At 43.1% G+C, this 550529-nt stretch overlaps 40 protein-coding genes and 3 long non-coding RNA genes across 100 annotated transcripts; 19 read left to right on the top strand and 24 right to left on the bottom strand.

Moving 5' to 3' along the window:
* Positions 1 to 2935: 2935 nt before the first annotated feature.
* On the bottom strand, positions 2936 to 45226 carry garnl3 (GTPase activating Rap/RanGAP domain like 3). 6 transcript variants are annotated; one of them, XM_061798847.1, is made up of 31 exons: positions 44954 to 45226; positions 35754 to 35823; positions 29773 to 29847; positions 29449 to 29548; positions 29059 to 29177; positions 28472 to 28536; positions 27682 to 27745; positions 26971 to 26997; positions 26722 to 26797; positions 26518 to 26616; positions 25199 to 25302; positions 24119 to 24227; positions 23990 to 24035; positions 23786 to 23892; positions 23027 to 23142; positions 21561 to 21683; positions 21206 to 21280; positions 21014 to 21128; positions 20460 to 20486; positions 20247 to 20357; positions 17507 to 17623; positions 15782 to 15939; positions 15437 to 15595; positions 14767 to 14833; positions 13876 to 13983; positions 12704 to 12822; positions 11773 to 11908; positions 11144 to 11203; positions 7659 to 7898; positions 6610 to 6730; positions 2936 to 6454 (listed from the first exon to the last, which is right to left on the bottom strand). In XM_061798847.1, exons 1-31 carry the CDS (start codon positions 45049 to 45051, stop codon positions 6298 to 6300), a joined length of 3168 nt encoding a protein of 1055 aa, XP_061654831.1. In that variant the 5' UTR covers positions 45052 to 45226; the 3' UTR covers positions 2936 to 6297. The 6 variants fall into 6 exon arrangements, with proteins under 6 accessions (XP_061654831.1, XP_061654833.1, XP_061654834.1 ...); XM_061798849.1 differs by having other exon boundaries at positions 11159 to 11203; XM_061798850.1 differs by having other exon boundaries at positions 21561 to 21665.
* Positions 45227 to 53681: 8455 nt separating this feature from the next.
* On the bottom strand, positions 53682 to 83897 carry si:dkey-34e4.1 (carboxyl-terminal PDZ ligand of neuronal nitric oxide synthase protein). The gene is made up of 11 exons (XM_061798854.1): positions 83175 to 83897; positions 82149 to 82220; positions 67859 to 67951; positions 67737 to 67795; positions 67137 to 67245; positions 66929 to 67058; positions 65822 to 66015; positions 64495 to 64653; positions 62535 to 62736; positions 61024 to 61264; positions 53682 to 55748 (listed from the first exon to the last, which is right to left on the bottom strand). The coding sequence occupies exons 1-11, from the start codon at positions 83280 to 83282 to the stop codon at positions 55295 to 55297; spliced, it is 1821 nt and encodes a 606-aa protein (XP_061654838.1). The 5' UTR covers positions 83283 to 83897; the 3' UTR covers positions 53682 to 55294.
* A 1404-nt stretch (positions 83898 to 85301) lies between these two features.
* Positions 85302 to 91127, bottom strand: cacfd1 (calcium channel flower domain containing 1). The gene is made up of 5 exons (XM_061798855.1): positions 90659 to 91127; positions 89042 to 89114; positions 88164 to 88289; positions 87905 to 88012; positions 85302 to 86888 (listed from the first exon to the last, which is right to left on the bottom strand). Exons 1-5 carry the CDS (start codon positions 90768 to 90770, stop codon positions 86810 to 86812), a joined length of 498 nt encoding a protein of 165 aa, XP_061654839.1. The 5' UTR covers positions 90771 to 91127; the 3' UTR covers positions 85302 to 86809.
* Positions 91128 to 91240: 113 nt separating this feature from the next.
* ptcd2 (pentatricopeptide repeat domain 2) lies at positions 91241 to 95555 on the bottom strand. Its single transcript, XM_061747653.1, has 10 exons — positions 95131 to 95555; positions 94917 to 95009; positions 94235 to 94364; positions 94051 to 94168; positions 93447 to 93525; positions 93284 to 93375; positions 92877 to 92990; positions 92610 to 92684; positions 92405 to 92521; positions 91241 to 92327 (listed from the first exon to the last, which is right to left on the bottom strand). The coding sequence occupies exons 1-10, from the start codon at positions 95234 to 95236 to the stop codon at positions 92106 to 92108; spliced, it is 1146 nt and encodes a 381-aa protein (XP_061603637.1). The 5' UTR covers positions 95237 to 95555; the 3' UTR covers positions 91241 to 92105.
* Positions 95556 to 97378: 1823 nt separating this feature from the next.
* map1b (microtubule-associated protein 1B) lies at positions 97379 to 126025 on the bottom strand. The gene is given in 9 exon segments (XM_061747946.1): positions 97379 to 99327; positions 99750 to 103028; positions 103030 to 105345; positions 105418 to 105558; positions 106204 to 106286; positions 110576 to 110677; positions 112975 to 113896; positions 119133 to 119223; positions 125829 to 126025. Coding segments are annotated over 7 exon segments (6300 nt in total). The 5' UTR covers positions 113198 to 113896; positions 119133 to 119223; positions 125829 to 126025; the 3' UTR covers positions 97379 to 99171.
* Positions 126026 to 128177: 2152 nt separating this feature from the next.
* On the top strand, positions 128178 to 132195 carry ptger4b (prostaglandin E receptor 4 (subtype EP4) b). The gene is made up of 2 exons (XM_061747947.1): positions 128178 to 129096; positions 130624 to 132195. Exons 1-2 carry the CDS (start codon positions 128302 to 128304, stop codon positions 131170 to 131172), a joined length of 1344 nt encoding a protein of 447 aa, XP_061603931.1. The 5' UTR covers positions 128178 to 128301; the 3' UTR covers positions 131173 to 132195.
* A 922-nt stretch (positions 132196 to 133117) lies between these two features.
* ttc33 (tetratricopeptide repeat domain 33) lies at positions 133118 to 141211 on the bottom strand. 6 transcript variants are annotated; one of them, XR_009784593.1, is made up of 6 exons: positions 140793 to 141040; positions 138265 to 138346; positions 137521 to 137652; positions 135254 to 135596; positions 133504 to 133632; positions 133118 to 133414 (listed from the first exon to the last, which is right to left on the bottom strand). XR_009784593.1 is itself a non-coding variant. In XM_061747948.1 (5 exons), exons 1-4 carry the CDS (start codon positions 141005 to 141007, stop codon positions 135258 to 135260), a joined length of 768 nt encoding a protein of 255 aa, XP_061603932.1. In that variant the 5' UTR covers positions 141008 to 141039; the 3' UTR covers positions 133118 to 133414; positions 135254 to 135257. The 6 variants fall into 6 exon arrangements, 5 of the variants coding, with proteins under 5 accessions (XP_061603932.1, XP_061603934.1, XP_061603936.1 ...); XM_061747948.1 differs by lacking the exon at positions 133504 to 133632 and having other exon boundaries at positions 140793 to 141039; XM_061747950.1 differs by lacking the exons at positions 133118 to 133414; positions 133504 to 133632 and adding an exon at positions 134122 to 134523.
* Positions 141212 to 141227: 16 nt separating this feature from the next.
* zmat5 (zinc finger, matrin-type 5) lies at positions 141228 to 144718 on the top strand. The gene is made up of 6 exons (XM_061747953.1): positions 141228 to 141629; positions 141748 to 141923; positions 142256 to 142318; positions 142423 to 142503; positions 144007 to 144115; positions 144170 to 144718. The coding sequence occupies exons 2-6, from the start codon at positions 141797 to 141799 to the stop codon at positions 144306 to 144308; spliced, it is 519 nt and encodes a 172-aa protein (XP_061603937.1). The 5' UTR covers positions 141228 to 141629; positions 141748 to 141796; the 3' UTR covers positions 144309 to 144718.
* Positions 144719 to 147077: 2359 nt separating this feature from the next.
* cabp7b (calcium binding protein 7b) lies at positions 147078 to 155625 on the bottom strand. 2 transcript variants are annotated; one of them, XM_061800027.1, is made up of 5 exons: positions 155056 to 155625; positions 148384 to 148527; positions 148201 to 148313; positions 147788 to 147935; positions 147080 to 147659 (listed from the first exon to the last, which is right to left on the bottom strand). In XM_061800027.1, the coding sequence occupies exons 1-5, from the start codon at positions 155162 to 155164 to the stop codon at positions 147532 to 147534; spliced, it is 642 nt and encodes a 213-aa protein (XP_061656011.1). In that variant the 5' UTR covers positions 155165 to 155625; the 3' UTR covers positions 147080 to 147531. The 2 variants fall into 2 exon arrangements, with proteins under 2 accessions (XP_061656010.1, XP_061656011.1); XM_061800026.1 differs by lacking the exon at positions 155056 to 155625 and having other exon boundaries at positions 147078 to 147659; positions 148384 to 151063.
* A 27172-nt stretch (positions 155626 to 182797) lies between these two features.
* Positions 182798 to 192495, top strand: tescb (tescalcin b). 2 transcript variants are annotated; one of them, XM_061747142.1, is made up of 8 exons: positions 182798 to 182936; positions 187924 to 187993; positions 188193 to 188273; positions 188544 to 188683; positions 188761 to 188822; positions 189289 to 189396; positions 189471 to 189518; positions 189768 to 192495. In XM_061747142.1, the coding sequence occupies exons 1-8, from the start codon at positions 182813 to 182815 to the stop codon at positions 189843 to 189845; spliced, it is 711 nt and encodes a 236-aa protein (XP_061603126.1). In that variant the 5' UTR covers positions 182798 to 182812; the 3' UTR covers positions 189846 to 192495. The 2 variants fall into 2 exon arrangements, with proteins under 2 accessions (XP_061603126.1, XP_061603127.1); XM_061747143.1 differs by lacking the exon at positions 182798 to 182936 and adding an exon at positions 186491 to 186973.
* A 2460-nt stretch (positions 192496 to 194955) lies between these two features.
* Positions 194956 to 197068, bottom strand: m17 (IL-6 subfamily cytokine M17). The gene is made up of 3 exons (XM_061747671.1): positions 196856 to 197068; positions 195863 to 196005; positions 194956 to 195787 (listed from the first exon to the last, which is right to left on the bottom strand). The coding sequence occupies exons 1-3, from the start codon at positions 197052 to 197054 to the stop codon at positions 195329 to 195331; spliced, it is 801 nt and encodes a 266-aa protein (XP_061603655.1). The 5' UTR covers positions 197055 to 197068; the 3' UTR covers positions 194956 to 195328.
* A 4349-nt stretch (positions 197069 to 201417) lies between these two features.
* taok3b (TAO kinase 3b) lies at positions 201418 to 212388 on the bottom strand. Its single transcript, XM_061799824.1, has 8 exons — positions 212250 to 212388; positions 211018 to 211254; positions 210450 to 210578; positions 209204 to 209407; positions 207955 to 208194; positions 206341 to 206553; positions 205020 to 205202; positions 201418 to 204663 (listed from the first exon to the last, which is right to left on the bottom strand). Exons 2-8 carry the CDS (start codon positions 211201 to 211203, stop codon positions 204499 to 204501), a joined length of 1320 nt encoding a protein of 439 aa, XP_061655808.1. The 5' UTR covers positions 211204 to 211254; positions 212250 to 212388; the 3' UTR covers positions 201418 to 204498.
* Positions 212389 to 214064: 1676 nt separating this feature from the next.
* myo1hb (myosin IHb) lies at positions 214065 to 243864 on the bottom strand. Of its 6 annotated transcripts, XM_061799800.1 has the most exons (33): positions 241608 to 243864; positions 240307 to 240468; positions 239104 to 239219; positions 238824 to 239022; positions 238674 to 238754; positions 237853 to 238032; positions 237649 to 237747; positions 236965 to 237078; positions 236810 to 236881; positions 236530 to 236649; positions 236372 to 236439; positions 235956 to 236061; positions 231710 to 231790; positions 231548 to 231639; positions 231376 to 231470; positions 231244 to 231290; positions 230729 to 230809; positions 230545 to 230650; positions 230298 to 230415; positions 229946 to 230059; positions 229802 to 229878; positions 229514 to 229582; positions 229340 to 229424; positions 228461 to 228623; positions 228291 to 228374; positions 228136 to 228229; positions 227400 to 227455; positions 227170 to 227305; positions 227012 to 227082; positions 226451 to 226548; positions 225745 to 225844; positions 224630 to 225657; positions 224226 to 224366 (listed from the first exon to the last, which is right to left on the bottom strand). In XM_061799800.1, exons 1-32 carry the CDS (start codon positions 241635 to 241637, stop codon positions 225631 to 225633), a joined length of 3141 nt encoding a protein of 1046 aa, XP_061655784.1. In that variant the 5' UTR covers positions 241638 to 243864; the 3' UTR covers positions 224226 to 224366; positions 224630 to 225630. The 6 variants fall into 6 exon arrangements, with proteins under 6 accessions (XP_061655789.1, XP_061655788.1, XP_061655784.1 ...); XM_061799801.1 differs by lacking the exon at positions 226451 to 226548; XM_061799802.1 differs by lacking the exons at positions 224226 to 224366; positions 224630 to 225657; positions 225745 to 225844; positions 226451 to 226548; positions 227012 to 227082 and having other exon boundaries at positions 227225 to 227305; positions 228136 to 228216.
* Positions 243865 to 244031: 167 nt separating this feature from the next.
* Positions 244032 to 250316, top strand: LOC133490143 (synaptic vesicle 2-related protein-like). 4 transcript variants are annotated; one of them, XM_061799815.1, is made up of 16 exons: positions 244032 to 244238; positions 244825 to 244943; positions 245030 to 245118; positions 245259 to 245357; positions 245760 to 245831; positions 245923 to 246047; positions 246431 to 246494; positions 246742 to 246867; positions 247314 to 247442; positions 247513 to 247553; positions 247690 to 247766; positions 247846 to 247950; positions 248489 to 248600; positions 248808 to 248889; positions 248967 to 249056; positions 250007 to 250316. In XM_061799815.1, the coding sequence occupies exons 1-16, from the start codon at positions 244177 to 244179 to the stop codon at positions 250166 to 250168; spliced, it is 1554 nt and encodes a 517-aa protein (XP_061655799.1). In that variant the 5' UTR covers positions 244032 to 244176; the 3' UTR covers positions 250169 to 250316. The 4 variants fall into 4 exon arrangements, with proteins under 4 accessions (XP_061655799.1, XP_061655801.1, XP_061655798.1 ...); XM_061799817.1 differs by having other exon boundaries at positions 247513 to 247589; positions 250088 to 250316; XM_061799814.1 differs by having other exon boundaries at positions 247513 to 247589.
* Positions 250088 to 263163, top strand: ssh1b (slingshot protein phosphatase 1b). 7 transcript variants are annotated; one of them, XM_061799808.1, is made up of 16 exons: positions 250088 to 250227; positions 251196 to 251328; positions 252066 to 252103; positions 252518 to 252618; positions 252670 to 252758; positions 254199 to 254320; positions 254406 to 254474; positions 256125 to 256190; positions 256927 to 257121; positions 257312 to 257405; positions 257470 to 257598; positions 257703 to 257749; positions 258138 to 258284; positions 259309 to 259509; positions 260233 to 260830; positions 261164 to 263163. In XM_061799808.1, exons 1-16 carry the CDS (start codon positions 250169 to 250171, stop codon positions 261563 to 261565), a joined length of 2490 nt encoding a protein of 829 aa, XP_061655792.1. In that variant the 5' UTR covers positions 250088 to 250168; the 3' UTR covers positions 261566 to 263163. The 7 variants fall into 7 exon arrangements, with proteins under 7 accessions (XP_061655792.1, XP_061655795.1, XP_061655793.1 ...); XM_061799811.1 differs by lacking the exon at positions 251196 to 251328 and adding an exon at positions 255973 to 256027 and having other exon boundaries at positions 250089 to 250227; positions 252694 to 252758; XM_061799809.1 differs by lacking the exon at positions 251196 to 251328 and adding an exon at positions 255973 to 256027 and having other exon boundaries at positions 250089 to 250227.
* An 11774-nt stretch (positions 263164 to 274937) lies between these two features.
* LOC133490144 (coronin-1C-A-like) lies at positions 274938 to 289523 on the top strand. 5 transcript variants are annotated; one of them, XM_061799821.1, is made up of 12 exons: positions 275023 to 275144; positions 277263 to 277410; positions 278165 to 278364; positions 280564 to 280686; positions 281353 to 281482; positions 282644 to 282825; positions 284121 to 284240; positions 286025 to 286129; positions 286205 to 286350; positions 287137 to 287194; positions 288148 to 288405; positions 289023 to 289523. In XM_061799821.1, exons 2-12 carry the CDS (start codon positions 277359 to 277361, stop codon positions 289143 to 289145), a joined length of 1497 nt encoding a protein of 498 aa, XP_061655805.1. In that variant the 5' UTR covers positions 275023 to 275144; positions 277263 to 277358; the 3' UTR covers positions 289146 to 289523. The 5 variants fall into 5 exon arrangements, with proteins under 5 accessions (XP_061655802.1, XP_061655807.1, XP_061655805.1 ...); XM_061799819.1 differs by lacking the exon at positions 275023 to 275144 and adding an exon at positions 275170 to 275803; XM_061799818.1 differs by lacking the exon at positions 277263 to 277410 and having other exon boundaries at positions 274938 to 275144.
* Positions 275647 to 276200, bottom strand: LOC133490149 (uncharacterized). The gene is made up of 2 exons (XR_009792118.1): positions 276077 to 276200; positions 275647 to 275998 (listed from the first exon to the last, which is right to left on the bottom strand). It is a non-coding gene; the product is annotated as an uncharacterized LOC133490149 (long non-coding RNA).
* Positions 289524 to 290943: 1420 nt separating the features above from the next.
* Positions 290944 to 294651, top strand: selplg (selectin P ligand). Its single transcript, XM_061799825.1, has 2 exons — positions 290944 to 291061; positions 291751 to 294651. The coding sequence occupies exon 2, from the start codon at positions 291751 to 291753 to the stop codon at positions 292996 to 292998; it is 1248 nt and encodes a 415-aa protein (XP_061655809.1). The 5' UTR covers positions 290944 to 291061; the 3' UTR covers positions 292999 to 294651.
* Positions 294652 to 296738: 2087 nt separating this feature from the next.
* Positions 296739 to 299904, top strand: tmem119b (transmembrane protein 119b). Its single transcript, XM_061799826.1, has 2 exons — positions 296739 to 297050; positions 298887 to 299904. Exon 2 carries the CDS (start codon positions 298900 to 298902, stop codon positions 299554 to 299556), a length of 657 nt encoding a protein of 218 aa, XP_061655810.1. The 5' UTR covers positions 296739 to 297050; positions 298887 to 298899; the 3' UTR covers positions 299557 to 299904.
* Positions 299905 to 300773: 869 nt separating this feature from the next.
* Positions 300774 to 305066, bottom strand: LOC133490148 (iron-sulfur cluster assembly scaffold protein IscU-like). The gene is made up of 5 exons (XM_061799827.1): positions 304894 to 305066; positions 303461 to 303574; positions 302211 to 302321; positions 302045 to 302123; positions 300774 to 301120 (listed from the first exon to the last, which is right to left on the bottom strand). The coding sequence occupies exons 1-5, from the start codon at positions 304993 to 304995 to the stop codon at positions 301029 to 301031; spliced, it is 498 nt and encodes a 165-aa protein (XP_061655811.1). The 5' UTR covers positions 304996 to 305066; the 3' UTR covers positions 300774 to 301028.
* Positions 305067 to 305210: 144 nt separating this feature from the next.
* LOC133465213 (chemerin-like receptor 1) lies at positions 305211 to 310846 on the top strand. Its single transcript, XM_061747747.1, has 4 exons — positions 305211 to 305376; positions 305544 to 305648; positions 306513 to 307217; positions 309044 to 310846. Exons 1-4 carry the CDS (start codon positions 305363 to 305365, stop codon positions 309354 to 309356), a joined length of 1137 nt encoding a protein of 378 aa, XP_061603731.1. The 5' UTR covers positions 305211 to 305362; the 3' UTR covers positions 309357 to 310846.
* Positions 310847 to 311685: 839 nt separating this feature from the next.
* rnf185 (ring finger protein 185) lies at positions 311686 to 316497 on the top strand. Its single transcript, XM_061799846.1, has 6 exons — positions 311686 to 312299; positions 313873 to 313891; positions 313976 to 314088; positions 314188 to 314242; positions 315313 to 315430; positions 315502 to 316497. Exons 1-6 carry the CDS (start codon positions 312109 to 312111, stop codon positions 315597 to 315599), a joined length of 594 nt encoding a protein of 197 aa, XP_061655830.1. The 5' UTR covers positions 311686 to 312108; the 3' UTR covers positions 315600 to 316497.
* Positions 316498 to 318464: 1967 nt separating this feature from the next.
* On the bottom strand, positions 318465 to 323931 carry LOC133490159 (uncharacterized). 2 transcript variants are annotated; one of them, XM_061799844.1, is made up of 3 exons: positions 323697 to 323931; positions 320723 to 321011; positions 318465 to 319536 (listed from the first exon to the last, which is right to left on the bottom strand). In XM_061799844.1, exons 1-3 carry the CDS (start codon positions 323824 to 323826, stop codon positions 319299 to 319301), a joined length of 657 nt encoding a protein of 218 aa, XP_061655828.1. In that variant the 5' UTR covers positions 323827 to 323931; the 3' UTR covers positions 318465 to 319298. The 2 variants fall into 2 exon arrangements, with proteins under 2 accessions (XP_061655828.1, XP_061655827.1); XM_061799843.1 differs by having other exon boundaries at positions 320728 to 321011.
* On the top strand, positions 319374 to 328446 carry LOC133490161 (homeobox protein goosecoid-2-like). Of its 7 annotated transcripts, none has more exons than XM_061799849.1 (6): positions 319418 to 319606; positions 319705 to 319898; positions 325625 to 325653; positions 325767 to 325964; positions 327450 to 327724; positions 328156 to 328445. In XM_061799849.1, exons 4-6 carry the CDS (start codon positions 325814 to 325816, stop codon positions 328231 to 328233), a joined length of 504 nt encoding a protein of 167 aa, XP_061655833.1. In that variant the 5' UTR covers positions 319418 to 319606; positions 319705 to 319898; positions 325625 to 325653; positions 325767 to 325813; the 3' UTR covers positions 328234 to 328445. The 7 variants fall into 7 exon arrangements, with proteins under 7 accessions (XP_061655832.1, XP_061655833.1, XP_061655834.1 ...); XM_061799850.1 differs by having other exon boundaries at positions 324286 to 325653; XM_061799848.1 differs by lacking the exon at positions 325625 to 325653 and having other exon boundaries at positions 319374 to 319515; positions 328156 to 328443.
* Positions 328447 to 329040: 594 nt separating this feature from the next.
* Positions 329041 to 336730, top strand: ess2 (ess-2 splicing factor homolog). Its single transcript, XM_061799115.1, has 10 exons — positions 329041 to 329454; positions 329938 to 330100; positions 330763 to 330840; positions 330916 to 331088; positions 331163 to 331280; positions 332594 to 332727; positions 333572 to 333674; positions 333769 to 333878; positions 333959 to 334074; positions 335862 to 336730. Exons 1-10 carry the CDS (start codon positions 329308 to 329310, stop codon positions 336139 to 336141), a joined length of 1422 nt encoding a protein of 473 aa, XP_061655099.1. The 5' UTR covers positions 329041 to 329307; the 3' UTR covers positions 336142 to 336730.
* A 623-nt stretch (positions 336731 to 337353) lies between these two features.
* On the top strand, positions 337354 to 354405 carry dgcr2 (DiGeorge syndrome critical region gene 2). Of its 3 annotated transcripts, XR_009792022.1 has the most exons (12): positions 337354 to 337940; positions 344196 to 344228; positions 345885 to 346007; positions 347217 to 347303; positions 347375 to 347585; positions 347722 to 347798; positions 348244 to 348420; positions 348507 to 348710; positions 350536 to 350688; positions 351141 to 351377; positions 351962 to 352318; positions 352461 to 354405. XR_009792022.1 is itself a non-coding variant. In XM_061799105.1 (11 exons), exons 1-11 carry the CDS (start codon positions 337859 to 337861, stop codon positions 352204 to 352206), a joined length of 1629 nt encoding a protein of 542 aa, XP_061655089.1. In that variant the 5' UTR covers positions 337355 to 337858; the 3' UTR covers positions 352207 to 354405. The 3 variants fall into 3 exon arrangements, 2 of the variants coding, with proteins under 2 accessions (XP_061655089.1, XP_061655090.1); XM_061799105.1 differs by having other exon boundaries at positions 337355 to 337940; positions 351962 to 354405; XM_061799106.1 differs by lacking the exon at positions 344196 to 344228 and having other exon boundaries at positions 337362 to 337940; positions 351962 to 354405.
* Positions 354406 to 354933: 528 nt separating this feature from the next.
* Positions 354934 to 364048, bottom strand: plrg1 (pleiotropic regulator 1). The gene is made up of 15 exons (XM_061799107.1): positions 363890 to 364048; positions 363338 to 363444; positions 361358 to 361494; positions 359408 to 359464; positions 359005 to 359098; positions 358082 to 358172; positions 357892 to 357990; positions 357708 to 357800; positions 356708 to 356857; positions 356449 to 356550; positions 356269 to 356371; positions 356077 to 356185; positions 355535 to 355674; positions 355251 to 355444; positions 354934 to 355143 (listed from the first exon to the last, which is right to left on the bottom strand). Exons 1-15 carry the CDS (start codon positions 363896 to 363898, stop codon positions 355084 to 355086), a joined length of 1545 nt encoding a protein of 514 aa, XP_061655091.1. The 5' UTR covers positions 363899 to 364048; the 3' UTR covers positions 354934 to 355083.
* Positions 364049 to 364716: 668 nt separating this feature from the next.
* On the bottom strand, positions 364717 to 388410 carry setd1ba (SET domain containing 1B, histone lysine methyltransferase a). The gene is given in 20 exon segments (XM_061799104.1): positions 364717 to 366343; positions 366542 to 366679; positions 367955 to 368074; positions 368178 to 368303; positions 368463 to 368630; positions 369490 to 370466; positions 370599 to 370712; positions 371768 to 372109; positions 372181 to 372247; positions 372321 to 372529; positions 373139 to 373232; positions 373310 to 373483; positions 376014 to 376589; positions 376591 to 376758; positions 379992 to 381080; positions 384394 to 384515; positions 386924 to 387194; positions 387641 to 387739; positions 387927 to 388072; positions 388328 to 388410. Coding segments are annotated over 20 exon segments (5235 nt in total). The 5' UTR covers positions 388389 to 388410; the 3' UTR covers positions 364717 to 366169.
* Positions 388411 to 391654: 3244 nt separating this feature from the next.
* LOC133489889 (uncharacterized) lies at positions 391655 to 392510 on the bottom strand. Its single transcript, XR_009792023.1, has 2 exons — positions 392374 to 392510; positions 391655 to 391928 (listed from the first exon to the last, which is right to left on the bottom strand). It is a non-coding gene; the product is annotated as an uncharacterized LOC133489889 (long non-coding RNA).
* On the top strand, positions 392478 to 404873 carry rhof (ras homolog family member F). Of its 5 annotated transcripts, XM_061799122.1 has the most exons (7): positions 392478 to 392623; positions 392725 to 393248; positions 396266 to 396424; positions 396568 to 396655; positions 399489 to 399598; positions 402300 to 402434; positions 403819 to 404873. In XM_061799122.1, exons 3-7 carry the CDS (start codon positions 396296 to 396298, stop codon positions 403981 to 403983), a joined length of 627 nt encoding a protein of 208 aa, XP_061655106.1. In that variant the 5' UTR covers positions 392478 to 392623; positions 392725 to 393248; positions 396266 to 396295; the 3' UTR covers positions 403984 to 404873. The 5 variants fall into 5 exon arrangements, with proteins under 5 accessions (XP_061655106.1, XP_061655109.1, XP_061655108.1 ...); XM_061799125.1 differs by lacking the exons at positions 392478 to 392623; positions 396266 to 396424 and having other exon boundaries at positions 392909 to 393048; positions 393141 to 393248; XM_061799123.1 differs by lacking the exons at positions 392478 to 392623; positions 392725 to 393248 and adding an exon at positions 395874 to 396156.
* A 598-nt stretch (positions 404874 to 405471) lies between these two features.
* tmem120b (transmembrane protein 120B) lies at positions 405472 to 415450 on the bottom strand. Of its 2 annotated transcripts, none has more exons than XM_061799116.1 (12): positions 415138 to 415450; positions 413713 to 413831; positions 413047 to 413163; positions 411263 to 411322; positions 411085 to 411180; positions 409858 to 409947; positions 409713 to 409778; positions 409069 to 409130; positions 407851 to 407943; positions 407695 to 407759; positions 407542 to 407610; positions 405472 to 406982 (listed from the first exon to the last, which is right to left on the bottom strand). In XM_061799116.1, exons 1-12 carry the CDS (start codon positions 415333 to 415335, stop codon positions 406866 to 406868), a joined length of 1152 nt encoding a protein of 383 aa, XP_061655100.1. In that variant the 5' UTR covers positions 415336 to 415450; the 3' UTR covers positions 405472 to 406865. The 2 variants fall into 2 exon arrangements, with proteins under 2 accessions (XP_061655100.1, XP_061655101.1); XM_061799117.1 differs by lacking the exon at positions 415138 to 415450 and adding an exon at positions 413914 to 414099.
* On the top strand, positions 411197 to 418985 carry morn3 (MORN repeat containing 3). Its single transcript, XM_061799118.1, has 7 exons — positions 411197 to 411315; positions 415527 to 415605; positions 416047 to 416192; positions 416263 to 416420; positions 417179 to 417338; positions 417650 to 418110; positions 418850 to 418985. The coding sequence occupies exons 3-7, from the start codon at positions 416048 to 416050 to the stop codon at positions 418910 to 418912; spliced, it is 987 nt and encodes a 328-aa protein (XP_061655102.1). The 5' UTR covers positions 411197 to 411315; positions 415527 to 415605; position 416047; the 3' UTR covers positions 418913 to 418985.
* Positions 418986 to 418996: 11 nt separating this feature from the next.
* On the bottom strand, positions 418997 to 422944 carry orai1b (ORAI calcium release-activated calcium modulator 1b). Of its 2 annotated transcripts, none has more exons than XM_061799120.1 (2): positions 421529 to 422944; positions 418997 to 420767 (listed from the first exon to the last, which is right to left on the bottom strand). In XM_061799120.1, the coding sequence occupies exons 1-2, from the start codon at positions 421649 to 421651 to the stop codon at positions 420213 to 420215; spliced, it is 678 nt and encodes a 225-aa protein (XP_061655104.1). In that variant the 5' UTR covers positions 421652 to 422944; the 3' UTR covers positions 418997 to 420212. The 2 variants fall into 2 exon arrangements, with proteins under 2 accessions (XP_061655104.1, XP_061655105.1); XM_061799121.1 differs by having other exon boundaries at positions 421405 to 421543.
* Positions 422945 to 423082: 138 nt separating this feature from the next.
* wdr41 (WD repeat domain 41) lies at positions 423083 to 434490 on the bottom strand. Of its 6 annotated transcripts, XM_061799112.1 has the most exons (15): positions 434371 to 434489; positions 431015 to 433035; positions 430815 to 430880; positions 429896 to 430011; positions 428926 to 428974; positions 428552 to 428665; positions 428412 to 428474; positions 427450 to 427561; positions 427315 to 427377; positions 426234 to 426335; positions 425976 to 426154; positions 424428 to 424549; positions 424273 to 424358; positions 423801 to 423934; positions 423083 to 423728 (listed from the first exon to the last, which is right to left on the bottom strand). In XM_061799112.1, the coding sequence occupies exons 3-15, from the start codon at positions 430860 to 430862 to the stop codon at positions 423588 to 423590; spliced, it is 1329 nt and encodes a 442-aa protein (XP_061655096.1). In that variant the 5' UTR covers positions 430863 to 430880; positions 431015 to 433035; positions 434371 to 434489; the 3' UTR covers positions 423083 to 423587. The 6 variants fall into 6 exon arrangements, with proteins under 6 accessions (XP_061655096.1, XP_061655093.1, XP_061655095.1 ...); XM_061799109.1 differs by having other exon boundaries at positions 427315 to 427561; XM_061799111.1 differs by having other exon boundaries at positions 424273 to 424549.
* A 1568-nt stretch (positions 434491 to 436058) lies between these two features.
* On the bottom strand, positions 436059 to 446025 carry otpa (orthopedia homeobox a). 2 transcript variants are annotated; one of them, XM_061747666.1, is made up of 5 exons: positions 444883 to 446025; positions 444733 to 444793; positions 442115 to 444122; positions 441045 to 441412; positions 436059 to 437883 (listed from the first exon to the last, which is right to left on the bottom strand). In XM_061747666.1, the coding sequence occupies exons 3-5, from the start codon at positions 442248 to 442250 to the stop codon at positions 437362 to 437364; spliced, it is 1026 nt and encodes a 341-aa protein (XP_061603650.1). In that variant the 5' UTR covers positions 442251 to 444122; positions 444733 to 444793; positions 444883 to 446025; the 3' UTR covers positions 436059 to 437361. The 2 variants fall into 2 exon arrangements, with proteins under 2 accessions (XP_061603650.1, XP_061603651.1); XM_061747667.1 differs by lacking the exon at positions 442115 to 444122 and having other exon boundaries at positions 444733 to 446025.
* Positions 446026 to 447123: 1098 nt separating this feature from the next.
* tbca (tubulin cofactor a) lies at positions 447124 to 454774 on the bottom strand. Its single transcript, XM_061747166.1, has 4 exons — positions 454616 to 454774; positions 450414 to 450519; positions 447856 to 447942; positions 447124 to 447497 (listed from the first exon to the last, which is right to left on the bottom strand). The coding sequence occupies exons 1-4, from the start codon at positions 454666 to 454668 to the stop codon at positions 447417 to 447419; spliced, it is 327 nt and encodes a 108-aa protein (XP_061603150.1). The 5' UTR covers positions 454669 to 454774; the 3' UTR covers positions 447124 to 447416.
* Positions 454775 to 460421: 5647 nt separating this feature from the next.
* LOC133490045 (uncharacterized) lies at positions 460422 to 467394 on the top strand. Its single transcript, XR_009792095.1, has 2 exons — positions 460422 to 462795; positions 466956 to 467394. It is a non-coding gene; the product is annotated as an uncharacterized LOC133490045 (long non-coding RNA).
* A 2194-nt stretch (positions 467395 to 469588) lies between these two features.
* On the bottom strand, positions 469589 to 511334 carry ap3b1a (adaptor related protein complex 3 subunit beta 1a). Of its 3 annotated transcripts, none has more exons than XM_061799563.1 (27): positions 511037 to 511334; positions 507343 to 507418; positions 506416 to 506490; positions 505986 to 506081; positions 504358 to 504518; positions 503550 to 503616; positions 498431 to 498613; positions 497897 to 498052; positions 495909 to 496006; positions 495781 to 495835; positions 495626 to 495697; positions 495490 to 495552; positions 495293 to 495425; positions 494420 to 494529; positions 494167 to 494343; positions 493089 to 493275; positions 492095 to 492225; positions 490956 to 491121; positions 490384 to 490543; positions 487993 to 488137; positions 487877 to 487925; positions 487382 to 487485; positions 480710 to 480938; positions 478102 to 478186; positions 476872 to 476969; positions 476511 to 476649; positions 469589 to 469878 (listed from the first exon to the last, which is right to left on the bottom strand). In XM_061799563.1, the coding sequence occupies exons 1-27, from the start codon at positions 511153 to 511155 to the stop codon at positions 469722 to 469724; spliced, it is 3291 nt and encodes a 1096-aa protein (XP_061655547.1). In that variant the 5' UTR covers positions 511156 to 511334; the 3' UTR covers positions 469589 to 469721. The 3 variants fall into 3 exon arrangements, with proteins under 3 accessions (XP_061655547.1, XP_061655546.1, XP_061655548.1); XM_061799562.1 differs by lacking the exon at positions 511037 to 511334 and adding an exon at positions 508509 to 508828; XM_061799564.1 differs by lacking the exon at positions 511037 to 511334 and adding an exon at positions 508509 to 508835 and having other exon boundaries at positions 469831 to 469967.
* Positions 511335 to 512691: 1357 nt separating this feature from the next.
* Positions 512692 to 514014, top strand: LOC133490044 (cytochrome b-c1 complex subunit 9). The gene is made up of 2 exons (XM_061799565.1): positions 512692 to 512866; positions 513050 to 514014. Exons 1-2 carry the CDS (start codon positions 512726 to 512728, stop codon positions 513095 to 513097), a joined length of 189 nt encoding a protein of 62 aa, XP_061655549.1. The 5' UTR covers positions 512692 to 512725; the 3' UTR covers positions 513098 to 514014.
* A 341-nt stretch (positions 514015 to 514355) lies between these two features.
* On the top strand, positions 514356 to 519873 carry eif2b1 (eukaryotic translation initiation factor 2B, subunit 1 alpha). 2 transcript variants are annotated; one of them, XM_061800207.1, is made up of 9 exons: positions 514356 to 514599; positions 514915 to 515016; positions 515091 to 515227; positions 517024 to 517140; positions 517394 to 517506; positions 517582 to 517650; positions 518411 to 518486; positions 518560 to 518685; positions 519691 to 519873. In XM_061800207.1, the coding sequence occupies exons 1-9, from the start codon at positions 514587 to 514589 to the stop codon at positions 519844 to 519846; spliced, it is 909 nt and encodes a 302-aa protein (XP_061656191.1). In that variant the 5' UTR covers positions 514356 to 514586; the 3' UTR covers positions 519847 to 519873. The 2 variants fall into 2 exon arrangements, with proteins under 2 accessions (XP_061656191.1, XP_061656189.1); XM_061800205.1 differs by having other exon boundaries at positions 518411 to 518685.
* On the bottom strand, positions 519587 to 526196 carry ddx55 (DEAD (Asp-Glu-Ala-Asp) box polypeptide 55). Of its 3 annotated transcripts, XM_061800196.1 has the most exons (14): positions 525679 to 526193; positions 525553 to 525603; positions 525156 to 525242; positions 524971 to 525062; positions 524788 to 524850; positions 524405 to 524554; positions 523160 to 523349; positions 523011 to 523093; positions 522611 to 522742; positions 522456 to 522548; positions 522275 to 522389; positions 520890 to 521058; positions 520505 to 520806; positions 519587 to 520002 (listed from the first exon to the last, which is right to left on the bottom strand). In XM_061800196.1, exons 1-14 carry the CDS (start codon positions 525784 to 525786, stop codon positions 519880 to 519882), a joined length of 1758 nt encoding a protein of 585 aa, XP_061656180.1. In that variant the 5' UTR covers positions 525787 to 526193; the 3' UTR covers positions 519587 to 519879. The 3 variants fall into 3 exon arrangements, with proteins under 3 accessions (XP_061656180.1, XP_061656179.1, XP_061656182.1); XM_061800195.1 differs by having other exon boundaries at positions 523011 to 523349; positions 525679 to 526194; XM_061800198.1 differs by lacking the exon at positions 522456 to 522548 and having other exon boundaries at positions 523011 to 523349; positions 525679 to 526196.
* Positions 526197 to 526603: 407 nt separating this feature from the next.
* On the bottom strand, positions 526604 to 532620 carry tmed2 (transmembrane p24 trafficking protein 2). The gene is made up of 4 exons (XM_061800208.1): positions 532244 to 532620; positions 530651 to 530843; positions 528556 to 528663; positions 526604 to 527579 (listed from the first exon to the last, which is right to left on the bottom strand). Exons 1-4 carry the CDS (start codon positions 532421 to 532423, stop codon positions 527455 to 527457), a joined length of 606 nt encoding a protein of 201 aa, XP_061656192.1. The 5' UTR covers positions 532424 to 532620; the 3' UTR covers positions 526604 to 527454.
* Positions 532621 to 534206: 1586 nt separating this feature from the next.
* ptpn11a (protein tyrosine phosphatase non-receptor type 11a) lies at positions 534207 to 547146 on the top strand. 2 transcript variants are annotated; one of them, XM_061800199.1, is made up of 16 exons: positions 534208 to 534476; positions 535760 to 535882; positions 537636 to 537830; positions 537908 to 538100; positions 538731 to 538850; positions 538990 to 539103; positions 539194 to 539290; positions 539526 to 539623; positions 539719 to 539877; positions 541352 to 541483; positions 541581 to 541735; positions 541804 to 541871; positions 541952 to 542103; positions 543079 to 543197; positions 543284 to 543371; positions 543766 to 547146. In XM_061800199.1, exons 1-15 carry the CDS (start codon positions 534463 to 534465, stop codon positions 543351 to 543353), a joined length of 1809 nt encoding a protein of 602 aa, XP_061656183.1. In that variant the 5' UTR covers positions 534208 to 534462; the 3' UTR covers positions 543354 to 543371; positions 543766 to 547146. The 2 variants fall into 2 exon arrangements, with proteins under 2 accessions (XP_061656184.1, XP_061656183.1); XM_061800200.1 differs by lacking the exons at positions 543284 to 543371; positions 543766 to 547146 and having other exon boundaries at positions 534207 to 534476; positions 541952 to 542141.
* The last annotated feature ends 3383 nt before the right edge of the window (positions 547147 to 550529 follow it).

Genomic DNA, 550529 nt, shown 5'->3' with positions numbered 1-550529 from the left:
CAGCTATTACAGCAGCACCCTGAAATGCTCTTTTTTTTCTCACCTCATGCCTCAAAGGAATGTTTTATGATTACACCTTGAAAAAAAAAAAAAAAAGTGGTTTTTTTTTTTTTTCTTTTTCCTGGTGATTTTCCAACAGGCTGTGAGTCATATTCCCGAGCCGGAATTCTGGGCCATGAAGATTTTTCCTCACGGACAAAAGAAACACGAGAGTGTGGGAGGTTTCTGGTAAAAGCCATTTAATCCAGGGCATGAGGGGCGTGGCCATAACTTTGACGTGTGTCAGCACGTACTTGAAAAAACGTGTTTTTTAAAAAATGTTTTATTAGCAGGAAGTGTAAAAACATCCAGTGATGACACATTTAGGGTAACTTGCCAAAATATTAATGTGCCATATTTGTGTCTTTTTTACCAGTTAAAGAAATCCCCCCCCCCCCCCAAAAAAAACGACCTTCATAAAAACACGTTTTTTGGTCACTGCGCCATGTGACGAGGGTGTTGTGATGCACTCGCAACATATTTGGAAAGTCCTCATTAAGTGGTTTAATATGAGGTATGACGTGATATGGTTTTTTTCAAATACAGTGGGTACGGAAAGTTTTCAGACCCCCTTCAATTTTTCACTCTTTGTTACATTGCTGCCATTTGTTCAAATCATTTAAGTTCATTTTTGTCCCTCATTAATGTCCACACAAGACCCCATATTGACAGGAAAAAAAGGAATTGTTGACGTTTTGGCTGATTTATTTGAAAAAGACAAAGTGAAATATCACACAGTCAGAAGTCTTCAGACCCTTTGCTGTGCCACTCCTATATCGAACTCGGTCGGGTGCCGTCCATTTCTTCCGATCATCCTTGAGATGGTTCTACACCTTCATTGGAGTCCAGCTGTGTTTGGACTCGATGAGGAAAGCCACACCCCTATAGGTCTATAGAAGACCTTACAGCTCACAGTGCAGGTCAGAGCAAATGAGAATCATGAGGTCAAAGGAACTGCCTGAAGAGCTCAGAGACAGAATTGTGGCAAGGCACAGATCTGGCCATGGTTACGAAAAACTTTCTGCTGCACTTAAGGTTCCTCAGAGCACAGTGGCCTCCATAATCCTGAAATGGAAAACGTTTGGGACGACCAGAACCCTTCCTAGAGCTGGCCGTCCGGCCGAACTGAACAATCGGGGGAGAAAAGAGCCTCGGTGAGAGAGGTCAAGAAGAACCCAAAGATCACGGTGGCTGAGCTCCAGAGATGCAGTCGGGAGATGGAAGAAAGTTCTAGAAAGTCAAGCGTCACTGCGGCCCTCCGCCAGCCGGGGCTTGATGGCAGAGTGGCCCGACGGAAGGCTCTCCTTCCTTTAATGCGAGACGCATTAAAAGCCCGCATGGAGTCGGCTCAAAAAACACCTGAAGGACTCCAAGATGGTGAGAAATAAGATTCGAAATGGTTGGCCTTCATTCTAAGCGGCATGTGCGGAGAAAAGCATCGCCTGTCCAATGCAGTCCCGGCAGTGAAGCAACTCCGTGACTGTTCTTCCCGAAAACGCTCATGGCTGGATTAGCTCAGAAGGGTGCGGCTACGAAATACTGAGCAAAGGCTCTGGATACTTCTGGCTGTGTGATATTGCAGTTTTTCTTTTTTAAATCTGCAAAAATGTCAACAATTCCGTTTGTTTTCTGTCAATATGGGGACCTGTGTGTACATTAATTTTCTGAGCCGCTTCTCTTCACGCGGGTCGCGGGCGTGCCGGAGCCTATCCCAGCTATCATCGGGCAGGAGGCGGGGCACACCCTGAACTGGTTGCCAGCCAATCGCAGGGCACATACAAACAAACGACCATTGGCACTCACATTCACACCTACGGGCAATTTAGAGTCTTCAATGAACCTACCACGCACGTTTTTGGGATGTGGGAGGAAACCGCAGTGCCCGGAGAAAAGCCACGCGGGCACGGGGAGAACATGCAAACTCCTGCAATATAATAAAGAGTGAAAAAGTTAAGGGGGTCTGAAAACTTTCCGTACCCGCTGTCGATATTTTTACCTTGATACCGATTCGTTTTGAGCCAAGGCACAAAAAAGGTCCACGTGAAAAAATGTTGTTTGGATCATTGTGTCACGACATAAAGGCATTTTGATAAACTAGTTACATATTTAGAAAGTCCCCTTTGAGTGCTTTAATACGAGGCACGACTTGATGTGCTCTGTTGGAAATAGAAACATTTTGACCCAAGGAGCTCACCTTGACTCAATCGGCTCGGAAAACAACCTACATAAAAATGTTTTTGCTTCACCACATGAGGGCATATTGTTCCTTTTTGTATTGAGTTCTTTAATATGGTTTGTTGCTAATTAGATGACTTTTGACCCACGGTGCTCACCTTGAGTCAATTGACACCAGAAAAAAACGACCTATGTTTTTCAGTAATTGCATCATCACACGAGGGTGTATTGAAACCATACTTCCATATTTGGAAAGTCTCGGTGTGATTTCTTGCAAATGTCATTTTTTTACCTTGTAATTGATTCATTTTGACCCTTGCGTCAATCACCACCAAAAGCTACCTTCTACAGGTAGATATAACCAACAACTAGTTGACCAGTGAGACTGAGCCAAATGGAATACGGCGCTCCAAATCATCTTTTCGGCATTTGAATACAAATTTGATGTTACCTTTTGACTCGTTGGACTGTTCGTGCGCGTTGTTCCCATGACAGTTTTTTTTTTGACATTTTCTCTCCTCTCCCCCTGGTTTTTCCCGTCAGGAGGCCGTGTTTACTTTGGACCGCCGAGCGGCTTGTTCAGCGAGAGGCCATAAAACAGGCAGGAAAGTTGGCTGCAACCTGATTCAACAAACAGCCAAATTTCCAAATTCACTTGAAGTGGAAATAATCGGCAGACTTCTACAAACACTTGAACAGTTTACACACACACAAAAACAGCTCAAATTCCATAAATATTTATTACATATCAATAAACAGAAATACCTACTTTCACAGCGGTGGTCTACAGCACTCGTTCAAAATAACTGCTCCAATAATCATAGTCATAACAACAACAATAATAATAATAATAATAATAAATCATCATCATAATAAGTGTTCAGCTCTGCTTCATAATTTGAGGCCACATTTGATACACAAACATTTACAAGTAGTACTTGGCATTAAAAACGATGGCGGTACAATATTTTTAAGACACTTGGTGTTGTTTTTTTTTCCCTGTATGTGCGTGCGTGCGTGCGTGCGTGTGTGTATTTGTGTGTGTTGACGTAAAGCCGTTTGAGCGTTTATTCAATATCCTCGATATCCAGGTTACTAGTACACTCAGTCTCCACTAGTAGGACAACTTTGGCGTACTTGTCGGACAGCTACATGCTACTAGGGAGGCGAAACTATGCACCAGTTGACAACTGTGTGCTACTAGTACTACTAGTGACATTATAAAATTTGACTAGTTAACATCTAGCGCTTCACTAGTAGTACTAGTAGCGCGCAGATGTCAACACATACACAATTTTGCCTCACTGGTCGGGTAGTTGTCCGACTTGTTTGGCACAGTTGTGCTGCTAGTGTGCAGGAATGTCATACAGTAGTGGAAAACACTTTGCTAGCAAGACAGTCATTCTACTAGTGCCCTGAGTTGTCTTACTAGTGAGGACAAAGAATGTACTAGTACACATACCTTAATCTGGATATCAAGAATATGGAATAAATGCTCTAATGGCTTTCCATAGTGCGTGTGTGTTCATTTTTTTTTCCGTTTCGATACCACACAGAGGTTCAGCAACAGCCCAAACAACAACAACAAAAGTTACAACAAAAACAGCCAAGGGGAGGTAGAATAAAGAAAAGAAACGGGGAATAAATGTTTCGAGGGGAACCCGGCCGTACAAAGTACCTTTGTAAACATTTCATAAAAAATTTTGTGTTTGTTTGTTAACTTTTCCTGGGTGGAGGAAGTGAAAAAGGTCATGCTATAAGTTATAAGACGGCTGCTGCTCGTTAAGAAGCTCGTTTTGCTTGATCAATTTCACTTTGGATTGTAAATGTAATTAATGTTTGTCTTTTTTGTTTTTTAAATGGCAAAGTGGACAGTAAACACACTTGGCTAAATATCTCCGCTCGCGAAACCTCAGGAGGCGAAAGTGAGCCGTTCAGTGTTTTAAGGGGACGTGTCCTGCATTTTTGAAAAAAAATATTTGTACACAAATACAGTGAACACCTGCTAAGTCGCAGTTCTTCGTTCGCACCGTTGCTATATAATTTTTTTTTTTTTTAGCGTTTTAATGAGTTTTTACAGTATACAGGCAAGTCATCATTTAGAGAAGCGTGCCCGCATTGCAGTACCACGTTGTGCCACAACATGCCGGGCAGCACTGAGCTCTACTTGAAGAGATATTGCGTAATTAATGACAAGTTGTTGTTGTTGTTGTTGTTCTCACAGAGGAGAGACTATTTGACTATTTGCCTCGGAGTATTGTCGTATGCTGTTCGTATGTGTTGATGCTCCGGGTGTGTTGAAGGAGAAGCTGTTTGAAAGTTTATAGTTAGCGGTACTGTAACATCAATGCTAATCTTCATTAGTCTACCATGGCGTTTCACATTATATTGTTAGCCAAATAGCATAATTGCACAAGTCATCTGTCACAATATCAATTTAAAAAAAAAATGTCGATTGTCATTCATTCAGGTCATGGTAAACTCCAAAAGTTAAAATGAGGAAAATGGACTTTTCTTGTTTGTTGAATTTGTTGTGTTTTCCAAAAATAATGAAAAAAATGACTTGTTCCCAGGCTAACGATGCGTTCGCATTAAGCTAGCGGGTTTTCCGTGTGGATTGGGAACGTATCCCCCGCGATAAACAAGGGTTCACTGTATTTTGTTGAAATTGTCTTTGGGGGACAGGACATCTGGTGCTAATTTGGAATAACTTGGCTAGCTGGAAAAGGACTACAATCATGGCTGCTACGGCCAACCCCGGAAAGAGGTGACGACGCAGTTCCGCGCTGGCTGCTGGGAAATGGCACTTGTGAGAGACCTCCAGCCCTGTTTTGAACCTGTGTACACTGAACAAAAGCGGAACTACCCATACAAGACAGCTCGGAACGTCCTACCCTTTACTTTGAATATACTCAATAAAAGAATAAAATTGATTTGTTTTGATATAACACATCTATAAATATGCATCCCAGACATAGCGCTACTTTATGTATAAACAGACTTCTACAAGCATTTTTCCGGAAAAGAATAATCACATCTTTTGATACGACACTTAAATGAGCAAACTCGGGTTTAACGTGACTCATTTTTTTTTTTTTCTTTCTTTGAATTCACGTTGAAACGTTTCGGGAGTCGCTCGAAATGACCGCGAGTAGAAGCTGGAGCGTGTCGGGTCGCCACTCTTTGGGTTTTGATTACAAACACGCACACGCGGACACGGCAGCCATCTTGGAAGAGGGCAGACGGAAGGAATGCGGCAGCCATCTTGAAAGAGGGCAGATGGAAGGAATGCAAAAAAAAAAAAACAGCAAAAAAAAAACCCTCAAAAGCACGGCAATCGTATTCGATACAAGTATACACGCCACTCACAAAAAGTTCGGGACATTGACTTTTCGAGTGACATTTCAGGGTCAATGCAGTATAACCTTTACAGGTGAACTTTGACCTTTTCCAAACTTTTGGATGGACATTGAATGTTTTCTGTACTTTTTGCATTTCTTGCTGTTGTCTAACAAGGCGGCAAAATTCTAAACTGCTCCATTCAAGTAGCAGTTGTTTGAAGGTTTCCAATTACCGTAAAAATGATGCTAATTTACGTTAGCCAGTCTATGGCATTTCCCATTATATGTTAGCTTTAAACTAGCACACTTTGGTTAGACAAAATATGGTTTGGTTGAACAATTTGTTTAAATATACAATCTTTCATTTCCTTTCACACTCCAACTGGGAGTGACAAATCCATTTTATTGGAAAACTGTGAATGAGAGTCTTCTTTTCCTTCCCTCAAAGTGATGTTATATGATAGCCTCCCAATGCCCGTCAGCAAGAGAGTGGGAATGGGCGTTAAATAATATTTTACAAAGTGCGTTTTAATGTGTTACAGAGTGTTTTAATACGTATAAATGTGTTAAAAGGGAGTTCGCGTTCGTGCATTTTAGGTTCATCCTGAAATTTCCCCCGAAAAGTCCATTAACAATATATTATTGTTATTATTATATCGGAATAATATATTCCAAACTTTTTGTGAGTAGCGTCAAAGGTACGGGAGTGGTTGTTTGAGAGAAGTGCACGGCGGGATTGTCTTCACTTGAGGTCCAGGACGCCTTCCTCGAAGGATGCGGCGAGGGCGAAGGCGCCAGTGAGCGGCGGCGGACTGTCGGCCCGAAGCACCGACGTCTCCGGCTCGGCCTCCAAAATGGACGCCACCTCCAAGTCGGCGTCGCCGGCCTCACAGTCCATCCTGATGAGGGAGAAATTATTCTGGGCGTTTTCTGGTGTGGTTACTAACTCGTTCACTGCCGCGGTCGTTTCTATTTGTCAACCGTTTAGTGCCACTGACGAATATATTCGTCAAGTACGTTTTCCAGTAGGTTGGTGTAGGAGACGGCGTCTGACCTGTCACTGTTGGTGGACGTTAGCGCTCTCGCTCTGGGTTCCTCCGCTGCGTTCTTCCTGCTCGTTTTCCTCGCTTTGGACGCACCGCCCTCTGATTTACTGCTCGGTTCTTCCGTCAGGCCTGTTGAAATTTTGTTTTTCTTGTTATATTAGTGAAGGCCCGTGCACTCAATGTCTTTTTCTTTCGTTTTTCAAATTTATTGGACTACATAATTGGTTATTTTGTTGTAAATAGAAAAATCTTACATAATTACATATACAGAGTACATATATGTACATTTATTATTTTCTAATAAGTGGTTAATTGAATTATTGTAATTGTAAATGATAAAAGAAGAAAATCTTAGGATAAAATAATTTTCCATGTACAGTATTTATTGGTTTTTATGAATTAATGGGTTAATTTTTGGGGGGTAAAAATCTAAATGGTCAATAATGTACAATACAATATATACATACATTCATTTAATATTTCCATAATTTTTCTATCAAGAATTTTACATAAACATTGATTTTTTCATTAAATATTTGGTTAATAATAATTATTTAATAAACACGGTGAACAATGTTATAGAGGCATTTAACATTTTGACTCATTTTATTAAATAATTGGTTTATGAATTATAATTAAATTAAACTATACATAATTGAATTAGAAAATAGAAAATAATTATGATATTCATTTGTCATAATTTATTTTATTTTACAAAGAAATAAACTTGTTGATTAGTTACTTATTTATTGTAAATAATAAAAAAGTAAAAGAAACAACTTTACATATAGCTTTAACACTTATTTGATTAAATAATTGGTTATTTAATTATAAAGGAATTACAAGTAATTCAATGTAAAAAATGAGATAATTATTATCATATGCATTGGATTTTTTAAATGTAAATATGTAAAGTAATACTGCAAGAGCAATCGAACATAGAAATACAAAAGATAAATATGAAAATAATGTAATTGATCATTGTTTTCAAATATTTGTTTGAAACATGATTTATTTATTTATTTTCTATTGATTTTTAGCAGTACGTAAAGTTTACCGAGCAGCTCTTTGCGCGTGCGGCTGGCTATCTCCTTGATCTCCATGCGCGACAGAGACAGCGACAGCGAATGCGTGGCCGACACCAGCGGGACGCCGCACGCGGCGGCGGTCGGCGGGGCGGCGGCGGTCGGCGCCGTCAGGACCTTGCCGGCCAGCGGCGACTTGAGGGGTCTCTCGATGCTGCGGCCCACCAGGTTGCACAGAGGGATCTTGAAGATGTGCTTGCACGCAGACTCGCCTGCGAGGAGGCCACAGCCCACCGCGACAACTTTAGCACGTCCTGACACAATTGTTTTTGCAAGACTATTCTCAGGAATAACAAGAAAACAAAAAAACAAATAATTTGACATTTCGGGCACGGCGCGGAAGGAATTGGCTAGCTTTGCTTAGTTTGAGCTTCATGATCGGAAACAACTAGCGACATTGTCATATAATGGTACAAGAAAAAAGCAAAGTCGTCATTGGTGAGGCTAAAGTTGCGATGAAAAAAGCTGACGTTACGACGATTAAGCCGCAATGTTACGAGAAACAAAAATTGGGAGATTTTAGAGAAAAAAAAATGTGAATATTACGATAAAAAAAAAATTGCCGTAATTTGCAAAAGTTGACGTTATGACAATAAAAAAATATTTTACAAGAAAAAAAGTCAAAATATGAATAATTAATAAAAGTAATCATAATTTGTGAGAATAAAGTCGCTACGTTTTACAAGTCAAAAGTTGACGTTACGACAATAAAGCCACAAGGCTACGAGAAAACAACCTAATGTTACAAGTTTTGACATTTTACGACAAAAATACAATATTGCAACAAAATAGTAGTTATTTTACAACCACAAAGTCGTAATTTGTGAAAGTCGCTATGTTACGAGAAAAAAAAAAATGTTACGAGAAGTTGTGATGTTTCACGAGGAAACTGTCATATTATGACAAAAAAGTAATTATTTTACAGCAATGTCGTGATTTGTGAGAAAAAAAAGTTGATGTTACGACAATAATGCCAAACTAAGCGACCCCAAAATGTCAAAATATTCATTGAAAAGCAGTTTGGCGGTGCATTCAAGCACACTTCTTTGGCTCGGAATGTGACAGGAAAGTTCCATTCCCGATGCAAAGCAGGCCCAGTTAAAGCTGGTTTCAAGTCCTTGAATGCACCGCGAGTGACAACACTGGCGGCCAAGCTCGAGTGAAATGGACCGCCGACGCCGGCCCAAGACGCAAGCTAAATCAGCGCCTGCTTAGGGCCTTGTGAACACTAGGGGGCGTTACGAGAGTAATTAACAGTCAACAATATTTGCATCGTTATATTATTTGGGGCGGACTAATTCGAAGCAAGAACAGAGTGACAAAAAATTGTTACATCTTTGGATTAAAGGTAGTTTTGTTACCGTTAAGATTTTGCCCCAAATTATTATTCATCTTTCTATTTTGCTTTCAAAGCAATTTGTCGCCTTCTTTCAAGTACCTCTGTTCAATTACATCACTATTGAAGTTTTGGCTTGACTTGAATGCATTTATTTGATCTAACGCTGACTTCTAAGTGCCGATGACCACCCTGCCAAATTGGAATAATTAAAACAATTGGTATAAAATGAGGCTTCGAAAAGGTGAAAGATCAAGCCGGTTAACCTAACCCCAAGCTTTTAGGGTTAGGGTCAGGGAGGGTTCCCCTCCGCGTACGGCAAACCAGTGCAGCGCCGCGTTAGCGTGAGCTTGGTGTGAAAATTGTGACTGCGTGCAAACAATCTTCACTGAAATCTAGTGTTTCAGTGACGATTGTAACACTAGATTAATAACCTTCGGGAAAGACGGTCCCAACTAAGAGGGTTAGGGGCTCAAATTAGGGTTTCCAACCAGAGGCAGGGGGTTCAAAGTAGAGCTTCAACTTTGGGTTAAGGTTTCAAATTAGGTTTTTTTTTGTCAAATGTTGCAAGACAAAATTGGGGGGGGGGGGAAACATCCATTTAACGCTTGATGACTGTGTTCTCATGACAGTTCCACTTAATTAGCACAATTGTAAACAATTCCGGATTCTGGGAGGACACATTTTGTTTCTTTGGAGTCTCCTTGGCTGTTGTAGAAGTGGACACTGGGGGGCACTGTTGCTGCTCTACGGAGGCTTCCAATGAACAGTCAGCATGCGCCACGCGGGTTATTGGGGCGATTGGGGTTATCTGGCGAGCATCCCGCAATATGTGCCATCACGCATGAGTCACGCCCGCCGATGAAATGAGATCTTTACGAGAGCTTTTAGCGCTAATTGCTGCAGTGACATCACATGACCCCCGTCCCCCACACCTCCCCCGTTGAATTGGAATTTTTGTCAGCTCCAGAACCCCCCCCCCCCCCCCCCCCCCCCCACCCCCTTCCTCATTTGGATTTTGGGTGACAAAAGTCTCCATGGCGACAGTGCAATCTGTAAATCATGTCCTTTCCCCCTTCCTTCCTCCTTCCTCCCTCCTCCCTCCTCGAAGTCGGCTTATTCCGCTCTCATCTTTAACCCTTTCCTTTCCTGACGGAACCCTTGCTTGAAAACTCAAGCTGTTTATTTCCGTTGACGGCCTGCGTAAAAACTGCCGCATTTGGATTTTTGTGCGAGCACGTTTGCCAATTTGGCAGAGCCGCCCGTCCGCGCCGAGTTGGGTGTGCCGGCGCAGCGACAGTGTGCCCTCGGAGGTGCGCTTGATTTTGGTATCAGAAATTCCTTCGAAACCACAGGTGTCAAACTCAAGGCCTGGGGTGCCAGATCTGGCCCACCACATAATTTTATGCGGCCCGCAAAAGCAAATCATGTGCATCAACTTCCACGAATCTTTGCTAAAATTATTATAACTATTATTATCATCATGATTCTCTTTTTGAAATCATCATCATGTCCTCCTCCGCATGGAGAGATGTCTCCGGTCCACGGAACGAGCAAAACCGGGTCCGGTCCGCCACCTCGCCGTTACGCCGAGCGCTGACAGCGCTAGTCAGGAAATAGAGCCCGGGAAGGCAAACGTTTCAAATCGGCGTTAGGGTCTCAAACTAGGGTTAGGTTTGAAATTAGAGTTAGGGTTTCAAACTAGGGTTGGGGTTTCAAATTAGGGTTAGGTTTTCAAACTAGGGTTAGGCTTTCAATTTAGGGCTTCAAACCACTGTTTGGGTTTCAAACCAGGGTTAGTGTTTCAAATTAGGGCTTCAAACTAGGGTTAGGGTTTCAAATGAAGGTTTCAAGCAAGGGTTCGGGTTGCTTTCAGAGCCAGTGTTAAGGTTTCAAGTTGAAGTTTCAAATTCGGGTTTACAGCCAGGGTTTGGATTTCAAGATAAGCTTTGACTCGACCTTTGCGCCCGCTCTTCCACCGCTCTCACGCGCCAATTACTCCTCTCGCTTGCTCAACATTATCCTTCCGTTTTCGAGCGGTCGGTGGGAGAAGGAAGGGCGAGAAGGACATGACGTTCACTTCGCATTCCGGCGCGGTCGTTAGTACGGCGTTAACGATACCTTCGGCGTCCTTACACGTGTACAGCGAAAGCTTGGTACCGTAGGGGATCCGTATTGAATCTGAACCGGGGACCAAGAAGAGGGTTTTACACACACACACACACACACACACACACACACACACACACACAGAAACGACAAACACAACACAACACATTTAGGGAAGTTGGCACATTTTCAACATAAAAAAAAAACCCAACAACCTGGGAAACAAACACACGATTGTTCATGGTTATTATTTACAGGTTATTTGCAGACCAGCTAACTAAACAGCGAGTCGGCTTTGTAATCACAAACATACGGTTGTTACATGGGACGGCGCATACAAAATGAACCACATGCTGCTTCACCATAACATTATTTGCAGCGTGCTAACTAAACATCAAGTCACCCTGAGATCACAAACATACAAACGGAGGGTGCGAAAATGATCCGATCGCTAACGTTAGCGGTAGCTAGGGATGTTGGATATAACTTTTTAAACTTAAACTTAAACCTTAAACTGATGCCGGCCCGATACCTAGTATCGGGACTCACCCAACCTTAACACACATACCTTAGTTGAAGTTCAACATCATCCATCCTATGGCATTTTTCATTCTTTTTAAATGTAGTTTTTGGGGGCTTACCGTCCCCGAGTGGCGAAGGGAAGACGGGCATCTCGTAGCCGGTGGGCGTCTGCGGGGAGCTCTGCGAGCTGGGGTCCTTGGAACTGCAATTGGAGGCCGAGCTCACCGGCGCCGACGACACGAAGTAGATGTCCGACTGCAAAGGACGGGACAATTCTGACCGAAGACAAGGCGACCGCTTTCCGGTATTTGTGCGGATGAAATACGAGCGCGGTGCAGACCGAGCGCCGTACTATCCCCACTGGGCTCGTAAAGTTGGAGTGAAATGAGAGCTGAGACGGCAGCTTGTGCTAATGCTGGAGATGAATACAGTGACGTGGGAAAAGTACTTCCCAGCTTCCTGATTTCATTTCTTTATTAATGTTTGCATATTTACAATCCCAAAAAATTACAAGCAAATGAGAAACGGAGTTATTAAAATCTATATAAATCTGAAAAAACGCCATTTCTAAGCCTTTGGGACACCAGCGAACCACAGGCAGCCTAAGTAATTACCCACAATGAGAGAAAACTAGGAACAGTCGTGGACCTCTCCAGGGGTAGCCAAAGAGCCCAAAAGAACATCAAAAGAACTGCAAACCTCACTGAGCACACCACCTTGAGAAAGGCACTTTTTGCCAGCAAACATCTTGAAGACTTTTGGGGAACGATTTTGTGGAGTGATGAGACAAAATTTGCACTTTTTGGAAAGCTGCCCGTTTCATCTGCCGTAGAAATAACACAGCATTTGATTAAAAAGACCATCATGCCTAAAGTCAAACACGGTGGTAGCAGTAGCAGTACGATGGTCTGGGGCTGCTTCCCTGGTTCAGCACCTGGACGACTTCCTGTGATTAATGGAATAATGAACTCTACTGTCTACCAGGAAATCCTGCAAGCACTGCACCATCAAAGTAATATCTAGGAGTCCAGCAAAACATTCAGTACTGACCCGCGAAGAGGCAAGCTGCAGTTCCGGGACCACCGCCGTGTACACCAGGTTGCCGTTGACCACCAGTCGGATCTCAATGGAGTCTGTGGTGAAAGCCAGGATGTACGGGAAGGCGCAAACTGCAGAGAAAAAACAAACGCCAGCGTCAAGATAATGATAATAAAGCATATATTGCAATATCTGCATTTTGTCCTACCCCCAACAGCATCTTCACAAAAAAATGATACACTGCATCATTATAATGAACCCATTACTTCACCCAAAAATGATACAGTATAATGTAAGATTAGTATTGTGTCCCAACCTAAGAGGGACAGTATCATGTCGATACAATCAATCTATCAATATTTTTCTCTTCAGTATTGATATCTATCTATATGTTGGTGTATCGATATCTTATCTTTTCAGTGAAAAAAAACAACTCAAAACATGACAATATCGAAAGATTTTTTTCGTCTTTTTCCCCTCAGTAAGAGTATTATTTTCTTATCTTGGTGTATCGATATCATATTTATGAGAGAAATTTTATACTATACAGTAAATGGCAGTATCCATACTTTATCTTACGCATAACCATCGTCAATAACACATCTTGAGAAATAATGATGCAATATATCACAGTATCGATACCTGACCATTGATGAATTGATACCATATCTTGAGAGAGACAGTACATCGCAATATCGGTATTGCTATCAGATGTTAGTGTATTGATATCATATCCTTAGAGAAAAATTATGCAATATCAATATTTTGTCCCACCCCAAGTAACGACAGTATCAATATCTTGGCGACATGTTGGCATATTGATGAACATTTCTTTCAGAAAACGATATACTACATGGCAGTAGTGCGATTTTGTCCCACGCCCGATAGCGACAGCATCGATAACTCATCTTGAGAGCGTTTCGTAGAAGAGTGGCTGCACCACTGAAATGCTGCCCCCTTCTGATCTGGAGTGTGAAATGTTACCTTGAACGTCCGGTGTTCAAATATAATACGCAAGTATAGCAGTTGCTTGACTTTGTATATTTGTGTTTTGTGTGTGTGTGTGTAAAAGGTGGAAACACACACACATACACATGATTACGTGCAGCTGATGAGTGGACATGCGCGGCATACGGTATGGTGTATCCGTGGCGACCGCAAGCGGCATCGCCGTGGCAACGTACCGATGGCGTTGGGCATCTGGTTCCAGCTGAAGTGGAAGTCGGACGCGTTGGACTGGATCATGGGCGTGGAACCGTTGAACGGACAAACTTTCTTGTAGGAGCAAAGATCTGCCGGAGGAAAAAAGTTGAGGAAAAAAACATTACTAGCAAGACAATCATTCTACTAGTGCACCCTGTTCATTCAGCGCTGAATTGTCTGACTAGTGAGGATGAAGAGCATTCTAGTACTTGGACCTTAAGATGAACACCAAGGATATCGAATAAATGATACTGAATAATTATTTATAAACCTTCATAAGGCAGCTACTAGTGAGTGACACGTTCCTACTAATTGGACCTACTAGTGTTAATAATGCAACACAGTGGTTTACTAGTAAGGTATAATTGCATACTAGTTTTATAATTTTATAATATCACCAACAGTACTAGTAGCATGCAGTTGTTAACTAGTGCAGTTTTGTGCACTAGTACACGCTTTGTTGTCACTAGTAAAACAATATTAGTAGGACAACTACATACTACAAGTAGGGATTTGGATGCTTTTGCTCCAGGAGGCTAGTGAGTTTGACACATGGCTACTAGCTGGGCCTAGTAGTGTTACTAGTGCAGCACAGTAGTTGAAAAGTAAGTAATTGAGTACTAGTAGGCCAAAAGTGGCATTAGTAGTGGGAATTTTTTTTTTCTAATTAGACATTGGCATTCTACTGCTGAATTGTCTTACTAGGGAGGACAAAGAGCATACTAGTACATGGACCTTAAGATGGATATCAAGGATATGGAGTAAATTCTCAAACTTCTTTCCGTATCCGTATTTGTGGTGTTGGTGGTAGTAGTCGGGGTAGTCGTATCGGTGCTATGATTGTGATTACGTATAATTGGGATTCCACTCACAATTGTAACACAACAGCAGACCGGCCTCGCCGTCCTCGTACACGTCGATAGCCGTCACGAAATTGACCTGTCGACAAAGAAAAAGCAAATGGAAGCAAAAGATCAACTTAGGGGGTCCATTAATGTTTTGGAACTATAATAGTAGTTCCCTTGCCATATTGCAGAAGAAGAGGTAGTGAACTCTTAAAATCTATGCTAGTGTCTGATAGCCTGTCTATGGCGTTTTGCATTATATGTAAGCATGAGGCTAGTGGACTTTGGTTGGACATTATCCTACGGTTTGGTTGAACATTTTTGGTTTAATATACAATGTTTAGTTCTATTTTCTTGTACGTGTTCCTGCTCCGTGTTGGTTAGACTGGCAGTTGTTTGAAGGTTTAGCATTACTGTAACCTCTACGCTAATCTATTATTGTGTTTTGCATTATATGTTAGCATTAGCACGAGTGGACTTTCATTATTATGTTATACAAATAAACAGCTCGACGCAAGCACACCGTCCCTCTTATTTGTGCTTTTGTGTAATTTGTGCTTTAATAGCTTTCAGTGTGTTTAAGTCAGTTTCAATATGTTTAAAGCGTGTACGATGGGTTCAATTATATATATTTTGTAAACTTTTTATAAGGTCTGTCTCCATGTCAGATTTGGCGTATTGAGGGTGCGCCTCTCACCCTGTTGGCGTCGACGTGGTGCAGCCGGTAGGCGTCGCCCGTGCTCTCGTTGATCAGGTCAAACTGATGCTTGTAGCCCACGCAGATCATGTTGTCGTTCTCGCCCGTCGGCCCGTCCACCAGCGCCATCACGGCGGGCGGGTCGCACAAACAGATCTCCTGGCGGCCAGACCGCACACGCGCACACACACGGGCGTTAACTGAGCGGGAAACCTAAGGTGCGCCCCGTAATCTAACGCAAGTAAGTGAATGGATTCAACTTGATAAAGCCACAACCTACAAAGTGCAGCTCTCATTCACCCGTTCTATCAAATCGATTCCACTTTGTGTCTGAGCGCCACGCACCCGTATGTACTGGAACTCCTCCACCGGCGAGTCGGCCCCCCCGGCGGCGCTGAAGCCTTCGAAGCGTTTTCGCGTGATGAGGAGGAGCTTGTTCCGTATGGCCGCCACGATCCTCAGCTCCGAGCCGTGGTGCGTGTTGATGGAGTACAAATGGCAACCTGGTGGGGGCGAAAGGACATCTGATTGGATGGACGTGCAGGGCTTTCAAACTCGTTGTGACTACAAAAATGTCAGGGAAAGCCTACTGGAACAGCTGAACCTGTGCTGACCTCTGAGGTCAACTGACCAGATGACATGACCGCTTTGTGATGACATCGCAGCAAGTCGCCGCCTCGCCGAGTCTCCGTTTCAACTTGTCGAAAGTGAGGACTTTAAAATATATATCCGGTTTTTTTTTTATTGTGTTAATAGGCCAAGTAAAACCAGAATTATGAACAATAAATTACGCCGTATTTTACGCGCAATTATTGTCACCTTAGTTGGGCAAATCGCTCGGGAGCAGAAAGTGCTTGCACACAGAACAAAAAAACTTAAAACTTACGATAACGCTTTTCTATTGATGAAAAAAAAAATAAATAAAGCACGTTAACTGATCAATCAAAAAAAGGTTGTGAGACTGAATCAGGGAGTGACGACTTTGACGATGAAGTGGCCTAAATGCCACAAAGGCGGACTGAAATGCAAACAGCGCCTCCAGGCGGACAAAGAGAGAAGGGACACACAGCGCGGTCTGTGACGTCAGAATCAGAACCAGAATCAGAATCAGACACAGGACCTGCTTTTTGTCATTTGTGTGACAGATTGCCTGCATCTGAATGTAAATAGTTCTATATCATTTTGTCGTTTGGGTCAATTTTGACATAAGATTTTGATTACATTTGAATTCTACGTTATAAAAACGGTTAGTTCGACATGTTTTTGGTTTTCACAATTAACCACTTCGCTTTGTCCAACTCCGTGTGATTTTGGGTCCAAAAGTGTTACTATCGCATGTCCAAATTAAAGAAATTAATAAATACATACGTAAATACATAAATAAATAATTGTAGCAGTGGTGTCAAACTCATTTTTGTCGCGGGCCAAATCAGTTATGGTTCCACTCGGAGGGCTGTTATGGCTGCAAACTCATACGATTGCCTCATATTATTACATATACACAAATTAATGGATAATTACTTTTGAACTCAGAAGCCAGTAAAAACTGTTCGTTCAACTACAGTAGGAATCCATTTTATTTTAAAAAGGGGGGTTGGTAACGAAAAATGCTTGCAATATCTCAATATTTTTAAAAGTGAAGCCAATTTGTCATTTTGGTATTTAAGCAAGAAACACAAAGTCGATGCACACTCTCGCGGGCCACATAAAATGACGTGGCGGGCCGGATCTGGCCCCCGTGCCACCAGTTTGACGCCAGCGCTGTAGCGTCACGCGTGAGGTTGTGCTGAAAAAAATTGACACCAAATAAGGCAAGGTAAACAATTCTTTTTTTAAAGGTGAAATATAATTGTCAACGCCAAAGTAGTCAAAAAGGGCCAATTTGACCCTTGACTCCAGAGGGTTCAAATGAGTTTGAAAAAACTCATCGGCATCCTCAGTGATAAGAGGGTGTGCAGACTTGTGCACATGATGTCAGTGTACCCCATCTACAAGATTTGAGATATTTGCCCGGTCTCAATAAAGGTTGCTTGTCGCGCAGGCGTGCGAAGATCATCCGTCGTGGCCCACCTTTGGTTTTCTCCAGTTTATTCTCCCGGCAGTCGCACTTGCTCCGGGCCGGCTGCCTCTCCTCCAGGCCTCTCCTGAGCGAGCTCAGGCGGAACACGTACAGCCGAGCGTCCTTCCCTGGGAAAGAGAGAAATAAAGCACGCGCAGTTCAGGTGCGCTCCTTTTAACACGAGCCTTTCTTGTTTTGCACTTGCGAACTGATCTCCACGTGGAAGCCAAAGAAGAGGCCGTAAATTGTCGGGGAAAATAACGATCACGGTGTCGATATTTTGTCCCGCCCCTGCAGAGACAGTATCGCTAGTCCATTTTGAGCTTTAACGATACAATACGTTGCGGTATTGATACTTTGTCCCACCCCTAAAAGAGACGATGTCGCATATCGATAACGTTTCTTGAGAGATATTGATGCAATAACACAGTGCTGATTGATACGTGATATTAGTGTATTGATACTGTATCTTGGTAGAAGCCCAACAGATACATCATAATATTGATATTTTGTCCGACAAGCAAGAGTATTGATATCTGATGTTGGTCTATTGATACTGTAACTAGAGACAAAAACTGCAATATTTTGTCCCAACCCCTAACAGCAGCAATATTGATATTTGATAATGCGTCCTCATCAAAAAACCCCAATGATATACCACAACATTGACATTTTGTCTCACCTCTAAAAGCGACAATATCGATATTTGAGTACCGCATCTTAAGAGATACTGATGGAATATATTGCAAAATCAAACCCAAATGACATTACCATTACCAATGATATTTGGTCCTATCGCTACAAGCAACGGTATTGAAAACTGATGTCAGCGTATCGATACTGTATCAACAATGTGATACAGTATATCGTGATATCAATATTTCCAACCCCAACAGTCACAGTACTGTTATGCGATACTGATTGATAGAAACCCAAATAATAACAAGCGTCAGCATCAATATCCAGTTCTGTATTATTAGGGGAAAATGATATGATTGATACTTTATCCTACCTCTAACATCAACAGCATCGCTATTTGATAATGATGTATCTTGAGCGATACTAATGCGACATGTGGATATGTTATCGCAGTATTGGTACTGCAAACGTTGCGGGTGGGACAAAATCTTGATACCACAGTAGATGGCCTCGGTACCCCTCAAGATATTTCTTTGGCATTTGGTATGACTTCGGGTCGTCAAAAGCGAGTTAGTCGCATTTGTCGGGATGATGGTGAGCGGGAAAATTGATGACACGCTTTTCCCTGTGCACCCATTGAAATTGTCCTTTCCCTCTTCGCATGCGTATACTTTGTACACGTGTTGTGCAGACACATATCCTTTCGCTCCTCCGGATAAACAGACACAAATGACATCAGATCGATATGCTCGGTGGAGCAAAGGAGGTCGGCCGCGTGCGCGTCGATACGGTGAGGGAGATTAAAAGGCAACGCCAGATACTGGTACCTTGGTATCCAACTATACACAAGTACGTGTACTAACTATTACAAAATAAAACAAATAGGAAAAGTGGAAATGCACATAAAATAGTTGATGTTCATCAAACAGAGACAATGTTGATCTTTGAAATTGCCTCATCTGCAGCAGCGGTATCGATTAGGGGTTGAGCCGATTAGCCGACGATTCGAGTCTACAACTCGGCATCGACCTTTAAAGCTTGAAGTCACTCATCACGTTGTGTTGGCATCTCGTCTTCCACTCAACCAATTTACAGAGGACAGTACTCTGATGAAAAAATATCAATGACGTCATCGATGAATCGACTTCGACTCGACTTTCAGCACATTAGCGTTGACTACAAAAAATCTGTACAAAAATCTCAAGTTGTTCAACAGCCGGTAACGATATTGGTATTGATACTGTGCGTTTAGAGAAACTGATACGATACATTTCGATATCAATATTTTGTTCAACTCCGATATCTCAAGTTGGTATGTACAAGATTTTTTTGGGCAAACGATACAATACATGCCAATATGGATTTTCTGTACCATCCCTAACAGCAACAGTATGGACATAAGATGTTGGTAGTGATATCGTATCTTAAGACAAAATTATACCATACAAGCCAATTGTGACATACATATCCATAGTCTGGCAGTATTGATACCTGATGTTTGGGTATTGATACTGTTGTGATATCAATATTTTATCCCATCCCTAACAGCAACAGTATTGATATCTGATGCGTGGGTACTGTTACCATACAGTATTTAGAGAGGCACAGTCACAATACATGTTGTGATAGCGATATTTTGTCCCAACCCTAACAGCAACAGTGCCAATAACTGATGTTTGGGTATCGATACTGTATCTCGGGAGACCCTGACAATATATTTGGCAATATTGATATTTTATCCAAAAGCAAGGCTTGATGTTGTACGATAAATTATGGTAGTGCTATTTAATTAGACACCCAACAGTGACAGCCTCGATATCTGATGTTGCTGTATCAATACTGGAACTGATACGATACGTATTGATATTGATATTTTTGTCTCATCCCGAATAGATGTATTGATATTGTAACAGAGAAAATGATACAAAACACTGTGATATTTATATTTTATGAGACAACAACAGCGAAAGTATCCGTATCCGATGTCGGTGTATCGATGCGTATCTTTGGAGAAACTGATACGATACAAGAGCATGTTGATGTTTCGCCTCGCCCCAAACAGCAGAGGTACTGATATCTGATTTTTGGGTATTATGTCAGAAAAGCCTTTACCTTTATCTGCCCTGGTGACGAGCAGGTCCTGAGGCTCGAGAATGTGCATCTGCTTGACCGGCAGCGTCTTGTCGAACACCTGCACCGGCGGCGGCGAGACAGCCTGAGCCTCTGCGACACACAACAGCCGGGAGTAATCCGAGAGAAAAAAGGTCAAAGTTGACGAAAAAAAACACCCCGAGAAAGCGGCGGATCGATCGGCGCGGCGCTCACCGGTGCTGGATGAAGGCGGATCAGGGCCTGGGAAAAAAGATGGATGTGTTAGCCCGCAGCATTGACAGCATTTGAGTGGCTCGCTGACACTTAGTGGATGATTTCTTATTTCCGTTTTCTACTGTCAATTGAAAAAAAAAAAACCTGACTCATTAGTTTGTTGGGCCGATTTGTTTTTAAATCAAGCATAAAAAAAGGGTAGTTTAGGGTCAGATCGAAAATACAAAATTGAAGAACAGGCCTCGGGACTCCACTTGGTTTGCTGCCATCTTGTGGCATCTTGATGCCAAGGAAGTATGTTGAAGTGAGTTGAGGAGCTTTCATTTCGTCAAGGTTAGTGCTTTGCAGCCATCTTATGGCATCCATATACCGAAAACAAAAACATCCCAAATTGAAAACAAATAACGATCGTAATTATCGATCCTTTTGATTGCCACTTGACAACAGAAAGGACAAAAGAGCCACGGATTGATTGAGCACGCCTGGCTTTGGTTCGGAGGGCGGGCGGGGTGACCCCGGCAGGACGTCAATTGATCGAATTAATCCCGGCTCACCGTCCAGCAGCAGGACCCCCGCCGCGTCGGTGGCCACCAGCAGCGACCGGGCCCACGAGTCGGCGCACACCATCTCGTGAGGGAACGTGCTGCAGAACGAATGCGACTCCCACGGCTGACGCAAACACACGCGCACACGTGTCAGTCCAAAGGCAGCGTTGTTATTTGGATCGCTGAGTTGAAAGCGCTCACCTCTTTTCTGCACAAGCCGGTGGTGACCAGGCTGGTGGGGGCGTCGCCTCTCACGATAGTCTTCAGCTTCAGAGCCTAAATGCCACAAAGAATTTCTACACCTGCTTCAATACACTAAACTTACACTATAAGGGTTTGTTTTCATTAAGTTGCCTCGCCCCTCTGCAAACTAAAACCCTAAAGACCCTAAACCCCAAAATACGGCCCTATCCAAATACCCTAACCTCCGACCCTCCCCTAAACCCCCTACCCTACCCGCCTAACGCTAACTGTAAACCTTCCCCAACCCCAAACACGAAGCATACCCGTAACACTGCCCTCCCTTCTGCTGTGTTTTGATTGAACATCGCGTTACCTGCCCTATCCTGACAAATTCGGCCTGGCGCGCCTCCTCCTTCTTGCGCGCCGACTTGGGCGACTCGGGCAGCACGTCGCTGAAGGAGCGACGGTTCAACATGTTCTGCGGGGAAAAAGGGACCTAAAATGTGGCGCAAACACACGTACACGATGCAAGTGGAAGAGAGGGGAAAAAGAAAGCAGAAGACAAAGTCAGAGAGAGGCCGACCCAGGCTGGCCAAAAAGGAAGCGTTGGTTACTGTACTTGAGCATTCATTTTTTCTGGTGGCTTTTTACTTTTTTCCCCTACAATTGGAAAAAAAATATCTATACTTTATACTCCTTATTTTTTCAAAAACGCGACACATATGAGAAAAGTATATTTTTTAGCATTCATTGTTAGTCAGTTCAACGTTTGGCAGCACGTTGTTTTGATGGCCTGAACAGTGATTTCTTCGCAATATGAGCACTAAGTCAATATATAAAAGAGTCAAAGTAATTTAAGTGCAGATTTATTTTGGGCAAGTTAAGAAAACTTGGCACAGTGGACCCGCGCTCTTTGCGGACGATAGGCACCCAAACTTGACCGCAAGTAGCAAAAATACAATAGTGGGGTCAGCCAAAAAAGTAAAAGAACAAAAAAAAAAAAAAAAAAAAAAAAAATAATTCTGACGTAAGAAAATGCAAATAAGCGACGGTTTCCACAAATAAAAGTGGTGACACTGTATCGTCCAAGAAAAATTCACAAATGCCGAGCTGCGGCTATGCGGGGGTCAACTTTTTTACATTTCAGGGTCTGTACTTGTGTTACGAGAGCTCCCTCTATTGGTATGTGAAAGAATCACTAAATTCAATTTAGAAATTGTTGTTGAAGTTATGGTAGCATTTTGTTTCTTTTTAAATCAATTACATTACATTTGTTAAGAACACTACATTTGCAATTAATCTTTCAGAACTGTTTGTTTTATTTAAAGTACTTTTTTTTTTTTTGTAACTTAAACATGCAATCTATTTTAATTTGGTCATTATTTAAGTCCAGTTTCGATTTCATTTTCTTATATTTAAGCGCAAAACGTTAAAATTGTCCGGAGTGACGTAAAGGAGTCGATGAGTCAGCGCTTCTATTTTTGTTATCTTTTGTCTTTTTCCCGCACACGTATCTGTACTTCTACTGGAGTATATCTAGAGTGCGAGTACTTTTGCCACCTCTGCTTGACAGTGACAGCGGGAGTCAGCTGGGAAGGAAAAAACACAAGCGGCGAAGAGAAAGAAAAAGGCAGCACTGCAGAGGAATCAGTCAGCGCGTGCGTGTGTGTGTGCATGTGTGCGTGTGCGCGCCATGGCGCAGTACGCAGTGGGCCGCAGTGGAGAACACAGTCAGCAGCTTCTCAAGTCGCAGTGGTGACAAGGAGGAGGAGGAAGAGGAGAAGGACGGGCACCCCCAAAAAATGGTGCTTTTATCGATCCAAGACTTGCCGGTGGTACCTTGTGCAGGTCGGGCATGAGGTCCTGGTAGAGCGAGCGGATCAACATGTCCAAGGTCCGCTGACGCTTCTGGGCAAACGTCGGCGTCTCCAGTGTGGCTTTCTCTCCATTGATTACTGGACGGAGACAACACATTTATCGATGATGGTCCTCAATCTTCTAATATTGTGTGTTCATCCTTGGCGCCCCCGCCATATTGCAGATATTTATTACTACTTACGATCATTCGCCCGAAAGTTTCAAGTCGGAATTTAGAGTTGCGTGGCGTCGTTGAGACCCAGCAGAGACGATAAACGGCAGGATTGTTGTACGTATGTGTGTTGATGCTCAGTTTGTGTTAAAGTAGCAGCCGTTACAGCTATGCTCATTTCCATTAGCCCGTCTATGACATTTCACGCGGTATGTCAGCATTAAGCTAGCAGACTTTTGTTTTTTGACGAAATGGCGTGCTTTGTTTGAATATTTTGGTGTTTAAATATACGAAGACGGGACTGTTTGGATGCTTTAAAAAAAAAAAAAAAAAAAGATGCCTGAGGTTCGTTGAAGACTAAATTGGCTTCGAACTTTAAACTTTGCTTTCAAAAACACGTTATATATAAATGCGTATGTTAGGTTTTGAGTGACACTAAACTGTTTGATGTTTAAAAAAAAAAAAAAATACAAAAAAAAAAAATAAATGTTAGGGTCATTGACGGCTAAATTTACAACAACCAAAAAAAAACACTCATGTATGAACAAAAGTATATAAATCACTCTTACATTTGACTAATAAAAAGTCCCTGAATTCTTGGTGATCAGTAAAGACGGGAGGCGACGGGAGAGGCGGCCCAAACAGCGGGACGCTCTCCTCGGAGAAAATCTTCAACCTGCGATGGGAGAAGGTGAATTGATCCGATAAAAATCCTTTGGAAAAAAAAAAAAAAAAAAGCGTCTACCGATCCGTACATTCATGGAGCCGCTCACCTGTAACTGTCGGTCTGGCTGTTATATCGAACTAACGCGAAAATATCTGCGGGCCGCAAGTGAAGGAAGCGCGGCTCGGAGAAGCTGACGCGGCCGGCGGTCAACTCGCGGTTTTCCCGGGAAGGATACGGGTGAAGTGCGAGCGGATCATGGACGGCTTGAAGGACGACGACGCCTCGTCGCCCTCCTGGAACACGATGGTGACGATGTCGTTTCCGATGTGACGCTTTCGCTCCACCTGCGGGGGGGCGACAAAAGCGGCCCTAAGACATTTATTCGATATACTTCATGTCCAGCTTCATGTACTAGTATGCTCATTGTCGTCACTAGTAAAACAATTCATTGCACTAGTAAAAGGAATATGACGCACTAGTAGAATGACTGTGTTTTATTTCCACCGCGACCTTCCATTACTGTATGACATTAGTGGGACAACTACACGATACTAGTGAGGCAAAACTATACTAGTTTACATTTGCATGCTACTAGTACGACTAGTGAACAGCTAGATGTTTACTAGTAGAATTTTATAATGTCACTAATAGTTTTAGAAGCACACAGTTATCAACTAGTGCAGTTTTGTGCACTAGTTTATACTGTTTATATGTCTTCACTAGTAAGACAATGTAACGCTCTAGTGGAACGAGAAGGGCGCACTAGTAGAACGATTGTGTTTTACTAGGAATTTTTCTTTTTCTCGACTGCCTGCCACTACTATATGACATTTCTGCCCACTAGTAGGACAACTTTCACATAGTGGGGGCTCTAGACTGATTTCAGTAGGGGTTGGGTTGGGGGGGGGGGCAACACATTGTTAGGATCTAGAACCACCACTGCTTTGACATTCTGCTACAATAGTTTATTAGTAAGATTAAATTGTGTACTAGTAGGCAAAAAGTGGTACTAGTAGAGGAATAATATGTTACTAGTAAGACAGTCTTACTAGTGTGCTGGATTGTCTTACAAGTGAGGACAAAGAGCGTAGCGCACTTGTACCTGGACCTTAAGATCGATAACATCGAACGAATGCTCAAACGGCTTTCCGTACTTCCACTAGTGGAAGACAGCGGTGGAAAATACGTCACTAGTAAGACACAGTCATCCTACTAGTGCGGCGAATTGTCTTTCTCGTGAAGACAAAGAGCGTACTAGTGTGGGGACCTTAAGCCGGCTGTCGATGATAGGGACTGAAAGACTTTTGACGCACACCTGTTGTTTGTTCTCTTTGGAGTAGGGCAACATGGTGGACACGTGGAACATCAGCTCGTGGCCCTGATACACCGTGTAGATGGACTCGATCCCCGTAGTGTCGTCTGGAAGAAGCGGCAAACCGCGACAACGTGAGTAACTTACCGACCAGCTCCACGCGGGGCTGACCTTGACTTAGCGGCTAATTGGTTGACGCTAAACTCAGTTGACCGAACGCAGACTGGCCAATCACAGTGCGGCGCAGCTACGGGAAAAGCAACGGGCTTACAGGTCGCCTTTTCATATAATTTGATCAGTAACGGTAAAGACATAGCCCACTGAATTTCATTTTGAAAATCCATTTATTTTACCGATGAGAGGAATTGAATTATGAGCAGTTGTTATCATTCAATGGGTCATCGTTGATTCTCAGGAGAGAAAACTTTTCTCTAAAGTGATATTTTTCACATTTTTAATGCCAAAATGTCTTTACCGTCATGTGTCCCGAATGACAGTTTATAATTTGTAACACGTTTTCTGAAGATGCTAATTACATTTTGGGATGTATTTTTCTCTGAGTTCAGAGTTCCTTTTGTTTTATGTTTTTTGAATTTTTTTTTAACCAAATGGTCCTAAATGCCACCAGAGGGATCTGCAATCTGAAGTGCCAGGATGTGGCAGCCATTTTGCATTCACACAATCGCAGCCAGCAAACTAGATGGTGTTATTTCTGAGAGCTGTACACATTTTGGAGTGTCAGAACAATTGCATGTCTTCACCGTTACTGCGAATGTCTAAAGACAAGAGCGTCATTTGGTTCAATGGGTAGTTTGGCTCATTTATGCACTAGTATCCGCACGGTTTGAAGGGCAACGCATTGAAATTACACAGCTCACACGGTTGCTATGAAGCTGTTTATGTCCTTTATGTTATGCAAGAAGTCTATTTCAGCGGGCCGCCACGATTTTCTGTTGTACGGAACAAAATTGTGTTTCCTAAATAAAAGCTATCGTTGTTTCCGATTTCTCCCATACGAGTTTGAGAAATCTTTTGCATCGGACTGCCATGAAATTGCTCTATTCAACTCTTGATTGTCCTTACTATTATGGCCTAATATCTTTAAATCATCAATACATTTTTGAAAATAGGACTTCAAGCATCGCAAACGTGCGCCCATTTAAAACCAACGTGCCATAAAAAGGAAAGAAAAGAAAAGATCTATTATGTATGAAAAAGGCCCTTGAGGTTGCAACCAGGAGCACGCAGCTAGCCTCGTTAGCTTAGCTGGCTAAGATGGCCGCAGAGCGGAAGCTAAAGCCGTCGCGCTCGGGACGTCTCACTCTTGGTGTCCAGGCCTCCGCGGTAACCGGCCCATCCCTGCAACGTGATGGCGTCGCCCAGCAGCTTGAGAAACTTGTCGAAGCTCTCGCTGCCCGTTTCTACGTGAAACAAATACAACACAAACAGACAAATGGCGTGTCGACAATGCTGTGGGGAGGGGAGAACACTTTTTTTCTTCTTTTTTCTTTTTTTTTTTTTTTTACCGTTGCTAAACATCTCGTCGTCTGTGAGCTGTCCGTCCTTGGCAAACAGGACCCCGAATTTAAAGTTGACGGAGCCCTGCGGAAACACGACCAGGTTCAACTCACGAAGGGTACGTACACCATCGCTCGCTAGCCGCTGCCGTAGCGTGAGTATGAATGTTCGAATGTTTAGTGAGTGCGTACATTGCCCTCAATGTATCCCACAATGCATTTTGAAAAGTAAAAACAAAGATACAAATCATCTTGTACCTCTTGTTCCTCCAACACGAGCAAATCCTGAAGGGGAGAGGACACAAACGTTAGCAGTGACTGATGCTACGCTACATTACATGACATCCTGTTGCATTACATGATACTACGTGACTTAACGTTACGCTAAATTACATAACGTTATATTATGTGAAATTGTGTTACGTGAAGTTACATTATATTATATTACGTGACTTTACGTTACATCATGTGAAATTGTGTTACGTGACATTGCGTTTTATTATGTTACATGACATGACATTAAGTTAAGTTACATTATGTTACACTACCGGGTGAGTGAAAAGTAACTCCCTATTTTGAAGTACTTGTCATTTATTTCTTTTCAATCCCCCTGTGCATTCTAGTACGGAACATTACCAGTAAGTGATATTACATTACGTTATGTTACGGTACGTTGGATTACACGACATTCCGTTGCCTTCTATTGTGTTTACGTTATGTTTTCTTACGGTACAGTACATTATATTACTTAACATTGCATTGCGCTACATAATGTGACATCGTGTAATGTGACATTAAGTTACACTATACAAAATTGTGTGTGACATTGTGTTATGCTACAGTATGTCCCACTACATTATATTGATGATATTACTGAATATTCCGTTACGCTCCGTCACGTGACATTGCGTTCCGTTAAGTTACATCACGTGACGTTACGTCGCGAGGAAACGTCGGAGTCCCGCTCACCTTCTGAATGTCAGGGTTGAGGATCTCCCGCGGGCCTTTCTCAAACCTGTCCATGTTCATCGCGCTGGCACAACGCACACGGGGAGATAATGACATGGAAAAAAACAAAACAAAACAAAAAAAACCAGGAGACAAGCACCGTGAGGACCGAGCCGAGGCAAATGCTAAGTGACACAGCCTTTAACATTTAGAACATACCCAGTCTTCAGTGGCCATCTTAAAAAAATAACAGCTAAAAAAAAAAATATATATATATATATAAATTTTTTTAGGCACACATTAGTTTTGAATCTATTATTTATGCATTCATTTTTTATTTTTTTTTATCTTGGTGTTGAAATCCAACAACTTCCTACATTTTGCTTGCGTCTAAGGCATAGGTGTCAAACTCAAGGCCCGGGGGGCCAGATGCGGCCCGCCACATCATTTTATGTGGCCCGCGAAAGCAAATCATGCTCGTCAACTTCTGTGATTTTTGCTCAAATCTGTACCTAAATTCCAAATTGTCATCATAATAAACAATAATGTTGAGATAATGCATTTTTCTGTTACCAAACCCTTCTTCTACAGTAACTTCAAAAATACTCGAACAAATACTCGATTTCAAAACTAGTTAGGCCTCAATTTGTTGTGTAATGGTAATAATATGTTTTGGTGATGATTAAACATTTATATGGTTTCACTGTTCTGAATGCGGCCCGAGACAAAAAGGAGTTTAACACCCCTGATCGAAGGGATTTATTGGTAGATTTCCTTCCTGAGAGCACAGCGTGAATGAGCGTCCCCTCACCTGAGGATGGACTTGACCGACAGTGTTTTGGTGGGGCTGTAGGGGAGGCTGATCTTCAAAGTGCCCTGCGCAGACAACAACAACAACAACACCAAGCTCGACACGTGAATGCGTTCAAAAGAGCTTTCCAGTGGTGCCAAACAAAATGGGACAAATGTTGCCGTCTCGTCCGTCACGCTGAGTCACGCCGTGGCGCTATTATTCGTATACACGCGTGACGATGACTCAAGAGCCACGTTGTCCCCCGCCCTCCCCTCCCCGTTAACTTCCTGTCCAACAAACAAACACCATGCGGCTCGTGGTGCATTTGGGAACGCTGGGGGGGAAAAAAAAAAAAAACAACACTCGATGCTTTCGAATTGTGAGTATTGTTTTACAGTGTGCTCTATGTGAGTTACAATTACAGCAACGTATGCTAATGTCACTGGCTTATGTACGGCATTTTCCATTACACGTTAGCATAAAGCGAGCGGACATTCTTCAGTGAACATTTTGCAGTTTCAAAATAGAAGTTTTTCTAATCAAAGGAAACTCAGAAAGTAGTAGCGTCTTTGGTTGCGTCCGAACTAGAACAAAAGAGTCGGTACCGTTTTTCTCCAGAGGATGGCTCGATACTGCGGAACCCGCTGGTTGTTCTGGTCGGACAGGACCACCGACAGGTAGAAGGGGTTCTTCTCGGCGTCCGTGCCCACGTAGTTCTGGTGCACTGAAAGGAAACCCCGGTCCAACCTTTTACGCCAAACAAACTTTTCCCATGTAGGTGAAAGGCTTAATTCTCTTGAATATTGTTCCCAAATCGGCCTAAATCTGTGTTGGTGAGCACTTCTCCTTCAGGAATTTTCATTGTGATTTTTTTTTTAAAAAGGTATGTTTATGAACCACGAGTTTGAAATAACAATGGAGCTGAATGTATTTGTTTGCAGTCGCATCTAATTGTCATTCCGATGTCGGCCCATGTGACATTTTGTCCAACTGACCTTTCCCGAGGAAGTATTTAAAGAACCATCTGGTGTGGTACTCAGGATTCTCCAAGTGGACGTCGGTTCTTCTCCAGGTTCCAGGAGCGTAGTCCAAATTCTGCTCATCACACAAATAATGCCCCCCCCCCCAAAAAATAAAGTGTGCGGTTACACTATGCTCAACGGCATGGCCAAATGTCCTTCTGGGGCACACATTTATTAAAGGGGAGGTGTCTAACGGGGGCGAGCGTGTCGAAGCTGACTATGGAGTCAGGGAGGCGAAACACAAAGGAATCGAGCTGCGTTTATTGCTCGAAAAAGCAGCTTCCAAATTTTCTGTACCTCATCTGTGGAGCCGTTCTCCACCCGGAAGCGCCCTGCCCTCTGGATGGCTCCGTCCGCATCGCTGGAGATCAGCTGCTCGCGGGATCCCACATCAAGTTAGAGACAAACACACGCACACACACACACACACACACACTTCCTCACAAAAAGATCCATTTGGGGGGAATCAGGGACACAAATCAGAATTGACGTTCACAAACAGTCCGGAAACGCTCTCGTACACGGCACTAAAATGTGTTCACACGCAATACTGACACAATCTCATTCACACACGCGCACGCGCACGCACAACTGAAACGGTGTCATCATACACACTCGTGAAACGCTCTCAGACGTACGACTGAAACACTCTGGCCCAAACTAATTAAAGAAAATTAATTGCTTGCATACACGATTGAAATGCTCTCACAGGTACTACTAAAACACTTTCATACCACTACTCACATGTTTTTTTCCCCACTTGCATACACTACTGAAGAAACCGTACATCATACTGAAATGTGCTTATGAATCTACTAAAACACATATTTTAGGAGTGTGTATGAAAGCGTTTCAGTAGTGCGTGTGAGAGGTGATCCGCAATGATGTTCCTGACGCCCCACACACGCGTGCACACACACACACACACACACACACACACACACGCACGCACGCACAGCAGAGTAGGAGGCTGTACGCAGATCATCATCACAATTGCAGCACGTTTGGTCGCCAGGCAACCGGGCGTATCACTTCTGCCTTTTGACCGCCCCCTCCTCATCCTCCTCATCCTCCTCATCTTCCTCCTCCCCAACAGAGGTCATTGTGAAGATGCGGCGAGGGCGACGTATGGCGAACAAAGGCGACATGTCGCGCGCGTGCAACAGATGGCGGGGGGAACAACTTCGGACGATGGCGCCTTGGGAACTATTTTTCCCCTTTCCCAAAATGTCTTCTCTCGCCACATTTTCCGAGGCAAACCGCCCGAATTGACGCAGAGAGCGAGACGAGAATTTGCCCAATCCTTCCACACTTCCCGCCCGATTCAAAGTATTCCCATGACAAAATGCGAATTGTGAATTATTTATCGCCACACTCCAAAAACTCAAACTTTTTGCACAATTCAACATTTTCCATGACAAATTTTCCGATTCATATTTTACAAACGTGTCCAATCCTTCCACAGTTCTCAACCCATTCACACCATTCCGACGAAACGAATTTCAACTCATTCCAACATTCCCAAAATCCCCCACCTTTTTTCACAATTTGACATTTTCCATGACACAATTCCGACATTTTTGGAGCTAAATCTTTTTTTCACATTCCAAAAATTCCCCTTCCGACATCACCCATTCGGATAGATAGATAATAGAAGTAGCGTGCATCCATAATGGGAATACCGCTCAATGTCCTGTGTCTATAAAAGCCGGCACGCAGGACAGCGCTGGCTTATTGTGACATCGTCTCGTCGACGGAGGCGAGCAGGTGGCCCGCTGCGCTGATGAACGAGCGTGTGCCGAATACGCAACATCCATATTTATAAGCCCGGGAAGCAAAGAGACCAGAGTTGCGTGCGTGCGTGCGTGCGTGTGTGCGTCCGCAACTCCAGCCAGCGCTGCGATTCCATTGCAAACTGTAAAGTGCATATATATTCGTATTTATCGCTATTTTCCCAACGCCCGTCTCCCTTCGCTTGTTTGTTTGGCACACGACAAAGGTACAGGGCAAACAATCAAACATGCAAAAAAAAAAAAAAAAAAAAAAAACACTTGCGAGGAGCTGCTGTAGGCCACCACTCACACCAGGACGCTCACGCAAAGACGAACACGCCACGTTGCTCACGTCACTCGCTAGGCCACGCCCCTTAAAGCACCACACTACAATTATGGTGACTTTCGGCTTGTCCTAACGTACAAGTAATTACGAAATGTTTTTGTCATCATCATACCAGTACGAGTATTGACTCTCGAGTACTCACCGATACCACGACTACTTTCGCCCTCTTTCTTTCTTTCAGACGCACAAGATGATTTGTCGACACGGCAAACAGCCACAGTGTAGCGCCAACTACTGGTGAGGAGGACTTATTTTGTGTCTTCAGTATCAGCGGCTGCTATCACCCGATACCTTGAAATAAAGCCGATACTTGGTATCGGTACTCGACCATACATAGTAATTCTACTTTATAAAACCAGTTTATTTCTTTATTTCATTCTCTTTTATTACGTTTGAGTATGGTTTTATACAACAAAGTGCTATTTTTCTTGTTTCTATGTTTCTTTGGGGGGGGCTGGAACCAATTAAACTTGTAAGTCAGTGTACAAATCTACTTCAGTACAGTAACAAATATTTGTACTTGGTTTCTTCCCGCTGCTCGCGACACCCCCAGGACTTCATTTCCCGTGTTGGGGGGCTGGCGACAAAGCGTGATGTCGAGTGTCCTAAATCAATACTTTTGGTGAAAATCGACCTCATCAGCGGCGAAGCCGATGCAGACTCACGATCCTCCGGGGGCCCTGAATGAGGCAGGGCGTGGCCGGGCCGGTGGCCCTCTGGGGGGGGTGTCAGATGTGTCGCAGCACGGCGCCGGGCAGCGTCCGCATTACCAGATGATTTGTGTATCGCAGTCGGGGGGCCGGCGCAGTGAGAGCAGGCACCCCTATTTGCTGCCCTGCCCACATGACCTCATTCATTTAATGGCCTTTTATGGAGGCAAATATGGATCCCAGATTTGTATGTGTACTCTAACTTTCACACTTTAACTGAGCTTAATGCTAACGTTAGTGCAAAACGCCGTAGAACGCAAACAGAAATGAGCGCAGATGTTTCGGTAAGTCAAACCATCAGACAACTGCTACTCTAACACACGCAGAGCAGCAACACATACAAGCAGAGCGTACATTAGCACTCACAGGCATACAGTATATTCTCTCAGCTGTATGGCAACGACGACTATAACTGGAGCTTAGGTGGGGCCCTTCTCTGCCTCTTCTTCATTCTCTTAATTACGCTGCATGGCTTTCAGTGGTGCCCCCGGCATGTTGTGGCACAATGTGGTACTACACTGAAGGTGCGCAACTAAATTTAGTCTCGCCTGTGTGATGTAAAAAAAAAAAAAAAACATTAAAAAAAGATAATCGCTTAAAAATCACGGAATCATTTGCGGCAGAGTTTGACATTGAAACAGTCATTGGCCCAAGGTTGCGGGTACGAACTCTGCCAATGAAAACAAGTGGGTGGGCAAATGTGCGGCACGACCTGGAGGAAGAAGCCGTCGTCGTCGTTGTTGTTGTTGTTGTTGTTGTTCGTGTCTCGCAAAGCAAGAAGCGAACACACGGAAAGAGGGCGCCTGGTGTGGCCAAACTCAGCAGGCGTCCTCGGGTGTCAGACACACACGCGCGCACACACATACACCCACGCACACACACACGCACGCACACACACGTCAGCTGTGGATTAATCCAAAGTGACAAAGCAGACAAAAAGCCTCAGAGGCAAAGTCGGTGACGGTGGCGGCCGGCAGACGGGAACGCCATCTTCCACTTAGCGCTCACCGTTTCTCGTGTGAGACGACAGCACAACTCTCACAGCACACACACACACACACACGCGCGCGCGCGCACACACACAAACACGCACGGGCGCAGCGGCAGCGGGTTTAGTGGGAAATGCAAAGTGAGTCAAAAATAAGCAAGTAATGATGAATGAAAGTCTTTTTTTCTTTTTGTTCTCTGGGATGTCTCTCTTAATTTTTTCACACGCGCTTTAATTTCCCATCGTCAAGCTAATTAACGTTTGATGAAACGTTAATATTACATTAATATATTTCTAATAACTTTACAGTATCTATAACGGGAGGATCTACGGTACGTATGTTTGCAACTTTACCATCTACATAAACAAAAACAATGCAAACACACAAAAATAAGATGAAGACAAAATAAAACTTGTTTTTCCTCAATAAAACATACTTTTGACTTTTTAAAAAAATATAAAAGGCTACTTACGACTATACTTTCCACGTACACTTGTAAAAATAACAACACCTACAAGTAAATAAAAATAGGAAAAGTAGTTTTTAGTAGTAGTAGTTTTTAAAGCTATCCATGAGGGATGGGCATTTGTCATTTCCCTGATCGACAATCAACAAACTGATCAATCAATTAATTGATTGTTATAACGAGCAGAAAAATAAGACAGCGAGGTAGATTATCCTTTTTCAATTTTAGCAGTCCTGTCGTTTTACTGTGCGGCGACATTTGAACTTTTACATTTTTTAATATTTTTTTAAGGCTGTCAGTGACCTCATGCAGACTACTCAGCACTCTGTGACACACACACACACACGCACGCGCGCGCGCACAATATGAGGCGGCACTCTGTCGGTGTTGATTGACAGCCAGCGTTTTCCCCTCGACGCTAATCTGGCCCAGAAAGGAGCCTCCTCTACGGAAGCGTTGTTCCAGTGCGAACCGGCCGCCCGCCCACAAGAAGCAACAATGACTCGACGGCTTGGTTGTCCACCGCAACGGCGTTCTCGCTTTCTTCCTTCCACGCCAGCGGCTTCACAACAACAAGACGGATGAATTGCGGAGGAAGAAGAGGAGAAGGAGGCGGCAACAGCACAAGTGCGCCGGACCACACCCAGCGCATCGTGACTCATCGGCCCACCGGACCTCTCCCGCCGCTGCCCGTTTGTTCATCCGTCCATCCACTCATTAGTTCATCCGTCTGTCCATCCATCCGGACCAGCAGCGTGACGAAAAGCGAGCGTTCGGCGTACAAAGCGACTCCTCGCGCCGTGCTAATCTCTCTAGCTCCCATTCGCGATTCACTCCGATTCCCGTACGACGCAATTCATTCCAATTATGATGTGATGCAATATGAGTCACTCCATGGGACACAATGTGATACAATACGATTCACTCTAATTCCAATGCGATGATTGACCCCAAATACGATTGTGATATGACAATACGATTCACTCTAATTCCAATGCAATACAATGGAATCCAACTATGATATTATAATACAATATGTTTTACATCAATTCCAATGCCAACTACGATACGATGCGACACAGTATGATTCACTCCGATTAGAACGTGATATGATGTGATAAGACCTACCGATTCACTACAATTCCAATGCAATACGATTGAGTCCACGATACGATTCACTCGAATTACAATGCGTGAATGCATGATGTGATAATATGATAATATTCACCAATTACGATACAGCACAATTCATTCCAATTATGATGTAAATATAATATACGATTGACTCCAATTACGCTGCATTACGATATGATTCACTCCAATGACAAATGTGATACACCATATAATACGTTAACAATATTTAAATCCTTCCTGTGCAACACAATTCATTCCAATTACGATACCCTTCAGTCACGATACGTATAAAGCTTCTTCCGATTGCAATACGATTCGCTCCGATTACGATACAATTCACAATCTGTATAGAGCGACTCCTGATTGCGATACGATTCACTCCGATTACGATACGATACAATTCACAATAGGTCTAAAGCGACTCCCCATTACAATACGATTCGCTCCAATTACGATACAATTCATGATACGTACAAAGCTACTGCAGACGCAATACGAGTCACTCAAAATATAATATGACATTCAATCCAATTGTGATACGATTCACTCCAATTACGACACAATGTGATCTCATCACGGAGGCCGATTGCATACGGATCTCGATTCAGTGCAAGAAATACGATCCATTCACAGTATGTATAATATACAATGCAATTTACTCCGATTACAATATGATTTATATGACATACCCTATGTACTGTATGAAGCTACTCCAGATGCGAAGCGATTCATTCCAGTTCGGATATAATTGACATCACCATTTTTGGTTCACCCTAAAATTTCCCTCAAAATTCTGATATCCCCAACTTTTTTGTGTGACTCGCATATAAATAGAAATAATGTAGCGTAGGTATGACTCACGAGCTCCACAGAGCCGTAGTGCTTCCTGCTGAAGTCTCCACGCCGGCAGCCCAGGTCCTCTGAGGCCGAGCTGCAACACAAACACGCTCAGTAAACAATAAATCTCTTGGTACAAACACAGACAAAACTTCCTTAATGCTTCTTTCAACAAACAACAAAAAACACAGGCACATAAATCCTACGATCATCAAACTCAACTACGATAATCCAATAGTCTAATAAAGTGGAATAATAGTGCAGTTCAAAGTGCAATGCATAGGTCTCTGGCATAACGGAGTTGGTGTATATCACTTTTACTTATCTGTACATTTTTAGGTGTATGATAGAAATATAACATGAATGGTTTGCAACAAAAGAAAAAAAAAAAAAGAATCTATCGTCTTCTCTAGTTGCGAGTGATTCAACAGCGTCTCCGCTGGTGGCAGCTGAGTATCGCATTCGCCGGCGTTGACTCGGCTACTTTCAGGCCCGACTCATCGACAATCAATTCTTCAATCGATAGATTATGACGCCCATCCCGATAGGATATTATTACAATATAGAGAATTACTTCTCCAACGCTATTCATTCAGATAGCTAGCTAGAGAGCAAGCTAGAGCGCTAGAGAGCTCGATCGATCGATAGATAGCAATTAAACCTTTTTTGTGTAATGTGTTTTCTAATCAAAAAAATAACATCCAATTCGCCTTGCTTTGTTTAGTTTGGCAGAAAAGAGCAAAGAGCATTTTGTACTGATCCATGCGCGCCGCAGTACAATTTGGCCGCAGGTGGGCGACGACGTTGCCGCTCGTGAGCGAATGAAGGCGACGGCCAACCCGCTCGTCCGTTTCCTAACCCGCTCGGGTTCTTCCCGGAGACGGAGGCGTTTATACATAATGCGCGCTCGGAGCCTTCCAAAGTCGCCGTGTTTTCCAGCCATCGGCCTTCCGCTCGCAACCAGCGGGCGGCTCGGACCGAGCTACTTCCCGAGGTAACCTTCCACCAGACTGCAGCTCGCACTCTTTCTTCTTCTTCTTCTTCTTCTTCTTCTTCAAAGCACTAACTGGATCATAATCAAGTTATGTTTGTGCATTTTCTGCACTGACAATTTGAAATAATGTCATGTTTTTGAATAAAGGGATGGAAATTTGAAAATGTTTGTTTTTTTTATCCAACTCCTCAATTCGTTTTTAAAAAATAATCAACAGATTAATGGATTATTAAAATAATCTCTAGTTGCAGCCTTATGTACAGCGTTTAATTATCTTTTTTATGGATTAGTTTTACCATGAACTTGAACTAAGAGTGACAAATAAACAGCTTGAAGCAAGCACGCTTTGCCTCTTATTTGGCAAACTGCCCGGGCGAGAGTCTTCTTTTTTTTTTTTGTTTCGTGAAAGTGATATTATACAAAAGTCTCCCATTTCTTGACACCGAGAGAGTGAGAGCAGGCAGCAAGGGGATACGTTAAAAAGTGTTTGTTTATTTAAACACGTTGAAGTTTGTTTTCAGAAGTTTACATGTGTTAAAACTATGTGCGAGGGATAAAACGATTTTTTTTTTTTTTTTTTTTTAATCCCTTTATATGCGGTTTCTCTCTTTCTCTTGCGGATGTGTATCTAGTGCACGTTGGTGTGGAACGCATACACAACAGTTTTTGGTCATGCTTAGTTTGGCAGTAAACCTCAAATGGGAGTGACAAAAAAAAAAACAGCTTGAAACCTTTTTTTTTCCCCCCAAACACCGCAAAACCGATGCTAGTCATTAGCCCATCTATTGCACTTTGCATTGCGTGTTAGCATGAAGCTAACTGTGGTTTGCAGAAATGCCGACGCGGAATTCTCTTTGTTTGCCGCTTCGTTCGGCAGTCGACTTCAAATTATTATTATTATTTTTTAAATTGACACTAGTAGTGAATGAACCATGACTAGTAAGATGTCGTTCTACTAGTGCGCAACATTGCGCCGAGGACATCAAAGCAGATGCAATAAATGTTTAAGCAGCTGTCCGTGTGCATGCAGCGCGCACACACACAACATCAAAATACCAAAATAAGTGCTAAAGGGCACTTGCATGCACAGATCGGACGCGATGCTCCTCCAAACTTCGCGTCGCTGACTGAATTCACTTTCATGAGTGCAACGCACACTCGGCACACGTTCGAACAAGACGGAGACGAGCGTGCAACAGATGCAACAACACAACATGCACAATTGGCAAAACATGGTGGCTTGTTTTTTTGTTTTGTTTTTTTGTTACCGCTGATTGAAAGTCAACAGTTTAGTGGACGCAGGGTCCACGCCGCTCATGTCGACTCCAACAAACAAAGTGGCGCAACAAGACAAAAAAAAAAAGAAAGCTCCCCGCCGCTCCTCCTATTTCAATTTCTTCTTCTTGTTCTCCGGCGTCTTGCTAAGCGAGCAGCATCCTCACCCTCATCCTCATCCTCATCCTCATCCTCATCCTCATCTTCACCCACTGCGGCGCCGACACCAGCTGATCAAAAAAAAAAAAACAGAACCCAATCCGAATTGTTGGCTCCCCCGAAGCGGCGGAGGAGAGTGCGGCCGCTCCGCGGCGGTGCCGCACGCCGCCCTCCCTTTGACCCCCGACCCCCACCGCGCCCCCTCCACACATCAATCGTGCATGTGTGAACGCCACACTATTTTTTTTTTTTACAGGCTCTGCGGGAGTGCAAAAGGCACCCACTCCACCCCACTCCCACTCCCACTGTCACCCTCCCCTTCGCCCCTGTGACGTCACCGGCGTCAAGCACGCCACTCCTCTTTGCACTTCACACTCGCTCGGAGCCCAAAGTGACGCCAGGATGCAGGATAACACAATCATCCGGAACACGCGGCACGGCACAGAGAATAGGAAGGGAACAAAAAAAGAGAAAGAGAAAAATGAAATATGTTCAAGGATTTCAATGAATGCATGTCAAAGTTGAATGCAACTGAATAAACTGCGACAGACCCTGGGGTGGTCTTCTGTCATTCGCTCACTCGTCACTGCACATTTTTTTGGGCTAATTTCGGTATTGAGTGGACGAACGTTGATGCTGGAGAAAGGAGAAAAATCATCTTCAAAAAATATATATACATTGAAAAGTCATCAACCAAATGAAGGCTAAAAAAGGAAGACGTATGAGAAGAATAAACACCGTCGGGGGGGGGAAATCCCATTCTGATACACGGCAGCCGAAGTTGAAATGTGTGAACTGAAAGACGACGCACACGCAGGTGAAATGGGAGCTCAGGTAAATAGGATACTTACACAAAAGGCCAAAAACTACACACACACACACACACCGGGTAGAGGTGAGCGCATGCAGGAATTCTCGGCTCAGGCTACACGCCGCTGGGCTGGTCATCAATATTTCATCAACAGAAACTCCCCCCGTCCCCCCCCCCCCCCGTCCCCCGTGTGTGCGTGACTGGAAAACACCTCTAGCGACACACGATTTTCATCTTCTTCTTCTTCTTCTTCTTGTCGTCGTACGACCACAACCCGAGCGCGTCAATAACGACGATGCAGAAAATCGCGCCTTTTCTTTTTCCCGCCGTCGCCGTCCGTGGACAAGGAGCCCGCCCGTCGCCAATCACGTCGCGCGCTTCGCCGACGACCCCGCGGGCCCTCGTGACCTTTGCGTCGGCGCAAACGAGAAGGTTACGAGAGCTTTTCGCGTGACGACCGCAGCGAGGCCACGAAACATTTAGTTCTCGTGGCGATGTCGCTAAGATAACGCTCGCCGCTAATGACGTAATTATGAAGTGAAAAAAAATAAACGATGATGATGATGATGATGGCTTGGAATAATGGCAGTAGCGTGTTGCCTCATGTCTGGATGCATTTTAATTCAACAAACGCCGACCGAGCCACGTTTTTAATGGCGTGCGTGGGCAAAACATTGCCTTTTTGTCCTTTTAAGGCCACCGTACTCATGTTCAGCAAACGCAAACAAAGTTTTTGATGGACAGCGTTGACATCACGTTGCCATTTTGCTCCTTTCAGGCAACTGTACTTATCACACGTGTTTGTCAAAGCCCAAAAGTGGCTTTTCTTGACTTTTAGGACCACCGTACTTACTGCTCAAATTCAGTCAAGACCAAGTAAGCCGAACAAGTCCAACATTTTTAAAGAAACCTTTGCCAACAAATCCCGTTTTTTGGGTGTTTTTTTTTTGCCCCTTATGGCCTCCGTACTCATCGCTTGCGTTCAGTAAAGTCTTTCATGTCAACTTGGGCAAAGCGTGAGTTTTGGGGGGCGGCTGGAAGGCTGACGGCTTTCAATTTCGATGAAAGTGCCACACCGGCAGTGTTGTCAAATTGTTTGCGGCAATTCGTTTTTGAACAAAAAAAAAAACAAAAAAAAAGTCGGCGTCGTCAATATGAGCTTCCGCTACGTCTCCGTCGATAGCTGCTGACGAGGATCAAATCCGCCACCAGGGGGCTTTGTTCCGCAGATCAATTGAGTGCTTTAGCCTTCCACGCCGAGCTTGACATTTTGAAAGTAAGGCATCCATTTTTTGCACATTTGGGTGTGTGCGTGAGAACTGGCCAGCGTGGACGATCCCAGGCTCGCCGCTCCCGCGACTCGCACCGCGTAGGCGGACGCTTTACGGCGGCCGTGCGCAGGTAGCGGAAACAACTTGGACTTCTTCATGGCCAGCTTTGGCCAAACGGGGACTTTTGGGCCCTTATGGCCGCCATACTTCTCGCGTGTGTTCAATAACAGGCGAAGTAAGCCAATGAAGTCAGTTTTTAAGAATGGAGCGCTTTGCCTTTCAGGCCACCGTACTTCCAAATGAGGTGGACGACTTTCCCACCACAATGTTGCCTCTTCGGGCTCTTTATGGCCACTTTACTTCTCACTCGTGTTTGGGAAAGGCGGGCCAAACAAGTCCAAATATTAATGTCGATAATGTCGAGCGAGGGCAAAACGTTGCATTTATGCCCTTATAAGGCCAACATACACAAAACTTGTGTTTGGAAAAGCTGATGTCTTGCCAAAAAGCTGCTGTTTTGGCCTATTAAGGCCACCGTGTATATGACTGTATGTATTTTATTGTACTTTATTTGGGCAGAATTTTGACTGCTCATTGCCTTTGTGGTCCTTTCAGCGCCACCATGAATCCCGAATGCTGATCGGCTCTGGCGTGCAACAAGCCCCTCCCACCTCGCGTCAAATGCCGGCAGGTCGCCGAGTGTCGTCGGGGAAATGTCATCGAGCGCAACGAAGCTTTTATTGGTCGCAATGAGAGCAGGCGGGCAAACTTTGACCTCCGTTCGCGCGCCAAATAGGATGCGCGTGTGCAATTTCATGGATGCAAAAACGCATGTTAGGATTGTTAAAAACACTTAATTGCCTTTAATGTTGATGCAAACACGTTTGTTAAAAACTGTCAATTGTCTCTATTGTTTACAAAAACGCGAAACGTAGACGAAAATGTCTTAAATCTTCTTGCAACCGTGTACGTTAGTTTGATCGAATACTTGAAATTTTCATCAAAACACGCGCGCTGCATTTGTTAAGTACTTGAAATTGTCTTCAATGTTTACAAAAACGCATATGTTGTTTGCTAAACTCTGAAAATTGGCTTTCATGTTTGCCACAACACGTTACGTTCGCCGAAATACTCCAGAAAAAGTAAAAGCACGTGCGTTACGTTCATTAAATGCTCTAAATTGTCTTTATTATTCACGTCATGTTCATTGATGACCTTAAAATTGACTTTAATTTCAACTTCGCTGATTGACCCGGCAGGTCGCGTCAAAATTTGGGCCAAAAGTCGAAAAAGCTGAATTCTTCTTTTTTTTTTTTTTTTTTTTTTGGTCGCTCATTGCAACTTGAATGCTGTCCTCTGCTTAGCAATATGGGACGAGTCTGCCCTCTAGCGGTGAAAAACCTTCTTTACAGCCCAATGATAAGGATTCATTAATACAATTCAATCATTTATAATAATAATAATATTTTGGTCGTCCAAAAAAATAACAATAACAATGACACTTAACCCAAGGCTTGTTAAAAAAAAAAAAGAATCAATAAAAAATTACATAGAGAAAAATTATTATTAGAAATTAATTATAGTTTCAAAATAAAATAGGCCCAAAATATTTTTCCATCCTATTTGCAAAAAATGACATTAATACTTAACCAAATGCTTGTTAAAAAAAAAGAATCAATAAAAAATTACATAGAGAAAAAATATTATTAGAAATTAATTATAGTTTCAAAATAAAATAGGCCCAAAATATTTTTCCATCCTATTTGCAAAAAATGACATTAATACTTAACCAAATGCTTGTTTAAAAAAAAGCAACTAAATTGAAACAAAAACATAATTGAATAAAAAGTAAAGTACGTTTTATATACACACACACACACATATAGTTGTTGCTATTACTCTTTGTGTATTTTTTTTTGTTTGTTGCTAGTTGTCAACACAATAACATTCCGCATCATCTGCACCGAATATTGTAATAAAGGTTTTACGGGTGTGAACGATTGCGCGTTTTGAGCGACGAGCGTTGGCATAGAAGAGGCGAGGAAAAACATCCGTTACTTTTCCTTTCTTGACTCGACGGGCCAACCGAACGCCGCCGCCGAAGTGGCGAGCTCCGGTTGGAATCGTACTCGTAATGGAAGGGGGTGAGGCCGAGGGGTCACGGGGTCACGCAAACCCTCGCCCCCTCTGCGTCACCCGCGGTTGAAAAGCGTCCACGGTCGTGTCCGCCTCGTACGCTGGCCTCGCTCCAGTCGACTATAACGGCAAATGTTTTTCCAGCCTTCCCGGAGTGCTTTTGAATACGTCGCTACGCCTTAAATGGAAGCAGATGTTCCCGTCCGCCACTCAAAGCTGACATAGCGCTCCAATCAAATCAGTTTCTTGGGTCAGGACTTTTTTTTGTTGTTTTTTTTTCCCTTCTTCTTCCTCATTTCTCCGCTCCGACTTTGAGTGCATTTTTTCTGAAGGCGCAGTTGTGCGTGGCACGCTCGCGCCGAGCTCTGCGGCGGCATATGGGAGCGATTACGGACCCAACGAAGCACTTCCGCGACGTGCCGGCTGCAAATTCTGCGACGGGGAACGCTTTCCGCGTGCCGGCGCCCATGCGAGGCCATCCGTTCATTCATTCACACAGAATACAGAATTTGCAAAACACTACACGTCAACTTACCAATTTGCTCATATTTGGAAACTATACTACCGCTACTATAACAAGTATAACGTTACAGTATCTTGAACTTTTGTGTGTGTGTGTGTGTGTATAATCTGATCCTTTTATTTTTATTTACTCATCAAATTCAAATGAATGGTTAATCAGTTTGATTCATCCAAATAAACAATTGTACACGTACCTTCAACGTTAAAAAAAAAAAAAATCAATGAATGAAAAATAATACAATTTTGAATCGAGAACGTTTCATTTTTGTGGAAGAGTCAATCGTCTTTGCTGTTTTTAAAAATCTTCCGTTAGCTTCACTTTAGACTATCTAATGAAAGTCCACAAGCTCAATGCTAACGTATAATGCGGAATGCTATAGATGGGCTAACGGAAATTAGCACTGATGTTACGTCAATTAAAATAATTCAAACAACTTCCACTTTAACACGCGCGGCGCAGCAACACGTACAAAGAGAGCGTACAGCAATACTCATGAGCATCTGTTCTCTCGCAGAGCAGCTTAGTTGGAGACCTTCTCTGCCTCTTCGTCTTTGTGGTAACGACACTGCTACTCTTCCACTACAGCTCGGCGCTGCCAGAAATGTTGTGGCACCACGTGGTACTGCACTGAAGGCGTGCAACTAAATTCAGACTTTCCCGTAAGCGGTCTGTAAAAACGCAAACTCTGGAGAATACGTGCGCTACGTTATTCGGTACGTTAGCTCGTGAGAATAACGCGGCAAGGAGGCGGGGAACAACAACGCGCACAGTGACACGCAACAACACACAAAGCCCTCGGCCGGAGGCTCTTGTACGCACTGGCGCTAAGGAGAATTAGCCCGTCTCCCGCGCGTGTGCTGCTCGCTAACCGATGGCCCACGAGACGGCGAGTGTCTTCTGGGAAGCCTGCCGGGTCATGTGACTCACTCGGGCACAGCTCCACAAGCGGTAAAGAGGAGAGGATGCGGACACACACACACACACACACACACAGTTATTAAAGTCATCAGCTAGAAGCGAGACGCCTCGGTAAATTCGCTCTTCCGAACGCCTCTGCACGCCGGCCCAAAATAGCGGGAAATTAGGAGCGCGGAGGCGGAGCGGGACAATCCTTCGCAATCCACCGTGCAAGGTAAGGAAAGCTGCAATAAGCTTGCGAGAGTCCCGAGCGTGTCATTGTGAGACTGCGATAATGATTGGCACCTCCCTTTTCATGATGAATCCTCCGAATTAGCAGCAAAATTAAACACCACCAGATCCAGAGAGGACACAGCCAATGGCGCGGTCGGCCGCAATCGCCCATGAACAACCTTTTCCTAAGATCCCCAACTTGACCTCCAACCTTCCCCAAAAAGATCCCAAAACTTCCCTTAAGAAGAGTCTCAACCCTCCCCTAAAAAAGAAACCAAATGTTGCCTGAAAAGAGCCCCAACATTCCCCCCAAATTCCCCCCAACATTGAGGCTATTAAGCTAGCTAACACTCACGACGAGGCTCACGTGAAGCTGGTTCGGTTGGCGCCGAATGATTTCACCGGTGCATCCGGTCGTTCATGTGACATGTGTTCACCAGTGTGCACATGCTAGATGCGCGCTCCGGCCCGTTTTAAGTGCTCCGGTGCCATCTTGTGCCAGCTATACGCAATCACAATCCCCTTCTGGAGGGGTGGCTCACTTATTCCCCCCCGCACCCCCCGCAAATCGTGGCGGCTGGCCACACAGCCGACCCGACCGTCGCCTGAAAAGACGGCCAGGGATGACGAGCGTGCCTGGAAACACCCTCAGGGGTCCGGTGGGGTTCAAGGTGGAATACCCCGGCTAGCATCATCTCATTCCTGATTGGACAAGCCGAAATCCCCCCCCCCCCCCCCAAAAAAAAAAAGAAGCATGACTTGACATCTGGTCTGCTGCAGAGTCAGGTGCGCAACAACCGCAGCAGTTTGATGGATTGATTGATTGGTCTTTTGGGGGAAGCAAAACCCACCGAGGAGTGTCAGAATGTGTGCGGGCAAAACGGCCCACGGCCAACTTAGCAGTGCTCGTCGCCTCCGTCCTACCTGGTGATCTCGAAGCTGCAGCCCTTGCGAAGAAGCAGCGCTCTCTTCCGCATGATGCCTTTGTCTCTGCCGAGGTAAACATTTTTCTCCGAATTCATGGGCGCGCACTCGGTGAACTCCTTGCCCCCGCTCCCAAAAAGTACAAAAAAAAAAAAAAAAAAAAACCCTTTCCGGATAAAAAGTGATCTTGCAGACTTGTTTCCAGCTCCACCTTCCTCCTCCTCCTCTTCCTCAGACTGGACAAAAAGGTTCCGTGAGGGAGCGGACGCGGGCGCACCGTCGCCGGGCGGTCGGCGCCTCCATGCGGGCTTCGGGGCACGAGGGAGCGGCGGCGGCGGCGGCGGCGGCGGAGGAGGAGGACCGCGGGGCGCTGCGGGCTCGTGTGCGGCGGAGGGTCGTCGTCGGCTGGCTGCCTGCCTGGCTGGCTTCTCCTCGCGACGACGCTGCCTCCGCACAGTGGCGGCGGAGAGGGAGGGAAAAAAAGGGAAAAAAAAGAAAAAAGGGAGAGTGAGAGAGGGAGAGGAAAGCGAGAGTGGACACTTTATTAGGTACACGTGCACAATCCAATGCAAGCTCAGTGGTACTTAATAATAATAATAATAATAATAATAATAGTCGTAACCATTCGCCATTGAAGTGTATAGAAAAGTTATGAATCCGTTTCAGCCTCCGCCCAAAAACTAATTGCACTCCACGATAATGTACTTTATAAAAACGTCATGACAAAATGACATCAAATGGAGAGAAATAAACTGTTTTTGCGCCTTTTTACTTTTTTTTTTTTTTTTTGGGGACATTGTGCTGCTCCTTCTGGCCACCCGGCGGACATACGGACATGCGTGGAGCCGGTCAAAACTCCCCAGTAAACCGCACTGCAGCGATAGTCATCATTCTTTGCAGAGGATAAAGAATACACGCCTGCGTATTGTTGTATTGTCTGTCTACGAGTGTTACCCCGACATTTCCGTTCAAAATACTCACTGCTGAAAGGGTTATTAGCAGTTTTCAGGAGATGACTTTGGAATAAAAGCAGCTGGTTGCAATTACAAGTTACTGTTGAAAAAGTAATAATAAAGAATAATAATAAAAGTAGTGGAACTATTTTCATTTCTTTCTCAAAGTAATATAACTGATTACGTTTGATGACGTTTTGATTGATGACTGCATCAACGGGACCCTTGGATGTTTTCTCGAAGAAAGTGGAACCTTTTCAAAGTCTCAGACAAACTTATAGATTGCACCACAAGGTGGCGCTTCGAGGTCACATTTGGAAAAATAGGTCACGTTTGAGACTAGCTGGCACATGACCGGAAAGAGCCAACCACAAGCGTCGGCTTGAGGAGGAGGAAGTGATTTGGGAAAAAAAAAAAAAAAAAACGTAACTCAAATTGTAATCATGGACATTCCCAAAAGCAACTGTAATTCAACGACACATTTTCTCCCATGAATGTAAAGGATTACAATTACGTACATTTTGCATCATCTCGTTACCTGTAATTAGTTACTCCCCAACACCGGTTATTGGTTAGCCCATCTATGGCGTTTTGCCTTGTTTGCTAGCGTTAGGCTAAACGAACCTCATTAAGGCATTAAGTCGAGTGGTTGCTTGAAACACACCCAACGTGCAGAAACAGAGGACGGGAAAACCCGTTCTTTCAAACGTTTGAGGAGCTTTCGGACATTCTGGTGTCGTTCACATTTCCAACAGGCGCGCACGTCCGCTCGGCCTCGCATGTTTATTCGAGAGGAATTCTCCCGCCGAAGACTCATCCAGAACTGAACGCCTCGTCCGTCTTCACGTATTTGACTCGCGTTTGATTGAACGTCGTCCGGCCGCGAGCTAATTCGGCGGAAGTGCGGCAGAGACGTCGCCAGAACGCTAACACTCTCCGAAAGTCCGTTTTGTGTTTACTCAACCGGTATGAGGGACGCTCGGGGACCACCTCGCACACTTGGAAGTGTAAATATTTGCTTTTGGCTTTTGCGAGGGGCTTCGAGTCAACGCCGAGGCTCAGAAGAATCCAGCCGAATGTTTTTAGACAAAAACCAACACGCTCGTTGCTGAAAGTCAAGTCAGGAGTTAGTTTTTCATATGATGCAGGCAAGTCGGAACGTAAAGAGTTTGCCAACTTCAGTGGAGTACCGCGTTCCGCCACAACACGCGCTGCAGCGCCGAGACGCAGCCGAGCGAACTCGCTCACTGCCGCCGACGTTTCCATCGGTTCACCGGCACTGATGAAAACTTTCGTCCAGTACGTTTCTCGGCGGGGAAGAGGCTCCCGCCTAGCTTATCTGTGAAATTCAGGTTTGCAAAATCCCTGTAGATGGCGCCGCTGCGTCGCTTTGGATTTGATAGACCAGCACAGCTTTGGAGTAGAAGATCAAAATTAGGAGGGAAATCTCGCCGCGTTTCTTAGTTGTGTAGACCAGTAAATAAATAATTAGGTTGCCATCAAAAGCCTTTGATTTTGTTGGTTTATAGTTTGAAGTGTGACAAAAGAAACAAATAATTAGCGTGAAAGTCATTTGTCACGCTAATTATTTGGGGCCGGTGCACATATTGTCGCGGAACGTCGGTCTTCAAAACATGAATCAAAATATGGAGGACTGCTTTGAAAGCAGCATACGATGTTGACTTCATTTGTTTTCTCAGTGACTTTTACGGTAAACGTCAACTGGGAGTGAGAAAAAAAAAACAGCTTGAAGCCTCCTCTTGGGCATCTTCATTTCCTGTCTGCCATTTTTGGACGGCGAGCGAGCGCATATCGAGCGCTTGTCTTATCGCTTCAGCCGTCAGGCGCCTTCGCAAAAAAAGTCACGTTTGGCTGCCAAACACCTTGAAACACAAAAAGTGCTTTTCACTGGAGCAGAATGTGTCGAAGGGATGGCGCATTTGGCAAACTCTTCTTCTTGTAATTTTGACGATGATGATGATGATTGGCACGCAATTGGGAGCGAGCGAGAAGCGCTAAATGGCGGGCTGAGACCGCGCAGGTGTTCGTGACACATCCGCTTCTAAGTCATCGGCAGCAGGATGGCGAGGCCGGCCGAGCGATTAGCGCCCAACGGCCCGGCAGCGTCATCGAGCCGCCGCGGGTGCTTGGCCTCGACTTGCGTAGGCGCCGCTCGCGACAACAAGAAAACATTTCCAGATGAACCCGAAATGCGCTGTAAACTTTACAGGTGAATCCAATTTGACCTTCGGCAACTTTTTGATTGCACACGTCCGATATTTCCAAGCAAGTCCACTTCGATGCCTTTCTGTGACTCCTCCAGTCTCTTCGCAGCTCTGCGACGACACCTTGTGGCCACCGGTGTTGCCGCGGGTCCCTTGAAAAGTAACCCGATGACGGATTACTCCTTGAGTGAGTACGTTAGATAACAAGTTACTTTTGGGGATGAACAAGTACCGATAGCAGGAATCGGCATCTGGCTGGTAATCTAACGGTATCGGGTACTCATGAAGGTTGCCGATACCAGCCACCGATGACCAAGTCCTCCTCACCACCAGTTGGCGCTACACTGTGGCGGTTTGACACATCGGCATTTTGTTCAGTTTTTTTTTTTTAATCACTTTTTCAGACGGTGCCATCATGAGCATTCACTCTTGAGTACTTACCGATACCGAGTACCGATAGCACTAGTACGTTTGATCCATCGAGTTTCAATGAACACAATGACAGATAATTTCTTTCTTTGTGACGCACATGACGACTCGCCGATGTGTCAAACTACTGGCGAGGAGCTCTTACTCGATGTCAGATTTTCTTGTCGTAAGTTTGGGTGGCCGGTATCGGCAGCCTTCACGAGTACGCGGTACCTTGAAATAAGGCCGGTATTGGTATCGATACCGATACCCGGTATCGTTACTCGCCCATACCTAGTAAAAACGAAGGCTTCAAAATCTGCGACCGATCAACTGGGGAGTAATTGTTTGCTGCCCGGTCTCCCGGCTGTGACTCATTGCTTCTCGATACACACGCTCACACACACACACACACACACACACTTAACAGAGTCGTTGTCAGGGCGCCAGCAACTGTTTCCCGCTCCGAGGTCACCCGAGCGGCGTTTTATAAGGCGCAGATGGCGCCGCTTGGCCGCCTCCTCCTCATTCGGTTCTGGCGAGGGACATTCGAGATCAAGGCCGTCGGAGGCCAATCCAGGATGGGAACTTTTGGGAAAAGGAGGCACAACGTGGCCTGTAATTAGTACATTAACCCTTTGGAGATCCTTGAAATAGCCAAACTTATTTATCCCTAACCACAGAAATGGTCTTCTTCAATCAAATTCGCTTCGTCTTATGCTGGCAGGCATGTGGACAGCAAAGGAAGAATTTCATTGTGCCGGGTAAACATGTTTCCCTGCGGTTCGTTCGCTAATAAACAATTTCAATCTTGAGGCTTTACCATGTCCATTTGAAGTTTGCTCGGATTTCAAGTGGCCAACTCCCCGAGTGTTTTACGACACGGGTCCTTGAGACATTTTGGGGAAATCTATTCGTGCTGGGATTGCTTGCCAAATTTCATTGTTCATTGTCAGCCACCCGTTGCCGATCGGTTTTCAAGGGGCATAAAGTTCGATGAGCACTCCCCCTCCTGATCCTTGGTGATTTGATTTCACGGCCACCCCACTGAAAACGTCCTGGCTTCGCTCCTGCTCAGAAATTGATCTCGCAAAATCATGATTTATTTACAGATATACAAAGTTAAAAACGGACTCACCGCATGACTCGAATTGAACGTCAGCGGCATGGGGTTCGCCATTCCATCGCAACGCACACTTTCTACCACCCACCGCGACACATAGTCTACTTATACCATCCGTTCGAGTGCGGGGTGCCTAAACTTGTCCAACTTCAAACGGAAACTCAAATCTCTCCCCCTCACAATCAACGTGAAATGGCCGAGATTCACCTCCAACTCTTGAACTGCGACTCGAAAGCTGTGCTGATCTCGAATCCGAAGCGATGCAATGGCGCCATTTACAGGCATCTGTCAATTGTTACAATAGTTCACAAACCCGAAACGCCTGCTCGTTTAAAAACGTACTGGAAGTGCCTTGTACTTTAAAGTTAAATACAACTGAACTTTACTTAACAAATGCACCATACTAGATTTAAAAAAAAAGAAAGAAAAAAAGCCACTGTAATGTTAGGCACAATTTGGACATTTAATTAAGTAATTCTTCAGTGTACCACTAGAGCGAGCCCGTGTGCCACGAGGTGTACACGACACGTACCACACTTTGAAACGTTAAATGCGGCAAGCATAATATTAAAAACATCTTGACAGTATTTTTCCGAACAATTACTGATGCTTTTAAGTTCTTTGTGTGTGTGTGTGTGTGTGTGTCTGCACACTGTTGATTAGTGCTGATTACAAGTAAAGCAATTACTGTGCCTTCCGGGATGCATCTGCCTCCGTCCATTCGCAGCTAATCTAACAAAGCGCGCTCAGCTATTAGCATGTTGCATTTGTGGCTGGGGGAAAAAAAAAAAACAGAGTGAGATAGAGAGCGAGAGAGCATCGGAGAGAAAGTGCACGGAAAAAAAAAAAAGGCCAGTAAAGGGACAAAGAAAGAGGCGGTCGTGGCCATTTATCTCGTCAAGGACAAGGCCGCAATGGGGATGGACGGAACTGCAAACGGTAACTAGCGCCGCAAAGGAAGCTGCGCTTTGCGTGACTCTTTTTTCGATGAATAGATACTTATCACTTCAGTAGTAAAACACCCTGGCAGAAAACACGATTAAGGTGTGAAATCTTGCTCGAAATGGTAAAATGTCACGCCGTCTGGTGGAGAAAAAGACATAAAAATGTGGGTTTTTTTTTTAAGATAATGAATAGATTAATAGCTTGATTATAGATGGGTAAGATAGATAATTAACACTTCAGAGGCAATACGTGCGTACACAAAACAGTGTTAAGGTGTGAAATTTCAAAAATTGCCCGTCGGTGTGAATGCCAGTGCGAATGGTTGTTTGTTTCTATGTGCCCAGCGATTGGCTGGCGACCGGTTCGGGGGGTACCCCGCCTCCCGCCCGAAGACAGCTGGGATGGGTGCCAGCAGCCCGTGAGCCTTGTGAGGAGAAGCGGTAAAGAAAATGGATGGATGGAAAAAAACAACCCCCCCCCTTCCAAAAAAAAACAACAACAACAAAAAACAACAGACAGTCGCTCCCACTAAAAGACATAAATCAGCCTTACAAGGGGTGATCAATCATTGCGCCTCCACTCTTTGTGTGTGTGTGTGTGTGTGTGTGTGGACAAGATTGGCGGCTGTAAACGGGCAGCCATGTTTTCTGCATGCAGCGTCAGCTTCCTGCCAATCAATTCGCCGAGGTTGGGACTAATAATCGCATTTACCTCCACCAGGGCGGGAAAATGGTTTCGTACGCGATGCGCAAAAGCATGACGCGCACGCACTGTAGATAGACACACCTGAAACACACTACGTCTTTGTGTAACATCATGGGTACGTCAAAAGGAATCAGCCAAGATGTCAGGAACAGAATTGGGGGCTTGAACAAGTCTGGTTCATCCTCGGGTGCAATTTGCAGTTTTTCTGTCTCATACTTGTGGTGCCATCTGGCGGTTTGCAGTCTGTAAAGGACTTTAAATAAGACGGAAGAGGAGGTCAGGGCATGCCGCGCTTTCTCGCATCCCATTAAAACGTGTTCAAAAAAATCCCACGTAGTTAATCAAAGAAATGAAATGGAAAGTGCATCCAGAGTATTAAGTTGTAATTCATAGAGGGAATAAAAGGCCTCGTTTCTTTGTTTGATGTTTTCCCATTTCTTAACGTCACGCCGTCAGATGGAGTCCAGGATGTTCCCTCGCTGCCGCGCCGGCAAATAAATTGACTTTGAAAGCGGCCGAGATGACGGAGCCGCGAGCTCGTTCCGGCTGACTTAGCGCTCCGTGTCGCTTATATTAATAACGTCCCACTCGCGCACGACACGGCGCGTGATAAGAGGTGACAGGGCTTCACTGTACAGCGCGGCAAAGGCACGATGACAACTGAAAAAAGGTAGACAATAGAACAATCCTCACAGGCATATATTCTTTATCCTCTGCGTAAAATGACTACTATTACTGCAGCTTACTGAAGAGCTGTGACCGTCTCCATGTAGATCTGTATTATACTGCCCCCCGATGGCCGAGGTGCACACACCAGAAGGAGCAACACAGCGTCCATTGAATTGAAGCAAAACATCTGTCAAACACTGCTGAATTCTTTATATTGAATTTAATTATGCCATTTAGTTTTTCTAAAGAACAATTTTATAGAACTCGATATTTCTTATGGAAAACACGTTTAAAAAAAACATGCTCGCTTGTGTAAACTTTTATTCCCGCCGCTGGTCATTTCGAAACTAGCAACACGGAAAACGAGGATGAGTCACGCAGGATGCGATACGGTGCCGATTGTGTAACGCCGCCTTCGACTTGAGTTCCTTCATTCACGATGCGCGTGTGTGTGTGCGTGGGAGGCGAGCGAGCGCGCTTATTGACCTGGCAGGCAAAATGTAATCTTTTGTGTGAAGAGCGAGACGGAAAAAGAAAATCCATTCTTTGGTGTTTAACAGCCACCGGGGGGGAGACTTCAAATTCAAATTAACATTGCACACATTTCCACAGACCCACTAATGCTAATGACACAAAAACACGCACACAAACAGTGTGAGGGGGAAGCGCTGTTCCGGTTCCTGGCAAGAAATGATAACAACAACAACAATAATAATAATAACTTGATTTGATGATAAAAGAAAGGTTTTTTGGTTTTTTTAGAGCCACACTGAAATGACATTTAAAGGGAAAAGGAAACAAAATGTGATTTTTAAATATATATTTTAATGTAATGAATTTCTAAAAAGAACATTAAAAGGTTATTTATAGTAAATTGTCTTTTCGTACTCTAAAACTACACATTGCGCCTTAATGATGCAATACTTTGATTGGATTCGCGTATTCACAAAATATGTATTTTATCACTGATTGCGTGTCAAGTAGCAACAGTATCATTAAATATGTATTTATCATTTTAAAACATATATTTATTATTTAGTTGAGAACAATATCTGTTTAGGTGGGCTACACTACTACAAGATTACTATTACTGTTGGCGTTTAATAAATGGACAAGACAGGGATCAAACTTTTAAATAAATGTCAATGGCGGCTACTGTTAGCATTTTAGCTTAGAACCAAGAAGGCAAAAGAAAATCATGTTGAACTTGTCTTTTGACTCCAGAATGCTGCTGTTTTTTAAAGAAAACATAAAGATGCATGAAAAAAAAAAAAAAAAAAAAAAGAAGCTAACACATTATAGTGGCTGCGAATCAAGACGGTTAGCACTTTTAGCATTGCTAGCTATAGAACAGGCTGGCCATAAACTCAAAGTTTCAGCTGAAGGATGTTTAATTAAGTGGACAAGAAAGGGATAAAACTGTAAAAAGATAAATGTAACAAGCAGCTACTGTTAGCATTTTAGCTTAGAACCAAGAAGCCCAAAGAAAATCATATTGAACTTGTCTTTTGACACCAGAATGCTGCTGTTTTTAAAGAAAAGCTACACATTATAGTGGCTGCGAATCAAGACGGTTAGCACTTTTTTTTTTTTTAGCTCCCCCTACTGTTCTGGAGTGTCTGCAAAATGACAAAACATCAGTCAGAAATCTTGCGCGAATTTTTGATATAACATGAATACAAAGAAGACCACACGCAAAATCGTCTCAATTCATTTTTATTATTATTGCTTTTTTATTTTTTCGCCTTCGCCGACGGATATTTTTACACCCGCAACTACGCAACTTCAATCCATCACGGCTCTCGCACTCACGCCAGAATAAATCCGTAAAATTAGTCGCCATATTGTCAATTTTTCCCAGGAAAAAAAGTCCGAATATTACGTGAAAAGTCTCAAGCTTACGAGAAAAAGGTCATGTATATTCGAGAAAAAGTCGCAAAGTGGGAATTCTGTCATTCAAAAATATTACGGCTATCTCAAGATTACATTTTTTTTATTTAAAAAAATAAATACAAAATAATAATAATTTTCTCCTGATATTGAGTTTATTCTCGTAACTTTAAAAATGTCCTTGAAATCTAAACTAATCTCATATAACAGTACGATGCGAGTATTCTTGTAATAGTACAATTTTATTCGCATAAACTTGCTTAAATTTGTTCATAACATTTACCATGTAGAATTATGAGTTCTTGCTTGTTTAATTATTGCTGCAATATTTTGACTTTATAAACTAAGACTTTTTGCATTTGAAATTATTGGCGTAATAATTTCACTTTATCCTTTAAGTTGATAATTAAAAAAATATGTATTTCCATAACACAGCTCTTTTTCTCCTAACATGGACTTTTCCCGATTTTATTCTCATAGCATTTGCTTTTTCTTGTAACATCATAACTGTATTCCTTTTCGGGACATTACGACTTTACTCCTACAACTTCACATTTTTTACGACTATTCTCGTAACTTTCCGACCTTTTTCACCTGCAATTACGCTGTGAAATTCCGACTTTGTTGTTTTATCTTTATGACTGTTCTGGTAATCTTGCAACTTTATTCTAACACAACAACCTTTTCCCATGTAACTGACTTTTTTTCCTCATAATAGTACGATTTTATGCTAACAGTACGTCACTAATAGTTCGACTTTATTCTCTTACCTTTACATAGACAGTATTTTCGTAATTTTATTGTTTCGCCGATAACGCTACAACTGTATTCTTCTTGTAACATTACATTTTTTGTAGCATTACTTTTTCCCCGTAGCATCACGACTTTTTTCCTCATAACATTTCGACTTTATGCTTGAAAAATGTGACTTTTTCTTGTACCAAATGTTAATATTCTTAAACTTAACAAATCTTTCTTTTTCTCTTTTCAGTTTTTACAATTGAACGTTGAACTTTTTTTGTTGTTGTTGTAGTCCCCCCCTTTGTCTGACTTCCTTTGTCCTTCTATCCCATCATCCAATCAGCTGCTTGGCAGGCGTTGAGGCTCCTCCCAACATTTGAACGATCGCTAAATGAGAGATTTAATGTTGACTATCTATATAAAAAAACAAAAAAAACAAAAAAAAAAGTTTGTGATGTTTCGGAATACAGTCAACCGTCGCCGATTTTGGAACGGGCGAATTGTGGTGCAAAACATCTGCTAGGTGTGTTTCTCCTAATCACTAAAAAGTACACTGAACGGTGATGATTTCCCTTATAAAAATACTAAATCTGTCCACGGCTAATGGTTTGTCCGATAGACGGCTGTCTGGGTTGTGGAACAAGTAAGAGGAATAAGTAAGAAATGCGTAAAAGCAGTTCCCTTAACTCCGCTGCGGGACGGCGAGGTCTTCCTGGCAGTTTTCCAGAAGCTCGTCCTCGGAGAAGCTGATGTGAAGGCAGGTTTCGTTCACGGGGGACGAGGCGGACGGGCGGCGGTCGTCCGAGCTCGGACTCTCCTCGCGCCCGCCGAGGGCCCGAGTCCGAAAAGTCCCGCGCTCCCCGAACACGTCCCCGCCCTCGTCGTCGTCGTCGTCGTCCCCCCGCAGAGGCGACAGCAGCGACTTGGTCTCGGAGCGCACGCCCGAGTCGTCGCTGGCCGAGCACGAGCTGCTGAGCGAGTGGAAGTCGGCAGACGACAGCGAGGCGGGCGTGGCGTCCGGGAAGGAGAAGAGGAGGAGGCCGGCGGCGACGGAGCCCGGAGACAAGGTCCGGCTGGCTCGCTTGCGGTTCGTGGAGGGAGGGGGAGGGTCCAGCTTCGGGATGGGCGCTTGAAACCTGCCAAAGAGAGATTACGTTACCTTTCATATTCCCTCCTTAAAACAATGAAAATTCTCAACTTTATTGGTCCTGACATGACTTTCTCCTTTATGACTAACAAAAGCCCCCTTACCACCGCAGGAACTATTTCAGCACCTTTCCTCGTTACCCTGCTAAATTAAAAACAAAATCAAACCTAAACACAGGAAAAGCATTGTTTTGGAATAAGAACAAGATTGTGTTTTTGCGCCGCTACTGGACTGTAGTTGCCTCTTTCCCTTCCAGATCTTCTTAACATAAGTTAGCGTCAGCACTCTCTTTCCCTTAACAGCGCCCCGTGGTCAAAGCCTCTTCATCATCTCCTGCGCTTTTGTATCCCTGCAACCTCTTGATTTCGAAAGGGCCGACCGCTCGCCACGCGTCCGCAGTGCGCTCCTCGTATTCTATCACCAGCTTGCAATTGTACGCTATTTTGTTTTCGTTCGTCACGGAAATACAGTTATAAGTAGGGATGTTATTACCGGCCGGCCAGGATATGAAATGAGTATATTTTAATATCTTGGCTGCCGGTTCAACACGTGACTGTGTGCGCGCGAGGGTCTCTGATGTGATGCGTCGAGGCTGCAAAGTGTGCCTATTATGACTTCTTATGTCTGGAAAAGTGAAAAAGCAGAACATGCAGATGACAAAAGGAAAACAAAACACTTACAGTATTATTGTGCAGTGAACACCGACTATGTTGCAGATTTGTCAGCGATTCGATGGGTTTTTACAGTATCCAATTTTCGAGTTGCGCACCTTTAGTGTAGTACCACTTTGTGCCACAACGTGACAGGCAGCACTGAACTCTACCGGAAATGATGCAGCGTAATTAACGGCAAGAAGAAGAGGCGGAGCTGGATGCTCTGTTTGTATGTGTTGCTGCTCTGTGTAGCATCTATGCTAATCTTTCACATTCTACTGCATGTTAGCATTACGCTAGCGGACTTTGGTTAGACTAAATGATATTTTTGGGTGGAACATTTAGGCCTTGAAATATACATTTAATTGTTGTGTGTGCTAAGTTGCAGTTGTTTGAAGGTTTAGAATAACTGATAAATCCATGCTATTTCCATTTGTTCATCTATCTTGATAATGCGTTTCGCATTATCAAGTGCCTATAAAAAGTCTGCACACCCCTGTTTAAATGCCATTTTTTTTTATATAGAAAAATGACACCAGGATAAATTATTTTAGCACTTTGTCAACCATTAATGGGATCTATAACCTGTACAAGTCAATTCAATGGAAAACAACTTTTTTTTCTAGAGGGGCAGTAAAAATAAACAACAAACAATGTGGTTGCATATTTTCCCACGTCTTTGGGGAGATTTTGTTACAACACTGCTCGTCACCAAAAGAATGCCATACCGACAGTGCCGAACGGTGGCGGCGGTATCGTACTTTGGGGCCTCAAGATGAAGCGAATTATGAACAGTTCCAAATAGCAGTCATTGTTAGCAAAAAAAAAAAACCTTCAGTCTTCTGCTGGAAAGCAAAAAAGTCAGAAAAAAAACCCTACCATTTAACAAGTTTGAAGGGGATTGGTTCATTGTGAACACAGCCACATTCCCAATTATAAGAGGGTGTGCACACTTGTGCAACCACATTATTCAAATTTTTTTCCCTTCTCTATATATCGCGGGTGGGTCTGGTAGACTGGTAGACAGGGGTTCAACTCTACTACGCGGTCTGGCTATTTCCCGCTCGGTGAACACGCCGCCGCGCGATTGGCCGATTGGCTCCGTCTGAAACGCGATTGTGACTTTGCATGCTGCACATGCTCATGATACTCACATAAACGAGGAGGAGGAGGAGGAGGAGGAGGGATGAGGAGGAAAAGAGGAAGAGGAGCAAGGCTCTCCAGGCTTTTCTGGGATGAAGCAAATGAAAAAAAGCAAAGGAGGGCAGGTGCAGTTTTTGGGGTTTTTTTTGTTTTGAGTGTTTTGGATTTGATTAGAGGAGCAAAAGGACCAGCAGGACGGGATCCTCACACCTGACAAAAAAGAGGCGACAGTTAGACCACAGCCAGCGATCAACTTCAACCTCCTGGCCGACAACAACAATAAATAAAATAAGAGCCAACCCAATAAAAAAAACAGGAAGATACATGTTAAAGTTGGCCTGGACTGAGTCTTCTCCGCTTTGGTTTCAATAAAGGTAACCGCCACCAAACCTTATTTAAAGGTCAATGTCGCTAAATATAAAAGCTCGAAGACCTTTGAAAAAGAACCTGGAAAGATTATGTACTATTGAAGTATTTAATGGTCATGTGCTGTCATTTATAATCAATGACAGCGTCATAAATGATCCATTTTTTTTTAGCGTATTAAATTAGCGATTGAACATGATTTTTGGGGGTGGTGGTGTTTTGAAGTTGATCTGCAACGGAGTATGAAAGCAATACGCGTTCGATAATGCGCTGTTCGGTAACTCAAGCAAGACGGTGTTTTTATTGTTTGTTTTTTAATGAAAAGGAGACGCGAGGATTCTGCCCAAGAGCGACGATGTGTCATTTTTTTTTAATGTTCTGTACACCCTTAATGGACACTATTTACATTGTTTTTAAATGTCCGTATACTGCTAATGTTCCATATCTACATCGTTATTACTGTCCATATTTACGCCGCATACACGTAACGTAGAATATTCGCATGATTTTGGAGGTTGCACACCCCTTTAAAGCAAAGCAAATGTTTGCAACGCGTCCCGAGAGCTCCCCTTGTGAAGTGGTCACGTTACTCTCCGATTTGAGTCCCAATTGCAAGTCGGGAAGGCCACAAAGTTATATCCTCCTTTGATTTCTTTTTGGACATACATTTTTGTGCGTGTTTTTGATCAAGTTGTGCATCTAAGGCGGGGCTGTCATCCATGAACCCAGAAGTGAAGAATTCCATCCTTTTCCCCCTTTTGCTCGCTGCATCAAAGTCAAACAAACTCCACTCGCCGGACACTTCATTAGCTACACAATCGGATGCGATCCAATACAAGTCGCATCGCAAAAGAGGACAGTAATGCTCCCCTTCTGATTGGCTCTTGCAATACGTGAATAAGTGCGGTATGTCGCACGCACAGCTGCTTCTAATATTGCGCTTTCCTTATTTAGCCGTATGAGGAGGAGGAGAGTTGTCACATAACCACGAACAAAACGAAAAAGAGGATGTTTCAGTTTGGCTTTGAAGGGAGGTATACAAAATATCCACATCAGTATCGTATTTTATGATACAGTGTCAGTACAAAAGCACACGAGTCATATTTTATGGACAAGTTTTTACAGCATTTGAATTTCGAGTTGTGCGCCTTCAGTGTAGTACCACGTTCTGCCACAACATGTCAGGCAGCACTGAGCATTACAGGAAGAGACGGAAGGAGAGGCAAAGAAGGTCCCAAGTCGTTACAGGCGTCGCTCCCACACAGCAGAGAGACAACAAATACCTGTGAGTGTTGTTGTATACTCTCTTTGTATGGGTTGCTGCTCCATATGTGGAAAGTAGCAAAAATTAAAGTAACATCTGACAATAGTTAATAATAATCATCATTTTATATTCAATGACCTCAAAGTGCTACAGAGAATAATTTTAAAAAGTAAATAAATGAAATTGGATACAATTATAAAATGAAGAGAAACGATGAGTGATATGCTGATTTGCGTTAACCCATTTGTATTATTTGCTTCTATGACGGTCCTTCAAAATATGTCTTTACGTGGGACCGCTCCGTGGCCCCAAAAAAAAGGTTGGGGACGGCTATACAGCGCTGCAAAAAAATAAATAAATAACTAAATAAATAAATAAATAAACATCAACAACGTTATCGATTCATCGACTGCGACTGGACTTTCATCGCATTACAGTCGACTAGACAAAAATTTGGACTGACGACACAAAGGGAAAAAGCGACATGAAGTCAAGGGACCGCTGTAACTTCCTGTTGCACTTCTCACCACCGCCTCGCGTATGAAATGAATACCAGGCTGGAAAGACGACTACAAAAGTTCCTGAATAGAGGGACACTTTTTTTTTTTCCTTGCTTTTCATGTGTGCCTTTGTTTTTGTGATGGCAGCCGAGAGGAAACCGCGACGTTTTGAGTGGAAGCAGACGCTTCAATAGACACAATCGCATTGGCTTCTCCTGGTGTTGCAATCTGCTTTATCGTGCTGGGATTTCACACTAAATATTAGGCAAGGGAAAAAGGCGGGCTTGGTAGTGAGGGAATGTTTTCCCTCATTGGTGCTTTCGGCTTTAAGGGGATTAAAAGCTCATTAAAAAGTAATTACCTACTTTATGTTTGTGTCGCGGCGGAAAAAAACAGTCTAACGTCTAGGGGCAATTTATGGAGATTAAATGTCGACTCAAAGCTTTTTTTAATGGAAACATTTATGTTTGCATCCGTCCATTTATTTCCCACGGACCATTTCAGAATGTTTGTAAACAAAACGATACTGCCAACCATTAGTGCCGACCCTGTATTTTCAACTTTTGTTTTAACAAAAAACAAAACATCTGAATTCAAGGACAGGCACATCAAACTTCCACACATCAAAACCAACGGAGATTCGAACCCGGAACTTGTTTTATGTGTATCAATATGTGGGGACTTTAAATGTGAACTTAACCCCCGTAGTGGAACCAGAAGTTGGGCGTCGCCGGCGAGACGTGCGCGCCGCTCATCTAACAGGCTACTTTGAAGCAGCATGTTTTTGGGTTCCCTATTCAGTAAATACTGTACAAGAAATCAGAATACAGTGAACGCTAATGAGTGAACGCACGTTTGGACGACCATCAATAAGAAAGCGAGCGAGCGAGCCAGCTGCTGAAAGCGGACGGCGGAATGGGCGCAGATGGGAGGCCGTTAGCGCGCCCAACCGCTGAGAATGGTGGTGTCGAGGTTGGCTGCACCGTGCAGAGCAACATCGTTACACGGACGGTTTTATTAAATTGTCACAAACCAAGGATGTTGAAGCTAGCAGGTGAAGACCTTGTGGATAATGTTGTACCCTTATTTTTTCTCTCAGGTTTGTGAGCTTATTTTGAACACTTTAAGAGCCTTGGAAATGTGTCATCAAGGGTAAATTAAAAGGGGGTAAATGCTTTTCATAATTTGAAGGTCATGAAATAACTATTTTTCTGTTTTTAAATATGGTTTCTCTCTCTCTCTCTCTCTCTGGATGTCCACCTATCACAGTTGGGTCTGCTGGAACGTATCCCCCGCGATCAACAGGGGTTCACTGGAAGTGGCTTTTAGTCCTCTTACTTTTGCTCGACGCCGGACGCTCTCCTCGACGTGACGGGGACCACCTCGACGGACGTCGCGCCCTCCCCGCCATCGAGGAAGGGCTCGCGGGCGTCCTCCGGGCCGAGCGGGAAGGACTCTGAGTCGCGTGAGAGAGCGGAGGCGGTGTGCGGACGCCGTCCGGGTGTGGACGCGACGAGCTGCTCCAAGGTGTCGTCGCTGTGCTCCTTCAGAGTGAGAGGCAGCGACAGAGGCCTCGTCGCTGCAGGACCACAGTTAGCGTTTGGCAAAGACAAAGCAAATTCCCAATTTCCCTGGAAATTATTTCATTTCACATAACTGGTCCAAATTTCTTGATTTATTTCCTACACATAATGCAACTATTTATGCCCGCGACATATAGTGGCAGGCAGAACAATTAAAAGCGCTTCCACTCACTGGAAGAGATACATAACCAACATGTGGATCCGCTTTTTGTGGGATTTTTTATTTTATTGTTTTTAATATTGTAAAATGTGCCTTGGCACAACTGGTTGAAAGCAGCGATCCTCAACTGGCGGGTCGGGACCCAAAAGTGGGTCACGGACCCAATTTGGATGGGTCGCGGACAGCTACAAAAAAATTCTGTGTATTTTTATTCAGATTTTTCCGCTACAGCACGTAGGTGTACAAAGTTCCCAGCAAGTGGAGCTTCCTTGCACTTTAGTTTTTACACTGTAAACAAATACAGCGCAGCTCAGCCTCTGGCTAGCGGATATCATGACGACTCATATGCTTTTGAATGTACATCAAACTCATTTGAGACAGCTTTTGAAAAGCTAATATTTCATACGTGCCTTGTTTGAGGCTATTTTTTGAACAAAACGTTCTTTACTGTTCTTAACTCCTATAAAAGTGGGTCGCGACTTTGCAGCAAAAGGAAAATGCTGGTTTAAAGATTATCCTTCTGTTCTGTTGTGGGGTAAATTGATCCATTTTAAAGTTTCACCACCCCCATACAAGTTTTAATAAATTTACAAACTCAAATTCTCCTCTTATGTTGTGAGTCAAATCGAACCCGTATTTTTGTTCTTTTTACTATAGATTTGATTTGAATATACATTTTAAATTGATCACTCACATACATCTTTAATCAAATATATTGACTAAAATTTTCATTTTAATCTAAAAATCCTCCAGTTCTGTTGCGGGTGAAATTGTCTCCTTATAAACTTTTGAAAAGGTATTTTAAAAAATGAATTTTACTCTTAAACTGACCCACAAAACAAAAGAGAATTAAATAGGCAATTATAACCCTTCTTGGAGGGGCTTCAATTACTCGCAAATATTTGATTTCGATATTATATTTCATTTATTGACTACATATAAATTTAATCAAAGAAACAGTTTACGTGTTTCAGTCAGTGCTGCTGCTTTGGTTAGCAAATGGGCTCGGAATTTAACCACATAACAGTTATTGCCATTTTTACCTCAACGGGAGAAGGGAGACATTTATTTAACGAGTGCCCGACACGCCGCCCGCTGCAACTCACCGCATCCGTTGAGCGGCGCCTCCCGGGGCTGAAGCTCCGCCTCCCGGCCGTCGGGTCCGGCCTCCAGCTGCCGGAGCTGCTGCACCAGCAGGGCCAGGTGCTGCAGCAGGTCGCCGTTCTGCATGAGCAGCTGGTGCGAGCGCGCTTGCGCCTCCATGCGGGCGGCGCTCTCGGCCGCCATCTGATCCTTCAGCAGCTGCACCTGCCGCGTGCACAAACATCATAAACAATAAGAAGAAGAATTAAAATTAATAACCCATTTTTGTGTTATCTTTGCTAAGTAATTTAGACTAATAATTCCCAACAAAGAGATCATCATCCTGTTCTTTGCTGAAAAAGTTGCAGCTTTTTTTTTTTGGTGCTCAGGCCAAAGCCCTGTCTAAGATAAAAGTAGTGCTTTGGTGCCATCTTGGTGTCAAGGAACTATATTGACGTGAGGGGAGGAGCTTCATTGAGACACGACACAGTGTATATATTTGGTGATATTTTTGTCGGGTGGCGTGCCTTGGCTCAATAAAGGTTGGGAATAACGGATTTCAACGACGACTGTCTTCGATTCAGGCCTCTTGCTCGTTTACAACGTGCCGCTTTCCAAACTGAGAGAGTGCTGCCCCCTACTGCTACAACACAGGCCTTTCAACAACAATGTCAAAAGTACAGTGAACCCCCGTTTTCCCTCGGAGACAAGTTCCTGACCCACCTGCCATAGGTGAAAATCTGTGCTATAGAGAGACCATATAAAATAGAAATAAAACATTTCTTAAATACACCTCACATGTGCGTCAAACACATTTACCATAATTTCTCGTGTATAATGTACATTTTTGTCCCCCCAAAAATTGTCAAAAGTCAATAGTGCGCATTACACATAGGTATAGGCGCAAATGGAAAAAACTTTTCACGTTATATAAATGCCGCCATCTAGTGGTTATGAAAAAGCTGTACACTTTCATTCCAACATGCCACTGCCACCTAGTGGTTATACAAAAAGTGTAACCTACACTTTCATTCCGATATGACAGGGGGTAAGTATAACTGCGTATATGTACAGTTATGCTCATAAGTTTACATACCCAGGCAGAATTTTTTAAATATAGTTGTTTTTTAATATGATTGATGAATGAACAACAACCATCATTAAGGTCTTTATGGTTATGTTTTGTTTTATGATAATGCTTTTCTGAAATGCTTGACCGTTTAATTTGAATCCCATTAAAATAAAATTAAATGTGTTTCGCCTGGTCCTTCATCTTTTCTTTAAAGAATTGTACCCATCTTACAAATTCTGCCTGGGTAATCAAACATATGAGCACAACTGTGTGTTTTCTAATTTATGAAATGAAAGGGGGGTGTGAATTTCAAAATAAGAGCAAGTAAATAAAAAAAAAAAGGATTACGTGTGCCAATAAAGTGCTTAACTTTAGAATGATTCTTTTTAAAAAAAGAACAAAATACAGATAATACTTCATGTTTTGATCATATGGTTAGAAGCAAAATCATGCATTGTAAAAATGCACTATAGATAGGTAGAAGTGTTTTCCAGAATTTTGAGGTCAACTTTGGGGGTGCGTATTTTACATGGGTGCGCATTATACACGAGAAATTACAGTAAGCTCTACATTTGTCCACATGAAGTTCTTCAACTCACTTCAACATAGGTTCTTTGTGTCAAGATGTCACAAGGAGGCACCGAAGCACTACTTTTGTCTTAATGAAGCTCTGAACTCACTTCAACATAGGTCCTGGGTACCAAGATGCCACAAAATTGTTGCCAAATGAATAATTTCATTGCTTAATTATTCTGCTGCATGTCTTCCAGTGGCTGCCCAGCATGTTGTGGCACAACATGGTACTACACTGAAGGTGTTTAACTTTGAAAGTCGGACTTGCCTCTGTACTGTAAAAAAAACTAACAAACAACATAAAAGACAGATGGCTTCAAAATCAGCGATCGACTCACCTGAGCGACGGCCACCTGCGTGTGCTGCTGCTGCTGCTGCAGCTGCTGCTGAAGGAGCTGCAAGTAGTGGCGTGACGCCAGCGAGCCAGCGGCCGAGCTAGGGCTGCAGGGAGCCACGCCCTGGCAAGTCACCGTGAACAAGGACCTTCCGGAAAAGTCCTGACCACAAAAACACACACGCACACAAACCCCCCCTCCACATATTATTGTTTCATTTTCATGTTCTGTTTACATCCATGATTACATGTAAATACATGACGATATTAAACAAGCGTGTGTCATGTGAAATGGACTTCGTTGCTGCAACTCCATTGGCTTGCCTCAAGAGGGCAGCAGAAGGCACATGATCATTTTTTGGGGAACATTCCTGTTGCAAATTTTGCCTCTGTACACTTAATGATAAATGTAGCACAACGTACAAAATGAAACATTTTAAATAAAGATAGAAATAAAAAAAAAAAAAAAGTTTGTAAAACATGTCCATGGAAAAAAACCAATTTAAAGTACAAAAATGTAAAATAACAAAAAAACAAAAACAAAAGGAAAATATAATAGTTGAAAAGGACTTTTTAAAGTAAAACGTAAATGGAAAAATAAGTAAAATAAGTACATGGAAAAAATAAAAAAATAAATAAAAAAAAACTGTAAAACATGCACAATGAAAATTGTTTTTAGAATACAGTCAAAAATGTAAAAATTCTAAACATCTAAACACGTGTAGAAAAAGACATAAGTACCCCCAAAAAAATTTTTGAACATGTAAATGTAAACAAGAACATGGAAAAAACTAAAGAAAAAAAAATCCTCCAAACAAAAATAAAACATTTAAAATTAAATTGTAGACCAAAAAAAGACAAGAAAATGTACATGGAAAACAAGTCAATTGTAAACTAAATAATGTAGTAAAACAAAAATGAACATGAAGAAAAAGAAAGTTTAAATAGTAAAGAAATGCTCCAAAAAAATTAATTTAAAAATGTACAAAATTAAATAACATTTTTAAAACAAAATGAATGAAAAGAAACAAAAAAGTGAAACATGTCAACAGATTTATGTAATGTGTTCTGGCTTCAATACAAATCAAGTAATCCCACACAATCCACAGACGACGCCCAAACCGAATCAAAATATTAGACACGCCTCTTGGTTTGATGAACTACAACCGCTGAAGGTGTAGCTAATAAAGTGTCCAGTAAGCGTGTGGCCCACTGGGCTCATATAGAATGTTTAACAGTAACCGTGAAGCTGCTTAGCGTAACACTTGCATCATTCATATGGCAAGCTGCTATATATAGATACCATATATTTGTGTGTGTGTGCATCTCACCATGATGGTGTGCCCCGGTTTAACCACGCTAAGCTCAGCCAGACTGTGTAGGATGTCACCGACTGTCTTTTCGCATAGCGACGTGCCGGCTGCAGCAACCTCCTCCTCCTCCTCCTCCTCCTCCTCGTCCTCGTCCTCCACTCGTCCTCCTTTACTGTCCTCCTCCCCTCGCTTGGCCCCCGTCGGAGTCTGGCCTGGGGTGGGCGCAAAGCGCCACAGTGGAAATGAAACCACTAAATGTGCGCGACTCACATGAGCAATAAAGTTGATTACAGTCACGCGCTATACGGTGCCGTCTAGACGTCGGACGATTTTTTTGCTTTGACTTGCGATCAAAAATTTAACGTGCATGCGCGATATGGCACCAGTGACTCCCACTTGAAGTTTACTGTCAAACTATACATAAAACAAAGACAATTACACCTTGTGTATTTAAAACAACCACATAGCTTTGCTTTAATAAAGTCCGATCAGATTCATGTTAACAAACAATGCAAAACGCCATAGACGGGCTAACGAATAACATCGATAGTCAGGGTTGTTATAACCCTTTAAGAAACGGATATGTGAACACGAACGGTGGCGCAACACATGCGGACAGATAATATAATAATACTCAAAAGCATATATGCTTTATCCTGTGCAAAGAACAACTAATATTACTGGAAGTTACTGAGGAGCTGAGACCATTTCCATGTACTTCTGTCTTATACTGCCCCCAGGTGGCCAAGAAGCACACACCAGAAGCAGCACAATGCCCACTGAATTGGAAGTGAAAAGTGCCACAAAAACAGTTTAATTCTTTGCATTCTATTTAATTATGTCATTACTGTGTATGTATTATAGTGTTATTTTTCCATATGCAATAAATGTCCGTGTGAAACATTGGTTCTGGCGGCGCAAACATAGTTCCAGGTGTAACCTGGTTCTTTTTTTTCTGAAATTCTTTATTTGAATTCTGCGTGAACGTATTTTGGAAGTCGACGTAGCCGAATTATTTGATTCCCCCCCCCTCCCCCCCCCCCCCGGCCCTAAATGAAGCTATGCAGCTGTCAACTTGAAACGCACACCGGCTCACATAGTGTACGTGAGATCGGCCCGCCTCACCGCCACGTCCGGACTCCTCGGCCGACTTGTCGCTCTGCCCGTCGGCGTCCTGCTCGGCGTGCTGCAGACTCAGCTTGTGGCAAACCTCGAAAGCCTGACCGACGGTCCTCACAATGCGGATGGCCTGCGTCTGGACGGAAAGGAAGACGGCTTTCGATATGGACCCAGCCACGTTCACCGAAGGTTCGTTTGGGGGCTTCGTCTGTACCTTCTTCTTGGATTTGAAGACGTTGCAGCGGAAGGAATTGCCGGAGCCGTCTCTGGCGATGTAACTGAAGATCTTCAAGTCTTGCGAGTCGTGCGACACGTAGAAAATCCTGGAAAAGAAAAGGGGATCGGTAAACTTTCAACGGCCAATAACCGCAGTACGAACTTGAAAATGGAAATGTGTAAAAAAAAAATTAAAAAAAAATAAATAAAAATGAATGAAAAAGTACTAAAACTAAAAAGTACAAAAAATATCTACAAAAAATAAATGTACAACCTTGAAAATGGAAATATGAAAAATAAATAACAGCAATAAATAAAACAAAGTACAAAAAATGAAAAGCTACATTTAAGAAAAAAAAATGGAGAAACTTAAGAATTTAAGTTGAAAATGTGAATGGAAATGTGAATAAAAAAAAAAAAAGGACATTTCAAAGCAGTTGTACATGTACAGAACAGACTGTAGCGCTTACAGCTTGTTCCTCGTGCCGCCTATCGAGGGCACCGACTGTATGCGTCTAATATAGAATACATGCCCGTTAAGCTTCGCTCGCCGGGTGACATGATAATGACATCCATCAGATAACGGCGGGGGACGAACCTGTAAATGGGGTCGTGCATGATGAGCATCTTGCTCTCGTCCCACGTCCACTCTTTCCTCTGCGGGCGGAAACGGCGTTAGCACATTAGCATTAGCCGTCTGAATTAGTGCGGGCGCCTCACCTTCTGTTTCTTGCGCAGCAGCACCTTGACGCCGTCCACGGACACCACCATGCTGACCTTCTTCTTCTTGATGTTCTTGGCCTTGAACTCGTACTGGTTGAGCAGACGGGGCACAAACGCTTCCGTTAAAAAAAGCTAATGGCGCTTTGTAGCATTTGTACGAAATATATGGAAATTGGCTACAGGTGGCGGCAAAGCACTACTTTTATGGAGAAGCAACATACATGTTTTTGGGATGTGGAAGGAAACCGGTGTACCCGGAGAAAACCCACGCAGGCACAGGGAGAACATGCAAACTCCACACAGGCGGGGCCGGGATTTGAACCCCGGTCCTCAGAACTGTGAGGCAGATGTGCTCGCGCGCCGTGCCGCTCCGATCATACGACAAACGATAATTAAATACAATATAGTTAAACACCAAAATGTTCAACCTACCATATTATTTTATCTTTGCGGAAGTCCGCTATCTTAATGCTAACATATAACGCGACCCACCATAGACTAAAAGAAATTCGCTTTCTCAAAAATATTATCACTTTGTCTTAATAAAAATGCAACTTTTTCTTCTGTCAATTAACTTTATTTTCTTACATTTTTTTTAATAATTTTTTTTTGTAATATGAATTGTTCTTGACAACATTATGACTCCATTCTCAAAAAAAATTTTTTTTTTCTTGTAACACTATGACAATAGTCTGGTATTACTGTGATATTTTTCTCATATTTCATTTTAATCAAAGTACTTATTTTTTATCGTGACACGAAGAGGTTATTATTCTGATATTATTAGGATGTTTTTCTCATAAAATTCCAATTTTTTTATCGTAAGCTTAAACTGACGCTACTTTACTGAGAAAAAGTGAATTTTTTTTTTTTTTAGAATAACAACATTTTACTCATAATATTTTAACTTTATTTTCATAAAATTACTTTTTTCCTGCATAATACTATCCCACGATTCTGGTATTATGTTTTTCTCATGAAGTTGCACATTTTTTCCCCTCACAAAATTATGACAATTTTGACAAAAAAGAGCTTTTTTTTTTCCTGTAAATTTTAAAACTCATTTTTCTCCAATACTTTTAACTTTAACACTCTTGTACCTCGAGACAACTTCAGAAATGAAAGATGACACATCGCCCTCCACCTCAAACAACGACAAAAACAGCCACACTGCTGAATTTTAAAACAACAACGTCGGAAGCTTCCAGGTCGTATTTGGCGCCAGCACATCTGTCTGGCTCTCCGAGGGACTCGAACACGAACGTCAGCCTGTCGAGGCTCTTGGCTGAGAAGCTCGGCGAGTGCGCCGTGTCGACACTTTTTTTTTTTGTTTTGTTTTCTCTCGGTGCAACGTTCTGTTCTGGAAACTTCATCATGCCAAAATGTTGATCCTCTTGACTCACGCATGAACTTAGTGGTGCATTTTTTTGTGCTTTGAGAGATCATCAAGTGAAACAAGGGAGCAATGAATTGACAATTACGACCTCTCCCAGCAAACAAAAGAAAGAAAAAAACTTCAGGACCTCAAAATCTCTCGCTGAATACAAACGTCTATGATCGATTCCCGTGCCCCTCCCCCCCCCAAAAAAATCCCACTGTGCCACCTGATTCCGAGTGTCAGCAGAGTTTGTTAAATTTTCAATTTCTCGCATGCGTCGACACAAAGTGACCCGCTTTGCCAGCACCCCGGATCCGCAGCGATTAAAGTTTCAGCCCTCTAATTATTCGGAAGCCAGTCCCCGGGAGAGCTGATTAAATAGAGAACGGATTTGCAGAGGGACGACAGGAAATACATGAGCCCGTATCACACACACACACACACACACGCGCACACACACACACACACACACACACACACACACACACACGCGTTAATACACTGGAACCTCCAATTTGTACAATACGGAAATTTGACCCTGATTTTTGAGACAGTGAAACCCGGCTACTGTATATCGGTTCCTCTTTTGCTAACCAAATATTAGTTTTTATGGGTTTTTACAATACAGAGGCAAGTCCCAATTTATAGTTGCACGCTTTCAGTGTTGCGCAAGAACATGCCGGCCAGCAATGAACTCTTCTGGAAGGGATGCAGTGAAAAGAATGAAAAATAAGTGACAACTTTATGGAGAAAAAGTGCTATTTTTGTTTTAGTATAAACTTGGAATTTTGCGAAGAAGCCATTTTTTTTAAATGTGGAAGAAAATTGCCTTTTATGAGAAACAGTCATGATAATATCTGAATAAGTCATAGTATTATAAGGAAAAATGTTACATTTTATGAAAATAAAATTATAAAAATATTTTTAAAAATTTAATCAAGTGACGATTTTGCGAGGGAAAAGCCTTAATTTTCCTAGATTTTTTGAATAAAACATCACAACAATACCAGATCAGTCAAAGTATGTCATTAACATAAAACAGTCACATTTAATTTCATGAAATTTTAATAAAGTAGTAATTTTGTGAGTAAAAAAAAAAAAAACTATTCTATTAGTAAAAAAGAAAACAAAAAAAACAAAAAAAAAGTTGCCCAAGTACACGCCGTGACGACGGCCACACCAAGCTCCTTTATAATTCACACTCCATGCCAGCAAAGTGGGATTTTGCAACTTCACATCCCAAGTATGAAATATTCATCTCTGCTTTCTTTCTTCCCCCCCTCTCACCCCACACCGCTCAGTGAGTGCTTTGAAATATTGAAGCTTTTCACGCATCGCCGTCATGGACGCAGCAACAAACAATTGGGAGCTTGAGACATTAGCGTGTCAAGCTGGAACGGCGGCGAACAAGATGAGGCACTTCCTTTACTTGGCTCTGATGGCCCGTTCGGGGAGAAGTAAGCGAGTAGTAAACCCGTGTGAGACGATTGATTCCGAGTGAGCCGTCGTGCGAGATTTGCAGCGTCCTATTTCTGACAGTGATTGCAAAGTTGCAGTAAATGTCGTCGTTCCCGCAGAGCAGAGAGAATATTTTGCCTGAGTGTGTCGTTGAACGTGAGTTTTAAAGTAGCAGTTGCTCGAATGTTTACAATTAGCGCAATATCTCTGCTAATTAATGTTAGCCCGTCAATGGGGATTCACATTACATGTTAGCATTAAGCTAGCAGACTTTTGCCGTCGTTGGGATCGGGTTAACATTTTGGTTTTTAAATGTACAATTTTTAATTCTTTTCTTTTATGTTTCAGGTTGTATATGCTGCTGCTCCGGGTGTGTTGTAAAAGTCATAATCTCATGGGGGGAAATGTGGAATTTGATGAGAAAAATGTCATAATAATATCAGAATAAAGTCATAGTATTGTGAGGAAAAAAATGGTTTCTTGAAAATGAAGTCAAAATAATAAAATAGCAAAATATGCCACTTCATAAAGAAAAAAAAAACATTTTGTGAGGAAAAAGTTCATTTCTATGAGCAAAAAACATGCAGTTTTATGAGAAAAACATTGTAATGAAAAGTGTTACAAGAAAATATTGCAACTTTTGTTCCATGTGTTTTAAAGTAGCAACAGTTTCAATGATTACAATTAGTGTAACATCTATGCTAATTTGTATTAGCCCATCAATGGGTTTATGCAAATTACATGTTAGCATTTAGCTAGCAGACTTTTGTTGGAAGAAATAATAAGGTTTGGTTGAACATTTTGCTGTTTGAATGCACTGTACAATTTTGAATTATTTCTTGTTTTACGTGTCAGTTTTACAGTAAACTTCAACTGGAAGTGAAAAATAAATGCGCGGCGGCTCTCATTTGGACTTCTTTCCTTTCCTCAAAGGGATGTTATATACTAGTCTCCCCTTTCTGTCTTTAAGATGTTTAAATGTCTTTAACGCGAGTGGGTTCACTGTACAGACATTCCGGGGTTCCCAATGTGGGCGGAGTAATGTGGCGCAACCCCCGTTCTGCTTCCTTGGTAAATCTACGAGAGGCAGAGTGCATTGCGGGTCCTTCCGCGCTCCCGCTGGCGCCATTGACACCGTACTGGAGCCCACAATAGGCCCTATAGATTGCGGCAACCTAGCAACTGATTCATTACAATTCTCAGGATTTGGGGACTTCCCTGGAATTTCTCTCCTATTTTTTTTGGGGGGGGGGGGGTGGTGTTAACAAAGAGAGGACTGTTGGGAGATGGAATGAGCCAAGACACCCCCCCCCCAAAGACAGGCTTCTTGGAATAAACAGCCCTCAAATTTGTGTGTCTATAAATTATTTATTTTATTTTATTATTATTTATTTTTTTAAATCAGCCCCTGAAGCCAGTTTCACACTGAACAACATGAAATGTGGTGGGCATGTCTATCAGGAGTAGACCCACAAAAAAGTCTCAAGAAGCCAGGCCCAAAAGACAGAAAGTTCGCCATTTTGCTTTGAAGCGGACATTTCGGACTGATTTTGGCCAAAACTGAACTAATCTTCGATCTTAGATTTTGACCAATTTCTACCAAATTTGAGATACAAATGCTAGACAGACGGACGATGGTAAATTACAAGACGTTTTTTGTTGGTGGAGCATGGCAGCAAAGTTTGCCGACTCACCACCGTTGGAACATAAAACTCAGGGGTGCTCATTGGTGGCGACCAACGTTTTTTTAATTCAGCCCCTGAAGCTGGTTTCACTAAGCAACATGGCATTGGGTGGGCATGTCTATCAGGAGTAGACCCACAAAAGAGTCTCAAGAAGCCACGCCAAAAAGACCATTTTGCTTTGACGAGGAGATTTGGATTATTTCCAATAACCCTTCAAAAGTGAACAAATTTTGTCCAATTTCTGACTAATTTGCACCATGTAATTACACAGATAAACAAAGCTAAATTACAAATAGTTGTAGTTTGGGTCATTTTGTGTGGGCGGCGCAAGGTGGTGAAATTTCATAGCTCGCCATAAGCATTTTTATTTATTAATTTTTTTCCATCAAGTCAACGCCAGTTCCGAGCTTGAGCAAACGTCTCCCAATTTGAATTTGATCCCGAGTGCCAACATAAAAAGCTTTGCCTTGTCTTTTCAAAGCATTTTCTATTTTCTTTTCAAAGGCTACATCCATTTTTTGGGCCTCACATCCGCCCGCACAACCAGAAATTTCCGGGATAATCCTCTTCAGACGAGCGCAGCAGGCAACGACTCCACGCGGGCTGCGCCGCCGTGACACGGCGAGATCAACGACTTTCATTAGCCTGCAACGCGGCTTCAAAGCCAGCCAGACGAAAGAAAAAAAATTCTTCACCTCTACTCCAGGACATTGAATTTGATTTATATTTTGATATATAAAAAGGGGGTGGTCGGTTTATGTCGAGACCGTTATAAACAGAGGACCCTTTTTATCAATATTGTTGTATCAATATTGCGGTGTAGCGCTCTATTGTGGGGCATCGTTTGCGCGCCTGCTATACCACCGATTTTTTTTTTTTTTTTTTTAGATATCTTTTAATAGGTTTAGAGTTGCGCGCCTTCAGCGTAGTTCAGTGTTGTGCCGCACGATGCCGGGCACGACTGTGCTCTACTGGAAGAGATGCAGCAAGTCATTGTATGAAAATGAAGCTTAAAAATCCGGACAGAAAAAAAATTAAAAATTAATCAATTCTGGGTCAATACAGTCGTCATTTTATGAGGAAAAAGGCATAATCTATGAGGAAGAAAACATAATAATACCAGAATAAAGTCATAGCATTATGAGGAAAAAATATAGTTTTATGAAAGTAAAGTTAAAATATCACGAGGAAATAAAATTGAAAATTTTTAGGGAAAGAGTCACAGTTTTTTAGAATAAAGATGTACTGTAATGTGAGTAAAAAGTCATAATCTATGGGGAAGAAAGCGAAATTTTATGAGAAAAATGCCAATGAAAATAAAGTTAAATTATTCCAAGAAAAACTTTTGTTGCTACTCCGTGTGTATTAAAGAAGCAGCTGTTTTAAGTTTTATAATTACCATAACACCCATGCTAATTTCCTTCAGCCTGTCTATGGCGTTTCCCATTACTTGTTAGCGTGAGGCTAGCATACTTTCATTTACCGAAAACCGAAATACTTTGGTTGAACATGTTAGTGTTTAAACGTACAATGTTTATTCCCCGTGTTTCATGTGTCAGTATTACAGTAAAGTCCAACCGGGAGTGACAAACAAACAGCTTGAAGCAAGCACGCTTTACCTCTTATTTGGAGAACTTTACAAGCAAGTTTTATTTTCGTTTCCTTAAAGTCACGTTATACGAAAGTGTCCCATTTCTTGACAGCGAGAGCGTGACAACAGGCACTAAGATATACGTTAGAAAGTGTCTTTTAATAAGTTCAATTTTAATTGTTTTTTCTCCACTGTAATGTGCTTATTTTACTCCGTATCTGCTCAAATCCCAAAGATATTCCATTTACAATGACGTCAATAACCAAAAGGGTGTGTACACACACAAGCGCAGGGATTCGTAGGGAGGCACGGCTTTTAGCTTTGGGGGCTGCCGAGGGATTTGGGGGCTCGTGACGTGCCCAGGTTACTGCCAGTAATCCGATTATCGCGTCTCCAGTTGGCGGGTCCTCCACGTTCTTTACCCTCCAGCTCGCCGCAGACAGTTTGACCTGTCATTGATCCGTCGGGATAAATGTACCGGAAACAAAACGACGGTCAACAATGTCACACAGACAAGCGACATCAGTGACGGCAAAATTAGCAATTCAACTAAACAACACTACGTACAAAACAGTAGGGTGCTGTATGGAAACACTCACAGCAGATGTTAATACATTTCCTGCTTCTATTAGAATTCAGTCCCCGGAGCTAGTTTCACTTGCAAGCGTTTATTTTTTTTTGGGGGGGGGGGGGGGGGGGGGGGGAATTAGCCACTTGAAAATACTCTAAAACAGCTGGCAACTCTGCTCTGAAAACTACTTAGAGTGATTGAGTTTAATAATACAACTAATAGCGCAAATGTCAGCATGCTAACAGTTGCTATGGTAACATATAGCAAGATAGCAACCCGAGTAACGAAAGGAAATTCATTTCACATTCAAGAGATGCAAGCAGAAAATTGATGCTGCCCCGAAGCGTTTATGCATTATTAACCATGCTGGTATTTAGCAACAAATGCATGCAAATAGGAAAGCTTTCATTGCAGCGGAAGGCTTCCCAATTTGACACATTTTGTCGCATGGTGGGCGCGCCCGCGGCTACGACGCGTCCATTCTGGGCCACTAAATCTGCGCTTCCGAGAGTGCACTTTAAAGCCTCCGTGTGCAGAGGCTGCACTGAGATTAAGTGTTTGGGAGGCTAAGGTTGCTCCTTTGTTTTGCCCCTGTACCCCCACCCGCCTTCACCGTCTCCCCCTCCCGGTGCCCGAGGGACGGCCTGTCCTTTCACGGCGCCTGTCGGGGAGCCACTGAGGCGTGCGGCCATTCTCCGTGCAAAAAGTCCTGTGTTGAGACGGCGCCGGTCCAGAGTGGACACAGTGCCCAGTATTTAGTTTACAGGGGCGGCGGGCCACTTATTTGGCCCGCCCCAGTCTGCAGTAGCAAAGTCGATGTAAATGGAAAAATTAATATGTCTTTTAAATTTCACACATGGCACTCGTGCATTCACTGGGCACCGTTTTCGCCACGACCCCCAAAAACAGTTTGGGCGGCGTGAAAAACAGTTTAATGGTACTACAAAGTTCTCAGTCTTAACACGTTTTCAGCATTTATCTTCCGATATGTATAATGTGTTTAGAAACAATTCTCTGATTTCAAGTTGCAGGGTCGTAAAAGATGATTGCTACGTAGTACATTTTTTAATTTGTGTTGCAAACCAGGAGGAGACAATCAAGCAAGGAGTTAGAAGGTTTAACATTACTGTGACATCTATGCTAACTTCCGTTAGCCCATCTATGGTGTTTTGCATTATTAGCATTCAGCTAGCAGACTTGGTTGAGGAAATGATATGGTTTGGTGAAACATTTTGGTGTTTAAATATAAAATGTTTATTTCTGTTTTGTTTTATGCGTCAGTTTTACAGTAAACTGGGAGCTTGAAGCAAGCACGCCGTGCCTCTTATTTGGTAAACTGTGAGCAAGAGTCTTCTTTTCGTTTCTTCAAAGTGATGTTATACAAAAGTTTCCCCATCTCTTGACAGTCAGAGAGTGACAACAGGCACTAAGGAATACTTTAAAAAGGGTCTTTTAATACATGTGAGTGTGTTTTAATAAGTTAACGTATAAGGGAGGAGTAAAAAATGTATATATATATATATGTGTGTGTGTTTCTCTATCGTAGAATTTCACAGATTTCATTTTTAAACTCCACTTTCGCTTGTATGAGACGTTTTCATGGTCACATAAATTCCACGCCAATCAGTTGCTCTGACCGCGACCGTTCTGTCAAAAGCAGCTGAGTCACGCTAACTTGAGTTAGATGAAAGAGATTTAAGAAAGGGTGGAAAAGTGTTTTTGGGCCTCTTAGACCGAGTAGCGCCAGAAATGTCTGGCATGTGCTGGCTGTGTATTCGCCATAACAACAAGCTCTCATAATGTTCATACATACGTCTGGGCTGTGCGGTAGCATGTATAACTTTCAAGGCCGGCTACATTTTGCGAACCAATCGGAAACCTTGCAGAAAATATTTGAAAATGTGATGTGAAAAACATCACAGCTAAATTTATGAATGACTGAGAAGATGTAGCTGCAGGAATTTCTGGCTGCGTCTGACAATCTTTCATATTCTAAACATGTCTGGGCTGGGAAGAAGAGGGTGAAAAACATCCAGCCAGTAAATTTGACCAAAACATCCGTGACCTCATACTTGGGCAAATTTCCGGCAAGTACTGGCTGTTTCCTATATGTGACAACAATCTCCCGTAGAGGGAGGTGACAATGTCTCCTAATGGGTTGCCGTAAATACTAATATTTCTTTCCAGTTACATTGCCAACTACTGGCCTGGCATGCACATTACAGTTTTTAAAATCTTTTTTTCCCAGGTCTTTGACTACCTTCCCCCCCCAAAAAAAACACACACACACACACCCAAAGGTAAAAAAAAAAAAAAAGTTGCATTTTTAACTGGCTAACTATTACTATAATTATTTTCTAACTTTTTCATGGCGAAAAACCTCAACCCGAGGCTGCGGCGAGCAACAGCGCAGGAATGTCGTGATGATGAAACTCTGACTTGAGGCTCTTGTTGCTCAGCACTTTTGAGGAAAATCTTTCGTTTTGGCTGGCGCATGTCGTCAACTAACGGTGGCACGGCCTCGGGGGCGGATGATGCGAGCGTGTTTGTGTATGCGTGTGACATGATGCTGCGAGCGTTTGGCACCTGCTTGTCCATCCATGTGAGAGAGGACCAGCTGTCTGCGCGCTGTATTTAAGGCCACGGATTTATTTTTTACATTTCCGTCACCCACCGCGATGTGTTATTAGTTATGTAAACGTCACTTTGTCAGGTATTAATGAGCTTTTTCAGACCCTGGAGCTGCAGGAATTACTGGCCAGTACTGGCTCTGTACTACACGACAACAATCCCACTTATTTTTCATATGTGTGTGTGGGCTGTGAGGGATAGTGGGGTTAATCCAAGGCAGGCCTTATTTTGCACAAAAAACAAAACAAACATTGGAGACCACAGGGGTGATAATTAGTGCATGCTAGTACTGGGTATGTCCTACAACTGACAACAATCTTCTGTATTGTTCATATGTCTGGGCTGTGGGGTTAGGGTGGAAAAACATCTGAGCTGACAGAATTTATCAAAAATATCAGAAACCTCATGGCTGCGTGAATTTTTGGCGAATTACTTGGCTGTTTCCTACACACGACAAGCAATCTCCCATATTCGACATACGTCTGGGCTGTGAAGGATGGCATGAAAAAGAACCAAGCTGGCTACATACAAGACGTGTAGGAATTTCAGCTAATTATTGGCTGTGTCCTACACATGACAACAATCTCCTGTATTCTACATACATATGCCTGCACCTGGGTGGAAATGGTAGAAAAAAACAAACATCCAAACTGGCTACATTTCGCAAAATAATGGGAAAGCTTCTAGCTGCAGACATTTCTGGCAAGTATTGGCTATGTCCTACACGTGACAACAATCTCCCTTATTCTTTGTTTGGCGTGCGATTGAAGGGTGTAAAACATCCAAGCCGCATACATGAAGTGACACATTTATGCATTTATGTAGGGCTCCATTCCGCATGTGTGGCACAGACAAAAGGGTACTTAACAATTTGAGGTGATCCACGACAAATATAGGTCAGCCACTATGCTCATGTACATCTGCCATTAAAGCCAGCACCAGTGAAAACAATGACCCCCATTATGGAAAGCCCCCCCCCCCAAAAACAAACAAACATGCATATCCGGTGTGCGCAATGTTTGAGTGCACATAGAACAAAAGTGGCGAGCCGCATCCCCCCACCCCCTCTTGTTGTCTCGGACATACTGCATGCTGGGCTATCATGTAGTGGCTTGTTGATAGGATTGTCCTACATTTTGTCAATGACACCCCCGACCCGTGTTGTTGCTGTTCAGCCCCGACACACAATAGGGTGGATGAAGTCGATCAGTCTTCTGAGGAACTATATTTTATCCTATGGTATTTCTGCTCCTGTGTGTTGCCGGGGGGAAGGAATATCAAAAGGAAAAGCAATACAGTGTTCCACCACTGTATTGCCATTCATTGTTCAAGCTCACGACGTATCGCTGATTTTTTTGGGGTTTTTTTGAGCGACAGATTTTATGGGTATTACAGAACTTAAGAGTTGTGCACCTTCAGTGTAATACCACAACATACCGGGCGACACTGTGGTCTACTGGCGTAGATGCAGCGCAATGAAGAGGAAGAGCAAATATATGCCTGTGACTGTTGTTGTATGCTGTATGTGTTGCTGCTCCGTGTGTGTTAAAGTAGCCGTCGTTTGAAGTTTTGTAGTTACTGTAAAATCTATGCTAATTTCCATTAGCCCGTCTATGGTGTTTTGCATATGTTGGCTTTAAGCTAACAGACTTTCCTTATCTGGTTGTAGCAAACATTCTAGTGTTTAAATGTATAATGTTGAATTCCCTTTTGTTGTTGGTTTTGAATGTAACCTATGGAATGACCTCCCAGTGCACCCTCTCTATCCATTTTGAAACACTGCCTCAAAACACATTTTTATTCCTTGGCTTGAGACTCTGCCCTTGTTGTGTCTTATTTATTTGACTGCTTAAACTTTGTTTTGTTTCTAAATTGTTATGTAAAATTGTTTTGTGTTTGAGTTGTAGTTAGGTACGGCACTTTGCTGGCGCTGCGGTTGTTCGTAAATAAAATTGAGTTAGTGTTGCGTTTGTAATTACAGCAAAATCTATGCTAATTTCCAATAGCCCGTCTATGGTGTTTTGTGTTATACAGTATGTTAGCATTAAGCTAGAGGACTTTCGTCAACTTAAGTTTGTGTTTTAATAAGTGTGAATGTGTTTAAAGAGTGTGGAAGGGATAAAGCTCGCAAATGTTGTTTGAATGCTCTCCCTATAGTGCAGATTTTCACCTATCGCGGTTGGGTACGGAACGTCTCCCCCGCAGTAAATGGGGATTCGCTGTAATGAATTATTCATCTTGCACATCTGTTTGTTCTTAAGTCAATATTGTCTCTTTATGATGTGTGTTGCTTTTTATCCCCCAGCAAACACAGCAGAGCGAACGCATCCCCGCTGCCCCAATGCTGCATGTGCTCGCAACAAACGGTGATCCAGGCGGACAGAAGGGTTATTAAAAAAAAATAAAAAATAAAAAATAAAAAAATAAAAAAAGAGTGAAATTTCCCAGGAGACTCTTTGCAGTCAGAAAAAGAAGGCCTTAAAAAAATCCCATTAGGGGCCGATTGGAATTCAAAGGGGGAAGCGCCTTTTTGGCCCGCAGCCTCGGATCTATTCCTGTCCACACTGAGGAGCTAGCCAGCGATGGGCTAAATGGAGGTGCGCTATTTTGGTGGGAGAAGAGCGAGGGGATGGGGAGGGTTTTCCATTTGCCATCTTCCTGCAAGTCCACCCCAACCCCACCCCCACCCACTGATCCAAAAGAAAAGTGGCCGGAGACACAGGCACGAGGCATTCAAAGGCGCTTTCTGCGCCGCCAGGCAAACTGAAAGCAACAAAAATCCAAGCGGAGAAAAGCTGCCGAGTGGGCCACAATGGAGAGCGGCCTCACACGCGTCTCAAAGGAGCGGCGGGGGGGCGACAGACATTGTGTCTCGCCGTGGGAACGGCAGGTGCGCGGCCACGCTGACCAATCACAATCAAGAGATTAACTAAAAAGGAAAAAAGACAGCGGCTTTGGCAGCTAGCAGGCAGCCTGACTGTAAGACTTAATTTCTTGCTCGCTTCTATAACGTGTTTTGGATCATCAAGAGAGTTGCCACACCCCCTGTCCTCTGCGCACCCCCTAAACGTGGATATTCGAGCGGCTACCTCTGTAGAAATCTTTAAATCTTCACTTAAGACTTATTTTCACACTCGCGCATTGGTTAAGTCATACCTTGTAAGCAAATTGTCTCTCGCCCCGCCTTAGTCCCTGACATCTGGATTTTGGCCTGTTTTACTGCCGCTCCCTCCCACCCCTGATGTCAAGATGTCCCTTTCAAGAGCCCGTGCATGTTTTGTCATACCGAGAGAGCTGGTACACACCCTCAATAGTGTGCATGACATCACGCAAGACCTCGTCAAATCTCGCAAAAAAGATCTCAGGTCAAGAAATGAGTCGCTGCATGTTTTGCCATCCCGACTAAAAGGGCGCATCTCATTTCCCCGGCGCGCAGCCTCAACATTGTGGATGGCTTCACGCGAGACAGCAGCGAATCTCGCAAGATGTCAAGTCAAGGATTGAGGCGATCATTTGTCATCCCAAAGGAGTTGGTGCACCCCTTCTCATCCACACAAAATGTTACGCATGAAAAATGCTGACATTTACCCCCTAATCTTTCTCTCCTTCCTAAAACAATCACATGGATTTGAAAATTAAATGTTCAGATGTTTACACTTTTTATCTAATGGAGAGCACAGTTTGGGAATCCCTGTTCTCGGCCTACTGAGCTTGTGATTCATTCATGTGTCCTCCAGACACCCGAATGTAATTTGTGGGTTAGCACCTCCTCTGACTGCACACTCAAACATGCCAAAAAGAACCCGAATGAGTTGTGAGGATTCCCCACATAAGTTGGGAAACGATGCGGCACTCATGCATGTTTCAGAGGATAAACGCACATTTTGCCGTTTCCGCCATCTCTGAGAAACGAAACGGCACATTTGGCGCAAGCTCGCTCAGCCGTGCTTAAGAGCCTTGTCGTGTCGGAGCCTCGCGAGGCTCACTTAGATTACGCCGTCGACCCGCTCGCCTCGCGCAGCTGCGCGCGCCGTCTCCGGGGGCCGGGAGGGAGCGGCGGCCTGCTGGGACACGGCGAGCGGGAAAACAATTCCGGCAACTGCTGAGATCCCGTAATAATCGCATGCAGTGGGAGCCTCGTGTGCACCCGAACACTCGTTAAAAAAAAAAAAAAAAAAAAAAAAAGGCAGTGCTGTTGAAATTGCTTCCTTGTTATACTCATTTGCCGGTGAGCATTGTTGTTTGCTCCGTTTGTAATGTACGTGTCGCCGCGCCGTTAGAGTGTTAACAGAGCAGTTGTTTTAGGAATTATCATTACTGAAACATCCGTGTTAATTTCTGTAAGCCCGTCTATGCTGTCTTGCATTATATGTTAGCATCAAGCTAGCAGAGCTTTCATGGATTTTTGCATATTGCGAATGTGTATCCATGGGTTCCCTATAGCATCCCCCGGGGATTTGTTCAAAAATTCAGCCCCTGAGGACGCTTTCACTTACGGATATGGAATTCGGTAGGTTATTGTGTGTCGACCCACAAAAAAAGTCTCAAGCCGCCGTGGCCAAAAAGCCATTTTGCTTTGAAGCTGCCATTCCATGGTCACAGCAGCCCTTGGAATGTTTTGAAAAATTCAACCCTCAAAGCCAGTTTTACTTAGCAACAAAAAAATGTGGTCGACGTGTCTATCAAGAGTAGACCCTCAAGAAAGTCTCAAGAAGCCATGCCTGAACAGACACAGTGAGCCGGCCATTTCGGCATGTTGACATCTCCGTTGAGTGCATCAAAAATAAAGTCAGCCATGCAACACTTTGCTACACGGGCAAAAGCGTGCATCGCTACGTCATCCGCGCAAACTTCATCTGACAGCAACACACTCTCGCTATTGTGGACTCAATTAGTGTGTTTGTGTGTGTGTGTGTGTGTGTGTGAGCGTGAGTTTGTGTGGTATCTTTAGCACGATGCTGTTGTCTCATTACCCGGATCCTCCTCATGGCCGCCACGATCTCCATGCGACTGTTGGGCCGCGGCACATCCAGACTCCCCACATACTGCAACATGCACACAATGTTCTTGAATTAAAAGGAGCAATGTTTGACAAAGTACCACAGTACTGTATATCAACTTATTATTATCCCCCCCAAAAAAAAAGGTCACTCAGTAGCGCCTACTGGAAGGCTAGCTCCTGCCTGAGATGATTTTCATGAAGTTCTGGGTTCGAATCTCTGTTCCTATGTGGAGTTTGCATATTCTCTCCGTGCCTCAGGGCTCCCTTCTAGGGCCCTCACAATGTACATGGCCATTGCCAAACAATAAAGCACATGACCATTTGTTACAATGTCAAACTTTTATTTACTTGCATTGTTTTATTTTATTTTTTTTACAGAATCATGATTGGTAGTGTTTGATTGTTATTTTTCAGCACACATTTTGGTATTAAAAGGTTAAAAATTCCTAATTTGCATGTAGAAAATTGTCAAATATATTAAAAGAGTCTGCATTAAAGCACTTCACGATGACAGATGTTCTTGAGAACGGGCTAAGCACTCTAAATAAATAAGTGAGACAACCAATCCAATTGAATATTGAAGGTAATTACAAGCGATCCTCTGGTCCTCTAAAAGCTGAATTCTGTTTTCCTGACAGCTTAATAATTGATGGCAGAAACAGAGTTAGTTGATGGCGAAGTGGGGTGCGTTTCCAAGTGCTCTTTCGCCCCAAAGTCTTCAAAAGACCAACTTGAATGCAAGTACGTCCACCATGTAGATTATGAGCAGACGGGTAGTAAAGGCGTTACATTTATGAGAGTAACTTTTTGAATAAATCATACTTGTCCGAGTAGTTTTAATGCAACAGACTTCCATCCATCGATTTTCTTTTTTCTTTTTCTTTTCCCTACTCTAGCCACCTGTGCTCACCAGTTACTTGAGAAGCTTTGGAGGACAACTTTTGTGTGTGTGCATAATATAGTATTTAAGCGCGTTGTGTCACGTGCGTGGAGGTACCTTGGCTTGGAAGGAGATGCCGTGCTGGTACGCCTCGTCGTTGTGCAGCGGCAGCCTGGCGTCGGCCACGTCGTCCACCAGGTTGTAGCGGTTCCTCCTGGCCGGCATGGCGGGGATCCCGCGGCGCCGACCTCACGACCGGGCGCCGCCGGGTGCGTCCTCCTCCTCCTCCTGGCTACGGCGCATCGTCGTCGCTCCGAACCGGAAGGAGAGGGAAAAGCAGAAGCGTCAATGCGGCGCTCGTGATGGCGTCCGTTGTTGTGGCGGTGGCGGTGGCGATGGCTGCGCGGGGGTGAGGAGTGTGCTGCGAGGTTGCACTTGTCTTGTCTTCTTCCCGCACAATGCAAAGCTCTCACTGGGGCAAAGTTCCACCAAATCCCGGCGGGCGGGCGGGCGCCATTGTGCGTCAGTTATGCGCGCGTGCTGGCCACACTCGCGCTCCCCCTGGAGACCAAAAACGGAGACGCTCGCGGCACTTTATTAGGTACACTAATAAATTGACGAAGGGGAGAAAAAAAAGCTTCAAATGTGGTTGTAAAATATGAGTTTATTTAAATTACCAAATCATTAGTCCTCCTTTTTAGATGTTACTTGTAGTAAGCGCAGTCATAATTAATGTTTCAAAAATGTAGTTGTATGTATGTAATGCAATCATTTACGGAAATGAATATATATTTACCAGCCAATTTTTGAAAGAAAAAAAATAAATAATTAATGCAACAAACAGGTTATTGTGATAATGTAATATTTTGCATTTTATTAGTATTATGAAAATTTAATGATAATTAATGAACCAATCATGTTAGTATTTAATAATTTTTTACTACTTTAAATAAACCAACATTTTTTCGTCTAACCAACCACTTTGAGAAAACAGCTAAATTAATGCAAGTGATAAAACACCTAAACGCCAGCTATTGGAAGCTAAGCAGGGTCCAGCCTGGTTAATACTTGGATGGGAGACTCCTTGGGAATACCAGGTGCTCGAAGCTTGTGTAAGGGAAGGAAAACCCTCACAGAAAAAACAAAAAACTGGTCCACCAGGTTGGGGGTTGAGCAGTAGGCCAATCACCTACTCCCGTAAAAAAAAAAAAACAACTACAGATTACAGAAACCTTATGTGCCTCATGACACCGAGAGCTCTCTCTCTCTATATAAAAAAAAACATGTTTTTAGCAATTCATTTATTTATAATGTGTGAACCATTTTCAAACTAATGTTCACATAAACTTGGGTGCTTTACTAATATATATTTTTTTGCAGTAATTAAATAAATCACTGAATAAGCTAAAGGAATGAAAAAGAAATAATTATACAATGGCACATTATCATAAGCAATTTTGGGGGAAAACAGCTATGATATAAGAGTTCATCTTAGCAATGTATGTTTTTGTTGTCTATTAGTGATACTACCTGGAGATGGGTATTTTCCACTTATAGTGCTTTTTGAAATACTCAACAACGAGAGGAAATAAAATGGTAAAAGAAATCAAATTTCAAAATGTTGAAGGAAGCCATATAATTGAATGGCATGTCATTTTTTTACATTAAAATAGAGAATTGATTACTATATGCATTATATAACGTGAGAATTACACGTTGTCGCATTAACATTTTGTTGAAACTCTAAAATGTGGTTAAATATTAATAATCAAGGTCAATTAACGAAAGACACTGACATGAAATGAGGCAACTGCGCCCCCTGTCGACCACATTGTGTCAATGAGGGTGAATCTAAAAACACCAAATGAAATTAGGAGGCGAATGTTTTGATTCTCCATACATATTTGTAAGCAAACGCTTTTGCTCGTGTTGATCAAATAAGATGGAGAAAATCTCATCTCATCTCTGACGTGTTACCATAGTTACAAGACACCCAGAAAAACAAAGGCGGCCTATATTATTATCCATTATTGAATTAATTTCTTGACTTTGGAGGACTGCGTTTCACTTTCTCTTGAGTCATATTTAAAGTTACCGTATTCTTACTGGAGAGCAACATTACAGAGTGAAGTGACAAGGCCAAACTACTCACGGCTCAACTAATTGCTGTGGCCTAAAAACCGAGCACGTCACGACCGGAGAGGGAACCGTCGTCGGTGTAGTGAAGACCCACAGCGGAAAAACTTTAGTCACAGGTTTGTTTAATTGATCGAGAAGAGCATTCAGGTCACAGCGCACAAAACATCCACACGGCCCCACGGTAAGATTCCAAAACGACAACAAAAAAGCTCTCATGTGACCTTGTTACAACTGTAGTTAACATGGCTTAACAATGGCTGTGTGTGTGTGTGTGTGTGTGTGTGTGTTTACTAGTACCTGAGAGCCGTTCAGCTGATAAAACTGCAAATACGTTGTAAACATTTTCTCCCAAACTTTCGTTAATATTCGGGACAACAACAAACAATACAAATAGCACATTGCCCAAAAAAACAACAACACAATCAACCAATTAATAGTCCCTTTTTAATTGAATGTTGACTGGATTTTGAAAGAGGTCAGTAACAGGTTGTTAAATAGTGTATTTCCTCAAATAGCGGCATCCCTTTTTAATAATCACCCACTTGAATTAAAAAAAAAAAAAAAAAAAAAAAAACACCTGCCCCACCCAAATAAATATTTTTTCTGTTTTACAGCAAAGCAAATTTTGACCTATTGGGATAGGAATGGAACACCTCGGCAATAAACAAGGGTTCGCCGTATGATCGCAGGCATAACAGCGTGCAGGTAGAGCGGCTGCTGTCACCATGTGCCTCGTCACCCGAATGCGCAAAAAGCCGCAACGGCCGTGTGACGACTCAGTTCAATGGACAAATGTGAATAATCAAGAAATGTGTAACAATAAGTACACTCATACAGGGGCTTCCAATGGCCACAAGTCACACAACAGCCAGCAAAATCTCCACACTCATTGGCTGACGCCCACGGCGCTCACCGGGCCGGGCCCCGCCTTTTAAAGCCATTCACACACAAAATCACAGATACTACACTAGACTGAGAATGGAAACCCCAGATGGACAAAAATAACAGCTTCCCCTCATATGCACGTTATTGTGGCTATTAATGCAAAATGAATTTCTAACCAATTACTCGATTCATCGATGTCACTCCGAAACAGGCGTTTGGTACTCTCTATACACGAGTCAAGAAATGTCCCCTGGCCACTATAAGAGGAAATAGGGTAAATTACTACTCATTTTTCGTTCTGCTAAAACTGCAAGTGAGCATAAGTTGTAATGGACTACAGTTATTATTAATTTTTTACTTAAAAAATACATTCAAGGTGTGGATCAGGAAAGGCAAAGGCTCAGGCTTTTTTTAAGGGGGAATAAACCAAAAATAAATCTCAAGTCATATAAGCACATAATACAATCAATAAGACGGTTAAGGTCCTGGAAGGGAGCAATCACAAAATGGACGCCCTAGTTTGGAGTCCAAGGCTTCACGCACAACAAGCAAGCAGCAAAAACAAAACAAAACAAAAATGCAAACCATAAAAGGAATATTTTTTTAAATACACACGTTCACACAACTTACATGAAGTCCCATAAGAGAATAAATAAATAAATTAAGCAGGACATCTGGAGAACGTCGACAGCGTTGAGGAACGAGGACGGGAAGAAGGCGGCGGGGTCTCACTCGGCGGCGCCGCTCATCCTCTCCTCGTCGGCCTGCTTGTGATGCTGCAGCCGGGCGTACGTGACCGCGTCCCCCCTGAGAGGCGAGCGGCCGTTAGCGGGTTAGCATCGGGACGGGGCGGGGGGGGTTCGTTAAAGCCACGCTTAAAATGGCGCCCGTTAGGAATGTTAGGACGCCACAACATGAGGTAAGAACTGGCGCTGCTTTTTAGGCTACTTTTTACATGGTGGACCAAGACAATTCACCTAACTGTATATGTATGTACGTGTGTATATGTGTGTGTATGTATGTATATATATATATATATATATATATATATAGTGGCTAGTGATTCAGAACACAGTGCTGATATTTTTGCGATGTTCTTTGAAATATAATGCCGCAGCCAAATAGTGGTTCAAGAAAGAAAACCGGACCCTTTTTCAAATGTTAATACTGTAGTTATAAAGGAGCGAGCCTGACCGCATTTAGCAAAAATTTGTGAACGGAGCAGGGACACCCAAAAACATCTCGAAAGGAATTGCAAGGGGCTCGACCTATTCGTGCTATTTTTTTAAGACCGACGAAGGCCTTCCTATTTAAGAATGTAAGCCTTTTTAAGGACATTGCCTTGAAAAGGATGATAATAGAATTCTAAATTTTGTATCAATTAAAAGAATGTAGGTTACAATATACAATATAAATGTATGCTAATATATACTACACAACAATTGGATGCAGTTATTGCAGTGGTGAGACCTGTTCGTAATATTTTGGCAAAGTTGGTAAGCACAAATTTTACAGCAACATATTTGTAAACATATTGTTGAGCATTATCATCTTTGTGAAGAATTTGGGATGCTGCGCCTCTCATTAGATTAGATCAAGTGTACCTAATGTTGTGACGGCAATGAAAACAAAACAAAAGCTTGAATTAACAAACAACAAAATATGAAATAAAAACTCATGTCAGTGGATATTCGATGAAGCAAATGATAATTAGTCCATATAAAAGGAGAGTCTGCTGCTTGTTAGTGGATGTTTGACAGCCAGGAAGACAGTGAGAATCATCTTTTGAAAGAGAAAAAGTACAGTTTTTTGAGCGCTCTTACTTTTTGCCTAAAGACGCCAGGCCGTACAGGACCCCGGTGGCGAAGGCGATGGCGTTCCCGAACAGCGTGGTGAAGGAGAAACTCAACAATATGGGAAAAAGCGCCATCCTGCGCCCAACACAAGTCAGCCAGCAAGTCCAGGACATCGCCCCCCCCCCTTCCCCCCACATACACAGTACAGCGGCACCTTGAATTCTTCCAGAACTAATTTTCGCAACGTGTTTTTGATGTAATGAAGACGGCGTGGACAATGTCTCACCCGCAGTAGAAGAAGGACTTCTGCCAGGCTCGGAAGCGATCGGCGCGGGCCGCCACGGCGTTGGCGAACTCGATGAACTGGCAGCAGAAGGGCACCTCGCACAGGAACAACACGAAGGCGTTCAACCTGGACGAGGCGGTTCATCATCATCGTCACCATCATCATCCATTTGAAACTTCAGTCATTGTAGGACTCCAGCTAACAAATCTTTGGTAGAATCGATTATTCTGCCGATTATCTGCTAGCAAACTGGTGGCCCGGGGGCCAGATCCGGCCCGCCCCATCATTTTATGTGGCCCGTGAAAGCAAATCAAAATTGCTCATTGTGTTCTGGTGTAATACCATTGAGATATTGCCAAGCATTTTTTTGGGACCAATCCCCCTTTCAAAAGAAATGTAATAGGTAAAAACATGTTTTTATAGGCTTCTGATTTCAAAACTGGTTATTCATCAATGTGTTGTGTATACTGTATATAGTTAGAATATATGTGGTAATCTTTCATTTATATGGGTTCACAGTCGTAGCGGCCCTCCGAGGAAAGCCATAACTACGACGTGGCCTGTGAGAAAAAGGAGTTTGACACCCCTGACCGAAAGGATTCCATTAGTTATGTTAACATAAACGTGTGATGAAACACGGCATTTTCAACGGAATAATTTTTGTCGCTAGGAACAAATGTGTCACTGGGCTAATTTATGGCACAGATTTAACAAATTGAAAAAAAATATTCTTGAGAAAATTAGACCTATGTTCATTCAACACAGCCAAAATGGTTGAAACTGAATGGCATAAAACACCCTTAGGGAGCACTCACAGGTTAAACTAAACTGTAAAAACACATTCTCATCAGTCAATGTGTGCCAAGTCGGCGACTTACACCATCCACACTCCAGCGGCGATGTTTAAAGGGTTCACAGTGACACAGTTCCACACCCCTGCGATGGCACACGCTGCAGAAAACACAGGAACTATCCAGATAAGAGCAATACAATAATGTCATTAAACAGGCTAATATATTTCCCCACTCGTGCGTGTGTACAGTATTAGATTTCATGGGTGGTGTCAGATGAAATGGTCAAGCAAGCAGCTCTTGTTGTGTCTTATTTCCGTCCAAAGCTCATGGAATATGCAACACTCTCTGGTGTCAAGTGTTGCTGATGGTGCTTTTTGTTTTGACGACGACCAGGCTCTGCAGTCGCGCAGGCGGGGCCCAAACAATGGGCGACGGCTGATCTTTTTGTCCGACTACGCCGAACCACTCACTAAAACGTTTATTTCGTGTAGAAATAAAACAAAACAACAACCTGCCGCTATTTTAATCTGTGAGCAACATTAAAATGTGCAGTACGTGAATGGACATTTTGAATTAAAGCACAAAACTCAGAAAACTTTTATTTATTTATTTATTTTGCGTCTAGGCAGGTAAATAAACGCCTCAACCGTGACCATCCGGGTACTTATGGTGACGTCACTCGGAAGCGTTCCATTTAAAAAATGCCATCCATCCATCTTCTACCGCTTATCTGAGGTCGGGTCACCGGGGCAGTAGCTTTAGCAGGGACGCCGGCGTGTCCTGGGTCGTCCCCGGTCCAATAACAGAACACCGCTCGGGTTCTGATCTGGGGGGCCGTTGCTCCCAATCACGCCCTTCCAGGTCTCACTGTCATTGCCCACGTGAGCATTGAAGTCCCCCAGTAGAACGAGAGAGTCCCCAGCGGGAGCACTCTCCAGCACCCCCTCCAAGGACTCCAAAAAGGGTGGGTACTCTGAACTGCTGTTTGGTGCATAGGCACAAACAACAGTCAGGACCCGTCGAGAGGGAGCCTCCCCTCTCGTCCACCGGGGTGAATCCCAACGTACGGGCGCCGAGCCGGGGGGCAATAAGTATACCCGCACCTGCTCGGCGCCTCTCACCGTGGGCAACTCCAGAGTGGAAGAGAGTCCAACCCCTCTCGAGAGGACTGGTACCAGCGCCCAAGCCGTGTGTGGAGGCGGGTCCGACTATATCTAGTCGGAACTTCTCGACCTCACACACCGGCTCGGGCTCCTTGCCTGCCAGAGAGGTGACGTTCCAAGTCCCGAGAGCCAGCTTCTCTAGCCGGGGATCGGATCGGCCACCGCCCAGCTCGCACTGCACCCGACCCCTTTGGCCCCTCCCGCAGGTGGTGAGCCCACGGGAAGGGGGACCCCCATGGGTGCAGATTCCCATCGGGGGCCCCGGTGACCCGCGTCCAGGCAAGGGAAACCTAGATCCATTAATAGTTTTCATCATAGGGGTCTTTTAGCCGTGCTTCGTCTGGTCCCTCACCTAGGACCTGTTTGCCATGGGTGACCCTACCAGGGGCGTGAAGCCCCAGACAACTTAGCTCCTAGGATCATTGGGACACGCAAACCCCTCCACCACGATAACGTGACGCCTTCCAGGAGCGACATTTAAAAAAACATATTTAAAAAAATGAAATAAATAAATGAAATTCAAAAGCAATTGACTTACATATTCCTCCCAGCACACCGGCTATTTTACACAGCCACCGGTACCACCAGGTCATGCCATCGTCCTCCGGCGGGGTGGCTTTGCTGGACGCTGCGGTCTCCTCGGAGCTCATGGTCTTGGCAGAAAGCTAGTAGCCCAAAGCTCGATTTCTACGACGAAGCTGTCGGTGGCGTTGGGGCGGCTCCGGACGCCGACGCCAGCCGTACCGTGGAGCCGAAATGGAACCTGTCGCGGTTGTTCTTGTTCGACAGTAGCTTACCGCTAGCAGCTAATGCTAATAAGTGTCGACCAAAGATGTCCAAAACATCAACGTCACCGCTGTTCTCTTCTTAATATACTGCAAACTGTGTTAGGACTCAACAGTGACACAATAATTATGATAATATAAAATAAAATAAAAAAGACACGGAACCATCCGATATGGTTCTTTCGGCGGAGACTACGGTTTCCTACTTCCTGGTTGCTGCAACCGTGGGGCATTGTGGGAAGAAGTCGTGCTCGTTGTTTACGTTTTACAAGCAACAGTTTCGTTTTTTTAAAACAAACGTACTGATAATAAAATCAAATAACTAAAAACGCCACTTAATTCATGTCGTAAAATTAATACTTCAAATGTATTTACATTTCAACCAATCAAACTGACACATCAAGTTAGGTGGGCGGGATTTGTGCCCTGTTAACCAGCCTGATCGTTGATTAAATTTTCAGACACTATTTTGTCATTTTGGTTAATAGCTCAATTTAGTAGTTCTCACAATTTTTACACTAAGTACCACCTAAAAAAACGACTGCGCTTTCCAAGTACTACTGTTGTGACTACTAAACAACATTAAACTACAGTCACGTAGTAAGCCAAAGTATTCATAAAAAACAACACAGAGGGTTTTATTCATAAATAGTATATGTAATGACTGGAAGCAACAGAATCCTTCTGCTGGTTGAGCATTAAAAGAGAGCTTAGAAAAAAACCTGTTCTTGAATAATGTTACAATTACAAATAAATTACACGAGTTGAATAAGAATTGACCTGAAAATTAACTAAGGAAAAAAAACAGTTCTTAAAGATTAAGTTCGAATGTACTATAAAAGTTAAATACAGCTGAACTGTACCTAAGCAGTTATTTTTTCATATACCACTAGAGGGAGCCAGCATGCCACCTGTGGTCCCAGTAACACTTTGAGAATCACTGGTATAATGTATCAAAATAATCTAAAATGTAAATGTATACCAAATTATTTTTATCATATTATTGCAATCATCACAATTTTGTTGAACACTATTGCATTGACTGTACATCCTAAAAAAAAAAAAAAAAAGCTGAACAGTATATTAATTATAATACGCAACCAAGGGGCCCATATTTTCGGACATTTCTTTTTCCTAGTCACCATATTTTGAATATGCAACACAGCAAGGTGGCTGATGTCCAGCATTAAGCGGAGAACGTCACTCCGACAGCAGCGTGGAGTGAAGCGGCTTCAGGGTCCTCCTGCTGGTCCGCCTCTGCTCCACGATGGGGGCCGCTCTCCTCTTGGGGGAGGGCGCGTGGCACAGCATGTCGTCCAGGGTCCGCCGCGTCACCCGACCGGCGCGCTCCAGCTGCGAAAGCACCCGCTCGGCTTCGGCCGCTCGCTCGCCGCCCTCGGCCCGCAGGCGCAGCTGATCCAACTGGGAGCGAATGAAGGAAACGTCGAGGACGCTCGACTGGCGGCGGATCAAATGTGCGACGAGTTCTTCGCACTTACCACCTCTTGAGAAAATTCCGGCTTCCTGACAAAGGACGGGCCTTTCGAGAGTTTGGCCGCAGAAAAAAGGATCGTAACGGCCTCTTGTGTCTCTCCGGACATCGCCAGTAGCAAAACCTAATTCACGTGGTGAGGGGGGGGGGGGCAAAAAGTGTTAAACAGGGAATAACGTGAACTTTCGCGCTTTATTTTGAAGCAGACTCACCTTTAGGTTTTGGCACAGTCGACTGTCTGTGCTCATGATTTGCGAAAACAGTAGTTGTGCCTTTTCAATGTCATTCTAAGGAGAAACAAGAGTTATTGTTATCAGAATTACACTGAGCACACGCTATATCAAGGTTCATAATGGTCCCCCATTATATTGCAGGTAGTTTTTTTTATTATTATATTTGGGATTTTCACCTTGAACGCATCAGCTGCGATTAAAAGGGTTTCACTGTATACTCATTTTCAAGCATAATTCCAGACTCACCTGTTTGAGTGCTAAAGCCACAGCAAAGCAGTAAGCGTGCCTGGGGACAAAATGCCCTTTGACCTGAGCCTCCTCGATGAGCGACGTGCAGATTGCGTGCGACTCGGTCGAGTTCTGATGTCAAAAAAACAAAGATAAACAGAACAGCACATGGGCGGGGCCTTCGCAAAAGGTGGAATGTGTAATTCCATTGGAGCAACGGGACTGTTTTTGCTTTTTTTTTAAACCAATCAGATTTTATATTCATCGTCATGGGGCCAAAGCGCTGGCCCTACATGATGTCAACATTTTTCTGACCTCTGACTGGTGGGTCAGAGCAAAATTTGTTACACAGGCCACGACTGAAGGTTTTTTGTTGTTGTTGTTGGTTTTAACGCACTGTAAACAATTTATACATTTGCAGTTACCAGTTTATAGCAGACAGCAGACGCCAGCATCAGCGTGTCTTTGTTGAACGGCACACTTTGGCTCCTCATGGACCACAACACCTCCAGGGCATCTGTAAAGCATTTGCCATTTTGAAACCCAGCAGTCGATAGGAGGAGGGTCCGTGCATATTGATTTACTTACCTTCATGACAGCCTTTCACGAATAACATGTCTATGGCGATGTTGAAGGAAGTGGGGTCGCCGAAAAAACCTCTCATTTCCTGTTCGTGACGGCAAAACGTCAACAATACACAGTAAAGACTTCTTTTTGCTGTGCAAAATTATCAAAACGCTATTGGCTGTAAGTGAGAGTAAAAATTCACTTTGACATTTTACCAACAAACAATAACTCTTACTGCAGCTTACTGAGCAGTTGTGACCGTATATTAGATTATATAATATAAATATACACACACACGTTTGTACAGTGGAGCCCCAGCACTCGCAGATTCAGATTTCTTTCCCAAATTTTTTTTTTTTTTTTTTAGGGGGAGGCAACCCCAAAAATTATTTTTGGTGGTTTATCCCCTCATATTCAACAATTTTGGGGGGGTTTAAAAAAAGACTAATAAAATAAATGTCCAATTATCCGTGGATTTTGACCATTTGTGGTCCTTACTACCCCGCGAATAGCGGAGTCTACTGTATATTGACTATACTTCTACTTTTTCCAGTCTTCTTACACACGTATCTGCACTTCTACTTAAGTACAGCGTGCGAGCACTTTTGCCACCTGTGATACGCACCTTATCGGTAAGCGTAGCGGCGGCCATCTTCTCCAGTCCCAGCTCGTAGCACAGTCTCATGAAGACGGGGCCAAACTTGAACTCCCCGTGCGCCACGTTCCTGTTTTCTGCATGGTACCTGGGAACACACCATGTCGTGGCCTCAGCGGCAGTCCTGCGGAATATTACGCGAAACGTACCGTACCTATAAATGGCGTCTCGGGCCGTCTTCATGTCCTCCGTAGACTGACACAAGTGGAGCAGCAGCTTGAGGTCGTCTCGCAAAATCAGGCTGTTCCTCTGCAGCTGGCGGCCGAACAATTCGATAAAATTCCCTGCGAACACCACGGAAAAAAATGGCTACGACCAAACCCCTTTCGGTGCGGCAGCAATTGTCAAAATGTGGTATGCTGACTCCTTCTAGTGGTCCGCAAAAGACTAATTGTTTAACGTACGATTTTTTTTCCCCCCTGACTTTTCATATAGTTTTTGTTTTTTTTAACTTTAAGTACAGTTCAGTTGTATTTAACCTTGAAGTCAAATACATTTGCATGATCTTTACGAAATATTCCCCCCAAAAATTCTGTGAACTTTTATTCACAATAACAAACAAACAATGGCTGAGTTCATGTTTGACAGGCGAAATGTCACTGGCCCAAAATATGAGGAAAGTTTTAAAAACCTTTTGTGAACAAAGGGCTTTGTGCATTTGAGCCCATGAGTAATTGACAGCAAAAAATATATATATATAAAAACAACATTTTTGTATTCAAGTGCATTTCATTGAACAATATGTACACGAGTTGAATCATCAGAATATGAGTACTTTTGCCTCTGTGCGAGTGTTTTCTAATTCAAACCGGTGCACTTGTTTTTGTGTACTGCACCATCTGTTCCAGTGAGAAGGTGAGCCACTGCCAGCTTCCTTCGCTGGAAATCTTCAAGTCTGACGACATCCTCAGACAGCAGATGCCTTCTCGCTGCACATTTGGACAAATACAAAAAAAAAAGTACTGCAAGTGCATGTGTGACCTCTGATCACAGAGCCACCGGGATGTGTCCAATCTCATCCACAAATGACTCGAAATGTGTTGGGCTCACCTCCGAAACGCCACCCAACCCAGCCTGCTTGTAGTGACGCTGCAAGTGAAGTTGGTTGGCGCAGAAACGAGCGACAACATGAAGATGAAAACCTCTGCAGCGCCATATTGCCGATTTCCCGGCGGTGGACTGGACCGTACCACCGACGCTAAACAAAAGGGGAGGCCGATGCCAGCGCCAGAGCCTTTGAACACTCTGTATGTCACCACGTCACATTTATCGGATTGCATAACGCTTAAATCACACATGTACGGAATGTATATGTTAATTCTATGTGATAACTCTGTTGAGCGGTTTTTTAAAATTCTCGATAATAATTTGGGCGGCACGGTGGCCGACTGGTTAGAGCGTCAGCCTCACGGTTCTGAGGACCCGGTTTCATTCTCCGGCCCCGCCTGTGTGGAGTTTGCATGTTCTCCCCGTGCCTGCGTGGGTTTTCTCCGCGCACTCCGGTTTCCTCCCACATCCCAAAAACATGCATTAATTGGAGACTCTAAATTGCCCGTAGGCATGACTGTGAGCGCGAATGGTTGTTTGTTTGTATGTGCCCTGCGATTGGCTGGCAACCAGTTCAGGGTGTACCCCGCCTCCTGCCCGATGACAGCTGGGATAGGCTCCAGCACGCCCGCGACCCTAGTGAGGAGAAGCGGCTCAGAAAATGGATGGATGGATGGATAATAATTTGGCACATTCTTATACGGCAACGCAGCCCGCTGATTGACGTGCCTAAGTGGCGGCCATCTTGGTGGGGGCAAGGTTCCCTCGTGTACATTCATCCACCCATTTTCCGTACTGCTTCTCCTCACGGGGGTCGCGGGCGTGCTGAAGTATATCCCAGCTATCTTCGGGCGAGAGGCGGGGTACACCCCCGAACTGGTCGCCAGCCAATTAATTTTCAAAATAAATTATTTATTAATTATATAATTATGTCATATCATTAACCTACCAAGCAAGTTTTGGGGATGTGGGAGGAAACCGGAGTATCCCGTTGTAGTAGTAGCAGTACACAGGCACGGGGAGAACTTGCAAACTCCACAAAGACGAGGCCGGATTTCAACCTACAACCTCAGAACTGTGAGGCAGATGTGCTAATTATAACTTGGTCATTTCTCAACCAATTTTCAGGAGGTTTACTTCATAGTGAACGTCGAACCATGTTATTACAGAAAAACACAAAAAAAAAAAAAACGGAAATAGGCTTTCTACCGAAGTAGCATGCAATTTTAGTTATATATATATATATATATATATATATATATATATATATATGTAAGTATATATATATATATACACACTCACACACACACACATTCATCGTAAAATATTTCCTAGCCTCCGGTCCTAAGAAGTAAAAGAACTAAATCATCATTTTTACAGTGGTTTTATTTTATGTATTTTATAATTTTAACATTTTAATTGTTGTGTGGTTTTTACACTGTGGTTATTTTTAAATCTTTTAATGTTGCCATTTCTTTTTTATTTTTGCAGTGTTTTTCCTTCATTTCATTTCATTTTACACATTTAATTATTCAAGAGACCGCCCCTCCCCCCAAAAAATCAACCAGCTGGTGGTGCTGTTGCAGTAAACTCCAGTAATATTAGTCGTTCTTCATAGAGGATAAAGAATACACGCCTGTAAGTATTGTTATATTGACGGTCTACATGTGTTGCTGCAGAGTTGACGGCTCGTTTCTCGAAAAAGACGCTTTTTTTTGTTTGTTTTTTTAAACAACTAGCCGTACTTGTACTTGACGTACAGAACGTGTGTACTTTTGCCAACTCAACTCATCATCGTCATAATAAAGTCATCCCCATTCACAAACACCCACGCTTTGATTTCCCCGCAACAAGAAGCCACATGTTCGCTTCTTCCATTTTCTTTTGAGTTTATCCCGCCGTGAACTTGGCTTTCGGTTCTGGTTTCGGAAAGTGCCCGAGGTGTCGCACAGAGACAAAGCGGCCATTGATCACAAAGTGGAGCACACGGCTAACAGAGCAAGGCTGAAAAAAGATTTTTTTTTTTTTAAAAAAGGGGTGCGTTAATGTGCCCAAACTTTTAAAGCTGCAATATACTGAATATTAATATGCATGTTTTGTACAAATACCACATTCCCGTGAATAGATGCCATTCCCTGAATAATCTACTTGATGAAATAAGATCCACACCCCAAATAGAACAGCTCGCCTGAACAGGTACGTTGTGCCATTGACAAAATTAAAAAGACTAAAAAAAGACAATAGGGAACACTTGTTTGTGTTTTCTTCAACATACTTCATTTTTATTGTTATGTTTTGCAATTTGGAATCATTCAGCAGTGGTGGTTGTTACACATCGCACACACAAACAGTCGGAAAGCGCTAACGGATACTTTGACTTGGAACAAATGGCGAGAGCTCACGTACAATATGAGTTTGAAGAAGGTGCGAGGGCGGTGGTGAGAGCACAAGAAACATACAGTACAGTATATACCGCACGGCCGCGGCAGACAAACATCGTCCACGCGAGGAAAAAGGCAGATTATTAGAGAGAGTTGAACAAGAAGAAGAAGAAGTGAGAGTTTTGCTGTATTGTCATTGAAAGTTGGTGTTTGGTCGCAATCGTCGAGCCCGGACTTTTATTTAAGACATATCCGGTGAGTTGCAATAGCCCAGCGGTTGGTAATATTCATCCGGTCCAGTGAAGCCCCGCCCGCACTCTGTCGCAGATTTTCACCTAGCGTGGGTGTCTTACAAACATATTTACCGCGATGAACGTGGGTTCACTGTATGGTTGTTCCTGTTTTGTTTTACGTGTCCATTTTTGCTGTTGCAAATTATCATTCGCTCTCATTCACCTTGAAACTGGTTGGATTTAGGCTAAATCATTTAGCCTTGAAGCGCTAATCCAGAGCATTTTTCAAGAAATGCCTCGTTAATTGACATACTGCGCTGAGTCTGCCTTAAATGAATCAATGTTTGGATGGAAAGGAGTAGGCCGAAGGTAATCGCACGCAGCTAGCCTGTTAGCTTAGCTGGAAAAGTTTGCTAGCGCCACAGATCATAACTAGGCCTCACATGAGTAGCGTAGCTGTAGCATTTTTGTGTAGCTAGCCTGCCTGGTTAGCTATGCTGGTCCGAGCTCACTACCGCAACGCATCGTAACCGGGCCCCATGTTAATAGTGTAGAGTTTGCATTTTGGTTAACGAGCAAAGTAGCTACGCTTCTTAGCTTTAATAGCCCAAGTTCGCTGGTCCCATGCATTGCAACCAAGCCCCACCTGAGTAGGCTAGCATTTTTGTTAACGAGCTAACTAACGATGGCGTAGCATTAGTGCATGGATAATACAAGTACATTACTAAGATCGTTGCAGACAAAATCGATTTTTGAGGGATTCAAATGAGTATGCAGACGACCGCATAGCGTTATGTGATTGGCCGGTCTGCATTTCGAGGGTGTGGCTATGCGAAAGGTCAATTAGCGCTAAATCTGCACCCAAAATTACGACTGGCTCAACTGTGCACATTCTTTTATCAAGCCCCCCAAACCCCAAAGCCCTGTATTTCTTCACGGAAGTCTGAGGAATAAAGCTAATGCTAATTCATGCGCACAGCTATTCATCACTATTTTACAACACCTTAGCGCAGGCTTTGGGCCTTCGTGTTCCCAAAAGTGCGACCATTCGAGGATGTTTGTCCGTTAGCGTGTCGTTAAGTGTTCTATTTGTCGGATACATTCATTACTCAACATCCCAGTAAGGCAAAGATCTTGTTTCTAGAACCATCCGGTAAGACTAAAACTCATTGTGTTGTACTGAAAAGATGGGTGGACACAGTGAAAATCAATGCATGTATTTTTGCATTTCTTTCACCTAAAATGTGATCGTCTCAGGGTGTTGTAACAGTTCCTCGGAAAAGTCGTGAGTTGACATTTATTAGTGCATTGTGGGTGTTTTATTTGATGTCTGTGAAAGTAGGTGTGACTGTTTCGGTTTTCAGGCTCCACCGCTCGGTTACGTTCGCTCATCGTTAAGGCGACAGGCCTCCAAAATCAACGACCTTGTCCTACATTTCTATCTTACACGCCGGGAAAGACTCGTCCTGCATGACCACCGTGCTGCTGCTGGCCAGGACCATAATGTTCAGCTCCTGTTGCTTGTCGTGGCTCTCCTGGTACCACTCCCTCATCACGTCCGTGTCGTGGGTCGGTATCAGCGTGACCTGACGGCCGGAAGAAAGCAGGAGTTAACCGTTTAGAACCGACACCGTCGACATTTTCACTGCGAGTTTGTTCTCTGGATGTTCCAAATTTTGGAAGATTTGTTTTTAGAACCCAACACACTTATATGAGCTCATCGCCTGTAATCACCCGCTGTAAAAGAAAGTCATAGCGAAGGCATACGGGCATAAGTAAGACACTTTTGGTGTTATTGTCCCCCATTATCCTAAGATGGGACCGGCTCGTTGAAGAGACGCAGGGCTGCGACTAATTACTATTTAGCATAATGATGAGTTGTATTTTAATAACTCGTTTGTAACCGTTTCTTTGACAGTCCAACTATGTATCGCTTTATTTGAAACTGGAATAAAAAAGGCTAGGCACCACTGCTATATAGCTGTTAAAAATAACGAACTAGAAATACCTGCATATTGTTTTCCCAGCGGGCTTTCCCTTCAAGCAGAGCGTCGAGGACGGCCCGACTGGGCTCCTGAGACGTCTGGTCATTGCCGCTGACCACATAGTATGAGGAGCGCACCCGCTGGAAGAATTCGGCATCCACGTTCTTAGAATTGCAGTGATTGGGGATGTAAACCAAATCCATGTACATGGGCGGACAGTTGGGTAAGGATGCCACACTCGATGCTTTCCCGCCGGTACCTCGAGATGCCGACGTATTGGTTGCATTTTTGGCGTCTTTCCCCTCTCCGACACTCTTCTTAGGAGAGGCGTTCTTTGAGTCCTTCACTTTTGACAGACCGGTTTTCCGAGCTGGAGAGGAAGCCTTTTTTGTGAGCTTTTTCTTCTTGGGCTTTTCCGCAGCTTCCGTGTTAGCATTGTGGCGATTTTCTTCAGCCTTGAGGGCCTCCGGATTGACCATGCAGACATCATGGGGCCCCGCAGATGGAGCCGAGTCCCTGAGTGCCACTGGAGGAGGATCCGCATGCCTGTATGTGAGGGTTCTATCGGTGGGCAGAGTCTCTGAGTCGTCCTCTGAATCAATGTTAGCATCTGCCGTGATCGAGGGGCACTCCTCGGTCCCTGGCGGAACATCAGAATCGGTCTGCGAGGGGGCAGATTCACTGATAGATGTGGGAGGGGTTTCCTCACATTGCTTGACGGGAAGCCTCCCCCCTGGAGGTGGAGGCCCTCCTCCCACCATCTCAAGAGGCTTCTCTTCCTCCAGGGCGCTCTCCTCGTTGATAAAATATTCAAGGGGATTGGGGTTGATGAAAGACGGTGAGAGTTCTGTCTTGGGATGACGGTATTCACACGACGTGACTAAACAGAGGTCGACATCTGTCTTCGACATGCCAGATGGACTGATCTTGGAGGAATCTGGCTCTCTGAAGCTGCAGGCTGCATTGTAAGTGCACGCATATGACGACAGAGGTAGATATGACTGGGAATGGACTTTTGGTTTTACGGGAGATTTCGTTTCAAATGTTGAATCTTCACATATAAATGGGTTGGTCTCCTTTTCTGGCAAAGGTTTCCCTTCGTCTGAATACCATAATGATGATGATGACAGGGAAGTCGTTGCAGAGGGTTTGTCATGTTTCTCCTGTGTGTCAGACTTGTGCTCCGCTGATGGTGAAATTGAGCTGATGTCTCTCTCCACGGGACCTCCTGAGACTGGGGATGCCTCACTGGAATGGGCAGAATGGGGGGGAGAGAGGGTGAAAGAGGCTGCCTTTGTCATTTCACAGGGTTTGTCAGGTTTCTCCTGTGTGACAGACTTGTGCTCCGCTGATGGTGAAATGGGGCTGATGTCTCTCTCCACGGGACCTCCTGAGACTGGGGATGCCTCACTGGAATGGGGAGAATGGGGGGGAGAGAGGGTGAAAGAGGCTGCCTTCGTCATTTCAGAGGGTTTGTCAAGCTTTTCCTGTGTGTCAGACTTGTGCTCCGCAGACGGCGAAGTGGGGCTGATGTCTCTTTCCACGGGACCTCCTGAAACTGGGGATGCTTCACTTGAATGGGGAGATTGGGGGGGAGAGAGGGTGAAAGAGGCAGCCTTTGGGGTGACTGGAGACCCGTCCGTCTGGTCAACCATCAGGGGCAACTCTGTCATTTGGCATGGGGTTGTGACTGAGGGAGTGGACTGGGATGCGTCTGACGGGGTCACAGACGCAGCATGAGCCGAATCAGCGTCGTCAAAAAGCAAATGCTTCTCGGCTGTTGAGATTTGCTCCTCTGATGGTCTCACGACATCTGAAGGACTGTCGTTAATCTCAGTCGGACCGTTCTCGGTAGCACGCGAGTTGCTTCCTGCAGATGGGTGCTCTGGAGATTGCTTGCTAAAGTCAAGGGCTAAGGAGTGGTCGGGAGACTCCTGGCCAAACTCCATTGACATGGTAGAATGTTCAGGCGACTTTGTGTCATGCATTTGTGTGTTGACTTTTGTCTTTGGTGAGGTGTCTGGGGAGATGGACATGGGCCGAGGGCAGTCCTCCTTGGATGGAGATGCCGCCTCCGTCTCATGGAAAGTAGTCGGCGTCTGACCGACGGAAACGGACAAAGAATCATCGACTTCTGTTGAGTGAGGAGAGCCGACCTCTGCGTGAAGGGAAGGGGAGTCAGTGGTGGGCTCTGGCAGAGAGCTGGTGGCGAGCGAGGCAGTGGAAGCTGAGGCTAAATGCGAAAACACGTCCTCTGCTACCACTTCCTCCAGAGGTGTGCCTGACTTGTCTGAAGCACTACCTTCGGAAATGGACATTTTGCTCTCTTCTTTGAAAGCTGTGACGGAATAAGTATCCGATTCCTGTCTCGCCAATGTTGTTGAGGAAAAGACTGATCGGTCGATGTCATCCATTTCCTTCTTTATGGGGGAGTCGAGTTCAGTTGAAGGCGGGCCTTTTGGAGAGGAGGCAACCTTATCCGTAGGGGAGAAAAACTCTTTCTCATCAGGCTCAGGTGTATCCCTGTTGGAGGAGACCTCTTTGTCACTTGTAACTTCGACAATAATCGGACCCTGGTCTTCGTTTTCCGACATGGGTGGCAGAGCTCTTGCTTTTTCTTCTACAGGGGACTGATAATAGGGTGTGTGACCGGAGGACTGGGGGGAGCTTGCCCCTTCCAATGTTTTGTCTTCTGGGCTGAGGGTGGAATCACCTGTTGCTCTGGTGCATCCTGCTAAGGTGGTGGACAGTTCAATAGGGGTGGCAAACATTGACGGGGAATCAAAGTTGTATTTTTGGTCACTTGTGGGGGAATGCACAAAAGGTGATGTTGAAGCCAGCCTTGCCGATTTTGTGTCCTGCTTTTCAAATGTTTCTTGAAGTGTGGTAAAGCCTTCTGCTCTCCCTTCACCAAGAAATTTGTCCTCTTCTAATAATGATGGTGGAGATATTGTCGAAGCGGTGTGGTTGTAGTCTTGGCCCTCCGTTGCATCGCTCTTGGAGTAGTCTGAACCAGGTTTACTCTGAAGTAAAGGTAGTTTGTTCTTCTCACCCTCTCCAGATTTCGATATACCAATTCTGCCAACGTCCGGCGACGGCGAGTCAGTCCCGTCATTGCCCATTTCGTCGCTCAAGCCGTCCCTCGGAGTCAGCATCTCATCCATGGGAGTCGGCACGCTGGAGATCTCAATGGTGGACTGCGTGAGGCCAGAGGTGACTGTAAACTCTTCAGGCGCTTCGTCTGAGGCAGTTGAACTCTCGACGGCGGCCGGAAGCATTTCATCATGGATGGACGCGGCGGGGAGAAACGGGCGATGACTCTTTGGGTGATGCTGAAGAAATCAGTTCCTTTTTCTCTGCTATGCTTTCGCCCGTGTGCCGATCATCTACACGTTCGCGATCATCAAGACGTTCACAGGGCTCGTTTTGATTTGATGCCACTTTCTGTGCCTCGTGAACCTTCTCGGTTTCCCCTTTCTCTTCGTAATCTGCTCCGTCGGACGCTTCTTCCGTCATGCCCTCGTCTTCAAACTTCTCACTCCCGCTGCCATTGAGTTTTCCCTTGAGAGCTTGTTCATCTGGAGTCGCTCCACTGTCTCCTTCAGCCTCTGTTGTGGCGATACCCTCATCGACAGACTCCAATGCCTCGGGGGACTCTTTGGTCTGCATCGGCTCTTTACAGTGGGTCATCGCAGCCTCATCTTCGACGGTGTCTTGTACAGCCGCTGCGTCTTCCACCAGATCTTCTGCTCGGAGCTCTTCAAAGTCCTTCGTGAGGTCTTCAGGGGAAGACATAGCAGCCCTCTCTGCCTCCGGGTCCACCATAAGAACAACTTCGGCAGTGGCATCTTTGGCAGGATCCGCCTTTGGCGGTTTTGAACCTCCTTTGGCTTTCAGCTTTGAGGGTGTGCCTGCGTCTTTCCTTGACACATCTTTTTTCAGGACCTTTGGTTTTGGGGACAGGCCTTTGTCTTCACCAGAAGCAGATACCTTTTTGGTGTCTTTTGACAGCTTTTTAACATCCTTCTTCGGCTCCCTCTTTTCATCCTTTTTCTCCTTCATGGGAGAATCTCTCCTGACGTCCTTTTTGACGTCCCTCTTCTTCGCTTCCTCTCTCTTCACCCTTTCATCTTTCTTAATCTCTCTTTTAGGCGTGTCCTCTTTTTTGGCTATGTCTTTTTTAAGCTCCTTTTTCTTCTCTGGAGATATTTTAATGTCTTTTTTGGCAATCCTCTCCTTTTCAGGTTTCACTTTGATGAGAGACGTCTTTTTTTCTGGCGTTTCTCTCTGGGACGTTTGGTCTGGTTTTACCTTGGCTTCTTTCTCGGGGGCCTGTGCTCGTTCCTTCTTCAGGGGGGTCTTTTCTTTCTTCTCTGTCTTTTGTTGCTTTTCATGAGACAGCTCATCTGCATCTGCCTTGGCTTTCTCTGCCACCTCCTCCTTGGATTCCTTCCTGATACCTTTGCTTGGTGACTGCTTTGGGGTGGACTTCAGGCTCTCTTTGCTGTCTGTTCTGTTTTTCATCTTGGCTTGCTTCAGTGTCGGCGTCGCCGGCAGGTCGACAGGCATTGCTTTTTGAGTGACGACGGCCTGCTTCAAGAAATCGAGGTGCTTTAGCTTTTCTAAACCTTCAAAGATGTGCCGCTGGCTGGCATTTCCCGGAAAGAGAACGCGCACCACTTTCTCCGAGGGGTTCGCGGGGTGCCACACGATGAGTGAGCTTATAGAAGTCAAGTAAGATATGGGGAACTCCGCCTCTTTCCCGTTCGGCAGCAGCATAGAAGCGGTGTCCTTTCCGCTTCCTGTCCACTGCTTCATAAAATGCTGCATCTCTTTGCTGTTCTTTGCCGGATTGAGCACGTACATCTCGAGCTTCCCCACGCCCATCTTCTGAAAAAGGATAATGGGTTCAATCGTGTTTCCGACAGGCCGCTGCAGTGGCTCCGTTCTCAGATTCAGCTTAGTGAGGAATTGCTGAGTAGCCGCCGCCTCCTCGAGATTCCTGCGCACTCTGTAATTAGGTTCGGGGCTTTCCAAATTTTCCGGAAGATTCACAAACACAACGCCGATATCCGGCGAGATCATGTTCTTCACCCAGTCGCTGTTCGCCGTCGATCCCTGCGACTGCTCCTCCTCCAGCTCCGCAATCTTTCTTTGCAACATGCTGTTGATGCCCGGCAAGTTGTCATCGCCGATGTGGGTTAGCAGGATGGAGTCCACGCGGTCTAGGTGCCTCACCAGCTTCCAGAAGCAGGACTTCCTGTCGGAGCCGCCGTTGATGAGCATGTTGAAGCCGTTGACGGCAAAGAGAGCGGAGTCGCCGTGGCCGCCGGGGAAGATGTAGCAGCACGGCTTGGAGAGCTTGAGGAACCCACCGGAGGCCGGAGGTTCCAGCATGTCAAAAGGCGTCTGGATCTCGACGGATTCGGACAGGTACTCGGTGAACTCGGAGAGGCCCTCCATTTCAGGGAGGATGAGCGTCGAGTTCAGCTTCATGTTGATGAAGTCTTGGAGGTTGTGTTTGTCTAGGTTGGAGTTTTTCCAGTCGCCTTGATCGGGGCAGAAGAGCGTCAAGTTGGCTTTGTTTTCCGGGTGAATGGTGCTCAGCAGTTCGCCAATCTGAAACAACGGAGAATCGTTTTGCTATTTTAGTCAGTAAGTTTTGCGACAAGGAAGAAATGGTGAACTCACCTCTTGGTCCGTGAATATGTCGATGAATTTGGAGAAGGAAAACGATCCGGACTGAAGTATGAGCTCGCCAGTGCTTTCGGTGCATTGGCCCGACAGGACGAGAAGCTTGTGCCTGGCGGAGTCGGAGATCATCAATCGAACCTACAAAGAAAACACCACGGGGCTAAATGTCGTTCCGTTTGCAAGTGGGATAAATCTTTCCCACTTCGGGGTTGTGAGAAGGCATGTAGGGTTGCAACATTTTCCAAGCTGCTTTAGATACACCACTCTTCGAGTCAAGTGGGAAAAAACATGGATCAATTTAAGTCGTGGAATGCCATCGCCATAGCAATTTTGCATGGATGTGTGCTTCTGCTTGAATTGGATAAATTACCTCTAATCCCCATTTCAGTCCCATAAATTCCCATAATGTTACAATTTGGAATATTTCTATGATTCCCCATATTAACTTCCAGTGGAAATTTACCGGAAATGTTCCGCAAATGTACTTAAAATTGGTATCCCTTTGCGAACCCTACATCTGATTTGGATTAGAAAATCAACCGTGCAAAATAACAACGTTACTGGCTAAAGAGGCTAGAAACACTTAGCCGAGGCTCAAGCCAATTTATATTCTAACTAGCTTAGCGACACCACTAGCTAATTGGCCACGCCGGCATCTCTGACGTTTCCTGTCCAAAAAAAAGACGTTGAGGATCACTCTCATCTCCAAGGCTGCAAACTCGGAACCGTTGGAGGAATGTGACGCGGAACAGGTAGACTACAAGCTGGCTAGCTCAGTTTTACCTCGGTGCTGACGGTTTCATCTGAAGGGTTGATGAGCACCACTGTCTCCAGCACGTTGCTCTTATGATGAAGAATGCGCTGCCCTGCAAAAAGAAAAGGGAAAACAAAAATGTCACTTGTCCCGTGCCCTCTCAATCCGTCGTGTGAATGCTGAAAATGTCCACGTTCCACCAAATTCCACAGTTTCCACACACAAAACCCATTCAAGTCAACAACAACAACATTACGAATTCAAAGTGTTGCGCTCATTTGGAACACCTTGGCCACTATTCTCCACACTAGAATCATTCTCACATCCTCCAAATTTCACACTTTAACAATCAAATCCCCGACTTTAAGAGCGTTGACATTTCTTGACGGGCTCAGACCATTTGAACTTCCAAATGCTCAGGACAACATCGTGGGAATTATTCATGACATTTTCCAACTTGCCAAATTGTCGGCGTATCTGAAGCTTGCTCCTAGCTCAAAGAAGAAAAAACAACAACAACACATTACAAAATTAAACTCAGCACTGTACAAATATCAGTCATAATTTCAATGATGATTCTGAACAGATGAATTACATTTTTTTTGTGTCGTCTGTATGTAGGGGACAATATTGCACATGTGATTTATGTATGCGTGTGTGCGCAGCAGACACACCCCAACAAGCTTGATCTTAAAGCGACAGCGTCCTCACAGGCAACACGTTTTCTCTTCCTTTGTCTCGTGTGAGTGGGCGTCGGCCTCAAGCCGCCGTTAGTGACAGACCGTCGCAGCGGGCGTGACCCGGCAATTAACCGTCGATATTCGGCCCGCCCCACTCACTTCCTGGTGGATGCAGACTGTTCCGCAATGAAGCGCACGGGAGGAAATCAATGTGGAAGGCACCCGACCAAAAATAGATCAGTGGAACAACTGCGGAGCAGAGCGTCCCTCCTTTTGTTTTCAATTTCAAAACAAACAAACAAAAACGCTTACGTAAGGAAAATAAAGCGGTGTGCCGCCGAACACTCAGGTGGACAACAAAGGGAAGACGCTGCAGTGAAATCCCGTTTATCAGGGGGGGGCTATACTGTACGCTAGAGAAAACGTATTTAAAGTACAATATTCCTCGCTCCAAATAAGAGGCAAAGCGTGCTTGCTTCAAGCTGCTGTTCATCTAAAACTGACACATAAAACAAAAGAGAAGTCAACATTGTACATTTAAACACCAAAATGTTCAACCAAACCGTACGCACAAACACACGCGCGCGATGTTGTACATGTGCATTTACACACCTGCAGACATTCTCACAGGTCTGTGGGAAGAACACCTACAGAAGATTTCATACTTGATATTGTATAAAGGCTTTCAGTGTGTTTTTGTACCTTTCTGTCGGTTTAATTAGAATACACAAGAGGTGAGTCCAGTCTGTCTCCTTGAGAACAATAGCGAGAGGTGGAGAGGCATAGATTCCCGCGAGAGGAAGGAAAGTTCACCGTTGGAAAAAAAAAAAAGGAATCGAGAATTGTGGGGGGAATCGCTTGTTGCTGGGCGGAATTCAGAGGTCTTAGACAGTCATTTGTGCACCGGGATCCAGACGTTAGGCGGTTTACACCTAGAAATGTATTTCACTATTGAATCGTGGCTCTGCATTGATTACGAATGACGCAGAGAGAAGGAAACAATCAGCTGATCGATTGACAGATTAGCAACAATCGACATGCAAGTATCGTTTACAGGTCTTAAAGCGTTAAATTTCCCACAGGACGACAAAAAATAAACACAATTGAACGTGAAACCTGCGGGGGATTATTTTGTCAACGAGTCTCATGAAAGTCAACACGAGCCTTAATTACGTTTTATTGATTGCAAAAAGGTTTTGTGGTCTGAAGATTTGAAATAGGCATCAAAAATGGATCAAAACCAGATATGTTACATAGTGAATATACAAACTGATGATAGTATATTATGAATTGATTATATTTTGAGGCATAAAAGTGATGAGAAGTCGTGTTTATCCTTATTTTAAAAAATGTAAACTGACAAGATAAAGTTGCTCTTTTACAACACTGAAGTTGTCTCAAAAGTGTTGCGTTTAGGTCCATTTGGGAATTTGGACATTCATTCGTTAAAATGGCGTTGATTGTTTTTTTTTTCAAATTTATTTGGGGAAAATAGTAGATCGAGATTAAGATCATGATAATGATGTTTATTCTTGTAGGATTACAAACAAATTATTGGGGGGGGAAAAAACTTTATTTCTCAGGAAGAAAAATCTGAGAAATATACGACTTTCTTTGGAAAACAAAAAATCTAAATTAAGATCATGGTAATGATGCTCTTACTCTCCTAGGATTAAAAACAAATTACGTGACTAAAAAAAAACTACTTCTCGGAAGAACACGACTTTTTCTTTGGAAAAAAAATGGTTTTTTTCCTCCAGGAATAATAGCATTTTTTTCTTTTTTCCTCTGAAAAAGTAAGATTTTTTTTTCTCATAAAAATATTCATATATTCATTTTTCAATTGTTAAATAAGAATTGTCCTGGGAAAAATGATATATTTCTTTTTCTAAAAGAAAATCTGTTTGATCTTGGAAAAAAAAATTCTGCAAAAAAAAAAAAAAAACAGATTTTTTTTCCTTAAAAAAAATCCCCAGTAAAATCAGATTTAAAAAAAATATATACTTTTATTTTCTTAATGCTCCTGCATATTGGCAACCAACTTACTGTATATTCTAGATGTATTTGCAGCAGCACATCTCCTCGTTATTTCCGCCCACGCAACCTCCAAGTGTTACGATGCATCGAGAAGGATAATCACATCTGTCCTCCTCCCCACAAAAAAAAGATGTTATTTGTTATTTGTTATTATTTTTTGTGGAAAAAAAAAAGAAAAAAGATGTTATTTGCCCCCGGAGCTGTCAGAGTTCCTCAATTAGTATCTTGTCCAAATACTTTTATCCAGACTCAATGAGCAAAACATGAACATGAATGCCGCATCGCTCACTGCGACCGGCACGCCGTTAATTACAAGCTCCCAAATTAGCCGCGCGCGCCGCTGCTGTGTGGCAGAGCAACGGCACGCGAGAGGGGAAAGTTGCTAGCGACAAGGACGGCGCGGGGGAGACCAAAGGACGGAAAGGCGAGAGTCTTTTGATGTTATTGTTCAAAATTACAGCACGCGACCTCTGAAGCACTTCACAATCAAAATTGATCTAATAACACGACCAGAACCCAAAAAAAAAAAACATATTCACCACAGATGCTGATTGTGCTTCACTGTTTGTGTTCAAATATGTTACGGAAAGAGTTGTAACACCGCAACACCGATGCTATTCGTTCGCCTGTCTATGGCATTTTGCATTGTTTGTTAGCATTGAGCTAAATGGACTTTACGGTTGTTTTACATCGACAAAGTGCAATTTTTTTGAGTTTCCCGGTAAACTTCAACTGGGAGTGGCAGCGAACATCTTGAATTTGGGGCGAATTTGTCACTTTTGCTGCTTGTTGGGAAGTGAGTTGAGTTGCCGCCATACACTTTTGTCTTCAATTTGGGCTTGCAAGACAAAGCAAAAAAACGAAACAAAAAACTGGCCACGTGACGACTTGTAAGTTGGGTGACTTGTATCTCAAGGCACCGCTGGATCAGAATTCAGGTCGTAAATGTAGGTTAGTGTTCACGATGGTGCTGAAGGCCTCGCCGAACCTGACCACTCCCAACTGATTGTGACGCAGTGGATTTTGTGGGCGCGCGCGGGCGGCATGCCAAGCAGATGGCGTAGGCCCACCGACATCCGCCTCCGCCATCTTGGACCCCTTCTATTTGGACGTGGCCGCTGCCTTTAGCTTGGAAGACGTGACGCAGAGGAGAAAGAAAAAAAAAAAGGATTTTCATGTGCTACCGCATGGTTTCCACTTTCATTTATGCCACGCGATACGCCGCAACTCCTCAAATTGTGCCCACCACTTCAACAAATAAACGCCTCACCCGAAGACACCCGAGGCATCATCAGGTGCGCCGAGCGAAATCATCCAATCGGGTGAACCGATGTCATTGCAGATACAATAGGGAAAGGGGAGGCGTTTATTTGAGAGAGGTGTTTATTTTTCCTAAGTGGACCACGACGACTCATTTGGACAATGTCTCTGATGGAGTCATGACCACGATTGGAGGAAACACGCTAATATTGACATAAAAATGTATTTGCACAAATAAAGGCCTCCCCTCAAATACAAACCAAACCCCTGGTACACAGGGAGTACTTTCTGCAGTTGAGTAAAATTACCGTACCGTATCTTAGAAAGCTTAAAGCCTGGCGGAAGGCCGATACTCTCTGCAGTTGAGTAACAGCCACCACTGTATGTAGAAGGCGATAAACGGGGTAATTAGATGGCGGTTTACCTTTGATGTCTGCGGAGAAACGCGCCGAGTGTCGGGAGACAAAAAGTTTGAGTTCCTGGTCCAGGTTGCAGTCCATCAGATTTGCGTCCCATGAGCGAATGCCTGCAAAAATCAACCCACAAAATATGCATGATATTCGCGTTTTTATCCAGATATTACAAGCATTGTTTCAACGCAACCCACACTCCCCTCTCTGTAAAGAAAAAAAAAAAAAACTTCACAAAAGAAAAAGTAAAATTGTGTTCTTTTTTTTTGGGGGGGGGGGGGGGGGGATTAATGTCATTTGAATTCATGTCAGTTGGGGAAATTGATTTCTCATAAATCAAGGTACAAGTCACTGAATAAAAATGTTTAAAGTGTGCATAATGTACATTACATTTCTTAATTACTGTTCACTTGTATTGAACTTTTAAAATAATTATAACATCTCATTCACTGCCAGGCCTCCCAGTTAACATGGACATTTGACTTCTAAAGCCGTCAATGGCAGTGCACGTCGTAAAGTTTTAGTTTTCATATGTTTAAGCACGGTGTCAATGTTTTTAGTCTAACAAAGAACAAAATCAGAGAAATTGCTCATTTTTGCAGTACAATCTCTTTTAATGTTTTTTTTCCAAGCTGAAAAATGAAATGCAGGGGCAATAATATGGTGCGCAGATGACGTATTGATCTGATTTCCACAGTCCTAACGGCCCTCTGGGGGAAAGCAGGAGGGGAAAATGATCCGGTCAGATCCGGTCAGACAGCGGGTCAGACTCGGGCCGGGCCGGAGCGAGCTGAGTCACCGCTCGTCACCCGCGCGATCGGACGTCTGTCGCGGTCGCCTCGTTGGAACAACAATCGGGGCGGGGCGCTCGATCAACGCAAATTGCGCTTTGATGCCAAGGTGGAAAATGAAACAAATAAGAAAAGAAAAATAAAAAAGCTCTTTCTGTAGCCCAAAATGCACTAGTCATCAAGAAATATAATGACACAATGCAGTTAAAAATATATATAAATGTATATATATATATATATATATGCAAAAATAAGGCCAGCAAAAAGGAGTTAATTTTTTGAACTTTACACAACAGGAGGGTTTAAAAAAAAAAATAAAAAAAAAGTTGAATTACTCCATGTCACTTTTGACTCCTGAAAATGGAGATGTACTCTCTCTACATAAAAAGCCTACAATGACTGCAAAGCAATTTTAATATTATTTATACTAAATGTTTAAGTTCAAACATTTCTAATATGTTTGTCTGACCCGTTACATAACAGAAAGAAAACGCTTACACATTATGTCCCTTTTGGAGATATACTCTCCATAACTAGAGTGCAATTATTCAAACAATACATTACGTATGGAAGATGTTGAATCCTATTTATTATTTTTTTTTAAACCTTGCTTTTCAAATGAGTCAGTTTGACCTGCAACATAACAGGTGTTATCAAAACATTTTGATTACATTTAATGAGGTATACTCCGCCCGAGACAACTGCAACCCCTGAATGTTTTGAATTTTTCATGATTTTTTGGGGGGGGCGCGGGGGGGGTCGCAGCCCTGTTTCCCACGAGGATAGAACCACCCCTGCTCCGAACAGATGTCCATAGTCAGAACCAAAACCAAATCAATCGCCAATAAGTGCACAATTGTTCAAGAGGTGTTTACTTGAGGATCATAATTAACCAATCAAATGACATCGTTGACAAATGTAGACGTTGACACAGAACACGAAGCGCAGGAAAAGATTTTTGCTTCTGAAACGGAATTATCTTCATCGGCGACGCGTTGCAAAGAAAAGAGTTTCCTTGCATATGTAGAAAAGCGCTGTATAAAACCAACTCATTATTGTCAGGTGCGTCGCACCCATGGGGGGGATGCGGGTGTGTCGCAATCGTCCTCTTTTTCCACACCCAGTCAGTAGCGTCGCAGGGTCGTGGCAAAGGTCATGTTTTGTAAACGACGTAGGGCCAGGTAAAAATGGACGGCGGGCCGCAAATGGCTCCTGGGCCGTGGGGTGCACACCCTGTCATAGGAAAACAACGGCGTCATCTATTAGGCTTCGAAAATCTTTCCAAAAATATTGGGTCACACCGTATCGATCGATTGTCATCCAATAGCGATCGGCTTCACAAAGTGCTCCTCGTGGCTTCCCGTAGGGACCGCAGTGCGGCCCGCGCCACGCCCACCGGCCGGTGTGGGATGGGAGGGCTGGATGCAGGATGAGGATGAGGAGGAGGAAGAGGTAGGGAGGGAGGGAGAGAGGGAGGGATGCTCCCACGGGAAGGAGCCTCAAAAGCAGGTGAATTCTCGAGAATGCCGCAAATCATAAATGATAACAAGAAACAAATCAACGTGCGTTCGTGCGCGTGCGTGCCAGCCGCGCCCCGTTGCGTCCTCGCCCTGCCGGCTTACCCTTCTCGATGTCGGCCACGGCGCACTTGAGGTTGTCCTCCGCGACCACCTCGCCGAGGACCACCAGCAGGTAGAATTTGCAGTCGACGAAGTGGCGCGCGGGGCTGCCCGGAGCGCCCGCGGCCGGCCCGGGCGTCACCGCCGCCGGCTCCGTCATCGGCGGCATCGCGTCGGTCGCCGCCGCCGCCGCCGCCGCAGCCGCGCTGTGCACCAGTGCGGACATCCTCGCGGTGCTCTCGCTCTCGCTCTCGCCTTTTCTTCTTCTTCTTCTTCTTCTTCTTCTTCTTCTGTGTCGCGATGCTGCTTGCGCTGCAGTCGGTGCGCGAGTGAGGAGGACAAGGAGTGGCTCCGGCTGCCCGCAAGACCCCCACCCCCCACCGCCCTTCTTTTTCTGCACACTCACCGCTCAGCTGATGTCACTGGCAACGAATCAAACGCACCCTCCCGATGAGGAAGAGGATGATGATGACAACAAACAATTCCCCATCTATCTATCTACTGTATCTCTGATCTATCTTTCTTTCTATCTATCCATCTATCTACCAATGATGCAGCCATCTCTACCTACATCTTCTCTCTCTCTCTCTCTGTCTATCCATCTGTGTTTCTCTCCATCCATCCATCTATCTATCAATCACTCACCCATCTCTCCCTCTCTCTCTTTTTCCAAAAGGTGTCTCTTTGAGGTGTGCCTTTTATTGGTGTTTACGGTTTCTTGACTGTGCATCTGTCTATCTCTCTCTCTATCCATCTATCTATGACCCATCTCTCTCTCTCTCTCTCTCTCTCATCCATCCATCCAGCTATCTATCGTTCTCTCTATCCATCTCCCTCTCTCAATTTGACCTTGTCGTGTCCCCCCCACCCCCCAAAAAAAGGTGTGTCTCTTTTGAGGTGTGCCTTTTATTGGTGATCCAGGTGCCTGCAAAATGATATGATGGTTGATGTATTACAATAATAACAAATGAAAACAGAAATGACAGCCATTATAAACTGAAGAAACATTATATCACCTTTAATCCATTTTTCTTCAAAAGGGAAGACATTTTTGGCGATTAATGACTGAATTGCAAAAGACCCTTTTTTTTATTTTTTTTTATTTTAAATGATATGAAGTCATATTGTGTGACTATAAAGTGGTGCCTTGAGATACGAGTTCCATTTGTTCCGTGAGCACGCTCGTAACTCCCCCTCGAAAAAAACATAAAAAAATGTATCGTGGTTTTTTTTTTTTGCTCTCTAATAGCACTTTATAAAAAAAAAACGTAGTAATAAGAAAATGAAATGATATGTAAAGAATGAAACAGTGCAACTTTGTTCGCATTTACGTAAGTTGCCCCAACAAAAGCGAACCAAACGACCATCTCGGGGGAATAAAGTAGCAAAGCGCCAGAGTACGTTTAAACATGAAAGCGCGCTAACGTACAATGCGAAACGTCACAGATGCGCGAACAGAAATTAGCACGAGCGCCACAAAATGCTACTTTAACACACACGGAGCAGCAACGCATACAAACAGAAATCACAACAATCCTCACAGTCATATATTATTAATTTTTATTATTTGTTATTTTTTTTTACATCAGCTGTTATCTTTTCCCGGTGGGAATAACTAGGTGTCTATTTGCGTATATTTGCTCAGTACAATACATCTAAAAGGGATTTCCCTTTGCAAAAGCCGCGCCTGTGGACGGCTTGAAAGAAAAGTGAAAAAAAAAGAAGAAACCGACATGAAACGCGGCCACATCAGACAGGAAGTGCGGCGTCTGTGTCGGCGTGCGGATGCTAAGCTAGCTTGACAGCCAGCGTCCAAACCGCTTGAAAAGAACTTCAAATAAGCCGAGTGCCCCGATTAGGGGACGGCTGCAACGCGGCGAATGCAGGTCAAATAAAATGCTTAGAATTCCAAAATTGAGCATTTTTTAGACCGAATCTGGCACGTTTGCAAAAGCATGTCGGCCATCTTTATGGAATGAGAAAATAGACATATTAGATTAAAAAAGAAAATGTATTACCCGTGTTCATAAGCAACATTTTTTGTGCCTGATGGGTTTGCAAATGTAGCCAAAAGTAGTGCTTACGTGTGGAAAAATTAAGCATTTTCAGAATTGCGTGTCAGCCATATTTGTGGAATGAAAAATGAAAAGGAAAGTTTTGCGGTTGATTAGATTACAAAAATAATAAATACAAAATAATAGTGGTACTCAGCAAAATGTATGTAGAACAATAGAATAATGACAAAATATAATGTTTTGAGTATAATTTATTTAAACAGCATTTCCAGGCTCGTGTGTCAGCCATGTTTGTGGAGTTTTAATTAATAACCGACACATTTTAGGGAGTTACTTAAAAATATGTGAGTGCGAAAATGCTTTTAATGGTATAATATAGCATTTTTGTGCATTTAATTAGCAGCTTACATATTATGGGGATTTACATTGGAGGGGAAAAAATGCAGGCAACATAAAATTCTTTACATGCCAAAAAAATAACATTTCTGTGACCCAATTGAGCACTTTTGCAGCGGCGTGTCGGCCATCTTTATGGAATGAGAAAGCTGACTTATTTCGGGGGTTGATTAGCTTTTTAAAAAATTTATTTAATGGTGCAAATATGCAAAATCTCTGTCCCTTCGTGCCTTGTACATAATGGCAAAACTTAATGAAGTCTGCTGGCGCCATCTACCGGCGGGGAGAATTATAATACATCCAAATATGTACAGCGTTATGAAACTGTTTATATTCATAATAGTTCTACTGCACGTTGAAACTTGAAAGAATTTTACAGCCATTAAAATAAAATGCAATTGTGCTAATCATGTCGTCACATATTCTGTATCTTATTAAAGAAGCTTTCTTTTCAATTCAATATTAAAATAAGAAGTTGCCTTTCAAAACGAAATATTACTGCTATACTATAAATGTAAATAATATGCAATAATAATAATAATAAGTCATGATCAGCTGTTGATTCCTGGGCCAACAGCACCACCTAGAGGCGATAATTATAAAAGGCTGCAGAGTTTGTGCATTTTCTTGTGCAACGCCTGCTGCTCTTAAACGCCACGGGATATTTAGTAATTTATTGAAAAACATTCAATAAAATATACGAATTGTTATTATTATTAAGTGCTATGAAAAGCACAGGGAAAACAACCAAAGTAGACTTTAGATCAGACTTAAGTACAGATAGTGTTGGGGAGTAACTACGTTACGTCATTGAATTACAAAATGGATGTAATTGTAATCCATTACATTGCTGGCAGAAAAGGCGTAGTTGAATTACAGTTCCTTTTGGAACTTTCCATAATTACAATTTTAGTTACATTGGAAAAATAGCCGCAAAAGATCAGATTATTATTCTTTTTTCCCCCCCTCCATCTCACTTCCTCCTTCTAAAGCCGACGCTTGTGATTGGCTCACTCTGGTCACGTGCCATTCTCCTGTAGTCTCAAACATGATCAATTTTTACAAATATGACCTTGAGGCGCCACCTTGTGGTGCAATATATTACTTTGTCTACATTTTTAAAAGGTTTAGACTCATGGTTACACTTTTGAACCCATAAACTTGACTTTTGAACAGTTTCATCTTTATCACTTTGGACTTTTTTTTCAGTTATCAGGCTTGTCATGTGAAGCAATGTTTAAACTGTAATTAATACTTAATTCCATAGTAAGAAAAGTCTTCAAAACGTATTCAAATGTAATGAGTTATATTACTTTGAGTGAGCCAGTGAAATAATTACACTACTATTCCATTTTCAACAGTGTAACCAAGTATATTTCCAAAGTTCTGAGCACAGATGACGCAAAACACCGTAGACAGCCAAACGGAAACGTGCTAATTATCTTACGGTAATGCTAAGCCTTCAGACAACTGCTACTTTAACACGCGGAGCAGCAACACATACGAACAGAGAGGACAACAACACTCCCAGGCAAATATTGTCCCCCGCGCTGCGAGATCAACGACAATTCAAATGGCAAAACGAGGTACAGTATTACACTGAAGGCGTGCAAGTCTAAATTCCGACTTGCCTGTATACTGTACAAAAGAGAAGGATGAGTTCAAAATGTGCAAGAAAGCAGGGGGGTGTGAATGATGAACTGCCGTGCGTATATGAGAGATTCGCAATATAGAAAAAAGGATGGAGAAGATTTCCCATGTGGGGGGAAAAAAATGTCACTGTAGCAAACCCAGTACATCGAGTAAGCACCAAACTCCCAACCGGGTACGTTCTGTTCTGGAATGTTCCGATCTGAGGGCTCAGCGACTTATCGTGCTCCTTACATGCGCCTCGAGACCACCCCCAAAACTGACATTAGCTTGACCCGCAGTTTGTCGTCTCTTTGTATCGATTTAACCCCGCCCGAACCTGAGCAATTGAGCAAATCCTTATCGCCTCCTGCACGCCAACATTCCCGCTGCAGAGGCTTAAGTGCGAACACATGGGAAGAAAGCTCACTTTTTTTTCCGCATCCCAGACTGTTTCTTTTTTTTTTTAAAGAACGTGTTGCAGGCATCAAATTCAAAATAAGAAAATATTTGCACCAAAAAAACAACAACAAAGTTTATCAGCGTAAAGGTTGAATATCTTGTCTTTGAAGTGTATTTAATTGAATAGAGGATGAAAAGGATTTGCAAATCACTGTGTTCTGTTTTTATTTGTTTTACACAATGTCCCAACATCATTGGAATTGGGGTTTGTGAATAAAAATGCTCACATTAAAATTCTTATTATTTACAGAGAAATTTGAAATAATACTAAAACGTTAGAGAGTGAAAAGTGAAAAAAGAAAATTATGGATTCAGACAAAATTTCAACAAAGGGAATCTGTGTGGACCGTCAACATGGGTGTCCCTCATGTTTCCCTTTAAGGGCCCTTGCAATTTCCATGGCCATATAAGTCCGTCATGCTTTTTAATACACACAACAAATGATTTTGATTGTGTTGTTATGGGGGGGGGGGGGGGGGGGGGGGGCAAAGGGGGCAGCATGGTGGACAATGGTCAGCTTCTGAACATCCATCATGATAATTCCAGTTGGGTCCGCTCTGGTTTTTGTCCTCCTCTTCCTCCCACAGTAATCGTTGGGTCCACAGTGCTTAAAAAACCAAGTAAGGCAAACGCGGGCATCTTTGGGAATGTTTTGGGAGTTCTTCGGGTACACTTGAAAATGCAGCTCCCATCAGCATGTGGGACTTTACTGCTCACTTTGTCTTCATCGAGTATCACAAAATCAGAAAACATGACGATCCAAGAGTAAAAAAAACCCAAAAAAACAAACAAAGCTCTGCTGCATAAAAAGCCACAAAAAAGAAAAAAAAAGCTTGCTGGCCGAACTGCATTATCACACTGAGCCACAAATATTCCGACCCCCAGTGGAATTACACTTTAAAACGGCTCCCCATTCCTGGGAATGCAGTTATCTTGGATCTCACGGCCGCCGTTCCCGTTCTCGTTCAAGCACGACTTCCCGACACAGCGGAGCTATGGGGTCGGGGGGGTCAACTCGAGTGCGTGGAACCTCCACCCACCGCGGCTGCAGTGATGTCACAATTGCCTTCCGAGATGAAACTTCATTGGAATAACCGGTCACGAAAAGATAGCGTAGCGTTTGGCTTAGCATTTATCTTAGCATTTGGCCTAGCATAGCAGTCGGTTTACACCCACAGGATTTTGAGGCTGACCTGAAAATCTGGAATATGGCAGGTCAAAATGTCCGTGTTGCTAATATGCCAGCGGTGAACTGCATCTAGCATGTAGCTGTGTAGCTTAGCAAAAGAGTGTAGCGTTTATCTCATCTTAGCATTTAGCGCTTCAAATATAGCAACCTTCATCTGAGCCACTGAAAGCTCGCACGGACTTACTCAAGTTCATGTTCAAGTTTTATGGCTGCCACTAAAAGTTCCATGCAATAGTGGTCCGAGTCCTAATAACCATCAAATCTATCATTATTGCAAGGAAGTTGAAACATAATATTCACTTATACCAACACGCGGATGCACTGGCACCCAAGCTTAAAAAAAAAAGTGCTGAGTGCAATTATGTCCAAGTTGGAACTCAACCTTGATGTAGATAACCGTATGCCTTTTTCTCTATTCATTCAACTATAACTAACTAACTAACTAACTAAATAAATAAGACTTTACTGACTTGTGGGGACTTTAGCGTTCATCTCATGTTTGAGGTGGACCGGGCCGAGCCGAGCCGGCTTGATGTTCGGGAAGCGTAAAGCCCGCTGACCCTAAAATCAAAGAGAAACACACACTTAGGAGATGCACAACAGAGGTGGCTTCCCATTCACCTGCGGTGATGTTCGCTGTCCGCAATAGGACCAACCAGCTCTGCCCTTTGCCAACGTATGACTGGAACTCTCTGGGGTTCAGACTCGGTGTGCTCAGAGTGCTACATTTCCACATTTCCAGTAGTCTCGAACACACAAAACACAAAAGGAATGTACTGGAAGTGAATTATTCTCCACTTTTTTTTTTTTTTTTTTTTTTTTGCTTTTAATGAAATTCAGACAAATGTTGGGAGGGAGACATTTGTTCTCTTTCCTCCTCGAGTCGTGACGGAGTGCCTCATAAAAATCTACCCGGCAACACGGTGACCTAATGCTTAGCGTGTCTGCCTCACGAGGTTCAAGTATGTAGTAAATGTACCAATGTAAGCGTGAGTGCTTGTTGGTCGACAGCGAATGTGCGCCGCGCCGTGTGGCCTTCATCTCCTTTGCGCAGCTCCTCTCGCAAGGGCAACGAATACATGTTTAAGGTTTTTCCTCTGCATAGTCTGCTCCCTCCCACATTCCCAAAACGTGCATGTTCGGTTCATTGAAGTCTCTTTAAATGGTCCTTTGGTGAGTGCGGGTGATGGTCCAGAAGTAAAATTGAGGAAGAGCAGAGTAACATGTTTGGATTAGGGTAGTTCATTTAGCTTTTCTTTTGCGGACCTAATTATTCATTTTTTTCCCACCCTGTTTCAGGTAACTCTGTTCAGTTATTTAAGTATCGCAAAACAAAACAAAATATCTAATTGATGTCCATGCAAAAACTTTGTAATTGCCTATATTGCAAAAGCACTTTTTTTTTCTATTAGAAAATGATGTGGCTTGACTAAATGAAGTTCGTCCCGTTGGTTCAACAAGAGACCACAGCAAAACTGTCCGTTTCTCCAATTTTGCTACTTCCAGCTAGCTATGTTTGGGTAAAATGAACAATTTTATTATATAAACTACCGATAACGTAACTTTCAAAGTTGCTAAACATTTTTTTTTATTTATAGGCATTTATTTGCAGAAAATAAAATAGTCTAAATGCTCCCAAGGAATAAATTCTTTCATCAAAATTTGTTTCCAGAGCTGTAGTTGTTTGCCACCAAGATGCCACCAGATGGCGTCAAAGCAATATTTTTATATTGAACATGACTTTGGCCTGAGCACAAAAAAAAATCTGCCAATAGGTGAATGTCGAACCGCTAATATACACAGGGTTCTGTTTTTGTCCATTTGCAGTTAATTTGATATATCTAAGTGTATCTAACATTGCACTACAAATTATATTTGAATATTAATGTTCAAGTAAAAAAAAAAAAAAAATAATAATCATAATAATTAACCAGATGACACTTTTAAAATAAGTGCATTGTATACTGGTTCATTAATTTTAGTAGGCTTGGATGATATCCAGTATCTCACTTTGTGCTTTATTACTTGAAAGGTTCTGTCAACCAAACCCAGTCCACTCTTGTATTTTGAATGTATTATGTTATAGTTGTTATAATCCCTCAAGGGCAAATTAAATAATGACCGATGATCAATAATCAATTGGGAGAAATAGAGGGCCCAAACTCAAAAAGGAGGCAAAATGTCGCCGTTTTACAGGCCGGAATCAAACGTGCGTGCGCCAATGTTTTATTTGAAAATTCAGCCCCTGAATCCAGTTTCACTTAGCAACCTGAAATTTGGTGGCAATGTCTATCATGAGTCGACGCACAAAAACGTCTCATGAAGCTATGCTATAGAATTCACAGGAAATCTGCCATTTTGGTTCGAAGCGGCCAACTTTCCAGAGGACGAAGCTGAATTGCAAAAAACATTTACAACATTTACGTCATTGCCCGTGTTTGGCACATGGCTTTAAGTAAACAAAACGTCCTTGAAGAGGCGATAAGAGGCAATTCGTAGACATTTCACGCAGTAAATTTTTTTTTTGTCTTTTGGGAATTTTTTACCCCCCACACGTTGGGATAAGTCACCGTTCCTCATTCGCTCGTCAAAACAGCAGAAAAACAAAACCACTTCAAAAACCTGAAGCAACAAGCAAGGCCCGGCCGGCTTTTATGTTCAGGCGAAGACGGGGTACGATTTTCGGTCTTTTCACGCCGACTCGTGTGTGAAAAGACGAGCGCCTGGAGGAAGCGGCTGCGGAATTAAAGTGATTATGTCGCTGGAATCCGCACAACCTTTTGGATAAAAGGCTCCATTGTACCCCTGCAGGTCGCTGCACCGCTTCGCACTTTGTTTTGAGAGCCGCGGAACACCCGCGGGGCAAAATGATGGAAAGCACCATTAAAAAATGAAACGAATGGAAAAAAAATTGAAATGAAAACATAATAATCACATGGTGCGCAGGGACAGGCGGGCACATGCACATACACAACGCCGATAACCAAATTATCAGTATAAATTGGAATTATCATCATAAATTTGAAATGCAAAAGGAAGTGCACCAGTGTATTTATGTTTATTTTCAATTGAAAAACGTACAGGGGTATAAAAAGTGTACACACCCCTGTTTAAGTGCCAAGTTTTTGTTATATAAAAAATGAGACAGAATAAATCATTGACAACTTTTTCTAGCAGTAATATGGCCTGTCAACTGTACGACTCAATTGAATAAAAAAAAAAAGAAAAAGAAAAAATCGAGAAGTAAAAATGAAACGAACATTCCAACTCATGTTAAACGAGAGTCTGCACCTTTTGAAGTGCTTCTTACTGTATGGACCCCAAATCAAGTGCAAATGTTCTAGTGGGCTTTTCCTGATATTTTGGGCATTTCTAGCAGACACCAGAAGGATTGACGCTAACACCGACTGCTATTTACGAATTTAACGAACAAAATCTCCCACGACACACGTGAGAAATGTCATCAAGGTCCGACGAAAGCAAGGTTGAACTTTTTTGGCCCAAATTCCAAAAGGTGCGTTTGGCGCCGACACAAAACCGCTCATCAGCAAAACAACAGCATACTTGCAGTGAAGCATGGCGGCCACTGCGGCCTTTGTCAGAGTGGAGGGAATTATGAACAGTTCCAAATAGCAGTCAGAGTTAGCATAAAACCTTCAGGCTTCTGCTAGCAAGAAAAAAAAAAAGGTCACGGAAAGCCTAGTAGAACATCCGAAGTTCATTTGGTGTTAATCAGAGGCACTTTACATGGTGGCAGGTGTGACTCCCATTTAACGAGTTTGAGTGTTGATTCCAAGTTAGAAGAGGGTGTGCACACTTGTGCAACCACATTATTTCAGTTGTTTATTTTTACTTATCCTCTTGAAACAAAAATGATTGCTCTAGAAAGGTTACAGGTCGCATTAATGATGCAAAAAGTCTTCAAATGTTTTTTTTTTCCGTCAAAGTCCTTTTCATGACAAAAACCCGGCAGGGGTGTGTAGACTTGTTATATCCACTGTACGTGTTTATGCACCGACGCACTTCCTTTCAACTGTTTAATGTACTTTATATAAGTGAACCAGTGTACAAAAACAGTGTATTTAAAAAAAAAAAGAAGAAAATTGTATAAGTGTGTAAAGCAAATATATAAATGCGATTAAGACTTGAATTAGTCTAACAGACTGTTTACGTGCCACCTGCTGTTTTGGTTCGCAACAAAGGGACTCAGCAGTTCAACGTCTGCTTTTTTAATCTCGCCCAAAAAAAAAAAAAAAAAAAAAATCCAATAAAGAGTTTACACTACAAAGATGCTTTAGTGTAAACAGAGCCGTTGAAGAAGAACAGGCATGTTTGCTCCGTGGGCGTTCGACACGTGTCATAATTCGCACTTTATATATAAAAAAAATAAGTCACCTCACCCTCACTCTTCTGCATACACGCGCGCACGCACGCACGCACGCACGCAGGCTGCGGGACGTTCGGTATGCGATGTTTGCTCTCCCGAAGGGGAAATACTTTGCAAGTGTCGAGACTTGTTCCCTTCAAGCTTACGCTCCAAACTGCACCCGAATGTGCGGCTGACGAGGGTTAAGTAATTATAACCGCGGCTGGAGGGGAAAAAAAAAAAAAAAAAAGGCGTAAGTAAATCCAAAATAAAATTACTTCGTAGAAGTCAAATATTCTCAGAGCCGCCGACCTCTCGAAAGTCACTTCCGCGACAATTTGCCGGAATTTCCATATTTCCCAAATGACGTCGACAAGAGTTATTACAATATATTATGAAATAAGATCAAAAGGAATTCTGCATACTGTTCAATTCCACAACATAATCATGACTCAACCATTGTACATTTTGGGGAAAAAAAAACAACAAAAATGGAATCTATGAAATCAGATCTTTAAAGTCAAATGAAAACTCAGCGCTCTCTTTTGCAAGCAAACAAATAAGGTTGCCGCTAGATTAGAGTGGCAAGTTCATGCAAGGACAATCGTTTCTATTTTGTGCAATGTTCTTCTGTCTTCTCTTTTTCGCTCATTTTCTGTTCCGTCTATCCACCAAACTGCTGAAAGCGTGCAAATTTCCACATGGTGGGACTAATAAAGGTTATCTTACATTATCAATATGTTTTACTTTTAATTAATGAGCGGAGTTGAATCAGTCCTTTTTTTTTTTTTCCTTTCTATCTGTGCTTCTACTTTAGTACAGAGCGTGAGTACTTTTTCCACCTTATCGATGTTGGTAAACAACAAACTGAGGCCAAGTTCCAAGAAGTCGTCACGTGTACTTCGCAAAGAGCCCCCCGAAATACAAAAATGTCAAATGTGAGCGACGGCGCCCGGCGAAGAAATCCCAAACGCTCGTGGACACCGCATCAGGCCGCGGTATGCTTTCCATTTCAAGCTCATGTGTTCCACATAGCACAGCGCGGGCCGTAAGTTCCATCAACAGGCGCTGAGTCAGCGCTCAGAAATGCTACGAGCCCTTCAGGGATTCGGATAACGGTTATATGCATGCAATCCTGCTCGGTGAGTGAAGTTTGCGGAGGACGGAGGTGGAGGTTAACTTCCTCTCAAAAGAGTTATTCATCACTTACGGACCGACGAAACAGCAAAAATCCCAACTTCGCTCCGTCACAGAAGGAAGCGGGCGTCATCGTTGGAAAGCTCGCCCCTAAAAACGTAGGGATAGATGTTCATTTTATCCCTATATGGCACAGGTGTCAAACTGGTGGCCCAGGGGCCAGATCTGGCCTGCCACATCATTTTATGCGGCCCACGAAAGCAAATCATGCTTCGTTACTTGCAAGAACGTCAAAATTGCTAATTGACTTCTATTGCAATAAGTTGCAACGTTGTGATATTGCCAGCATTTTCGGTTACCAATTCCCTTTTGAAAAGAAACATAATACTTCACGTTTTTAGATGGTTCTGATTTAAAAACTAGTTTTCCACCAATTTGTTGCGTCTCTGTAATTATACAATGCGATAATTCGTTCACAGGGGTTCCCAGTCATAACGGCCCTCCGATGTGGCCCGTGACAAAAATGAGTTTGCGCACCCCTGCTATACGAGTTTCTGTTGGTCGACAACGATTGCTAATGACGGCTGAGCCGAGACTCAAACCCTGGAGCTCTTGACTGAGAGCCAACCACTAGCGCGCCGTGCTGACCTCTTACCATAAAAATGCAGTAAAAATCAAGTGCTGCAAAAGAAGGACGAGAGACCCCGTGGCCATGGAAATGGCGGCTGTGCAGATGTGAGGGAGTGGAAATCGTTCGGATTAGTAATTAGTGGAGATACGCCATGGTTCAAGTCCAACTTGGCGAGTAAAATGTGAATCCATTTTTACGAGTCCGGCAACGATTAAACTGCCATTTAGACGAGAGCGGGACATGTTGTGCTACTTCCTGGCAAGTTGAATTATTCAAGAAAACAGTCAGAGGTGGCAAAAATACTCGTACTCGAAGTACAGAAACAGAAAAAACTTTTTCATTAATGCATTCAAAATCACCTTCAACTCCAACAGAAAGTACCCAATTTGCAATATTTCCAAAATTCGCCACCTTACATTTTGATGGAAATGTACCGGAAGAATAATTATAAGAAAATAGCGCAATCTAGTTTTAGACAAGCAAGTTGTTTCATTCATCTCTGTCGCGTGATTTGACGACGCACTTCCGTTCTGGGGCGCCAGTCAAGTCAAGTCAAGTTTATTTGTATAGGCCTTAATCACAAAAGAGTCTCAAAGGGCTTCACGGGCCCGCAGTTGACAAATCCGAGCTCACTGACTCTTCTTGAAAAGTTTCGACAGTAGCTGGTCTTCAATGCGATCCGAGCAAGGTGGGCAAGAAGCCTCGTGTCGGAGTTGCGGGTTGGAGGCAAAAGATGGCGGACCTGAGTGCAGGGAGGCAAGTGGGCGTTCTGGAGTATCGAGAAAAAAAAAAAAAAAAAAAAAAGGGGGCTTACTTACAAAAACAGAAAAATACAAGCTAACTGACGAGACAACGAGGCACACCCGGACACGAGACACGAGTGGCTGGAGGGAGCTGATCTGTAGGCACCACAACAGGACACCGCGAAAAAACAAGACACAGCACAGATCAGGACACCTCCAATAAGTGAGGTCTGTTTTCAAATGTGGGGAGCAAAAGTGAAAAATGAATACTCCAATAAATTGCAGATACCTGAATGACTTCACTTCCCACAACGGAGAAGTCGAAGCGGTCATCTGGTTCTTCCGAGTTAGCCGTCCCGCTGCTGCGATGACTTTTACAAGGTTTATTGGGGTTAAATCCAGGGCGCGTCCTCTTCCTCGGAGCTTCACCTTTAACCCATCACTGGGGGAGTAACCTGTCTCCGCAGGGACAGAAGAGGGCTGGGGGCCGGGGGTGGGGGGGGGGGGGGGGGGGGGGGGGGGCTCACCCTACCCTAACAACATGGGAAACTTGTGTGGGATGATAAGTGACAAGCTGGAAATTCACGGCAGCCATCTTGTTCGACTTGGCAAGCGGTGGCGACACGTCGGGACTTGCCTTTCTCATAGAGGGCTGTCATATTTAGAACAGACTGGGGGGGGTTGTTCGCGCGCTTCTGCAGCCGTCGTCGCCAACTCTGCGCAGCAAAATAAACAACCACTTGTGGAACGCAAAGACGGCGAGAAACCCGGCTCTGAGACTTCCCTACGTCGTCGGAGTACGTAGGAATACGCACCCCTAAAAATGCGGCGGTGGACATTAATGTCGTCCCTGTTTTGACTTTCCGTTCGAAAATCCTGGCTCGGGCACTTCCCCCGTGCCGTGGAAGGACGCGAGTGGTATTGTGGGAAAGCTGACCCCCACAAATGTGGGGGTAGACGCTCATTTCATCCCAGCGTGACTTTTGCTTCCAAACGTATTTCCAATCAAACGCCGGCTCGCCGACTTTCACCGCGAAAAACGTGGCGCCGGACGTTAGAGTCGTCCAAGTAGGACTTTGATGAGTTATGATTTCTGCTGCGAATGCAGTGCACGCATCGGTAATGTACACAGTTTTTTTTTTTGGGGGGGGGGGGGGGGTCTGTACCATATTAGCAAGTATTTTCTGTTGTTCCTTGAAGCAGCATGAAAACTGATCTGAGCTGACTTCCCGTGAGAGGCAGGGAAGTCGCTTAAAAAAATACAAATCCACTTCCGAGACTCCGGGGGGCACGTGTACACAAACAAACGACTTTCTCAGGGAACGGCGAAAGCCATCGCGCGGGACGGAGGTGCAAGTGCGCTTCGAGAGGCAGTAAATTTCAATCAGGGTGTTTTGATTGGCTCCCCGGGGAGGGCTTGACGTCACGTGGGCCGATTCCGCCGAGCGCAACCAGAGATCTTCGGCGTTCCCATGGCGGGCCGGGAGTCCGTGCGGTGTTTTCCGCAGTGCCAAAGCTCGTCGATTCGGGTCGCACTTCGCCAACTGTTGGCGATATACGTCAACATACCCGCAGGAGATCAAGCTAACCTCAATTACCGGGGCCGACGAGACCCCGGGGTGTTACGGCATTCACGCGCGCTGCCAAGACATTCCGACAGCTTTTAGTCGATGGAGAGGCCGAGTCGTGGCTTTGGGCTTTATCGCAATCGTTCCAGACATGCCCGCCAAAGTGAAAATCTGCGATAGAGAGAGAATGACAAATGGATTCCACATCGTCGAGCAACTTTGCCTACATGTTTGTTCCATGAAAAGATGTCCGCATAAAGCCTCCGTTAGCTGGAATACAAGCGGGGCTTTGACGCTAGCTGCCAGCTAGCTCGCGTGCTTCGGGGGGTTAGCTCACCCGGCGACGGGCTTGGGAATTTGACTCACGACACTGCGCTGTCGTGTAAATTGCGGCACCCAGTGAAGACGCATTCTTTAGCGAGCTAGCTAGCTAAATGTACGCTAACTAAGAAAGTCGCAATCGCGCCGGATAACCGCCGATGCGGAGGAAGACGCTCAAGTTTTCAAATCATCCGGACTGTCGTAGTTCTCTTGAACTCGTCACCGGCTGGTTCAAGAAGATGAACTGGTTTGATAATGATTGACAGGCGAAGTTTATCCCGGACCCAAAACGTTCTGAAAAGTTTCTGGAAGATGCCGCCAAAAGAAACGTCGTGGGGACGCCCGAGCGCGGGAGTGCAGCATTGTTTCGGATGTCGTTTATTGTCTTTTCATACATCGGGCACTGACGATACGGGAGTTTTTCAGTATTCGGTGGGCAGGGCAACACATGCTTGCGATGGGGCGAAAAAACCCCAATCAAATCAACTAAAAACGAACACTATTGACAGCGACGTGCGTGTTTGCGTTGCGCTGCAAAATAAAGTCCGACTGCAAATCGCTCAACGGTCCCGAGTCCTTTTGAAGCCGCTTTGACTTAGCGAGCTGAAAATTTGGTAGACTCGGCCATTTGTAGGGTGCATTTGTGCATTCCGCCCAACGACAAACCCCGTAGGGCCGCAACCACACGTGGCCATTCTCCTTTCCAATCGAAAAGCAGAAGCGAAGTAGAAAGCGCAAGCTGTTGCTTGATCCTCGCAGGAGGAGCCGAGCTCGCGGAACAAACTCCCCTCGCGCTCCTCCCTCGCCGTCACAAGCGCACGAGCAACTTCTGCGCGCGGCCGCACGTGATGGCCGTCGGAGCTTGAGGAGAGCATGAACGCCAGCGCCCCGCACGCGGCGCAGCCGTCCTCCTTCCAGCCGCCCACCATCCCGGTGATCATGTTCATCTTCGGCGTGGTGGGGAACGTGACGGCCATCGCGGTGCTGCGCATCTCGCGCAAGGAGCAGAAGGAGACCACGTTCTACACGCTGGTGTGCGGCCTGGCCGTCACCGACCTGCTGGGCACGCTGCTGGCCAGCCCGGTCACCATCGCCACGTACGTGCGCGGCGCCTGGCCCGGCGCCCGGCCGCTGTGCCAGTACTCGGGCTTCGTCCTGCTCTTCTTCTTCATGGCGCAGCTGTGCATCCTGTGCGCCATGTCGGTGGAGCGCTACCTGGCCATCAACCACGCCTACTTTTACAACGAGTACGTCAGCCAGCGGCCGGCGGCGCTGGCGCTGCTCGCCATCTACGTGGGCAACGCGGGGCTGTGCGCGCTGCCGGGCGCGGGCTGGGGGGAGGTCAAGCTGCAGCGGCCCGGCAGCTGGTGCTTCATCGACTGGCACGGCGGCGGCAACCGCACGTCGGTGGCCGCCTTCAACCTGATGTACGCCGGCGTCAACGCGGCCGTCGTGCTGGCCACGGTGGCCTGCAACGTCATGGTGTGCGGCGCGCTCATCCTCATGCGCCGCCGCTTCGTGCGCCGCACGTCGCGGCGGCGGCGCCCGGCCGAGACGCGGCCCGGGCGCCGCCGGAGCTTGGGGCGCCTGGCCGCAGCCGAGATCCAGATGGTCATCCTGCTCGTCGCCACTTCCGTCGTGGTGCTCGTCTGCTCCATCCCCTTGCTGGTCGGTCGCCATTCAATTAACGGCGAAAGTCACTTTCGTACGCGCTGCAAATCGGTTCGCTTGGCATGAGCATGCGCAGTCCACTTTTTTGGGCACCGCATCGAACAGAAGTACTCCGTTCGTACTTCTGATGCGTTTGACTTCTCGCCACTTTTCTTACATTTCCAGTTCCACGCAGACTTTTCGAAACAATTCCGTGTAATATTTCACTTTGAACAATTTTATGATCGAAAAATGACTCAAACCTTTCAATTGCCTTAAAACAAAACAAAACAAAAAACACTTTTTCTCATTCGTTAAATGCAGCATATTGGACTTCTTTCTGACCCAAAAGTCATATAAATCATCCAAATGCTATAATACAAGGATCGCTTTTTGAATTGGAGCTACCTAACTCAATTAACCTTTTGACATTTTTCTAATTCATTGAGATCCAATGCGGAATCGCAACATTTTACAGTTCATACAAGGAAAAAAAAAAACTAAAACAATTACATCTTGGTTTTTTTTTCCCACTAAATTGCACGTTAAAAAAAAAAAAGAAAGAAACCTACACGTTGAAAATGCAAGCCCTTTTTCCGCTACCAATTCATGCCAGTCGTATCAATCCAGCATGCGCAGTGCTTTTATTGTTCCCAAATATAACATCCGGACATCTTGAGGATTTGAGACGGGGACCGGACTGTTTTTGTAAAAACTAAACCAAAAAACCGCCTGAGTCAATATATAATAATATCTGTTAAAAGTGAAGAGCAATTGCAAATTGGGTACAGATGAAACTAATCAATTTAGATCCTTAGATAAGAAACGGAGATACACTTCATCCCTCCTGCCAGAGGAATTCAACCTTCACAGCGACATTATTCACACACAGCAACGTCTACTTGCTATTGTATTTATTTCTTTACTTGCTAGCAGTCTATTCTATTTATTTGGAAGCGAACCGGTCGCCACGGGCGAATACGTTTGAAAATCAGAACACGTGGTCAGTATGACGTGTCGTTAAGGCCGGCGGTGGGCTGTCGTCGGGCGGTTTTTCGCCCATTTTGGGCCGACGACGCCACCGAGCCTGCGGGAGCTAGACAGAAAATGAAGCCGATATGCTTCGTTCACGCTTTTGATCTGCGGTCGTAGAGCTTCCGATTACCTTTTATTTTTTTGAATGAGGAACACAGACTACTGCCGCCTGATGGTATGGAGAGGTATTACTTCTCACGCATGCGCAGAAGATACATGCTAGTCCGTCGTCGGGTGCTGTCGCTGCGGTTTGTCTGCAATCTTTTGAACCGGCCCGAGTGTCGGATTGGTGCGCCACGACCGTTAGTTTCCCTCGCGGCGAGAACAAACAGCGACAAACTGCCAAAACCACGTGGCATCAGTAGACAGATTCCATATCACGCGGCGGCTCGTAACGCCAAAAACTCTCGTAAGTCGGCGTACTGCTGTAAAACTGGACCTCAGACTCGAATTCCGTTTGGCTGTTTGACTGATCCAGACACTTTTTGTCTCCCCTCCTTTGGTCTCCAGCTGAGGATCTTCGTGAACCAGCTGTACAGCAACCAAAAGGAAGAGTCCACGGGGCTCAACAAAGACCTGCTGGCCATCCGCATGGCCTCCGTCAACCCCATCCTGGACCCGTGGGTGTACATCCTGCTCCGGAAGACGGTGGTCCTCACGCTCATGGAGAAGATCAAGTGTCTGTTCTGCAAGATGGGACGAGGCCGGCGAGGGGGCGGGGGTCAGTTCCGCTGCGGCGGCGCCCGCCCGTCGTCGTCGTCGTCCATCGTGTCGCGGGACTCGCCGTCTTTGGTGTCGCGGGGGCGGCAGGGGACGGCGTGCACCTCGCTGACTTTTCTGTACCCGGCCGAGGGCGGGACGACGTCCTTTCGAGAAGGGGCGGACGGGGGCTCCGGCTCACCCGGAGGGGAGACGTCACTGGCCCCGAGGGAGGTCAGGGGTACTCGCACGGAGCCCCAGGCGTGGTCCGCGGAGGGTCTGCCGCCGGAGAGCTCCAAGCCGGCTTTGCAAGTGTCGCTTACGGACAGGACGGCAAGCGTCCAGGAGAGATGCATCTGAGCCGAGACCGAAGGCTGCGGTTCATCTCGTCGGCTGTAAATATTTGTGCTGGCCTCGTTGGCCACCGAGACGGAATGAAATAACGCCACAGGGCTTGACGCTCAATTCTGATTCTTTTGACTGGATTTACAGTGAACCCCCGTTTTAGCTCCGATTCGTTCCGCAACCACCCGCAGTAAGTGAAAATCCACAACAGAAGAGACAATTAAAAAAACAAAAAACATTTGAAGAAATAGTACCCCCCTTATCACTTGAAACACATTTGAACTTCCCAAACGTTTTTTTTAAGAAAAATGATCCTCCATTATTTGGCGCATCTGTGTGGCATACTAGTGCCAAAGAACTACGTTGAAGTCACTGGAGGAGTTTCACTTAGACAAAAGTCATGCTTTGGCGCCATCTGTTGGCATCTTTGTGCCCATGAACTATGTTAAAGTGAGTTGTTTGATTGAGACAAAAGTAGTGTTCTGTCACCATATCTCGCGTTTATATATTTGGGGGTAACCTCATTTCACTGTTCAGGGGAGGGCTAGGTCTCAAGCGGGGGTTCACTGTGAAAATACAAGCCCGTCCCATTTTTTCAATATTCTCATTATCGCACTTTTTCAAGAGTGTTCGCTAAATGACAAGTAAGCTGTTAAAATGTGAATGTTTTTGTCGCAAGACGCTAATTTATTTTGGAGTGCGAAAATGTGTACGTTCCGGTTTTCTCCGTGAGAAAATGCCGATATGACGAGACGACGGCCTCAACTACGTGAGAGCAAAAGCCCTGAAAGATCTCAGAAGTGATTCTCTTTACTGCAAATTGTTAATCTTGTCACAAATGTAATCCCATTTATCGTCACATTGTCTTGATTCATCTGAATAATTTTTTTTGGGGGGGGGGGGGGGGGGGGTGTTTAACACCATTATCGTTGTAGAAAATGGACATTTAAAAGAAACCATATGAAAACACAACCACTCTTGACCTTGTACAAAATTAGAGCAACAATAAAGTTGGAAAACAAGCCTTTTTTTTCCTCATATAGTTTTTGTCTGATCTTTCGAGACCCACAGAATATTGATTGCGTTGTGTCACAATGGAAGCACTGCAACCAACGCTACCAAAAGAACGAGTGATGCTCTCTTCTGTCACCTGAAAAAGTTTCTTTCTATTGCTTTTCTCTTCTTTATTAATCAGCAGTAGATCGCGGGCTGTTTTCAGTGGCTTTTTTACACGAGGGTCCTCATTCACCCTATGAACTGCGTCATCATTTCTCACGATCGCCACACACACTTTCTACTACCCGGCGCGACACATGCTCTGTTGATACTTTACATATTTATACTCAAGCGTCAGGTGCCGAAACTTGTCCGACTTCCGACGCTGTTGGCATTTGTCTCCCTTATAATCGACGGGACGAGCCGAGATTCGCCGCCTAATCTTCATAATTCATGCCCGTTAGAATTGCATTGAGGGGGGGGAAAAAAAAGAACGACATTTTAAAAAAACCAAAATATTCGACAATAATCGGAGATGAATCGCCCACAAGTTTTTTCAGGATTGGTCGTCCCCGAAAAAGACAAAAAAACAAAACAAAAAGCAAAAAAAAATAAAATAAAAATAAATAAATAAATAAATATATATATTATTTGAATATTGTTAAACGCTTCATTGAGTTAGGGTAGTGCAATTCAAAACGTGAGATGCGACTGCTCATATTTTATGAGTTTTCAAAAATATGTATAAATTGGATGATTATAGCTTACAGCAAAAAAAACAAAAAACAAAAAACAAATTCGCCATCTCCAGAAATTAGAATATGACATGACGAACAATAAAGTCAACAATGACAAGTGTCGAGACTTATTGGGCTAACCTGCGACTTTGGGTATTGAATTTGGTGCCGCATATCGTCTGTAAATGTGCGTTTGATATGACAAATGAAAATAACTTGTCATGGAGAAATTTTCCCAAGTGTTTAATCAATCTATATAATGTATGACTATTGAAATATACGGACTTTTCTACCATATTCAAATGTATTGAGATTTACCTGCAAACATCCACGGCAGTGAATGACTTTACGTAAGCAGTCAAGTGATTTGATTGGGTTTGTCGGTCAGCGTAAATAACCCCGATGACTCTTCGGCCTTGAGGAGCGATTTTGACCGTCACAGGTGATGGCAATGATTGATCCAAGACAAGCTGGAGAGTGACTTCAAATGGATTGATCCTCGCTCAAATGCGATCGCTTGGGCGCTGTACCGTGGACAAAGGGGAGAAAATCAATCAATCAATCAATCAATCAATCAATCAATCAATCAATCAATCAGTCAAATAAAAATCACCCTTCATCTCACTGCTCTCGTCTTGACCTTACTGAGATCTTCACGAGGAATGTCGGCTTATTTTTACGACGTTTTTGTACACAGACGTTTTCTATCGACATCCTGGTCAAGGTGGCCCTCGTCCAGAAGCTGGAGAACAATACGCCCTTAATAAATTTAAAAAAAAAAAAAAAAAAGAAGGAAAAAAAAAAAAAAAGAAAAGAAAAGCAAAAATGGTTTGGATTGTTTTTTCAGGGGCGGCATTGATTTTCCCTTCTAAAATCTCTTTGGAGAGGCAGTTAAAGAGGCGATCTGTTAGCCCAAACAAAAAAACAAACAAAAAAGATTTTGAAATTAACTGAAGGGCGAGATTTAAAGGTTAAATGTCATTTTTTTAAAGTTTTTTTTTTAATATTTGAAAGCGATCATGGATACCCCGCAACTATGAGATTGATTGTCGTCTTCATTTTATGATCAATTGTATTCAATACTTTTGATTTGCAAGTTACCACGCCTTTATTTATTTCCAACGACACTTTGCAGTGTGCATTTAAGGACGAAGTGCCATTTCTTCAACAATTCAATTATCCAAATCTCCTTTTCTCCGTTGCACGTCGGCACCGAAAAAGCCACAACTCATTTGTGGATTACTGCCAGTCTATCGCATTTTTCTTTTTATTTTAAATGATAAAACAACAACAATTTAATACAGGCCAAACCATGTCATCATGTTAACCTTAAATTGTCTATGTGTCAATTTTAAGACCTGTAAATGGTGCATTTTAGGGTAAATGTCATTTTTATGACAAATAAGGCTGCATAAAACTTTTTGAGCGTCATTTATGCATTATTTGAAAATATACCACGTTGGTATATTTGCAGCTGCTGCTCTAGCCACACCAATCAGTCTTCGCTTCCTCTTTGCACACGAAAAAGCCGATTCCCATTTTTCTTCTTCTTATGTAATTGGGGGGGGGGGGGGGGGGGGGGAAGAAACCAAGATGGCGCGTCTCAGATGAGGGCCTGAGCAGCTTTCTTTGCCTTAAACACACGAAAAAAAGAAAATGCTCCATTTGTACTTGAGTGCATTTATTTCACAAGTTTTGCAATGATGTAAAAGTGTGCTAAGAATCGTTACATTTGACACACCACAGAGGAGAGCGGCAAATTTGAATGTCGTCAAGTTCATAAAACGAGGCTATAAAATCGGGACAAATCAATCCGCTCTCAAACGCTGTGGGAGTGAAACCACGCCTGCTCAACTGTCAACCGAATAGCGACGCTAGCACCTGGAAAATGGATGCGCCTCCAGTGGATGGAATATATTCCAGCATGACTTCACGGTACTTTTCCACGCGGCGACAACGAGGCGCTCTAAGGCGGCCGGCCGCACCATCCTGAAGCCCCTTCAGCAATTATCTTCAAACATGTTTCATGTCATTAGAACCAAAACTCTGAATTCACTTGACAGGGTCATTGTTCCTCTATCTACGCCAGCGACGTATAGTGACAGGCAGAACAATGCAATGCGCTTCCACTAGGTGGCAGAAGGTACAATTAACCTGTGTGCATCGTTTTCTGAGCAAGAATATCTTTGAGTAAAGTGAGACGACATCATCATTACAGTAGCTGCACTTTTTTTGCTTCCCCTCCAATTTTGTATGCCTTCAAATTAAATGCGTTGGTTGAATAAAAGTTGTGGAACACTGTTCTGGCGGAAGGTTTGGTGATTGTGCAGTTGTACCACAAAGTCAACGTTCCTCATGCATACCTGTTCACAGTCTTCTCACTTTGACAAAATCTTCCAGCGAGGGCTCCGCCGCGTCCCCCGACGCACCCTCCCCGGATGCCAGCACGTTGCCCGCGGCCGGCAGCGCCTGGCGCCGAGCGACGGCCTCGCACGCCGCCACCACCTCGTCCGACTCGAAGTCGAAGTCCCCGCGGAGCTCCGGGACGTCCGAGAGCCGCAGCCGATCGTCCTCCTCCCGGCGGCGGAGGTTCTCTCCTGCGGCCTCCTTCTGCCGGCGCAGCGTGCGCGCCCACGCCAGGTCGTCCTGCCGCAGGGCGCGTTCCCACGGGCGCAAGTGGACGGCCACCTGGAAGGACCTCAGCGCCTGTACGCAAACACGCAGGCTGTGCTCAGAGTCATTTGAACGAAGCATAACACCAAAAGAAAGCACAGGTTGCCTATTTAAAACAAGCACATAATTTGCATTAGGAAAGTCGGCTAGCTTCATGCTAACACACAATGTAAAATGCCATTGACGGGCTAACAACATTAGTATCTATGTCTCAATGTTGTAACCACTTAAGTAACGCACATTTGAACACAAATGGTGGAGCAACATTGAGCCCGACAAAAGAACTCTACTCACAAGTACATATTCTTGATCCTCTGCAAAAAATGACGAATATTACTGCAGCTTAGTTGCGACCGCGAGAGCTATTTTTCGGATCTAAAAATAAACTTTTTTGTTGGTGTTTTGTGGTAGGCTGGAACGGATGCATTTTTTTCCTCCTCATCGTCCTTCTCTTTCACTCTCTCCTCCTTTTTTGCTCTCTCTATCACTCCCTCCGTTGCCCCTTACCTCTTTCACACTCTCTTCCTTTTCGCTCTCTCCCTCAACCTGTCCTCCTTTTCACTCTTTCATTCCTTTGCTCTCTACTACTCCTTCACTCCCTCCTTCGACGGCTTCTCCTTCTCTCACACCGTCTCCTTTCTCCTTTGTCCACTCTTCCTCCTCCGCTCTCTCCATCTTCTTTCTCTCTGGTTTGCACAGCAGACGGGAGAACGTGAAAGACGACCACTACTCTCAGAGATGCTAGGAAAGCGCCGTCAAACACCAAAACCAACAGACAAAAAAAAAAAAAAAAATTCCAGGTACTGCCTTTAAATGTGAATTTGTTTTTAAATCATGCCTGCGAAGTTAGTGCAGTGAACTTCAGAACTTTTTACGATGTGCTGCCCGCATCCAAATATTTTGCACGATTGCCACCATTGGTTGACTTAAATATTGACGAAGCGGCCTCGCCGTGATTGGACGACGACTGCTTCTAACATTTCCTAAACAGAAAACCGCATAAAAGTCAAACATTAGGGGGGGGGGGGAAAAAAAAAGATGATGAAAATCGACAGAGAGCGAGCGGAATGATTCCACTCGAACATGTCGGAGCCTACAAAATCCTGAAACTCGACTGGACAAGCCTGGGTTAAAAATAGATGTTCTAGCAACGCTGTGCGTGGAGGTGTGCGCGTGTGCGTGTGTGTGTTTGACTTTCAACACTTCCTATTGTCTTGGCCGTAAAACAGGTCGCACAAGAAGAACAGAGGCGAGACGCGGCTCTCGTTTCCGAGCGTTTCCCTCGGCGCCGATGACGTGAGGCGCAACATTCGAAGCAGCGGTGCCAATTCACAAGTGCAAACACAGCGGGGCCTTGAGAGGAGAGTCAGTTCTTTCTGTGACCACGCTCGCAACTCAAAGCAATCGTTTCGCAAATCCTCTTTCCCCATCGCAATCAATGGCGATGGCCATTTAGCCGTTCCAGCCAAAACATCTTGGCCACCGGGAGGCAGTCTAATATATTCATGAAGACACAAACCAAGAGTTACACAGTAACTCTACCTGAGTTTACATAAGACTTGTGTAGTTCTATACACTAAAGACCACCTCCGGCTCTAAAAGCTCTGACATCATGAAAACTGCGATCGGACCAGAATTATTTCTAAATTCAATTGGAGCATTACGCATGGGAAACAGTTGGAAGTTACTCCGAAGACCATCGACACATTTTTTTCCCAGCCTGCCGACGCACTGGACAATTTTGCGGATTTTCAAACAGGTAAATATTGTTTCTTTTGTAACCAAACGCGTCCGATTTAACGGAAAAGAAGGCGAGTCTTTTCGTGTCGTGTTGTGTTTTACCGAACAGACGACTTTGGCCATAACGTATAATGACAACAAGCGCAAGGCGGGTACACCGTGGTCATTTTGACGGCCAGCCTTCCCTTTTTTTGGGAATCGAGCGCTTCTCACTCACCAGGTCGACCTCGCCCATGCTCAGCTGGGCGCGGCCCAGAGTCTGCCAGCCCTCCCACCACACGCTCCGCAGCTTCACCGCCGTCTCGGCCGCCTCGACGGCGGGGAAGACCTCCTGCAGCGTCGTCAGCACCTGGAAGCGGGAGAAAATTCAGGCCGCGGGAAAATTCGGGGTGGCGGGATGCGGGTGACTATCGCAGGGCCGAAGAGATCCCGCCAGCTACGGCGGAGATAGCCAAAAACACGTCCGTGCCATTAATCCGACAAACAGAAAACGCACGCGATCATAGCCTTCTCGGTAAGATAATGTAGAAATTAAAACTCCCAGGTTATAAGTCACACAGAAGAACCACTCATTGCAAGGCGAGGTTCTTTTATGAGTTGTGCTAGTGTGCTAGCCTTTAGCCTACATCTACCATGACCATGGCCGCTGCAGTTTAACATCTTTGTTTTTACTGACACTTTACACGCTCGAGCTACGGCGGTAGAGAACAAGGCCGGCCAATCAGAGACAAAGTTCCCTTGGGAGCATGAGACCACCCCGCCAGAAGAAAATCTTCCATTCAAGCCATTTCCTCCGTTTTCTCAATCGCTCTGCCTTGGCCGAATGACAAGGAAGGTTTTGTTTACTCGCGGTGCCGTCAGAGACACTTTGTTTTTTTTCCACCTGGAAGAACAAGAGTGTTGTGACGTGACGGTAAATTGGGACTGTACACTGCGACTTCCGGCAAGGTCTCTAGTTTACCTGGGCCTTCATCTCGTGCAGCAGCGGGTCGTCCGGAGTCAGCTGAATGGCCTCATCCCACTTCTTAACGGCCTCCCTGTGCCTGAAGAAAAACACGATCGTTTCCTTTTACGTTACTTTTTGCTTTTATAAACCGTGAACGCAATCAAGGATTTAGAATGTCAAATAAAAGCTGTCCGTCTTTACCCGCGTGTTTGACTTGTGTTATGTAAGCTAACGAAAGGGCCGCGTGTTTACTCAGTGCAGCCTTGCGTGATATCACATGTTATTGACAGGTCAGTCTTGCATAAGGTTGTCATATACACTTAGCGAGATGCACTCCCAAAACGCTTATCCGTCTCGCGTACGGGGGTGAAATTTGCTTGCAATCTGGACAAAATCTCCAGGATGAGTTTGTCTTTGAAGGAATGAGCAAAATGACCCCAAAACGGCTGCGTCAAACCAAAATGGAAGACCTCCTGTGTGTGTTCTTGAGACTTTTCTGTGGGTCAATTCCTGATAGACAAGCTTACCAAATTTCATGTCACTAGGTCAAACCAGCTTCAGGGGCTGAATTTTTCAAAAACTGTTGTGCAAGTGTTGGAAATGGCCAAAATGGCCGCTCCAAGCTAAAACAAAAACCAAAAAAACGGCTTGGTCTTCTTACAGTCTTTTACTGCTTTCTTGTGTCATTCACTCGAGTGAAACTCCAAGATATGAATCATTGTGAGTTCTGAGTTGTTTGCGGCGATAAACCGCAGCGTACATTCATTGGAACCCGTTAGCCGCCTCGTTGTGGGAAAGACGTTCCATAGAAAAAAAAACAAAAAAAAACAAGTCAACGAGGAAGGAAATGGAAGTGTCGAAACGGTCAGCAAACCGCCAGCGCACCATGTGAGGAAATGAAGCAACATGCGCGGGTGCTCGGCATAGCCTGTGTGAAAACTATGTGCTAAAACAGGTTACTGTGTACACAGTTCACAGCGAAGACAAGTCAAATGTCCACGAGTGGAGGTTGAACAGGAGGTCGTCGCGCCTTGTTCGACACCCGCAAATGGACCTTTGACCACTTTCCCATCAGGGGCCATTTGAGTTTGCAGCTGTCTCGCTGAATAATAACCATCAGCTTCACGCTTGCCAACAAAACAAGAGTTTGGCCCTTTCAAAACAGGAAGTGGAACAGTCAAAATTAGAGCTGCACAATATAACCCTTTGAGCATCGTCATCGCAACGTACGTGTGCGCAATAGTCGCATCGCGGGGTCTTGCGCAATGTCGGTGTATTGACATGCAGTCAATCAACATAATACGTGACCAGCACGGCGCCCTGGTTGGACATGCTAATAAGATTAGCGCTGATGTTCGGTAAATTTATAACGCATCAAACAACACACAATAGAAGCCCAGAGTGTTACATACTTTTTTTTTTTCTATGATAACAATTATTGAGGACACAGGAAACAATTACACGCCTGCATTTACTGAATCTCTTTTCAAAATGTGACAAACAAATGGCACATGTCACAACAGATTACACCTGGGGGGGGAGAGCCACGACAATGTGTTTTGCTTAAACTAATGCACTCAAATATCGTAATATTAATGCATGTGTTAAAAAATTTGCGTAAACTAACAGACTGATTAAGAACGAATAATTAGTGTTAGGAATGTGCTCATGACTGCAGTATAAGTGGCCATGAAAAGAAATGATTTGAACTTCATGTCTGGCTGGACTATTACTCAATACAACGGCGCATTTAAATATAGGTGGAAAAAGAGACCGGACAAAATCTTTTGGAGGAGGTCGTTCGAGGACACTGGGAAATGGCCCAAATAACCACTTCCTGTGTCGTGCAGGCCAAGGATTCTTGAGACTTTTTGGTGGCTCAACTCACGATAGACAATGTTTACCAAACTTCCAAGTTACAAGGTCAAACTGGATGTGGGGGGTGAATTGAATAAAGAAATCTATTAATAAATAGATGCTTCCAAGAGTCAGCGAATGCTAAAGTGAGCAAAACTTAAATAATTCTTCATTCAACTAGTCGATTTTTAATTTTTTTTTTTTTTTTGCTTTGTGCTATGAGCCAAACGTTTACTTGCGAGCATGAAACTCAAATTTGGGGTGAAGTGAGCCAGTTACTAATGCGCTGTCAGCCTTTTATCGAACTGGACAAGCAGTCAAACACACAAATACGAAATGAAACCGACCAATGTTCTACTGCTGACTATTAAAGAATGAAAAAAGTTAGAAACAAACTTTTTGGGGGGTGAAGGAAGAGGGTCTACGCTTTCTTTTGGTAAGTTTACTCTTTATATTGTCACAGAACACAATATTCTGTGGGTCTTGAAAATCAGTCAAAACGCTCTAAAACAGGTGGCAATATGGGGAACTCGCAAAACGGCTGACAGCGAATGAGTTCATTGATTTGGGTCAGACAGAAATAAATGAACAATGGAAACGAAGACGAATCAATCAATGAAAGGCTTTCTGTGCAATGGCGCCCCCTGCCGAACAACGCCCGTCAGTGCGCGCGAGGACAACAAGACCTGTTTTGCTCGGCCAGCGCGGTGCCCTCCTCCTTCAGCCGCTGGCTCTCGGCGGCGCAGTCCCCCAGCAGGGTCTCCCGGCGGCGTTTGACGGCCTGCTGCCAGTCCACCTGCCCGTCGGCGTCGTTCCGCTCCTGGTCGGCCTCCTCGAAGTGCCGCGCCGCCGACTTGGATACCCTCTCGCCCGCTTTCCTCTTCCAGCCAAAGGACGCCATATCCCCGGTCGGTGTGGTCGGCTTAACACTCAAGTCTACAGAAAACAGACGCGTATTAATTATTTAGCCAGGCGAATGTGGTGTGAGGATATTATTGGATAAATATTAACACATACTAGATAATATATTGTGTAACAAGAGTACAAATAATCACAATAGCTAGTAAAAAAAAAAAAAAAAAAAAAAAACGAAGTTGGATGCCGCAACGGGCGCGTGTTGATTACGTCATCATCATGAGAGAGACCTTTATTTAACAACATGACATGACAAAGACGCTTATCTATCAAGTCTGGATACGGCCTTAAGAAATATTAAACGTATCAAAATAAGAACAAGAACAACGTTAGAGAGTGGGAGGAGGGCTTGACACATAAGGTTAAGAAAATAAAGTGGGTAAAAATGAAAAAAAGCAAGAGAAAAAAACTACAATGCGTATTGACACGCCCATCACATCTCATCTTGGTAGAGTCATTGCGCGTGCGCAAAGGTTCGCTTCCGCTTCTGATTGTAATCCGAAGACTCTACACGGCCACTGTTCTTTTTGTCGTGGTTCTGTTTTATTTTTATTTTTTTCTATTTAAAAATGCCTTTAATGTGGTTAAAAAAAACGGTCTTAGCAGAGGTATGTAACGTTGAATCGCATGTAGTCTTCTCGCTGCGTAGATCGACAAAGATGAAAGAAAACGACTTGTTTTTGTTAGCAAGCTAGCAAGTCTTTTCTATATTTCTGTGTCTTTCAGGGGCTTTTTAAAAGGCCACATTTTGCTGTTGTTCCGTGAGAACGAAAACATGGGGAAAAGATACTACTGCGACTACTGTGAGCGCTCCTTCCAGGACAACATGCACAACAGGAAAAAACATCTGTTCGGTGTGCAGCACCAGAGAGCTAAAAAGGCCTGGTTCGATCATTTTAGAGGTGAAACTAAATCAACTTTTACCCTTCGACCCGTTTTTTTCCCCTCACCCTTTCGGCTTGTTCGTTGCAATTTTGTTTTTACGATTCTAGTCCTAAATAAATGTACGGAGCCCCAGATATGACATGTAAATTAAAAATAATAATAATACTAGTTCGTGCACACAAAGTAGTAGTCCGTGCGCACGAAATTGTTCCCCCCCCCCCCCCCCCCCCCCCCTCATGCCATGTCTGGGACTCTGCATAAATGGTTTTTATTTAAGCAGTGCATCTTTTTATGTACAGTAAATAATTTTATATACTGTATACAGTTGACATTTGTTTTTTTTTTGCAGGCTATGCAGATATTTTAAAAGACGAGCAAGCAAAGAAACCCTGCAGGAAGTTCCTCCAAAGAGGTAACACAACAAAATGCCGTTTGTGCACTCAGCTGCAGCAAAGCTGCAAAGTCCAAACGTGTTTTTGCCTCCACGAGTGATCACATACGTCATTTGCGTTTCAGGCATTTGTGATTTTGGCCCCAGCTGCAGGTTTTCTCACATGTCCGAAGCAGAGATGTTCCATTTGCAAAGAAGGGTGCAAGGTAAGCGGCTCGCCACTCGAGGGCGCTGTTGGATTTCGAACAGACTGACGAAAACACCTTTTAAGCACACAGTGTAATATTTCTTCATACTATTAATATAAAAAGAAACATCTGTGAGTCGTCTCTTATTAACGCGCCGTCCTTTCTGCCGAGCGATTGCCAGTGTTGCAAGTAAATATTTGTGCGAGTAGACAGAAGTGCATGATGCTGTAGTGACGCTTCTTCTTGTTCCCTTGCGGGCCGCTGCAGTAAATTTGACAGCGCGACACATTTGTCTCTTGATGTATTTTGACCATAAAAGGAGACGTGTGGGGATTTGTTACTTGATTAGAAAAATATGAAGAGACCCGGAGACCACGCGCCGCTTGTCAAATAAAAAAAGGACGTGTGACAAATACCGTCTAGACGTCTGTAAATAAGTCATGTCGCTGGCTTGTTGCCTTTCTGGTCGCTTAATGCAGCGTTTTCCCAAACTTTTTCGAGGCAAGGCGCGTGAAATAATGGTGACTCAAATGTGTGAAATGCGGGCTTGTTTAGTTGAACACTTTGCTATTATTCTGTTGTGTAAATAGCAAAAGGTCGATACACAGGTGAGTTGGATCATTATACGTCACTGGCATAGATGTTTTTTGTTGTTGTTTTTTTGTTTTTTCCCAGTTGCAGGCAAAACTTTGGGTTAGCTGGTGCTTGATGGTGCCAGCGAACTTCACAACAAGCAGCAGATAACGAACAATTCGTCTAAAAAAAAAAAAAAAAAAATGTTTCAAGCTGCCACCCCCAGTAGACGTTAACTGTAACGCAAAACATAAAACAACGAATTACATATTGTGTGTTTAACCAACTTTGCCTTACGAAAGACTGCTAGCTTAATGCAAAACCCAATAGATGGGCTGACAAAACTCCGTGACGGTAGTTGTGTATTTAACCATGCCAAATACTTATGAAAGTCCGCTAGCTTGATGCTAATATGCAATGGAAAATTCCAATGTTGGGCTAATGAAACTAACATCGATGTTGTGTTAGTTATCACCGTTTAAGCAACTTGTTTGAACACAAACAGGAAGGCAACAGATTTACACAATATAACAATACTCACAGGCATATATTCTTTATCTTCCGCAAAAAACGACGGAGTCACTTGTGAAGCGCTTCTTTTTTTGTCTGCATGGCTTGTATTATTCTGCCCCCCGGTGGCCAAGGTGCACACACCAGAAGGAGCGGCACAATGTCAACGGCAAAGCATGAAATCATGATGTACAAACTGTTTAATTCATTACCATCCAATAACTTATTGCTGTACATTTTTACAAAGTTTTTCTGACTAAATAACATGACAAAAATTGTTGTTCTGGCGACTCGAACAGATAAGACATTTCAAGTCAAGGTACCGCTGTACGTTATTTGTAGTAAATAATCGGAATCGGATCATTCCCCGCCGCCGAGCGCTTGGGAGTCGCGTGTCCAGACGTCTTTGAATAAGTCATGACCGCCTTTCTCCCGCAGATGAAAGACATCGCTCGGACGGCTCCGAGGACCCCGGCCGCCCCGCGCCCAACGTGGACGTCTGGTTGGCCGTGCGGGAAAAGCGGAGAAGCGGCGGGGCCGGCAAAGGGTACGATTAACGCGCGCGTCTGATGGCCGACAATTGAATTATTCATCCGCGCAGTGCGGGAGACGCCCGGGAGGAGGAACGGATGCCGAGCGACGTCCCGCCGCAGATTTTCTCCATTCCGGACCTGCCGCCCTCGCTGGTGCCGCCGCCCCCGGGCGGCTGGAAAGTCAACGGCGACGCGGAATGGGGGTGACGCGCGGACGCACACCCCGAAAGGTTCATACTGTACTATAGATGGGGACAAAGGACTACTCTCGTCTAAATGAAGCTCCTCAACTCACATCGACGTTTCCTTGGCACCAAGATAATGGAGCTGGAATGTTACTACTGTAGTTTTTTTATTGTTGGATTTCAAATAAAAAAATGACCCCACTGGAAAAAAAAAGGTTGTGGGCGTGGCCTCTAAAGCCCATCTTGCAATTGTTATTTTTAAGCATTCTATTGGGGAGAAAATCATCTTTATTTGGACATTTTGGGTTTTTTTTCCCACTGTGATGTTAAAAAAAGTGAGCATTGAAAGGATTAACTCATGTGTTTTGTTTTTTTTCTCCCCCTCGGAAGTGGTGCGCTGCGACTTGAATTAAAAATAAACATCAGCAGCTACACCAATCTATGTATTATAAAAAAAAAATTGTCATACTGGTACATGCTAGCCATTTGGTCCCATCTATTGCATTGAAGCGAAACGCTACCGCCGTGCATGTCCAACTCAAAAATCAAACAACAGAAATGAACAAAACAACTTGACTCATCATTCACTATATACTTTTCACCCAAATCTAAAAATAGAAATGTGTTCAGAAATATTTTAATATTTGATGATGATTTTTGTGTGCAAGAACTGACAACTAACCAAAATTGAAGTGTAAAAATTCACATGGCGTAATCTACGTTGTTGTTTTTTTTTTTAAATGTATTTATTATTGGATGTCATGCATTCGGACAGCATTTACGTTACATTAAGGGACACTTGATACAGTCAACGTTACACAAATAAGTGAACACGCGCGCACGCACACACACACACACACATTGAACATGTTCATATATTGCTGACAATATGGAAATAGATGCAGCATTAAAACGACATTTTTCAAAGTGCTCATCACTTTTCACATTTAATACTACATTTTGTGACAAAAGGCACCTGACAGAAATCATACAGACATGTTTCGGGGAAACAATTTAAGACAAAATGCACGTCAACATTCACAATAATAATAATGACGCTTATTATTATTGAATCATCTTGAGTTACAATCACTATTCTACTGTACATTCACATCAAATCTGGTACTTTACATGATATGTTCTCATGAGGAGGTAATGTCACATAACGGCCACAATATACTACGTATCGTAATATACACGATATTTGTTTTATTGCAAGTTCAAAGACGAAAAAAATATATTCAACTCTGAAAAAGTGCATGATCGTTGTCACGAGACGACGTTTGTATCTGAAGGTCCAGTTAACCTGGAGGAAAAAAAAAAAAAACATCTGGAAAAGCTTTTCAGCATTTATTCCATTTCCTTCATATCCAGCTTGAAGGTCCATCTACTAGTACACTCGTCCATGTACTAGTATACTCTGTCCTCATTAGTGAGACAATTCATGGCACGAGTAAAATCAATGTGTGGAATCACTAGTAAGGTTTTTCCACTACTTCCTTCCTGTGCGCTAGTTGGCATCTGCGTGCGACTAGTACTACCAGTGAAGCACTAGTTGTTAACGAATGGAATTTTACTGTATGTCACTAGTCAACTAGTGCAATTTTGTCCCACTTATAACGTAGTTGTCCTAACAGTGGGCCAAAGTTGTCTTACTAGTGAGGACAAAGCAAGTACTAGTACAAGGACTTTAGGGTTGTACTAGTAGGCCAAAAGTGGCTCTAGTAGAAGCAAAACCTTTACTAATAAGACACAGTCATTCTACTCGTGAAAAACTGTGCACTAGTTGACAACCGCTAGTACTACTCGTGACATAAAATTCTACTGGTTAACACCAGTGCTTCACCAGTAGTACTAGCGGTCAACTAGTGCACAGTTTTGCCTCACAAGTAACAATGTTGCCCGACTAGTATGCCAAAGTTGTCCTACTAGTGTGACGAGATTACATATAGTAGTGGGGAAAAAAACCTTAGTAGTAAGAAAGTTGTTATACTAGTGTGCTGAATCATCTTACTAGTGATGACAAAGACTACTAGTAAATGAACATTAAGTTGGATCTCAAGGATATGCAACTAGAGGGTGTGCTAGTAGGTCAAAAGTAGTAGGGAAAAAAACCTAGTACGCTCTTTGTCCTGACTAGTAGGACAATTTTAGCATACTAGAAGGGAAACTACATGTTACTAGTGACGCAAAATTGAAAATTAGTTGACAGCTAATACTACTAGTAACATTATACCTTTTTCTAGCGCTTCACTAGTACCGTCAGTACTAGTAGTGCGCAAAAAGACGAAACAACGCTGAGCTGAGATTCTACTAGTGTGGTGAATTGTCTTACGAGTGATAACAAAGAGCGTACTAGTACATGGACCTTTAGTGGGATAATTCAGTGCACTAGTAGAATGACTGTTTTACTAGCAAGTTTTTTTCCCCCGCAACTAGTGCCACTTTTGGCCTACTAGTACTGCCTTGGTAAGAAATAAATGCTCAAAAGGTTTTCCATATACATCGGCAATCTGATGTCATCTCAATGTTTGTTTTCGTTATTTTTTTAAATACATATATATATATATATATATATATATATATTTTCACATTTTTATTATGAAATAATCCGGTTCGGAGCTACTCTCCAGTAAGAAAATATAAACGCGGTGTACGTGAAATACTTTCATCACGATATGTCACTCAATCATGCTTCACCACTTGTGACAAGTGACCCATGTGGAGAAATGAGACCCACCCCCCCCCCCCCCAAAAAATTTAAATAAAAATCACATTTGTCTTTAATGTTGTTGCATAATTGTGTTACACACACACACACACACACACACGTAGATTTTATTTGCTCAATGACGTGTCGATCGACACAAGTCACACACGATGCTTTTCATCTGCAATCTGCGATATTGCGACACACTTTTGTTGCCTTTTGTCCTCGAATTTCCATTTCGTCGGATTTTGCACAGCAAAAAAAAAAAAAAAAAAAAAAAACCCCAAAAGAATAAATGTGTCCGTTTTCCCCTCAGGACAAACGGCATTTGCACAATGACTTTGCTTTTTGTACAATTTCGTGTTCCGTTTTCAGGATGTTTGTTCAGGTGATGTAATGATTTCAAAAATGAGTGAAAGTGCACCTGATGTGAAAAATGTATTTCCATCGCGTCCCGCCCGCCACGTCGTCGGTTCCATTGCTGAAGCCGGCGAAAAGCGAGGAGGAGGAAGGAGCAATTTGCTTTTGGGGCGAGTTACTTCATTCCTCTCCGCAGCATCTGATTGGCGGCGATGAGCATGACGCTGATGATGAACGCGATGGCGAAGGCACAGATCAGGCTTTTGCGCACACACGTGTGCTTCTCCTGTTGCGTGGGGCTCGCTGTGGGAACATTCAGACACTTTCAGGCACTTTGACAAACGCAAAAAGTGTGTGCGCGCGCGCGCGCATGTTTGTGGTAGCAGGAGTAGTTGTGTATGGTAGTAGCAGTTGCGCGCGCGCCTACTCACTGTCGATGTCGACGTGGGACTCGGCGCTGTTGAGGTGTTTTTCCTCGGTCATGATGATGTTCTCGATGTCCTTCATGGTGAGGTGGTCCCGGAAGGTGTCGTACAAAAGACGCTTGAGCTCGTCCACCGTCAGCTTCTGCATGTCGCACTGACGGTGCACATTTCGGTTGACAAAACGAAAAGAAGAAAAAAAAAAAAAAAAAAAAGTCTTATTCTCATTGTTGTTACTGTGTTGAGATGAGATGAGATGAGAACCTTTGAGGGCAAGGGAACGTATTTGCTTAAGAGGGCGTGCACAATGGAGCCTTCGTTATTTTTCCACGTGAAAATATATTGAATTAAATTGACACGCACAAAAGATGCGGCGATGTTTTGTTTTTTGTCCCGCGTCTCGTATTCCGCACTTGACTGACCTTCCAGAAGACGGAATCGAAGTCCGCTCCGTGGAACTTATCGGGCATTCCGGCCGCAGACAGTTTGGGACCGAGCAACGTGACAAACTCGTCGAAGTCCACCTGACCGTCACCTGAGACCACACACACGCGTACACGTGGATGCCCCGTGACTACAAGTGATCCCGTTTTCGGGAGCCTCACCATCCATGTCCAGTCTCTGGATGATGACTTCCAGCTCCACCTCGTTGGGCATGTACCCCAGGGAACGCATGGCCATGCCCAGCTCCTGTTTGGAGATGAAACCGTTCCCGTCGCGGTCGAACACTTTGAACGCCTCTCGGATTTCTGACGGACAAGACAGACAACGCCGCGTGTGTGCGTAAACAATATGGAACAATACATCACGTGCAAACAAGTCAACATCTGTGTAAACAACGTGTAAAGATACCACGTGTAAACAAGTCAACATCTGTAGAAACTGTCATGTGTGTTTACAATGGGAGATGTGTGTAAACAATAACACCTGAATCCAAAATATCACATGTAAAAACAATGTTACGCCTGTGTCATCAAGATGTCACGTGGAAACAATACATGACGTGCGAACAATTCCACGTGTGTAAACGAATGTCATGTTAACAAGATCACATTTAAACAATACACGTGTGAACAATACAACACGCGTGTAAACAATACGGCTTCCCATTGTGCTCAGGGACTCTTTGAGGCGGCTCTCACGTACAGACTTGATAGATTTTCATTAAGTGCTTTTTGGCAAGCGTTTCTATTGGCTGCTCCGCTCCAACTTGCAATCCCGATATTCTGTTGGAAGTGATAAAGCTTCGAGCGCTAAAAGGCGGCCAGCCACTCTTTGTCATTTACAGTACGTGACGTATTGGTTTGCTTCTGACAAGAAGGAGCATCGAGGTGAAGATGTAGACCGCTTTGTTAGCTTTTTGCGCTGGCTATTTGTGGTCAAAAGTTAACGTTTGTGCAAAAGAAGAAGAAAGTGGACCACCACTTTTGCGAGCAAAGAACTGATTTGGATCTTGTGTGAAGAAGCACGGATTTAAGAAGATGGACTGCTAGGTTAGATTCCCGAGCTAGCCATCAGCTAGCATTTGTGCTTACTCGAACTTTCTCACTGTGTTGTTTGTCTGAGACACCGCAAAATAGTCCCAGACCGATGACGTATTTTTTAACCGACATGATTGAAAAAAACTTTATTGGCCGTCAGATAGTTACAGTACTGCGCCACAAGACACGTGACCAGGCTAATAATAAACTAGCTTTCGGATTCATACGCAACGGCGACGCGGAGTTCAATGTCTTGTGCGGAGTCATCGATCGGATCGGCGAATGATGACATGAAAGCCGATCGGCCGATCAGCATAAAATGCTAATTATCGGCCGATACCGATCACGCCGATCAGGTCGGCGTAAAGTCTATGTAAAAGTAGACAAAAGCTGACCACCTTTTGTGAGCAAAAGACTGATTTGGATCATCTGTTTATGCTGTTTGACAATAAGGATCACTCAGGAAAGATGTACACCGCTACGGTACATTAGTTTCTCCCGTTGGCTGCCAGCTAGCTATTTGTGATCAAAAGGTAGAGACGAAAGACAACCACCTTTTTTGTGAACAAAAGACTGATTTGGCTCATCTATTTTTTGCTGTTTTACAAGAAGGATCACTGAGTGAAGATGTACACCGCAACATTAGCTTATTGTGCTAGCTGCTAACCTGGGTATTTGTGATCAAAAGGTCGAGTGTTGTATCTTTGTGTGAAAAGAGAGAAAAGTTGATCCGCTTTTTGTGAACAGAGGACTGATTTGGATCTTGTGTGACAGTTTTTGTGCTTTTTGACAAGAACGAACTGAGTTAAACCATAACATAAACCGCTACGTTAGCTTGTCGCAATAGTCGCCAGCCAGTTATTTCTGAGCAAAAGCAATATTGTTCTATTTTTGCATTATGTGTATGGTTTACATTAAATTAGAATTAAAAAGTGTACATTCAAACTAGCTTATCGCTAACATATAATGGGCAATGGCATTGACAGGCTAATGGAATTTAGCATAGATGTTATGGTGATTCTAAACCTTCAAACAACTGCTACTTTAACACGCACACACAGCAACACTTACAAACAGAGCGTACAAAAATACGCATGAGCATATGTTCTCTCTGCTCTGTCTCACACACACACACATGCACACGCACACATGCGCACGCACACACAGACGCACAAAGTGAATCGGTCTACATTACAGCTGGCGGCGTGGCTGGAGTGTTTTTATCTCCTTTGAGCACCGAACTCGATTCAATGTCATGACCCGGTGCCAATAAGTCAAGAATGAATTCACTCAGCCTGCTCGCTGGCGGCCGCCGGATTGCCGATTGGTTTTTGTTGTTGTTGTTTTGGTTTTTTTCACCGACAGAAGTGAACATTCAAGAAAACAGCTGAAACCACAACGTAGCGCCGTGATACGCTTGGATAGACGCTAATGCTCAGTTTTCATTAAGTTCCGAGCCACCGGCAGTCGTTCTCCCCTTGAAGCTGTCAATGCTAATGCTAAGCTAGCAGGAAGGCGGAGGCAAGTGACAAAAGAAGAACAGCGGAAGGACAAAAGGCTCAAAAACAAGGAGAGCAAACACACTCAGACTAATTGTGAGGCACAGCTGGTTAGGACACAAGGGCAACGACTGGGAAGAGTTTCAGGCGGAACCGCAGACAGACGGGCGAACGGGATTGGACCGCTCGCATTCAGACTGATTACGAGACAGCTGGGTCCGACGCAAGGGCGGAGGGACATAACTGATGACAAAAAAACCCCCGAAAGAATCAGTAGACTGAAGACAGGAGCTAATTAACTAAGATTATACAGCCCCCCCCCCCCCCCCCAAAAAAAAACAAAAAAAACAATAGAGGACAAAACCAGGTCAACATTAGGGAATGTAAGTTGGACCAATTAAATACATTCCCACGCTAGCCTGATTTACAGTACAAAGCTCTTATTTAGACCCAAATATAACGAGCACTGAGGTTACAATTAACTAAATGTACACGACACAAGACAACACAATTCAAAAAATGAACCCAAGACAGCACAAAACGAGGTTAGCCATAAGGAATGTGAGCCAAAAACACACTTGGAAACAAAGATGACGAACAGGTTGTAATTCCACTTGTCTTTGTTTGATGTTTACTTTGACGGCAATAAACGGGTTTTTGAAAAACCAATATCTCTCGGGCAGGGTCATTAAAAATCAAGCAGTATTATGTCTGCGAGAGCAATTTTGGCTTTGGTTTCGTTTGAAGACATTTTCCATTTTGTCATGTGTTTACATTTGATTTATGGCTCAGTTTTAGTTTGTGCAAAGCTAAATATTTAAAGTCATCTCCGACCCCCCCCCCCCCCCCCCACCCCACCCCACCCCACCCTCCCAAAGCAGCATCAGCATCATTTATCACACTTTGTCATTCATAAGAAACTCAAATATTTGCTGCCAATGTCCCAGCGGACTGATGGCGTTGATAACGGCCTGCAAAGCCAACACGCCTCCTTGTTTGTTTTAGCTTATTTGTCGCGCTGACTTCCGTGCGAGCGCTTTTATTTCTCATCTGCACGGCGCAGAGAAGCCGAGCGGTGACTTCTGAAGCGGGACTTGAAAGAGTTTTGACCTTTCGCGTGGCATCCAAATAAAACCCTTGGTGACATTTGGGACCGGGACACGTACGACCTCCGGGAAAGCGTCACGTCAACGCCTGCGAAGACGAAAGTATTTCCTCAAATAGTTGTCATCCCTCTGGTACACTGGTTCCTAAACTTTACAAATGAGAAAAATGTCACAAGTTACAGTGTGGCTTTTTATTTTTTTTATTTGAGGGTTGATGACGAGTACTGGTGAGTTCTGGCGCCGGTCGTATACGTGGGCGACCATCTGCTCCGACGCGCTGGATCGCAGCCATCCATTCAGAGCTTTAAGGGCTGATTAATGATTGTTGACTTGTTGCACCAGGAGGCTTTGGCATCATTTCTTTCGCTGACATCCATATTAACATCTTTACCGTTTTTTTATTTTTATTTTTTTAAATGTGTGAGAGCCCACACATGACAAGGAAAAAATGGGCACGTTGACTGGTCTTATTTGTAATGCAGAGCCACAATAATAATAATAATAATAAAATCATCATATCAAATAATGGAGCGAGATTATGGAACAGACTGAAGCTGGAGCTGAAACAATGTCCAAACATCAACCGGTTCACAAACAAATACAAACAAACGATCTTTACCAAATGTAATTTAGTTATAATAGTTATATGGGATTATAAGGACGTAGAGCTAGGAGTAGGAGTAAATAAATTGGACTCCTTTTTTGAAGATATATCAATTTAACTAGATTTTTATTTTATTTTAGTTTAAATCTTGTCTGTTTTGTTGTATTTCTGTCACTGTCTTACATGTTCAAAATAAAGAATTCAATCAAGCAATCGTGTTTGTGTGCGTGTCTGTTCTTGTAATACCAACATCAACCTGTGGGAGGCAGCACAGTGCAACACAGCAATCTGACTGCCGGAAAGTATAAAAAAGAAGAAATAGAAAAATTTAGTTTAGGAAATAACATTTTGTATTTTTTTAAAGAAAAATATGTACTTTTGAGAAAAGAAACTACATTACATTGAAAAAATATTTGCATTTATCTGGAAAAGAATACTTTATATTTTCGAACAAAAATTGTAACCCTTTGGGAATAAAGTCACATTTTTTCCCTAGAAAATCCGGTAATTGCAACATTGTAATTGCAAACTTTTCCTGGTGACCAGCCCTCCTATTTTTTTTTAAAACTAAAGTTCATTAAACTTTTTGTAAAGGAGGTTGAATTCTGCAATTCATTTTCCGTGTCAGATTAACGTTGGCGGACTGAGGCTGCGCTCAAGTGCATTTTAGCGCAGTTGCATAGTCGTGAGCTCATTAAAATAGTTTTGCGTATCGCCCATCTGGGCGCGGCGGCCATATGCGCGTGCGCGTATACAAGCATAAATGTGATTAGCGGGAGTCATTAAAACCAGTCGAGCAACTTTGAAATGAAGCCGCGATGAGAAGACAGTGGACTAGCGTTGGCCTTTTCATTGGGTACAGCACTTTGCAGTCATTCACTCAGCGCTAACGGAAAATTGAGCCACTGAGAACGAGAGTGGGCTAACTCCATTCAGGTCATTTTGGAGAAAGGCAGACCTTTTAGATGAATACTGATCTACTGCAAGTCAAGGTTTGGTTGCAACGTTGACAGAGAGTCCATTAATGCACTCAGCACTTGTTCCAGCAACGCAACAGTGGGCCAACATCCCAGAAAGTCAAGTTCGGAGATTGATAGTTGAGAAGATGAGAAGTTGAGATGATGCTGGCATAAGAGAGCATTTTTTTTAATCCACAAAAGTCTTCAAGAAGCACAGATAAACCTCCGATAAGCGTTTTCAGGGTTGCTCCCCTCCACTCAAAAAACAGCTGCTTTCGGAGTTTAGCGCTACCGCAGTTAAGTTTGACATGGGTGAACAAACTATCAATAATCAACCTTTTGCAGCAAATTTATATTGCGACTGCAGCTAGCAGATGACGAAGTCAAAGTCCACGCAAGAAGAAAAAGAAATGGGAACAAATCTGATTTCAGGTCCCTCACTTTCCTTTTTCTTGTTATGGTCGTCTCCGCCATTTGCACTTTGACCTTCACTACGGCGAGCACATTCAACAATACAACAGTGAAACCCTTTTATCAAATGAACTCCAAAATGTCAAACCAAACTAAAAAAATGTATATAATGAAAGTCCGTTAGCTTAATGCTAACACTGAATGGACAATGCCATCGAAAGGCTGATGGAAATTAGCATAACTTTTACGATAATTATAAACCTGCAGACAAATGCTAACACACGGAGCAGCAATACATACGAGCGGAGCGTCCAAAAATTCATGTTTAATAAAACGCCAGGATGTTCAACCGACCAATATACAGTCATTTCATCCAACAGAAGTCTGCGAGTTACACGCCGGAGACGGGCTAGCCGAAATTAGCATTGTCGTTACGCTAATTGTAAACCTTCAAACAACTGCGACTTTAACACATGCTTAGTGGAGGAAAAGCGCCGCCCCTTCTTCTGACTCTTAATTACGTTGCACCTCTTCCAGTAAAGCTCAGTGCTGCCCGGCATTCTGTGGCACAACGCGGTACTGCGCTGGCGGCGCGCAACTCTAAATTTCGACTCGGCTGTAAAAATCCATTAAAAAAAAAAAAAAAAAAAGAACATCATCGTAACACAATCGTAATTTTGCGTGTTTGTAACAGTACTTGAAATGTCAACTCACGCCAAAATCGGTTATCTTCACATGCAGTTTTGACGACGTAGGGACATATTGTTTCAGAGTGAGGCGTACGTGCGAATGGAAACGCTTGTTTGCCAGTTTGTGCCCTGCGATTGGCTGGTGACCAGTCCAGGATGTATCCCGCTTCTCTCGCCAAAACGTCAGCTGGGATAGACACTCTCGCTCTGACGCCCTCAATGAGGTCAACCGCTGTAAAAAACACATGGCTACAAATGCGCAGATGTACCTAATCTTGTGGCCATTTCGCGTCACTATGATTTCTATTTAGCCAATTTACAAAATAACTTATTTCAAGGTATTTTCAAATCATCAAGCCTATGATTATACAATTCATATTTTAGGAAAGTTACCGTTTTTTAGGGCTGGTGTCGACTCGTCGACTTTTACCAGGGTGTTATTTATTTATTTCCTATATGTACTTTTGCCACTTGTGATTCTGAGTCCGAATGTTTTCGAAATGTTAACATTTCAATTTTTGGACTCACCCTCCAGCTCGTCTTCGGGCAGACTGACGGGGGCCCGGTAGGCGAGGACGTCCGGGATGGTGCACAGCCCCTTGTACATGAACCTGGTGGTGACGGCGCGCACCGGCATCTCTGCGTCGAGGAGAGCGAGCCGACCGCCGGGCGAAGATCCTCATGCAGCCCCGCGCCCCCAAAAGCTCTTCTCCCCCCTCTGCAAAATAATCCTCCTTTTTTGTCCTCTTCTCCTCCTGGTGCAACTTCAGCGCTCCTCCTGCATGATTTCCTGGCCGCAGTATTTGAAGACGCAACACGGCGGCCGAGTCGAATGTCTGCGAGAAGACGACGACGCGCAGTAAGAGGGGCAAAAAAAAAAATAATAACCCCCCCCAAAAAAAAAAAAAAACCCAGAATCAGCTCACATTGTGTTGCATGTGCCAACTACTTTGAGGCTCCTCGGTACGGCACTAAAGCGCCTTTAAATGGTCACCGCGAGCAGGGAAGCATCCGGAAGACAGCGAGGGAGGAAGGAGCATCGTGAGACGTTTCCAGGGATTCCTGGGTGACCCCCTTCCCTTCCCTTCCCTTCCCTTGCCTTCCCTTCCCTTGTCTCAGTCAATACACTACTGAGTGCGGTACTCACCCACACAACCACTCTCTCTCTCTCTATAGCGCGCGCACACACGCACACACACACACAGACTTATCCGTGGACACACACACACACACACACACACACACACGTCCACAAACTAGGGGGTTTGGGGACTAACTATACATGTAACAAGATTACGTAATTTAATTACAAAATGTATGCAATTGTAATCCGTTACATTACCGGGAGAAAACGTGTCATTATATTACATTTGCTTTCGGAAATTTCCGTGATTGCAATTTTAGTTACATTTAAAAAATATCCCCCAAAATTCAGATTATCATTTTTTCCCCCCCCCATCATCTCACGTCCTCCTTTTAAAGCCGACGCTTGTGATTGGCTGTCTCTGGTCACGTGCCGTTCCGCCGCGGTAGTCTCAAACATGACGTATTTTTCCAAATATGACCTCCAAGCGCCACCTAGTGGTGCAATCTATTAGTTTGTCTGAAAATCCCTTTTTTCGAGGAAACTGTGTTAGTGCCAATGGCATGGGTAACTTACACGTCTGGGAAGGCACCGTTAAAGGTGAAAGGTACAAACAGGTTTTGGAGAAACATATGCTGCCATCCAAGCGACGTCTTTTTCACGGACGCCCCTGCTTATTTCAGCAAGAGAATGCCAAACCACATTCTGTACGTGTGACAACAGCGTGGCTTCGTAGTAAAAGAGTCCGGGTACTAGACTGGCCTGCCTGCAGTCCAGACCTGTCACCCATTGAAAATGTGTGGCGCATTATGAAGCGTAAAATACGACAACGGAGACCCCAATCTGTTGAACAGCTGAAACTGTACATCGAGCAAGAATGGGAAAGAAGCACCTACGTACTACACCACCAAACCAACCAACCAACCAACCAACCATTCTATTTCACAAATTAGCTAACGAATGAATTGCTTTCATGCAAATCTTGTTAATTTTTAATTGGTAACATTTTTAATTGATGTCTGTTTACCCCTCCACTGTTGATTTGTGTTCCCATCACTTTTTATTATTATTGTTATTATTCCCATTTTACGAGCCAAGTCTTTGTTTGCATCCACTGATGATGATGATGATGATGATGATGATGATGATGAGATTATGCAAAGCACTTTCAGCTTGTTTCGAATTGGACTTCATGTCCATTCTTTTGATGAATGGACAGTTTATAGACATAAATTGTAAGACAAATAATATAGCCGCGACAATAAGAATGATTCCAGTGTATTTATGTGTTGTCGTCTTGTCTCAGGGGAAAAAAAAATGACATTTAAACCTTATGTGCGCGTTGCTGTGTAACTCGTTCCATTTAAACCGCAACACCTGCAAGCGACTGCGGCACAAAAGCAAATTTACATTTTGATTTAAGAACAAACAAATCTCTCCTTGCCTGCTCTCCGATGGACTCTGTCGTTTCTGGAGATTTTCTTTCAGGGCACTTCAGATTCAATCTGCTCCAAAGTTCGGAGCGCAATGTGCGAAAAGAAGCGAGTCCAGAACATCAACGGCAGCTGACGCTATCGTCCGAGCGAAAAGGAAAACGCGCACGCACGTGCGTAATTGTATTCCATTATATTACTGGCAGAAAATGTGTAATTCAATTACATTTGCTTTCGGAAATTTCCATGATTGCAATTTTAGTTACATTTAAAAAATACCCACACAATTTCACCCCCCCCCCCCCCCTCCCCCCATTCCCCCACCACCATCGTCTCACTTTGTCCTTTTAAAGCCGCCAGTTGTGATTGGCTCTCTTTGGTCACGTGCCATTCTGCCGCGGTAGTCTCAAACATGACGTATTTGTCCAAATATGACCTCAACGCGAATCGATTAGTTTGTGTGACATTTTCAAACGGTTTGACCCCTAGTTAACATTTGAACACATAAAAGAAAATTTGACTTTTGAACAGTTTTCTCTCTATAATTTGGGACTTTTTTTTTTTTTTAAACGGAACATTCCATAAGCGATATTTCATCATGTTTTGCCGTCAGTTTAATATTTGTTTGAAGAGCAAATATGCAGTTAATTCCAAAATAATGATCTATGGTTGTAATCCACTTTTTTTTATTGAGGGGACATCCAAGGGTCATTCAAAATGAACAAAAGTCATTAAAATGTCAGCAAATGTAATTATATTACATTGACAAAGTCATTGAAATAGTGACACTTTTATTACACGTTCAACTGGGTAACTGTTAAATGTAACCTACTACATTTCCAAAGTAATCTTCCCGGCACTGGTCATATATCAGTTTATTAAATGTGTTATTAACCATATCATCTTACTGAAGGCCTCCGCGAGCACAGTAAGCTTTGGACTTTTACGAGTCGGCAGCGTTAATGTCTGCCCCGACCTGGACTTTCTCCGCAGTCGTTACGGTGAAGTTAATTAAGACTCCAGCAGTAAGAAAGGTGAACAACCCCTACAGGGCAGAAATCGAGTAGGAATGCGGGGGGGGGGGGGGGGGGGGGGGGGCCGCCGCCGCCGCTGTGCGACATCCATCAAACATCCGATTAAAATCAAATGAACCCTGAGTGCCGCAATGTTGCACCGACGCCACAGGGGGCAGCGGACCTGAATGCTATTCACGCACACACACAGATTGAGAACACCCGCACATTTTTTATTATTATTATTTTTTTCTAACTCCAAAGAAGCGGATGACGTCCAACGAACGAAAGCACGAAATCATAGAAATTTATGCGCGAGCATAGTGTGGAAAAAAAAAAAAAAAAGCAACAAAAGAGGGAAGACTAAGTTCCGCGAAAAATGTTGCAAAAGTGTTGTTTGTTTTTACACGGTGCAACGCTGTACAGTGAGAGATTTCTTACAAGGAATAATGGCATTTCCATTCATTTCCATGGGGCAAGTTGATTTACGATATGTAAAAAGGAGAACATGACATTGATACTTAATGGCTTCTTCCTTTGCTCATGCGTATTACGTTAACGAGCTCATAATGGACACTGACTGTTTCGCTTAATGAGTGTGCAGCACGAACGCAATGCGCAGGCTGTCACTGAGAGATACTCGAATTGACATTCATATACGGTTACATACGTTCATTATTCACGCCACGGAGCGCGGTCGGCAGTGTCGATCTCCCGGGATAAGGCGGGTCATTTTGAAAACAAACAATTTGCGACAGCCGCAAATGCAATCGAATCCTTCAAGCTAACGGTGCAGAAACAAGTTAGAGGCGGGAAGGGAAAAGAAAAAGAAGAAAAAAAAAAATCCCATCAGCGCTACCAACATCAAAACATCGTAGCGTCGAGGATTCATTTGCGATTATTGATTGCGTTTGTAATTGACTGAAGGACCTTTTAGTTACAGAAAGTATGAGGTCGCCCCTACAGGCAACGCAGGCGTGAGTAGAATGCTAATAGCGTAGCGACAAGAGCTACAGAATGCAGTCGCACTCGCTTCACTTACTAAGCTGCACATTTAACGGGAATAAATGTGGTTCGTTTTCATGAGAAAAAAAGTTGCAATATATTACAAAAAATAGTTGTCATGTAGCAAAAAATAGTCATACGTTTACAAAAATAAAATCGAAACAATAAGAAAAAAAAAAAACACACTGAATCCACAAATGCGCATCGTACATAATAATGCAGCGGACCGCCGTTTATCGCAGGCAACACGAGAGAACTTCGATAAAAATATAGATTTACCCCTCTCGCACACACACACATTAAACGTAAACAAACATTTGAAAGTATTCCTCTGCACCTGTTCTAACTCTCTCGCTGTCAAGAAATGAGAAACTATCGTATAACATCACTTTCGGGAACCAAAAAGAAGACTCTCCAAATAAGAGGCAAAGCGTGCTTGTTCAACCCCATTTGTTACTTTCAGTTTACAGTGAAACTCTCACACAAAACAAGAGACAAACATATTTCACACCGACATGTTCAAATAAAAAAATATATCTTTTAATCTATATCATAGATCATATAGGGCTTTTTTATTATTTGTTTAGGTTTGTACAGTATACAGGCAAGTCCCAATTTAGAGTTGTGTGCCTTCAGTGTAGTACCACCTTAGGCCACAATTTGTCAGGCAGCACTGAGCTCCACTGGAAAAGATGCGGCGCAATTACGAGCGAGAAGAAGAGGTAGCAAAGTTCCGCAACTAAGCTCCGGTAATAGCGGTCGAAAATAGGACCGTCAGTATTGTATGTTAAAGCAGCAGCTTGAAGGTTTAGAATTACCGAAACATCGATGCTAATTTTCGTTAGACCGTCTGTGCTGTTTCGCATTATATCTTATCATTAAGCTCGGAGGCTTTCGCCAGGCAGAATGAAAGTCTGGCAAACGTCGGCTAGCTTAATGCTGACTGTTTGTTTATGAGGTCTCTTTTATATCGTGGATTTTCACCCACGGTGGGCAACCCTGAATGGTATCCCAAGAACAAGCGGCAGTTGCTTGAAGGTTTACAATTACAGTACCATCCACGTGAATTTCTTTTAGCCGTTCTATGGCGTTTCACCTTATATGTTAGCATTAAGGTAGCCGACTTTCATTATACAAAATTGGTCTGGTCGAACCTTTTGGTGCTTTAAATATACGATGTTTAACTCTCTTTTGTTTCGTTTTACAGCGAACATCAACAGGGTGTGACAAATACTTTACACGGCCCAAGCAAGCACGCTTCGCCTCTAATCTGGAGAACTTTACGAGCGAGTCTCTTCATTTCCTCAAAGCGATGTCATACGATAGTTACCATTTCCTGACAGCACGAGTGAAAATGTTGCTAAGGAATACTTTTATATATAAAAAAAAAAAAAAAAAAAAAAAAGTGTCTTTGAATTAGTTTGTGTTTCAAGTACATGGGAGGGGTAAAACTGTAATGTCACTTAAGGTTGGGTGGAATTTACTCTAACCTTCACAAGTGAACCTAATTTGAATGGAGTTCATTTATTCAAGCTATCACAAATACATTTGGATGAACATATTGTACAGTGCCCTAGTGAGGAAAAAGCGGTACAGAAAATGGATGGATATTGGACAGTATATATTTTCATTTTATTGTATCTGCTCAAGTTGTGATGAAAAATGCAGCTGTCAGATGTTTTATTCATGGATCAAATTTCATTTTGGGGCAGACTTGATCCCACAATCGATTATTCCCGGACACACGTTTTGAGGAAGGGGGGCGGGATTGTGCGCCGTTACTGTCTTGGGTGTACATGTGTAATAACAAGCCATTATGACGGCTCTCCTGCATTACCTGTGGCTCTGGCAGATGGCACGCTTTGTCATTAACGCCGCGCCCCGATGAATTATTCATCCCGGATCTGGCCGACCAATAGCGACGCAATCTCCTCGCGCCTCTTTATTGAACGTTGAAACATCACGCCGCATCCGAGTGATGTATTAAAACATAACGAGGACGCCGGTCGGCGCTTCCCCGGTGCGCCGGAGGACAGAAGAGTTACTGAGAGGGGAGGAATAATTGATGACGCAACGCCACGGAAAATCCACAAGCTTCATCAGCTGATGGCTGTTTTGGACGGAGGGGAGGCGGCCTCCGCTGGCACCTCTGCCAGGGGGCGTAAACTTAAAAAAAAGATATCAAACTGTCAACGCCTCCGCTCACTCCCAAACATAAACGTGACAAGCCAATCGATAGAAAAGATGGAGACTTGTTGTTGAAAGTCTCACGGAGCAGAGAGAATACAAGCCTCAGGTATTGTCGGCTCTGTTTGTATGTGTTGCTGCTCCCGATGTGTTCAAGTAGCAATCGTTTGAAGGTTTACAATGAAGCAAAATATGCTTATTTGCATTAGCCCGTCTATGCTGTTTTGCATTATACGTTAGCATTAAGCTGGCACGCTTTCATTATTACAGCGGTTAGGGTTGTAACGCTAACGCTAACCCTGCCATCCAATAAAAAAAATATAAAAAATAAAAAAAAAACTCCATAATGTTGTACTTTATTAAACACTAATTGACATAAGTATATTGTAAAGACTAAAGCTGTTTTGCCACATTTTTTTGCTTTAATTCTATGGACATTGTGCCGCTCCTTCAGGTTTGCACACCTTGCCCACCGGAGGCAGTATACTACAGACACGCAGAGTTACATGGAGACGGTCATCCGTTAGTTATAGTTTAGTTTAGTTTATAATCACCATAATCATAATATAACTCATGGCTGATTTACGATAATAAATGACTGTGATTATTGTTATATTGTCTGTCTACATGTGTTGCTCCACTGTTTGTGTACAACTACCCTTCGTGTGAAGCATTATGACACCATGACATCGTTTCTATTTGTTAGCCTATCTATGGCATTGTGCATTGTTTGTTAGTATTAAGCTAAACTGAGTTCATTAAGGCAAAGCTATGTGGTTAATTGAAAGGTGTAATTCTTGTTTCATGTTTTTAGTTTGACAATAAACTTCAGCAGGGAGTGGCAATGAAAAGCTTGAAGCATCTCAAGTCACCACTGCAAAAACTTTGTGCTAAGCAAGTTACAGCTCACGTCCCCAAGATGCTGCGCTAAAAACCCGACAAGTCGAATCGCCACAAAATCCCAGCGGGTGAAATTCGGACCTCTTGTGAACGTGTGATGCTATCTCCAGCCTGATGTCCCTTGACTTTGTCTGTTTAATCCCACCATCAGGACAGCATGGCAGCCACCTGCACCCCCTCTAGCAGATCCCCCCCCCCCCCCCCCCCCCAAAAAAAAAAGATCCCGACTTTCAATCGACACGATGCCGCAAAGTGAGGGACGAGGCGAAGGTTTACAACCCTTCTCAGACTCAGCTATTTTCAACACTAAATTGGTTAACGATGAGTAAAAATAGACGACGTGGTGACAGACCAATAATATAATTTTTTTTTTTTAAATTGACCAATTTTGGACATATGATGTTTCTGTTCAGTTCTTCAAAGACAGAAAAACTACCAAAACCAAGATTCAGTACCACAGTGAAGCGAGCTGTAATAAAGGGAATTATTACACTGAAAACTCTCAACATGTGCATAAATTAAAGGTGTGAGAAATCCAAAATCAAGCATTCAAATGTATGATCAGTGCACCAGGAAGTTGGAGAAGCTCCGCGGGTCCTCCCGGGCCGGACCGGAGAGCCGCCGGTTTCCGTATTGCCGATTTTTGTTGTTGTTGCTGTCTTTCTGCGCGCTAATTGAAAGTGTGCAGGTGTGATGCTCGGCGCTCGGGGACTTCATTAGTACAGAGAGAGCGTTCACCTGACCCATTTTGGGAAATCGCTTTCTGACATCCCAACTTCGCCTTAGACACCGCAAGCGTATGATTAATTTATCGCTTTGCCACGTGAATCCACGGGGAGGCCGGCTGGCGGGCCCGGAGATTCCGATCAGGTCTTGCGGGGTCCACCCTAGTGGTGATCCGCCCCCACTCGTGAAGCTAATGAATGACTAATTACAGCGGCGGGGTCTCTGGGGGGGGGGGGGGGGGGGGGGGGGGGGGGGCTAAGGGAAGGATGCATTTATTGCCTTAACTTGCTTGCTTGTTACGATGAGGCTTCCTGTCTCATTTCAATTCGCTTGCCGCAGAGTTGCTCTTAATGAGTCGCACACGCACTCACACACACACACACACACACATACTGAAACTCATGCTTACACACAGGCGCCTACCACTCACACACACACACACACACTCAGTCACTCACTCACACACACTGGCGTACACTCACGTCCACACGTATGCGCGTGCACTCTTTCCTTCACACTAAAACACAGCCGCCGACGTGCACACGCAGCGGCTGGTGAAAATCTTATTCCGCTGCGTCAACCGGGGCAGCCCGTCTCCATCTAATTTGCATTTCAAAATGGCGCAATCTTTTTAGTTCCCACGAAATTGGGCGTCGATAGGGCGGGTGCCTCGGTGGAGGACGCCACGCAAACCTGCCCGTGCTCTCCAATATTGCTACCAAAAGACCAGCGTGGACCACATGACAGGCTTCATCCTTCCCGGATTGGGAGACTTAATCCAATTGCACAGCGATGGCTCACACACATCGTCGCGGGGGGGGGGGGGGGGGGGGGGCTCCCTAATACTTTGAATCAACATTAGCGCGCTAAATACACGCACCGATTACTTTTCACCTCAGCTGCACTGGCAGGATCACAGGCCACATTATGCAACGCCTGATCTGACTCACTTGGATACTCAGATGTTTTTTTTTAGCTTTTTAAAATTCCCCCCCCTCCCCCCCCCCAAGGCAAGACAAGCATTTCTTGACCTAATTCTCCCAAAACACGATTGAGTGTATCCCCACCACCCAGAATGTAGGTCACCGTTTTACGAAGTCTTACTGAAAGGCCGCCGAGCTTGTAGAGTCAAACACACAATCGCCTGTAACGTTCTTATCACATTGTGGAACGCTGACATTTTGGTTTGGTGGAGAAAAGGTCCAAGTACTTAGAACATTTCTGTGATGCACCGATGCTATACAGTACGGCGTTACTCCGCTAATTGCAGATTTTTAAGTGTAAATCTTTTGTAATGGTGATGGGTTTTTGCGGTACACAGATAAGATTTAGAGTTGTGCACCTTCAGTGTAGTACCACATTGTGCCACAACATGCCAGGCAGCACTGAGTTCCACTGGAAGACAAGCAGTATAATTACAAGCAAGAAGAAGAGTAATATACGTAAACTCCAGTAATAGTCGTACTATATCACATACGCTCTGTTTGTATGCGTTGCTGCGCCGTGTGTGTTAAAGTAGCAGTTGTTTGTAACGTTAGAATGTAATATCGATGCTAAGGTTACTGCTTTTTATCTGCCAAAACCCAAGTAAAGAGCCAGTAACGAGCCGATCAAATCATTTGTTTACCGGAAGAGATTTGCGGGTCTGATGACACGGTATATGGCTCCCCCAAAAGTTCGGAAAGTTCACTCTGAAAATAGAGTTCGAAAAAAACCAATGGGTGGACATACTAGTAGTTTTGGATTTTTCCAAAAGCCAGTGCAAAACCGCTGCGAGACGGTGGCTTTAATAAAAAGTAGGACCGTTAAGTGGCACTTCCAAACAAAAACACCGATCTTTCGACTAAACATATCCACTGAGTCAAAATGACGCAACGTAGCAAACTGAGAGCCCAGTACCGCAGAATATTTACACTATTGGACATTTACATTATTGGTGTTCTTTGTTTTTAAATTTCAAGGGTTTCTATGCGTGTTTAAAAAGCACGTTTTATTTCAGTTTATGGGAATACATTTATTCATGTTCCCGCGTTGTTGCGTTAGTAGGATCAAAATATTTGCACAACTACAAATTCATGTTATGAAGGAAATGTGCCAATTTGAGTTTGTTTGAGAGGTCGGCGAAGCAAATCAAAACATTTTGAGGTTATGACCTTTGCCCTGGGAAAACCTTTGCAACCGGACCCCTCCGGCTGAAACTGAAGATCCTTGCTCTACAGGCTTCATTCTGGAGAGTGACTTGGCTAATCTAAACCTTCCAACATCCCCCCCCCCCCCCCACCCCCAACAATAAATATCAACTGCATACTTGTTTCCCCCCCAAATGTAACTTACTGCGAAAAGCTCTAGCTGATCTAAGCAATAAAATTTGGAAAGTAGATACTGCCTGTTAGCCACTAAAATGCATGTTCTATAGGATTTAAGCCTGGAGATTGACTTGGCCAGTGTGACACTGTCTGATCAGGGCAATACTGGAACAAAACCCGTGCGATAGAAGGTTCACTGCAATATGATTCATAGTCAAATATTTTTCCCACAGTGTCAGTCAAAACGTAGCCGTTTTATTGTTGCAGTGGGAGAATGTTCGCTTCAGAGCGTGAACGCGTCTTGGCTGAAGGGTCAGAAGATGACGAGCAGTAACTGAAAGAGCGATAAGGGCCGACAAAAACAAACGATAACGCACACAAAACGCGCCCTTGTGCAGAAGCCAGCTGTTTGAATCCAAATAATGTTTCATTTTCCAATTAAATCTCTCTCGGTCAAAGACAATTGCGAGCGGGATGAGACGGAAAACAGCCTTAGAGTGCACAATATAAGGACGTAAAAGGACGCAATTATACGGCCGCAGCACACGAACTGATGGGAATTTGAAAGGTCATTTGCAACTTTTATCCCTTTTCTTGGACTTATTGTCTTTTGGAAAAATACAGCGCTACTCTATTTGCGCTTTTTAACATATATACAGGGAGATAAAGTTTTACGGCCACCCCGATGCCGCTTGTTGCGGCCGATGGGTAAAATTGCCGCGTCAGTGTCCTCCAAAACTCTGCTGTTTTTGCTCTTTTGTTCGATGATGTGCATCGAGAGGATGCGATTACTGACTGTGATAAGAGATAAATAGTCGGGAATGTCCTTGCCTGACACATTTTGATGCAGCGCCCGTGGGGCTTCACACTCAATATGGAAAGCAACTGAACGTTTTTTAAGGCTATCATCCCGAGAAGAACATTGAAAAGCTATTTAGTCTCATGTCTTTGTGTCTTTAACATTTGCCTTTTGAAAGCAGAAAGAGACATTTTTCATCATGATTTCAACTGAATGAAGGGCGTAAGTTTTGTCTCCAGGGTTCTCCGTCTTCACAGTCCTAAATATACTCTGTGTATTGTTCCCCAAGGTTCTAATTGACATGATTGTTCTATGTTTCAGGCTCCCTGTACCTTTTCCAGCGTGACCTTGCTATTCTTCTTGCTAATGAGCTGTTTGCGTCTTCTAATGTAGCGTCAGGTGTGTTACAGCTGTTGTTTTCCTTGGTCTACCCGTTTGGTTTTATTCTTAAGTACCTGGGGAAAAAAGCAGACATTTTTTTCCATCTGCATGAGCAACAGTGTTGACGTTTTATGCTGATTCATTACCTTGTGCTTTTTTTTAGGGTTTTCAGTCCCACGTTCACCGGATCTTTATTTTTTTTTTTACAAGGATTGTATTTGTTTCCATCGTTCTAGGTTCACATGATCCTTTGTCAACCGCAATTGTATCTGACGATATTGTTTTATCGATAGAGTACTTATAGTTTTCACGGATCTATGGTACCAGCATCCTGTGCCATTCCCAGGGTTCTTTGCCTCCTGGGTTCTGTCGTGCCCGAAGTTCTGTCTCCCACATAGTTTGTTTACCAGGAGTCCCAGAAGCATTTGCTCCCAAAATGACCAACGCTCTGCGTGCCCAACGTTTTACGGTTCCTATGTCCGCAGGGTCTTACGTTAGCAACGTTCACGTCTAATCGGTCCACGTGACCACGGTTGTATGATCTGAAGGTCATTTTCACCAATCTGTTGACGGTCCACGTCACTTGCCCTTTTCTCCTACTAGGTTCAACTGCGGGGCCTATATATCACCGTACATGTTACACGACTCGTTTACTGTCTTTCCCAAGGACAACCGGAAGCGTCTCTACACTGATTGGTTGTCTGCTGACGCCATCAGAGCGCAATCTGAAGGCAAAGGGGAAGACCCTGCGCAAAGTGACCATCTGTTAAGACAGACACAGCCGTGCTGATTCATGCAGCATTCTTTCTGAGGGCTCTTCAAAGACTAGTTTTGAAAGACCCACCGGTCAGTCAGTGTGGAGAACAGACTGAGAAATGTGCGAGCACGTCTTTTCTGTACTCCACTGTAATGAAACCAAAATTGGTCGGAGGAATGGTATCGATCCGCCATTGTGACTGCACTCATAAATGGCCCTTCGCAAATGTCCTCCATATTTGACATGACTACTCCTCGTGTGAAGCGCCGGTTCAAGTTGAAATCCCATGAGAGGATTCTACAGTCTTTGGAACCAAGTATTAACCTCTGGCTCATAAATGATACAAATGTCATCGTATATTCATGAAGACGTCAAGAGAGCAAACGGTTGTCGAAAACTGACGCTCTTCGTAATTGCGCTTGTGTCTTGCAAATGTAAAGCGTATTCGGAACTCGGCGCCCGTGACCTTGGCGGATCTCCTTACGCGGCGGCTCTTCCACCTGGGCTGGCAGAGCGATGGGATGAGAAGACTGGACGGATGAGCCAGTGCGACCAGCTCGAGTAGACAATGACAGATTGTCCGGGGAATGCTGCCTAACATAATGCAACGTAATTCACTTTAGTGCAGGACAACATCCTCTTGGACTGCCGGTTAGACCTGAAGGTCATTGGTTTTGGGCAGGAAGCGGTGCGATACGAGGCGGGTCTGGTCAATATGTGGGTCGTTCCAGAATTGGAGGACATTTTCTATCCCCCAGTCGATTAAATTTTAAATAATCCACGCACAAAATACAGAACCGTGCATTTTTCCAGAGACAAACTGTAACTGTAACTGCAGTTCTTACATAACATATACAAGCTTTTCTTCGAGTGTGATTTTGTTGACATATTTTCAATGTACTTGTTAAAACTTTGTTATATCACAGACATATTTCAAGTAGTCACAATGCTCCGAACTTGTCTCACAACATTGATGCAACCCTTTCACTAAAACCTTCTGAGATATCTCGAGAAAGAGAAAACCAAAGTGTCCGACGTGACTCAGCAGAAGTGACATCGCCAAGCTAATAGCTCTGACTCACCGTTTAAATCCCCAATCGCTATTTGCATTGACAGTAATGAATGACTAGCGAATCACAATCACATTGTCACTCCTTGTACCATTCTGAAACGAAGACGTCAATGTCCAACAAATAAAACGTCCAATTTGACTTTTTGAAAACTATCAAAAGCCTCCTGGTACTTTTTTTTCCCAAAACACTTCTTTGAGTTCCAAATGGTTTACTTGAACCAGGATCCCTTGCCCCATCGTGGCTGTGGTCTGCTATATCTGCTTCTACCAAGCCAGCTAATTAGCTTAGCTGCTAGTTAGCGGTACCCGTGTCGCCACGATGTGTTGAATGAATCAATGCAATGGAGTGTGTCCCTCAAACCAATGCAACCCCGTTTCTCGTATAACCAGAAAAAGACAACGCTAAATGCTGCAGCCAAGCTTGAGCTTGACCAGCTCACACAGCATGTACTGTCAAGCAAAAACTAACATTGCTTTGCAACCCTGTTACTGTAATCAGAGTAATATAAACAGTGTCTTCCAATACTGCAATGGCCCATGTTTGAATGGAGTAAGACAAAGAAAAACAATTATCATTGACCTCGGCTACGCATTGGAAAATGTCGGCTCTTTCTTCTTTTATTACACTTAATGACCCGCGTGGAGCCCCTTTAATACATCCCTGACCTTATAAGACCATTAGAAAGCCTCTCACGGCTAGTAATATTTTATCAGCAGGAATGCAATCTGCCTCCTCGGGAATGCCGAGTGCGAGAAGCACCAAACACGCAAATACATTTCCCCGCGGAGAATATCCATCAGCGCGATGGCGCCGGAGGACGCGTGCGCGCCGTTAACGAAGCTCTCCGGCAGCCGGGCTTCGGTCGTCGGCCCTAAAGGACAGCTTCTTTCCAGTCGAGCGTCTGTCAGTCCGCCGTGCCTCATATCCTGATGGATGCTCACCCCCCCCCCCCCCCCACCTCCACCGACGTGTCAGGATATTTGTGCTAATGACCTGCTGGAAGGGCTCCGTGATGGAACGTCTGGTTAAAGTTACAATCGAGCTCGGAGCAGCAGGCACCGGTCCAACGGCGTACTGTGAAGCCCCGTTTATCACGGGGGATATGTTCCAGAGCCACGCGCGATAGGTGAAGACCTCCGACATACAGAGACCAAATAAAAAAAATATATATATAGCTTTACCCCTCCCACACAAAAACACATTTAATGTGTGCTTGCTTTAAGCTGCTTTTGTCACTCCCACTTGAAGTTTATTGTAAAACTGACACATAAAACAAAAGAAACTCAAACATTGCGTATTTAAACCCCGAAACATTCAACCAAACCAATTAATTTGGTGTACCGAAGTCTGCTAGCTAAATGCTAACATGATGCAAAATGTCACTGAGAGGCTAACGGAAATTAGCGCCCGTTCTCGCTCCCTGGCTATCAACAAATAGGAAAAAAAACAAAAACTTGCTTGTATACCGTAAAAACCCAGAAAAAAAGTGTTTGAAAATCTGCTACGTAGTGGGGGATGTGAACGATATAGTGCAGAAACATTTGCCTTTGCGACTCCGGAAACCAAAAAAAAAGATTGTGGTAAAGCAGCTGTGGCTTACACTTTACATTAGGCGCTGCTCTAATCGATTACTATTATTTTTTAGCCTTGGTGGAGGTCTGCGCTGCGCCGCCTGCCACGCTAGTTTATTACTGTTCATGACTCAAACAGGACATCGTTCACCTCATATCCAGTGTGGATGATATTAGTCCTCCCTGGAGGCCAAACGAGAGCAGGGAAATTTGCATTATCCTCGTTGTTGTTTATCATTAGGGATACTGCAATATTTATGCTTTTGCTGACTGACATGCGACAAAACCATAACCAGGCTGCGAGCAAGCACTGGGGGAGATTTTTTCCGCTGCCGTGATGATGATGATGCTGCTGTTCATTTTTTTTTGGGGGGGGGGGGGGGGTGACAGATAACTGTGGTGTTCGTAGGGGATGAGCGATGATAGATAGCAAGTAGCGAGTCGGCCTCGCGCAGGGCTCCCCAGCGGTTCTGCCGAGTTGAGTCGCTGCCAGGTGGACGGGTCGAGGCTTTAGTGGACACGCCGGAGACGAAGCTTCCTCGGGTCTTAATCCTCCGGGTGGGAAAGGAAGGATATTATGGTCTGGACACTTTCAATCAATCCTTTTTTTTTTTTTTTTTTTTTTGGCTCTCAGTCTTGCAGGAGTTAGGATAGAAATCAAAAGTTACTCAATACTCGTAGTTTTTCCGCTCAATACTTTTACTCAAGTATATATTTACTTACTCTACCCACCGCTGATCATAACTTCACCATAGATGTGTTTTATTATCATTTGAATGTGTTAAAAGCATGTGGGAGGGCTACAACTACTGTATAATTCTTTCTATGGACTCTCAAAATCGCGGGTGGGTCTGGATCGTACCCTCGGTGATAATCTGGGGTTGACTGTACGCGTTTCAGCTGCATTTCGCTTCCAGCCATAGTACAAAAGGGATGAATCTTGCATTTTTTTGTGTGTTTTTTTCTTTCTTTCGTGACGGTCCCAATGGCAGCTTTCCTATCAGAAGCTTGTTCCAAAGATAACCGGCCGTCGGGAGACTTGGAGCCCGTAAGCCGACGGGAGCTGCATTCATTCATTCGTCTTCCGTTGCGCTTGTCCTCACTATTAACCCTACCATTATGACCGCTACAAGCGTTAGATGTCGATGCGGAGCGGAACTGGGCCTCGATGTGCTGAAACCACGGCCGTGGGTTGCGCTACCAAAAGTCGGGCAGCTTGACGGTTGCGGCGTAGATGCTAGCTTTGACATTAGCTGCTCCGTTAGCCCGGCTTCAGTACAGGCAATGCGCGTTTGTTGTCGTCACTGTCACGTTCTGACATGACTAATCACGTCAGGGTCACCGATAGCGGAGATGTGTAGAGTCAAAAGACACGACCAGATTTCGACGATTAACACCTGTGTCTTTTGTTATATTGTCTGTCTCCATGTGTTGCTGCACTGTGTTCAACTATCCCGTTGCCTAAAGGGCTATGACACCAGGACATGCTGGTTTCAGTGGCCAATCTATTGACTTTTGCACCGTGTGGTGGCATCAAACTAGCAGACTTTCGCAAGGCGAACTTATGTGGTGATTGGTTAAACACACAATGTTTAATGTGTAGTTTGACTTTAAACTTCAACGCCGTGACATTAAACAGTGTGAAGCCTCTTTTTATTATTATTTTTTTTTTTGAATAATTGTTTTCTGGCTGCCAAACTGCTGCTTGTTGTGAAGTGAGCTGCTAGGTCTCAGACCAACAGTAAACCAAACGACAACAAGGGTCAAATGCTCACGTCTCTCGGCGCAATCCAAGTTATTAAATATGATGGGACGCTTGGGACGTGTACGTCCATCTGCAGAAACAAAACACGGCTGATCTCATCGCACCCTCATTGCTTTAAGTGGCAATATACCGCTGTGGGGTTTTGCGGCAGCGTGAGAGGCGACTCCGATAATCCAAGCATGCCTTTCAATGAATAACAATGCAGAAACTCCATTTGGGATCAAGCATTACATCTGTTTATAATTTGATTTTCGCACAGCGTCAGCATTTTTGATTCGTTCTTAAATATGCATTTGCATTGCTGTACCTGCCGGTCATCATCACCAACCGCACAATGTTTTTGTCACGCTACCCGCACGCGACTGCGGGCCAATTAAGACGTCGAGGCGGGGAGATTGATGCGGCGGGCGCGATTGAGATAGATGAGGCCCATTAAAGCACTTGACGCACGTCCCCTATTGTGTCAAAGCGGGAGCCATATTCATCTCCTCCAGTGGAGCGTTCATGGCGGACATGGCCCAGCCAGATCAGTTTGCGGGCCGCGACTGCTCATGTCATCTCTTCACGCCGTTTTGCCACGGCGGATCAACGAGGCGCGTTGTCATGTACTTTTTCCATTTGGGAAATCAATGCGCATCCAAGACAATGACGACAAAAGCATTTTTTTGGGACATGACAACAAAGCTCTTTCAGGATGCGGCGGTCGACCCAGGCGGCACATTGACGGTCCAAAATTCAGGATTAGTTTTGGCGGGATTTACACTGCACGGCTGAGGTGGCACAATCCTGATTTTTGTTTTGGCTCTCAATTGGCACCGTTGGGATACGAGTCACGGCAGCAGGAAGACAACAAAATCGAAATCATTTTCGTCAGGCCGATCAATTAAAAATCGGGTTATGTGCAGATGCGAGCGCAGCGTAAACGCACAGATGGAATACTCGCCTCATCCAAATGAACCGAGTGTCGCTTGGTGCGACCTCACTCGAGGTAAACTCAAACCGATAAGCGGAACAAATGACAGCATTTTTCCCTTGCTTGAAATCAAAGTCAGCAAAAGCCTGATTATCGGATATCGCTGCAAGATTATCCCTCGTAGTTATCATGAGGGATTATCGCGGGAGTGATTTTTCCTCCCCGATCTCCTGGGAAAACAGTCTGTGCCGACGGTTGTGAATGTTAAACCTGTTCAATATTTACGATGGCAAATCCTTGTGTATGGCCAACACCAGGTTTGGTGAAGAAAAGAGTGCACGCACACGTTGATAATCTCGCTGGGTTTGAGCAATTTTTTTCTCCCCTTCCGATCAAAGTCAGCAACGACCCGATTATTGGATTTCTCACAAAGATGATCCTATTGTGATGGGTGTGTAAAGGAATTTCTCTAATCCCGATCCGTCCGGGTGGATAATGGTAAAGTAAATGTTACGCCTTCATATTGATGATTACAAAGGAGACTCAAAGCAGGGTACACGCATACCGACAATCGTGACAAATTTGAGCGCATTTGAGATCAAAGTCAGCACGGGCCCGATCCTCGCATGTCTCTAGAAAATGATCCTGAGCTGTGCGATGTTTTCACCTCCCCGATCTGCTCGAAGACGCTCAGGTCAGGCAAACAAAATATTATTGCTGTGTGTCCCGCACTTTAAGGAAACATTCTCCCCTCTGTGTGTGACAATTTTCAACTAAAGTCACACTCGCGCTTCTTTTCAGCAAAAATTCAATCATCTCGGTCAACAAAATATTCCCAAATCAGATGAAGTGGATTTTTTTGGGTTTTTTTTTCCCCCCCTCACGCAGTCATGCTTCAGCTGATTTGTCTGACAGACTCTCTCGAACGCGACTTGAAAATGACAAATTATTCATGACTCACTCACATCAAATGCGCCACAAAGGGAGACTCTCCGGGTGGTTCTCTGCACATTTGGAGAAGGGGGAAGGGGGGAAAAAAAAAAGAAAAAGCACAGTGTCATCATTGGGGAAAGCTGTAAACCATTGTCGTCCTTTTTTTGTCGACTTGCCCCGAAGGTGACGGAACATCAGAGGGATCAAACATTCAAGCTGCCGCCCTCAGATAAGAGCCGCGATCACGTGGGATGCGCCCGCCGGTCCAAACAAACCGCCGACTGTAATGATAGCAGGCGCAAAAAAAAAAAGACAGCTTATCGGAAAAGTTGCGCGCTGATTTTTTATTTTGCTCGCATATCCCGCAGTAATAAATAACCTGACAGGAGGAGAATTTTTTTAAATGCGTCAAAGTTTATCTCTGGAGATGCTCAGCTGTCATCACTTCAATGATTAGTTTTTGTTTGTTTTTTGGAGGGGGGGGGGGATGTTGGATTATGATAATGCATGTACAAGACAAAGTGAAACTTATATTTTAAGATAACTTTATTCATCAAACTTGAGTAGGTTTCTAAAATATGCACTTTTATTAATTTGCAAAAAGTTTCCCTAGCAAAGGAATAAATGCAATCACTATGAACCCTGGAGGTGATGTTTCACAGTAGCTTACTTTTTCACTTTTTAGATTAGTCAACGGCAAACAACTTACTGCCACCGACATAGATAGATACAAGACAAGATATTTCATGTTCAAACTGACAAACGTTATTGTTTGTAGCAAATGATCGTTAACTTGTAATTTTATGGCTGTAACACGTCAAAAAAGCTGAAATGAAAGAATTGCCACGAAGATGAGTCAGTGGGAAACGGGAGGTCCAGCCCAACCAATGAAACGGTTACGGCGAAACAAAACTGTCTTCTGTTGGAACTGTTAAGGCAAAAGAATAAAAAAAGGATGTTCCTTTTAACTAAATTAAGATTTTGTCAGAGCTAAAATATACAAGTGCTGCTGTCTGGACCAGAAGTCTGCGGTCCAAATCTAATTGGCTGGATTTTAATGCCACATTAAAAAAAAAAAATAAAAAAAAAAGGAGGCTTGCGTTTTTATTCCTCTGCCATTTGCTCACCCCCAGAGTGGTTTAGCAAAGCTTTAAGCACAGATCGGCATGTGACTCATATGTCTGTTGGCGTTGAGACGTCATCGGGGTTGATTGACGACTGCGGATCGGCGCCGTTACGGATCTACGGCTGTGGCCGAATGATAACGACCCTGATAAACAATTTTTAACAAAACAGCATGTCGCACAAAGCAATGACAGCCAAGGTTAAAGCACCAATCGTAGTCACGGCGACATACGACGGAAAATTCATATTTTCAAAGTTTCTATACAGTATAGTACATATGGTAGAAGTACAGGGCGTCCCAAAAGTCACACTACACTTTTTCCTTTCAGGTGTCATTCAGACAGACGTGAGGCCGTCAGCATTTGACAGTTTTTGGAAGCGTCTCATTCCCTTGCTCGAGGCTCGCCACTCGCCACGAGAGCAGCGTTGCAAAACCGCCGCCTGGCCAGGAGATTTTCTGTTCCGACTGCAGTTCAGTGCCAGTTTGAGAAGCTTTACGGCCGTCACGCTCCTCCGACATGTTGTACAATGTATGCCATCGAGGTAAGTTTCTCAAAACAGAATCTGTTCTTAAACCACTCAGCAGGTCTACTACTACAGCCACTCTTGAAAACACCAAACTGCTAGAGCAGGCGTAAGCGCAACGCCAGGGAAACGAAGTCAGCATCGACAAAAGCTCAATTCAGCGGACGCTGCTGACGTTTTACCCGTGCCGACTTCAGGTTATCCAAAGGCTTCAAGCGAAAGATTTTAATGCCCAGCAACCTGAAGTCGCTAAATTTTGGCTCGTAACTGGAGAAACCCTTAAGTTAGGGAACTTGTAAGTCAAGGTACCGCTGTAGTTGGGTACCTGCTGTCACAATCGCTGGTTTGCATGGTGGAGCTGGCAAAAAGTGGAGGACCCAAATGCCAGGAAGCAGCGAGGCAAGGAGTCTCAAAAGGTATTTCATTTCAAAAAACTAAAAAAGCAATTATCAGCAATGATCCGACCGAGACTGAAGGAAACCGAGGAAGTAAAGACAAGCAAACTGACGAGACAACGAGGCACACCTGGACAAGACACGGGTGGACGGAGGGAGCCGATTGGTTGACACGACGTGGAGGGCTGACGAGAACGAAAAACCAAACCAGCAGACTGTCACGTACGTGGTTAGGGCGAAGGCGAGGAACCCAAGGCAAGAACATGGTGGACCCAATTGCAGGGAAGCAAGGCAGGAGTGCGGGAATCTCAAAATAATAATATTTAATTCCAAAAACAAAGGAAAACAAAGATCATGAAAAAGTCTAAATGCTAAATTAACAAAGTCCAAAATCTAAACACAAAGTAACAAAGAAACACTTGAGTGAACCCAAAACAAGAAACAAGACATGACTGGTGAAACACCTGAGCGACAATGACATGGCAAGACATGTGACAACGACAATGAACCGACGAGAACTGAACGAAACCAGGGAACTAAATACAAACAAATTGACGAGACAACGAGGAACACCTGGACAAGACACGAGTGGCTGGAGAGAGCTGATTGGTCGACACAAAGTAGCCGAGAACAGGTGGACACAACAACCTAATGAGCACACGACAAACATGGAACACGGGAAAACATGGAACAAAACTAAACACAACCCAAACCAAAACACAGACGACATGAACGTGTGGAACAGAAGACAAAATCAATCTAAGTCAACAACAACAGAAATCGGGACACCTGCCCACCGATCCAGTGGGAAATTGCAAAACAACCAACTCAATCTTTTCTTTTCCGACTCTCAGAAAATATGTTAAAACTCATTCTGATAGAGAATATTTGCAATAATTCGTTGAATTTACGTCACGGGATGAATAAAGTAGCTAGCGATCCATCTACCTCATGCTATATGTCTCCTTTGAATCCAGTCGCCAATGTGTAACCTTTAAATTGGACATTTTTCCTCGCCGTGAGTGTGCAACAAAACACAAGTAGCCCGACACGTTTGTCACCCCGCGCCCTCGACGACCGCTAAATCCTCATCAATCCCGGTCGGCGTGGCGACCGCAAGGTCACGAAACGGCCGTCGGCAATCGCTCGACCTTGGCGATAAAGATGACGGCCGCTGGACAGCGACACGCGGCACCGCGCCGGCTCGGGGGCAGGGGGGGAAAGGGCAGCTGATATAATATGGCCCGCGTGTCGACGCCGCACATCAATTATTGATGGAGGGGACACAGGGCACAAAAAACAAAAATAACATTCTGGACTTCTTCAGGATGAGCATCCAATTCATAAAGGGTGTAGTTTGTATTTCCTGGGATCCAATGCGGTTCTCAAACAAACGATGTTTTTCAAAATCACGAGTAAAGCTCAAAATCCTGAGAATGGATTTTTCGTACAAATGCATTGGGAGGACTGCAAAATCGAACCCGAACCGAGAGGCGACGGGGGAGACCTGTGCACATTTTTGAAATGCAAAATTTGCATTGCAGTTATGGAGCTTCTGAATGATCTAAGGACTGACTTGCAGCCAGTCACAAGAAGGAGTCATGCCATGATAAAACTATGATGAAGCTCTGGTCAATTCTGCATTTCCTTGGGTCTGAGTCATTTCAGCGCGCTTTGGCAGTTACCGCTGGCCTTCGACAGAGCAGTTTTTTCGGAGGCGCTGTTTTCGGAAGTTTTAAACGAATTGTTCCACATTGCCAAAATGATCTGCACGATAGAATTATTTTCTGTAGCTCGGTCATATGTTTGCTCGCCTCTTCCACTGACACTTCCAATTCTGTCACTTCAAACTTCATTTTGAGCTTGCAGTGCTTTTGCAAAACCCACAAAAACCATTTTTTGGGGGGGGGAAATAAAACAGTCTCTGCCACTTTTACAGCTGTTGCCAACAGTGTGTGCAATCTGAACACGCAATTATTTTCCGCCCACTAATTGGGATATCAGACATCTGATTTGAGCTATGAGTGGCTTAACCCAAGTGATGACTCGACTCGACCTGCTTGAGATTATTTGGGGACTCGATTGGACTTGCTTCATTTTTGCCACAGTAACTTGGGACTTTCTTGAAACTTGGTTAAGACTTGAGACTTCAGACTTGCACACGTGACTTAATCCCACCTTTGCAAAATACAGATCAATGCCTTTGACCTTGGCTCGCCTTGATGCTACAAAAGATTTCTTTTTTGTTTTGTTTTGTTTGGCACGCCGTCTCATTTTTGGAGGTCAAACGGAAGGTAGGGCGTGCGGGGGACATTGATTTAATGACACTCTATTGTTGGAACACACAAAAATGAAGAATGAACGCCCTATTTGCTGAAAACCTCGAAATGTTTGAGGGGTGGCAACCGCTATCCGTGAATCTCGCTCGTGGGTCCACTTTCAATTGAACATTTGACTTGCAATCATTAGTTCCTTACTATAAAATGCTATCCTAATAATATTGATAATAATTTAAACACAATTACAAGTTATTTTATTATTAAAATAAAATATTTCCAATACATTCAACATTTATTTACAAAAATAATTGGTTCGTGATTTTTTATTGAATTAATTATAAACAGTTGAAAAATGAGACTACATTATAATTGTATTTTTTTAAATGAACTTAAATATTTTACGTATAACATTTGATACAATTGCTTCAATATAAATGGGATGACTATAATTAAAATGCCCTTTTACATAATTTTATATAAATAGTTAAAATTTCTCATAACAGAATTGGTTACCTAATTCCAATAATTATAAACGACACAATTAAATGGGAATTTTTGTATTATTAAAAGACTATTTTACATATACATTTACGACATGCTTAAATGAAAAAACTCTTTTTTTTTTTAATGTGTTTCAAAAATGTCATTTTTGTGCAAAACCCTTTGCAACCCTTTCTCTCCAATATGCAGTGAGTCATATTTAAAATATTATTCCCACCCAGAGATGTGTTATTTTTTTTTTTTTTTGTCCTTCCCACCAGTGACCTTTGCATTTGTCACCGTGAAATCAGTTGAAGTCGCTGTGGACTTTATTTGGACTTGGTATTGATATAATTGTACTGAGAAATGGGGACACGGCGGCGGGGCCAAGCGCAGCGTGAGGCAGAACGTTCCCGCCGGCCGTCCGCTTGGATCCATTTGCTTAACAAGGCCCGCTTGCCCTTCAGTGCAGCCGGTACGTCAGCCCGCCTTCAGGGCAAACCAGACGAAACGCTGACGCACACCGGTGGCCAACACAATAGCACGCGTGAGATGACGACTAACAATCGCAACTCGACATTCTTCAGTCAAAATCATTTCACGTCATAACACAATTTCCCCCACGTGTTCGGAAGATTTTGTTCTGGTCGGATGAATGCAGCGTTGAACTTTTTGGCCATAACTACAAAAGTTTTGTTTGGCGTGAACACAAAACTGCTCATTAGCAACAGAAAAGAAAACCTACATTGAAGCATGGTGGTGGCAGGATCATGCAATGCTTTCTTAGACAAGGTGGAAGAAAGAAAGCAATCTTGTCTTTGTGGGTTTTTGTTACCAAAAAAAAAGAAAGAAAAGTCTTTGCAAAGAGAGGAAAAGGCACAAGTCTTACGAGTTGTCGCCCCTTACTGAAGTCTAAGCAAAACAATCACCTCCGTTATACAGAAGTGAGAGAGACAGAGAAGGAAAGCAAAACAATTATCTTTTAACTTATCTTTATGGAAAAACAGCGAGTAGTCACAACATGGCTGGGAACAACCAGGACGCACAAAACGGCCGGAAAACAGCCAGCAGTCACAACATGGAATAATAAAGCATGTGAACTAATAGGAGTAATAGTTGCTATATAGAAAACATTAATTTTCCAACTCAGTGACAGCACAAAACATTCAGGCTTCTGTTAGAATGTAAAAAAAAACAAACAAAAAAAAAAAAAAGGGTGTCAGGAAAAGTCTACTAGAACAACTGAACTCTATTTGGAGCTTTGGACAAGGTGAAGGGATTGTGCAATAATGCATAGACTGCGCAACACTGTTTAGACCACAATTGCATTTATTATCTTCTTGCATAACTATCTTGTGTTCTAAATGTCTTACTTTTTAATTGACTTGTTATACTCGACATACATGTTTGCACTGGAAAACAAGCTGCTTTCAATATGCGTCCAAGTTATAAGAGGGTGTGCACACTTGTGTAACCACATTATTAATGTTAACTATGTTCATTTCAGTTAGCCCGTATAAGGCGTTTGGTGTTGTATGTTAGCATTAAGCTAACGGACATTCGTTAGACGAACATTTTGGTGTTCAAATACACAGCGGTGCCTTGAGATACAAGTTCAATTGGTTCGGTGATCACGGACGTATCCCAAAACATCTTTCCCCGTTGAAAAAAAATGGAAACGCAATTCATGTGTTCCAGCACCACCAAAAGACGGCAATTTTGAATTTTTTTTTTCAAACCCAAACAATTTCTGAATAAGTGAGAATAAACCACCACCAAGTGTTTTCAGGCTTGGGTGGCACCCCCCCCGTCCCCCCCCCGCCCCCCCCCAAAAAAAGAAACGTTAAAAATAAAAAAAGGTTAATATTGTAAAAATTGATTTTTTTTTTTTTAAACTTGAAAAATACATTGAAAAAAAATCAGCGGCCCGGAGCCAGACCGCGAGTATGTGGGTGTCCACTGTACTGTATATCCGCGCCTTATTATGTTTATGATTTTCCCCAAGCTATCATCCAGTCTGCAACTTGACGTTTGCTTACTTTGTGCTCCCATATGGATTTTGTTCTCCTTTCTGTGGCCATCGCAGCACATGTGACACGCCAAGGGCGAAAAACAAGATGTCAGCCAAGTAATGTGCACAAGATACTCACTAGATAGGAGCACAGTGTAGAAGTGGGCAAGAACTTCTTTATTGCTTGTGCTTTTATTCGAACGTGGATCACCTCCAAAGTGCTGACAGTCATTAACATCATCAACTAACCCCGCTGCGACTACACAAAGGCCTCCATTGCGGCTTGTAAACAGTGGACGACCAATTCATAAATACACACGCTTGGCTTAATTAGCGCGCAAATAAAGTTTTAACGAGTGCAAAGAGGAAAATTGGGATAAACTTTTAGTCAGCTTCGAAAAGCGGGCCTTGTCACATCAAACAAAGCCGCGGTGGCATTAAAAAGGCGTCACTTGTCACACAAGTAATGGTGAAGGCACATCATACGACACTTCGAATAAATAATTGCACACAAGGGCTCAGCTTTCTGTCAGCGCCGAGCACAATGGAGGAAGCGGCGTTTTATTGCCATTAAACGGGCCGCGATTCTTCTTCATGAGCACTTTGGCCGACTGATTTGTGAGTGTTTTTCCTTCTGAGCGCAGACATCCGCACAACTCTTAATGACGGTCCCCAAAACACTGAGGTGCGTCTGCGGCTCGCCGGCACGTGAAGAAGCCCTCGCCGGACACTTCATTAGGTACAAGCGCTCAATCAGAAACCGCACAGGACGGATAGAGGAAAACCGTCTTTTGATTAAGACAGAGCTGCTACTTTTTATACATCGGCGCTCTCAACGGTATGCTCCAACTTCAATCTAAATTTGCTCCACTGTAAACCTCTCAGTACTCTCGTGTGCTCCGTTTGTATGTGTTGCTGCTCCGTGTGGTAAAGCAGCAGTTGGTTGACGGTTTAGAATAACCTTTACGTCTATGCTCATTTCCGTTAGCCCGCCTGTGTGGATTCCCCTTATATGTTAGCATTAAGCTAGCGGACTTCCGTTAGACCAAACGCTTTGGTCTGGTTGAACATTTTGCTGTTGAAATGTTTCTGTACGATGTTTAAAAGCAGGCGTTGCCAACTTCTTTGGTCCTGATTAATGCGATGGGCTACCTACCACCCTCACAGCCAGGTGGAAAATGTTTCGTTCAGTTTCATCTTCAGCTGAAACTGCGTGGCGTTGCTGCTTGTGTAACGGATGTGAGAGTGTGTCAGACAAGCCTCGAGCTGGCCAATGCTCAGTCAAGCGAGAAGCAGGTGAAGAAAGCTTGTGGAGGAAAAACATAGACGCAAGCACCCTCAGGACATCTCGTCGTCTTTTTCATTTCTTCTTCTTCATTTACGTGAGCAGATGTTGTCTGAGGCAGCACTGCGGTGCCCTGTCAACTTCTTGGCCTCCCCTTAGAAGCCCCCCCTGCGCATGCAAAGCAGACACCAGCTGCCCTCTCTCCTTGACCACCCCGTCTCCCCGTTTAAGAGGCGCAAACATCATTTTCTCCTGCCGTCTTTATTCTAATCAATTCCCAGGCCGTCCGAGCGTGGCGCGCTCACGTATGCCATCAGACAACCACGGCGTGTGGTGAGGTGAAGGCGCAATCGTGCCGAAGAGTGGTTCAAGGACACAGGCTCGTAAAGGTGGGAGGGTGGGGGCGGGGGGGGGATGGAAGGTGTTGATGTTTTCCTGTTTGAGGACAGATTGATGGTGTAGGAGCGAGTGTATCAAGACCTGCTGCCGTGTTTTTTTCAGATTGATGGTGTAGGAGCGAGTGCATCAATACCCGCTGCCATGTTATTTTCCTCAGCGGACAATCCAGAGCAAAAACGCAAAAAAATATCACAACAGCCGGTGTCATGTCTTCTCTCAGCGTCACAATTGCCTGTTTTTCACCTGTGGGCAGCTGACATTTTCGTGTGGGATACACCTTTAAATAGCACACATTTAATCATTTATAAAATGAAATTTGTATTCTTCACAGGCAAAAACCCTAATGTGAAAGGTCCTCATTTTACGGAAGTCCGTCGTAATCCGAGGACCCCCTGTATACTGCGTCGCCAGTCAACTTCACAATTGCCCGTTTTCCCTCCCATAGAAAGTGTACTGTAATTTCTTCTGTATAATGCGCATTTTCCACCCCAAATAATTGTCAAACGTCAATTATTATTGCGCATTATACATAGGTATAAGGAAAATGAAAAATATCTTTCACATTGTATAAATGTATCTTGCCACCTAGGGGATGTGAAAAAGTTGTATACTTTCATTCACATTTACATACATATATATATATATATATTACAGTAAATGGTGTCCTGACGTCCTCGTGTCAGCCACCATATTGCTATTGTTATCTGTTGCTACTGAGCTAGACGGCATAAATGCTCACCCCAGATTTTCTTATACCTTAAACCCAACGTAGGGAATGTCGACTAACAGGGCTTGCTACTCGGCCTCCTTGAAACAAAAAGTAATCAATGGCGCTGAAGACGACGGAGACTGTCGAGCAGCGCAGCGGTCCAATGTGAATGAATCGAACGTGAGATTGTGGCGGAAATCAAAGGAGAAAATCCTCACAGAAAAAAAGCACATGCAAGAGCTTCAGGATGTGGGCAAGTGGCGCAGTTTCCAGAAATGGAAGAGCTGCTGCAGATTGCAGCAGAACGGGCTGCCTCGCGATCAGCACAGTCGAACTTCGTCTCGATGCTTTGAAGGTAATGAAGAAAAAAGGTAATTACGTTAGTGCATGCGCACACAGCAGAATTATGCTTGTGAAAAAAACAAATAAAATGCAGATCATGTTTTGAGCATATGGATAGCAGCAAATTGATGGTGCGCATTATATATCGGTACAAGCATTTTCCTGCTTTTATGTGTCACCTTTGGGGGTGCGCATTATACACGAGAAATTACACTATATGCTTTCATGTCAGTTACACGGCTTAAGGCCCGCAGCCCAGCGAGCGCCACGGCCAGACAAGACTGAACCGGACAATTGAATTGGATCTCGCTTGGTGCTCGGATAGGCAATTTTTGCTGTGAAAGATCATGTGATACAACATTATGATTGGCCATTCACCTGGGATTCGAATTTCGAAAAAGGCAGTACAACATCGAAGCTACAGTCCAGTACTCCAAGTAAGACATCAAGCCAAAAACAGAGGCGGTATAAGAATTCTGGAATCCTAAATGACGCCTTCACACTCAGTTTCCAATTAACCCTCACATGTGACAGCTGCTGGTAGAGGGCGACGTTGGCGAGGGCGACGGCATTACAAGCCTTTGGCAGCGTCGCAAAACAGCTGTGAAGAAATCTGTCGTGATTTGATTAAGACCCGCACGCCGCATACATTACACTCGACAGTCCAAAATAAACCCTCATGAGAAGAAAGACAAAGCTAGAGTAAGGAAAAGTTGCTTCGAGGTTGACTTGATTGATTCATGGCTTCCCCTATGTTGAATGTTTAATGACATTTAATCCACCGTGTTAAATACAAATGGAGAGTGGCTAACGTGCATTTGTTCATCATAAACCAATGAATGTATCGTACCTGCTAATCCAGGAGTGGTCAAACTTTTGTGCTTTAAGGTTTACATTTGATTTTTACAACAGACAGATGGGCCAGCTCATTCATAGAAGCTGTTAAGATAGTTTAATTGAAAAAATAATGCTCATTTTTTTATCTACTACAAATCTTGTTATATAGCTTAATGTCTTGCGATTGTTAGCATACAGCAGTTAAAAAAAAATGTAAAAAAAAGATTGGCTTACCGCTTTTCCATTAATTAAACAATCAATTATTATATAGCTCACTTCTGAGTTGGTACAATTTGTGTGTTTTACAAGCACAGTCGACGTAATTGAACACCAACGTTAGCTTCGACACCTCGTGAGAGGCGTCCTAAAACGCAGCGCTCCGGAACACACCAAACGTTGGAATTGACTTTATTACCGGGATAAATCCAGCAACAAGCGGGTGAGTAGCAACAGCGTTAACGAACGCCAAAGTCCAGGTAAAGAGTTTTTGGAGATCGGGAACAGATCACGTAATGCTCCATAATCCACAGCAGGATGGGGACACTTAGCAAAACACCAAACAGCGGCAGCAGGAAGATCAGAGGCAGACAGAATATCAATCCAGGGGAAAGTGCCGGAGAATCTTGCATGGGCACGTAGCTAATAATGAATGCAATGAGTCATTGATCAGAGGAGCCATAAATTAGTCAGCGTAATTGAATGCCAGATTAGACGGGTAAGTAAACAAAACTAAACAAAATCGCATTCTATTATTCTGCTGTTTTCAGTCCACTCCACCAAAAATACGGTACTCTACTACTTTAAAGATAGAGGAGCACAAACAGCAGCGTCATCCACAACCAGGACTTAATTTTATCCCCAGAACATGACGTCACAAAATAACACAATTACTGCCAAACACATAATCGCATTCACTCCAAACTCCAAACTCCACCCTCATCTGCATTCCGACCTTCACAACAGTACTCCATTCTAACTTCAGCTCTGAAACGACCCAAAATAACTGGCACTTGTGCGGGTTGCTTGGTGAAATAACACCACCGTGTGGCGTGCACCCAACAGGCCAACAATCACTCAGCAACATTTGAGCCGGCCCTCTTACGGTTGCCTTTTTTTTTTATTCACAGGCATTGTTGGCACCTGTTACAAATTGACAAGTTGCTGCATTCATGTACACACCCTGTTCACAGAAACTATTTCGGTACGTGGCCAAAAGCAACAGACTGGGTTGCTTGATTTAAAAAAAAAAAAAAAAAAAAGTAAAAGGAAACAAATAGAGGAATGACACTCAACACCAATATTTCCCAACCCTTAGTGAGCCACACATTTACATGAGGAAAACATCACAGCACACCACCGAACAAAAGTTGACCAAAATATTCGGTCCAGTAAAATCGCATGCATTGCGGGCCCACCTGCGATCGGTGGAAACTCTGCGATGGGCATCACAAAGTGTGCTTGCTTCAAGCGGTTTATTTTTCACTCCCAGTTCACGGTTACTGTAAAGTGTAAACCGTCAAACAAGCACAACTTGAACACAAGCTATTCTGTTTTGGCACAATGCGCTAAAAAAGTTGCACGACTCTCAATTCAGACTTGGCTGCCTACAGTAAAAACCTATCAAAATAAAATAACAATGTCTTAAAAATCTGCGATGTAGCGGGGGCGCGAACAACAATGAGCTCCTCTTAATTGGCATTTACATTACACAGGTTAATTATGACTTATGTACGTACATGACCTTCTTCCAGTTAGTGGAAGAGCATTTCATCGTCCTGCCTGTCAATTATCAATATACAGACTAACACCAATAGATGAACAATGCAAGATTATCGTGCAGAAATAGTGTTTGGACCAATTACATGCAACTGGATGAAGCTATAGCACAACAGCAGCCGTCTTACATTACAGTAAGTCGCGGCACTTGCATTGTGATATGATTGTGAGCAGCCACTTAGCTCGTTAATATTTGACGTGCTCTTGTATTGTATCTGGGGCTTTCGTTGTGTTCGAGTCAGACTGAATGAAAGGTCAGATATGTGCCAAATGGAAACTAAACAATATGGACGCATACAAAAAGCAGCCAAGTAGGACACTCGTATTTATCTTGCTTTATTTTCCTTCCAGTCCATTGTAGTCTCATTCCTGCACTAAATCTTCCTCTTCCTCCTTTTCTTCTTCTTTTTCACACAATTATGTTGCCCTCCACACTTCGCTCTCGCATCTGTCTTCTTGCACAATAAGCCGCTATGTGACCATATTTTTTGACAATGAATAGTATCGGCGCGGTGGAGGTATGCAAGTCTTTTACATTGTCATTTCTGCACCCACCTATTGATCTTGGCAAAGTTATGTCATCAAATTCAGTGAATATCAACACTATCCTTTTTGCGACCTCCTCTATAATGTCACCTTTTAGGTTTAGTTTTTTTCCCCCAGACTCGCATCTAGCAAAATACCATCAATCACTCCTTTGACTACTTGCTCATTTATTTCTTTTTTCACATTTGCATATTTGATAAGCTTCCTAGCTTTTTCACATTGTTCCTCATTCGTAGGTCTACAGAAAAGAGTCATTTTCCAGCTCTCGTAAGTCTCCATGCACTCAAATCACGATTTTCATAACGCTTCCTTGTTTCCCTTTCTTCCGGGTTATCAGCCAATCGGGGCGTTTTTCTGCCCCTGCTCGGCGCACCTGTGTTTCACCAACTCATTCCAGGGCGTGTCCTGTCTAGAAATCCTAGTAACGCGTCCAGGACAAAATAGGCGGCGGTGGGGTGTAATGAAGAGGAAAGAAATTGAAACGTGGCCTCGACATATTTCTGTTTACGCGCCTGACTGGTCTCGCAGAAAAAGTAAAGTATCAAGAAAGACGATTTGAACTGTTGAAGACGTCGCCCTGGCGCGTGACGTCACAGGCGTTGATTGCGGAAGTCATGCTCGGGATGAAGGCTGCCGCGTTTGTGTCAACAAACGTTCAGGTGGACGCTCACGCACGTGTTGCCTTGAGCTTCGGCTGCCTTCCGGCTCGCTGACGAGGCGTCCGGCAACACTGCTCCCACCTGAGCCGCGCCCGTGTGCTCCGGTGGCTCCGACGTGCCGCGCGCGAACCGGGACCGATTTTGACTTGAGTTAGCAGTGAGGACAAGATGGGCATTTGGCAGTCACTTTCTAGTCCTCCCGAGTACACACAACTGGCGCAAAAGACTGGCTGTGAGTATTCTAGTTTTTTTTAACCGCACTAAAAAACACCACTTTTCAGCCAGACTTTTTTTATTGAGTTGTGTTGTACTTAAAAGCCGCAGCCGTCCTTTGTAATAAAGGTAATAATCGTCATCATCATCATACTCAGTTTGGGCGGAGGTGTGCCTAATATTTTGTCCCTCTCATAACCAAAATATTAGCAGCCATTTTTAGTGCAATGCGATTGTACGCCCAAAATAAACGCATTTTAAATGAATTTATTTCTTCGTCCATTCATAAAACATTTGTGACTTCCATGGTATTTAATTATTTTCTGACACGCCCATCCTATAAATCTTGTAGTTTTCATGGTAAGAAAACAACTTTCAATAATTAAGTTAAATTAATTAAAAATATTTTCTCATTATTGTTTTGTATTATTGTAAAACAGGTTTTAAAATAAAATTTAAAAAACATAATTATTAATAACTGAATAATTAAGGAGCGGGTCTCATTCGGGTGTGCAAGTGTACCTAATGAAGTGTCCAGTGTGTGTGTGTGTGTGTGTGTGTGTGTGTGTGTTTCCCGCATCAGGTCGGTTTACTCATAAATAATTTAATATTCCAGTCGAAGGCAGCGTAACCTAAATCTGCTGCAATAAGTGAAACAGAAAATAACATATTGCGTCCTCTCTCTCTGCCAATATATATATATATATATATATATATATATATATATATACACACACAGTGGCGCCCTATTGTACTTGATAAAAACATAGTCATGAGAAATTAAACAGAATGTCAAGAATTAAACAGTTACTACTTTACTTTAGGTCACTTGTTTGCGGCGGTACCGATGTGACTGTGCAATTGTGTTGTTACTAGAGGAGTGGCAATAGGATATGATTGCCATATTGTAGTGGTTGAAGCCGAAATGACTACATTGGGAATTGCGTGCTGTGCTTTTGTTCTTTGCAGTCACTTGTGAGCAGATTGGAGTTCTGCACAAGCGATTCAAGCAGTTGAGCCACAATGAAGACACCCTGCGGTACTTTGAATTCTTTTCGAGTGAGCTCTATGTAGACAGTAGTTCCAAACCTGCCCAACAGGCTGCGGCTGTCACCCGAGCGCCTGAGTGACAGCAGCGAGGTCTTGTGGGAAATCTCGGCTGCCGCTCTTAGATTTTTATTTATTTATTTATTATTATTATTATTATTTCTAATGTGTGTGTGTTTTGTCTGCTGCAGGAGAGAACACTTCAACGCCATCCACGATCTGGCCTGGAATCCCATCCGAGCACAGATCATCGAGGCCTTCTTTGACAGGAGGTGCCTTCTCAGCATTCGCTAATGTGTTATTCTGCAACTAAATTATTTTCTTTTTATTCCAATTTTTTTTTTTTGCATTTTTGTTTTTGAATATGTTTACATCCTCCATCCATGTTTCTCCGCCAATTCAAACCATTGCAACTTCAAACTGTTTAGCTCATTCAGAACATACAGTATATGGAGCTATTTATAGCATGACCACATTTTTACACTCAACTTCCAAAATTTAGAGTATTTTTTTATTTATTTTTTCAAATCTCATTTTCGCAGGAACCTGATCCCACCCGGCGAGGGCTCGATGGAAGAGATCTACTTGGAGGAATTCGTGGTGGTCATGTCCCACTTCAAGCCGCCGTCGCTCAACATGACTGATGAGGAGCGGGACAGCGTCCGCAGGGAGAAGCTGAGATGTGCGCCCGCTGACCATTTTCTTTACATTTTTCAACGCTTACTTTTCTTAAATCACCCGCTGTGGGTTTGTGCGCAGTTTTATTCAACATGCACGACACGGACAACGATGGAACCATAACCCTGCAGGAGTACAGACATGTGAGTCAACTCTATTTGATTTCCGGAGCACCGATTCACAACAATAGTTATCGCCTATACTCTCATTTATTAAATTGATTTCAAATTAATATAATTGTATTGAAAGATTGATTATTGTCATTATTTTGTTAGCTTTACAACTTACGCTCATGTCTATTGTGTGACGCGTTATGGTGATGTTAGGCCATCTTTTTGAGAAAAAGACTCCCAAATAATACAAAGAACAATGCCACTTTTTTTTTTAACAATAGTATTCATTTTACAAATTAGGTAATAAAAAAATACAGATTCTTAGTCATTAAGGTAATAATGTAATTTGTTGGAGTGATTGCTTACGCTCGCATCTTTTGTGTATGTTCAATCAAGTCTCTCAAAAAAAGCCAAAGAAAAAGCAACCTTCCACTGTTCTTGTCCTTGGTGCGTCTATTGAATTTGATGTCAAATGCTCCCGTGCGTGCGTGCGCAGGTGGTGGAGGAGCTCCTCTCCCGCAGCGGGCAAATCAGCAAGGAAACGGCCGAAAGCATCGCGGACGCCGCCATGTTGGAGGTGGCGGGCATATCCATGGGTCACATGGTACGTTCGGGGGCTCATTTCGCTAATCGTGACACTCTTTATTTGCTCGTCAGTTTTACTCTTCCTTCTCGCAGGAACCTGACGAGTTCTACGAGGGCATCACGTTCGAGCACTTCCTTAAGGTCGGTCCTCGCCGTCATGCTACGAAATAACGAAACGATAACTTCATCGTAACAATAACTTTGTTACAATCACAATCAGCTAGGATGTTAAAACACAAGAAATTTGTCTCACTCTTAGCTATTGTTAAAAAAAACAACAACAAAAAACACACACACAAATGCACATAGTCATTAACCAATATAAAGTGTCCAATAATTTAATAACAATAACTTTATTATTAATTACTAGTTGTTTGTGTCTTTTGTCAGCTGCTGAACAGCTTCGAGATTGAAGCCAAGATGAACGTCCGCTTTTTGAACATGAACGCGTCTGCTGTGTGCTACTAACATCAGAATGATGTGATGAATCAAAATGCTTTGTTGTTTCACCCAAAAACCCCAAAATATATACACAGTGCAGGATATGTTCCCAAACAGCCCGCGGTAGGTGGAAATCTGCGATGTAGAGAGACCAAAAACATCTTTTTACCCCTCCCATGTGTTTTAGACTCATTTAAATTCATGAAAACACACGTTTACAAGTATTCTGAAGCACCTGTTCTCACTCTCCTGCTGTCAAGAAATGGGAGACTATTGGATAACATCACTCTGAGGAAAGGAAAAGAAGACCGATGCATCAAGCTGTTTAATTTATTACTCCCAGTTCAAGTTAAGTGTAAAACTGAGACACAAAACAAAAGAGAATTAAATGTTGTATATTTAAACACTAAAATGTTCAACCAAACCATATAATTTCATTAAAACGAAAGTCTGCTAGCTTAATGCTAACATGTAACACGAAACGCCACAAACAGGCTGACGGAAATTAGTTTAGATGTTAGGGCAGTTATAAACCTTCAAACAACTTCTACTTGAATGGAGCCACGACGCATACAAACAGAACATACAACAATATATAGAGCAATTATTTGAATTACTCGAATAATTAGATTACAAAAAAGTCAACACTTACAAAAGAAGAAAGGGCAATGTGTCTACTGCGAAGCACAACCGGCTCACACAACAGCACGTCCATGATCGCTGACACGACGTGACGTAAATGTCGTTAGCCAATTGAATGCAGCCCACCGCCGCTCGTTAAAAGGTATTTTGATGTCCCCACAAGTGCTGAAGACGCGGCCGCCCGGTGCACTTTCAAATGCTTTACTGAACAAACGCTAACAAAATAAACATTCGTCAGTTCGTAACATGACAACTGTGCTTTCATTCACCGACGCCCACGTCTCACCGCCTTTTTAAAGCCAGACACACTCGAAGTCACAGATAATGCAGTCGAATGTGATGACAGCGACCCCGAGTGGACACTAATGATGCCTGCACCTTGAATGCATATTTTGCTGTTTAATAATGCAAAATCAATTTATATTCGACGAGTTGATTATATTAACCATGTTCCATTTAAAAAATAAAAAATCTGTGATACAGTGTGGGTTCGTCTTGTACCCTTAATTATATTTGAATAACTATGCAAATCCATCCAAAATATGCATATTCTCTCACATTGTCATTGCACTGGTTTTTACTATGGCGGTGTTGGCAATAATAAGATGCATCAGACTCTCGAAGCAATAATCCAATAATGCTGTTTATATGCAAATATTGAGACTGGTAAAGGAAAACATTCATGTTCTGTTCATCAGGGATTGAAGGTTTGTCTTCAGCTCAGTGGCCACAACATTAGGTACAGCAGCCCACTCAAATGCCATCTGACACAAAAGAATATTCGGACTATTCTGGTAGGCCTATGTATTGGATCTCTAATATTATAATATGCAATTATGTTGATGATGAAAATATCATGCAGGTGTCCCGGATGTTGCACGCTGCAGTAAATCCACTGTGCGCACGTCATAAACATTTTTCCCACAATAAAATACAATTTTAAGATAAAGTGGCGGTTTGTGTTTTTGATAAATTATGAAATGGTGGATGCATACATAACAGCAAAGTGTTTCTTGCCCAACTGTTTTATTTTTAATTGCTGTTGTGCTCCACCTCATTATTATCTAATTAGCTGTTGTCATGGGATTCCTGCATATGATTATTATGCAAATTGTTATTGTTGTTTTATTTTCAGGGTTTGCGAAAAGTAGGCATACACTTTTTTAATTATTTCAGGAAGGTTGGAATGGATGGAAGGAAACAAGGATGGTTTGGAAGAAGGATAGGAAAGATGGAAGAAAAGATGGGTGGTATGAAAGGAAGGAAAGCAGGATGTGTAGAAGGAAGGATCGATGGGCTATCGACACTGTCTGCAGGAAGAGTTGTTGTCTGCTGCCCTCTGCAGGACTGAACATTAAATGCATGTGATTGCACCTTAGTTTAAAAAAAAAAAAAAAAAACTTCCACAAGAACAAAAAACGCCGATCAAATAACCAAAATGGTCCACATTCCTGTTTTGTCTGAATAATTCCTAATTTTCAAAGAAATCATTCTTAAATAAGTATACATTTAAAAAAAAAAAAAAAATCACAAATTCTCAACCGATTCCAACCATTCTGTTTTCTAAATGTTGAAGTTAAAAAAAAAAACTAGTTACGTGGGCTCCCTCTAGTGGTATGCAAGTGAATCACTTCCTAAATGCAGTTCAGTTTTATTGAACTTTTAAGTACCATTCATTTGTACTTAATGTTGAAAAAGTTTGCTTTTCAAACATTAATTTAAATCCATTTTTTGTGTAATGCATTTGAATTGAATCATTATTTAAGTACAGTGGTTTTTATTTTCCAATACTCAAACTGCATAATGTTACAATGGCTTAGCATAATGTTCGATGTACTTTTTAGGAATATAACCTTTGTCCTGTTTTTGATGAAGGAAAGTGCCTATGCTATGGTATTTTAATGTTAGCCATTTTGGTGGTACTTGGTGTGAAAAGGTCAGCGTCAGCTCTCCAGCGTTCATTTCTACGCAAATGTCATTTTCTGTTTGTTTGTTTGATTTTTTTCTTCCTATTAAAGTGAGAAGCTGAAAATGACTTTTGTCCCGTTGAGCTGGTTTGTCTTTAAATAAAAATGAGTTGTTATTAAAGGGAACTTGATTCAGCCGACTTCCAGTTTCCAGACAGCTTGTGATCCGAAAGGGCCTGCCGGGGTTCTTACGTAATGCCGACAATCTATGACCCAGATAGTGACTCGCGGGACACTTCATTAGGTACAGTCAGTCGATACCGATGAAATACAAAAATATGAAGTTGATTAATTGAATTTAATTAGTGGATTTTTTTTTTTATCCCCGAAAAGATATATATTTCCACATTAGGCAACATGGGACTGACGAATTTGGCGACTCGTTGCATCAGCGCGTGTACTGATGTTGCATTACTCGTCCCTAATGAAGTGTCCGGCGAGGCCTGCGCGGTTATCGTCTGCTTCCTCCGAATTACGACCAGACGACGTGTGACCAACGAGCGTCCAGACGTGTTTCCGTGCAAACCCGCGCGAGTCATCCCGCGCTCAGACGTCTCCAAACGCTTCCTGGTTTCCTTTTCAAGTCCGTCAGGTGCGACACTTGACGCTCCAAAAAGAAAAATATTTTAGTTTTTTTTTTTTTTTCCCGTTTTTTAAAAACATTTTTTATTTAGTTTGATTCTGCTGCTGGGCCACTGAAACGCATTCGGGCCGCCTTGATGCGATCGTCATCATCTTTGGAATCATTCTAATCATGACGACCAACGACTAGCAGTCGGTGTCTGACCTTAATAAAGCAAACAGTGACTGCTCTTATAAAGCAACCAACAACAAGCAGTAGGTGTCTGACCTAATAAAGCGACCAACGACTGATTTCATAAAGCGACCAACGACTAGCACTCAGTCTAACCTAATAAAGTGACCAACAACTGATCTAATAAAGCAACCAACGACTAGCACTCAGTCTAGCCTAATAAAGTGACCGACTAACCTAAGCGATCAATGACTCAGTGTCTAACCCATTAATTCGACCAATAACTAGCAGTCAGTTTCTGACCTATTAAAGCAACCAACAACTAGCAGTCAGTGTCTGACTTAATAAAGTGACCGATGATTTACCTAATAATGCGACCAATGACTAGCAGTCAGTGTCTGACCAAATAAAGTGACCAATGACTAGCACTTAGTGTCTGATGTAATAAAGTGACCAATGACTAGCTCTCAGTGTATGACCTATTAAAGTGACCAATGAATAGCACTCAGTGTCTGACCTTAAGCAAACAGTGACTGCTCTGACAAAGCAACCAATGACTAGCAGTCAGTGTTTGAGCTAATAAAGTGACCGACAACTGATCTGATGAAGCGACCAATGACTCTCACTCATTGTCTAACCAAATAAAGTGGCCTGACGACTGACCAAGTAATGCAACCAACAACTACGATTTGACCAATGACTAGCAGTCAGTTTCTGACCTATTGCAGTGACCATTGACTAGCAGTCAGTGACTGACCTAATAAAGTGACCAACGACCGATCTAATAAAGTGACCAATGACTAGCAGTCAGTGTCTGCCTATTAAATCGACCAATGACTAGCGCTCAGTGTCTGACCTAATAAAGTGACCAACGATTGATGTACAGTGGGTACAGAAAGTATTCAGACCCCCTTAGATTTTTCACTCTTTTTTTTTTTTTTTTTTATATTGCAGCCATTTGCTAAAACCATTTAAGTTCATTTTTTTCCCCACATTAATGCACACACAGCACCCCATATTGACAGAAAACAAACGGAATTGTTGAAATTTTTGCAGATTTAAAAAAGAAAAACTGCAATATCACACAGCCAGAAGTATTCAGAGCCTTTGCTCAGTATTTAGTAGCCGCACCCTTTTGAGCTAATCCAGCCACGAGTCTTTTCGGGAATGATGCGACAAGTTTTCACACCTGGATTTGGGGATCCTCTGCCATTCCCCCTCGGAGATCCTCTCCAGTTCTGTCAGGTTGGATGGCCAACGTTGGTGGGCAGCCATTTTCAGGTCTTTTGCAGAGATGCTCAATTGGGTTTAAGTCAGGGCGCTGGCTGGGCCATTCAAGAACGGTCACGGAGTTGATCTCAGATCTGTGCCTAGCCGCAAATCTGTCTCTGAGCTCTTCAGGCAGTTCCTTTGACCTCGTGATTCTCATTTGCTCTCACGTGCACTGTGAGCTGTAAGGTCTTATATAGACAGGGGTGTGGCGTTCCTAATCGAGTCCAATCAGTATAATCAAACACAGCTGGACTCTGATGAAGGTGTAGAACCATCTCAAGGATGATCAGAAGAAATGGACGGCACCCGACCGAGTTCGATATAGGAGTGGCACAGCAACGGGTCTGAAGACTTCTGGCTGTGTGATATTTCAGGGTTTCTTTTTCAGTAAATCAGCAAAGATTTCAACAATTCCGTTTTTTTTTCCTGTCAATATGGGGTGCTTTGTTTACATTAATGAGGGGAAAAAAGGAAAAATTATTTTAACAAACGGCTCCAATATAACAAAGAGTGAAAATTTAAGGGGGTCTGAAAACTTCCCGTACCCACTGTCATTTGGTGACCAATGATGAAAAGTCCACGTTTTAGCAAATAAAGTGACCAGTGACCTAATAAAGCGACCAGTAACTAGTAGTCACCTGATAAAGTGACCAATGACTGACCTTAATAAAGTGACATCATGAGTTTCTTTTTTTTCCCCGCTATTTTTATTGGGCCGCCGGGCCAGTGCAATCCATCCGGGCATGTACATTCATTTCATGGTCCCAATGCAACTCATTGAACATTTTCCATCATTTCCATAATAAATATGAATTAAATATAAATAATCATAAATAGGCCACGTGTCCTGTAGTTCCTCTGAAGTCGTGCCGGTATCACGAGGACTTGAAGAACCTCCTGTTTCTGCACATTTTGCCCTTGAGGCTCCTGAGTTCCCGGGCCGCATTGGTCAGAAACTCCTTGTAGGTCTTGAGGACCACGCATCCGTAGACCTTCTGCCCGAACACGTTCTGGGCCGGCGGCTCCAGGACCGCGGGTTCCCCGGCAGGCTCCTGAAGGTTGGGGAAGGTGTCCCGGTAGAACGCCCGCACCAGGGACCCCAAGCGCCGGCTGCGATCGCCCATGTGGCCTAGCTGGACCACGACCGGACTACCGGGGGCCTGGAGGTCCGCCTGCTGGTCGTAGACCCTTCGCAAGTGGGGCAGGAAGGCGCGTAGGCGGTCCAGGACGCTCTCCAGCCGCTCAGAAACCTCCAGGCCGGAGACGGCGGGCTCGGGGACGTCGTAGAGCGACGCCTGGCAGAAGACGTTCGACATGTCCCCCTGGGAGGCTTTCTGGAACCGGAAAAAAAATGGAAAATGAGAGCAGGCCTCGGACACGACACCAAAGAGACTCACGTTGAAACTCACGTAGGTTTTGATGAGCTCGGCGGATTCCTTCTGCGTCAGTCTGGTCTGCTTCAAAATCCGTTGGATGGAATCCGAACACTGACGAGTTTTGATGGAAGACGCCTGATTGGTGGACAGCAGGAGCAGCAGGAGAACGAGGAATGCTGGAAAGACGGGTAACACGCATGCTCAGCAATCTTTATGCTGGACATCTAGACGTACATTTGATGGATTCTTAATGGTCCCTTTTTTCAACTGTTTATTCATAACATTTATCAAAATAAATATTATTAGTATGATTATTATTTGCGGGGATAGCGATTCACCACAAATAGCGAAAATGACAATTGCATCGGAAAGAAAAAAAAGAATACTTTTTCTTTTTCAAACCAAAAGAATTCTTGAGTAAGAGGGGATAAACCTCCAATAAGCTTTTTTGGGTTGGGTTGGTTGGTTAACACCCCCCCCCCCCCCCCAAAAAAAAAAGAAAAGAAAAGAACAAAAATAATACATTGGCGAGAAATCCACATATAGGTAAATCTGCGGGTTCCGCTAGTATGCGGGGGTCCACTGTGTTACGTTTACACACTAAATTGATAGGTAACTAGTTTTGAAACCAGAAGCCAATAAAATGTCGTTTGTTCAACAATTATTCGGCTTATTTTGAAGGCGGGATCAGTATGCTTGCAACATCTCAATGTTATTAAACGTGAAGACAACGTGCAATTTTGGTGTATCGGCAAGAAACCTGAATTCAACACACGTGATTTGTGACTTCGCTATGAATTCTGATGCCGTGATATGGAGCAATCAGAGTCAAGCTGTTTTCCATATTTAAATTGGGGAAGATGAGCAAACTGATTAGACTAAAGCTCATTTATATGTCAAATGTAAAAGACCATCTTGGATAGCTTGAAAAAGGGACATTCTGGGCATTTTCAACCCAAATCATTTTGCAAAAGCACATCAAAAAATGGATTCAAAACAGGTTTGGAAAATGCCCCAAAATCTTACTTGTTGTTGTGTCCATCCACCGAGTCCAAAGCGGGCACCCGATCATTCTCCACCGGGCGGCGGCGAGCGCCAATCTCGTCAATTTTGGGGCTCTCGCCAATCTGGGCGATCGAGCGAGCGTCTCTGGCGTCGCTTCATGTTGCGCCTCCGACAACTTGTGTTTTTTTAAAGAGCTGCTGGCCAACCGCACATTTGTCATCTCAGGAAGTGACGTGGAAACTTTTTGGTGAGGCAACTGAATTTCCCAGAATTTCCTCCTCGCTCGGTGCTGATGTGGACTTTTGTGTGTTTTTGTGTGTTTTTGTGTGTGTTTGAAAGTAACTTTATTGTGACAGCAGCAGGGGCGGTGGGGGGGCAGCGCCCGTACATGCCCGCTGGCCGTGGAGGCGTGTTCGGGTCATGTTCAGGCATCGTATGCATGTCATCACATGTTGTCCTGATCAATAATAATAATTAGAATAATAAAAAAAAAAAAAATGTCTTTATTTCAAATACACACTTAAAAGAGCCATTTCAAGTATTTGTATTTCATTAAAGTAAATGTAAATAACGATATAACATAAATAATAACAATAAATGCAGTAAATTGTAAACCACACAAAAGTCATTCAAAAAAATGGACAGTACAATGTTTTTTTTTTATAAGAATGAATAAAAATAGTAACATTTTCTGTTCAACACTTGACACGTTTTAGCGCCCCCTAGAGGAAATGAGGGGAACTTTAGTTGCTGTTTTTTTAAACCATTAAACTGATATGCAAGTGGAAAAATAAGTAAAGCCACAGTTCATAATCCTAACCCAGTCATTCTGATACTGAGCTTTCCCCATCAAAATGAATGCAAATGCCATTAATCCGTTCCAGCCCCCACACCAATTTTTGTAATGTTTTTAATCATAAAAATAGCACTGATAAAACAGTAGGGGCATAATTAAGTCAAATTTTCAAGTTCTTGCCACATTTTTTGCTTCAATTCATTGGACATTGCGCTGATCCTTCTGGCGTACATTTGCAGCACATGCAGAGAGTCACTCCAGTAAGCTGCAGTAATATTAGTCGTTCTTCACAGAGGATAAAGAATACAGTCGACCCACATACTCGCATATTCACCTGTTTGCAGAGGTTGTTTTTTTTTAACCAATCCTGTTATTCGCGGAAACCCACCCTTAGTCCCCCTTTTTGTTTGTTTGTTTGTTTTTATCGTCAAGTGCAGTGTTCGTGTCCAAACTGCACCATGTTGCAGTAGATTACAATCAATGAAGTGTTAGGATATAATTTCTAGGATGAGAACCACTAAAGCAAACCAAAACATGTTCCTCATATTTTTTATTTTGACCGTGACAGGAAAGAGCGGAAATGTTCTTTCGCAAGCTTCGACTTGTTTGTGCGTAAAAGGGTGGCTGGGTGGGGGGGCTTTGGGCCCGCTGGGCCCGGAACAGTCAGGTTGAGGTCACGTTACCGCGCCATGATTTCATCGTGACTCGGCCAATGAGGAAGCACCCTGGAAATATGGCAGATGACGCAATCCATATAGATATATATTTTTGGATGGTAGAGATATGTAATCACGGTCGCTAACGCCTCCTCGGCGTGGGGGTCACTTCCGCTCGGGGACGTCCCGTGACGTAAAGAAAAGCATCACGTTGACACATCAAATTTGAAAAAAACATTTCAGTAATGACTAATTCCGCTCAGTTGTGATTTTAATCAAAGGTTCATTTATTTGTTGTGCTGTTTCTTATATTTTGGTCACCTTGTTTAGCTTCACGAGAGGGATAACAATAAATCAGAATTAATTGTTATATGTTTTTAGCTTCATTAATAGTTATATTGTTACAGAAGATTAAAAACATTGCATTTTAAACATTATTTTCCTCCTTTATAATTTACTATAAGGAAAGAAAAATATTTTACACTGTATAATTGTTATTTACATTTTTATTTCCAATTCAATTGAATTGACATTTTTTAAAATGTAGTTTATATTATTTTTAGTATAATTTATTTCTAGAGTTTCTATTTTTTTATTTGTAATATAAATAATGCAAGGAAATATTTTACACTATAATTTTTATATGCTTTTATATTTTGACATTGCAGCATATTAATGTAACGAAAGAATATTTTTGACAGTATATCTTTTTCATTCATTTAAAACTGCTTAAATTTAATAGCTATTTGAATTTTAAATGATGTTTTATTTAATTATGTCATTTTAAATGTTTTTTGCTTCCATTTCGACTTAATAATTTTCATTGATATTTTTTTGTACAATTTAAAGTGTATATTATAAAGTTATCATTTATTTTAGCAGGTTTTCTGCCATTGCAGTTAAAGAGAGTGATCGAAGAATATTTTACACTACATCTTATTTAAAGAAAAAATCTAATTAAATGTAATTGACATCTTTGTATGATTGTAATTTATTTTACAGTTTGTTTACTTTTTATTGTCATTTATATATTTTGTTGAACAAAACAGGTATATATTTGTACACTTTTTAAATTTAATGGACATTTTCTAAAGTACTTAAAAAAGTACTTAAAATTAAAATATATTTTTTTCGGATTTATGCTTTTATACATTGTAACTGATTATAAAATTTGATGAAATTATAGATGATCTAAAGGATTATTTTCTGCCATTGTAACAAAATATAATGACAAAACGATATCCAAATGTAGTGCGGTGAGGAGATCAAGTTGTTTTTTTTATTCTGTTTGACCGCACAGGAAATGGTGACCAGGGTCGTTTAGGAGAGTTCCCCTTTATCCGTCCGTCCGTCCGTCCATCTTCTACAGCGCTTAACCTCATATTTATGTTCTAACTAAATACATTTCTCTCGAAACTCACATCATCATCACGAAAAACAATCAGCAAAGTTTGTTATGCTTCTGAAGTGGTCCAGCGAGTATTTTGTCTTTGTCTCGTTGTTTCCCCCCCCCCCCCCCCCCGATTTTGTTTTGTTTTGTTTGTTTGTTTGTTTGTTTTTGTTTTGTGTGTGTGTGTGTGTTGACATTATTCATTTGAAGACACCGAAGGAGCCTCGTAGCACTTTTTGGACTCATGAAGGCTTCGGTCACACACACATAAAAAGGCCTTACTGCATACCAGGAACATCATCATCATCATCATCATCATCATCATCATCATCATCATCATCACATCATTCGGAAAATTACTTTTAAAAGGTCCATGAAGGAACCGTTCCGCGCTCAGATTGGTGCGTTTCTATTGCCTATTGGTTCTTGTTATTATCGTTCTTTATTATTTTATGTCGTGGTTTTGAAAGTCAAGTCAAGACGATCCACATTAAATCGAGTTCAAATAACAATTTGAGCCACTGAGAACTAGAGTGGGCCAAGTCCATTTTTTCTGGGGGGGGGGGGGGGGGGGGGGGGCAAAGCACATCTTTCAGACGAATGCCGGTCGAAATCAAGTTATCGTCGCGACTTTGGCACTTTCGGGCCAGTCCGAAAAACACGCGCCACACTTTTCCTGTGTCCGCAGATGGATAGAAGACTCCGACCATAATTATTACGTTATTTATCATCCTTCGCGAAATGTTGACAGATGTGACGCACGTTTGGACTTGGACCACAATTGCACTCCACTTTTTTTCGATCATCCCAGTTTGCTTCTTTTCCTTCAAGCGACCGAGATGACTGATCTGAAAATGATGACGAGACAAAAGCATTGCACTGAATGGTTTTTTTCCCTCATAATTAGTACGCCATGTATCGCTTTTCAGGATCATCGACTCATCGATAGATTTGATGAATGTTTACCGCTATTGCACTAAATGTTTTTGGGTTTTTTTTCTTCAAATTCCACTTTGTTTCTTTTCTTTCAGGCACTCTTGACGACTCAACTGAAGACGATGGAAGGATAAAAGTGCAAACAATATCATGTAAAATGAGTATGCAGTATGATCTAAGTCCAAGACTCGTTTAGAACAACAATTTCTGTAACAATGAAATATCCAGAAGAGGTAAGCATCCAAGATATCAATTCCTCAGATTTTATTGCAGCCATAAAACCTTGTCGTGCAAAATGACAAAAATATGATTTAGCGTTAACCCACTCTTGTTCTCAGGGCTCATTTTTTTTTCAAAAGTACATTTTAGTGTGGGCTCTTGTCAATTTGTTAAGAGCGTTGTTGACTGTGAGGGCAAAAAGGGGGACAAGGCTGCAACTGGCATAAGAAATGAAGCACCAAACAATTCTTTCTTCCATTCGGTCAAAAATGGAAATTGTGCAACCTGATCAATGAACATTATGGCAAATATTGTGTCAATGGGTCACAATTAATGCAGAACGCAAGACTTCTTTTTTTTTTTTTTAAGTGTGTAAGTGCCAACGTTGCAACATTCTACTTGGAAACTTTCCATGGGAATAAAGGGCAAATCATTTAAAATTACAGGATGTTCAGAATGTCAATGTGCACTTGTACTATATATTTATATATATATATATATATATACATATATATATATTATATATATATATATATATATATATATATATATATATATATATATATATATATATATACATACATGCTTCAATAAAGAAATATGTTTCTTAATAAAAATATAAGTGCAGCCTGTAGTTTTCCTGCATATTTTTTTAGGGGTCATGTGATTTCTACCAGCCAATCAGTTAAGAAAGGACACCCCAAAAAGTTAACAGATTAAAGTAACCGGAAAAATTAATTAGCGAGCGCTTTTCTAATGAAGTTGCTTGACGTTATATTTTTTTCAACAATTCATGTTATGCCATGGTAAATGAACATAGTGATTGAAAACTATTTGTGCAATTATTATTATTTATTTTTTTATTATTTAAATTTACTGACATAACATTTATTTGATATACTTTTATTTGATTCTAATTTATTTTTAGGGACTTTATTTTGTAGGATTATAATTTAATTGATTTAATTCACTTTGCAGGGTAATAATTTGCTAAAAGAATAAATACTTGAATAAAATAAGTGAACAAATTGGATATTGTTGATTAAATAACTATAAATGAATTAAATTAAAATTAAAGGAAAATAATTTAAAAGTACAAAAAATAAAATAAAATTCAGCAATTTTATTTGGATTGTCCAAGTATTTCAAAGAGTGCTTAAAGCATGGGTCCACATTTTTATTTGTATTTTTTTTACTTTTTTTGGGGGGGGGGGGGGGGGGGGGGAACAATAAATGCCTGGAAGTGGCAATTTGTCAAAACAAAACAATATAAATTTTGATTTTTAAAAATCCTTATCACTTTGAATACTATTTATATTTGAATTACAATGTATTTTAACAGTTTTTTTTTGCTTCCATTCTAATTAATTTTAAAGAGAATAATTACATGGATAATATATAAATACATCAATTACACCAAAATCATTGATACATTAAATAGATAAAAATATATAAATCATGAACACATTTTGAATTTGTTTTTTTTTTTTGTTTTTTTACAAAAGTAAACCAAAAACGTTGCAAATCGTAAACTACTTTTGTAAAAATCACTTGGAATTTGCAGGTATTTCAATGAATGTGCTATTAAGTTATACCGTATAAAGTTACAATCCCATGAAAAGTGTCCAACTCCTCCTAATTGTACCTTTGCAACCCTAGTGAATAATCCACGAATAATCCAGCGCGTGTGTGTGTAATTCTGTCCGCCGTTATGGTACAATCTCTCACAACTATACGATAGCGATAAAAAATTGTAAGCTCCGTCCCGTGAGTAAATAGACCGGTATCGGTGGGCGTGTTCTAGCTATATACTCAAGTACAAATATTCATATCAAAAAACAGCACAATTCTCACCATTGGTCATGTACAACAAGTCTGATGAACAAATAAATAAAAAATAAAAAAAGAATACAAATAAAAAATAAAAAGGCACAAAAACTGAAAGAAAGGCATATGTGAACCTGTCATAGCTCGTGGATGTGAACCTATCATAACTGATGGGGTCGGGTTTTGGGGTTGCAACCTAAAATGCTGATGACCACTTTATTTACAAACACAGCCATGCGTCACGTGTCCCTAATAAAGTGCATGCAATGAGAGGAGCCATGACGCCCGCGACGGGGTCTCCCACGCTCGCGTTCACAATTCAGAGGGAAAAACGAAACGAAACAAAAAAACAAGAAGAGAAATCATGAGGAAAGCAGCTTGAGACGGAGAGGAAGAAGAACACGAAGAAGAAGAAGAAGAAGACGAAGAAGAAGAAGAAGAAGAAGAAGAAGAAGAAGAGCAGCTCACATTCCACAATGTCCCTCGAAATCAGAGGTGGGCAAACTTTTGTGCTCAAGGGCCAAATTTTGATTGTTATTTTGTCTGCTTAAAGCGTTATAATACCGAGACACTGGTGCTATGTGTTAGCTAGTCAATGGCGTTTCCCAGTATGTGTTAGCATTAAGCTAAACGGAGTTCATTGGGGCAAAGCTATTTGGTTGTTTGAAATACCAAATGTGTCATTCTCTTTGTTTTATGTTTATGTTTTTGCTCGCAAGTCCAACCCAAAAAAGTCTGCTCAACGACGGCGACGCGACAAACTCACAAGTCGGGTCACTCGTATCTCAAGGCAAGACTGCATAATTCATGAAGAAATGTTTCAAGGGTCACATTTTATTTTTAAAATGGGACAGATGGTCCAGCTCATTCATACACAATGTGGATGCAAATTACATCAAATTGTTTCATTTATCACTATTATATTTGTATGTTTATCATGAATGTAATTATAATGAATTCATGAAATATGTTTTTACAATGTTAAATATGCATATATAAAATTGTTCATTTGTCTTTTTTTCTTTTCCATGTAAAATCAACCAAGAACACAAAATATTTTGTTCTAATCCTCTTCATTAGCTCCATTAAATTATTGGTTAATGGATTTATTGAAAATAATAAAATAAATACTTTGGCCTATACATTTCACCATTGTGTATTTTATGTATTTATTATTTATTCATAATTGAATCACAATTAACTAACTGATTATTTTACAAAATAAACGCAAAATTGCTAAAGATAAATATTTTGTAAATATTTTACCAAAAATTTTTTTTTTTATCATTGTGTATTTTATGTATTTATTATTTATTCATAATTGAATCACAATTAACTAACTGATTATTTTACAAAATAAACGCGAAATTGCTAAAGATAAATATTTTATAAATATTTTACAAAAAATATTTTTTTGTATCATCTACAATAAATCAATTAACCAATTATTTGATCTAAATTAATACAAAATGTATTTTTTGTTTAAAAATCAATTAATGTATGTTAATTAACCAATTGTATTGGGGTGGGGGGAACAGTTACTTGAATGCAAACTGTAAAAGAACAGAGTTGACCCAGGTGACCCCCGGGCCATACTTTGCCCACCCCTGTTCGACACACACACACACACACACACACACACACACACCCACGACAGAGTTCTACTGAAACATATCAAAGTGCCCATTTTAGCAAAAAATTTCCTGAATTATTCACTTCATACCAAAAATCGAGAGGAGGAGGAGTAATAATCCCACCAACAAGATGGAGAGGATCCAAACGAGTTCTCCGCCGTTCCCAAAAAAGGGAAAAGAAGGAAAAGGTGGCCGCCGGTCCGCTTTCATCTGTTGTCGTCTTTGGGGAAGAAGTCCAGAGAGCCCAGACTGCCGAAGCCCAGGATGCGAGTCTCGCTGTCGAAGGACAAAATCTCTCGTTCCTGACGCTCCAGCAGAGTTTTGATCCTCTCGCTGCGATCCTTCTGCAGAGCCGACAGCTCCTCCTCCATCTGCGCACACGCACGTTTACGCTTCATAATACACTCTAGAAAACTGATGGGTTATTTTATAAACCTAATTCCTGGGTTGTTTGTGTTGGGTCAAATTTCTTGGGTTGATTGTCTGAGCGGAACAATTAACCCATTGGTGAGTCATCGAATAACAACATTTTGGGCGTTATTTTCACCCGAAAACGTTGGCTCAAATGAATAGTCCAGATTTTTGCATCAGATTGACCCAAGTAGTGGTCAGTCCCTTTTTGACCCAGCAATCGGGTTTAAATTAACCCAAATTGGGTTAATTTTGAGGTTGACATCAAATCATTTGTTTGGGTTACCAAGTCTGCCTAGCAACAGGTGACAGCTACCTTCTGCTCCAGGTGGGCCCTGCGCACGGAGACCTTCTGCTCCAGTTTCTGCAGCTCCCGCTCATGCTGGCTCTCCAACTGGGACCTGGTCTTGGTCTGGTAGGCGCCCAGGAGCTCCATCTCCTGCTTCAGCTGCTGCTTCAGGGCCTCGCACTCCGACTCCTGCTCGGCCTCCAGCCTCATCTGGACACAAAAAAATGGGGGTTCATCCCAGCCAATCGAGGCCAGAGGCACTTTCTGCAATGGCGGCGTGCGGATCGCAAGAACGAGGCAGTTAAAACGTCAAAAGTGGAATACACGCCTCCAAAAACTGCTTCAGAATGGTCATGGCGCAAATTATTATTTTTTGGTCCAATCAAAATAGTGGTGATTAGTGGATTCTCTGACCAGAAAGAGGCGGCCATACAGTGCCATACAGTGCCATCTTGACATACGATTTCCACATGCAACATTCATATCTCAAATTATGGTTCCCCATTGAAATGAATTGAAAAGCCACTAATCTGGTCCAGCTTCGCAAAAACCCTAACAAAAATGTTTGTAATGTGTTTCGTACCAAGGAAAACAGCACTCAGTAATTTTGCACATTCTAAAAACATATAGTAATAACTAAATAGAATGCATAGCATAGCACTACTCTGTTTTTGCCACATTTTTTGCTTCAGTTCAACAGACATGGTGCTGTTCCTTCTGTTGTGTGCACCGTGGCCACCTGGAGGCAGTCTAATACAGACATATGGATATACAGTGGACCCCCGCATTCTCATATTTCTGCACGTGCTGAGTCACCGATTTGTGGATTTTTTTTTCATTAAAAAATAAATGGTTACATATGGTTTTTGTTTTTTCATTTTTCAAGGTGAAGCAGCCCCGAAAACACTTATTTGTGGTTTATTCCTGCTTATTCAAGATTTTTCTGAGTTGAAAAAAATATAAACTATTTTTTTTCAATGTGATTATAATCCGCGGATTTTCGCGGCGCCTAACCACCGCGAATAGCGAGGGTCCACTGTACTGTATGTACATGGAGACGGTCACAACTCCTCAGTACGCTGCAGTAATATTTGTCGTTTTTTTTTTTTGATAAAGAATATGTGCAAGTTTTGTTAGTCCAGTTTTTAGTGTCATTTTTCACAGTGTGTTAGCATTAAGCTAAGCGGACTTTCCTAAGACAAAGCCACGAGGTTGCTTTAAATGCGCAACTTTATGTCTGTCAAATTTTAAAATGAAAAAAAAACAACAAAAAAAAACAACGCTCGTATCTTGGGGAAGTTGTGAGCGCGGGCGCTCGTATCTCAAGGCGCAAGCACGGCTAGCGTACCGCTTGCGAGGCCGTCATCTGGTTGATGGAACGCTCGTACTGCTGGGCCAGCACGGCCAGCTTGCGGGTCTGCTCCTCCTTGAGGCCCTTGAGGAGACTCTTGTGGTCGGCTTTGGGCGAGACCTCCAGCTGGTGGTTGCGCAGAGCTTTGTACTGCTTGTTCTGAACCTTGCAGGTGTCCTGGAACTGCTTCTTGATCTGCAGCTCCAGCGCCTGAGGACGAGGCCGCATCTCGTTCAACATTCTGCCGGTTGCCACTTTTTTACAAAATGACACATTTCACGTGACAAACAAAACTAAACAACATTTGCGAATCTTACATTCCAAATGTCAAATCTCAACATTTTATTGAGTTCTCACCGACTGACTGGGTTTATGGAATTTTAAAGGTTTTTTATAAGATGTATATTTTTGTTTTAGAAAAAAATATTTATTGATTGATTTATTTTACTGCTGTAACATATGAATTACCCCACAGTGGACCAAGGAAGCAATCTTATCTTATCATTTCATACTTCCTAGAGAAATTGCATCGTCTAGTTTTTATTAGCACTTTTGCATCATCTCAAATAATGAGTTGATTGATTTGTCATCAATAATACAAAATTTAAAAATGTCATATTTACATTTAAAAATGTATTTATTTGATCAAATAACTGATTGGTTGATTTAAATTATACAAATAACAAATATTAGTATAATAAACAATTTCATACATACATTTCACAGTTTGGTATTCTATCAAATTAGTGGTTAGTTGAATTATTGTAAAAAACTATTAACATTTTTATTAAAATAAAAATGTTATAGATGCATTTAAAATATGTATTTATTTCATTAAATAATTTGTTAATTGATTAGTTACATTAATTATGAATAACAGAATCAAAAGATAAATATAATAAAATACATACAAAATTGTTGAATGTATATGTAAAATGATTTCATAATTGTTTTTTAATGTATTGTTAGTATCTTTTTTATGTTAGTAAATAAACAATTTTGTATTTATTGTAATAAATAATTTGTTCATTGATTATAGTTACATTAATTATGAATAAAAGAATTAGCCAGTATTTAATGCTGTACATGCAAAATTGTTGAATGTACATGCAAAATGATGTCTTAACTCACCAATGTTTTTCTTTTATTTATTGCGAATATTTTTAATGTTAGTAAATTTAAAAAAAAAAAAGTGTATTTATTTTGTGAAATAATTGGTTGATAAAAATTAAAATGTATGTATGTATATAAATATTTGTAAATAGGAATACATTCATTATGAATAATAGAAAAATCCAAATATACAATAAGATCAATAATAAATCAATTGGTGAGTCAATGTAAGATTATTTTTGTGTAATCTTTTATATGATTTATTATTTTCAAAAAGTTATAGATATAATTGAAATGTGAACAAGTGATGTGAAAATGTTAACAAGAAACAAACATCCCTCATTTCTATTGTTCTTAATTATAAACTAATCCTAAAAATAGCAGTATGATGGAAATCTTGCCAAATGAAATGTTCCTGTTGTGTTGGATGATTTTGCATGCTTTGAGGATTTTTGTCCTTTGTCCCCCCGTGCCCCCTCCCTCGTGCGGGCGGCCAACCTTGAGGTCTCTGGGCTGCTGCCGGTGCTCCAGCGCGTGTTTGCGCGCCAGTTCCCGCTGCCGGCGGCCGTTGTACTCCTCCTGGTTTTCCAGCTCGGTGCGGTGCTGCAGCCGCACGAGCTCGGCGCGCAGCTTGTGGAGCGCGCGCAGCTGCCGGCGCTCCAGGTCCTGCGTGCCCTCGTCCTGACGGATCAGCAGGGCGTGCTCCATCTCCTTCTGGCTCCTCTTCTTGTTCAGCTCCTAGGGAGAGTCGGACGAAGCTAAAAGGTGGTCGCCAGTACGCTTTGAGCCCACAAAGCGAGCGCTCGCATAAGTTGCGAACTCCACACGGGAAGGCCGGGATTCAAACCCAGAAGCGCAGCACTGCGAGGCAGACGTGCTAAGCGCTAGCGCACCGCCAGTGTTTGCTAGATGACTATTACAAGTTAACCCTTTGAAAATGCTCAATATGCAATACAGCGGATTTACCGACTCGCTGTGATTATTTTTGTCATTTTCGCTCAAGATTGGCCGGCGATCAGTTCGGGGTGTACCTGGGATGGGCTCCAGCACGCCCGCGACCCGCGTGAGGATAAAGCGGCTCAGAAAATGGATGGATGGATGGATGGATGGGTTTCCCATTTTTCTTTTCAAGTTAATCCCCTCTTAATCAAGAATTTGGGGGGTTGGAAAAAAAACGACACTTTTTAAAATGCAATTCTAATGGCCGTCAATTACAGGCGGATATTTGCGATTCCCTTGTCGTAGCCGAACTATTTCAATGGCTTTCTCAATGTAATATAACAAATTCAATTTCATTACATTTTAATGATTTGTCTTCATTTTGAATGAGTAAAACAGAAAAATACATACGTAAAAATCTATTTGTTGCATTAGATGTGTACAAAAGATGATAGCATGTTGACCTAATGACAAATGTGCACAATTTAAACAATGTCGCTTTATATGACAAACCGGATGAGTGAATGTTCCATCAAAAAATTAGAAAGACGAAACTGTTCAAATGTTCTTTTATGTGGTCGAAAGTCTAACCATGAGTCTAACCTTGTCAAAATCTCAGACAAACTAATAGTTTGCACCACACGGTAGCGCTTTGACGTCTCATTTGGGAAAAAAATTGCACGTTTGAGACTACAGCCAAATGGCACATAGACCAGAGAGAGCCAATCACGAGCGTCGGCTTTAGAAGGAGGAAGTGACATGGAAAAAAAAAAAATAATCGTCTCTTTTGCGGCACGGCGGCGGTCACCTCTCGGAGCTGCTCCTGTTCGAAGTCGTGCTTCCTGAGCAGACTTCGGCGTTTGAGCGCGCGGCAGCTGCGTTCGTAGACGAGCCGCTGCTGGGCCAGCAGGTCGGCCTCGTCCTCGGCGTGCGAGCGCTGAAGCGTCTCCTTGTGCCGCGACAGACGCTCCTGCTTCTCCTCCTTGCGGGCGCACGGGTCCTCGCTCATCTCCTGCAAATCGAACGCAATGCGCTCCGTCGGACATAGTGGCACGCAGGCGCCATCTCGTGGCACGAGAAGGAGTCGCTGGATTCAATGAGGGAACTGGGCGTAATGTTACGGTGGCTTAAACTTTTTTTTAAATCCAGTATGGTAAATTTGTTGAGTACGGTTCAGTTGTATTTAACTTTGCAGTACAGAACATTTGCGTTTATTCTGATGGGACAACTTTTGGAACAGTTCCTTTTTTTTAATATTTACATGAATCTTTTCGTATCGTTGTTCATTTATCTATGCCAACGACGTATCGCGACAAGCCAAACAATTGAATACTTTTGAACTAGTTGGCAGATTTTTCATATTTTTGTAAAGGTTAAAGGTCACAATTTCACTATGGTAAATTATTGTTTTAAATAAAAACAACAATGTGTTGAATGTATACAAATCGGTTGTTTTACTAGTATTAATTCATTTTATTAGCTACAATCCTGAATCAAGTAACCAATTCTGTAATGACATAAATTAGTAAAAAAAAAAAATACATGTAACATATTTTAATAACAAAAAGAAAATGAATGAATGATTCATTCTCATTTTCTATGTTATAATTAATTTAAATATAATTAAATAACCAATTAAAACAAAAACAAAATATTTATAGCGCATCACTTTTTTCCGTACATTACCGCTTCATTCCAAAATGGATTAAATTCATTCAGGCCAAAATGACAACATGAAAACACGCCAAATCCTCTTGTGCATGTTATTTCTTAGTTCTTTATTTTTACCAAATTTGCAAAACCCTTTAATGAATATTAAATTGTCATTCTGAGGTGTTGTGTGAAGAATTTAGAGGGGGGGGGGGGGGAACAATGAATTGAATGCATTTTGAAAGAAGACTGTAACATCAGCAAATGCCGAGAAAGTGAAGCGACGCAAATACTTCACCTTTCGAGAATTTCTGAATTTTAAGGGAAAAAACTGAAGGGAATCCATTTTGGAAATGTGCAAAAAGTGAATGTGTGCATTATGTTTTGTGCATGTGTCTTTTGACCTCTTTGATTTTGTCCTTGCAGAGTCTGTACTCTTTCTTCTGGCTCTCCAAGAAGGCCGTCAGCTCCTTCTTCTGCTGAGCGACGATCTGCTGCTGGATCCTCCTCTCCTCAGCACACACCGACTTCATCTGGGAGGACGCCGCGTTATTATCATCATCATCCTCGTCATCGTCATTATGAACTCATTCACTGCCGTAGACGTATATGTTCGTCAACTGCAATCCAGTCGTTCGATGCCACCGACGAATATATTCGTCAAGAATGTTTTCCAATGGGTAGCCGTGGACTAGGGTCTTGCCCATTTTAATCAGTCAAATTCAGGTTTGTAAAGCAGTGTAATGGCTAACAGATTCCTGTAGACGGCGGAGTTTGGATTTGAGATCAGCACAGCTTTTCAGTAGAAGATAAAGATTAAGCGGCGTATCTCAGCTTGTCACGTTGATCATGAGGGAGAGAAATGCTGATATGTTTTAAGTCGGACCGGTTTAAGGACCTCACACCAAATAGACGATGTGTAGGTAGTAGAAAGTGCGTGTCGCAATCATTTTTGGCCGCGTGTGCGTGTACCTCTTTGTCGGTCTGAGCGGCGTGGCGCTTGGCCAGCCTCTCCAGCTCCACGTAAGTGTCGTTGGCCTGCGTCTCCAGCTCCTTGTGCAGCCTCAGCCTGTGCTCGTCCATCTCGGCCTTGAGCCTGTTCTCCAGGGCGATCAGCTGCTTCTGGTGCTGCCGCCGCATGCGCTTGTAGCCAGACATCTGCTCCCGCAGCTCAAAGTTCTGCTCATGCTCCTGGATCTACCTGATGACCTGGAGAAAAAAACAAGGAAAACAAGGCTGATTTTATTTTTCATCCATACAAATAGCGACCGCCCACGCAATTGGTGAAATCCACAAACTAGCGACCCCATTTGTTTTTTTGTTTTTTTTTTAAAGCTGTACGAACCTCCCGAGACTCTTACTAGTATATCACTGCTCACCTACAGTGAAGCATGGTGGTGGCAGCGTCACGCTTTGGGACCTTATTCAAGGTGGAAGGAACTATAAACCGTTCCAAATAGCACTCGGTGTTAGCACAAAAGCTCAAAGGCTTCTGCTGGAAATAAAAAAAAAAGAAATGTTTGACAAAGGCTTCTAGAACATCTGAACTTTATTTAAAGCTATTTTTCTTCACATGAAACTGGGGCTTTAGTCAAGGTGGAGGGAATTATGACCAGTTCCAAATAGCAGTCAGCGTTAGCATAAAACCTTCAGCAAAATATGTTGGGTAAAGCCTACTAGAACATCTGAACTTTAATCAGAGGCACTTTGAATGGTCGCAGGTGTGTGATGACCCTTGAGTTTGAATGTGATTGGTTAAGAGTGGTTATTAGAGGGTGTGCAGACATTTGCAACATTTTATTGTCTTTTTTTTCCATTTTAAATTCCCCTTTTGAAAGTAGATTATTTTAAATTCAATTGCGTTGTACTGGTTATTACAGGTCACATTAATGGTGGAATGTTTCATGACATACAGTATTTTGGTGTCCTTTTGTTTCACAGGGTGAGGAGAACAGTTTTTTTTAAGGTGATGAAGAGCGAGAAGGAAGAGGAGGAGGAGGGGAAAATGACATCCATTAACAGGATGTGGTTGCCATGACTACGGAAGGATGTAGTCATGGCATAGCGCGTGCGTGTGTGCCGCCCCCCCCCCCCCTTCCTCCTCCCCTTTCACACACGCACATGCACGCGCATTACACAATTTTTTTCCCCCTCTTTCATGCAATCGGCGGGTGCGAGTGCTCGTCAAAAGGGGAAAAAGGTACCAAAGATGCTGATGTGATGACGGTGACGGTGTCGCGTTGGCGGCTCTTGCAGCAGCGTCGGTGAGAAGAAGGCCGCAGCTGTGGCCCGCTGGAGTCCCCGTACGCGGCCTCATCCCTTCTTCACGCCGGCAGCATGCTCCTGCAGCGCGGAGGGGGGACGAGGAGCAGAAGAGGAGGAGGAGGAGGAGCCGGAGCCGGAGCCGCCGCTGCCGCTGCCGCTGCCGCCGCCGCCGCCGCCGCCGCCGCCGGGTGCTTCCCGATGCCCGCAGCAGGCCCGCTCGCGGTGTGTCCGACGTCCGTGAATGCAGCACACGTCCGCCGCCGGCCTCACGCGCATCCTGCACCGCGAGTCCTTTTTGGCCGGGGAAAGGGCATCCTCGAGCCCGTCAATGCAAAACAAAAGCACCGCGGCATGCGTGGCGATTCTCCACAAAGGGGGAGGGAGGAAATGACAAATAAAAATAATAAGGATCAAAACAATAAAGAGGAAGGAAGGGGGAGGGGGCGGCAATTACGCAATGCCTACCATTGATAATCGCGGAAAGATGTGATGTAATTTAGTGGCACCGGAGAGGCCGCAGAGGAGGAAGGCTTTCCCCGGGTGACGGCTGCCGTGCTCGGGTGGAGGAGGGCGGCGGGCCGCCGAGGAGAGGCCAGTCCGGACATGCTGCCCAAGCCGCCCGCTCCGATGGGTGGCCTACATTTACGGCGCACTTGCTCATGGTAGGTGCTTCTCGTGCCTTCGATTCATCTCTTCTTCCGTCTCTCTCTCTCTCGCTCTCTCTCTCTCTCTCTTTTTGTGCCGCTTCTCCTTACACCCCCCCCCTTCTCTTAAAGAGACACTGGAAAACTACACGCGCTCAATTCACTGTGACGCTCTTCAGTACTACAGATGGATAACAGCTAGGTAGCTAGGTAGGTAGCTTGATAGATGGGTTGTAGGTCCGTAGGTATGTAGCTGGCTCATTAGCGAAGTAGCTGGCTAGCTAGGTCAATAGATAGCTAGCTTGGTAGCTGGGTCATAGGTAAGTAGGTTGGTAGATTGTAGGTAGCTCAGTAGCTATGTACCTAAGTAGCTAGCTAGCTAGCTAGCTTAATAGCTAGGTACATGCAAGGCGGGTGGTCGGTTGGTAGCGTAGTAGCTGGGTCATAGATAAGTAGGTGGGTAGATTATAGGTAGCTCAGTAGCTATGTACCTATTTAGCTAGCTAGCTAGCTTAATAGCTAGGTACATGCAAGGCTGGTGGTTGGTAGGTAGGTTCATAGCGTGGTAGCTGGGTCATAGGTAAGTAGGTGGGTAGATTGTAGGTAGCTCAGTAGCTATGTACCTAAGTAGCTAAGTAGCTAGCTAGCTAGCTAGCTTAATAGCTAGGTACATGCAAGGGGGTGGTCGGTTGGTAGCGTAGTAGCTGGGTCATAGATAAGTAGGTGGGTAGATTATAGGTAGCTCAGTAGCTATGTACCTATTTAGCTAGCTAGCTAGCTTAATAGCTAGGTACATGCAAGGCTGGTGGTTGGTAGGTAGGTTCATAGCGTGGTAGCTGGGTCATAGGTAAGTAGGTGGGTAGATTGTAGGTAGCTCAGTAGCTATGTACCTAGTAGCTAACTAGCTAGGTATATGCAAGTTGGGTGGTAGGTAAGTAGGTGAGTAGATTGTAGATAGCTAGAAAGGTAGGTAGGATGTGAAGATTGGTAGATGGGTGGTAGGTATGTAGAGGCAAAGTTTGAAACATTTTCCCGTTCCAAATAGATAGATAGATAGATAGATAGATAGATAGATAGATAGATAGATATGAGTAAGAACCAACAATGACATTTTGGTGAGAATCTGCGTAAAGGTGCGGATCCATTTATTTTCACAGTTGTAAAGTCAACATCAGCAGAATACAATGCTCCATTGTATATTTCACTGGCGGAGGCAGCACTTCATCGCCACTCCGCTCAATTTACAGCGGTCGGTTCCCGCACGCTTGTTTACGCAAAGCCGTCTGAGCATTTATTCGATATCCGACTTAAGGTCGTACTATAGTAGGCCGAAAGTGGCACGAGTGTTGGAAAACGTTACTCGTATGATACGGTCATTGTACTAGTGCTCTAAATGGTGTGACTAGTGAGGACAAAGAGCGTACTAGTACATAAGTATGGGGCTATTCATCTGTGAATTCAACTCTGCCAAAAGATGAACTCAAGTCTCTTGACAGTCTGCTGGACCTGCAAACACAGGAAAATAGCAAAAAGAGCATTTCAGCATTTCATCCAATCGGAAACAACATGACATCATCAAATCCCAATGATACTACTTGACCTTTTACGTTTTTTGGCCCAGAACACAAGCCCTGCTGTTATTAGTGCAATGGCTAGTAGAACTCCGACCACCGAACCGGCGATAACGGCCGCTTTGTTACCTGACAAAAACAAAACAAAAACGTTTTTGAAGTCGGATGGCCAAACGTTCCCAGTGCAAATCAAAGCAAGCGCATGAATGAAGCTGGGCACGCACATACATACAGTATACTTTTTAAACTTCTTTGAAGACGCGAGGCACCCGGCACATGATGAGGAAAACATGGAGTAGTCATTGTCGTAATACTACTCGTAATGGTGGTGATACCAGTAGTAGTAGTGGTAGTAGTGTTAAAATGGTAGTTGTAGTAGTAATAATAGTAGTAGTCGTGTAATGGATGTGGTTGTTGTAGTAGTAGTAGTAGTAGTGGTAATAATAGAGTGGTAACTGTAGTAGGAGTAGTAGGCCTGGTAGTAGTAAAGTGGTAGTGTCATAGTGGTAGTAATGGTGGTTTTAGTAGAAGTGGTAGTGTAATAGGGGTAGTGGTAGTCGTCGTAGCGATAGTGGTGGTAGTCGTGGTAATGGTATTAGCTGCGGCAGAAGTTGTAGTATTCGAGCAGTTGTGGGGCCTTTCCTGGCTTTGATCAAACAAAGCAAAAACGCTCAAATTGTTGGCGACGGTATGCGTGCGGCGCCGCTCGAACCCGTTGTACTCGGAGCGTAACGGACGCAGACGGTGTCGCTTCCCGACCACGTGCCGTCCGCCAGGCAGGTGCGCTCGGTCGGCCCTTCCGCCGCGAAGCCGTCGTCGCACAGCAGTCGCACCGTGGAACCCTGCAGGTAGGCGGTGCCCTCCTTCCTGCCGTCGGTCGGCGGGGCCAGCCGACCGCAGGACACCACTGCAAGCCGACGGCAAGTCAATATTACACGTTGTTAAAAGAAGTTCAAAAACAAAAACAGTTGGATTTGATTGTCTACATGCTAATATGCTAACATGTGCAATGTTTCTCATTGTCCCATCTTATTTCAGCAATTAGCTTCACATGCTAAAACGTTAACGTGCAATTGCGAGTGCGCGATACAATTTTTCTGAATTTATGTTTTAGTTAAACTGCATGTGATGTCAAACAATAATATACATTGATTAAAAAGATAGTAGTTGTATGTAAGCAATTAGCAAATAGCTTTACATGCTAAAAGGCTAATGCTGAACTCGCTTGATATTACGTCAACAAATAATATAGTATACAGTACATGAGCCCTGTGGTTCTTTTGTGTACTATATATACTCACCAGGCTTTAAGTCCTCCACAAGAGAAGCGTGACTCTGCAAAGAGACTTTGGTGGCCTTTCCCAGATCCGGACTACGACCCACCAAAATGTCATACCTGCAAAAATCACCACATTTGAAGTCGAAACGACTTCAGCGTCCTGTGTCCCCTGCTGTGTTTGTGTGTCGATGCTCCACGTGTGTTCAAGTAGCTGTCTACTGGAGCAAATTATACCGCATGGTTCACTTCCTGCATGGCTGTGAGACCACGCCAAGGCGTATTTTGTTTGTTTTTACTGATTTGGTTCTTTTCCTAGTCTTTTTCCACAGTGAAAATGCAAACAAATTTCAGGTTGAGTTAACTGAAGCAAAGTATACCGCTCAGTGCACTCGCTGCACGGCTGTAAGACCACGCCGACGTGTATTTTGTTGCCACAGTCGTCTTACGTTGTGTTACGCGTTTTGGCGCCCCTACCTACAGAACTGAGAGCCGTCCCCGGAGCAAACGTCCGAAGCGACATCGTAGAGCGGGTCGTCGGGATTCTCCGGGACGGAAAATGCCGGAATAAAATCGGGGTCGTGTCTCGGAGAGTTGTAATATGTGTCCAAAAGGTATTTGGAATCGTACGTGAACAAGGCGGATTCGTTGGAAACGGCCCCTGGAGGAAAAAAAAAAAAGAAAGCCACAATTATTCGCCAGCTAGACTTGATGGAAATCGTTTGCCTAACAGCGTAATTGTAATTAAATAAGTCCTTTTAACTTACTGTTACCAAATTAAAAAACATTGAAACTGTTAAAATGAAAATAAAAACAAAATTATTTCAAATGGTACTATATATAATTAACAAGCCAACTATTTAATATTTGGCTTGAACCCCGGTCCCCTCAACTGTAAGTCAGACGCTCTAACCAGTCGGCAATATTCTCATTTTTAAAATTTCATTATTGACAAATCATTTATTTATATTCACCAATATTTAATCAAATAAAACATTTTAAATGCATATGGATAATTGTTTATTTTCATAAAATAATTACTCTCATCTTCGCAAATGTGTTATTATTATATTATTTAAAACCAATGATTTATTTTTAAATGCATGTGTAACATTGCTTTATTTACAACTATTTTTATCTTTTAATTCACACACAAAAAAACAATTGAAAGGTTATTTAATGAGATAGATCAGTAAACAAAAGAATAAATACATTTCAGTTTGACAATTTTAAGGGAAATAAATACTAAATGAATGCAAAATATATTATGTAATATGTTCTCTTGATAAAGTAGACGAGCACAATAGAAAACATGAAGCGGGTCTCACAGCTGGCCCCGAAGTTGAAAATGTCCTCGGCGTTACTGCCGGCGCGGGCGGGCACCAGGTCGTCGCCGGCCACGCCGTTGGCGTTGCCCAACAGACCCCGCGTGGCGTTGTGGAATTCTTCCGGCAGGAGCACCGTCGCCGTCACGGTGCCGTCCCGGAGACGCACCTCCACGCCGGCGCCGCTGGGGAACATCACCGTCACGTTGGCCGCCGAAGGGGAAAACACAAACACGCCTGAAAGACACGTTGACGCACAATTCAGCTCGGATTCTGCACATATGTTTGTGGCATCGTATTGAAAAAGACTTCAACGTTTGCCACAAATTTCAAAAAGCAAGTTTTTTTTCATGTCATTATGTGCTGTTGTTTAGAAAAAGGTTTTTATTTTTTATTTTTTTTAGAACACCTATCTTTGACAAGTTTAGCCCATTACTAATGTACATAAGATTTATTTGTTTTTTAGATTTTAATAAATTGTTAAACATAAAAAAAAAAAAAAAAAATTCTCATTATGGGGTGTTGTGTGTAATTATTATGATTATTATTATTTTTTTAAGCAAACTTATCTTCGGCCAGTTTTGCCATCCATCCTCCTCACGCGGGTCGCGGGCGTGCTGGAGCCCATTCCAGCCATCATCGGGCAGGAGGCGGGGTACACCCCGAACTGTTTGCCAGGCAATCGCAGGGCACATATAAACAAACAACCATTCGCACTCACATTCACACCTACGGGCAATTTAGAGTTGTCAATTAACCAAGCATGCATGTTTTTGGGATGTGGGAGGAAACTAGAGTGCCCGGAGAAAACCCACGCAGGGACGGGGAGAACATGCAAACTCCACACAGGCGGATTGAACCCCGGTCCTCAGAACTGTGAGGCAGACGCTCTAACCAGTCGTCCACCATGCCGCCAGAAGCAAAATCATGCATTGTAAAAATGGACTATTCATAGGTAGAAGGGTTTTCCAGAATTTTGAGGTCAACTTTGGGGGTGCGTATTATACATGAGAAATTATGGTACATACGATTTTTTTTTTTTTTTTTCACATTGACAGTATGGGGTGTTGTGTACAAAAAAAAAAAAAAACATTTTGAGGGCGCGCAATTACTTTTCAGCAGATTTCCCCATCCCTTATGTACAGAGGATTTCTTAGTTGTTGTTTTTTTTGTTATCGACCCAAATATGTTTTTTCACATCATGATGGATTGTGTGTAGAGAAAAAATATTTTTTCAAGCACACGTCTTTAGTCATTTTTGTCCATTGCTTATGTACATATGATTTCTAAGTTTTGTTTATTTTTAGTAAATTTGCTAAAATTGCAAATCTTTTTTTTCACAGTCATATTAGGCTATTCTTTGTATATATATATAAAAAAAAAATATTTAGCACACCTATCCAGCCAGTTTTGCCCTTTGCTTATGTACATACTGTATGATTTATATTCTATGTTTATTTTTTGTTTTCATGAAATTTGCAAACATCTAAAAATATATATATATTTAGCACATTGTATTTATGGGGTGTTGGGTGTACAATTTTGTGGGTAAAAATGTATTTAATCCATTATGGAACATACGATAATATAACAAAATTAAGGTTGTTGTTTTTTTTGCTCACCATCGAGGTCCATCCAGCTCTGCTCATTGAAGAGAAGTTGCTTTTGATTTCGCAGCACCTGCAGGCCGTCATCGCCGGCGACAAGCCGCACCTCGATGACGTCGGACGACGCCTCTTTCATGGCCACGGACGTCAGCTTGGTCGCATTTCCTGCGGGGCGCCAATCCATGCGATCAAACTTCAAACATGCGCTTTCAACAGGATAACGCACGTACTCACCGTTGACCGGCTCGGTTCGGCCTTGGATCGTCAGACGCTTCTCGGGACACGTCAACAAATTGTACTCCCCTTTGCCATTGAAGGAGTAGCGCACGCCATCGAAGGTTATGAAGTGCGGGTCTCCAAACACCACAGCTGGGGATGCAAACGGATTTGGTCATCGAGATGAGTGATTCGCAAAATGTGGCACGTGGGCGCCCTCTAGTGGTACGTGAAACAATCACTGAATGAAATGATCAAATTGGGCAACATCTTACAGCCACTGAAAGTTGATTTGAAGTTTGGAGTGCAGTTCACTTTGAACTTTTAGGTACATTCGCATTTAATATTTTAGAACTGTTAATTTTTTCCATTCATTTGGGGATTTTTAAAATGAAGTGTGGACTTATTACCCAAAAATAGCAACATTTGGAATGATTTTTTGTATTGTAATATTAAACATTTTGAAGAATCGGTTTGGAAATTGTGAATTTGAGGTGAATTTGTAAAACGTCTTCATTAATTTGGTGATTTTCTAATGGTAAATGTGAAATAAAAAAAACAAAAATGCGTAGAAATGCGGAAGGAGTCGAACGGCGGCGATGGTCGAAAATGTTGCTGCGGAACAATGTCGCGACAACCTGAGCTCGGAGGCCGGTATCGGCGACAGTCGCTGGACGGTCTGTGTTTGAAGTAGTAGCGACAGTTATCGGACCAGAGGCAGCAGTAGTAGAAGCTGAGGACGTCGTAGAGCCAGTGCGACTGACCCGGCACCCGAGGGGGCCTCCCGTACGGGGGCGAGCCCCAGTCGTGGGCCCGGTCCGGGGTGCTGCCGCCGACGGAGTCCGCCGTCAGGACCTGAACGCCGCTGCCGTCGTAGCAACACTGCTGGCCGGCCGCGTACCTCGGACTGGAGACCAAACATTCTGGATCAGGTGATTTTCTTACGGTTCGCCGTTCAAAGGGAAAACGTGGAATGGCTCAAAAAGTTGAATGCTTTGAAGCGGCTGAGAAATTGGGAATTTGGTACATTTCTAAATTTCTAACGGAAAATGTGGAATGCGTTGAAAAGTCGAATTTGAGGCCAGTTGGGAATTTTCTGATGGGAAATGAATCCAAAAGTGAAATGGTGAATTTAGAAATTCATATTAGTAATATGATCATAATTAATCATTTGGAAATCTTTTAATGGAAAATGTGGAATTCATCTGAAAATTGAATGGATTGAATCAGTTGACAAACAATGAGTTTCAGGCTAATTGGGAACATTTCTCCGTTAACGTAAAATAATTTATTAAAAGAAGGATTTTTTTTTTCTGGGTTAATTTGAATGTTTTAGTGTCCTATAGAAAATGCAGAACTGTGGAATAATGGGGAAAAGTGGAAATTTGTGAAATCTGAAGAGCAAGAAACCAGATGGTCCGAATGAACACAACATTTTGACGTTTTAATGACACCAATCGATTGGAGGGAATTTGTTCAATTTCTCCATTAACTGAAACATTTTGAAATGGAAAATGTGGAATGAAAAACAAATGTCGGATTGTTTAGGAATAGTGAACATTTGCAAGTTGAATTGGTTTGAATCGGTTTGGAAATGGCAAATTGAAGGTCAATTTGTTACATCCCGAGCAACTCTTTCATTTCATCTTTTAACTTTTAAAATAATTTGAATTCAAATATTTTTTTTTTTTTGCTTTGACTTACGTGCAAAAATTGGAACCATGTTAAATACGTGTATTGAACCAAATGCCATAACTTTGCCAAAGACGAAAGTCCGCTAGCGTTGTGCTGACGCGCAATGCAAAACGCCATAGATGGTCTAACGAAACTAGCATCAATGTCACGGTCTTTTGACCGTTTGAGCAACAGGTGTTTCAACACAAACGGTGCGGCGGCATGTAGACAGACAATGCTAACAATACTCACAGGTATAATATATTGTTTGTCTTTCACGAATATTACTGCAGCTCACCGATTCTTTGTGCGTGCGTATGTGTTGTAGTGCCATCATTGGGATGGGAATGTGATTGTTGGGCCTTGAAACTGTTTTGGCTCTGAACTCCCTCACCTGGCTTGTATGGCCCTCACGCAGTGAACACTGCCCGGATGGTACGTGCACACGCTCCCTTTCTCGATATCGCAGCCGTAATCCGTCTGGAGGCGGAGCAATAAAAACACGTCAGCATCTACGGTGAGTCATTCGCAAAAGCGTCAGAAAGTCATCGGTTATTATAGCGAAACTGGTACAGTTTCAGTGCTGCCCGGCACGTTGTGGCGACGGGCGACAACGTGGTACGACACTGGACGTGCGCAACTTTAAATTGGGACGAGCCTGTATACGTCCAACCCATCGAAACGGTGCCGCTATCGTCGGGGGCGCGGAAGAGAAACGGCAACCGCGGCCGCTTACGTGGAATCTCCCCGTGTCGGCTCGGGCCTGCGCCAGGGTGCAGGGGCAGTCGACGATCTCGCCCAGGAAGTCGGGCAGGTCGTTTTCCAGCCGGTCCCACGCCAAACATTTGTCCAGAGCCCAAGCCCGAGAGTCGTTACGGAACTTGCGCTCCAGGTGCCAGGCCAAGGCGTGGTCCTCGCTCCACGCCGCTTCCGCGTTCCTAACCATGTTGGAACCGCCTGAAGCTCGTCAATTTGTCATTTAATGGAAAACTGATGTGGAAGTTATTGGCACAATATCAACAACAAATAGCAATCTGCCTGCGAAGCGTGATCATATTTTTTTGTCAGATTGTCCTGCAATGTGTACATAAATCACAGGTGTCAAACACGAGGCCCAGGGGCCAAATCCGGCCCGCGAAAGCAAAACATTTGTGACATGATTTTTGCTCGAAATCTGTACAAAAATTGTTGTTGAGATATTATAGCAATTTTGTTTTGCCGTTACCAAACTCCTTTTTACAATAATTAATAGTTGGTAAAAAAAAAAAAAAAAAATCCCAAAAATAATAGTAATAATAATAACAATAATTAAGCGTACCACAAGCCGCGCGGGTTCGTACTGGAGCTGACCCGGAGCGCTCCGACCTCCCAGCTGGAGAAATTGGCAGAAGGTTGAGGCACGAAAGCGAAGCTGCCGTTGTTTGCCGCGTCCTCAGCGAGGGAGTAGAGAAACTTCCACTCGGCATGCCAGCGGTCCGAATACGGCTTTCCTGGACGGGGCGGTATTGATGAAAAGTCAAAATAGAACAACAAAAATATTGATGACTTCAGTAGAGACTCTGAAATGTACAATGTTAATTGCGCGCGGATGTTCGCTAGTCGCAGCTCGGCTCGGAGCAAAAATAAAATAGAATGTCAATTATTTTTTTTATTTTTTTTTTTTTATGTATAAATAAATAGGAATAAAGCCGGAATTTACCAAACTGAAGGTTGGCCCGATTTTAGCATAATCCCAAGTAAAGCGCAATAACTGAAAATGTGCTTACGTAGTCGAAGTGCAAATCGTCGGTCATGCGCTAACAGTGCAATGAGACTCACCCGTCTCCCTGTAGCCCCACAGCTCCACGTTGACCCTGCGGGCTCGGACCAGGGACGTGTTCCAGGTCATCTCCAGAGAGCCGCCCACCTGAGGCGTGCCGTAGTACTGCCACTTGGTGGAGTTCACCAAATGCACCTTGAGCTTGGCGTCCAACTTGCCAGTATGCACTGCGCCAAACATTCCGAGCAGACACGTTAGCATCACAAATGTTTGACGCGCAGGGCCGACGAAAAGAAAACTGGGAGGATTTTTTTCGGTAGTATCTTTTTTTATCTTTTATCTTTTTTTTTTTTAGTATATTTACTTTTTAGTACTTCAATCCCAAAAAGAGTGTTACTGTAGATCTGGTCACAGTCAACGTTTTGTTTCAATTCTAAATGTTTTCAATTTAAAAAAAATTAAAAATTACAAGCATTTTAAAATAAATGTATAGTGTGATAATTGGTAATATTTAACTTTGTAAAAAGAATAAAACAATTGAAAGTTGTCCGATATCTTGTAACGTTCAAAATTTTGTTTACATTTTTTTTTAAATGAAGAAAATTGTATATTGTAACACTCACCTTTTTTTACTTTTACATCTTTTTTATGATATCATATAACGTTTTTTTTAATAACTAAAAAAAAAAGACCCTATTATTATCCTGTGAAATTCAACTCAATTCCAAAATATAGGCTTTGTGAAGAAATGAATAAAAGAAAATGTAAAAATATTCAGAAAATGTGTCCATTTTTTAAAATGTGTTTTACATTTTTCTAACAAACAAATGTGCAATACCTTGTAACAATGTTTGGCTTATTTTTCTTTCTAATCAATAAATGATGGTATAACAGTGTAACAGTCCTTTTTTGACATTTACATTTTTTTATCAAAATTGTGCGACATCTTGTGAATTTCAACTTTCTATAACTTAATAGAATACGATTGAAAAACAGTGTATTATTAAACAAAAATAAAGAAATACATTTTACAAAATGGTATGAAAATTTGTATGATGAAACAATTTTTTGGGACATTTCAAAATGGTCTGATATATTGGAAGAGTATTTCCTCTTTTGCTTTTGTTGTAATATTGTGATATTAGGTGAGAGTAAACATTTGATGATAAATAAAGAGTATTCATTTTTCAATAAAACACGAGATCAAATGAAAATGATTCCAGTCACAAGCTGGTGCGCCAAGAGAACACGGCGGCGTACCCGCCAGCCAGGAGCCGACTCGGCTGTATGTGATGCCGTGATTGGAGGAGATTTGCACGGGAACCCAGCCGCTTTGATACAACAGCGGCGAGATGCAGTGGCCTCCTTCCGCTTCGTCCACGTAGCCCGTCGTGGTGACGCCGTCATCGAACCTGGAAAATTTTCACTTAGGGGTGCGCTCGCTTTTGTTGCCGGCGGTTTCCACAAATTGCCAAACATCTCGTCTTGGCAGCGTATTCTATTAAATATAGGTCGAACATGATTTGCAAATCATCGTATATTCCGTTTTTATTTACGTTTAACACAATGTCCCAACTTCATTGGAATTGGGCTTTTATACAATTTATAATAAAAATACATTTCCCCAAAAAAATATTTGTACATTTCTTTTGTTAAACGATTGGTTCATTCATTTTGATCAAATGTATTATAAATAATAAAAGTGTTGACTATTTGACATATTTGAAGTCACGTGACTCGGAAAGAAAAATTGCCGAGCATTTGAAAAATAAAGGGAAGTCCTACTTGCACATGATCAGGTCACTTCGGTTGAAAGTCGCGTGCAGCACCAGAAAATCGGTGCCGCCCAAAATGGATCCCGACTGCGGGGAGAATTCCACGCAGAATTCCTTGTAGTCCGGGCAGCAGCGCGCCAGAGACGCGCACGTCGCCTGGCACGAACAGCGGCCTAACGATTGCCCGCATTTGCCCTGGCACGACTCACCTGAATCACCAAAACAACAATTTGACTTGGCCTCGCCTAACGTACCTTTGATTGTGACTGCAGAAATCAAAAGCAATGAACCCCTATAACGCAGGACAATAATAATAATATAAATGCAAATATGTTTTAAAATATATACATTTAGAAACGGATAATAATCTTCCATATTCATCAAACAATGTGTGAACGTATCCTATTGCATACATACGTAGCTTTCAAAATCAAGATTTGGAATATAATGAAGGATATTTGCAGGCACTCACCGAGCGTCCCGCTGACGGACGGGAGGAGGAGGAGGACGGCGACGGCCGTGCGCGTGTCCATCTTCGGCAAAAAACGCTTTAGCGCGAAGCCGCCAATCGTATCAACAATTTCCACCATCAAGTCAAACGTCGGAGCAAGGCCGCCGTCGCCTCGCTGGACTTTTGGCCTCGTTTGTTTCTCACCACGAAGTCGCCGGAGGAATCGGCGCTCGACTGTTTTACTGCCGCGAAGACAACCTTTGATACCGCTCGCGCTTTTATTGCCCGTCTTTGTTAGCCGACACCGTCGCGATAAGGGCAAAATGAATTGAAGGGCCTTTTAACGATCATTTAAAAGGTCAATGTTTGTTGACTCGTTTCGCTAGGCGTTGAAAAAGGCCACGACGCACTCTATATCGAAGTTTTTAAATGACGGGAAACTCAGTTGTATTTAACTTGACCTATTTAACTAAGCTAGCGGCACGGCGGTTGTTTGTTTGTATGTGGCCTGCGATTGGCTGGCGACCAGTTCGGAGTGTACCCCGCCTTCCGCCCGATGATGGCTGGGATGGGCTCCAGCAGGCCCGCGGCCCGCGTGAGGAGAAGCGGTAAAAGAAAAGGGATATTTAACGAAGCCCAACGCTAATCTTTTACAACAGTTTGTTATCAAACAGTCTAGATAGACGAGAAAACCTCCACTTTGTTTTCGACAACTTTCAAGCGGGTACTTGAAGATACCGGCAGTGCTACAACTTGCGGAATTGCCAGTAAACTCCCAAGTCTCGATACTGATTTTAATACGTCACAATCGTTTCTAACATCTGCACAACCGAGACATTACTAAGTCGTTTTTTTTTTTCATATTAAGCACGGTGAGTGTGCATGTTTGTATACGACCGCTTCCATGATGAAAATATTGGCATCATTATTGTTGTTGAATGACATCATAAAGTCGCAAAAAAGTCAATTTGGGCTTTTGGCCGTCGCAGAGGTTTGCAGAAAGGGGGCGACGTCGTCCCAAATCATCTGGATTCGGTGCTTGTGGATTCCTAAAGAAGACGTTGAAAATGGGTTCATTTCAAATGGAGGCGTCCTTTAGGATTTCAAAAGAAAAGGGGGGGGGGGGGGAAGCTCACCACCGTCAAATGTCCGTTTTTGGCCCGGTAGACGAGCGCCTCGTGACCGCTCCTGAAGTCCACGAAGCCTTCCCTGCCGGGCTGGATGTCAAATCGCACGCTGGATGTGACAAACGCGCACATTGCATTTCAAATCAGGATCTGGATTACGATTCCAGTCCACCGCAGATTATATTATTTACTGACAAAATTTACGACCTACCAACACGTCCGTGTTGGTCAAACCAGTTTGGAATACAGTGGTGGCTTGAGATAAAAGTTTTTTTGTTTTTGTTTTTTGTTTTAATAAGGAGAAAAACAATCTGCAATTTTGTACTTTATGAAAACATATAGTAATATAATTTTTAAAAAATGTTGCCACATTTTTTCGCTTCCATTGCGCTGCTCCTTTGGGTGCGTGCGCCTCGGTCAACCCTCACTAAACTGCACAAATATGAGTCATTCTTCGCAAAGGATAAAGAATCTATGCCTGTGAGGATTGTCATTTTGTCTGTCCGCATGTGTTGCTACCACTTGTGTTCAAAAATCCATCGCTAAAACGATTATAACTACCGCAGCGTCGATGCTAGTTTCGTTAGCCCGTCCATGGCGTTTTGCATTGTTTGTTAGCATGAAGCTAATCCACACTACGTCATTTCGATCAGACACGTCTAGCCCCGCGATATGAGCCGTTCGTCGCTAGCACGCAGACGCGGCGGGTGCGTACCTGCCCCGGACCACCCGGATTAAGTCGCGCTTGTCGACAATGGCGCTCAGCTTGGTCAGGGCCTCGAACAGGAAGTCGCACTGCAGCACGAGATCCCCCTGCAACGGCAAGCTTGAGTAATGTGAAGAGCTTAGCGCAATATAATTCCGTTTTCCGTCGTAGACGACAGCGGAAGTCGCAATGCGACTCGACTCGTGTCGTTGGCCCTGCTTCGTTTGATTGTCCAATTATTTCGCCATCTTTCATGCAATTAGCATACCGTCAGCCCTCATCTGTCTCGTTAGCATAGCGGCTTCCACTTGGGGCTCATTTGGGCAAATACCCCAACAGGAGTTCGACCAAATCACGACCTGGAATTTGCCCCAACAATGGGAGCTTCAAACCTCAAAGTCTAACTTTCTGTTCAATTCCGGGCGTGGGTCCTTGAGACTTTTCCGTGCGTTTTATAACGATCGGCACGTCCACCCAATTTCACGTCAGTCGGTGAAATCAGTTTGTCCGCTAACGGGAAGCTCAGAAAAACGCCGTTATGATGAAAATCAAGTCGCTTCCTCGTCGTACCTTCCGCTTGATGTCACCGCACGTCACGTGGACAATCAGGAAGTTGTCGCTCAGGTCGCTCACGGAAACTCCTGAAACCGAAACAAGAGCGACACGTGTCGGAGGCGTTGCGACTTGTCGAGTGTCATTCCTGAACTGCGTCTCCGGTCCAAGTTGACCTTTCAGCGAGCCGTAACGGATCGTCTGCTTGATCTTGGCCTCGTCCAGCAGGTGGGCGGCGTCTCGGGTGAAGACGAGCTGCCGAGGACGAGGACGGAAGCCGTTGCGGTCGTACTTCACCACCGGGACGCCGTACTGCGAGCGAGCGAGCGAGCACACACACACACACACACACACACACAAAAAAGCTCCAAACGACCCGACTTTATTTACGGTTGCGCAAATTTACCTTGACGTTCTCATGTTGAATCATCTGCAACGCTTTCATATTCATGTCTTGAATATCTACATTCATTCAAGATGAAGAAAAAAATGGGAACATTGAGCAGGAAATTGGAAAACTTAACAATAAATCTTTTCACAATAAAGAAATTTCAGTAACACAAAGTGTAAAGGATGAAACACATTTTTGGGCTAAACAAAAAAATACAATTCAAAAGATTGGAAATTTTGAAATCAAAAAAACGTGCAGTTCAAAACAAATAAAAACATGTTTTTTTAAATTGAAATGTAAAACAAATACAATTAAAATGAATGACTATTTTTGAGAAATATAACTAAAGAATACAAATAATATAGAAAACTAAAAATGCAATTAAAAAATGATGCATAAGTCAACAAAAAATGAAACATTCAAACAAATGAAATTTTAGAAAGAATAACACAAAATGGGGTTTTTATTTACAACATTAAGATTTTTTTTTAAATAAAAAAATACAATTATTAAACAATGAAATTTAATTTAAAGAATAAAAACAAAAATACTAAAATCAACAATTACTCAATGTATTTAAAATCCAAACATAAACAAATATACAATTAAAAAGATTTCTAAAAATAAAATTAAAAAAATACAATTGATAACATGATGTTGATAACAATAAATGAATGAATATGTTACAAAAATTAAAGCTGAATGAATGAATGTTTTTTTTTTCTCTCTCAATCAAAATCTGCAGACTTGCCTATCCGGGTGTCCAGGAAGGGCGAGCGCACGCTCAGCGGGTAGTTCTCCTTTTTCCCTTTGAACATGCAACTGGTCCGGACTTTTAAAAGGAGCTGCAAACAAATCCAAAATCTGAAATCGAAACGTATGCGCTGGGCAATGCGAGCGACTTACTTGCGCCTTCCTCTCCTCGCTAATTCCTCGCACGTATTTGCGGGCCAAGTGGCGAAGGAAGAGTCGCTTCAGGAGCCGGGACGCCTGCGGAGTCGGACAGAACCACAACGTTCAAACGTATCTTGATGATGCTTGGGTTGTTTTTGTTTTTGCGTGCTAGTCGTGCGCACCTCTTTCATGATGGGCGGCGGGCTGAGCCACGAGTCGCTGCGCACAAGCGTTTGCGGGAGGTTCTGCTTCAGCCGCGTCAGGTAGTTCTGCCTGACGTACGCCAAGTACTCTCTGTTGTCCGCGCCCGTCGGCTCGCTTCGGGCCATGAAGCCTTTGATGAACCTGCGACACCAGAAACGAGCATTTTGATAACCGATGAACCCGTCGATGATTTTTTTTCCCCGATTCCATGGATTTCAAAAAGAAACGTTTTACTTTGCACACAAAAAAACAGAATTAAATAGATTGTAAAGAATGAAACAGTTTGTGTATCATGATTAAATTATTGCGGCTAAATTATGTGTTCACGACTTAACCACCGGGGGCGGTAAAATACAGTCATGCAGACGAACGAAGAAGCGTTTCACTCAACTACTGGAAGTGACTCAGTAGTCTGCAGTGATATTAGTCGCTCTTCGCAGAGGATTAAGATTAAACGACTGTCAGCATTGTTGTGTTGTCTGTCTACATGTGCTGCGCCAACCCTTTCTGTTTACATATCACTTGCTTTAAGGGTTCTAAAACGGCGATGTGAATTATTAGCAGCTCAGTGGCATTTTCTATTGTATGTTAGCATCAAGCTAGCGGGTTTCAATGTCAAGTTATGTGTCTGTTTTAAATGGCTTTATTTGTTTCCTTGTTTTAGGTTTCCTTTGACCGTAAACGTCGAGTAGGAGCGGCAATCGTTTGCTTGAAGACTCTTTTTCGGGAGAATCGTTGACTCTGTGACAAACTGCTGCTTGATGTGTGTCAAATTTGTGCTCACAAGACAAAGCAAAAAACAAAAAAACAAATTTGAAATTGAAATTGAAATTGCAAAAGGGAGGCTGCGCTGGTACCTCTTGATGATCCCGAGCGCCCATTCCCTCTTTTCTCGCTCCTTTCTGGCCATCAGGCCTCTCCAGCAGTTCTCGATCTTGGTGGCTGCGGTACACGACGTATCGCCGCCTCAGCGGGAAACCAATCACGACATTTTGTCGTCGCTTGAAAACACACAAAGTCAAAATACTAACCGGCTCCTTTCTGCTTCTGGTAGTCGCCTTTCACTCTGTAGCCTTTGTACTTGGCCTGAAGCCTCGTCGCTGCAGAACGCACGCACAGGAGCATTCGTACACACACAGACAGATGCACACTCAGAAACACACACACACACACACACACATACACACAAGGCCATCTTAGCGTTACAAAAAATGTGTTGGTTTTTTTTTCAGCCAATGTTTTGAATATTTGTCGTTATGTTGAAGAGAGAAAAAGTGAGCGAATCGGCGAGCGTCGGGCATGTTCTACTTTCGTCTCACCGAGCTTATGTTTGCACACTTGGAAAGCGTCTTCCGTGGCAAACAAAGTTCTCGGGTGGCGGATGAAGATCTTGGTCCTTGAGGCGACAAATGATGAGACTCGGATTTCGTTGGGGGGGGGGGGTTCGGCAGAGCTTTTCCTACCGGCCCATCTCGTACTCGTCGGCTTTGTATCCCAGGTGCTCGACGAGGATCCGCACGCCTTCCGCCGCCGCGCCTTTCCAGTTGGGCCACGTGTCCGGACAAAGAGGTTTGTACCTGGGGAAGGAGGCGAGATCATGTCATCGCAATTCCAAAAAGCACTACTTTTCAGAAAATCCCCCCCCCAAAAACACCATTTTATATATATATATATATATTTTTTTTTTTTAATAGTCACTGCAGGATGCAAACACATTTCACGGTTTGTGAAAAATCTGAAATGGAGCACATTTGGACATGCGACAGGATCTGACTTTTGCCACACACGTGACTTAACTCCCACGTCCGCTCTTACCTCTGGAGGAAGATCTCGTATTTCCGGCGGTAGGCGAACCCCGCGCGCCGTACCCTCAAGTGCTCCATCAGGCCCAAGTACTTCACCTGATGCCTCACCAGGACGTCATCGAAGCGTCCTGTCGGGAGTCACGACAGCTCGGCGAATTGCGGTCGCGATTTCACGTTCGCGCTGCAAACAGGACAATCTAACGGACGGGAAGGATCTGTCTGATCTGCTTCGAGAATTTCGGGACGCCGGGGCTCACCTGGCTCTTTGGCTTCATTGGGTTTGACGCATCGGACGTACCACGGCTCTTTGGTGCCGAGGATCTGGGTCAGGCCCGCCAGGCTGCTCTTAAACTGAGTCACCACCTGCGCCGACACCACGGCTCAGCGGTCTCAATGGAAAAACCCAAAAGGCCAGAAATGTTGCGAACAAATATCTCTCACGGTTTCCGGTCTCTTCTTTCGATCCGGCTCGCTCGGAGGGAAGCAGTGTTGGATGATTGCGTTTTTGGACTGTTGCATCACCTCGATTGGAAAAAGAAATCTGGATTGGAACGTTGTCGTCGACTACATGCGCTGTAGAAATCTTGCAGCAGTATCAGTTTTTTTGGTTGACTCAAATTACATTTTTGGGCAAAAAAAAAAAATAATGAAAAAAATTGCCATGAGAGAACGCTGGATGTTTGTATGTAAATAATGTGTTCACTCTAAGTGGACTAGTGTAAGATAATGATTGTCAGCGGTATTCTTGTTCGGCTACTGCATGCACCACATACGCAGATCGACAAACCGATTGGCAAGTGACATTCGGCGGTTTGTTGACGAAGCCATTGGCAGTTGGCACTCGCCGACACCCTATTGCCCTCTCGAGAACAGCCGGCATTGGCCCCGCAGTAGAGGGGCGGAGCCGAGCAGTGGCTCGGGCTGCCGTGTCAAAACAGGTTCATTTCATTCATTACCTCTTTTCCATTTCTATACAGGAGATCATTGTTTTTGTCCAGAAATCCTGAAAATAAAAAAAATACAAAAATCCCGTTGGCCGCCACTGAGCGCAACGCTGGACACGTGATTGGGTACAGCCGCTTCCCCACCTACTACGCAGTACGTAACTTCTCCGGCGTAGTGCAAGAGGCGGAAGTCTCCTCTCTGCAGAGTTTTCCTCGTCTTCTGGTCTGCGAGTTTGTGTCTGCGGAAGTCAGCGAGCGTTAGCACTGCTGGGCGACGCCCCCTAATTGCGTCATCCTCGCAAATGTCGAGCTTTACGTGACAAAATGAGGGTGGCCGCCAATCGTTTCCTCCATCTTTTCCAGAAGAGTGAGGTCCGTGGCCTCTCCGGGACGTAAACATTCCTCATCCTACAGAACGAGACAAACGTTAGAGCGTTTTTTTTTTGTTTTATAATCAAATGTTCACCCTCATGTTTACCAATAAGGAGATGATTCCTCTGTGTTTCTCCTCCACGAGGTCACAGATGATCTTATTGTTGAAATATGGCACCGGCTCCCACTGTGGATTCAAAACGAGATGCATATTCTCGCTCGGGTTGGCCAAAGAAGGTGGCTGTAACGCAGGGTGTCAAACCGGCGGCCCGGGGGCCAGGTCCGGCCCGCCGCATCGTTTTATGCGGCCTGCGAAAAAAAAGCCCGTGCGGCGATTTCACGTCTCTTGCTAAAGTACCAGAATTGCAGATTATCTTCACTTTTAATAACGTTGATATAACGGTGACCCCTCCTTGAGCCGTCACCTTGTCGTGGTGGAGGGGTTTGTGTGTCCCAGTGATCCTAGGAGCTAAGTTGTCTGGGGCTTTATGCCCCTGGCAGGGTCACCCATGACAAACAGGTCCTAGGTGAGGGACCAGACAAAGCACGGCTCAAAGACCTCTAATGATGACGACAAACAATGGACTTCGTTTTCCCTTGCCCGGACGCGGGCCACCGGGGCCCCCCGCTGGAGCCAGGCCTGGTGGTGGGGCTCGAAGGCGAGCGCCTGGTGGCCGGGCCTGCACCCATGGGGTCCGGCCGGGCACAGCCCGAAAGGGTAACGTGGGTCCCCCTTCCCATGGGCTCACCACCTGTGGGAGGGGCCATAGGGGTCGGGTGCAGTGTGAGCTGGGCGGTGGCCGAAGGCGGGGACCTTGGCGATCCGATCCCCGGCTACAGAAGCTGGCTCTAGGGACGTGGAATGTCACCTCTCTGGCAGGGAAGGAGCCCGAGCTGGTGTGTGAGGTCGAGAAGTTCCGACTCGATATAGTCGGACTCGCCTCCACACACACCTGGGGCTCTGGTACCAGTCCTCTCGAGAGGGGTTGGACTCTCTTCCACTCTGGAGTTGCCCATGGTGAGAGGCGCCGAGCAGGTGTGGGTATACTTATTGCCCCCCGGCTCGGCGCCTGTACGTTGGGGTTCACCCCGGTGGACGAGAGGGTAGCCTCCCTCCGCCTTCGGGTGGGGGGACGGGTCCTGACTGTTGTTTGTGCCTATGCACCAAACAGCAGTTCAGAGTACCCACCCTTTTTGGAGTCCTTGGAGGGGGTGCTGGAGAGCGCTCCCGCTGGGGACTCCATTGTTCTGTTGGGGGACTTCAATGCTCACGTGGGCAATGACAGTGAGACCTGGAAGGGCGCGATTGGGAGGAACGGCCCCCCCGATCAGAACCCGAGCGGTGTTCTGTTATTGGACTTCTGTGCTCGTCACGGATTGTCCATAACGAACACCATGTTCAAGCATAAGGGTGTCCACACGTGCACTTGGCACCAGGACACCCTAGGTCGCAGTTCGATGATCGACTTTGTGGTCGTGTCATCGGACTTGCGGCCGCATGTCTTGGACACTCGGGTGAAGAGAGGGGCGGAGCTGTCAACTGATCACCACCTGGTGGTGAGTTGGCTCCGATGGTGGGGGAAGATGCCGGTCCGACGTGGCAGGCCCAAACGTATTGTGAGGGTCTGCTGGGAACGTCTGGCAGAATCCCCTGTCAGAAGGAGTTTCAACTCCCACCTCCGACAGAACTTTGCTCATGTTCCGGGGGAGGCGGGGGACATCGAGTCCGAGTGGACCATGTTCCGCGCCTCCATTGCTGAGGCGGCCGACCGGAGCTGTGGCCGTAAGGTGGTCGGTGCCTGTCGTGGCGGCAATCCCCGAACCCGTTGGTGGACACCAACGGTGAGGGATGCCGTCAAGCTGAAGAAGGAGTCCTATCGGGCCTTTTTGGCCTGTGGGACTCCTGAGGCAGCTGATGGGTACCGGCTGGCCAAGCGGAATGCAGCTCTGGTGGTCGCTGAAGCAAAAACCCGGGCATGGGAGGAGTTCGGTGAGGCCATGGAGAAAGACTTCCGGACGGCTTCGAGGAAATTCTGGTCCACCATCCGACGTCTCAGGAGAGGAAAGCAGTGCACCACCAACACTGTGTATAGTGGGGATGGGGCGCTGCTGACCTCGACTCGGGACGTTGTGAGTCGGTGGGGAGAATACTTCGAAGACCTCCTCAATTCCACCGACACGCCTTCCCATGGGGAAGCAGAGTGTGAGTTCTCTGAGGCGGGCTCTCCTATCTCTGGGTTTGAGGTCACCGAGGTAGTTAAAAAGCTCCTCGGTGGCAGGGCCCCGGGGGTGGATGAGATTCGCCCGGAGTTCCTAAAGGCTCTGGATGTTGTGGGGCTGTCCTGGTTGACACGCCTCTGCAACATCGCGTGGACATCGGGGACAGTGCCTCTGGATTGGCAGACTGGGGTGGTGGTCCCCCTTTTTAAGAAGGGGGACCGGAGGGTGTGTTCCAACTACAGGGGGATCACACTGCTCAGCCTCCCTGGTAAGGTCTATTCAGGGGTGCTGGAGAGGAGGGTCCGTCGGGAAGTCGAATCTCAGATTCAGGAGGAGCAGTGTGGTTTTCGTCCTGGCCGTGGAACAGTGGACCAGCTCTACACCCTCGGCAGGGTCCTCGAGGGTGCATGGGAGTTCGCCCAACCAGTCTACATGTGTTTTGTGGACTTGGAGAAGGCGTTCGACCGTGTCCCTCGGGGAGTCCTGTGGAGAGTGCTTCGGGAGTATGGGGTACCGAACCCCCTGATACGGGCTGTTCGGTCCCTGTACGACCGGAGTCAGAGTTTGGTCCGCATATCCGGCAGTAAGTCGAACTCGTTCCCGGTGAGGGTTGGACTCCGCCAAGGCTGCCCTTTGTCGCCGATTCTGTTCATAACTTTTATGGACAGAATTTCTAGGCGCAGCCGAGGCGTAGAGGGGGTCCGGTTTGGTGGCCTCAGTATTGCATCTCTGCTTTTTGCAGATGATGTGGTTCTGTTGGCTTCATCAAGCCGTGACCTCCAACTCTCATTGGAGCAGTTCGCAGCCGAGTGTGAAGCGGCTGGGATGAGAATCAGCACCTCCAAATCTGAGACCATGGTCCTCAGTCGGGAAAGGGTGGCATGCCATCTCCAGGTCGGGGATGAGATCCTGCCCCAAGTGGAGGAATTCAAGTATCTTGGGGTCTTGTTCACGAGTGAGGGAAGAATGGAACGGGAGATCGACAGGCGGATCGGTGCAGCGTCTGCAGTGATGCGGACTTTGTATCGGTCCGTTGTGGTAAAGAAAGAGCTAAGCCGAAAGGCGAAGCTCTCAATTTACCGGTCGATCTTCGTTCCTACCCTCACCTATGGTCATGAGCTGTGGGTCGTGACCGAAAGAACAAGATCCCGGATACAAGCGGCCGAAATGAGTTTCCTCCGCAGGGTGTCCGGGCTCTCCCTTAGAGATAGGGTGAGAAGCTCGGTCATCCGGGAGGATCTCAGAGTAGAGCCGCTACTCCTCCGCATTGAGAGGAGCCAGATGAGGTGGCTGGGGCATCTGATTCGGATGCCTCCCGGACGCCTCCCTGGTGAGGTGTTCCGGGCATGTCCCACCGGGAGGAGACCCCGGGGACGACCCAGGACGCGCTGGAGAGACTACATCCTTCGGCTGGCCTGGGAACGCCTCGGGATCCCCCCGGAAGAGCTGGATGAAGTGGCTGGGGAGAGGGTAGTCTGGGCGTCCCTGCTGAAGCTACTGCCCCCGCGACCCGACCCGGATAAGCGGTAGAGAATGGATGGATGGATGGATGGATATATTGCAAGCAATTCTTTGTTAGCAATCCTTCCTTTTAAATAAACTGATTAATCGTTGGACACATTTTTTTTTTACTGGCTTCTGATTTCAAAACTAGTTATCCATCAATTTGTTCAATATATGTAATAATATTAAGCGATCCTACATTAACATGGGTTCACAGTAGAGACGTTGGATACCATTTTTTTTTTTTTTTTTAACCGAAACCAGTACGAGTAGTCACTCAAGTACTCACCAATACAGATGCCGAGTAACGAGAACCGATACCACTCGTACTTTTGACACATACAATTTCCATGAACACAATGAGAGATAATTGTCAACAAAGATGTGCGTAATAATTCGCCGATGAGTCAAACCGCCGTAGTGTAGCGCCAACTACTGGCGAGGAGGACTTATTCTATGTCTGATTTTTTTTTTTTGCCTTAAGTATCGGCGGCCGGTATTGGCCCGACACCGATAGCCGGTAACGCTAGTTCACCGTCATAGCGGCCCTCTGAAGGAAACCGTAACTACGATGTGGCCCGACACGCAGGTTTGACACCCGCTGGTCTCTAACGAAGTGCCGCACGCACCTCGATGCCTTCCGCCTCGTACTCCTCCTGCTCCGACTTGAGGGTGAGCTGGATAAAAAGTTGCTGCAGTTTCTCGTTGCAGTAGTTGATGCAAAACTGCTCAAAGCTATTAAAAATAATAATAATATATAAAAAAAAAAAAACACTGTCAATGTGAGTTCATTTCACACCTTACTGCTCTTGTCAACAATCGGTGCATCAGTTGTAAAAGCTGATGATAATCATCATCAGCATCATCAAAATAACAATAATCATCATCATCACAATAATCATCATATATATATATATATATATATATATATTACTCTCCTTTGTTGCTATTTTTTTTATTTTCCTGGAAATAAAATAGTTTTCGGGGTTTTATAAAAAAAAAAAAAAAAAAAAATCATAACATTTTTAAAGTTTAAAGCTCTCACCTGTTGATGTTGAAAACCTCAAATCCATAAATGTCCAAAAGGCCAATTACGTTCATCCTGGAGGAATCCTAGAAGTGGTTCACATATGCTTATTGATTCGTCGTTATTAGATCAGAGATATTTGTATTGTAGAAAACGTGGCGCTGCTTTTCGCTGACCGCGTTAGCGAGCGACTGGTTGATCTTGCCGACCAGCCAGTTGAAGGTGCGCCCGTAGACGGCTTTGGCGAGGGCATCCCTGGCATATACGGCGTGGTCCACCGACAAGGGACTCGACACCTTTTGACATCAGACAAATTAGTAAAAAATAGGGATTAGTAAAAATTGGATTGATTGGAAATGAGTAGCGCATTATTGCGTTTCATAAATGTGGACTTTCTATTGTCTTCGATCTTATTAGGTTGTGTACATGTTGTTTCTCAAACCATAAATCGCTCACCTCCTCCGTTTTGGCTTCGATCTTGCGGTGGGTTAAGACGTGTTGTAGCACCTCAGCGGGAATCCCAAGTAACTGGAGCACAAAGAGGGAATTAGCGTGGTAGTACGGCGACACTGGCGCCAGTTTGACGGAGCCCGCTTTGGTCACTTTCTGACCTCGGACAGCCAGTGCATTTCCTGGCCGTTGCGGAGACTGGCGTACCCTCGGGCGTCCGCCTCAAACTCGATGTTGCCCAAGTGGAGCACGCTGGCGATGATTCCGAACAGGTACTGGTTCCGGTCCAGAGAGCACACCAAACAACGAGTTTTCGGTGACGTTTTATAGCGGTTGACTAAAAGCTTTCGTGATTGCAACGCTTTGACCCTTACATTTTCTTCTAGTAATTTCCTTCAAATGCCAACAAAGCGAGGGCGGCCCACAACAGATTGCGTGCAATTGACGGGTTTCCGCTTACATTTAGCAATTAGCAACGCAGATCAACACTTGCGTACCGATAACGGACTTATTTCAAGGTATCGGGAACTCGCGTAGGGGTGACGGTACCCGTCACTGATACTTAAGGCAAAAGAAATCTGACATCGAGTAAGTCCTCCTCGCCGGTAGTTGGCGCTAGACTGCTGCAATGTGACACACTGATGAATTATCGTCATCATCGTTAATTGAAATCAAAAGTTCGTGACTGGCAGCTAACGCTCATCTTGACTCCACCAGGTTTCAGTCAAACAAAAACAATCTCCGCCAAGATCAGAAATCTGATCGTTCATTTGGAAAAAAAAAATATTCGTGTGGATGATTCCTGACTTGTCCTTGATATAAAAAGGCAAATGCTGAAATCATACCTCGGTGTCACTCTCACCGAAGTCAACGACCGAGAGAGCTTTGCGCACCGTCTTCCAGTCGCTTTTGTCGTTGATGGAGCTAACTTTGGCACAATTGCCCTGTAGGAGATGCACAGCAGTTGAATCATTACACTATCCTTACTGGCGGTTTCTGGCTCAGTTCCTGTCCTCCGCAAACAGTGGCCGTGTACTGTGTTCCCTGACCTGAACCAGGTAGTTGTAATGCTGGCAGTTCCTCTCCAGGCCCAGCCAGCGGAGCAGATCCTCCTCCCCGCCCTCCACCAGCTGGTAGAAGATGTGGAAGTTGCGCTCGCCGTGGTTCTGATGGACCACGCGGGACTTCTCCAGCAGGTAACTGAGGATGTGGCCGCCGACCGCCCCGCCCTGGAAGGCAATCGGCACTCAAGCCACGTCGGCAAAGGTGGTACAGTGAACACCCGATGTATCAGGGTTCATCGATTGCGACCCAATGTATCGCAGATTTCTTAGCGATTGTTTTTTTTTTAATAGGTTAGTCCGAATTCAGAGTTTTCAGCGTTGTTCAACATATTTGTGTGAGTAGTGTTCTGTGCTCTGTTTGTATGTGTTGCTGGTCGTTCAAAGGCTTATCATTACCGTAACATCAATGCTAATATCTGTTAGCCTGTCAAAGGCGTTTCCATTAAACGTTAGCATTAAGCTAACATATCATATAGTACAAAATTGTCTGGTTTGGTGGAACATTGTGGTTTTTAAATATAAAATGTTTATTTCTCTTTTGAGAGGAGTACAAATATTTAAATGTTACATTTCTTTTTTGTCATTTTTGTCCTCATTTATTTGTTTTTCTTTTTTTCCATTTTTTTCTTTAGTTTTTGGGAAGGAACCAACCCCAAGAAAATGCTGGTTTATTTGATCGTTTATTTTTTGGGTTAAAATAAATAGATAAAGAAAAACATGTTATTGTATTTATTTCAAATGCAGTTATAATTTGCGTCAATTATCGGCGGATTCGACTTGACTGAATTGAGGCGGTTTGACCGTACCTGGTGATCAAACTGGATGTCCATGTACTTCCCGAAGCGACTGGAGTTGTCGTTCTTCAGCGTTTGGGCATTCCCGAAAGCCTGGATGACATCGAGTTCAGACGAAAAAGCTCAAACCCGAGAAGGAGAATCGCAATCCCGGTGGCTGACCTCGAGAACCGGGTTGGACACCAGCAGCCTGTCTCTGACGTTATCCAGGATTTTGGTACTCGGACAGCTGACGGCGTAGAAGTGAAGGATCTTCTTGGAGGCCTCCGTTTTACCGGCGCCGCTCTCGCCCGAGATCAGGATGAAGTGGTCGCCGAACTCCGACATCATGGTGCGGAACACGTTGTCGGCCAACGCGTGGCTAAGAAGGACGCACGTTTTTTTGTTATTGTGTGGGCAACGTCTCGCGGCACTTACCTAATATTGCGGCGCCCCGTCTTACATGTGAGGTGGAAGCTCAAAGAAGTTGACGCCCACGTAGGTGTCCATTTGCTTCTCGCTGTAGATGTCCAACTCTTTATACGGGTTGACCGACACCAGCAGAGTGCCGATGTAGGTCTGCAGAGACAAAAGGTCACGGTCATCACCTCTCGTGCCCTCGCACGTGTGTGTTCATCAAACGCGGGTCACATTGAGAAGGCGCTCTCCGTGTGAGCAATGTCGTCCTGCTCAAGAGCAATAAGTTTGCTTAATGACTTTTTGGGGAGGCCGAGGACAGAGGTGACCCTTCGCGGAGGTTGCACTTTCAGCAAGAACAGGCGTCTAATTTAGCAGCAGGGTAAAAGCAGCATGTTGGGTGGGAGGACGAGGGGGAAAAACAATTTGAATTTTGGTAGCGACCGAATTCTGAATTTTCACAAAAAAGATGGCGAACAAAAACTGGCATCACAAGAGACCAATATGAAGTTAAATGGTCGCACAACTGTGATCTTTTACCAATATATTCTAATTTCTTACTTGTGCGTGACAATTGTCATGGGAGTATTATTTACTATATGAATTATTTTTTACGTTGCATTTATTGACCTTTGCCCTGGCATTTGAATTTGGTGCTTTCATACCCAGGTGTCTAAAAGTTATGCCAACACAAACTTAATATTGTCGCTGTCGGGCAGAAACCCTGTGTGCGTCCAATTAAGATCAATTTTATATTTTTTTTCACAAATCGATCCTATTGGTCTGTCCCCATGTGATCTGTTATTATTATTATTTATTGATTTATTTTTTTACACATTATTAAATCATTTAAAGCGTTGAAACTAGAAAAGCTATTAACTCTCTCGGACACTCGAACTGTTTGAGAAGTATCGTGAAACTCCGCCTCTTCTTCACCCTTGAGACAATAATGAGTGAAAATCGGTGAGATCCATTTGACTAAGACTGTTTGGGAAAGATGAGGTAACCAAAGTTGTTTGTTTTGTGAAACATTAGAACAAACAAAACCAATGACAGCGGCTGCAGAGAACTGTGGAGCCATCTCCAGACTTAAAGCCAACAGAGCATGTATTTTACCTGCTAAAGAGGATACTCAAGCGACAAAACAAATAGTTACTGTAATTATGACTCTTTCACTGCACTAGCTTAGGTCAGCGATAGACTATAAACATAAACGGAGGGCCACGCCGTGTACAAGGAAGCGACTCACGTAAATGAGATTCTCGTGGAAGCGTTTCCGCAGGTTGTCCAGGAAGGCGGTCTCGCTGGTGTAGGCGTCCAACAGAACAAAATCCTGGATCCCCACGCGGTCCCGGGCTGTGAGGGAGGCCTCCATGTTCCTCAGGATGCGGTCGCAGCGCTCCTCCAGGCTCTGAGCCGATCGAGAAAATGACAACACGAGCCGTCAAGTGCAGCACAGTAGTTGACTTGTAAGGTTAAATGGCGTACCAATAAGCCAAAAGTTGCACCACTAGAAAAGAAAAATCATGCGACTTGTTTTACTCGTTTACTGAATGTGTTTACTGGCCAGGAGATGGAGTATACTAGTGCATGGACCTTAAGCTGGATATAAATGATTTGGAACAAAATAAATGTCAACGAGCTTTGCATATTTGGGCCGCTCATCTGTCAGCCTGTCCCTATTTTTGTGACCTTGGTCGCATCCTCGCCGCTCGTGATGAATCTACATTCGGACAAATCTTTGTCATCTACTCCGTTGCCATCCCCCTCGCGATGAGAGTGCAACAAATCAACCCTCCTTTCGCGAAATACCCAGTTTGTAAACAAACAGCGCAGTAAGTATCAGTTCAACATACTTCCTTGACTCGAATTACGACTTTCCTGTTAGCCAGCGCGTTGGTGCCATCTTGTGTCTTCTTAGTGCATTTCAGAAAGAGCACAAAAACCATGAAAAAGGTGAGTTTTTTTTAGCAAATAGCTAAAAAAACTCTACTTTACTGTAAACCTGATACAACGCTTTGCCATTAACGTCCAAAATAAACAAGAGCAAACATCAAACTTGGATGTCAGCCGCAGAGGAAGAGGAAAGTCTATCTGAGCCCGAGGCGGCTCCTTTGTTCTCGTCGTCCTTCCGGTACGGTGCGGGATCCTGTTACCGAGGCGCAGAAAGGCCGTTGGGCCCGTGAAAGAGATACAGGCGAACACGCGTCACACGGGACAACACGCGGGGGGCTCCGGGGGGCTCCGGGTGTCGATGGAAACCTGACGCAGCGCTGCGTTACCTCGCTGTTGCTATGATTTTCACTCCAAACACACCACGCGGGGTCCTCGGTTGCGTACTTACGAGGTTTTGAGGTTACAAATGAGACCAAATGCGGCACAACAGGACACGCTCACTTACTACCGTACTTACTGTTTTTATTTCATTTTTAAAAAAATATTTATTTATAAGTGTTCTACATAAAAATGTTTGCAATCCTTGGGGCAGAGATTTTCAACTGGTGAGCAACTACTTTCATGTCCAAGACTATGCAAAGCTGATGTCATTACCTCCTTTACCTCCAAAGCCACGTGAGTCATGGCTGAATCGGTCTTGTAGCTTGAACCTGCTCAATCCGAATGGTCTTCAGCTCCAATGCTGAAGTATTCCTCAGATAGACATCGTCCACAATGGCAATTCTAGTGGCCCCGAGGTAAACCCGGGGTGGAACCCCAGTTGGTCAACAAAGGCATATGTCAGCAGTCATCTACTATCTCTCGTGTCTTCTCTCCAGGTGAGGAGGAAGGTAGGACTGCTGCTTCCTACCTCGTCGCTAATGAGGCGGTAATGACTTACGCGGGCCTGGACGGACCGAGACTGCTTAAACATTCATGGCGCTCAGGCAGCAAACGCTCATTCTGCGCTTTTGTGCGTGTGTGTGTTATACTGTAATACAAGGATGAAGAAACCCTATCCTCCCATGGCGGCAGCCTTACCGGGCTTGGCCATTTAAACAATTAAAACACCGGTATTCGATTACTGATCTTTGATTAGATGGGTGCTTTTCAAACTAATTACGAGCTGCACTTGAGACCCATGACGTTATGAAAATATAGCAGCGTATAACACATTATATTGTAAAGTCAAATCCTATTTATCGCGGGGGTACGTTTCAGACCCACCCACAATCGGTGAAAACCCATAATACAGAGACCATATTAAAAAAAAAAAAAGAATCTTTCTTCATAGTTTTACCCCCGCCACGTGCTTTAAACTCATTAAAACACACCGAAATTGTTCTTGAGCCACTTCTAAATGGCAAAGGTAGAAAAGAGATTTGCAATTAGCATCACTCATTACCGATGAGGGCTCATTTGGGAAAATGGCTGCCTTCCTGTTCAATTTCAGACATTAGTCCTTGAGACTTTTTCGTGTGTCCTGTTATGATGGACGTGTCCACCCAATTTGGAATCGATCGGTGAAACTGCTGCCATGCGCCGAACACGTAAAAAGGAGCTTGTTGGAAGGATTGTCGTTAACATCGCGCGAGCCATGATGCACGTAGATTGACCGGAGGCGGGGAAAGACTCGGTAAACATTTCAATGATGGGCATGGATCGCGTTTCAATTGGATGCAATCACTTCAAGAAAGTGGGGGAGAAAAAAAAAGACGTGAATAAATGTACGTAAGGCTATTTCGCGTAACAGCTTGCACAGCGGTTCATAGCGAACACCCGTTGCCGAGCAACGTGAACATTTGATCTTAACACGCAAAACGGCGGTCATTCCCAGATTTGTCTTACCTCCGTGTCCATGCTGGAGCAAATCCGAGACGCTGCGCTTCGGCTTCGTCTGCTCTTCGGCGAGTCCGAACGAGACGAAGGTGGCTGTATAAATACGCCGTATAACAGCTGGATTTATGAGCGTCCCAACAGTTTCTTCATTTCAAACATTACGCCCCGTAACACAGCCGTAAATACTCGCGACCGGCTTTGCGACTCAGCTCGTCGGGCCTTCTTTTTTTGCTGATCACGCCGTCCTGAACGTTGCGCGACCGTGGCCGTCGTGACTTTAACGCCCCTGTGGCATTTGTCATTTGCCAACGAGACACATTCAGTACACGGCACGCAAAAAGCTTAAGGATCTTCGGCTTTGGGGCGAAACGTCACCTTTGCATGCATTCAAACGTTCCCAAAAGGTCAAATTAAGTTCACCTGTTATCCTGAAATGACACCCCAAAGCCCAAAACAAGAGTCCACTAGCAGTCACTTCCGGCTGCTTTCCTGATGACAATTTCGATTTCCCGCCAGAATTTGAGCCCACCCGCGTCTGGGTGGAAAACGTGCGCGATCGACACAAATAACGGCACCGAAGACTTTTTTGCTCTCTTATTTAGATGTGACATGACATAACCACCACCACGATAAAACCTTCTCTCGGCCTTTTTAGCCCGCACGCAGAAGACCCTACGAGCACGCGTTCCCGGTCGCTTGACAAACAGATACTAGCGCTCTGTTAGCTTGCCTCGATGTTGCACAACTTGCTCGAGACTTGTAGTTTGCTTTTTCTTCTTGCTTATTTCGGTTACTCGGCGTTCGGTTGGTGAGGTGGAGGCGCCAACTCCAGCCTTTGTCGTGAACCTTTGTTTTGCTGTTACTCGGGCTTGTGGGTTTATTTGTATTTCGCTTCTTTTTTTTTTTTTTTTGCTTGGGTGTCCCATTAAAAAAAAAAAGCGTCTGTTTTGCGATTTCCGTGTTTCTTTTCTCTTTCAGACCAGCAGCAGCGGCGACCCCCCTTTCGATAAAGTCAAAGAAAATAATCATGATAATAGTAAGGGGGGGAAAAAGAGGCAGAGCGACCTGTCAATCATCTCATCGCCCACTTGACTGAACTTGTGACGCAATCGCGCGCTTTGGGGCGACGGCGCGGCACGTGACTCAGAGGTCACCCGGTCACGGATGCCGTCTGCCGTTTGTCATTTGATTCGGCGTTTCAGGATGGCACGGCGGTCACGTGACTGAAAAAGCATTTGCCACGAAATACCGGCTGGCGCCGCGCTTCCGGGTGCGTGAGACCCCGCCCCGATTTTCGGGTTCCGCGCGCGTGGGCCGAAGACTGCGATTGTGCGACGACGACGAGATGGACAAGTGGAGCTCGGCGACGTCCGTCACTTACAAGCGCTGGAAAAATCCCGAGCACAAGTACAAACAACTTTTCCGCGTCTTTGTGGGTCATGTGACGCGCGTTCGTTTCCGTCTTTATACGTGTGCGTGTGTGTGTGTGTGTGTGTGTGTGTTTTCATGTTTCTCGATGTCCGAGTGTGTGTTTAACTTTGTGTGTGTCCGTTTCTATCCACATCTGTGTGTGTGTGTGTGTGTGTGCGCGCGCGCGTGTGTTTTTTCATGTTTCCCGATGTCCGAGTGTGTGTTTAACTTTATGTGTGTCCGTTTTTATCCACATCTATGTGTGTGTGTGTGTATGTGTGTGCGCGTGTGTGCGTGTTTTTTCATGTTTCTCGATGTCCGAATGTGTATTTAACTTTGTGTGTGTCCGTTTCTATCTCCTTCTATGTGTGTGTGTGTGTGTGTGTGTGTGTGTGTGTGCGCGTGCGTGCGTGTTTCCATGTTTGTGTGCGGACTGTGTGCCAAAGTGTATTTGTCAACATGTGGGTGTGTGCGTGTTTCCGTCTCTGTGTGTGTGTCTTTTCATGTTTGTGTGCGTTGACAGTCGAGATTTGTCCGGTGAACAAAGTGCGTACTACTACTGATTCTTGTTTGTGACGTTTAGTCCGGAGGGGAACCCCTCGGCTCCCAATGCGGACTCCTCGCGTTCGATGGAGGAAAACTGCTCCGTGACCATCGGACGCCTCAAGTCTCCCCGCTCGCCGGCGGCGGATACGACTCAAGGTTTGTTCGTCCGTTATAGGCGACGGATTGGTCAGACGACGCGGCAGGAGCGAATGTCGTGTTTGACGGCGTGGCGTCCCTTGCAGAAACCTCCTTCAGTCTGGACGAGGCGCTGGACGCCCTCGGCTTCGGAAGCTTCCAGTGGAAATTGTTATTTCTCACCGGGTTCTCCTGGGTAACGAGGATTTTGTTTAGTTTTTGAATCCGTTTTCCACAGCGCTCGTCTTCAATCGTCAGTCGGGTGGCTTCTCCGCCGGCTGACTTTTGGCGAGAGGACCATTTGGAGAATTGACCGCGATGAATGTAACGTTTCAGGTGGCCGACGCCATGGAGATGATGATCCTCGGCATCTTGGGCCCGCAGCTGCACTGCGAGTGGAGCTTGCCGGGCTACAAAGTCGCTCTCATCACGTCGGTAACGGCACCTGTAATTCAGGAAGAGAAAATAACCGTACAATATTATTATTCTTTTGTGTTCTTTTGGGTCCCCTCAGTTGGAAATAGAACTTCCAACGCATTATTTGCAATGAAGTGGGTATACGACCAGTTACTCGATTAAACGATGGAATAATCGGTCGAAGACTAAAAATAATCGATAGCTATGTGGCCCTTGTGGGAATTTGAATCCGAAGACGTCCATTGAACGTTATTCTAAGCCGCTGTTGCATTATGTAGTTTAATCATTCCGAAAATACAATTGGTGCACATTAAATTGAAAATCATGTTGCCGTCAAACATGTCACACACGTACAAATGGAAATGGCGCACTTGGGCTGTCAACCCGATCAGTCTTACTTGTTTTCTTTTTCCCCCTCAGGTGGTGTTTGCCGGGATGTGCTTCAGCTCGTCGTTATGGGGAAACTTGTCTGACAAGTACGGCAGGAAAAAGGTCGGCCGATGTCGCCGTTTTACTTGGACGATCCCGCGCGGTGATTGTGTGACACCGTTCACCCGTCTTTCCTTTTTTTTTGTGAACGCAGGGGCTGACCGTTTGCATGTGTTGGACGTTTTACTACAGCGTGTTGAGCGCGCTGGCGCCGGACTTTTGTTGGATTTTGGTGCTGCGAGGCCTGGTGGGCTTTGGGATCGGAGGAGCCCATCAATCGTGAGAGCGCTTATTATTATCATCATTATTATTTGATTGTATTATTATTTTTTGTTTTTGTTTACCTTTTCCATTTAGGGCTGGATTGATTTCATCAGTTAAGGTCGATTTTGTTGTTTTGAGGCCTGGTGAGCTTCGGCATCGCAGCTGCATCGTATCGCCTCAATTGCGACATTTTGTTATCTGTTGATGTAACATTTGGACTTTAGGCCTCCTAATGAATCAATTATATTGATTATTATTATTTATTTATTTATTTTGGGGCGGGGGGGGCGGTGGTCATCTAAAACACGTTCCCATTGTTTTGCACCGATACCCTAGAGTACGTCTGCACAGTACCGGCTGCACTTGACGAGCCAATGTGTCATTGTCTTCATCCGCAGGGTGACTCTGTACTCGGAATTCCTTCCGTGCAAGGGGAGGGGCTTAGCCGTCATCCTGATAGCAGTCGGTACACGTGCATCACTTTCACCGCACAATGCAAACAAAGTTTTCTCACATTTTGCCAATGGCGCACAGTGGAAATGAACCGCCATAAAAGCTTTCTCGCGCGTGTCCAGGCAACGCTTTAAGGCCGTCCATTCATTTCCTGTAGCGCTTGCACCTACGGAGCATTTAGCCTCTTTAATGAAGCTCCATAGTGGCCCAATCACATACAGACGTCTTGAGGCGCATTTTGTTCGGTACGTTTCAGGCTTTCTGGGCTCTGGGCGCCGTGTTCGAGGTCCTCCTGGCCTTGTGGGTCATGCCCACCCTGGGCTGGCGCTGGCTGCTGGGCCTGTCCTCCACGCCGTTGGCCATCTTTCTGTGCTTTTGCCTGGTAAGGATGTCGGCGGTTTCTTTGAAACGAGCCGCAGAACCGGCCGCGCTGCTCTGCCTTTCTGTGACCCTTCCGGTCTCTCGCTACGCACGCGCATGAACGGCTGAAAAACAAGAAGTCCATTTTATAAGACATTTTGATGAAAAAAATGAGAATTAAACGGATGAATTCATTTGAATCCGACCTCAGGGGGGGGGCCGCCATGTCGGGCAATAGCGACTGAAATTAACTTCGCACGTGCCCTCGCGCTTGCGTTGCAAACGTCACGTGACCAAATCCCCAAAACAGTTAGCGGACTCGCCGCGTATGCTGCGATAACTAGCAGAACCGCGGTTTGATTGAACCCCAGCGCGTACTGGGGGGGGCGCATATAACGTTCTTGAGAAACTTGAGTCTCGTTGCACTTGAAATCAGCTTTTGTTTGTTTGTTTCCGGTGAACACGCAGTGGCTGCCCGAGAGTCCTCGCTTCGACCTCCTGAATGGAGACCGAGGCAAAGTCATGGCGACGTTACAGAGGATCGCCAGAGACAACGGCAAGGCCTTACCTCGGGGAAGGATGGTCTGCGACATACAGGTGAGGGGATCCGTCTTTCCACCATAAAGATGTCATTTGACCGTCGTCTTTGTGTCTCACTTGGATGCAGCGGAACGACCGTGGGCGTCTCCGAGACCTTTTTACACGACGGTATTACAAAACGACGCTTCTCCTCTGGTTCATATGGTTAGCTTGACAAACATGTCTTACTTCTCGACGTATTTTTACGCGTAGCTCAGGACTTGTTTTGGCATTCTGTGTACGGCATACCTTTTTTCATTTCCAGGTTTTCCTTCGCTTTTACCTATTACGGAATCATCCTGCTGACGACAGAGATGTTCCAATCTGGAGATTCGTGTGGGGGTGAGTCGCGGCGTTTGCGTTTGGTTCCGTCACCTTTCTCCGTTGTGCATAACCGCCAAAACCTCAATATGAACTACAGCCACCCAGGGGGCCAAAACGGAACCGAGTTGTAGTCTGGAATGCAAATTTTTGACATCAGAGGACTACAGAGACTTGTTATGGACGACCTTTGCTGAATTTCCAGGTGAACTCTTCCGTATTAACCAAACCACATGACCTTCTCTTACAAAAGTCTTCTCGCTTCATGCTAACACATCAAGGGAAACACCATAGATGGGCTAAGGAAAGTAGCTCCAGTAATTATAAACCTTTGAAGAAATAAGGAAATGTCAAGTACGTATGTTGAAGGATCTCGACTGAGACCAGCTTTGTATGTCGTGGAGGAGCTAAGTTTAGCCTGGGTTGTTAGTGGAGGGTTACGGAGAGTCTTTGGTGCATGCGCACTTGTAGTGTTTTTGCTCATAATGACATCTAAGCTTTTGAGCCAAACTTTGGGTTTTAAGCGAGCGAATTAGCACAGCTTCTATTGTGGGAGGAAGTACGCTAACCCGCTGTGTCAATGTGGCTCGTGCGCACTAATGCAGATCGTCAGCTCATCTCAATGTTTGCTGTAATGCTAAGTCAGCATATTTTAGATCATGTATCCCCAAGGCTAACGTAAGAATAAAGAGGAATTATTGAGCCGTGCGATGTTGTTGGTTGACAATGTGTTTGTGCGTCAGGCCTGGTCGTCGTTCTGGGGACGGTGGACTGTCTGGGCAGGAAGAAAAGCATGGCCTTGCCCCTCTTCATCTTCACCTTGAGCATTCTGCCCTTGTACGCCTGTATCGGGAGGTAACGCGCGCGCGTGTGAGAGATGCTGTATATTTTATGGGGGTGAAAAATAGCTAAATGCAAGAATTTTTTTGTGTCTCGAGTCACTCTTGATCATGTAAATGCTCGGCGGGTCAAATTGAAGAAGACCCCCTGACCGTAAGATACCTGGGAACTACATGAAATGTCTCCTTTTAAGTTTGTGTCTGCGTGCGTTTCCTCTTCTAGGATGACTCTCACAGTTTTCATCTTCATCGGCAGAGCCTTCATCTCGGGTGGATTCCAAGTCGTTTATGTGTACACGCCAGAAGTATGCGGTATCCTCGCGGTTTTACCCCGAAAAATATTTCAAGTCGTCGAGTCTAAATGTCCGCTCCGCTCGGTTAGGTCTTCCCGACCGAGATCAGATCGTTGGCCGTTGGCACCTGCAGCACCATGTCCAGGGTGGGCGCCCTCATCACGCCCTTCGTGGCACAGGTAAACCTCTTGTCAGTAAAAATGCGAGAACATGTCAATGATCTAAAACGAATGAGGAACATCACAAATTGATATGACATAATAATTGACACATTTATACCCCATTGTTCAGTGCATTAAATAAAATATATAAGTTGCATCTGCTTAGTTATTGTATTGCTGTGAAGCGCAGCTTTTTTTTTTTATTTTTTTTTTTTACTTTTGCTTTGACTTGTGTGCAAAATGGAGATATTGCGCCGCCTGGTGGCAGCTTCCAGCTGTTTGTTGCCACTCCCAGCTGACGTTTACTGTTCGACTAAACATTCAAATCAAAGAGAATTACACTTCTGTGTGTTCAAAACAACCACATAACTTTGCCTCAAAGTCTGCTAGCATTATGCTAACACACGGTGCAAAGCGCCATAGACAGGCTAACGCAATTAGCATTGATGTTGCGGTAATTATGCACACAAGCGGTAGCAACACATGTAAACAGATAATACAACAATACTCACAGGCATATATTCTTTAGCCTCTGCGACAATCGATTAATATTGTTGTGACTCACAGTGTATGTTCGTATTTCTGTATTATACTGCCAAAGCGCGCACACAGAAGGAGCAGCACAATGTCCATTTAATTGAAGCAAAAACGGTACCATACAATATTATTGTACGATATACGATAATAATTATACAGTGCTATTTACGCTATTAAACAACACATTACAAAAAAATGCTTTTGGGGGGTGTTGGAACAGATGAATGGTATTCCATTCATTTCAATGGGGAAAGTTGATTTAAGATCCAAGTGATTTGAGTTACGAGCGTGATCACAGAACGAATTAAACATGTACGTCAAGCCACTGACTGTACTGTAATTTTGGGGCCTTTTACCCCAATAGAAGTGCAAAATAAAAAGGTGCCCAGAATGGTGCTTTGGTGTTCACCTTTGAAATGTTTGGACCCAAGGTGCTGCTCAGACATTCCGTGTCCTTGACGCTGACCCTGTATTGCCTCTGCTCTTTCCTGGCCGGCCTCATGTGCCTGCTGCTGCCCGTCGAGACGTCGGGGAGGGCCCTCCAGGAGTCCGAGCGGACCCCCACGCTCGGGTCCGCCAAAAGGTCCCCCTAAATGTCCGAGACTGAAACGGCTGGGCAAAGAAGAGGAGTCAAGACAAGCACGCCATTAAGGTGGAAGACGTTTCATTGGTTGATTACATTCTCTTGGACTGGCTACGTAGATGTTTATCTCTTTTGTTAATTAAATCCCATTTACACCATTTGTTCGGACTGCGACTTTACTGTTTAAAAATAATTCCCCCGCTATTTCTGAGCGCACAAATTCACAATTGACACGAATTTGAGAATGCGTGGCGCTAAAATGTCATCGTCATCTTGACAATTTACCGTACATTGACCAATTTTTGTATTTGGCCTTTTGTTTATTTTTTTTAACTTTCAAAGTTGAAATTTAATGTGATAACTTAAAAAAGAAGAATAATAATTCAATTCTATTTGTAAGTATAAACTAATGTAAATAACTTCATCATGTGTTAATGTACATTTCATTAGTGGTCTTGTAATAAATTAGAATTATTGTAATTGTCCATCGGTTTTCTGTACCGCTTTATCCTCAGGCGGGTCGCGGGCGTGGTGGAGCCTTTCCCGGGTAACTTCGGGCGAGAGGCGGGGTACACCCTGAAATGGTTGGCACATAGAAACAACCATTCGCACACACATTCTCACCTAAGGGCAATTTAGTAATTCATCTGATGTAATTTAAAAAAAAAGATTATTTCTAGCATGGGGCTAAAATCATCGTCAGTTATTTGATTTCATTTTATTTTAAAGTTGTTTTTTTTGGGGGTAATCTGGTCTGAGTCTGTCCAGTCACCTTGACAACATTGGCCCAATGACAGCGCACACGCAAACTAGGCCAGCCAATCAGAGGCGGCCCGCACAAAGCTGCATGTCATGCTCACGTACACACACACGCACGCACGCGCGCCGTTCTGTTCGTCTCTATCCACGCACGGATGACACGAGCAGCGGCAGCATGACGCTCCTCATCCCGGCCGCGCGGGCAGCGGCTGTGGACCAGCACCCGCACGAGGAGCCGCGTCGCCCGGCCTGACTGGCCGTTTTCTCCCCGGTGACAGCGGAGGCGAACTCGGCGCATCTCCCCCCCATCCTCCGCATCCGCATCCTCCTCTTCCTCCGGCCATGGCCCTGGTGACTCTGCAGCGCTCCCCCAGCCCCAGTGCAGCCCCGTCGGCCAGCAGCGTGGGGGAGGTACGTGGACGTGCGTGGAACTGACGAGCCGGGTACTGTGATCATATGTGGTGGGTGTGGGTGGCTAAAGTAGCCTTTAGCTTTAGCCGCCACAGTAACAAAGTCCTCATTTGTGGTCACTTTATTAGGTACACCTGCCTGTATAAAGAACGAGGCTCAGTTTTGATTGGGTGAGAGCTGTTCCTAAGATTTGGACTGATTTGCAAATGCAGAGGGTGCAAATATGAGGAAGCCCTCCTCACTATGAACACATCACCAATTGTCCACTTAAGTGTATATGGTTTGTTAACGCCTCCGACCGGCAGGGGGCGGCGTAGCACCACAAAGGCCTCCCCTGTGCTCTGTGCTGACTTGCTTTGAAAGCACCACAGAGTGAAACATTCAGTTTGACACTTCACCAATTAATTATTCGGGGCGTCATTTTCTATAGAGCCTGTCAGTGGCGTCGTTAGGCCCATTTTAGGGGGGGGGGCTGAATATATTTTTAACCCCCACCTCTAAGTAATTTGTAGTATAGAGTTAAATCCTATGTGTTTGATACCATAGTATGTATAATAACTGTATATTGTAGTTGGTTAATATATTTTATTGTTATAGTTTGTCTTATACTGCATAACAAATACAAACCACCACTCCCATGGAGTGCTTTCGATAAATCTTTGGGCGTCCCGTCATGATTTAAACTCAAACAGACGCACGCGTTTGTTCTGGTTTTAATCCTTATTTTTGTCTTGCAGAATTTTGGAAGTGACGATGACCGCAAAAATAACCAATGGTGAGTTTTTCCAATTTTTCACGTTCATACGCTGCCAATCGGGGAAAAAAAAAATTCTGCTTAAAACACAGGTTACATTGAGGGGGGGAAAAAGGTGAATAATAATAATAATAAATGTAGTCAGTCAGGGCCCATATAGACAACCAAACACTCACATTCCCACCTGTGGGCAATTTACAGTCTTCAGTGAACCTAAAATGAGCTTTGGTGAGAGAAGTGGGGTACACCGTGGACTGGTTGCCAGCCGAATGAGGACGAACGCTATGGAAAAATGGATGTTTTTTTTTTTTTTTTTTTTTTTTGAAGGGAGGTGACCAAAAGTCCACTTGTATACCTTTCTGTGACTCTTCCATTACCTCTGCAGCAACCTGATGATGACGACACTAAAAGTGTTTTCTTTGTTGTTGTTGTCAGCCTCAAGGAGAGCTTCTTCATGGTCAAGGGGGCCGCCCTCTTCCTCCAGCAGGGCGGCAGCACCGAGGACCCCAAGACCCCCACCCGCCGCACACACGCGGGTACGACAACCAACCTACCAGCAAACAGCAAAAATAAAAATAAAAATGAAGTCTGCGTTTTGTGTTTGTTTCCAGGCGACTTGCCTCAACACCTGCAGGTCATGTTTAAGAGCCTCCGCTCGGAAGATCGCATTAAACTGGTAAAGCTTTATTATTATTCATATTTTTTTATTAGGCTCATCTGTTACAAACCATTATCTTGATAAAGGACACATTTTCCATTCAGCTTTTGGAGGGAAAATGTGTTTATGGTAATGACAGTGAAGCAAATTAATTGTCATCGTTATTAATTGTTGCATAGTTTCCCCACTTAAATGTTGAAGCTCATCAAACAAATGTAAATATCAGACAAATATAACCCAAGTGAACTTAAAATGCTGTTTTTAAACGGTGATTTCATTTATTAAGGGGAAAAAAAGTATTCAAAGTTAGCTGGCCCTGGCTCAGCTTGAGCTCACAAACTGATGGCTGAACATTCTCCTTCGGGATTTTCTGTTAAAAGAGCAGAATTCATGAATCCATCACTCACAGCAAGTTGTCCAGGTCCTGAAGGAGCAAAGTCCATATAATATGTCAGTCCATATAATGTTCTCCCAAAGTCTTGGGAATCATTCAGGTGTCTTTTTGGAAAAGTAAGACGAGCCTTTGTTATTTTTTGGTCAGCAGTGGTTTTGGCCTTGGAACTCTGCCATGGATGCCATTTTTGCCCAGTCTCTTCCTTATTGTTGTCGAGGACTCTGACCTTAACTGAGGCAAGGAAGGCCTGCAGTTCTTCAGAAGTTGTCCTGCGTTCCTTTGTGGCCTCCTGGATGAGTCATTGCTGTTCTCTCGGGGTAATCTTTGTAGGCCGACCACTCCTGGGAAGGTTCACCGCTGTTGCACAATTTCTCCATTTGAGGTTAATGGCGCTCCCTATGGTTCGCTGGAATCCTAAAGCTTTAGAAAGGGCTTTTTTTTAACCCTTTCCAGACCGACAGATGTCAATGACTTTATTTCTCGACTGTCCTGGAATTTCTTTGGATCGTGTCGTTTTGTTGCAGCAACTTTTCTCCAACTTGATTTCAGTTTAAGTGATTTCTTGATTGAGCAGGCCTGGAGCTAATCAGGCTTGGGGATGATCAGTGAAAAGCCATCAAAAATTGTGATTAGCCACAATTAATTCATGATTTAACAGGGGGGGGGGGGGGGGGGGGGGGTCATTATTTTTTTCTCACGGTGCCAGGTAACCACATTTCAAAACAGCATTTTAAGCTCACATGAGTTATATTTGTCTGATATTTACATTTGTTTGATGATCTGAAATATTAAAGTAGGGAAACTGCAAAATATTATATATATAAAAATTGAGAAGGGGGCCTATACCTTTTCACGCCACTGTATATACACAATATATGCCATTTTATATACATATATGTGTATATATTATAAAATATTTGTTTGTTTTATGTATTTTTGTATATATTTTTCCAATATTTTTTTTATTTGTATCAATTATTAAATAAGCACTGCCTACATGTGCAATACACTTTGCGGGTTATCGGGTGGCATATCCGTACGAAAGACGCTGTGGCCTTTGTCAGGCGGTGCGACTGGAGAGCGGCCGGTCGGAGCGCGTGCGATACATGCTGGTGGTGTACACCAGCGGCCATCGGGACACGGAGGAGCACGTCGTGCTCGGCATGGACTTCGCCGACAAAGACAGGTTGATCATTGGGGGCGGGGGGGGGATATCGTTGCGTCTTGAGATGATTCTGACTGTTTTCTCATCAATGGCCGTGCGCCGCTAGAAAAAGCTGCTCCATCGGGATGGTGCTGCCGCTGTGGAGCGACACCAACATACGCTTGGATGGCGACGGGTAAGACGGGCTTTCTACTCGCATCCGGCGCGCCCTTGTCCAACTCAAGGTGCGCCAAAGCTTGCCACGCATTTTCCATGATGTCTGTTCGAAACTAACCAAAAAAAGGATAATAGTAGCCAAACGCACGGGGAATATTATTCCCACACGGAACGTACGGTATTGGGTAAGGCAGGGGTGTCAAACGTACGGGCCGAGGCCCTATCCAGCCCGTAGGGATAGAACACATTCATAATTCAAAGTAACTGTTGTTGGGAGTTTTGTCCACTGGAGGTCGCACTGGCGATCACTTAAATGACCACTTACCACTTAAATGACATTCTGAAATTGGCCGTAACTCAGGATTTGACGCCCGATACTGATGCACTCGTGAGAGCTAAACGAGGACAAGTTTCAGGAGCGAAGTAAGCGTACTTCACATCAAATGCTGTGCCGACTTTGCACTGTGAAGAATACGGTTCTGTTGAAATGAATACCTCCTGTAGAAACACTTTAAAACACTGAATACCGCAAAATATCAGTCAACGGCTTCAATTCGAAAGGTTGAGTTCGAGGAACCCTTTTGTTTTTGTTTTTTTCCATACACTTAAAAGGCAGGGGGACAATTGTGCTCTCTTTCTGAAAATTTCAGACTTTTTTTGTGTGGTGTGATAAGTTGCGGATTTCCAGATTGGTTGTGGAAATTTACGTCAATTTAACATGACTTCGAGATCTTACCAAGTTGTTTTATAAAAGCTGCACAGTATACAGATCCAGTGTGTGCTGTAAGTTGCATAATGTTGGTGAAGTTGCACTCATTTTTTGTGACAGAATTTCAGAAAAATTTCATATTTTCCAAACGTACTTGTAATTATTTGCAGCAAAACAACTATTATAACAATTCATACACAGTATGTGCATATATGTGCAATGATGTTACAACAAGAAATGAGGGAAAATGTAGATTTAAAATAATAATTTGTGCCTTTTATGAAATGATTTTCATACTTTACATGAACATTTTTGTATGAATTAAAATTAAATATCATTTTTTTATGACTCAAAATATGTTTCTATTATAACATTAGTTTAAAAAAAAAAAAACATTTTAAAGATATTCATTGTTGTATTACGCTAATTGAAATAGAAATATATTCATTTTAATATTAATACAGTATTATTTATACAGTAATATATGATATCTTGTATTAATCAATATTACGTTATATTTCTATTGTTTAGTTAATAATCATCCCTAACTTATGTGGATAATTATGGTTTGATTTGAACACTTAGTTGAAATGTAATTGTATTGACAATGAAACTTTCCATTCAATATTTGGAATTCAGAATTGAATGTGACTTTGATTGACCTCCAGTGGCGCAGCGGTAAATGACGAGCATTTTTGGTTTGTTTTGTTTTGGTAGCGCGAGAAGAGTTGCTGTTGACGTGGTCACATTGTGTGCGTTAACCTGCTAACATTGTGTGCGTGTAACAAGGCGGAGGAATGTTCCACAGGTCCTGAATGCTTTGCACCAACCGGCCCCCACCCTCCCCACTTCGCCCCACTGCCGTGTGTACATCCCGCACATGCGCCGCTCTTCTTCACCTTCGTCTCCTTCATCTTGTTCTTGTTTCTGTTTTTTTTTTTTTTTTTTGGCATCTTCCAGAGGCTTCAGTGTGAAGACGGCGGGACGCTCGCATGTCTTCAAGCCTGTGTCAGTGCAGGCCATGTGGTGAGTTCGCTGGCTTGGCGTCAGCTTTTTTTTTTTTTTTTTTTTTTTTTCCCCCCCCCAGGGAAAGCTTGGATGAGTCCCAGCACAGGTGGAAAAAGTATTCAGTCACACTCTTCATGATTATCTAGCTATTTACAGGGGATATAAAAAGTCAACACACCCCTGTTCAAATGCCAGGTTTTTGTAATATAAAAGAAAACGTGACCAAGATAAATCATTTCAAAACGTTTTCCACCATTAATGTGAACTATTACCTGTACAATTAAATTGAATTTCCCAAAAATATATTTTTGGACAAGGGAGTATGGGTGGACAACTTATAATGTGGTTGCACAAGTGTGCACACCCTCTTATATTGGTGGATGTGGCTGTGTTCAGAATGAACCAATCACATGCTAAACTCATGTTAAATGGGAGTCAGCACACACCTACCACCATTTAAACTGCCTCAGATGAACCCCAAATAAAGTTCAGCTGTTCTAGTAGCAAGCACATGATTACAGTTATTTTTGCTTCCCAACTCGAAAACATTTCATTGTTTTTTGTTTTGTTTTTTTCAATTGAGTTGTACAAGTCACATTAATGGTGGAAAAAGTTTTGAAATGAACAATTGAACAGGGGTGTGTAGACCTTTTATAGCCACTCTATCTATCCATCCATCAACCCGTCGTCATCCATCTATCCAGCCATCCTTCTGTCATCCATCCATCTTAACGTTATTGTTGTCACTGCACAGGTGCGCCCTTCAGGCGGTGCACAAGGCGTGCGAGGTGTCTCGCCGCTTCAGCTACTTCCCCGGCGGCCCGTCCCTCAGGTGGACGGCGTTCTACGAGGGCCGCGTGTCGTCCGAGCAGAGCTGCGTCAACGAGTGGAACGCCATGACAGACCTGGAGACCACTCGCCCCGACTCCCCTGCCACGTTCGGGGACCAGTGAGTCCAAAGCCTCGTCTCGCTTGTCGAATAGCATACTTGCCGAAGTCATTTTTAACTCTTGCGCTTGCTAAAATTCACATTTTGTGAAAACGTTCCAAAATGGCTCAGGCACCTCATGCGATCAGGCGAACGCTATGTGACTTCCTCCCACCCGTGGCGGTCACTGATGTCGCGTCATCTCCCGCAGGCCGAGCGAAAGAGAGCGAACGGAGAGTCTGATAAAGGCCAAGCTGCGCGGCATCATGACGTTCCGAGACTTGGAGAACATCACTTCCAAGGAGGTGCGTGCCTCACAACACACACACACACCTCGTAACGTAAACGCATTTTTCTTTGTTTGCTCAGATCCGTAACGAGCTGGAGCAACACATGAGCTGCGACCTGAAAGAATTTAAGGAGTTCATCGACAACGAGATGCTGCTCATCCTGGGCCAGATGGACAAGGCCACGCTCATCTTCGACCACGTCTACTTGGTGAGCCAGCGCCCACTCGAACTCCGCAGTAACTCGACACTCATTCTGCTGTCGTTTACGCGGGCATCCTCTCAAAGGCTTTACATGTCAATATTTGTCGTTAGGGCTCGGAATGGAACGCCTCTAACCTGGACGAACTTCGTGAATGCGGGTGAGACGATTCATATCGATATGCTAAGCGTCGCTTTCATATGCACGGGCCTGCAAAAAGCGACATTTTGTCACGTTAAACCGAAATCGACTTTATCGGGACTTCATTCGAGAGACCAACGCAAAGCGGAAAGAAAATGATTTCAAATATGTTTCCCCCCAAAAATGTGGTGTGCAAACATATTCCGCCCTTATTACTCTGATAGCCCTAAATAAATTCCAGTGTAACTAACTGCCTTCAGAAAGATGTTACACTTTTATTTAGCGGTATCACACTAAAGGGCACTGAATACTTAAATAGCTTGGAACCCTGGACATCATATTTATCTTCCTGTCCAGTGTCCTATGACTAAAAGGACCACGTTTTGTTGTGTCTTGTTATTTTTCAGCGTGGGCTACATTCTGAACATGACCAGAGAGATTGACAACTTCTTCCCGGGCAGCTTTTCCTACCACAACGTACGCGTTAACGACGACGACGCCACCGACCTGCTGGCCCACTGGAACGACACCTACAACTTTATTGTCAAAGCCAGGTGACGCCGTTCTGGGCTTTTTATGCGGGAAATGGAACTTTAAGACAATTGAACGTTTTGCACTCAGCGGGTGATGCGCTCACTAGACACAATGGTATCTTCAATACTTGAATTATTGATATACAGTAGCGACATATGAAAATGTGCACTAGATCAACGTATATAAGTATAAACGGTCAATTCAAAAAGGCAAACTAAATAGAAAATTATATAATTCGCAAAGATAATTATGCTCTTTTTTTGAGTGACGCGCATTCATCTATACTAATGTATAATAAAAAATGTATATACAATAGGGCTAATACACAATAGATTGTACATCATTGTTGTGCAATGACAATAAATTTCAATGTATATGCGTACATATTTTTGTCATACTGTACAGGTATATAAGTTTTAAAAAATATTTGTAATTTATTTTACTCATGTATATATATATATTTTTTGTTTGAAAACCATCGGTATTATACAAAAATGCAATATAATAGCACGCAACTGTGCCACACGCATCATCAGGAGCGCTTCACAATCAGTATTTATCTAATAGCGTGACAAAAACATGAATATTTTCAATAGAATACAACCTGCTAACCAGAGATGCTGCAAGTTGAACATTTTAGCTCTGACCAACCAATCGGAGAATGGAAAAATGCTGACATCATCGAGGGCCAGCGCTCTGGCCCTGTGAGGATGAATTTGAAATCTGCTCGTTGCTAATATAGTTTACATGGTCCAGCGCTAATAATTGTGAAGGTAGTTGGAAGCAACGGTGGACGACTGGTTAGAGCGTCTGCCTTACAGTTCTGATGACCGGGGTTCAATCCCCGGCCCCGCTTGTGTGGAGTTTGCATGTTCTCCCCGTGCCTGCGTGGCTTTTCTCCGGTTTTCTCCCGCATCCTGATGGATGGATGTATGGATGGGAATAAATACATACCATTTCATGGAACAAACCCAAGTATTTAGATTGTCAACGTAAGCAAGTGCAAATTTGCACTGTATTGACCGTGTGTTATTTTCCGTCCAGGAAGAACAGCTCCAAGTGCCTGGTGCACTGCAAGATGGGCGTGAGCCGCTCGGCCTCAACGGTGATGGCGTACGCCATGAAGGAGTACGGATGGTCCCTGGAGAAAGCTTACAACTTTGTCAAGCACAAGCGCAGCATTGCTCAGCCCAACGCTGGATTCATGAGGCAGCTGGCAGAATACCAGGGCATCCTTGATGCCAGGTAAAGCCGGGCTACACTCAACCCGTTTTAGCGGGGTGTACGTTCCAGACCGACCATATAATAAACATTCAAGCGAAACATCGTAACAAACGTCCTACCTACCTTAATGCTAACATAGACTGGGAAACGCCATAGAAGGCTAAAGGAAATTAGCATAGCTGTTACGGTCATTGTTTACCTTCTAACAGCTGCTACTGCAACACACACACAGAGCAGCAACACATCCAAACAGAGCAGACAACAATACTCACAGGCTTAACACAGCCCACACAAAAAGGATCCTCAAAAACATCCTGATTATTGGTATGTGCGTACCCCGCTTTACGATTGTCGTCCTGACTGTTTTTTCGAGCAGATCTGGATGAAAAAAATCCCTCTGAACACACCATAATCCATCAGGATAATCTTTTATAGATATCCGATAATCGGACTTTTGCTGACTTTAATGGGAATTAAGGAAAAATCCTCAAATTCATCTTTATTATCGGTATGTGTGTACCCTGCTTTACAATTGCCTACCCAACCATTTTCCCAGGCAGCCAACACCACAGGCGAATATCATCTTTCTGAGACATCCCATAATCACGCCTTTGCTAACTTTGATCGGAAGGGAGGAGAAATGTTTCAATTCATCCTGATTGTCGGTAGCTGTAGTTGATAATCGATGATCAGCATAGATCAATTTCCCCTTTTTTTATTTTTATTTTTTTTTTTTTTACACAGCAAACAGCGTCACAATAAGCTCTGGCGACCCGGCATTGACGAGGAAGCCTCGGACGACATGCCAGTCTCGAGCCAGGTCGCTGGGCAGCAGGGTGACGAGGAGGAGGCCTGGGGGCTCTGCGGGGCGTCCCCCTGCAGGGGTCTGGAGATGGAGCCCCTGGACTCTCTCAACTACAACTACTACTTCCGACGTTTGTCCGATTCTGCGCTGGACAGCGAGCCCTCCACGCCGGTACGAGGCCCTCCCCTGCTTGGCATGGAGAGGGTCTTCATCGAGATCGAGGACGTGGAGCGAGACGCCCTCCTGGAGGACGAGGGCTTCCCCGTGGCCCATCTGGCCTTGCCGGGCGGCGGTGGCGGTGGGGGCACGGGGGCACAGACGTGCGGACGTCTCGACCCCCTGGAGGACATGAGGCTAAGGTTAGAGTTCAGCACACTGGAGGAGGAAGACGAGGAGGAGGCCAAGAAGGAAGAGGCCGAGATGGCCGCCTTGGAGGGCAAGAAGCACGTGGAGGAGAGCCGTCTGGGTCTGGCCAACTTGAACACCAACAACAGCAACCGGTTGGCCGCCAAGCGAAGCTGCCCGGCCGCCTTTGACGTGAGTTGGGAATCGTTGGCTCATTTCCTTCTCTCTAATCACGACACAGTGAATAGAGGAAATGCGCAAATAATTGGCTGTGTAGTAAGTAGGTGATGAGTGAGTCATTCCAAAGACAGCCTCTGGGTCATTTATTTAAGTTCTCAATTTTAGCATACATTTCTTTCAGTTTGCTCCAATTTCATATACATCAATTTTCGCCCTGAATGAAGAAATAAAAATGTGGTTGGGTTGAAATGGGTGGAAACCTCAAGTATTCAACTTTGGAATACGAGTACATAATGGGGTTAGGAAGTGACTATTTCACTTTTTTCACTTTTTGTATCCCTACAGGACAGCGCTAGCACGGGCAACCCTTTTAAAGTCAAGCCATCCTACCAGTCCTGCAAAGACTGCTGCCTGCGTCTGCCACAAGGTCGGCGCTGCGACCGCCCGGCGGGGTCGCGCTCCCACCGCCTCAACCCCTCTCGACACTGCACCCTTCCCACCATCTGCATCGATCCCCCCGGGACCATTTTCATTTCACAGTCGCTACCGAATCTTGCCCCACCACTCCCGGTCCAGTACTGCTCTTCTGCCGGGGTCCCGCTTTCACGGCAGAAACTGGTGTCGCCCATGAGCTGCGAAGACCCCACGCATGCCTGCGCCTTGGCGGAAGCAGAAGCCATGGACCAACCTGAGGCGGAAGGACAGACCGGTCCTCAGGCCGGGTCGGAAATCGCAGAAATCGAGTGATACGGGCACCAAATGTCTAAATCGGTGATCTGCTTTGATGTGGAACAACGGTACCGGCTTCCTGTGACAGGGTAGCCCGAGTTCGGGCAAGAAAGATTTAGACTGGCCGCTTTGAGGGGTAGGACTCAGACAAAGCTGGTTGGCCGAATGCATCCGGTTGGGCTTGGACCAAAAAGACTACTTGGAACCTGAAACCTGGAAACGGAAACAGGACGACCAAGTCCTTTTACTCTCGAGGGGCACTGTACGTCATTTTTACAAAAGCATGGATGCCAGGATCAGATTTTAGGTCGCTTGAGCTGGAACTATCAACGATGAGATTGCAACAAGAAGGATACATATCTCAAATCGGTGTAACTCATAAACAATATTCACAAAGAATCTCGATGGTTGTAGCAACAAGGCGATGTTTTATGTCCAAGTGTCGTGATTTTGCATCTCAAGAGTACATTTCAATTCAAAGTTTGGTATTTAATTTTTTTTTTTCAGGATTTAATGCAATGCTGTGTTCACACGTTTGGTACACTGGTCCAGACCATGGTTAAAAAAAAAAAGCAACAACCAGATCCATAGTCCTTGTTCTTCAAGTGTTCCAAAAATGATGTAGTCCGTGTAGTTAACTGAACCAAACAGAAGCAGAGTCCACTTTCAAGTGGTTAATTAGTCATTTGGTACTGTGATCCTGAGCATGGTACAGATTTCAAAAAACGACCACTCTTAAGGATTCCAACCAAGTCAAGAAAAAAAATCTGTCCCTGACACACGTTTCACCGATTGACACCAAATGAGATGGATGTGTCGATTATAACAGGACACCGGAAAAAGTCATGAACCCAAGCCATAAATTCAACAGGAAGTCAGCCATTTTGGTCGTTTTCCAAGCAGGAGCCACCTTTGACAAACTCCTACGAAGGAATTCCCCCAAATTAGCACAGATTAGAAGCGGTTATATGAGACACATTGGTCTGACTAAATGGCGAGAATCGTGAGTTTTTGTCATTTTGGGAAGAAAATCAGTCACTGACGCCAGTTTCACTGATTCACACTAAATTGGGTGGATGTGTCTGGATGCAAGAAAAAGTCCCCCCCAAAACCAGTTTTCCCAGTCGACACATAATCGGGTGTACATGTCTATCATAAACGTGCGCAGTCTCAAAGATTCCTGCCTGAGACTGAACTGGAAGTCGGCCATTTTGGTTTGAGGTGGCCTTTTGGGGAAAATGTAATTATCAGTTCCCTTAGGGCAAGTTTGGGGAAGAAAAAAACCAAAAAAACCTAACCCGACACCAGTTTCACAGAACGACACAACATTGGGTGGACATGTCTATCATAACAGGATGCACAAAAAAGTCTCAAGGACACATGCGTGGAATGGACCGGGAAGTCAACCATTTTTGTTTGAGGTGGCCTTTTGAGGCGTCAATTCGCAATGCACGGTCTGATTGGAACGGCTACTTCAACCTGAGTAAAACGCAGCAAGAACTTTGAAAATGTTTTTTTTTTTTTTTGTGTGTGTGTGTGTGTGATATTACCCACACAAGTTGGTCAGAGAAAACCTTCAAATTAGAGTAAAACAATAAACTGCAAATATTTCTCAACATATCTCCTCGCCGGTTCATTTAGTTTGCTACTTGGGTAACCCCTTCTACAATTAAAAATATCCACCGATCGCTCACTCGGGCCGAAATTCCGAGACGCCGACGCATCAAAATTACCGTGACGTTTCAAACGACATCACTTGCCCTAAAAACTCAACTAGCGCAAAAGAAACATTAGTGGTGAGAGGAGCAGTGGAATAGGTTGTGTAATTCATCGATCAATAGTTTGTTTTTGGGGAATTCATTTGTTATTGAGGATTTTAGAGGTGTTTGAAGTGCTCATTTCATGTTTTTTTTTAGAAAATTCCACTTGTCACGTTGCTAAAAACAGGACACATGGAAAAGTCTCAAGGAGCCAAACCCGAAATTGAAGAGGAAGTTGGCCATTTTAGTCTAAAGCAGACATTTTGGGAGAATTCCAAGCAGGGCTTGCATTTTATTAGCGCCAAAGAGGGAACTGTCCCAAATGAGCCCCAATTGGAATTCCCCTCCACAGATGGGCAATGCTAAATTGCCAAACCTTTTGCAGCTTTTTGGTTTTTGTAAAACTGTGCGGCCTATCCAAAGATATTGCTGACATGGTTTGTTTGGCTAACGTATTCTTGTTTTTGGCGTGCTGGCAAACAAGAGGATGACCGCTTGTAATTTAACCACCACGAGGGAGATGGGATTTATTTATTTTTTTGGTATGGATTTTTCTTTAATTAGATGGTTTGTTTTTATTTAAAGGCAAACAACAATACTTCCTCTTGTTCCCGACCCAATGTTATCTAGATTGCAGGGAGCTGCCGGTCTGCTCCACGAGTTAGATTTCAATAATTAGGTTTTGCTTTCACTGTGTTTTTAACACTTGTGAGTGAGTGTTTGAGTGAGCATGATGTAACTCCAATTACCCCCACACAAGCAAAAGTTCACCACTGTTTCATAAGACTAAAATAAAGTAAAACCCCTTGAAGACACAAAATGGAGACTAAAAGTGTCAAATAGCCATTATGCTTCTGGGCTACATGCTAAGATTGTCGTTAGCATGTGCTTGGAAATATCCACCGTGTCCATTTCTGGTTCCACAACTGATATATAGCGACATCACAACAACAACAAAAAACAAATGGAAAAAAGGCCAAAGAAAAAGCAAAGCTATACGATTAGCATCAGTATAGCAATTAGCATGTTGTGGCTAAGAGGCTACAAACGAAGGGAACTAACCCACCTGATCCTGATTAAAAATCGAACACGTTTCGATCAGTGTACACATTAGCTAAATAAATCGTCTAAGCAGAGCACTAGCGGAAACTAAACTAAACTAACTAGCCAGCTTTTCAGAGCCTCTTCCCTCTTTTTGCTTTTTTAGTTAAAAATTAGTATTAGTATTAGTATTAGGGCCGCACTGAAACGACAAAAAAAACTAGCCGACTCGATTAAAGCCTTATATCTCGTTGTATATTTTCAGGAGGAAAAAGTCATATTTTGTCAAGATGAAGTTATGATATCATTCCTTCACTTCCCCTCGTAAAAATACTTGTGATAATATGACAGTCATTTCAACAATGACTTTTTCCTTGAAAATAAACAACTTTATTCTCCTAACATTACGACTTCAATCTTGAAAATACAAAAATTGTATAAATAAAATGAAAAAAAATCGCAAATAAATGGGAACATACGGTCAATAAGCAGTTTCCATGAAAAACTAGCAAAGGTTCCCCCAAAAAACACAAAATGGAGAAAAAAAACAAGTTTGTATCTTTAAAAAATATACAACGTCATTCACCAAAATATACGACTTTATTCTCATTACATTACGGCTTTACTCTCGTAACATTGTGACCTAAATCTTGAAAATATACAACTTTTTATCTCTAAATATACTAGTTTATTTTTTAAAATATGTTGATTTAAAAAATATATTACTTTATTTGCTCAATATGACTGTATGACAACTTTATTCTCGTTATAATACAACTTTAATCTACTTAGTCTACTTTTTTAACATTATTATTACTACTACTACTACTACTACTACTTTTAATAATAATAATATTAGGAAGTTGCCTATTTTTCCAGATTAATCTAAACGATATAGTGTACTGTACTGTTATTCTTATGTCTTGACTTTATTCTGAAAAATATCTACTTTTTATCTAAAAAAAATATTTAAAAGATTTTCTTGAAATATCTTGGTCTAAAAATACACAACTTCTAAAAAAAAAAATAATAATAATAACTATGATTGAAAATATGCAACTTTATTCTGTTAGAATGACATCATCCTGGAAAAAATACTTCTTTTGATCTAAAATATGTGATTATATTCTGGTCAAATTTCTGCTTGATCATGAGAATATTTGACACTATTCTCGTAAAATGATTACTTTAAAAATATATACAACTTTTTATCTTGAAAATAAATCATTTTAATCTAAAATATGACATTGTTATAAAAATCTTGTCTTTGAAAATATGCATTTTTATAATCCCAGAATTATTAGTGTATCTTGAAAATATAGGCTTTACATTTTTTTTCAATGTGACTTTATTCTCGTAATATTCTCGTAAAATACTATTTTAATCTTGAAAATATACACCTTTTTTTTTTTTTTCTTGTAGTCCGTCTTTAAAAGTCCTATATCTTTTAGAGTAATCTCGTGACTTTATTCTCGGAAACATACAACATTTTTCTGGCAAATATTCCGACTTTATTTTTGAAAATAATCCTACGGCGCATTTTGTTTCAGCGTTGCCCAAATACTCCTTTCAAGTGTACTCATTGGCATCAATATTTAGTTTTTCTTGTTTGTTTGTTTTTCTTCGATTCAAGTGCCTTTTTCTTGCCTCGTTAATACCAAACCTTCACACTGCAATACATCTGCACGCTACTAGTACTACTAGTGAAGCGCTAGATGTTAACTCGCAGAATGTTCTCACATCACTAGTAGTACTAGTAGCACACCGTTGTCAACTAGTGTGCAGTTTTTTCCTCAGTAGTAACATGTTCTTGTCCTACTGGTGAGGAAAACGTGTACTAGTATATGGACGTTAATATGGATATTACGTTTTTCAGAAAGCCATTAGAGCAAATAATCAAAGATATCAGTCGTAAGGTCATACTAGTAGGCGAATACTGGCACTAGTAGTGACAAAAACCTTACTAGTAAGACACAGATGATCTACTAGTGCGCTGAATTAACTATCAGAATTTTATAAAGCCACTAGTAGAAATGCAAATGTCAACTAGTGCATAGTTTTGCCTCCCAAGTACCTCTCACACTAGTTTGCCGAAGTTGTCTTACTAGTGAGGACAAACGGCGTACTAGTACATCGACCTGTATGGAGCGGCTCCAACTACTGGAGACAAATTCCAAATAAAGATGATTCTGATTCTGATACCAAGCTTAAGGTCCATGTACTAGTACGCTCTTCCTCATCACAAGTAAGACATTTCAGCGGACTGGTAGCTTAAGATCATACTAGTACATGGACTTTAGGATGGATATCAAGGAGAACGAATAAATGCTCAAACTGTTTCAGTATCCTTGATATCCAGCTTAAGATCAGCATGTACTCGTCCACTCGTTGTCCTCACTAGTACAACCCCAATTCCAATGAAGTTGGGACGTTGTGTTAAACATAAATAAAAACAGAATACAATGACTTGCAAATCATGTTCAACCTATAATTAATTGTATACACTACAAAGACAAGATATTTAATATTCAAACTGATCAACTTTATTGTTTTTTAGCAAATAATCATGAACTTAGAATTTTAGGGCTTTTTTTTTTTTTTTTTTTTTTAAATCAACAACACCCAGAAACGCCGCCAGCTTCTCTGGGCCCGAGCTCATCTAAGATGGACCGTCGCAAAGTGGAAAACTGTTCTGCGGTCCGACGAGTCCGCATTTCAAATTGTTTTTGGAAATTGTGGACGTCGTGTCCTCCGGGCCGAAGAGGAAAAGAACCATCCGGACTGTCACGGACGCAAAGTTCAAAAGCCAGCATCTGTGATGGTATGGGGTGGTGTTAGTGCCAATGGCATGGCTAACTTACACATCTGTGAAGGCACCATTAATGCTGAAAGCTACATACAGGTTTTGGAGAAACATATGCTGCCATCCAAGCGACGTCTTTTTCACGGACGCCCCTGCTTATTTCAGCAAGACAACGCCAAACCACGTTCTGCACTTGCTACAACAGCGTGGCTTCGCAGTAAAAGAGTGCGGGTACTAGACTGGCCTGCCTGCAGTCTGGACCTGTCTCCCGTTGAAAATGCGTGGCGCATTATGAAGCGTAAAATACGCCAACGGAGACCCCGGACTGTTGAACAGCTGAAGCTGAACATCGAGTGAGAATGGGAAAGAATTCCACCTCCAAAGCTTCAACAATTAGTGTCCTCAGTTCCCAAACGTTTATTGAATGTTGTTCAAAGAAAAGGTGAAGTAACACAGTGGTAAACAGGACCCTGTCCCAGCTTTTTTGGGACCTGTTGCAGCCATAACATTATAATTTCATGATTATTTGCTAAAAACAATGTAGTTGATCAGTTTGAACATTAAATATCTTGTCTTTGTAGTTTATTCAGTTAAATACAGCTTGAACATGATTTGCAAATCATTGTATTCTTTTTTTATTTATGTTTAACACAACGTCCCAACTTCATTGGAATTCCGGGTGTAAAACAATTCAGCGCACTAGTAGAATGACTGTGTTTTACTAGTATGTTTTTTTTCCCCCTCCACTACTAATGTTATTAGTAAGACATTCGTTCTACTCGTGCGCCCTAGTTGTTTCCATGTAGTAGTACACTCTTTGACAATTCAGCACACGAGTAGAATGACTATCTTACTAGACATTTTTTTTTTTTCAACTATCAGTTATCAGTGCCACTTTTGGCCTCCTAGTACAACCCTAAGATAGTAGTGCGCAGAACTATCTTTCTAGTGAGGACAAAGAGCATACTAGTACATGGACCTTGAGCTGGATATCAAGGCTATGAAGAAAAAAAAATGCTCAAAGGGCCTGTACATATTTTTCTTACGTCACACTAATAGCCTGCTAATGAAGTTAGTGGTGACAATACTGCTGCTTGGGAGGAAGGAGGTAAAATGCTATTATTGTTGTTATTATTATTATTATTATTGTTGTTGTTGTTGTTGTAAAGGGAAATGAGGGTATTTAGTGTTTGAAGTAAGACAAGTCTGCTAGCAAGCATGGACAGTCAAACGCACTCTACCTACCTCCCGTTGTTTTTTGTCAGTACTGTACATTGCTTATTGTGTGTTGGACTTTTTCTTCTAAGTCTTATGTTTATTATGAAAATAAAAACATTCAAAGTGTTTAAAAAAAAAACTTCTTGTGCCTCCTCCTTGAGACTCTTATTAAGTTATTCACATTAAGAAGCTTGCAGGAAATCAGCCGTCTGTTTTTTTTTAGGCGTCCTGCACAGTAAGTATTACCACTTTCCTTACAGTATATTTAACCTTATTGTACTTCATGTTTATACGTGAATGTTTCTTCTGTTGTAATGTGTTGTTACTATAGAATTCAACGCATACGCAGTTAAAAAAAAACAAAGGAATATATCCGAGGTTAACAGTATAAAATACCACCGTAAGAACTATGCCACAACTTAAACAGCATGACGTAAAAACTACATTTATGAACCTTAACCCCCCTTAAATTGTATACATTTTATAAACGAGACATGACATTTCCACTGCTTTTTTAACTGGTGCCACTGCTGCGTCAATATATTTAATATAGCATCCTGTATATGGGGCGGTGTTTGCACATCTAAAATGAATTGTACAATGTCGCCCAAAAAGAAGAAAATAACAAAAAGTAGGCTCGCAGAATAAGTTTTATACAACAATTATTATTATTATTTTTTTTTATTATTCTTTTATATACCGAGCACCCCGTTGTGTCATAAATCTTCCGAAAGGGACCACGAAGACGCAAAGTCTCAAGCCAGGCTAATAGGTTATGCACTCCCAAGTCACAAGTCTCCTATAAAACGCCTTGCGAACGAACCCATGAGCAAAGGAAGGGGGTGGGGGTCGGGTGTGGGTAATGCGCCAGACACAGAATGCCACAAATAAATCTTTTGGCACCAAGTGGACAATCAGAAAGTTGAACACAGTGGAAATACTGGTGGCAGGAAATGAAAGTCATAGTTTAACATTTTCATTTAGCCAATGAGTATCAAAATAAAACCGGGCGTAACACAGAAGTAAACAACAATACATCGATAATAACAAATATGAAAAGTTGAATAGCATTGAGTTGGCCTGTGCTGACTCTTTTCCCGCACATTACTACACATTATTGTACGTATTTAATGGCTACACACCTCTAATGTAGCATATTTACATCATATATACACTTGAATGATGTTTATTTACACTATATTTAACTTATTCACTGCCAGACATTTTCATATTGCCAGCCATTTTAGAGCGTTTTGACTGATCTTTCAAGACCCACGGACTATTCCGCTCTGTGACAATATGCGCACTGAACCTACCAAAAGAAAGAGTAGACTATTTCGTTTCACCAGAAATATATATATTTTTTTTATTTTCTAGCTTTTTTACTTTCTTTTGTAATTAGCAGTTTCTGACCAAAAAGTGGAGAAAACAAGCTGTTTGCGAATAGAGCCGTGTCAAGCAGAACAATGACTTTGACGCTAATATTTTTTTTGCTTTTGTCACACCTCAAACTATAAAACAACACAGAGAGAAAGGGATTTTGATGTCAAAATGATCTTTTTTTTTTTAACAGACTTTAACTTGTACAACTTAAAAATGCATCTTGAGTGACGCTGACTGCATGATGTTCGTCATTCACGCCATGAACTGCGTCAACTTTTCTCACAACACACACTTTCTACGCCCTACCGCGACACACACTCTGTTTATACCATACATATACATTCTCTGTTAGAGCGTGGGGTGTCTAAACTTGTCCGACATTCAAAGGGCTGCTAATTCTCTCCCAAATAATGAACGGAACAAGCCGAGATTCACCGACGAATCTTTATCTTTTACTCAAAAACTGTGCTGGTCTCAAACCCAAAGCGATGCAATGCCACCATCTGCAGGGGTCTGTTCATCATTACAGTGGTTTACACACACGTCTTGAAATTCACAGCCCAGCTAGGCGAGACCCTGTCTTCCACGCCGACCCGTCGAAAAACGTACTTGACGTACATACACGTTGGTGGCATTAAACGATTGGATTACAGTTGACAGATATAAACGTCTGGCAGCAGTGAATGATTCAATGGTCTAAGTTTTGGCTATAATTAATATTTACAGCGTGTGTTTTTTTTTTTATGTATATTTGTGTTGTTTGTTTACGTCACCAATTTCTCTATTTGGATGACATGAAGCTGGCATTGACAAGTTGTATCGCAGATATTTAATAAATAGCGGGATTTTTATCAACATTTAGAAGTTGCCTAATTCGGATCTGATTCCATGCGATTACGCTGCCATGACGCATACCTAAATTTCATATCATCATTGTAAATCCAGACTAAGATGGTTGCTTCCGATTGGGGCTCATTTTGCCGAATGCCTTTGGCGGAGTTCATTAAAGTCCGAGCTCTGGAATTCATCCCAAATGGCAACTTCAAAGCTCCATGTCTGACTTCCTGTTCAGTTTCAGCATGGACATTTTTGTGCATCCTGTTATGATTGACATGTCCATCCAATTTCCAGTCAATCAATGAAACTGGTGTCAGGGGCTCATTTTTTCTAACTTTTTAATTGAATTTTCCCAAAATGGATGCTTCAAACTAAAATGGCCAACTTCCTGTTCAATTTCAGGCTCAGTCTTTGAGACGTTTTCATGCACGCTGTTATGATAGACATGTGAACCCAATTTCATGTCCATTGGTAAGACTGGTTTTGGGAGGCTGTTTTTTAAATTTATTTTTATTTGTTTTACTTTACCGGGATCTATTAAGTAAGTTTATTTGAAGTATTGCATTACATGCTGACATCTTATGTGGTATAGGACGTGTATGGTGGTTTTGCGTGACTTAGTTACCACTGGGCGGCACGGTGGCCGACTGGTTAGAGCGTCAGCCTCACAGTTCTGAGGACCCGGGTTCAATCCCCGGCCCCGCCTGCGTGGAGTTTGCATGTTCTCCCCGTGCCTGCGTGGGTTTTCTCCGGGCACTCCGGTTTCCTCCCACATCCCAAAAACATGCATTAATTGGAGACTCTAAATTGCCCGTAGGCATGACTGTGAGTGCGAATGGTTGTTTGTTTCGATGTGCCCTGCGATTGGCTGGCAACCAGTTCAGGGTGTACCCCGCCTCCTGCCCGATGACAGCTGGGATAGGCTCCAGCATGCCCGCGACCCTAGTGAGGAGAAGCGGCTCAGAAAATGGATGGATGGATGGATGGTAAGACTGGTTTTGGGAGGCTGTTTTTTTAATTTATTTTTATTTGTTTTACTTTACCGGGATCTATTAAGTAAGTTTATTTGAAGTATTGCATTACATGCTGACATCTTATGTGGTATAGGACGTGTATGGTGGTTTTGCGTGACTTAGTTACCACTGGGCGGCACGGTGGCCGACTGGTTAGAGCGTCAGCCTCACAGTTCTGAGGACCCGGGTTCAATCCCCGGCCCCGCCTGCGTGGAGTTTGCATGTTCTCCCCGTGCCTGCGTGGGTTTTCTCCGGGCACTCTGGTTTCCTCCCACATCCCAAAAACATGCATGAATTGGAGACTCTAAATTGCCCGTAGGCATGACTGTGAGTGCGAATGGTTGTTTGTTCCAATGTGCCCTGCGATTGGCTGGCAACCAGTTGAGGGTGTACCCCGCCTCCTGCCCGATGACAGCTGGGATAGGCTCCAGCACGCCCGCGACCCTAGTGAGGAGAAGCGGCTCAGAAAATGGATGGATGGATAGTTACCACTGTATTTACAAAATAATGATTAGATGGGCCTAATTAATACGTGTCACTGGTCACCTTCGAGGTTTAGTCATGAGTGCAAAGCTCCACTGTACTTTATTTAGCCACTGTCCATTTCAAAATCCAACCTGTTGTTTTGCGTATGTACCGTTTTGTTCCAAGCCTAAAAATAACCATTACAGTCCTCTACATAGCACTTGAAAGTCAACTGAGCTTTGTCCCCCCCGTTTTGCAATAATCCCTCCTCTCCTTCACCGTCCATCATCCGCCAAACCCCAAACAAATGATTGAGAGCAGGCGTCTAGCTGCTTGTGATTCGAGCCGCAAATTCCGGCTGACCTTTAGGCCGGACGGTGTAACCAAAACAATCATGGGAACAAACAAAGGCCGGCATCCAAAGCGGCACAGGTGGCAAAAGTACTCACACGCTGTACTTAAGTAGAAGTACAGATATTTGTGGGGTGTGTGAGCTCAGCGAAACAAGATCACAACTGCGGTTGACTTCACCGTCGTGTTGTCATCTGTGGAGGTGGAAAATAGTAACGAGTCGACAAACTTGACAAAGTAAGGAAACTAGCAATAGTGGAAACTATGGATAACCGTGTTCAAACGTAGGGAGTGAAAGTAAAAAGCCGTCAGAAAATAATTATTGAAGTACAGATACCGGAAAAAGATGCCCTGTCTTGAGTACAGTAAGAAAGTATTTGTACTTTGTTACTTCCCCGACTGCAAAGGGGTAATTGCAATGACGCATCACAATGTGATGGCTCCATGAGGACGTCTGAAACCCTTCCAGAAGGTTCTGATCCTTCTCAAAATGCATTTCAAACAAATCAGACTTCCCCTAAATTTCAAAGTGACCTTGTCAACTGGCTCTTATCTCACGTGTCCGGTTGCCTTTATTGGCCTCCTGACTCACTGGCTGCACAAGGGCCACCTAATTATAGGCGGCAGCACATTCCTGCCATGGAGAATGGCTGTGAGGAATACACGAAAATAGAGGAGAGGGGATTCAAGATGGTTTAAAGATAGAAGGCGACGCCTGTTGTGTGATGTCACCCTTGTTACGCTGCTATTAATACACCCGCCGGCAGCGTCTTGACTGATGTGTTTCTGATTGCAAGACAGGACTGTAACCATGGGTCAGAAGGTGGACAAGATGCAGGACAAAGACGAGGAGTCACCCAATGGCTTGGAAAGAAACGGAGAGACAGGAGCCCAGCAGGGTGTTCCATCCGACGAGAGAGGTTCCCCGTGTTCGGAGCAGACAGTGAAGCATATAGATCCCCAAATTGAGCAGCCAATCAGACATCTCGGTCTGAGGGATGGACCTCTGAGTACCACAGACGAGGCGGTGGGTGGAGAGAGGGAGGGTCGGCGTGACACTAGTACAGCTGAGGACTCAAACTGTGGCCTGAACTTCAGGGAGATCACACAAAGTTTGGAGCTTAAGAAGAGGGCTGTAGCCTGTACCGGGACTACAGGTATGGAAGCCGGCGGAAATGTATCGGAGAGCGGAGATACATGCGAGCTTCCAAACGAGAACGACTTTGTGGTTCTAGAACGGAATGACGCTTTGGTGCCGCTTGACAGGGATAGCAGTGTCCATTTCAGTCAGGAGATAAAAACAGAAGATCGTCAATCCGCCGTCAGGAATAGAGTTGAGGTAGATGCCACGCAACTATCCAGGAATCACCTGCCAGAAAAGAGTCTGGGTCAACGCTTGGTGAACGTGACAGAGGGCAGACTGAGACATAGCAAGACAACCGGGAGAGGAAACGTGCAGCACGTGTGCACAACAAGCCATAACGAGGCAGCTAAGACGACGTTAAAGACAGACAGTGACAGAGTTCAGGAGGCAGACCAGTGGAGTTGTGAAGCCTCCTCGGAGGTGTTTGACAAGCCTGATAGAGTACGAAAAACCCAAGGGGAAGTTGCTGCGACAGGACAGGACAGATTTGCCGGCGCAGTCTTGAAGGGCACAAAAGACGTCGCAGGAGAGGATACCCAAGCTGTCTCTAGAGAGTCTACCTCCAAGACCCACACACCTTGTTTAAGACAGTCTCTGGAACAATGCCATTCCATCAATTGTAGCCCCAAAGGCTGTGAAGGTATGTCACATTTGGCACAGCTCGCAAAAGAGACCGATCCACTTGGCTTCTATGCGGTCATCACCCCTCCACCTTTAACTCATCTCATGCCTGACAAAGAATTATCAAGCATACATATGTTCACAGATGTCACACCACAGGAGAAGCCAAAAGCCAAAGGTCCACCTCCACCAGTTCCCAAAAAACCCAAAAACCCATTCATAAAGCTTAAAACAGCTCAGTTGAAGTCCGGTGAGAGACAAGGCAAAGATCACCACGGTTCTGAGGAGAGGACCAGGAGGAGACACACCGTCGATGTTCACAAAGGCTTCCTAAGGAGCGCTGCGACCAATCAGGACATGTGCTCATTGTGGGACGAAAGGGGCACCTACGGCATTCTGTCCGATATACGGCGTCTGTCGGTGGACCTCAGTCCTTGGGAACCTTTGTCGCTGGACCGTTTGGACAATGAGTACCGAGGCTTAGTCGACTTTGACTACTGTAACCGAGTGGCGCAGTTGTCTCCAGAAGAGGATCCTGTAGACTTGGACATGTTGCAAAGGAGGGTATTCCTGGAGAGACGGAATCGGTATAAAAAAGCACCACCGCCGGTTGCGAAAAAGCCTCCGAATCCTTTTATCCCCAAGGTCCAGTTAGACCACAAAACGCAACCTTTGAGACGAGAGCGCCCGTCTGAAAGGACAAACCCCTGCGACAACGCAGCCAACTTCAAACAAGATAGAGACACTGGAGATCACACAGATTCCTACAAGACCGTGTCTGAACTGGTCAAGGAAACCATAAAGAGAAGTCAGGACCCTGTTAGAACGGAGGGGGCCAAAACCCAGGACAGGGTGGCAGAGCAGAACCCGAGTGTCAAAGTGTCCCAGATGAAGAATGCCTTTGACAACCCAAAGAAATCCAAAGAGAGGCCACAAGAAAGTCACTCGTCTCCAAAGAAAGGTATGTCGGAATGTTGTCCTCCGGGTGTCGTCACCTCCATTGTTTCCAAAACTTGACTGGCAACCACTCCAGGGTGTAGGACGCCTCTTACCTGATCTCAGCTGGGACAGGCTCCAGTTACCCAACACCCAAATGAGGACAAGGGCAATAGAAAATAGATGGATGGATGGATGTTGTGTGCCTTTATTTGCAATTTACAATAATGATAGTGTTACAAGCCACACCCCCCCCCCACCCCCCACCCCCTCCGACTCCATTCACACATTCGTGGCATCCAGCTCCTCCGTCTGCGCATGTGCAGTAGCCCATCGCCAAACCCCATTGAATGTAATAACGGCGCTTTTAAGGGGGAAGAAGAACAAGCGATTGTTAACCGCAGGTGATGAGAGCAAAGGGGATGCGCAATTCCGCAGCCGGCATCTTGACAAAGGGGAGAATTTGAAGACATATATCAGGCTTTTTGTTGTGCCCGTGTGCGTGCGTGTGCGTGTGTGTGTGTGTGTGTGTGTGTGTGTCTGCGTGTGTGCGTGCGTGTGTGCGTGTGTGGAGACAAGGGATACTGGAGGAACGTCCTGCAGGATAAGGGCGCGCCTAAAAACCCAACACATTCATGTGTCGTGATTGATTGTCCTCGGGAAAGAACTGCATCAATTTTGGAGGTAAGAAAAACAGCGAGTGGGTGAATGTGTGCGTGTTTGTTTGTTTGTTTGTTTGTTTTTTACTTAGCTTTGAGGGTTTTCAGGGGGGTGTTTTACGTGTCGACCGGCGGGCTCCGCAACATCCGTTAGCTCGCTCGTAGGCTGCGCTGGGTTGGAAATATCTGCACTTGCGTCAGCTGGCGGCGGTCCCGGTCACTGAGGGGGACAGACGAGAGCACTAAACGTCTTACTTTTGAGTTTTTCTTTTGACACCCCGAAATTATACTCGCTCACCTTGTCATTTATGTTCACACAGCCATAGATTTGCCGTGGAATGGCTGTTCCGTTGCCCGCGGCTGCTCCGAACGAACCAGCCCGCCGAGCAGCTGCCAGACGGTCCGGTGGAGCTAAGTGGCTCACCGCTGGGCTCCCAAACAGACAGTCACCTCCCTATCACATTTTAACGCTCTATTTCATGTTATAGTCATTTAAAACACCTTATAATCGTGTTAAAGAACAGACCGCTGTTTTTGGGAAGGCATCTGGACCATATTAACCGAACACCCACCCGAGCCGACCCTCCTCAATGGGCTATTCGAGGATGTTAGCTTGGGTGGCTAGCCAGCTCGCTAAAAAGAAACAAAGGAAAACGCTTCCCGTGTGATTTTATTAGATTTGTACGCTCAGTTGGCTTTTAAATGACCATAGGCCGTTGTAGTAGCTCCAAAATGTAACTTAATTGATTAAAATGGCTTAGGGAAAGCTCAGCGATGTGATGGCTAACGTTAGCGGCTAGCCAGCACCATTGTTTTAGCTAGCCCGGTGCAGATGTTGCCTCCATTGCTTCACATCTGTCGGTGGGGACATAGCCCCCCAAAAATGGAACAATTCGACAAGTTGCAGTGGAATCAAGTCAAACGAGAGGGATTAAAATATCCCATGTAGTTGGATTTGTCCACACGGTTCATAAAGATGATGTCCAATTGAGCCCATGTGCTAAAAAGATGAATACTGGTGTCTTAAGCATAGACAAAATTTGGGGATTTTTGTAAAATTGCATCAGCGCATTCCACACAAACTACCGTTGTCCTGTTGCGTACTGTCCTGAACTGCACTGTCCTGTCCCATCCTTTCCTGTGCTATTTGCTATTTCCTTCCTCATACAAGGTGTGTCAGAAAGGTTCCAGGACTGATGTCACAAAAGATATTCTCCATTTCAAACCCAAACTACAAATCAGGAGTTTTCTCCTTCAATGTGGGCCAGAAAATCAAGCAGCATGTCTATAAAGTGAGCCTGTGGAATTTGCTTAGTTCAGTGCGTGAGAAGAGTCGAGAGCTGTGGCAGGAACACTCGTGGCTACTTCCTCCATTTCGCCTTGAGCGTCCAACAGTTCCTGGCCGAGAAGAACGTGGCCTTGCTGGAGCAACGTCCATACTCGCTCGACTTGGCTCCGTGTGATGTTTTTTCCTCTTTTCCAAGCTAAGGAGGCTAATCCAGGACAGGGGGCCCGTTTTGAAGATGTGCGCGACATCAAGATGGCTGTGACGATGGAGCTGCGGACACTTTGGAGAGTCCATGAAAAGTCCTTCCAGACTGCCTGAAGATGTGGGAGAGAAGGCTGGGAAAAGTGCGTTCGACTCAAGGGGGATAGATTTGCAATGTACTATATTTTGTGACACTAGTCCTGCGACTTCTCTGTCACACATCGTATAGCTCAAATCCAACCTTTATGTCACATTAATGTTGTTATACTGATATTTTTATTTTTACTCTGTTCTCTCTGTCTTTTTTCAAACCTCATTCTGTCTGACTACATTTCCAATAAATATCTAAACCATCTGTATATGTAAATATTTTATAATTAAGAATAAAAATGTAGTTGAATGTTACAATACATCACATTTTTATTTTAAATTGAGAGAAAGATTAAAAGAGGTTTGATGACAATTCGTTGCACAATTTTTTGATGTACAAGACTGAATGTTACGAAAATATCTCAGTACTTTTTATTAAAAAATATTTTAAGTAAAATTTTACAAGATATCATATTTTGTAATTTAAATAAAATGATGTCACACCAATACAAACAACTTTTTGCTTTGTCACTGATACCACCAAGATGAGAGTTAGACATTTTTTTGTTTAAATATGTTAAACTGCTTATAATACCTTGACCGACAGCATATTGAATTTTTTTTTTAGCATGTTTCATAAACACAAGTTGAAGTGGGGCTCTCTCTTGTTTCCATTTTTCTGTATGTGGCCCTCGTCTACAAAAGAAACTAGCTCCAAAGAAACCAAGCAGAATGTACAGTATACGCATGGTTCCCATGTGGCGTGTTGCATTCACTGACATTTAGTCCGTTTGTGCCCCCCGGCAGACATGTTACGGCGAGTTGTGCGACAGAGCAAGTTCCGCCACGTCTTCGGCCAGGCGGTGAGGAACGACCAGTGCTACGACGACATCCGCGTCTCCCGGGTCACATGGGACAGCTCCTTCTGCGCCGTCAACCCCAAGTTCGTCGCCATCATCATCGAGGCCAGCGGCGGCGGAGCCTTCCTGGTCCTGCCTTTGCACAAGGTCAGCATGCCCCGGACAATAACAAACTAACCCGAGTCTTCAGTAGGAATAAAGAGACAGAGAGTACAGTAAAGGCCGTTTATTGTGGGTTCACGATTTAGGGTATACATATCATACGGATTGATGGCTTTTAGAACTAAACTTTACACCGATCGGCCTGATCAGTATCGGCCGATAATTAGCATTTTACGCTGAGCGGCTTTAATACCATAATTCGCCGATCCGATCAATGACCGCAAAAACATTGACTCCGCATCTCCATCGTGCACAGTATATTTGAATCCAAAAGCTAGTTTATTGTCTTTTGACGTAGTACTGTTAATATCTGCCGGCCAATAAAGTTATTTACAACAAAAACTAAAACACATGTCGGCGGTGTGGGACAGACAACATGTCTGAGACGGACAACACGTAATGCAACAAGACAAATTTGCTCTTTCGCGATTGCACTATGTCAGACTACTGCAATCAAATCTTGTATTCCGATACCACCGCATCCTGTTTTTTTACGATCATTGGGCTTTATCTTGTCAATTCAAATGCGACCGGATACACTCGTTACCGTGGCGACGACAACAACTAATGGAGCGCGCCGACTGTATTATAAGGACAAAAAGGGGGAAAATGTGTGTTGGTGGTCACCGGTGCTCGGGACAGGAGAGGACGTTCGTTTAAGGCTCGCTTGAGGTACGTTCACGTACTTTTAAACACGATACGGCTCGCAAGCAGGCAACAAAACGTTATGTAGCCTAGCAAGCTAGTGCTAGCGCTAACGGTTGTACGTAAACATGCCGCCGTTCTGTGGAATCGTGCTCTGAAGTTTCGGTGTGGGTGAAGTCATTTAATTACAATAAAGTAATTGAATTACAGTAAGTTAGCACCCATTATTTCTGTCACGTTGTAATGTTGCTTTGAATCCACGATCTGACTCGAGCCGTGATTTCCAACCTTTATGGAGCCAAGGAACATATTTTACCATTGAAAAATCTCACGGCACACCAACAAACAAAAATGTCACAAAAAGTGGGTACATTCTTTACTGTATGTACTTCCTGCCATCTAATAGAAGACCATTTATTTGTCACTATGCCTCACTGGCGTAAATGGATGAACAAAGATACATTATTTATTGTAAATATATTTATTTTTTGAGCAATTAAGTACACAAGTATATACAGTAAATGAACAGGTCATTTAAATAGACACATTGCTCCATCTTGTGATCGGTTATCGTTTTTTGAAACTCGCTGAACGGTGATCGGCCCCAAAAATCCTCATCGTGTAAGGCCTATTTAGAACATGTGCTTGATCAATACCAGAGCCATAAAAAATGCAGATAATCAATGTTTCCAGTGTTGTGTTCCAGTTACATCAATGAACATGTGATACTCTCAATGGGGGGAGGGTGCCATAAACTTAGGCGACTGGCTTCATGGTGTTTCCACATCATTGCTTGGACTTGATGAGCCGTAGCATTGCCATAAACTGAGGCGACCTCATCATTCACAGCTGAATCATAATGATAAATAATAATAATACGAGTGGGCGGCACGGTCAACGACTGGTTAGCACATCTGCCTCACAGTTCTGGGGACTGGGGTTCAATTCCCAGCCTGACCGATGTGGAATTTGAATACCAATGTTGATATTGGTATGGATGCATACTGGTTTAATGAGATGGATAATTTACTTTTTTTCAAAAATGCCACGATTTATTCATAAAACAAGATTACAAAGCTAAGAAAGAAGTGGACTGAAGAAAGGGATTTATGTATTTGTTCTGCTTATCCTCACTAGGGCCGCGCTGGAGCCTATCCCAGCAATCTTCGGGAAGGAGGCGGGGTACACCCTGAACTGGTCGCCAGCCAATCGCAGGGCACATACAAACAAACAACCGTTCGCACTCACATTCACGCCTACGAACAATTTAGAGTATTCAGTTAACCAATCCTGCATGTTTTGGGATGTGGGAGGAAACCGGACTACCCGGAGAAAAGCCACCCAGGCACAGTGAGAACATGCAAACTCCACACAGGCGGGGCCGGGATTTGAACCCCGGTCCCCAGAACTGTGAGGCAGATGTGCTAACCAGTCGTCCACCGTGCCGCCTACATAACAAATTGTTAAGGGCATGGGATCAATACGCAATCTACTGAATAATGTACGCTAACTCCCGGCGGGTTCTGCTGCGTCTCGTAGACGGGCCGTATCGACAAGGTGTTCCCAACGGTGTGCGGTCACACGGGTCCCGTGCTGGACATCGACTGGTGTCCTCACAATGACCTCGTCATTGCCAGCGGCTCCGAGGACTGCACCGTTATGGTAAGAACGCCCTTTTCGCCTCTGGTCCGTCACATGATTTGTGCAACAAATGTCTTCTTTATGGGCTGGTTATTTATGAGCACCCAATTAGAGTGTTAGAAGTTTAAAAATAGAAAACTCTGAGCAGGCCCAAACAAAGAACTGATAAGACATACAGTAAATAAATTTGGTTTTTTATATCATTTATTTCAAATATATGCTTAATGACAAAAAAAAATGCTCATATAGCAAATCATGTTTTTGTATAATTTATTAGAAATATAGGCGTAATGAGAAAAGGCGGCAATATAGTCAATAAAAAGGGAATTTTCTTTTAGTATTCTTTATTAAAAATGTATGCCGAATGAGCAAAAATATTACTAAATTCAATTAAATAGATGTTTTGGGGTATTATTTAATAAAAATGTGTGCTTAATGAGCAAAAAAAAAACACAAGAAAAACACACGTTTCAGTATACAGTACAAGTAGTTACCCACAATACTGGTTCACATACACAGTTAAGTTGTGAATAAAAAATGTGTATCAATTTTCTTCAACGCATATTAACACGTACATTATGCACAATGACAATATTATCGATTTCGTGATACTGCCATCATTTTTGATACTGATCTTGTACTTTTTCCATGTCGAGCTTTCCCTTGACATTTTTGTGCGTGTTCCAGGTTTGGCAGATCCCAGAGAATGGCCTGGAGTCTCCCCTCTCGGAGGCGGTGGTGGTTCTGGAGGGCCACTCCAAGAGGGTGGGCATCGTGTCCTGGCACCCCACCGCTCGCAACGTTCTCCTCAGTGCTGGTACGCAGTTTCTTTTGGTTTTTTTTATCCATCATGATGAACACATACCCGTTTTTAACATCTTAACGGATTTTGAAAATGTGAGACGCCACGCATGAAAGAAAAATCGTCAAGTGTTTTTCACTGCTCCTGTCGTGAATGGTGTACTCGAAATGACCAGCACTGTGCCACAGGGCACGATTCTCAGCCCCATTCGTTTTCCAAGCAGATTGGGGAGGAAAAATCACTCATAACGCACCCCACACCACAGTATAATTGCTCAGGACCATCTTTTGGAGACATAGCTAATCGGGCCTTTGCTGACTTGAATCCAAGGGAGGGCAATGCAGAAATTCGTTCCAATTATCGGTATATGTGTACCCTGTTTGAGTCTTCTTCCCCAAAATTGATGTTGACCACACACCTAAGGATTTGATCATAAATATTAGGGCTCAGACTCGGCCCCTAAAATCCAATCGATATTCGTATTGTCTTTGCCGAGCAATGATTGAATCAATTTGCTCTCTTATCCCGTGTATTATTCAGAAATAAAAGTCCAACAAATGAAAAATCCTATTTGATTATTTGAAAACTATCTATAGCCCCGTTTAAGTCATGCTCGCAGTTTTTTGAAGTGGCAGACCTATTGATTTAACTTCATGCCTTGTAAAAATGTAATACTCTATAATGATGCTCTTGCCAATAACAGTAACACTGCTGTCAGTGTCAGCCAAGTCTAGCGATAAAGTGGAGATAAAATGTTGATTAATGTTATCAATTACGGTAAAAGTGTTAAATTGATCCACTTGTTATTTGATAATCCTCAAAAAGGAGTTAAAGGACTTGATATAGAAGTTTCTCAAATTCAAAGTTTTTGGTCTTTGGTGGTAAATATTCGTTGACTAACTTCAGCTGTCCGATAAGTGTAACAGATTTCAAAAGCAGGACAAATTACATATGGGTGGGGGGGTGACTATGTTTGCCGTGGGCCCCCAAATGACGAGCTAGCTACGGTACGTACGGCCCTGGTTCGAGCCAGCTCGGCATGACAACCAAAGTGAGATTAGCGGCTCGTGCTTTAGAGACATCTGATAATCAGACCTGCGCTGACTTTGATCGGAACGGGATGATTATCGTATCGTATCGTATCCTGATTATCGGTATGTGTGTACGCCACTTTAGGGTGCGATAACCAGGTGATCATCTGGAACGTGGGCACGGGCGAAGCGGTGATCAACCTGGACGACATGCATCCCGACGTGATCTTTAGCGTTAGCTGGAGCCGCAACGGCAGCCTCCTGTGCACCGCCTGCAAGGACAAAAAGGTCCGCGTGGTGGACCCCCGGAAAAAGAAGATCGTGGCGGTGAGTGGAATGACGATTCCTTCATTTTGTCAGCGACCATGCACGGAAAGCATGAAACGAATAATCCAGAGAAGAGACGCTCAGTGCCAAATCATAGCTTCGTGGCTCATTTCCATCGGCTGTCCCTACGGTTTCCTCCCACATCCCAAAAACATGCATGGTAGGTTAATTGACAACTCTAAATTGCCCGTAGGTGTGAATGTGAGTGTGAATGGTTGTTTGTTTGTATGTGCCCTGCAACTGGCTGGCAACCAGTTCAGGGTGTTCCCCGCCTCCTGCCCAATGATAGCTGGGATAGGCTCCGGCACGCCCGCGACCCGCGTGAGGAGAAGCGGCTCAGAAAATGGATGGATGGATGGATGGATGGATGGATGGATATATATATATACACGTGTGTGTGTGTGTGTCTGTGTGTTTATCACACACATGCAATCAGTTTCTGTTGTGCACGTCTTGGCCTCTGAGGGGCAGTGTGGTGAACACAATGAGATACACACTTGCAGTAACAAAGAAAGTAGGAGTCACGATCAAATATTATTATAATATTTATAGTCTCCAGTTTGAAGAATATATGCTAGAGAGTATTGTTATATTGCCTGTTTTTTTTTTTGCATTTATACAGAATTTGTGTAGCAATATTCATTATTTTGAGAGATATAAGTGCTGTGAGTTCAGTGCTAATTTCAATTAGCTCGTCAATGGTGTTTTAATTCATTGTGTGTTAGCTTTGAGCCACCACAAATAAAAACGAAGAACGAAATGAAGGCGGTGACGTATTTGAACATTCAATAGGTCTAATTGTTTCTTATGTGAGTTTAGTTTTACAGTGAACTTCAACCGGAGTGTCAGTTGACGACTTTAAGCAAGCAACATTCACTCTTACTCCTTGCTACTACGTTAGCATCTTAGCAACCTGTTGTTGTGATCACATGGGATCTGCGTGCCGTCCGGGCATTAAAAAAAAAAAAATAATAACACATTATAACCATTTTTGTTGCTGTTTTGGGGGGTGTTTCCATTCATTTCAGTGCGGAAAAGAGTTGAGATGTGTTTTGTGTTACAAGCAGGGTCACGGAAAAAATTAAACTTGCATCTCAAGGCACCACTGTATTCATATATTTACTCACATAGATTACGTTACTCAGTCGTTTACTCACATCAAGTCCATTAGTCACATAGTGTATGCAAATATGGCCGTATGATTTGCATTAGTCACTCAGTCCATGAATGAATTGAAAACGCCGAGCAGCCCAGTGTGATGTGATGTGATGTGATGGGCTCCTTTCTGTTTTCAGGAGAAGGACAAAGCCCACGAGGGAGCTCGGCCAATGAGAGCGATCTTCCTCGCAGATGGAAAGATCTTCACCACCGGATTCAGCCGCATGAGCGAGCGCCAGCTAGCGCTATGGAAAACCGTACGTCACCGTTCCTGCGATATGACTCAGTACTGCTGTGGCGGTCCACTGGGGGGCGCTGTAGTGCAACGTGGAGTCTGCTTTGTCACACAAACATTTTTGGTTAGAGCAGGTGTGGGCAAAGTATGGCCCGGGGGCCGCAGACATTTGTGTTGTAAAAAGTCCTGTGATTTTGGTTGCATTAATTTTGCCATTTTTCTCCTAAAATGGGTTAATTGAAATGTTTGTTCACTTTCTGTATAGCTTTTATCCATTTATCCCATTAAGTAATTGGGTCATTTATTTATTGTAAAATAAACAGTTATACATATGTATTTAATAATTATTTATATATTTCATTCAATAATTGGTAATCATTTTACATAAATTACAACAATGTTTAAACAACTATTTTATTACGTTATCAATTTATAAATGTTTGAAAAAAACTGGGTTACAAACTAACTTTTTAAAACCTTTTTGATATATTTTATTAAATAATTGGTTAATTAGTTATACATACATTTTTAAAATATTTTGGAAAATGTTTTATTGGTTACGCATTCAAGTATAACAGTATATATAATTTTTAAGGAATTTCTCAATTTTGCATTCACATTTAACCTTATTTTATTAATTGGTTAATTAGTTTTACATAAATATGTACTGTATTTGAATGCTTAAAATAATTTATTTGAATATAAAAAAAATATAGGGCCTGTATATGTTCTCACTTTTAAATGATCTATTTCTCACACAATTTTAAACTTATTTTTTTAACCTCTACTACTAATTTCTTTACTAGAAGGGGACCAACAATTACTATTTGCCCATATCGCAATTTATCGTCTCACGGCTGTGTACCAGGGGTCTATTAATGTCGACCGAAGTGGCCAGCGTGGGTTCCTATCCCAGTCGGAAGCGTCCGGCCCCCCGAGAGCCCCGCCCAACACGGAGCCTTTGAACTTCTCCCGTACCGGATGAATGGCTGCGTTGTTTCGGGAAGGGCGTCCGGTGTACAAAGTGAAGCCAACACATATAATAACAATGGTTATTTTTTTCCCCCACATATTTTTTTTAGCATTTTGGGGAAAAGTCGGCGTCCATTTTGAGGTGCAGTTTTAATGCATTCAAGTGGATATAATTGAGCAGAGGTTCTGGAAACCACGTGTCATCTTCTTTTTTTTTTTATTTTTTTTTTTAAATAAATATTGTAAACTTCCATCTTGTTCTGCATGACACACGGGCGGGCACCGCAGACAACGAGGCGCTCTAAAGCGGCCACAAAAGCCCCAGTCCATATGGCTGGCTCTCAAGTCAAATAAAAAAAAACTAATTAATTAATAAATCCCCCTTTTTGGCGTTTCCACCTTTAGCACTCACGGCCGACAACGAGGCGCTCTACAGCGGCCACGGAAGACGCGTGTAGACATTTCTAGCTAGCTAACCTCACGTTGCAATTGTGCTGGATAACCACTGATGTGCTCAAGTTCTTATATCGTGTGGCAGGGGGGGGGGGGTGCTGATGCTAGAAATGCGTCACACGGCGCCACTTTAGCCATGCCCGTAAAATCCGGAAAACCGAAATGGTGTAAAACTGTTTTAACACTATGTCGCCGCAGTTCAGTACGACATAGTTCTCAGTCTTTGGACATGTTTTTAGAAGTTACTGTGTCCTCAAAAACCACAAAATGACACGCGCGACGTTTATTTCCGAGCACATGATTGGGAAAAACTCAAATGCTGTATTTTTCTGCGTGTCAGCTCAAATTTCCAAAGCTGCTGTTTGCGTCTTGTGCCAGCAGGACAACATGGAGGAGCCCATTTGCGTTCAAGAGATGGACTCCAGCAACGGAGTCCTGCTCCCCTTCTTCGACCCCGACACCAACATAGTGTACCTGTGTGGAAAGGTGAACGCTGACTTGCCTTCCTCGCCTCCTCCTTCAGTCTCCTCCTCTTCCTCATCTTGCCGGTCCCTTCCTCAGGGCGACAGCAGCATTCGGTACTTTGAGATCACGGACGAGGCGCCGTACGTGCACTACCTCAACACCTTCTCCACCAAGGAGCCGCAGAGGGGCATGGGGTACATGCCCAAGCGCGGACTCGATGTCAACAAATGTGAAATTGCCAGGTACGGACAGTGTACCCCCAGTCACCCCTCCTGTACGCTTTAAACACATTTAACCTTACTAAAACACACTTGAACCTATTGACAAAACACGTGAGCACCTGTTCTGACTTTCTCGCAGTCAACAAACGGAAGATTGTCGTAAAACATCACTTTGAGGAAGCGAAAAGAAGACCCTCACTTGCAGTTCTCCAAATTAGAAGCAAAGCATGCTGGCTTCAAGCGCTTTGTCACTCCCAGTCGAAGTTTACTGTATAACGCGTACAACAAAAGAAAAGAAAACATTGTACATCTATTGTATTTAAAAACCAAAGCCATATCATTTCGTCCAACGAGTCTGCTAGCTCAATGCTAACATATAATGAAAAACGCCATAAGAGTGGCTACAGAAATTAGCATCGTTGCCACGGTAATTATAAACCTTCTAACAACTGCTACTGTAACTAAAACGGAGCATACAAACATACAACAATATTCGCAGGCCTATATTCTCTCTGCTATATGGGAACGACTATAACGAATAACTTACATGAGTTGGGGACCTTCTCTGCCTCTTCTTCTTGCTCCTAATTATGCTGTATGTCTTCAAGTAGAGCTCAGTGCTGCCTGGCATGTTGTGGTCCAACGTGGTACTACACGGAAGGCACACAACTCCAAATTCCGACTTGCCTGTATACGCTCCGAAAAAAAAAAGATCATTCAAAATTGCCGATATAGTGGGCCGCAAACGATGAAGCGCAATATCGCGGGGGTTCACTGTTCTGTATTTATAATAAATCTTTTTTTCAGGTTCTACAAATTACAGGAGAGAAAATGTGAGCCAATCATCATGACAGTGCCCCGAAAGGTAATTACATTTTTACATGGCAGGCCTCCAGTTGTAAAAAAGGCATTTTCACAGCAACCTTGAATAGCAACTTGTTTTCCAACTACATATAAAATATACAAAGGAATTCTTTAAAATAACTAATTGAAAATGACAGCAAGTACTAATATACAATTCAAGTTAAAAGATGTATTATATGCAGCATAGAAATAAATGATAGATAAAATATTTAAATGAGATCATAAAAATGAATACAATTTAAAGAATATATATATATATATATATATATATAATAACAAATAAAAAGACGTATTATTATACAACAAACTAACAAGGACAAATGGCATAGAAAATGGAGGTATGGATAAATAAAATAATAAAAATGTAATAATATTAACATAACTGACAATTGAAAAAACTAAAAATGAAAAAAAAAAATCATTTTGGGGGGAAAAAAAACTCACCGGACAAGCAAACGAAAAATGGATGCATAGATAAAATGATAATTCAATTAAATAATACAAATTGTAAATATGAAAGTATATTAAGTAACATTAACAATAAAACATGAAATGTGAATAATGAATAAAATGATGTACTATAATTAATTATAATTAACAAAAAAAAAAATTATATATCAAGAAAACCGGCATAGAAAATGACTGGATCTAGAAAATTTTATTAAAATAAAATAATACAAATACAGTTCAAATAAATAAGTTTTAAAATTACTATAAATATATATATATATATATATATATAAAATGATCAGAACGTACAAATAAATGACAGTCAGCATAGATAATTGTTGACAATTGTTGTTTACAGCAGCATTTTCCCTTTAGACTGTACTGCAAATGTCAGCTTTACAGATGCCACCTCTGTCGTATCTTGAGAATCTCGTACTTGTAGTGAAATCAATGACATTTTGTGACTAGTACGTTAACGTTGACGGCCGCTTCTCGCCCCGTCAGTCGGACCTGTTCCAGGACGACCTGTACCCGGACACGGCCGGCGCCGACCCCGCCCTGGAGGCGGAGGAGTGGTTCGCCGGCAAGAACGGCGGCCCGGTCCTCATCTCGCTCAAGGACGGCTACGTGCCCACCAAGAGCCGAGACCTCAAAGTGGTCAAAGCCAACGTCCTGGAGGGCAAAGCTGCCACCAAGGCCGCCGAAAACGCCGCCAACGTCCACAAGAACGTTTCGTCTCACGCTCCTGCGCAGCCGGCGACAGTGAGTCCGCGCGTGAAGTGAATTTTTAAGGTTTTTGTCCAATTAGTGTGCAAGTTTCAAATCTTTCGGTATCTGCCTATTTCTGAAAATGTGTCTGTGACAGAACTGTTCTGAATTTTGTCGGATTGTGATGCAACAACTGGGATCATTTGCGTAACCCCGCCCCCACACACACTTTATTCCAACCCTGATTTGGGCTTAAAGGTGACACAAAAAGAAGAAGAAATGTGTGTGGCGTCGTGCCGTGGTGGTCCGGAGAGGACATTTTGGGCTGTTCTTTCTTCAAGGGTTCAAATCGTTGCTCGCGCCTTGCGTCACATTGACTTGACTTTTGTCGTTCCCAACAAAATATGTCGGGCCGATCGGGAAAGTCGTCCGCCATATGTGCCTTGCGAGTACCTGGCGACCAGGCCAGGGTGTATCCCACTTCTCTCGCCAAACGTCATCTGGGATCATCTGAATGCAATAGTAGATGATGCGTTTTGGGTTTGCGTCTTGTGCTGATGTCGCTACTCTGGGCAATTAGTGTGGTTGGAACAAATCAGAAAAGTTATGAATCAGCGCATATTTTGCAAATATAGCACCAGTTCAAAGCTGAACTTTTTTTTTTTTTCCAGCAAAAGATGGAGGATAAACTGGAAGAGGTGCTCCGAGAGTTCAAGTGTCTGCGAGACCGCGTCATCCTTCAGGATCGGCGCATCGCCAGACTGGAAGAGCAGGTCGCCAAGGTTGCCATGTAAGTCCCCCCCCAAGTTCAAAAACACCAACCCCCCTCCCTCGCCCTCCCCCTCCTCCTCTCCCTCGCTGGACCCAATTTGGCGCCGCCAGGCCAACATTCCAAAATGAACTTTTTCCTCCCTTTTCCCACACGTTCCCCCCGTTTCTTCTCTCCACACTCAAGACACACAGGCGGAAAAGAAACAGTCTTACGTTTTGTTTTGGTTTTTTTGTTGTTTTTTTTTTTACATCATGTGACGCTTGTGTTCTCAAAGTGTAGCATCAGTATTTCTCGTCATCTTCTGTGTTGCCAAATATTACATTACGAGTTATTTGTGTGCAGTTTCATGCACAACTTTTGCATTTTCTGTCCTGTTGTACGTACATTCCAGGTAGAATTTTTAATTTTTTTTTTTTTAAGCCCCCAGCCCCAATCCAGCCCTCGCCCACCATTTTGTCCATCAATGAATGTGGAAGAACTCCTTGAAATATGTAACAAATGTGATTTGGGGGGTTTTCGCCAGGTGGGCAGCGGGCTTGCATATCCCGTGTAAAATGTTGTGCAAATTGTAGTGGTGCCTCTTGTCACTGTGGAGGGTTTTTGAAGTACAAAAAAACAAAAAAAGACGCCACCCTGTCAAGTGAGTTTTGGGTGTTGGGAAGAGGGACCACTCACACCCAGCTTGTGTTTCACACCACCATCGCTGACGATAAGTTCTGTGCACATAATAAAGATTTTACACTTCAAAACAAACATTAAAGCTTGTGGGTTTTTTTTCCCCTGAAACACGTCTTCTCTGCATGCACTGCAAAAACCAAATCAAAATCAATGTTTTTTTTTTGTTTTGTTTTGTTTTTTTTAGACCAAAATGGTTTTTTTTTTCATAAAACACAAACAAATTAAATGAATATTTTTGAATCTATATTTCTATTTTAATTAAAAAAATATGCTTATTTATCACAATACACAGACTTTACATTTTACATTTAAAATACAGTGGAGCCGCGATAGAACGAACTAATCGAGGCGCGGTGTCGTCCGATATAGCCGATTGGCCGTTACATTGAAGCAGTTTTTTTGATTTTTTTTAGGCCATATGCAGCATATTACTGTGCAGTACACAATTATTTTGTCGTTTTATATATTGTAGTTTAATAAAAGAAATGCATTGTAATGCACAATTGAATTTCATTTTATATATATATTGTATTTTAATAGCAAAAGTACTGTGGTTGTTGTTTATTATTTATTATGATAATTTTTAAATATATAAGTTTTGTCTATTTCAATTCCCCAGAAATTACAGTTGCTTTGCAAATCACAAATGATTGAAATAACTGTTTAAGTATGTACTGTGTTTCTTTCTATTTTAATTAAAAAATATATATTGTTGTCCAAACTGAATTTCATTTTTATCATATTTTTCCATTTTTATATCCAGCTGGGATAGAACCGTTTCAAAGCTTGTTTGGCAACTGGAGAAGCAAAACTAGCTTTGAATAATGGCATTTGCTTTGTGCAGAAAAAAATCGATGAAAATCGGAACTCGAGATTCAGTTTTAAGGCCGTTTTGCCCATCACGACTTTGTCCTCGTTCACGTTACTGAAGTGCGTCGTGATCTTTACAATAAGAAGTGTCGTGTCGACTCTTGAGGCCCGAGTGCGGTTAGCACGTCACATTCGCATTTGCAGAACTTACAGAGCGACCGACTGGTGACTTGCGCAACCAGTCACATTTGATTCGGACTTCCTCCTTTGCTAACTGGAGCACAGAGTGGAAGTGCCTCGTGTATCTCAAAACTTCTTTTTTTTTTTTTTTTTTTTCTCCTCTCAAGTGTGAACATTTCCTGTTTCCTTTTGATATGTCACAGTCGGCATGGGTAGCGTGTCACCGAGACTTGACATGACTTGAACGCGTCGTTTTGTTGGCGAGCCAAGGTAAGACATTTCCAATCCAGTAGATTTGATGATGATGATGATGATGATCCGCTTTGGGGGTTTACGATACTACAATTGTACTATTGGTAATTAGCAGTAGCTGGCGAGTAAAAGTCACATGAGCGAGTCAGTCTCAAGTCTCAACCTTCAATTTTAAAGTCCCAAGTTAATGTGGCAGAAATCAAGCAAGTCGAGTCATGACTTGAGTTAAGCAAGTTTTAAGTCAAGTCGTAGGTCTCAAGTCTTAACCTTCAAGTCAATATTTAGTGGAGACAAAAATCAAGCATGTCCAGTCTCGACAACATTTTTAAGATAGTCCAGGCAAGTCCTCATTTGGGTTAAGCAAGTCGTTTAATCGCTTGGTTCATGATTGAGCAGCTATCGGTGAGCTAAACTTTGGAGTTCACTCAATTTTATTTATTCCTTTGATTTCAGAGCACTTTAACAACAACCAAGTTCTGTAGATAAATACAACTCCAACATGACATACACGTTATCTTCATCCAAAACATAATCCTTGAATCCAAATGTATCGTAATCTAGAATGAGGGTTTTTCAGTTCGTCTCAAAATCCTTCTATGTTGGTCCTCGTGGAAAAAAAATGTGTGTTGGCAGCAAAAAACAAAGCTCCTTATGCGTCTTGTGTCCTGCAGTTTTGCTACCAATCAGTCCTTTTGTTATTCTTTCAGATGTCGGGTCTCAACGTGAACTGGTTTTTGCTATTGGGGCTGTCAGGCTGTCTTTCTATTTTGGTCTCTGCTGGTTTGGTGGTCCCCACCACTGTAGAAATGCAGACCACGTTGTATCCCGCCCTTGAGGACTCTGCCAAAGTGAGCCCAGGTGTGGCAGGTGCTGGTGGATTATATCATGGTCGGACTATCTCTGGAACTAAACCCACAGAACATCTGCAGCCTTCTGGCTCTTCTCCTGACTTGGTTACTAAAATTAATTCTAGTCCAGTCCCAATCCAAAACCCCAGTAGTCCTCCTGGTTTTGGAACTGGAAGGACATCTTCTCCTGAGAGTTCAGATCCTACCTCTGACTCAAGACGTCTGATCTCCAGACCACCAGAGTCTCCTGAACCCTCAAAGTCCAGTATGCAGTCTACTCTAGTCCCAGCCCGAAGTCAAAAGACACACATAAAGACATCTTCTACTAGTATCTCTGATCTTTACAGTCTGATCTCAACACCACAGCCTCAGGAATCTGAAGGAAGGTCTGGAGGAAATTCTACTCCAATCCCCATCCAAAACCACAGCCGTCCACCAAGTTATAGGACAACTTCTACTGGCACCTTTACATCTCTGGATCTTTCTGACTCAAGAAGACATATCTCCACACCAGAGCCTCCAGAACCACAGAGATCCAGCTCTTTCCCCGATTCTTCTGCAGTCCCGATCCAAAGCCAAAGCAGTCCTACGGGTTTTGAGACAACGGGAAGGACTGTCGCCGAGCTCACATCTCAAGATCTTTCTACTACGAGAGGCCTGATCTCAGTCTCAGCAGCTTCCACCACGAGAAAGTCCTTAAACCTGGCAACCACTCAGATTCTGGCAGCGACACCGCCCCCTTGTACCACCTCAAAGGCGCCACCTATCGCGGAGGACCAGTCGTGCTCCCCCCGCGGCGTGGTCAAACCCTGCCTGATCACCATCGCCTGCCTGGCCACGCTAGCCACCGTCTTCATGGTGTCCACCATTGTGCTCTGTGCCAAACTCTCCACCAGGAAGTACAAGCTTAGGAAGGCCCAGGACGAGAAGGAGATGATGTTCATGTCGCATGTGCTTCTGCCCGAGAGGAACTACGCCGGCATAAGACAGCGCAGTCCGGTCTCCAACGGAGTCCTGGTGATCCACGGCGCCGGGGACAGCGAGGAGGACATCAGCGACAACCTCACCCTGAGCAGTTTCCTTCCGGAAAGCGACCGCTTTGTTTAGGAAGGTCTTGTTTTTTCTGACTGGTGAATCTTTTAAGTCCAGCAGCCTGACTGTAGTGTGGTTGGAAGGAGGATTTCACGTTCGGCACCCGCGGATTCACCTATTCGCACATTTTTTTTTCTCCACATTTTGAAAAAATATTTCAACTTCTTTTCATTTTTTCCTACATTTTTCTGTTTTTTTTTGGTTTTTTTGTGGGGGGGGCAGAACCAATCCCAAAAACGCTTATTGATGGGATCTTAAAAAAAAAATTTTTTGCTAGTCGCAGTCGAGGTCAGTCCCTATCCCCCGCGAATAGCATCAAATATGATGTAATTATGCTACAGTAGAAGTCTGTCCATCTAAATAATTCCCCTCATTTAATTAATACGCGACGTACCATCATATTTCGATGACTTATGCCGCCTCGTTTATTTGTTCTGGGCAGCTCAGTGAACGAGTGATGAGCACGTCTGCCTCACGGTTCTCAGGTTCATTGCTCGAATTTTGCATCTTTGCGGTAGTAATTGGTGATAAGGAAGTATGCTGACGTGATATAGCTCCACTGAGAGACAAAGATCTAAATTGAGCCTGGTTTGTTACCGGAAGTTATGGAGAGTTTTTCCTGTACGTTTTATGTTTTTTGCTCAATGGCTAAAAGCTATTTAAGAAATTACATGGACAAAAGTACTCACGGCCTTTGTTGAATACTTGCCCCATCTTTGGGTAGTTTCGCCCATTCCTCATATACATGTAATTTCTTAATTTATCATATTTAATAAATTGCACCAAAAAAAAAAACTAAGAAATTAATGTTGTCTTTATGGGGTGTTGTGCATTGAATTTTGAGGTAACACATTTTGGAATAAGGCTGGAACAAAAGAACGTTAAAAAAAAAAAAATGAACGCATTCTGGAACTATTTGCGGCACTTCACTGTCAGATTTTTAGAATTTTGAGGAAAAGTTTGTTTTAGGGCTAAACATTGAGTACTAAAGTGTGCACCAAGTTGACCCAAAATTGAACCTGACTGACTTTTAAGTTCAACGCAGCAAGACGAACCGCAGTCACGCAAAAAATTCTTCATATTTCGGTTTAGTTCTGTAACTTGGCCAGGGTGGACTTACCATTAGGCAAACGCGGGCAATTGGGATTTCCATGAATTATTATTGCCTTATAATTCACGCGCTTTAAAACACGTCCAATGCTTGGTCTACTGTATCGTGCTCGTTTCGAGTGCTCCCCCTCCCTTCTCATGCAATGGACTATTCCGTCTTCTTATTAAGTTGTGACTCGACAGCTCGAGTCTTCCGGAGCTGAGCCCTGCTGCTACTTCACTTAGCAGCTGACGGGAAATCTTGATTTGCGGAGCGATATTAGCCTATTTGCTCAAATAGCGGACCTCGACTCCATCGCAAACCAAAAAAAGCAGAACCGGTCGAGGCGCGTCAACACTTCCTTTGACGATTTGCCGCCTTAATGCATCCGCTGCGCCGAATTAATTATCTTAATTTATGTGGACATGGCCATTTGACATGATGTGCTCGTTCCACAACGTTGTGTGTGTCCATGTTTACCTTCCGGGAATCCAAATGTAATTATTCTAAACAAGTCATTGAAATGATACTCTACTTTCACTCGACATTTTCTATTCAATTAAAACCAAAACAATTAATTATACTCCACTCTTACTTGACATTTGAAAGTCTGATTTTATTTTTACAAAAAAATAATAATAATAATAATACTGAAAGTGATATTCTGGTTTTAAATTAAGTTTGAAGAAATTACAAATAATTACATTCAATGATTAAATTAAACTTGTTTCTTTCTGTATTTAAAAATATACAATTTAATTTAAAATATAAAATTACATTTTAAAAATAATTCAAATATAAAATTAAACTCTGGTTTCACTTGACTTTTTTGAAGAATTGATTGCACCAAAAAATGTAATTTAATTCCAGTTTCACTTGACCTTCGGTTGTCTTTGTTAAATAAAAAAAGAAATCATTAAATTACAAATTTTAAACACTAGTTTCACCTAATATTTTTGCCACCCAGTATGTAAGCACGTGTGACCTCACGCTGAAATGTCCCGCATGAAATGAAGCTATTCAAATGTATTTTGGAACAGTCACATTCAAAAGTGAGCCGCACGCTCGTTGAGTCAAGTTCCGTCGTTTGTGCTTTCGCTCGCCGCTACTGTACTTTTTCCCCCTCCCTGCCAAAACAAAACACCGGCGGAATGCTTTTGAGTGGCCAACCTTGGAGGTGTCCACCGACAGAATCCAGACTACCGCTCATCATCATCGTCGCCGTCGTCATCATTCTCGCCGATGACCATATAAAGTTTCAAATGTGTGACTTTAGCAGCCAGAGGGGGAAAAGAAATAAATCAGCCGGCATTTTTTCCAATAGTGTGCGCTCGACCCATTGCACTTTTTTTTTTTTTTTGCCCAACCCCCATTCTGGAGGCTGGCCACACAGGAAACATTAACCTCTTCCTGCATTAGCCGCCGCCGCCGCTGCTTGACCTGACCTGCATTCATTCATTGGGCGGCACACGGGGAAGAACAATTTGGGGGATTTCAACTCAAACAAGATCAAATCTGAAGCGTTGCATGGCCGAACATTTAGAAATCGTGTGCATTCTCACACACACACACACACACGAGTATGGAAAAAAAAAAAAGCAATACACCGAAACATGTTTTTAACCAATCATTTTTTTTTTATGTAAAATAATTGTGATGAAATAATGTAATTACATGTGTAAGTGAATGAAATAAATAATGTATGTAAAATAGAATTATTACAAAAAGAAAATACAGTAAAGGTGCAGTTAAAAAATACATATATAATTTTCCCATCAGGGATTGAAAAGGAGTGCAGTAAAAAAGGATCCAAAAAAAGAATCAACTAAAACAGATATTTAAAAAAATAATAATGAGATGTGTAATTAAAATAAAAGGAGTGAAGTGAGGAATAAAAAACACATTTGAAAAAAAATACAAACTTTAAAAATCAAAATGCTAAATACTGTAATTATAAAACATCGAAGAATAAAAAGGTACAAACAGAAAACCCAACTAAACATTGATTTAAAAATAAGATTTAAATAATAATATTTGTGAAAAGCACAGTATTATTTACTTTCTGGGACAAAAACAATGTGTAGTAAAGTCACCAAAAAAGAATAAAACAAAACTAATAGAACACAATTAAAACATTTTAAAATAAAATTATGAAATTAAACGCACAGTAAAAAAAAATATTTGTGAAATGCAGAGCAACTTATGCTCAGGAATAAAGAATAAAAAATAAATCAGTGTAATAAAAATACCCAGAAAAATGTAAGTAAAATAAAATATATTTTTTTATCTTATTTTAATTGAAATAAAATAATTCTTTAAGAATATGATTAAAATGGCAACTGAAGAAATTAATATACATTTCTAAGGTTAAAATTACATTTAAAAATTATTAGAAATTAAACAGCTAAATAAAATTATCTGATAAAAAAAAAAAAAAAAATGGGTCAAAAAATGTTTTGCATTTCTTTACTGATACAATTTATAAAAAAAAAAAAAAAAAATCAACCAGTCAAATAAAATGCACGTATTATTTGACACTAACATTATCTCGGATGCTGCCCTTTATATTTCCTCGTTATGTGGATTACAGAGATACGCTGTGATCTAATAACGGACACGTGTGTTGTACACAGGAGGCGCGCCCCCCCCCCCCCCCCCCCAACGCCCACCCACCCACAAATACTTCCCCCTACCTCCACCTCCACCCACACAATGTAAACTCCTGGCTAACAAGAACAATCTGTGTAGACCGGACGGGGGGAGGAGTGCAGATGGAGGAGGAGGAAAGAGGGAGGAAAAGAGGGAGGGAGGTCTCCTCGCACTTTAAACGCCGTCTGTCTCGACCATTCCCGACTGGGAAAGTGCACGTGGACCAGTTTGCAACGCTCGCCATCGAAGCTTTGACTTTTCCATCCTTCAACGGAGCTCTTTACCGACAGGAACTCTTCTGCTTCTTTTTCTATCCTGGTGGCTGCTGGTGAGTTTTTTCCCCATCTGTCGTACAGGCCATCAGGCTAAATTGAAAATAAACGGCACCCTGAATGCAGCACAAGAAGTTCAGAGACGGGGAATGCGCCGTGATGCCTTCAAGCGAGCCTCCAATGTGAGGACATTGGAGCTATTTTGTTATTTTACAATAGAATTAAGGAATACGTCATTGTGAGTCGAGTTCATTGCTGCTGCAAAAAAAATAAAAAATTTCAATTTGAATGTTTATGTGTCACGCTACACTACACATGCATGCATGTGTGTCTCGGTAAAAAGAAATGAATAAATAGAAAAATGAACTCGGCTCCCTCGGCCAGATTAAGTTTCACTTGGCCTAGCTAGAACACAGACGCTGCAGAAATAAATCAAAAGATCAACATTTAAACAAACTAGAGGAAGTTAAGCAGGCTGTCTTGCTCACATTGCCTCATCATCACATTTTTCTCCTCTACTAAACCTTCTTACAACACTCGCTGAAAATTTTACTCAAATAAAATGCCTCAAATTTAAGTGGCCTTTGGGGGAGAAGTCACTCATTTGTGCCGCAAGGAGTGTTTTTTTTTGGGGGGGGGGGCCCAGCCCCTGTCATCAGTTTCACCCATTGACGTGAAATTGGGTGAATGTGCCTGTTATAACAGCACACACAAACAAGTCTCAAAGACCCATGCATCAAATTAAACAGAAAGTCCGCCATTTTGGTTTAAAGTGGCCTTTTGGGGTTCATTTACTCAAGCGCTCTCTAGAAAGTTAGCAGAAAAAAATAATAATAAATCAGCCCCCGTCACCAGTTCGCACCCATTGACATGAAATCGGGTGGACAAGTCCACCATGACACTGCGCACGGAAAAGTCTCCGGGGCCCGTGCCCCAAATTGAACAGGAAGTCCGCCATTATGGTTTCAAGTGGCCATTTTGGGCCAATTCACTCACTACGGAAAGTTGGAAGAAATTAGCCCGTGCCAGCAATTTCCACGATTGACGTGAAATTAGGTCAGCATGTCTATCATAACTGGACACACAAAAAGAGTCCCAATGATCTCTGCCCAAAACTGAACAGGAAGTCAGCCATTTTGGTTTCAAGGGGCCTTTTTGTGCCTACTCACTATGGAAAGTTAGAAAAAAAATAGCCCCTGCCAGCAGCGAGGGAAAATTGGGTGGATATGTCCATCATAAGAGGACGCGGGAAAAGGTCACCGGGAAAGTTGGCCACCGACGTTTGAATTGGCCTTTTTGGGCGAGTTCACTCATTACGAGTCTCTAAATTGCCCGTAGGTGTGAATGCGTGTTTGTTTATGTGTGCCCTGCGATTGGCTGGCGACCAGTTCCGGGTGTACCCCACCGCTCGCCCGGTGATAGCTGGGCGAGGCTCCAGCACACGCCCGCTGGATAAGAAAGAAATATGGTGATACTGAGAATATATGAACATTTTATTTTTAATTAAAACTAATTTTTTTTAAAAAAATGAAGGGATTAAAAAAAATGCAATTGAATGGCTTTTATACCAATTTTAGTTGAACCCCTGCAGTAAAAGCAAAAAACTGAAAATCTTAAAAATGCCTGACCGCTTAGGCTACGAATCAGAAAGTGTCGTAAAATCCAGCAAGGCCTGTTTTACGTACAGCAAAAAAGTATTTGTACTTTCTTATTTCCTACCACTGCTTATGGTTTGCATCAGAGCGATCCGATTGGACGGCTGGTCGTCGCTTTGACACATGACATAATTTCTTTATCATGGCTTTTCTGTGGGCGATGTCACCTTTGAGACCAAAATTTGAGATGAGCAGAAGAAGAAATGGAGTCCGAGTTGTGACCGTGTTGTTTTCCAGATCCTGGAGGGAAATGAATCTGGCTTTGTACAACTCAGCCGAGGGCAGCGCCGACCTTGAGGAACCAGACAACGTCACGTCCTCCGGCGCCCCCCTGGACCACCGATCCACGACTTCGGACTTCCTGGTCCAGCTGGCGGACTTCCTGCGGGACCACGTGTTCCTGGTCCTGGTGGCGGTCTCCCTGGTTCTGATTCTGGTCCTCGCCGTGTGCGGTGTCATTTTCCTGACGCGGCGGCGTAAAGCCAACGCCTACTACCCGTCGTCGTACCCCGCCAAGATGTACGTGGACCAGCTGGACAAGAGCGGCGGGGTAAGGGGGTTTCACGAAATTCTGGACAAGAAGAAGGAGCTGGCGAGCGATGGGGAAAGCGAACCAGTGGACTCGCACAAGCAGCTCCAGGCAGACATCATGAGGGCGGCTAAGAGTCTGAGGACTCCGACCAGAACCTTGGAGGATGCCTCCAAGAAAGACGAGTCGCCCCCGAGTCCCGTCGCAGGGAAAGCCGGCGAGGCGACCGGACCGCCACCGGGGGGTGCTGCGGTGGACAAGCCTGAAGATGAGTCCCGGGCGCCAGCCACGGTCAAGGGTCTGCGGCCTCCGTCTTTGCACCTTCACAACGACTCGGCCACTCTGCAGCTCATCGCCGGGGAGAAAACTGCCTTCTAGAAAAGGCTGACACACTTTGGACTAACCTCATAGCTTTAAGGATGTTTACAGCTTTTCAGAAGAGAATTGGGAAAAAAAAAAAAACACGGCCTACTAGTGGTCAACTTGTTCGCCTCACATCACTGAGGTTTTGGGTTCGAGTCCCAGCTCTGAGAACCCTCTCGGTTTTGAATGCTTTTGGGTTAATGTCACTACGGTTGCCATCAGTGCATGAATGTTTTTGTGGGGGCTTTTTTTGTGTGTCTATTTTGTGTAAAAGTGTCTTAGACTGATGGTCATACATAATGGCATACTATATATATATAAATATATATATATATATATATAAAAATAATAATAATAATTTGATGTTGTTTTCAAATGGTACGTTTCCTTTGTACATCCTCAACCTTGCGCTAAAATGTGTCCAATTCAAAATAATATAGAAATATAATAATGTTAGAATAACTATACATAAAATATCATCTAAAACGAAACAACCAATAAATAACCATGTAGCTTTGCCTTAGGGAAGTCAGTTGGACCAAATGCTAACAAATAATGCAAAACCCCATAGACAGGCTAACAGAACTAGCATTGATTTTGCAGTAGTTATAAGCCTTAAAGCAACAGATATTTGAACACATTCTGAGCAACACATGCAGATGGGTAATGTAGCAATACTCACGAGCAGATTTTCTTTATCCTCTGCGTACGACGACTTCCATTACTGTGACTTGCATGGGGACCTGAGACGTGTCCATGTATTGCTATATGGCTGTATTATACTGCCCCCAGGTGGACAAGGTGCACACACCGGCAGGCGCAGCACAATGTCCATTGAATTGAAGTTGGAAAAAATGTGGCAAAAAACGTTAAATTCTCTCTATTTTTTTTTATTTTTTTTATTACATATTGTTGTTATTTTTGGGTAGGTTGGAACTGATTAATGGCATTTCCATTTCTTTGTTTGTTCATTGTTTCGCAGGATACAGACACAAGAACCTAAATTACTTTGGAATTATATTTGGCAACGACTAATGGTAGCATGTCTGTTTCCTTTAATTGTCTTAGTCCATAATGGAAAGAATAATAAGAATTGAAAGAGGCTTATTCAGATTGATGCTTCCAAATAAGCACACCTCATCGCAGGCCTCTCCTTTGAACACATTTCAGGCATTTTGTCGTGTTAAAAGTTCACACGTGGTGCTCAAAGGTGTAACATGAGTACAGTAATATACATTTCAGTAGTTTTATTGGGCATTTGCCGCAAATTACAAGTTACATCATAACAACAACACTCACAACTCTGCTAGCAACATGAACAACATCATCAAGTGTTAAAATTGTGCGGATGCGTGACAGGCTAAGCAAAGCGTGTTATACGCGGAGGGTGAGGCTGTGGCTTGTTACCAGGTACAGGAAGTGATGCGGCGGGGGCAGCATTGGCCAACAGCTACTAGTACTACTTCTCAGCAAACAGGAAGTGGCGCTCAACTGGAGGCCTGGGCCGCCACCTGTTGGTCGTCTTGCTGCTTGAGGCGATAGTCGGCCAGCGCCGCCTTGATGGCGTCCTCGGCGAGCACTAGGAGAGACGCTTCATTAGGCACGCGGTACACTACTGCTTTTGAAATGTCCAACTTTGGCATGTTTATTTCCATTCTTGTCACAGTATATAGCGAGCCTTCGCTTTGGTCGGGTGATTAGGCCATCAAATGGATCAGGCCGAGCCAAAAAAATATGATGTCCATTTGGTCACAAGGAAAAGTGAAAATATTTAAAGATAGCATACTTGAAAATAAAATTATAATTAAAAATGTATTTTCTACATAAAAAAAAGGTTTAATACAATATTTTCAAACAATTCTTTCATTTACATTTGTAAAAAAAAAAAATTTTTAAAAATCTAATGCTACAAGATAGTACACTATTTTTTTAAATTCAAAATGAAACTAATAAAATTTGCATGCTACAATATAGTCACACTTTGTTTTTCATGTTAAAAAAGATTGATTATACGTTTTCATTCCATGTTTTCACTTAAAATTGTTAATTTTAAATGCTACAATTTTATTTTTAATTTTAAAAAAGTTTGTAAGTTGAATGGTGCAAGATATTACTACAATATTTAAGACGTGACTAATAAAAATAAAAGTTATTAATTTTTTTAAATAGATACCTGTTATCTAAACATTAGCTCTTAAATGTTTAAGTATAATCATAATAAAATGTATATATCCTTGTGAGTATTGTTGTAGGTTTATAATTACTGTAACATTGATGCTAATTTCTGTTAACTTGTCTAAGGTGTTTTGTATTATATGCTAGCATTAAGCTAATACAATGCCCTTCTGTTTTATGTGTCAGTTGTACTTAACTCATTCACTGCCATTGACGGCTCTTGAATTCAAATAACTATGCTAACATGGAGGACTGGCAGTGGCAGGAATTTTGACCTATCGCGGGTGTGTCTGGAGCGTATCGCTGCTTAGCGATAATAGGAACATACTGGAGCAGTGTAGCTTGACAGGTGGCAGGCAGAGCTCTTTGGCGATGTCCGTGTTCCTGATGGTCAGCGCTTGGTCCACCTCAAAGAAGAAAAAGGCATCCGGTGAACACAACACCCCATAGTATACACGTATATGGATATAAATATACACTCGCACGATACTCACAGATTTGCCTTTGATCCACTCGGTGGCCAGAGAGCTGGAGGCGATGGCGGAGCCGCAGCCGAACGTCTTGAAGCGCGCGTCCACAATCTTGCCGTCGTCGTCCACCTCAATCTATCAGAACATTTAACATTGAATTGGATTTTTGGACAAGATGGATGCTAATTATTATGTAAAAATAATACATAAAATTCAAATAAAAAGGAAGCAAAGAAAGAAAGAAAGAAATATCACAAAAACATTGCAATAAAAATGAGAATTATTTTCAGAAAAGGCACAATACCCACAAAATATTAAAATATTAAATAAAATAAAAATGAGTAATTTATTTTCAAAAAAGGGAAGGCACAGGCAGTTTATAAAGACAATGGTAACAAAATAATTCAAATAAAAATGAAAAAAGTCATTTTTTGAAAAGACACAAAAAAATAATATACAGACAAAAGTGAAGATAGTTAGTCTGCGGAAAATGGTAAATAAATCAAGGCACAACAAATTTAAACACAAAGGTATTTTCTGAAAAGACAATAACATAATAATACAAATGAAAAAAATAAACATTTAAAAATGTTTGAAAGTTATTTTTTTGGTAAAGGTAAAAAAATGAAGCAAAATACCCCCGCAAATATATCTGATCAGGCCGATCAGATGGGTGTAAAGTCTACTACAGAATGATAAATATTAAAAGTAAAAAAATTAAAAATAAAAACTAAATAGAAAAATAAAAAAATTAAAAATAAAGTGAAAAGTTATTTTGGTAAGGTATTTTTTTTTTGCAAAATTATAAATATCAAAATGAAAATTAAACGCAATATAAATTAAAAAATATTTAAATTAAAATGTAATAATAAAAATTTATTTTCAGAAAGAATAAAAAACTAATATTAAATATAAAATTGTTATTTTGGGGAAAGGCACAATCAGAAAATAAATGTATAAATATTGAAACTAAAAAGAAAGTTATTTTTGGTAAAGCTTAAAAAGTAAAAATAATTAAAAAAAATAAAGAAGTTAATTTTCCGGAAACTGCACAATAAGAACAAACAAATTTTATACTGAAAAATAATTTAATTCAAAATACTATATTAAACCTTACAATAAATATGTAAGGAAACACTATAAACTCCCAAAAACAACATTTTGTTAACATGTTTTTGGTGTTTAACAAGTTAACATGTTAATGTGGACACATCCCGGTCTATCCCGGGCGCAAGTGTACACAAGAATGCGTGATTTTTTTTAAAATTCCAAACCTGAAGCTTCATGACGTCTCCGCAGGCCGGGGCGCCCACCAGGCCGGTGCCCACCTTCTTGGAGCGTTTGTCCAGGGTGCCCACGTTCCTCGGGTTCTCATAATGATCCACCACCTTCAGCGCAGGACACAAACAGGACGGGACTTACATTCGCTAACAATGCTCACAGAACTCGGCTCACGTGACCTTGTGCACCTCCCAAATTATTGAGGCATATATTCATCCTGACATTTTCTTGGATTAAACTCCAAATTCCATCATTTACACAAGGACGCCTTTTCAACATGACGAATGACACGTGATGAAATTAATGTATTTGGACAGGATATCATTGTTTGCCATGGCAACGCCTGAATGATGAACTCCCACAAGTTTCTGCTAAGTCACCGTGACCAAGGCAACATTACATCACAGTAAATTACACAAAAAAAAAAAAAAATCATCCATGTACTACAACATGCAACTTTAAAGTGTTTCGATGTGTTGCAGCTGCTTGTAGTAAATCCATTTTTCAGTTTTTAAGAAGTTTTGGTGAGTTACATTCAGTAGCGTGTGTGTGTGTGAGTGTGTGTGTGTGTGTGTGTTCAAGGACCACATTTGATTTTTAAAAGAAAGTCATTGGTAAATATCATTAGTTTAATAGTGAAAGTGCCCAATACTGTCACAGTATCAATTAAAAAATGGTGTCTGTGTATTGTCGGTTATCCAGATCATGGTCATCCGAAAAGGTCGAATGGAGGCAACTGGACTTTTCTTGTTTGCTGAATTTGTTGTTTTTTTTAACTGTATAAATATGACTTAGGCAAGTACGCTATTAGGCTAGCATAATCCATTTTACATTACAAAAAAAACCATTTTGTTTTCCGGAAACATTCAAAAATGACTCAGGCAACTAATCGATTAGGCTGACAATATGTAAAATAGTTTATTTTAATAATGAAATCATAACTCTCCTTTTCATTTCATTATTTATAATGAATTGGTTTGGTTTAATATATATGTAAAATAGTTTCTTTTGAATTGTATTTTCATTTTATTATTTACAATAAATTCATTAACCAATTATTTAATAAGATCAATTAATTTAAAAAGTACAAATTTAGTAAATACCTTTGAATTAACCAATTGTCGCGAGGGAGATGTTTTTGTTTTTTTAAATGAGTTTTTTTAATTATGCAATTATGCGTTCATTGGTGTAAATGATGAAGGTGAAGCTCAACAAGCTACAAATGATTCATTATGAAAGTGACTTTGACACGTTCACTTTCACTTTTGACATTTACGAGAGAAAGTGTGTCCAATAAATACATCTATTACGTAACACAAATCAATAAAGAGAGCCAAGTCACCTACTTTGCTAATAAGAGACTAATCACTATTAGCCACAGTGAATGACTTGACCCTTTTAAAGAAGGAAAGCCAGGGCTTCCTACCTTCTGATGATAGCAACACTGGGAGAAGAACTCGGGAACAGAAAGTCTCCTGGTGAGGAAAGTTAGAGGGCTGAAGCATTTGTTCGCCACAATGGCCGCCATGCTGCTGCTGGATACGAGCGTACAGTAACACCAAAACACTAGTGAGTAGTGACGCACTTGCAAACAGGACGGCAGCTATTTAAGGGCAGCTATCGGCTAACCGCTAACGGCGGGCTACGTAAAAATACGCGTCACAGCGACGTCACCACAAAGGGGCGGGGATATGCGCCAATACTGCGCATGTCAGGATTGCCAAAACACAAGATGCGAGTGAGGCTCACTTTTATTAATTGGACAACAATAATGACTGATGATAACAAGGTAGAAAACGAATAAATATCAAAATGCAACACTTTATTTCTATAAATAGCTGCATCATGTGTTTACATTTTGAAATGAACACTTTTCACATTTCTAGGAAATCACAATGTCCAATCACTGGTGAGCTGTTTTTTTAGAACTACTCATTTAGTCCCTGGGGGCAGCATGTTGTTGACCCCTGCTGTGAAATAAATGCTAAAGTAAATGCTTGATTTTAAAAAATATATAAATAAATAAACAATTTGGAAGGGAGAATCACATTTCATATTGTATCACTTTTTTGTCAGGAACTCGCCAGGAAACAAAAAGAATGGGAAGTTGCGTTGTTGCATGGGAGTCAGCAGAAAAACCCTCCATCTCTGGATTACTTCTTACCCACACCAGCACGCATTGTGAGTACTAAAAAGGTTTTCTTTGCCTTGACTAGAATTGTAAAATTCATCGAATTTTTATAGTTGGAAACTTTCGATGGGAATTTATCGGAATCCACGGGAATTTATGAGAATGAACAAGAATAAATCAGATTACCAAATTGAAAGTTGGCTGTTAATGAGGAAGTTAACAATCGCTGGGGAAAATACTTTTCTTCTGAGTAAGAGGCACTATTTTCATTTCACATTTTGAATTGTGCTTTGTCGTATAGTTATTCCATTTTTGAATGGGTAATTTTTGACTGGGTAATATTGAATCGCTTAATTTTTTTTCTCTTCACTGGAGCTGCGGAGAATCTATTGTGTGCTCATAACTCAAGTCATCGCTTGCAAATCGAGACAAAAAAATCGCCCAAGTAACGGCTCATGTCTCAAAAAAAAAAACAAAAAAAAACTCTTCTGTAGGGGCACTTGTAAATCAAGCTACCTAAATTTCCCATTTTAACTTCCCATGGAAATGTATGAGAAACTTCCGAGAAATACCAGAAATGTTCTGCTTACATCCAGATGAATTTTCTCAGGGCGTTGAATCGCTCGCAGTTGAACTGTTCTGGTTGTCTTAGATGTTTTGCCTGAAGCGTCTTCTAACAGTCCAGTTGCGATCAGTTCAATGCGCTAGCCGGAGTTAGTGTGGAGAAACTCACACTAACTCAGCCTCGTCTGTCCTAACTAAGCCTTGTCGCATGAACTGATGAAGCCTGCTCGGATGAGAGGCCAAATGTCCTCTAAGACAACCAGAACAGTCCATTTGCGATCGATTCAATGCCCTGAGAACGACACGAGAATATTCACGGGCATCCAGATGAACTGCGTGTTCGATTTCAGGAGAGCGTCCAAGATGAGTGTGGATTACATCGAATATGGAGATTACACTGCGGACAACGAAAGCGAAGCAAACGTCAGCGTCCGCGGTGCATTGAATGTCGGCAGTCGCCACGCGTCTTTGACTCCTGTCCTGGTGGCCGTCAACGTCTTCATCTGCGTTATGGGCCTGGCGGGGAACTCTCTGGTGATCTGGATCTGCGGCTGGAAGATGAAAAGAACGGTCATCACCACTTGGTACCTGAGTCTGGCCATCTCCGACTTGTTGTTCTGCGCCCTCCTGCCTCTGGAGGTGTTCTACATGCTCACTGCGCATTGGCCTTTCGGACTGGCGCTGTGCAAGCTGATGTCGTCCGCGCTGTTCCTCAACATGTACAGCAGCGTCTTCCTCTTAGTTCTGATCAGCGTCGACCGATGCGTGGTGGCGTCCTTCCCTGTGTGGTCGCGGAACCACCGCACGGTTCGCGGGGCCTCGGCAGCCGTGGTGGTCACGTGGGGCCTCTCGGCGCTGCTGACATTGCCGTCGCTGATTTTCAGGCAAACGGCGGCCCGAGGAGATGCGGTCCAGTGCTACGTGGGCTACACGGAGGTGTCCAGACACAAGGCGGTGGTGCTGAGCCGCTTCGTCTGCGGTTTCCTGGTGCCGTTCGTGGTGATCGTGTTGTGCAGCGCCGTGCTGGCTGCCAAGCTGCGAGGGATGAGAATCAGGTTCAACTTCTTCTTCTTTCCCATTGGGCTTTACAAGTGGGGACTGGTGATATATGACTCGCCATGTATACCGGGTGTCCTAAAAGTCACTATTCATTTCCTTTTTCTATTTTGTTTCAGGTATCATTCGGACAGACGCTAGGCCCTCAGCATTTGACAGCTTGGGCTCTGCAGTTTTTGTAAGCGTTGCAAAATTGCCACCCAACAAGACGTTTTTCCGTCCCCGACTGAAATTCAGCGCCTGTTTGAGAAGCTTTATAGCCATCACACTGCTCTAACGCGTAGTGCGATGTACACTATCCATGGCAAGGTTCTCAAAACAGGACCTGTTCTTGACAAATGGTCAGGCGGAAGGCCTGCTTCTACCACCACTGGTGAAAAGACCGAACTCCTAGAGCAGGCATTCGTCCAAAGGCGTCTATCCGGAGAGCTGCACTGGGCTGAACTACAGTCGGAGACAGAGAAATTCATAATGTCAACTGGTGAGCAACGGTCAAGGGAATTATATGCTTGCCAGAACTGCAAAGCCTAAGCTGCAAATGCTGACGGCCTCATGTCTGTCCAATGGTCGTCAGCCGAGCCTCGTTCCTAAAACAGCTCCTGGAAAAAAAGAGTAGGGTATCAATTGATCAAACCTTTATTTGTATAGCACCTTTCATACTTAAAAAGCAACACAACGTGGTTCACAAGGCAAATGATACAAGACACAAATACAAGCCTCCCACCCGCCCACAGTCTCTGAGTCCCTGCCACAACCAACACCCTTAAGTAAAAGTAGTTACGGTAAAAAAGATGACGAAATACATAACAGAACTATTGAGACATGGTAGAGCACAGATTGGAACTTAGAAGCGGCGTCAGCAACAGAGACTGCGGGCTGATGCCCCCCCCGGTGAGGAAACACTGGAACAAAATAAAATAAAATAAAAGAACAAACTAAACCAAGTCAAGTTAACGAAGACTGCAGCATAAGACATAGAAGCGCTAAAATAAAGGAATAAATAGGTAAATACAAAGATTAATAGCATACTATAACAATAATAAAATAGGGTAAAATAAATAAATACAAGTTACTGCCAAATAAGAAGTGAGCAATCAAACTTTGGTAACCTAAGAGTACATAAAATGCTATATAAAATGACTGATAAATATTAGCTATAAAACAAGCGACTCATAATCAGTTCAAAGTCAGGCTAAAAAGGCGTCTTGAGCCTCCTTGGAAAAATATCAACGACGCTGACCTCGTCCTGCAGGCCGTTCCGCCGACGAGGGTCTCGACTCTGATGACTCCTGATGTGACTCTGATGATGACTCTGTGTATTCCTTGACGCACGAGGTTGCTAAGCCCAGTAACTGTACCAGAATCGTCTCCCTCTGTTGTTGGACTGCCGATTAATTGTGAGTTTCCATCTCCTTGAGCCGTCACCTCATCGTGGTGGAGGGGTTTGCGTGTCCCAATGATCCTAGGAGCTACTTGTAAGTTGTCTGGGGCTTGATGCCCCTGGCAAACAGGGCCTAGGTGAGGGACCAGACCCTTGCCTGGCCATTACCAACTTTGAAAATTCCTAGAATTTTGGAGAATGATGAGAGCTACATTTGAATACAAACTTGCACGCAAGGAGGCAGGCAGTTGAAATACAACACGATGTCAAGGTCATACATACACATATCAACAGGCATCTGCCTCATGCAACTGGCACTCCACAGATATATCGCTTTGTTTCACAGCAAAGTGATCCTACAGTATCAGAGAAAGAGGGAGAGGAACCAGGTCGGCTTTCTGCAAAGGCATACGCTTGTCTCACACATCTTTTTCATTTATTCAGGTCCACAAAGCCGTACAAAGTCATGGCGGCGCTCATCTCCTGCTTCTTCGTGTGCTGGGTTCCCTACCACACGTTTGTTCTCCTGGAGTTGGACGTGAAGAAGCTCAGCCTGGAGACTCTCCACACCGGGATAAAAGTTGGGGCTACTCTGGCGGCGGCAAACAGCTTCCTGTCGCCCATTCTCTACGTCTTCATCGGGAACGACTTCAACCAAATCCTAAGACGCTCTCTGATGCAAAGGTTTGAGTCGGTGATGGCGGAGGATTTCCGGACAGGACGCTCTCAGTCGGTACAAAACATGCAAAACCTTTGATTCCATATTCCATATGCCATATGGATCTGGTGATGAAGTACAGCAGGTACAGCATGTGTGAAGAACCTATTGTAATCATTGTTCATTATAATTATTCAACAAATTAATTGCCTTTTGAGGGGGCATCAACGTGCCCCAAAGCTCATCAATTGTTGCCATCAGTTTCGCCGATCAACATGAAATTTGGTGTCCATGTCTATTGTGACAGGACACAGGAAAAAGTCGTAGAGCCCAAGTCCAAAATTGAACCGGAAATTGGCCATTTTGGTTTGAAGCGGCCTTTTTGGGTGAATTCACTCATTAGTGCCACATGGACTGTTTGAAAAATCCAGCCAGCCCCTGACACCAGTTTCCCCGTTCAGCACAAAATTGGGCGTATGTGTTTATCATAACAGGACGCACGAAAAAGTCTCTAGGACCCGTGCCCGAAATTGAAGAGGAAGTCGGCCATTGTGGTTTGAAGCAGCCACTTTGGGCGAATTCCAGGGCTTGTATTTTGCAGGAGTCCAACAAGGGCAGGGGTGTCAAACTCTTTTTTTTGTCTCGGGCCGCATTGTAGTTATGTTTTCCCTCAGAGGGCCGTTAGAACAGTGAAACCATATAAATGTTTAATCATCACCAAAACATATTATTACCATTACACAACAAATTGAGGGAGAACTAGTTTTGAAATCAGAAGACAAGGATGATAAGTTTGTTCAAGTATTGTTTAAGTTACTGGAGAAGAAGGGTTTGGTAACAGAAAAATGCAATATCTCAACATTATTGTTTATTATTATGACAATTTGGAAATTGGGTACAGATTTTAGCAAAAATCACGGAAGTTGACGAGCACGATTTGCTTTCGCGGGCCACATAAAATGATGCGGCGGGCCCCATCTGGCCCCCGGGCCTTGAGTTTGACACCAATGAACGAGGGAATGGGCCCAAATGAGCCCCTCATCGGCAGTACCGTATGTTTCCTAGCGTGATGAGCGACGCCAAATTGCATTCTTGCCTACTCCCGCTGATGTGGGCGAAGCATGACACCAAAGTTTGATGATCATTTCATTCATCTCAGCTGTAACTGTTTGTTTGTTTGTTTTGTTTGTTACTTAACCTTCCTGTTACCTTTGTTTCCCAGGAACAGCAATCATGTTGCTGTGTGTTTCATTATCCAAAAGTGTGGGAAAAGAAAAATATCCCAATAAACATTGTTTATTTATGAACTCCATTGCAAGCCAGTTCAATGCAAATATGTGAAGTGAACCATTTTCATTTTTTGACACGGGTCAATTTGACCTGCAACAAAACACGATGATGAACATTGTATTTGTTTCCAGATTGTTGTAAACTGTGCTTGAGTTGACCAATTCGGTAGACATCCACATTCGCTGTCCTTTCTTGCATTTCATTTTATTCACTGGAATTTTCATTTCCTCTTCAAGAATTTCATGTATGAGTTTATTTACCTATAAACTATTTGTCATTAAATGTATTTTTCAAATGCATGTATTGATGATTTATTTATGTAAAGATAATTGATTTAAAAAAAAAAAAAAGGTAATTTCGTTTGATTAAAAAAAATGATATAAATAAATCCATCCATCCATTTTCCTAGCCGCTTCTCCTCACTAGGGTCGCGGGCGTGCTGGAGCCTATCCCAGCTGTCATCGGGCAGGAGGCGGGGTACACCCTGAACTGGTTGCCAGCCAATCGCAGGGCACATAGGAACAAACAACCATTCGCCCTCACAGTCATGCCTACGGGCAATTTAGAGTCTCCAATTCATGCATGTTTTTGGGATGTGGGAGGAAACCGGAGTGCCCGGAGAAAACCCACGCAGGCACGGGGAGAACATGCAAACTCCACACAGGCGGGGCCGGGGATTGAACCCGGGTCCTCAGAACTGTGAGGCTGACGCTCTAACCAGTCGGCCACCGTGCCGCAGATATAAATAAATATATAAGGTAAATATTATCAAAGGTAACCCGAGTGAACATGACAGATTGAGAAGTTTGATAGAAACAGTTCCCAAGTCCACGGTCCTGAATGAGTTGAACATTTGAAAGGTGGAATGGCTTGAATTGTTTGAGAAAAAATGTCAAATGTCTGTATTCATTCGAGAATGTTGTCATGGAAAATGTGGAATAATACAACATTTGGGAATGCTGCAAATGTGGAATTTGGGAAAGTAAGGAACTTTTAAAGGAATGTTTCATTGAGCGGATATTTTTTTGCAATTCTCGGCGAAAGTGGGATTTTGGGCAATGTTGAATTTTGAAGGTGGAACGGTTTAAATTGGTGTGGTGAAGTCTTCCTGACTGTAGGTGGCGTTGTGTACTTTTACTTGCAATGTGCTCGTAAACTGCCAGTAGAAGAAGATTTTATTAGCGTTTGGAGACGAAGAGGATTTTTCTCGTGTGTTTGTATCTTGAAGAAGAAGACGCAAATGAACGCCAAGTGTGTCGCTATGTGACGTAGCCAGATCCCTGAACTTCGAACAACCAAATCGGACTTTCTGTTTCAAAAGCGTATTTTGAGTCACACGAGTTGTTTTTCCTAGCTTAGCTTTTAGCCACGTCCGGACTGCCGACTTTCCACCAGGAAGCAACTAGCAGCTGTGTAGCTTTGACTCAATTCTCGACGTCAAATTGTGGAACATTGTGCCCGCTCCTGGTGTCTTCATGTGCGGCTTTTGACGCGTTGGATGTCGGCGGAGCTTCACCAGCTGGCTACAAATTGTTGTTAACCGACTGGAGCTGTAGTTGAAATGGCCACCGCGGCCCCGTCTTCTGCTGCGGCCGCCGGCTCTCCTGGAGCCGCCGCCGCCGAGAACGCGAGCCCCGGATCCAACAGCTCGGCGGTGGGCGACGGCGTCAACCAGGACAGCACGTTTGAGTGCAACATTTGTCTGGACACCGCCAAGGATGCAGTCATCAGCCTGTGCGGGCACCTCTTCTGGTAGGAACCGCTGCTCGACGACCATGCTGGGCTTTCCGCTTTCGACTTTCAAAATCACTTAAGAGTGCAAACGCAAAAGCACACATCTCCATTTTTTAAAATTGTTGTTGTTTTTTAAAAAATTATTATTTATGGATCCAAGTTATTTGTGTATCCTTTGTAATTATTTATTATTAAATATATTTCTAGTTTTTTTTTTTAGGTAATTCTAAATTATAATCAATTAAGAGACACATTTAGATTTTTTTTATTTGTTTTTTAATTGAAAATGTGTTTTTCATTTCATTACAAAACCAGACAACTCCTAGAAAATGTATTTAAAAATCAGACCATTCCCAAATTTTGCATAACTAAAAATATTGGACTGAAATGGTAAGTTTACTTTTCTGTGCATAAAAATGTATAGATATACTATCTCTTGAACTAACCCTTAACTTTAACCTAAATTAACCCTTAATCCTAACTCAGGCAGAAACTAACAATTTTAATAATTGATTCATCTGTCTATTGGTTTTCAATGAATTGATGAATTGGATTAAAAATATATAATTTCCATCCCTTTATTGAAAAACCTTATTTTTAATTGACAGTGCAAATGCAGAAAATGCGCAAACATAAAATGATCACGATTCAGTTACCGGTTCAGTCCATAACATCGGTCAGAAAATCAGGGCAAAATGTTGATCATTATTTTGCCAAGTAATAGCATATGTTTGCAAACGTCTATTTGCAAAAACACGAAGGATAACCAGTCTGCTTTCACAGCGGACTACAGAAATCATAATAAATTCTGTTGAGAGGCTGAAAGCAGAGGATTTGGACACATTTAAGTTATACAATGGCTCGGTCTAAATTGATTAGCAAAAAGTTGTCGATTATTTTGATGATTGCTTGTCAATTTCAGAATCAGAATCATCTTTATTTTGCCAAGTATGTCCCAAAAACACCTCAAGGCTGCAATATCGGATCGGAAATGTAAAAAAATGGATCGGGACTTCTTCTTCTTAATGATACCAAGTGAGGAAATGGGCAAGAAATAAAGGAGAGATTGTGACTATTTGAGAGACTGTTGACTTCACTCGTGCATTTCGGCGACAGAGACTCACCACGCTTCACTTTTGAACCACAGGTACAAATGAAATGATAACCGATCCAGATGAAATTGGGTGTACTCAACAGGACGCAAGAAAAGGTCGCAAGGATCCATGGTCACAATTGAACGGGAAATGTAGCTGTTTTAATTTCAAGTAGCCATTTTGGATGAGTTCAGTGAAAAAACGTGCCTGGAAAGTTAGGGAACAAATTCAGCCCCCGACAACAGTTTTACCGATGAACATGAAATTAGCGGGACATGTCTACCATAAAAGGACACATGAAAACATCGCAAGGACTCATGTCTGAAATGTGGCCATTTCAGTTTGAAGCGGCCATTTTGGGTGGATTGGACGGCTCGTACTTTGACAAACTCCTACTTGGAGTTGAAGATTGTATTTATGCTTGGTCTTGTGTAACTAATCAGAGGTCTTTCTTTCCCTATACTCCCCAATTGTAATTGGTCTCGATTTCCCATCAGCTGGCCTTGTTTACACCAGGTAAGCACAATTGTCTCTTTACAAACACTCCTCGTGATCAGTGTTCTTATCTGTAATAAATACTTTGTCTATTTGTTTTTCAAGTGGTTGGAGACAAGACCCAGCAGGCAAGTGTGTCCGGTGTGTAAAGCCGGCATCAGCAGGGACAAAGTCATCCCCTTATATGGGCGCGGAAGCACCAGTCAGCAGGACCCCAGGTGGGAAGATGTTTGGTACAAAACAGAAACGAGGTCATGGTGACACTTGACTGAAGTCAAAACTGTTTTTTTTTTTTTTGCCCCACTCTACTTTTTTAGAGAAAAAACACCCCCGCGACCTCAAGGCCAAAGGCCCGAGCCAGAAAACCGGGGCGTGAGTACCACTCAGGCCAAGTGTCATTGAACGCACCGCATGAATACACACAGCTGTGTCTCAGGCTGGATTTACACTGCGACTCCATCTGCACAATTCCCATTTAATGCCGACACTATATCCCATATTTGTGACTGTTTACATGAATCTTTCAAATAACACATATCCCATACGTCTGTGTTTACATTGATGGACTGTTTGATACGCCTCTTAAAGTAGCATATTTAGACCGTATGTCATGTTCTGTACACATCCAATGTAGAATATTTACATTATTTAACAGTCTGTGCCGGTGATTCTCAAAGTGCGGTCCGAGTACCACTGGTGGTATGCCAGCTCCCTCAAGCGGTACACAAAAGAGTCACTGAACTAAACGTTCCAATCAAAGCCCCATAAAATATGCAAATGTTGTTTTGGCCCCATCTTGTGGTATTTTGGTGACAAGTAGCAATGTTGAAATGAGTTGTGGAGCTTCCTCTTGAGATTTGCCACCAACTTGTGGCGCCATGAGGCAATTATTAAAAGTGGGGTCTATGTATGTTTGCATAAATCCGTTCAAGCCCCCTCAAAAAACACCAACAAAAATGTTTGCTACAGTACAGTCTAACCGTGATTTAATGTACCCCGATTTAATGGATTTAGGATTTAACGGACAGATAATGGTGTCGAGTTGGAACTCAAAATCACCGTTCCCACCCACGCACCAGCGAGGCAAGTTTGGATATACTTCAAAACTTTTCAAACATTTTAAAGCTTTTTTGTATTTATTTACAATAACTTTGTCCTGTACTGTGTATTTTAGGCCAGCAAAAAAAAAAAAAAAATCTTCAATTTAAAGGACAATCAGATTTTACGGACGACCCCTCCCCAATTAGTCCGTTAAATTGAGGTTCCACTGTATTGTACTCTATAAAAACACACATAAATAACACAATTCAATGGAAAGTAAAGAATTAAACGCATTGTACATCATGATAATTCAATGGGCTTTGCGCTGCTTCTTCTGGTGTGTGCACCTTGGCCACCAGGGGGCTGTGATACCTAGCCTTGCCTGTTCTCCACATTCCCAGGGCTTCCAGGGATTCGGCTTTGGGGACGGAGGTTTTCAGATGTCCTTTGGAATAGGTGCCTTCCCCTTTGGTATTTTTGCCACAGCCTTTAACATAAATGACGGAAGACCCCCTCCAGGTATTTGAGCGTACGTTTCAAAGGATCCAAGTCTCGTAATCCTAACATTTTCCCCACAATCGCCCTCACAGCTGCCCCGGGAACCCCGCAGCACTTGGACGAACAGTTCCTGTCCCGACTCTTCCTCTTCGTGGCTCTGGTCATCATGTTTTGGCTCCTCATAGCGTGAACACCACACAGGATTTAGTCGTAGCGACAAGATAAGACTCTTTTGTTTTCTCTTCATAGAAAGCTGCGTGAGATTGAAGGCTGCAGTATTTTAAAAAGAAATAGGAGCTGACTGTGGAATTAACACGGCACAATTTATAATACAGCCCTTACGTTAAGAGTGCATTGGTTTATAAAGGTGTACCTAATACATCAAACAAAGTGGCCATTGGATAATAATGATAGCACCAATAATCCTTAAACTAAATGGATTCCAGCCATCACCCAAATGTCGCTGTTGATTGGGAGGACTCCGGTAGTTCAGTGTTCCACGGATTCGCCGATTTGCAGATTGCGTCCTGTTGTTCGTTGAAAAACTCCCCGCCAAAGCCCAGTCTAATATCAAAGTATTATTTTGGCGCCATCTTGTGGCATCTTGTTTCCAAGGAACTATGTCGCAGTGAGGGGAGGAGCTTCATTTCGCCGGGGCGTAGCACTGTCTAATAGAATGCCATCATCTCGTGGCATCTATAGGCAATAATAAAGCTTTTAAGGAGGCGCATCAATGAAGTTGCAGATGTTCGCCATTCGCGGCAGGTCCTCCACCAATCGCAATCTTTATTTTAGATGAGTTTCAAGCAAATGTTAACATTCATGGCTGTTCAAATAGTCGTTTGATCCTTTAGGGTGTATCAATAATACATTGACATTATCAAGTGAAAATCTCAGCATTTTGAGTCTTTTTTTCTTAATATCTGAAACACAAAGAAAAATGCTCACAATGTGGAAATGCGTGATTGTGATTGGACAATATAAAAATGTCAGTTCACTATTTAAAATTGTGTGAATGAAAACTATATATTCTTGTCAGCATTTATGTTCTGATGAGGAGAAAACATTAAATTGCTGCTTTACAAGGATGTCGATTTTGTCTGATTTTTGTCTTTTCCAACTTGAGGTTTTTATACTTATCAATCTGTCCATCCGTCCATCCATTTTCAACACCGCTTATCCTGGTTAGGGTCGCGGGGCGCTGGATCCTATCGCAGCTGACTTCGGGCAAAAGGCGGACGACACCCTGAACTGGTCGCCGGTCAGTCACAGGGCACATATAATTCATACCGTCACTGAGTGGGAACTGAACCCACGCTGCCCGCACCAAAGTCAGGCGAGTGTACCACTACACCATCAGTGACTCTCACATCAATTTGTTTTACATCAAATTGGACCTTTTGGGTCTATCTGTGGGCCAATTGAAACCCAATTGAAACACCTGAAAACCTTTTAAGTTAGTTTTCTACCAGAGTACAGCATTTGTCATTATTTGGACAAGAGAGCCGTTTCATGCAAAAGCCGTTTAATGGCCTGTTGCACTCCAGTGGTGAAAAATGTGAAATGAATGTTGCAATTTGGACTTCAAGGAGGGGAAGCTCGCAGCACGGTGGGCGACTAGTGTGTACATCTACCTCAGAGTTTATGGTTGCGGGTTCAAATCTGGCCTCCCCTGTGTGGAGTTTGCATGTTCTCTCTGTGGCTTTTCTCCGGGTATTCCGGTTTTCTCCCACAACCCAAAAACATGCATGGTAGGTTAATTGAAGACTCCCAGGGCCAATTCCAATTCTACCCCTTATCCCTTTGTTTGAAGGGTTAATGCCGAGATCAGACTACAGGATTTTAGCCCCGATATTGGCCTGATTAGTGATCGCAGCCGATTTCCCAGATCGGCCCCGACATATTTTATTCGGAACAATAATCCACGTCTACCGATTTGGCCCTACGACACCAAAATGAAAAGTCTAGCATGTTTAATTTTTGGGGATAGCTTCCATGTAGTGTGACATATCAACGACAACTCTCCGAGAGCGCACCTCGACGTCGACCAATAGGATTGCGTATTGACACCGGTGCATCGCTTCCCGTGCTTTCCGTCTTCAACGTACTTGCACGCCGTTGTCAGCATTTATTCACATGTACGAACCAATGTTTACCGAAGCTTGAGAGCACGATTCGACGGAATACCGGCACGTTTACGTACAACAGTTAGTGCTAGCACTAGCTTGCTAGGCTACATAACGTTTTGTTGCCTGCTCGCAAGCCGTATTGTATTCAAAGTACATGAACATACCTAAAGCAATCCTTGAATGGACGTCCTCTCCAGAGCACCAGTGATGACCACCACACCTCATTTTGTTCTTTTTACCCCCACACACAATACATTGGGGTGGCGCGTTGTTGTTGTCGCCATGGTCGCGGGTTTATCGGGTCACATTGACCGGTGACACGTTTTCTGGTCCCGCCAGTATGGATGTCCATAATTACATTACACTTACATTCATATACTTCCTTGTCTGCTCCACCATCTTGTAAACAAGCTCTTCGCCTGTCCGATTCCTCTCTTTCAAGTGAGCGCCCCTTCGTCTTAGCCCTTCCCCTAGGAAACGGGATACCCCTTCGTTCTTGTGCGCGCATCAAAACCAACGGCTAAGACGAAGGAGAATGGCTAAGGGGTAGAATTGGGATTGGCCCTAAATTGTTCGTAGGTGTGAATGTAAGTGCGAATGGTTGTTTGTCTATATGTGCCCTGTGATTGGATGGCGACCAGTTCAGGGTGTACCCTGCCTCTCTCCCACAGTCAGCTGGGATAGGCGCAAGCATAACCACAACCCTAGTGAGAAGAAGCAGTATAAAAAAATGGATGGAGTGGACTCTCCCTCTGCTGGCTGTAGAAAGACTATACTATATATATATATTTTTTTTTGTTGTTGTTGTTGTTGTTTTACAACCCGAGCATTGTGCAAGCAAATTGGAATTTGAAACGTTAAAAAATAAACACGCTAATGATAAGAACCGATGTTGGCAGAAGAAACAGACTGTACAAACAAGCAGAAAGGGTCGTAAAGTCAAGGTTTAATAGGGACAATTATGGAAAAAAACCTATAGTGGGTTGTATCCCAATAATGGTGTATATGGGGTGCCCGCCCGCCCATCCATCCATCAAGTGTGAAATTAAACAACCAAGGAAATCTTTCGTGAGCTGACTATTTCTTTGTTTCTGTGAGCGAGTCCTGGATCGTAATGCAACAGTGGGGCTAATTTACATAACCCTGCCCATGATTTGGCAGCTAGACTGGGCAAAGATCCAAAGCCACTTTCCTGCCACCGGACTACACGGAAGCACCATCATGTCAGAGCCACAAAGCTATGCAGAGCTGCATGCTAGCACTGATTAGCGTTAGCGGCACATAGTTCGGCAAAGGCTTCGACGTTGGGAAACTTGCATAAAGTCGCTGTAAGGCGTTTAAAAAAAAAAAAAAAACAGCAGCATAAATGCAGAGGACGTGTTGCGCGATGAGGATTTCTAACCCGTTGCAACTTTCAATCTTGAGGAGACGTAATGCCGCAAGGCCCCGTGGAGTGAAGTGGTGGAATTTAGATTTGACCTCAAACAATTTTCAACCTTTTAGATTGGTTAATATTTGTAAAAATAACAGACCCACATAGGGATTCACCAGCAGTATTGATTTGTAAAAAAAAAAATATGAAATTGAACATATTTGGAAATAGGTGTCCGCCCAACAGGGACGATATAAATTTTCTTTGAACACGTCAGAAAACACACACACAAAAGATCTGTCTTAGTCTTGTGTTTCCGGAAGGTTCGTGTGGTTACTTTCCGGCTGCTCCACGTTGAACTCTGCCTCGTACATGATCTGCTGAATTTTCAGTTTGGTCTGGTATCGCTTCTGAGGCGCCAGTCTCTTGAGGGCCGGGACAAAGCTGAGCAGGAAGAGTTCGTCTTCGTCCCTCGACCTGTCCGAGTCCAACGAGGGGCCCTTTTCTTTCTTCGCCCATTTTGCCGGAGACGGAGGCCGATTGTGTCCTCCATTCCTGACGCTCTGAGGACTCTGCGGCATCCTGGTTCCCGGGGAGACGAGCTGGTACACAAACGCCACCTGGGACTAAGTTTAGAATAGTTTGGGATTAGTCATTCTTTTTTTTTTTTTTTGTCTATGCATTCTCAGTCATGCAGTAAGTGGACTCTTGTTGATTATTGAAAATGTTTCACCTTTACAGTGAACCCTGCTATAACGCAGATTTTTAAGCAATCATTTGTTTATTTTTTACAGAGAACCGAGAAGTCTGAATTTGTACGTCTTCAGTGTAGTACCACAATTTGCCACAACATGGCAGGCAGCACTGAGCTCTACTGGAAGGCATGCAGCATAATAGACAAGAAGAAGAAGAGGCAGAGTAGGTCCCCTACTACAGCTGCAGTAATAGTCATCGTTCCCACAGAGCAGGGATAAAATCTACTGTGCCTGTGAGTATTGTATGATCTATTGTATGTGTTGCTTCTCATTGTGTGTTAAGTAGCAAGTGTTTGAAGGTTTATAATCAATGCTAATTTCCGTTGGCTCATCCACTTTGACACAAACATCCAGAGGTCACAATCCAGTATAAGCGCAACCTACTTCCGCGTTCGGCAAAACAAGTCTAAGCGCTTCCTCTCGGTTCGAAGCAACCGTAGGGATTTTAAACATCTACAATGTCTTTTGTTTAACACAATATGTCACCACAGAGCCACCAAAGAAGACAATAGTTGATGTTTAGGCTTCGTACGTTTACATATATCGTATCATATTTGTATGAATAAATGATATACATGTATTTAACTTTTGTCCGAAGACAGCAGTCAAAAAGAAAGCAAAATTTGAGCAATTTTGGCTTCAAACACATGTAATCAACCCGTCGTCATGCTCGTTAGCGTAGCATACACGGGAAGGAAGCTAATCTGTTTTCCGGGTTTGGTCACGTGACGTTCCTCATACAGCAGATTGCTCAGTAAGCCGCAGTAATCAGTCGTTCCTCGCAGAGGATAACAAATAGAGTATTGTCGAATTGTTCGTCTACATTTGTTGCTGTTAGCTAGTTCGTGGTGTTTTGCATTGTTTATTCTTTTTCGGAAGTCAAAACAAAATGGGCCAAACGACGGCTCGTAGCGCGAAAAACTTGTCAATCGGGCCACTCGTATCTCAAGGCTCCACTGCGCGTGGTTCTGGAACGTATCCTCCCTCCCCCGCGATAAACATGGGGTTCACTGTGCAGTATTCATTTTATTTTATTTTTTTTATTAACTATAGTAACCTTGCCTGTGACCTGACATCTGGGATCTTGGCGACGGGCAGTACGTCAGCCTTGTCGGAGGGCTTGGTCTCGGCCTCAGCGCCGGCGGGTGCGCGCTGGCGGTCTCGGTCTTGGTCCAAGTCGGGCACTCTGCGCCTGGGAGTGCAGAATGGCGCTAGGTAGTTCAGCTGCTGTCTGTACTTCCAGCGGCTGCTAACAAGTTCGCCTTGCGACTTGCTGCGCACCTCTTTGCGCAACTCTTTGATGAAGTGATCTCTCAAGTTCTTCCATTTCCGTTTGCAATCGTCCACTGCAGCGGGAAACGGTTAGAAGATGGACAGAAAATAAAAGTACAGCAAAAATGGTTTGTTTCTACACACATTTCTTAAGTTCTCTAAGAGTGAAGCACTGTGAGTACTTTTTCACAGCGCTTCACTTTACTGAATCTTTTTATAATCGAATCCTCTATTGATTACTGGTTGAATAATCGAATAATAATCACATTTTGTATTTTTTATTTTTTTTTTACTACTAACATGCATTTTTTTACTACTAACATGCATTTTATTCTCATTAATGAGGGATGGACTTTGATCCTTAAACTGTACGTTGGTACTGACTGTATGGTGTAAACTTGAGACAGCAAAATGGTTAGCAATCGCGATTAGCATTAGCGAGCTAGCGATGACCGTTTTAGGTCAAAAAAACACTAACGACCATTCAGCTCGCATCAAAAAGTGTTTGAATAATCACACATGCTCCTCTGTCGTTTTTGACCAAGTTTATCAGTGGCCCAACTCTGCGTCCGTCTGCAAGAAATTTCCGTGTGAAACATTTTCCGGTGGGGCAAACATGGTCCCGGCGGGGCTTCGAGGCAGAAATTTTGCGTCAACCTATTTTTGAAGTTGACTTAGCAGAGTTATTTTGTTTTTCGCCCAGCCCTAATCCATCCATCCATCCATTTTTCTACCGCTTATCCGAGGTAGGGTCGCGGGGGCCGTAGCTTTTGCAGGGACACCCAGACTTCCCTCTCCCCATGAGTCGTTCCCGGGCCAGCCGAAAGGCGTGTAGTCTCTCTGGCGTGTCCTGGGTCGTCCCCGGGATCTCCTCCGGAGGCGTCCGGGAGGCATCCGAATCAGATGCGCCAGCCAACTCATCTGGCTCCTCTCGATGTGGAGGAGCAGCGGCTCAACTCTGAGTCCCTCCCAGATGACTAAGCTTCTCAACCTATCTCTAAGGGAGAGCCCGGACACCCTGCGGAGGAAACTCATTCCGTCCGCTTGTATCCGGGATCTCGTTCTTTCGGTCACGACCCACAGCTCGTGACCATAGGTGAGGGGAGGAACGTAGATCGACCGGTAAATCGAGAGCTTTGCCTTTCAGCTTAGCTCTCGATTTACCACAACGGATCGATACGAAGTCCACATCACTGTGGACGCTGCACCGATTCGCCTATCGATCTCCCGTTCCATTCCTCCCTCACTCGTGAACGAGACCCCGAGATACTCGAACTCCTCCACTCGGGGCAGGATCTCATCCACAACCCGGAGAGGGCACGCCACCCTTTTCCGACTGAGGACCACGGTCTCTGATTTGGAGGTGCCGATAATCTTCCCGGCCGCTTCACACTTGGCTGCGAACCGCTCCAGTGAGAGTTGATGAAGCCAACAGAACCACATCATCTGCCAAAATCTAGAGATGCAATACTGAGGCCACCAAACCGGACCCCCTCCACGCCTCGGCTAGCGCCTTGAAATTCTGTCCATAAAAGTTATGAACAGAATCGGTGCCAAAGGGCAGCCTTGGCGGAGTCCAACCCTCACTGGAAATAAGTCTGACTTACTGCCGGATATGCGGACCAAACTCTGACTCCGGTCGTACAGGGACGGAACAGCCCGTATCGGGAGGTTCGGTACCCCATACTCCCGAAGCACCCCCCGCAGGACTCCCCGAGGTACATGGTCGAACGCCTTCTCCAAGTCCACAAAACACATGTAGACTGGTTGGGCGAACTCCCGTGCACCCTCGAGGACCCTGCCGAGGGTGTAGAGGTGGTCCGCTGTTCCACGGCCAGGACGAAAACCACACTGCTCCTCCTGGATCTGAGATTCGACTTTCCGACGGACCCTCCTCTCCAGCACCCCTGAATAGACCTTACCGGGGAGGCTGAGGAGTGTGATTCCCCTGTAGTTGCAACACACCCTCCGGTCCCCCGTCCGGAAATAAAAAAGAAATGAATAAATAAAAAAAGAAAAGCAAATATTTTCCCTTTCCACTACCTCCAGTCTAATGTTTGCTTTGTTCCTTTTAAACTTATCGTTTGCTACTATTTACTTAATATATTATTATTTTACTTACTAATTTATTTGTGGTTCTTTTAAGTTAAATTTAAAGTTGAGTTTTGGTAGTTGACGAAATATTTTTTTTTTTTTTCAATGAATAATTTTGTTTATTTATCGTGATTTGTTTTACTTTTTTCCTCCCGTCTCTCCGTAATCGCCCAGCCAAACCTCCTGGTCGCATTTTTTAAATTTAATTTTATTTATTTTTCTGCTGCCGATTATCACGGGCATGTTGAGCACGGTGGTCAACATGAGCCGACTCCAAGTAGCATTTGAACGCACCACCGCAAGGCGCGAGCGTCTCCGTCCCCGTCGGTTCTTGTGGAGCTCCACGCGGATTGACCGACGCGGCGTGCCGTCTCTTGCCGCGCGCGTAGCACGGCGACGCGGCCGGCGGCGCCTCCGCCGCCCCGCCGACTTCGGAAGCGTCGCGGCCTACCGCGAGCTACCGCGGCGACGGCGGCTACCGCTAGTCCGGTCGCTGTCGCGTCGTTCCACGCGGCAGCCCGACTGGAGCGAACGTCACAGGACGGCCACAAGTTTCGCATCGCCTATTTTCGGACTCCCGAGAGGACATTTGGACCATTTGTGCCCGTTTAACCAAATATCCAACTCGGTAAAAGTTGAGCCCGTAACGACTCGGCGCTACTCACCCGGTTGCCCGACTAAAGTGCTGACGTTTTTCCACGCGATAATCCGACTGTCCATACAGCGGTATTCGACCAAAGTCGCATCGTACAGCACTGGGTACTTAAACACGCTCACTATTAACTTTTCGTCCATTTTTCTTTGTGCTTGGTTGTTTGGTGGTGCGCGGAAGCGGCAGACTTCGCCTTCCGCCTTCTCCGCCGACTTTCACGTCACTTGCCGCTTCTGCCGCGTGCCGTAATGACGGCGGCGGCCACCAGGTGGTGACAAAGTCCGCTTTTGTTACGTCATCTCTGCTGCTGATGCTGTTCATCTTGGGGGGGGGGTTTGTCATTTTAGCAGACGAGGCAAAAAAATACTCACATTCTCTCCTTCAGTGCTAAGATTTATCCTCACTATATAATTATAAAATATAAATATGAAATTTAATATAGATTTTCACCCAAAAAAAAAAAAATTCAATTGAATAAATGATCCTACACTTATTGTAATCCACCAAAGGAAATTCACGTTTTGTATTAGTCTTCACTTTTTCTGGTCTCACCGTATTTTAAAATCATACGTATTCACGTTTCTATTTCTTTCTTTATTCAGATTTTTTTGCAATATTGGAGGATTTTACAGCGATCCTTTTCCACACGGACCGTCACTGCAGGCTCACGTAGCGAAAAGCGCAAACCGGGAAGGAGTGCGTGAAAGACAGAATGTTCAAAGTTTGGGATCATTTCACGCGGCAAAAAGAAGATAAAGAGCAATGTGTCGACCGCAAAGCACAAGTGGCTTACAGACCAGCGCGTCGATGAGCTCCACATAAACATTGATTATTGGAATGGAATTTTACATTATTTTATTCATTTTCTCTCGATATGATTTTAACTTCTATTGTGTGGTTCAGTGTCCTTGGGTTTCTTGAAAGGTGCTTGAAATAAAATGTATTATTATTATTAGCTAATTTCATGTAGTTTACCACTAAAAGTGCATTGATTAATTGATTATCAAACTAATCGCTAACAATTTTTTATAATCGATTATTTGTGTTTTTTGAACCCAATCCCGCGCTTATTCACGTTTTTGGGAACTGATTCCCGATGGACCGATTCCCCCTTATTTGCGTTTTAGGGACCAGATTTGTAGTTTATTTGTGGGTTTTTTTCTGGATTTTAATTTTTTTTATTAATTGTCAATTATAATGAAAGCCATTTAGTGAGCATAGTTTTTTTTTTTGTGGGAGGTTTGTCGGGATGGGCATAATTGCTTCTGCTGTTAAAAGAAGTCAATATGACATCACAGACGGATTCTCACGTTCGCCGAAATCTAATCAATTAATTGTTCATTTCCCCTCGAAATCAACCGTGAACTATTAATCAAGTGATCATCCGTTTGATTTTCTAACATATTTCTGTCTTCTGCAGCTGAACAAAAGTGGCTTCTTGAGCAAATATGACTTTCCCAGCATCCCAAACCGCGTCTTTTTATGCTCTTAATCCCCGGTAATGAAATGTGAGGCGTTTGAGGCGCACAATGAGCGCAGATAGCATCTGGCGAGCTATTAAAGCCGGCGTGAAAGGGATGAGATGGTGTTTATTGTTATCAGCTCTCCAAAGGCCGCTTGAGAGGAGCTTAGGACACATTGTGGAAATCCATTAATTCCGCCGCGTTTGCCAGGCTGCTATGAAATAAACTCTGCGCCACGCTGATAAATTGCGAGGAAAAAATAAAAATACAATTAACACGCAACGAGATGGCTTCATCGTCTATCTGTATCGTATCGTAACCCGCATTTATTGCTTAAACAGTAATCTGAGTTGCTGAGTGAAAACTTTAGCTATTTTTTTTCCCCCCCTTAAATCCGGCTTTCTAATACCGAGATTTTCTCTGTAAACCCGCCAACAATGAGAATCTTTGGCTCTTTTCCACTTCTCATTTTATGCAGCCAAAATCTGATGAAAAGGAATCAAGAAGGTGAGATTAACCTTTTCACAAAAACTAGCCCTAGATTAGCCGGTTTATGTCTGGTAGAGGGGATTTTACCTTTTTTTTTTTTTTTTTTTTTTTTTTTTTTTTCTCTCTCCCAGGTGGCGTTCCATAAGGAGCCGAGCACAGTTTCGTCGAGGTCGGGGAGATGGACAGGCAAAAGTTCCCGTTCACTGTCGAAGACATCCTGAGGATTTATCCAAGCGCTGCCCGGGATAATCCGGCGATGTGGTGTTTGTGTTGTTGTTGCTGCTGCTGCTGCTGCTGCGGAGACGGGATGACGGACCGCCCGAGTCAAGGTAAGACTTGCAACCGACACGAGGGGGCCCCCAATTTTGTGGGTTTTCTTTTTCTTTTTTTTCTTTTTTTTTTCTGAACCCACACAAACAAAATATTTTCAAATTGTGAAATTATATCATCTTCAAAAAAGCGCAACTATTTTTGTTCTTCTTGAGGATTTTAAGGGGTTGAGGATTTTTTTGTTTTGGGATTTAAAATTAAAAAAAATAAAATAAAATAAACATCCATCCATCCATTTTCTGGACCGCTTTATCCTCACGTGGGTCGTGGGCGTGCTGGAGCCCATCCCAGCTATCATAGGGCAGGAGGTGGGGTACACCCTCAACTGGTCGCCAGCCAATCGCATGGCACATACAAACAAACAACCATTCGCACACACATTCACACCTACGGGCAATTTAGAGTCTTCATTGAACCTAGCACGCATGTTTTGGGGATGTGGGAGGAAACCGGAGTGCCTGGAGAATAGCCACGCGGGCACGGGGAGGACATGCAAACTCCACACAGGCGGGGCCGGGATTTGAACCACCGTGCTGCCATAAAATAAACAATGAATTACAAATTAATTGCAAAATTATACATATTATTTACAAATATTGTGATTTTGCATCATTTTAGTTAACAAATATATGTTATTGTTGTTTTTGAGATACAACAAAATTATTTAAAAAAATGTAATTCTAATGTAGTATTTCTATATCTAAATTTATTTTTACTATTGACAAATTTTTAATAAAATGTCATCATCTCAAATGTCCAAAATAAGTTTCCAAAAGCAGGTTTCTCTAAATTCTGTGTGAGTGTTTTATTTTATTTGACAAAAAAATGTATTTGAGTTTTGGGATTGAAAATATAATCTATTTCATTTTTACATTAAGTTTATAATTAAATAAATAATTTATTTAATAATTCAATTAATTTAAAAACAGGGATAAATGTTTTTTGTTGATAACTTTGTTTTTTATACCCAATATTATTACATTTTTTTTTTTATTTTATCTTATTCAGCTAAACAAATTTTCTAACAAAGAGCATGTACAGTAAAAAAGTTTTGTTTTTTAAAAGGATTTAAAACAAAAAAAATCCTCGTTTGGGGATTTAAAAAATATTCAATATTTAATATTAGATAAATAATAAAGTGAATAAATTAATGAATTCCAAAAATATGAAATTATATCTTATGAGTTTTTCAAGTCGGAGTTTGCATGTTCTCCCCGTGCCTGCGTTTTCAAGTCACGAGCCGTCGTTTGATCCATTTTTTTTGCGTTTCAGAAGCGCCACCACATGGAACAAATAAGGTGCGGTAACGTTGTCTGTGGCTCTCCTTGCCCAAATGCCAGGCCATTACAGTACCTTAATTGTTCCATTGTTGTTTTTTTCACTTCGGCCCAAATTTTAGTGACTCAATTTTTGCCTCTCCACACAAATCCAAAAATGGACCGAGCGGCCTCTCATAACTGGAAATACGGGTGACCTCCCCCAAGGTAAGGCCTGCCGCTGCGTGGCGCCAACACCGCGACCACTTACCGGGCTTCCCTCCCTCACCGGATGGGCGGCGACGTCGGAGCCCGGCGTCGGAGAAGAAGACGAGGAAGCGGCGGCGGCCCAGACGCCGAGGAGGACCCGGCGACACCGAACCATCTTCACCGAGGAGCAGCTAGACGCTCTGGAGGAAGTCTTCCTGCAGAACCACTACCCGGACGTCAACGCCCGAGAAAAGATAGCGCAGAGCACGCGCCTCCGAGAAGAGAGGGTGGAGGTAAGGAGGAGCTACGGTGGACGGCGAGGGTCAAGTCGGGCACTTTTCTTAGCTAGGGTCAATTTCACATTTTGATTTTTTTTTTTTCATTTTCAAACAAAATGTGTAACAGAGCATGTCATTCTAAATTTTGTGCAATGAAGACATATTTTATGGTTTGGGAGATTTAAACATTAAATACATGATTGATTTTTTGTTTGAAAACAAAACAATTTATTAAAAAATGTGGGTGATTTCATTTGTTCGTTTTTTGCATCAGAGTGTGTATCTCCATTTTCTTTTCTTTTTTTTTATCTGAAAATCAAAGAACAAATATTTTATTATTTTGGGAATTTAAATATTTATTTCCCAGTGAAAAAGTATATTTTTTTAAATGTGTGATTTATTTTTTAATTTTTAATAGTTATTTTGTTCCATTTTTCTGTTTTTAGGTTTGGTTTAAAAACCGGAGAGCCAAGTGGAGGCGCCAGCGAAGACTCTCATTTTACACGGGAAACACAGAAAACTAACCATTAGTGTATGTTTTTTTGGAAAATGAAAATGCATTACATTAAAGAATGATACCATAATCATACACGCATAGAAACATTAGGCTTGGTGTTGTTTCTCTTATCTTTGAGTTGCAAAGCTTGCATGTTGCCATTGTCTTTTTCTGGGTTTTATCAAAACATAATCTTTGAATGCGACTTTGGAGCAGCCTCCATAAATGCGTGTTTTATGAATTGGCCTCTGCTCTTCGCATTCGAGCACAATGCCGGGTGGCCGCCTGCCTCGATTCTGCACACCACACACACACAAAAGGTTTCTTTAAAAAATGAAACAAATGACACCCAATATTGAAAATGCAGCAATATATAATGTATTTTATATACAGTATATGAATACATGAATACGTTCATCCTGAGAAATTGAGGGTTTTGTGCTAGTTTATGTTGCTTTTAAACAACATAAAACATTGAAAAAAAACGTAAAATATTTAAATATGCAAAAACATTTAAAATTAGTCAAATGTATTTAAATTGATTAGTTAAAATTACTGTATTTATCATCAATATCGTTACAATTCATAATGTATTTTCAAATCAAAATAAATAAAAAAAGAACCGCTTTAAATGTCTCCAAAATCCCCCTATTATTGATTGATTGCATTATAAATAGAAAAATAATTAACAATAGAGAAACTGGTGGTTTATGATAAACGAGCAAATCCGAACGAGTGACAGTGGCAGTTGTTTTTTTATTTTATTTTTTTTTTAATCTTGCTGGTGGCAGCCGAGTGTCCAGTTGTCAAGCAAAGAAGAAGACGACGACGACAACTTCCGGTGACGTCACGCCTCAGTCTGTTTCTCGCTTTTGTGTTTTCCGGTCCCAATCTGAGCAGTTCGTCGTCGTAATGCCTGATTAAACACGTCTTTAGCTAAAAACGGCGGGGGGGAACTACGCAACGCGGGGACATTTTAACAACTAATTTATACGATTCTGTTGAGATTGTGCAAAATTGTCGGGCCGTTGTCGCGAGACTGTTAGCCGCATTTAGCTCTCCGGGCGAGGGTGTCAACAAGGGGGCCCGCGGCAGCGCCACCATGGACGGCAGCGCCAGTGTGAGGAGAGCCCTGTGCGGGACTCTGGTGCCCGCCTCCCTCACTGCCGTCGCCCTCAGACCGGAGACCACAGACGCGGACGGGGGGAAGCCGCACAAAAAGGTCCTCAACGAGGAGGATTACATTGAGGTAAGTCACGTCAAGAGTGAAGGTGCCATTCGGATGGTCACTCTTGCGCATGCGCAGGTCGAGTGTTAATTAGGCTTGTATAACCTTTATTGATAAATTGGTCATTTACACTAAACAGAACAGTGTACAAACAACAATGTACAGTTAATAATATATAGTCATAAAGGAAAAAAAAGGCCAGGGATGCATTATCTTAAACGTTGGTATTAAAGTAGTTAAACAATTGTTGTTATCGCCTTTAAAAAAAAAACCTAAACCTTTCTTTATTGTTGAACTTATTCTTGTGAGTAAAGTATTTTGCTCAACGCGTGAGTACTTTGGTTAGAAAATAACAGTTTCTCTCTATCTTTAGAGAATTATGGAAGCCAAATAATAAATTGTTTCAACGAGCAGGGGGCCCAAGGGCCACCCTGGCTACAATGTGGCCCCTGATGAAAACAAGTTTGACATGTATGTTTTTTACTCTGTGAATGCCTTTGATAGAACTTGGAGAAGATAATCCAGAGGGACTTCTTCCCAGACGTGACCAAACTGCAGGCTCAGAAGGATTATCTGGACGCAGAGGAGAGCGGAGACCTGGAGCGCATGAGAGAAATCTCTATCCGCTACGGGAAGTCCAAAAACACACCCCAATCCTCTGCACCCTGTGAGTCAAGGATGTTCTATTTTTTATTTTTTTTTGTGTGTGTTAAACTCCTACACATTGATTACTAGGGCTGCAACGGAACAATTATTTTGATAGTCGATTAGTCGACTAATAGGATCATAGTATAATTATAAATATATTGCAGTTTCTTATTTACAATGTTGGTTAGGTAATAGTATATTCAACTTAACATAAACTTTGGAGCTTGTACCAGTATTCCTGACATGGTTATAGATGCAAATTAAAATGCTCTGGCCTTCAACATTTTAACTGTTTAGTTAAGTTTATGTTTTAGTTGTGTTTAATGTTCATGTACAATCACTGCAAGGTAACTGTTAATAACCTTTCATAGGCAACATTGTTGTCAAATGTTCGGTATTAATAGCACATGCTTTGACGTCGACAAAATAGTAAACCTCATGAAATTCGGTTGATAAATTAGCATATTCTCATTCATTTTTAATGTATTACCTTTGATAGGAACGTTGCCCCCACTAACATGGCCGCCACGTAGGCACATCGGTCGGCCGCCAAACTGCACTGTATCAATCTTACATTCATATATATATAATAATAAATTGTTGACGATCTTGATTGTCAAAGTTGTCGTAACTAATCGTGACAGCCCTAGTGATTACTTCAATGACTTTTTGTCGGGTTAGACGTGACGCCGGCTAGCTTTGAGACGCCGGTGGGCCGCGCAGGATCGCCTTCCATCTCCAACAGAGGCGTAGATGCCGGTAAGTCATTCAGACATACAGCTGTTGTTCTTCCACCAGACTCGTGTGATGTCCGTGGATATTTTTTAAATGTAGAAAGCGTGGCGGGCGACAAGGCTGAGGAGAAGGAGCTGCCCTCGCTGGATCGCTTCCTGGCAAAAAACACTAGCGAGGACAATGCGTCGTTTGAGCAGATCATGGAGCTGGCCGAGGACAAGGAAAAGATGAAGCATGCGTGGTTGTACGAAGCCGAAGCCGAGTTCAAACAGGTAACAGAGGAAACCCCCTCTTATATAGCACAGTATATTATTGGATGAAGCTTTGGTTTTCTGTCTCTCCCCAGCGTCATGAGAACAACCTCGCCTTGCCACAAGCAGAGAAGGCCGCGCTTGAGTGTGTAAAAGCCGGCCTGGAAACGTGGGAATATAAAGCAAAGAATGCTTTGATGTATTACCCAGAAGGTGAGATGAATGGGGGAAAAAATTCACTATCTACACTTGAACCTCTACAGTTAATAATAATGTGCAATTTCAACCATCATTTTTGGGATAAATGCTCTTTTATAGGAAGACACTTTCAGAAATGGTTGGAAACCAAAAGGTGTTTGTGGTTTTTTAAATTTCACACTTTCACAGCTACATCGGTGGCTTCAGAAACAAAACAAACGGCATAGACGGGCTAGTAAATAGCATCGATGTCATAGTGTAATAACCCTATAAACAACGGATCTTTGAGGACAAACGCCACCCTCTTCCTCTCAGCCATTTTGGAAATGACGTCATTGTTGCCCGTCAGAAGCAGAGAGCTGTGATTGAATTTCTTGCTTTTGAAGGGCAACCACCACGAAACATTTTTAAAAGGTTGCAAAATGTCAGCAATCGCCTAAAGCGCAGTCAAAAAGTGGGTGTCCAGGATCAAAGGCAAAGAGCGAGAGCCTGCTTTGAGAGGCAACCAAAGGAGCGCCACACCATCTTCGGCGGTAAATCCTGGGAATAATGCTAACACTGATCAGAGAATATCGGAGAGTCACCACGACTAATATTGTTATTATTTATTTACTGTTATAATATTACTGCAGCTCACTGAGGAGCTCTGTATTACACTGCCCCCAGGTGGCCAAGTTGCACACACTAATAGGAGCAGCACAACGGTCAACAGTCTCGGGCTGTCACCATCAAATCGTTTTGGAATCGATTTTCCTATCGACTATTCCATCGAGGAGTCTTCCCCCCACCCTCAATATATTTATGGTTTTTTTCCCCCTTTACTACTAACGTACATTTTATTCTCATTCATGAGGGATGGACTTCTATCCTTAAACTGCAGAGTGAGTGTATAGTCAAAATTTGGTGTGCAGTATTTGAGACAACAAAATGCTAAACGGTTAGCAATTGCGATTAGCATTTGCGTGCTAGCGCTTGCCATTTTAGGTTAAAAAAAGATGGTAACTACCATTCAGCTCACTCATACATCACGTTATATGTACATTACTTTAAAAAAATCACTTTCAGACACACTGTCGTTTTTGGCAAGATTTTCACTGGCACAACACCACGTGCGTCTGCAGTAAGTGTCCGTGTGAAACAAACTTAACGGTGGCGCAAAAATGGTTTCGGCGGAGCTTTGAGGAAGAAATTTTGTATCAACCTATTTTTTAACACAACTTAGCCGAGTTATTCCATTGAATTGAAGCACAAAAAAAAATGTCGTGTTCAATTCACATTAAAATGGCAATTTTCCACAATTTGTCCACATCAATGTGACCACGTATTAGGTGTGAAAGACGACGAGGCGCTCTTCAAGAAGCCCCGCGAGGTGGTTCACAGGAACACGCGCTTCACCGGCGACCCGTTCAGCAAGACGCTGAACAAGAGTCAGATTCAGCAGGCTGCAGCACTCAACGCACAGGTGACGTACACGCGCAATATTAGCTTGAAACAAGACACATTAGGCTCTTTTCTCACAATTTTCAACAGTTTCTGGGTGTCTTAACTCTTTGAAACCTTGCTGATATGAGGCAATTTTAAAGGGGCAGCCTTGTCTGGTTCAATTGAGACACACCTAATCCCGCCCCCTCTACTGCTGGGCCAACGCTGAGTATGGCATATGTTACCATGAAGACCAAAGTTGTTGGCCCCCAAGTAGGGCCGCAACTCACGATTTTAATAATTGATTAACCTGATTATTATTGCTTCGATTGATTGGACCACAAAAGTGTTTTCAGTAACATCCCTTTATTCAACAACAGGACATTATTTCAAACATTAACTGCTTTTGATTCAGTTACTACTTTGGTCTGTACATTTGTTATTTTTGTTTTCCAAAGTGAAAACTGATGTTTGCAAATGTCTTATTTTGATTGCATGTAAAGGTAATCAGTCTGCTTTCATGGAGGACTACAGACATTGGAGAATATTTACTGTTGAGAGGCTGAAATTCCAAAGACTTTTTAAGTCAAACAAGGTCTCTAAATGGTTAATCAATCAAAAAATATAGTTTTAGAGGAATTTGATAATGATTTACTTTTTGATTAATGGATTCATTGTTGCACCTCTAGCCTCGAGTCAAAAAGTAGGGAGCATGAACTGCAAAGTGCATGTGAGCCTCAATAAAGAAAAAACTATTATAAATTGGTATTTTCACTTGTGGAGGCAGCACTTCATCACAGACCTACCAAAATATTTGGGAAACAAAGTGGAAAGTCCAATTTTCCATCGAAGTCACATTGTCCCTGTGGTGCGATGCGTTCCAGTTCAAGCAGGGTAAGGTGGGTCCAGATGGCAAAGAGTTGATTCCGCATGATTCTCCCACGGTGAACGGGTACGGCTTTGAACGGACGCCGTCCCCCGCCCCTGGTGAGCAACTCAACAAACGCACAAAAACGTTTTTTTTATTTTTTTGGCGAAGGAGGGATGATTCCCATAATCATCATTGGCTTTCTCGTCTCAGGTGTGGCCGAGTCACCGCTAATGACGTGGGGAGAAATCGAGAGCACGCCGTTTCGCTTGGACGGATCCGACACGCCGTATGCCGAGAGGAACCACGGCCCCTCGTTTAAGGTACCAAAAGCGTCCGCGGTGTTTGTACGAAAGCAATGTGGAAATGCGGACATTTATCGGCGCGTTGTCCGTCCGGGCAGATTCCCGAGCCGGGCAGACGAGAGCGACTGGGTTTGAAGATGGCCAACGAAGCGGCCGCCAAAAATCGGGCCAAAAAGCAGGAGGCGTTGAGGAAAGTCACAGAGAATCTGGCCAGGTAAACGCCTAACACCTGTTCAAACGCAGTCGACACTGGGTTCCTAATTTTGAACAATATGCTGATGTAAGGCTGCGCGCATAATTCCGTTACGAGAGGGTTTTTTTCTAAGATTAAATCATAATCTTAGGACAAGAGTGAAAATGAAATCCTTTTTTTTTTTTTTTGTCTTAATATTACAAGAATAGTACTTTTTTTTTTAGATAAAAAGTTGTAATCTTGCAAGAATGCAGTTGTAAAAATGGCGTAATTACATAATAATAAATATAAATGTTTAGAAAAAGGTACGGTTAGGAAAGTACCGCTGTCTTTTTTTTTTAACAATTTTATGAGGTTAAAGTATAACTTTTTTTTCTAAAACCGTGATCTCACAAGGAAAAGGTCTAATCTTAGTGTTAATCTTTTGACCATTAAAAACAGGTTAAAATGTATAGGTAAAATAATGGCATTTACTAAAGTTTCTATATTATATATATTTTAGAATACTTTTCTACATTTTGTTTTGAATAGCAAAATAATTAGCTATTTAAAAGATGTGTTTCAAGCTTGTGGGAGATGTAAAAGTAAAAAATCTAAACTTATATGTTCTCTTTATCGGGGATTTTCACCAATCTCAGGTGAGTCTGGAATGTGTTTCCCGCGATAAATGGAAGTTCACTGTAAATTGTAAAAACCCATAAAAACAATTGCTTAAAGTCACTTTATATTGGTATTTCGCCGCACGAGTTTTACATGATATGAGCCGTCACTCTTTCAATTTTTCAAAATATATTTTATATATATATTTATTTATTTTTTATTTTTTTTAGGCGGATTTGGCAGATCACGAACAAAAAAAGGGGGGGGGGGGAGGCCAAAGGCTTGTTTCAAGCAGTTTATTGGCACTCCCAGTAGAAGTTTACTGTCAAACTAAACAAAGAGAATTACACGTTGTGTAATTAACCAAACCGCATTCACTTTGTCTTAAGAAAGTCTGCAAACTTGATGCTAACACACAATGCAAAACGCCATAGATGGGCGAACAAAACTAGCACTGATGTCACAATAATTCTAAACCTTGAAGCAACTTCTATATGAACACAAGTGGTAGCGACACATGCAGACAGAGAATATAACAACACTCACAGGCATGCAATTCTTTATCCGCTGCGGAACGCAACTAATATTATTGCAGTTTAGGCCCGCCGCCCACTGCGCAATGCTGTCGAACCCGATAGGAGAGGACCATTGCAAAAAAAAAAATGACACTTCCGGCTCACAACCTCCTCCCCCCCCACACACACACACACACACATTGGGTGATTGGATTATAGACGCTCTGAGCAGTGAACCTGTATAGATGTTTGATGCTGCACATACGCTATTTTGTACTTTATCACATTTATTAAACCCTAAAAAGATAGATTAATCGTTAAGGAAGAAGCGGGTTGGGTGTGAGTGAGAATAAAAGCCAGTGTGTGGATATTTTAAATGAGTCTCGTTCATTTGATCATACCCAGCGCGTACATTTTGGCCACAAGCTCATGGGCAAATTCTATACATTCCGTTTAATTGTTATTATTGTAGGTCTTTGTAAAGTACAATATTGTAGAGTGAGTGCTATTTTCCGTATTAAAAAAGCAAATTTTTGGCAGGTCTTTTTGGGAGTGCTGGCCCAGATTAATGGCGTTTCCGGAACAATAATTTGAGATACGCAAAAAATGAACTCCGATATAGTTCACTGTATGCGTAATAATTTGTGCCACAGCGTGACACGATGGCGACTTGTTTTTGTGTTTGTTTGGCAGCCTGACCCCGAAAGGCCTGAGCCCAGCACTGACGCCGGCCCTGCAGCGTCTGGTCAACCGCACGTCCAGCAAGTACACCGACAAAGCTCTGCGGGCCAGCTACACGCCGTCACCCTCGCACCGCGCCGCCGGCTGCAAGTCGCCCTTCGGCGGGCCGGCCACGCCCTCGGCCACGCCCACGCCCGACAAGGCCAAGACGCCCGGCGCGCAGGACGAGTCGTCGCTCACCGACAATCTGCTGCAGCTGCCCAAGAGGCGGAAAGCCTCGGACTTTTTCTAAAAGGACATTTCGGTGGACTTTCAATCGTGGACTAACTGCAATGTCGAGAATTCATTTGCTACATTTTTGTGTCGGAAGCTTCAGCATTTTACATTTATTTATTTGTGTTGTTCACGCATACCAAAATAGCAGCAGTACACACATATCCAAGAACTGTCATCAAAAGTTGAGTCACAGGCGGAAATATCAGGTTTAACACTGTTTTCTATGTTGCCTTTTGCCAGATGTTCTTTTTAACAATTGAAATATAAAATGGGTCAATGTTGGGACAGTGTTTTTGCTCCCTTTTTTTTTTTTTTTTTTTTTTTAAACCTATTGTGTTATTGGCTGAAAATGTTTTAAGATGTCATAGTCCTGGAAAAGTATTGCTTTTGTAGGGTCAAGGAACTATTGAAAGTAAAAAGGGATGAGATTCTATTGTATGAGTCAGTCCAAAGTAAAAAACAAAAAATAGTGCATTGGCGCAATCTAGCTGCATCTACAAGGCAATTATAAACCTTTTTTGGGTAGAATGTCCAGAAAATGTATTGTCACTTGTACTAAAAGAAAACAAACTTATTTTTGGAAAATAAAAAACTGATCAAAGGTGGGAGGACCTTAGACTTTGAAATAAACAAATGGGCCATTTTATTTGTAGAAGAGGAAAAAAAAAATGGGAAAAAACTGCTGAATTAAAACATTACAGGACTGTTGATAATGTACTGTAAATGCTCACTGGGCCGGATAATAGAACAGAGCAGGCTAAGCTAGCGTTTGACACATAACGCATTCTTTCTTGGACTCAACAATATCAAATTGTTTGCTTAAATAAGGCCAATATTTTGATGGTTCCATCCTTCCTGGTTCATGTTTTTCCGTATTGCTATCTTAATGCTCACACATAGCAAAACACCATAGACAGGCTAATGACTCGACATCGATGTTGTGGCGTTATAACCCATGAAGCAACAGATAGTTGAACACAAACAGTGCAATGACACGTACACAATAAAACGATACTCACAGGCATATATTCTTTATCCTCTACGAAAAATGACTAATATTACCGCAGCCGAGTCACTTAGTTGTGAAACTCTTCTTTTTGTATTATACTGCCCCTGGTGGCCAAGGCGCACTCACCTGAAGGAGCTCAATGCCGATGGGCATTGAAGCATGAAATCATAATGCGAAAACTGTTTCATTATTTATATTCTATTTAATTACGGTATTAGTGTAGTCAAATACTTTAGTGGTGTTTTTTTTTTCCATAAATAAACATTTTTGTTTGGGGTAGGGCGGCTGGAAGGGATTAATGTCTTTTTCCTAACTCCTAAACCCAATGGATTTGGGACGACGGGACCTCGGAGTCGAAGCTCGTCCGAGTCCGCTCGAGGTGTTGCGTGTTTGGGATTGTTTTGATGAGCGCAGGCGGCCATCTTGATGTGCAGCAAATTGGAGGACGGCGACTCAATCGGGACCACGAAGAAGCGGTCGAGCTAAAAAAACACAAATGTTAGCCGCCCCTATTTTCGCTCCCTTTAAAGGAATATGTTTTTTAAACGTTCCTCGCCAGCTCCCGTTTGATTGCGGAACCACTAAAATGGGCGAACACCGAGGCGAGTGTTTTGCCGGATAAATCCCGGACGAGGTCGAACGACGACTGCCGCAGCGGCTCCCCTCTTCCCCCCGTGTATGGTTTACATTTCTGGATAAAGAAGTGACTATGAATGGAGGATAAATGTTGCCAAAGGCTGACAGCAGCAGTTTCGTCCTTTTCTCTCTGCTCTTTGTCCTCACGTTGACGGACCCGCCGCAGCCGGGTAAGCGGATTTGAGTTGAATTTAGCCCGGCTGGAAAAGTGGGAGAAACGGCGTAGAGGCCTAGTCAAGCCGCGGGCTCGAGTGTTTCTCTACCCCGCTGAGGAGCGTCTGCGGGGTTATGGCTGGAGCAGACCGTGAACGGCCAGCCTGCGCCTTTTCTCCTAACGTAACAACTTGATTAGTGTGCACGTTTTATAACTGTTCTACTGGTACGTGGGGATATTTTTTCAAGATTTTTTTTTTTTTTTTTCAAAAGTAATCGAATGTTGTTAAAGCAATTTTAGCCTTTGTTGAGTGAGCCTTGGGCTAACTCTAATTAGCATGGAAGATTCATGGTGCCGCATCAAAAAGCCTGCATCTCATTTGGGCTCATCCTCCAGCATTAACATGCAGCTATTAAAAAATAAAAACATTAAAAAAAGTAGCTACTGGTATAAAGTCATTTATTAAACACAGTCTAATCTGGTAAATACTGGTAATGTCCTCCTTCAAAATCACAACATTCGTCAAACAACATTTGCGGAATTTGCGACACAAACGCACAAAAACACCACATTAATTCCCATCTGCATCAAATTCAATAAAAGCATCCGAGATGAACTTTGAAGACAAAATTAGGGTTTCAACGCAGGGCTTCACAATAATAATTACAATAGTGCAATTTATTTAAAAGCACCCTTTGGAACAATTTAGGACTGTTTAAAAAAAAAAAAAAAAAAACTGTCAAAACGGTTCTTTAGGTTTCAAGTCAGGGGTTCTAGAGTAGTTCAGGCTTCCCGGTTAGGGTTTCTAGTAGAGCTGGGCTGCACAAATCATCACATTTTAATCGTGATTACGATTTGTGGCTTCTTTGGATTAACGTCACCGTATTGTTGGCGATATTTACATTTACATTGCGGGTTGTGCTGCACAAAGTCAAGCACTTTCTCAACAAGTTGTCAGCCAACCGCTAGGGGGCGAACGCATGGTTATGGCAACATGAAAGAGGAACTGAACTCTGATTTATTTTTATTTTTCTATTTATTGATTTATGTATGTTTTGGAAGAAAATGTTGTATACGCCCCCCACTAGTCTAAACTACTTAATGAATTAAATTGCGTTTGTGGAATAATAATTAAACAGATGATTTGTCAATTTTCATCTATCTCTGGGGGGAGTTGGCAATGTCGCCCCTTTGCTGTCGACCAAAATTAACGTCACAACTACTGTCGCGCTTGCGTTTCAAACGTCACGTGACGTAACATGGAAAGCAGGTAATGGCCTCCCCGTGTATGCTGCGATAACTAGCATAATTACGGGTTGATGACATGATGGTTTGAACCCAAACTTGCTAAGATTTTATTCAAACTGTCATATCTCCATCCTGTAGTTGCGCTAGTTATCGCAGCATACATGGGGAGTCCGCTACCTCATTTCCGGGATTTTGCCAAACATGGCGGCCCCCTGAGATTAATGTAAATTGAAATGTAATTCTTATTCCACAAATGCAATACCTATCAGAATATTGTGCTTAGACTAGTGGGGGCACATGCAACATATTCTTGCAAAAAAAGAAAGAGGTTTTAGTTTCCCTTTAAGCTGCCAAAATAGCAAGCGAGTGCACCCTTCTGAGTCATGACGAGACAAGAAAGTAAACCCCCCGCATACTCATAACCAATCTGCGTATTTTTTTTCCAATTTATTTTCTTTTTCAGTTTCGTTCAGTTGTCTTTTTTGGGGGGGGGCGTCAACCCTGAAAATGACACTGGGAACCTCATTTGAAAAACGAAGGGGAAGAAAACATGGAAATTATGTTTCATGGATGGATCAGTGCAATAATGGACTGCCCCCTCCCTATATGTCAGAATTGGAACTTAACCTTAATTTAGACCAGTATTCAGTTCATGCTGAAAGACAAAATGGCCAAAATGGAGTTAGCCCAATCTAGTTCTCAGTGGCCCAATTGTGCTTGCAAGTCTATTTGCTTATTTGGCCATGTTTTGCGAGTGCTTAAGTGAAATGTTTCATAGCCGTAACCAGCAGCGACTTGTTTGACAGTTCCCGCGACCTGGATACAAAGTCCGCGCTCAGTTTTTGTGTATTTTGGCTGATATTTGTTGCGCTCCGTTGGACGTGAGCTTCAATCTGGGTCATGCCCGCATTGATTTTCTACTCAAGAGTCATACTACCCTTGCTCAACTGTGTTGAGCAATCGCTGCCTTTTTGTTGTTGTTGTTTGTTTAATGCAGGTTGAGTTGAAAGCCAGGTTTTGTACCCTGATTAAAAACAAAAACTGAACAGAAGTAGGTCAAGGTGTCCTTGGCTAGCCCTAAATCTTAAGATGTGACATTTTAGCAAGAGATTTGTGGCAATTCTATACTTCCAGGAGATTGCGGTGGGGAAAAAAGGCGACTTTCAAACATTAAAACATGTACAAGATGGAATTTATTTTTTTCCGCACAAGCTGAAAAAAAAACAATGACATTTTTTCGAAACAAAAGTGGCTGTTTAAGCACAACATTTTAATAAAATATAAATGTTCAACCATTTACGCGACCAATGTGAAATAATTTGTCTCATGTTGTGTGATTCTTAGCGGCCGTTTTCCCTTCCGTGCTGCACGCTTTGCTTTCGACATCCTTAAAACATACTTTGCGGTGGACTTTTTGTTGCTCATTGTCTGGCGCTGCAGACTCAAACCAATTCCAAATGACTGACAAAACGGCGGCTCTTTAGCAAACTAGCTCCTCTATATTCGCCACCATGACTTCAGTGTAAACAGTGCGCGTCAGAAGACAATGGAAGCTACTTTAAAAAAAATAAAAAAAACAGGGCCAAGACTCCTAAAAATGGTTTATTGATTCAATGAATCACCCAGCCCTAAGTTTAATATATATTTAAATGTGTGGAAAGGAGTAAAACTATGTTTAAAAAAAAAAATCATAAAAATTGCCGGTGGCTCTGTAAGGTTTCCCCCTGGATAAACGGATTTCACTGTAATTCCTGCTCATGTGTTCATGGATAAATAAAGGTTCAAGTAGCGCATTGTTGTCTCCCATGGCTGGCTTCCCGTGCAGGGCAGGTGGATTGTGGTTTGCCATCACGAACAGATCGTAAAAACAAAGACTTGTGACCGACTGGTGACTGTTGTTCTTCGCCCACAACTGAGCTCAATGACGTTCCGTTTTTGTGAACTTAACGGTCATGTGGTGCCAGAACCTGGACGCTGTTGTTCTTATGGCTCATCAAGAACAGAGTTCCAAAATACAAAGCGAAAGAGGTCCAATTTGGACCGACCGATTGAACATTTGTTCCAATATGCAGTATGAAAAAACTAGTATACATAAATACAAATGTAAGACATGAAATTCATCCTACACTAAAAGACCGTGTACTGCCCGTCCGGAAAGCAGTAGGGAAAAGTCAAACTTGCTTCAAATCAGTCCGATCAGCCTGAAATGGATGTAACGGTTTACCAATGACGCCTGATCAAATTGTAAACAGTATGATCTACCGCTTAAAATTAAGTATCATTAATACTTTATTGTCAAACATTAGTGGAGCAGGCTTCTCTTCGACATGCTCACTTAGCGCAAAAACAATAGCATCTGTCGCTAACAGGATGAAGGTAGTTGCTATTGGCTGGAAAATCATTACAGTCAGGCAGCAACAGTACGTGTGGCGTCGACTTTACGGATATGTCTTCGCTTTAGCATGCTAGCGTGTTAGTGCTATTTTGGGTGTGTTGTAGCCTCCTAGACTGTCCAGGTAATTATTCAAGTTGTCAAGGTTTGGGGCATTTTGTGGTATTTGTGCTGCAAACTTTCTTCTTGTCATTTTTTTGAATAATAAGAGAAGAGCGTGTGACAGCATGTGGCTTATTGTGATGCATTTCTATACTTTGGGGGATTTAAAAAAAAATATATATTTTTTTTTATTGATCGATAGGCTCCAGCACGCCCGCGACCCGAGTGAAGATAAGCGGTACAGAAAATGGATGGATGGATGATTAATTGATCGTTGTTTACAAACCACATCAGCTGAGAAAATTTTGTGCTAACGCACTGAATTTTCTTGGGATCTCGCATGCATTAAATATGTATGCAAATGTCAATACTTCTACTTTGTTTGTTACTTCAAGTGTGTATCTCATTGCGTGCACCACACTGCCCCTCAGAGGCCAAGACGTGGACAGCAGGAACAGGAATAACAGTAACAGTAAAAAATAATTGAATTGAAATTTAATTATTTACACTTAAAGTATCATTTGTATTTATTTTTTGTTTTTCATGATTTTCTTAATTTTTATTTAATCTATTCAAATGTAGAATATACTTATGTTGACGTTTTACATTTTAAATGTATTTTGTTATTGCTTTTATTGAAGTTATTTTGCAGGATTTTCTAATATAATTTGGATCTGTTTTCAATTGTAGTACATTCTTATGTTTAATTACTTTATGTAACCCATTGGTTCATAGTAAATGGGTCAGTTTTTCTCATAGCTACAGTTGGTGGTTATTGATCACTTGATCATTCCATACTACAAAATAAAGTATTGCTGATGTCGGATCGGACCGATATCGTTATCGTTGATCAGATCGGAACTGAAAAGGTTGGATCGGGACATCCCAACACATTCTTCCAGACATTATTTTGTATCTCATCGGTGCTGAATTGTTGCTCCAAGTGCAGAGAATCGAGTTTTACAATGTTTTGTGCCAGCGGGCAGAGACATCCTTGTAGGACGTAAAGAATATTTTAAAGGGAGGACTTGTCTGTTATGTAAGAGATGTAGTTGTGTTCACTCGTCTGTACGCTGAACACCACCACCACCTCCTCAAAAAAACAATAAACTAGCCTGTGTGTGAGTTTATTGTCACCGATTCACCCCTTGCCATTTCATTTTAAGTTATTATTCATTAACTGCAGAGGTTGTATTCCTCTGGTGTCTTGCGCAGTAATCTTTAAGATGCCATTTTTAGAAGGCAGGTGATAAAAAGTGACGTTTTGGGTGTTTGTGTACATAGCAACAGTCTAAAAACATTGACGTTTTAAAATTGGGTCGTAAAGGAGTCATCTTTTGCTCTTTTCTCCTCTGTCAAATATTTTTACAACCAATTGGTGTCACCATACTCGGGTTCTACACTAATCTGTGACCAGGGGCGTTGCTAGGCAGAAAGCGCTACTGGGGCACAGGCCCCCGACTATAGTATATCTCCTTCCTGACGCGCTCACAAACTGCCCCACCCCACTACTGCACTTGTACTAAAACTACTACTTGAGATATTAATAACAATTATGAACACTTTGAACATGGCAACAAAAGGATAGACTGGATGACATAAACAATAGAAAGTCAGAACTCTCAGTAGCTTCATTTGGTGAGGTAGTTCAACTCAAAAACTGAAATTCACATTATAGAGATGCACTACATACACCCAGAGTGAAATCGTTCATGATTTTTAATCTATATTTACAGCACTCTCCAAAAGTATTGGAATAGCAAGGTCAATTCCTTTGTTTTTGTTGTATACTGAAGACATTTTGGTTTCAGATCAAAAGATGAATACGAGACAAAAGTTTAGAATTCCAGCTTTTATTTCATGGTATTTACATCGAGATATGGTAAACAACTCAGAACCGAGCACCTTTTGTTTGAAGCCTTCTTTGCTAAAGTATACATTAGCAATGCAAATCAAATGTTATCCCAGACAGACTATTACAATAAGTAAGTCATACAGAGCATATTTCTAAAACCGTTATTGGCAGAACTTGCAAAATGTGCTTTGGGAAAGGTGTCGAAACTGTACACTGTAAAGCCACTTAAAAAAATAATAAGAAATCAAGGTAACTCATTGCCTTCAAATTAAAAATGAAGCATTAGTTGAAAAAGTAAGGTGGACTACGTTCGATAGACTTGCGCTCCGAATGGAATGAAATGGAACATTTAAGTCGAATGCACTAATAACGGAGTTACAGTAACTGAAGTTGCTTAGTTTAAAAAAAAAAAAAAAAAAAAAAAATCAATCATTTCTTGGTAATGCTTTACTGGTAGGTGAAACAACTGCATTTAGGACACCAGGTGCTACCGTGTCCCTGGATTAGCTCGATTATATACATCCAATGCATTCTGTATGAGAGGTTTTACTTTGATTACTTTTGTTTATTATTGTGGCTGTAGGTCGGTAGCCTTAGACGAGTAACACAAGAAGAGACAGTCGTCAGTGTTAGGTAGTTGCTTGTTAGTTGACTCTATTGTCTGTTTGTTTCAGGTGCCCGGCTAGCGCTGGCAAGATTATTGTCAGGTAAGCAACCAGAATGTTCCTAAGCGTAATTAGCATTTACTCGCCTTTTATCAGTAAAATGGAGTACTGTACTGTACTTCTCGACGTCACAACAGAACACGTCCCTTCATGTTTTCTCTGAAGCTAATATGCCAAATTTGCAAGTACAGTTGTCCTTTGCCATATGGCGTTTCACATTCACAGTCAAACCGGATCGGGGATTTTTAAATCATAGATATAAAATTTGATATCACAGATTTTTCACTACATTGCATGCACGGGTGTAACGATTCATTCATTATATCGATTTATATTTGTGCGATCCAACGGGATTAATCTGTGCTCGGCAAGTTAGCCTTCTGGACGCCAATTTAAATGATAAGGTTGAATAGTGACTCGGGAAAGGTGTCAATTCTGGTCTTGTTGAATCTCAGTGCAGCTTTTGATACGGTGTATCATAACGTACTGCTGAACAGGTGGGAAACCCGGGTAGGACTAAATGGAAGAGTCCTTAAATGGTTCAGGTCCTAGCTGGAGGAAAGGAGTTATTTTGTAACCATTGGTTGTGTTCAATCTTATGGAATGGCAATGACCTATGGGGTCCCTCGAGGGTCAGTTCTTGGACCCCTCCTGCATATACTTCCCTTGGATCAAATTCTTCAGAACCTTAATGTTGACTATCATAGCTATGCAGATGACACACAGTTACAGTACATTGTGAATATAGTTAAGTATTGATGTAAAACACAATATCTGATTCTTGTTATACTATTTATATGGCTTGAGTTGGCACGGCGGCGCAATTAAAACCCGGAAATGCATTTTCAACGTGAGGGAACGCTTCTGTGCATTTAGACGTAAACTGTCGCTAGGGGTGCGGCAGCCTTTGGCTTGGCAGAGGGCAGCAATGTTGTTTTTTAAAATTGTTTTTAACTTGATTGCAATGGATGACAGTTTACAATACAAGCGTGCAATACAAGTTTAAATATTTATCTGAGAGGGCAGCAATGTACGAAGGCAAACTGCAACCATTATATGTCATCAATCTCTGCTCTTTGAAAATTCAACTCCCCCGAAGCCAGTGTCACATGACACCAAATTAACTTTGGTAGGCATGTCTATCACGAGGAGACTTACAAAAAACAGTCCTGTCTGGAAAGACACAGGAAGTCTACTATTTCGCCTCAATGTGGCAATTTTCGGCTCCTTTTGCCGTCATGACCACAACACCCAAAAATTGGCTTGGGAGTAGAACCACAAAAAAGTCTCACGCTGCCTTACATGAAAAGGCACACAGGGAGTCTCCCATTTTGGTTTTGAAAAAGCCATTTTGGGGTCATTTTGCCCATTTCCTGCAGTCCATCAAAGACAAACTCCTCCTTGAGATGTTGTCCGATTTGCTCCCAAATCTGAACCATGTGCACGAAACACATGGACATTGTCAAACGCTCAAGTTTCGGTCGTCGTGTGCGGCTGGAGCATGGCGTCGGAGTTTGATGACTGGCATAAAACTTGAGGACTTTCCACCGCTTCAGGCTTGATTGCCTTTTCATCCTGCTTTTTCTCTTTTAGTCCGTCACGGCATTTACTATCCTCTAATTATCCGCGCCGCCGGTCCCGAAGTGGAGTATTCCCTTCGTTTGCGCTCACGTGTGTTTTATTGTCGCTGTGTTTCAGAGCAGCGCTGCAGCCCCGGGCAGTTCGCCTGCCGCAGTGGCAAGATGCAGTGCATCCCCATGTCGTGGCAGTGTGACGGCTGGACGGCGTGTGAGGACCAGAGCGACGAGATGGACTGTCCCCGTGAGTACTTTTTTTTTTTTTTTTTTTTTTTTTTTTTTTTTTACACCCGCGCTTTCTCACCTTGTAAACTGACAACACAGCAAACAAGTGAGGCTGGGCTCTCTTTTTGCACGCACACACACAAAAAAAGTTAGGTTTGGATTTGAATAGAATACTGTACTTTTCTTTTAATGGATGCAATAAATTAAATGACATAAGAAATTCAATTTAAAAAAATACATTCACTAACTTGTATAAATACAAATAAATGAATTTAAACTGTAATATCAAACACTTACCAAATAACTGAAAGGAAATTTCAATAAAAAATGTAATGCATGGCTTAAAGTACTCCGGCGTATTAAATGTTTTGCCCGATGTCGGTGTGAAGCTCCCGTGACACGCGAGCCAGCGCGGCAGATGGAGGTGTACGTGCGCTGTCAAAGTGTTTGCTGATGCCGTCGTAAGGGAAACTAAAATAGCGCTGAGTCGTCAGGACGAGGCTAAATGTATATGTGGGAAACCCTAAAGTGGCACGATATGTTAATAGAACATTAAATATGCTGTCAATATTGGTGATGCACCGGATTTGCGGCCGAAAATGGTCCCAACGGTGCTTTTTGGCGTTCGGACTGAAAGACATTTGTCACTGAAATAAAATGTCTGAAACGGATATGACGCAAGCTAAAAACGCAGTGGTCGTGGACACTATATTGTTTAAAAAAAATAAAATAAAAATGTAAATAAATGGCAGGTCCACATTGAGCAGTCGCCCAAACTGGCTGCTTTCTGCTGTTCGTGTCAGGGAATGCTTGTTGCTCGCTATTTTGCGCTGCCCCAGCTACCTGCGAGCTAAAACTAGCGCGGCTAAATACGACGCCGAGACGAACGTTCGCTTTGCGGCCAGTGTCAATGCAGCGTAAGTCACTAATCATTGCCTCCGTGGCAGTGAATAAGCTACGTTTTTAAGAATGGCGGGAGGACAAGGATTATAGAAGCCATGCTAATTGCTAAGCTAGCAGCTAGCAAGCGTAGATGAGCTTGAGAAATTCCGATGACCTGATTTCAGGCCTCTCGACAGTGAAAAATCTGCAGCTCAGGAATGCGGGGACCATTGGAATTCGTATTTCACGTTTACGACAATATCACATCCCGTATGTCGGGAATGGACATTTAGGAGTGACCCTAGTGTGCAATTTGTAAAGCGTATTCAACGTTGTTGTTTTGCAGCCATAAAGGAAGAACGGTTTCGTTTCGGCCAAGGTTACAACCAGGTGGAGGACGTCATCGGCGTGGCTCAGCCCATGCGCTACAACAGTGAGCGGCCCGCATCTTTCGCATCGCTGCGTGCCACGCACGTCCACACTCATGCGCTTCTGCGTCAGCAGAGAAATGCCCCAACGGGTGGCACCACTACGAGAAGACGGCCAGCTGCTACAAGGTGTACCTGCGCAGCGAGAACTACTGGCAGGCGGCCGACACGTGCCAGAAGGTGGACGGCTCCTTGGCCACGTTCGTCACGGACGAGGAGCTGCAGTTCATCCTGAAGATCGAGGTGGACTTTGACGACCAAGTGTGCGAGCTCAGAGACCAGTGCAAGTGAGTTTTCCTTGCCTCGAGTGCCCACGACTGAAACGGCTTCTGGCACGGCGAACGAGTGCTTCTGGGTTGGAATCCCGGCCTGAAGAAAGATTGTCAGTTGTCAGGGTCTAAGTTGGCTCTTTTTGCCTTTCAGGTTCTGGGTGGGCTACCAGTATGTGATCACAAACCAGAACCACTCTGTGGAGGGCCACTGGGAGGTGGTTTATAACGGTAATGGAAATCACGATGAGCAAACTTTTGACTTTCACTTTCAAAACAAACAAGTTGGCATTCCTTTTTCAATTGTAATATTTCTCATTAACCACTTATTTAATCCAAAAAATACAAAAATGTTGACTTTATACTGTATGTCAAATTGTTTAGTAATATTTGTGACTTTATAATTAAATAATTGACCAATTCTAGAATCAATAAAAGGTTTAATGTAAATGTATTATTTACTATAATTAAAATAGTTTATTCATTTGATTTACTATATATTAATTAACCGATTAATTACATAAATAACTGTAGAATAAAGAAAAAAAATTGAAACTAACCGATATCGAGGGAAAACGGTTAAGTCATCGCAAGAAATATCGCATGACTCCAGATTACAGAACGGAGGGGCCGCCGCGCTCGGGGGAGCGAAAAGGTCATTTTGTTTTTGTCGCAGGCCCCGTGCAGGTGTTCCTGCCGCCCGACGTCCTCCCCAACCTGGGCGAGGCCAACCAGGATAATGTCTTCTGCGCCCAGCTGCAGCGTTTCCAGCTCAAGAGCATGAACGAGCGCGGCCTGCACAGCTGGCATGCGGAGAACTGCTACAAGGAGTTCCCCTTCCTCTGCAAACGCAGTACGTACATAAAACAACAAATAACACAATGGCAATGGTTTTCATATTGGGAAAGAAATTGCACCTTGGGAACTTTTTTGCCACAGAGCAAACGTGCGTGGACATCAAGGACAACGTGGTGGGCGAGGGCTACTACTTCACGCCCAAAGGCGACGACCCGTGCCTGAGCTGCACGTGCCACGACGGAGAGCCCGAGATGTGCGTGGCCGCACTCTGCGAGAGGCCGCAGGGGTGCCAGCACTTCCGCAAGGACCCCAAGGAGTGCTGCAAGTTCACGTGCCTCGATCCAGGTACCACGTCGCCCGCCGTGAAAAATACATACAGCGAGTACGCAAAGGTTTCAGACCCCCTTCAATTTTTCACTCTTCGTTACATTCCAGCCATTTGTTCAAATCATTTAAGTTCATTTTTGTCCCTCATTAATGTCCACACAAGACCCCATATTGACAGGAAAAAAAGGAATTGTTGACGTTTTGGCTGATTTATTTGAAAAAGACAAAGTGAAATATCACACAGTCAGAAGTCTTCAGACCCTTTGCTGTGCCACTCCTATATCGAACTCGGTCGGGTGCCGTCCATTTCTTCCGATCATCCTTGAGATGGTTCTACACCTTCATTGGAGTCCAGCTGTGTTTGGACTCGATGAGGAAAGCCACACCCCTATAGGTCTATAGAAGACCTTAGAGCTCACAGTGCAGGTCAGAGCAAATGAGAATCATGAGGTCAAAGGAACTGCCTGAAGAGCTCAGAGACAGAATTGTGGCAAGGCACAGATCTGGCCATGGTTACGAAAAACTTGCTGCTGCACTTAAGGTTCCTCAGAGCACAGTGGCCTCCATAATCCTGAAATGGAAAACGTTTGGGACGACCAGAACCCTTCCTAGAGCTGGCCGTCCGGCCGAACTGAACAATCGGGGGAGAAAAGAGCCTCGGTGAGAGAGGTCAAGAAGAACCCAAAGGTCACGGTGGCTGAGCTGCAGAGATGCAGTCGGGAGATGGAAGAAAGTTCTAGAAAGTCAAGCGTCACTGCGGCCCTCCGCCAGCCGGGGCTTGATGGCAGAGTGGCCCGACGGAAGGCTCTCCTTCCTTTAATGCGAGACGCATTAAAAGCCCGCATGGAGTCGGCTCAAAAAACACCTGAAGGACTCCAAGATGGTGAGAAATGAGATTCGAAATGGTTGGCCTTCATTCTAAGCGGCATGTGCGGAGAAAAGCAGGCACCGCTCATCGCCTGTCCAATGCAGTCCCGGCAGTGAAGCAACTCCGTGACTGTTCTTGAATGGCCCAGCCGGAGCTGCCGCGTCATTCCCGAAAACGCTCATGGCTGGATTAGCTCAGAAGGGTGCGGCTACGAAATACTGAGCAAAGGCTCTGGATACTTGCGGCCGGTTTTCTTTTGGAATAGATCTGCAAACGTTTCAACAACTCTTGTTTTTTTTTCCTGTCGATATGGATTAATGTGGAGGAAAAATGAACTTGCATGATTGAAGCAAAGAGTGAAAAATTGAAGGGGATCTGAATACTTTCCGTGCCCACTGTAGAGGAAGAAATTGGGGTACGATGATATTTTAGCATTTTCTTTTACGGTAGTGTTTTGTTGTTTTTTTTAACTCGGTTAACTTTTTTTTTTTTTTTTTTTTTTTTTTATGCGACCTTGGTATTTATTTTTTCCTATTATTTAAAAAATAAATAAATACATTTCAGGGGAAAAAATAATTGTTGTTTTTGTGAAAAAAAAAAACCCCGTTTGCCGTAAGTGTTTTTTAAAATTGTATCGCTGTAAACTAAACCAGATTAGGTCATTTTTTAAATTAGGAAAAGAGTGAGACTGTGATGTAAAAATGTTCACATTTCAGATAAAAATGAGACAATTGTCAATATCCATTTTTGTTAAACACGGGGGCAAACGAGACCATGATAACTATACATATATATTTTGAAAACTATTTCAATCCGGAAAAACTAGATGTTTACATTAGGAAAGCAATTAAGACTGCGATGAACATTTTTGTTTTCATTTGGAAACAAATTTGACCTTTAGACATACTGCATATAAAGAAATAAGTTTGAATCGAATGTTTGTTTTTGTCTTTTCCCGCCGACTCCTGGTCCCAGATGGAAACAGTCTGTTTGACTCGATGGCCAGCGGCATGCGTCTGATCGTCAGCTGCATCTCGTCCTTCCTCATCTTGTCTCTGCTGCTCTTCATGGTGCATCGGCTACGACAGCGCCGACGCGAGCGCATCGAAACGCTCATCGGAGGAAACTGTGAGCGCCAAAACGCGCGGTCACGCCACCAGTACTAGAGCTGCGTTCCAATCAAAGCCAATGGCAAACTGTAAACCCCCCCCCCCCCCGTTTATCACGTTCTGGACAATATGGTGAAATTCCACAAAAACTGACGCGCAACACCAACTGTAGGCTAGCTTATAATGCTAACATATAATGCGAAACGTGTGGCATATGTGGGTTAACGGAAATGATCACCCGTCATGGCTTTTACAGTGATTATACACTGCCGCGCTACTACCTTAGCACACACGGAGCAGCGACACCAGGTCCTTGACACTAAAATGCTCACCCAAACCATTTCATTTCATCTCACCAAAATGAGCTCGCTTCATGTTAAAACATCCTGCTTAACACCATAGACGTAAATGAGCGTAGATGTTACGGTAATCATGAAGTGTACTAATAACATTTGGTTGTTTGTGTGTCAGTGCATCACTTCAACCTGGGCAGACGCGTCCCTGGCTTCGACTACGGGCCGGACACGTTCGGCACAGGCCTCACGCCGCTGCATCTGTCGGACGACGGCGAGGGGGGCGCCTTCCACTTCCAGGAGCCCCCGCCGCCCTACGCCGCCTACAAGTACCCTGACATCCAACACCCCGACGACCCCCCGCCTCCGTACGAGGCATCCATCAACCCCGACAGCCTCCTCTACGTGGACCTCAGTAAGACCACAGAAACAAATACACTCCTACTCTCAGAGCTTTACAGGGACTCTTAAATGGCTGTGGGAGGGGGGAGCATGACTAATGGCGGTCCATTGAAACTCTAAAATTATTATGAAATTAATAAACTATTAGTTTTGTACTTTGTGCCCCAATTTCTGCGTGTATGTGTATTGTGGTCAAAATGTATTTCCTTGATAGATAGATAGAAAGAAAGAAAGAAAGAATACGCCCCCGAAAGCAGTTTCAACACGAAATTGGGTTGACGTGTCTGTCGTAACGCGGCACATGAAAAAGTCCCGAGGATCCTTGCCTGAAATTGAACAGGAAGTCAGCCATTTTGGTTTGAAGCAGCCTATGGAGCAAATTGACTCTTTTGTGCTTGCTAACCTTCCACGGAGCGCTACTGATTACATTTTGGGGGCGGTTGTGTTCATACGGTACATTTTCACCAGAATACGGCCACTTGCAAAAATTGGTGTTGAAAACTAGAGTGCCCAAGTTCAAGCAGGTAGACAATACAAAGAAGGGGCTCTAAGATGGAACCATGGGGAACGCCCTGAATGTCTCCCTGTCCCCCACAGGACACGGCAGCGCGCCAGTGATGCCGGGCCACCACATGACCGTCACGGTGGACGGATTCCAGCAGACCCTCGACGCCCCAGCCGGTCCGGTCCTCGCAACGGCCTCCCAAGCCAGGGAGGACTCTGTGGACAGCAGCACCCTCCTGGTGGGACCCGACACCCACAGCGCGGACGGCCAGGCGCCACTGGGCGGCGCCACGCCATCCGACTGCGCCTCGCCGTCCTCCCTCAGCACGGCCGTCTGAGACAGACAGACGAGCAGACAGGACTGTTGTGTATAAAGAACACTAATTTAAGGCTGCATTTTTACTGATCTGATTGGTCCACATGCCCCCAGGATGTATATAAGCCCCTCAGGTAGGTGAACGTGTCCCCCGAGCTAACGCCATCGTGCTCCTGTCTCGACTCGATTCTTTCTTACACTGTGTGGATTGTGCAACACGGTACATTTACTTTACTCGTCCTTTTCTGTTTTTCGACTAATGAATGGTTGATGTAGACGGAACCTGAACGCATCATGAAATGTGAAACAATTCAACACCCCCTCGTCATCTCCCCCTCCATCCTCATCCTCATGGACATTTTTGGGTCGACAATCATCTCCCGGTCATCGATTACGGTGATGTACTTTTTTTCGTGTAAATCTCAATTTTGGTATAGTAAAATTATGTTTTTTCACGTAAAAAAATTAACAACTGCATTCACGTAAAATTTCTATTTTCCCTTAAAATTACTTTTTTGTGGGGTAAAATTTTCTAGCCGTATTTTGTCTTTATTCCCATATGACTTGTTTCTCGTAAAAATTACAACTGAATTTACATTTACACTTAAAATATACGGTAGATTATTTTTTTTTCTTGGAGTATCATGACAATTTGTGGGGTAAAATGGCATTTTTCTCATCATATTTTGATTCTCCCCCCCCCCCATAAAATTACATTTTTCCCACGTACAATATTACAACTAAGCATTTACACACAAAATTAGGACTTTTTTTTGTATTACTACAGCTTTTGGGGGGTAGAATGACATTTTGTTATGTAAAATTCTGATTTGTTCTCATAATGTTACAACTCTTGGGAAGATAAAATTGTGTATTTTGACTTTCTCATAAAATGACAAATTGTTGCATGTTAAATGACCTTTTTCATGTATAAAATACAACTTTATTCCTGCAAGACATTGTAGGCAATTACAGCTGCATTTCTGTAAAATTACAAACCTTTCATGTAAAATTAACTTTTTTTGGGGGGGGGGGTAAAATTATATTTTTCTCACCATATTACGCCTTTTTTTTTTTTACATGTAAAATCGACGTGCAAGATTTTCACGTAAAAGCATAGTTTTTCCTCCTCATCTTACACCTTTTTGGGGAGCTCAAATTAAATTAAATTAAAGATTGAGACTTATTTCCATATAATGACAATGTAATGTAACCGAACTTTTTTTCACGTAAATAAGACCTTTGTTCCCATCCAATTACAACAATGTTAATGTGAAATTACAACTTGTTTCTCATGTTCCAATTTAAACAACTTAATGACTAATGAAATGTCGATGTAGACAAAATCTGAACACATCATGAAAATGAATTATTCCAACCTCCAATCATGATCTACACCCTTTTTTTCTACCACCACCTTTTTACCTTTCCTCAACTCGCTTAGTCTTTCTCCTCATGGACACTTTTTTTTTTTCTTTTGGGTGGACAATCATCCCCTCATCATTCATTTCAGGTGATGTGCTTGTTTTCCCCACCATTTTGGTTTTGGCCATGACAGTCGCTCAGTGGAGTGCATGTGTTTTCTTTCTTTGTCGAACTGCAGTGCCTGGTGTTTTGTTGTTTTTACAGGGCCCCAGACATGAAGTGGGGGGTGGAGGTGAACAATACTGAATAGTAATTTGTGTCCACGAAATACTAATTTGCGTGGTTATTCTTCTTGGACGTCTTGGTAAACAAGTAGTGTGCACCTTTGCTAGAAATTGCACGTCACCGATCTTTATTTCTAATGAATGTGCATTCCATTTGCTTAACCAAATGTCCAGGAATGATATTAATTTGTATTTTGCGCGTGCATTATTCCTAATCTGCAGCTGCAAATGAGTATTTGATGGATAAAAATGAAATAAATGACACCCCCCCCCCCCCCCCCCCACCCCAATGTCTTGTGTTGCTACGTACTTCTGAATGCATGCTGGGATAGTTTTTTTCTTCTTTCCAACAACATCCTGGTCTCGCTGGATGCAAGCAGTGCGATTTATTTTTCCCAATCGAGTTTGGACTGATTTGACTTTTTCTGTTTTTGATTGAAATGTCTTTTGATTCTTTGGTAGCTTGGAAATGAAGCGATGCCCTTGTTTGTACAGAAGGCATTTGTGTTTTTTGTCAACTAGATGTACTGTACGTCAAATTAAATGCCAAATAAATGAAATGACACACCGTGCAGGACGACTCAGGCTCTCATCACTTGCACCAAATTCAAGCACGATGAAGTTCCCATCCATGCATCCACTTGTCCGGCGGGGTCAGCATCTTAAGCGGGGAAACCCGGACTTCCCTCTCCCCGACCACTTCCTACAGCTCTTCCGGAGGGAGCCTGAGGCATTCCCAGGCCAGCCGTGGATGGGCACAGAACACCTCACCCGGGAGGCTTCCGGGGTGCACCCTCGACAGATGCCCGAGCCACCTCACCCGCGAGAATTCTGTTGAACAAGCTGGTCAAAAACTCTACAGCCACACCTCCTAGATGTGGCTCCGCACGTATCTCTTCAGGACACATTTTTTATTTTATTTTTTAAACAAAAGATGTCACCACCAAACCCTACAATATTTGATGTTTAGGCTTCATTTGTTTGCTTAGATCATATTTGTATACATAATCTACTTTACCTGTATTGAACTTTTGTCCGAAGACACCAGCCATTAAGTGGAAAGAAAAAAAATTAAAGCAAGTTGTGCCTCAATCAGTTACTCCAATGTACAAAGCTCTTTAATGTTGCTGCAAAATGAACGCTCCTAATTTGTGTGTGTCAATATAAAATAAACATTGCGTAGGATACGGCGGCGGTGGCATTAAACAAAAAAAGACATTTGATCTGGTAGCGGGGTCGAGGGGGGATTATTAAAATCTTTTCCTCTTCAGGATTTCTGGTTTCCAGTTAATGGGGTGGCTCTCTTCCGTCTGCAAGACACAAATGTTGAAATGTCGTGAAAGTGATATATATATATCAATCAATTACTATCGGCAAAAGTCAAAAGTCATCTACTACTAAAAAACAAACAACGTACAGCGGTGTCGTCCTCTTTATACACTTTGATGGTCTTGTCCGCTTCGGCGGTGATCAGACGACTCTCCGAGTTGTCGAAGACGCAAGCGAAGATGCCCGACTCGCTGTCCAGTGAGCCGGGCTGCACGGCGGCGTGGATCCGCTGGAAGTTGTAGCCGGTCCTCCAGTCCCACATGTGGATGGTCCCGTTGTCGGCTACGCACAGACACAGACGCAGACGCCGGGTGTGACATCACACTACGCGTCGCAGGCCATCGGCGCTAAACGATGAGCGGGGACCGATACCTCCGGAGACGAGAACGCCGTCAGAGTTGACGGCCAGGGTGTTGATGATGGCGTTGTGTCCCGAGAGGTTCTGAATGAATTTTCCGTCCGGGAACATCCACTGTTTGATGTTGTCGGCAGAACCGGAGGCAAGCGTGTATCTGGCAGACAAGGAATACTTTTTTATGTGCACGTGGGTGTGGCAGAGAGCGGTGCCGGGAAACCCTTATCAGTAGCCGCTCGGAGAGAAACAGAATAAAGTGGGACCTCAATGGCAAGGAATTTGGGGACGGACCCGAGACTGGGGATTGGGAATTGATTGCGGACTAATGGAACGACGTTCCAAGTTGGAGTCCCAAAGCTTTAGAAATGGCTTTGTAAGCCTTTACTGACTAATGGATGTCAATTCTTTATTTGTCATCTGTTCTTCAATTTATTTGGATTGTGGCATTTTGTTGCAGATTTTTGAGATCTTTTTGTTGGGAGTGGAAACCGACTCAGAACGTCACCGGTGATTTGTATCTCGGTCTCCTGGGAAACCAGGAGAGTTTCGCCAGACTTACTGTCGGGGATGCAGCACGACGCTCCTGACCGACTTCTTGTGGTTGGTCAGCGTCGCTCTGGTTTTGCCGGCAATTAAATCCCACAACCTGATGGTTGAGTCGTGGCTCCCTGGAGGAGGTCACATCGCATCCATCAGGATTCACTTTGGCCGGACTGTACCATTACCGTCTATGACCGCAGTATTCTCGTACCGGTGATGACTTGCGGCTCGGCGGCTTGACACCGGACGGTGGCCACCGTGTTGGTGTGACCGGTTAGCGTGTGCGCGTTAGCTTTGGACCTGATGTCCCACACCTGAACGAGAAAAATGCGGCGGATCGACACTCAGGCGGTAAGCGTGATCGCGACACGGCGGCCGAGGCGGGGCTCACCCTCGCCGTGGCGTCTCTGCTGCACGTCACCAGCACGTCGATGGTGGGGTGCAGGTCCAGGCCGTAGACGGCGCTCAGGTGGCCGTGGTAGTGGCGGATCACCTGTCGGGCGAGGACCGATACGTTCCGGTCAACAGCAAAAGTCGGACGTACGGTGAACACACAGACACGTCTCGTCAGAAAATCTGCGAAACGATCAACGGCAATATGGCGGCGGGACACATAAATACTGAAGCGCTCCATCGCCTTGCAGGCCCACCTTGTTGTACTCCAAATCCCAGCACTTGACTTGCTTGTCCTCGCCGCAGGAAAACAGGTAGGGACTGCGACTGCTGACCGCCACGCCGCGCACCGTGCTGATGTGCCCAGTAAGCGACAGCTTTAGCTTCCCGCTAGCCAGGTCCCATATCTGTCGGGGGGACCACGACAAGGCACTTATTATCCCCCTCAAAAAGCACTTTACGAAAATGTATAAAAATGATCCGTTTGTGCCTGCACGACTGTAATATACTGCCTCCCGGTGGCCAATGCCGGCACACCAGAAGGAGCGGCACAATGAATCGGAATGCAGCGATAAATCACGATGCGCAAACTGTTGAACTCTTTACATTCTATGTCATGATGTTATTACTTGTGGGCGGCGAGGCGCAGAGGGCACGAGTACGCCGAGCGCATGTCGCCGTTGTGTGCCGGGCGGGGCGAGACACTTAACCCGCATTGCCTATGAAGGAATACGGTAGGAGGGGCTGTCGGCGCAGAACGGCAGCCACGCTTCCGTCCGAGTGCTAGCTGTGGCTACACAAGTAGCTTACCGCCACCAGGGAGTTACCGAAAAGTCAATGAATAATGCATGAAATTCGAAACCGTCTCGGCGCTCGGCAAGTGTGATGCACGTTGACTGTTTGTGCGATATGTTGTGCAGGGACGCATAAAGCGAGATCAATCTGCGTGCGAGGCCGAAGCGCTATGAATAATTAAGAGTGCGACTAATTTGGTGTTATACGACGATTACTATATCTGTATTCCGTGATGATAAGTTGCAGTGATTCATTGTTAAAGGGCTGGGACTCATTGTTTACAAGTGTAAAATGATCTATGATTGTGTTATACGTTCTTAACAAGTAACCGTGCTTTTTCCATATTAAAAATCACAAACAGAATTCTTTTTTTTGGGGGCGCGGAACAAATTAAACTCGCATCTGAAAGCACCACTGCAAATAGATGCCTTTTTTGAAAATGTCCATTTGCGCATAAGTCACCTTTATGGTCCTATCAGCAGAGCCGGTGACAAACCACTGATTGCCGGGCTCCACGGCGATGGAACGCACCCAGCCCAGGTGACCGCTGATGACCTGCCGCATCACACACACACACACACACACACATTCAGAACGCTCACATAGAAACATTCGCAAGCGCACAGTTCCTGTGAGATGCAGTCACCCGAAACAGTTTCCACGGCGGGTGCCATTGAGGCTTGGGCATAGTGGGCGCTCGTCTCATGAGAGCGGAGGTCCTGGTGCCGCCACTTTCCACCACGGACTGCAGAAAAACAAACTTGTTGAATAAAAATATCGAAAGGGGCGGCGGGCGGGGGAACGTGAAAGGAAGTCAAATCCATTCCGGGGCGTACCAACGTGGTCGAAGGTGGGTGAGATCGTTCCGCCGCCCCGGCGTGCCGATGGATGTCTGGAACGCTGGCAGCGGTGCGGTTGGCATCTTGGCTACAAGTCGACATTTATTGCACATTAATCATATTAGGACAATTGCATCTGTTGCTTCCGTTGCTCAAATAAAATGCAAAATAAGAAGGATAAAAACATCTGCCATATAGCAGACTAATAAAATTACTAAATTTGAACTTCCTGGTTTTGTCATCCATAATTCCACTGCTTGTTTTCCTCTCGAAATCTTCTTTATATTGGAAAGTCGCAAAATACTTCTATTTGCATTCCACTTGAATGTGTTCACTGCATATTGCACTTCCAGATTTGAACATATAAAACAAAAACCAATTGCAAGTATACTGGTCTATAGAAAAAGGAGAAATTGATCAGCAAGCTCAGATAGCGTCAATGGAAATCAGATCTTATTGGTTTTATGGACTTTGGACCTTATCCGATCTACTCTGACCCCAAAGGAAAACCAAATGCCAGCGTTTCCATCATGCAACTGTCGTGTGCGATGTCTCTCTATTCTTCAAAGGCGGGCAGTGCTACTTTTAAGTGGTGAAATGATTGTTTGTCGTTGTCGGAAAAGAATGCCCGAACTTTGCTTATTTTAACGAGGTGGTGGTGACACAGCAGCAAAAAAAAAAAAAAAATATATATATATATATATATATATATCTATATATCCCACACCAAATTCACGGCAAAATGTCGGCGTTTAAACTTGTTCGCTGCTCCAGAATAGAACATTTTTCTATCCGAGGACGCCAAGCGCGGCTTCAAAATGCGCCGCTGTCCCCTCGGCACATACGCAATGAACGGGAAAGTCGAGGGGGTCGGACGCCTCGCCAACAGCAGTGTGAAAAGGCCCAAAGGCGGGACTCACCTGGCTCGTGACGCTGGCAGCGCCAACGCCATTGAGTGGACGCCGGTCTCGCTGGGGTTCCTGTGGATCTTGGTGTCGGCCGTCAGCGCCACTCCTGATCATTTGAGTTCAGTGACTTTAAATTAAGAGCGTTAATACACAATATCAATAATACAGTAGGACCTTCACTTACGTGTTTAATTTGTTCAGTGACCGAGCTACTAACTTCATTTACTCGTATCAAATCAATTTTCCCCATTAAAATGAATTAAAAAGCCATTCTGCCGTTGCAGCCCCCAAAGAAACGCCACCATTTTTCGTTAGCAAAAATAAATAAATACCGACCAAGCAACAGCGCAAAACCCGAAAACCTTGTCAGTGAAGGTACCACTGTTGTTGTTTTCTGGAAAAGTTTAGAACTTACCTGGTCCAGAGGGGTAAGCATGTGTTCCGGTGATCATGTACTCTGGGTCATCAGACACTAGAATACAAAATTTTATTGAGTGTCTGTGTGTGTGTGTATAGATATATAGATATATATATATATATATATATATGAGTATACTGACATTAAGTATTGAATATACTGTAGCTGCAAAAGGTAGACTAACATCATATCAAACCATATGGATTTAAAATGGGATATCACTTAAAATCATATGTGAGTCAAGGCGGGTGAGTGAATACTTTTGGCAATATAGTGCGTGTATGTGTGTGTGTGTACATACAACCCCAATTCCAATGAAGTTGGGACGGTAAACATAAATAGAAACAGAATACAATGATTTGCAAATCATGTTCGACCTATATTTAATTGAATAAACTACAAAGACAAGATATTTCATGTTCAAACTGATCAACTTGATTGTTTTTAGCAAATAATCATTAACTTAGACTGTTACGGCTGCAACACGTTCCCAAAAAGCTGGGACAGGGTCCTGTTTACCACTGTGTGACTTCACCTTTTCTTTGAACAACATTCAAGAAACGTTTGGGAACTGAGGACACTAATTGTTGAAGCTTTGTAGGTGGAATTCTTTCCCATTCTCGCTCGATGTACAGCTTCAGCTGTTCAACAGTCCGGGGTCTCCGTTGTCGTATTTTACGCTTCATAATGCGCCACAGATTTTCAAATGGGAGACAGGTCTGGAATGCAGGCAGGCCAGTCTAGTACCCGCACTCTTTTACTACGAAGCCACGCTGCTGTAACACGTGCAGAACGTGGTTTGGCATTGTCTTGCTGAAATAAGCACGGGCGTCCATGAAAAAGACATCGCTTGGATGGCAGCACATGTTTCTCCAAAACACGTATGTACCTTTAGTATTAATGGGGCCTTCACATATGTGTAAGTTAGCCATGCCATTGGCACTAACACCACCCCATACCATCACAGATGCTGGCTTTTGAACTTTGCGTCCATAACAGTCCGGATGGTTCTTTTCCTCTTTGGCCCGGAGGACACGACGTCCACAATTTCCAAAAACAATTTGAAATGCGGACTCGTCGGACCGCAGAAAACTTTTCCACTTTGCATCAGTCCATCTTAGATGAGCTCGGCCCCGAGAAGCCGGCGGCGTTTCTGGGTGTTGTTGATAAATGGCTTTTGCTTTGCATAGTAGAGTTTCAAGTTGCACTTACGGACGTAGCGCCGAACTGTATTTACTGACATTGGTTTTCTGAAGTGTTCCTGAGCCCATGCGGCGATATCCTTTCCACACTGATGTCGGTTTTTGATGCAGTGCCGCCCGAGGGATCGAAGGTCAGGGGCATTCAATGTCGGTTTTCAGCCTTGCCGCTTCCATGGAGCGATTTCTCCAGATTCTCTGAACCTTTTGATGATATTATGGACCATGGATGATGAAATCCCTAAATTCCTTGCAATTGTACGCTGAGGAACATTGTCCTTAAACCGTTGGGACTATTTTCCCACGCACTTGTTCCCAAAGAGGTGAACCTCGCCCCATCTTTGCTTGTGAATGACTGAGCAATTGAGGGACGCTCCTTTTATAGCCAATCATGGCACCTACCTGCTCCCAATGAGCCTGTTCACCTGTGGGATGTTCCAAAAACGTGTTTCATGAGCATTCCTCAACTTCATCACTCTTTTTTGCCACCTGTCCCAGCTTTTTTGAAACGTGTTGCATCCATAAAATTCTAAGTTCATGATTATTTCCTCAAAACAATCAAGTTGATCAGTTTGAACATTAAATATCTTGTCTTTGTAGTGTATTCAATTAACTATAGGTTGAACATGATTTGCAAGTTTAACACAATGTCCCAACTTCATTGGAATTGGGGTTGTGTATATACACACACACACACACACACACACACTCTTAAATATATGTACAGCGTTTGTTTATGTCTGGTCACCTGGCTGCGTGTAGCCTAGCTGAAGCTGCATGTTGCTGGCAGGCTGAGAGACTCGGTCTTTGGTTTCCTTCAAGACGGGCATGTGGAGGACAGCATCGTAGTCGGCTTTCAATTTCACCGCCATCTTCAGCTTGTGACTGCACACGCACGACAACAGTGTGAACCAAAAGCAAACACAAAGACAATAACATGTTGTGTATTTATTTAACCAAACCACATAACTGTCTTTACAAAAGTCTGCTAGCTTAATGCTAACACATAATGGGAAGCCCCTTAGAAAAATGAATAAAAGCGATCTTTTCCGCCGATCTCAATCAGCTGAAAATCACATGATCGGGTCGGGACATCCCGAACTATTATTGCAGCTTAATTGTGACACCCTTCCTCCGCGTTTCATTATCCAATCTACTTGAAGTATGGCTTTGTATACTGCCCCCTGGCGGCCAACGTGTGCACACTAGGAGCAGCACAATGTGCATTGAATTATCATGATGCACAAACTTCTGTGATGAAACGTTTTATTTTTTTAATAAAGTACAATACTGTAGAGCAGGGGTGGCCAACTAGTCAGAGACTAAGAGCCACTTTTTTTCCTGTGTTACTGCAAAGAGCCACATACACGGGTACACATGAACATCATCTTTTAATCATGTATGCACGCATACACAGACCTCTGCTCAGCCAGATCTAATGAAAATAACCACACCAACATGATAATATCAGTAATTTTCAACAGTTAACATTGTGTCTCACACACACAAACTCTCAGTTCAAGCAAGTCCACAAACAATAAAAGAATAATTTTCAATAACATCTTTCTCTTACTATGCTGCTTAGTGAGACTTCTGGCATTCCTTATCTTGAACAATCCTCTTCAAATCTGGCTTGTATTCTGTTGTTGCCACTCTAAGCAATTCTTTCAAATGAGTGTCAGTCAGAAGAGATCGATGCTTTGATTTCACATGTTTCAGGGTAGAAAACACAGACTCGCAGACGTACGTTGACCCAAACATGGACAGTATCTTAAGCGCAGCTCGTTTGATGTTGGGGTATTTTTCAATTGGCACACTTTTCCAGAACTCAACGGTCCCTTCCCTTAAAACAGTTTTCAGTTGATCCTCCTCACAAAGGTCGATCATCTCCAACTCAGCCGCAGCCTCATCTGTGACGAGCGGGGCTTTCAAACAGTCTGGCTTCCAAGCCAGCTGATATGATGCAAGCGTTACGGTCTCTGAGTGTTTTGTAATTTTTTTGAAAAACTGCACCTGCTTTTCAAAGCGACCAACTTGTTCTTGCGAAGTTCAGTCCCTTTTGGAAATTCCTGTTCGATGTTAGGGTGGAGTGAGCTGAAGATTTGAAGCTTTGAAATGCGCTAATGCTGCGTGACATATAAGGCAGATCGGCTTGCCATTACGTTTAACAAAAAAATATAAACTCTCCCACTCTGGCAAAAACGTCCTGTGTTCTTCTTCATATTTTCGTTTGGATGTGCTTTTTTTCCCTGCCATTTCAAGAGGTAACTTGTCGGAAATTGTTTACAACACAAATGATGTCACACCAAAGATTCTCTCGTCGCTCGTTTGACGTCACTCAAACAGGCTTACATGGTCAGTGTGCCATCTAGCTGTAGGGGAGTGAATGACAGCGCCAGCCAAGAATGTTTGACGCATGTCATGTTACAGCTCCTGAAGAGCCGCATGAAACTAGTTAAAGAGCCGCATGAGGCTCGCGAGCCGCGGGTTGGCCACCCGTGCTGTAGAGTACTGTTTTGTTAATAAAAAATAAAAAAAATTGGGTTGGTGTTTTTTCAGGCGCTGGAACAGATTAATGGCATTTTCATTCGATTGAACGATTTGAGACATGACTGTTTTGCCCTTTAATATTAGCCTCTTGTGGCACTGCCAGGTCGATACACGTAAGTGGAATTTTCCTTTTTACATCTTTTGATACATTTTTAGTGTCGTTTTAAACTGATTTGACCTTTGTTCGTCCAATGCGATGTACTTGGCTTGGTCGGACACAAACATGTCGTGAGTCCTCTTGAGCGACCTGAAGACCAGCGTGTGGACAGAGTGCTTCTGGACGTCCTGCGGACACACAAACGATATTTCGATCTTGAGGACAACAAAGCAGTGTTTAAAAATGGCGCATCGAAAGCAGCTAGACGGGCCTGGAGGATGGAGGCATTCTTTCTGTATGTTCCATGGGACGCGATAGTTGCTGGTTTATTTTAAACGAACGGGAGTGATCGCAACATATTTGATCCACTGATGAAGGAAGACCGCAGCCCCACCGCTTCATACAACAACGAGGCTGTTTTGAACGCATGTTTCATGTTCTTTTGTATTGTTTTTGTAACAGTGGCCTTTTGTAAAACAAATTTGGGCCCTCTGTGTGTCCCACATAATTTGAGGACTGACAATAGTAACATTCTATACGATCCTAATTCTCTCCAGGTATTAGTCGGACCCCGACTGTCTGAGTTGAAGCGCTCGAAATAGAGCCACGAAAAGCATCAAACGTTCGTCTTACCTCAGTCATTCTGATAATAATTGAGTAGCAAAAGTGTTACAGCTGAAATCTGTCTCTTTCTTATGGACAAGAAAGAGTTTTATTTTATCGTCGGAAATGAAGCACGCGACCACAACAGGACGACGACCCTCCCACGAACCGGAAGCAAACATGAGCAATTGAACGTACGAGGCTGTTTTGTCTTTGCGCCATCTAGAGGCAAGGGGGAAATTCGCTTTAATTTATTTTTATGCACTCCACTTTATAGCGCGCTGTGATAAAAACCGCAGCTGTAACAAACTTCCGTAAAAAATAAAGTGTAAGAAATAAAATAATTCTAATGTTGCAATAATAGTAGGTCTTGTCCCGTTAAAGCCGTACGTCATACACGTGGTATACTTAGGAATTGTCAGTTAAAAAATGTGTTCACTTGTAATCGTATTTCGTTAGTGTAGTCGCCCAAGTCCATATTTAAAAACACTTTTTAGCAAGCACATTCGATTTTTATTGATATTGTAATAGGAAGTTAAAAATGACCAGCAATTATGCTATAAGCCTAACAATTTATAATGGACCACCTATTTAAAATAAACATTTTACTAATGGTTTTCATTTTATTCTTTCCATTACCTAGTTTTTTTTTTTTTTTTTACAAATGAACACTAAGAAACCAATTTCAGAGAGAAAAAAAAGGACTCCAATAGTAAAACAATTTTCAAATAATTAAAATTCTATCATTTACAATTCTCAAAATTGAAATATTCAAATTAACCAATTTCAGGATGGCTAAATTTAATGCAACAAATATAACAGGAAATGCTTAGTTGGCTGTAGACACACAAGCACTGTTTATGGATGTATGCAAAATTGCTTTATTTCCATTTTTTTCAAACATGTTCATACATTTGTCATGTAATAAATAGACATTAGGAGGAGGCTGATTGTTCAGTCCTCATCCTACGCTGATTCAGCACTTTTTTTTCTTCCTGTCTTTCGCCACACCACAAAACAACTTCTAATAGAATTTACAACCCAAAAAAAATTAATAAAAAGAAACCCAAAGCTTGACACAAGCTGAAATGTGGTGCTACAAGCTCACCGCTCGCATCATATGTTACACAGCTCTTGGAGCTCTGATGGTGTAGCAAATCCTCGGGGAACAAAAAAATATATATTTATATAATAATATTCACAGTTAGCTTATCTACACGTTTGAGACGAACGAGAGGAATGAAGACGTTTCCACAAGAAACAATCTTTCCAAAAAGGGGAGATGGAAGGTGACTTCCTGTACACAGTGGACCTTCGTTTCTTTTTAAATAAACAGCTTGTCATTCCTTTTAAAGATCCCTGATAATACTTTTTTTTTTTTTTTAATATTCAGTCTTTTTTTCCCTAGAAAACATCTTAAAATTGAGACCCCGTGATGACGTATAAAAAAGGTTGCAGATTTTTTTTGTACAAGTTTACAACATAAACAGAAAACAAGTCTCCGGTATTGTGACACCGAGCCAATGAGACGTCGTATTCCTGGCAAAGCGGAAGTGCATTCAACATTTTTGTTTTTTTGCTATTTTAGGAACCATTTGAACACTGACAGAATAACGTGATGCGAAGCTTGCCGATACCTCAAATGAGTCAAATGAATTAATAAATGATGTACAGAAGCTTAAAGTGGAGCCTTTAAGTTATTTTCTGCATGATTCTTTAGTTTTGTGCAGTGATCACTGAAAGTCCTAAATAAAAATCCATGAAAGTAAAAAATAAAAAGATTATGTTATGAGCAAATGGGGGTTACAACAGTTTCTCTGTGATTTTACTTCTTTTTAGAATTATTAATGCTCTTGTGGGCTGTTGGTTCCCGACCCCAGATCCAAACAAATACTATTGAAGAGGACAATACCCTCTCACATAAACCATTGTTATGCCAAAAGTCTTGTCACCTTTTGTCGTTGCATAAACTAATGTGACACAAAATGTGGCTGTCCTTTTGAAATTAGCCCCATTTGTTTGTTACTATCATAACTCGGGTTGAATTTGGTTGTTTGTAATCCGTTATCATCCCAAAGGCAAAAGTGTTAATTCGTGTCCTGATCCCAACTTGCATTGGTATGCCTTGGCAGAGGTCATTCGGAACTTTTTGTGAGCAGCGCAATTAATTTTGCCCCTGGTGGATTTTTGCGAGCAAGCAAGAAGAAGCCGAGTTGCAAGGAGGAAGACTCGCGGGAGACCGAAAGCGGAAAAGTCACATGGATGGAACAGCACCATAAATCGTAAACAATCAACGTTGGTGGTTTTCCCTCAGTTGAGCGTCCCCCGGCAGTTCTCGGCCCCGCACAAGCAGGGGATCTTCTCGTCCTCGATGGGGAACTTGTAGTCGTACGTGATCTCCTCGTTGACGTTGATGGGCTGCCGGGAGTAGATGACGATCTTCTTCTGCGACTCAACCGTGATCACCTTGGCGTAACAGTTAGGCTGGGGAAAAAAATAACAACAACAAAAACAGGAAAAAACATCAACAGAAGACAAACAGCAACAACACAGTATGTCATATTTAAATCGTTATATAAACGATATACATTCAATGGTTATATTTCTTTTAGGGTGTCCACCCGGTCAAGGAATGAAAGAGGGAGGCAGGATGGAAGGAAGGAAGGAATTTTGTCGTCTTACGTTGCAGCTGTGGTTGATGAAGCGCGCAAAGTTTCCGCACTTGGTGGCGTCAATGATGGTGTCGTGGTCCACGCGGAACATGTAGCTGCTACCGATGCCCTCCTCCTCGTAGCGCTTCTCACGCATGTCCGCGATCACCTGCGGACGACAACCACGGAGTGAGGAGCAGATGGCGCCGTTTTTGCCGTTACGTGCGGCTTCCGTTTTGGACTGACTCCAACCCCTCAAGTGGTTTATACACACAAAAATACAGTAAGAACATTTATTCTCATAAAAGCACAATTGAAATCTTTTTTTTTTTTTTTTTTATTACAAATTCATTCGAGTGACTCGCTGTGTCACAAGCCAAAAGTCTCAACATCTCGAAAATATGCACATTTATTCTCATAAAATGATGACTTTAATCCCATCAAAATCTGACTTCATGTAAAAAACTAAAATACACAAATTTTAACCAATAAAAATGTATCTCTTAAAAAAGATACTTTATTCTAGTAAAATTACAAATTTTATCTAATATCACAAACATGTTTTATCACAAACATATAAAACTTTCTTCTTATAAATTCTTGAAATCTTGAAAAATATAACTTGATTATTGTAAAATTCGGACTTTAATCTTGCGTCTTTTAAAAGATAATTTTTTATTGAGAAAATATACAACTTCATTCTTGGAAATCTATGCCAAAATCCAAAAGACTTTTGTTTGGAAAATACACGACTTTTTATCTTGAATATATGCAACTTTTTTTTCCCTCAAAAACTATTCTAAAAAATATAAATATCTATTTTAAATAATTGACTACCGTATTCTACTAAAATTACAATTTGAATCTTAAAAATATAGAATTTTAAATTTATAAAATACACAACTTAATTTGACAAAAAATACAAGAAGTAAACGTTTGAATCATGAAAAGATACAACTGTTCTTGTACAAATTTGGAAATTGGAAATTTTTTGTTGTTTAAAAAAAGAAAAAAGCAACTTTGTTTTGATCAAATTTGATTTGGATTCAAATGACCCCTGTCTGTTCTGTCCCCGTGTCTGTTCCCTCATACCCTTTCCTGTCCGGCTGCATTTTCAATAAATTCAAAAATGAAAATGTTCCAGCACAAAGGCATACAGAGCCACCATTCTGCGCGGCCGTGCAGCCCAACAGGACACGTTTCAAATAAAGCAACACAAATTGAAACAAGTACAACTCTAATCTTGAAAATGGATGACTTTAATCTAAAAAAAAAAAAAAAAAAAAAAAAAACATACAGTACCTTTTTCCTTCTTCTCTCATATATATTGCAATCGTGTTTTGTACACCACAGCAAACTATAATTATCATAACAAACATGTTCTCAGCATTGATTATTAATAATACTAATAAAAACAATAATGGTCTCTGTTAAACCTTCTCACCTGTCTGATGTTTTGTCCCACGTACTCGATGACCATCTCGTCAGCAGCGATGGGCTCCAAAGCGAACAGACCCCAGTCGTGGATGTGCGACTTGCAGAATCGGATCTTTTTCTTACGGAACTGGAAGGGCGGACATTTGTCAGTATCCCGGCAAAGTCGTACAATTTGTTATCAAAAGACTGTGTGTGTGTGTTTGCGTGTGCGTCCGCGGACGGATGCTGACCTTGAGCTGGTTGAACTTCAACAGGTCGCTGTCGCACGCAAACGACGACAACAAGCGCCGCTGCTCGGACCGCCGCTCCGAACCCGCCCTGGTGGAGGCGTGGACTTGGGCAGGAATACTCATCCCCTGAGAGGAAGGGAATCATATTCCTGTGAGGATGCGTCGTACCCGCCGTTCGTGTGTGTTTGAAGGTTTACAATTACCGGTACAGCTAAGCAAATTTCTGTCTATGACATTTCCCATCATATGTCAGAATGCGACTAAAATATTTGGGGGGGAAATCACCTGAGTGTCAATGGGCGGCTCCTCCGACTGCAGCCGTGTGCTCTGCAGGTACTTGATCTTGTCCTTCTTGTCAATCTTGTAGTAGCCTTCGCTTCTGGCACAGCCGGTCATGTGATCCCTCATGCCGTCGTCTCGCCTCCTCTTCTTCACCCGCGGGATGTTGGTTTGTGCAGCGCGGTCAAGGAAGGAACTCTGTGGAGCTCAGCAAGGAAGCAAAAACTGCGCGCTCTCTCTCTCTCTCTCTCTCTAGATAGATAAATAAATGGATAGGTAGAGATCGATACAAATATAGATGTTTGAGAGCTAGCCACTGCTATTATTTAAACACTGTAATAATAAGCTGTTTTTTTGTATCTTCAAGGAATTTCTTTTTATTTGACCAACTAATGACGGGGCTGCCGGTTGTCCGGCCGCAATCGGTTTACTGGGGATTTCAGCAGGGTGGGACCATAGACTTGTTGGAGTCCCATAAAAAGGACTTGCAGTCAAGTCATCAACGGAGGCAGCAACGCTGGCGCCTGGCGGACGGAGGGAGGGCCTTCCCACGCGTGTGAATCTTTTCAGCTTGAAACTGCGTTACGTTTTGTCTCCAAAATAAACGCGAGTACCCGCTGATCCACAAACGCGCCTTCAACCATTCACGAGCGGAATTGAAGGTTTACAAATGACAAGTCATGATAAATGCACACAAAACATTATAAAACAGGTTCGAATCATGGATCTGAAAAACATATCTCTCCCCATAAAAATACAACTGCTCCTTCAAATTTCCACCTTTTTACTCCAAATTCTAAAGTCACAACTTTAACCCCAAAAATATAAACTCCCGAGTGATCTATTTTCAAAATGTGAAAATGAACCTTTTGACTTTAATCTCACGGTGTAGTTAGTTTTTGTGACATTGGGGCCGGCCTTAATAATGGGATGGTGGCAAAGCTTGAAAATGAGAAAAACGCCTTGTAAAGAAATCCAAAATCTGACCAAAATGTCTTTGGCAATGCTCGGTGGTCACCAAACAAAGGATATGAGGGTGATTAACCCAGAGCGTGTCGTTGAGCCAGTCGTTGCCGTTGTCCTGCTGCAGCATCTTGTCGTACGTGACCTGCAGGAGCCGGATGTCCTCCTCGTCTATGCCCTCGTTCCAGATGTCGTACAAGATGGTCATCTCCTCAAAGTCGCTCCGTCTGGAGAAGTAGGAGCGAGGCGGCGAGGTGACGGGGGACAGGCTGTCCAGCAGAAGCTCCTCCCAGCCTCGCCGCGCCCGCCGCGCGGGTTTTACAGCCACGGGGGCGTCCTCTTCGTAGAACGGGAAGCGGTGTTCCGCTTCGGGCAGCGCCGTCTGAGGTTCCTCTTCCCTGAAGTCGGGGCTCAGGCCATCGGGGGACCCGGTGGAAATTTTCCGCACGGCGACATCTCGCAAAGGAGTCGATTCAGGCGACGGCTCGGAAGATTCGGAGACGATGGGGATCTTCTTCCCTTTGGGGCGTCCGGGTTTGCGTTTTGACGGCATGCCGTCCGATACGTCGGAATCCTCCTCCGGGAAGCCGGCGGCGATATCGCCGGCCAGGCCGGCCGGACGCTCCGTACCTGTTGACGAGGCTGGGTTAGGTAAGGCGCCGACGGGCGGCTCCTTAAACACAGGACGATCGTCCAGGCTCTCGGAGGAGATCTTGCGATTAAGTGCGGAGGGGTCAGGGAAGACAGGAGTGAAGGTTAAGTCCCGCCCCGGAGTGCGAGGGACTCCGGCGCTAAGGACAGGAGACTGAGCAGGGTAAGAGAAAGGACTACCGGGAATGTGTGGGGAGCTGAGCGTCAGGCTGCTCCCCGTTAGCGGGGCGTCACTACCTGGGGTGTTGGGCACCGTGTCCGTGCTCTGGGACTTGCCCAGACTCCGGGCTCGCTCCATCAGGTCTCGGCCGGGCGTCCTAGGAACGTCCTCGTCCGTGGGCAGGCGTGCCCGCTGAGGGAGGTCCGAGGGCGGGCGGAGGAGGGAGCGACCTTCTACTGTCGGGTGAGGCGGGAGAGGGAGGTGCATTAAAGAGGCGGAAGCGGATCGGGGCGAGGGGGCCTCGGAACGGAGGGGGGACGGGACAAATCCGCTCGGCGTCACGGCCGCTCCCTCGGGCTCCGCTTTACCTTTGGCTTTGCTCTCCTGGTCACTGTCGGAAGGCAGGGCGCCCGTCGGCGTGGCCGGCCGCAGGTTCTCCCGAGGTTCCGCCTTCACGGTGCGACTTTCATCTTCCTCTTTGACTACAAAATCAGAAGAGTCGTTTTCTTGATTTGGGCACACAAACGGCAAAGTTTTGATTGAAAACAGACGGACGGGCCGGGTCATTTGCACATGCTCAAATCTACATTCAAACTAGTTTATTTTAATACATTTGGCAAATCCTTCCTATTTTTATGTTTATTTGGATACATTTGAATTTAAAATAAAGAATACAATTGTTTCAGAAAATATTTTTTTTAAATGTATATATAAATAGTTGGAATTATTTTTATTTTATTATTGATTTTACAATGAATAAATAAAACAATTACTTGAATACAAAAATCATGAATTTGAATTAACCATATTTTCAAATTGTTTTTGTTTTTAATTAAAAAACTTCCCAAAATGTAAATGCTCAGTGGAGAACATACAATTTCTTACCTTGACAATATTACTCGTATATAAAAAATAATAATTATTATTCTCATTAAATTACTACATCATAAATATACAACTTGATTTACATTTGAAACATAGTAAATAACTATATTCTCATAATATTACGACTTTAATCTTGAAAATATTACATTTCATCGAGAAAATACACCACAACTTTTCTTTGAACACTAGGACTTTTTTCTTGAAAATGTAAGACTATTTTTATAAAACTATAACGAATCTCCAAAAGACACAACTTTTACTTTGGAAAATATAGAACTAGACAAGTTCATGGTCATTATATTATGACTTTATTCTCGTAAATTTTCAACTGTCATCTCGAAAACTTCATTCTCGGGGAAAAATATGACTATCCTACTAAATATGATTATGAGAAAAATTGCTTCCCAAAAATTGGATCGGACTGTGTTTGACGTGAAGAGGTTTTACTTCACGACGTATGAGCGACGGTTGGTGGTCATCCAGTAACGCCATTTTGTTGGAATTATTAATTATGTCTTAATTTCACAATTCTGCGTTTTTTAATGGAACAAGTATCAAACGGACTTTCGATCATGTAAATTCCCGGTGGGCCCGATAAAACAACAAAATATGGCTTCCGTGCTCAACGCAGCTGTCGGTTGAGCAATCCTACCTGGGAGAACTTTAGGCGACGGTGACTTCACATCCTCCGTGAGCTCGTCCTCAGGACTCGGAGGTCTGAGTTTAGGTTTGCTGCTCAGCTCCTCCGAAGTGTCCACGATGGAGCCTGCAGCAGGAGGACTGGGCGGCTTGGCATCAGCCTCTCCCTCTTCATCAGAGGACGAAGATGAAGACGACGAAGAGGACGAGGAGGTCTTGGCGGCTTTGCCCGCATCCTCGTCTTCCGCCTCCACCTCGGACACCTCCTCTTCCGAGCTCAACTCGTACTCCAAGGACTCGGAGCCGGCCGACGACGAGTCCGAGCTGCTCTTGGACGACGAGGAAGTCTCCGATTCTGTGGGAGATGAAGCAGAGAGATGACAAACTGCGGGACAGCAGACTTCAAATAAAGTGCAAATGAAGTACCATCGTCGGAGGAATCTGAGGATCCGCTCTCACTGGACGAGTCTCTGTCCGCTTCCTCATCACCGCTCTGCCAAAACAAGACACAGTGTGTCCACAAAATATGTTTTTTTAAATAAAAAAAAAAAAAAACCTGTACTTACTTTGCTCGGCGACCGCCTGTCGATGGGCGCCGTGTCGTCGGGTTCCTCCTCTCGGTCACCCAGCGACTCCTCTTTCCCCGAAGTGTCCACCTCCTCCTCGCCCTCGCTGTCCAGGTCAAGCGGCCGAGAGTGTCTCCGCTTGGTCGAAATGCCGTCGCCGTCCATTTTGGAGTCGTCCGAGGGGAGCTCCGCTGGGTCTTGATCGCGGTCTGATTGAGAGGAGTGGTGAGAACGTGAGCGGATGGAAGACTGCCTGTGGACCAGTCTTCAGACCAGGCTGCGAAAACCTTTTGTACTCAAGAGACACGTTCGGTTTGAAAATGGTCAGATCGGCCGAGTCAAACACTAAAGTAGTTAAAATGTCACATGTTAACGATGTGAAATACATTTTCATAATTCAAGAATTCATTCTCATTTTAAAATTCCATTATTTCATTACAATTAATTCACCAATTGTTTCAAATAATAAATGAAAATGATTAAATGTATATCGTCGCTGTCGGGCGGAAACCGCATGTCCACATATGGTCAATTCCATATTTTTGCACATATCAATACTATTAGTCTGTCCCCGTGTCCTCTGTTATGTTTATGCATTATTAACCCATTTAAAGTGTTGAAAGTAGCTTAAGAACAAATCTATTAACTCTCAACGTTCTTCTTTCACTCTGCGGGAGCTGTGCGGGCGAGAGGCAGGATAGAGGCAGGATACACCGTGAACTGGTTGCCAGCCAATCGCAGCGCTCCATTTAACCATTCGATTATATTTCTATGACTCTTTCTATGATAATGTAAATGCTCAGTGGGTTGGCCTTTACCTTCATCCTCCAGCTCATCATCCACTGGAGTGGCGGGTCGTGCTCGTTTGTTCTCCCCCGCAGAGATGGCCTCAGGTGGGTCCTTTCTTTTCACCTGTAGGCGACATTCCAAAGCTCAACACCAAAAGAGAGAGAGGAGGAAAAAAAAAAAAAAAAAAAAAGACTTCCTACCTTGAAGGACGGCAAGCGGATGGCTCCCCGCAGGCCGATTCCTAGACCCATCCCCTCGTAGCCCAGCCCCTCGCCCTTGTTCCAGTTCTCCAGCAGACTCGAACCGATGGTCTCTTTAGGTTTAGGTCGCTCTTCTTCCTTCCCTTCCGCACCTTTGATTGGAGTCAAGGATGCCTGGGACAACAACATTTGAAATTTGAGCAACATCTTTGGGGGAAAGCTGCACAAAATGAGTCATGCAAGACATCATATTAATATGGCTCAGCAAATTGACCAGAGGTCAGAAACCTTCGCACGATTAACTCTGGCCGTGTCTTGCTTTTTTCTTTGGCTTGCAGTGTTCCCCGCTAAATTGTGTTTTATTAAGTGATCTGTTTTGATGACTTTTTCCAGTGTACGGGTGCCTTGAGATGAGTTCAATTACTTAATTCCTTAATCTGTTCCAGCGCCCCTGTGATGTTGTTGTAATGTGCTTTTTAATGAGGCAAAATAGCACTCTATAATGTATTTTTTTTTTATGATTAAAAATACAGAAATGCAGGGCTGCCAACCTAAAGAAATTCACTTCCAGAACAATTTGTCAAAATTCTCATGGCATTGAATCGATCGCAACTCGACTGTTCCGTTTGTCTTGGAAGACGTGTCGTGTCGCCTCTCATCCGAGCGAGCGAGCGAGCTTCATCAGTTCATGCAACAAGGCTGAGTTGGGAGGCACTGGCCAGGGTTTGTGTGAAAGGCTCAACTATTTATGCTCCCACTTAGAGGCATGCCCCACACCACGGATGGAATCGTTCTTTTGGAATGCAAAAAAGGGGGGAGGGGGAACACAACACAGTCATTACTCTATAATCATAATCGTTACGAAATTATGGCTTCAATATTTGCTATTTTATAAAATAAAAAGTGACATAAGTGACGCTTATTATCACTAAGATGTGGTTATCAGGCTTTACACGATCAAGATTTTTGGGGCCGATCACTGATCACCGATCGAGTTAAAAAAATATATACTAATAATAATCGATCACCAAATGGAGCAATATGTCTATTTAAATGACTTGCTCATTTACTGTATACACTTGTGTACTGTATAATGAGTATCTTCAAAAGTATTCTCTAGCATTTTAGACAAAAGGTAAAACATCAGTGACCTCTAGAGGGCATTCAAGGATTGGCCACTGACATAAATTGAAAGTTCAGTCAGGTCAAACCAACATTACTTGAAAAAGAAGTAATGGGTGCGAACTTACTGTTATGAAATTAATGTATTGTACTTAAATTACTTTACAATAACAAATACTGTAATGCAAATAGTTGCACTAGTGCAAATAGAAGGCAAGTCAAACGTAGAAGTCACTTGGGGCTAACGTCTGATGACCAAATTGTCCGTGGTGAAGCTAAGGGAAGGACTGACTTCCTTCAGGAGGCTGGCTACGTGCGGGTGCACGTCCCGGTGTGGCTCTTTTAGACCGGTCTCGCCACAGTATGTGTGCCCTGGGGGGGATGTAGCGTGGCTCAAAATGTGCTAGCAACCTTTGAAACGCGGGGCTTCTCCACAACATAAAAAGAGAGGTGGGCCAGCACCATGAACTCCATCAGCTTCCGCGTGCCAACTCTCACTTTCTCACTGTCCCGGCTGTATGGACGGGTGTTGCCCAGCGTTGTTTTGCGTTAGCATCCGTTTGTTTGTTAGCTTTTCCGTTTCCATGCTGTGTTGCTTGAACGTGGCATATTCCCCCTTGTGTACATTGTGATCAAATTTGTTGTGTTGAAGCATTTAGATGACCTTCACCCCCGAGGTACTTCAGTTTTGCACAGATTGCACATTTTACGAAGCAAGGGGAAAACTAAACCCCTCGGTCGCCCACTCTATGAACTGTGAGGTCATTACCACGGCACAGTATATTATGTAAAAGCAGCAAAATAATTCTGCATACTGTTCAATTGGGCAACATAATCATTACTCTACAGTTTTAATCGTTATATATTATGGCTTCAATATTTGTTATTTGAATGCATTTCTTAGGGTTTGGCTGTTGTTGTTGTTGTTGTTCATCACTTAAACATTAGGTGGCAGCAATGTACGTAAACATGCCCAGTGTGCCGAAAATCAAGACGACGATCACACGAAGAAGAAACGTGATGTCATTTGGGATGAATTCAAGGTGGGGATCTGTAAATAAAGTGAATTAAAAAAAGAAATACAAGACTGATTCTTGAGAATATCATACTGTGCAAAGCAAACTGTCTGGAAAAGGTTTTTGAGACAGTGACAGCCGACCCACGGTCAAACTATTTGCGTGATTGGCGATCACTCACGCAACAGAACTAGCTCGTAGCTGCTAACGCTAACATAAACAAACCCGGTGGACACTTTCTATCTCATCTGCGAAAGGCAAACTACTATTTTGTTTTCTTCCCGAACAATTCACGGAGCGAACACAAAAACATTAGTGCTTCAACTGCCACCACGATCGCGCCGTTGTTGTGTTTACATTAGAGGAGCAGCACGAGTCATGGATCTCTCTAACGTAACGTAAACCATACATCGCACTCGATAATGTGCTTTCATCTTTAGGTGATTTTACACAGATATCGATGATGCCCTTTTTCCATTTCGAGCATTAATACAATATTGCTCAAATCGAGCTTCTCGATATATCGCCAAGCACTATTTGAAAGCGTAAAAACTAGAAAGACTTACCTTTGCCGAGCGTTCCTTCTTCTCCCACCAGTCATCAAATGCCCTGAAAGCCACCACCTCCACCATTTTGCGATTGAGGTCCCTCTTCATGATGGCCTTCAGTTCTTTGACAATGACTTGCAGCACTCCTTCAATGGTGGCCTTGTGGGGGTCCTCCTTTTTCGTCTCATATCCCGGTGGAGGAACACTTGGGTTGAACTTGGGCATGCTGGGATGCTGCCATTGTTGTCCCGGCGCCCCCGAACCGCTGGCATGTGCGGCACCCATGGATAGATGTTGGTACGGTGTGGCAAACGGGGCTGACGCGGCGTTGTCTACGAAATGAGGGTAAGGATAGGGCCCCCCCGTCTGGGCCATACGACTCAGCATTTGCTGCTGCATCTGGAAGGACATGGGAACCGTGCTCCACTGTTCCCAACGCAAACAGTTCATCAGATCCATTTGGACCAGCGGGATCATGCCAGGCGCGTAGTGAGCCATGTGGGGCAGCAGGTGCGGGTGCACGGCCGGATGGGCGGCGAGATGAGCCGGATGCCCCGGCACGGCGGCGAGGTGGTGGTGGGGCATGGCGAAGCCCGGCCTGGTGGGCCAGGTGGGAGAAGCCCGGCAGGGGGAGGGTGAGGGTCTGGATGGGGGACACGGCAGAGTTGACCACGATGCCTTTGCTACAGTCGCCGCCGGTGATTGGCGTGCCGGGCATCTCGTCGTCAGAGATCTCCATGTCTTCTCCGGAAGACTGATGACTCTGTGGGTAAAGCAAGAAGTAAACCCATCATTCACAATCAGTGTGCCTTGACAGATCGACACATTGCACTTTAGTGGACCAAAACCACTTCTTATTGTAGACCCCCACTATAGAATGGTTCATCTTTCACAGTTTACAATAATCCCACGCTAAATATACACATTATCAGTGCATCATCGATTTTTTCATCATATTTATATTGCTGAGATTTACGAGTGTCTTCGAACGCATCGCTTCTCAGTGCATGTGGGGGGGGGGGGGGGGGGGGGGGGGTAACAGAGAGGCGGGGGAGCCGAGAGAGAGTTTGTTGACAGCGTCGGTTTATTGCAGACGCAGAGTTGGGCCAGTTAAAAGCATTGTCAAAAACAACAGAGGAGCGTCTGGAAGCGATTTTTGAATTCACACTAAGTACCAACATATGCAGTTTAAGGATAGAAGCCCAGCCCTCATAAATGAGAATAAAATGCATGTTAGTGTAAAAAAAATAATAATAACAACAACATTGGGAAAAAAATATTTACTTGTTTGGGGGGTGCGATTACTTGATTATTTGATAGAATAATCGATAGGCTAATCGAGTCTAAAAATATTCGCTTGTGACAGCCTTATACAGGCCCGTTACCAAACTGTTGTCTCGCGGGACCAAACTATGAACCAAAAAAGGATGATTCAGTGATGCAAATAAAAACATTCTGTCACTTTAAAAACAACAACAATCTGAGATTGTTGGGAAAGCAGCAACACAAAGCAGACGCGGGAGTGTCGTGCTTACACAAATGATGTGTTTGCATTGCAATAACAGAAATGTGAGAACCCATGCGGCGGCATGGCCAAGCTTGACTGTCAGGAGCGCAGTGAAAGCAGGAAGTGTGCCACTGAAAGGGGCCAACAGCCAAACTTGTGTTTTCCTCCTTTTCCTACGAGGGAGCGTTAGAAAGAGGAACAAGCCTACCGGTAGTTTCTTAATCACGCGCGCATCAGAGTAGAAACCCCGTTTGGCCGAGCACCATGTTATACTTACTCATTCACATGCCACTTTTAGGACACTAAACAGTTTGATTTTTGCTTTGGCACCTGAGATTCCTTTACAAAAGAAACAACAAAGTGTGAAACAAAAAGGGAAAGCTTTCTTTTAGCACTTGAAACTTGACCTCACTTCCTGCGTCCTGGTAACTGCCATTCACAGCTGTGCGGAAACATCGGTAACACGAGACTTTCTTCTCTTTTATGATCAGTGCTGTGGTCAGTGATCTGCCAATATTTTCTCATCAGTAGCACATCTGACACATTAGCTAGGAGCTACAACTGAAATCTCTATTGTTGCAAGCCAATGTCCCAAATTCTACCTGATTGTAGATTGCCGTGGCGTAGAACTGCACTGCATCATGCTGAGGGCAGTTTTGTACCTAAACGAGTTCAATGGACCTAAGTTCATGAACTAGTTTCTATTTTGGGCAAACGTTAACTGAACTTAATTCATTTCTGCCCGACGAGTGTTATTGAGAACGGGCTCATTCTAGTAACGGAAAGGGTTTCGAACGAAGGTTCATTTTCATTCAAGCGTCCCAGGTCTTGTTAAGGACTTCCAAGACAAAAACCAGCTGAACGCACTATATACGAGCCTTCATATGTCTGGGTATAAACGCCGTTTTTGGAAACTCATTCAGTGCTGCCGCCATATATATATATATATATATATATATATATATATATATATATATATATAGTTAATTTTAAATCATTATTGTTGTTATTATAATTTCCTTGCTTGTTTGTGATTAAATTGTGTTTCTTATGTGATATGGATCCCCTGGGTCTGAAATAATGAATAAAGAGCTGCAAGACTAGCCTGGTTTATATGGAGCCTTCTACACTCGAACGAAAATAAACACCTTCATCGGAATAAACAGGCCGAATCCAAAGGGAATTTCATTCGGTTTCACAGGGGTGGAATATTCTTTTTGCCAAACTGATCAGAAGTAAATTTTCACCATGTATACCGTCATTGATAATAGAACTAGGAAACTGCGTGGTGACGCCATCGTTTACGCACGACATAAATAAGGCGGCTCCCGACGGAGCTCATATGCGATGGACATCTTGTTTCTAACGACACGCAAATTGTTTTATCCAATGTTTTTCAAATATTCAAAACAATTCCAACTACTGTGCTGAATACATGACGGACCTGCATCTTGATAAATGACGTGACATTCACGACGAAGTGCGCACGTCATACGGGTATTCCAATTAAATGTAGTGCACATTTGTACACCAGGTCGGAATGCACCGGCTCAAAAGCATTATCAATAGAGACTTGTTTCGCTGCTGTTACCTTTTCGAGTCACTCGGCTGTCATGTGTCCAGCAAGCGTTATTATATCAGGATACAAACAAAGGAGAAGCTCAGTCATATTGCTTGTGTTTCCTTGAAAATTACAGGACATGTTTCAAGCAACACTAAACAATAAAATGTCTTTTGTATTCAACAGTGACATAAATTAATCGGTGCGCGTCTTCAAATTTTTGTCTCTGTCGCAACCCCTCCGCTCATGTAAACGTGCTCCATTAAGGGCGAATTGTCCCATGTACCGTCCAATATGTCAATATGTCAGATCATTTGGTGGAGTTTCAGACAGGTAAATCTTTTGTAATCAAGCACATCTCATTTTGCAGAAAAAAATGCATCTTAAACAAGCATTACACCTTTTTTTTTTTTTTTTTGGCTTTCCAGAGATGAATCGGAAAATAAGTGAGTTTTGTTTCGAGGCGGGGTGGCGACAAGTTATTTAAGAAAAAAAAAAAAACGCTTATTCCCACAGCAAGGTGTCTTTTAAATAACATGAATTCAAACGTGTGTATGTGGTTTTATGTATTTGTAGTGTTTCAAGAATGTATGCATCGTGTTCGTCAAGCCTCAAACAAAAAACTTTATGGCACATGTGAAAGATGAAATATTTTCGGAATTTGAACCTGGTAAGGAACAGTAAAATACATGTAAATACTTCAAAGAAAAAGTGTTTGTTGGATGTGCGGATGATCCGAATGGTAGCACCTCTGCCTCAATATGAGCCAGGAAACCCCGCTATAGGGACCATAAAAAAAGTCAGCAAAGTCAATCAATCAGGTGCAAGGTTATAGCACAGTTCTGCAAGCACAATAATAATTTTTTTTTCTGTGAATACCGTTCTGATCAAAACGGAGCATTATTACTATTATGAAGACCGTACTTACCATCTCCATTTTCACCGTTTCCGTGTGTCCTCTGGGATGTTCCTCTCTGACTTCGCTGTTGCTCTCGTGGTCGAGGGGTGAGCCGATCCTCTTGACCAGCGAGGGGGTTCCGTGGAGGGGCTCGTCGTCAGAGTCCGAATCCGGCAGCGGCGTGGGACTGATGTCCTCCAAGCCTGTGCTACAGGGTCGGGAGTTATGCGCGCCGCCACCCATGTACGGCGGTATGGGGGAAAGCTGCGAGGACGAGGAGGAGATGGGACTCCCCTCCATTCGCACCTCAGTGTCCGAGTCTCGCTCCGCCAGGAAGGGCAGTTTAGTCCTTTTCTCCTTAAGGAGCATCTCGATGCGCGAGTCCAGGCTATTGCGCTCGGTATCGGCGGCGGGCGAGCCGGGCGACGGGCAGTGCTCGGGCATCAGGGGAGGTGGTGTGCTGGGATGGGGTCCCGGTTCCGGCGGGGGCTCTGGGATGGGAGGGGTTTCCGGTCTGTCCTTCAAGGGCAAAAAGTCAGTGGGTGCTGCCAGGGGTGGCTGAGGGGGTCGCTGGTACTCGCCCTCTCTTTGGGACGGGTGATGAAACGTGGCGTCCGACGGGGGGAACGCAGGAGGCAAGGGAGCTTGGTAGGGCGAGAAACCCGACTTGAAGTTGGGCGTAGTGGGGGGAGGTGCCGTGTAGGTGAAAGAGGGAGGCGTAGGTGGGGGTTCAGGCGGGGTGAGGCGGTGCTGCTTAAAGGGCGCTTGCTCAGACGTCGTACTCCGGTACATGTTGCTGCGGTACTGAGGCCTCTCCGGTCTGCGATTGTACGCATCCTGGAACTTGCTCTCGTGTCTCCGCGACTTGTAACCACCGGAACTCTCCGCCCGGCCGGACTGGTACGCGGGTGTAGACTGGCGACTGGAGTAGCTGGAGTCTTGGGAGAAAGGGGTGCCCCCTTGGCGTGGCGTCCCCTGGGACTGAGGGGTGTCCTGCCTCAGGCTGGAGTAGCCGGTCTCCAGGGACAGCGGCGTGGTAGAGGTGCTACTGCCGGGCGGCACCGATTCCGCCACGGCCGACAAGCTGCTCTCAGACAACCTGCGGATGGGCTCGCACGCCTTCGGGGGGGGGGGGGCAAAAAAACAGCAACATTTCAAGCAGAAGTAAAGTCAGGAGGTCAAAAATTCCTGTTATATCGTAAATGTCCATATCTTCTAAGTATTTGTGTGCGGATTCATTTTCGACTTCCTCGGGAAAATACTCCGCGGGCTGTCGCGAGCCTACCGAGCACTAGAGTAGCTAGCTGCAAGCCACTAGCACCGTATTCTACCATTTAATTATTGACAGCGTAATAAATTTATCATATTAAAGTAGCGATTGAACATACTTTCGGGATGGTGTTGTGTTTATGTTGAGTGGAAACAGTATATGATGGCAATATAAACTGCGGTAAGGACAGCAGATACTGTTGGGTCTGGTGACGGGACTGCTATCACTGACAGCTTGCCGGAGGCCTGAAAGAGCTGCAACGGCGCTTCAAAAGTAAAAGCCACACAATTCTTAGGGCAATGAATCCATCACAAATGGACTGCTCTGGTTGTCCAATTGCGATCGAGTCAATGCTCAGAGTGAAACGACCTGGATGAATGAGAATATTCACAGGCAAAAGCCTAATAAGGCATTGATGCTCAATGGTGGAGCTTTTATTTGGAACTTGGCAGTAAAGTAGGCTTCTGGGGGTGTTGCTGTGGTGCTCTATTTCTTTCTTTTTAAATTCCGTGTTGCTTAATATGAACGATCTTGTTGCGGTGGACTTGACTTCAACTTTTTGACTGGAATTGCACTGTTTGAACTCAAACTTGCTAGAATATTGTCCAAACCGTCATGTAATCAACCCAAAGTTCTAGTTAGCATGTAGACTAGCATAGAGAGGGAGCCCGATATCCTTTTTTTTTTCCCGCGCTTGGTCACGTGACGTTTGTGACGCCTGAGACGTTGTTTTCAGTCGACAACAGACGGCGATATTAGCCAACATGGATGCCTCGCGGAATAGGTGAAAATGGATTAATTTCTCTTTGTTCACTCACTGCTCCCTACTCTCCATGCAGGGTTGCACTATATAGCAGAGGTGGGAACAAGTCACAAGGAAGTCTCAAGTCTTTGCCCTCAAGTCCCGAGTCAAGTCGCAAGTCCTACACTTTTGAGTTTCAACTCCTTTCGAGTCATTGTACCAACTAAATAAAAATCTATTTTAAAATATATCTTTGTTCAATTAATTTATATATTATATACTGCAGTTATACATTTAAAATACTTAAAAATCCATTTTTTTTTTATCTAAACAAATTTGATAAACAACATTCATAAGAAAACTAGGGGGCTGATCAAAATTTTTGCACCTTCAAAAGCATAATTAATAGTAGGGTTTCACTTATTCTATGAAAATGTTATGCTATGAGTTACACTGTCTCACTTTATTTCTGAAGTGACATTAAATAAGTCCCAAATAAGAGTTTGCATTCAGTAGTGCTGCAATTACATTATTACGATTATTCTACTGACAATTCTATCGGAATAATCACATATAAGGATAAACTATATTTTTTGCTTGGTTAAAGCGCAATGATGAATACACAAGAGAAAATGAGACATTCACTTAATGAACATCCGATTGGTTTCCTCTTTTAGACTCAACAGTATTTTTCTTAAATTCACATCGTGAATATAGCAGGAAACTGCATTTTCTTGTCTACCAACATTTCTCGTGAGGCAATTTCAAACACAAATACAAATAGACCTCAGTTTAAATGTGCTATTTTTTGTGAGCATCAAAAAAACAAGGCATTAATTGTCACTACTTTTTGCTGTGCTTTGTGGAAAAGTTTCAGTGGCAGTGGCACTGAATTTCATCACTAAGCATTTGGACGCCACTACAAAATGGCGTAACCACTATATAGTGGTTAGTGAGTGATTTCGGACACATCCTCTGTTTAATCCTTATTCCACAAACACAATATTAATTAGAATATCATGTTTAGATTAGTGGGGGTACATACAACATATTCTTGTCCATTTTTCCCCCTTTCCTTCCACTTTAAACACGAGGGATGTGACGTTTGCTAGCACATTTTATCCAGACCTCTGAGGACAACGTTTAACCCACAAAGGCTCATCTCAATAAACTAGGATATTGTAGAAATGTTCATTTATTTCGGTCATTCAATTCAAAAAGCGAAACAAATTTTACACAGCGTACCATTTTCAGGGGTTGTCATAGCAGAATTTTAAGACTGTCAGTAGAACAATCTCGTTTTTCTTTATGAATACAATGCAACGCTGAGGTATCGGATCCAGACTAGCTATCGGCAGATACTCAAAATCAAGTGGCTTGACTTGGACTCGGGTGCAAAAAAGATGATCGGCACATCCCTAGCCAAAAGGAGGTCAAACGCTCATCACGCTGGTGTCAGTGTATCTCGTCAAACTTCAGCTCAGTGAGGACCTAAAAGGATGAACTCCTAGGTGCTTTTTTGTGATGCAGAATGAAATTCAAATGTTGAAGAAAAGTTTACTTATTTCAGTCGTTCAATTCAAAAAGTGAAATTCATGTATCATAGTGTTTTTTTAAACACAGGAAAATATTATTCAGAAATATTAAACAAATTATTTAACATTTATGCAATATTCAAACGTCTTACGATGGTAACTTTGTGTTTTTGCTAGCTGTAAGCAATAATTAATACATTTTAAAAAATCTAATTCAATATTTCAATGTATGTAGTGAGTTTATACGAGTTTAACTATTTCAATTGAACTACTGAAATCAATTACGTGGAACACGATATTCTAATACATTGTGATGAACCTGTACAATAGTGATGTGTTCAATCACTGCGATATGTATAACTTCAGTATGAATGCCCACATAAAGCTTAAAACGTCCCTGTAAAAAAAAAAAAAAAAAACAGTTCCCCACCCATGCGTTTAAAAAGTAGCACTTCTGAGATCCTAAACCGAGCACAAACAACAAAACATTTCCTTCAAATCGAGTCACATTTAACAGCAAAATGGCTTTTCATTTGTTTGACCATTAAGGGAAAAATTGGGCATTAACATGTGAACTGTGTAATGTAAACATCCCTAGAGAAATACTACTACTATTCCTAGAATGTTGAAAAGAATCATTTTGAAAAACCTCCCTGGCAATGGTAAAAAAATGAACTCCCCGACTGGCATATCATGACACTGCTAGGGGGAGGATCTTGGACTATAAGTTCAAAGGCCATGTTTCAAAGCCTTTGAAACAGGAAAAAAAAGTGGTATGGACTCTGAAGTGTGCATGCTGACCTCAGCAATTGAGCGCAAAGGCTCACATTGCAACAGGTTACGACAAAAGGACCTATTGGAAGCAGTAGTTGGTTTTTTTCTTACCAGTAAGGCTTCAGCCAGGCTGCGAGGGGAAACTTCTCTCGCTTCCTCTCCGCCGACCGGCACCGTCAGCGGCGTGTAGCTTCCATTCATCAGGAGCTGGAAGTACCTAAGGCGATTCTCACCTGAGCAGCAGTAAACATAGGGGAATCTGAGGCCTGGTTCATAAAGCCGCCTTTGTTACACTTCATCTGGCATTGTTCATACTGCAGTAACAGCTGAACACTAAAGTCGACATGTGGAGGCGCTGAAAAAACTACAACAAATAGGGATTTTATAAACTAATATTGACTACTTATGACTGCTAGTTTATTATTGAAGATTGTTTTTCACTTCAGATCAGTTCAGAGGGGGGTACAAGCCCCCAAGCCTCTGTCCGAAGCCAAATTTGATTCATTGTTCCCTTGAGAGATGATGAGCATCATCAATAAAACGTTTTATATATGACACTACAAGAGCGGACAGGGGTTGATTTACATTACAATTCAAGTTACAAAGCTAAAAGTGGGATACTGAAGTGAAGATCCCCTGTCCACCGAAAAAAACTGAAATAGCAAAAACAATACAGTGCAAGACCAAATCAAATCTAAATCAGCAGAAACACTAGTGAAAAAACTAATCAACTACTTCTACTACTACAAGCAACTACTTAATGTGACGTAAGGGAGATAGCTGCAATAAGGTGACAACATTTGTTTAAAATACAAATATAAAGTAAATAATTTTTACTTTTTCTGTTACGCTGTTCTTTCTCAATACTACTCAGAAAAAAATAAAACTCCTACCCCAGGGACTTGTTAAATTCACTGCCATTGACGGCTTTAGAAGTCAAATATCCATGTTAACTGGGAAGGCTGGCAGTGAATGAGTTAATTGGTCTTGGGAGCCCCTCGTGGTCGCAGGTCCCCCCACAGATGCAGAGTTCGCTGCTCTGGGTCAGGTGTTAGATTAGGTGCACCTTCTTAAATTAACCAAATCCAACACAAGCAGTATTGTCAAACATAATAGCGCTGACACCGTTGGATGTTTTTTGTTTGTTTTGTTTGTTTGCTTGCTTGCACTGGTGGTCGACTGGTTAGCACATCTGCCTCACAGTTCTGAGGTTGTGGGTTCAAAGGCGGTACGGAAAATGGATGGATGGATCTTTGCACTTGTGTAGGACTGCACCCAATCTTTGATTACTTGATTACTGTAGTTGAAAGCAACATGAAAAGGAGCTAGAACATTCGAAAGCGTATTAAGAACAAAGCTAGCGAATGAGATTTCTGTAGCAATTGTGCGTGACTGTGAAAAAAGCTGAAGCTGAACTGAAATGCTGTGCAATGTATTGAATTGTTGAAATGTTAAATGTGTGGAATGGTTTGAATCAGTCGAGAAATGTGGAAGGAGGAGGTTAATATGTATATTCTCTCTTTAACTTGAGAACTTTACAGTGGATATACAGGAACATGGGGAATAGGAAACCAGTGGTACCTTCACTCACGAGTGACCCGACTTAAGAGTTTTTCGAAAACGAGCTCTGCTCAGACGATTTTTTTGTCTCGAGTTGTTATATAAATTTGAGTTACAAGCGATAAGATGTTGCCAGCGAACTTCTCATCAAGCAGCAGCTTGGCAGATACTGAACAATTCTTCAAAAAAAGGCTTAAAGCCGTATATCACCATTCCCAGCTGTAGTATACTGTCGACATAAATGTAAAACTAAAAGAATTACAAATTTTGTATTTACACAAACCACATTAACTTTGTCTTGCAAACGTCTGCTAGCCTAATGTTAACACATGATGCAAGACACCATGGACTGGCCAACGAAACTAGCATCGATGTCGCGGTGTTATAACACTTTAAGTAACAGACATTTGAACACAAACAGTGCGTCAACAGACAGACAAAATAATACAGGCATACGCGACAAAAAATACAATTACTGCAGCTTACTGAACAGTTGTGACCATCTTCGCGTATACATGTGTATATATTATACTGCCACCTGGTGGCCAAGACACGCACACCAGAAGGAGTCAAAATTATGATACACAAACTTTTATTTTTTTTACATTCTATTTCATTATGTGATTACTGGTTTTATGAAGTACAACACCATATAGGGTTATTTCTCAAACATACTGAATTTGAGGCACGAGTCAATTCAAAGCCCCACTACGGTTCTAAGACATCCTGAATGATCTGAACAGTTTCAAGTTGAAATGGTTTGGATGGGTCAAAAAATACAACCACGCATTTCAACTAAATGTCTAATCAACATACAAGTGACTGCAGAGTGGATTTGCACTTGGGGGGCACTGTCAGCTTGTTTAGTGTTTGGTTACAGGACTGAAATTAGGCTCACTGGGGAGTAGACGACGCCCTCAGCCAGGGGCTTGTGGGAGCAGGTATTACATTCAATGAAATTCAATTAGCCTTCAGTTCCCAAGCAATGCAGGTGATCACGTGACAGCTGTCACCCAAAAGCAACGCAGACGTTATGCGTTCAGATATGGCAGTGTCAGAGCATGCGACCGGAGTTGTTTACCTTTGGGGTCCAGCTCCACGTGGATGATGTTTCCCATCACGGACGTGTTGTGCAGCATCTGCACGGCCACCTTTGCGGCTTTGACGCTCTCGAAGACCACTTTGGCGATGCCCAGGTGCTTCTTGTTCTTGGGGCTGTACAGGATCTCCACCTCCTCGATGTCACCAAACTTTTTGCACATGTCCGTCAGGAAGCCCTCGCGGATGTTGTCATTCAAGCGGGCGAACGTCACCTCCTTTGGCGGCACGGGGCCAATGTAATACTCGTCGATCTTGGGTCGGGGAAGCGGTTAGAGAGAGAGAGAGAATTTGATCTGGCATGCCATGCAACTCCAAAAACAAAAGCTTGGAGGGGTTTTTTTTTTTTTTTTTTTTTTTTTTTTTTTAAAGCTCACAAATGCTGCTCATATGTACATTGTTATTAAACATTTGTTCATTCTTGAAGTATAGTATGGCCCTCAGAGGACTTTAAATAGGAACTACTTTTAACATGCAGCGCAACAGTTGTCCAAGAAATCCCTACAGATGCTGCTAATTTGTAATAATAAACATTTGTTTCATTGCCCAGAAATAAGTACCTCCACTATTAACACGCAGCACAACAGTTGTCCGAGAAAAGGCCTAAGATGAGATAGGGGGTGTGTCTGGAACTTATGACAACCCTCGGTTTCCCCCCTCCACACACACACCCCAAGAAGAACACTTGCTGTCAGGTTACCTTAAACTTAGGCACCGGCAGATCCATTTCTTTGTATTTGGTCCACAGGCGACCGATCCTCGGGTCTCGGACGCTGTCCACCGGTGGCATCCCGGGGTTCTGTGGATGAGGCAGGAGCGCATTGCTGTCATCCGCCTAATTACTCTCTCACTCCGATGACAAGTAAACAAAGAAGTGTGAAGTCGCTTTTGCTTTTTAGATGATGGAGGAGGCTGCTTCCGGGGGAGCGAGCCCCCGTCATGGAGGTCTCCTCCTCGGTTACTCTGACTGGCGACGGTCCACTTACGGGCATGTTGAAAGCGTGTCCATCGTAGCGAAACAGCTTGTGCGATCCCTTCTTGAGCGCCGGGTCGATGATCAACTTGAAACTTCTCCAGTGGTGACTGCGCTTCTCCGCCGAGCCAGGGTGACTGTCCGTGCCGTTGGCCAGCGCTGAAAGCACACACACGGGAAGGCAAAGCCGAGCTAACGTGAGGCGGCGGCGGCGGCTAAAGCACTGACGCTCGCTCGCTCGCTCGCTCGATCCCGTTCCCGTTCCCACCAGTTACCCACCACCAGCACCTTCCTCTTCCGCGACACTTCCACCAAAAACGTTACACATGCGTGACTCCGTATTGCTCGACAAGGCAATTGCGAGAGACGTGGAGAAAGAGGAGGAAAAAATACAAATACAAATACAAATCTTACTTGAACTCTGCTTTCTGCCATGGTCCTCGCACAATTTGTTTCTCTCCCCCGGCTTGGACATGTTTCGCCCCGATCGAGGGATTCTTGTTGAATCAGTGAGATAAAGGAGAGTCGCTTTTAACCCTGATCACATTACATGGTTTAGCTGGAAGAAGAGTATAAGTGGCTCGTTTCTGAGCGAGAACCCGCACATATTGTGTGGCTGCCGCTCGAGTCTGTGCTGCTGTGTGGAGCTTCGGTCGGCTACGGTATAGGTAGCTTCTTTCTGTCTCTCCCACAATACACAGCTTAGCTTAGCTGACGCTTTGGCCCCACGTCTGAACGACATACACACACTTTCGCCACGACAACTTCAACCCCGTTCGTTGCATAAAGACAAAAGCGTCGTGTAACGTGATACGCACACAAAATCCTGGTTAAAATATACAGTGCGCGTCTGACTTTTTAAAAACTATTTTTATTATTATATATGTTTCGGTGTCGGGTTTACCGTCTCAACACGTTTGTGACGAATCTGCATCCTCTCGCAATGTCCAAACAGACAAACGTTCGATCAAAACTCATTAGAATCGCCACCGAAATGTGAATTTAAAAAAAAAAACATCCAACGGCTATTTCTTTGTTTTTAAACTAAGAAAATGCTATAAATGTGAGTATATATTTTAATTACAAGACAGATGTAAGCTGGTAGCTGATGCCTTTAATAGATGCATCGCCATAAACAAATACTGTAGTGTCTTTTCCCATCGCGAACGTCATCTGACGCCATGTTTACGTTTAACATGATTTTACTTATTTTGGGTAGTTTTTTATGGCAAAAAAAAAAAAAGCATTTTGTTTGACACTGCCTGCCAAACCTCATGACAATCAACAGCGAAATGTAAATAAACCGTCTGGTAGCACAACAACTATTTAAATACGTTTTTAATAAAGACAGATTTGAGCTGCGGCCTTTTGATGTATTAATGAATGTAAGTAAATTGAAAGTGAATTTCCCTTGTTGATGAATTCAAAAAGTATATGTATCACTTCAAATCTGGTCTGAGTATAAATCATTTTATTGTAATACTATCTACCTACGGTAGATAAAAAGTCAACACACCCCTGTTCAAATGGCAGGTTCTGTGATATACAAAATTTGATGAAGAAAATTCATTTCAAAACTTTTTTCAACAATAATGTGACCTATTTCCTGTACAACTCAATTGGAAAAAATATATATTTTTAAGAGGGGAAGTAAAAATAACTGCATTCAAACTCATCTTAAATGGGAGTCAGCGCACACACATTGGCACCATTTCAAGTGCCTTTGATTAATCCGATTCATAAAGTTGAGCTTTTCGACTTAGCTTTTCCTGACTTTTTTTTTTTTTTGCTTTCTTGCAGAAGCCTGAATGTTTTGCGCCAACACTGACTGGTATTTGGAACTGTTCATAATTCCCTCCACCTTGTCTAAGGCCCCAGCTCCAGCTGAAGAAAAATGTCCCCGAGGCATGATGATGCACCCACCATGTTTCACTCGAGGTATATGGTGTTCATTTAGTAATGAGCAGCAGATACTTGCCAGAAACTCCAGCAGTTCCTTCAATGTTGCCGTCGGCCTTTTGGCAGCCTCCCGGACAAATTTTCTTCTCATCTTTTCACCAATTTTGGAGGGATGTCCAATTCTGGGTAATGTCACTGTTGTGCTCTATTTTCTCCATATGATTCTGACTCTCTTCACTGTGTTCCATGGTATATTTCATGCCTTGGAAATTCTTTTGTACACTTCTCTAGATTGATACCTTTGAACAACGAGATCCCTCTGATGCTGTGGAAGCTCTTTGCAGATCATTCATTGCTTGTACTGTAAGATACGACTTCAAAAATGTCAGGAAAGAACTACTAGAACATCTGAACTTTATTTGGGGTTAATCTGAGGCACTTTAAATGGTGGCAGCTGTGTGCTGATTCCCATTTAACATGAGTTTGGCATGTGATTGGTTAATTCTGAACACAGTCACATCCCCAGTTTTAAGAGGGTGTGTACACTTGCGCAACCACATGATCTTAACTTCCTCTTTCTTTTTTCATTTGAATTGTACAGATTATAGGTCACATTGCTGGTGGGAAAAAGTTTTGAAATGATTTATCTTGGTCTAATGAGTTTACAACACAAAAACCTGTCAATAGAACGGGGGCGTAGACTTTTTATAATCCACTATATCTATCTATCTATCTATCTAATTGCTTTTAAACAAGAACCCTATACAATGTGTGGTATGTATTTTAATACAACAGACCTTTATGTAGCTGGTGCCTTTAAATGCACCACAGACAACAGAGTACTAAGTTGTTCTCACCGGCTTGTTATGCGATGCCATGTTTCCATTTAGTTTCACAGGATTTTATCTATTTTTTGGGTTGTGTTTTAGGGCAAGTAAGAGGTTCTGTTTGACATTGCCTGCTGGGTTTTCTTTTTTTTTTGTTTTTGTTTGCAGTCCTCGAGCAATTGGCTGGTTACCACCAGGCAGCCCGGCCAACCAATCAGCGCGGAGCAGAAAGAAGAGAAAGAGGAGCCGTCTGCTATTTGAGGGAGGCACAAGAAGTCCTTCAACACACAGCAGAGAGAGGGGGCCTGAAAGCTCTCTCTCAGCAGCCATTTTACGAAAAAAAAAAAAAAAAAAAAAAAAAAAAAACAACAACAACAACACAGGGACTTAATGGCCTACATGGGTTTCCTTTGTTCCAAAAAGGGATCTTACACTCGATTTCCTCACCTCTCACGGACTATGATAAGATCCTATGATTGCTTCCTTTGAAAGGGACTGAGAAGAAGGAAGAGAATGTACTGGATGTAATTACCCCGTGAACATTTTCAGCCTTTTTTCCTCTGCTTGGAATCATCCATCTTTGTTTTAAGCCAGGCCACACGGCATACCCATATAATAGTAGTTTTGTCTTTTTAAAATAAATGTTTTAAATACACAGCTTAATGACTTTGGGAGGGGGAAGAAAAACATCAAATCTGAATGTATAGTTGAGTGAGGCCTTGTATGAGTAGCAATGAGTAAGTCCAATTTTCTGATAATCTAAAATGTTTGTAATGTGAATAAGGCATGCAAGTTATTGTTCATTAAACTGTTGTCTCCTAGAACTGAGTAAAGTTTTTGTAGTTTCCATCTTTATTCAAAATGTTGGTCTTAATATGAATACTAGTGTTGGTCATTGGTGGCCTTTTTATGTGGGCTACATTTTCACTATTAAATTGAGCACCCAACTGCTTTGATTAATGGCTCTGAACATTTTCTCCCACAACAGAAACTGATGGATTTTGGGAGAAAGCTCTGGGCAGGATTGATTTGTGCTGCTCGATTTTCCATTTAAAACAACCAAATGACCTTGCTTCAAGGGCACATTTAATTTCCCTAAACAGGGCTATCTATACTCGACAGCCCCTGCAGTCAAAGGGTCGAGAGCCAGAGGACAAGGGACTACGGTTGAAGATATTTACCTCAAATGCAGTGAACGGGCCTACATGATGCAGGGGCAAGAGGGACGATTTCAGCTCCATCTTCGGCTCCTCCAGCAATGTCATTAATAAGGGATGGGGAAACGTCTCCTGAAAAGGAAGGGATCCGTTAGCACAAAAGATACGAGGCTCTTTCAGAATAGCCAAAGACAAAAGAAATCATGAGTGCTTCTTGCCATTGTCTCCCTGGCTGCGAATAATGCATCTTCAACCATCATCTGTTGGGGCAATATGCAAACCATCTCTCTCTCTCTCTCTCTCCTTGAAGACAGGATAAGAGTCACCTTAAAAAGCTCTTCCACGTCGACCATTCTCACTAAGTGTCAACACATTAAAACTACAAGGAAATGTGGTTTGGAAAGGTAATGGATTTTTACACTTTTCACTCACTTTTGCCTGTTTTTTAATCTACATGGAGGCATTCTCACAAGTGGACAGTTAACACTTGTCAAGTGAGAGTCATCAACACAGTTTTCCATAGCAATGTATGTAACATAATACTTTTGTACAGTATTTGTCAATAATGTAGACTTACAGCTGGTATTCAAAATATGTAATCCACGCCTGTAAAACGTAAACGAATCTTAATGGGGAGAAATCTTGGGACTTTTCACTGCTTTTCCCAATGTCCAATAGCCATTTAGGTGGCGTGTAGGTTTCAAAGTGTCGAGCAGTTTGTCGACTGTGCTCGCTCTCAAAATGGCTTCTCGGCACACACGCGCTTGTGCTTCAGACTGGGTGGGTGAGGTTCTCTCATTCAGGAGGAAGAGCACTTCGAGGAGGAGGTGGGGGAGGGGAAATTCACGACGTTTCCACACTCAAAACAGGGCGTTTTTTTGTTTAGTTCTTTTTTTTTTTTTTTTAACTCCACATGTCATTTTAACAGGAATGGACGTACACGGTCGAGGTGAATTGACGAAGAATCGACGAAAGAGGGAAATAAAAGATGGCGACGGTTGGGTCTCCCTGACTCTCCCGAAGCGGAAGGTGCGACGGTAATCCGAGAGCTGTGGCGGGGGTTGCCATGGCAACACGTTGCCATATAAGGTCATGGGACGTCTGCAGCGGCTCTGTTGTCTGGTTGTCCGAGGTGGAAATAAAAATACCCTCGAAAATAATGTCACCGGACGCCGGAAAATCCATGTAAAATCCATTAAAACAGAATACACATGCTCGTTTGGCGTGTCTGGGGATTGGAGACGACACAAAGGTAGTCTATTGTGTTTGGCTTGACGAGCGTGTGTCAAGAGGCCTGTTTTTCCGGCTCGCCATGTTTATTTTGGGCATTCCGCCATTATGCAGGTCACGGGACTGTTATTCCTCCGAGCTGCGGTTCGAACAACCCTCCCCCCACATCAACCTTCTCCTACCATGGAACCACACAGTCAAGAAGAAGCGTGTGTATGCAAGGTGAACGTTTTATTACACGAAGGAGCTTCGTTTAAAGAGAGAGTGTCCGTAGGCCTTGGAAAAAAACAAAATAAACGCCCGTTACATTAGTGCTGCGCCTTCAACATTCTGGAATGTTCCACCGCGGACTGGGCTGCTGCCCTGCCCTAGTATCTCGACTCGGTCAGTTGCCTCCCTCCGTGGCCAACAAAAGCTGCTCTTTGTTCACCTTTTGACGAAAAAGACCCGTGGATATTGTCTGTATGTCGACGGAACAGTTGCTTTAGGCTACCGTCAAACTACCCACACCCTTTTTGTCGATAAGTAATTTTCCATAGAACGCTATTATCATTTGAATAATCATCACAACCAACTGGTTATGGCCTCTCCTCTTCTCTCTCTCTCCGTCTTTCTCTCTCTCTCTCTCTTTAAAGCCATTTCGACAGTTTGTTGCTTGTATCTGGCACCTTGTATTTCTTTGACTAATCAATCAGCAACTGTCTTTTGAAGACTCGGATTGGTAATCCATTTTTTAATGGTTCTTAAATACTTGCATGTACTAATCTATTTTGTTTTACAATATGTCGTGTATGTATTTGAGATTTTAAATAAACTAGTGGTGGGAACACTAGTCGTAACTAGCTGTTCTTTTTATTTCATTTTTACCTATTTGCTTCATACTTGAAATGTATAGTGAACAAAATTCATGTTGGCTGTCATGTGTAATTTAAACCTTGCAAACTGGTTTAATTTTAGTAACCTTAGCATTCTAAGCATTCGGAATGCTAAGGACATGAGAATAACTCGTCAAAATAGACTGGTCTTGTCGCTTCCCTTAAAGGCACAGCTTGACAAAAATCATCGCAGCACCCCTTTCCAGATAAATCACAAATAGAAACCTAAAAGGGCCACACCGGACTGTATTTCGTTAGCTTCATAGAATAATTGCATAGGTCAATTTTGAACATTTAGGGAAATTAAGAAAAAGCACAACAAATTCAACACACAAGAAGAGTCCAGTTGCCTCACTTCAACCTTTTTGGATTACTCTAACCTGGATGACTGAGAATTTCCACAAAACAAAACCACAATTTTCAGCAAACGTCATTTGTATTTTTTGATGACATTGTGACACTCACTTAAAAATGACTTGGGCATTTAAGGCTAATGATTTGTAAATTCTCTTAAGTCCAGACGAAGACTGTGCGAGTGTACAATGTCCAGAGGCAGACTGCTCAATGTTGGTCTTGCTATCTTATCTGTAGTAACAGTAACAGTAACCATGTTTATCTTAAACTTACTTCTCATGCCCTCTTGCTCCTGTCAAGAGGCTTGGCATACAGTACTGACAGTTTAATATTATCACACACTGCTATTCTTTACTCTCCAAGTCAGTTTTCTGCTGAGAAAGATTGCATCGGGAGTGTTTGTCACGTCAAATCACACATTACTCGTGGAAATTGATAATAAGATACAAGTAGTTGAAATTATGCCTCCATTTTGTCATTATGAGCCCCATGTGGTTTTAAATGACAAAATCTACAATTATAAAACCAATAATCAAACAAATATGGCTTATTTGTTTATTAAAGGATACAGACTAGGGGTGGGCAAACCTTTGTGCCAATTTTCATTTTTAACTGTGGACCAGGTCATTTATGGATGAGGTTAAAAAAGTACAAATGTGCATGTAAAATTGTTGCATTTAATAAATCATTCATGCTCAGTTTAGAAATTGTATTCAAACATGTTTATTATACCTGCGATTGGCTGGGAACCAGTTCAGCGTGTACCCCGCCTCCTGCCCGATGATAGCTGGGAAAGGCTCCGGCACGCCCGCGACCCTCGTGAGGAGAAGCGGCTCAGACAATGGATGGATGGATATTTATTATACCTAATTTATAGAGCCCATTAAAAAAACAACCACAATAACAAAGTGATGTACATACTAAATAGAACACAAGACCCAATAGGTAAAATAATAATAGAAACATTTATAAAATAATCATATATTAAACTTTAAACACAACAATAAATAATCATAAAATGTACATTTTTATTTAAAATGACTGGATGGGAACTTTAACACAATTGTGTGTTCCACTAATGTGTATGTGTTCACTGTGATGGGTTAAATGCAGAGAACACATTTTGTGTGCATGCATGTTCATGACAATAAAAGGTGATTCTTCTTCTTCTCTTTAATTGACCAATTGTGTCATAAAAATATGTAATAGTTAACTAATATGTAATTTACAATAAATTATTCACTGCGATAATCCAAAAAATATTTACCAGTTTAAGAAGAAAAAAAAGATAATTCAAGAAATATTACAGGGCTCCATGAAAGAACACACTGGGCCATAAGTGGCTCACCGACCATACTTTGCCCACCCCTGTTATAAACTATGAGATGTTGAAATTTATTATAAGCCACTTTATCAAATTTCTCAAAATAATAAATATGTAATTTTTATTGTATAATTATGAACATTTTCTGTAATTTTCATAAGAGTATTTTTAGAATTGGACATAAGGCCGGATGAAACGTTCTCAGACCATAGCTTTCCTACCACTGCACAAAATCACACTTTTGTTGCTTTTTTTTTTAAACTAGTGAAAGTTTATACAAACAACTCAAATAAAGCCAAATGGTATAATATAGCTTGTGTTCATAGCAAACCTTTTACAGCTTCGGGGCACTTCCAGGCTGCATGTAAAAACAGGCATCTGGCAGAAAGTGAGATATACAACACAAACAAATGGAGGCCGTACTTCAGATTGCGATCCCACCCATGCAATGACACATTGCAATAAAGGAAGTAGGCGCAGCGTGCAGGCCGTTCAGACGCGCCGATGCTGAACACTGGCACGCAGGGGAGAAATGTGAGGGGGTCATCCGTAGTCGAGTAGACAGGAAGGGGAAGTGGTAAGCAGACTAAAGTGTGAAAAGATGAGGCTTGTATGTAAATCAACCTAGACCTCCCCATGTGTTGATTTAGCATTTCCTTTACCGTGCATGTGCTTTATTGGAGTAGCCTGGTGCTTGAGTCCGTTTTACAAGCAGGATGACACAAAATAAAGATGGTAAAGGCAACGCTACGGAGGGAGAGGAACTCAAGATAGTCATTGTGGGAGATGGAGGCTGTGGGAAAACGTCTCTTCTCATGGTGTATGCCAAAGATTACTTTCCAGAGGTAAGAAGATCATGTGTGTTGCTGTTGTGGTTGTTGCCAAATTCAGAATTTGGTCATATATGGGCAGACGTCAAGGCAGGCTTGTAATTACGAATGAATCTCTGATCCTTATAATAATGATAATCAGTCTCCTTTTTCAACAGAAATATGCCCCGACGGTGTTTGAAAAATTCACCACCACTGTGGTCCTGAGAGGAAAAGAAGTCAAGCTCAACGTGTACGACACAGCAGGTAAGACATTTGAGCACAAAAAGAATCAACTGTGTACAGTGTTCCCCCGCTATATTGTGGTTCATCCTTTGCATCCATACTATATATTGTGGATTTTTAATACTACTTAGTAACATTCACTTTCTGAACATTTTAGACATTTTTGGTTTTATTAAAACATTTTTTTTTTTTATAATACATGGGTACTTTTGAGATATACAGCCCACTAAGAAGGAGTGAATGATTCAAAACGTAGCGACTGTTTGGAATCATTCACTCATTCCCTACCTTCTAATCACTACAAATGAATTTTTAGATAGCAGATCTAATTAGTGTCCACTGAAAGTCCTTTTGTAGTGATTAGGGAGGAGGGAATGAGTGAATGATTCCGAACACAGCGACTGCATTTGGCATCGTTCATCATTCCCTACACCCTATAATCACTGGATAGAGATTTCTATATACAATGAACCCTGTCGTGAATAGCGAAAATCCCCAAGTAATTGAAGCTCACCTCCCCTAAAAAGGGTTTGTAACACAGACATACGAATATACAGTACATGGAGACGGTCACTCCTCAGTAAGCCACAGTAATATTAGTCATTGTTTGCAGAGGATAAATAAACTGTGCCTGCAAGTATTTTTACATGATCTGTCTATATGTGTTGCTCCATCGTTTGTGGTCAATATCCTTTGCTTCAAACTCGTTTACTGCCAGTCGTCCGTGTTCAAATGGATATTTGTATTTAACAGCTGTCAATGGCAGTGAATGAGTTTTAAAGGGTTACATGGCGGCACCGATAATATTCGTGAGCCCATCTATGGCTTTTTTCATTGTTTGTTAGCAAAATAGAATTGTAAGGCAAACCTATGCGGTTGTTTTAAATACACGTGTCTCTTTGTTGATTTATTTTTATTTTTTTACAGTAATATATAAGTATTTCTGCTAGCCCGTCTATGGCATTTCACATTACCTGTAAATGTTAGCATTAAGCAAGCGGAGCTTCGTTACTCAACTTTATTCATAGAGAACGCAGTTATATGTCGCAGATTTTCATTCATCGCAAGTGGGTCTGGAATGTATTCCCCGTGACACACTTTGAGGGAAGTGGCCATTTGCGGAATATGATCAGTTACATCAAGTGTGATGTTAACTTTTTTGCTGAATCATAGGAGGAATCTATGACATTTGAAGGGAAGAGCTTGGCATTCTCAGTATGCAGCAGAACCTCCAAAGTTGAAAATTGCCTTGAAAAATCGGACTCAAAAGGTGTTCAGTCATCATGGTAATGTCGGCGCGTCTTGTGAAGCTTTTAGCTCAGTGAGCGACACAAAAGGATTAACCCATTTTGTAATGGTAACACAAAAGGGTTAGCTGTAAGCTATAATCATCAACATTATGAAGACTACAAATCGTGAGATATTTCACTCTGTCTGTCGTGAATCTATATAATGAGTTTCACTTTTTTGAATTGAACTACTGAAAATAAGTTTTCCACCCTTCAGTGGACCCCCGCTATCCACGGACTAGGCTCGACCACAAATAGCAAAAATATGCAAATAATTGACCCGCGTTAATATTGCCATGAAAACAAAAAATTGGGTAAAAAAAAACAAAACAAACGGGATCGGATCAAAAATACAATGCGAAAAGCATGTTAGGGCCGCAACTAACGATTATTTTGATATTTGATATATATTATTATTTTGGAAGGAATTGGATTAAAAAAGATTTTTAAAATTTCCATTCCTTTGTTCAAAAACAGGACATTATTTCAAATTGACAGTGCAGAAAATGCAGAAGCATAAATTGATTACGATTCCGTTACTGGTTTGGTTCGTAACACGTCAGAAAATCGGGGGAAAAGCAGATGTCTGCAAATGTCTTATTTTGAGTCAACACAAATACAATTTCATGGAGGACTACAGAAATCAGAGAATATTTACTGTTGAGAGGCTGAAATTCCGAAGATTTGGAAAGTTTGGAGTTAAACCAGGTCTCTAATGATTCATCACTTATCAAATTAGTTTGATAGTTCGATTAATTGTTGCACCTCTAGTGCCGAAACAGTTTAGTAACGGGTTTGAGCCTTGAAGAAGAAGGAATTTTATATGATTGCCTATGAGCTTTGTAATGAGAACAACTTGGAAGTCAACCTTTTCCACTTTGGGGAAAAAGTCTATAGGACGAGAGTATGAGTGAGGGGATACACAGGCAATTTGCATATTCATGAGTTATTAGTCGCAGGAAGTGCGTGACCCCACACCCAGTGAAAGAGTCCCAGGGGTGCGTGCCTGCGGACACATGCAAGTGAATTGACACTGTTTTACATGCACAAAGACTGACAGAAGTGTCCTGTAATTGCTGTGCCCGCACCGCGGAGGCTGAGGACCCCACCCGATCAGTCGAGGGGTGGGATCGGCCCCAGGGGTTCACCCTAGAGCAGCCCGGAGGACGGGACATGTCCCACACCGACTGACCCGGGGCGGTCCGCGGGCCCCGCCGAGGTGCCCCGACAACCGGCCACCCGGTGGGGGCCGCAGGGACCCAATGCCAGCCACTTGTCTTTATATGAACTTATTTTATTGCGTGTGTGAATGGGCAGTAGACCTCGGAGTCAATGTACTGGAAGACAATATAAGTCTTATCTGTTGTGAATTGTTGCGCAGAGCCTTACATCACTGGAACAAGGAAGTCTAAGCCAGGATGTGGTTTTCTTGTGCATCTACACTGACGTGGAAACACATACACGCCATCTTCCTATCTCCGTTCACAGCCTGCTGTTTCCAAGCTGTGCCGCTTACAATCCACGCATACTTTTAGACAGTCAGCTGTCAACATTTTTGGTTCCAGGCCAGGAGGACTACGACAGGCTGCGACCGCTTTCGTACCAGGAGGCCCATCTGATTCTGGTCTGCTTTGACGTGACCAACCCCACCAGTTTTGACAATGTGACCATAAAGGTAAAAGATTGGAATGACGGAGGTACAATGAAAAAGTATGTGTGTGGTTGTATTTACTCTTGAAACGGGAATTTCAGGTTTGGAGTGCCGCACATTCCTTTAGTTATGATTAACTAATGGGGGGTTACAAATGGTGTGGACTTTGAGCTGAAAACCAGATCGGGAGGACATTTCCTTCTCTCAGTCCTGCTTTGTGTGTGTGTAATATTGTGTAACCTCACTACGACTTTCATATTTCAGTCAGAAATGGGGGTACTGGTGGATTTATGTTGAGGTATTACAGTGAAACCCCAACTCGTCGTGGTTTGCTACTCGCAAATTCATCTTCAGTGATGCTTAGAGATACGTTTGAGCAAAAATTCAAGATATGAGTGCTACGTGGTAGCAATGAACGCAACTCAACATTTCACAACAAGGAGCAGTTCGGCAAATAGTGAACATTTCGTCAAAAAAGAGGCTTGAAGTTGTTTTAAGCCATCCCAGTTGAAGTTAATTGTCAAACTAAACACAACTAAGAGAATTACGTGTTGTATATTTAAAGCAACCACATAGCTTTGCTTTGGATCAGGGGTGTCAAGCTCATTTTTTGTCGTGGGCCACATCGTAGTTAGGGTTCACCTCGGAGAGACGTTATGACAGTGAACTAGGGATGGGCGTGTACCGATACGATATGGGGCCAATACTGGCCTCATTTCAAGGCACCGGGTACTCGTGAAGGCTGCCGATACCAGCCACTGATACTGAAGGCAAAAAAATGTCACATCGACAAGTCCACTTCTCCAGTAGTTGGCGCTACACTACAGTTTGATACATTGGCAAATAATCATGTGTGTCACAAATAAATTTGTTCAAGTATTATTCATCCATCCATTTTCTGAGCCGCGTATCCTCACAAGGGTCGCGGGCATGCCAGAGCCTATCCCAGCTATCATCGGGCAGGAGGCGGGGTACACCCTGAACTGGTCGCCAGCCAATCGCAGGGCACACATAAACAAACAACCATACACACTCACATTCACACCTACGGGGAGTTTATTTTAAAAGAAGGATTGCTAACAAAGAAATGCTTGCAATATCTCAAGATTATTAAAAGTGAAGACAATATGCAATTCTGGTATTTTAGCAAGAGACATGGAGTCGACACGCATGATTTGGTTTCGCAGGCCACACAAAATGACGTGGCGGGCCGTATTTGGCCCCCCGGCCATTAGTTTGACACGTGCTTTAGCTAGTCTTTTTGCCCTTACCCCTGGCCACCACGTAGCTCCGCCCCTGGGAGACAGCCCTTAGTAAGCTGCAGTAATACTGGTCGTTCTTCACAGAGGATAAAGAATAGATTCCTCTGAGTATTGTGGTAGACTGGCGACCAGTCCTGGGTGTACCGCACGTCCCTTCATTGAAGAGGCTAAAGTGTCCCAAAGGGTACGTGGGACCAGTCAGTCACAGGGCACATATCGACAGACAACCATTCGCACTCACACCTTTGGCCAATTTTGAGTGTTCAGTCAACAGAACAACTACTGTATGTTTTTGGAATACAGTCGAGCCCTGTGTGTCGCTGATGACCTACTGCAAAATCAAAGATTTTTTTTTGCGGACCATATCTTCCTTTTTGTCACGGAAATTTGCGGTTTATAACGATTGCTTTTATGGCTTTTTATGTTAATATGAACGCTGTACAGTATTGACACATACCCACAGGGTAAAATGCAGTAAAAAAAAGTTAATCTGTGCATCAAATAATGAACATTTACGCAGTCTTGTGGGATTTTCCATCTCTCGGGCTTTGATTGGCTGCTGAGAACGTCGCGCAATCTCAAATAGAACACTTTTTACTTTGCTTTTAAGCCCTACAATGGCCCCCGAGCGTCCTGTATCATCTTTAGGATCCCGACCATTTAGGAGAAAATAAAACTCGTGGCTATGCCTCAGGAAGGACAGCGTCAAGTAGCGCTTCATATCTGTTCCCATACAACAGGTATGGGAGTCCATAACAAAGGCATTACTGCCATCTAGGGGGATTCAGAGCACACACACTTCAATTGATCGTGTACAGCGAATCCACAATCACCCGCGTCAGCTGAAAATCAGCACTATAGAGAAACCGTATAAGTGAGCATTTCTTTCAATAGTTTTACCTCTCTCACCCGCTTTAAACAAATTGTAATCAATTTAATCACATTTCAACTTATGACAACACACATTTTAAAGTATTAAACCGAAGTGCAAGTTCTGCCACTTCCTGCCAACAAGTGGGAGACTATCGTATAGCATCACTTGGAGGGGGAAAAAATGGAAGAATCACACCTGCACGCTTCTCCAAATAAGAGGTAAAGTGTTGTTTTTGTCACTCCCAGTTGAAGTTTACTGTAAAACTGACACGTAAAACAAAAGAAAACTAAACATTGTATATTTAAACACGGGTCCACTGTAATAACAAAAGTCCGCTAGCTTAATGCAAACATGTGATGCGAAAACGCCACAGACAGGCTAACGGAAACCAGCAAAAATGTTACGTCAATTCTAAACCTTCAAAAAAACTGCTACATTACACACGGAGAAGCAACACATTTATGCTTGCAATTTGGTGTATGGCAAATAAGTTTACAAAAAGTGCATTTGAATAAGTTTAGGTCTGTTTAAAGTAAACGAACAAGACGCAGAGTTGTGAGCAGGCTTTTTGTGACTTTCTCGTACCCAGTGGCACCCGGAGGTGAAGCACTTCTGTCAGGACGTCCCGGTCATCCTGATTGGCTGCAAGACAGACCTCAGGAAGGACAAAGAGTGCACCAGGAGGCTGAAGACCCTAAACCAGGCTCCCATCACGTACACACAGGTGAACGGGGGGGGGGGTTGTCACTATTGCATGTAGGCCATTATTGATTGATTGATGTCTCAATTTGCCTTATGCTAGACGAACAACACATATTATAACATAATATGTATAATGGTAACAAAAACATATGCAAAGTATATTATCAAGAGTCCTGGAATATTTGTCGCATTAATTTTGCCATATGTTCCCCCTTAAAATGCATTTATTTATGTCGTTTTATAATGTATTTAGCTCATTAAATATTCGTAAATTGATTTATTGTAAATAATAAAATGGTAAAATAAAAAAAATGTCCATATGCAAACATTTCTGTAGTCATTTATTAAATAATTGCCAAATAAATTGTGATCAGTCATTCGAAATGATAACATACAAATTGAGAATGATTTGTATTATCAAAATGAACTATTTTTAAATTTTGCACACGTTTTACATTTATTTATTCATTTATGATTCATTCATCCATTAAATAATTGTTTCAATGATTTTTGTAAATAATGAAATGCAAAATGGTCAGTAATATAAGCAACATGTACATTTAACAATTTTCTATTTTATTAGGAATTGGCTAATCAATCAACTAATTACAAGTTGATTGTAATGATAAAAAATTATTGTTACAAGTACTTATTCATTTTGTGCTTATTCATTTATCTACTTTATTGATTTATTGTAAATAAAGTAAAAAAATATATATATTAGTGAAATAAACAATTTGACATTTCTGTATTATTAAATATTTAGAAAATAAATTAATCTATTTTAACGTAAAAATGTGACTGAATTGTTTTCCGTCCATCCATTCTCTGAGCCGCTTCTCCTCACGCGGGTCGCGGGCGTGCTGGACCCCATCCCAGCTATCATCGGGCAGGAGGCGGGGTACACCCTGAACTGGTTGCCAGCCAATCGCAGGGCACATACAAACAAAACAACCAGTCGCACTCACATTCACACCTACGGGCAATTTAGAGTTGCCAATCAACCTAGCATGCATGTTTTTGGGATGTGGGAGGAAAGCGAAGTGCCCGGAGAAAAGCCACGCGGGCACGGGGAGAACGTGCAAACTATTGTTTCATTCAAATGAATTTATTTACAGGTATTATTAAAAAAAAAAAATTTGTTTTTTTTTTTTAATATTTTTTTTTTTAAACAATTTTAACAATGTCAGGTTTTTGTAATTAAAGAATCGGATAATTATTATTTACCGGTAATTAATAACAAATGCAAATAATGGATTTGATTTTGGAAAATAACAATTTTGCATACATTATAACCTCATCTACGAATAAGCAGGAGGAAAGCGACTAACCCCCAAATGACGTTGCCACCGATCCTCTATCTAATCCCTCGGGGCTAATCTGGTCCCGTTTGCTCGAGGACGCAGGGCCTGGCCGCCCAGCAGACGACGAACGCAGAGCTCTACCTGGAGTGTTCGGCCAAGTACCAGGAGAACGTGGAGGACGTCTTCAGGGAGGCCGCCAAGAAGGCTTTGGCTTTCCGCCGCAAGCAAAAAGACTACAAGAGGAAGAGACATTGTGCAATTCTATGACCCAAACAACAGAAAACATCACCTTTTTGTCCAAAGCTGCACTATAGACGTTCGGGATATTGAACTGAAATTTCCGAGAACCGAAAATGCACGAGAAACTTTACAGGTGAATTTCTCTCAACATTTGAATGCACGAGTCAAAAGAATTTTTGTACAACTTGCTGTCTGACAACAAGGATGTGAATGGCAGAAGTTTAACTTCCACTTCACAGCCTTTCAGTGACTCTTCCAGTATCTAGAAAGTAACATCCTTGTAAATAAAAAAAATAATAATAATAATAACCTGTAAAGGTTATAGTGCATTTTAGGTTCATCGTCAAATTTCGCCCCCTAGCTCAATATCCTGAACTTATAGTGTATTTGTTGTTTTTGATATATCAGGTAAAAACCTGTCTAAATTATTTTCATTTTCTATTGGTTTTTATTATACATTAATGTGGAGTCTGACCAATTCTGTTCACAATGCCAAAAAGATTCACATGCAGCCCGAGTTAAAGTATGTGTTAAATTTTCAGACTGGGAATGACACAAGAAAGTGTCAAAGCCAATGTGAGATGATGTGTTAAGAGAGCATTCAAAATGTTTTTTGTTTTTTTATGTTTGACTTTTGTTAATTATGATATCCCTGACCATTTTTTATGATATGCAATCTTTTGCACCATCCTGATAACTTTTATGAAAAACATTGGGTGTGCTCATAATGAAAACATGTACCGCATGTAAAAAAAAATAATAATTTTTTTAGTGTTCTGCAACCTTCTTGTCATTTCCAGCTATAAAAGTAGCAATTCATGTAACTCAGCCTGGGTATGAATCATTTGACTGTAAACTGTATTTTAATCATTTAAATTAATTCCCTTCACAGGATTAATAAAGCGAAAACAAAACTAGCCATCAATCCATTCCATCTCGTTAACTACGTATCTGGTGACCAATTTGTAAGTCGGAACGTCATAAGTCTTTCACTACCTATGCAAACGCAGTATTAAGTCACACGGTATAGATTTCCATATGAAAAGCAAAAAAGAGTCAGTACGGCGTCTGCTGAGCGTACCGTCTTGCGCCGTTCGTAACCTCGGAATGACGTATGTCGGGAGCGACCCCTGTACTCCACTGTACGTACAGTCAACGGTGGCCTTTGACAACAGCGCCCACTAGTGTGACAAAACATCACGGAACCAATGAAACAAGCGTTGGCATTCACACTGAAGGCACAACACAAAACTCCACTCAAGGGGCCAGAGCACATACTCGAACCCAGAACCTCAAACTGTGAGGCGGCTGTATTAACCACCAGGGTACTATACTACCTGCATTCAATCTTGTTATATATATATATTTTTTTTTTCTCTCTCTCTTTTTCGTTTACTTGTGTGAACATCTTGATTACTTTTACCCACAGTTAAAAAGAAAAGTGATGAAAATGAAGCCACTCATCCAACTTAACTACGCATTCATGTCAATAAAAAGACGCCTGGCTCCTTCAACTGACTTATTAGAAATATTTAATTTGTTGCTCGCTGTTAAGAAAAATGATCCCGTCCTTTCCTTGTTCTACGTGTACGTGAACGTTTACAGTACTGACGCCAAAGCGGGAGGAACAAAATCATACTTGTGCAACATGACATAATAACGCAGACATTCAAGTGGTGAAACCTTGAAAAACTCCAAAACACATGGAAGGTGATTCATCTGTCGTGCTAAGAACATAAAAAGTTGTGAAGTTGACTATCCTCACTAGTGCGTCTGTGGAAATGAGTTCGATGTAAACATTTAGGAACATTTGGAGTACAGTGAACCCCCCCCAGCTTAGCGTAAAAGGTTCGCAATTGCCACAGAATGGCAGCAAAGCACTACTTTTGACTGAATGAAGCTCCTCAACTCACTCGAACACGAAACGAGCCATTTTGGACTCGCGAGTCAGCTTGAGCCGACTTGGCGAAGCAATACCAGTATAGTACTTCTATGATATGTACTACACTGGAGCCGAAGGACTCATTTAAGACTAGAACGCCAGTCAAGTACAATACGATGCAGTGCTATTTTTCTTATGAAAAACACATTTGGGGTCTTTTTGGGGGAGGCTGGAACGGATTCACGGCCTTTCCATTCATTTCAAGAGGGAAAGTTGATCAGAGTTACGGAACGAATGAAACTCGTACGTCGGGGTGCCGCTGTAGTTCCTTGGCACCAACATGCCGCAAGTTGGCGCCAAAGCAACACTTAATGCTTCGGCCTGAGCACAGAAAACGGCAAATCGTTTTTCAACAAATAACAGAGAATAGAATACAGGCAAGGGACCAAACCTGACCGTAAATGGGGAAGGAGAGAAAAAAAAAAAAAATAAATAAATAAATTGGGGGAAAACAAAAATTTGACAAAAATAAATAAGCGGGTCGTTTCTGCAAATAACAGGGGATAGCTTCCTAAAAAAATAATCAGCAAATAGGTGAGTTCGTGAATGCCAAAGCGCAAATATGCAGGAGTTCACTGTATTCCCGAGGAAGAGATCTACTGTGTGGACGCTAGAGCCGCGGTACACAGCGAGAACCACAAACAGTGGACGTGACAAACGTCAGGCAGTCCAAAGGCAAGGTGGATCCCTCTCGTCGTTGCATAAGCTTCGATTAGTGCACAACAAATTGTCAATTGTGTCGTTTTTATGTACAGGATGGAGCAGTAAAGTGGACGTTGTTGAGGGCCTGCAGCAGCGGCAGCGACTGGAACCCTCGCAGCGTTGCCGTCAACACCTGAGAGAAAGAGTGAGAAAAATCCACGGACGCCTGCGTGGTAAGCCTGTCCGGCCGTTTCTTGACTTTCCGGAGGAAAAAAAAAAAAAAAAAAAAAATCAAAAATACAAATCCAAGTGTATGGAGAGCATCTCAGTCGCTTTTTTTCACACTGTCCTGCTTGTTTTGAACCTTCTGGTGGACCACTTTTAACGTGGTCAGGAAGTTACCCAGGAACAGGACCAGGAATGTAAGAGCCAGCATAAACACCTGCAAGACACATTTACGGAGACTGACTGAGGATGCATTTATGCAGCATGCTTCAAATGGCACAATTGCCGTTTAAAGTTGAATACTGTATCCCAGTAGTTACATTGTCAATTGCGTCCCCTGGAAAGGTCGGGGACAAATTGTGCCCCTGACACCAGTTTATCCCATCGACACAAAATTTGCTGGAGATGTCTCTTATAACAGGACACACGAAAAAGTCTCAAGGATATATGTCCGAAATTGAACAGGAACTTGTCTTTTTGCTCCAATTAATAAGTGCCCCGTGGAAAGTTAGAAGAAAAAATAATTGCCCCTCACACAAGTTTAACCCAATTGACACAAAATTTGGTGAGCATGTCAATCATAACATGGCGCACGGAAAAAGTCTCAAGGACCCGTGCCTGGAATTGAACAGGGCGCCAGCCGTTTTGTTTTGAAGAAGACATTTTGAGTGAATTCCAGGTTCCTGACATTGAAAAAGTCCTACAAGGGAAATCTCCCAAATGAGGCCTAAATCGGAAGCAGGGATAAGAAGTACATGTTAAAAGGTGAGCCTCACTTGCCACTCCTTGCAGTCGTCGCGTCTCGCCAAGCGAAACAGGGTCACCGAATTATACAGCTGCCAAAACTGAAAGAAAAGGTAGGGCCTCTTCACGTCCTTTCATTACGGTCAAAAGTGGATTATGCTAGACAAAATGTGTCAGTGACTCACGTGGCCAAAAAAGAGGAAGGGCAAAAGGAAGGTGAGGCCTCTCCACATCCACGACTGAAATCCCTCTACAGACACAAACAATCATTAGTGCTTGTGTTGTGACGTCACCAGCTTTGATCCTGTCTTTTGCTTTTGTCCGCTCGTGTGACCGCTCACCCACTGTGAGGTCCAGCTGATTCCTCTCCCCCAAAGCCCGCAGCCTGTACAAGCAGCCACTTTGATAGTAGTACTGGAGGAACTGCACAAAACCTGCAGGGTCACCACGTTTGATTTAGCCCATCTTAACGTAGACATAAAAAGGAACCAAGTGGCACTGAAGGCTAAATGAAGTACGCCTCAAGCTGTCAATACAAGTACACTGGTACCTTGACATACAAGTGACCCGACTTAAAGAGCTTTTGACACGAGCGATATTTGGTGGCAGTGAAGTGAGTTGTCACTTGACAACAAGCAGCCGTTTGGCAGATAGTGAACAATTCCCGATGTGGCGGTCTTATAACCCTTAAAGCAACAAATATATAAACATAGTATTGTACTATATATAATAATGTAAAAATACTCAAGTGCATATATATTTTTTTTATCCTTTGTAAAAAATGACTTATATTATACCAGCTTCCTGAGTCAGTTGTGAAACACTTCTTTGTGTCTCTCGATGTCTGTACTCTACTGCCCCCAGGTGGCTAAGGCTGGTACACCAGAAGGAGCACCACAATGTCCATCGAACTGAAGCAAAAACGGTTTAAGTCTTTACATTCTATTTAATTATGTCATTACTGTATGTTTTTATAAAGTTCATTATTATAGTGATATTTTTCTTATTAAAAAACACCACAATCTTTTTATTTTTTTTGGGGGGGGGGGGGCAGACGCTGGAACGAATTAGTGGCATTTCCATTCATAGGATAATTCATATATATATATATTTGTATTATGATATAATATTTTAGATAAATATAAAAAAAATCCTTGTGTGTTTTTTGGGCATACTTGGCAAAATAAAGATGATTCTGATAGGTCACGGAATGAATTAAACTCGTATCTCAAGGCACCACTGTATACTCCAATTTTCCCCGTTCAAATGAATCCAAATTCCATTAATCTGTTCCAAGCCCAACTTTTTGTGTTACTTATTTTTAATCACCGCAAGGAGTTACAATCACTCCAATTTTGTCTCACAACACAAAACAAAACAAAAATGTACCAAGCAACGGCTGCTAAGTCGGAGCGCTTGTAAGTCAAGGCAGCACTGTATGTGCTTTATTGTTCTACACAACAACAACAACAACAAAGGCTGACAGCGTACGCAATGCCCTAATGTGGATTTGAATCATTAACACATAAAAAAAAAAGTACCTTCAAAGTGACACTTACTCTGGTAGATGGAGAAAGCCAGGAACTGACTTCTGAACCTCTGATACATGGGCCCCTCTGGCCTGTGCCCAAATGAGATCGCGACAACGTAAGCCACCGAGTTTCCTTTTTTATGATTGTCTACTTCATCCGAACTACAGTACTGGTCAGGGCTCGGAGTTTACCGATTCCTGACTGCGAGTCAAAAATAGTCACGGGGAAGCTAGGAAAACGTACAACATTCCCGACCGGGCATGCGTATGAAAAAAATGATTGGCGTATGTAGGCATGTCACAATATTCACGATATCGCAAAATGAAAAGTGCCTCGATATCGTCGTGGCAATGTTTTGGCATCAAATAATGATGGAGGCAAATCATTTAAAAATCTTTTTTAACTGATAATTGCAGTACAGCGAAGAAATAAAATAACCACAATTCATTAGTGATGTACGAACAATAACTGATCAAAAGTGCAGATGCATACGATACGGAATATTTGTCGCGAAGAAACCAAAGAAAAGGCAAAAGAGCTCATCTTTGAATCATCGCCGATCTCAAGTCTTACCAGATACCGTACTTCACGCGGGAAGTATTTACCGGCACATTTTTCCGCCTGAATTGTCAAGAGTTTAGAGGTTCTGCCGTGTTGACACACGTACTCACCAGGTGAGCATGACACCGGACAGAAAGGTGGACACGTAATGGTGAGAAACCCACCACCCTTTAATCCTGAAACACACAAAAACACGCGCACGTCATACGTTTATCACGCTGCAAGAACAATCAAGTCGTATGGCGTTGAACTGACCTGGACCCGTTGGTCATCAGGATACTTTCCCTTATCGTCAACGTGCAATAGTACCACACCAGCAAAAAGTTGAAGATTTCATCGGTGACGCTGTCATTAATAGTTTTAAAAAAAAAAAAGAATGTTGTATTTAACAACATGGAAAAATATCTGATGTAAAAATATTCACATACTGTACAGTGGAATCTGGATTTAACAGACCCCGATTTAACAGACGTGGGATTTAACGGACCCCGATTTAACAGACTTGGGATTTAACGCACCCCGATTTAACAGACTTCGGATTTAACGCACAGAAAATAAGTGTCCAGCTGCAACTCAAAATCCCTCCTCCCATGCACTCGCGAGGTAAGTTTGGATCAACTGAAAGACTTTTACAGGGACTCCAAGCAGATATCCGTGTTCGGTTTCTAGATTCATTAAATATGTTTGTAGGTCTGAAGACATTGCAAACACTTAGAACAATATAGTGTGGAAATATAGTTTAAGCATCTTTTTCACCGTTTACATGTTCCTGATTTTTGTGGGCGGGGCTAAAACACGGGGCTGTGGCATCTACTTTCTAGCGCGAGTTCCCTGCCCCACTATACAAGTACAAAGTGACGTCATTTGGTTTGGCCGCTCAGTTGTGAGTTAGCCGTGCTTAGCGTCCATAACGAGGCCCAATTACCACTCGCCGGGCTTCGTCCTACCGTGCCCGCTGTCGTCAGGTGCCGTGTTCGGTTGTGACACGACGTCACCGACAACGAGGCGAAGTTGACTTGTGTGCTTATGTTTGTGATTATTACGATGTCTGAAAGAGTGCCCAACAGGGTGTTCACTGTGAGCTCTAATGAAGCCAAGTGTGGTGGGACACTTCCATCTGAGTGATATCCGAGGAGAGCGTTCTGAAGTTTGTGTAATAAAATCAACTTTGGCATGTTGAACTATTGAGAGAGAGCTGCAGAGTGTTGGTTGCTCAAGTCTTTCCGAGTCAGTGGGCTCGAGTCCGAGTGCAGTCACGAGTCATTGCTGTTCACGTCTTGTGACATTTGGTCAAGCTGAGCCTGAAGTCATCAAATTCATGACTTGAGTCCAAGTCGTGTTACTCAATGCCACACCTCTGGGTATTACAAAAATAAAGAAATGACAGATTGAGGTGGTAAAAATTTGAGAGCCAATGAAACTATCGGTACTGATGCTAATTACATTTTGAAGCGTCGTAACCGTTTCATTCCTAAAACTCACCGATAGTTGAGGAAGAAGAGGCACGTGATGGCCCCGAACATGAGGATGATGGTCATGTAAAGCTTGAACTTCTCATACTCGTCCTTGTAGGCGAACCTACGCCAAATAGACAAGACAGGCGATGATGACGACGGCGAGCTCAAAACTCCGGCAACGGGGAGACGACGGAGGTTCGTACTTGGCCTGGTTGCTGAGGAGCGTCACGTTCACGTTGCCCAGGACCAAGTTCAGGTACAGTCTGACACACAAGAAAAAGAAAAAGAAAAAAGGAGGTTTGCATCAAGATGCGCAGCTACTTACAAATAGCATTCATAGTTGCGTTGTTATATAACTTTAAGCAACGGTTATTCGAACACAAACGGTACGGGCATACTTTCTTTATCCTCTGTAAAAAAAAATAACAAATATTATTGCTGCTTACTGACTTCTACTGACCGATGTAACACAAAAACATTCCCCAAAAAGAATTTCTTTCCTACACAAAAAAACTCAACTTCTCGTTGACCCATCAGCTAATTTTGAAAATTCTTGGTGCGTTTCTCAGGTTGACGTGGGCGTTCCAACCACATTCCGCATTTTGACACTGTCATCTTTTCACGTTACTATGTACAGTAGTTGTGAAACTCTTCTCTGTTTGTGTCTGTCTGACTATGTCATACTGCCCCCCGGTGGCCGATACGCACACACCATAAGTCACTGCAGTAAATTAATCACGATGCACAAACTGGTTAATTCTTTATATTTGATTCAAGTGATTACTGTACGTTTTTATAAAGTACGATATCACAGAGTGCTATTTTCGTATCAAAACACATGACATGTTTTTTTGGGGGGGGAGGCTGGAACAGATTCATGGCATTTCCATTTGTTTCAATGGGGAAAGAAAGATGATTTGAGATAGAAATGTTTTGAGTTACGAAAGTAGTCACGGAACGAATGCAACTTGTATCTCAAGGCGGCACTGTATATGGACCTGGATTATTCTTATTTTTTTAATATTGTTTTTATTTTGATGGGAATTCTCACATTCGTACAAATTTATTTTAAAAACAACAACAAAACCCCCACCAACATTGCAAGTTTAATACGTATAGCGATGTTAAAAAATACAGGATAGCACATACATGTAACGTGAACACCAGCACAAATTTGTCTTTTTCCCTCACTAGAAAAGTAGAAGCACAAAAGTATACCGACCTGTATTTAAATGCACTGTATTATTGAGCAATAGCCCATACTGTAGAGTCATTAGCACATTCCTAACACTATTCATTTGTTTTTTTTTTATCAAGTTTGTTATTTTACACCTATGTCTTAACCTACGCATTAGTATTTCTATATTTGAGGTCATTAGTTTAAGCAAAACACATTGCTGTGTACACCTGAAGTTTGTCCCTTCAGTAATGGCGTGGCTCACCCCCCTCCCTCCCTCCCTCCCTCCAAAGTGTGATCTGTTGCGACAGGCGTTTGTTTGTCACATTTTGAAGAGAGATACAGTCAATGCAGGTGTGTAATTGTTTCCAGTGTCCTCATTTATAGTTATCATTGCAAAAAAACAAGTATAAAACACTCTGGGCTGCTCCGTGTGTGCTGTTTGCTGCTTTATAAATGACCGCAACATCGATGCTAATCTTATTAGCATGTCCAACCAGGTCCCTCTGCTGGTCACTTATTAATATTACAGGTGATTGACTGCACAGCACTACACCGACATTGCGTAGGACCCCACGATGTGACTATTGCTCACACGTTCCTTGCGATGACGATGCTCAAACAATATATTGTGCAGCCCGAGTTGAGACGCTGTCAAATCAAACTGAATCTGGATCTGATCCACTTTGTGAACATGCTTGTACTGTGTCTGTGTCAGACCACATCAGTCTCATCGATGCGGTCGGCATTACATTTTGAATGAATGATGAATGTGGACAAATGTCTAAGCCTCGGCAGAGAGGCACTGACCCGTTTTTCTTTGGTAAATATGCTTCCATATCAAAGAAGACGTTCTCTTTCTCTTTGATTTGACTTTGGATGTCCGCTAGCACTTGCATCTGTTTTTCATCGCAGTCTCGTGCGCACCTGTGACAAAAAAAAAAAAAACAATGGTCACAACAAGTGTTTCCGTTAGGGATGCAACTCACGTTTGTTTTAATAATAATCGATTCATCTGTTGATTTTTTTTTTATTATTAATCGGATTAAAAAACATTTTAATCTCCATTCCTTTATTTAAAAAAAAATGGACATTGTTTCAAATTGAGCAGGCAGAAAATGCACAAACATAAACTAATTATGATTCAGTTACGAGTTTGCTCTGTAAAATCCTCAGAAAAATCAGGAAAAATGTTGATCGTTATTCGTTATATTTCCCAAAGTAAACGCAGATGTTTTGCAAATATCTTATTTTGAGTCAACACACAGACAATCTGTCTGCTTTAATGGAGGGCTACAGAAACCGGAGAATATTTACTGTTGAGAGAATGAAACTCCACGGATTTGGACAATTTTAAGTTAAACGAGGTCTAAACGATAATCAAAATAGTTGTCGATTAATTTGGCAATCGAAGTTGAATCGATGCGCCTCTCGTTTCAGTGGGCTTTCATTCGGCTGGTTAAGAAACGTTCGTACTTGCTGAGGCTGCATCCGAGGTCTTTGAGACATTTCCTTTGTTTTCCGATGGCGCCGCTGCAGGTCGTCTGAAGATTGGTCAGCTCCTCCAGTTTTTGCCTGTACAGTTTGTGCGTTTCCTGTCGTTGCACACAAAGCACAAGCGATATCAGACAGTATATTCTATGCCTTTCTATCCATTCCCAATGGCGCTTGGACCACCTTTGGGTGGCAGGTGAGCTGCGGACACTTTCCCTGCTGGCATTTGGCGACAGAAGCGGGCTCCACCCCGGACTGGTCGCCATCCAATCACAGGGTACGTGTAGACAAACAACCCTTCACACTCACACATACGGGCAAATTGGAGGCTCCAATACAGTACGGCTTTTGAATATCTTCTTTTTTTTTTTTTTTTTTTTAGAATTGATTATTCCGTTGATTCATTGGATTCAAATATTTAAAAAAAAAAAAAGTGTAATTGCCATCGTTTTCGTATAATTTGATAATAAGTTGTCGATTAATTGTTGCACCTCTAATGTAGACAACCAGTCACACTCACATCCACAAATATGTACAACTTCGCGTCTTCAATTAATCATCAAAGAGACATGTTTTTGGAATGTGGGACCTCAGGTGACCTTTGGGCGCCAGTCAATCGCACACCGACAGAATGGACAATTTAGTCGTCAATGTTTTGGGGAATATCAGAGAAACATCACGCAAGCGCGAGTACGACATGCAAACGACGCACAGCAGATTCGAACCTCAACAACCTCTCGGCGGTGAGGCAGACGTGCGAACCACTACCGCACCAAACCATTTGAAAAGCCGCAAACTTGGTGTGCTTTCAATGTACTCCGATACCACTGTATGAAACAACAGGCGCGTAAATATGACTTGTAAGTGTATTGAGAGACTAACAGTTTGCATTGTTTTGTTATTGTTAGCATCCAAGGTCCACTTGCTGCCAATTAGCAAGCTAACCAGCTAGCTTTTGCGTGTGCCAATGATGCGTTCAAGGGCAGTCGAACAATTACAGCTCGGATAGGAAAAAGCGAAGCTATCTTCGTATTCAATAAACTAAAAAAAAAATATCCACACCGATTTACCATCACTACTTACAATAATAACAACGTAGAAGTATGTTGTAGCCTGTGGTTAGATTATCTCATCTTGCGGCATAAAAACAACACGCCGGCGGTTCGGTTCGGTTCGGTGCTGCTAATGTCGGCCGTAAAGAAGAGAAACACCCGGTGATGATTTAAACCAATTTCCCCATTAGAACTTGCTCAAAAGTTGCTTGTAATGAGAATGAATGGCGAGCACCGGCTCAGTCAGCAAGCAGCTCGAGCTGCAGTACAGTAGTAGCTGTCAGTGTCGACCTCGCGACTTCTCCAAATAACGACCTTATTATAAATTACAAAAAAAAAAGACAAAAAAAGTGACCTGCAATTGTTGATATTCCTCGTCGATTTCCTCCCACTCCGCTTGGAACTTGGCTATGGACATGGTGGAAGTGCACAGGAAACAGGATGAGGAGCAGAGAGGAGGAGGACCAAAAAAAAAAGAGAAAAGAAAAGCTCCACATCGGGTGACGGGCCACTCAGGCGCGCGTTCATTGGGCCGCACTGCGCATGCGCACATCCTCCTGCCACAATCAACTCAAACGTTGCAGCCATAAAAGAAAAGAAAGAAAAATACCTGAAAATAACATTTCCAAAACACATAAGTCCAATTTTATATACATATATATAATAATTATTATTATTTTTTTTTCAAAAATAATAGCACAACATTAGAATAAACAGACGCTGTTCGCGCTATTCTGTTGCTAGGATACGAGGAATGTCCTCCCGGGTCCAAACAAGCTTGCAGAGATTTTGCACAGAGAAAAAGAACATCAACGTCATCAAGGTACACTTTCTTGTTGTTTTGACTTATTGGGAGAAAAATGGGTGCCAAAGGCAGCACGGTGACCTCGTGGTTAGCGTGTCTGCATCACACTATTGAAGTTCAGAGTTGGAACTTCGACTCGATGGAGTTTTTATGTTCTCCCCGTGCTTGCGTGGGTTTTCTTCGGGTATTCCAAAAACATGCTTGTTCGGTTCATCGAAGACTCAAATTGTCCTATCCCGCTTCTCTTGCCAAAAGTCAGCTGGGATAGACTTCAGCTCACCTGTGACCCCAATGAGGACAAAGTTATTCTTTATGTTAAGATTTTTGTCTTGTTTCTGTCGCAATCCATTCATCTTCTCGCAATATGGACCCGAAAAAAATGCAGATTCCTTGACAAATGGTCTCATTCCTCTGAGCTAAATGGTTTTATTTCTGTATCGTTTCGTGGTTTCGTGCCAGCATGCCGTTCCTTCAAGCCGCTCGACGGCATCCGTCGCGTTCGGCCCTGCTGGACGATAAAGCAAAGAAGTGCGGAAGACGGGCTACGGTGTTCTCCGTCACCGGAGACGAATACACCGGGGAGTGGCTCAACAACAAAAAACACGGTGGGTGTGACACGTGACTTGAAAATAATCAAATAACAACGCCGATTGATGTTATCTGCTAATGTTCAAGGGAGGGGAATTCAGCTGTGGAAGAAGTCCGGGAGCATTTACAACGGCGAGTGGAAGATGGGAAAACGCGACGGATTCGGCACCTACAGTGTGCTCGTACCCGACACAAAGACGTATGCTAAGAAGTACTGCGGCGAATGGAAAAACGGGATGAAGCACGTACGTCGTGCATTTGTTCGTACAGAGGAAAAACACAGCAATTCCCTAGCAGGAGTTTGTCAGGACGAAGAGCCCTGAATGGCTGCGTCAGACAAAAACGGCCAACTTCCTGTCCGGTTCTGGCCACGGTTCCTTGAGATGTTGTCCACGCTCACCCAATTTCATCCCAATTCATCCAACTGGTGCCAGGGCCTCATTTTGGTCCAACTTTGTGGGCCACAAAAGAGTCCATTCAGCCCAAAAGGCCACTTCAAACCAAAATGGCCGACTTTCTGTTCGGTCCTTGAAACGTTTTCGAGTGGCCGATTTGGTGTGGTTTGGCGAAACATTTGACAGGAGCTGCGTTTTTCTACCTTCCCAAAGCAATTCGCCCAAAAGCTCACTTTAAACCAAAAAAGCTGACTTCCTGTTCACATCTGGGCACGGGCCCTTGAGACTTTTTCATGCATCCTGTTATGATGGAGATGTTCCCCCAATGTCATTCTAATGGATGAAAGCGGTGCCAGGGGCTCATTTTTCCCCAACCTTGGCGGGCCGCAAATGCGTGGCTTCAAACCAAAACGGCCGATTTCCTGTTAGATGCGGGCCCCGGGTCCTTGAGACTTTGCCACGCACCCTGTCATGATGGACATGTATGCCCGATTTCGTGTCAATGGGAGCAAGTGGTGTCAGGGCCTGGGTTTTTCTAACGTCTTAGCGAATTTGTTTGGTTGAGGAGGCCCCGCCCCTACAATACTGACTCCTTGCTTTTTCTTTAGGGTCACGGGACCTTCTTGTACCACCGTTGTTCGCTGTATGAGGGCCAATGGAGCGAGGACCAGCGTAGCGGTTGGGGAAGAATGCTCTTTAATGGCGGCGACACCTACGAGGGAGATTGGACGAAGGATAAGGAGCATGGGCTTGGTATCCGTCGCTATGGTAACGCTGCTTTTGCCTCACTTTTTTTTTTTTTTTTCCACTGAAGACCTCTTAAGTGGAACACCCCAGAAGTGGTACGACAAAACAAATGCGACATAGGAAGATTAAAAACTCCAAATCATTATAGGCTACACAACACGTCTGAATTCCTGCGGTAGCTGGAAAACACCACAAGGGGAAAGTATCGCTATTTCTGTTTTGCTCTTCAAAAAAGTTGAAACAGGCTACATGCAAGCCTACATGCTTCATTCTAATCTCTTTGATTGTATTTCATGTTTTAAATATGCACATTTTATTTGGATTTAATTCAGTGGTTCCTTTGCATACGACTGGACGAGAGAGAGAACGGCGACGCACCGCCAGGGGTACTCGTACCACACTTGGCGAAGCATCTCGTAAGGCTTACAGCTCGAGTCCGGAACAAATTAAATCACTTCACATGATTCCCTATGAGAAAAGCGACTTCAACTTAGACCAACTTGAAAGTCAAGCGCCGGCTTGTGTTGCACTTGGGAGGTTTCACTGCACATCCAAAGGTGAACGTCGCTACACCTTTCAAACTTGGACTCTCCGCCGTCTGTCCCAAGCAAACGGGAACTGGTACGAAGGCTCCTGGAGGGACGGCGAGAAAAACGGAAAGGGAAAGTTGTACTACTGCGACCGAGGGCACCTGTACGAGGGTCTGTGGGTGCGAGGGGAACCCAAATGCGGTACCCTGGAGGACTTTGGCGGAGACCACGCGACGCAACCCGCAAAGTGTCCAATTCCACAGGTACAATGGAGACAAAAATGGCACAATTGACTTGTACACAAATAGACAGGGGACAACTAAATATGGTCAACATCATAAGCTACGTTAAGTGGATAGAACATGAAATATGGTTACATAAGCTACATTGGGTGTATGTTGTGTATATATATATATATATATATAATATGATATATATATAAACAATTCAAGCTGTTAAATGCCAACCCGAGTTGAGGTTGACTGTCAAACTAAAGACAATTACCCATTGTGTACTTTAAACCACCAGTCTGCTTAGTTTAATGCAAAACGCCATAGACAAGCTAACGAATAGGATCAATGTGGCAGTGTTAAAACACTTTAAGCGAGAGATTTCAACACCAACGGTGCATCAACACATGTAGAGCGATAATAGGATACTAACAGGCATATATTTATCCCCTGTGAAAAACGATTAATATTACCGCCGTTTACTGAGTCACTTAAATTACTTCTGAAATTGTTCTTCATTTGTGACTGTATTATATTGCCCCCCCCGGTGGCCATGTTGCACTCACCAGACGGAGCTGCAATTAATGAATCATGATGCGCACTCTTAAATGCCTTTACATTGCTATATATTTTTGTTTTGGAAGTAACAGTACAATATCGTGGAGTTATTTAAAACCTATTACACTTGTTGTTGGATTTCTCCAGTATGAGCCTTTTGCAAGTGAATAACCACAGAGAACCAATGTAATATACGAGTTTCACATTTCTTTAGGTGAAACTAACGGATATGGAGATGGTCCTGCAAGAAGCCCACTTGGCCCACCTTAATTGTTGACGGCTGAAGCAAATTTTACCACACAAAAAAAAACAACAACTGCTTCAACTCCTTTGTATGGCCTTTCATATATTGCGGTCTAGAAACGGCACAGAAGCCAACAAGTGCTTTATTTTTCCTGGTGCTCAAAATCAGCTTGAAGACATGTACAGTACATTAGTCACACTAATACTGTGTGTACTGTGTGTATATATACACACACACACACACACACCGTTACACAATGAAGATCCACACTACATTTTTTCAGCTTGCAAATAAAAAAAATTAAAAAAAAATCCCACTGCATGCAGGAATCCAGTGCACAAAGTGGGGCTCAGCCCCAAGTGGTTAAGGTACCGGTACTTTTTTGGGGGGGAGGACGGCTCATCTAGCCAAGCGAGATGTACAAATAAAACCCATTACAGTCTGTAAAGTGAATGAGCAAAATCCCCCCATTCATGTTCTGGAAACATGTCAAAGAAGCAAAAACATGAATGAATTCTGCAATCTAGTAATACTGATGACAAAGAAAACAGACAGTACAGCATAAATAAAAGACAAAGAATTACTACGAATGATAATCGATAAACAGCAGGCAAGACAAGAGTGTTCAAGTGATTCAAAAATAAAAATTAAAAACTCACAATTTGGACTGTGACTTCAAGTTTCATGCTTTATGCCAACTTGACAAAAGAAACATCACCAAACAAAGGGGAGGAAAATAAGTTGTTTGTTGGTGAGGAATGGATTTGTCTCAGTGAGGTACACACATACTGATAACCAGCAATACTGATCATGAATAACAGTCAGGGCCAACAATCATAAATGTTAGACCCGTTCAATATTTACGATTGCCAATCCTTATGTGCGTGCTCAACACCAAGTTTAGGGGACAAGATTTAGGAGGGGTACATACATTGAATTGAAGCATTTCCTCTCCCTTGCAATCGACATCAGCAAAGTCCCGATTATTGGACTTCACTAAAGGATTACCCTCTGTGGTGCGGGCTGTGTTAAGAGTGTTTTTTTTCCCCTCCTGTCCAACTGCTGGACAGCCCGAACGTTTGGGGCTCGAGAATCGCAAATACAAAGCTGACACACATGGCGATAATCAGGACGAAGTTGAGCATTTTCCCCTCTTTCGATCAACGTCAGCCGAGTCCCGATAATCAGACGTCTCTAAAGAATGATCCTGAGCGAGTATCTCGTGGTGTGGAACACACCCCGCACCGCAGGATAATCCTGATCTCGTAATGATGATCTTCAGCGATTATCTCGTGGTGTGGGATTTTGTTAAGATGTTGGAAACGGTTGGGCCTTAAGGGAAATGTGAACTCGGCGAATGCAAAATGGACTCTCCTCTATTGTCCAGCTGGTTCTGTAGCCTGGTGAGGTTGGAGAGCTCCTCCAGCTCCTGGAACTGCCGGTCGGTCTTGTGGCTGACCAGCGAGCGGTAGAAGTGCACGGCGAACACGATGAACACCAGCCCGAACGGGACCACGATGGACGTGGAGGTGATGGCGGCGGCCACCCCCGCCGACACCGTGCCGTTGCCGGCCTTGCCGGGCTTGATGGGCAAGAACTTGACCCAGCAGAGGAGCACCACCTCGGCCAGGAAGAGCAGCGTTCCGAGGACGGTGGAGAAGCCCCAGGCCAGTTCGATGTGGCGGTGCATACGCTCGTGCGGCGACTCGCTGACCGAGTTAATGTTGTGCACGTTGCTGACCGCCTCGATGTTGGGCAGGATGCACGTGCTGACCATCAGGGCGAAGAGGTGCACGGCCACCAGGACGGTGGTGCAGGCGCTGAAGGCGATCAGCAGGGCGGGGGGGTACGGGTAGCTGTTGTCCAGCTGCACTTCCACCATGGCCACCTGAACGAGTACACGGGAGACTTCAGCAGGTGCACGCTGTGTATTTTACAAGTGCAGCGGACCCCGCCGATACCGAAATCTGACGTCCGTTATGATTGCATTGAATTTTCGGAGTGATTTTTCAACCCCCCAAAATGATTGAATAAGGGGGTGAGGCTGCAACGGATTAATCCCCTTTTCGTTCATTTCAGTGGGGAAAGGTGATTTGAGATACAAATGAAAGAATTCAACATGTTTCTCAAGGCACCACTGTATAAGCAAGTTTCAATTTAGCGTCGCACCCCTTCGGTGTAGTACCACGTTGCCCCACAATATGCAGGGCAGCACGGAGCTCTACTGGAAGACATGCAACATAAGTAACTGCAAGAAAAAGAGGCAGAGCAAGTCCACTCATCACGCCAATAAGAAGGACTTTATGCCTGTAGGTATTGGTGTATACTCTGTTTGTATGCGTTAAAGTAGAAGTTGTTTGATGATTTAGAATTACTGTAACAGCGACGCTAATTTCTGTTAGCCCTTCTATGGCATTTCACATGATACGTTAGCTGACTAATATGATTTGGTTGAAACGTTTGGGGTATAAAAAATACATTTATACACCGTTTACTTCTCTTTTGGTTTTGGGTGTGGGTTTTACCGTAAACTTGAACTGGGGAGTGACGAATAAACAGCTTGAAGCAAGAACATTTGTTCGAGATATAGAATCAGAATCGCCTTAACGTGACAACAACGTGTGACATGGAAGGCATTCAAGACGTCACCATGGCGAATCCGGACAGCAGAGCCGAGGTGCGGCTGGAAGCTTTGAGTTTGGCCCGGCTCAGGTAGAGCTTCCTCCAGGACAGCGCTTGTAAGGAATGCTCGTCGATGCTCATCTTGCGCATTTAGTACACAGCGCCGTCGACGATAAGCATAGTCACAAGTCGCACGGCCGAAGTTCTTGGCATAGATATGAACATGTGCTAACTAAAGCTACCAAGAGGGAACGGCGTTTTCCGGCATACTCTCTCGTGCTGCTCTTGCAGGCAATTACCCACAAGTCTTTGCAAACGGATGAGGGCGACACCTGGGTAACAACTTTTTCATTTTGCCTGTTTTAAAAATAATGTTGAAGTGTTGTTTTAAATAGTAAGTAATTAACACCAGGACAAATTGATTATTATTTTTTTGTTAGTTTTTGACACGCGGGGAGTGGACTGTAATCACTTGACTCTACTCATCCAATGGAGAGAAAGCACACTTTCAGTCAGCCAATGGAGAGCGCGCTTACACTATTCCGGAAGTGTCGCCCGCGCTCGGGCTACATTAGACACGTTTTAGCGCACGGTTGTTAAACTTTTTTTTTTTTTTAAATGTTCTTTTAAGTAATAACACTGTTATTTAAAAATCCTTTCCGGACAAAATTGTTGACGCCGTGACGAATAAAGTTTGAGTTGTTGGCGTTTTTACAACACGAGGAGTCAACCGGTACCACATGACCCCACTCGACCAATGAAAGAGCTCGTTTTAATATTCCGAAAATGTCAGTATCGGCAGCAACATTTTTATCAAATTTTTTTTATAATAACTGCAACATATTCGGGAGAAAATCATCGAATCCGTAAAAAATAAAAACGTTTTTTTCGCGTTTTCTTTTTTAAACACACGCCATTCAATCGGTATGACGTGTTCCACTCAGCCAATCGAGAGAGTGAGAAGTCCTCCCAATCAGCCACAAGATGACGCGCTTATCCAAGAACTATCCGCTTTGCATGTTTTTGGGTCTTTTTTTTTTTTTTAACAACTACGTTATTATTAAATGTATTCGGGACAAAGCTGTAGAAGACGTGACAAATACCATCACGATGTTTTACATTCAAAGCCAGATCTCATGGCATCAAGACTTTTGAATGAAATCAATTACTTTTGAATGTATTTGGCCATTATAATATTTTGCCAGTAACGAAGCCCCGTATGTGCACAATACTGGGAATTCCCAGCCTCTAAACAAAGACGTCTTTGCTATTAACTATTAGTCTTTCTAAATGAACTCTGTTGTTAACTGCTTTGCTAACATTTTTCATACGATGTAGATTTCCTCCCAAAATGAAGGACTGGGAAAGCAGTGGGAAAACCAAAACAGCTCTGACATGGACAGGCAACTCTATTAGTCCCACGTGCTCTAAAAACATTCCTAATGACTAAAACATACATTTTCAAGTATTCCTTTGTGCCTTGTCTCGCTCTCTCGCTGGCAAGAAAATGAGGACTTTCGTATAAGATCACTTTGAGGAAACGAAGACTATTGCACTGTTCTGCAAATAAGAGGCAAGGTGTGTTTGCTTCAACTTGTTGGACACTCCCACTTCACTGTAAAATTGACACATAAAACAAAATACAGCTAAATGTACATTTAAACACCAAAATGTTCAATCAAACCGTATCATTGTGTCATCATGCTAGCTTAATGCTAACCGTTAGAGCATAATGCCGTAAACGAGCTAAGAGTAATTAGCATAGCTGTTAAAGTAATTATAAACGTTTAAATAATTTCTACTTTAACACATCAACACATACAAACAGAGCATTCAACGAGACATCTTTTCTAGTAGAGCTCAGTGCTGCCCGGGATGTTGTGGCACAAAGTGGTACTACACTGAAGCTGAACAACCAAATTCAGACATGGCTGCATACTGTGGACACTAATTACAATCTGTGATTTTACTGTGCAACATTCCAACTTCATTCCTGTGCGGTTACAACATTTGAAGCCGGACGTCAGTCCTTCATCACGACGACATCTCTTGTTCAGGCAGACGTTGCAAAATGAAGTCCCGCCTTTCAGAGTCCGCCGTTCTCCTCCAGTTTCCGGAAGAGCGCCAGGCTGCGCAGTTGCGACTGCTTCTCGCCGTTCTTCCACAGGATGAGCTGGTGGTCGGCCGAACACGTCACCAGGCCGTTCTCCGGGAAGGCCAAGAACATCTGAGCGACAACGCCGAGAAAATGACCAACGGTAGATCGCACAGCGGCGTGCGTGCGCGTGTAGACGCAGACCTGGACTGCGCCCGAGTGTCCGATGAGGTCGCCCGTCAACTCCAGCGTCCTGATGGCGGGCAGGTCCGGCGTCTTCTTGGACGCAGGACACGTCTGCTTGCTGGAACGCCCCAAGGTCCACATCCCGAAGAAGCCTTGAGCGACGGATGACATCGCAGTCGAATACAATTATTTGGAGGACAAGTAAAAAATAATAATAATCATACGACTAAAATACAGTTGAAATTGTGCAGTAAACGTTTTTTGACAATAGTAAAGTCAAACATTCATGAAAAAAGTCACCTGAATAAAGTTGTCATTTTATAAGAAAAAGACGTAATATTACAAGAATGAAGTTGCAATTTTACAAGTAAACAAATGAAAAAAGGTGTTATTTTACAAGAATAACGTTATAATTTGATAAGGCAAAAGAGGCGTGATATTCTAAGAATAATGTTGTAATTCTGAATGAAATGTGAGCGGTGCCATTGACCTGGGGAGGCGGGTTCTCCGGCTAACGGAAGCTCTTGAATGTCCCACATCCTAACGCTGCCGTCCTCCGAGCACGACATCAGCTCGCTGCCGCGACAAACGCAACAAAGGTCGCAAAAAAGCACGTCCGACGTGACCCCATTCGGCTCGGCTGACCTGTCGGAGAGCAGCGCGGTGTGCAGGACGTCGGAGTCGTGGGCGCGCTTCCTGTACGCCACCGCCGCCCCGGTGGCCGCGCTGAACACGTACACGCCGCTGCCCGCCGCCGCCGCCACCAGCTGATAGCAAACAAACAAACAAAAACAAGAAAACCAGAATAAGAAGAGAAAAAAATGTCACAAGTGACTTCTGCAAGAATTAAGTTGGAACTTTACAAGATAAAGTGGTCTTTTACAAGAATAGTCCTAACTTTATTCCTTTTCTTGTAAAATGACTTTTATTCCACATAAAGACAAAACATTCATACTTCATGCATGAAGCATTTTTCCCGTCAAAAAAAAAAACAACATTCTTGTAAATGAAATCTTTTCTCGTAAACTAACATCTTTTCTTCCCGTAAAGATAATTGTTTTTTCTTGTCAAATTACACATTTGTTCTCATGAGATCATCATTTTTTTTCATAAAATGTCATCTTTTTTGTCTTATTAGTTGAAGTTATTAATAACACGTAAAAAGCATTTAAAGTCAAAACTGTTCTTAAAAAAAAAAAAAATTGGGGCCAGGGATATCTTCTAATAGCTTTTCTATTGTTTTGTATTGAAATGCAATTAAATGCATTTTTCCAGTGTTAACAATATTCCCGTCCGTGGCAATTATTTGATTCAGTTCTCCACTATCGAGATTAATTAATTACAAAGCCTCAAATCAACTCAATATTTTTTTTATTGCGTCACACCCATAAAAATTACATATTTCTTCTTATAACGTTACATCTTTTTTTTCCTTCATGAGATTAAAAATCGTTTTTTTCTCGTGGATTAAACATTTAACAAACATTTTTTTTTAAATTACAGTCTTATAAAATTTAAAGTTTTCTCCTGTAAGATTAAATCTGTTTATCTCATAAAACTGAAGCATTTTTCTCATAAAAATATTTTTTTTCTCGCAAATTAAATATTGCTCCATAAACTTGCATCTTTCTTTTCACCTCAATTACATATTACGTCTTGCAAAATTACATATTTATTTTCGTAACATTACATCTTTTTTTCTAATAATATTTGAGCATTATTCTTGTAAAATAACATCTTTTACATGTTATTTTTCTCCCCGAAAATAATTCTGTTTCTCTTTTTTTCATAAAACAAATGTTTTTTCCTCATAAAATGACTTCTTTTCTCTGGTATATTTAGTCGACCTTTTTCATAAAATGGAAACTTTTTCTTTGAAAATTACATGCTTTTTACCATAAAAGAAAGATTGTTTTTCTTGTCCCATTAAAACACTTTCTTTTCAAATGACATCTTTACTCTTGTAACATGACAACTAATTAGCCATACAATGCCAATTTTTTTTCCTTGTTGAATGACATATCTGCTCTTGTTTCTTTCTTGTAAAATTACATCTTTTCTCCTCATAAAATTGCAACACAGCTGCCACTGAAAGTGCGTCTGATTAAAGCCAACTAAAGTTCAGATGTTCTAGTCGACTTTTCCTGACATTTACTGTATGCGCTCCAAGGTGTGTGAAGACGCGTGACTGACGTTTCCGTTGGAGGCGAGGTGCTGAATGGACATCTCGCTGGGTTTGGGCCCGCCCACGTGGGACTGCGTGCCGGTCTGAGGCTCCTCCCGCGAGATGTGCTGATAGGCCAGCACGCTGCAGTCCAGCGCGTCCCAGAGGATCAGCTCGCCTGCGTGCGAACCGCTGGCGAACATGCCATCTGTGGAAAAACACACGCTTTAGGGTGGTGCTCTTTTTGGGGGGGGGGAATGTGTGCTGGAGGTCATTTAGCTACTGACCGTTGACATTGACCAGGGCGCGAATATGATCCTGGTGGTCCGCCAGGCAGCTGACCTCCACGATGGCGAGGGTGTCGCCGCACGGCATTATCTTGTAGATGACTGACAGGAATTATAATCAGTCATTATCAAAATGATGACTTTCTTGTAAGATGGCTACTTTTTTTTTTCTTGTAAACTTCAACAATTTTTCTTTTTCTTTTTCTATTTCGTAAAATCTCCCCTTATTTTTCATTTAAAAAAATCTCATAAAATTATGACTATAATGATTTTTTTTCTTAGAAATTGTGATTTCTTTTTTCCCCCAAAATCTGATTTTTTCCTCTTTCTCATAACATGGCAACTTTTCTGTCATCATTTTTTTCTTCTAACATTCCAACTGTTTCGTAACATCTGGACTTTTTTTCCTGGTAAAATTCGGACTTTCTTCTTGTGAGATATACATTTTGAGCTTCTTTTTTTTTCATAAAATGTACTTTTTCTCGTGAAGATGATGACTTTGTCATAGCATGGCAACTTCTCTCAAAATTTATTTAGTAAAATCTCAACTTTTTCCTCATAAAATTACCTTTTTCTCATGGAATTATGACTTTATTCTTGAAACAATTATTGTTCTCATAAAATGTTGACTCTTTTCATAACATTGTGACTTTTTTCAAAAAAAAATTCTCATCATATTTTTGTTCTTGACATTACAACTGTTTTAACATCCCATCTTTTTTAAATTTAAAATTAAATTAAATTTATTTTCTAGTAACTTTTCTTTTCTCTTGCTATAACAATTTTGGGGGGTAAAATTCCAAATTTCCCTGAAACATTTCTGACTTTTTTCACGTCACATGATGACTTTTTTTCTCCTCTAAACTACTATGTTTTTCTTGTAAAATGATGACTCTTCTTGTGACCTATCTTTTTTTTTCTCGTAAAACGACACTGACAATTCTTCTAAAATGATGACATTTTTCATATAATTCAACAAATTTTGGCTTGCGACACAAAGCGCCGCCTCGTAACTAAAAAAAACCAAAAAACTTGTAAATTGGAGCACTTGCAAGTCAAGGCGGCTCGTGGAAACATTTACCAATGCTTTTATCCACGGCGGCGGCAACGCGGTTCTTGGGCAGCTCGATCAGCGAGCTAATTCCTGTCAAAAGATGGAAAAGAATAGGAATATTAATCGGACTAAGACGATGACAAAGGAAGTTTGGCCGCTCGCCTGTGTCGCTGTGCGGCTCTTTGAGACACTCGAGACGGAAGTCTTTGCTCCAAACGCACAATTGTTCGCCAGCGGAGATCCACGCGCTCAAACGTTCCAGCACCAGGATGCACTGACGCACGCACACAACAAGTTGGTCATCGCATCACAACACAAAACCAAACATGAATTTATTCTCGGTAAAATTTCCTGTCAAAAAGGACTTGTTTTTCCTCGTAACATTATGACTTGTTTTATGTACAATGACGACTTTTTCCCGAAAAAAAGTCAAGTAAAAGTAAAAAGTAAACATTTCCATTACGTTTTGTAATATGTCATTTCTTTTCCTCGTAATATTGTTGACGTTTTTCTTGTCACTTTTTTTTGTAAAATTACAACTTTATCTCAAAAAAATCCATTACATAATGTCAAATGTCATCATTTTTCTTGTAAAAATGTAGATTTTTTTTGTAAAATGTAAACTTTTGGCACTTAAAATGTTAGCTTTATTCTCAAAATATTGACATTTTTTATGTCAAATTATTACCTTTCCTTGTAAAATTCCAACTTTTGCACATTTTGTATTGCTTTTTTCTTCTGTTGCATCACATAAAATCTTGATTTTTTTTCCTGTACAAACTGTTACTTTTTTTCTAAAAGTATAACTTTATTTTTGTAATATAACCTTTTTCCCCTCATAAAATATTACTTTTTTGCCATAACATTTGATTGAGTCGATTGTTGTATTTTTTCTCTCTTTTTGTAGTCTTTTTTCCCGAAAGAAAATGTCTTTTTAAAACTTCTTTTCTTGTAACATCTACAACAGCTATCTTTTAAAAAAAAATTTGAAAACTTTTTTTCTCATAAAAATCACAACTTTACTCTTGCAAAAATGGGACTTGACAAAAAAAAAAACGTAACTAACGCTGTATAATTCCATTTTATGTCATGTCTTCAGTCCAACATTGCAGCGCTACATTCACCTTGACAGACGACTGAAGGTCCAGAACGGTCTGCACCCTGTTTCCAGTGTCGGGGTCCCACAGCTGACAAGGGTACGGGTTAAGAACGCTCAAGTCAACACAATCACCAAATCTTTGGCGCCCCCAACTGACGAGGATACGCTGACGCTGCGATCCGAGGAGGCGGTGACGAGGCGGACGTCGCCGCAACGGAAGACGGCCATGGCGGTGATCTGCTGGGAGTGACCTCGGAGCTCCTGCACACGCTCGCCCGTCTGAAAACAGATGACAGTGTTACTTCGCTATTTGACGCCCTCTTGGTGCCAAACAACCATGTTGAAATAGGGGGAGGAGCTTCATTTAAGAGGGCCATAGCTTTGTCTAATGGAACAAGTGCTTTGCTGCCATATTGTGGCATCTACAGGCAATTCTAAACTTTTTTGCATGAGGTGTCAATTACTGGTGAATTTCGGGTGATTGGCAGCAGGGCTCCGTCTCCATCCCCTTTCACTTTCCATTAAAGACAGTGAATTACCTCTACGTTCCAAACCAGCACCAGGCCATCGTCCCCGGCTGATGCACATCTGGCAACAAACAACAGATGTCCAAAAAGTCAGACACACACACTCACACACATTCCCAAACCTTCACATAGACACACACACACAAACGTAGTTGTGTTAGAAATCCTAATATGACCACTTATGCAGACTCACTGGAGCATAGCGGACAGGAGAGCAGGTGCGTGTGTGCGTGGGTGTGTGAGAGAGAGTGTGTGTGTCACTGAGTACATGTGAGAGTGGGTAACTGGAGTGTTAAAACATGTGAGTGTGTGTGTTTTAAGTGTGTTTGGGTTTTACATGTGTGTGTGCGTGTGTCTTTGCTTAATAAGTGTGTGTGGTATGTGTGTTTGTTATATACCATGTGTGATCGAGAGAGAGAGTGTGTTAGTGGGTGTGCGCTCTGTATGTGTATGTGTGAGGGTGTATGAGAGTGTGTGTAAGTGTACTTTAAGTTGGAGTGTGTGTGTATGAGTATCTTTGTGAGTTTATTTTGTTATACTTGTGTGTTTGTTTTTAATGTGTGTGCGTTGTGTTTGTGTTATACACGTGTGTGTATTGTATACATTGTGTATATTGTGTTTTGTTTGTGTGTTACAAAAGTGCAGGTGTGTGCGTGTGTGTATATGTTTGTGAGTTTGCTTTTTGTTCTATGTTTGTGTGTTCTGTATATGTGTGATTGTATTTAATGAGCGTGTGTGTCGTTTGTGAATGTGTTATATGCATATGTGTGAGCAATGTGTGTTTCGTGTTATGTGTGTGTGTTGTGTTTGTGTCGTTCGTGCGAGCGCAGACAATCACAAGGACGCTGACGGTGTTCTCGTCACGCTCTGCTACGTCGCCGCAGTGAGTCTCTCCTGTCAATGAGCGGAGGGGATGCGGCGCGTTGGGGGGGGGGGGGGGGGGGGGGGGTCGGGGGTCGGGGGTCGGGGGTGTCTCTCTTACCTGAAGTCATCAATCTGCACCAGAAATCGAACAATGTCAAAATGTCCTTTCAGCACCTGCAGCTCAGTGAAGCAGTTTTTGGGCTGTTCCTCGCCGATGCGCAACACGCCGCTTTTCTGCACACGTAAGCCAGAAAAATAGAACAGAATCAAACAAACCGTGCGGTTACTTCGCTTCGAGCCTCCTCACTGTGACACTTCGTAACTGCTTCGACATCACATCTGACTCACAAAAATATTTCTATAGAAATGAAAAGCTTAAAATGAATTATTCATTTTGGGGGATTTATTTGACATGCACTTTTACTCGTTTTGGTAATAATGATGACACTGCGCCGGCACGATGGCCGACTGATTAGCACATCTGCCTCGCAGTTTTCTCCGGGCACTCCGGTTTCCTTCCACATCCCAAAAACATGCGTGGTGGGTTGATTGAAGAATCTAAATTGCCCGTAGGTGTGAATGTGAGCGCGAATGGTTGTTTGTTTGTATGTGCCCTGCGATTGGCTGGCGACCAGTTCTCGCCCGAAGATAGCTGGGATGGGCTCCAGCACGCCCGCGACCCGCGCGAGGAGAAGCTGTACGGCAAATGGATGGATGACGAAACTGCAATGTTTGCGCGTAGCTTTGGTGTGACGTTCAAGTACATTTAGTAATCTTCAACACTACTGTCACTACAATACAAACGTGCCCGTTGTTGAACTCTGGTGTGGCGTTCACGTACACGCGGTAATCCTGAAAGCCCCAACAATAATTTGCGTGCTGTTGAACTAATGTGACGTTCAAGTATCTTTATGTGCACTCCAACTCCATTTACAATGGGTTGTTCTTCTTCAACAACCCAAATAATGTTTGCACTCACGTGACAGCTAGGCACAACAAATCATTTTGAAGATTGTGACGTTCACGTTCCACCTCACCTCCGCGGAGCTTTGAGCTTCACGACCACCAAAAATCCACCGAAGCATGACAGCAGATGTCGTAAACTGGGATGACCAAAAAAAAAAAAAAACGAAGTAGAATGAGACAACATCACGTTCACTCATAAATATCAAACATGGACGCCAAACCAAAACATCACACGCTAGTGTGGCGCGTTCACGGCCCGGCTGTAGCTTACCGGTCATCGGCGTAACGTCTCCGCTGTGACCGTGGCTCGCTTAATGAGATGTTGCCTGTAATAAGAACATCTAATAAGTCGATTTGACTCGTGAGCACGACGGTGAGGAAGCTTTCAAAAGAGGAACTGAGTTCCAGCTGCCACAACAACAATCCGTTCGTATGACCCCCCCGACTACGGAAGCCTATGGTGGCCAATGCCTGACTGCCACGATCGGTTTAAGTATTTTTCACACAACACGCTGGAAACTTTTCTTTGCGTGAAATTATGTCGTTTCAAGTGACGTCCAGATGATTAAAATACTATTTGAAAAAGAGAATGTTTTAAAGTACAACTTTGCTTGAACGCACCGAGGTAGTCATTCTGCTAGTGTGCAGTAGATGGCAGTGTGTGCCAATCTTACAAAAGCCACCATTGGGCGCACTTATACTGGCTTTTTTAAAAACAATTATAAAGATTACAACTTTCTAAAGAAGAATTTTATAAATTTCATACCTTTTCTTGAAAATCCTGACTTTTTTTCTCATAACATTAAAACGTTATCTCTGATAATGCCAACTTTTTTGTCGGAGATGTTTCTCTTTTTTTTTTTGGTCATCTTTTTTCTTGTAAATGTATGTTTCTAAAATGATGACTTTTCTTATAATTCCAGTTTTTCTTGTAAATTTAAGTTTTTTTCCCTAGTAAAATTAGTACTTTAAACTACTCAAACTACTTTTTTTCGCATCATCCCGACTTCTGGGAAAATGGAAACTTTTTTCCCAAAATTTGTGAAACAACTTTTTGCTTATAGACGTTATGTCTGATGACATCATGTCAATGACATAATGACATTATGTCATTATGTCGATATCCTCACATAATTCCATCTTTTCTTGTTAAACCCCAACTTTTTCCATATAATTTGAACTTCTTTTGTGAATCATTGCGACTTTTTCTCATAAAAATCCCAATTTTCTTCTGGTAATACTTTTGCGTTTTAAAAATCGGAACTTTGTTCCTAGTAGCATCGCGACTGTCGTAAAATGATGACTCTTCGACGTCAAACGACGACTTTGTTCTAATCGACACGAGAAAACGTCACAGGCGTGTTCCACGTTTACATTGACAGACGACTGAAGTTTCAAAATGGAAAACGGAAACTTTTTGCCCATCAAAACACAAAAGACTTTTTTTTTCCCCCTCACATATAATTGCAACTTTATTCTGTTGTGTGATTTGGACTGATGCCTATTGTTTTCCCTCAATGACTGCTGCCTTCTTGATTTTCCTCCGCTTCCTCTCCGTGTTGGGCCACTCGGGCCGCACAGTTGTTGACACACAACACAGTGCTTTAAACACACAGACACACACTCGCCCCGTCTGGGGCTCGGCCGATCGAGACGACGCCCTCGCGTGGGGCCCGCGACCTTCACGGCGGCTCAGATGCGGATTCCTGATTTAGTGTCGATCCGCCGCGCTTGTCAGGGCCCGCGAGGTGCTTTCCACGCGCTAATAGAAAAGCTCAAGGGCGGCGGGAAAAAAAGAAAAGAGGGAGGAAGCGAGGAGGTGTGTGTGCGCGTGTGTGATGGAATGAAAGTGTTTCGAGTGAGGAAAAGACAGCAGGTGATGTTTGAGCGTGGCCACTCGCTCGTCATTTCACCTTCCCGCTCAGCCAGCGTTGCGGCCATCACCCGGCCCGCCACCTTACCCGTCGTGTCGTCTTGCCTCTTCACCCGCGCTTCAGCCAACAACTGTTTTACCTGACGACTTATCTGCCATTTTGCCGACCCGCTTTGTCTCGGTTTCACCCGCCGCCTCCTCTGCCGGTTCGCTAACCTGCGCGCCCGTCGTACCTGACGATTGACCCGTCGTGCCTCCTCAACCGTTGTTTCACCCACCGTCTGGCCCGCCACCTTACCCGTCGTGTCGTCTGCCCGTTCGGGCATGGTTTCGCCCGCCGACTAACCCGTCCACTGTCGGCAGTCCTCATTTCCTCCATTGCATGATGCGTGCCGTTCACGTTCCTCTCCCGGAGAGATCTAATGTGCCGCAATCAAACCACCTCACTTGCGTGTCGTTCATTGAAGAGCTTTTGTAAACAATGACAAATTGGAAGGGGGAGGCGGGCCTAGCCGGGTGTCAATCATTCTAAAGATTCCATCGCTAACGTAGTAACACTATTGTTGTTTCGCGGAAAGCATTTCTTTCATATCCTTGATATGGAAGAAATACAATTAGCCCATCTATGGCATTTCACATCAGAATCAGAATCAGAATCAGCTTTATTTGCCAAGTATGTCCAAAAAACACACAAGGAATTTGTCTCCGGTAGTTGGAGCCGCTTTAGTACGACAACAGTAATTGACAGTCAGTTATATTATAACATTATATGTTAGCGTTAAGCTAGTAGACTTACACATGTTGTATGTTCAGTTTCTATGCATTGTTGCTGTGTGTGTGTTAAAGTAGCAGTTGTTTGAAATTTAGAAGTTTATTTCCGTCAGCCTGTTTGTGGGATTTCGCGTAAATGTTAGCATTAAGCTACCAGACTTACATGTGTTGTACCCTTTGTTTGTATGTGTTACTGCCCCATGTGTGTTAAAGTAGCAGTTGTTTGAAGGCTTAGAATTACCATAACATTTATGCTCATTTCCGTTAGCCTGTCAACGGCATTTCACATTATATGTTAGCATTAAGCTATCAGCTATTTGTTCTCACATAGTTTGGTTGAACATTTTGGTGTTCAAATATAAATTTTTTTAATTCTCTAGTTTTGTGGTGCAAGTTTAACAGTAACATTCAACTAGGAGTGACAAACAAACCGCTTGAAGCGAGCACGCTCCGCCTCTTATTTGGAGAGTCTTCCTTTCCTTGCCTCAAAGTGATGTTATATAATCGTCAAACTGTAGGCTACTCCATTGAGTAATCAAGTAATCGCGCTTCTCCCCCTTTTTAAAAAAACATTGTACAACTACCATCCATTAATTCTTTCATTCATTTTCCGAACTGCTTCTCCTCACCCGGGTCGCAGGCGTGCTGGAGCCATCCCAGCTATCTTCGGGGCGCGAGGCGGGGTACACCCTGAACTTCACGCCAGCCAATCGCAGACTAACATACATTTTATTCTCATTCATGAGGGACTTCTATCCTCAAATTGTGTTAAATGTTGTTACTGAGTGTATGGTATGAATTCAGTGAACAGAGTTTGAGAACAACAACAATATTAACCAATGCTAAATGGTTAGCAATCGCGATTAGCATTAGCGCGCTAGCGATGACCACGTTACGTTAAAAAACACTAATTACCAGTCAGCTCACTCATACACCGTGTTATATGCACATTACATATCTTTTAGTGTCTTAAAATCACTTACAGACGGTCCTCTGGCGTTTTTTGGCAAAGTTTATCAGTGTCCCGACATCGCGTGCGTCTGCAATAAATGTCCGTGTGAAACATTGACGGGGGGCGCGAACAAGGTTCCGGCGGAGCTTCGAGGCAGAAATTTTGCGTCCACCTATTTTGGAAGTCGATTTACGTAACCAAGTTATTCGATTTTTTTCCCCCCAGCCTTACTTCAAAATGATGTTCTATAATCATCTCATATTTCTCCATCGCGAGAGAGTGCGAAGAGCCGCAAAAGTAATACTTTTAAAAGTGTCTTTTAATATATTTAAGCGTGTTTGAATACATTTACATGTCTATCAAGTATGTTGCAGCGGTAGAATTACGTAAAAAAATCAATGAAATTATGGTATGGTCTCTATATCACCGATATTTACGTATCACGGAAGTATCTAGAACCAATGTTAAGCATTAAGTAGCAGTTCACTAATATAGCCGAAGAGTGTAGCCGAAATTTTTCCGTGGTGTGGCGAAATATGAGTTGAGGGGGAGGTTGCGTAGGGGGGGGGCTGCTGATGGAAATTTTTCATTCATTTTTTCTCTTTCCATCCCTCGCCACCCCGCAGCTACGCCACTGCTAATATTTATTTTTAGTATTTTTTGAGATGAGAGCAAATCCTCATTTTGATTTGTGCGACAAAGATGCTTAAATTCACTTTCTCAAACACCCAAACACACACACACACACACGCACAAATAATGAGCTCTCGTTGATCGTTTGGCACGTTCACCCTCGGCCGGGTTATTGACTGATGTCATTTTGGCCAAACATTATTGCATCGTTGCGCAGCCCCTGCTGCTCGCCGATTGGCCGAAAGCACTCCGCCGCGTGCTGACAAACGAGCCAATCGGAAAGAAGTCGCACGGCCAGCCAATTAACCTGCACGCCAGTCAGACAAATGATGAGATTGATGTCCAATGGACAGCTACACACATTTATTGTTACTACCCCCACTATGCAAATCATTATTACTAGCATTAAGAGTATTATATTTTATTACTTTTCATAATAATTTTTGATAAGTAATTCATTAAAGCATATACATTTACAATAATGATAGTAATAATAGTAGTTCATTTGTATTTATTTATATATAGGTATATATTCTTTTCTTTATTTGAACTCAATAAACGTGGACCATTATAGCAGATTAATTAAAAATGAATTGATTTTATTTTTATTTTTTATCAGTGCAAGTATCAAGTCTTTAATATGACATTTAAGAAGAAGCCACTTTGAAGACCTATATTAACAAGAACGCAATTAGGTTTTTAAAATGTATGTGCTTTACCTAGAAATAATGCATTACTGTTATTGCTATTATTGTTATTATTATTATTATTTTATACATGGTAATGGTCTCAATTTGGAACTTTGTAAAATATGAGCTCCATAAAATATTGAATCATCTTTCTTTTACTATTCATATGCACTAAATCCATTAAATGCAAACGTGTGCATTATTTAAATGTAAAAATGAACAAAATAAGACAAAGGTTATTTGGTAAAAAGTACAGAAAACATTTTGAATAAAAATAAAGAAATAAACAAATCACCGTTGCTGCAATTCCATCCAACAATGGATCTGTGATGGGATTTCAATTATTTCAACTTTTATTGGAATCATTTATACATGAAATCAGTAGAAACATGTCCATGAGACAAACCCAAAAAAAATGGCTGTGACATTTAAGAAAAATCATCATCATCACCATCATCGTCATCGGCACGCCAAGAGATCACAAAAACATCCTATGTACATTTTACAATGATTTGAAAGTGTAAAGACAGCAAGTGTGCAGCCAGTCAGTGTTTTTTTTTTGTTTGTTTTGTTTCCATGCTGTCACAATAAATGATTTCAAATTAACAAATGCGCACCGTGCCAAAATGATTGCTCTGTGAAAATCAACGTAAGAATAAATAATAACTATAGGCAATGTTAAATGTGAACGGCGAAGAGCAGAAGTGGAACTGAAACACTTTAGAACTCATCCAATTGTTGGAATGTCAAATGCAAGACTTCACGTCTGGGACGGTTTGAATCGGTCATGAAAAGGTAAATATGTCAAATATCTGGAAATTTGGGACATTTTGGGAATGTTTTAAATCGTTGCCAATATCTTTCAAGTTGGAACAGTTGGAATCGGTCGGGGGGTAAGAGAAGTTCAATGTCTGCATTCATTTGGGAATATTGTCAGGGGAAATGTGGAATAATGCAAAATGTGGGAATTCTGGGAATGTGGGGGGGGAAAACTCCCAAGATATCCTGAAGGAGATGATTAGATTGAGGTAGAAATGGTTTAAAATCGGTTGAATACGGATCGATATTGAGAAAGTCTCGATTCATATCAACAGGATTATTTTCAAGGAAAATGTGGCATTGTGGGAAAAAAAGGAATTTTGAAAATGTGGAAAATAATTCCAGTGGTGTACTGAATGAGTTGAATATTTTCAAGTTGGAATCGGTCAAGAAATGTGGAAGCTACGCAAACAGTAAATCTGTCGATTCTCTCCTAATGTGGGAATTTCACCATGAGAAGTGTTGGAAATGTGGAAAATAGTTCACAAGATGTCCTCAATGAGGGAAATATTTGGAACTTGTCACGAGTCACCAAATGGAACATGTAAATATGTCAAATCTGGGAAATGTACTGTGAAATTTGGAACGTGAAAAAGAAAAAAGTTGTCGAGCGCGACGTTCTAATTGGACTTTACAGTTTGACTTTGAAATGAAAATGATGAGAAATATTTTATTGTGGAATTGTGGGAAAATTGGGAATTTTAGAACGCGGAAAGTAGTTGCAATTTTTCTCGACGAGCTGGAAGTTTGAATGATTTGAAGTGGTGGCGAAAGTCGGAAGGAGCAGAACGGCAAATTTGCGGAATAACAATAACAGCGGCATATTTTTGGGTGCAGAATGTGTGTGAATCCGCGTCACAAGATGTCAGCCGGCGTTGCTATTAGGTGAAGCTCATGGACACCGTGTGCTCCAGAGCCTTGCGGCGGAGCGAGGCGATGCTGGTGCCCCTCCACACGTCACTGTCCGGCGAGGAGCCGCACAGCTGCGGCGACCCGCTCACGTTGGCGGTGGGCACCATGCCGGGGAAGTGGGGCTGGTACAGGTGGGACTGCAGCCCGCCGCCGCCGCCGGACATGTCGGACATGTTGGACAGCCCCATGGAGGCGGGCGGCGGCGGCTGGAGGCCGCACTGGGAGCGGCTCAGGGAGTGAGACCCGGCCGGCTGGCGGCCGCCCAGGGCGGGGGGCAGCTGGAGCTGGGACACGTTGGCGGGGCCCCAGCGCCCGTCGTTGGCGTGGAAGGAGCACAGGCCGTCGCCCATGGCGACCGCCGCCGCCGCCGCCGCCGCCGACGTGAACTGCTGCAGGCCGTGGTGAGTCGGCAGCAGCGTGCCCGGAGCCCGGAACACGTTGGTGCTCTTCTTGCGCTTCTTCCACTTGGCGCGCCGGTTCTGAAACCAGACCTACACGCGCGCACACACACACACACACCGCTAATGATCACTGTAGCATAATTGGAGCATTTATTGTGTTGAATGGCAACAGGTGGAAACACGGGTTCAATGGACCTTCTGCCTCCTCGTGGAAGAGCATTGAATACCTCGGCTTGTCTCACTATACGTCACTGGCGTAGATGCATGAACAATATGGATATATGCATATTTCCATATACGGCGGGACCCTCGCATACTCGTGGTTCCGCTTCCGCGGATTCACCAGTTCGAGAGCTTGTTGAATGTCTTTCATTATTTTGTATTTTTTCTTCCCAATACAATGACACGCGGTCCGGCCCGGTCCGCGTGGCGCAACGGAAGACTTTTTCGAGATACGAGCTGCCGTTTGCTTTGACTTGCGAGCAAAGCCTTGAGACGTGAGCTCGACAACTCGCAGCAGTTTGACAGATCGTGAAAAGTTCTTCGTCAACACCTTTCAGGCTGCCTTTACTGTCAAACTAAACATCAAACAAAGAACATTTACTGTCAAACTAAACATCAAACAAAGAAAATTACACCTCCTTTTGTCTTAAAAACGTCCAATTAGCTTAATACTAACAAACAATTTAAAATGCCATAGAGGCAATATAGCATTGTTATATAACTCAACACAAATGGTGGAGCAAGACGGACAATACAACAATAGCCAGGGGCCCAGGGCAAAAGAGTGGTACCAGTCGTGGGACGCAAAAGAAAAAGAAGCACTGAATGAAATGCTCAAACTGCCAGTGGCTTTGACTTTTTAAAATCCCACACTTGGGCATGCTCCGTTTATTTCGTTGGTCATTATGGTGGCATTTGTAAAACGTTTGAGAATGACGGCCATACTGCATCTCAAAAGCCAGCCGAGCGCGCCGGCACTTAGCATTAGCACGACGCGTGTGCATGACGTTTGTGACGTTTAAATCAGTGTTTGGGTACGGTTGGGTTCAAAGAAGACTTCATGTCATCTCTCAGCCAATGGGAGCGTTTGCTGTGACGTCACCAAACGGTCACGTGGTTATCGGGGTTTTCACGCTTATTTCTGTTAATGACTCACCGGGAGCGCCGTGTTGCGTTTCGGGCTGAACGTAAAGATCGCCAACGGACGATTGTTCGAGCTTTGGCGCATCCCAAAGACGCAAGAAGCTCATTGAAAGTTTACGGGACGCAAACGGAACCATACCGACCCGCCGCGTTCGCTTTCGGCACTTTACGTCGTAATGCGAAGACACTTGACTCGGTAATAACTGGTTCTGCAATATAATATTACAATATTACATATATTGTTCATATTGAATGCTATTTGGCACAAACAAACAAAAGATAAATCTCGCGTTAGGTAATAACGTGCTAGCTAGTTAGCCATGCTGTGCTAATTAGCCTCGGACGTTTGTTACAAATGGCTAGCGAATGAAGTATGTATGAATATCATCATTACGCTTCACTCCAATTGCTACTTTATTTCAATGGATCTAATCATAATTATTCTTAACGTGTCTTTCAAAGAAGCACGTTCAGCAATTCGTGCTAATAAAGTTGAGGCGCTTATTATTTTTGCTTTTTAGATTTGCGCGCTTCTCCCCCTTTTTAAAGCATAAACATGCAATTGAGTAATGACAAATTTCGAGGTGACAATGTTGCTAGTTTGCATACCGCGACGTGTTTTAACGATGACAATTTTCTTGACGTGTTAAGAGGCGCAGGCGCACGTTTAAATGTCTTCCAAAATACACGCGAATGATGGGAGATCCCTTTTTTTTTTTTTTTTTTTTTTAGTGACTAGAAATCAACACGCCGATCGTAGTTGCGAAGTTTGCCGGTTGGTGCACACGAGGCGCATCGCACATGAAGACCAAATTGCCATTTTGTTTTCCGACGAGGCCCGGCGCAGGTCGCGAGCACGCCAAATCAAAACAAAAGAAAAACGTCGGCGTGTGTCTTGACGACGAGTTGAAAAAGCAAAGGAAGCCATATTGTGACGAATGTTGTTTCCCGAGGCGTCACGTGACGAACATTCGGCATCATTTGCGACTTTTGCCATTTCCCGACACCAGATCCAAATCTGGAAAAGGAGCGAAGCCAAAATAAATGTCTGCTCTCCACCCGACGAGCCTCATTTCACTCGTTGCGATTTCAAGCAAATGGGACTGCCATTGCTCCCATAAGCATAACAATAACGATAGCGATGCTGATGGTTATTATCGAGGTGTTTTGGTTTTGTTTTTAGCTTTTTTTTCCCCCCCAGAATCGAGGCCCCTTTGGCTAGGATTATATTTCTATTCCGTTCTATTTTCTCATTTTACAGAGACACTCCTACACGTCTTAATTTGTTCATGATTTACTGTCAAACGTGAAATCATTTTTTTTCCGCAAAAATAATAATACATTGGATCAAGAGATGAAAATGAAAGCATAAATCAAGATCAATGTGTGTGTGTGTGTGTGTGTGTGTGTGTGTGCGCGCGCGGAGTGGACACGTCACGTGCATGTTTATTTTCTCGAAAGCATAAATTCACGTGGACAAGAGCGCGAATATCTAAATTATGACAATGACGTAATAAAGGATACGTTTGAGGGGATTGGATTTTGAGCTCTCGATTTAATAATCCGAGGGGAAACAATTGTTGGCTAAAGTCTTTTTGTTTTGTAGCAATATTTAATCTGACCAATGTACTACTTTACATCTTTCAATGCAACCGATTTTTACATTCTCTAACTATTTTGACATTGTCACGTTCTTTCTTTTTTTTATTTTAGTGTCATTGTTTTATTTATGTATGTGCTAACAGATGGAAAAAAACGAAAACAAGACATTTCTATCGCTCACAATATGGAAATGTTTTTGGAGACCAAATTCAAAGAGTTGCCCTTTTTTCTGTTATGTTATATATCATCTTTCTTGTCTCCCGCCCTCCTTTAAATCATGATTTCAAATGCCAGCTATGGAATTCGGGAGATTTGTTGTCATCAATTTCTAGAAGCGCAGAAAAAATGTTCCTGTTTATTTGCGCGGCGCGAAATGTTTTTCACTGCGAACTTCATCAGATTCGCTTGTGACGACGACGACGACGATGATGATGATGATGATGATGATGATGATGATGATGATTCCGGACCGGTGTCATGCAGTTAGTGAGTGAGTTGTCGACCTGCACTCTGGACTCGGTCAGGCCGATCCTGAGGGCCAGCTCCTCGCGCATGAAGATGTCCGGGTAGTGCGTCTTGGCGAAGCTCCTCTCCAGCTCGTTGAGCTGCGCCGGCGTGAAGCGGGTCCGGTGCCGTTTCTGTTTCTGGGCCTGCTGCGGGTTGGGATTCTGCTGCTGCTGCTGCTTGTCCCGCTCCTTGGTCCCCTGCGCCGGGTCGGAGGCGATGTCCTCGGCGGGGAGCGCGGTGGCGCCCTCCGCGCCGTCCGGGACCGGGCCGAGCGCGGCGGAGAGTCCCGGCTCCGGTCCGCTTCCGCCCAGGCGGCACTTGAACGCCTCGCGGTGGCCCAGCAGCTCGGCCGCGTCTTTCATCCCTGCGCGGATTCAAACCCATTTTGCATTCTTTTGGCTCACTTTCGCCCGAGCGATTTCAAAAAAATAAAAAATAAAAAAAAAATGAAATCAAAGTGGTTTCGTGCAATATCAGCTCAAATAAGACGAACAAAAAGTTGTTATGCTCATAAGTGGACAATTTGTATAAGAAAAAAATAATCCAAATGTTTTCTTGATTTTTTTTAAAAATGGGATTCAAATGAAATTATAAACAAAACAGCCATCAAGAAAATCACGAGACTGTCAAATGTCCCCTTCAAATTGTCAATATTTCACCAATTGTCCCGTAGATGTCAACTTATGAGCACAACTGCGTTCTATTTTATACAGTTCAAAACAGGCCAAAACACCGCGGAGATGTGCACGAGACAATAAAAACCTACAGTGTTATAGTCCCCATTTGTCCACATTAAATTGGTAAAAGTAATGAACGAAAAAAAAAACAACAAAACAAAAAAAAGCGTCAACCATATATTCTAAAAGTTAGTAGTGGAAATAAGAAAGGCCACTGCAAGCAAGAAGCGCGTGCATGCACTCTCCAGTCCGCCATCGGTCAACCAAATTACGCAGTAATATCAAAAGAATTGCTTTTCCGATCAATTAGAAAGCGTGCGTGCGTGCGTGCGTGCGTGCGTGGAGCTTACAGCAGAGTTGAAGCGCCGAGTTGGGCGACGACAACTCACCCAGGCGAGCCTCCAGGAGGTCGGCGTGGGAGAGCATCGCGGGCCCCGGCGACCGAGGCAAACGTCTGCGCCGCTTTGGCAAAGCTCCACGGGAAGCAAATTCGCTTTGCGCTTCCAAAAGACGAGCTGCGTGCATTCTAATGCGCTCGACGAGGACGGGGAGGCGCCTAACGAGCGAGCCGAGCCTCCGAAGCCCGACGGCGACGACCAATCAGAGGGGAAGGAACGCCGAAGCGGAGCCTCCGTCCCCCGCATCGCATCGCACGCCGCCGTCCGCCGTCCGGCGTCCGGCCAGCACTTCAGTCCCCTTAATTGCCTTTGATTTGGGGCCCCAAATTACAGCCCAAAAACCTCAACTGAACTAAAGTCGCAACAAGCTCAACTCCCCGTCATTCCAATCACATTATTCGCTTCAAACAAACAAACAAACAAACAAACAAACAAACCCTGAGTCATTCATCATCAAATGGAGTCTGACAAAATCGTGCATTTAGTTGGACCAGTTGCCTCAAGGTTGCTAGCTCCACGATGCTAACTCGGACATTTGCTACAAATGCCTCGAGGATCCGCTCCCAAACCTCAAATCGTATGAATTACAACAAAACATGTGATTAATATCAGCTGAGCACTATATGTTGACGATGACGCTCGTCGCGGACCGACCGGTGACAATTAGCACAACGTTAGCATTACATCAACTACGTTTCTAAGATTTCTTTTGGGATATAAATGCTTTAGCGTAGAATTCGGGCTATAAAACGCATTGCTTATCATTGACGTGAGACTGACACAACGGTCGATTTATTTGAAAAAGTTCACTGGAGGTGACGGTTGCTAACAGAAGTTAGCTCCAGTGTGCTACCGTGGACTTTTACTATTAAGATGGCTACTAATTAAAGGCACCGCCACCAAAATAATAATAATGATTAATATAAAAGCACATTGTTTGTGGATAATGAGGTCGGTAGCTCACTTATAGCATTATGACCGGTCATTCAAATTACAGTAACAGAATCATTAATTTAGTTGGACTACATCACTGGCGGTTGTTAGCCAAAGTTAGCTCTGCTATGCTAACATGGAAGTTTGCTATCAAATGGCAATTAAACAAAGGAGCCATCCTGAAACACATCATTTCTATAATTATAACAACACATGCGACAAATATAAAATGACAGCACACATTAGCCTCAATGTTGATAATGACGCCCGTAGCAGCGATGGTTAGCTCCCTGTTAGCATTAGCGCAAGTTATCTGAATTACATTTATGAGGTTTGTTTTGCAATACAGATTAAGTTTTTCGCCTACAATTCGGTTCTGGGGGAAAAAAAAAAAAAAGCAATTTGTGTTATTTATCATGGAATTGAATCAGACACAATTGTTCATTTAGTTGAACTATAAGTGGGGGGTTATCGACAGTATGTGAACGCGGACGTTTGATATCAAATGGGTATGAAATAAAGACTATACTCAAAGTACAAATATACAAATCTATACAATATATACAAATATAACATGTGATTAATATTTAACGACCGCACACACCGTACATGTGTTGACAACGAGGTTTGACTGGTTAGCTCTGGTATGCTAGCATGGACTTTTTGCTAGCCAATGGCTATTGAAAAAAAGGCTGTCCACCCCAAAATGTACAATAATAATAGATACATGTAATCCAACTATTTAAAGAATCATTTATCCTCAGCTAAGTTTATAAATTGTGGACAGTGCAGACAACAACTACACTACAACTGTGCAAATGATACTGTCACCCAAAACCAAGTTGGTATCACATATGAGATACATATTTTTTTTTATCTTACATGGAATTTAAAAAGTGCTCAAATCAAGGCTTGTGAGGTCAAATTTATATTTTGAAATACAAAAGTGCTTTTTGATATGACTGTTTGGCTTCGACCGTGAATATGATCTGCACGCCGCTCCGTTCCCGCGTTCATCTTTTGTCCGGTGCAGGCGGCATCAGGATGATGAAGACGGACACGCTCGCTTTAATGACATTCAGCAAAAAAAAAAAAAAAAAAAAAAGAGGAGAAACAACTATAACTCATCCTTCAAGGTTGTTGTTGTTGTTGTTTTTTTTAACCTTAAAAGAGGACTAAACCTATTTTTAAATCTGGATGATGAACATCATCAGGATGCTGAGTGATGCATTTTTTTTTTGTCAGTCTTTCTGTCTGAAAAGTGTTGTCTGTCAATAAAGATGATTCTGATTCTGACATGTAATAAAAACGCCTGGCACTCTGCAGTAAATGCTATTTTAATTATTTTGCTTCAAATGTTCTGAAAATCATTATAACATTCAAGCTTTTAAAAAATAATGCATCCGATTATTGTTCAGAATAGCTAGCATTATGAATAATGTCATTAGATACAAATGTATAGTGAAAGGTAAAGAATTGTAACATATTTGACAGAAAGCTGACAAAAATTGAACCCGTTAAATGTTCAGTTCCTTGAATATTTGGAGGAACATAATTTTGGTCAAGAGTGAAAAAAAAAAATAATAGTGAATATTTTGACCGTGATTTGTGTAAGTAAATACTTGAAAGGCAGTAAAAAAGATTAGAAAGCGAATTTTTGAGAGCAGTATACTTACATGATGATGACGACGATGATAATGATGATGCATCAACAACGTCAGGTCGCGTGGCACAAACCTGCGAAGCAAATGTTCATTTATGCAAATGTCAATGTCAACACATGATTTCAAAAATGGTAGATGAAGCAGGAAATACAATTCACTAACGCAAAGCGCAGTGTACGCTTGGGCAGCAGGTCTGCCTCGCAGCTCTGAGGTTCTGGGTTTGAATTTGTGCGTCGTAAATGAGAAAGTGTTCTCAATGGCCTTTGCTGCTTAAACAGAGGAAAGTATTATTTCAGCTCCAGTTTCTTGCCACAAACTTGATGATGAGCTTTATTGAAGACTTGAATTCATTCAGCTGACTAGACCTAGAATGCTCCATAACTCCATTTGAAGTTTTTGGGCTGCAATTTCAGTGCTTAGTATGGCAATCATTACTTGTTGACAAACGCTTCTACGTCAGCTGTGGTTTTCCTCGGGTTTTTTGGCAAATACTGAATTTGGACTTGGATCATGTTGGATATTCATATTGGATCATGCTTGCGCTTTTCACCACAAGTGAGGCAACGTCATCGTCGCTTTCAAAGGTTGGATCCCGATCAGTGACTTTGTTGCCTGAAAGAAAAGAACTCGGATTGGGGGAGAAAAACAGCAAGTGCGATAGTGGTCCAAGTCCAAACATTTGTGATATCTATCAATAATTCATGAAAGCTGATAAACAACATTGATTTATACGAACACGCAGAATAATGTACTTCATTTCTATCGCTCGCCGAACCTTACTTTCTAAGTTGTTTTTGCAGGAGGCGGCCATCTTAGAAATGAGAGTTGACTGACACGCTGATGAATCGGGAAGTGTTGCCACATAGTTGTCACAATTGGAACTAAATCTTGATTTGCGACCAGTGTTCATCTGAAACATATGCCTTTTCTTTGTTTATTTCTGCACTCAAATTGAAAAAAAAAAAAAAAATGAGTCACCCCACTCGAGTTCTCTGGGGCTCAATCGAGCATAGGTGTGAATGCATATTCGCAGATGTTTTTGTATTCAGGCGACCAATCCGGGGGTTGCACCAATCGGATGAGACTTTAGATGCACAGTGCCACGCCGCCACCCCCCCCCCCAGATGTCGGTCTCCTATTGGCTCGGACAGACCCGCAGGTGTAGCGTGAGAATCTCAGCAGCATAGCAGACGCTGGGGAGGACGAAAACAACCAACAACTCGGACCTCAAATCTAGAACACGTCTGAAATATGGGAGAATACAAAAAGCCTGCTCATTTCACCACATTACAAAAATGCATTCATTTCATGAGACAATAAAAATATCATTGCTTTACAGACATGTTAAATATTGCAATGAAATCGATATTGCAATTTTCAACACCGACATCGCATGATATGCCAATATCGTGCAGCCCTAATATATATATATATATATATATATATATATATATGAATATATATGAGTTGTTCCCGTCTGGTCACCTGACCCCAGATGTGGTTCTCCGCCGCATGGCACGCTTCAATTAGCGCGGCGGCCCACTCGCCCGGCACTCCCTGAGCGGACTCCATTAAGGCCGTGCGTTATGTGAAAAGAATACAATTACAGCCCCAAATGTAATAATCTGCACTGAAAAGCCATTTTCTCTTAAAGGGACACCACAGGGTGAATGTCACGCAGCGGCAGTGGCAGTGGGAGTCGGGACGCTTCAGCACAGTGTTTTTGTGTGTGTGTGTGTGTGGGTACTCATTATCATAAAATATCCCAAAATGTGAAGAAGAAAAATAAAAAAAGAATGAAAAAGATCAAGTCGAATGTAACTTGATTTGTCTGCCAACTGAGTTCATGAATGTGGCATGTTCTTCTCACTGGTGCTTAAAAAAAAAAAAAAACATTGGGAGGCCAGTTTGTATTTGTCTGAGTGGGAAAGTTAAGTGGGGCCGAGACCCAGCAGATCCAGCAGAGGGCGCTGTCATGGGGCAAAAAGCTTGTCCAGGATTTTACATGTGCGACCGATTAATGACTACCACATTGCCCCATCCTTTCAGTTTATTTGGGGGAATAAAATAATTAATAAAATAAAATAAAAAAAGAAATCAGATCCAGCAGAGCTAATACAAACCATTAAAACAAATAGTATGTTATATTTCATAAAGAGTAGTGTCCAACTGCAAGTTTTAGTTTTTTTTAATATAATTTAGTTTCATGAAAGTCCGCTGGCTTCATGCTAACACGCGATGCAAAACGGGCTAATGGGAATTAGCATAGATGTTAACAACTGCTACTTGAACACAGGCACTGTGAACAGTTTTCACTGAAAACCCTCAAGTAAAATAAAAATAAAAATCCACATCATAGGGGGGTGCGAACAACGACCCAAAAAAGAGGAGGGGAACACTGGATTTGAGGAATTTTAAATACATGCCCAGTTTATTGACAGCATCAAAATGTTGCAGAACAGACAAGACAAATGTGAGTGTTTCAAGTCAATCTGCAGTATATTTGTCCGACAACGTAATCAGAGCAACAAGACAATTGATATGCAAGAAAAAGAGAGTCGCATTGATCGGAGCATTAAAAAGTGGCGGCAACGATGGCCAACGTGGAGGCAGTTCCGTACAAAAAAAAAAAAAAAAAAAAAAAGAAGAAGAAGGGAATGAACGTTTAAAGCAAGCTCACGGTGAGAACACAGACATCACGCCTCCAACTTGACAGATTCCAACACGCTTTTGGCTTCCTGGTACTCGGCCGACTCCGACAATTCCTCCTCCGCTTCCTGCAATAGCGACAAATCACACAAGACTTTGCTTCTTTGCGGAATATTCAGACTCTTCCCACGTGACACCAGTCAGCCAATCAACTTTAAGCGGTGTTCGGCGTAAAACTGACAAATGCTCCGTTTAAAAGAAGAAACTACACAAGAAGTTTGACTACTTTCTAAATCAGCAATGAATGTTCCCACAATATTTAGTCTACTCAACTTTGTATTTTAATTTTCAGGCACTGAGCCACCTCGTTTAAAAAAGATATTTGACTTATTTTGAATGAATTTTTAAGTCGATGTTTTATTTGTCCTTGCAGGGTGTGTTTTTGAACGGCGCAGGTTGCGCGTGCCGGGACGTCGGACGCCTCACCAGCAGCTGCAGCAGGTCGCCGTGGGCGATGGTCATGCGACGTCGGCTGTCCGGGATCATCATGAGTGTCTCCTGCAAGCTCGCCATCTGAAAAACATTTTCAGCTTTAGATGCAGCGGAATTAAGCGCAAGAAGAAGAGGCGACGACGTCGCTGCTCCGTGTGTTAGCCCGTCTATGGCGATTGGCATTATATGTTAGCATTAAGCTCGTAGAGTTTCATGAGAATAAATGATGCCGTATGTATGAGTTGGTTCAATATTTGGATGTTCAAATATACAGCGTTTGATTCTCTTTTGTCAGTTGTTTCGATTTTGTTTCGAAGAGTGCGGAGAGCGAGCGTCTTTTATCGTTCCTGAAAGTGAAACACTCCAATTTCTTGGTAGCGTGAGAGTGAGAACAGGCGCGAATGAATACTTTAAAGGTCCCGCATTTTGGCTAGTTCGACCTCCATAGAGTGACTCTCTAACAGGGACTTTGTACGAAAGTGTCAATTTCATTTCAAACAACGCCTTGGTTTTGTCATACGCGTGTCCAAAAAAGGTTCCTCTGACAGCGACGTTTGTTTGTTTGACATTTGTTTTGTATCTGCTTTGTCCATATTTGGCTAAGACTGCCCCCTTTCCTCTGATTGGTTGCCTCCGTGTAGAAGAGCCACACGTGTTATGTCGACAGCGCTGGCTCGGCAGCAGAGAGGTAGGCGGAGCGCTTCGCTAGTGATGTAGATCAGCTCGAGAAATTCCCATGACCCGATTTCAGGCCTCTCGGCAGAAAAACACCTGGGACTCGGGAAGGCTTGGACCATTTGAATTCATATTTCATGTTCATGAGGTATCATAGAGACAATATTACATCCCAAATATTAGAAAAAGTAAAATACGGCACCTTTAAAGTGTATTTCAATAAGCACAAGTGCTGTTTGACTCACTAGTCTGTGCATCGTTTGCATTGTGGCAACCAATAAGTGAACGACTTTACGTGGTTTGTTGTGATGCGTTTTAGTCTGTTTGCATTTTTTTGTTGTTACTTACCAAGTTTAAAAGCCATCGACTGATTCAAAGCAAGTAAAGTGAACTACACGCGAAAGCAACAGCACGCGACCCGTAAACTGTTACGGCCACGGCCCGGCGCGAAGAGCGGGCGGGCGGGCCGCGCCGGAGAAAAGTCTCGGCGCCCTCTGGCTGCGGTGGAACGATCCCATCAGCGGCGGGATAAAAGATGACACTTAGCCACGTATTGATTCCATTAAAACAAAAAACCTCTAATCAATCCCACAGCAGACGCATCATCTCCAACCATCATCCATCTGGCCTCCCCGGCTCGCCATTAACGCCAGTCAAGCGTGCCGCCGCTCGGCCCCCCGACTGCCGCGCTATGAATGAACAAACAAAACAAGCACACGCTGGGAATTTTAATGCTAGCTGTAAACATCGCTGCCGTCTGAGGGAAAAAAAGCCGAGGGAATTGGGACCACGAAATAAAAATGGCGAAAACGCTCAGTCGAAGTCATTAGAGTGACCCCCCCGCTACAACGCGGTATGTCCTTTTCGCCCCCCCACTGTGTCGCAGATTGTTAAGCAATCATTTTGGGATTTTTACAGAATACAGCCAAGTCCCAAATTAGAGTTGCGCGCCTTCAGCGTAGTACCACGTTGCGCCACAACAAGTCGGGCAGCACTGAGCTCTACTGGAAGTCATGCAGCAGAATTAACAGCAAGAAAAAGAGGCAGAGAAGGACGACGCCAGCTAAGAGAAAGAATGAGAGCAGCGAGAACGTCTGTATGCGTTGCTGCTCCGTTTGTGTCGCGTAGCAGTTGTTCGAAGGTTTACAATTACCATAACATTGATGCATCGTAACATAACGTGGGGCCGGGCGCCGCAATACGATTGGCTGCTGGCAAAGACGAGACCGTCACTCGCTAAACAGTCAGCCTGCGATGTGACGAAGAAGAGCAGAGCTGCCATTTTCTGAGCAGACGGCGCACGCTTGGAGGCAGAGAGACCGAATAGTTACAACTATAGCTGTATTTTTTTGTTTTTGTATTTTTTTAAAATATTTTTTGTAGCACAAGTAGGAGCAGGGATCACCAACATGGTGCCCGCAAGCAGCAGGTGGCCCCCTGTGAGTAGCCCGCGGGTCCGCTCTAAAAATAGCTCACCACTCATGGGACACCGTCATTTACTCAGTGTTCATATTTGATTGAGTTATATTTTATGTATTTAACAAGGAACAAGTTCATCAATGTACCAAATAAAGCTATTTTGTGGTCCATGGGAAAAAAAAGGTTATTTATCTAGCCACATTTGTCAAAAGTAATAGATTTTAGAGCTGTAATTGAAATACCCCGATAGTAATAATCATGGACTATTTCACTCTGTGTGTCGTGCATCCGGATGATATGAGTTTCCCTGTTTTGAATGGAACTACCGACCTAAATGAAGCTTTTGACACGATCGGAATTGATTGAGATGTACGCGCATTTGCGGATCAGCACAAACGCGTCGTGATGTTCTCGTGTGCGCCGCGGCAGCGGACGTCTCGAATGAAGGCGTGACGTACGTGTTGCTTGATGAGGAAACTGTCAGCCGCCGCCGCCTTCAACTGCTCGATTTTCTCCTCCTGCTGCTTGGCCTCCGTCCTGTACGACGCCTCCTCTTTGGCCAGCCTGCACGCACGAAAACACGCCGTTCGACGGCAGTACCTCCACTTAGCGCTGCACCCACGTCTCAGTTTTTCAGATGATCCGCCATCAATTTATTTATTTATTTATTTTTTTGCATCACAAACCAAAATTTAAGTTCCAAGCAATCTTACACCAATGCGCTTTCAAACTGTCAAACACACAAATACGAAATGTGAGCACTCGCAAGGAGCTGCTGTAGGCCACGACTCACACCCAGATGGAAAAAAACGTGTCAAAAACTGCTTAAATATTTACATTCAATTTAATTGGGTCTTTACTGTATTTTCGATTACCGAGTGCTAGTTTTGTCATTTTTTCCTTTTCTGGAGGCTGGGACAGATTAATTTCCATTTCCATTCTTTTCAATGGGGAAAGTTGATTTGAGTATTGAAGGCACCACTGTAGCAAAGAACGTTTTTTTTTTTTTTTTTTTTTATGCCACTGCGCTGCGGAGCATTTTCGCCTCGCGAATAATCACAGTGCTTATGCGACTCGTCCGTACAACACACACACATTAATTGATCATCAATTTAGCCCCTAATTTAGAGCAAGTCAGGTGGTAAATGGGCCTCTTTTCCTTGATTGTTAGTGAAAATGGAGCTGGAGCACATTGATCCATCAGGATTATTTATCAATTACCAGCCAAATGGAACTAAATCTGTTAAACACATTCCAGCCCCCGATCGGCATAACACACATTTGCCACCGATAAAGATTTCCACGGCTAATCGTCGTCTTCCCGATGCAGAGTGACGAGGCAAATGTCATTTTTCAGGTTAGCGGCGCAGCGATTGGGCGTTAATCAGCCGCATTAGCCGCGAGGCTTGCCCCGCCGTGTCGCGCAGCGCCAGCCGTCATATTTTACATCAATTACGCCTCGTCCTAGACTCCGTGTCGCCTGTTTGGAACACACACACACACACACACATATATATATATATATATAACATATATATAAATAAAAGTGTGAATCATTTGAATAAAAGTGAAGGACAGTCTAATAACAAAATGTCCATCCCTCGCCTTTTTCCAAGTGCTGATGTTAATTTCTTATTTCTCACAAAGTCGGCGCGCGGCGGCTTTTAAATAGACCTGCCACCGCCGGCTTAATGGAAAAGGCAGCTCGCTGGAAAATAGGAGGAGAAAAAAAAGAAGGGAATTAAAGCCGCACCGGTATTCCTCCGCCGCCTTCTCCCTCCGCACTGTATTTTTGAGGCGGCGTGTCGCAGGCGGTCGGGAGCGCAATGACAAAGGCAAATTACGGTTGTCATTTTATTAAGGGCATCCGGCTCGGGATACATGCTGGAATAAAGTGAGGACTCGTGGCGGAAAAGGAGTCAACAACGCGACAGAGCAGACATTTGAAACCTCAACATTTGGAGGGCAATTGCAAATGAATGTGTGAATTAACTCATTGACTGCCAGCCCTTTTCAAAGCAGAACTCTGCATATTGCCGGCCATTTTACAGCATCTTAACTCGCTGAAAATCTCACTTAATTGTCGTTTTGTGCTCGGGCCAAAGCCTTGTCTAATATACAAGTATTTCTCTGGTGCCACCTTGTGGCATCTTGTTGCCAAGTAACTATAATGAAGTGAGGGGATTAATTCGTCGCAGATTTTCACTATTGGTGGCAGAGCTTGGATCGGCGGGGGAACACTAATGGTAAATATGCAATGCGGAACTCTTATTTCTGTGGAAGTTGATGAAAGTTCAACAGGATTAAAGAACGGAGCAGTTTTTTTTGGGACCTTTTTTAGGTTCCCCTCGAACCACTTGTGTCCCTGTCGAGGCCGCAGCCTTGATCGCAAGACGCGACGTCAAGTCAACAAACTGCACTTGAGGAATTGTACTCGTGTAAACTTGTCATGTGTGTGCGGACGGACGCCGTGTGGCATTGTCCTCCAACAGGCAATCCGGCCCCCCCTTCATTACCGCCTCGGGCAGCGCGTTACTAACGCAACCCTCGCGGAACGGCGATCGATAGCACATTACGGGCCAGCGCCGCCTGATCCGAGGCAGCTCGCAGTACACCGGGAGCTCATTTTCAGGAAGATCGGCCATATTTCCCCATTTGTGACACGATCCATTCGGTTGCGGAGAAAATATAGACTTGAGCGCTGACTATGTTCATCTAATATCTGTCTGCAGAAGCTGCAAATAAACCTCATATTTCCCCTCTTACGGCATTTGGTTGACTGTATAGAATATTTCACCACATTAAGCCATCACAAATACAACGGGTCCTGCAGCTATCGAATATTTTAGTATTCAAGTAACCAACTGAAAACTCTATGGAATAAGCAAATAATCAGATCAAAAATATTTTTGCTTGCTTAAAGAGAAATGATGACTACAAATAATGAAGCACCAAGTGGTTTTAAATACTGTACTTGGGTCTCTGGAGCGCATGGCCACCCATCCAGAGTCAACTGAACCACCAAGTTTTCCTTGTCTGCATGCTTCTGAAAATGTGTGAGCGAGAATGTTCGGCTCTTTCGCTCCACTGCCACGTAATGGTGGGGCTCATTAACATACTCCCGCCCTCAAAGGGACTTTCTCCACCAATGACTGGGAAGCCAGGCTGGGTTGAAGTTCCATTATAACGCTGCTGCCAAAGCACGATCATGAAAAGGCCAAAAGGCAAGCAGAGCTGCAGCGTTGGCCCAGAGTTAGCATTAGCTAACAGTGTAACCAGCATTAGCTTCTGACAATAATGTTATAATCCGCTGTATGCGGAACATCACGTAACCAACGGAACCCATGTTTCACACGGACATTTATCGCAGACGGTCGCAGCCTTGGGCCACTGATAAACTTTGCCAAAAACGACAGAGCTAAGTGATTTTATGTGCGTAATATACATAAAACGTGATGTATGAATGCGCTAAAAGGTACTTGGTGTTTTTTGACCAAAAATGGTCATCGCTAGCGTGCTAATGCTAATCACAACTGCTAACCGTTTGTCTCAAATTTATGTTATAATAACATTTGGTTGTCGTTAAAGTGTGGGTGGCAGAGTTATTTGTGTTTGGCCACACGACTACAGTACTTGACAAGCGTCTTTCCGTGGGCTTGATGACGAAATGCTGCTTTTACTCGTAATAATGCAGCTGAATCTGGATGTGCGCAATGCTTTAAGTGCAAGAAATGTGGCACTTATATGATGGCGCCGCAAAGTTGTTGGCGAGCGGTGAGGCGTTTGTGTTTGGCGATGCGTACGAACCGTGCGCCACAAAAACGCATTCATTGTCTTGGGTCCTCGCTTGTTTTCGTCAGGCCTGTTGTTGGCCGGCTTGCTGCATGAAACTGAGCCGGCCTAAAATGAACCAATTTGAGCTGTCAACATTTTTTCTTGTAATTGTTGATCATTGGGTTCGTTTGACCAAGGGATGCCTCAATCATGTTATTAAGATACCTTGGAATGATTTTAAAATCGGAAAAAAATTAAATAATAAATCAAGCCTCCTCATCCTCATTTTGTTTTGATGGAATTACTGAAGTGAATTAGAAAAGGATTTAATTTAGGCAATAGCTTTCTTTGCCAAAAAAAAATACAAAATTCTAGTTATGACAAGATGTGTTTATCCAACTTTTACGTGATTAAAAACAACAGTACGGCGTCAACACTCCATCAGCCCCGTTACAAATCTATACGAGCCAAAACTGGACAAAAAGGGACTGAAAACGGAGTAAAACGCTTGAAATAATGCTCACAATGTGACAGCCACAATGGAGGGAGGGAGTGTAGCTTGTCGTTAGCCACACTGAAGAATGCCGAGAAAAAGCTACTTGGCAGGAAGGGGGGGGGGGGGGAATAAAATTCTTACCGTACATGCCAAGCTTCGCAATGCTACGGAAACATGTTTAATGGAAGACAACAATAGCCGTGCTAGTTTGACGCACTCGCCGACAGTAGGCCTTGCTAAAGCACCGGAGTGGCGTGAAGCTTTACCCGGAAACGGCGTCACATCTTCGGCCCTGTCTGCCGCTGAGCCAGCAGGTCAGCGCGGCTAAGCTAACTAGCTAAGTGTCTCAGCGTCACGTCCCCTGACGTAACCCTTGCTAAACAAACTTACCGCTTCAAAACGCCGGTTTTGATCTTAATCTGTCGTATTCTTGGGTCGGCCATGGCTCCGGGTGGTGAGATTTATTGTAGCGATGTTGTTGCGTTGCTGCAGGCAAGCTAGGAGAGAGCAGAGCAGGTGGAAGAGGCAAGCCAGTCACGAGCAGACGAGCGCAGAGAAATCGATCGGAGCGGAGACATAATGACTCGAGCTTCAGTGGATAAAACTGCGAATAGACTAACATAAAAGGGCTTATATGACCATTTAGCGACATGAAAGACTTCCGAAGACGAGGTTAATTTAAGCTTGGTTATGATTTTACTTGCTCTAATGCATGATGCACATTTTAAAGGTGTATTTCCGGTTAGCAAAAGGCTTTCGCACTCAGGTGGCACCAGTGCTAAACATGTCGTTGGGGCAAGGCTGTGGGATTGAAAAGAAAAAACAAAAAAGGTGGTTAATGGATTCATTTGAATGTGCGAAGTGTCAGAGGACAAGCAGATGTTACGTGAGGTCAATTGTTTGGAAGGGAGACCCAACGGTGGCTATAATTGACATTTTAACAAGGAAATTAACTCAAAATAGATGTGTAGGCTATTCAGACCTAGCTAAAGGGGAATTTGCTGTTTTTTTTTTGTAACTAAACCACCCTGTCTGCGGAAGAACAACCTGGCAGCGACAGAAGGTGCGACTGACGCGGTGTCAACCATTTGCCGTTTGCTCGCGGTTGGTGTCGCGGTGACCTGTTAGCTTGGGCGATTCTGAAACTATTTGGGGGGAAAAAATGCCCATCCCTCATTTGCTAACAACTGGGCATGCACATGATTAGCAATTTGAAGCAGAGCGACGCGACCTCAGGCAGCTGAGAGGATTCAGCAGCGACGTGAAATTTGCAGGTTTGTTTATTACCTCATTGGGATTTTTAATTGCGTGTACAATTCCCCAAAATAAAACTAAAAAATAACAACATTTAGTGTGATAGTAACACGCCATTATGAAGACGTCGCACTACCAACGTGGCAGCTGTGGCTAACGTCTTGTTTACTGTGCCTATGCTATCTGTGGGATTCATTTTATTTGATTTTTTGAAGGAAATGGAAATAACCTCCACTTTTGTGGGGGTAGACCTGGTGACACATCTCCAAACACAACAAGTTTTTGTTCTGGTTTCAGTTCAGGTCATCGGTTGTCACTCGCCTGTTGTTTACAAGCATTATGAAATATCCTACGACCGATAGCCAGGAGTACGGTGGCCTTTAAGGGACAAAAGAAATCTGGCAAAATGCTCCGTTGTAGAAGTTGTATTTAGGATTTAGTGTTTTTTTTTTTTACCCCACAACTTGAGAATCCCTGATGTAATGTAAAAAAAAAAAAAAACTACATGCAAACTACAGTGCATTAGACACAGAAAGTCACATTTATTATATTTATTATTTTGTTTCTCAAAATTCAACACAAAATTTTGGCTGATTTGTTAAAAATAAAAACCAACGAAATGACAGCGTTTGCTGAATATAACAATCTCAGGTCTGTTTGGAATTTTGAATATGATGTCACTAAGCTTGGCACACCTTTCTTTGGGCAGTTTGCCATAACATAAACAAAAGGCACAAACCGAATTGCATCGTTTTGCATTGCAATACACGGTAAATGAGCGACACGTCTGCTTTAAAGCCCTTGCGCTAACTTTCCCGCACAAACTTGAATGCGCCATGGGGACATATATCGACTACAGGTCAAGTGATGGAGGGTTACGTGGGCAACACTCGCCGGCCGTTGATTATTGGTCTTTTCCGACTTTTCCAAACTAATAAGAGGCACGATCAAGCATTTGCAGAGTGCACGCGTCCTGCCGGACTTAATTTATATTGAGCGAGCGAGCGGGCGGGGGTACTTTCGCAGGGGGCGGGGGCGTTTGGGTGCTGCTACTGGCTAATTTGCAGTTTAATCAGCGTTTGTAATGAGAGCCGCTGATTAGCGCAGGTTGGAAATAAAAGAGAATTACAAGGAACGTCTGTCAGAGTCCGGTGATAATTCACCGCTAATTGTCATGATTGGAGCCAACTGGATGACTTTGGGATACTCCACTGGCCCCCTCCTCATATATATGTGCCTGCTCGTGCTGAGCCAAAACCAAAAGTAAAATAGCAAAATATGTGCAGAAACTACGTCAATGGAATACTGGCCCAAGTAGTTTTACCAACTCACAACCTTCAAATCGTCTCTCCCCGTTGAGATGCATGGAAATGCCGACAAAAAACACCAACAACACTTTTTGTAATGTATTTTTTTATTAAGAAAAATAACACTCTACAGTATTGTACCCTAAAATATATATATATATACAGTAATAACGTAATTAAACAGAATGTCCAGAATTAAACAGTCGGCGCATCATGATTTCATGCTTAATGCCCATTGACATTGTGCTGCTCCTTCCGGTGTGCCCGCCTTGGCCAACAGAGGGCGGTATAATACAGACGTACGTAATACACGAAGAAGACGGTCACAACCGCTCAATAGGCTGCAGTAATATTAGTCGATCGTCGCAGAGGATCAAGAATGTATGCCTCATTGGGTTCAAATAACCGTCGCTTAAAGGGTCATAACTACCGCGACAATGGCGCCAGTTTGGTTAGCCCATCTACAGTGTTTTGCATCGTGTGTTAGCATCAAGCTAAGTAAGACGGTTTAGTTCGAATGGCAAGAAGCCGCTGGGCCCTTTTTCAAAAGTGGGTTTCGCCATCTGCTGCCCGTTGTGCGCTTCGCCATTGAGCACTTGTAACTCAAATTTACGCTCGCAACTCAAGAACAAAAATTGTCAGGGCGACAGCTTGTCTCTCGAAAAACTCTGAAGCGAGACTATTATTATTACTCGATGACTATTATTCGATATACTGCTGGGCTTTCTTCATATTTGTGAGCGCGTGCGTTACCAAGCGAGGGAGCGCCCGGCAGAAGGGGACCGACTCCAACGGCAAACAAAACAGTTCATTTCGAGCTGAAGAGGAGGCTGGAGGGGACGTGTGCGGGTGGGGGGGGGGCGGAGCTAATGCGGCCGCGCGGGTGGGCGGGGGGGAGACGGGGACGTGTTGGGGGGCACGCGCCCGCTCGGGCCGCTGCCTGAATAGCAAATGTGAAATTAGGCAGAAATGTGTGCATGAAGGCCCCTCGCTCAATTAGCCGTTTGCAGGGAGCGCGGGCGAAAGGAGGGTTGAGGAAAGGAGGGATGGCGAACACGCCTTCCACAAGCGCTCACCACGTCGGCGAGTCAGCGGTGACGGCGCGAGACGATTTTTTTGCCGGCAGCGAGGACGGAGCACCGCTCTCCGTTTGTATGCGTCGCTGCTCCGCGTGTGCAGAGTAGCGCGTGTTGACGCCCTTCCCTCAATTCTTCAGTCCTTCCACCCGCCCTCCTTCCTTGCTTCCCTCCATCCTTCCTTCTCCACATTCCTGGCTCATTCTTTCCTTCCCTCCCTCATCCTTCCTTCTCTTGCTTCCTCCATGACTCCTTCACTCCCTGCTTCCTTCTGCACACCATCCACTCACTTTTTCTCCTTTCCTTCCCAACCTCCACTTTGGCCTCATCCTTCCTTCCGTCGCGTTCGTGCCTGCCGGTGCGTGCGCGCGTCTAAGCACGTGTGTTGATGGCGCACGCGTGTCGATAACCGCATAATTGGGTGCGCGCGCGTAGCCGGAGCTGGCGCACACTCATTCATCGAGTCAGCAGAAGCGTGCGTCCACGATGACCTCTTCCGAGCTTCCCGGCGGCGCGAGGGAGGGCGAGGAGGTGACAGGTGGCTACATGAAACCTTCGTGGCGAGGGTCTCGCCGCTTTCACATTATTCATCTTCCTTCTCCTCACATCCTCGCCGCCGCCGGGAATGCTGGGTAATTACCTCTTAGCTCAGTGCGGCGTAGTGCTCCATTATGTCCCCACGCCACCTTTGGAGTTGGGGGCGGAGCGCGTGGGGATGTAAACGATGTTCGCGCTTCAAAACATCGGCAAAGCGTGCGAGACTTCAGCGAGAGGGCAGACGAAATGGGGATGGCTGATAATAATCAAATAATCAATTGATTAGGATGACGTTTTGCTCGAGAGTCGTCGCGTTTGCGATGACCCAAAAATCGAATGTTGTGCCGTTTTACGGTCGCGACGAGTTTGTGTTCGACGGCTGCCTCGAATGGCCACTTCAAACCCAAACGCGGCTTTTCGAGGGTGGGCTCACGGTCGACAAGCCCACCGGGTTTCATGTTGAATTTGGCAAAACAAAGCAAGGGTCAAAATGGCCGACTTCCTGTTTCCTATAGGGAGTTTTGTGTGCGTCTATTGTGTTAAACTGGCATTTGGGGCTTATTTCTTTTCAAATTTTGCACAAGGCACCATTGAGTGCATTTGCCCAAAAAGGCCGCTCCAAACCAAGATGGCCGACTTCCTGTTCAATTTGGAGCAAGGGTCCTTGAGACATTTTCCGCGAAGCCGGCCGGTGTCGGGGGCTATTGTTTTCAAATGTGTCCGAGTTTCCGGGGCGACCGAATAAGCGAAGGCCGCGTCAAACTAAGATGGCCGACGCCCCGCGTCTGTTCAAGCCTCTCCTCGTCGCGTCTCGCGAGGATTTTTTCCCGCTATACGCGGAACGTCACGTGACCAAACCCGGAAAACAGGGTTGCGAACTTCCACGACTTCCAGTTTGACGACGTGTTTGTTTGAAGCGCAACTCGCTGATATTTAGCGGGTTTCTTCGGACAAAAGTTAAATACATGCATCTCATTTATTCATACAAATATGATATATGTAAACACTAACATAGCCTAAACAGCGACTATTGTGGGTGGTGATGTATATGCGCATATACCGCATTGATTTATTGAAAATACACAAATATATCATTAAAATACATCATCAAATTGCAAATAATCAACTTCAAAATATAATAAAATTATCGTTTTTAAATGTTCTTACATTATGAAATTAATCACATAAACAATCGTCTTAAAAAATAGATTGAATTATTATTCTATTAATTATGCAATTTTACATAAAGTACAAATATATTGGGTACATAAGCAATGCATTTTTTTGTATTTAATTCAACAAGTGGTCAATTTATGAAATTAAATAAATAAACGTTACAAGAATATGAATTATTATTTTGTTAGTAACATGATTTTACATAAAATAAAACATTTTAAATGTTCTTTATTTTATTCAATAATTGTCAAATTAATTACAATGAAATAATTGAAAAATAATAAACTTGAAGAAATTGCCAAAATTATTTTATCAATAAAAGTATTCGTAAAATAAACTAAAACGTTTTTATTTTATTAAATAATTGGTGAATTAAAGGATTATTTTATTGATATTTTTTACATAAGCAATTTTAAATGTTTTTATTTTGTTAAATAATTAGCCAATTACAAATCATAAATAACAAGCTTAAAAATAGGGTGAATTATTATTTCAATCATAACAATTTTACATGAAATACAAAAATTATGAAATAAACCATTTTAAATGCTTCATTTTATTAAATAATTGTTAAATTACAATTAAAGAAATTAGAAATTGTCAACCTAAAAAATAGTGTGAATTGTTTTTAATGTCTTAATGTAGTTTACATGAAATGCATAAATATAAACAAATTTTGTATGCATAAAAATAAACAATTACAATACTTTAAAAAATTATACAGCTACACATTTTATAATACAGCGCCTTATGAAAAAAAAAATTTAAAAATGAAAAATAAAAAAGTGATCAATTTTGCCTTCTTTTGTGGTTAATTTGAACACATTACATCAAACAATTAAAAAAACGAGCATGAAATATTGTCAGTAAAAAATATCTCTATATATTTTATTATATTTTATATATATTTATTGTATTTATTATTTAAAAAATATATATATATATTTTTTTTAACCTGATCTGCAAATGACGACGTCTGGTCATTTAAAAAAATGCAATAGGAGCCTTGAACACAAAACCTTGCAATTTTTTTTACGTGAACGTGAGCAATTTCCTACAGTCCCTGAAGGCCACACGTGCCAGTAAGAGGCCAGCGGGCGGGGCATGCCGCGGGCAACGCCGCCCCCTCTCCCTTCCTGTTCTGGCGCTCTTCCGGGCGCTTCCGAGGCCGGGAGACGGGCGAGTCGCGGGAGTAATAAAGAAGGCGAATCAATAGGGCATGCGAGGAAGCCGAGGTGGCGCCATTCATCACGCCGCCCGGCCGGCTGACTGGCGTCGTCCATCATGCTCAATGAGGCAGCAAATAGGAAAATGACTATTTGGATCAAACACATCTGCACTCATCCGCCCGCCTCTTTTATTCCCATTAACTGCGCCCCTAAAATCCGCTTGTTGTTTTGCCCCCGCCACGTTTGGGATTTTTTTATTTATTTTTTGCGCCGTATTTAAAAGCAACTACCTGGGCCTTCAGTGGGGACTTAAGCCACCTATTAATAGCAACACTATCCCTAACCCTAACGTCAACGCAATGAATACTATCAAAAAAGGTTTGCTCTGGCTAACCAATCAGATAAGGGACCAATGCTGACATCATCGAGGGCCACCGCTCTGGCCCTGTGAGGGCGAATTAGAAATGTGATTGGTTAAAGAAACCAACTGCATTGCTAATGCAGTTTTTCCTTGCGTTGCGCCAGCCGCACGACTGATTGCGAAGGTCCTGGGCAGATTACACTGACATGGCAACGCATTGAGGCTAACATCTGATTGGACAAAAATATCTCATACTCTATCCAATGTAAACCAAACAAATACTTTTTATTGGGGTGGTGGGGGGTGCTTAAAAGTTATCCACCATTAATATTCAAATTTAAGAAACAATCCAATCTGAGCTTGAAGCTAATGCTAACATGCTAACTTGCAATGTTTGGAGATATTACGATATGTGGCGACATTATGAACATGTCCTCTTCTACAAGAATGAATTAGATGACAGTTGCTGGAGACTAACCAACCAGATTTCAAATTTGATGAGCTGGCGACCGATGACGTCAGCGTTTTCCCGCCCTCCGATTGGCTGGTCTTGAGCAAAACGCTTCAAGTCGCCAAAAACGTCTGCACACATGAATACGTTAAATAATCAGCATCTCTGGCGCGTTCCATTCAAATGTTTGTTTTTTTGCCACGTGATTCGAGAAATGTTGATCGTGAACTGCTGCAGTTGATGAACATCGTTATGTTACGTCGCTTTTTTGGGTCGATTGCCGCTTTGGATCATTGTGACGGCGGTGCGACTGGCTGCGGCCTTTGAGCCCTTATGAAGTCATCACACTTCTATTTTATGAAGGCTCGTTGATAAATAGCCCCCCCGGCGGCCCCCCAGCACCCCGCCGACACGCTCGGGCGGCCGCCGCCCTCATTCCGCACTTGACTTGTTTACACAGCGGCGGCAGGCAGGAGGATTTCCACGGATTAAACAAATCACCGGCCGACGGGAGACATCCATAACGCGCTAACGGGTCACTTACAAATGTGTGTGTGTGTGTGTATACTATTAAGGGGGGCGGGGGGTCCACACGTGACCCCCCCCCCCCCAACCCCCTCAGCTTTATCATCCCAAAGAGGGCCAAGGAGGAGACAAACATGCTTTTCTTATCTTCCGACCACTTCGAATGCTTTCCAACCGTTCAGCGAGCGCTCGCAAGACGTCAAATGATTTTGCTGAGTTTTATTTCTGTAACAAGGGCTCATCAAAGCTCATCAAATCTTTCTCTTCTTTTGTCTTCAAAAAAAAGTATCTTATTTGTCATTCCTGTCAATTACCTTTTTTTTTCTCTTTTTTTTTGGGTGCCAATTTTTTTTCTTTTTTAAACAAAAGGTTTTGTTTTTTTTGCCATTCAAAAAGCAAATTGTGTTTTTTGTCGACATTTGGACATTTTTCTTATTACAGTACTCGTCTTTTTGGTCCTTTTTATTTTGAACATTTCTTTTTTGATAATAATATATATAATAAAATAAAATAATGCTCTTCGGTCATTATTTTTCCCGTCGCTCAAGACGCTTCAAGTGATATGAAAAATGTGTCATTTGACATTTGTTCCTGTACGTTTGAGTGTGCTTTTGTGTGTGTTGTAATATTGTGTATATGTGTCAGTTTGTGTGTGTTTGTCAGGCTGTCTTGTGTCCCTGACGTTCCAGGGAGAGGACGCCCCCCCCCCGTCAGGTGAGCACATGAATAATACATCTCCCCTCTTCCTCATGACAGACCCCCATCTTCCTCCTCCTCCAACGCCGACTGCATGGCTGCTAATCAAAAACGACACATCCTCATGTCCAGGCAGACGACACGCGCACACACACACGCACACATCGAAACGTGGATTTTCCCGCAGGCGGAGACTCCCCGTAGAAAACGCCGCCCGGGTGGAATTGGACTAATTTATTTGCTTACAAGTTTAGTTTTGACAGCTGACCCCCCCCCCCCCCCCCGAAATCAGTCGAGGGCGTACGGAAGGGGAACTAAAATGCTACCTTGACATACAAGTGCCCCAAGTGTCATCTCTCTCTCTCGCTCTCGCTCGATTGTTTGCTTTGTTGCCAGCCAAAATTGGAGTTGAAAATCAGACATGGAGGAAGTCCCCCTCGCCACTAGTTGGCGCTACACTGCGGCGGTTTGACATATCGGCGGCATATGTGACATATTGACATATGTGTGCCCCTGCGACTGACTGGCGACCGGTTCGGGGCGTAGTTCGCCTTTCGCCCGAAGTCAGCTGGGTCATCATGAGCGCCGTTGAGATCGGGCCCGACCAATATGGATTGTTTGTGAAGACGACGCCCGTTCAGATATTTGACAGAATCAAATTTCCATAACTGATCAAGCAGCAGATTGATTAAAAAAACCAAAAAAAACTCATTTTAACACTTCAAACAAATTCGGATATGAATTACAGGCAGAACATTGGAGCATCTTACAGTACTTTGTCCATTAGTATTTGTTTAACTTGACAAGAGAAAGACATTTTTGCTGATCTGAAAAGGACTCATAGCAGCGGGCCAATTCATCAGTCAGGCCTGAATAAAAACAAGAAAAACATCTTTTTACGTTGGGTTTTACAGGTTATAGGTCACATATGAATTTAGAAATGATTCACCTTGGTGTCTTTTTTGGGGGGGGGAAATCACAAATGTTTGTATGCTCGTCGCTGTTAAAGTAGCGATTGTTTGAAGGTTTCGAATGAGCGTAATATCGATTTCCGTGAACCCATTTATGATGTCTGGCGTTATATGTTAGCATTGAGATAGTTGCTAGCTGTTTAAATGTTTCATCCTCATATTTCAGTGGAAATGACTGAAAGTATTTTTCAAAAATGATATGGCGTCTCCACGGCATATTGCGAATTTTGCCCAATCGGAGGTGGGCCCGGAAGGTATCCCTGTATTGAAAGCATCACCCGCTTTCCCCCCGATCCAATCAGCGCTTTTAATGACTTTCTACCTGGCGCCTTCCATCACGTCCTCCTCCAGCCTAATTAGTATGCATTATCAATTAACAGACTTAATAGGACGCAGATTGATCGGATCCTGGCGAGATGACGGGAGGAGGGGAAGGGGACGCTCAAGCGGGGGAAGTTGAGCCGACGCGTCCGCGCCCGTGTTCCCAATCGCACCGCGCGAGTGTCCTCGGTGTCGGCCGCAGTTGAGCCACGGCGGGACAATTCCGCGTTTGGCATCTTCCGGAAACATTTTTTGTTCACGCTTGCTTCTTATTGAAGAAGGATTTAAAAACAAGACACAAATTATTTATTATTATTTGAAGATCATTTTTTTGTTGGAAAAAAAGGCAATTTAATTCATAGATTACTACTTTTTTCAGTAAAAAAAAAAAAAAAATTTTCAACCTTAATCTAAGATTGATTTTTTTTCTAAATAAAATAAACATTTCTTTAGATTACAAATGAAGTTTTTTTCTTGAAAAGAAATCTATTATTACAAGATTGATTTATTTCTAAATAATAAACATCACAAATGAAAAGAAAGATCAAAAACAGATTCCTCCCTAATTTCCTAATTTCCTCATTTGAGAAAAAAGTGACTATTTTTTGTAAGATTTCTTTCCTCCCAAAATAACTCAAGATTATGTTTAAAAAAATACTTAAAATATATGCCGTGATTTCCATAATTTTTAATAAGTTTGACTCATTTCCAGAAAATAAATTCCTGTAAAATATTTATTTTTTAAAGAAAAAAGTGACTTTATTCTTGTCTCCATTTGAATGTGCAACCGATAAAGTACTTTTCCCTCAGTGTAGTCAGAAATGTGTATACAACTTTATTGTCATTATATTCTTTATTCGTGAACATTTGACGATTGACTTTTTATTCCTGCAAGTTTACTTTTGTTTAAGTTTTATCATACAACCACATTTTTGACATTCGTACAACTTATCTTTCCGTAGTTCAGATAACTACTAATTGGCAGGTTTCTGAGAATAATGCGGCCTGTTAGGACCCCAAAAATCCCCAAATAAGTGAAATCTCTTCAAGCTGAAAATGACACTTTATTCACAGAAAATTACAACTGACAATAAATTGACTTTATTCCTGAAAAAAAACGACTAAGCATTCTCTCTCAAATTGCCTTCTGTTATTTTTATTTTTAGAAAAAAAATACAGAACTTTATTCTTGTAAGATGATCTTTTTAAATGTACTATTCTTGTAAATTTGACACAAATTGTAAAAGACGAGTACTTTTTCCCCCCGCTGAAGCAATCTGCTAGGTTACGACTTTCTCTGAAGAGCACGTGAATGGATTCTCGTAAAATCAAGATATTCCACAAGAAAAACTAGCTTTTTCTTTCCCTCTCTAAAAAAATAAATAAATAAAGGTTTATGCTGAAGAAAAAAAAAAAAAAAAAAAAAAAGCAACTTAATTGTGTTGCGCAGCACTCTTTGGTAACATCCAGCAGGTTTGAGCAAATATTCCAGCTTCCAAGGTAATCCAATTAAAAATGTCAAATTGTGATCTAGTACACAGAACATAAAAGAATATGCGAGTGCGTGATGTATATTTCTGTGGCATTCTGCCTTAATTTTGATTTATGATGCAGCCATAAGTAAATCAATCAATCAAAAAAAGGTGGGAAAATTCTGGCTTGGTTCCAAGGGGAATGCGTGCTTAAATGTATGATGTATGTATAGAAATATGTATCCAACATTTCACAAGTCATTTGGGTGCGTCGCGTGCCCGTTTTTAAAATTATCGTAACAGCGACATTCAAATTCAAATAATTGTTTTTCCACCCAATTGAGCTTTGCAGGTCATAGGTCACATTAATGGTGGAAAAAAAAGTTGGTCTCATTTATTTTATTTATTTTTTTTAAATTTCACCCAAAAAATGGCAAATGAAGAGGGGTGTGCTGACTTTTTCTATATCGTTAGATGCTCTGTTTGTATGTGTTGCTGATCCGTGTGCCTTAAAGCGGCAATTATTGGAAGATTTAGAATGACCGTAAAATCGATGCTAATTTTTCCGGCCGATTTATGGCATTTCTCATTCTTTGTTAGCGTTAGGCTAGTGCACTTCCGTAAGATGAAATGACACGCTTTGGTTGAACATCTTGGTGTGTGCGTGCAGAGTTTTAAAGCACCTGCGGACCTTTTAATGGACTCCGCGAGCATGTTAACAGGATTATCAAGAGATTAGGACGCGATGATATGATCTGGGGGCGTAATCCTCTGCGTGCATTTGGCCACATGTGCGCGGCCTTTTCACATGCTAACTAGCGTGGTAATTGTCCCGACAGGGAGTCCATCCACGTAATCCCTCCGCCATTGAAAAACCACCCTCACTCTGCATTTAGGCCATCTCAATGACAAAGGAGCATTTAAGTCCCCGCCCGAGACCCCACTTCCTTAAAAAAAAAAAAACCCGGCCGGCCAAGCGTAGGTTAATTGAAGGTCATGCTGTGGGCGTGCGCGTAAGGATTTTTAAATGGACAATTAGCATTCAGATGAGCGGCTGTGCACAAACACGAATAATACATACATACTAATAATCCATACGTTCCAAATATGTCCTGAATGAGGGGAACAGTTGAAATTTGGAATAGTTTGAAATCAGGAGCGGTGAATATGTAAAATATCTCATCATTTGGGAATTCTCGTCTGAAAACCTGGAAACGTACGACCGGAGTCAAGAGTTTGGTCCGCATATCCGGCAGTAAGTCGGACTCGTTCCCGGTGAGGGTTGGACTCCCCCAAGGCTGCCCTTTGTCACCGATTCTGTTCAGAACTTCTATGGACAGAATTTCTAGGCGCAGCCGAGGCGTCGCGGGGGTCCGCTTTGGTGGCCTCAGTATTGCATCTCTGCTTTTTGCAGATGATGTGGCTCTCGATTTACCGGTGGATCTCCGTTCCTCCCCTCACCTATGGTCACGAGCTGTGGGTCGTGACCCAAAGAACAAGATCATCTCAGAGGAGAGCCACTGCTCCTCCACATCGAGAGGAGCCAGATGAGGAGGTCGGGGCATCTGATTCGGATGCCTCTGGGTGAGGTGTTCCGGGTACGTCCCGCCGGGAGGAGACCCCGGGGACGACCCGGGACACGCCGGAGAGACTACGTCCTTGGGCTGGCCCGGGAACGCCTCGGGATCCCCCCGGAAGAGCTGGACGAAGTGGCTGGGGAGAGGCAAGTCTGGGCGTCCCCGCCACCCGACCTCAGATAAGCGGGAGAAAAATGGATGGATGGATGGAAACTTGGAAATTTGGAAAATAGCTCCCGAGATGTCCTGAATGAGATAAATATGTTCAAGTTGGAATGGTCTGAATCTGTGGAGGAATGTGGAAGGGGCGGTAATATGTCAAATGTCAAATATCTTGACAGTAAAACAAAATCAAGCACCCAAAAAAAAAAAAATCTATATTCATTTGTTAAAATGGAATATGTGACACTTGAAGTTGGGGTGGTTTGAATTGGTGGAGGAATGAGGAAGGAGGTAAATATGCACATACATATACATAATATCTTACTTTGGGAATTTGATAACTCGGTCCCAAGATTTGACAAACAGTTTGACGTTGTCATGTTTTGAATCAATCAGAGAAATGTGGGAGGAGGAAATAAATGTGTACAAATCTTTGAATTTGGATCATTGAGAACATTTTGGGAATGGGGAAACTTCAAGATTTCCCCACTGAGCTAATCAGTTTGAACTTGGAATGGTTTCTATATCTTGTGAAATATATTTCAGACATTTAGCCCAGGCCTTACAATAATTCCGATTGAAAAAAGGCTTTCTGTTTCCCGCGCAAAAAAAGGAGTCCGAGTCACATCATCATCATCATCATCATCATCTCCATCATCTCCCTTTTTTCCACATAACTGTAAATAACATTCTGGCTTTTCCATCTTAACATTTTTTACATATTTTTCTTGTCATCTGCTGATTTTCCTCCTGTTAATATTACGATTTAATTCTAAAATCTCCATTATTTACCTTAATACTAAGAATTTTTTGGGGTAATATTTCAACATTTCTTTCCCTGAGTACTACAGCTACTTTTTTTCTCGTAATATTAAGATTTGTTTTCTTTTGAGTATAAAAACTTTATTCTCAAAACATGTTTATCCTAATAGGAGTTTTTTGTTGTTTTGTTTTTACTGTAACATTACTACTTTTCCTAATAGTATTTTTTTTGTACTAGTTCAGTTTTGTTCTCATAAAATAGCTATATATATATATATATATATATTTTCAAAATATTTTCTCTCAAAACATGTCTTCTTACTTTGAACTTTCTTGTCACAATACTTTTTATCCTAAGTAGGACCTCTTTATTTGCAATATTTTGCCTATTCTCTGAACGTTGACTTTTCCTGTAATGATTTTATTCTCCGTCCGTGGCCTTTTTTTTTTTTTTTTTTTTTTTTTTTTTTTTTTTTTTTTTAAAATGTTGACTACAAAAACGATTCGTGGCTTCTGGGATTGAAAAATTCGCCGTCTGATCTGAAACATCCCATACAAATCAGGTGCATTTTTTCCCCATTTATGAACATAATTGAGTATTTAGTCAAATTTCGTTTTAATTTAACATTTTTTGGTTCATCGCTTCCCGTGGTTAGCAAGGCTATTGGGGAGCTTTGATCGATTTGAACAGGGGGGGTGTAGACTTTTTTACATCCACTGTACACGTGCTACTATTTATTCCATTTTGCACTATGTCAACACGGCCGCTGTGAAAATGTGCTGGCAAAGCGTCCGTGCGCGCGTGTGAACAGCTGCGCCGGGGAAGGCGCGCGGCAGTGACGGATGCGAGCCGAGGCGGCGTGACGGACGAGCAAACAGGTGTCGGCCGCAGCCCGGGACCGAGTCGAGCGTTTCGTTTAGCCAGCTGCGTGTGTTGCGGAATATCGGCAATTTCCCTCATTATAAAGAAAATAAATAATGGAACAAAAGTGAAGCTTTGTGTCTTTGGAATACGGCTGTAACATAAAATGTAGAAAACGTGAAGCTCTGTGAATTCTTTCCAGGTGCACAGTGTGGCCATGTTTTGTTTTTGTTAAAAAAAAATTTTTTTTAAATATTCCGCATGAGATGGAATTGAAATGTTTTTGTGTCTTGTCAAGCCTTCTTCATGTGTAAAAGGGGAAAATCATCCCACAAGTGGTCAGGTGACTTCTATCGCTTCTATTGTACATTGCGACACCCAAGTGACTTTCTATATACACAAAATGCCTATTTCTCAGAAAGTGTTTTTTTTTTTAGTATTTGTACAGTAACAACTGCACATTTTTGCCTTTTATTGTGGGCGGCCAAAGGCACGCACGCCTGTGCAGTAATCGTGCTGGCGAATCAACATTTGGATACGCCAGCACGTGTGCGGTGGATGGATTATTTGGGCACACGAGAAGCGTTTCCCGTGGAAATTTGCAGGAAATTGCGGTCAACTTAGCGGTGCTGAGAACAATCTTTGAAAGTTCTACACTGATGTCGAAATATGAAACTTAGCCACTTGGATGGACAGCTTTATATATTGAAAGTGTGTTTTCAAGGACATTTACTACAATGCAATTGTGGACAATCCTAATACATAATATGAAATATTAGGTCATGTTTTCCCGAATGCGACTGGGGGTGGGTGAGCTCTATGCCTGGACCAGGGCCCGTTTGAGGTCTCGCAGCAACATGGACGCCACGACGCTCTTCTCGGTGTGGACGGTCAGCAGGCCGGCGCCGGCGTCGTCCTTCACGTCCACAAGAAGCAGAACCAGGACCTGGCTGCTCACCGTACGACCCGCAAACCTGCACCGGACACAGCGAGACGCTTGAGGCAAAGACGTAGTCGGAACGACACCGGCGGTTCCGCGGCATTTTACATCACGCTCCGAGGCCTGCGTCGTCATCAAAAAAAAAAAAAAAAGGGCCAATCAAAATTGTGCCGAAATAAGTTTCAAAACAAACGCTTTTGGACGCTGTTGGAATGTAGAATGGGAGACTTTAGTCGGAATGGCGGGAATCAACGAGACGTGGTATTGCTAGATCTATTTGCTTTGGCATTTCTAGCAATAAAAAATAGCAACGCACTTGCTAAAAAATTCTTTATGTCTGTGTAGAATCTCAGCCATGGTTGTGTGTTTTTGGTTTTGTTTCCACCCCCCCCAAAAAAGTTCAATAAGGACTTCGACAATTACGCTATTGGGCTAACGGGAAAAAAAAAAAAACGTTGTATTTTTCTGGTAATTACCGTGCCAGAGTTTAAGTAGAAAATCCTACTTTTTGGTGACAACCAACAAACAAATTGCACCGAATCCGAAAGCGAGTCACAGCGGGACTCAAGATTCCATATGAATCTCAAACCCATGTTTCATTCATTTACGTTGTAGAGGTGTCAAAACACTATTTGGTACATAACGTCAAAGAATATAGAGCGTAGAAAAGTAGGAAACATTTGGTGGTCGTTGACGTCGCTGCTGACGGGGAGCGTAGCCCACTGACAGCTGATGGTGCGAGGCCCCGCCCCGCCCCCGCCGCCACTCAAAGCCAACTTGAAAACTCATTTGATGGACTGTGGCCGTCTATTGAGTGCGCGGGGCGCGCCCGTCCCGCCGGGGGAATTCCCATTCTGTCGTTTCCGTGGAAACCGTCCCGGCGCACATGGTCCCGCCATTGAGGGCCCTAACAAGAAGGCTGTGACCCGCTGCGCCCTTTTTCCTGCTGCTGCATCTTGGGGTCCCCCCCCTCCCTGCCATCTGCCTCCATTTAGCACTACAAGACCCCCGTGGACGCCCACTTAGGCCAGACAAACAGCCCACAAAGGCGGCCACTTAGGCCCGACTAAAGCCCGTCGAGAGCCCCCGCGGACGGGACGAGACGTCGAGGCGGCGGGTCGGCCAATTAGCGCGGGAGGGGGGGCGGACCGAAATCCACAATGCGACCGCGCTCGGCTCCCGAAGTGTCCGCGCCGGTCTCCGGGGAGCGTCTAAATTAGCGTCGACGGAGCAGAGGGAGTTTATCATCCGCCCTCAGCCTTAATTAAAATATTAGCCACTTGTCTTGACGCCTCTTCGGGCCGAATCACGTCTCAAAAGCTTTTGCTGCCGTACACGCGGCGGCCCCCCCCCCCCCGCTAATGGATTTAGGAAATAAATCTAACGTTTACTCGGCCTGTTAACACCACCCCGAGGCCGCTTTTATCCACGCTCTCCGGAGACGCCGCTCCAAGTGTAAATACTGTATTCCGGCAAATTGAGGCTCGTTTATTTACTCAACTGCGATTCCGGATTATTAATCATGGTCGCGGTGTTCAAACCAACTGTAATCTTTTTAAATGTTGCCATCTTAATGCCAATACAGAATGTGGAACACCGTAGACGGTAACGGAAGTTAGCATCAGAGAGATCGTTCAAAAACTTCACACCCCATTTATAAACAAAACAAAAGACAATTGAAAATTGTATATTACAAGACAAAAAAACATTTAACTTGACAAATGTATCAAAATCCCTCAGCTTAATGCTAACACAATGCGAAATGCCATAGATACACTAACAGAAATGAGCGTAAATCTTACCTCAAAACGTTCAAACAACTTCTACTTTTCAAACATACTCTGGGTGTGTTGCTGTTGAACATTTTGTTTAATTCTCTTTTAAGTGCCGGTTGTCTTCAACTGGGAGTGACAAGTAAGCCCCGCCCATCATGGAGCGACGCGGCCAAAAGCGAAGTGGTCCGTTGCAAAAGCATGACAGTTGGAGACTCGTCGCCGCACATCAACCGACGCGTCGCAACGGGAAAAAAAACTGCGACCCTGCATCAGGTTTTGAGGCCATTCGTTTTTTAATTGAACCACAAAAACATGGCACGATTGTCAAGCAAGAAGCGGACGGTGACATCATGAGACTAAGACGACAACTCACAAGTGATCAAAAGTTCGAGGCTTCAAACACGAAGTTGCCGCTGAGCTTAGAGTGTCACACACTGTCATCGGCAGGTTGCAACAGAGAAACTGGAAGAGTCACAGAAAGACATGAACGTGGATTTCCGTGGAAATGTTCACGGATCAAACACCTGGCGTGAATTTGTCGGTTCAGCTCCTTGTTGTCGAACAGCGCCGCACGTTAAAGTCGTCCTGAAATGTCACCGGAAAGCTCAAGTCCCGTACATTCGTCGGTCGGGTATTTGAAACGATGGGAACGGTGTCGAAAACGCAACTGACGGCGTTACGAGAGCGAATTTTACGGTCGGCGGGGCCACGGCGTCACGATTTGAGGAAATACGGTAAAAATGGCATTTTTCTGCGTGGAATCGCAACACGGACAGTCGGGACGGCATTTGGAAGACCGGGTTGGGTGGCGTCAAGCGGCGCGCTTAACGGGTCATCGGTATTCCCGTGCACTCGCCGCAGCTCGGGGCCTCAACGGCGCGGCGAATAGCAAAGCCGAGCGGGCATCGATCTGCGGGGCTCTCCGACGAGCCGCTGCGGGTGCCGTCTGCCTCCCCTTCACCCGGGATGAAGCGGGCCTCGCCTTTACGCTGCCTTGGAGTGGGAGCGCGGCGCAGAGGACTCGCCGGACTTAACCCGTCACGACTACCACGCGAGCTGCTGAGTCAACTTTCGGATTTTTCCAACAAATCGATACTTGAGGTCTGACCCCCCCCCCACTTCATCGGTGTTATTTTTACGCATTAAGCAATTTAAAGTGATGAAAATACCTTGAGATCAAATCTTTTAACTCCGCCTCTTCGTCGCTATGCGGGAGCCGTGCGATGTTACGTTGCCGCAAGATTGAAAGTCTGGATGCCTTATTGCGAGACAATAACGATGGGAAAATAGTTAGCTTAAAGATCTAGTTGAGTAAAATGGATTGCTGTTATGCTTCGTGTCAGCTCATCGTTTGATCAAGAATTTGGGAAGATGATGTAACCGCAGTCGATATTCGACAGCGTAATGAGCAATTGTTTTAGCGTATTAACTGAGCGATTTTGGGGTGGCGCTGCGTCGATGTTGGTGCACAACGGAACACGACAGCAATATAAGGAACTGTCGAATACCCGCTTGAACAATGCGCCGTTTGATCTGGCAAGCAAGATGGCACTTTTTTGCCCATTTTTGAGAAGTGTGAATTCCGCCACGATTCCAGGTGTCGCTCAACTCCCTTCAACTTCTTTTTTTTTTTCGACTTCATTTCGGGTGTCGTTCCAACAGACGTGAGCCATCAGCATTTGACAGCTTAGGCTTTGCACTTTTCGGAAGCCGTCTGGCAAGAAGTTGGGGGGAAACAAAAAACAAAAACAAAAAAAAAACGAAAGTTTTTGTGTGTAGCTTTCACATTTTAGACTCATGTATAGAACAGAGGTGACAATTATACAAAATTCTAAAAATTCGCCTTATAGTCGTTGGCCACTGTCAAAGGGGCTTGAAAGGGAAAAAAAGCAAACGGCACCAACGTCTCGCTTGAGGTTTGAATCCTAATTGAATTGTGTTTTTCTAAACCAAGCGGCGGCGTATTCGGGGGCGGCGAACGCTCCATCACATTTGCCTTCAAACGGACTGAAAAATGGAGCGCATTTATTTGATTCCGCTTGTTTGGACACAAACAAGAACAGCCTTTTCTACATTTGCTTTCCCGCTTGATTTATTGCCATCGTCCCTCGCAGCAATCAATTCGGCTTCGTCGGCAGGCGCCTCCCCCCGACCCCGGCACCGACTCCCCCTCGCGCCCCCCACCCAAAACTGCTTCTCTCAAGTGGGGAGAGGCAGTGCTGCACCCTGCTGGTCGCTGGGCGAACTGCTTCTGTTGACATTGCGGAAAGGCCACCTATTCATTCATTATTCGTTTTTTTTGTTTTTTTTTTAATTAAACAAATACTGCAACATTTATTTGAACAAAAGTCGAAGCCTGTAGAAAATGTTTTTTTGAAAAATAGGGAAAGCAAAGCCAATTTATCAATATAGCGCAAAGTCACTCAACGTGCTTTACATGATTAAAAGCATTTAAAAAAACAAACAAAAAAAAAAAACATATAAGCATTCAAAACAAAGAGAAAAAAATAAAATAAAATAAAAATACAATTAAAAGAAATATCATTTAAAAGTGGAAACGCATGGGGAGTTTTTAAGGCGGACTTGAAAACATTCCCACTTGGGGCTGACGTCACCTCTGCTGGCAACTTGTTCCATTTGTGTGCAGCATGACAGCTAAATGCCGCTTCGCCGTGTTTGCTTTGCTTTGCTTTGCTCCAATATTTGACCCGAGTCTGCCAATTGCAGAGCCCGACTGGCTTTATATCCCATTAGCCTTTCAGGACCGAAACCGTTTTGTGATTTCTAGACGAGTAGCAGAACTTTAAACTCCAAAGGGCACTTATTCGTATTTATTTTATTTTGATTTTCATGTTTTTTTTACATTGTAGGAAAAAAGTATTTGTTTTTATTATTTAAAAAAAATTGCGAGGCATTTATATATATATAAAAAAAAAAAAATCAAATGCTTTTACTTCTTCCTTAACCTTTTCAAATGTGTAAATTAACGTAGTAATATTGTTTGGTTAGTTTTGACTTTATCGTTATGGTTTGAAATACAAATTTGAAAAAAATAAGGAAAAGAGTATCTATATTTTATTTTAATTCAAAAACTTACATTGTGGAAAGGGCATTTGTTTGTATTTATTTTATATAAAGGTTTTTTTTATTACATATTTTGTGGGAAAGGGGATTTAGTTTTTACTTTCATTTAAATGGAAAATAACATGACTGTCATTGATTTTTAATTGTGTTTTCATACAAAAATATGTAAACAATTTAATGGTAAGAAAAGCCATTTATTTGTTTGTTTAGTTCTATTAAAACCATTGAGTAAAAGAGCATTTATTTGGCTTTTTCTTTTAAAATGACACTGAAAGGGCATTTTTTATTTTGTTTTAAATTGCATTTTAAAAAAACAACACTGTGGGAAAGGGTCTCTATTCACTTTTTTGCTCATGCACATTTTGCGGAAGGGCATATTTACACATTTTCATTCACTTGTCAGCGTAAAGCAACTTTGGTGGGGAAAAACTAAAATTTGCATTTAAAAATCTGAAGGCGCAAACAAAACAAAAAAAAAAATTTAAAGTAAAGAAAGCATTTATTCAATACCCTTGATTTCCAACTTCAGGTCCCTGTACTGTACTAGTACCCTCTTTGTCCTCACTAGTGACACAATACCAGCGCACTAGCAGAAGAGTTGCGTTTATTTCCCCCCCTCTCCTCGTGCCACTTTCGCCCAACAACTAAAACTTGTAAAAAGATACGGAATAAATGCTGAAAGCGCTTTCCACACGTGTCGGCGATCAGACAACACGATTGATTGACGAAGTTAGTCACGAGGCCACGCCGCATCTTCTCGTGAGTGGAGCGGAGCGCGCACGACGGGTATCGGACATTGACATTGATTTTCGACTCTCCTATCGCGTGAGCCAGCATCCCGTCTTCCTCCGATCTATAGGAATCGGTCACACGCGAGAGGTGACAAAGAGGAAGCGAAGGAGAGGCAGATGGAGGAAGCGCAGCTCTGTCTAATTATCGCTCAAGGTGTGCGCGACAGAGGAGGAAGCTCATTAGCACACTCTGTGTGCACCAATTACACAGCCGGCCATCTTGGGGCATTCCGCAGGCAGGACGCACGCACGTCCGGCTCATTTTCAAAGGCGGCTCATTAACGCCTGACAGCGTGGCGGGAAGTCAACAAGTACAAACGCTCTTCTTAAATACCTTTTTTCCATCGGAACAAACAGTGAAATTCTGAGGGGAATTGATGCCCGGCTAAATATTTGTAGATAACATAAGATGGCGGCAAAGCACTACTTTTGTCGAAACGTAGCTTCTCAAACTGACTTCAACATTCGCTCCCTGGAACCAAGACCATGGTGGAAAAAGCACTACATGTAAAAAATACAAAAATGGCAAGTTGCCTTGATAACGTTGCGATATGGCGAGCATTTTGTGTTACCGATGCCCTTTTTCAAAATAAACAGAATACAATTTGAACAAACAATTTTTACTGACTTCTGATTTTTAAAACTAGTGACTCAATTTGCACTTATACATTAATATGGATTCGCAATCACAATGGCCCTCTGAAGGAAACCATAACTACAATGTGGCCCGCGACAAAAATGACTGACACCCGTGGGCCCTGTTCTAAAAGAAGCTCCTCAACTCACTTCCTTGTTCCTGGGCAACGAGATGAGCCAAAATGGTGGTGAAAAAGCACTACTTTTGTCTAAATGAAGCCCCTCAACTCACTTCAACAAAGTTCCTCAACTTCACAAAGCCACAAGATGGCAGCAAAGCACATGGGTTCGTGTAAGAATTGTGCAAAATATTGTACAAATAAAAGGTGCCTTGCTTTGTGCACAGCTGCTAAAATCTCAAGTCCGTCATTTGGGCTCACCTGTGTAGGCGAGTCTCAGATGAGGCCACCGAGCCCACGTTGGCCACCGACAGGACCCGCTGGGCGACCGCTTGGCTGGAGACGTGGGCCGTCGCCATGGCGATAGTGGCCGAGGTCTCGTTCATGCCCCGGAGTTTACCTGTGGACGGACGGGAGAAAGCAAAAGTGGGTATTGTCTTTTGTGCTTTTTTTCCCCCCCCTGTATGGTCTCTCTTTCTTTCTTGTGGCTTTTCACAGGTGGGTCTGAACCTATTCCTCACTACAAACAGAGCTTTACTGTATTGTCGCACACAATATAAAATGGCAAACTTGTTTTCCCGCTAGTATGAGAGTTGGACAGCGAATTTGGCGCGTGGCTCACTTTGCTGCTTGCAGAAGTCCGTCTCCGAGAGGCTGCAGGGTGTCAGGAGCTCCCCCACGGCCGGCTGGATGGAAACACTGAAGCTGTCCTCTTTAGTGCTGAGCCGCCACAAAAACAAACAAAAAAACACATCACTTTGGCTTCGCGTTCTACACAAATTCAGTTCCAAACATTTTTGTTCTTGTTGTGTTTTTGTGGCAGGATGGATTCCTCCGCGCCAAGCAGATTTTCTCATAAGGTTATCGATTGGCGTTGAGAGAGCGGACGCAGGCCAGGGCCCGATTATCGGGAGAATAATTGTTATCGCGGAGAGGCGATAATCAATTGTGGCTGCCGTCTCACGTGGGAATGCTGGGAGGGTGGGAAGTAAGGAGAGAACAGAGAAAGAAAAATAAAAGAAGGCAAATCAATCCTAAACGTCGGATTTGTTTGACGGAAATTTCCAGACGACAATGCTGTTCCACTCCAGTCCTGTCAGTGGCAGTAATTCACATTACGAAGCGCATGCCAATTTTTCACTGAAGCTCCATTAGGATGTGGAGCCACTGCAAGCGGACTGTAACGTTATAAAAAGTGAAAAGTATTTCCTTGATATGCATCATATTCTCATAGTTTCTCCCTTCTGCTCATAAGTTTCGTGGGAATCTATTATGCCGTTTTGTTGCTTACCTTAACTCACCAACAAACGGCTATCAAAACATTATGCAAGAAGCAATGGTGACAAAAATAATCCCCTTTCCGTCTGATTGTTTTATTGAAAACAATCACAACATTGCAGGCAATCCTGATCTATTCCAGTCCTGTAGGTGGCGATGTTTTCCGTTACAAAATACGTCGTTTCTTGCTTGGCATATGTGCCTCCCCTGTAATAAGTTTTGTAGGAATCTGTTATGCGGTTTATTGCTCTACCAAACTAAGAAACAAATGCCAATCAAAACAACTACGTGAGAATTGACCGTGACCAAGAAAAGCTAACGTTCATCTAATAGTTTTGAGTATTTTACTACGATAAAACATGAAAACAATTTTCTCGATGAACCGAACTTGCAACCACATTTCCCCGTTACGCCCACCCCTCTACTAACTTCCATGAGAATCTGTTCTGTAGTTTTTTTTACTCACCCTGACTAAGTAACCAACAGACGGCAATCCAAAAATTACTTGAGCTACCATGACAAAAGAAAATCACACGAGACGTCTGTGTAAGTTTTTTATAATTCTTTTCTTTACCACAGCTGGAAGTTGGCCGCTTGCGTGGAGTCGTTGAAGTCGACGCCCATGGAAACGGTCACCGAGGCCTCCGGATCCAAACGTTCTGCAGGGAGGAGAGACAAAGGGAGTCTGTCGTGAGTGACAAGGGTGGCGAGGAGGAAGAGGAGGAGGAGGAGGAAGCCGTCAGAGTGGAACCGACAGGTAAAGCCGACGCTTGTGTTTGTTAGCTTACAAGGCAAGGCCACCAGTGTGTGTGTGTGTGTGTGTGTGTGTGTGTGTGTGTGTGAAGTCTGTCCTCCAGCACGTTTCCACGACAACAAGCTTGTGATGCATCAGTGTCAAGGAGATGAGGTGAGGTGCGACACAGCCTTTGATAGATTCAAGACAAAAATGCTACAATAGGTAAAAAACCGCGATAGAGATGAGATAAAATACTTTGGATTGTTCTACCCCACACACCCGGCAAAACTTATTAAATATTTCTTAGTGCCTGTTCTCACGCTCAAGAAATGGGACAATATCGTATAACATCACTTTGAGGAAACGAAAAGACGCCCGGGTCGCACACACTTTAAATAAGAGCACAGTGTGCTTTGCGTCGAGCTTTTTATTTGTCACTTCCAGTTGAAGTTTACTGTTAAACGGACATATAAAACATAAAAGAATTAAACACCACTATGCTCAAGCAAACCATATCATTTCGTCTAACGAATGTCCACGAGCTAAATGCTAACGTATAATACAAACCTATATAGGGGCTAACGGAAATTAGCATTGATGTTGGAGTAATTGTACATTTTTAAGCAATTGCTACTTTAGCACTCATGGAACAACAACACATACAAAAAGAAAAAACAACAACGATAGTAACGTGCAAATCGTTGTTGTCAGGTGGAAACCCTGTATGTCCACATATGGGCAATTTAAAAAAAAAAAAAAAAAAAAAAAACTATACTACCGGTCTATCTCCACATTGTTATTTTTATGCAATATTAATCCCAACTGTTCTTTACGTTGTGCGAGAAGCCTTCTGCCCTCACTCTGCGGAAGCCGAGCGGCATTTTGTCACCTCAAAATTCAAAGTCTGCAAGTTTTTTTTTTAGGCTATTACGAGTGAAAAGAGTGAAGTTAGCGACATTTGAGAGGAAGGCTGTTTTGTTGAAAATGGATCGCTGGATTGCTTTGGTGCAGAAGGAAGCGTTCAGCCACAAAAGGTATGTTAGTGTGTAGATTCAGTTCTCCCTTTTAAACTGCTTAGTCAGCTCATCATTTCACGTACTGCATCACTCATGGCCCCAAGACCTTTGAAAAAGAGTGCGTGGAAGCACAGTTGTTTGCTTTTGGGAAGTATGTGTGCAAGTACTTTTGCCCCCTCTGAATTTGTCCAAAGTGAAAATTGTGCCTTTGCTCAATAAATGTTGCAAAATAGGGGCTAGCAAACTAGCAAAATACATTACAGCACTCTCACCTTGAAGCTCTAATAATCATTTATCCCCCATAAACAAACGACGACGCGGCAAGTCAAGCTTTGCCTGCGTGAATCCCGCCGTTTCTTCCTCCTGGTGTCTGCCCATCGACCCTAATAACCCGCCGCTCGGCCGCGCCACTTCCTCGGACGACCGATCGATGCGCCGCAATCGGCCGCTCGGCACGCACGGGCGTGAGATTCGGCGGCAGCCGCGCCGTCGTACAGCAGAACGAGCGTGGGGCGTGATCGATGCTAACTAGCGGGGATTAGCTGAGGCTGCATTGATGGACGGGGACGCATTGGGACGACGCCGAAGAAAAGTAGCACTGTTTTTCATGAAAACACAATCAAAGAAGGTAATGAAATCATTTGGTTTATAAAGTGTAATTACTCTACATATTGTAGTAATTGGGTGTTGATGTGTGCCTTTAAGGGGCGTGGCTGAGTAAGTCAGGAGCTGGAGTTGGCCGGTTTGTCTTCGTGTGAGCTGTGGTCTACTGCAGCGTTCTCATTTTGTATTCGGCCCCTTCAATCAATGGCTTGAAGTGCATTGGCGACCGTGGCTCTCCTTGCCCACATGGGAGGGCATCACAGTACCTTAACGGCTCAATTTCCCCCCCACCCCCCTCCGCTTTAGTGCCAGCATATCTCAAGCTCGTTCGTAACTCAAATTTTGGCATGCAACAAAGAGCAAAGCAAAAAAAAAAAAGTTAAGTAAAACGCATATTTTAATTCCACCCAAGATAAGTCAGCTAGCTCAATGCTAACATATAATGCACAACACCAAAGCATGATATATTAGCATTAAGCTAACAGATTTTCATTAGATGAAATAATATGGTGCGATTGAACATTTTGGTGTTCAAACATACAATATTAGATTTTTTTTTGTTTGTTTTATGTCGGTTTTACAGTAATCTTCAAACAGTTTAGAGCAAGCACACAAGCCAGTCTTCTTTTCGTTACCTCAAAGTGATGTTATACAACATTTCTTGACAGCAAGAGGGTGAGAGTAGGCACTAAGGAATACTTTAAAAAGTTGTAATATTTTTAAATGTGTTTCAAGCGGGAGGGATGGGTAAAACGCTCTAAAAATGTTTTCATATATTATCGCTCTATAGTGTAGAGTTTCGACTATCAGGGGGGGTGATCACTCACCGATAGTGTTAAAGCAGAGAATCTTGAGGCCGGCGGGGCTGCGCTCTCCGACGTGGATCTCCTCCAGGGGGCGTTCGCAACAGTTGGTCAGCGTGACCTGCACGGCCACCATGCTGGGCCCGTACAAGCAGGGCTGCCGCGGGAAGCGGTACTTGGCGGACAGGCCTTTGCCGCTCATGTGGTGAAGCAGCTCGTAGCTTTTCACCGGCTCGAAAGACGGACTCGTCACCTAATGGGGACACACAGGACATAACATCATTTAAAAAAATAAATAAATAAAATTTAAAAAAAAAAAGCACTGCATCTGACTGGAGTAGTGCCACCAGAAAAAGCTCTTTATTAACTCGTGCCCAATTAAGAAATGTCCTCACTCGCAGCTGGAAATGGACTGGATGTTCACTTGGGGGGGAAAAAAATAAAATTAAAATAAAACAAAGCCACCATTCAGAGGCTGCTTTGCTTCTTTCAAAAAGGAGCTTTTACCCTTTCAGTCACAGGAAATTGAATTAAGCGCAGGGTAAACACAGAGAGATGTGATGCATTTTGGAAGCACGCCACTCTCGACTCCTCAGCTCTTTACTTGACCTCTTGATTACTGGAAGAGCACATTTATTGTCATGTTGGCGAATACATCACCCCCCCCCCACCTGCTTTTTTCACTCTTTCCTTTTGCTAAGCCACAATGCAGATTGTATTTTCTTCAGTTTTTGATATTTTTTTTTTTTTTTAAAAAAAAAAAAAAAAAAAAAAAAAAAGTACACAGCGGTGCCAAATGCCAATCAAAATGAAAATTTTGACATGCATATCATGTCAAAATTATCATGCATATCATGATATATGCATATCATATCATAGCATGATATCATGCATATCATGGCCCAAATGATATGCATTTATCATTTGGGCCAATTCCCAACAGTAGCTTCCAAAAGCCAGAGCCCTAAAAGTCACCCAAAATGGCCGACTTCCTGTTCAATATCGGGCATGGGTCCTTGAGACTTTCTGGTGCGTCCTAATATGACGCTCTTGTCCACACAATTTCATGTCTGCTGTTGAAACTGGTTCATTTTTCTTAACTTGAATTATTATTGTTACATGTATTGTTTTACCCCCCCCCAAAACCTCTCTCGAGACACAACAAGGCAAAACTTAAAAAAAGTTCATGTCAAATACCAGCAGTATTTAGCATGGAGTCTTTATTTTTTACACTTTCATCCTGCTTGTGTGTGTGTTTTTTTTTTATTTTATTTTTTATTTATTTATTTTTTTTTCAGATGTATGCCAACAGAGTGTAAATGAGCACGAGTACATTTTAACACACCGGGCAAGTACAAGAGCGGGGGAAGGTATTCTTTGCAGAAAATCAATGTGTAAACACAAAACAGATGAATAAACAAGCGGAGATGCATGAATACATGAAGCTAATTGAATACAATGAATCATGCGGTGTCAACGGGTTTTGTTCTGCAAAAATAATAACAAAAAAAAAACCCAACTGAAATATTACTTTATGGACGAGGTGAGCGTTTAACATGAGAAATCTGTGACCTTTGCCATAATTTCCTTCAGGTACGACAGGCACGTGAGGCTCCTTATGCGGTCGGGTTGTAAACCTTTCAAAATGATGCAAAGAAAGCTAACGGCTATGTAAGATGCAGTAAGTGCCCAACTAAAGATTGAGTTGTTTGCTGTTGTTTGTTTCAATTTGCTTATACTGTGTGGGAGATGTAAAGCTACGGTAAAAAAGATTTCTATACGGTTTGTCTACATCTTGGATTTTGATTCATTGTGAGTGGACCTCGAACATATCCATCCCGCGGGGGATTAACGATCATGAAAAATTATTTGAAAAGAACAGTCAGAAGAAACCAAGCCATTGCAAAAGGGGGTGCTTGCTTCTCCAATGCTCAGGCCCTAATTAAGGTGTTTATTTAATCTCAGAGAAAATTCCACAGACGCCGCCAGGAGTCCTTGATGACAAACCCCTCACACGCTTCAAAAGGCGGCCACGCAAACATTTGTCAGCGCGGGCAGCCGTCACACCTGCAAATTTACCGGGCCACTTTCGAACGCGTCTGTGTCAATACAGCCGGCCGTAACGTCGGCCTGAGATTTAGCCGCCTCCCACGAGGCCCCCCTCGTGCTGCCTTCCGGGAGGCCGGACAGCTTTTTGCGGAGCTTATCATCACCCATTTGACACAGTGCACAGTTAACGTCTGACAGCAGCGCCAACGTGAGCTCTTGTCCTCTTCCGCAGGCCATAACACCGCAAGTGTAAATAAAGGCAACAAGAGGGATGCAACCTTGACTCCCTTGTCAGTCGCGTTTCCCCTTCCTCCCTCCTCCTCCTCGCCGCCGTCGGACAGCAGGAAAGGGGAGGTGACAACGAGGGAACGCGTTGATTGAGAGGCTCTATTATGCGTCAACTTAAAGGAAGGCGGCGTGATGGATGACGCCCGCCGGCAGTCACCTTCAGAGCGGCGGCCGGCGAGGATGTGCTTCCGACGCCTCCGTGGCAAATGACCTGAAAATCCCGCTGACATATCCGAAAGGGCTAACGGGAGCCGGGCGTAGCCTCGCGCGCATGACGGCCCATTTACAAGTGCGGAGTGGGGGGGGGGGTTATATTGAAAATCCATTTCTGGTTTCGGGGAGAAGAAAACAAAAAATAAAAAAATAAAAAAATAATAAAAAATAAAAATAAAAAGCAGCTGATCGTGCCCTCGACGAGGAACTTTAAGGCTTAATTGTCCCCTTCGGTTTGCGGAGATGACAATTAATGGAGAGAAGGCGCAAAGACCTTGGTGGCAAATTGAATTAAATAAATGTTTGCAACAGCCTAGCGCACCTACTCACTCATGTAACTAGGAGTCTCGTTGCGAGGTGACTTCATTTATGCCAATTTATCAGCAAATGAGCTACTCTTACACCATTAATTATCCACACGGCCAGCAGTGCACATTAGCGCTAATAGGTGGCTAACGCTAAGGAACACTTGCAGTATGTCCTTCATTGAGTCACATCAAACTATTTGATGGATCCCGCTGCACAAAGGCTGTTCTGTTCCAGTGACACACGAATATGCGCGTTTCGATATAAATCAGTGTGACAGTAAACAATATTTGTACATTGTTGAATAATATCAGCTGGTTAGCGGCCAGCCCCGATCGCGGCTCGTCGGAATGTTAGGTGTCCCTCGGGTCACACGTTTGAGATGCGAGCCGTCATCCAGCCGATTCTTTGCTTTGACTTGCAAGCCCCGTGTTCAAATCACTTTACGATAAGCAGCAGTTTGGCAGATAGTGAACAATTCGTATGTTGATCGTCACTCCCGGGTGACGATTACTCTCAAATTAAAGAGAGATTACACATTGTCTATTTAAAGCCACAAAACTTTGCCTTCTGCTAGCTCAAATGCTAACACAATGCAAAACGGCATAGACAGTCAAGGTGTTATTTTAAGCAACTGATATTTGAACACAAATTATGCATCAACTATTGAAGACAGACACGATAACTATACTCAGGAATATATTCTTTATCCTCTGTGAAAAACAATGGATACAGTGCATTACTGCAGCTTACTGAGTCACTTACAGTTGTTGTGAATGTCATCTTCATTTGTGTCTCCATGACTGCGTTATACTGCCCTCCGGTGGCCAAGGTGTGCACACCAGGAGTTGCAATGAATTAATCAGGATGCACAAACTGTTTAATTTGTTACATGTGCCATTTTGACTTTAAAAAATAAAAAAAAAAAAAAAAAAACCCAGGCCAATACAAATTAATGGCATTTCCACGTATTTCAATGGTCGTGTTTATTGAGAATAAAAAGTTTAAAAAGACATTTTGGAAGGCACAAACATATCTCAAAGTGAGCGGACAAGCCATTTCCACGCGGGCATTTTCTCTTTTCGTTTTTTTTTTTTTCCTCCCATCTTTGGAGCGAGTCAATCTGCCGCCGTTCGAGTGGCGGCGAGAGGTTTGCTCTCCGAGTTCACGTCTAATTATGAGCCAGGAGGAGTACCGGGTCCAACGATGCTGAGGGGCCTGACAGACAGCAAATGAACGAATTATGATGGCCCTCTTCTGGGCGTGATGGGGTCAAACGCCACTGACAGTTCAATTTCCCCCCTAGTAGCGGCGCGGGCGGCTAATTATGAATGAAACACTATCAGGCTCGGCGGTGGAAGAGGTCCGCGGCTACGCTTGGGATTTAAGGGAGGCGTCGGTGAGAGATCCTAATGTCAAAATGTTATTAGAGGGGAGCCGGCGAATGCGAGGGAGAGTGTGGGGGGGCGGCGCGGGTCAAAGACGGTGACCGAGGTTAATCTAAATGCCTTTGATAACCATGGCGTAATTCTCTAAAAGTGCCCGAGCGCTCAGCTGAGTCTCGCTCGCCGCCTCCGTCGGCAGATTGTGCAGAAATAGAAATGACACCGGGGCCGGTCTGTGTGTGCGTGCGTCTGCGTGTGTGCGCACGGGCATATAAAAAGGTGAACTTATTTACCCCGCTCGGCGCATCCCGACGCCCATCATGTATTTATGCATCGAATTGGCTCTAAATCAGCTGTTGTAATCTGCATTTCTATGGGCCGGCCTTCACCCCGAGAGCGGCTGTCAATCATTGTGAACGGCGGGTGGGGAAAGTCAGGAGGCCGGCGGTCGCCCGGCGAGCACAGAAAGACGGCGCGGCCCGAACGCGCCCGCGGCCTTAAAGCGTGAACGTCTTTGCGGACGACAGACGACAATAACGCCGTCTTCAGTACAGGTGAACGCGCTATTTACTTGCCACTACAGACTGATTTCCTCAATACGCAAATTCCGGGAATTGCAAAGTTCAAAACTTTCCATGGGAATTAGTAAGGAAAGTAAGGTTGAGTCTTAATACGGAAATTACAGTGGATATAAAAAGGCCAGACACCCGTTCAAATGGCAGTTTTTTTGTGAGGCAAGTAATAACAGACTGATAATGTGGTTGCACAATTGTGCACACCCTCTTGAAGTGGCTCTGATTAACTCCCAAATAAAGTTCAGCTTTTTTTGTTGGCTATTCCTGACATTTTTGTTACTTTCTAATAGGGGCGGGACACGATTAAAAAAAAAAAAAAAGAACAATCTCATTCATTAGAGACTTTGTAACTAATTAATCTCGATTCCTAAATTGCATTTTAATCGCACAACAATATTAGTCCTAAAGAGCAACATTTTCTATTTTACTTCCAACATGCGTTTACTTTCTTTGAGAGATAAGGCTTCCATCTTGCCACCCTAGCCCGTAGCTCAGACATATGAAGACGACGGGAGATTGTTGTCACATGTTCTAAACAGCCAGTACTCTCCAGAAACTCCTTCAATCTTGCTGTTGGCCTCTTGGCAACCTCCCTGACCAGCTTTCCTCATCTTTTCATCCATTTTAGAGGGCTGCCCAATTCTTGGCAACGTCCACTCGATGATGACCGTCTTCACTGTGTTCCGTGGTATATTTAACACCTTGAAAATCCGTTAGTACCCTTCTCCAGAGTCCTGACTGATACCTCCGAACAATGAGATCCCTCTGATGCTGTGGAAGCTCTACGCAGACCATGGCTTGTACCTTAAGATGTGACTAGAAAAGTGTGTGATTTGTCAGAAAAATCCTCCCAGAACAACTGAACTTTATTCTGGGTTAATCAGAGTTAGCTCTGCGCACAGCCAGAGCTAACTCCAATGGCAACCATCTGCAACCACAATCTCGGTTTATGTTTTCACGACACTCTTGAAAAGTTGTACAGCTTTTCGGTCACATTACTGGTCAAAAACGTTTTGAAATGATGCATCACCATAACCTCGCATTTGAACAGGGGTGTGCAGACTTTATATTTCCTTCGGTGCGGTACCGCGGCTCTGAGGTGGAAAACACACACGGCCCACGGCGGGGAAAAATGAAAAATGATCCGGACATTTTGTTCTCTCCTGGGAGCAGCGGACGGGATACAGAGTACACACGGCGGCGGAGAGAGAAGAGGCCGTCACAGCGGGAAAGGTCGACCATCAGATATACACAAGAAGGACGCGCAGGGGGAACGCAACGGAGAGATGGAAGGCAAGGAACGGCGCGGGGAGCGAGGCCCGCCGGCAGAAATAGAGTTCAAGGGTGCAGAGGAGACGGGCGGTGCGAGAGAGGCATCCTGACGGGCCATAAATAGAAGGCGTCAGAAAAGGTCAATACTTTGGCGTCTGGAGCGCAAATGATCCGCCGGGGAGGAGAAGCTCATTTCGCAGCCTGCGCCAGCAACGACAGACTCTCAGCACACATTGATGGAGGAAGTGTTGCCTGCCGCTTTTTAGAATGCACCCGCACATGCACAAACGTGCGCACACGAACAAATACAAGAACACGTAGATGCTCACACAAATGAACACACACGAGGACACAATCGCACGCACGAACGAACACGCGCACATAACACACAAACGCGTACATACACAAGATAACAGAACATGTGAAAAAACACACTGCACACACACACACACAAGAACACAAACCAACGTACACACGGACAAACACACACACACACTCAAACACGCACACAACCCAAACATACACAAACGTGAATACACACATGACGAAAAACACACTGCATGCATGCACGCACACACACACACACACACTGACTCAAACGGACGCACCTGCGTGGCGGCGGAGACACCAGAGAGTGAAAGTCCTTCCAGGTCCGACAGCAAACTCTGAGAGAGCACCGAGCACTTGGTTTTGCTCGCGGGCGGCACGAAAACTAAGAAGCACCAAGAACACCAGTACATGACTAAGCAAGCAGCCTCATGTTTTAGGTTTATCACACGTTCTTAATACTTCTTGCAGTTGCCAAAAACGGCTTTTAGGCTGAATTTCTGTATTTCTGCCCCTTTCCTAGCATATGAGCCCAGCTTCTCCATTTTGTTTTTGACATTCTAATACTGAATAGAAATAGCTTGAAAGATTATGTTTCTCATGAAGACAGAAAGCTAACAACAACAAAACACACAAAGCAGATTTGGGCCGCTAAATATTAGCACATTTAGCTCGGAGCATCGTTGACTTCCATCTTCCGGTTTTATCGGCAGCTGAAGTTAATTAAAAAGGAAAGGAAAAAAAAAAAAGCACAAAACATTGCATGGTGAACTCACAGTCATCGAGATCCAGCAAGGACACTTCCTTCTCGGCCCCGTTGTCCACCTACAACAGAGAACGGGTTGACGGACTTGGCGAAATTCGCATAAAAAGCGCAAACAGAAAGGGCTACCTTGGGTTTGGACTGGACGTCGTTCTTCCTCTGTCGCTCTGCGGCACAAGCCGATTCTGAGTAAGAGTCTGTCTCGGACGAGGAGCTTTCGGACGACGAGCTGCTGCCCTCGGCCATGGGTTCGGCGTCGCTGTTATCCGAGTCGCTGGTGAAAGAACGTTTTGGAATCATCGCAAATTAAGGTTACTTTAACGTCAGCTTTGCCTAATATTTTTAACTTGGCTGTATAACTGCACACAGTCACTTGTGTTATACTTAATATAACAGAGGGTTTGTGTATTCCTATTTTGTGCAGTATGATTTAAGACAAATGTAAAAAAAAAACGAATGTAAATCTTTGAGCCAGTGGGGCGCACGGCATGCACACGTTTGCCAGTGATCAGAACAGTACCCGCTGCGCCTAAATCTCAGCCAGGAAAAACCCGGAACACGTTACGTTCACAACACTCTCGATACAGTGTCCCCCCACTATATCAAAGTTCACCCCAACTATATTGCGCGTTTTTTTATTTTTTTTTAAAAACAATTGTTGCTACAGTATGCAGTGGTGCCTTGAAATACGAATAGAATTTGTTCCGTGACATTTCTAATTACCTTTAGCCATTGAAAGGAAATCCCATTCATTTGTTTCAGGCTTTTGCAAAAAACTAAATAAATAAAATGTTCTAATGTGTTTATTAATACAGAAATAAATAGCACTCTTTATATAATATTGTACTTATAACCTACAGTAATTACATAATTAAATAGAATTTCAAGAATTCAGTTTTTAACCACATTTTTTGCTTCAGTTCAAATGGACATTGTGCTGCTCCTTCTGGTGTGTGTGACTTGACCACCTGGGGGCAGTATAATACAGAAATACAGCTAGACATGGCTGTTCAGAACTAACATCCGTGAGTAGCAGTAACGGTTGTTCTTCACAGAGAGTAAAGAATATTTATCTTGATATATGATCTATTGTTATATTCCGCACGATAAACGGTGGGGTGAGTGGGGGGAGTGGCCATTGCACCGCCATCCATTGACGGGCAATCCTGGCGGAATCCAAAGTAGGTCAAAAAAAAGAAAAAGATCAATGCACTTGGCGAGTTAATTTAATGTTAATGTTAACGTTTCTCCACCGCCGTCCCGTCTCATTGGCTGGCTTCGCGTGTCTTCAATTTGTCCCCATAATGAGTGTTTACTCCGATCCACCCGCTACTTTCGCCTGTTAAATTAATGAGGGGAATTGTGTCGCCAAGCGTTTCTCTAACTTGGGTCATGATAAAAAAGCCAGTATTCATTTGGCCTACAGATTTCATTTGCGGCGAACAGGAAAAAGTCTTAAATCACCGCGGGCCTGATTAGGTTCGGGCGGGAACGACCGGGCCGTAATGAGGGCATTATGCCGCGTTTGTTGTGGAAGCACGGGGGTGAGCGGCGCTAATTACGGCGTGCCCGTGTGGGCTACGCTAATTGCGCCGGTTAATGGCGAGAACGGGGTCAGGCGGAGCGCGGGTATTGGACGCCACTTTGTGCGAAGGACGTGAATTTGAAAAGAGCGCCGTAATGAGTCGAAAAGCATTCATTGTTAACACCAGGCGGCACAAGTCATTAGCTATTAGCTGTTAGCTGTGTAAATGTAGCCCACCCTGGCGGAGGACCATTCTGCTCCATTAGAATTGCAGAAAAAAAAAGACAACTTTGGTGGACAGTGTGAAAGGGGATTCTGTCTCGACTAGTGCTGGGTGCGATGGAAACAATATTTTATTCGATAGAATTCTCAGTAAGACAATAGCAAACATGACATTACACCACGCTATTCCCACAATGCAATGCAATGTTGGTTTATTGCAAGAAATAACCTGAATCTTTACGCTAATCGACGAATATTACTGCATCTTACTGATTTTAGAAGAGCATCTTCTTTGTGTATTTCAGGGGTGTTAAACTCATTTTTGTCACGGGCCACATTGTAGTTATGCTTGCACCCGTAAACCCATATGACTGTATGATGCCCACATTATTACATAAACACAACAAATTGGTGGCTAAATTTGAAATCAGAAGCCAGTAAAAACTACTCCGAGCATTATTCAATTTATTTTAAAAGCCTCAATTTGTAGAGACGTTACAAAAATGTCTGATTCAGATTAATGGCATTTCCATTTCTTTCAAAGGAGAAAGAGGATTTGAACGTGTTGCATTACTAGCGTGGTAATGGAACAAATTAAACACTTTATGTAGCTTGAAAGAAGATGCTTCAAATTCATTTTAGTTTTGTGGATGACATATTAACACTATTTGTCTCATGGATGCAAAGAGAAACGAAGCATTTGTCTCGAGACTGTGGCCGTTTGATTATGAAAGCGAAGAGGAAGCAAAGTAACATCTGGGCTGCTTCAGTACCTGTCAGCGGTGTTTGGCTTGCGTTTCTCCGCCTGCGCCTTCTTGGTTTTCTTCTTCTGTTCGGATTCGGACTCGCTGGAGTTCTTTTCTGATTCACCGGTACTTTTGCCAGAATCAGTGGATCTCTCGTCGGACTCTTCGTCACTGCCGCTTCCAGATTCTGATCGGACCATCAGACAGACAATCAGACCATCGCGACAATCTGTCTCACACTGTCCATTGTACAACGTTTAATTCTCTTTTGTTCAACACTATGTCTTGCTGCTCTGGGTTTGTTAAAGAAGCAGTGATATGAATGCTAATTTTCAGTAGCCAGTCTATCGCATTTCACATTACATGTTGCCATTAAGCTACCAGACTTTCATTCGACAAAATTCCATGGTTTGGTTGAACACTTTGGTGTTTCAAAACACAATGTTTAACTCTTACGTTCTGTGTACGTTTCACAGTAAACTTCGACTGGGAGTAAACGAACAAAGAGCCAATTGCGGGTGGGTCTGGAACGTGTCCTCTGCGATAAACGGCGGTTGAGAGTCAATATATTTGGACGTTAAATGAGTTGTGACGCCAACCTTCGCTGCTGCTGCTGCTGCTGCTGCTGCTAGTGCGGCTGGTGCGGCTGTCGTCGTCACTGCTGTCGGAAGCGTCGTCCTTTTTGTCTCTGTCCTCGTCAGAGTAGAACTTGTCATCCGGTTCGGGCGGCTTGGCCTTCCCAACGAGCGGTGCCCGCTCATTCACCTAAACGGGGCAGAGGAAAGCATGTTTTCGCCCATCAAAAAAGTTAACATTTTGAATAACAAAGAATAGATCTTTGATGTAACAAGTATTCCAGCTCCGATTACTTCGCCGCGCAGTCGGGCTGCTGAAAAAATCAAAACGGGTAGTACAAGAGTACATTTTGTTTTACACATGACATTTTAATTGCTCAAAAATCTGGATTTATTTATTTATTAAACATATTTAAAATGTAGTGCAGTAAACAAAGAATAAAAATAATTTGTAACATTTTTCCTCTTATGATTTGCTTGTTTTTCCAATTATATTTTGCACAAGATTGCATATATATATATATATATATATATATATATATATATATATATATATATATATATATATATATATATATATATATATATAAAGGTTTTACTGCACACAAAAAAACATTCCAATGGAACTAAGTCAGGCCTGAAATACTTGTTACTACCATATATTTAAATGTTTAACAGAAAAGAAAATTTAATGTTATAAGAATTTTCTATTTTCCGATTTAAAATTGGGCATTTATGTTATTTTTTTAATCAATTTAATTTCAGTTCCAGAAGAAATAAAATATTTATTTATTTTCTTAGAATTTGCTTGTCTTTTGACTAAATTTTGTTGTGGTTATGAGGAATTTTGATATTTTATTATACTAAAAGTATACAAATAAATACTTTATAATAGCAAAAAATAATAGTTTTACTGTACTGTACTAAAAATATATAACATTTTAAATAAAACTACTTGGACCTGAAATACTTGTTCGAATTTTACCACAAAATTAAAAAAATTATTTTTTTATTATTATACCTCAATCTTTTTCATATAGATAATTATTTCGATGCAAATTTCCTGCATGAAAAAAACTCTACCAATGTTTTAATATTGTAAAATACCTTTTTTTTTTTTTTTTTTTTTTTAAAAAAACAGATTTGTGCGAACAGTAACTTACTGGCTCAATCACCTCCACATTCCTCACAGACTGGTCGGGTGCCACCGCGGGCCATTCGGACAGCTCCTGGTATCCGGCGGCTTTGCTGTTGAGGCTGTGAGAGAGCGTGCCCAGCTGGAAACGATCTCGATCTGAAAGGCGACGCCAGAAGGAAAAAGTCCCCGTGCTGAACATTTACAACGACACGGGTGCGGTCAACACTATTCGTGTACCTCCAGAAGGTGCAAAGTGCCTGGGACTTTTAAGGAGTAGAAACCACAATTACAGAGAGCAAACGGAAAAAGTTGTGATTGTTAAAGCATCTTATCAGTGGTATGGCGGGAAAGTAGAGGTCAAAAAAACATTGCAGTTGTAGTGATGTGGAAAAACTAAACAAATGTTTACTCTACACCACAGCCCCCGCAGACATGAAAACTGCGGGACACTGTTGTCACGTGTAGGACACAGCCAGTAGTTGTCGATTACTACGTCACCAAAGTCCAAAAACGCTCATCTCGTCCTTCTCCCTGTGTATTGGCATCTTTTTTGAAAGAAAATGTTTCCATTATATTTTACATACGACTCTGCTAGTGCTTTGCCAGGATATTGTACAGTAATGTACAGTAATTACCATAACATATATGCTATTTTACATTAGCACCTCCATGCCTTTTCACATTATATGTTCGCATTAAGCTAGGTGACGTTTGTTAGAAGAAATGATATCATTTGGTTGAACAGTTCTACTTTAACTGGGAGTGACAAAAACAGCTGCTGATTATTTGGAGAACTGTGCTAGCGAGAATGAGAACAGATGCTAAGGATTACTTTCAAAAGTGTGTTTTAATACGTTTGTGAGTTTAAATAAGTTTGTGTTTTAAGCATGTGGGAGGGGTAAAACCTTTTAAATGCTCTCTATACATCGCATTTTCGCCTATCACAAGTGGGTCTGGAACCTCTGCGATAAACGGGGGTTTGACTGTGTTAATAAGTTGCCATTGTAAGAGTGCGGTACCTTTGAAGGGCGACTGGAGCACAGGGGCGGGCTTGGACGCCAAAAGGATGCGGCGGGCGTACTTGTTGAGGGCGCCGCTTTTGTCGCTGGGCACGATCAGCTGCCGTATGAAGCGCGTGCGATCTCGGATGTCGTAGTTCTGGTCGTACTTGCCCAGGTTGAGGATGTACTGGGTCAGCAGCGTGGTCTGGAGATGTTACAAAAAAAGTGTCCCCGTTGGTTGCTAGCGACGTAAATGAGTGGCTCCCACATGCAAAGATTTTTTTTTTTTGGGGGGGGGGGGGGGGGGGGGGGTTGGATTGCAAAGACCACGTCACATTAAACGCTAACAAAAAAATAACAACAGAGGAGAACGGGGGCTATCCTGGCTTTATTTGCTTTCGGTCTGTTGGCTGATGACTGTTACCTGAAAGGAGACTGAGGAAAGTGAGAAAGCGTGGCGCTGCAGCTAATTGTGGAATGTAGTACTGCAACAGCACATATTCTGGGGGGCATGTGCAAAAGCTACCAAAAAGGGTGCCCAAGGCCAACATTATTCACACAATTTAAAAAAATATATCAGCAAAGTATGGATTATGCATTATGGGATACGGGTTTTATTTGTTCCGTCCACAAGCTCGGAACGCAACGGTCGTATCTAAATGTATCTTTCCCCAATGAAATGAATATAAATGCCATTCATCGGTTCCAGCCTCCCCACAAAAATGTACATTTTTGTAATATTTTTAATGAGGCAAATTAGCAGTCTATAATAAGGCACGTTATGAAAACATACAGTGATGACAATTAAATGGAATGAAAATAATTAATGAAACTGTTTGTCACACTTTTTGCATCAATTCAATGGCCATTGTGCTGCTCCTTCTGGTGTGTGCGCGTTGGCCACCTGGGGGCAGTATAGTACAGCCATAAGGATAGACATGAAGGCGATGGTCACAATAGCTCACTGAGCTGCAGCAATATTATATTATTATCCTAATGAGGTCTCGCGCTATTGAAAATGGACAAATGGAATTCTTCCTTTGTTCTGCGTTGTGATTGGCCGGTTTCCAGAGGGTGCGGCTTGGCGTCCTCATACCTGCTTGGAGTTGGTGAGGTAGAGCTTGGCCGCCAAGTTGACGGCCTGCAGCTTGACGATGTCCTCCTCCGCGGTGAACGTCTTGGCGATCTTGCGCAGCACGTCGGGCGCAATCTTGGGCACGCGCTCGCAGTACTCGCCCATCAGCCACAGGATGCTGGCGCGAGCCATGGGCACCTGCGAGGGCGATCCAAGAAAATTGAGCGGCACGTCCGTTCGTTGAGCAAATAATCAGACCCGGGTGCAGTCGTACCGTGATTTTGTCGAAGAGCGTGGCCATGTGCTTGATGATCTCGCGGTGCTGGGTGGGCTGGGTCAGCAGCAACTTCCGGATCACCACCACGCTCTCTGCCACCACGCCCTCTGCTCACACCGCCACAGGCAACATGAAAACAGTAGGAGAGTGACAACTGCCGCTGATTGGCTAGCACCAAGACGTGACTCGTACTTTTAGTGGATTACTCCTCGCTGTGTGGAAGCAACACACTCACACACAAACGTAGGGTGGTCTTTAAGCCATGCTTTGCGTCATTGGACGCAGATCGATTGTACTTTATGCACCCCTGCTCATTTTTGCGCATCTCAGACGTGGGACGCACATTAAACGAGAACCCTGCCCAAATATTTTATTTTCTCTGGACCAGTAAGAGTGGAATTGGACAATTCCTTTGGGCTCTCCGATTCCGTTTAAGGTACGCAAAAACTCCATTAAGCTTTTTGAGCTCTTGACATACTTTAAGAAGTCGCCTACTTATTTTTTCCTCCTCGGGATACAGTTCATTACAGATTATGCATAATGAAGTAAACTGTATATTCTGTCCAAAGTTGAGGATATTAAAGAGTTAAAGCAAACAAACCCATTTGTATTATTTCATTCCCCCAACCAATGGGAAGTGATAAGAGATCGATAAGCTGTAAAAACAATGGAATCCGAATCACTAAATTCTTAGCAATTCCTATCCCTAGTCTTTTTTAACTGCAATTGCAGTATTATGCCGCATGTATGCATTTGGAACTTCCTCCTAAATCAGTCGAAGAACAACGAGAGCAAGAAGAAAAGGGACAAGAAGAACAAGAACAAAAACAACAAGAACAAAAATAAGAAGAAGAATAGTGCCTACTTTACCATCTCTGTTGGACAGCAGCAGAACCAGACCGTTGAGGCAGGTGTCCGTCACTTCGGCGATATTGGTGGCGCACCTCCCGATGGCCTGGATGGTGGCCGCCGCGAAGGCTTTGTCCTGGCTCTTCACGTACGTCTGCGAGAGAACCAACGTCAAGGCTGGCGTCTCGTCGACCAAAATCGTCCATTAGAAGTCAAACCTGAAACTCCCTCAGGATGGTGGAGATGTTGGCCTCATTCGCCAGGTTGGTCAGGATCTCCAACTGCAAAAAAAAAAAAAAAGTTTCACAGTAAAAAGGGATCCACTGCGTAAAATATTCTCAATGTGGCTCAAACCTTCAGTGTTTTGATGTGCGTGGTGTCTGTGGATCGGACGTAGAAGCTCTTTATGAAGGGCTCAAACATCCCCTGTTTGGATTTTGAAAAAGAAATAAAAAATAACGACAAGGCCAGCATTTGAATCCTGCCTTGCTTCACGAACGGCCACTCGCCTTCCTCTGAATGGACATGGTGGCGATATTCTGGAGAACCACGTACTGCACCTCTCTGCGATACGCGACGGACAAAAGTGGTGAACGGCTGGCGATCCAGCGAGGAGCGGCGACGCTCACGCGCTTACCTGTGGCTCCTCAGCAGGCGCACCAGCGACTTGGTGACCACGTTGACTTCCTGTTTGGGCGCCAGGTGCCAGTACAGCTGAGCCACTGCCATCACCACCTCAAATCACAGCAAACACACTTGCTCATTCCAATTCTAATTGTCGGCTGTGTTTTTTTGCTTTATTAAAAGGTAAACTAATGATGTTGCACTTGCCCAAAAAGAAGACAACTCCGGATGTTGAACCCTCAACGACAACGCAAACTAGAGATTGCACTATCCTAAAAAGAGCACAAACGATGTTGCACTCTCTAAAAAATAAAAAAAACTTTTTATTGCACTTTCCCCAAAAAAGAAACTTCTAATGTTCACTAATCACTTTCACGAGAAAAAGACACTATTTATGTTGCATTTTCCTAAAAAAAAGACAACATACTATTGAAGTGTCACTTTTCCAGAAAGACTAACGATAGATGTTGTACTTTCCCAAAAAGAAGACAAGCTATCACCGTTCCTTGTACTTCCTAAAAAAGAAGACAAACTATTGATGTCGCAACTTTCCAAAAAGACAACAACTGACGTTACAGAGCTGCCAACCTTGAAAAATTCACTTCCAGAACAATTTATGCAAAATTTGTCCGAATTTCCATATTTTCAAAATTTGGTCAAGAACATTACCGTGGGGCCGTCATAATCATAATCGTTAATAATTATGGCTTCAATATTTGCTGTAAAGTGATTTCCGTAACAAAATACGGACGTTCCGTAAAATTTGACAGCTCTGATGTTACAAACACAAAATGAAGGTAAACTATTTTTGTTGCACTTTCCATAAGAGAAAAGATATTTGTGTACCGTTACATCCCTGAAACAGTGATTTGGATATGGATCATGTGAAAATTCATGTTAATAGACAGCCTAAAAAAAAAAAATTAAATAAAGGTCAAGGCACTAAACTCGAACTACATTAAAGCAAGTGGTCATACTAAGTTTTTTCCCACTCTGCTTCAAAAAGGACATGTTCCATCCTCTGCGTGTAAAGGCGTCGATGAAGACGGAGAATGTCGCTGCGTAGTCGGGGAAGAAAGAGGAAAAAAAACCTCAAGCGTGTGTCCCATTTTTAATCATCGGGAAGCGCCGAGGAGACCTTGGAGTAACCGCGTGATGGAGAAACGCTCTCAACGTGTGCGGCCATCTTGTGACAGCTGCTACTTTGTCCATGTACCTTTGCGTTTTTACAAAATGGCATCCAGGAATACATCATTGCTGAGAAGTGTGTGTTTGCCTACGTGGGGATTCGGCGGCATGAGCTGTACAGGTTTTTTTGACAACTTTGTTGGAGCGGTTTCCCCACAAAGCAGAGAGAATATATGGCTGTGAGTGTTGTTGTGTGCTCTGCTTGTATGTGCCGCAGCTCCGTGTGTGTTAAGTAGCAGTTGTTTGAAGGGTTACAATAATTCTAACATTAATGCTACCAGGCATTAAAATTAACAAGAAATTGAAGAAATGAGGGCTGGCTATGGACTGTATATAACATGCATATACTGTATAGAGTTGTACAATTATATATATATATATATATATATATATATATATATATACACATACACACACACACATATATATATATACACACACATACATACACGCACACATGCATATTATAATATATATAATCTATACATGATAATGCAGGTATTGATCTGATTATTTTAAAAAAATACCAATGTTAAGAATGGGCTAATTCCATTATTACATAATTTTTCAAGTTTATTATAAAGTTTTGAATTCATAAAAAATAGAAGTAAAAAAAGTATTTGAAATTGTTCTGTCAATTTTCATTCCACTGCTTGTACTGACGTTTCATAATTTTGTATCGTTTCAGTACCGGTGTCGAGGTACTTTATGCGGGTATAGTATCGAAGTCCGAATTGTTGGTATTGCGACACCGCTACAGTGTTTCGTTCTCTTTTGTGTCATTTTGTAAATTTCAACCGGCTGCCAACTCACCGCCGTGTTACGGCTCTGCAGAAGCGGCTTGGTGTTCCGGAGCAGCAGTCGGTGGTCCGGGTCCATCACGTAAGGCTTGGCTCCCGCCGGGTCTTTTTTCTTCTCTGAGTCGGAGTCGTAGAAACTCTTATCGTTGTCTTCCTCAAACACAGCGCCCTGGGCGTCGCATGCCAGACAAACACAAAAAGGCATTTAAAATAAAACATTCATAGTCAAATCATTTGTTTAAAGTAATGAGGTTAAAATGACAAAGCTGTCTTATGGTGCAACGTCCCAAAAAGCAGAATCTTTTGATGTGCCACTTTCCGCCCCAAAGATGAAAAACAATTGATGCTGCACTTTCCTTTAAAAAAAAAAAAAAAAAAAAAAAAAAAAAAAGAAAAGGAAAACTTTCCCAAAAAGAAGACAAACTATTATTGCGCCACTTTCCTAAAACTGAAACTTCATGTAATAAACAAAATATGTCAAGTTCGTAATGGACTCTCAATGAGAACTGTTCATTGGAAGACGTAGAAATGGGCTGTGGGCAATCACCCCCTTCCAAGGGCTGGTGAACTGCGTGCGGGCGTAGCGCGTCAGCATGGAGATGATGACCACCTGGCCCCACTCCTCCACATCCACCAGCAGGTTGCACAGCTTGCGGTAGTTCTTGTGGATCAGGTCGATGCGATCCGGGCACACCTCCTCGAAGGCCATCACCACGCTGCCCGCCACAAGCTGGCCAGCAAGACAAAAAAAACAATTAGACTAAATCAACAAAGTGTGTCTCGGTACTCGGGAGAAATAGAAACAATTGTTAACCAGTCTGACCTCACAACTAACGTCTGCAACACTCAAGTGGGGCAAAAAAAAAAAAAAAAAAGTATTTTCAACTCTGATTGCAGCTGGGGGATCATTATCGGGGAAAAGAAATGTCAGCTTTTAAAAAGTTTAAATTGAGTTTAAGTGTGAGAAGAAAATCCATCAATTATACCTTTCCTACAAATCAAACCACTTATGCGCAATTCCCAGTGAAGCAGAACAACTCTATAATTTTGTTTGTTTGGCTCCAATTTAAAGTCTCCCCTCTTTCTGTGTTTGTTTGGGGTAAATAGAAAACAATATCACCCCTGTATTACAAGTCATCGATAATACTTTACAACATGCGGCAAGACACTTCAATTCATCAGAGAGACTGTTGATGTGCTTCGTTAGGGGCTGCTGTTTTCATTAGCAACACAATTCAAATGTTCCCTTTAAGGTCCGTTCACAGAAATGATAGTGGGGATTTCCAAATTGGGGAAAAAAGGAGATGTTTACAGTTGACCCCCGTTATATCATGGATATTTAAGCAATCCTTTTTTATGGGTTTTACAGTATATACAGTACGCAAGGTTGAATTAAGTGTAACACCACGTTGCGCCACAACATGTCTGGCAGCACTGAGCTTAATTGGCAGACTTGCAACCTAATTAAGAGCAAGAAGAAAATGGCGCTCATTCAGTTTGATTACAGGACAGACACCGTTTTTCCGTTTTAATATTTATTGTTCCTTTTATTGTTTTGTGAGTATTGTGGGGTGCAATGTTTGCATCCGTTGCTCCGTGAGTATTAAAGTAGCAGTTAGTTGAAGGTTTACCGTGACATCTGTGCTTATCCCGTCTATGGCATTTCGCATTGTATGATAGCATTAAGCTAGCTGACTTTTGTTAGATGAAATGATATGGTTTGCTTGAACATTTTGGTATTTAAATATACAATGTTTAGTTCTCTTTTTGTGTCATGTTTTACAGTAAACTTCAACTGGGTGCCAAATTGTCAAAAAAAAATTTCATGGCACTTATGAGGGCACGTCAATGATTCACTTTTTTTTTTTTTTCCATTTGCGGTCGTGCTCGAGCTTATCCCCACCGTACATGAAGCCGGTCTCAGTTTAGCTTCTCAGTAAACTCCAGTAATGTCAGTCGTTCTTCGCAGAGGATAAAGAACATATCGCTAGTGCCGGACGGAAATGTCGCATCTCCAAAACCACCACTTTTCAGGTAACCCAAAAAAAAACAACAACAAAAAACGGCATATTTGTTAAGCCATTAACATTGCATCGCCAAAGAGAGCAAGCCAATTTCAATACTCTAAATTGGGCAATAAATTGTAAAAATCCCAGACCCACGTTGGGACTGAGCAATAGTATCGACGTGTGAAAAAGTATGAAATTGACAAAATGTGGTTGATAAATGGGGATGCACTGCTATTTGCGTTGGCGCGATGGTGAACGCCCCTCAAATTTCAAACTCCAGTGACACACCACCCTGTGTCGTTGAGGGACCTCCTGGCCGCCCGCCGCCGTATTATGACAAGGCGCTAATGGGAAAAAGAACATCACACTAAGCAAATGGCTTTTCTAATAACAATAAATTTCCGCTAAAATTATGAGGAGCCCAAAGTGTTTCCTTGCAGCTGTTTTGCTGTGAATTCTAATTAGGGCGACGGGAAGGCGGGGAGTGCTGGGTCATCACATGAGAGACAACACTGCACTCCTCCTCTTTTTTTTTTTTTTTTTTTGGATGGATGGTGCATCGCGGGGTAGGATTCTCCTCCCCTCCCCCCTCTTAAATTAAGGGCCGTCCCACCTCGCCCCAAATCATAAGGACACCCCACCCCTTCTTCTTCTTTTTTGCTCTGGTTTCAATTTGGCAGCGGGCTCGGAAGGGGAGCGGGGGGAGGGATCCATCATTTATCTTGTAATGGCGACATAATAGATCCATCACGCTAAAACAGCTGCACAAATTCCACCGTCGCCACTGTCATCGCGCTGTCCCATTTTGTCTTGAAACCATCCCCCACACTCCCCTGCCAATGTGTGTCACAGCCATTTAGACAAGCAGGCACATTTGTAAAGGTAAATGTCAAGAGGCAACAGCGACTTCGTGTTTCCTGGCGATCACCTGATAGCATTTCACCGAACCCCCACCTACCCCCCCGGCGCTAATCGCCTTGTTTTGCTTTTAAATGAACTCATTACGGAGAACGCAGCGCTGGAACTTCTTAACAAGAGGAAACAAACTCAAGTGGCCGAGTGATTTGCTTGGCATTTAAGATTTGTCTCAGAAATGTGTATCCTCAACATTTCATCGTTTAATTTAAAATAAACATATCCAGTCATTACTGATTCATATGTAAAAGAAAATTACAACCATTTATAATGTGATTGTTTTAGCAATCGTTATTTTATGGGTTTTAACAGTGTTCGGGGAGGTACAAATTTCGAGTTGCATGCCTTTGACGTAGTACCATGTTGTGCCACAACAGGCTGGGCACCACTGAGGTTTACTGGAAGACATGCAACGCAATTAAGTGGAAGAAGAGGCCGCGGCGGTCCCCAACCAGTAATTGTGGCTCCCCCGACAGAGGAGCGAGACCATATGCTCGTGCACCATGTTGTATGCTCCGGTTGTATGTGTTGCTGCTCCATGTGTGTTAAAGAGGGAGGAAGCATTAAACATTTTGCTGTTTGAATATCAAATGTTTCATTCTCTTTTGTGTCACTTTGTATGGGTTGCTGCTCAGTGTGTCCTAAAGGAAACGTTGTTTAAAAGTTTAGAATTCCTGCATTACGTCAATTTTATTTAAATTTTCTAATTTACGTCAGCCAGTGTGTCTCTGGCGTTAAGGTAGCGGACTTTGGTTAGTCAAAATTCTATGGTCTGGTTGAACATTTTGGTTTTGAAATATCCAATATTTAGTTTGTTGTTTTGTGTGTCAGTTTTACAGTATACTTCAACTGTAAGGGACAAACATATTGGAACGAGCACGCGAAACTGTCTGAGCAAGTGAGAATAGACGCTAAGGAATACGCAAAGTGGCACTAAGCGGGCCCCCCAAAAAGGGCAGGAAAATTCAACAAACCACAGAGAAAAGTAATGTGAACATGTCTGCTTGAATGGATGAAAAAAAAAAAACACGACCTAATATAAATCAAGTTTCAAAACTTGAATAATAAGGGCCACCTCTCAGCTCTCAGATGATGCGGGCGTGTCGAATGGATGCGCCAAAAGGAATTAAACATACTGACGGGAACGATGTAAAATCACGTTCGAAATCAAATGGTTATTGTGGACTATAATCATAAACATAAGCACACAAGTCAACTTGCCCTCGTTGTCGGCGACAATGTCACAGACGAACACGCCGCCAGATGACAGCGGCACGGGAGGAGGAAACCCGGGTAGTTAGACGGTCGGCACTGCCCCGTTCACTAGTATCAAGTTACCCACCAAGCCATGTTGTCTGTGGTGAAAGTTTACAAAACTATCCGTCGTAAAATGCGCTCTGCAGAGTCGGCTGGTGGTAGTGCTGATGTTCAGCTCGCCATCGGGGTGCCTTTAAAAAGTCAATCCATCGCTTTTTTATTTCTTCATTTTTGGGGAGCTTAAAAAAATGTCACCGAGCTGTTCTGTAAATTTTCAGGGTGTAGCCACCGCTAGCTTGCTAACTGCAAGCTGGTGTTGTAAATGGGCCTCGTTATGGAAGCTAAGCACGGCTAACTCACAACTGAGCAGCCAAACGAAATGACATCACATTGTACTTATATTGTGGGGGAGGGAATTCACGCTAGAAAGAGAAGCCGGAGCCCTGTGATGTCACTGGGCTGTGTTTTAGCCCCACCCACAAAAATCAGGAAAGTTCAAACAGTGAAAAAGATGCTAAAATTATAGCTCAGCAATTCAGCACTATACTGTTATAGGTCTTTGCATACGTTTTCAGCTCTTCAAACATATTTTATGTATTTAGAAACAAAACCCAGATTTCAGCTTAGAGCCACTGTAAAAAAATGGGCTTTAATAACTTTAAATGTGTGTGGAAGCGGTAAACCTCAAAAAGATGTTTTTAAATGGTCTTTATCGCTCAGATTCTGACCATTGTGGGTGGGTCTGGAACATGTCCACGCTACGATCGGCGGTTCACGGTAACATGGGCCACTGGCAAGTTGCACAGTGTCAAGCAATTTCCACGGCACGTAACGACGGCCAGCACTTGCGCGCAAAAAGAGAATAACAAGTCGACTCTCTCGCCGTCTCGTGAGACTTCTAAAACCACACGCATACATAAAAACACACTTCCGGACACCTATTAAATAATTCACGAGGGGTTTTCGCCATCAATCAGCGGGGGCTAACACTTGTGCGATGATGGCGCCCCCCCCCCCCTCTCACCCCCACGCCCCCAGGCCTCACGTGTGCGCGGAGAAGTCATCGATCTTCGTTAGCGGGCCGCGGCTAAATATGCTATACATCTGCTCCCTGGCTCGCCGTCCCACACAACCAATCCACTCCCCCTGCCAGTTGGCCTACACTGCTTTATTTGTTTGTATAATGATAAGTGTGTGCTATGAATACATAATCACAACATACTGCGCATGACCATAGTGGACGCATTTAGCATTCATTCATTCCAAGACCTGCTTCAATTAAAAACGCCCAACTTGATGCTGAATTTAAGAACGTGATGAATTTAAGAGCAGATGACATGAGCGTGAGGCTCAACAGACACTCAAAAAGGAGGACGCGCGGATTTTAAGTGGCCGCCAATAAAGCGTGGCATTGCCAGAATGAACTGTGGCAAGACGGGAGGGCCAAACGCTCGGCTGCGGCGCCCTCCGGTGGCCTGCACTCACCGTGCTTTTGTCCTTCAGAAGCTTCTCGATCACTTCGATCAGCGGCTCCTTCTGCTCGGGATCCAGGCTGAGGAACAAAATGAAAAAAATCCCATTTGCGGTTTCTGTGTTCAGGTCAAAGCCATGTCTACTATAAAAGTATTGTTTTGGCGCCGTTTTGTGGCCGCCAGTGAATCCGCGCCATTTACAAGACAGAGACCAAGCCCTGCCACAAGCAAAAATTTGTGAGTAATTGTCGCCGCCTGACAAGGTTTATAATTGCCTATATAACATGCTCCAAAACGGCTGCAAAGCTAACTGACTAAATGACGCACCTCCCTTTACTTCAACATAGTTCCTTGGCACCATGAAGCTCTAAAGCAATATTTTTTTATATTAAACATGGCTTTGGCCTGAGCACAAAAATAGCAAATAGATTTTAAGAATATAATGTTTTTTAAGTGAGCAACAGAGGCTAGGGTCATAAAAACAAAACACATGCCTGCGAGTACTATTGTACGCTCTATTTGTATGAATTTTAGAATTATACCGATGCTAATTTCCATTAGCCCATCTATGGCGTTTTGCATTATATGTTAGCATTAAGCTAGCAGACTTTCGTTAGACGAAATGATATGGTTCGACTGAACATTTTGGTGTTTAAATATAGAATGCTGAATTTTCTTCTGTTGTACGTGTCAATTTTACAGCGCGAGCACGCTTTGCTTCTTATTTTCTATTTAAAAAAATGTTTTTATAAAAAGGTCTCAAAGTTGTAACGCATCCCCAACAAGAAAAGTGGGTTCACTGTACAGTTGTGCGCAGGTACCTGTAAAGCTTCTGGATGGCGTGGGCAGAGGTCTTCCTGACGTACGGCGACAGGTCGGCCGCGGCCTCCTTGATGGCTAGCATCATGATTGGGACGATGATGGTCACGCGGATGCTGGACAAAACCCTCAGTGCACTGGCCCGGATCAGCTGGTTTGGGTCCTATTCCAAATGATATATAAATCAGATTTTTTTTTTAAATAAAAACAATGAAAACGGAGGCTGAGGCTCAGAGACAAAACATACAAAATGCAGTCAACTGCAACATAGTGAAAGTCCAGCATTTTTGTTGCTGATAAATATGGGATGAATGTCGGCATCAAAGTGTATTCCCACGCTAATGTCACCGACCTCGGGAACCTCACTCAACCACTTTACACCGGTCTGTGTGTAGACTAGAGCTGCACGATATATTGTTTGAGCATCGTCATCGCGATGAATGTGTGCGCAATAGTAACATCGCGATGTTGGTGCGCTGCATTGATAGGCAGTTAATTGTAATATCTCAAAGTAACCAGCAGAGGGACTGGCTTATTAGGATAAGATCAGCACCAATGTTACGTAAATGATAACCTCTCAAAAGAAAAAGGGCGTGCTTACTCCATCTTCTTGTATGATAACTATTAATGAGCAAAATATTAAAAAAAAAAAAAAACAATGGAATGACTGCATTATATGCAACGGTCTTCAAAAGGCAACCGACAGTGGTTTGTGTTCGTTGTGGGGACCGCCGCCAAGGCATTTGTGAAGGGACAAACCTTCGTGGGCACAATGTGTTGCTTAAACTAATGCAGATTATGTAAAAATATGTATAAAATAGACAAATGAATAGTGTTAGGAATGTGCTGATGACGATACAGCATAACTGGGCATGAAAAGAAATGAGTTGACCTTCATGTCTGGCTGGACTAAAGGACTCAGTATACTTTTGTACCCTATTGAGTACAAGTTTCTTTTCTACTGAAACGATTATAAACTGTTCTTACAGCGTACTCTGTATTTTTTCACATCGCAATGTATATTGCATAGTTAAATAAATAAAGTAAATCAAAACATCGCAATGTCATTTTTTTCCCAATATCGTGCAGCCTAAACGTAGACAGTCTTGCGATATTGAGCTTCCCAAAGGTGCCAATATATTTTACTCAAATTTGAAGCATTGAATTGACGGATTGGCAGTGGAATCGGGAGGCTCCGAGCTAACACTCTTCACATACATAAAAAACACAAAAAGTTGAATCCTGCCAACTGACTTTTGCAGCTGACAAGATGATGATACAAAAATGTATTGACGCTAACTTGGCCAACCTTGGGAACCTCACTCAACTCAATTTGCACCAATCTGTTCTGTAGACCGTCTTGTAATATTTAAATTAGCTTAGATAAATCTATTACGGCCCGTCCCAGGGGTAACAATTTAGTTCAGTTCGTCTCTCCATGACTTGTTTGGGCAGCAAAATAGTCAAGCGTGGACAAATGGTACACTCTGCTGGTTGCTACCAGGTACTGAACCAAGTGCTGATAGGTTTCACAGAAAAAAGCTGCAAATTTGTAAACAGCGGCCAGTTGACTGTAGAGGTTACAGCAGTCCTGTGTTGGATCCAAATCGGGAGCTTTTGACGTGGTTACCTTGAGGGCCCGCTGGAAAGTGCTGATGGAGAGCAAGGCCAGGTCCTGCTGCTCTTCCGCGTACCTCACCAAGTACACGTACACCAGTTTCTTCAGCTGACAAAGACAAGACGCAAAAGTCAACCTGGGAACAAAACCTTGTTGGACGTCATGCCGAATTGACAATGAGAGCGTGTCAAAGTCCGGCGCAGGAAAATCTGATTTGTCCACTGATGAAACACTGGAAGTGCGCTCATGAGAAATAATCAATGGCCGAAAGAACGCATTCAAGCTGGAGGTCAGGCGGGAGGCTACATAACCGGCCGGCGCCATACCTTCGCATGCAGCCAGTATTTTTGGCTCTCAATCATCATTTGACTCATGACATGCGGAAGTGGCAACATTATTCAGGACAAAAGCAGACGCGAGGAAGACGACTCTTCGGTCTTACCTCGATGTTCTTACTCGCCACGTTCTTCACCACGGCGGGAAACAGCTCCGACGCGTTCTTTCCTTTGGCGATGAGCTGTGAGGAGGGAGCATACGGTCGTGTTTGCGACTGCAAGAATAGCTGGGAGCAAAGCTCCGAATCTTTGGATTAGCTCTTATTCCTGTCCAGGCTTCACATCTGCGTTGCATGGAGTCCACCTGTAAACTGCTATTCCGGCCAAGGACGATTGGACTACACTTCACAGTTCATTACTGCTTTCCCGTAAATCACAAACTAAATTTACTGGTGAGACTCTTTCTTAAAACTGCTTCACATCTGTGTTGCATGGATTCAACCCATGAACTGTTTTTCCGGCCCACGGCCATTAGACAATATTCCACAATTAATTTTGTCTTTTCCATGAATTGCTTAACTAAAATGTAGTGGGAAAACACAGTTTCTGACTACTGCTTCACATCTGTATTGCATGGAATGGACCCCATGAGCTGCTCTTACAGACCAGTTTTATGGGGCTACATTCTACAATTCATTTCATCTTTTCTATGAATCCTTTAACCAAAATTGTGTTGTTTCAACGCAGTTTCTGACTACTGCTTCACATCTGTGTTGCATGGAATGACACCTTAAGCTGCTTTTCCAGCCCAGCTCCATTGGACTACAATCCACAATTAATTTCAGCTTTCCCATGTTTTACTTAACTGAAATGATGTTAATTAAGCAGTGTCTCTGGGAGCCGCTTCACATCTGTGTTGCATAGAGTTGATGTGTGAGATGCTTAACCATCCCTGGACAATTGGACTAGAATTCACAATTCATTTTTGCTTACCTCAGACTCACTAAAATAACATTTAGTCTTGAATAAGCCCCCGTCTATGAGAAGTCCTTCACATCCGTATTGCATGGAAGCCCAGGACACTGCGCACTCACCCCGACGACCCTCTTCATGGCCTCCAGTTTGAGCGACTCCTTGTTGCTCTCCAGCATTTCTTTGAGATCTTCATTCCTGAAGGGCACAAAACAAAATCAGAGGCATGATAAGCAGCCCCGAGCTCCACGCTCCACTTTTGCCCGTGAAGGACTTTCCCGTCGCGTGTGAAACGCCACAACTGCGTCAGGCGCACCCACAGTCAATAGGCCAACATGGGGAAAGAGAAAAGCAAGCAAATTAAAACATTGAAATTGGCGAGCAGCTCATTCCTCAGCTAATGCTCACACTGGTGCAGCATTGTGTACCTGGACAGCAGAGCGCTGTTGTGCTCAACATTCCACCGAGGGTAAACAACACAATCTTGTCCAAACATTGAATCCAAACAACCAGGATCACGTTTTAGTAAGCGAGGTGTTTGCTAACGGGACACAAGCGCATATGCAAATCAGCATTGGTTGCTGAAAAAGACATTTTTTTTCTTACCGTTTCTCGTAGCAAAAAAGTTTTTTTGGGGCTACGGGGCCATTTTGTGTTTCAGAACACTCAAAATAATTGTACATTTTATTTTACATTTTAATAACATTTTATTCATAATTATTTACTGTTTTAGATATCTGGAAAACTGAAAAAAATATATTGTTCTCAGGGTTTAAGATGTTCAAATTTTGTCTTAGGGTTTCAAGTATCCGGGGGGGCTTTTCTCAGTTTTTTTAGATAGTTCTAAAAACATCAAGAATATTTTTTCTTAATGGTTCAGATATCGGAAAAAATAGTGAGTTTTTCTTACCATTTCATATCTGAAAAACAAAACAAAAATGGTAGCATTTCAGATATCCAAAAACAATGATTTGTTTTGGACCTGAAAAACAAATACTTTTTCTAAGTTTCAAATATCCCCCCGCCTAAGAAGAAGAAAAAAAAAACAAAAAAAAACAAAAAAAACAAAAAAACACTTTCTTGGCATTTTAGCACTCCGAAAAACAACAAAGTTCTTAGCGCTTCATCTTAAAATGAAATAAATTCGTACAGCGACGATACACAAGCGGTATGATCCAAATCACTGTTGTACAGCCTTGGCGGAGGTCGACCAAACATTAAGCGTGAACATTATAATCCAGAAGAGATGGCAAGCAAAAGAGACCGTCGGACACGGTCCCGGTCCTACCCGGCTCCAGGAGTCTTCTTGGCGCTGAGCGTCAGGGTGCGTTCTTCCTGGCTCAGCTCGCCCCTCAAGCAGAACTGCAGGTGCTCGGCCGAGACCATCGCCGACCTGACGGCGACGGCGGTCTCCGAGCGGAACGTCAATAGGCGCGAGTCCATCCCGCCGGCGTCTTCGCTCCGGTTCTCCGTCCGCTCTCGCTTTGGTTGCACACTCACTGCCCGCCTGCTTCCTCTTGACTTTGGTAAATTAAGTCACAAGACCGAGTCGGCCCGCTTAACGGCACGTCATTCTTCTCCCGGAGCCCACGCGTCTTTCCGGAACAATCCGCCGCGGTCACCTGCAGACACTGTGCTCATGCCCGGCATGATCTCCTCTTTAGGGTTTGCTACTTTTTGTCACCTCGCACAGTGTTTGGACGCAGCTAACAAAAAGAATGTCAGGAAACAGCCGGGAACATGTGACCTCCTTGACTTTGCCTCGTGAATCTGTGTTTTGTGGACAGAAATGACTCATTGCTCTATTCTTGTGTTTCAGACATGAAAATATTCAAAAACGATTCATCTTAGTTTCACAAATCTGGAAAAAAAACTAATTTTGTCTTAGCCTCTCTGACATCTAAAAAAAAAAAACTTTGTTTAACTCTTCGTGTTTCACGTATGCAATAAAAAAAATAAAATTAAAAAATCATAATTTCCGATATTTCCGGAAAACAGAAAAACTAAAGTCTGCATTTTTCCAAATGCAATAATCATCCCCCAAAAAAATCTTAGTTTCCGATATCCAAAAAACAGAAAACAAAATCTTGTGTGAAACATCCAGAAATGTTTTTCTTTCTCCAATACCCAAAGAACTGAAAAAATTGTTTTTTTCAGGTTTCAAAGTTTCAAATATCCGAAAAACAGAAAAAAATAATTGGGTGTTTCCAATATCCCGAAAAAAAAAACGATTCTTCCTGTTCCACAGCCAGTATGCGATAAAAAAAGATTTCTTCCTGTTTCCGATAACTGAAAATATATTTTTATTTTTGTTTCACATTTGTGATAAACATCCCCCCAAAAATTCCATAGTTTACATCTGAAAAAATAATATTTTTCTTCACATTTCAGATGTCTCAAAAATATCCCAACTTTGTGTTTGCGTTTCACGGGATAAACTTCGAAACGCATTTTCTTAAAAAAATCATTTGTGTTAGCGTCCTCAAAATATATTTTAGGTGTGTTTCAGGTAGCCAAAAAACTTTTTTAAAAACTGGCTTAGTCTTTCTGTCATCCTTAAAAGTATTGGGTCTCCCGAAACCAACAAAGATCATTTTCTTACTTTTTCGCATATTGGAAAAACATCACAAATCTATTTGCTTCGTGTTCTGGCTATTCACAAAACATTGTTTTAATGTTTCCTTTGTGTCAAAACAAGTAAAGCCCTCTTTTCCAAACATGTACTTCTGAGTACAATATTTACAATCAAGTGTGACATTCCTCAGTTCCACTCAACTCCAGTTGGACACACACAAGAAAAAACTGAGAAGCTCCGGTCAGATGGACTGCTGAAATTTTTGCAAACTCGGGTGGAAATTGGCTGACAAAACGCTCTAAATGTGAACCAAATACCATATTTATTAACATCATATTAAATGTTCTCTACAGCAGTGTTTCCCGACATCTCGATAAATGTTAATGCTGTTGTTTATAAAGGCGCCTAATTTGCAGGAGGAAAAAATGCTCGTGAGTATTGTTCAACGCACAGTTTGTGTGCATTGGTGCTCAAGTAGCAGTTGTTTGAAGGCTTCTAATTACCACTACATCTATGCTGATTTCCGTCTGCTTGTCTATGGCATTTCGCATGAATGTTAGGATTATGCTTGTTATTCATTTTCACATATGACAACTGGAAATCTCGGTACAGATTTGAGCAAGAATCAAAGTTTGACGCACATGATGTGGTTTTGCGGGCCACAGAAATGATATGGCGGGCCAGATCCGGCCCCCGGGCCTTGGGTTTGACACACGTGATCTAAAGGATCTACACACCTCTACCGGAACCGTCAATCCCACACGAAGAAGCTTGAAGCAAGCGAGCTTTGCCTCTTACTTGGAGAACTGTGCAAGCCAGTCTTCTTTTCATTCCGTAAAAGTGATTTTGTACGATAGTCTCCCATGTCTTGACGGCGAGAGGGAGGGAACATGTGCTAAGGAATACTTTAAAAAGTGTGTTTCAAGACATTTCATTGTGTTTGAATATATTTCAAGCTTGAGGAAGGGTTCAAACCATTTTTGGAAAACATTTTCCCACATGGTCCATCTATATTGCGGATTTCCACCTATTGCGGGTGGGTGTGTCACGTACCCCCGCGACAACCGGGGTTTGACTCAATCTGACATTATGGCTCAACTTTAGCAGCTAATTGTCATTCACCATCACTAGTAGCTAGCTACCGGTTAGCTCGCTGCCTCAGTCGAAGCGCTAAGTACACGTCAACGTGCCAAACTGTACTGTAAAGTACAACTAAACAATGCTAATATCGTTTGTCTTACTTTTTAAAGTCAGCGCTGAAGAGTCCGAAGGCGGCCCGGGTGGCCGGAGCGCTCTCCTGGGCAGCCTCCACCGCAGCCTCCGCTCCTCCTTGGTCGTTGTACAAAGCTGTCGTCGACATCTTCCCAGCTTTGTCTCCTCACGCAAAAAAATAAATAAATAAAAATCTCCCACTTTCGCCGCCGAATGCCCACTTAAGTGTCGCGTGCGTCGGCGTGGCGTCTGCCGTGGAGGTTCAGAAGAGAGCGGACAAACTTCTCTGGAGATTTTCCTCCAACTTTTTTTTTTTTTTTTTTTTTAACTCTCAGTACCGGAAGTAAGCAGCTGGCGTCACATGACAGGTTTGGTGAACTGTACACATAGATCTATGGCAAATAGAACAGATTGCCCATTGAGTTATGTATTAATCGCGTGCCATGAATTAGATTTCTACGATCAGTGTGCTTCAAGCGGTCAGAAGACTGCAACGAATAGAAACACGTGACACATCTTCACTTTTAATATTTTACTTAAAATAAAATAAAAATTGTGCTGACAATTTTTTAGCCTCGTATGTAGTCTTCCTTCTCACAAACAAACATCCAAAATCATTTTTCTTAGTATTTCACATATCCAAAAAAAAACATCCCCCCAAAAATGTCTTTCACATGACAAATATAAAACAATGTATGTTTTTTTCTGAGTGTTTCAGATAGCTGAAAAACAAAAACAAAAAAAACATTTTTTTGTTGTTGTTTTGTATTTCGGGTGTCCAAAAACATCAAAGATAATTTGTCCTAGCCCTACAGATATTCCAAAAACATCAAATATATTTTTTCCCCACAGTATTTTACCATTGTACCTGTATTACCATTTAAATGTGTACCCTGTTCGATTATGATGAATGTGAACTACATTAAAAAACACACACACAAGCTTGTTAGATAATTAAATACCAAGGTAAAAAAAAAATTGTGAACAACTTTTTACAAAAGTTATCCCACGTACAAGTCACCAAAAGCCAAGGATGACCCATATAAATCTTGTATAGATTCATTATTATAATGATTCTGCATTTTAGGAATTACTTCCCACAAATTCACATTTCACACACAGAGATAAAAATCAATTCAAATGAATGAAACATTCGACAATAAAGTTTATCATCTTTGCCCTTCCATATTGAAACTGTTCAGCTCTTTCAGGAGATCTTCAAACCTTTTTTTCACATTCCCAAAAATTCCCACCATTTTAATACCAGTATTCCACATTTTCCATGACAAAATTCCCACCTTTTTTTTTTTATTATTCCACATTTTCAATGACAACATTCCCAAATCATTGCAGACTTTTTACAAATTTAGCTCCTCCTTCTCCAGTTGTCAACTGATGCAAACCACGTCAACCTTCAAATGTGCCCCTTATTCAGGGCATACCTGTTCATCCCATGTGCAAATTTTCTCAGTATATTATTCTCAAATATTTGACATATTTACGTCCTCCTTCCACATGTCTTGTATTTATAATATATGTATTGTTTGATTCATGAATGGGTAGATAGATACCCAGACTTCACTGGGAAGCGAAAGTGAGCATTTGCGCACGCGCAATGACTGTCCAAACATAGCGCCAGCAAAACCGTGTCAGGGGACTTGATTGGGAAGCAGAAGTGAGAATTTACGCATGCGCAGACGCACTGACTCGACATCAACATGGCGTTGGCAAAGTCCGTGTATAATGTGCTCTTCAGGAGAACGTCCACTTTCGCCATAACCATCATAGTTGGCGCTGTCTTCTTCGAGCGAGTATTCGACCAAGGTGGCGACGCAATCTTTGAGCAAATGAATCGCGGGGTGAGTCGCTTTCGCCGTGCCACAATTGGGGTTTTATTCTGACCTTGCAGTCAGAGGGCGAAGCGGTGCTAGGTGTTAGCTAAGCTAACTTGCCCGCTACCGCCAATTTGAACCGAATGACAGTCATGAAATGGCTTTTTTTTTTGTTTTTAAAATGTAACCTGACTTTGTGTTTTGTGTTAGAAACTATGGAAACACATCAAACACAACTACGAGAACAAGGACGAGTAAATGTGGACGCCGGTTTCCAGAGGTTGCAGTTGGAGCCTGTTGTCATCATCCTGCCTGGACTCCATTCACAACGCCGACGCAAACAACAACAAACACGGACTTAATGTGCTTCAAATTGGGCCCAAAGTGTGTGCAGACCACCGCCAAGATGGCGCAGTGGACCCCCGTCACGTCAATCTTCCTGTTCCTGTCATTTGTTGTCACCTTGCGTATTGTAAATGATTAAATTAAACGTGTTGATGTGTGACAAATTGTGCTTTGTTTGCTTTTGCAGTTGACGTCCGTGTTTCCCTACCTTTAGTGAGCCAAGGCACATATTTTGCACGAGGAAAATGGTGAAGCACAGATAGTTGTACAAAGACACATGATTAGTAGTAAATGATTTTCAGACCCATTTACGTGAAATTGGATTAAGTCTGTAGCATATTGGTGGGGAATCACTTATTTTTTGTGCTATTTCTATTTCTTGCTCTAAATCGTTTGAACGCTTGTATTAGTATTACCGCACTACACATTCAGAATCATCTTTATTTGCCAAGTATGTCCAAAAAACACACAAGGAATTTGTCTCCAGTAGTCGGAGCCGCTCTAGTACGACAACAGTCAGTCACTTGACAGAGAACACTTTGGAGACATAAAGACATTGATAAAAACAGTCACTGAGCAATAAAGGGTTGCTAGTTCTCTGGTAATGCCGGTAAAAAAAATAATTTGACAATTAACTTGCTAATGATGCTGTACTTTTGTGTTTATATCCTAGATCTGTATTTTGTTATCCTGGCTTGTTTGTTGTCGTACAAGAATTTGGCTCCAACCACTGGAGACAAATTCTGTGGGCCAATTAAATCTTACCTGAGTTGATTGATTCCGAAGTGTATCATACTAAAACTAATAAATTTTACCTCTGTTACCAATGACATTTTTTTCTCAATGTGTTTAACTGCTTAGCATATGCTAATTGAGAGTACATTCCTTCCATTTTTCTGTATGTGGCCCTCAATGGAAAAGCTATACAGACAGATATACTTCTATAGGAATGTCTATGGAAGTGTATCTGGCATTCTTTCTTTTTTAGATTATTTTTATTTTTTTTTACGCGATTTTACGAGATGCTATTATTTTTACATTTCGTGGCACGAATATACTGTTATACACATTAAGATCACGCTTTAAAAATAATAATAATAAAAAAAAATCCAGGTCCAGTACAAAAGGTGGCGGTAATGCTATTCCCGCACATAAAAACAATCATTCAAGGAAGACGACTTGCAGGTGACGTCATTTCTGCGCGACACGTCAACACGGCGGCAAATAACACAGCGCGTCAGTTTTGCGAACTTTTACCAACTGACACGGAAACAAAACTATTTGTCGCCAATTTGTGGTTTGACTGAAAGGAGGACGCCCGCGGAAAGTTTGCGCTGAAGCGGACTGAACAACAAAACCGCCAAAAAAACTGTTTTCATCCTGAAAACGGAAGCGTGGCAGCATGAATGAAGAAGGTAAGCGAACACCTGAGAGTGTGTTGTCATTTGTGTGTTTATTGTGTTATTTTGAGTGTGTGTGCGCTTTAAATATGTTGTCATGTTGTGCTTTCGCACGGTGTGTGTGTATTGTGCTGTCATTTGTATGTCTCTGTGTGTGTGTGTGTGTCTGTCATTTTGTGGATTGTGCTGTTTTTGTTATTTTGTGCTGCCCTTTTGTGTGTGCATTTATTTTGTGTGTTTGTGATGTGTGTGTGTGTGTTGCTGTGCTGTCCTTCTCAGTCATTGTTTTTGTTATTTTGTGAGTTTTTGACTGATATTGTGTGTGTTCAGAGCTGTTGGAGTACTTCCGCGCTCAGCTGAGGCAGGACCCCGACGTGGCTTCGGCGGTGGCCGCCATCCGCACGCTGCTGGAGTTCCTCAAGCGGGATGAAGGTGACGCGAGCTCACACGAACGTCGGGCACTCCAGTCTTCTTGTGGTCCTCGTTGTTGACTTTGTGACTTTCAGGCGAGACCCTGCTGGGCCTGAGGGAGAACCTGAAGTGGGCCACGGACCGCCTGGCCAGCGTGGACTCGTCCGTGGCCGTGTCTTCTGGCGGCGAACTCTTTCTGCGCTTCATCAGCCTCACGTGGCTGGAGCACCAGGTGGGTCGGACGCACGTAAAATGCTTCGTTAAACCGACAGCACAAATAATGCTACCCTAATTTCTTTTAATATGCTTTCCCCCCCCCAAACAATAATGTCAATAGTTGATAGAGCGTATCATGTGAGAGTCATGACTCCCTCGCGGGGGGTGACAGTCTAAAACACTTACCGTAATTTCTCATCTATAATGCGCATTTTTACCCCCCAAAAAATGTCCAAAATCACTGGTGCTCTTTATACATCGGTATAGGTTAAAATGAAAAAGACTTTCCCATTTTATAAATGTATGCCGCCATCTAGAGGTTATGAAAAAGCGGTACATGCTCATTTCAATATGCCACCGCCACCTAGAGGTTATGAGAAAGGCTTACACTCTTATATGCCAGCGCCACCTAGAGGCCATGAAAAGTGTAGCCTACACTTTCATTCCAATACGACAGGGTTACGTATGACTGCATATGTACAGTTGTGCTCGTAGGTTTACATACCCTGGCAGAATTTGTAAAATATTGTTTTGTTTTGGTTTTTTTAAATACGAGTGATGACTGAACAACAACAATCATTAATTTATTCATGGTTATGTATTGTTTGATGAGAATGATTTTCTGTAATGCTTGACAGTTTAATTTGAATCCCATTAAAATAAAACAAAATGTGTTTCGCCTGGCCCCTCATGTTTTCTTTCAAGAATTGCACCCATCTTATAAATTCTGCCTGGGTAATCAAACATGAGGTGCGTTTTCTCATTTACTAAATAAAAGTAGGGCTGTGAATTTCGAAATAAGAGCAAGTAAATAAACTATTACGTGTTCAAATGAAGTGCTTAACTTCAGAATAATTATTTGAAAAAAATGAACAAAATACAGATAATGTCTTGATCATATGGGTGGTAGCAAAACCATGCATTGTAAAGATCCATTGTACATAGGAAGAAGGGTTTTCCAGAATTTTGAGGTCAACTTTGGAGGTGCGTATTATACACGAGAAATTACGGTAACTATAAAAGCTTAACGTTGCTTCATGTCCAAAAACAGCAATGCATCGTCACCAAAATGTATGTGGACATCTGTAATTATGCCCCCTTTCACCAATATTTTGGATTTTATGGACGTTTTCCCTCATTAAGCAACGTTAAGGTTTTTCTGTGTCGTGAGTGCGTATGTAGAGGAAAACCTTGCGGCGATCATTGGAATATTTTCACAGGTTGAAGTGGGTGTAAGGAAAGATGTCTACACGGGCTGGGTGTTGTTTCGAACCTCACGATACGATTTCCATTCTTTGGAATTCAGTGTGATTCGATATCGATTCTTTCGGCTGCGATTCGATTCAATTTTGATTTAAAACAAGCTGCTCTAAAGCGGCCACGCCAGCAGACTATCCACAATGCAATATTACTCCGTTCTTCGTGTTTATCTTCAAACTTGTAATGTATTTCAAAACAAATCTCTGAATTTACAGTGTCATTAACTAAATTAAAATGCATTTTATTTGTAATGAAAACTTTAAAAACAGCTTTTACCATTAATTACCCTTAAAGACACCTATTTTTTTTTCTTGATTCAATTTTAAATACACCTCTTTTACCCTTGTCTTTTTTTCTCATAGTAAAATGAAAAAGGCGCTCAAGCGTTTAAGTTTGGGTTCCCTCCTGTCCAAGAACTTTTCATACTCCCACTTTATTAGACAACGGAGATGCTGCATTGACGAAAGCGCGCACGCACGTCGTCTCCCGTCGCCATAGCAACGCAGCGGCAGCATCTCACGTCGTTGTTTTGTGGTCCCGGCGGCCCGGCAGGAACTGTCGTGCTGCAAGAAAGTGATGGAGGAGCGCGGGCAGCTCTTCATGGACAAGATCTCCATGTCCAGGGGCAAAGTGGCCAAGCTGTGTCACACCTTCATTAAGGACGGAGCCGTAAGTCAAAGCAAAACAAAACAAACACCATCACGTGTGACGAGGCTTGCAAAATGGCTCCCGCGGAAGAGGGAAGAGGGAAGAGGCAAAGTTTACGTCACTTCTCAATTTTGTTCTCGTGCTATTTCCAACACTACTAATGAAAAAAAAAAAAGATGAAAAGTAAAATATGGAATTGATCGTATTTGGACAGACGAGGTTTCTGGGCGACAGGGACACTGTGCGTCTTACTCACCTCTGCGTTCCGGGACAGAAAATCCTGACGCACTCGTACTCCCGGGTGGTCTTGAGGGTGCTGGAGAAGGCGGCGGCCGAGAAGAAACGTTTCTCCGTCTTCGTCACCGAGTCGCAGCCCGACGGCGCCGGGTGAGTCGCCGCCGCCGCCCGCCGAACACCCCGGCACGACGACGGGCGCACTCATCCCCATTGTTGTTTTCGAAGGCGGCTGATGGCCGAACACTTGAGAAAGCTCTACGTTCCCGTCACGGTTATCCTGGACGCCGCTGTTGGGTGAGTACCAGACAGCATTTGAGTTATTTTGTCGCAAAAAATGCCAGCACAAAACCTTCAGGCTTCTGCCCCGGGGGGGGGGCATGCCAGGAAAAGTCTACTAGAACACTTGAACGTTAAATGGTGGCAGGTGTGTTAACAAGAGTTTGAATGTGATTGGATGATTCTGAACCCAGCCCCGGTTATAAGAGGGTGTGCAGATTTATGCAACTGCATTTACTTTGACATCCACTCCCTAAAATGATTTTTTTTTAATCGAGTTGTTGAAGTTATGAGTCAGGTTAATGGTGGGAAAAGCTTTGAAATGTTTTATCTCGGTCTATTTTTCTTAGAAATTTCTCACAAATAATTGGCATTTGAAAAGGGGCGTGTGGACTTTTTACTGTAAAAGAAATTAGCTAGTAGTTTCCCACCGCAATGCTGTATTATTGCAATTAAAACGCCGCATTAGGCTCTGAAATGTTTTGCAAAAACATTTTGGACACAAACGTACAGTATTTATGTGGAGGAACGCATTTGGCTGAGAGGTGCTGCAGGAGAGTTTTTATTAAAAAGAACCTTATTTCTTGACGTCATTCTTTTTTGGAATTGTTTCATGTTCGATTTTTTTTTTTATTGATGTACAGCGCTTAGTTTCGGTTGTGGTTGTTTTGGAAAGGCTACAAAGTCATGATTGTGTTTTGCCATTGAAACACTCAAGAATGTATTCGGCCCCAAAACTTCTAAATTGTATTTTGAAATTTGCCGCTGCGTGCGCCAGGTACGTGCTGGAGAAGGTGGATCAGGTCATCGTGGGCGCAGAAGGCGTGGTGGAGAGCGGCGGCATCATCAACAAGGTTTCGCTACTTGTTTGTTTGTTTGTTTGTTTGTTTGCTTGCTTGCAAAACTCCTCCCCCCCCGCTGGTACAGATCGGCACCTACCAGATGGCGGCGTGCGCCAAAGCCCACAACAAGCCCTTCTACGTGGTGGCCGAGAGCTTCAAGTTCGTGCGCCTCTACCCGCTCAACCAGCAGGACGTGCCCGACAAGTTCAAGGTGAGACGTCCTAGCCGCCAATGACGAAGAGCTGACATGCCGTGGAATGAGTTCAAATGGAAGAAATGTTCAACGGGTGGATTTAAAACAATAGAGCGACATTTCTAAAATAGAAATGAATGGGGGAAAATGAAAAATGTGGGAATTTGGGGAATCAGTTGACAAATGTGGAAGGAGCCAAATTTAGTCTTCCCCGCATATTAGCTGATTATCACTGTTGAAGTGAGTTGAGGAGCTTTGTTTAGGCAGAAGTGATGCTTTGCCGCCATCTCGTAGTAACTTGGTGCCCAGGAACCATGTTAAAGTGAGTTGAGGAGCTTCATTTTAAAAAAGCACTGATTTGTCACCATCTTGTTGCCAAGAACAATGTCAACATAAATTGAGGAGCTTCAGTCAGACAAAAGTAGTGCTTTGCTGCCATCTTGGCGACAAGGAATTATGTTGAACTGAGTTGAGGCCCTTCACTTAGACAAAAGCAACGCTTTACCACAATCTTATTGCCAAGGAACTATGTTGAAGTGAGTTGGAGCTTCATTCAGAAAAACGTAGTGCTTTGCAGTCATTTTGGTGGCAAGGAACTATGTTTAAGTCGAGTTGAGGTGCTTCAGTCAGGCAAAAGTAATGACTTGATGTCATCTTGTGGCATCTGGGTGCCGAGGAACTAGGTTAAAGTGAGTTGAAGTTTCATTTAGACAAAAGCAGTCCTTTGCCGACATCTTATGGAATCTTGGTGTCAAGTAACTAACTATGTTGAAGTGAGTTGAGGAGCTTCATTTAGACAAAAGTAGTGCTTTGTTTCCATCTTGTGGGATCTATTTGCAATTTGAAACCTTTTGGGGTTGATGTCAATTCCTTGGCGATTTTTTTGTATCAATTCGTGGCAGGGCACATAACCGGCGAACACCATGTAAAATTTATTTTGTCATGGAAAATGTGGAACACCCAAAAATATTTCTCATCAGTATTGACACAATTAAAGTAGAGGTGACACACGTGTGTTTTCAGTACAAGGCGGACACGTTGAAGACTCACTCCAACCTGTCGGAGGAGCACCCCCTGGTGGACTACACGCCGCCCTCGCTCATCACGCTGCTCTTCACCGATCTCGGCGTTCTCACGCCGTCCGCAGTCAGCGATGAGCTCATCAAGCTCTATTTGTAAAACATCAATAAAAGGAAAACAAGGAAAGCGTCTTTAATGATCCGCCCCGCCGGTGATCTCGCGCTCGAAGTCCTCCTCGCAGATTTGCCCCTTCCTCAGTTTCTTGAGCAGACGAGTGTCCTTCAGGAGCTCCTCCGTGTCTTCGTCATCGGAGGACTGAGGACACAAAACGCAAACGAGTCACTCGGCACGACGCTGACACGCTGTATTGTCGCCGGGTCTCCTCCATATTTTTTCACAAATTGATACTATTGGTCAGTCCCCATGTGCGTGTTATTTCTGCAAATTAGTAACCAATCTCAAGTGTTGAAAATAGCTTGAAGAATATGAAATAACAAAAATATCCTGAATAATAGTTTTGGCGATGCAAGGATTCTGTCGGCCAACGGCCGTCGATCGCGGCGGGACAATCTTTGGTGCTCAGGGCTCACATTAGATTTTTGAAAACAGACAGACGGGCCAGCTCATTTTTTTTCCCAAAGTAAAAGCAGATGTTTGCAAATGTTGCATTTTGATTCAACACAAAGATAATCAAGATGACAGAAATTGCTCTGAGGATATGTACAATTTTAGGTTAAAGTCTCAAAACGATGAATTGATTTTCATAATAGGTGTCGATTGATTTGAGAATCGGTTAGTTGTCGATAAATTGTCCTACCTGTCCGTGTTTCCTCTTGGTGGCGTTCTTCTTGCGTCTGTCCTTCTTGGCCTTCTGTTTGGACCAGGCTTGGTTCCGGACGGGTTTCTTGGCCGCGCGGTCGTCGCCGCCCTCCCGCCGCCGCAGTTTGAGCTCGACGAGCGTTTTCTGCCGCAGCTTCTCGCGCTGTTTGTCCTTGTAGCGAATGTTCTCCGTGTCCAGCGGCGCCGGCTGGAAGTCGGGGAAACTTTTCCCGCGCAGTTCTGGCATTTTGGGCAGGCGAAGGAGCGCGAAGCCGCGGGCCATTGACGCAAAATCCAAATCTACGGGGAGAGGGAAAAAACATATGGGAATTATTATTATTATTTTTTTTTTAAATGTTTGTACACACTGTTGAACATTTAACCTTTGACCCTGAAGATGAGGCTGCACTCGTGCTTGGCGTAGGCCTGCACGTATGACACGAAAGCCTTCATGCCCTTATCAAATATGGCGCGGTCCGCCTGCGCCAGCGCCTTCACTTTGGGCAACACGTCCACCACGTCGCTCACGGCGGGCATTTTCTCCAAAGGACACTGCAGTAGGGAAAGAAAAAAAATATCACCACTGGAGAACACTTCAGTTGTATTTAACTTTTGAGGACATCTTTTTTTTTTTTTTAAATATAGTTGAATAAAAAGTCCGCTCAAAATCCCCATAAAGGGTTAGGGAGTATAGAATGAATAATTAATTCAAACAATTGAAAAATTGTTAACAAGAAAAAAAAGAGGAATAATAATGACATAGAAATAAGAAAAAAAAAAATATTACCCTGGAAAATATTTTGTGGGGGGGAAATAAAGGCAAAAACCCAGAAAAAAAGATTATTATAAAGAAAATTACTGAAAAGACAACACAAAAAGGTAACAATTGTGGCAAAAGAAAAACAAAATAAGCACAAAAAAATAAATAAAAAAATGCAACAAAGCTTGTTGTAATAATTCTTCCACAAGTCCGTTCATCATCCTTCCACTAAAGGGGATTGCGTAACGAACACAGCAGGTGCATGTGAAGAAGCGAAGGCAACGTTTCTTTTCGACTCCCTAATCATACGCAGGGATTTTTATACAGTTGATTCCTCACGCTGTCGAATAAAAATAGGTGGGGAGCAATACTTGGGCACCGTTGACCTTGAAGTTGCTGTCGCATAATTATATTGTACCAGGTCAACGTCATCTGGTGGACCTTCCGTAATAAACATTGAACAAACAGATCGATTATGGAAACATTACAGCGGTAACTTCACTTACGAGAGAGCCGACTATCGAGATTTTCGTCGCTCGGACAAAAACTTTGGTTTCAAGCACAAATTATGGTGGTAGCCAACTTCACAAGAAGGAGTTTGGCAGATGGTGAGCCATTTAAAAACAAAAAAAAACATTGAATTTCACTTTAAAACTAAACATAAAACAAGGAGAATTACACGTTGGGTCTTTAACCAAACCACAATAACTTTGTTACGAAAGTATGCTAGCTTCAGCACAAAATACAAAACTACAATTCTTTAAATCCTATCAGCGCTGAGGTGCAGTCGTTCGTGTAGAGAGAGAAGAGCAGCGGCGAGAGGACACAACCTTGGGGCGCCCCTATTTAATTACATCTGTTATTGCTGTTTGTTTGTATAGAGTACAACACTGTAGAGTGCTATTTTCCTCATTAAAAAACATCTTACAAATGTTTTTGTTGTCGTTTTGCATCATTTGAACGGGCAAAGATAAATTGCGATACGAGTGTTTTGAGTCGCTCCCTCACCTTCTGGTTGATGGACAGGAAGTTGACGTAGGACTCCTCCATGGGCAGCAGAAAGACCAAAGCGTTGCCGCGGTTACCGATGCGCGCCGTGCGACCGCAGCGGTGCACAAAGGCGCTGGAAAGGAGACGGGGGCGTTACGCTAGCATGCTACGCTACTAACCGTTCGCTAGCGCCACCCACCTGGCGCTGCTGGGGGGGTCGTACTGCAGCACCCAGTTGACGTCCGGGATGTCGATGCCGCGGGCCATGACGTCCGTGCACACCAGGATGCCGCTGTAACGGCCGCACGGCCAGCGTGAGGGGGGCGGCGGACGGGCGGAAGGACGCAAGCTCACCTTTTGACGGCTCGGAAGTCGGCGAAGATTTTGTTGCGTTTGTGTTTCATCTTGCCGTGGATGCAGTGGACGGGGACCCTCTTCACCAGCGTCTCCAGAGCGCGGCCGAAGTACTCCACGCAGGCGCACGTGCTGAGGAGGAGCAGGAGGGGAAGAGAAAGAGGGAAGAAAAAGAGGAAGGGGGATAAAAGGAACAGGAGGGGAAGAAAAAGAAGATGAATAAGCGGAGGATGAAGACAGAGAGGGTAAAGGACAAAAAGGAGGAGAAAGAGGAAAGGGAGGAGGAATAAGAGGAAGATGAGGAGGAGGATGAAGAAGGAGCAGGAGGAAGAGGAGGGGGAAAAAAGAGTCAGGAGGAGGAAGAAGAGACTGGAAGAGGAGGAGGACGTGAAGGCACCACCTGAAGAAGACGAGCTGCTTCTGATGTTTGTGTTGCCGTAGAAACGCCACCAGCGCGTTGAACTTGCGGTCAGCGCGGCAGACCTGCAGGAGACGACGGAACACCGCGTGAGCGTCCCCGCGCGGCCCACCGCCGCCAGCGCCACTCACCGTGTAGTAGTTGCTTAGCGCGGACGGCGTCCTCCGGGCGGCGCCGTCTGCGACCCCCTTCTCCTTAACGGCGACGCGGACCGGATTCCGCAGTCCTGCTCGGACCAGCTTGTCCAGTTCCTGCGTCTGCGTTGCCGAGAACAAGCCGGTGCGCCGCTGCTTGGGCAGGAAGCTCAGGATGGCGTTCAGGCTGCCGGGGTTAGCGTTAGCGCGTCAGCGCAGAGAAACTCAGCTAAAGCGTTCGTCGTATTTATGGACGCGCCATTCCCCCGCTACGCGGTGCGATCGTTTTGATCGAACAGTGTACGGATCGAGCCTTGCCGTGGAGAGCAAATCTCCGCGAGGCATTGACGGCCACTCAAAAAAAGGGTTGTAATTGCCTATATACGCCTCAAGATGGCAGCAAAGCACTTCTTGCTATTTGACAAAATGAAGCTCCTCAACTCACTTCAACATAGTTCCTTGGCCCCAAGGCGGCGTCAAATCGCGACTTTTATCTAAGGAAAGCTCCTCAACTCACTTCAACATAGTTCCTTGGCCCCAAGACGCCAGCAAATCACGACTTTTGTCGAAATGAAGCTCCTCAACTAATTTCAACACTTTCTTAGTTCCAAAATGCCACAAGATTGTGTCACATTACTGCTTTTCTCCAATTGATGGACCTCAACTCACTTCAACATAGTTCCTTGGTACCGAGATGCCACAGGATGGATCCGAAGCAATATTGTTCATTTTAGAGTGTGGCCTGAGTACAAAAACAGCAAAGAAATGTTTCCACTTTTGAGCAAATTGCAGAGGACGGCTTCCCCCAAAAATGCACAAATCGGCGAATTTGCAAATGGCAAAACTACAAATATGCTGAACAAAACTCGATTTACTTCTGTCTCAAACCAGTATTCCCACTAAAATCAATTGAAATGACTTTCATCTGTTCCAGCCCACCAAAAATAACGATGTTTTTAGTCCAGAAAAATATTACTGCATTGCATAAAAATATAATAAAAATAAATAAAAAACAAATGCAAAGAAATCTAGTGGTTTTAGAAAATGCAATTACCGTACATTGGGACAAACTAAATCACAACAACAACTGGAATACTGGAGGTGTGCCTATAAGGGGCGCGGCCTAATGGGTGACATCAGTCAATCAAGTTACGAGCTTGGTCACAAAATGAATTGATCTCATAAGTCAAGGTGTACGTGTTACTCGTTGATAAATCCAGTGGAGAATCGTCGCCCACCCACCTGTTCTCGAAGCCCATGTCCAGAAGTCTGTCGGCCTCGTCCAGAACCAGCACGTCCAGACTCTTGACCGAGCCGGCCAGGTCCACGCCGTCGCCCTTCCGGCGGAACATGTCCTCCAGGCGGCCGGGCGTGGCTACCACGATGTTCGCCCTGCAACGCGACACGCAGAAAATTACAAAATGGAGGGGGGGGGGGGGGGGGGGGGATTTTATTCTGCCAAATATCTGAATGTGCCTCCCAAAATCTATATCAGTTGGGCCTTAATGACAAGTAAAATGATTGATGGGTTGGATGAAGTATAAAATGTTTTTCGTCTTCGTTTTTCCACTATCCCCTTTCACACAGCCACAGTCCCGCCTCTGTTACACGACGTCCGCCTTTACCCGTTTTCCTTGAACTTCTCCACGTCCTCCATCGGGTTGTTGCCGCCGATCATCAACATCTGCCTGGAAACAACGAAGACAGGAAGTGACAACACAAACTCACGCGAGACGACACGTTGCGCTGTGATTGGTCCATTTCATCCGGGTACCGTTTGCGCATAACCGTGACATGGGTCAACTTACGTGAACTGCGGAAACTTCTGGAGGAAGTGTCCGATCACTTCGCTGATCTGCATGGCCAGCTCGCGCGTGGGCGTGACCACCAGCGCGCCCACCTGCACGTTCAAGAACATCATTCTCGTTAATTCCCATGGAAAGTTTGAAAACTTCAAAAATGACTGGAATTTAGCAACCTGAAGCGCACACACCTGCATCTTCTTGAGCTTCTCTTCTCTCCTGAGCAGAACTTCCAGAACGGGAATGACAAACGCTAATGTCTTTCCACTCCCAGTCACCTAAACACAACAATCGGAATAACATAATGATCGATGGATGATAGATCATGGACAATCGACAGCATCCATTGCACAGCACCATCTCCATGCAAAATACAAACACACAGTAACACAGGTCTATAATAGTAATAGTACAACAATGATAGTAGAACAATCTGGTGTCCCACATAGGTGGAATGATCAAGCAATGAAGTTCATTTATGTCTTTTATTCCTCAATTGGCCACATATTGAACAGCTAAGTAGTGGCTACCTTTTCGAATTCATGCTGGTTTTTTTTTGTTTTTTTTTAAGGAATATTTGTCACTCACCGCCTCAGCAGCGACATCCTTGTTGCTCATAAAAAGTGGGATACAGGCAGCCTGGAAGAAAAACACAAAACACTACTACTACTGTACACACAGTTGTACATGTGGTTTAGAGCCCATTGCACATACTTGCACGGGCGTCATGTGCGTAAATTTGAGTTCCCGGAGCGCCGCTAAGATCTTGTCGTTTAGTTTTCCAGCTAAACTATCCCACGTCCCGTCGGTCGTGTTCTCCATGCTGCAAAAGTGGCACGTACGAAGATGGTTAGCTGATGCTAAAGCTAAGTCAGCCACGAGTAGTTGTCACTTCCGGGTTGCGTCGATGTTTACACGCCGGTGGAAACTTGAGCTCGAGGGAAATTTGTTTCCACAAATCATACAATTTTCCGAAATAAAGATTTACATTTTCTAAATTAATTCACGCAAATAAATGTGGTTAGTCCGTGATACAGCTAACTCCACCACGATAATAAAATTCGCCGTTTGCGCTTGTCCAGGTGGAAACCAGAGCTCGAAGCAAAGTGTATTGCCAAGAAACACAAAAATTCAAACTACAAAATCGTTAAGAGAATTTGTAATCCAAAAAACGAGTTCCTACAGCAAATAGCGCAAAAATGTCGCTGGTTCGCCCGTGCTAAAACGAACTCCGCCACAAAGCTAACACTTTCGTGTTGCGCTGAGATTTACACTCCGGGTGGAAACTTTTTACGTATTAGCAAAAAACACGGAATTTAAGAACACATCCTTATTAAATTCTATCCTAAATCCTATCACAAATATCCTTGAAGTATGTATAAATATTCAACAATTGAAATTGAATTGTTTATCATCCGTCACACGAACAATGTATATCGTTTTAGACTTCTTTGCATTTTTGTTTAGTTAACAGTAGTTCCTCTCTCAAACAATTGCTGGTTATATATTATGCACGAGGGTATTTACTTGAATAGATAATTCACAGTTTTCTAGATTTTGTGTATTTATTGCAACACCACCTACTAGTCAAGAAAGACACGGATGAATTGTTTTTCCAATATTAATCATTTGCAGCCAGTCATTGTATAGAATTTCTTTATTATGAAACCTGGGGCTTGTTTTCAACAACTGTTCTACATTTGTACAGATGGATGCATCAGTGTGTCAGAGTCTGAAAACGAGAGAGTGCAGAGGACTTTTCCTGCCTGAGCAAACACCAAAGTTGATTTTTTGGGGGAATACAAAAACCTTGGAGCACTTCAGTTGAGACTCGACGCACGGGGCACAGCCGCCAAAGTGAAGACACCGACGGCGGCTTTGGACGTTTAGCAAAAGAGCGGAAAGAAGAAAATAAAAAAGGATGTTGAATCGCGCGCAACAACAAAGGTGACATCCGAATGTTGCGTCCCAGTGAAAGTGTTCCAAAACAAGTCCAAACTGTTGTACAATCAGATAATTTAAAATCCCACCAACAAAATAAGCAGCCACAAAAAGCACACAGCAGTCGATAGATCAGCCCCCCCCCGCCCCCCCCACACACACATCCCCCCCCTCCCCAGATTCAACTATTTGCTAGAAAATGTACCAATTTAAACGGAATAGTTTGCCCTTTTTTTAACCCCCTTAAAGCGGCCGCTGTTTGAGATCAAACCACCATATACCAACCCCAAAAGTGACAAAACTTGCCTCTCTTTAAATTCCAGAACCTTGCATCGGATTTAAAATGCTCAGTTGGTGCGAAAAACAGTATGAGCAAATGAATGAAACCACATAGGGGGGAGAAAAACAAAAACATCCACTTTACATAATCTTGCGGCCGTTTTGAAGAACGTAAAGAAATCAAAAGTGGTGAAAACCGCCAGTCCGCTTCGCAGAGTGGAAAGAATTGTCTCGAGGAGGACGAGGGTTCGCGTCGCCGCTGCCGTGCCGCTACACCACCCGCCGCACTTCGAAAAACCTCTTCAGGTAGTAAATCTGTCCGAGAGTCATGGCCACCAGGACCAGGGCCTCGAAGAAGGACCACAGCACCACTCGGCTGTTCGTGTTGTCGTTGACTGCACGGGGAGCACAAAAGCACACCTGAGTGAGTCAGATTCTTTTCTCAAGGAGAAATAATGCTTTTTTTGTCACAATTTAAAAACCTCTTGGCACATAGTGAACAAATATATTAAAAAAATAATAATTAAAAAAAATGACCACTTTAAGTTAAAGTTAACTTTAAAACTGTCAAAGTTAAAGCGTTAGCTCATGAAAATCAAAGCTCAAGCTTCAGCTCTTTTCATCCAAGCACAACAAGATCAAAATAGCATCCCAAAGCAAAACGCGGTACTAGGTATGGCATATTTGGCACCTGTGATTAATCGCATTTAATCACAATACAAGTGTGTGATTGATCAGATTTAATAAAGTCATCGACTGCCAGCCCTATTTAAAAATAAAAATAAAACAAAAAGAATGTTCTGTTCTTGTATTTAACCAAAGCACCAGCAACCACTTCTGCCTTTTGCAAGTCCGCTAGCTTTGTGCCAACACACAATGCAAAACTCCATTGACTGGCTAATGGAACTAGCATTCATTTGGCTTGCATTCCCCCCCACTGTTGTGATTAGCTACTGGCATATTATCTGTTTTTGCACTCAGGCCAAAGCCTTGTGCAATATATAGATACGGTGGAACCTTGATTTAATGGAGTCATTTGGGGGGGGGGCAATACAATACGGTACAAAATGATTGTAAATAAATATGAAAAAGTTCTAAAGTTTATCCCAACTGGGAATGGGAACACATGGCTAATTTGCATGTGTAGCTCAGCCAGATGAATTTTGGTCCAAATCAAAGTGAAGTTCCATTTTGACAATTCCGTTATTGTGCTCAGCGAGCGGATTTTATCGCTCCGGTAAATTTTTAGACCACTTTCCTGCACAATGACAAAAAGGGACGTAGCCCACCCTAGTTCTCATTGGTCTCAAAGCAACAACAACAAAAAAAAAAAAGGTCACTTTTGCATCAAATGCTGTTGCGTGCACTCACTGGCTCTGTGTATCCTCTCGCGGACCTCCATGTACTCCTGCTCGTGCTTGACGGCCGTCATGGCCACGGCCAGCTCGTTGATCATCTCCTCCAGCTTGTTTTGGTGCGCTGCCGCACACAAAATAAAACAACACACCAGTCACAACCGCACACAACGCCGTGCGCTACATGCACAACACTCGTCTTACGCCGCCACGAGCGCACAGAAACGAGACGAGCGACAACCTCTGGAATCCTAATTGGCAATTCAAGTTTCCCGACTGGGGGTGCTGACGGAATTGCGTTTTTTCACAGCCCAACAAGTCAAACCACTCCAACTGCTCACACACAGCAAGGCGCACTCTTCGTGGCGCTCAACAACTCTGGTTAGACGAGCAATTCCCAACCGTCACTGAGCCAAAGCGCGTCATCGACGTGAAAAAACTTCGCTAGAACGCCAAACAAAAAGAAGGAATACTCAACATTTTGTTCACCTAAAATGAGTATTTTTATACTAATAGAACAACTGATTTTAGAATAATGCAACTTCTTATCTGGTAATATCATAATTACATCTGCATACAAAGTTGTTTTTTTTCTATTATGTTTATAGATTTATTTCTTGCCATATACAAACTTTATTCACATATGATTTTATTCTTCTATATTGACACAAAATGTAAAATAATTCTTTTTCGTAAAATAAAACATAACTTTAGTATTACGACAACTATTCTAGTTAATATTATACCCATATATATCTTGGCATATGGTTCACATTTTATTCTCCTAAAATAAAAAAAATACTGTAAAAGTCTGACTTTAATCTCATAATATTTCAACAATTTTTTTCCTCCTACTACTGCAGCTTTATTCTCATAAAATTAACTTTTTAGATTCATATTGCCGATTTAATCTAGTCATACAATAGTTTTCTTTTTCTAATATACAAAAAAAGAACCTCATGAAATGATTACTTTTAAAAATACAAACCAATTACATTTTTTGCAATATTGCACCTTTATTCTTGTTAACGTTAGCATTATATGCGCATAAAATATTAAGTTTGTGCCTTTTTTTATCTTTACATACTACAATTTCAGTCACATTATTTTTTGTCTCCTACGCTAACAGGAAAAAAAATATTGTAAAGTTCTGACTTTATTCTCATAATTTTACAACTACACTATTGTACAGTTATTAATTTTCTTCTCCTAATATAGCCACTTTATTTTAATTACAACATTTTAGGATAATATTACAACTTTATTCTCATGATGTTATGGATTTATTTATCATTATCATTTTAGAAATCTCCATAAATGATTACTTTTTTGTAATCACACTTTTTCTCATGATTTTATTCTTGATAATATTATTATATATCGGCATAAAATTATTGTTTTTCCCCCCTATTAAGTTTGTGCCTCTCACAACTTTAGCTACATCATTTTATTCACCTAAAATAAGATTATTTAAAAAAAAAATTCTCATAAAATTACAAACATACTCTTTTACAATTATGTATTTTTCTCCCAATATTGCAACTTTATTCCCATAAAATTATAAATTCTTAGGATAATATTCCACTTTATTCTCGTAATATTGTTTTTTCCCCCCCTCTAAAATAGGGTTAGGGCATTTATTTATTTATTTCTCCTAATATTACAACTTTATTCTCATAATGACATAATACGACCTTAGTCTCATAATATGGTTTTATTTTCCTAAAATACCGCTGAAAATCTCATGAAATGATGACATAATTTTCCTCTTAATGCGCCAATTTTCTTTTCATAAAATGAAGTTGACCGACTATCCGTCTCTGGCTTGGATGAACACAAATTACTTCACAAATTAGTAACTAAATCGTAACTACTGAAGCAATTCAATTTCAACACGACGCTAATGGGGTTGGGAATCATCGGGTTAGCCAGTGCACGAAAAGGCCGCATTCTCGCCGCCTACCATCCCAAGTGCCGCCGCCTGGAGGGAGGAAGAGAGCGTCCAGAAGACGGTCAAAAAACAAAAACAAACAAAAAACTCAATGAGGAGGAGGGAAGAGAAAACAGCAGCAGCGAGGGGGCAGCGTTAAAGAAAAGTCGGGCTAAGTCACCTTCCGTCTCCATGTCCTGGCCTTTGGGCGCCTCGCCGATGTCGATGGTGAACATGACGATCTTGGGCGTCATGGTGGACATTTTGTTGCTGAAGCAGAACTTGTAGGTGCCGTCCATGTGCGCCGCCACCGAGTACTTGCCGCTCGACTCCCGGTCGCCCTTGTAGATCTGCTTACCGTCGGGGCCGGTTATCTGGAAGGAGCGACGGACAAAAGCATTCATAATAATAATAATAATAGGGATGGGCTCGTACCGATACCGACGATAAAATATCGGTGACTCGTGAAAAACTCTCAAGACAACGCAGATTATTTAAAAAAAAAAAAAAAAAAAAAAAGTCTGCATCGCTTTTGGTAGTGGTGAAAGTTTACAGCTCCTTAGCGGAAGGTACAGGAAGTACCCAAACTCCAGCTGAGGAGTCATTTGCCATTTGTGTATTTCAAGAATGAGAGTCGCTATGAGTCACTGAGCCAAACGATGTCATCGAATGGCAAATAGGAATGTGCTAATTACAGGCTGACAAACGTATCAGCGTCCTTGCGCTTACGGTGCCGATACTGTACGTCTGTACTTATACTTGGGGGGAAAAAAAAAACAACGCTCTTTTTTACTCACTTGAATTTGTAGTATGGCATCCTATTTGCACGTCCCTCAGACTTGACATTCGTCGCCTCCTTAGAACTGTATGTGCTCCTTTTGTATAGTGCCCCCTAGAGTTTAGTCTGCGACACCAAATAACTGAAGTGCTTTGTGTTACAAGCAAGCACAATGAAATCACAATTGCAAGATGTGATGACATGAGCTGTATCGCTACTCGGTATTGGTGCATACTCAAATGTAAGCGCTTGTACTCTTACTACGTCTGGAAAAAAACAAATAATCTGTAAATCGATTTTTTTTTTTTTAAGGCTGATGCGTTTGAAACGATTTTGAAATGTTTTGGGATTACAGTTACTGGTATATTTAGTGTCGAAACTTTGAATATAGGTATTTATAAACATTTTAAGCCCTGTGAATGGCTACTGTTGCCTCTACTCTAACATATGGAAACATCCGGGTATTTCTGCAGCAACAAGCATGGTCTAATACAATTGAAAAATGATTTAAATTAATCAAAGACATGGGAATTTCTTTATTCAACTTCATAGTCTCTGCTAAGAAACATATGGAAGCGTCCGGGTTTTTCATCAACAAGAATGAAATCCCAATTCTTGTAAGAAACATATGGAAAAAAAACACCCACGCGTACACCTTTAAAAGATAAAAACACACAATGTAACAAAATAAAAAATAAATAGCGCAATTATTTACACAGCGAAGCTATAACGTGGCTAAATGCTCGCCGGCACGTCAGCACCGAACTAACATTCAGTCTCTTAAATGTCTCTCTCTCTCTCTCTCTCTGCCAACAATAAACAAGTTTGAAATGATTGACGGCAAAAATTAAACGTAAAAGACAAGTTTGCCGTTAGCGCCGCAAAATTAGCGCCGCTAATGCTAACAGATGGCGGCTGACAGCCGCGCTTGGGCCTTCGCCTCCTTTGCCGCAGATTAGCGTCGGTGAGCCGAAAACCTTCAGGCCGGCGTCTCACCTCCACGTCGATATCCAAGAAGCCCCCCTCGGCAACCTCGAACATGAGACCCATCTTGGTGCCGGAGTTGACCTTCTCGTAGAAGCACTCGTCGGCTTGGGCGTCGATGCTAACGAAGTAGCCGGACGCCGTGGCGGACAGGACGGCCAGCAGGACAACCAGCTCCGACGTCGTAAACATGCTTCGTGGGCTTCACAAAAAAAAAACGTTTTCCAAACGAATAATGAATTTGAGGCAACTCTTGAGCCTGTAAAGTGTCGCCGGTGCGCTGGAGCCCCTGCTGGGGTGCAGTTTGCTGCGGCTGGATGAGCGCCGGAAAGAGCAGAAGAAGCAGCCCAAAGTGGCAAAACTGCGGCGGCCGTGTGATTGCCACGTAAGGCGTCAACGGCGAGCGGCGAGGCTCAAACGTGACAAAACGCGATACAGGACCACAGCCGCGCCGACGCTTCAAACTCAACCATCTATAGAAAACATAGATATAGTCAATTGCCTCGTTTCAAGATGCTACTTTATCTCAATTTCTAAACAAAACGACATGCAATCATTCGACTTACACATTCAGGTCCATCTTAATGAATTAGAATTGTGTTGTGAAACCTGAATCTAGTTAAGGTAGTTCAATTCACAAAGTGAAACTCATATTAAAGAGATGCACGACCCACACACACAGAGTGAAACATTGCATGATTTTTATATATGAATAATTTATCGTGGATTTACAAAAAGAACTTGAAACAATAATAAAATATTTTAAAAAATTGATGACTGAAACTTAGAATGTGTTCTACTAGATCATTGGCTTTGTTGTACAAAACTGGTCCACTGAACACCAACAGTGTGGTTTTTTGTTTTACACATCAAATTGTATCAGCTCATTGATGGCGTGTCTTCAATATTGAACATTTGACGGTGGGACTTTAACCCAACCTTGCATTCTGACAAACCATCTTTCACGCGATGCATATTTTGGTGCACTTGGTGGATTCTCAAAACAAAATATTGCCACTTTTGATGATTCAATCATTTGAGGTCATCATTAACAGGAAAGGAAGTCAGCTCTTCCGATCTTGAAAGTGCTCTGCAGTTGGCTGGAACTTGGATGTTTCTTGGCATGTGTGGCCCGACGTCAACCGCGCAAACAGCCAAGATGTGTTTTATCGTGTTTACGCATCACAAGAAACCTTGTGACAATCCTTATGTTAAACCACAGGACTGAAGAGGTTGAGGCGGACAGGACAGGAGAGGAGAGCGCATTGTGACACCAAAGTCTCTGATGGGCTCCTTCGGTCCAGCAGACCGGCCGACCGGCACCGGATCCAGACGCAGAACCTGGAACTTTGGACAGCGTTGAGCATCCTTGCCGTTCCGACAAAACAAGATGACGTTTCGAGTTGCGAGCGTGGACACGGCCCGAATTAAACTCGTATCTTAAGGCCCCACTGTATACAACACAAAGTAAATCGGCGGTATTTAACATCGCTAGCGTTTCGCTTGGAAAACATTCGATACTTTTTTTCATCAAAAAGTAGTCTTTCATTTTCACATTTCGTTGCCGCGAAGGGGCGGCGCGACACCGACAAAGCGGCCGCAGCGGCCGTCAAAATACAACGCACCCTCAATATGTCACATTTTAACTGTATTTTTTTTTTTGTTAGTCATTGACATGTAACCATATCTTACATTCTGTCCACATTCGAGGCATGAATAAGGATCTAAACGTCATATTTTGTTCACGGAACATGAACGTTTCAAAAGCGTACCTTCGTTCACATAACGCACATTTCGGAAAACAGGGAATAACTTTTTATGCGCACGCGCACAGAGGAAACTCGGGAGCAGTTGCAATTAGTTGCCCTGTTGCCCGGATGAGTCGGGAGCCATGGATTTGACGGCAAATGGGCGGCGCGACGCCGAGAACGGCCGTGCCGGGTGACCAAATACAACGCACCCTCTGGTTTGTCGCAGGTTTGGTGACGTCCAACAATCGACTTGGTCTGAAGTCTGCGGGACAGGCCTACAGACACTTTTTATGTTGTTCTTGCGCCTACTTTTTTTGCTCGATGCCGTGATTTCGGCACTCGTCTTGGCCGAATATGAGCCGATGAACGTCTTTGCCCCGCGATTGGAGGGAAAAACGTTCGCGAAGGTTCGCCACCTAGCCGGAAAGAAGCTACTGCTAGCTGCCGAGTGTGGAAGGAAGTGAGGAGCGGAAAAAAAAAATGACATCTCGGAGGTAAGCGCTTGTCTGGAAAACAACGTCCGCCGATGGCCTTAACCCAGCTGCGTAACTTGAACTCCACCGAGCAGTTTTGGGGCAGCGTGTCCGTGTGTATGGGGGGGGGCGGCGGGCGGGCGGGCGGGGGGGGGGGGGGGTGCCGCCGCTGGCTCACCACGAAACGTGAACCTCCACCGGTGACAACATGTTTGCTGTTTTCCCCACATTGTAACCCTACGATGCAACCAAAGCACACGAGGCTTCCTTATTGCTGACCAAACGTTCATGCTCGCTACTCGGAGGGAGGCTCATGATGTCGGTGTTATGTGGCAACATTAACCGCAGGACCAACTCGGAGCGCCTTTCTTGATGTGCAAGAAGAAAAGCGACGTGCGACGAGGCAAACTGCACGAGGAGTTGGAAGAAACAGCGGGAGTGGAATAATAGCACATACGTACAAGAAGCTTCGTAAAGTCACGTCCATCGTGTCCTGTTTGGCGCATCCGAGACTTAACCCTGCCACAAAACTCTTATTTTGAAACGACAGCTCTTGGCTCTCCAAGTTCCACCATAATTACCAACATGAAAATCCAGTAGCTTAAAAGGCCTACGTGTTCATCAAAAACGAGATCTATTTTATATGATCGTAACCCACTGTAACATTATGCACAGTTCCAACATCAACATTGCGCTTAACTATAGTAAAGTAAACAAAAAACAACAACAACGGTATGCCGGCACGCGAGTGAGGATAAGTGGTACGGATGGAAAAACTGTACTTAAATCATGATTCAGTCCAAATGCATTGGCCATAAGTTCATACGTGTTTGAAAACAAAAGTTGTAAAACATTTCAGGGTGAAACGATTCATCCAATCACACAACTAATTCGATTACAAAAAAAAAAAAGCTCAAGGCAAAATCTGTGCATTTTTCCATAGGGACTAATGATGATGATGATGAAGAAGAAGAATCACTTTTATTGTCATGAACATGAAATTTGTGCTTTTACCGATCACAGCGAACACATAACACACTTGTTAGTGGAACACATTGGGCCAGCTGAAGCGCCCGGGGAATCGGTGTCTTGCTCAAGGACACCGCAGCCGGGAGTCCGGGGGATGTTGCCGGATGGTCCGGTCGGGGTCTTGAACCTCGGTCCCCCACACGGTGGCAGACGATGATCTTAACCACTTAGCCACGGGCCACTGCAGACTACCGCCCCGCGCTGCACGTAGAAAGGAGTTGGCGCCACGGCAGTGAGCCCGGAGGAAACAGTCACACTTGTTTGCCTTTCTCCAGGTGGTTTCACCCCAACATCACGGGCGTGGAGGCGGAAAACCTGCTGCTGACTCGCGGCGTGGACGGCAGCTTTTTAGCGAGACCCAGCAAGAGTAACCCCGGAGACTTCACCCTGTCAGTGCGGTGAGTGAGGCGCTCGCGCACCCCTTTCACACCGACAACTTGGCCTCAAAATGTTAGTAGGTGTGTACCTCTTAAGAGCCATCAGTCCATTCAAAAATTGCAAAAGTACTTACTATTCATTTGCAAACATGCCGAAAAGCAGACTTTTTAGTTGTAAAGCAATTGCCGTCATCCTGTACGTGAGCGAGAAAGCCGAGGTTTCTCCTTCTTCTCTGCTATAAATGGCTTGCGTCAGACCTAAAATAACCAAACAAAAGCTAAAAATAATTTGTTGGCTTATTAAACGCGTGACTGCCATTTCAAGACTGTGAAATACAAATATCAAGAGGTTGAATCGAGACAAGTGGATTCTTCTTGTTTGTCGAACGTGCTGTGTTTGTTCTTGTTGTCTGAAAACGTTCCAAAATTGCTAAGGCAATTAGACTTTTAGGCTGACTCAACTCAATTTGAGTCATAAAGCACTAATAAGGGCTCAAGCAGATGCCAAGCAATGCAAATTGGTTTTAAGGTGTGTTTAAAAAAACAAACAAAAAAAAGGACAGCGAAGGGGCTTGTCTAATGTGCACTGGCAGGTCATTCCGTATTTTGAGACAAGCAACAGCGAAAACCCTGAAATCCTCTCTGAGCTCCTGCTCGGCCTTCGGTACCTCCAGGAGCAGCAGGTGGCGGGATTGTAGCGATGGAGCAGCTCAGACCGGTAAGGTGGGGCGAGACCACTCGGAGATTTAGAAAAAAAAAAAAAAAAAGCTGAATATTCAAATGAACTCTGAAGTGCACAAGCAGCCAGTGGAGGGCGGCCAGAATAGTCGGAGCTACGTGTTCCAGTTAAGAGGCGGGACTGGCTGACTCCAAACGATAGCGCCCCCTCACAGTGAGACGACGACTTACTATAAAATGCAATAGCTTTTTTTATTTTCGGCCAACATTTTGGCTGCCGACTCGCTCATTTTCCAGGGCCGCAGAAATGTTCACCAAAGGGAAACTCGTCCCTGCTGATCCTGAGCTAATGCTAACAACAAGTCACATGTGAACCTCAGATTTGCAAGTCCCCCCCCCCCCCCCCCCCCCCCCCGTTTTCTCAGATGACAGTGCAGGACTTAAAAACAATTTTTATTCCTTGGTGACTCAGCAGCTGATTCAGCAAAAAAAAAAAAAAAGACAAAACATTCAGAACGAATGCAGCTTGGTGCCTTCAGGTTTTTGTATACCAAAACAGTTTGAAAGCCATAGATTGTGTAAAATATCAGCTGACAGGGCAAATCTTTTTTTTTTTTTTTTCCCCCCAGAAAAGTTTGAAATTAGTAGTCGTCTTTTTAAGAAATTAAAAACCCCAACAAGTGCAACAGTAACAGTTTGAACAGTCAGAATCTTTATGCTGTCAAAACACAAATAATGGCATTCAAGGAGATCTGTGAGGGTACGTGAGTTCCCTCTAGTGGTACATGTAAGGATCACTTTCTAAGTACAGTTCAGTTACCAAAACAGTTTGAAAGCAAAGTCGAAGATTAGCGTGAGGAGGGCGACCCCGAGTGGACAACAATCAAACCTGCACCTCACATACTGAATTTGGTGTTTAATAATATAAAATCTTTTTTTTTTAACCAATTAATCGATAGAGTAATCGATTCTTAAAATATTTGAGAACTGCAGCCCTATTTTAGATTACCCTGAAATGCACATTTTACCCGGAGAAAACCCACACAAGCGCGGAAAGATTTTGAGTTTTTCATGTTCACTATGTGCATCCCCGCAGGCGGAACGGCGCCGTCACCCACATCAAGATCCAGAACACGGGCGACTACTATGACCTGTACGGCGGCGAGAAGTTTGCCACGCTGGCTGAGCTGGTGCAGTACTACATGGAGCACCACGGGCAGCTCAAGGAGAAGAACGGCGACGTCATCGAGCTCAAGTATCCGCTCAACTGCGCCGACCCGACGTCGGAGAGGTGAGCCCGCTGCACGAACACCCAAAAAAAATATATATATAATACATGGAGCGTCATCTACCAACACATCCTTCCAGATGGTTCCACGGACACCTATCGGGTCGCGAGGCCGAGAAGCTTTTGACGGAAAAAGGCAAGAACGGCAGCTTCCTGGTGCGGGAGAGCCAGAGCCACCCAGGAGACTTCGTGCTGTCGGTGCGCACGGGCGACGACAAGACGGACAGCAGCGACAGCAAGCCCAAAGTCACGCACGTCATGATCCGATGCCAGGTGAGCCGCGTCCGTCTCCGCCACAAACCGGTTCAAATGCGGCTGGCGAGCAGTGTTGTGTCTCCACTCGCGGATGTTTTGTGGGCACGCGCGGGTTGTCTGTGTCAGACTCAACGCAACACTCAGCATTTGGAATTCCCGAAGTCACTACTGTGTGTTGTATGGGTTACAACAATGTTGCCGTTATTTTTCTTTCATTTCTCAATAATGACTTATTTTTGCACCTTTAAAAAAATATTCGTACATTTGAATATAATATTTCTAATTTGACAACATACATTTTACTTATTTAACTTGCAATTGTACATTTTTCTTTTTTATACTGTAGTTTTTACATTTTTAATTTGTATAATTTCTTTATTTGCACTTTTTGATACATGCTATTTTATGAGAAACTTTTATTTTTGTTTTATTAGAATGGTTACATATGATCTTTTTACTATTTTTATCAAACTTTTACCATTTTTGGAGGGTGAGGTTTACCTTAATTTATTTACAATTTCCTATTTTACACAGACATGGAATGATCTGTTCGTGGCAAGTGATTGTGTTGTTGTTCGAACGAAACGCAAATGATCCCATGTTGTGTGAAAATGTGGATAATGTACTGGTGGCATCCTCCTCCTGCAGCACGACCTGAAGTACGATGTGGGCGGTGGCGAGAAGTTTGACTCCCTCACTGACCTGGTGGAGCACTACAAGAAGAACCCCATGGTGGAGACCCTCGGCACCGTGCTGCAGCTCAAGCAGGTAGCTCTCTCTTTCGAAAAAAGTCGTTGAGAGGAGAGCCGTCTGAGCGCTTATTCCGTATCCTTGATATCCAGCTTAAGGTCCATGTAGTAGTCCTTTCTCTCTCCCGTGCCCCCCCCCCCCCCCCCCCCCCACGCAGCCCCTCAACACCACTCGCATCAACGCAGCAGAGATCGAAAGTCGAGTGCGGGAGCTGAGCAAACTGGCGGAGGCCACAGATAAAGTCAAGCAAGGTTTTTGGGAGGAGTTTGAGGTAAGGCGTCACTTGTTTTCATCACGCATCTCTGCGTTCAGCGCCTTTGTGAATTTGGAAATCGCGCCCAATCCTCTCACCTCCGTGCAGACCTTGCAGCAGCAGGAGTGCAAGCTGCTGTACAGCCGCAAAGAGGGCCAGAGGGCCGAGAACAAGAACAAGAACCGATACAAGAACATTCTGCCTTGTGAGTGCGGATGCCGTCTTAGTTTAAGTGGGCCACACACACACACACACACCGATTTTTATATCTTAACAGAGAGTCTCCACATGATTAGGAAAAACTAGACAAGTGTGAGAGGCAGCATGGTGCCACAGGGCATCCACAATGACGGATAATAATAAGTAGTAGTAGTAGTGTGTAGCCCACTTTATCGCACCCAGGACAATTCTTGACCTCAGTTTTTCTTTCCCCCGTGCAGTCGACCACACACGGGTGGTCCTGACGGACGGAGACCCCAACGAGCCGGGATCCGACTACATCAACGCCAATATCATCATGGTAGTATCCCCTAGCGTGGTAAATGACCTTCATCCTCGCACCTTCGCTCACGCTGACAACCGTCACGCCGTCGTCATCGTCATCGCTGACTTTTGTTGACGTGTCGTGTTCAGCCCGACCAGGACAACAAGTGCAACAGCGCCAAGCTGAGGAAGTCGTACATCGCCACTCAGGGCTGCCTGCAGAACACCATCAGCGACTTCTGGAGGATGGTCTTCCAGGAGAACTCGCGGGTCATTGTCATGACCACCAAGGAGGTCGAGAGGGGGAAGGTCAGCCGCAGCTTGCTCGGGGATTTCTTTTGCAACTAGACTTTACGCCGATTTTATCGGCCTGATCGGTATCGGCCGATAATTTGCATTTTATGCTGATCGGCTTTAATGTCGTAATTTGCCGATCCGATCAATGATGTCGTTGATCGGGTCCGCAAAAGACATTGACTCCGCGTCTCCATCGTGCACAGTATATTTGACTTCAAAAGCGAGTTTATTTTTAGCCTTGTCGCGTGTCTTTTGCTTTAGTCATGTAAATATCTGACGGCCATTAAAGTTATTAAAAAAAAAAAAAAAAAACATGTCGACGGTGTGGGACAGACAACACGTAATGCCCGGATCAGACTGCAAAACAAATTTGCTCTTTCACGATTGCACTATGTCAGACTACTGCAATCAAATCTTGTATTCCGATACCACCGCATCCCGTTTTTTTACGATCATTGGGCTTTATCTTCTCAACACAAATGCGACCGGATACCCTCGTTACCGTGGCGACGACGACAACTAAAGGAGCGCGCCGACTGTATTCTAAGGACAAATTGGGGAAAATGTGTGTTGGTGGTCACCGGTGCTCGGGACAGGAGAGGACGTTCGTTTAAGGCTCGCTTGAGGTACGTTCACGTACTTTTAAATACGATACGACTCGCAAGCAGGCAACAAAACGTTATGTAGCCTAGCAAGCTAGTGCTAGCGCTAACGGTTGTACGTAAACATGCCACCGTTCTGTGGAATCGTGCTCGAAAGTTTCGGTGTGGGTGAAGTCATTTAATTACAATAAAGTAATTGAATTAGAGTGAGTTAGCACCCATTATTTCTGTCACGTTGTAATGTTGCTTTGAATCCACGATCTGACTCGAGCCGTGATTTCCAACCTTTATGGAGCCAAGGAACATATTTCACCATTGAAAAATCTCACGGCACACCAACAAACAAAAATGGCACAAAAAGTGGGTACATTCATTTTTTTTATTTGAACAATTTCGTTTAAAGTTTTGACTTTTTTATTTTTCCTTTTTGAATGTTTACTTTGATATTTGAGTGTTTCCTTTAAGTTTGTACTTTTTGTTTTCATACATTTTATTTGATTTTTTACTACATTATTTTTACTATTTTATTAGATGTTTCTTTATTCGTCTTACCGTTTCCTTAAAGGATGTGCTTTTAGTATTGAATTTGGATTTTGACTTTTCTTTTCCATTTTGTTGGAATGTTGAACTTTTTTTACGATTGAAATGAGTGCTTTTTGTTTTTCACAACTTTTAAATTTGTTCAGTTGTTATTTTTACCATATTTGATTTATCTTTAAATTTGCACTTTTTGATGTTGCAAATTCAAATTAAAGGTGTACTTATTTGTCTTCTTCCTTTACATTTGCGCTTTTTGATTTTTAGTCTTTTTATCAGAATTAGTCATTTTGTCGTTATTGTTCCAGTTTGATACCGTTTGGCTGTTGTGGTTTGCGTGTCGACAGAGTAAATGTGTGAAGTACTGGCCCGACATGTCGGCTCTGAAGGAATACGGCGCCATGCGGGTTCGCAACGTCCGAGAGACGGCGGCGCACGACTACATCCTCAGAGAACTCAAACTCTCCAAAGTGGGACAGGTAGCTCGCTTTCCTCCTCCTTCGACATTTCCTCCTCATTTAAGCGTTGAAACCGCACCTGGTGCTGAGTCTTTGTGTTTGTTTTTTTTGGCCGCAGGGCAACACGGAGCGCACGGTGTGGCAGTACCACTTCAGGGCCTGGCCCGACCACGGCGTCCCCACGGACCCCGGCGGCGTTCTGGACTTCTTGGAGGAGGTCAACCTGAAGCAGGAGGGCATCTTGGACGCCGGGCCCATCGCCGTTCACTGCAGGTACGTGTTTTTCAGCGTAGGCGGCGCCGCCGAGCACACGCGCTAACCGGCCACGCTTGCGTCGGCAGTGCAGGGATCGGACGGACGGGGACCTTCATCGTCATCGACATCCTCATCGACATCATCCGAGAAAAAGGTCAGTCTCTCTTGGGTGTGTGTGTGTGTGAGACACGAGTTTGTGTGAGTGACGTGTGTGTGTGTGTGTGTGTGTTCCAGGCGTGGACTGCGACATCGACGTTCCCAAGAGCATCCAGATGGTGCGTTCCCAGCGCTCTGGAATGGTTCAGACGGAGGCTCAGTACCGCTTCATCTACATGGCCGTGCAACACTACATAGAGACGCTGCAGCGGCGGATCGTGGAGGAGCAGGTTCCACTTCTTCTTTGTGACACACAGCAGACTCACTGGTGCCCTTTCAACACATTTTTCCAAATGCTCTTGTGTCGCCCACTTCGACTCTACTTCATTTCTCCAGCAAAATGTTGTACATGAGTAAGACTGAACATAAAACACAATAACTAAGAAACCCTTTTTCAGCTTCATGCTAGCAACTATACATACGAATATTATACATGCTACTCATACAGTACACACGACTACTAGTACGACAACAACCCATGCTAAATACATTAAGGATAGGCCGGTCATCGGCGCCGATATTCGGCACTTTGACGCATTTGGGCCTTGGCATTTTTTAATCGACGGCTGAAACGAGATCAATTTCAAACTGGGTGAAATTCAGGGAATTATTGATTGATTGATTAAAATTTTCCGTTCACTTCATAAGAGTTGCTGCTCTCGTACACTTCTTGTTTTTGTTCGAACTTAAAACAAAGATTAGTGAAGATTTGAGAAAATTGTATTGACTTCAGACAACTCTCGGGAGCTATTTATGTTTCCATTTTCATTGATCGCTATTAGACTTACAGCTGAGCCTGAGAGGTCCCTGCACTTTCTGTCTATTGTCACAGATTTAAAAAAAAAAAAAGAAACTTGTTGCATAATGAACAAATACTTAAAGGCATTTAAACAGAGTGTTGGAATTTATATTATTCAAAATGTTGACAACAGTATTTTCTCTTTTACTGCAAATAAATATTTGCTCCAAATATTGGGTACATTCACACTTGGGGCTGACTTCACTTATTCCATTTGTATGCTAGCGCTGTCAGTACGCCTGTAAGCATTACTACCTTGCACGCTACAAAGTGTCCTCCCGTACACATAGATACAGTTAAAAAAAATAAAATAATAATAATAATCCAATCATGTTGTGTCTGTAGACTTTATGCTTGAGTGTTCTGGAGGCATCACGAGATGGTTTATTTTTTGCGTGTGTTCCAGAAAAGTAAGATCAAAGGTCGCGAGTACACCAACATCAAGTATTCTCTGTCAGACCTGACGGGTGGCGAGCAGAGTCCGCTTCCTCCGTGCACGCCGCTGCCCACGCCCACCTGCGCAGAGTAAGTAAGACTCCCCTACGCCAACGCACCTCCCTGCTCGCCGCCGGCCGCTAATTGCCGTGGGCTCGTGTGTTCCCGTGTGTCAGGATGCGTGAGGACAACTCCCGAGTGTACGAGAACGTCGGCCTGATGCAGCAGCAGAAGAGCTTCAGATGAGATCGGCCATGATTCCACGTGAGTCCGGAGACTAACCCTAACCTCTGTACACGTTAGTTTGTTTTTGTAATGACAACATAAAAAGATCGGCTTTAACCAAAAATTCCAATCGGGCATCATGCCCTGCAGTGTCGACGGGAGCCAGGGAGAAGCTGAGTGAGTGAGGGAGGGCGAGAGAGAGAGAGAGATGCGATAGAGAAAAATAGGCTCGAGGGAGAGACAGGATAGAGAGATGGGATAACGAGGGAGACAGAATGGAGAGAGAGTGAGATGCTCGAGAGCAAGCGACAGGACAGAGAATTTGGCTTGAGGAATTGCAGCGCGGAAAATGACTGTTTTCAGTGTATTAGCAGTCATATTGTTTTGGTGATGACGAGCAGTATGAAGGCTCAGTGACCTGAATGTCCCGCAGGACCCCTTGACGCCTGACCGTTTCTTCGCCAGCCTCACCGCGCCGCTGACAACGGGACATCACCAACCACAGTAAAACAACAGAAGACGAAAGAAAGCGAAAGAAAGAAAGAGAGAGAGGGATGGGAAGCTTTTTGGCCCTCCGGTCCAACCCCCGAACCACTGTGATGCTCACGCCGGCCACCGAGCGGCGCCAAATCCCCATCGACCAAACCTGACCAGTTAGCGTTTAATCAGTTAGCCAACCCCCATTCTTTTTTTCTTTTCTTTTCTTTTTTTTTTTAGCTAAAGCAACACTTGTCGATTGTTTGTAGGGTTAGCAGAGAAAGTTGTGCCAAACGTCAGACATTCTGACGATTGGCAGAAGATTGGACTCGTGACCTTGCCGCAACTGCCTTGAACACAAAACCCGCGTCCTCATGTTCACGCCGTCTCCGCCGAACGTCCATTCACGTGGCGTTTGCGGGCCTCGTCTGATTGGCTGCGGCTGTTGTCCAGTCAGACACGAAATGTTCATTTTTAAGTGCATAATTATACGCTACGCTTAAAAAGTTTGGGATATTGGGCTTTGGAGTGAAATCTTCAGGACTCAAAATAGGGCCTGACCAATTAATCGGCGGATATTAACCCTTTTCAAATCGGCAAAATATGTCAGATTCCCAACCAACCCCCCCCCCCACCCCGTTTATTTATTTATTTTTATTTTTTTTAAATGCGCATTGACACATTATAACGTCAGACAAAGAAAATGAGATTCAAACAAACATTCCCCCCCAAATAAATCTGTCGAAATCAACCCAAAAATCGGCCAACGATAATGACGTTCAAACAAACAACAATGCCAAGTTTGCTGTAACTTTCAGTGTTTTTATATATATATATATATATATATATATTTCTTTTTAAATTAATGGTCTGAATAATCTGTAGTCGGAATGGATTATATATATATATATATATATATATATATATGTTTTTTAATCGGCTGAATAATCTCTCGTCGGAATTTTACTCTGCCAACTATCGGAATTGGCATCGGCCTCAAAAACATTCCATATGGGTCGGGCGTAGCTCAACCACCGGTTGTTAATGTTGCCTGGTTACAAAACATCAAGTTGTGCAAAATGTACTGAAACATTTGGACCTGTGTTTAAAAGTTCACACAAGGTCAAATGAAGTTCACGTGGACTTTAGGCTCATCCTGACATTTCACCCCAAAGCGCAACATGGCAAACTTTTTGTGAGTAGTGTATGTTGTCTTTCTTGTTTTTTTTTAAATCTAACGAATTGCCTTGCGCGTACCGTTGCCTCTGCCGCCACGTGGTCGCCAAAGGTGACGAGAAGCCCGATATTGCTGCCCCTTAGCTTAGCTTTGCTTAGCTTAGCATAGCATACAGTCAGTGAGTCTTCTAACTCCGGCAGCCACTGGCTAAGGAAAATGCGCTACGTTGCAACACTATCGTTAACACTCGAAACACTATGACAAAAGGAAGCACATACTGTAGCTCCGAAAGAAAATGCCATTTGGTTCCATGGCTCACTGTTGCCCCCTGAAGAGCTTGCTGGTTTTACAAGATATTGTCAGGCCACAAACAAAAATACATGGTAAGAGCGCTACTTTGACTTCAAAGTTTTCAATTGTTCCCTGACTGAGCTTGTCACTGAATTTACTCGTGAGCCCAAATTGTTGTGGTGTTCTCAAGCGTTTGAGCGTTTGATTTGATATCCATTTTAAGGTCCATGTACTATTATGCTCTTGGTCCTCGCGAGTCAGAAAATTCAGCGCATTAGAGCATGACAATCGTACTCATTTATTTCTTTTTCGCCACGACTAATGCCACTTTTTGTGACTGTGCTGCACGAGTAGTACTCAAGGTCCAACTAGTAGGCATGTGTCACATACTAGTAGCATCCTGGACCCTACTAGTATTGCGAAAAGGCCCACTAGCAGTTTCCCTCATATTTCTGACATGTGGCTGTTCTACTAGTATGCCACAGTTAAAACAATACTACATTGTTAACATTCAGTAGTGGTACTAGTTGCAAAAGATGTCATCAGTGGGCAATTTACGATGAAGATGTAGCAAAGTACGACGACTGCTTTCTAAATGAAACTCATAAACTCACCTCAACATAGTTCCTTGGCACCAAGATGCCCAAAATGGTGGCAAAGCACTACTTTTACCTAAATGTAGCGCCTCAACTCACTTAAACAGTTTGTTGGCATTAAGATAGCGCCAAAGCATAACTTTTGTCTAAGTGAAGCTCCTCAACTCACTTCAACATAGTTTCTATTCAGCAAGATGCTCCAAGTTGGCACAAAAGCACTACTTTTGTCTAAATGAAGCGCGTCAACACACTTAAACATAGTTCCTTGGCACCAAGATGGTGACAAAGCACTACTTTTGTCTAAATGAAGCTCCTCAACTCACTTCAAGATAGTTTTGTTGACATTAAAATGCCACAAGATGGTCCCAAAGCACTACTTTTGTCTAAATGAAACTTGTCAACTCACTTTAACATAGTTCCTTGGCCACAAGATGGCGCCAAAGCCATACTTTTACCACAAACTGAGCAGGCGAAAGGTTTCTCCCTAGCGTGTGTTCTTCATTGTTCCTTTATCCAGAATGTTTTATCACAAAGTGAACAAGCAAAAGGTTCAATGCTTTTATTACTTAGTTCTACTAGTGCGCCAAATTGTCGTACTTGTGCATGCTGGTACATGGACGTTAAGATAGTTATCGAGGATATCGTCTGAATCCTCAAACGACTTTGCTTGAGAAGGCTCGCAAATTTGGCCCGTGACGTGAACAACTCGCACGCCGGCCACGGTGCCGCGGCATCCCTTTACGGCCTTGATGCTAAGCTAAGGCGCGCTATCGCTCTTCTCGTCCGTGTCGTCATCCGCTCATTCTTCAAACGCGGCCTGGCGATTTCCTCACTTGGCCTTCGTACCGCGCAGCCGAGAACAGGAAGCGGCGGCGGCGCTTCTCCTCGAGCGGCCGCGCCGGGCTCCGTCCGCATTCACCGTGATACCACGCGGCAACTCACGGACGTGCCTTCCGCGCCGTCACGTGACAGCGGCCGCACCGTTCTTTAACACTCGAATGTGACTCTTTGACGCCGGGGGGGGGGAAAAAAAATAAAAAAATCTATTTTTGAAGGTGTATATTGTACATGAGCAGAATGTACTTACAAAAAAAATAACATATCTACTTGCCAATAAGATAAAGTGTATGTATATGCATAGTGTTCTCTCTTGACACACACACGACTAACAAGAGAGTTTATTATAAAGATTAAAAAAAAGCAACAAAAAAATTGCAGTTAACCACGTTAACGTCCTCACGAAGAATAAATGGCGAGCTCATGCCTCATTTCACTGCTGTGTTTTGGATTTATTTATTGTTTTTAATGAAAGTGGACCAAACTAAATGACTTGCTCAAATTAGAAACTCCAAGTTGGAAGGCACATTTTGCGGTTTAAAACGTCGCAGAGCCTCGAGTCTTATTTTCCCCAAATGAAGGCCTTAATTATGCTTAGAAATGACACTTACTTCTTCGATTGCTTCAAAATGCCATTGACAAAATAAACAACACTGTTTTGTTTTCTTTGAAATACTTTGTAAAGAATTTTTCATTTGTGTTTTTGCACTTTTCTTGCTACTATTGTCATATAATAAAAGCAACGTTGACAAAAAAAAACATTCTTATGAACCACTCCCACACCATTCAAGTCATATTTTTGTGTTCAGCTAGCGGTAGTCGTCATAAAGCTTCCGGAAGTGATGAATTGCATTTTTCCTACCGGGTTGCTTCAAAACCAAAATGGCTGACCTCCTTTTCCATTGAGGGTATGGGTCCTTGAGACTTTTTTTAAGCATCCTGTTTTGACGGACATGTCCACCAAATTTGGTGTCAATCGGAGAAACGGGTGTCAGGGGGTGATTTCATCAAATCAAATAAATCCCCCAACTTTCCAGGAGTCAATGAGTGAATTCACCCCCCCCCCAAAAAAAAGCCACTTTAAACCAAAATAGCAGACCTCTTGTTAATTTCTAGGTACGGGTCCTTGAGACTTTTTCATGCATCCCGTTACGATAGACGTGTTCACCAAATTTGGTGTCAATTGGAGAAACTGCTGTCGGGGCCAAATTTTTCCCAAATGTCCAGGGGCACCAATGATTGAATTTGCCCCAAAATGCCCCTTTAGACCAAAATGGCTGATTTCCTGTTTGATTTCCAGCAAGGGTCCTTGAGCCTTTTTCTGCATCGTGCTGTGATAGACCTGTCCACCAAAGTTTGTCTCTATCGGTGAAACTGGTGTTGGTGGCAAATTTACAAGGGGGCACTCCTGCGTGGAGGTCTTGTGCCGTATTTGATGCATGTTGCCTTAAAAACATTTTCAATTGGGCTTCCTTAAAGACTCGATTAATGAGGACGATGGAAGACAAAAAAGCAGGGACAACCAGTCAATCGCGTTTACCGATGATTGACAACGACGAGAGCAGATGTGACGCGCTAAATCCAATTTTGCGGCTAATCCGGTTAGCATGGCGAGAAGGTCTCTCACAGCTGCCTCCAGCAAACAAATAATTCCACCTGAAATGAGCTCTTGTGCTGCTCTTGCTTGTTCCCCATCAAATGTGTTCGGCAGGATTAAATTCATAACGACAGGGTTTGGGTTTATATCTTGACATCTTATTCCTCACCCCCCTTGCGCCCCTAATCATGCATTTCTGTCAAAGACCTCCAGGAGAGTCCGACTCGCCGAAGGGCGGCGGCGACATGCCAGCAAACACCACGGCCGAGACGAGACACGACGTGATGCGTTGTGACGTGCCCGCAGTCCACACACGCGCGCGCGCCCTCCCACCCGCACACACCCATCATTAGAAGTTGGCATTTATCTGTCGTTTGTCATCAGTTGTCCCTCGTCTCTCACTTCTGTGCCATCATAGCCTGCCTCGCACTGTTGGGAAATCATTCACTCATTTCCTAATAACGAGAGAGAGATTTTTATTAGTGGACATTTTAGTCAACGATCTAGGTCCATAGATATAAATCCTGATATTGTGTTTTGGGAGTATTCGATTCATCGGTTCAGCCCAAGAATCAACTATATAGTTCACGATATAAAAACCCCGATGTAGTGATAAGGGAGTATTCGATTCATCGTTTCTGGTCTAGAGTCAACTATCTAGTCCACTATATAAAAATCCCTATATAGTGATTATAGAGGATTCGATTAATCGTTTCATCCCTAGGGTTAACGATATAGCCCACTATATAAAATTCCATATATTTTGATAAGGGAGTATTCAATTAATCGTTTCAGCCCTTGAGTCAACTATATAGATTAGTTCACTATATGAAAATCCTTTTGTGGTGATGAGGGAGTAGGGAATGAATGAATGAATGATTCCAAAGGCAGTCGCTGCGGAAGCATATCCATTTTGTCGATATATTGATGATAGGTTATAATCGGTTCACCGATTTATTGGTAAGCTTCAAATTTCAACCGCACTACAAAATGGTTTTCAGATGACATCAGTGAGTCGTGACGTTTTGACGTGAAAAGTACGTAGACTGCTGAGGGATGCCATGAGCACAGATGACCAGATTTGATGTTGCTAAATCAAACTGGCTTCGGGGGACCAATTTCCAAAACAATCGGCACCCTGAAAATGACCAAATTGACAGTGAAATGGCTGCTTCGAACCAAAACGACAGACTTTGTGTCTTTTTGGGTATGGTTTCTTGAGCCTTTTTTTGCGGGTTTCATCATGATAGACAGGCTGACCAAATTTCAGTGAAACTGGCTTAGTGGGCTAAATTTAAACATTCCAAAGACCCTTTTAAACGACCAAATGACACTAAAATGGTCGCTTTGAACCCAATGGCAGACTTCCTGCGTCTTTTTGGGCATGGCTTCTTCTTGTTGTTTTTTTTTTCTCCCCTTGGTCTTCTCGTGATTGACATGGTAATAAAATGTCATGTGTCTTTGTGAAACTGGCTTCGGAGCTGAATTTTCAAAACATTGAAAAAGCCCTTTTAGGCAGATTACGCCAAATGGAAAATCCATCAGGATGAGCAGAATTTTGGTAAAATGGCGCTGGCTTGTGTTACTCCACTGACCCTCCTCGCAAATGGCCGCAGGTGACCTGCGCTGCGCTGAATAGCGGCATGACATCCTGGCTAATTGCAACGTAGCGAGCCAATTGGATTTGTATTGTGTTGACAGAATGCAGACAGCTGCTCGGCCTCGGGCCGCGTACACGCACCAAAATAGACTGAAAAGTCTTTCCTTGTGCAAATGTCTCAGAATGCACGCAGGCGGACACGCCTGGCAAAAAAGGTAATTTTTAATAAATCCCATTTTGATATACTTGTGTTTTTTAAAATCATTTGATATTGAGTATTCCAGTATTTTAACATTTTATTGTAATTTAAATTATCCACAAATGTAATATTTTCATTGATTTGTTATATCTATAGTGTATAATTTTAATTCATGTATGTATATTTGATTCATGTATATCTTTTAAAAAAGAAATTTAAAATCAGGTTAAGTTAAAAACCCTGCCTTTGCAATACATTTTGTATGTATATATATAAAATAATATTTTGTATACATTATCTTTAGTCTTAAATATTTTTTATAATTTAAAAACAAATGAATCTACTATTTTGATGTTTTATTTGTGTTCATTTTGTGTATATTTTTGCATGATTTTAAAATGAATTAATTCACTATTTTAACAT

Source organism: Phyllopteryx taeniolatus, chromosome 15 (assembly GCF_024500385.1).
Source record: "Phyllopteryx taeniolatus isolate TA_2022b chromosome 15, UOR_Ptae_1.2, whole genome shotgun sequence".
NCBI lineage: Eukaryota > Metazoa > Chordata > Actinopteri > Syngnathiformes > Syngnathidae > Phyllopteryx > Phyllopteryx taeniolatus.
This window is presented reverse-complemented; position numbering and strand designations above follow the sequence as displayed.

Bases quoted from the DNA above. Each gene is read 5' to 3' on its own strand.
- garnl3 (XM_061798847.1), bottom strand. From the start codon at position 45,051: ATGAATTCGGAGAAAAATGTTTACCTCGGCAGAGACAAAGGCATCATG. The intron at 20,487-21,013 runs GTGAGCCGGGAT...CTTTTTTCCCAG, and splicing joins GGGGGTCCTGCTGCTGGACG to GCCCTGATCCGCCTTCATCC. The intron at 6,731-7,658 runs GTAAACTTTACG...AAATTTCAACAG, and splicing joins CACGCGCAAAGAGCTGCTCG to GCCTGACGGAAGAACCGAGC.
- si:dkey-34e4.1 (XM_061798854.1), bottom strand. From the start codon at position 83,282: ATGCCGGCCAGGAGGAACCGCTACAACCTGGTGGACGACGTGGCCGAC. The intron at 67,796-67,858 runs GTGAGGCGCCCG...TTCCGCCCGCAG, and splicing joins TGCTGCGCAAGAAACAGAAG to AGGAAAGAGTGGACGTGGGA. The intron at 62,737-64,494 runs GTGAGTCGATCG...TGCACGCGGCAG, and splicing joins CGCAGGTGGCCGTCGCTCAG to GTGCAGCTGCTGAAGGATCA.
- cacfd1 (XM_061798855.1), bottom strand. From the start codon at position 90,770: ATGAGCTCCGAGGAGACCGCAGCGTCCAGCAAAGCCACCCCGCCGGAG. The intron at 89,115-90,658 runs GTAAGTCAATTG...TGTTTTCTGCAG, and splicing joins CGGTGTGCTGGGAGGAATAT to CGTGTGCCATCGCAGGGGTG. The intron at 88,013-88,163 runs GTGAGACATTGT...TGTTGGGCGCAG, and splicing joins AAGTCCTTCTTCTACTGCGG to GATGGCGCTTTTTCCCATAT.
- ptcd2 (XM_061747653.1), bottom strand. From the start codon at position 95,236: ATGGCGCTGCAGAGGTTTTCATCTTCATGTTGTCGCTCGTTTCTGCGC. The intron at 94,365-94,916 runs GTGCAGTACACA...TGGTGTTCGCAG, and splicing joins CCTTCTCACTGGAACAGATG to GGAATTTTATCGAATTGTTC. The intron at 92,685-92,876 runs GTGAGTCTGGAA...GTTTCTCCTTAG, and splicing joins TGGCTTTAGCACTCAAACAG to AATGACATTGAAAAGGCACA.
- ptger4b (XM_061747947.1), top strand. From the start codon at position 128,302: ATGAACGCCAGCGCCCCGCACGCGGCGCAGCCGTCCTCCTTCCAGCCG. The intron at 129,097-130,623 runs GTCGGTCGCCAT...TTTGGTCTCCAG, and splicing joins TCTGCTCCATCCCCTTGCTG to CTGAGGATCTTCGTGAACCA.
- ttc33 (XM_061747949.1), bottom strand. From the start codon at position 141,007: ATGGCGTCCTTTGGCTGGAAGAGGAAAGCGGGCGAGAGGGTATCCAAG. The intron at 138,347-140,792 runs GTCTTGTTGTCC...GTTTTTCTTCAG, and splicing joins GCGCTGGCCGAGCAAAACAG to GCACAGGGAGGCCGTTAAGA. The intron at 137,653-138,264 runs GTAAACTAGAGA...TCCCGCTTCCAG, and splicing joins TGCACGAGATGAAGGCCCAG to GTGCTGACGACGCTGCAGGA.
- zmat5 (XM_061747953.1), top strand. From the start codon at position 141,797: ATGGGGAAAAGATACTACTGCGACTACTGTGAGCGCTCCTTCCAGGAC. The intron at 142,319-142,422 runs GTAACACAACAA...TTTGCGTTTCAG, and splicing joins CAGGAAGTTCCTCCAAAGAG to GCATTTGTGATTTTGGCCCC. The intron at 142,504-144,006 runs GTAAGCGGCTCG...TTTCTCCCGCAG, and splicing joins TTTGCAAAGAAGGGTGCAAG to ATGAAAGACATCGCTCGGAC.
- cabp7b (XM_061800026.1), bottom strand. From the start codon at position 148,651: ATGTTGACTTGTTTACACGTGGTATCTTTACACGTTGTTTACACAGAT. The intron at 147,936-148,200 runs GTCAGTCAAGTG...GTGCACCGTCAG, and splicing joins TCGATTCCGTCTTCTGGAAG to TGCGACATGCAGAAGCTGAC. The intron at 147,660-147,787 runs GTGAGTAGGCGC...ATGTTCCCACAG, and splicing joins GTCCCACGTCGACATCGACA to CGAGCCCCACGCAACAGGAG.
- tescb (XM_061747142.1), top strand. From the start codon at position 182,813: ATGCAAGAGCTTCAGGATGTGGGCAAGTGGCGCAGTTTCCAGAAATGG. The intron at 188,684-188,760 runs GTGCGCCCGCTG...GTTTGTGCGCAG, and splicing joins CCGCAGGGAGAAGCTGAGAT to TTTTATTCAACATGCACGAC. The intron at 189,519-189,767 runs GTCGGTCCTCGC...GTCTTTTGTCAG, and splicing joins CGTTCGAGCACTTCCTTAAG to CTGCTGAACAGCTTCGAGAT.
- m17 (XM_061747671.1), bottom strand. From the start codon at position 197,054: ATGACAAATGTGCGGTTGGCCAGCAGCTCTTTAAAAAAACACAAGTTG. The intron at 196,006-196,855 runs GTAAGATTTTGG...CCGTCTTTCCAG, and splicing joins GTGGATGGACACAACAACAA to CATTCCTCGTTCTCCTGCTG. The intron at 195,788-195,862 runs GTGAGTTTCAAC...TTCCGGTTCCAG, and splicing joins CCGAGCTCATCAAAACCTAC to AAAGCCTCCCAGGGGGACAT.
- taok3b (XM_061799824.1), bottom strand. From the start codon at position 211,203: ATGTCTGGCTACAAGCGCATGCGGCGGCAGCACCAGAAGCAGCTGATC. The intron at 209,408-210,449 runs GTCAAAAGACAC...TTCGATTTGCAG, and splicing joins GCAAGGACAAAATCAAAGAG to GAGATGAGCGAGGACCCGTG. The intron at 208,195-209,203 runs GTGACCGCCGCC...GACTCTCCCTAG, and splicing joins AACAGGAGCAGCTCCGAGAG to GAGCTGAACAAGAAGAGGAG.
- myo1hb (XM_061799800.1), bottom strand. From the start codon at position 241,637: ATGACTCACGTGGCTTTGGAGGTAAAGGAG. The intron at 238,033-238,673 runs GTACGGTCAAAC...ATTGCCTTCCAG, and splicing joins ACATCCAGTTTGATCACCAG to GGCGGGGCGGTCGGCGGCCA. The intron at 231,640-231,709 runs GTAAACATGAGG...CTCGTTCTGTAG, and splicing joins GAGGAATCATCTCCTTATTG to GATGAGGAATGTTTACGTCC.
- LOC133490143 (XM_061799814.1), top strand. From the start codon at position 244,177: ATGGACAAGTGGAGCTCGGCGACGTCCGTCACTTACAAGCGCTGGAAA. The intron at 245,832-245,922 runs GTCGGCCGATGT...TTGTGAACGCAG, and splicing joins ACAAGTACGGCAGGAAAAAG to GGGCTGACCGTTTGCATGTG. The intron at 247,951-248,488 runs GTGAACTCTTCC...TTTGTGCGTCAG, and splicing joins GACCTTTGCTGAATTTCCAG to GCCTGGTCGTCGTTCTGGGG.
- ssh1b (XM_061799806.1), top strand. From the start codon at position 250,169: ATGTCCGAGACTGAAACGGCTGGGCAAAGAAGAGGAGTCAAGACAAGC. The intron at 257,599-257,702 runs GTGAGCCAGCGC...ATTTGTCGTTAG, and splicing joins TCTTCGACCACGTCTACTTG to GGCTCGGAATGGAACGCCTC. The intron at 257,750-258,137 runs GTGAGACGATTC...GTTATTTTTCAG, and splicing joins GACGAACTTCGTGAATGCGG to CGTGGGCTACATTCTGAACA.
- LOC133490144 (XM_061799818.1), top strand. From the start codon at position 275,072: ATGAAGAATGCCTTTGACAACCCAAAGAAATCCAAAGAGAGGCCACAA. The intron at 280,687-281,352 runs GTAAGAACGCCC...TGCGTGTTCCAG, and splicing joins CCGAGGACTGCACCGTTATG to GTTTGGCAGATCCCAGAGAA. The intron at 282,826-284,120 runs GTGAGTGGAATG...TTCTGTTTTCAG, and splicing joins GGAAAAAGAAGATCGTGGCG to GAGAAGGACAAAGCCCACGA.
- selplg (XM_061799825.1), top strand. From the start codon at position 291,751: ATGTCGGGTCTCAACGTGAACTGGTTTTTGCTATTGGGGCTGTCAGGC.
- tmem119b (XM_061799826.1), top strand. From the start codon at position 298,900: ATGAATCTGGCTTTGTACAACTCAGCCGAGGGCAGCGCCGACCTTGAG.
- LOC133490148 (XM_061799827.1), bottom strand. From the start codon at position 304,995: ATGGCGGCCATTGTGGCGAACAAATGCTTCAGCCCTCTAACTTTCCTC. The intron at 302,322-303,460 runs GTTTGGAATTTT...ATGTTCTGATAG, and splicing joins GAGACGTCATGAAGCTTCAG to ATTGAGGTGGACGACGACGG. The intron at 301,121-302,044 runs GTATGTTCCTAT...CGTCTCTCCTAG, and splicing joins TGTCAAGCTACACTGCTCCA to TGCTCGCCGAGGACGCCATC.
- LOC133465213 (XM_061747747.1), top strand. The intron at 305,649-306,512 runs GTGAGTACTAAA...GTTCGATTTCAG, and splicing joins TACCCACACCAGCACGCATT to GAGAGCGTCCAAGATGAGTG. The intron at 307,218-309,043 runs GTTCAACTTCTT...TCATTTATTCAG, and splicing joins CTGCGAGGGATGAGAATCAG to GTCCACAAAGCCGTACAAAG.
- rnf185 (XM_061799846.1), top strand. From the start codon at position 312,109: ATGGCCACCGCGGCCCCGTCTTCTGCTGCGGCCGCCGGCTCTCCTGGA. The intron at 314,089-314,187 runs GTGGGAAGATGT...CTACTTTTTTAG, and splicing joins ACCAGTCAGCAGGACCCCAG to AGAAAAAACACCCCCGCGAC. The intron at 314,243-315,312 runs GTGAGTACCACT...CCACATTCCCAG, and splicing joins CCGAGCCAGAAAACCGGGGC to GGCTTCCAGGGATTCGGCTT.
- LOC133490159 (XM_061799843.1), bottom strand. From the start codon at position 323,826: ATGGACGAAAAGTTAATAGTGAGCGTGTTTAAGTACCCAGTGCTGTAC. The intron at 321,012-323,696 runs GTGAGTAGCGCC...TTCCCGCTGCAG, and splicing joins CACTTTAGTCGGGCAACCGG to TGGACGATTGCAAACGGAAA. The intron at 319,537-320,727 runs GCAAGGTTACTA...TTCTAAACTTAG, and splicing joins TCCCAGATGTCAGGTCACAG to TCCCAGGTGGCGTTTGTGTA.
- LOC133490161 (XM_061799853.1), top strand. From the start codon at position 325,814: ATGGACAGGCAAAAGTTCCCGTTCACTGTCGAAGACATCCTGAGGATT. The intron at 325,965-327,449 runs GTAAGACTTGCA...ACCTCCCCCAAG, and splicing joins GACGGACCGCCCGAGTCAAG to GTAAGGCCTGCCGCTGCGTG. The intron at 327,725-328,155 runs GTAAGGAGGAGC...TTCTGTTTTTAG, and splicing joins TCCGAGAAGAGAGGGTGGAG to GTTTGGTTTAAAAACCGGAG.
- ess2 (XM_061799115.1), top strand. From the start codon at position 329,308: ATGGACGGCAGCGCCAGTGTGAGGAGAGCCCTGTGCGGGACTCTGGTG. The intron at 329,455-329,937 runs GTAAGTCACGTC...TGCCTTTGATAG, and splicing joins ACGAGGAGGATTACATTGAG to AACTTGGAGAAGATAATCCA. The intron at 332,728-333,571 runs GTGACGTACACG...GATGCGTTCCAG, and splicing joins CTGCAGCACTCAACGCACAG to TTCAAGCAGGGTAAGGTGGG.
- dgcr2 (XM_061799105.1), top strand. From the start codon at position 337,859: ATGTTGCCAAAGGCTGACAGCAGCAGTTTCGTCCTTTTCTCTCTGCTC. The intron at 347,586-347,721 runs GTGAGTTTTCCT...TTTGCCTTTCAG, and splicing joins GAGCTCAGAGACCAGTGCAA to GTTCTGGGTGGGCTACCAGT. The intron at 350,689-351,140 runs GTGAGCGCCAAA...TTTGTGTGTCAG, and splicing joins AACGCTCATCGGAGGAAACT to TGCATCACTTCAACCTGGGC.
- plrg1 (XM_061799107.1), bottom strand. The intron at 356,858-357,707 runs GTGACTTATGCG...TCCCCCCGACAG, and splicing joins CTGCTGATAGGACCATAAAG to ATATGGGACCTGGCTAGCGG. The intron at 355,144-355,250 runs GTACGTTGTTTG...TGTGTCTTGCAG, and splicing joins ATAAAGAGGACGACACCGCT to ACGGAAGAGAGCCACCCCAT.
- rhof (XM_061799122.1), top strand. From the start codon at position 396,296: ATGACACAAAATAAAGATGGTAAAGGCAACGCTACGGAGGGAGAGGAA. The intron at 396,425-396,567 runs GTAAGAAGATCA...CTTTTTCAACAG, and splicing joins CCAAAGATTACTTTCCAGAG to AAATATGCCCCGACGGTGTT. The intron at 399,599-402,299 runs GTAAAAGATTGG...TCTCGTACCCAG, and splicing joins TTGACAATGTGACCATAAAG to TGGCACCCGGAGGTGAAGCA.
- tmem120b (XM_061799116.1), bottom strand. From the start codon at position 415,335: ATGTGCGCATGCGCAGTGCGGCCCAATGAACGCGCGCCTGAGTGGCCC. The intron at 409,948-411,084 runs GTGAGTTTTAGG...TATTAATGACAG, and splicing joins CTCTTCTTCCTCAACTATCG to CGTCACCGATGAAATCTTCA. The intron at 409,131-409,712 runs GTGAGTACGTGT...ATTTGGGCACAG, and splicing joins TCCGGTGTCATGCTCACCTG to GCCAGAGGGGCCCATGTATC.
- morn3 (XM_061799118.1), top strand. From the start codon at position 416,048: ATGCCGTTCCTTCAAGCCGCTCGACGGCATCCGTCGCGTTCGGCCCTG. The intron at 417,339-417,649 runs GTAACGCTGCTT...GATTTAATTCAG, and splicing joins GCTTGGTATCCGTCGCTATG to TGGTTCCTTTGCATACGACT. The intron at 418,111-418,849 runs GTACAATGGAGA...ACATTTCTTTAG, and splicing joins CAAAGTGTCCAATTCCACAG to GTGAAACTAACGGATATGGA.
- orai1b (XM_061799120.1), bottom strand. From the start codon at position 421,651: ATGCGCAAGATGAGCATCGACGAGCATTCCTTACAAGCGCTGTCCTGG. The intron at 420,768-421,528 runs GTGACGTCTTGA...GTACTCGTTCAG, and splicing joins TGCTGTCCGGATTCGCCATG to GTGGCCATGGTGGAAGTGCA.
- wdr41 (XM_061799108.1), bottom strand. From the start codon at position 430,862: ATGCTTCGGTGGATTTTTGGTGGTCGTGAAGCTCAAAGCTCCGCGGAG. The intron at 428,666-428,925 runs GTAATTCACTGT...ATCTGTTTTCAG, and splicing joins TGCTGGTTTGGAACGTAGAG to ACGGGCGAGCGTGTGCAGGA. The intron at 423,729-423,800 runs GTCTGCGTCTAC...GTTGTCGCTCAG, and splicing joins GACACTCGGGCGCAGTCCAG to ATGTTCTTGGCCTTCCCGGA.
- otpa (XM_061747666.1), bottom strand. From the start codon at position 442,250: ATGCACGCAGCTCGTCTTTTGGAAGCGCAAAGCGAATTTGCTTCCCGT. The intron at 441,413-442,114 runs GTGAGTTGTCGT...GAATCCGCGCAG, and splicing joins CCTCCTGGAGGCTCGCCTGG to GGATGAAAGACGCGGCCGAG. The intron at 437,884-441,044 runs GTCGACAACTCA...GCGCGCGTGTAG, and splicing joins TGACCGAGTCCAGAGTGCAG to GTCTGGTTTCAGAACCGGCG.
- tbca (XM_061747166.1), bottom strand. From the start codon at position 454,668: ATGGCCGACCCAAGAATACGACAGATTAAGATCAAAACCGGCGTTTTG. The intron at 447,943-450,413 runs GTACGTCACGCC...AATGTTTTTCAG, and splicing joins GTTTCCTCATCAAGCAACAC to ATGGCGAGCTTGCAGGAGAC. The intron at 447,498-447,855 runs GTGAGGCGTCCG...TCGCTATTGCAG, and splicing joins GCGACCTGCTGCAGCTGCTG to GAAGCGGAGGAGGAATTGTC.
- ap3b1a (XM_061799562.1), bottom strand. From the start codon at position 508,663: ATGGACTCGCGCCTATTGACGTTCCGCTCGGAGACCGCCGTCGCCGTC. The intron at 506,491-507,342 runs GTGAGTGCGCAG...CCCTCCTCACAG, and splicing joins CCATGAAGAGGGTCGTCGGG to CTCATCGCCAAAGGAAAGAA. The intron at 495,426-495,489 runs GTTTGACTTCTA...GTTCTCTCGCAG, and splicing joins CCATCCTGAGGGAGTTTCAG to ACGTACGTGAAGAGCCAGGA.
- LOC133490044 (XM_061799565.1), top strand. From the start codon at position 512,726: ATGGCGTTGGCAAAGTCCGTGTATAATGTGCTCTTCAGGAGAACGTCC. The intron at 512,867-513,049 runs GTGAGTCGCTTT...GTTTTGTGTTAG, and splicing joins TTGAGCAAATGAATCGCGGG to AAACTATGGAAACACATCAA.
- eif2b1 (XM_061800205.1), top strand. The intron at 515,017-515,090 runs GTGACGCGAGCT...TGTGACTTTCAG, and splicing joins GTTCCTCAAGCGGGATGAAG to GCGAGACCCTGCTGGGCCTG. The intron at 515,228-517,023 runs GTGGGTCGGACG...GCGGCCCGGCAG, and splicing joins TCACGTGGCTGGAGCACCAG to GAACTGTCGTGCTGCAAGAA.
- ddx55 (XM_061800195.1), bottom strand. From the start codon at position 525,786: ATGGAGAACACGACCGACGGGACGTGGGATAGTTTAGCTGGAAAACTA. The intron at 522,390-522,455 runs GTGGGTGGCGCT...TCTCCTTTCCAG, and splicing joins GACCCCCCCAGCAGCGCCAG to CGCCTTTGTGCACCGCTGCG. The intron at 520,003-520,504 runs GTAGGACAATTT...TTGTGTCCTCAG, and splicing joins CCAAGAGGAAACACGGACAG to TCCTCCGATGACGAAGACAC.
- tmed2 (XM_061800208.1), bottom strand. From the start codon at position 532,423: ATGTTTACGACGTCGGAGCTGGTTGTCCTGCTGGCCGTCCTGTCCGCC. The intron at 530,844-532,243 runs GTGAGACGCCGG...CGCTCCTTCCAG, and splicing joins TCTTGGATATCGACGTGGAG to ATAACCGGCCCCGACGGTAA. The intron at 528,664-530,650 runs GTGACTTAGCCC...TGTGTGCGGCAG, and splicing joins CCAGGACATGGAGACGGAAG to CGCACCAAAACAAGCTGGAG.
- ptpn11a (XM_061800199.1), top strand. The intron at 538,851-538,989 runs GTAGCTCTCTCT...CCCCCCACGCAG, and splicing joins CCGTGCTGCAGCTCAAGCAG to CCCCTCAACACCACTCGCAT. The intron at 539,624-539,718 runs GTAAATGACCTT...TGTCGTGTTCAG, and splicing joins TGGTAGTATCCCCTAGCGTG to CCCGACCAGGACAACAAGTG.